This window comes from Phacochoerus africanus, chromosome 10 (genome assembly GCF_016906955.1).
Source record: "Phacochoerus africanus isolate WHEZ1 chromosome 10, ROS_Pafr_v1, whole genome shotgun sequence".
In the NCBI taxonomy this organism is placed as follows: domain Eukaryota; kingdom Metazoa; phylum Chordata; class Mammalia; order Artiodactyla; family Suidae; genus Phacochoerus; species Phacochoerus africanus.
This window is the reverse complement of record NC_062553.1, coordinates 108,883,735-109,460,450: the sequence shown is the minus strand read 5'-3', so window position 1 is coordinate 109,460,450 and position 576,716 is coordinate 108,883,735. Positions and strand designations below refer to the sequence as shown.

Here is a 576,716-nt window from a genome sequence, read left to right as displayed (position 1 = left end):
TTCTTATTCCTCATATAAGAATATTTTTTTCTAGATCTTTATTATAGTCTCCAATAAAATCATTAAAATCAGAACAGCCACTGTAATAGAACAAAGTAACTTAAAATAGGTATTTGGCTTTTGATTTTACAAAGAAAACTGGCTTATGTTATACATGTTTTACCACAGCTTGAAAAAAAAAAAGCAAGCTGGATCCTAGAATAGGTGATATCTCTGTGCTGCTAAAGGAAATGTTGGGGAGTTCTCGTGATGGCTCAGTGGTAATGAACACTATTCGTTTCCATGAGGATGCAGGTTTGATCCCTCGCCCCTGCTCAGTAGGTTAAGGATCCAGTGTTGCCATGAGCTGGCTTGTAGGTCATAGACATGACTTGGATCCTGCATTGCAGTGGCTGTGGTATAAGCTGGCAGTGGTGTAGGCTGGCAGTGGCAGCTTTGATTCGACCTCTAGCTGGGAACTTCCATATGCCACAAGTGTGGCCCTAAAAAGATGAAAAAAGGAAGAAAAAGAAATTCTGGAACACGGGGAGGGTAGAACTTATTGTCAACTGCAGCTCTCTGTCTTCTACCTTATTCAATGGAGTCTGTGCCATTTGAGTCTCCTGATGGTTATATGCAGAGGAGAATGTGATTTCATATAAGAAAGGATGGGCTTGAAGCTTCCTGAGACTCTTTTAGAAGTGTGTTTCCAGAGAGCTGAGTCTGGATTGGAATAGATGCCAAAAGCCGAAGAACTACAGTCCAATTGGAATATCTTGCATCTAGACTCTTAATTTTAATAAGTGTTTTCATGTGTTGTTTCATCTCACTTTATCCTTGTAATGGTGTGAATCAGCAATGATTATTCTCATTTTGGATATGGGGAAAATCGAGGCACAAATAGGAAAACCAAGGTCTTATAACACATGAGTGTTGGAGCCACAAACCCATGGCCATTTGGTCTGGACCCTTTTCTTAGGACAATCCTGAGCATACTTCACTGTTCCCCATGTAGCTGTCTCTGCACCTTCTGTCTCCTCTAGGGAGGCCCAAGACCCTACTTACCTCCCACAAGAGTCAGGTCCATGGCTTCAATGCCATCCATTCTCTCCTGGTCTGGTCACTCAGATGCTGGGAATACTAAAAGCATTCCACAAACGCTTAGGCAATTACCATGTGAGACGATTCATGAGCACCATACCCCTTAACCGGAGTGTTCTTTTACCAAACAGTTTTTAAGACGTGGAAGACTTTATATTTTCTTAAATATGGTTTGTGATCGTTTTGGTTTATGTTTCTTATCTATGACCACACTGTTCTACCTTTTTCTGGGAATTTCTTATGTTTTCAGTCCTTTTATGAGGACTTTGGGAGCACTGTATTTTTCTTTCGCTTTTATTTTAAGGCTAAGTGAGTCCAAATATGATATTCTGACTTGGTATTCTTGATACATATTTTACTGAATTTACTTCTGTTTTCCTTGAATCCTTTGGCCTATTTTACGCCTACCATTCTTTGTTCTTTCAATCCTGGAAGTTTCATTCCAGAAGAAGTCTTTCCTATTGGTAACACACACATGATTAGGCCATTGTTTTATTAGCTTCCAGATGTTCAGACCATGGCCATTAATTGCAAGTTCAAGACTACATGACCATTGGTTATACCTCCAGAAATTTAGGGGTGCATATATCCACTATATGCAATGATAAATGTCTTTTCAGGGGTTGCTTCCAAGAGTTTTTCTTCATTGGCCCTTGCCCACTGTCACAAATAATTTGAATTGGGCTGTGAAGAGGAAGAAAACCTACATAGTTGGCCAGCATGGCCGTTACACTGAATTGTTTCCCATATGGCTGTAGAACCATCCTTGGCTCTCAAAACAAAAACTCATAATGGAGCATTCTGTTCTGTGACACACACACACACACACACACACGCACACACACAAGTATAGAATAGGATACATGATCACAGATTCCAAGAAAGGATTTTTTTTCAAACAAATATATACATACATATGGTTCTTTCTTAATAGGGTTCTTGGTTTTTAAATTGGGATAATTACTATTGTAATACAGATTCTCTAAAGTTAAGATGATAGCATGTACTTGCATTTGACCAGAGATAAGAAAGAAGTCAGGATACTTTTTGTTGTCTTTTTGACTCTGAAAAGCAGTTTATTGGGTGATTACAAGTTTGCAAGAGCATCTGTGTTCCTTGGCATTCCAAGCTAAAAAGAGGAAATAGTCATTCTCCAGTATGCTTGGTGACATGATGAAAATTGATGTCTTTAAAAATCTGCATTGAGTGGAATTATTATTTAAGATCCTCATAGAATTCTAACATTGCAATTACTAGCCTGCTAAATATACACACACATCTGAAAAGACATGATATTTTCATTTGCAATAAAATCATGCAATTAAATTTTTTTTGACATAAAAACTCATACATGTATTTTGCCTTTATGCTTTATCTGGGGACAAGTAGGGTGGAAAGACTGAAAGCTAGCTGTCATTTTGTCCTGAAATGTGAATGAATTAATTCGTAAGCATCATTGAATCTAAATCTTTGGTAGATGTCCTATTTATCCCTTCACTGGCCTATTCAAGTCAAATATTATTGCATTTTTTTTTTGTCTTTTGTCTTTTTAGGGCTGCACCTGCGGCATATGGAGGTTCCCAGGCTAGGGGTCTAATCATAACTATTGCTGCCGGCCTATGCCAGGGCCATAGCAATGCCAGATCCGAGCCTCATCTGTAACCTTCACCACACCTCATGGCAACACCGGATTCTTAACCCACTGAGCACTGATCGAACCTGCAACCTCATGGTTCCTAGTCTGATTCGTTTCCGCTGCGCCGTCAGGAACTCTATATTACTGCATTTTAAAGGAACTAATTTGTAGGAAGACTTGTTGGGAGAAGAGTAAAATGGCAAAGATAGCTCTAAATTTATCTTAATTGAGTTGAAATTTCATAAAAAGACCCTTCTTTTTCTCTCCTGAGTTAATATGGAAAACAAGCTGCTCTGGCAGTAAATAGTTCAAACAGTACTGGAGCAATCTGCCTCTTCAGATCACACAGCTCCATGTGTACATTCCACGGCAACTAAGATGCTAGGTGAAACCATCAAGATCTCCAAACAATGATCCTTTAAGATGAAGATCACAGAACAAAGCAAAATTGTAAAAAATGACACTAAATAAAGCTTACCAAGAGAAAATTGTTGGAAGTCGTTGTTGACTCCCTCCCTCCCTCAGTCACCAAGCAGGTTTTTAAGAATTTGATGTGTGCTCTCTAATACCTGCTAGAGATACCATGATGAGACGGGGCTGGGGGTGGTGGAGTTTGAGGAAGTGATGACTAAACTGCTCTCTTAAAAAAAAAAAAAGAAAGAAAGAAAAACCCAAAAGTTTCCATCGTGGTGCAGAGGAAACGAATCCAACTAGGAACCATGAGGTCCTGGGTTCTATCCCTGGCCTCGCTCAGTGGGTTAAGAATCCAGCATTGCCATGAGCTGTGGTGTAGGTTGCAGATGTGGCTTGGATCTGGCGTTGCTGTGTCTCCGGTGTAGGCAGGCAGCAACAGCTCCGATTAGACCCCTAGCCTGGGAATCTCCATATGCTGCTGGTTTGCACCCCCCCCCAAAAAAAAACAAAAAACAAAATCCCAAAAAAACTCATAGACAATTTTATTTTTTTTTAATTTGCTCCTCTTCCCCCAGATATATTGAGGTATAATTGACGAATAAAATTGTGGGACAGTTAAAGTATATAACGTGATGATTTTTATACATATTCTTTGTGAAAGGATCCCCCCTCCACCCATTGATTTAATTAACAATCCGTCACCTCACATATTTCTTTCTTTTTTTGGAAAGAATGTTTAAGTTATATTCTTCTAGAAAATTTCAATTATACAAGTGTTATCAGCTGTAGGCACCATGTTATACATTAGATCCTCAGGCCTTATTCATAAAACTGAAAGTTCATACACTTTTACCAGCTTCCATTTCTCTCATCCCTCAGCCCGTGGCAATTACTTTTCCATCTTCTGTTTCTATGAGTTTGGCTTCTTTCCCCTGAGATTCCATATATAAATGCTACCGTGTGGTATTGGTCTGACTTATTTCATTTAGCATAATGCCCTCCAGTGATTTCTTCTCTTAAAGAAAGGAACTAATATGAAAATGAGGGGTAAGAGGAAATGAAGTATGCTAAGGGAAAATGAAATGGTACATGTAAGAGCCTAAAAGAAATCTAGGCGCTGAAACATTAAGGGAAAATGTGGTATATAGGAGGCCTGAGAGGGAAAGTCAGATGCTCTGGGACCTTGTGAGCCATATTAAGGGTTTTGTTTTAAGATGTTTATCCTAAGCCCAATATGAGGTGGAGGTGGGAGGCAAAACAAGGTCAGATTTGGATTTTGATCAGGGAACAATTTCAAGGGAGAACAGGAAAGATGCAAAGCAAACTGGAGACTATTCCTGAGGTCAACGCTAGACAGTAGGTAATACCAGCTTAGAATGGAGTGCTGGTGGTTGGGGTGATAGAGAAAGGGAGCTGCTTTGAGAAAGAGGTAGGACTTACCAGGACCTTTTAAACGAATCAGAGATTTGCAACCTCTACTCATAAACCTATTTTAATTGCTCTGAATAAAAACGGATTCTCCTGTCAGTGTGCCTAGCATGTAGTGTAGCTAATGACTAACATTCTAACAATCACGGATTTGTTTGTTGTTCCCCTCTGTAACTCACTAGCATTTGATAACCCGACTGGCTGCAAAGTCTTTAGAGGTAGCCCTTCTTTTCCTTCCTTATGCTAATGTTTCATTGATTAGCAAATCGAACCACTTTGCATTTTGGAGCTAGGTTCCATGTTTACAACATCTCCCATAGATACTTTGGTGTTCTCTCTTTTCTGAAGTTGTTTGAAAAGCTTTTGCTCCTGTAAATTAGAATGGTGCTTTGTGCTTTAACAAAAACTATAGAGGCAATAGGATGGGGACAGGACTCTATTTTGAGGATAAGTCTCCCATGGATGAACTGTTACGTATTTTTGCTTTATTTTTGGAGTGCAAGTTCCTTGCATTCTCCCCATACCATGCCCCTTACTCATTATTTTAGTATAGAACTGAAAGGGAGTATTAGAGACAGCATGTCTATAGCAGTTACTGTAGGAATCTGAAGCCCACAGAGTCAAGTGGCTTGCCTAGAGTCATGTTGGTGACTCTGGTCTTGTGATATCCTGTTAAATACTCCATGAGATTTGAGTGTCTGGCTGTCTATCTTCTATCTGTCTGTTTTAACTTCACAAGTAGCATGTGAATTTATTCTTATTTTAAGTAATCAAAACAATGCAAAACTGTCTGTAACAAAAAGGCACAGTTCCTCTTTCCCAGGCTCTTCCTCAGAAGTCATTATTTTTTTAGTTTCTTTCTATGCAGTTAATTCCCTTACACTATATTATGAGGGTTCATAAGCCATTACATGTTAATGGAATTTTTCAGGTATGTCTGTCTAAAACTCTGAAAAGCACAAGGGAATTTATCAAGAGTATTTTATTATTCCTCACTGTGTTATTTGCACAGAGATCACGTGCTGCTTTCTCCATTTTGTAGAGAGGAAACTGTGAGTTTAGACAACACTCTTGGTCCTAAGTGATTTTGTTTATACCCCAAACATTGATTCATTACATAACCATATTTAAATATTAGCATCTACATTACGTCTTAATTTTTTAAACTTTAACGTGTGGTACAGTTCCTCATAATTCTTTGTCAAGTATTATTCCAACCAATATCTTAAGTACACATTTCATTTCTTAATTGGAAAGATTTGCCCAATAATTTAGTGAACATGGTCAATACTATAAATCTGTATACAAATATATTACACCATTAGAACTGAAATCTCGGATTATTTCTACTCTTTGTACTTGAATTCATGAGATTGAATACACATTTTCAAGACATTAAAATTGCCTGAGACCTCTTTCGACATTGCATGGGTAGGCAGCATAGTGAAGTAGATAAGAATACACGTTCTGAAGCTAGAGTATCAAGCTCATCTACTTTCTATTCATGTAGCCATGCTTCAGTGCCTTCCTCTCTGAATGGGGCAGGATAATAACAGTACCTCCCTCATAGAAATTGTTGTGAGGGAGTTCCCGTCATGGCGCAGTGGTTAACAAATCCGACTGGGAACCATGAGGTTGCGGGTTCGGTCCCTGCCCTTGCTCAGTGGGTTAACGATCTAGCATTGCCGTGAGCTGTGGTGTAGGTTGCAGATGCGGCTCGGATCCCGTGTTGCTGTGGCTCTGGTGTAGGCCAGTGGCTACAGCTCCGATTTGACCCCTAGCCTGGGAACCTCCATATGCCGAGGGAGCGGCCCAAAGAAATAGCAAAAAGACAAAAAAAAAAAAAAAGAAAAGAAATTGTTGTGAGAATTAGACCAGTTAATCCATGTGCAGCACTTAGGACACTGCCTGGTGTGAAAACTCAGTGACTGTTAGCTGTCATATTGCCAGATTCGGTGATGGTGCCTTTGTGCAAGAGGGGCGCTTCTGCACATGGCTGCCTGTTCTTATCACAGTGAAGAATGTAACAAAGTCAGTTCACTGATGTAGGTTAAGAGATTGCAACTAAAAGTGAAATCTATAGTTTGCATAAGTGGCTTTTCCACATACCTTCTGGAACACTGTTAATTTGAGTGCATAACGTTGCATTCTCCTAAGCACAGATGCAACAGTGATTTAGTAGTTCAAGTAAGCCAGTGGTCAGGACTTCTAGTATATAAACATTGATCACCTAGAGACCCTTGCAGCTTCCTACTAATGGGTTAACGAATGAGAAGTTTCAATCTAGACATTCTGGATGAGTGAAAATTGAAGTACGTGACTAATAAAATATGGCTATGGCTAAATATTATTTTTGAAAATTGCTTTTAGAGGCAAATTCCAAATGTGGAAAATTCTAAATGGAATATCATAAACCTGAAAAGTATTGTTTACATCTGCTTATGGTATAATAGTAAAAAAATTTTTCAAGTATCTAAAATATATTAGTGCACCTTAGCACAAAGTATCACTGAGGCTAAAGTCATAAGTTGAAGGTGTAGAAAAACAACTTTAAATTGTTTAAAAAACATCCAGCGTATAAATATGGGTTGATTTATTATCATTTAAATGATACTTTAAACATGTATTTAAATTAATAAATAACTTAAAATTAAATTTTAATAATCCCAAAAAATTCCCAACTCGTAATATCAGACTGCTTCTGGAAGAAGTATACCAAAAGCCACTGCAAGCATCATTCTAAGTGGCAAATTTTTTTTTTTTTTTAGGGCCGCACCCACAGCCCATGGATGTTCCCAGCTAGGAGTTGAATTGGAGCTACAGTTGCCTACCTACGCCAGAGCCACAGCAACAGGGTATCCAAGCCACATCTGCAACCTACACCACAGCTCATGGCCACACCAAATTGCTGACCCACAGAGCAAGACCAGGTATTGAACCTGTATCCTCATGGATACTAGTCAGATTCGTTTCCGCTGCACCATGGCAGGAACTCCCTAAGTGGCAAAATATTAGAAGTATTCTCATTAAAGCCAGTAACAAGAAAAGGACTCTTGTTAGTGACACTCTTCAACATTGCATTCAAGCCCTGGCCAATGCAATGAAATAAGAATATGAATGGGAAGAAAAGCCCAAAATGTGGTTTTATATAAGATATAATTATTTACACAACCCCAAACTAATCAATTGTTAAAATACTTTTTTACATTCCCTAATTTACCAAGAGCTTACTGCCTGCATAATTCTATCCCATGCCTCAGAGAGATAGTTGTCCTTGGTGAAAATACTAAGATTTTCTTCAGTATGAAGATTGAAATGAGTTATTCTCTTAGAGGGAATATACCTTAACATAATCAAAGCCATTTATGCCAAACCCATAGCAAATATAATATTTAATGGAGAAAAGCTGAAAGCATTCCCACTAAAATCTGGAACAAGACAAGGGTGCCCACTCTCACCACTGTTGTTCAACATAGTATTGGAAGTCCTAACCACAACAATCAGATAAACAAAAGAAATAAAAGGCATCCAAATAGGAAGAGAAGAGGTAAAACTGTGACTGTATGCAGATGACATGATACTGTATATAGAAAACCCCAAGGACTCAACCCCAAAACTACTTGAACTGGTCAATAAATTCAGCAAAGGAGCAAGATATAAGATTAGCATTCAGAAATCAGTTGCATTTCTGTATACTAACAATGAAATATTAGAAAAGGAATACAAAAATACAATACCTTTTAAAATTGCACCCCCAAAAATCAAATACCTGGGAATACACCTGACCAGGGAGGTAAAAGACCTATATTCTGAGAACTATAAAACATTAATCAAGGAAATTAAAGAAGATATAAAGAAATGGAAAGATATTCCATGCTCTTGGGTTGGAAAAATTAATGCAAAAATGGCCATATTACCCAAAGCAATCTACAGATTCCATGCAATCCCTATCCAATGACCCATGACATTTTTCACAGAACTAGAACAAACAATCCAAACATTTATATGGAATCACAAAAGACCCAGAATTGCCAAAGCAATTCTGAGGACCAAAAACCAAGCAGGAGGCATAACTCTCCCAGACTTCAGGCAATATTACAAAGCCACAGTCATCAAGATAATGTGGTACTGCTACCAAAACAGACATACAGACCAATGGAACAGAATGGAGAACCCAGAAATAAACCCAGACACCTATGGTCAATTAATCTTTGACAAAGGAGGCAAGAACATAAAGTGGGAAAAAGAAAGTCTATTCAGCAAGCATTGCTGGGAAACCTGGACAGCTGCATGCAAATCATTGAAACTAGAACACACCCTCACACCATGCACCAAAATAAACTCAAAATGGCTGAAAGACTTAAATATAAGACAAGACACCATCAAACTCCTGGAAGAGAACATAGGCAAAACATTCTCTGACATCAACCTTATGATCAGTCTCCCAAAGCAACAGAAATAAAAGCAAAAATAAAGCAATGGGACCTACCTAATCAAACTGACAAGCTTGTGTGTAGCAAAGGAAACCAAAAAGAAAATAAAGAAAATAAAAAGACAACTCATAGAATGGGAGAAAACAGTTCCAAATGATGCAACTGACAAGGCTCTAATCTCTAAACTATACAAACAATTTATACAACCTCACAGCAAAAACACCAACACCACAATGGAAAAATGGGCAAAAGACTGACTAGACATTTCTCCAAGGAAGATGTACAGATGGCCAACAAGTGCATGAAAAAATGCTCAGCATAACTGATTATTAGAGAAATGCAAATCAAAACTTCCACAAGATACCACTTCACACCAGTCAGAATGGCCATCATTGTAAGTCCACTGTAGCAAATGCTGGAGGGGGTGTGAAGAAAAGGGAACCCTCCTGCACTATTGGTGGGAATGTAAGCTGGTACAACCACTATGGAGAACAGTATGGCGGTACCTTCGAAAACTATTCACAGAACTACCATATGACCCAGAAATCCCACTCTTGGGCATATATCTGGCCAAAACATTCCGTGAAAAATACACATGCACCCATACGTTCATCGCAGCACTATTCACAATAGCCAAGACATGGAAACAACTCAAATGTCCATCGACGGATGATTGGATTAGGAAGATGTGGTGTATGTACACAATGGAATACTACTCAACCATAAAAAGAACAAAATAATGCCATTTGCAGCAACATGGATGGAACTAGAGACTCTCATATTGAGTGAAGTAAGTCAGAAAGAGAAAGAAAAATACTGTATGATATCACTATATTTGGAATCTAATATCTGGCACAAACAAACCTTTCCACAGAAAAGAAAATCATGGACTTGGAGAATAGACTTGTGGTTGCTAAGGGAGAGGGGGAGGGATTGGGATGGATGAGGTGCTTGGGGTTAATAGATGCAGAATGGATTACCAATGAGCTCCTGCTGTGTAGCACTGGGAACTATGTCTGGTCGCTTATCATGGAGCATGATAATGTGAGAAAAAGAATGTATACACATATGTGTAACTGAGTCACCATATTGTACAGCAGAAAATTGACAGAACACTGTAAACCAGTTATAATGGAAAAAAATAAAAATCATTATATATAAAAAAGCCCCCCCCCCAAATTAATACTAATGCAAAGTAATGAATTTCATATCTAAAAATGGTAGATTAGGAATTCCCGTCATGGCTCAGTGGTTAATGAACCCAACTAGGAACCATGAGATTGAGGGTTCCATCCCTGGCCTTGCTCAGTGGATTAAGGATCTGGCGTTGCCATGAGCTGTGGTGTAAGTCACGGATGCGGCTCCTCGGATCTGGCATTGCTGTGGCTTTGGCGTAGGCTGGCGGCTACAGCTCCAATTAGATCCCTAGCCTGGGAACCTCCATATGCTGCGGGAGTGGCCCTAGAAAGGGCAAAAAGACTAAATAAATAAATAAATAAGTAAATAATAAAAATGGTAGGTTAGTACTTTAAATATCTTACGTGAAATTAGATTTGTGAAGTACAGGTTAAAGCTTCATCAGAGTATGCTTACATAATTGACTTTAACTATATTTTCTGTTCTTTTCAAATCACTGGGAAATTTTTTTTGTTTAATGATTTTAAAGGGTCACAAAATCATATCCCTTGTGAAGGTACATATCTTTCCATTTCCAAACAGTTGCCCTTTAAAATTTGGGGTTTTTAGGAATTGAAACACAGGGGAAGCAAAAATGTCATCAAAAGACATTTATTAACTGTCTGTGCAAGAGTTTCTCATGTGTTCTGTCTGAACATCCTTGGTACAATATTTTAAATTGTAACCCTTTAAAATTTTAAGTTCAAATGACATAGCTGCTTGAAAACACAAGTAGAAAGGAACAGCAGCAATAGAATAAAACCTTGACATTAAAATCCCAAACAACAAAGGTTTGTCTTTTTAGAAGCGCAAGATAAAGACATCACCAGGTGCAGACAAACACAGAAGCAAGACAGATTCTGCTCTATTGAATAAGAGAAGTAAGGCAATGAAATATGTGTAATTAATCCAGGAAAACTACATGTAGAGATGAGGGCTTCATGAAAGATGCTGTAGTCTGTAGTTTTGAAGCTCTGCTCTTTTACTTACTACTTGTGTGACCTTGGGCTTGTTACTTAATCTCTCAGTGACTCCATTTCCCCAACTTTAAGATAGGGATAGTAGTATTTACTGAACAGGGCAAGTATAACGATAAAGTGCTTAGAACACTGCATTTTAAATGCATTATAAGTGTTGGCTATTATCCTCATCCCTAGATATAATGCTATCACCTTACTTAAGCTATTCAATAAATAACAGATGGTTTGGAGATCAGTTGAGGACAATATCTGTTACTTTGGCTGATTGTCCTTTGGAGCTGTGAGATCATTATTATCTGAACCAGGGAGTAGAGGAAAGATTGTAGAAAAATTTCATCTTTAGTGATGAGCAATATATAACTTTTCCTTGGTACAATATAGGTTCAGAGCAGAAGGCATGAAGCTGAATTATTAGAAAAAGCACTTGCTACAAATAGCGCGAGAGAGAAATGAGTATATTCACTGAACACACACCATATGCCAGCACTGCTCTTGCACTGGCAATACAACAAAAAAAAAAAGGTCTCTGTTTTGTTAACTTTTTGATAGTTAAAACAACCAAACTAGAAAGTGTCACTTTTTTCTTATGTTATCTTTATCTAATCATTAATCGTCTCTTTTCCATTATTTTAACATAACATATTTTAACCTCAGCACTTATTTAACACATTTTCTTAAATATGACTTAAGGAATAAGCTCTTCTTTTTATCTTCTTACATGTGAAAAACACATTTTGAAAGCTGAAGACAAAAAAATTGCTTGATTAGAGAAATCCTGTTTTTTCCTCTTTTAGTTGTTAACCCAAACTATTCTTCCTACCAGTTCTTGGTATATTTTAAATCCCAGCCTGTTAATATATTACTTATTTAAGGGGCAAGCAATTTGGTTTAAACAGAAAGAGAAAAAACAGGATTTCTCTAATCAAGCAATTTTTTTTGTCTTAAAATATTTCAATGAACTATTGAAAGCAATACTTCATTTCTGATATTTGTCATAATCGTTCAGTTTACTGAGAAAATTATGAAAACAATATACATTTTCATAAACTATTTTACTGATTTTTTGGTCACCTTCTCATTTTGTAACTAGAAACTCTTTGAGGCCAAAGCTTCAAGACGTTTCTAGCAATCTCACACAGTACAAACTTTCTCAAGAAGGGTAGTTTATAGCATCAGGAAGGGAAAGCATTGTCTCTATTGACAAAGCAAATTCTAATTTTAGACCTCTAAATATGCATACATCCAAACAACCTGATTCCGTGCTTTCATGATTTAATAAATATTCACTTGACATAACAAAACGAAAGATAATTCTGTTCAATGGCAATGATGATGCCTTAAGAATACACGCTAGGAATTATCCCTTTTTCAGTTAGATCTGTTAAGGCATCTTCATTTGAAAGCAGAATAGTAACTATTATCTCAACAGACTTGAAAATTGTTAGGCAGGTTCCAAAAAACACACCTAACAGATCAGCTGGTTGGTTGTTTTTTGGGTATGTTTTGAAGCCACTACATTCAGGCAGGGCTATCAGGATGTGTTTTTGCTTAAAATCTGTTTTTTAATGTGAGAATAAGGAATGGATGGGGCATAATTATATCCTGAGCTTTGAAGTGGAACATCTTTCCTCAAAATCACTTGGCCACAAATTGTAGTTTCTCTATTTTGAGACCAAGAACTCTATGCACCCAAACTTTTTAAGCAGATCGAATACTCTTTATTTTTTATTTTATTTTATTTTATTTTATTTTTATTTTTTTGTCTTTTTTTTTTTTTTTTTGCCATTTCTTGGGCTGCTTCCGAGGCATATGGAAGTTCCCAGGCGAGGGGTCTAAATCGGAGCTGTAGCCGCCAGTCTACACCAGAGCCACAGCAACACAGGATCCAAGCCGCATCTGCAACCTACACCACAGCTCAAGGCAACACCGGATCCTTAACCCACTGAGCGAGGCCAGGGACCAAACCCGCAACCTCATGGTTCCTAGTCAGATTCGTTAACCACTGAGCCACGACGGGAACTCCCGAACACACTTTTTGAAGGAAAGTGTTGCTCTCAGTACCCCTAGGTTGGAGTAAGGTAGCCTCTGTCTCAGTAAGGATATGTCACACTCACAGTTTTCAGGAATAGTATGAATCAACCTTGTCACCTCAGATGCTAATGATAGCTCATTTCCCTGGATGAGGCCTCTCTCTCCATTCAGTGAAGAATCTACCTCTGAAGTATATGCACCCAAGGCCTCAGGAATAGCCTCAGGCATGTTTAAACAGCCAGCTTCCATGTTTTCCTGTCTTGTGTATGAAATCAAGATCCTAGATGGCAATCAGAAAATTTCCCTTTTCCAAAAATGTGATCATTCCTACCATGTATCACACTTCTCAATTTTCCAAGTGTTCAGTTACTGGACCCTGCTCATTCTGGGCTCTGCTTATCCCCACTAGATTTCTGCAGCTAAAGTTTGTTTGTAGAAGGCCTTTATAGCCTTACCTTGACTATTGATTGTGTGTGTGTGTGTGTGTGTGTGTGTATAAACTATTGGCATATATGAAGTATTTGAAATAACCTAAAATGCTGTGTGGATGTGAATATATTTCAAAGGATAGATATAAATATAACTCCAAAGAACACAAAGTCCGGGTACATGACTTGTCATGTGTTGTCTGCATGAGTTTGGGGACCATTACGTTGACATTATTCATTCTTTGAGGTTATATCTTTGGCAAGTTGTGCACTAGACCTGTTGAGCAGCTGTTGAATATTGAGTGTATTGCTTGGGGCAGGTTTGTTTTAATGAATCTATTTCCTTTCTTGGTCTCTACACTGCCTGGGAGCACTGTCTGCTCTAACTCCCTAGCAACTTTTAAGAGAGCTTAGATAAGGATATGAACACAGATAAAACATCGTGCTCAGTAAGGGAAGAGTTCTATATTAAGACTTTTATTGCCCTACTATCCTGTTATCCAAACATTACTGATCTGTTTATATCCCTAGGTCTTCTTCTAATTTCTGTTGGTATAATATGTCTAATATACTAGGAATTGAGATGTTGCTTATATACAAAATTGTTAAATTCAGACAAGAGATTAAAAATAGCAATGTAAGTGTGACCACTGTTGAGTGACTGAGAAAACTTACAGCAAATATTTTGGAATCACAGAAAAGGAACCTTTTCTTTGGGAAAATTAAGAAAAAAATGTTTGAATTCCAATGGCATGTGTCAGTGTGTTTGTGTGTCTGCATGCTCTCAACTCTATGGTTTCATTTTCAAATTAGCATGCAAGGTATTCTAATCATTAAGAGGCAAAAAATGATTGGCATTGCCAAAGGAAGCAATGATGTCATTGCATTAAATATTTAAACTTTCTGGAAGCCTGCTTGGGCCATTTAAAAAAATACCTTCTATATTTTTTTAAAAAGCGAAGTCTACTAGTTGCAGCTGTTGACAAGGTTACAAGAAATGTGGCTTTAGATATGTTGATCCAAATGAACCATAGAGTGTTTTGATGTTAGATGTATTTTTAAAGGCTTGGAGCAGATTTTTTATTTTGTCAAAAGTAGTTGGGTAGAAATAAGAAGACTATTTGGTAAGCATTACATTTCTTGTATAATGTGAGAGAAGTTAAAGTGTTATAGCTTATTTTGAGCATTTTAATCTGATGAGTCAGAATTCTTTGATCATTTTTCGATTTAATCAGCCTCAAAATAATAAAACAGTAACCAATTAAGCCAGTACTATGGCCTAATTCAGAATAATTATTTTAGGTTTGTGGATTTTGCTCTGTTGGGGGAAAATAAAAGCACCTTACCGCGATTTTTATTGACTTAATTTTCTCAGTACCATGAACCTGTACACAGCAGTCAGTATTTTTGCTTTTGGAGGTGACACATCGCTTCTTGCTTCTAAGTTTCTGGGTCATTTATGAAGCTGCTCAAAAATACACATTTTTCAAGTACTGGCTACATGTACCAAGTAAATTATATTGCCTATGGAAGATTTGAACCGAGTAATCTGTGTTGTTTAACAATTTGAACATCTAGAAAAATTTTAAATGTCCCAGAGAGTTAATTTCCACTTAATTTCAATATTCAAATATTAATTAAATTTATGTTAAAGTTTTCTCTCTGATACCGAGGCATTTTTATTACTTCTCTAGAAACTGGTCAAGGCAAAACATTGGCACATTTCATTTTAGGGTTTTTTTTTTTGTCTTTTTGTTGTTTTTGTTGTTGTTGCTATTTCTTGGGCCGCTCCCACAGCATATGGAGGTTCCCAGGCTAGGGGTTGAATCGGAGCTGTAGCCACCAGCCTACGCCAGAGCCACAGCAACACGGGATCTGAGCCGCGTCTGCAACCTACACCACAGCTCACGGCAACGCCGGATCGTTAACCCACTGAGCAAGGGCAGGGACCGAACCCGCAACCTCATGGTTCCTAGTTGGATTCGTTAACCACTGTGCCACGATGGGAACTCCTCATTTTAGGTTTTTTTAACGCTCTTCTTTAATTGAAGTAGAGTCGATTTACAATATTATATTAGTTTCAGATGCATGGCATAGCAATTCACTATTCTTACAGATTATACTCCATTAAAAGTTATTACAAGATAATGGCTATAATTCTCTGTGCTATGCAATATGTCCCGATTACTTATCTAGTCTATATATAGTCGTTTGTGTCTCTGAATCCCATACCCCTAATTTTCCCCTCCCCACTTCTCTCTCCCCTTTGGTAAACATTCATTTGTTTTTTATATCTATGAGGTGGTTTCTGTTTTGTTATATACATTTGTTTATTTTCTAGATACCACATATCAGTGATATTTTATGACATCTGTCTTTGTCAGACTAATTTCACTAGACATAATATTCTCTAGCCATCCATGTTGTTGCAAATGGCAGAATTTCAAACTTTTTTATGGCTAACATTCCATTGTGTGAGTATATGTATGTAATATACATTATATATATATATAAAACACATCTTCTTTATCTGTTTGGTCTGTCAATGGACATTTAGATTGCTTCCATATCCTGGTGATTGTAAATAGTGCTACATGAAGATTGAGGTGCATGTATCTTTCTGAAATAGTGTTTTCATCATTTTAGTTTTTAATCATTAAAATTATTTATTGCATATACAACATATATAGATCATTATAAAACTTTGTGTGATATAGTGAGAAAGCATTTAATTCAGGGGCAGATAAACTTGCCAGTTCTCTCAACAACTGAGGTAAAAGTTAGCATTATATGTGCAAAAATACTAACAGAAGAAAACCTGCCTCTGAGTACCTTATTTTGGATTTGCTACTCACACAGAACAAAAGTGTTTTAAAAGCTCATTTGCTCGGAAGAACAAATGTATCTCTTTACTGAAAATGATCCACTTGCTTTTTTGTAGTTTCACCTCATTCTTTAAAGTCCATGTATATTTGTATTTTTCCAGTTTCATTGAGATAATTGGCGGATGTGACTGTATAAGTAAGGGGTATATCATGATAGTTTGATTTACGTATATTGTGAAATGATTACCACATAGGTTCAGCTACCATGCATCTTTCTATATACATATAAGAAAAAAAGAAAGAAAAGAGTTCAAAAACTTTTCTCCTTGTATTGAGAACTCATAGGATTTACTCTCTTAACAACTTTTCTCTATTCCATACAGTTAAATATGGTCATCACGTTGTACATTGCATCCTATTAATGCCTTTATTTCTGCCATACACCTTGTAATATTCCGGATTTCCTGGAAAATGCTGTCTTTAAACTAATGGCAGTATAATCTATATTTTAATATAGATGTCTGTATCACCTAGCTTGCCTTCAATTGCAAATAAGAAAAAACTTACCTCATATTTGGGTAAATAAAAAAGTGACTTTTTTGCTCTTATATCTATTTATTAAAATAAATTTTATTTACCTGTTAAGGTGAAGGGTTTTTAACCCTACCATGTGCTTCACTGATTTCCTCTGCCCCTTTTACTGCAATCACTCATTTGTTATCACCCTAGTATTTGTGGAAAGATGTTTGGTATTTTGCTACATCATAATAGTGCCAGTGTGACTGGTTCATTTATAAGTTGAAGTACAAATAAATAAAAAACATCCATTAAATGTTTTTTTTTTTTTACTGGAGTATAGTTGACTTAGAAAGATGTGTTAGTTTTAGGTGTATAGCAAAGTAAATCAGTTATACATATGCGTATATCCATTCTTTTTCAGATTCTTTTCCCATATAGGTTATTATGCAGTATTGAGTAAGTACCACTGTGCTATCCAGCAGGTCCTTGTTACCTATTTTATATATTGTAGTGTGTACATGTCAGTTCCAACCCCCTAACTTATCCCTCCTGTCTTACATTCCCCCTTTGGTAACCATGAATTTGTTTTCAAAATCTTTGGGTCTGTTTCTGTTTCGTAAGCTCTTTTGAATGATTTTTTTGTTGGATTTCACATATTAGTGATCTCATGTGATAGTTGTCTTTCTCTGTCTGACTGCACTTAGTATGATAATTTCTAAATCCATCCATGTTGCTGCAAATGGCATTATCTCATTCTTTTCATGGCTGAGTAATATTCCATTGTATATATGTGCCACATCTTCTTAATCCAGTCCTCTATTGATGGACATATGGATTGCTTCCATGTCTTGGCTATTGTAAATAGTGCTGCACTGGAAAATGGGGTTCATGTATCTTTTTGAATTACTGTTTTCTCTGGGTAGATGCCCAGGAGGAGGATTGCTGGATCATACATTAGTTCTATATTTAATTTTTTAAGGAATCTCCATACTGTTCTCCACAGTGGTTTTACCAGTTTGCATTCCCACTAATTGCAGGAGGGTTCCTTTTCTTCTATACCCTCTCCAGCATTTATTTTTTATAGATTTTTGATCATGGCCATTCTGACTGGTGTGAGGTGATACCTCACTGTAGTTTTGATTTGTATTTCTTTAATAATGAGCAATGTTGAGCATCTTTCTATGGTTGGGTTTTTGGTTTGTTTGGTTTTTTTTTTGCCATCTGTATGTCTTCTTTGAAGAAATGTCTATTTATGTACTATGCCTATTTTTTGATTGTGGGTTTTTTTTTTTAATATTGAGCTGCATGAGTTGTTGGTATGTTTTGGAGATTAATCCCTTGTTGGTCACTTCATTTGCAAATATTTTCTTCCATTCTGTGGGTTGTCTTTTCATTTGTTTATGGTTTCCTTTGCTGTGCAAAAGCTTTTAAGTTTAATTAGGTTCCATTTGCTTATTTTTGTTTTTATTTTCATTACTCTAGGAAGTGGATCTGAGAAGATATTGCTGTGATTTATGTCAGAGAGTATTCTGCTTATGTTTTCCTCCAAGAGTTTTATAGTATCCAGTGTTATATTTAGGTCCTTAATCCATTTTGAGTATATTTTTGCGTATGGTATTTTTTTTTATATAAATTTATTTATTTATTTTTTGTTTTTTTGCTATTTCTTTGGGCCGCACCTGCGGCATATGGAGGTTCCCAGGCTAGGGGTCTAATCATAGCTCTAGCCGCCAGCCTACACCAGAGCCACAGCAACGAGGGATCCGAGCCTCATCTGCAACCTACACCACAGCTCAGGGCAACGCCGGATCGTTAACCCACTGAGCAAGGGCAGGGACCGAACCCGCAACCTCATGGTTCCTAGTCGGATTCGTTAACCACTGCACCACGACGGGAACTCCAAGAATATTCTAATTTCATTCTTTTGCATGTAGCTGTCCAGTTTTCCTAGCTCCACCTATTGAAGAGACTGTCTTTTCTCCATTGTATATTCTTGCCTCCTTTGTCGTAAATTAACTGACCATAGATGTGCAGGTAAAAAGAGACATTCTTGATTTTCATGAATACTGCATTCAAATAGATAAGGTTAAGTACTAGTACTAGATTATTTTTTGTTGTTATTCATAGCCAAGAGCTCAGATTCTTTGTTTTTGCTGATTTCTGCAGTGCCAGCTTTATTCCAGGATGGCTACCTATGTGGACCTAAGAGTAGAGCCAGACATTTACTTGTTCAGAACTAAAATAAGGGAACTTGGTCCCAGCTTTCCTGAAAAGAATCCTGAGTTTGACTCATTGGACCATCTTATGTCTCTTGCCCAAACTTGAACCAGTCATTGTAGGAAAAAAAATGGTGCATTTTGATTGGCTAAAGACATCTGATGCTCTTCCTAGAGCTGGAAGATGAGGAGAGAAGTTCAGCTTTGTTGGAATTACATGAACTATATGGAGAAGGACATATCTTTTAAGGAAAAACCAGAATGCTTTTAAAAAAGAGGAAGGATCCTGGGTCAGCATCAACAAATACCTACTACTGTATCTTGGGAATTCCATTTAAAAATTAATTGCTTTCCTCATTTTTAAAATATTGTTTAATTTCTTTAAAAATTCATTTGCTTTTCCTGTGGTTATTGAAAAATTCATTTTACTTCTCATTTTTTGTTTTTGAATCCAAGAATATAAGCTATAAAATTATGCAGTAATAGCTTAACAAGGTAACGAGTTATTTATTCATTTTCGTAAAATAAAACATGGAGATAAATGTTTTCCATTTTTTTATCAAAGTGCAGCTGATTTACAATATGATACCAATTTCTACTATACAGCATAGTAACTCAGTCATACATATATATAAACATTCTTTTTAAAAAATTTTTTTGCTATACTTGATTTACACTATTCTGTCAATTTCTTCTGTATAGCAAAGTGACCCAGTTATACATATATATACATTCTTTTTCTTATATTATCCTCCATCATGTTTCACCACAAGTGATTGGATATAGTTCCCTGTGCTATACTGCAGGACCTCATTGCTTATCCACTCCAAATGCAATAGTTTCTATCTACCAACCCCAAACTTCCAGTCCATCCCACTCCCTCCCTCTACATTCTTTTTTTGTATTATTTTTCATCACAGTTTATCTCAGGAGATTGGATATAGTTCCCTGTGCTATTCAGTAGGACCTCACTGCTTATCCATTCTAACGGTAATAGTTTGCATGGACTAATCCCAAACTCCCAGTCCATCCCACTTCCTCCCCGCTCCCCGCTTGGGAACCACAAGCCTGTTCTCTATGTCTTTGAGTCTGCTTCTGTTTTGTATACAGGTTCATTTGTGCCATATTTTAGATTCCACATATAAGTGATATCATATGGTGTTTATCTTTCTCTGACTTACTTCACTTAGTATGAGAACCTCTAGTAGCAACATATTTTGGAGTTATTGAAAGTAAATAGAACATCACGTCAGCTCCTTTGTAGAATGAATTGGTGGTACGTCACCTGTTCAATTTAACTTTTAAACGAATAAAAGAGAAAGGCATAATCTAAGTTATCGATTTTTGTCCAAAATCTAAGGTAAACTCTTGATCAGAAGCTGTTTATTGCATACTTACTGTATACTCAAAAGAGCTCTCATTGCTGTGGAGAGTTCTAAACAGGTGTTAATCAGAAAGCTGTTTCTAAAAAGTATATAGGCTACATGCAAAGTCAAGACAAGCACATAAGAAACAAAGACAACAGAAGATGGTAGGTGATTTGGTACTAACTTTTTTTTTTTTGTCTTTTTAGGGCCACACTCACAGCACATGGAAGTTCCCAGGGTAAGGGTCGAATTAGAGCTGTAGCCACTGGCCTACACCACAGCCACAGCAATGCCAGATACAAGCAGTGTCTGCAACCTACACCACAGCTCAGGGCAATGCTGGATCCTTAACCCCCTGAGCAAGGCCAGGGATAGATCTCATGTCCTCATGGGTGCCATTACCGCTGAGCCATGATGGGAACTCCTGGTACTAAATTATATGGGATAGACTGTGTTATAGAGAGGAAGGTTGAAATTGGCTAAATTCTATTAGTGAAAGATTCACAGAGGATCCGAGCACAGCATTGAAAAGGAGATAAGGTCTTTAGAGGGGAAATTGAAACAGCAGACTTTCTACACAGAACGGTTATTTACAGCAATGGGGGAAGGTATAATCGAGCTTGGTGAGTGGAGAAATACTGGTGAGACGAGCTGGTCCAGAACAGCATCAGAATATGCATTGAAGGTTTGTTCTTGATATGACAGTGGGTGGGGATATAAAAGGTCTTCACCTTCAGCCATGGTTTATGAAAACTGATCTTTAATTATGGTCTGTAAGATGACAATTAATGTAGGAAAATAGTTTGTTGAAAATAGTTTTTAGGAAAATTAGTTCAGGTTGGTGGACAGGGTGTTGCTGGGGTAACCTGAAATATGTAAAAAGTTCATGTGTTTTCTTAGTAGTTTATCTATGAGGAGCTGAAAGTCATAATTATGGTAGACCCAATGGGAATACAGTATATTCAGTGGTGTTTCCAATTGCTGGTAGTATCCAGACATGATAAAACACTGTCTGTCACACTTGCTGCTAAAATATAGGGCAAATGAGTGTAGAAGAAAAGACAAGATTTCTAGAAGTAGTTCTATGTGGGTACAGATTCCAGCTCCATGTTGAGAGTGGTCTGAAACATTAGGCATGCTTCTGAATCCCTATGAATGTTCATTTCCTTGATTCATATAGAGCTATATTATTTATTTCGCTGGGCTGTTAAAGTTAAATAATAGAAAGTGTCCAGCCTCATCTCTCCTCACTACCACCACTCTACATTTCTTGGTCACTGGAAGTAAAAACCAGAAGAATTCTTATGTCTAAAAGTGCCCTTAGGAGTTCCTCTCATGGCACAGTGGAAATGAATCCGACTAGGAACCATGAGGTTCCAGGTTTGATCCCTGTCCTTGCTCAGTGGGTTAAGGATCCAGCACTGCCATGAGCTGTGATATAGGTTGCAGATGCAGCTCAGACCTGGCATTACTGTGACTGTGTTGTAGGCCAGCAGCTGTAACTCTGATTAAACCCCTAGCCTGGGAACCTCCATAGGTCACAGGTGCAGCCCTAAAATTAGACAAAAAGACCAAAAAATAAGATAAAATAAAATAAAATAAAATAAAAATGCCCTTAGACACTCTTCATCCAGCAAGTCATGACATTTCCAATACTGTCATCTCTAGTGAATAGCTTAGGAGAAGGCTACTTGTCCAATTACTAGAGAAAAGTGGAGGCAATTGGATCCCGGTTGAAGGGGACAGCTGAGGAGAGTGGAAGGAGCACCGTGTTTGGAGTCCTTCAGGGTTCAGGCTCTGACCATAACACTTGTGGGTGTGCCTCTGGGTGAGTGATGATGAGCCAGAGTCTTAAATAGCCCTAACAGCATAGTGGTGGGGATGAAACACAATGACATAGTAAACACCCCATAATGTTTGACCTTCCTAGAAAGATTTCGTACATTAACCATTTTAATGGCATCTAATAGTAGAGCTATAATCCTTTAAAGAGGGCCTTTGGAGAGAAGATGATTAGCATAACTTATAATATCCTAACCCTGGTCAAGAATTGTCACATTCAGATTACCAGAGAAAATTCGTATGACATTTTAATTAATAAAATGCCTTCCTAACTACTGAGCAAGTGTCTAATCTTATCTTTTGTTCTTTTGCCTCGAGCACACCCCCAGAGTACACAAAGTAGTCTTTATTTTCGTGACTACAATTAGTACCCATTGGTTTTTTACATCCTTTGCAGCTGTGCATTTACAATACATTTAAGGAAATAATTTGGATCATTCTGACCTTAAGGCTGTGTAGTAATTTGGGGATGCTTCCCAACCTTATCTCTCATAATGCTAATTCAAAAAAAGAAGAATATATGTAGTATCTGGGATAGAAACTATAGCAGTGATTCCCAACCAGTGCTAACTGGTGTATGACAAAGAGCCCCCTAGAATGTCCTAGCTGCTAAAGAATTCTGCTCTGTGGGGGGAAAAAAAAAAAAAACCCTAGATCTTAATCCAGACCTTCCTGCAAAAGACTGAAGGTTTTATCAAAAGGGAGAGTCTACTTTTGTTAGGTTCAAATCCACAGCTATCCATAACTGTTCCCATTTTCTACTGTTGGGATTGATTGTGTAACTTGTTGATGAGTTTTCCAGTAGATATAGAGAGTGCACGTAATGTTCTTATTAACTGGCAAGTGGCACATGGAATTAGGGGTATTATAAATATTTAAAGCTGCAGTTTTCAAACTCTCTCAGATATAGATTGCTCTATCTCGGCAAATATGTACAACCTACCTCCTTCACTCATTTTTCCTATTCTCGGAAAGACTGTATCTTTTCCAACTGCAAAATACTAAAAGAAAGGTAATGTATGGCTACCGTGTTAGGCTGCTTTGTCTTTGTGTTTTCAGTCAGTGAGAGCTCTTAAAACTCAACATTCTGCTAGAAGGATCCCTGATGTACATCCCTGGAGCACGATAGAGTTTATAAGCCATTGTCCTGGTAGATTGGGCTAGCAATGTTCAGATATTGCTGAGTAGTTATCACTTTTCAACATCAAGCAGAGCAGTTGTGTTTAACATTTTATTTTCAGAGTTTCTAGGTTAGATAGCGTTTGAAGAGAGTTAGGTGACTAAATAATTTGGAAAAAAAAAAAACAAAACTGTTTAGGATCTGAATTTATTTTGTAAAGAAAAAGGAAGTAGCGTAGAGGAAGAGCAGTAAGAGGTGTGGTCGGCAATGTAGGCTGCAGCCAGATCATGAATGAGCTTGTTGGATGTTGTGTTAGTTATTAAATTATCCCAGAACATAGTGGCTTACAACAGCAATAAACATATAGTATTGTCACAGTCTCTCTGGATCAGGAATTCGGTAGTAGCTTAGCTCTGAAATTAGGGCCCTGCATCTCTTATGAGGCTGTAGTGCAGAAGCTGACCAGGGCTGGAGCCAGCTGAAGGCTTTCTTGGAGCTGGAGGCTTCACTCTGCAGTAGTTTTTTCACATAGCTGACAAGTTGGAGCTAGTGGTTAGTGCAAGGTCTTGGTCCCTTCTCCCATGAGTCTTTCCACAGGCCCCTTGAACATCAACATGACATGGTAGCTCATTTCCTCCAGAGCAGGTGACCCAAGAGAGACCTAGATGATAGGGCAGTGACTTTCAACTCCAGCCTCAGGAGTCACACCATCAGTTCTACTGTAATCCGTGCACTGGAAGCAAATTACTAAGTTGGCCCACATTCAAGAAGGGAATTCAATCTCCTCTAGAAGGGGTGCCAAATAATTTGCAGACATAGTGTTAAACCACCACAGGCTTCAAAAGAAACTAGGATCCTATTCCACTTTATGTGCTCATCTATTTAAGAAATATCTATTGAATACCTACTATGTGCTAAGCATTGTTATGGGTAGTGAATGAAGTTTCTCAGAGAGCGTGACCCTTGTGTCAAGGCCTGAAAGATGGGTAGGAAAAAATATCCAAGTACCTGGCCTCTGCTGTGTCCATTTACTTCCTTCTAGCTGCCTTTTCTGTCCTTAATCTCTGTAGCTGGCCAGCCCACTTGGCAATTCACTCAGTCTCTGGGTTAACATTTCCTCAACTATAAAATGATGTCTCCTTTTAGCAAAATCATTTTCATCTCGAAAAATAGGGCAATTTCTGTTAATTACTGAAATATTAATAATTTTAGCAGCATGGAACTAAAGGTAAGAACACATAAACTAGCAATGAGCAGTTACAAAGACATTAATTTATACACCATCTGAAATTTCTATAATTCATATCTACTCTTTTAGTTCACAATTGATCTATGAAATTACCTAAAGTCTATCTTGAGCTGGGTGGTAATATGTTATACATGAAGTTTTCTGTGTTACCAGTCTGAGTTAAAGATCTTTAAATTAAAAAAAAAAAATTTTTAAGACCTATAAGAATTCTTTTCAAGGTGCATTCTTTTTTTTTTTTTCCTTTTTTGTCTTTTTAGGGCTGCACCCGCAGCATATGGAGGTTCCCAGGTTAGGGGTCAAATTGGAGCTACAGCTGCGGGCCTAAGCCACAGCCATAGCAATGTAGGATCTGAGCCGCATCTGCAACCTACACCACAGCTCATGGCAATGCTGGGTCCTTAACCCACTGATCGAGGCCAAGGATCAAACCCGAATTCTCATGGATACCAGTCAGGTTGGTTAACCACTGAGCCCTGACAGGAACTCCTCAAGATGCATTCTTAAATTCGCTTTTACTTGCAGGTTTTTTTTTTTGTTTTTGTTTTTTAATTCATTAGACTCAGTATTAGGCTTAAAGAACAGAATTTCCCAAGTGTAATATACGCCCTCAGCAAATACACTCAGACTTTTCCCACAAAGACCACATCTCTTTGGAGACAGGGGGAATGAAACAAGAATAGAAAAAAACAGCAAAGGATATTTTACTTTCTCAAGGTCTGCCGTCCTGATTTCATTAAGACCTCCTAATTTCCTCTCAGGTTTGTGTGCTTGGGCAAAGATACCTTCCTTCTTGGTAGCAGTTTCTAACTCCTTAGTGCTCTGATAGCCTTTTATTCATGCCTCTCTTTTGGCAGTTATAGTATGTCTTGAGCTATAGAGGATTCTGTATATGTGTAGTTGGTGAATTCTGTAATAGTTTACACCTTTGAGGGTAGGAACAATATAATGTCCATATTTGTTGCTCTGAAAATACCTAATCCAGTGCCAAGGTAAGAAATGTTAGAATAAATTTGTGCTATTTAAAAAAAGACCTTTTTTTGGAAGTCTCCGTCACAAGAAAACATATGCATTTCTCAATATGTACAAACATTAAATCATTTTGTTGTGTACCTGAAACTAATAAAATGTTATGTGTCAATTATATCTCATTTTTTAAAAAAGACATTTTGAGTTGAATAGTAACATTGATTTTTGTGTTAAAAGTAATTTTATATCATCAGTCATTTCAAGTCACCCAACTGATAAATCTTAATTTGTGTCATAGAAGAATAAGGTTCTATGTTCTGGCAAAATTAGGTCTGAAAAGTTAAGATCTTTAAAAAATTGATAATACTGAGAATTCTTAGAGTTTTGATCCTTATCCAAAACATTGATACTAAACCATTCATTACTTCTCACATTTACATTATTTGTCTGTGTGTAATTTCTTTGAGATGACATGCAAGTATCAATAGATTTACTTTAAAATGTTCCCCAACCTGTGTAAATCTACATTGGATAGGAAGATTATCAGCTCATGTGGAGTTCATTCAATTCCCCCAGATAATCCAATTACCGAAAAAAAATTCTCTCCAATGGCTAAACCCTGATTGCTGGTTCATTGTTACATCACTCATGAAAGTAGGAAAAACATTTTAGGTAATATTAAGCATATTTGAATTCTCTCATATGACACAATTTCTGGATTTAAAGAAATGTGTTATAACTTTTTAATAAATCTGAGAAATATTACCAATGACTAATCATGCAGACTGAAACTACTTCTAATCTTTAAGTGGAATATAAATACATGAATGCCAAATGACATTTCAAAATCTCAAAATCATATTAATATTTCTAATCCTCTCTTCTCATCTGAATGATTACAAAAAACCTTCTTTCTACTCTTCCAGACTCCACTCTGGCCATTTTCTAATTTATCCTTCCCATCCTGGCAAACTAATCTCTTTAAAATGCAAATGTGACCACATTAAGCCTCTGCTTAAAACCATCCCATGGTTCTGGAGACTTCAGAATAAAATTCAGACTCCTTAGCAGTGGTGGCTGGGGGCTGATCCCTGTCCCCCTCTCCCCACTAGTCACATTGAATTTCCCGAAGATCCTTATATATACTCAGTCTTTGCTCTTTTTGCAGACTTCCCTCTGTTTGAAATCGTTTTCCTGCTTCTGTGCCTAAATGCAGCGCTTTCATATCTTAGCTCAAACCCAATCACTCCCAGTGTCTTCAGAGTGTCACTCCCAGTGGTTCCTTCAGATGTAATTTTTTTATCCAGTTGAATTCTGTCCTTTATGTCCTCCTTATATCCAACACAGAACTTTTTTTTTTTTTTTTAAGAAACTACATATGTGTTCACTGTACTATAATATAGTAGTTTGCTGACTAGGCCATTCATCTCTGAATCGGTAAAGGTGAGCACAACGCCTAGCAGTGAAGACTCACCAAGCACAGTTTTGGTGACTTAATATAAATGAATGACAAATAATTAATAATTTGCTATGGAGAGGAATAATGTTCAAAATAGTTAATAACCAGTTGGCAGAAGCACCTATTGGTCATACTGAACGACTCTAAGAATAAACCATGCTGTGCTCATTCGTACCCTCCAGAATCAACCTGGCTTCTGGATATTTGACTTTTTCCGGCCAACAAGGAGGAAACACATATACTTCCATACTACCTACAGCCAGACTATTTTAGAAAAACATGGTGACATAATATATTGGAAAACACTTGGATGCATAGACACAGGGACCATAATCCTGTGTTGTCAGCCTATTTATGTGTGAAGATAAAAGCTTCCTTCTACAATTTACAGTGCTGTTAAAATGCTGCCGTGCCCTGTCTGTTACCCAGAAGCATGTGTCACATTTCTGGTAGACTATTTCTTGTTAAATAGCATCATTAAGTGAAGGAAAGATAATTGCCCACATTTTTAGGACCTGTAATAAATCTTTATTGCCTTTTTCCTTCTTATGTTTGGTAGCAGTAAATAGCTCCCCCTCCTTCTAGCCAAGGTGTTGTCTTAGCCAAGGTATTGCCTTCATCTTTTAAATACACTATTGCAAATATTGCAAAAGCTGATTAACCCCTTACTTCCATCCTTGTCTCCTGCCATTCCAAACCAAGGCATCTGTGGTCCGGAGTGAACTTTCCGAAATGCAAATGTGATCCCTGCTTAAAACCATTCACTGGTTCTACATCACCTATAAGAAAGCACTTCAGGTAGTTTTAAAAAATTGAACTTTTTCAAAAATGCATGGACTTTGGCCTCATGTATGAAGACTTCAATGCAAGAAGGGGGATGGTGGTCCCTAGATGTTCTTACAAGTTTCCACAGGAGATTCTATCACATAGCCAGGCTGAGGACCACACATCCACAGTTAAGTCCCAGCTTCTTTACAGGTAAGAAAGCTGTCCATGAATTGGCTCCTCTCTGTCACTTCCAGTTCACTTATTAGCTTTGAGACTTTGGCCAAGTTACCTAAATGTTTGAGCCTCAGCTACCTTATTTCAAGTGGAGATAATAATACCAAGATTATAACACTATTCTAAGTATTAGTGATGGTATTTGGCCATTTAGTTTATCATCTGAACTGAGACTATTAATAATTACTCCACGATACTATGCATAAAATTAGACTGTTTTGGGCAAACCAGACCATGTGGTCACAGTAATTTGAAATGATACAGTAAAAGCATTTCTCACAGTGAATGGCATATAGCATAAGTTCCATAAGTCCTTTGTGTTCTTATGGTTCTTCCTATCTCTTCCTACTCTGCTGGAAAGCCTGGCATCCTGAGGTTGTGGCACAAAGAACAAATGCTATTCATGGTGCTCTCTAACTCAGATCCTGAACATTTGGATCCTGGACATTTGTCTGTCACTGCCCTTTCCTTTCTAGGTACTGTATGTTGTCAGCCTTGATATTTTCCCCTTTTCTTTCTCTATTACTCTAGCCCACATTAACGCTTGCAGGGGCCAGGACAAGAGTGCAAAAGAGTTCCACATACAGTATATTTTTTAAATTCACTATGTATCAAGCTAATAAACTATCAAATATCTCCTATGCTTCTACTTTGATATATGTAACATTCTAACAATATGGCAGGTCCAAATTTAGACTTCTTGGAAACCTTCGAGTTCCTTCCATGCAAGATTGGGGCTGATTCTGGCCCCTGGCCCCTGGCCCCTGGCTGTTCTCTTATGCCCATTTCTGGCACCATCTACATCACAAGGGCATCATATGTAGGGATATAGATGCCAAACTGTATCATCAAGCTCTTCTGTGTCCTACTTCCACCCTCCCTCACAAACAACTCTAAGAGTGTGTATTAGACTCCTGTTGCTGCTATAACAAATTATGACAGATTCAGTTGCTCCAAATAACACACATTTATTCTTTTATAATTGTGGAAGTCTGAAGTCTGAAATCAGTCCTACAGAGCTAAAACCAAGGTGTTGGCACTTCAGGTTCACACTGAGGCTGTAAGTGAGAGGCAGCATAGTAACTACTCTCCTCTCTGACCTCCAGCCTCCCTCTTATAAAAAGCTTTTGTGAGTCCATCAAACTCACCTGGATAATCCAGGATAATCGCCCAATCTCAAGAAATTTAACTTAATCATATCTGCAAAATTCTTTTTTGCCATTTAAGGGGAAAAAGTCGGAGCCAGTTCTGGAAGGACACTTGGGGCTGTGGGGGCAGGGGTTCTGGGGAGCTGCATATCTGGGGTGTGGTCTGGAAGCAGAAGAGCTGCAGGAAGGGGATGAACATGTCCTCTTGGCCCTCTGGATCCCCTGCCCTGCTCAGCCAGAGGAGGTCCCTTTAAAGGAGGCAGGAGCCTAAGGATGGCACATCTCCTTTCCCCTATTTATCTGGCAACCAATGTATATTTCCCTTTCTCCTGATCTATACACAAGAGTCTGTTGGGGGAAATTCTGTAAGCAAATTGTTTTACTCTGTTCCAAGTTCTTTTTCTCTTTTTGTATCCCTGCCTTTGACTTGTCATGAAGGAGCCCCATTCCACACCCACTCATTGTTTTTAACCATCCCCGGCTTTCCCTTCCTTTGAATTTCTAATTCCATCCTTCCGCCACCTCTTCAGTTCTTAAAATACACAACATATCACCTGTTTGCTGTGTTTTAAAAAATATGCTATCCAGCTAGCAAGTTATTCCTGAATCCTACGAAATTGTCAGTTCATTCCTCTTGTAATATTTCTTAGTTTTAAATTTTCCACCATCCTTTGAAACCTACAGATTTTCTTCTGTCATCAAATTTAAAATTACTTTTCTTGTTTTACTTATATACTCTGTATTTATATTTCACTATATTTCACTGTAACTTGACCACTTTAAATAATGTTTCCACACTTGTACAATGTATACAAGAGGATTTTTCAAAAAAGCTATTTTTCTCTCCTTGTAAGTTTTTTTTGTTTTTAAATCTATGAAGTTTTGTCTGTGTTTTTACTTAAAATCATGAATGCATGGAATTTTTAAGGGAATCAACTGTGGTTACAATCCTGATATAATTTTGAGAGAATGTTGTGCTTTGAGAGTTTATGATTCGTTTCACACATTTTCTGGTTTGTTTGTTTGTTTGTTTAGGGTATTAGGACTTTTGTTTTTTTATTACTCTATGAATTTTATTACATTTATAGTTGTACAATGATCATCATCCCCTAATTTTATAGCATTTCCATCCCAAACCCCCAGTGCATTTCCCCACCCCCCCAACCTGTCTCATTTGGAAACCATAAGTTTTTCAAAGTCTTTTTAAAATAAAGTTTTGTGGGTTTTTACTGTAATGAAGTATAACGTATTGCAAAGGATATAATAAAAAGAAAATTTTCCAATTTAAACTTAGTTTCAAACTCTTGTTATAAACTTTCAGTGCTTTTTAAAAAAATCTATGACTACATAATGTTGTCATATTGCCGTAGTATGTGCCCTATGAGGGCAGATATCTATCTTGTTCGTCATCGTTCCCCGGTGATGGCCCAGCTAACCAGAGCTTAGAGTTTTAGTAAACAACTGAATAAATGAATATGAGAATTAATGAATGATGTAATTTTGGAGAGACTTTTAAAAAAATAACTTGTTCAGTAAAAATCATGCTACCTTCATCAGGAAGTTGAAATAGAGATTTTTCAAATTTTCAACCAGATTTGCCCTCTTTCTTAGCCCATTCTGATATGAGAAATAATTTATACCTTTAAGGGTGTTAAAATGTATTTAGTCAAGATAATGGTCATCTGTTTAAATAGTTTATGAATTGATCCATGTAAGAGCCATGACACAAATATCACTCTATAGTCGTGAAAATTCTATGTCTTATAGATATATATAGATATTAAGATACTCAGTATCTTTAGTTTTAGCAAAGTGTTAGGTGATGAGAAATGTGAATCTTTGGTGCTGAAATGAAGTCAAGAAAGGAGGTATTGCTTCTCTTTCTCCTCATTCTTTTAAAACTTGCGGGAGGGAATTGGTTAGCTTTGCTTGTCTAGTTTGATGATGGTAAATGCACATATGACCTCTGCAGTGTGAAGGTATGTTATTGTTACACCATTTCAAAGTTTTGCTTCGCATTCTTCTCTCTTTCTTTGTCTTGAATTCTCCCCCGATTTAAACTTTACGAATGATGGAAGACCTTTTTCACTGTTTGTCCTCAGAATGGCTTCACTCCTTTGTACATGGCTGCCCAAGAGAACCACATCGATGTTGTAAAATATTTACTGGAAAATGGAGCTAATCAGAGCACTGCCACCGAGGTAAGACTGTGGATTCCGAAAACTTGAATCCTTTGATCTTCATGTCCACATCCTTTGTATCCAGCTGCAGAGGGTCTCTATTCCTTTTATCCTGGGAGCGCCTGTGTTACCATTGTAATCAATCCATAGCCATGGCCACGAATGAATGAAGGACCCAGTGCACACAGTTCAATGAGTTTATGTCTTGATTTGGGATTCATGTCAGTTTATTCTCACATGAAATCATGCTTCCATCAAGTTGCCGTTCTCTAGGTTTTGAGAGCTTTATGCTACTCTAAAACCAGATTATAGTAAATTCTACCCATTTCTTTTCATCCATAGTTTATCTTTTGTTAGGATCTCATACAATTTCTTAAAAGAACATTTTTAATGACTAGAAATAATTCATAGTTATTTATGTTTGCATGATTGCATGAGGAATATGTCACTAAAAAGCTGTTCATGTTTTCTGAAGCACCAGTTATGATGTACGACTATGATTATGGCAGCAGCTGGATAGAATGTTCAAAATCAATTCAGTTTCAAAAGGTTCAGGGCATCTAGAAGAAAAAAAGGGGTTGGAGTGGGCCACCTTAGAACATCGCCATCCTATGTATTTTCCTTCTCACTTTCACCTAGGCATGTTAAAGAGCAAATTCAGTGACTGCTTAGAGCCATGATTCTTAAATGTTGCTCAAGAAGGTCTTGAGCTTGATGAAAATGCCTCCAGGGTCACTGGAAGATTGGGAGTAGGTGACACAGGAGAGAAGGGGAAGAGAGCTCCAGGGGGACACACCTCTCCTCAAAAAATTTCAACCGGAGTCTGCAGGCTTTGTTTTTCCTATTTCACATTCTGTGACTCCATGGATAAAATTTAAAAACTCCTGGGAGTTCCCACTGTGGCACAGCTGGTGAAGGATCCAGTGTTGTCACCACAGTGGCTCAGATCACTGCCGTGGTGCAGGCTTGATCCCTGGCCCTGGAACTTCCATGTGCTGCAGGTGCAGCCAAAAAAGAGAAAGAAATTTTAAAACCCCTGGCCTGGAGTGAGTGCTTGTCACCCAGAAGCTATCTTGTTTAATTTTTAATGCCTAATATGACCTCCTTTCTGGACAATTAAGCCTTTAGGTGAAATAAACACAAAATCCTTTCTACCCTGCATTGCGAGGAGAGGTCATTACAATCTATTAAATTCATGTCCAGGCCCTTTGAGCGAAAACTTTTTATGGAACCTCGAAATGACTTTCTGACAGCTTCTTCTCGTTCATCAAAAACAATCCCAGACATCACTCGTAATAGGAGTGTTTCCCGTTTAAGGCTGGAAGACACAACTGCCCAGTATGAAACAATTTCACATTCTCTATTCAGCACACTCAGATTTTACACTCTTACCATGCAATTACAGTGTGATTCTTATGATTTTGATTTTGTGACTCCCTGAGATATTAATTCTGTCAATAAGTAGAATGTGAGTGTCTTCAGTTCAGTCAGGCACAGCTTGGGTACCAGTATGAGACCATGTCTCTGCATTAGGAACTCTGAGAAAGGTACCGAAATAAGGAAGTCTGCATTTGCTTTATTTCCTTGAAAGCGGAATCATTTACCTAGAGAAACCATTTTATTACAGAGTTCTACTCACCAAACAGACTCGATATTTCTAGCGTGTGGTTTAGAGAAAAGCAGCCTGATGGCATTCTCAGCTGTCTCAAGGCTCCTCCAAGGCCACACTTTGGTAGCCTCTCAGTCTGGTTCCAGAAATACTGCTGCATGTCTGGTCCATCAGCAGAGGCTGTGTTGTACTGCGATTCTCAGAAAATTAAAACCATCTCTGATTTCAACATAGAGATGCAGCTTTTGCAAGCAAATCGCATGACCATTGGAATCCTAGCTTAGACGATATATGCCTGTTATCTTTTTGCCTGTTTCATTTTTTTGTTTGTTTTTGTTTTTAGGGCCACACCTGTAGCATATGGAAGTTTCCAGGCTAGGGGTCGTCGGAGCTGCAGCTGCTGGCCTGTGCCACAGCCACAGCAATGCCAGAACTGAGCCACATCTGTGACCTACACTATAGCTCACAGCCAGATCCTTAACCCGCTGAGCGAGGTCAGGGATCAAATCTGCATCCTCATGGATCCTAGTCAGGTTCATAACCACTGATCCACAACGGGAACTCCTATTTCATTTTTTAAAATCACCTAGATAACTAAAATTAATTCTTTCTACTGGACATACATTAACTTAGTTGATTAATTCCACACCACTGATCCTAATGGTTATCAAGAAATACACATATGGAAAAATCTTTGCATGTTCCCTTTTAGTCTGTCATTCTATAAATGAATACATCCTCACGGGGCTGTATAGTTGATTACTATTTGATTTTTTTTCAAGTGTATGAAAACTGGTTAAGCAATACTTTTTTTCAATACATTATTTTTTTTTCTACTGTATAGCATGGTGACCCAGTTATACATACATGTATACATTCTTTTTTTCTCACACTATCATGCTCCATCTTAAGTGACCAGACATAGTTCCCAATGCTACACAGCAGGATCTCATTGCTAATTCATTCCAAAGGCAATAGTCTGCATCTATTAACCGCAAGCTCCCAATCCATCCCACTCCCTCCTCCTCCCCCTTGGCAACCACAGGTCTATTCTCCAAGTCCATGATTTTCTTTTCTGTGGAAAGGTTCATTTGTGCCATGTATTAGATTCCAGATATAAGTGATATCATATGGCATTTTAGGGTGTGTTACTAATACCTTCCGTAGTCATGAGTATATATACGTAAAGATACCTTGAACCCATTAGTAGACTTGCAAAAATTAATTGCTAATTAAGACATAGTAACCACTTTAAAAATCAGATAATTGGGAGATCATTCAATATGGCAATGAAACTCATGTTTGAAAAGAAATAACGCTATGAAATTTCCCATAATGGTAGCAATTAGCATTGGTAAGTAAATGGTGAAAAATGAAGCTACTGAATTTTAATGTAGGTTTCCTTTTCATAGGGTTCGTTGCGGTGCTTGAAAAAGCCCTTCTCCCATGAAGTGTAGATTAGAGTGAAATCCATGTGGTGGAGATCCAAAGTGAAATTCTCTGAAGGGAGTTCTCTGTCCCTCCAGTACCATTTTTCTAATTCTCTACTCCCTCCCTTCTTTCTGAGTGTTACCAAAATTAGAGGCTAAAAACTTTTAAATTAGCTTCTGTACTGTCAGCAAATGCCTTGTCTCTAAGAAAAAATAAAGCTCACGTTCTTTTAATATAAACTCACACTGTGTAGCAAGGGTGAATCAGATGAAACATGCATAAGATAATGAGCCCCTTCTTTCCTCCTTCACAGAAGGCTTAATTTGTGCCAAAAAAGCTCTAAATTTAGGCCACTATCTTTCCTCTTACAGCTCTGTGCTTTACTCTTCCACTCCATGAAGTAATGTTTATTTAAAATTTAATTCTACTTTTAAAAATCCAATCCTTATTGTGGTAGTGCATATATAATAACATTTGAGGGAAATGATTTTCCCTCTGAAGTCTATAGTTACCTTTTAAAAAATTATTGTTGAAAACAAAGAGAAGATTATCACACGAAGTGAAGTAAGTCAGAAAGAGAAAGAAGATGCCACATGATATCACTTATATGTGCAATCTAAAATACGGCACAAATGAACACATCTACAAAGCAGAAATAGACTCACAACCGTGGAGAACTGACCTGTGCTTGGCAAGGTAGGAGGAGGGAGTGGGTTGGACTGGGAACTCGAGGTTAGTAGATGCAAACTATTACATTCAAACTGGATAAACAAACAAGGACCTACTGTGTAGCACAGGGAAATGTATCCAATCTCCTGGGGTAGACCGGATGGAAAAGAATATTAAAAAGAATAGAGTATGACTGAGTCACTTTGTTCTAAAGCAGAGATTGGTACAGCATTGTAAATCAACCATACTTTAGTTTTAAAAAATTTAAAAGAAGAAAACAAATGGAATAGTTAGATGAGAGTAACTTGCCATTGTCTCTAGAATACAATCATTAGCTGTATCATCAAATTGTCCTCATCTCTTCTCTCTGTTAATGGAAACATCTAACTCTGAGACTTGTGCTCAAGCTTTTGTGAATTAAGGGGGGTGGGGGGTTTCACATAAACAGAGCCATGTATATATATTTTTAATTTTTAATTAAAAAAATTTTTTTTACTTATTTGTCACCTTTCCATTAACTGAATACTTGTTTCTAGAGCGAAAACATGACTTCCAAATTTTCTAGCATGGTCGTCCATCTACGCCCTAACACTCCTCTAACTTTGATAACCTGTGCTATTATTTCTTATTGCTTCTTAGGTTTCAGTTTGAAAGGGTGGGGTTTTTTTTTAACCTTTCTTAACACTTATGATTTTATATCTAAGTGATTTATATACTATAAAATTCACCTTAGTGCAAAATTAGTTAGCCTTATTTGCCAAAGAACTTAGATCATATTATGTCCCAAATTTCCCAAATTATTGGGTGACACACCATTCCATTCACAGTTGTTACTGATTTCCCTAATCAATACAGAGACATTTAGCAACTTGCTGAGTTAATCACATAATTTATGCTCCTGTCTTGGCTACCCTATCTTTCATTCTCCGTCAGACTTGGTCTCCATTGTTTCTATCCTTCCCACGTTGTTCTTTCCATAAGTAGGCATTACTTAGGGTTGGTCCTCAGTTTTGCTTTCACATTCGAAACATATTTGAGCACATGCTGGGTGCAGTATGGCTTTGTTAGGACATGCAGATGTTGTAAAAATGTATCGAATAGAAAATTCAAAAACCATCGGATAAAGCCAGTGCATAGTATAACACATGGCTATAGTTTGCATGCGTCTTCACAGTAATTAATCAATCCTTGGGTTTTTCCTGTCCATCTTAATCATTAATTTGAAAATGAGATGCATCGATTCTTGGAGTTGAATTCCCAGGTTTCCAAAAATTGCTGAGAGCTTCTTTTTCTTCTATTTTACCAGGATGGCTTCACGCCCCTCGCGGTGGCCCTCCAGCAAGGACACAACCAGGCGGTGGCCATCCTCTTGGAGAATGACACCAAAGGGAAGGTGCGGCTGCCAGCTCTGCATATTGCAGCGAGGAAAGATGACACCAAATCTGCCGCACTCCTGCTTCAGAACGATCACAATGCTGACGTACAATCCAAGGTAAAAGCTAAACACACTGGGGAAAGGAACTCTTCGGCCGCCAGATTCCTCCTGGGGGATGACAAAGAAGTAGGCCGTGGTGATAATGCAAAATTACTTCTGGTCATCAAAAGAGCTAAATTCCTTTCAGAGGTATTTCAGAAAAAAAGGGGGACTGTCTGTTGGGTACCGTAATAAAGCAAAACAAAAGATAATTTTCTTTAAAAGATGAGGTTCAGCTTTTTAGACATCTGCTTATTTATTCTATTTATGGTAAAAAGAATAATAGAAACCGAACTGGAAAGATGCAACCGTATGGTCTAGTGTTATGGATGTCTTTTCTCGGTAGAATTGGTTTTGGCATGCTGGAAGCGTGTGTTCAATTGCAGATACAGCAGACTGATTGTTTCCTTAATTTTGCACTGTGTAATATCTTCCCTCTTTTTCCCACACAACACTGCTTCAGATGATGGTGAATAGGACAACCGAGGTACTGTATTGTGGTTATGCTGAAATATACCTTTTTTTTATTTATTTTATTTTTTCCCCACTTAGAATAAATGCTCACTAATTTATACTAATGGTTGGAACTTTCATTGCTAGGAAATTGATTTGGAAACTTTGCCCGTAATTAAGGCAAATGGATAAATCAAAAATTTAATACAGCATATGTTTGAAGCATTATTTAATCAGTGGAACTCTTTAAATAGCTTATTAGAGGAGGGCATGAAACAAGACTCTTCCATAATATATATTTTGCTACGTGAGCTTTATGATTAACTTTTTGCCAGTAAGAGATGTGACTCCTTCTCTTAATGAGAATTCTCAGGTTAGAGTTTAGTGAAATGTAATTTAAGGAGGTTTCTCTGCTACTATTTTATCCTTTTATTTAAGTGCAGTTGCCCCTTTTGTTTTCTGTATTTTTTTTTAGCATATTGTATATAATCAGTAATGATATTCAGCATGTCATGAGCCAAGCATTTGCTTTTATCTTATCTTACAATAGTTGTCAGGAAATCATCTGTTCTCCGCATACCTAAATAGGTCCCATCAATCAACAAAATCAACAAGGACATTTGATTCAGAAGCTTCTGCGTGTGTGTGTGTGTGTGTGTGTGTGTGTCTGTCTGTCTGTCTGTCTGTCTGTGTGGGGGTTCTCTTTGACTATTGCTACCAAAAGGCACTAACATAAACATTGTTGAAAGTTTATTATAAAAACTGACCTCTATGCAGAGGCAAGTGACTACTTGTGTAGGTTGATTTTCACTTTGCTGAGGGGATTCTTTAGACTAACATCTCATATGATCAGTGAGTTGTGGACCTCTGGGGGTTCTGAGGATTCACACTTAATGTTCACCAAGAGTAATGTATTTCTGAAACTAATATCCTGCCTATTAACAAATTTACCCATTGAGATGTGAATATTCTTGAATTATTCATATCATTTCTTCTGTTCCATATTTGTGTATGGAACTTAGGTCAGAGATTTTTTTTTTTTGAAGGCCCAGCTACTTAGTGAAATTGCCCAAGACCAGAATCATTCACATTGATATCTGAATTACTGATTTTAATACCTTTCATTTTTACCTGATTTTTGGTAATTGTTTTAAATACATTTTTGAAAGCAGCTTGGGCTTTAATCATTAGGCTAAAAGCAGCAGTTTGAGTTAGATACATACTGAGTTAGAAATATTTCTTCAAGGACAGTAGAACAACAAAGAGAGAGAAACCCTCCATCCATACCTAGTCCTGTAAGGTGACCTGAGCCTCCCACTTCCATGTTAATCAGGGAGAAGCTCCTCTCAGGGGCTTAGACCAGCCTCATGTTGATCCAGCAGTCACAGCCTGAGGCATCACCATGGATTTTCAATGAGGTTGTGTCAGGAGATAAATTAGTTTATTTCTGCACATGGGAAAAATAATATTATTATACTTGCGTAATTCAAAAATGATTCATCAGCAACCACTATGTTTATCTGAAATTAAATTGTAACTTGAATAACAGATGCATATTCAGGATATGACTGGGTGACAGGAAATATCAAGATAAAAATGAAAAACATCTAGTCAATTATTTCCTAAAATATTAAAGTTTGACATCTTATAAAATAACAGCCAGGTTGTAGGCTGATTTTTTTCCTCTATATTGACATGAATATTTGGCACCATGTAGACACAAAGTAAAAATATCGTGACCACAAGTCTAGGATTTGGATTGATAGTTCCTATTCTTCTTTTGTGTCTTGCTTCACTACAGTCAGAAATTATTTGCAGCTAATTTGGCTGGTAGCACAGAGGAATTTCTGTTACCTACGGTATCTGAATGCTTATTTAGGCCATTTTTGAAACAAAATCACCAAAGCCCATAAATTAAGTGAATAGAAAAATAGTGGTTGTGCTTTATTAATGTTCTTTAAAAACAATATTATTTATATCAAAGTTCATTTTAAACAAAAAAGAACAATACATAATAACCTCAGCACTGCAGGATTTGATATCCAGTTTTACAGGAGCCGTCTTTATTGTTTCTATAATCTTTCATTAAGCAATGAAAATTATGGAGAGCAAGAATAATACATCTTTTCATACTTTAATAAGAAAAGAATTAATATTCTTCTATTGTGAAAATGGCAAACAGTTCTAGCTAAATTTTCTTTAGAAAAAGAAATGAAGGGAAGTATGCTTTTCTTCCATTAAAGACTTGCAGGCTAATTTAAAAAATATTCCAAGAGTAAACAGATTCTAATGCCATATAATATGTGATTTAACTTTCTTATTTTATTTTATATCAATATTATTTTATTGATAAAATTTGATTTAACATTCAAAATTGGATTCCACTTAATTTTTAAATTTATTCTATATTCATTTTGATCCCAACTATAGTGTTTAATTTTTGTCTTTTTAACTTTCATTATAACAAGAAAGTCTGGCTAAACACAGTTGTTAAAGAGGATAGAAATATAAAGACAGTGTAAATGAAATGGGATAAACTGTACATCCTCTCTAAAAGTTTCTCAATATTTTCATAGTTCTGAAGATACAATACCAACCAATGCTGTTTTTCATTATCTAAAAAAAGCCCAAACCAAAAACCAGACCAAAAAAAAAGGGGGGGATTTTGAGTTGTCTCTGGGGAAAAAAAATTGTATTCATAATTATGTTAATTTTGTAGCCAAAATTGTGTTGTTTAATCATATTCTATTTTGCTCCAAAGCTAAGCCAGCTCAAGAAACATGGCTTTACATAAGCAGCAAATCTTATAAATAGATAAATCGTTAAGGTAATTAGAAATAATGTTGCCAAGAAATGTAGGATATCTATTTACTTATTTATATGTTGACCTTTTTACCACTAAACGTAAATAAAAGCACTAAAACTTGAAGTCTTCTTAAAGCATTTATTGTCTGAATTGCATCGTTTGTATATTATGTAGACGATTACCATGTAGTTTCCTCCACTAATCTAGTAGTTCAACATACAGAGGTGAAATGCTTTACCAACTGTTATTTTCTTTGCTTTCCACAGAGTGGTTTCACCCCTTTGCACATTGCCGCCCACTATGGAAACGTCAACGTGGCCACTCTTCTTTTAAACCGGGGAGCTGCTGTGGACTTCACAGCCAGGGTATGGATTCAAATAGTCTCTCATTTTAGATAGCCGTCAATGGGCATTTTAAAGTAAAAATTAACAACAAGAAAAATGTTGTTTTTCTTCTGTTACCTGGATCTGTCTGGGCAGGGGATATTAGATTTTCCTTTTTTTTTCCTTTAAATCACAGGAAGTCATACAGCTCAACAAGTGAAAAATAAGAATGTGTAAATTCACATGCACGCACATCGTTTGCAATAAGGAGGATGTCAGTTCTGACATCAGTTTGAGCAGTTACATTTAAAGATCACATCATGAGTCATGAATGAGCAGTTTCGAGTGGATAAAAAAATTAAACTTAAAATACTAAGTATAAAATGTGTAAGTCCATTTATACTGTGTCTTAACAGTGATTATAGGACATACAATTTGATAGGGTTTTTTTTTAATGAATTGAGAATTTGCTCATATGAAGAGTCTTATCAAAATAATAAAAGACACCATGTTGTGTTATATATGTTTAAGGGTATGCTTTTATTAGAAAGAAGTCACATGCATGAATTATAAAATTGTCAGTAAATGCAATACTTGAGTGCAAAATTAAAAAATACCAACAAATCAGGTATTTATCCTTGACATAATGATGATATGCAGCAGTCAGTAAGAGAAATGCATGTAATTCATGTATATGGTATTTTTGTCCTTAGAAATCTTCTGCACTGAAACTATGTTGAGCTCTTTTCAAGTTTTTCACACTGAATTATTCTGAAGCTGTTTTTAAGAATCATTCTTCCGTTGAGTATTGATAGGCATATGTGTATTTTATTTTTAAGCATAGGAAACTTTCAGATCCCAGAAGCTTTAACTGCATGGGTGTTGTAATAAGAAAGATAGACTTTAGAGCTCTATCCTAGGTAGGATCTGAAATGTTGTTTCTATTATGCAAATCTCCTCCCTGGTCTCTTGACTGTGATGTGTACATTCAGAACCTATGTTGTGGTTACTGACTTAGTTATGCAGTTTCCTTCTGGTTTTCATGCTCTGTCGTGTTTTGTGGTTTGTGTGCTTTTTTGTTCCTTAAAAATCAAAAGCATTGAAACTGAGGAAACCTTGGATAAAATTACAAAATAGGTCCCAGTCTCCTTCGTGCTCTTTAACACAAAGGCATCACCATTATGCCTGGCCATACCCAACATGCTCTTGTTTGGTCTTTCCATGTATAGAATGGAATCACTCCTCTGCATGTGGCTTCCAAAAGGGGAAACACAAACATGGTGAAGCTCTTACTGGATCGTGGTGGTCAGATTGATGCTAAAACTAGGGTGAGTGTCTCTGTTCTTTCAATTTCCTACCATGATTATTTTTTGTATTCTTTTAGCAGGCACTTTAAAATATCAATCCTTAAACAATGCATTTTCAAGGAAATTGCTTTCTTGGATTTGATTTAAACCTCATACAATATTTAGAGGTTTCACATTGCAAAGTGGAATTAATATTTGCTCATAAGTGCTCGGAGAAACAAAATGCTAGCTCCTCAATGACATAGTTTTTCAAGTCCTCGTTTATTGATTTTCTGGGAACAAAGATCAAAGGTTGAAATTACTCACCTCTGATTTGGCTAGTTTTAAATATCAAACCCCCAAACTCATTAGCATGTATTAAACTATGAGATAGTTTGGATAGATATGAGTGTGTGGATTTTATATAAAATATTTTAATACATGCTGAAAATCTTTTGCCTCCAACTTTTCAATTCCTTAATCATTTTTAAGTGGTTATGCTATATGGACCTGAGCAGGAGTTATCCTATGATGCCAATGGGAAACAGTTATTATGTTGCATTTTTACTCATGTCAACTGGGTAAGAGGCCGCGCCCTTTCATTTGTTTCAAACTTGAGTAAAATATAGTTCTGAGTTTCTGTGCACTCCCAACAAATAGATAATAAGGTAGGCAGGACAATACAATTGTTGAACATTCAGATTCTGAAGGCAGACAACCTGATTTCAAATCCTACTTCTGCTGCTTACTGGCTGGATGATACTGGCAGTTTACTCATCTTCTCTGAGCTTAGGCTAATAATACCACCTTCTTCATAGGGTTGTGTGAGAATCAACTCTTGGGTATTTTTTAAAGGGGGTAAGTAAATTACTTAGCTACTCATAATTCTTTATGTTACTGAAATTATGTGCAGTTACTTGCTTACCTTTAAATTTGTACTTCAATATTAACTCTTTGGAGTAGATTTGATCAATCATAGACTTAAGCAAAACTCTGAACATTTCTATTACTAAAAATTTTGAAATATATGGTGAAAGAAGTCTATAGAAGGTGGTGAATAGAATACATCCCTAGCAATATTTTATCTTCACTTTGTTTAATTCTGGGACTTTACATTCTCATAGTCCAAGGAATAAGGATCAAGTTGCTTTGCAAATCTTGAGGCTAACAAATATTTTGTTTAATAAGCCTTATCATCTTTGAGCTTCTAGAAACTACACCAGTCCTAGATTATACATTTTAGTTTTTAATGACCTCAGTTCCTAATCTCTTTTCTCTAAGACATGTAGTTCAGAGCACCTGTGTCATATTATCATGTAGGAGTTCTGGATTGGTTTGCTTTGTCTGTCAAGATCTTTGTTGTCTTTGTTTGCATTAGAGTTTTTTATGTGCTTCCTACCCTTTGTTTTGGATGTGTCTTAAGGATGCACATTGCTCCTATTAGTGATTTTCTGGAGCACTCATTCATTATTGAGCCCATTGACTTTGTTCTTATTGATCATGACAATATTTGCTTTCTACTTTAAAAGATGCTCTGGTTTGCATCTCCTGTATACATCTCCTATGTACATAAACAGTTTAAAAGTCTATTTGCAAATAGGCATTGCTTTTTCATGCCTAAGAAATGGATAGAAATGGATTCTTATGCTAGTTCTGCTAGTAACTAATTGTTTTTGAGCAAGTTAACAATGAAGTGTAAGCCTTGGTTTCTTCTTTTTGAAGGGAATATTTGGAATCTGTTTCATCCAGTTTAGCTTTTAGATGTATCAAATATCAAATAAACAGAATTTCATTCAAGAACTTACAAAGTGAAAATAGATTTTCTAGTTGTATACATTGTACAGACATTCTGTTCATTTCTTCCTTTTTAATGTCTTTTTAAATTGAAATATAGTTGATTTACAATGTGTTAATTTCTGCTGTACATCAAAGTAATTCAATTATATATGCATGTGTATTTTTTTTTCATAATCTTTTCCTTTATGGTTTATTACAGAGTATTGAATATAGCACCCTGTGCTATACAGTAAGACCTTGTTGTTTATCCATTCTACATGTAGTAGTTGGTAGATGCTAACCTCAGATTTCCAACAAATAATTATTGTATTCCTACTGGGTGCTATGAACCCTAGAAATACAGCAGTTAATAAGACAGAGTAGATTCCTGTATTTAGAGATGTAAATAAACTGAACCCAAAAGATTAGGTTAGCAGTGTACTTTAAGTTTTAGCAATCAGCTCTTCAAAAAAATAAAATAAAAACCTCTGATTTGTAACCTTTGCCTTTGCTGATTTCCATGGTATAAATACTTTCATACTTTCATCATGGCCAGTTAGAGCTACCAATGTGGTATCCGTGAATGCAGAATTGGGAAAAGATTTGCAAAGAACAGACTCACTAGTTTGTGCAGACTGGTTTCAGTGCACGCCAAGGTCAGTCACAACATTGGAAGGTGGCACTGAGATTTTCCTTGTTAGTGAAAATACTTCCTTATATCTAAGGAGTAGGATTTTAAAGGCAGTGAGGTTCATTTGGCTACCACTATCAGATTTATCGATTTATATCATTCTTACCAAAAGTAAAATCAAGTAGGAGGTAAATACCGAAATCCAGGACTGTGATCTGGAATTGGAAGGCCAATTCTGGGACTGAAATATTTGATTACTAAAGGAATCAGGTTTGATTTTTCTTCTGTCCTTTAAAAATATATTTTAAAATAAAAAATGCTATACTTTGACTATCTTTGTAGATAATACATTGAGCTTCTATATATGGAATTTTAAAAAATATTAATATTATTCTTTTTCTATCACTTTTATCAATTTGCCCTAGCAGTCAAATTAATCATAAACATTTTGCATTTAGTATATTTCATCAAAAATTTTCCCTTGGTCTTATTTTCTCACTTATAAGGTTTTCCTTATTTGGAAAAACGCAAACTACCTAGAGGCTTTGGGGTGATTTAAAAAAATCATACCCACAGTTTCTCCCCCACTTAAACCAGCACTGTGTCAATCACTGAGACATTTTGCATCTCATTGGCATTTTCATCATCGACTAAAATCTAGTGTGAAATTCTGAGACATTTTCACCAGTGCCCAGGGTTTCTGGTATCTGAAGAAAAAAAAAAAATCTCATTTTAATGTTAAAACAGAAACTTTATAGCTAGTTAAATAATGATATTACTAATCAGGTTTTATTAAAGCCATTTTTCTTTTTAATTTTTAAACTTATTTATTATTTAAATATGGAGATACTTCATGTAAGGATTATGGTTAAAAACTGAAATACGTATTTCAATGCAAACAGTAAAAGTATACAAAAAACATTAAGGGGTGATGAATGGAAATCAGTACGTCAAAAAAAAGGATCACCCTTGCTACTTGTTATTAGAAGGAATAATTAAAGTAATAACAATAGTTGCTATCAATTGTCATAGGCACATGGCGTTCTAGGCACCTTGCTTAAGTACTCTACGAATATCATCTTATTCATCTTCCTAACAACTTATGAAGTATGGATTATTTTCTTGTTGAGAAAATAGGAAGGTCTCCATTTGAGAAATGAGACTATCAATGGGAAAAATGAGTTTCAGAGGAGGTAAATATTTTACCTAAAACACACAGCTTAGTGATTAGCAGAGCCTATATTAACACACAGACTTCAGGATACATTGCTGAAAGAATAATCTAAGCTGAGAGGGAGGAGAGGAAAAGATAAGAGAAAATGGTTGTAAGGGGCTCATGCTGTGGGTTACCAGCTAGATAAATGGTATCTCTCTAATGTTGCTTGATCTTCCCTTTTAAGAATTACTGACGTCATGATGTGATTATGGTATCTCAGCTATGGTAGTTGAACTGATTCCAGTGAAGAAAAAAAGAGAACCCAGAGAAAGGGACTCTGGAGGGAGGAAAAAATTGTAACCTTTAAACACAGTATTAAGAATTTAAGTTTAAAAAAAGTAAAAAGTAATTTAAGTTTAAACATCTTGAATACAAAACCTCCCTAAGATTTTTTTTTTTTTTCAACAGTGAGATACTGTACTCTGTGGGAAATACCCCAGATCTACCCAGATTGAGCATGTTGGGCAACTTGGATTTGATACAATTCACACATCCTTTATAAGGGCAGATAAATTATATCACTAAAATGTACTATTTAGAACCAATTATTTAATCCTTATTATTCCTTGATATTCTTGTGGGTTTACCAAGTGTTCTCCATATTTTCCTGGTGTTCTGAGAGTATTTTGGAGGTTTCAACACACTTACACAATAAATATTTCACATCTATGGAAAGCAATACTCTGCCTTTTCCAAAAATGAATTAAGGCACCATCCCTTCATCTTTCAAACGAGGCTAGAAGTTACATAGGGTAAGAAAAAGCACCCTTATTTTATGTATTGTGACTCAGCTTCAGAGGGATTCATGATGGCTGATCCGAGACTCACATCCAGAGCTCTGTGATTACAGAGCCTACACCCTGGACCGTTGTGCATCATTCCTTCATTTGTTGTGTTGGATTTCTTAAATTCTAGATCTCAGTGAAGCCCCCATCAAGAATATGTTTGAGAAGTCAAGCTATATCTAATTGCTGTTTAACTCATATAGCAACTAATGCTCTGTCTTCCACTACAGGGTACTGACACCAAGATCCAAAAGTGTTACTGTCTTAATCACTTTGCCTGCACAGTTTCTCTTTTAAGCTCCTCTCAGGCAAACTTTAAAATAACTTGGCGTCTCAACTACAGTAGTTACATACTTTTTTTTTTTTTTTCCTGAAATGACTGTCTTTTCATGCTAATTCCCAGATACCCAAAACTGCAACATCTGTTTTGGTTGTTTAATATCTTAATGATGGTTAAATAGATTTATTGAAGCAAGGAATAATTATCAATCAAGGTCCTAGCTGAAAACAGAGGGCACACTCAAATTTGATAATTTGAATAGAGACTATTAGAGGGCCTATTTATAAAATTGTGGCTGGACTGAAGGGGAGGCACAAGGAATAGTGGGGTATCTCTAGGGCTGGTAAGAGCAGGAGTCATCACCACCCATAAACCTGAAAGGTAAGAATTGGAAGAGGGGAGGGTACCAGCCCTTTAAAGGAGAGTATTGTGTGGAGAAGGCTTTTTTGGCAAGAGTGTAACCTTATACAAAGAGCCCCAGGCAGACCTAGGAGATCCTTCAGGGAGATGCTTCCATATCTTCCTGTGTATCCCACTGGCTAACCCAACCAAAAGCCATCAGTACAATCTAAGGTGATCAGACCAGCCATGAAAAACAGTGAGAAGAGTGGAGCATGGACCTGGAAAGGCAAATGGAAGATAGCTAGCTTAGAAATTCCAGAATGTTGGATCAAGAAGAGTGTTGTAATCCAGATGAATTATATTTATTAGGAGGAAAGCATATCTCTGGGTTCAGAGATATAATTCTGGAAGCAAAGACACAAAAACTAGTCTGTTAGAGGTCTGGATAAATCAGAGCTTCTAAAGTCCTCTTAAGTGTTTGTCATCCCTCATTTTCCTGACCACTAGCTACCTTCTCAGCCTCTTTCCCTGTGGCAATCTTTTTAATTTTTCCTCTTAAGCTTGAAATCACCAATTAATTTATGTACTCAGGGCTTTATTTTCTCTCACTTCTTGACCATTATTTTTATATTGTACCTCATATTTCCCAACTGCTACTTTTTGGCCATGCCACCCTAAAGAGAAAGAAAACCAAAAAGACAGAGAGTTTTTAGAGATTGCTCCACAATCAGAAACTACCCAGGAAATATCAAGGTCAGAATGTTTTGTAACTAGCATAACATATATTGTGCCATAATCCCATGCTATTTTAATGCTATTTATTGATAATAATTTTTTGAGAAATAATTATATAGTTAGTAAAATGATGAAAAACATGAGTGGAAACCTTTAGAAGAATGTAAAAAAAAAATGGCCTTTCCCTTTTATGAGCCTTGGGGAGCATTTTTGGAGAATTTATGAAAACAGTGACAATTCAAGAGAAGGTAGATGGATGTATTGGATTAAGAAGACTTTTTAGGTGATGTGTTGTTACCACCAAAATGAAAATAGTATAACAATATATCTCTGGCAATGGCTCCAGGGAAGAAAGGCTTTCAAGTTCAACAAACGCAGCACACTTGGCATTCCCATCTACATTGAGCCTCCATGTGTGGGCGTCTGTTGATCTCTCCCTCTTTTTTTTTTTTTTTGTCTTTTTGCCATTTCTTGGGCCGCTCCCACAGCATATGGAGGTTCCCAGGCTAGGGGTTGAATCGGAGCTGTAGCCACCGGCCTACACCAGAGCCACAGCAACGAGGGATCCGAGCCTCGTCTGCGACCTACACCACAGCTCACGGCAACACCGGATCGTCAACCCACTGAGCAAGGGCAGGGACCGAACCTGCAACCTCATGGTTCCTAGTCGGATTTGTTAACCACTGCGCCAAGACGGGAACTCCTCTCCCTCTTTCTCTTTTGTCTTTGCCTTTCTCTTCCTCTTTCTTGCTCTATGTCAAGGTCTCTCTGCCTTGTTTTCCCTATTACTCTTCTCTATCATTTAACTGATAGCAGTTCTATTACTGCTCTACTAAGTCACTAGGACTGAGTTTAAGAAACTCTGTCTTCAAGGTGGCAATAGATGCACTCTTGTGGGGGGCGGGGTTGGTTTGTTTTTTGTGGTGGTTTTTTTGTTGTTGTTTTGTTTTGTTTTGTCTTTTTAGGGCTGTAGCTGCAGCATATGGATGTTTCCAGGCTAGGGGTCAAATCTGATCTGAGGATCCGACCTGTGTCTGTGACCTACACCACAGCTTGTGGCAACGTCAGATCCTTAACCCACTGAGCGAGGCCAGGGATCTAACCTCCATCCTTGTGGATACTAGTTGGGTTCATTACCACTATTTTTTGTTTGTTTTATTTTTTTAAGCAAACTCAGGCCTAACCTTTCATTCTTTTGGCAGGATGGGTTGACACCCCTTCATTGTGCTGCAAGAAGTGGACATGACCAAGTGGTGGAGCTTCTGCTGGAGAGGGGGGCTCCCTTGTTGGCAAGGACGAAGGTGGGTCATGAGTAAGAAGGGATCAAAACGTATTAAAAATGTATTTAATTGAAGTATAGTTCATTTAAAATGTGTTATTTTCTACTATACATCAAAGTGATTGTTATACATAATATACATTCTTCTTTATATTCTTTTCCATTAAAGACATTTTTTGATAATTTCTATTCTTCTTGAAATCAAAGTGTCAGCCAACCATATTCTAATTGCACAATATTTGTGTGCTAGGAATGAGTACTGAATATCAAACTTTTAAAATCATCTAGGAGTTCCCATCATGGCTCAGTGGCTAACGAATCCGACTAGGAACAATGAGGTTGTGGGTTCAAATCCCTGGCCTTGCTCAGTGGGTTAAGGATCCGGCGTTGCTGTGAACTGTGGTGTAGGTTGCAGACGCAGCTCGGATCCCGCGTTGCTGTGGCTCTGGCGTAGGCTTGGCAGCTGCAGCTCCTATTAGACCCCTAGTCTGAGAACCTCCATATGCTGCGAGTGGAGCCCTAGAAAAGGCAAAAAGACAAAAAATAAAAAATAAAATAAAATCATCTAAAATTTTTAAAAATACATGCACTAAGATGTATTAGATGTATAATTTCAAGTTCTTTATTTTTACCTGTTATTTTCTCTATAGACGGAAATGTGACTATTACTATATTATATGTAAATGAAAATATTATATATGTGAGAATATCTCTTACATTCTATTAGCCTACATTTTTGTGGTACTCCGAGATAGCTATAAAATATGTATAAGACTTTTTTTAAAGCAGCACAAGTAGCAATACAAGGTAAGTCTTTTAGCTCTCCAGGCTTTATCTCTTAAACAATACTAGTAAAAGGATTGGCCTCCCTTTTTCTTCCTCAACCCCGTTCAGTCTGCTCTCCACAGCTAAAATAATCCCAACTCTGTAAAAGTAACCCTTTCCCATCTGAGTAAAAGTCACAGCCCCTGCTCTGACTGGCAGGATCTCCTGATTCTCTGACGCCGTCTCCTCACACATCCTCCCCATTTGCTTGACTTGAGCCGTGTGCTCCCCCTACGATGAATACCTCATGCCAGGGTGGCCCCAACAGGACATGTTTGTACTTGCTTTTCCTTCACCTCAGATGCTCTTCCCCCAGATCAGCAGAACCAGCTCTTTTACTTTCAGGATATCCTTCATCAAAACTCACCTTCTCCCTGAGGCCATTTCTGGCTATTCTATCCAAAATTGCATTTATATACACAAACGCCCTTGGCCTTCCTAGGCTTTAGTGTTCTTCTTGGCACGGATGGCCTTCTAACACACTGTGTATGTTAATTCTTATTCTTTTTCATCTGCCTGTCTACCACACTAGGCCGTAGCTTCTATGAAGATGTGAGTTCCCTGTCTGCTGTATTTCCCTACTGTATCCTTAGTTCTTGAAGAGGGCTTCAGTAGGTGCTCAGCAAATATTTGTAAAAATGAGCAAAGGATTAAAATTAATTGGTGAGGATTTTATTTTCCACATAATCTTTAAATGGATAAAAATAGCATTAAAAATTGACAGATGTCAGAGAAACATGTGACAAGCAGTTCAAACATGTTTGGAGGCCTGATTTCTCTTATATTTTGCCCTTTGTACTGTCGTCCCCATGATGAATAAATAGCTTCGCATCAACTTGCTCTTGTTTTCTAAGTTCATTTTATGAATTTCCAAATATAAAAGCAAGAATTTTGTTAGAGTATTTCAAAAACAAAAAAGTTATCAATATTAATAATTTTAAAATCACATATGCTACTACCACACACAGACCATGGCAATTGAGACTTAAGGCATTTGTTTTTAGTTTTCCTGCACCGTTGAAATCACCTTCCTTGTTGAGAATGTTGGGCCTTTGGCTTATTCTGGCTTCTTATTCAGACAGTTTGTGCTTCTTTGAATGTAATGACTGCCAAATTAAATCCTTGGTCAACAGTTATTTTCTCATAAGTGTATTTGCATTGATTAGTAAGAAAAGACACCAGTCCCCCTCTTTTAATGGGCAAATATTTTCTAATTTAGTTTTCTTCCTAATTTTACATACTTTTTCCTATAAGCTTATTTATTTAACTTTAAAAAATGAGAGTCTTGGAGTTCCCATTGTGGCTCAGCAATAATGAACTGCCGGAGGCCAGCTCCGGCCGGCCAGGGAGTGTGCACTTCCCGATCGGAGAGGGATGCAGCGTCAGGGAATGTACAATTACAGAGACAGCCTCTTTGTCCCTTCTTTCAGGGCGCTGGACTGCTCAAATTTTATTGGCATAAGTGGTTGATTATATAGACAGCTTTTTGCTACAGATTACACCACAGTGTTAAAAGTACATTGGTCAACTATTACATGGTATAGCAGCCATACATCATGTTTTAAGATCTTTGTTTTAACTAAACTTAGTGGGTACAATTTGGGGCAATTAGGTATAAAACATCATGGAAAGGAGGAGACAGTACAAATCATCCCATGGCCAGCCAGGCTTTACAATTTGAAGAGTTCACAGACACAAGAATTTGGCATTCACAAATCTTGTTTTTAGACTGGTGCTTATCTTTATTTATTTATTTATTTATTTATTGTCTTTTTTTTTTTTTTTTCCCTATTTCTTGGGCCACTCCCGCGGCATATGGAGGTTCCCAGGCTAGGGGTCGAATCGGAGCTGTAGCTGCTGGCCTATGCCAGAGCCACAGCAACGCGGGATCCGAGCCATGTGTGCAACCTACACCGCAGCTCAAGGCAACGCCAGATCCTTAACCCACTGAGCAAGGGCAGGGACCGAACCCGCAACCTCATGGTTCCTAGTCGGATTCATGGTTCCTAGTCGGATTCGTTAACCACTGCGCCACGACGGGAACTCCTGGTGCTTATCTTTAAAGCGTTATGGCAGGGAGACAGTGTAAGAAAATATAAACCAACCTAACTAGATATCACTTAAAAGCTTCTATAACTCATAGCTAGGTGTCTTTTGGTCAAGAATAATATATGTCTAACTTCTTTGAACCTCATTATCCTAACTCTAAAGTTTACTGTATAACTAATTAATAGATAAACACTATGTTTTAACTAAGTTGGATTTAAATAGGGGAAAAGTCCTTCAGGATGAAATTTTTATTATACTATTGTTGTAATTTTGTTAAATCACAAATCACCACAGGAAAATAAGAATGGGAAATAAGAATAATAAGTAAAGAATCAGGAAAGACTGAGGAAAACTGAAGAGCAAGTGAATAACAGAAAAGACTAAGTTATCCATGGAACAATCCCCACTCAGCAACACAAAATGGAAATTATTTCCTGGGAAATTTAGTTTTCCACCTATGTCAGCAGGTGAGCCTTATTGTCTTCTGGGGCCTGTCTTTGGAATTGTGCCGTGCAGGCAGGCATCCCCTTGTTTAGGAACCTGCCTTCGGAATTGTACCATTCAGACAGGCTCCTTTTCCTCATTAGGAGCTTGTCCTCGGAACTGCACCGTTCAGGCAGGCCTCTTTTTTTGATTAGGAGACTGCCCTCGGGATTGTACCGTTCAGGCAAGCTCCCTTCCTCGGCTTTTTGTATTTTCTCGGCTCCCCGCAATGAACTTGACTAGTATGCCTAAGGATGCAGGTTTGATCCCTGGACTAACTCAGTGTGCTAAGGATCCAGTGTGGCCATGAGCTGTGGTGTAGGTCACAGACATGGCTAGGATCTGGTGTTGCTGTAGCTGTGGTATAGGCCAGCAGCTGCAGCTCCAATTTGACCCCTCGCCATATACTGCAGGTGTGGACCTAAAAAAAAAAATTTATTTTAATAAAAAGTGAGAGTCTTATCTAGGCTAATAATTATCAGTGAGTTACCCTTCTATTTTGTGTTCCTACTGTTGACCTTCTCTGAGGATTAAAGCTAAAGCTGTTTTTGGCAGTATCGATGATGACAAATTTAGGCTGTCCTCAAAATTTTTAAGTTGGGAATTCATTGAAACATGGTCCATATTTGACTCACACTTTTCTAGCTCTCACCTGACTGCTTTCTCCAAGTCCAGTTCATGTCTCATGAGAAGAAAAAAGTCAGAGAATTTCTGAGCAGCCTGCATCTAAGAGATAATTAAAGTCTCCTTCTCTCCCTAAGCCACCCACTTGCTCCTCCTGCATCCACCTCCCCCTCCTGCAGAGAGATTAATTGAATATAGATTTCTATGTATGGAATTGGATACAGACTATTTAGGCATCAGCTATTACTTGTTTTTATGCATCTAACATTACCCTAATCATTGTGAGAGCCAACGGAATTGTTACACATACTATGGATTTATTCAGAAAATACATATTCATTTGTTTTTGCCTAAGAATATCATAATTAATGAAGATGTATTAATTTGTTTTGCCTAAGAATAGCATAAGTATGAAATTAAACATTTGGTTTATCTTCCCTCTCTGCCAAACAAAATCTGCTGTTGATTTAGATAGCAAGTGGAAATTATTTTTCTCTGCTCCCAATGGTACCAGAGACCAGGAATGGACTTCTTTGTGTTTCACAATCTGAAAGTAATAACTAAAATGTGGACTTGGTTTGTTTTTGATGTGCAGAATGGGCTGTCTCCACTTCACATGGCGGCACAGGGTGACCACGTGGAATGTGTGAAGCACTTGCTACAGCACAAGGCACCTGTTGATGACGTCACCTTGGACTACCTGACAGCCCTCCATGTTGCTGCACACTGTGGCCACTACCGTGTAACCAAACTCCTTCTGGACAAGAGAGCCAATCCCAACGCCAGAGCCCTGGTAAACCTGGCCCAGTCCACCTTAACTGAATACAGATCAACCCAAGCAGACCCACACTGATTGACCCATGGTGCAGACACCAGCCATGCATGGTTACAGATATGTAGTTAATTCTGTTTGTCCCCTCCCACGTGTTATTAAATGATGGTGATCAAGGACAGATTTACGAGAACACCAAGGTAACATTTCCCTAACTAGCAAGTGGTAGACAAATATGAAATGGAATATAGAAATTAAAAAATAGGCAATTATCAAATAAGTTCTAGGGTCAGAAAAAAATTATAAAGAAGTTGAATTTTATTCATCTCTTTCTGGGGGAAAAAGGCTTTAAGTGGTGAATAGATTCGACTATGTCCGATCATGTAAAATGTAAGCCTATGTAGAATTCACTTGGAGATTTTCCTTATTGACCTGATTACTTAACCATAGGGTAATAGAAAAGTAATGCGCAGCATCTTTTTGCTTCAGAGAGCATTTGTTTATAAACTATTTCAGGAATTGCTCAAGAGAAACCTTTAAGAGACTGCCCCTCGAGCAGCTTCTGTGTTTCCCAAGTTCTAATATTGAATAAATCTTCCTTGCTTCACTTATATTCTAACCATAATCATTGGAAGTATTAGATATGGACTAATTTATTCCTCTTGTTTCCTGATTCTCAAACTAAAAGCAAATCCTTTTTTTCTATTTGTTTACATGGTTTAGGCCAGTTAAATTAGTCTTCAGACAATCAGTATTTAAGAGAATGTCATTAGAATTAGCAAATATTAAATCTTGCTTTCATTAGAAATTTTTTGTTGGAATCGATTTCTTTCATTATTGCCTGGGAAGCAACTATACTTTTAGGGTTCTGTGCAGTTGTGTGAGGATATATATTTTCTTATAAGGAGGAAAAATACTCATTTTCAATTGGAGAGTGGTCAATAAGCTTGTAAAATATCATAATCTAATTATCGTCGATTTTTTAAGAGCTACATATTCATGTGGTTATTTATATCTGGCTTATTACAGAGCTCATGAATGGGAGATTGCTTAATACATATTGTTAACAATAATGTCATTAGGTTAAAGAAAAATCATAGGTTTTCCTGACAACTGCTAATGTAGAAAAATATTGACTGATAAGCAGTCCCAACAGGGATATACAAGATTGTTAACTAGCAGAACTGATAGAACTATTCTATACAGAGGTATCACTGTTCGAATAAAAATATAATACTGAAATATAACACATAGGAATTAAGCACAGGGGCAGTTAATAAGTTTTTATGTAATTTCTCTCAATTCTTGCCCATTAGCCTAGTACGGAATGTTAGAAAGTACCTTGAAGACTTCACATTCCTTTGCTTCCAAGAGATATCTTTTCCCAATTATTCCAGAAATTCTCTATACTTTTCTTGAAAATAATCAGGAACTTAATAATCATTTCCTTTAAAAATAAAACAAATCTGTGGGAGTTCCTGTCGTGGTGCAGTGGAAACAAATCCGACTAGGAACCATGAGGTTGTAGGTTTGATCCCTGGCCTTGCATAGTGGGTTAAGGATCCAGCGTTGCCGTGAGCTGTGGTGTAGGTTGCAGACATGGCTTGGATCTGGCGTTGCTGTTGCTCTGGTGTAGGCTGGCAGCAACAGCTCCAATGAGACCCCTAACCTGGGAACCTCCATATGCCACAGGCGCGGCCCTAAAAGGACAAAAGACAAAAAAAAAAAAAGAATCTAGTTGGTGTATGTTATAAAAATGTTTTAATATAGGAACTATACCTCTAGGTATAAAATATTATCAAATAAATAATGATTTCCGCCAATATGCAACAACTCCTTATAAAAACTTTCTAATATAAACAATATAACTTCTATATATAAAAATTATCAGCACAAATCACACTTTCTGTTAATTTGCAACACCTCTTCCCTAAAGAAAATGGTAGCTAAGCTGAAAGATTTATTATAGAGGCAGTCATGTTATAGAGGCAACCATATCTTTAGATTTTCGAAATAAAACAGGTAAAAATTTTTCACTCCAGGAAATGGCCCATCATCAGAAAAAAAGCATATGCTCATCTTTGATGTATCTTTAAGCCATTTCATCATCTGACCAGTCAGTATACCTTAAAACATTTTAGAACTTCTAAAGTATAACTGCCTCACTTTTTTTCTTTCTTAGAAGAGCAGGCCCATGTAGTTTTCCTCTCTTTTGGTTTCTCTGTAACCACACGAACAATGACATGCCCACCACATATAAGCCAGGTTCCAGCCTCTGGGAAAACACTACTGCTTTCCCTCAAAGCCCAATGCCCACAGCGTTTGAAGAAATGAGAACATTACGTGACAGTGTAACAGTATTGCCTGCAATGTGCCAGCATGGAGGTGTGTGAGAATCGTTTCTGCATGGTTTCGACTAACTTGATTGTCTTTTGCACAGAATGGTTTTACTCCACTGCACATTGCCTGCAAGAAAAACCGCATCAAAGTCATGGAACTGCTGGTGAAATATGGGGCTTCAATCCAAGCTATAACAGAGGTAGAAAAAAATGTTTCCACTTGTCACGAAACATTCCTTCTCTGACGCCCGCTTCCCCTTCCTTTCACTCATCTTCTGTCCTCTTCACTCAAGTTTTATTTCTCTGAAGAAGCCCCAAAGTCCCCACCGGTGCAGAGGAGTAAAACTGTCGCTTTGTTTCGCAGTCTGGCCTCACACCAATACATGTGGCTGCCTTCATGGGCCACTTGAACATTGTCCTCCTTCTGCTGCAGAACGGAGCCTCTCCAGATGTCACTAACATTGTGAGTATGGCTTGGGTCAGAATAACCACAGAGAGAGAGCGCGAGAGGAAGTGTGTGGGTGTGTGCAGGGATGCTTGTGTGTGTGTCATCAAAGCTGAGCATCTGAGCTTTGAGAAGAGGCCCGTGATAATGTGTTATTGAAATCATTGCTAGAATTTTGCCGAGAAGAACCTCCATAGGGTAAGAAATGTTCTAGAGAAGAAAATGGAAGCTCTGGAGCAAGACCGTGTCAGTGTCCTGGTGTAGATGAATGGAACATGCATCTTAAATACCGATTGAACCAAAATACGCTTTAAATGTCCTCTGAAGGAGTTCCCCATGTGGCTCAGTGGTTAATGAATCTGCTTTAAATGTCCTCTGAAGGAGTTCCCCTTGTGGCTCAGTGGTTAATGAATCCGATGAGGAACCATCAGGTGGTGGGTTCAACTCCTGGCTTCGCTCAGTGGGTTAAGGATCCTGCATTGCTGTGAGCTGTGGTGTAGGTCGAAGACCCAGGTCGGATCTGGCATTGCTGTGGCTGTGGTGTAGGCCGGCGGCTACAGCTCCGATTAGACCCCTAGCCTGGGAACCTCCATGTGCCGTGGGCGCAGCCCTGGAAAAAGACTAAATAAATAAATAAATAAATAAATAAATAAATAAATTTCCTCTGAGCATGAATGAATGCTGGGTTGGAATCAAATCTTCAAGGCTCACTCTCCTTGCTTGAGTGAGTCGTTTTCTAGGTAATTTCGGTTAAAATATCAAGTCAGTGCCATTATCAATTATATCAAATGATTAACCAGAGATAGACCAATATTAGGAGATTTTTTACTTAATAGCAAATTCTCCCTCCTTCAGTTATATGGATTTTCCATTTTCTAACCTTACTCTGATTTTTCCTTTTGGTTTGATTTTGGTTGCTAAAATAGTTATACCTTGCAGCTTCTCCATGTATCCTGAAATCTAGGTTGGTCTCCAGACAACTTTTATTCTGCCAATAAATGAAGGCTATTCCAGGATTCTTCTACCTGATATAAATTGGGATTTTTACTTCCCATGTCTTTATATTTCTCTCATTTTCTTGGAGTCTGCCCACTTAAACTTTGATCACTGAATGCAGGTTTCTCCTGAGCAAGAGAACTTGCTCTGCATGTATTTGAAGCTCACCAGAACCCACTAGAATACTGAGATTTTTTTAAAAGCATTCAACAGAAATAACTCTCCCCCAGTAAATGTTAGTGCTTATTATTAAAATGAATCATATTTTCAATATCAGTTGATTTACACGTATTCCCTGGTGGCATCAGATTAAGGATCTGGCTCTGGTCAGTGCTGTGGCACCAGTTCGATCTCTGGTATGGGAACTTCCACATGTCGTAGGTTTGGCCAAAAAAAATAAATAAAAGGGCAGTTGATTTACTACTGTTGCTAATTTTGGTATCCCATTCCATATGAGTGGTGAAATGGAAGGTTCAATTTCCCTTTTTATTTGTATACCCTCTCTCATTTTTCTGATTTTCTTGTATTTTACACGCTATATCTGTGCTCAAGTTTCTGACCTATGAACAAAAAATCTATGTGAAATAAATATATTTGATTTTTAAGTGTGATTTAATACTCTCCATATTATTCACAATTGGAGTATGAAACCATTAAAGAAATTGAAATGCAATATATTTCTACATTCCCCTAATTGCAGCTTATTGATCCAAAAGTGATAATATTATATCCTAATTTTTAGTCAGTCCATTAAGGATAAGAGTAATTTTACAACATGCCAATTTGATTTATGGTCACTTCTTAGAACTTGAAAATAATTTAGTAGCATTCATTTTCTGTCCAAAGATGACCAGCTTCCTTTTTAAAATTGAGATCTATATAAACCAGTACTTTTTTTTTTTTGCCCACCCTTGCAGTGTATGGAAGTTCCCAGGCCAAGGATCAAGCCTGGGCCACAGCAGGTACCCATGCCACAGCAGTGGCAACGCCTGGATCCTTACCCCCTAGGCCACCAGGGAACTCCACAAACTAGTACCTTTTAAAAGAAGTTATCTGATTATTTTCCCACTATTCTATATTTTACTTCTTTGCATTCCGATACCTATAGGATCACAGGAGCAATGTTAATTGTGTTACCATGTTATAACAATAACCTAGACAAGTATATTCTATGCAATGTTTGATTGAAATCCCTATGTTAATCTTTCTGAGGGGAGATTTTTGCAAAATCATCAAAGAAAAGCCACATGAAATGGTTGTGTGATGCTGTGGCACTCTTAATTTGCTTTTTTCACTGACCATTTCCAAATTATTTGATGGTCATGGATTTACTCTATATTGGTATGCTCCCTTCTGCAAAAACAAAAAACAAAAACTATACAGGCTACATACAGATTTTCAAATAAAAATGAACAAAATATTAATTAAAGCAATAAAAATGTTGATATCCCTTAGGTTCTTAAATACTCCCAGATTTGGCAATTGCTGTGTTTTTTTTGTTTTTTGTTTTTCTTCTTAGGGCCACACATGCAGCACATGGAAGTTCCCAGGGTCGAATTGGATCTGTAGCTGCTGGCCACAGACACAGCAACGCGGGATCTGAACTGTGTCTGCGACCTATACCACAGCTCATGGCAATGCCATATCCTTAACCCACAGAGCAAGGCCAGGGATAGGGATTGAACCTGCATCCTCATGGATACCATTCGGATTCGTTTCCACTGCACGACAACAGGAACTCAGGCAATTGCTGTATTAAACTTTATTTTTTTAACTTTATTAAACTTTATTTTTTACCTGTTGTTCACTGTAAATTTCTTCTGTTTGTTTTATCTTTGCATTTGTCAGTTATATACTCTTTCCTTTGGCCCCCTCAATACAAATTGAGAGGCACCTGCCAGTGTAATCCTCTCCTCAACCTTTCTCCTAGTTGCTTTTCATTTGTTCATTTCAATTTTTGTTTGATTCAAATTTTGAGTTAAAGTTAAATTCACGTTTAATTGGGAGTCCTGCATTTTATCCGACAACCCTCTCTATACAATATCTGCTCCCTGAGGATACATCTGCCAGATAAAATACAGGACTTCCAGTTAAACTTGAATTTTAGGTAAAAAAACAAATAATTGTTTTTTGTTTAAGTTTGTCCCATGCAATAGCTGAGACACACTTATAATAAAATAATTATTCTTTGACTAGAATTCAAGTTAAACCGACCATCCTGTATTTTTAATTTGCTAAATTTGGCAAGCCTACATTTAGAGGATTTAACTTTCTCTAGCAGTGGGATGTATTATCAGAACATGAGGATGTAGCTACTGGATCCAAAACTCTTGGCAGGTTGATTTAGAAACTGTGTGAGCACTGATTGCCTGCTTGCTGTGTCAGAGTTGATCATTCCCTGACCCCAGAACACCCCACCCTTGGAGCCTTTGTGTGTTGCCTGAAGTCATGTTGCATTTTTGAATGCAATGCTGTCTGTTGTGCTTTGATGCTTTCCAACTGATGCAGCCAAAGTGGAAGTCAATGTAGCTGTCAGCAGAGTCATTTTTAACAACTGGGAAGAGGGGCATGAAATTTAGTACGTGCTTTGGACATGAGCATATACATTCTCCTGCCAGTCTTGTTTTTGTCTCAAAATTCACTCCAAGTGTGAAGTGTACCGATAACTCGATCACATGCAGAGATTATGACCCCCAAAACTCCCTTTCCAGAAAGCTCACAAATGAACTTTAAAACCTAGAAAGCTGAACTGCCAGTGGTAATACATCCATGATTCAAAGTATTCATTGACAATTGTGGGAGGAAAAAATCCAAGCTCTTTGGGGGCTGTCCAGGGTGCAGTGTGGGAGACTACCGAGTTTTCCTTCTTAACAGCAAATCGATGGATTCATGGCTAAGTTCACCCTTCATATTATGTTTAAGAATTTCCCCTAATCCTTAAAGTTAATTAGCTTAAGATAATACAGGGCATCGAATAAAATGAGGCACCCAATAACTGAGAAATGGAAGTTATTGATTAAAATATTATCTACCCTCTTTCATTTTTTTATTTATGATTTGATATAAACGAGGATAACATAAATATAAAAGGGTAAGGGCAAATTATGATAAAAGTTGATTACACAAAAGTCATTAAGCAAGTATTGAACAAGACCATTGTTTTAAAGTAGAGAGCCATTTGATGTATAACTTTTCATTGACGATAATGTTTAATACTTTAGATTAGGTTTTATATCTAACTCATCAATTTCAAATTTGTAAACACCATAAAAAGTAACTTAAAATAAGTATAAAATAAGGGTATTGGCATACTGAACATAAGGGTATTGGAAACATTTTACACTTTGAAAACCCCTTATTGACAAAGCTTGGATTATAAATATATAAATTCATCACTGAGGCCTCTTTGACTTAACTTCTTATAAGGCAATTTTTGTCTTCATTTCTACCAAAATTAGTAAAATTGCTGGACTATTATAAGTCTTAGAAATGCATTAAAATTTTGAGGGTTTTTTTTTTTAATAGAAAATCTAGCTTTATCTATTTAGAGACAGATTTTGAGTGAGATAGAAAAGTTAGAAATCATGGTTATCTAAAGAGGAAAAATCTTGCCATAAATCCAAAGTCTGAAAACAAATACTGCTATTCCTATAATGTTATTTTATATAATGACATACTCCAGATATATTTATTTCACAAAATCAAAAGGCATCACCTGATAATAAGGCCATTACAGGATAAATGAGTCATCAACAAAAGAGAAAATAGAGTAGATATTCAGTTGAATGCTTTCAAAATCAAATCATTAGAAATAAATGTCTTATAACTTTATAAGGAATGGGTCTCTGTATATGAGCAAAAAAAATGAATTGTGAGCTAGGTACCAAACTAAAGTTCATCTGAAATCTTCTGGGTTTAAGGGTTTGTTGTGCAAGGAATCAGGAAAAAAATTATTTACTGGAATTCATCAGACATTATCCAATTACTGTAACCAATCCTGAGATCAATTTAGATTATTTGGAATGGTTTTCTTTACCTGGTTGATGTCAACCTTATTTGCTAGCATAGTTGTGGTGACTAAAATAACTTTCATCTCAGTATCTTATTCTTTTATAACTGTACAATTGTTTGAAAGAATGACCTCCTATCTTCTTTAGAACTACGTATGGTTTTAAGATGTGCTGATTGGAAAAAAAAAAAAAAATCCCTCTCTTAGAAGCAGTAATTAACAGACTTCCCAATGAGAAAATTCCCTTGCGTCTAACCATCATCCTTCATGCTGCAGGGTAAGGCTACCATTTCCTGATAAGTGTGTCCTCCTTGATAGAGCATAAAGATACTTGAGGAAAAGACCTGAAGCTCCGTGCTGCCCACCTCAACTGATGGCCCTGTTAACACTGCTTTACTCATCTCTCAGCCAGTCTCTCAAATCACTGTCTATAATTAAATATACTCATCAATAATAAGTAGGGAAACTCCTGGGCAAATCATTTTTCTCATATGAATAGTCCTTATCTAGTCTCATAACACAAAAACAAATCTAATGTACAATTATAGCTTATTGCAGAAGTAATTTTGAATTCTAAAAAGGAATAGCTTATGTATGGCACAGATGATATGATTTGTTTTTTTTCTGCACTCCACTGACTTGATCCTCAGCATCTAGAGTTTCTCATTAAAATGGGATCAAGTTGAAAACACATAGTCAAGTGTGACAGATTTTAGGTTTGAAGGATGAACGTTAGCCTCGTAGCACCAAAAGCAATTTACGTTCTGCCACATTGATTGTGAAGGTAAACCTCAGGGTCTCCTGGATGTTTGGATAATTCACTACTTTGTCGTGGAGTGAAAAAAAATTTTGTCTTTATGAAGATGGAGAAGATTCAAAATTGTGTTTTTTCAGACTAAAGAATTATGAAAAAAAAAGAATTGTGAAATAATTATGCCTTTTCATAGGTTTCTTAAACCTTTGAATATAAGGTGATCCTTCACAAAAGGCACATTTTTATTCTTTGCCATCCAGAGCAGAGGGTTTACTTATGATTCAATAAGTAAATTCAGGTCTTTGTTTCCTGGCAGCGTGGGGAGACAGCACTGCACATGGCAGCCCGGGCGGGGCAGGTGGAAGTGGTCCGATGCCTCCTGAGAAACGGTGCTCTCGTCGATGCCAGAGCCAGGGTAGGTGCTGGTGCTTGGGGTTTTCTTGTTGGCAGGAGTTCCATGCTGCTGTTCTTCATCTCTTGATATGGAAATGCCAAGGACTGAAAGCATCAATTCAGTAATGGTTTTTCAGGCAAAAAAAGGAACTGCTACAGTAAATATATACAATGGAAAATGCCCTTCAATTGCAGAAACATGAACATTTGAAAAAAATGTATAATTTTGCATCTAAGAAATTTGGCGTCAACTAACATTTTGATAATTTTTTCACCTATGAAAGCACTTTAATATGGGTCTTCATTTTCAGGAATTTTAACATTTAACTTCTATTACATAACATAGATACTATGCCTCTTAAAACTTATTTCTTGCCACCAAAGCCAGTTGAGGTTCCATAGACATCCCTCACCAGTTACTTAAAAAACAAATCATAGTCAAAATTTTGATGTTTTCCCTTCATCAGTTTTACTTTCCTCCTTTCTATAATGAGTTCTACTTTCCCTCTTACTCTAATTTTCCATATTTAAAAGACATTCCGCCCTTCCGCTATTCTAAAATATAAGAATTTTGACCCAGGAGAGTACATGATTCTCTTATTTATAATTCCGCCACAAGTTGATTTTTTTCTTCTTCTTTGTAAAAAAAAAAGTTGCTTCCAGTTTTTTCACCTTCTTCCTTTACACCAATTATCTTATCAATATCTTCTCTTTCCTTTTCCACACTGTTCCATTAACTTCTACACTAGCATCTTTGAGATTCTCATGGAATATTTAAACTTTCTTTCTTCAAGATTTGATGTATCTAAACTCACATCAGCCTGAATCCTATCATAGCAAATCCATTTTAGATACAGCATTGCATTGGAATGAAAGCATTTGGCTGGTGTCATACAAATTGTCATTTCAGGCAAGTCATTTCACTTCTCATTTCACTTTTATCATGAGAAGGCTTTGACTTAGAAATCCCTGGCCTCGCTTAGGGGGTTATTAAAGATTTCGAGTTGCTGTGAGCTGTGGTGTAGGTCGCAGATGCAGCTCGGATCCTACGTTGCTGTGGCTGTGGTGTAGACCAGTGGCTACAGCTCTGATTAGACCCCTAGCCTGGGAACTTCCACATATGCCACAGATGCAGCCCTAAAAAGACAAAAACAAAACAAAACAAAACAAAACAAACCCTTTAAACTCCTTTCCAGACTTAACATTCTCCGACTCTACAAAATTTATAGCATTTTTCCATAGACCTTCATGTAGAATCCAGTGATACTTGGACAGCCTTGACGTTATTCTTATGCTTTGGATTTTGTCAGCCTTTCTATCCATTGTACAAGTAGCGTAATTTAGGTTCTTTGGTGATCATCATTGGTATTTTATGCTCTTATGTATTAAGTGCTTTTCTTATTCAAACTGTGTTCTCCCCTGCCTTGATATTTTTCTAATTTCCTTTTTTTTTCCTTAAAGATTAATTTATTGAAAGCAGTTTTAGTGTCGCAGCAAAATTCAGAACAAATCACAGAGATTTTCCCATATGCTCTCTGATCCCATAGCTTCCTGCATCATCAGCAGTCCCCCCCCCCCCGCGCCCCCCCCCGCCCCCCCCCCCAGCAGTGCGCTGTTTATAATCCATGAACCTCCTGCATTAGTAGTACATCAGGATGCCTGCAAGCCTACAGTTTACATTAGGGGTCACTCGAGGTAGTGTCGACCTAAAAAATATGCACAGCCTGAAAGTTGAAAGTTAAGTTTTATTTGGGGCAAAATGAGGACTATCGCCCGGGAGGCAGTATTTCAGATAGCTCTGAACGACAGCTCCAAAGACGCAGCGGGGAATGTCAGTGTATATGTGATTTTGGTGAAGGACACGCAACCAAGCATACATTTTACAGAAGGTTGCTGCTCGTCACGAGGAGCTGACGTCACCATGAAGGAGTTTAGTGCTTTTCTAGATACGAGGATATGCAGGACTTGGGCTCATAAAACCTCCTGTAAATATCTAACTATCTGAAGACCTGTTCTGCCAGTTTTCCCAGAGCACCAAGTGCCTCACTCCTGATCTCTGCCCCGAGCTCCTTTCAGGGGGTGTGGAGGGCCAGCAGCTGCAGTGGCTCATGATTCAATCTGTACAGAGGCAGAGGACAGGTGCTAGTCTCCAGTTCACAGTAGCGTGCATGCTGTGGGTTTGGACAAATACGCATCCTTATGGTATCATAAAGAGTAGGTTCACTGCCCTAAAAATCCTTTGCGCTTTGCTTATTTTTGTTTCCTCTTAAGTTTACCTGACAATCAGCTATTAAAAAAATCTCTAGCCCGTCAATGCACCCAGAGTATCATGAACTAATTTTACCACAAATTGTAGTGTTCAGGTAAATATTTTGCAACCCATACTTGATAATAAAAAAGTTTCTCATTTCTCTCTCGAAATATAAAACAAAACTGCTTAATAATTTCTATTCAAATGATAACTCACTATTTTTCATGGAAATGTGCTCATTTTCATATATTGCTGCCAAGATTTTTTTATGTTATTGATTTCACCTATTCTTATTATTATATTTTTGGATACCATTTGAAACCTTTCCCTTAGAAACTACTGGCTACTGACTCTTTCCTTTGAAATAACTGTAACATTTATGTACTTGTTTTTCTACATGCAAATTCCATCAGTTCTATTGTTTTATTTTTCTGTTGTAACAAATTTAGCCTCATGGTTTTACATATGTAAATAAACCTCTTTAACCTTTTATCTCTCCATATGTAAATAACAAATTCAGGCCATCCTTTGTTTTTATTTGTTTTCTCAACTCAAAACCTCTAAAATGCAACTGAAATTCCTTCTCTATAGCATCCTTCTGTGTGGACAGGAAAAACTACCACAGCCTTATAGAGTGGTGCTACCCAAGGGTCATTTTGCATAAAAGATCAGTGGGGGAGCCTGTTGAAATACAAATTAACTCAGTAGGTCTGGGGCGGGGACCACATCCTGCGTTTCCAACAAACTCCCTGCCGCTGCCAGTGCTCCTGACCCTGGGATTATTATACGTTGTGCAAGGAGAAGTCTGAGCTTTTCTTTTTCACATGTTCTATTTTAAGTTATACTTTCACCATGAGTTTTTATTTCCATTTAACACTAGAATGTTTTCATGGAACTCCTGGGTGCAGTTAACATTTGTACAGTGGTTTTTAATCCATAAAGCATTTCGGCACAATTATCTTAGTCAACACTCAGAACAACCCTTGTAGGGTGGCTCACAGTCCTAACCTTTTTTGCTGACTTGCCTGAAGTCTTAGAGCAGAAAAGGATAAGAGAGTTCCTTTTTTGTTCTGTATCTTTCTAGCTTTTCTCTGCTCGCCTCAGTATCTCCCATTTTCAGATGTAAAGAGAGCTCTTCTCCCTCCCATCCAACCAAACTTTTGGAACTGGATTCTAATAAGTCACCTTCTCCACCTGAGTGGATTACTACAGCCTAATACCATTACTCTACAATTCACTCTCTCCCAAAGGGGAAAGAGTAAGAAGTTGTACCCACCTACTCCACTGGTCTCCAAGGTCAAGATCTCTGGGTAGTCTATATTCTCTGTTGAGTTAAGAAATAACACCTCATGGTTATGTAATCATGAGGCTAAGTAATATTTTTGCCTACATCCTATATATAATGAAAGAAGAGTTGTACATTGCAATAATATCTCTCATTTAAAAGGAGCAGGCAGGAGTTCCTGTTGTGGTTCAGCAGGTTACGAACCCAACTAGTATCCATCCCTGGCCTCCAGCATGGGAACTTACATATTTTGCTGGACAGACTGGGGAGCAGAGGCTGCAGGGGCGTAAGTTCCTGGGTCAGCCAGTGTCCCTGCCCCCCTGGGCCCTGCTCTAAAGTCCTCCATGGACATAACCCAGAGGGCCACTGGGACCTGCCCTTCTGGGAGCCCTCTTGCTTTCAGTGCCCATGTCCTGTTGTCATAGTATGGGGGTCTGGCATTTGCCTTAGAGATTGAGCAGTCACAGCCCCGAGGCTTAAACTCATTTGAAACTTAACGCACTTGAAGCTTTAGTTAGCTGCAAGTAGATATGGTCCTTGGGAATCCTGTTAGCTGGTAATGAGTAGCAGAAATTTTATCAATTATTGGAACCTTGTCCCAGTCATTGCCACTTCTGTCTTTTGGTAAAGGGACAGGAGGCTCAGCAAGTCACCTAATTTCAGGAACCTGTCCGTAGTGCTCGTAAGGCGGAGCTCAGGCTGTATCAGGCTGCATCACAGTCAGGGATGCTTTATGATGAGAGAATTATTGCCCCCTTATATTTGGAAGGGGCCTGGGGATCAGGTGGCCTGCATTTTTTTCCTTTAATTCATCCCATGAATATTTTCCTCGGTGCTTCCCCAATGCTTTGCCTTGGATTGAATTAGCTTTAGCTTGGGGTTGCAAATTCAACTTCTGCAGTTCAACAGGGAAATAATCACCCAACCTCCAAAGGTCTTATAATCTATGATTACAGGTAGAAAGACTTTCCTACCAAATTTATATGGTCTTCCCTTTTCAGATAGGATTGTACCAAAAATTGAAGAAAACGGGCAAGACAGCTTATTCCTTAACTTCTTATTTGTTTGTTTAAACAAATACATTAGCTCTATGGTCTGAGAACCAAGAAACACTGGTTAATAATTTAAGCAGTTACTCGGCCACCACCAGTCAAGGATCGCCACTTCTCCCCTATGGAGTAAGGGATCCCCATTGCCCCAATTCTCCCCCTCATTCACTGAAAGGGTGTCAATCAAATTCTGCTGGGGAGAAGGCCAAGAACGGAAACCCAGAAACAAGAGACGTTCATGATGGCTGTCCTCAAGTTCTTTGGTCTTTTGCTTATTATCTGTTTGTTCTGCTGCCCATTTATTTTTGGAACTGTTAATTCTCTCCATTCCTCTCTTTTCTCCTCTGTATTTCAGAGAAAGTTTTCTCTTTTAAAGTGTTATATCTCCTTTCCTCTCTAGAGTCTCTTTGTCCTGTTATTTTTCTTGGTGGCCCCCATATTGTGTCTTGTTTCTGTAGACTTTATAGGCAAAGAAATGTCTTCAGAATCCAGTGCCTGAATTCAAGTCCTGTTGGAATAGCCGAGGGACCTTGGACAATCCTGGAGAACTCGTTTAACTCCTCTTAAACTCTTTTCTCTGGAAAATGGTGGAATAATATATCTTATGCCTTCCTTTCAGTCTAAGATTTGTCGAATATTCATCATACATGAGGGAAATGTATAAAATGCAATTTTTTTCTAAAATTCCACTTCTGTTACTAAAATAATTGTCTTATTACTATTTATTAGTTCGCTCTCAAGACCCTGAAGTTCATACAGTGCCATTTCATCTCTTCCTCTAGCTCCCTCTTAATACTTTTTTCCTTACAACTTTGAGATGCTGCATTTATTTGAACAGTTCTTCCCTATTATCTTCCCCATTCATTTTTACCCTTGCAAACTGACCCCGCTTTTCCTCCCTCACCTTTGTGGGCAGGTTCTAAAGTTATTCCTCTTCTCATCACTAAGGTGACACACAATTTTCTTTTCCAGGAGAATAGTTTGGCCTGGTTTTCTTAACCCTGAAAGCATTTTCCTGACTACACAGTAGAGCCAGGTGATTTCTTGAGCCTCCTTGCACGTGTCCTTACTCTCTGTTATTACACTAGCTATATCCTCTCTCTGTATTTTTAAATGAAAACCACTTGGCAAGTACTTAACCCCATTTGCTTCTTGCCAGACTTCCATTTCATCTTTGAAGCCCTGGATGCACGTCCCTGTCTGCAATGTTTCCTGAAACAGCCTTGTTAAAAGTCAGATGACAATATCTTCTTTATCCACAGTCTCTCCTTGAAGAAAATAACCAGCGTTTGTATCCTTGGCTTGCAGAGTGGAGTAAGAACACAGTTTTCCCTGCATCCCTGGTTCTTTTTTTCTTGATACAGTTCCCAGAATAAATACTGTCTCTTGGTGAAAGCTTTTGGATGAGAATCTAGGTCTTCGGACTTCTGGACTAGATTTCTTTCTTATTCAGAACCACGGGCTGGTTATATTGAAACATAAACGAGGGCTGAAGCTGTAGTGAGTTGAGAAACATTTTGGCATACCCAGAAAACAATGACCAACAATGACATTCATGAAAGTCTCTACTTTTAAACCAATCTAAGGAAGATTTTTGTGACCAAACAGGTCATTTGATAACAAGCTCTAACATAAATTGTGGTCAGAGTAGCAATAATTTCCTTTTGGGTAGGGGTTCCTAGAGATTCCAGGATGCCATGATGAAACATCTGAATGATAGCTATTACCAGGAAAAATCTGGTCTGTCCTGGCACTAACTTTTTACTTGACTTGAGTTGTAGGAGGAACAGACACCTTTGCATATTGCCTCTCGCCTGGGTAAGACAGAAATTGTTCAGCTGCTTCTACAGCATATGGCTCATCCAGATGCAGCCACCACAAATGGGTACACACCACTGCACATCTCTGCCAGGGAAGGCCAGGTAGACGTGGCATCCGTCCTCCTGGAAGCAGGAGCAGCTCACTCCTTAGCTACCAAGGTAAGACAAGGGCTTCGTGCTCACGTGAACCGGGAGGAGTCCTAGGTCTGTTCCTTCTGCTCTGCTCCACAGAGTGTCAACAAGTGCAGATCTCCTTTAGGCCTCTGACTTCTTTCTCTTTGAATATTTTAGATTTATTTTTGTAAATGACCAAAGGGGATTGTGAGGTTACATATAATATCTTCAGTAAGGAATGTAGGATTCCATTCGTCTCATTAATGCCATTATTGTTTCTAGAACAACCACCTAGTACTTTAAAATAATTCCCATAAATCAAGGGCTACTTTCTCTTCACTTCCCATTATAAAATCTATAATCTATTCCCAAGAGGAAAAAAATAAAGTCCCCAAATACATTGAGCTAGTGTTACTAATGAGGAGAGAAAATTTGCCTTCGATTAGCAATACTGTGTTTTTTTTGATAAGAGTTCTAGCACTGCCTGGAAATTCACTTTATCTTGCTTTTTCCCTCCTGGTATCAGCTAGTATGGCCTTTCTGTCCCAATTAGAACTGGACTAGAGAATCACACTCTATCAGTTGTCATTGTCATCTAAACAAAGACTATACATCTCATGAAGAATTTTTCTTTTTCTTTTTTTTTTGGTCTTTTGTCTTTTTAGGGCCACACCCATGGCATATGGAGGTTCCCAGGCTAGGGGTCAAATCAGACCACACCACAGCTCATGGCAATGCCAGATCCTTAACCCACTGAGCGAGGCCAGGGATTGAACCTGCAACCTCATGGTTCCTAGTCAGATTTGTTTCCGCTGCACCACGACAGGAACTCCAAGAATTCTTCTTATGTTCAAATTTTTGTGCTGGGGCAGAGTTATTTTTTTTTCCACCTGTCACATTCTATTTGAGACCCACTATTTGGATATGACTTAGAACAAAACATGAACACAGCTAGTTGGAGCAAAAGAAGTTGGACTAGTGCAGAAAAGAAGGAGAATAAGGCACATTACAGCCTACGACAAGTGAACTGTTTGTGGGGTGAAATAATTCCCAGAAAAAAACAGTGATTCAGATTATTAAAGAGACCTTCCATTTGCTCATAATAAATAGGTGCAAATAGTGCACCCGGGTTGGGGGGAAGGAAGTGTGCAAACATGAACTAAAGTATTATGGCGGCTTCTGTCCTCTCCATGGTAGGAGCAGCCCACTAGCTGTTAGGACTTACCTTGTTGCCCGAGGCTGTAAAACAAGTTGGTAATTATTCAAATACTCAAATCCGAAGGGTAGAAAGGATCTTTAAAATCTTTTACTAGGAGTTCCCGTCGTGGCACAGTGGTTAACGAATCCGACTAGGAACCATGAGGTTGCGGGTTCGGTCCCTGCCCTTGCTCAGTGGGTTAACGATCCGGCGTTGCCGTGAGCTGTGGTGTAGGTTGCAGACGCGGCTCGGATCCCGCGTTGCTGTGGCTCTGGCGTAGGCCGGTGGCTACAGCTCTGATTCAACCCCTAGCATATGTTCCCAGACCTCCATATGCCGCGGGAGCGGCCCAAGAAATAGCAACAACAACAACAATAATAACAACAACAACAATAATAACAACAAAAGACAAAAAATAAATAAATAAGTAAAAAAAATAAAATCTTTTACTAAAAAAATCAGAAACTAAACAACAAACATATAATTGATCCCTGAACAAACAAGGGAGTTGCAGGCACTGACCCTTCCTGCAATTGAAAATCCTCATATAATTTATAGCCTGTCCTTCTATCCACAGTCCCTCTGTATCCTGGGTTCCTCCATATCCATGGTTCCACATCATTGGATTCAACTAACTGCAGACTGTGTAGGACTGAAATATCTACTGTTGAAAAAACATCTGCATATAGTGGACCCCCCCCAACAGTTCAAACCTGTGTTGTTCAAGGGCCAACTTTATAATAATAATAATAATAATAATAATAATAATAATAATAACCCAAGAGAGACTGGGTGATTGTCTCACCAGATAAAGATGAAAAATAAATGAAATTCAGATATGTAAAATACAGAAATAGGGAATAAATAAAGCATAGTCTCTTGTCTTCCAAAGAAATTACAAATATATTGAAAGCATTGGTAAATTAGGACAGTTCAATGGAAGAAAATATTAAATAAAACAGATTCCAGTAGAACTGACTGGGGTTCTGAACAGTAGTTGACTCAGCATCATTAAAGCTATTTAGATGTTTATAAATATCAGAGGGTAAATGAAATCCTGATGAGATTAACAGAGGGGAAAGAAGGAAAATGTGTGACTCAAGAGATGCTTTCCAACCTCAGTTTTATGTTTTCTACATCAAAGATTCCATGTAGTTTTGTCTGATAATAGTTTCTAAATTTACAAAAAGCCTGGATCACTATTCCAGCAGGACTTTAAGGAGAAGACATTTTTCTCTTTCTTCCCACATAATTTGGCTTGAAGAACTCCATTTCATCCCGGGTGTCACCTCAATCATTGTTTGCACTGAGTGCAGGGAAGAGAGCGTTAACAACAAATGCCGGCTTAAATGGACTTTGTCTATTTGTCCCATACTTGGAAAAAGCAGATTTGCTTTTCTCCAAAATCTTAGTAATACCCTAATGTTCAAAAAGAAGCAAAAAGAAAAATGACATCTTAGCTGAAATTAATTTGTGTGGTGACACTATGAAAAAATAATATTGCTTCTTGGAATATTCTTTATTCTAATGAGGGTTTAATCTGGAGGATAAACCATATCTTAGACCACTTAACCCAGGCATATTTACTATGTGTGTTTTGCTGTGTGTTCTGGTCAGCTTAAGAATTTTTCCACACCTGCTACAGCGCCAAAAGAGCATGTGGTTAGATTGTCTGGCCAAGAGGATGGATTTGAGATTGTGATGTAGGAACTGTGCCATCTTTGAGATCTGAGTTGAACTAATTTATGGAGAGTGACATTGGTTAGGCACACAAGACACTGAATCTGTACATATAAACGTGTAGGAGAGCAGTCTTTTAAGCAAATTTTAAAGCTGTGATGTGTTTAAAAGTCTGGTATTAATCAGCTCAACATCATGCCAGAAGCAGAATGTATTTTCCACAAGGAGTTGGTCTTATACACAGTGTGGATCTTCTGGGAAAAGATATAAGTCAGATTGAGAGGTGCTTTTTAATGGTGAACACTTTCTGTTCTGTCCCCCATATATATTGCTTTTTCTGAAAAAATACAAATCGACTGAATCACAAATAATTAATTTCTTTTTTACATGGCTACTGAAATACCCTAAACCTTAAATAAAGAAATTTGGAACTCAGGTGTTATAAAAAGATAGAGAATGGAATTCCCGTTGGGGTTCAGCGGTAATGAACCTGACTAGTATACATGAGGATGCAGGTTCAATCCCTGGCTTTGCTCAGTGAGTTAAGGTTCCAGTGTTGCCATGAGCTGTGGTGTACATCGCAGACACAGCTTGGATCCTGTGTGGCTGTGGCGTAGACCGGCAGATGCATCTCCAGTTCCACCCCTAGCCTGGGAACTTCCATATGCTGTAGCTGAGGCCCTTAAAAAAAAAAGGATAGAGAAAAGATAAGGATTGGACAGAAGGTAGCTAACATCTCAATCCTATTAACTTTAAATAAAAGAAGTTTGTTTTTTTTTTCCCACTCACAAATCAGAGCCGTTTTCCTGCCACTAGTGGCTTGATAAATTCCATGCCTATAAAATCAAATTTCATTCTCCAAGCTCCCAAAATAAAATTTCTTTTGTTCAGGTTTTTGCATGTTACGTTTTCTTCTTTGTCCCAGTCCTTCTTTAAGGCTAACAAATTTAATGCTTCCAGTATTTTTCCCAAATGGAGAATCAGCATAGTTTAAGATGTTAACAAATAAAAAAGATTTTGCTAGGAGTCACAAAGATCAGTACATTTTACTTTTGTTCTTCCCATTTGCAGAAGGGTTTCACCCCACTGCACGTAGCAGCCAAGTATGGAAGCCTGGATGTGGCAAAACTTCTCTTGCAACGCCGTGCTGCCGCAGACTCTGCGGGGAAGGTAAAAGTTTTCAGTTATACACTTTTGTGATATAACTCGGTCAAGTTGGAAGCTTGGAAGATCTGTTTTTCGAGATATTTGTCTTACTCTTCCTTGAAATGGATAAAAATATAACTGATGAAACTGCCAAGTAGAGAAGGTGGAGGTGTCTGTCTGAGCCCTGTCCACAGACACACTGATTCAGAAGGTGTTTTTAAAAAGCTGTGCCTCCAATGTGTGTTCCTGTCACAACAGGGCCCAGAACGTCTCTATGTTAAGAAGAATCCTTATCAACGTTAATGTAGTAATTCTGACATAGTGTTTTAGACTTTAATTCATTGTAGAATCAAGATGCCCTGTGTGACTTGTAAGCTCAACTGATCATTTTCAGTTTTAGTTACATTTCTGATATGAAAATCATAAGGTATTTTTTTCCTATTGACTGTATTAACTAATTAACATGGACTTAATCGATATTAGTTTCCATGCATCCTTACAGCTTCAGGGCAGCTAATGCTCATTGATTAACGCTGAAACTTAAACACACCCTTTACAGAATGGCCTTACCCCGCTCCATGTTGCTGCTCATTATGACAACCAGAAGGTGGCACTGCTGTTGCTGGAGAAGGGTGCTTCCCCTCATGCCACTGCCAAGGTGAGGACCGCAGAAAGGGATCTGCACAAGCAGGGTGTGACTACTATCGGAGGGCACATGGGAATTGTGTTTTAAACACATGGTATTGATATAATGGCAACTAGTCCTGGTAATTGTAGCTTTTGGTGTTGCCTTTTCTTTTCTTTGTGTTTCTGTTATTTGTATCCACAAAGCCTTTTAAGATTTTTTTAAAAAGTCAGAAAATAACAAAGAACCAGTAAAGACGACTCTTACGGCCAACACTCTGTTTTAGACATAAAACTATGAATTTTGAGAAATGAATGTAAGAAAAGCAGTTCAGGTTTTTTCCTTCTCCCTTATAAACAGAATTTCCATCTCCCTTTTATTTGCTCATTCCTTCCAATTTCAGATTTTTCATGGTGCCATATGAAAGCCCCTTTGTTTGTTTCCTTGTCTTTTAAATGTTTCATTCATGTTAACACTAGCATACTTTCTTTTAAGTTCCTCGGCCAGGAATGCATTTTGTGGTGTATGTGTAGCACCGACTCATAAAACAGTTCCAACTAAGACTTGAACCTTTGGACAGAGTGTTTCCCAGCATTTGAGCTGCCTCTTTAGTACACTGAAAATATACATGAATGTCATATATCACATAAAGTCATCATTCATCTTTGACATATTCATTAAGCAAACATATATTAAGAACATGTCAGAGTTTATTAAAAAAGAAAAAACTTATCACAGTGGGAAAATATTCACACTATATTAGATGATATAATAAAACAACAACTGTTACCATTTATATGCCAAACACTGTGCCTAGCACTTTACATGCAGTGTCTCATTTAATCCCATAATAATCCCATGAGATTAGTATTATAATAATTTCTACTTTCCAAATGAGGAAAGTGACATTTAAATAGGTTGATCTATATGTCCAAAGTCACATGACTAATAATTGATAGCACTAGGATTTGACCTCAGGTGAGCTGAGTTTTGAGCCAGAACTCAAAACCACTAGGTCTACTCTGTCCCAAAGCAGTAGAGGTAGAATTATTCTACTTCTATCATATAAATATGTACACATATACTCACATGTCTACTTAAATCATACATGTTACACATATGTAATAAAATGGAATACTCTGTGTAAAAGTATATCTGTATAATGACAACTATTTTGTATATGTTATGCATAATAAAATATTACAAATATAACTTTATACCCATACGTACTTATATACCTATATATTGCTATCTGCATATATATATACATATATATATATATATTTTTTTTTTTTTTTTTTGCTTTTAAGGGCCGCACATGCAGCATATGGAAGTTCCCAGTCTAGAGGTCAAATCAGAGTTGTAGCTGCTGGTCTATGCCACAGCCACAGCCACAGCAATGCCAGATCCCAGCCATGTCTACACCACAGCTCACAGCAACGCTGGATCCTTAACCCACTGAGAAAGGCCAGGGATTGAACCTGCAACCTCGTGGATACTAGTCGGGTTTATTACCTCTGAGCCATGACAGGAACTCCTATCTATATTTTTTAATTGGTACAAATATACAGCTTAAAATAAAATATTTAGACCATCAAAAGAGGAGGGCAAATTTTGTAACTGCACATACAGCTCTTATTCCTTCATAACTCTTTCTCTATATTATCATCAATTCTACATTTGTTTTATGTCTTCCTACTGGATGGTAATCCTCTTGAGAACAATAATCATATCATATTCATTTGCGTATTACTGAGGTGTCTCATACAGTATTATGTGGGTTCTCAATGAATTTGAATAAAAGAATGGAGACCGTACAACTCTTTCAATGGAATAAAAAATATCTGCTCATTTAACATGCTAGTATTTTTTCCATTAACTTTCCAGGCTGACCATTTTGAACAAAGATATGAAAGACTCATCAATACCCAACACAGCACTATTTGTACCCTTAATATGCATAACGGAGGAACTGCAGCAAAACTATAACGTGCATGGTTTCCTTCCATAAGGGATTCTCAATCTACCAGGGAGAGAAGACTTAAATTATAAAATAACTTGTACGGGTTTCCTAAAGAGACAAATGTAGCCTTGATTTCTAGTCTCTAGAATGTGGTTCTTACTCTTCGGCACACGCTAAGAGAGTCCAGAAAACTAGGCAGAGCATCCTCTACTCTAGGGTCCACAGCAGGGTGGGTTCAGGAGGCTCCTTTAGTGTCCTCCACTCATCTGCCCCAGCTGGTCCATGAGCACGTGTCCCCCAGCTCTGGGGCTGCTCCAATTGGCTCCACTTTTGACTCTCTTTTCCCTACAGTTCCTCCCCCACCCCCCAACACACAATCCAGAATCTTTTCTGAGTCCTCACTGGGGTTTTTGTTGTTGTTATGGTTATTTGGTTTTTAAAGATTTGATTCTATGTGGAGTAGGAAGGTTCCTCAGACTTGCAGGTTGAGTATCTGCTGGGCAGTCAGACTTCTTTATTGCTAAAATTTGACCCTCTCACTGATGATCTCTTATGTTTTTTTGTTAAAACCTCCCTGTCCCACTCCCTTTACCTAACCTTAGTAGGTTTACTGATACCTTGCTTAACCTTGGTAAAAACCTTGCTACAGGGATGGGGGGAGGTGGTCTAAAGAAAACCTATTGTTGCAAAAAGAAATATTGAAACTTATAAGGATCCAAAAAGCTATGTGCCCTTTCATTCAGTAGAGCCCATGGTCAAAGTACAATGTTCAAGGACCTATGATCAGACACTGAAAAACTTTTCAAGAAGAGCTGCTGAATTTCCTGAGCAGCTTAAAGAGCAATATCATGTCTCTGAACTGAAAATGCTTATTTTGGCTTGGAGAAATGAAGATAGAGTGGGTAGGTAATGTACCCACATTTGAGGATCAAGATTTCATGACAACACCTAAGGGCATTTAAATTCTCAAAACTGTTTTTTATTTTGTGATACACTTTGCAGTTAGACCTCAGGGAATAACATGATGTAAAATTCTTCTTAGGGTCTCACAAGAAGCACTTGATCCATACTCTCTCTTTCCCTTTAGTGTGTCACAGTTAATGGCAAAGCCACTGTTTTTCATTTCTATCATACATTTTTCATGGAAAATTCTACCAGACTTTATAAAGAAAAGAAAAGGAAACAATATAGGTTCCAGATTTACACTCATTCCAGATTTTTGTTTCTTTGTTTGTTCTTTTAACCAGCTATGGGGTTTAAAGTTTGTAAGCAAAGCATGAATTCCTCTGGTCTTCTCCACTAACTCCCACATAAAACTAGTAGCCTCAAGGGAGTTCTCTTGTGGCACAGTGGGAATCTGCCATTGTCACTGCAGCAGCTTGGGTCACTGTTGTGGGGCGGGTTTGATCCACGTGCCTTAGGCGCAGCCAAAAAAAAAACAAAAAAAAACACAAAAAAACTAGTAGCCTCATTTTTCTACTTTTGAGCTGACAGTTTATCAAGAGGAAGCTGAAATCCAAGATTTTCATTGACCACATGATTACTATAAGCCAATTTTGTTGTTTAATATCTTTTCCCACCAGAATGCAACCCTTTAAAGACAGGGATTGTGCTAGGTACTTACTAAATAGCTGTTGAACGAGTGAAAAGTACAATCCAACCAGGAACACATTAGTAGGGGTGTTATAACAAGATCATAGCAAGAACTGCATTTCATTCTGTGCTATTCCAACAGTATCTGAAGTGTGAAATTTAGTTCCAGGAAGCGCCATTCAAGAGCTAAACCGATAAACTAGAATCAGTCCAGAACAGGTCATCTTTAATGGAGAGAGGTCTAGAAATGGAGCTCCTATCAGGAATAGTTAAAGGAAAGGAATATTTAGCCTGGGAAAGAGAAGACCAGAGGGAGATATAAACATCACCTCTAAGTACTTCATGGATAGTCATGTGGAAAAGGAATCTGGCTTCCTGCTCTTCAGGAGCAGCATTATGAGGGAGAGATTTTTATTTATTTATTGTATTTTATTTTATTTTATTTTGGCTGTACCCTAGGCATATGGACGTTCCCAGGTCAGGGACTGAACCCAAGCCACAGCTGCAACACACACCAGATCCTTCTAACCCACTGTGTGAGGGCCAGCGATCGAACCTGTGCCACTGTGGGAAACAATGCTGATCCTTAACCTACTGAGCCGAAGTGGAAACTCAGGGGGGGGATTTTATGCCTTGGGTCTTTTGTGTGTACATCTCTCTTGCATCTGTGTAGAATGGAGTGTCTTGTGCAAAGATTCGGGTGTTGTTGGATGGAAACTTATAATGGGGCAAAAATTTGGATTTATTACAAGTACTCACTTTTAGTGTTTCTGTTGATTAGAGATCCTTATTTCCTTCAGATATATATCAGGACAATTGCTAAGCCTGCAATATAGATGTGTTTCATTATTATTATTATTATTTTTTAGAATGGCTACACTCCTTTACATATTGCTGCCAAGAAGAATCAAATGCAGATAGCTTCCACACTGCTGAACTATGGAGCAGAGACAAACATCGTGACCAAGCAAGGGGTGACTCCGCTCCATCTGGCCTCACAGGAGGGGCACACAGATATGGTCACCTTGCTTCTGGATAAGGGAGCCAACATCCACATGTCAACCAAGGTATTCCAGTTTTGCCTCTTGCTTCAGAGACGAGTCTTTTGAATAAATGTAAATAGAAGGCAAGCAAAGATAACTTGGAACAAAAAAGGGGCATGTGTTAAAGAGGAACAGAAATATCTTATAGAATTCAAGAAAAGCAAAGGAGCCAAGCCTTGCGAGGGATGGGAAAACTACAAGGAAGCAAGGGGTGAGACTCACAGACCCTGCCTGAAGAACCGCATATTTGCATCTTTACTTTTCCCTGCCCTCCCCACTTATAGGTGCCTCTGGTTCTGCTTCCTCTGCTTCTCTGTATATGTGACCCAAGAGGTGACCCTATTGTTCCCAAGAGTTAGCATCACTGCAGTTCAAGCAGTAGGTCCAGATTGTTGTAGTATCTGCAGGTCCTAATTCCAAATTCATGTGAGGGAGAGAGGTGACAGTTTCATCTGGGGTCCAGCCCAAGCAACTGCTTCTAGGTTGCTGGTTTGTGCCCACGACCTAAGTCATTTTCATTCAGGCCGAACATCAGAGGCACCTGTGGGTCGTGGGCAGGGAACTCAGTAAAATATAAATTTCTGAGCCAGCTTCAGTCTAGCTTGGCTGGTTATGGTGGCAGTGGTCGGAGAATCAGTGTTTTTAATAATGCCCCTCTGTCCTTTCAGTATTTCTTCAGAGAATAGTCTTTGTGGACAAGCAAATTAACTCTAACAGAATAATAATCATGGATATATCAAAAAAGATATCATTCAAATATAAAAAATTAGATTTTGGAGTTCCCATCATGGCTTGGTGGTAACAAACCTAATATATATGAGGATGTAGGTTTGATCCCTGGCCTTGCTCAATGGTTTAAGGACCCAGTGTTGCCATGAGCTGCGGTGTTGGCCACAGACACAGCTTGGAGCTGGTGTTGCTGTGGCTGTGGCGTAGGCCAGTAGTTACAGCTCCATTGCAGCCCCTAGCCTGGGAACTTCCATATGCCATGGGTGCAGCCTTAAAAGTAAAAAAACCCTGGATCTTCACATGTATATGTCAGTGTTTCTCCAGATATATCTATAACTCTATCTTATCTATCTATCTATCTATCTATCTATCTATCTATCTATCTAATCTATATCTATTTTACACTTGTATATGCTCTGCAGAAGCCAGCTGCTGAGAAACAAAAAAATTGGAGCCTATATTTATAAGTTAGCTCATCACTTAGTGCTCTTAATGTTTTTTTTTTATAATACATGGTATGGGTTTACTGAAAATTAGGTTTCTTAGGATTTTCCACAAATATACAAATAAGATGTTTTCTACATCCCACTGTTGAGTTAATTAGTGCTTTTGGAGGCCCAAATGTAAATTAGTCTTAATAGCATTTGTGAATAGGTTATGTAACATATGTTCCTTAGAAAAAGCTTTGAAAAAGACAGGTTGTCTTGAATGCCTCTAGAGTCTGTGTTTTACCCCTCGGGAGTGTTCCAGCATAGCCCTTGCCCTTGTGCACCGCGCTCTATCCAAGGGCCTCACAGGCTCCTTTCTTAAAGTATGAGATCAATTATAGGGTTAGCCTTCCAAAAGATATTTGCATTTTAACAAGAATGAACGTGATGAAGCCCTGTGATGAAATTCAGTGAGTCAGCCAAACAGTCCTTGAAGTTTGGGGCTTGGATTTCCTTGTGATCATTAAAGTCATGCCATTCAGTTGGTCTTCTGCCCTGGTGGGGATATTCTCACCGTGGAAGCCAGTGACAGAATATTTCATGTAACATCAGTATGCAGATGAGTCATGTGTTTATTGATCATGAAAAACAGATCTTCTTTCAGAAATAAACACAAGAAACCCCAAAAACAACTCAAGTAGACTTTTGAGTAGAGTGGAAATTCTATAAGGGCAGAAGCTTTTTTTTTTTTTTTTTTTTTTGGTCTTTTTGCCATTACTTGGGCCGCACCTGCGGCATATGGAGGTTCCCAGGCTAGGGGTTGAATTGGAGCTGTAGCCACCGGCCTATGCCAGAGCCACAGCAACGTGGGATCTGAGCCGCGTCTGCGATCTACGCCACACTTCATGGCAATGCTGGATCCTTAACCCACTGAGCAAGAATTGAACCTGTGTCCTCATGGATACTAGTCAGATTCGTTTCTGCTGAGCCATGACAGGAACTCCTAATTCTTAACTGCATTTTAATTGTATATTCAACTGATAAAAATAATTACTTGATGTATATATGCCAGGAAATTTATATAAAACTAGCCAATTTATGGTGCTGTATATAAATCGTGGGGTTACTTTCTATTTAGCTCTTAGAGGAACCCCCAAAATAATATACGATCTTTTGGGTGCCAGAGAAAATTATTCTGAACTCATTTCCTGTAACTCTGGACAGTTTTTTTTTTACATTGATGTGCTATTTTATTGATGAAAATATAGATTATTGCTATGGTTATAAAGTAGAAATAGTCATTGGTTTATCAATTATTTAAGTGGATGAATAGATTCAGCAGGAGGCACAGATGGGTTTAAAAGGAATGTTGTTTGGAAGCTTATTAGCTGAGTTACTTTGAAGTCTCACATCATAATGTAAGTACGCAATATAGAAAATGTAATTTGCTGAAGGTGTTGATTAATTTAGAGAGTATGTCTTGGATGGAAAGGCATATTAACTTGGAGGGTTCGTCTTAGATATCAAAAGATATAGTTTCTGGGAAGAGGCTATCAATCTTCCAGGATTTTTTTCAAGACATGGTATTATAAATGAGACAGCATGTTTTCTTCCTCAGCATGTTTGCTTCCATTCTCCCTACAGAGTGGACTCACGTCCTTACACCTTGCAGCCCAGGAAGATAAAGTCAACGTTGCTGATATTCTCACCAAGCATGGAGCCGACCAGGATGCTCACACAAAGGTAAAGTCAATCTCTGTGAGCGTAGGACAGGTTCTGACCTGGAGGATTCCCTGCAGCCCCCCTTCAGGTGACCCCAAATCCAAGTCCCCCCTCCTCAAAAGCCCATTCTGAATTATTTATGACTCTCTCCTGCTCACAAATCTATAATGGTTCTCCAGGTTTGCTGGAATCAAGTCCGCATGGATCACAGGCATCAGGACTCTACAAAAAGATTGCAGTTTTGCAGACTTAAGTCTACCCTCTCTCCCTTATCGCTGCAGCTAGTCAAGATGACTTGCTATTCTCTTCCTGTACTTGCCTGCCTCTGTGCCCTTGGTTTTGAAATGGCTTTTCCCTCTCCATCGCCATTAAATCATACAAGCTCACCTTAGCTACCTTTTTCATGCATCTCCTCTGGGCCCCCCTTTCAGACTCTGTCTCTCTTCTGTTTTCAGATCCTATTATTTGTCTCTTTCTCTTGGCTCTTTGACCGATCAAGCCACACAGGCATGTCTGATCTCCTTTACTGTGTTACATTCCCATGTTGAGGGATCTCTTCTGATTCATATTTGCATCCATGGGATGCATGTGTCATCTACTAAGAAATACTGTGATCAAATAGAATTTCTATCCACCCTACCACAGCTGAAATGCCACCTAATCCTCCTCCTCCACCCCCTCCTACTCTAGTGAATTACTAGAGTAGTAATTCATTTCTTTACTCTTATTTATAGCTCGGTTACACTCCTTTAATTGTGGCCTGTCACTATGGAAATGTGAAAATGGTCAACTTTCTTCTGAAGCAGGGAGCCAATGTCAATGCAAAAACCAAGGTAAAATACTTGTACTCATTTTTCTTTCCTGTAAGCAAATGGTTCAGCCGTAGGGACACTTCACCAGCTCACCATGGTTGCAAAAGTAGTTTTAGTTCTTCTAAAGTGATTTTGAATAAGTGATGTAGGTTTCTACAGTTGTTGGGGACTTTTCATTCTAATACCCTTTGATAGCCATGGAGGTAAGCTTCAGAACTACTTCTATTAGAAAGTTCAAGTGCCACCCCCCCACACCAAGGATATAACAAGGTACTGTGGATACACTAGGTGCTAGCTAGAATCCCTTGAAGTTCTGGCCCATTTCCTTTACATCATTTCAAGGTTTTGGCCCCTCTCCCCCAGCCCTCACCTCCTGGTAAGGAAATCCCAACAGACAGCCTAGACTGCCTGCCTTTCATTTTTAATGAACTCTGTCACATTTGGAATATCACGTGGTTGTGCTCAGTGAGGCAATAATGTGTATGGCCCGGGTTGGAAGTGTTCAAGGATAATGCAGAGCTGACTTAATCCCAGATGTTTTTCCTGATGGCATCTGAGCAGTGCTATCCGGCAAAGCAAGATGGAAACCTAACACCACACTTTGGTACATTTACATTATTTCAAAGGAAGAGAAGTGCATAAAATAACTACTGTTACTATGCATCATATAACATGCAGATCCAATTTTCTTGGTCCAAAGAAACAAGTCGTTGCATTTGTTTAAAGTTTATATTTTTGGAAATCCCCAAAGACAGCTGTGTGAGTAGGCTCAAGTAAATTAGTGTGAGCACATTCGGGAGTTTTCAAAGATGCTCCTGATTAGAAACGTTAAGAAGATCTGGAAGTCCGTCTTTTTACATCCTCTTCAAAGCAGAAACCAAAGCTTATCTATACATAAGTGTGTTTGTAAGTGAATTAAAAATCAAATTATTTTTAAAATTATAAATGATTCTATTAACGATTGATTCAAAACTTCCGATCTGACTCTAGAAAGAGTAAGTACTGCCCGGTTTCTGAGCAGTTCTTGAGTTCTCATGAAATTGTACTTTGAGACATTTAAAATTTCCAATATGAATTCTCAGGCATTAGCGTGTGATACCATTTTTGCTGAGTCAGTTCATACATAAGCACTACAGGAAAGACTTTCTTGTTGGAATCCAGGTATTCTTCTGAAAGGTATACATGCAGCAGTGCGAGGAGATTTTGGCAGGACTTGAAAATGTTTACCACATTGTTTTTGTCAAGTGTCTGACTATTGAAATGTTTATATTTAGAGGCCAGACATATTGTCTAGATAACATCATTTACCTCCCTGGGGTTTGAGCGGCATTCAAATGGACATTTGGTTGAGAGAAAAATCTGTTTAACTTTTCAGGTTTTTAAAAATTGAACTACGTAGATTTTACTTGCTTTTGCAAGTAAATATATATTTTCATGTATCTTCAGGGGAGTGGATAGATCCATACTTCAAACTATATTCTTTTAATAAACACTTCAGAATTTTTTCACATAGAATGACATTTTTGGAGAAAGAATTTAGTTTTCTTCCTCACATCCCATCTGTAGCCATAGTTACTAAAAACTTGTTTTGTTGCTATGAAAATATAAGCATATGTATTTCCTTTACTCTTCAAACATTCACCATTTAATATAAAATTTTGGAAAAGTTTATAAAACTTTGGTATAATATTTATAAACACAATAAAAGGAATTTTTTGAAGGTCCCATCATGACCCAGCGGTAAGGAACCCAACTAGCATTCGTGAGGATTCGGGTTCAATCCCTGGCCTTACTCAGTGGGTTAAGGATATGGCTTTGCCATGATCTGTGGTGAAGGTTGCAGGCATGGCTTGGATCTGGCATTGCTGCAGCTGTGGTATAGGCCAGCAGCTGTTGCTCCAATTTGACCCCTAGCCTGGGCACCTCCATATGCTGTTAAGTGTATTGCTTTTTAGGGAAAGAAATATTACTTAATGTATGCTCCTCAAATATCCATGAATCACCTGATTTGAGAGCAGAGTCTCTGCCATAGCCACAAGTTTCTCAGAATCCCTGTAATTGATTTTATTTCTAGGTCTCCTGGGGTTATTCTTTTGTAGGGATAACAGACAAGGCAGAGCTGATGATACTCTAGCCTGAAGGACAGTGACAGACAGACTCTCACACATATGGTACATCCCTGTGGATGGAAAGGCTGAAGGGAAAGCATAGAGGGAATCACGTTTCGCTCTGTGCCTTGTTAAAGAAAAATTTAACCAAGTAAATTTTAAAAATCTAATTGGCTTTGTTGAATGACTCATGAATGGGCAGCATCTACCTAGCGAGTAGAGAGAAGCCCCAAGGACTGTAGAAAGGGAAGGGTGTTTAGAGGCAGGACAGGAATCATAAAGGAAATAGATTATTTCAGGCTTAAGGGACCTACCTATGGGGGACCAAAGGGGTCTAGGTGGCTGATTACCTCATCTTTCTTTGGGGGATGTGGCAGATTATCTCTTTGCTGCTGACCCAAAAACTCCTGACTGTCTAGGTAAGACTACATTTCTGGAGAGGTTGCAGCTTCAGTTGGGGTTAGGTATTAAGCCTTGTGGGCATGGCCTAGCTTGAGTGACTCCACTTGCTGTTGTTGTTTTTAAATACCCCCCTCCTTTGGATCAGACTCTCAGCTTAACTGAGACGTGTAGCTGAAGGTTTCATGGTTTTTGTTGTCCCTTTATGTGGTATCCACAGGTTATGATGTTTTCTCTACCCCTGTGCTGTTCACAGATCACCACTTCAGATTCACAGTCTTTAAGTTGGTCATTCTTTTCATTCCTTTTCTGATGTTCCATTCTTAGGCAGATCATCTGCTTTGTGGTTAGCAGCTGTAAACACATTTAAAGCTCTCGAGAGAACACAATGCACCAGGGAGATTATTATTATTTTGGGCAGAATAATTCCCAATTTTTGGAGTGTACTTTGGAGCCATGGTACCCAAGATACAACCCAATCAAAATGAACTAAGTCAGAGAAAGACCCCACTGAAGGGGTCACCTTTTTTAAGCCAAGTGATTTGCTCAGTGATCTTACGTCATTGTTTCAACTCCCCTAGAAGTATTAATCCAGGTGCAGCAGGTGGTGTTGGCCACAGCACACACTCTTGCTCAGCTCAGAGATAATCAGGGGCTATCCTATTAAGAACAACTTTAGCCAGAGAGTCTAAGGATCTTTCTTGGGCAGCTATTAGCAACAGAATCTGCAATGTCTTTAAGAGTTAAGGAGAGGTTCCTCATTAGCATTTACTCGTAACCAGGGAAGTAGGAATCTGTCAAAAGAAGTTAATTTTGAATCCTGGATGCCTCCTGGTAGTAAGGGTCTGTGGACCACGCAGGCAGTTGTATTCTGGTTATTCCTGCTTGTAGCCCTTTCTTTGCATAGAGCCTGGACACAGAGTTCCCCAAATATGGGATATTAACCAGAAACAGGATAATAGACCAGGGTCTCTAGCATCTTAGACAGATCAGAGTTTTTGATGACAAATCCAGCAGTCTGCAAGTTTACTCCTCTTAGTAATAGCCTGGGAGATGCAAATAGTGGTGTTATCTTTCCAGGCCAATGCCAGAGGACAGGAAAGAAGGAGAAGAAGAGAGGGTTTCATGTTTAGTTAAAATATGGAGTCATGACCTGGTGTCTTGGGAAGAAGCAGTCTGCCTCCATTGTCAGCTACTTCTCTTCCGAGTCAGTTCGATTTGGAGGTCTTTTAAGATTTGGATGGAACCAGATGTCAGGTGGAGTCTTCTTTAACTGTGCAATGTGTACCCACGGGCTGAATTGTTGCAGTTTAGCTGCCATCTGAATAGCAAAGAGGACCTGATAGAGTCCCTTCCAAGGAGATTCAAAGGCACTCTTAGTTCTTACCAATTTAGTTTTATGACCTTGAAGTTCTCAGAAACCTGCATTTGTCTAAAGGTGCTTTTCTTGACTTTTTCTGAAGATGAAACACTTTTTCAGGAAGACTTGTGCAAAGTGTCAGAGTAAAACAGTAACTCTCTGCAAATGACAAAAGACTTTAAAAAATGCCCATTATTAAAGATCTGATGGAATTGACAAGGACATTTGGTTATTTTAGTGACATATACCTTTTTTTGTAATTATGACTGATAACATTATAGTAGGACATATCAGTCTTCCACGAATTTCACACAATTTATGAAATATTTAAAACATACACTTATATAAACGCGGCATAAAAAAGGCTTTGCATTACTTATTATTGACAATGCTTCCCATGTAGTTTGTTTTTTATTGTTGTTGTTTGTTTGTTTGTTTGTTTGTTTGTTTGTTTTTTGGTCTTTTTTTAGGGCCTCATCTGCAGCACATGGAAGTTCCCAGGCTAGGGGTGAAATCAGGGCTGTAGCCACTGGCCTATACCACAGCCACAGCAATGCAGGATCTGAGTTGCGTCTGAGATTTGGGACAACTGTTTTAAACGTTTACCTAGAAATCTTTATCTCACAACCATTTACTTCACTTGTTTTCAACAATTATGTTTAGACTATCCACAAAAACTCCATGAGACATTACACAAAGTCTGTCAATGGTCTGAGTTATTTATCTGGCTGACGAATTTTGCAGGAGGTAACGTGAACTTATTTGACTAAAAAACCCAGGTAGAATAAAAATTTCTGTTATCTGTATTATATTCAATGTTGATAACTCTAAAGACATATCTATTTTAGTTAAACCATCAAACTTAAACTAGCTTTTATTTAGCAAACATTATCCCAAATCACATGAACACATGAACGTGAAACGCCTTTGGGTTAGTTTGAATCCTAAATTTATAAAAAAAAAAAAAAAGGCTTATCTGTTTAAGTGAATTCAATAGAGCTCTTTTACAAATTAACTTTAGCAATAGCGTTCAAAGGCAGAAAAATACTGAACATCTACACCACACACACATGCGCATATATATATAGATAGATACACATGAATATACACACGGACATGAACACAGATCTTACAGTTTTCATTTAAAATTTTTCCTTGATCTAGATTTTTGGGCAAGGATACTTCTTTAGCAGTTTTTTGTTGTTGTTGTTTTTTAAAATCCCCTATCCTCTCCTCCTTTCTCTTTCTGCAGTTCTCTAGAGCTGTATTTCTAGCTTTGCAAAGATTTTTAAGATCAGGATGGTAGCATTGTACTCTGGAAAGAACTGGGGTGGAGCCTGGATGCTAATGGACTGACACACCCATCTACCTATGTTGGAATGTTTCCCTCTGGTCATATTTAACTTAGAGGAGATGGCCAAAAATATTTTGTAGTTATCTGTCGGGCTTTGAATATCTGCTTCCAATTTGGCCAAACTTCTGGTCATGAAGTTATTAAATCCTTTAAAATAGCTTGTCAGGTTTCAGCCAGGACAAAGAGTGACTATCTCTGGGAATACTGAACATACTTTTAGACTCAAGAGATGTCCTCCAAAAGGATACAAAAGATATTATCTTCACAAGATCTAGAGTCCCCTTCAAAGGCAGCCAAAAGAAAGAACCAACAACTTGCATGTCCCAGGTGGGCAGAAAGCCAAGCCAGGTACTTAGAACATAAATGGAGGCAAGCAAGAAGCCAGTGGCTATTCCTGAAAATGAAACGTTCAAATCCAGTGGGTCAGGATTTGAAACGGAAGTAACAACATGAAATTTTATTTTCCTGTTTCAACTGGGCGCTACAGACAGGTTCAGTAGATCTGGCTCTGGTAAGAAGTCCCACCTCTCACAGGCTTCTGCCACTTTTCCCTAGGATCCTTTCTGGAGGCTCTTGTTTATTAATTTCCATTTTCGCTTTCCTTGGCCATTTAAAGGAATAACATAGCAGTTTACCAGAAAATCTCTCCAAGTCTCTTCAAGTCTGAGGGGCCCATATGGGGACCCTCCTTCAAAGATAGACATGGGGGTGTTTGACAGGCCCTTAAACATGGTGGGCTTTTGTTGACAGTCATCTGGTCTCTTAGAGTGGAAAAGACAATTCAGACAGAGGATTACTAGAACTAATACTTAGGTAGAGGAGGAGAAGGGAGCGGTAGGAATTATGTCAGTCTTAACAGTCTTCTGCTTTAAGTACTATCTTTAAATTTTTCTTAGTTTTTTGCAGCAAAACTTTCAATGAAGCCTTTTGGAGGCTCTTGGTTGCCAATTAAAATGTGTATCCCTTGCTTTTAAGTTCACTTCTTAAATGACCTTATCCAATTGGAATGTTCCTTGTAATGGCCACTGTAATTTCCCTGAGGGCTGGCAGCAATTTGGTAGGACCCTAGCTTCAAATGGAGTTCAACCCATACTTCTGTCCAGCCATATTTTGTCGCAAATGGGATGCAACCCATGTTTCCGTCTGGTCATATTTTGGGGTCTCCAACATAATAGTTAGGAGACAAGACTCTCAGGACACAGTAAGATTTTGGCAACTTTGTAGATGTCTATAGGTTCTGTGATTATAGTTCTTAGACATAAAATAGGCAGTTGTGCCAGAAGGGGGTGCACTTGACTCTTTAGAAATCTCCTTGTACTTGTCTTTACACAAAACAAGACAAACAAGTCTGTGCACCTGAATACTCCAGCAGTAACCAATTATTGCAGCCTGGCCAAGAAAAAGCCCTCATGCACCACCACCAGTTCCCAGCTTGAAACCTAAGACTGGGGGAAGATCTCAACAAATGGAGACTGTGAATTGATTCCAAACAAGTGGGGAACTGAAGCCAGCAGTGGACTCTAGGGACAGAACCATGGGCTGGGGTTTCCAATCAAATAGGAAATTGTGGGCTAGACTACCAGAAGTTCTCTATTCCAAACAAATTGGGAACCACCCAAAAAAGTCAGTTAGATCAGGAGCTCAGCAAAAAAAATGCAGCTCAAACCAAGAGGAATTTACTGACAATTCTCAGAAATGGTGGGAAAGACAGTGAACTCAAAAAGGGGTTTGCAGATATCAAGCCTGTGTTTCTTATTGTTCCCCAAATACCACTAGAAGTTTACTTTGGATCCCACTGCTGCCACCAAATCTGTTAAAAAAAAAAAAAAGCAAAATTCAACTGCATTAAATTTTAAAGCTCTAATTGCCTTTATTGAATGATTCATGATTGGGCACCATACTTCTAGTGATTAGAAGGAAGCTCCAAAGGGATACAAAAAGAGAAAGGTTTTTAAAGGCAGAATAAGGAAGTCATAAAGAACAAAGATTATTTCAGGCTTAGGTGACCTACCTATGGGGACAGACAGAGCAGATTACCTCATCTTCCTTTGGGGTATGGAGACAGCCCATGTGGCAGATTACCTCCTTGGTGCTGACCAGAAAACTACTGACCAACTGGTTAAGATGACATTTCTGGGGAGGCTGAAACTTCAGTTAGGTTCGGTATTAAGCCCCAGTTGGTGGTATGGCCTAGCATAAGTGACTCCATTTGGGGCTGCGGCTTTCTTTTTAACAGCGCATAGACAGACACTTCATGTAGACATGACATATTGCTCGTGAGGAGGCAGTGACACTAGATATACTAGGGATGTAGATTCTTACAAGTGGAAGGTAGGAATGGGCTACTCAGAACTCAGAGCCCAGGCCACTAGATATAAGGGATATAGATTCTTACAAGTGGAAGGTATGAATGGGCCACTCAGAACTTGGGTCTGAAATACATAGATCAGATTTTATTGGAGGTGAGGTAGGAAGACAATAAAAAAGTAGTCTCATAGCCATTGTCTATCATGATCTTCTACATAGGATCTGAACTAGAAGGATTGTGAAGAAATTACTTAACCCTGTTATTGGCAGTTTTATCATCTCTGAAATGGGGAGAAAATTATTCAGTCATTTGTTCAGGCACTCATTTAGTCACCCATTACTTACAAAGCACCTACTATGTACCAAGCACCCTCATTTTCAGAGTGGTAATAAAGGTTAAAAGGGACAATAAATATAAGGTTTGATATCTGGCATAAAATGGATACTTAGTACACAATAGCTATTCATGTTTTGCTTTCAAGATCCTAGTGCAATTTAATTAATGTGCATATGCAAGCAACCTGTACCATACCTACTGCCTAAGCAAGACTGGCTTCCCATTAACCTGGCCAGCAAGTCCTCACAGATCACAGAACTTTCACCTGAAAGTTTAGACCAGAATGTTCAAAAGAACCTACTTTTAAAATACATTTTTTTAAATTGAAAGTGGGCCATTAAGCTTCCAATGACATCTTCTATTCTCTTAACTGTGTGCTTTGACAGAAGCTGTTCTCTGAAAGGAATATGAGGGTTTTAATTTTTTTGGACAAGTCATTTTATTTTCTAAAAATTTTTACTGGGAAGGAGAAATAAACAACATAATCATTTCTGTAGATGTCATGTTTTTATTTGGTTTTGACTGCTGCGTAATTCTAGTTTAATCGACTCGTTATTATACCTTTAAATTTTTTATTAAAGTATAGTTGATTTACAATGTGTCAATTTCTGCTGTATAGCAAAGAGACTCAGTCATACATATATATACATTCTTTTTTAATATATATTGCTTTCCATCATGGTCTATCCCAGTGAAAAGAATATGAGATTTACATTTACTTTCATTGACTTAGAATTCTTAAAGCTAGCCCAAAGGTTAATTATGGAGGAAGTCACCAGGAGCAAGCAGTGGTTGGTGTGATTCTCAGCAGCTTCGGTGAAACAGTTTACTCTTCCTTTCTTCTTAGGGAAGAAACCACTGCGAGACTGCCCTTTCTCATTATAAATCTTCTCTCAGCATACCCATTTTTAATGCTAATTAATGAAAATATAATAATAGCTATACCTTGGAGTCTGTTAACCTTGCCATTTCAAAAGCCAGCCTCTTTGTTTAGCGGACCATAAGGTGTGCGGGAGTGTTTGCTGCTGCGAAATGGGTTGCTGGCGATACTGTGCTCTACCACGCAGCCCTGATGGTTTGCTTGTAAATAAAGTTAAGAAACGCACAATGCAGGCTAACCTAGTTTCCTCCTCCTTCTGCACATCTCTGCCCGGTCCACCACCACCGTCGACCACAGAATGGCTACACGCCTCTGCACCAGGCCGCCCAGCAGGGCCACACGCACATCATCAACGTCCTGCTGCAGCATGGGGCCAAGCCCAACGCGACCACCGCGGTAAGGCGCCGGCTGCCCCTCGCCACCTCCCCTTCCTCCTCTCCTGCCCCGGGGCTGCTTGGCAGCCCTGAGTTCCCGTACGTCCTCCTAAAACAAGCCCCCGCACTCGGGAAAGCCCGGGATTTCCAGAAATCTGCGCACTTTCACTGGGAAGCGGGAGTGACTCAGAATTCTGTCCCAGGAGAGGGGCCCTGCGCTTGGGCTGGGGACGAGCTCTGCTTCCAGCTGGCTCTCAGCTCCCCTCCCGCCTGGCCTTCTTAAGGGAGCGCAGTTTCCGAGGCTGCTGGCTCAGATGGAGCTCGTTGGGATGTGGAGCCATTGAAATGTAAACTAAGCGGAGCAATTAAACCAACCGGGCTCCCCAGCGGCCTGGGCTGGAGCCTGAGTCTCTTGCTTGCGTTCTTTTGGGGCCGCGTGAGCTTCTGCACAGCTGTAGCGAAATATGTTTCTGTGTCCCCCGCGGTAACAGCTTACCTGCAGCAGATGGCCTGACCTCTGCTGGGGAGTGAGTGTCCTTGGTACTTGAGGAGTTTTCGGAGGCCTCATCCTAGATGCAAGGGTTACTTTCCTAAGCACAATGCAGGATCCTCAGAGCTGTTTGACAACCTTAGGGTTAAAGCAGTCAAGTGCTTCTTATTAGGAAGAGCAGGCAGATGCAGCTTGTTGTGTTACCATGGTGACCCGGGCGCTAGTCAAAAGAAGTTACAAAGAAGATTCAGATGTAATGGTAAAAACTAGTGATTTTCCTAAGCTGTGCCTTGTTTTGGAAGGAAATACTGGCTCCCGCGGAGCCACGGGTGAGCTCATTGGCTCCCGGCGCCGTCCTCCCTCCCAGCCCTCACTCTCTTTCTTTCCCTCTCCCTTCAGAATGGCAACACTGCCTTGGCGATTGCTAAGCGTCTGGGCTACATCTCCGTGGTGGACACCCTGAAGGTTGTAACGGAGGAGGTCACCACCACCACCACGGTAAGTAAGAGGAACCCAGCCGCTTCGGCTCCGTTGTCCTGGTTTTTAAGCCCCAGACATTTTCACTTGCAAAATGTTTTGCGCGTTTGATTTCGAACTTCATTGGATGAACATATTGCAGAGCATTCATTGCGGCATGCAGATGTCCATGCCTCTACACACTAACGCAGGAATTGCAGCTTCCTTTAGTCAAAAGAAACCCATATAAAGGGCGCGAAGGTAATTTTAAATACTTTGTTCCTTTTGCTGTGACTGATTTCTTTTTTGCTGGCGTCTCTGCCCTTTTGCTGTAGTTGGGTGTGACACCTACTGCTGGCAGAGTGGTAAGACACTGCACAGCAAACTTTTAATCTTCGCCCAGAGAGCACGCCAGCCTCTGGGAAGACTCTGATCCCTGCTATGCTCACAGGGGTCAGATGCATTCCCAGGGAGAACAATTCAGCCTGATGGTCTTCCGGTTTCTGATTATTATTTTTTCATTCCAAAAGAAAATTGAAGGTGCTTAGAAGGGAAACTGTGTCAGTATCTTGACAGAGCCTATATTTAAAATTTTTATTTTCACTGTTGGGAATATGACTGCTCATTCTTTAGGAGAGAACAGTGATCGTCACTGGCCTTTGCCAGAGAAACTCTGGAAGAGTGAAGACCGGGATGATAATGAGTCCTAATGCTTTCATGCTATTCAGTTGGAGCAAAGCCTAAAAGAGGCCTCCTGAGAGGGAGACTTATAGCTGAAAGTGGAAGTGCTCTTCCCTTTGCATTTATTTATTAGCTTTTCTCCTTAAGCATCAACTCTAAGAACAACAGCTTTTTAATTTCTCTTTGTAAAGCAGAAAAGTAGAGTGAGAGCAGAACATTAGATGTTCCTTAGAGACAATAAGGTCATGTATCAACAAATAAAAAAATTCCGAATGAGGTTCTGGTAAATGCTCCAAGCTAGGAATGATGCAGATAGAGTTTTAGAACACTTGGTTCTTTTGATAGATGTGAAGCAAACGAAAGGAATTTTGTTCTTCAGGTTGACAGCAAGTTCCTGTTGACAGACCTTGAGGTAGATGGTTTGATGTGAAGTTTTAAATAGAGTGGAGTATGATTTATTAATGAACTGCAAGACACAGACTGAATTTAGATGAGCGAGAATGGCACTGCTTGTTTTCTCAAGTGGAATCTTAAAGCCTTTGGCCAGTGTGCCACAATATTTGTAAAGATTTAAAGCATAGCATTAATAAATGATGTAGCACAAAACCAAGTCTCGTCACTACCTAGCACTCTACTTCTGAGCCACTTTCTAACCTCTCATACTGGGAAAATCTTCATATTAGGAACCTGTATGCGGTGTCTTTATTTGGCATCTTTGAAACAGTGTGTCCATCAGAGATAAGTGAAGCTTTTAGTGACACGATTAGCTAAACACTTGTGTGCTTAGAAGTCCCATTTGTCTCTCAATGTGATTTCCTCTTCCATGTTCTGGGAATCATGTATGCACATTTTAATCAAATGACCACTAGATGGCAAACTTGCTTCTTTTTAGCTGTCCCGACCTGCTTTTCTTCCATTCACTTCATTAACTTATTCTTCTAGTCTTTATTGGATAAAAAATAGGTTCTGTACTCAGGGCTGAAGAGTTATCAGTGATGAAAACATTGCCCCTCCCTACCAGCAACTTACAGTGTGGTGGGAGTGGAGAATGAAACTTAAGTTTGGAAGAAAAGAAATGCTTTTATGTCAACAAAAGTATAGAAGTTACATGTCTAGTTTCAAAGAGATCTCAGGCTCTCTAAATCATAATAATAAATATGACTTCGAGTGAATGATTTAAACTATATAGGTCTATTTTCAAAGGGGAGCAATTAGCTTTTAAACGCTGTCACTACGTAAGTTCTCAGACACCATGTCAAAAATCAGGCACACAGCTGTCTCTCCACCCATCTAACTCAAGGAGGATATGAAAACTCCTCATAGAACTCTTCCGTGAGCTTTTTCCCCTTTCTGATAACTTAAATCTCTATGTTGCCTAGCTAAGCATTGCTCCAGCAAAACCCATTATACTTAGAAATCAAGTTTCTAGGTGAAAACCAACAAATGGTTATAAAACATAATAGCATATCTGCTTTCAGTTGTAATAATAAGAAATCATTGTCCACATTAACTGAACAAGTATTCCCTTTATCTAAACGGGTAGTTTTATTTTTATTTTTTTGATAGGCGAGAAATAAATTTATTAAGATAGGATACTTGTGAGAAATGCAAGCTGGCAGGCAAGGAGGCTCTTTGGTTTTATTGGTTTTGATGCTGTCCTATCTTTGCTTTGTGCTCCTCTTAGAACTGTGAGTTTTATTGTTTTATAAAATGGAAATATGAACTTATTCCTATCTGTAATGTGTATTCTTACTTTAGCCTTTCTGTCTTTCAGAAGAGATTTTCATTCATTCTTTTTCCACATAATGATAATATTAATGATATTAAAACTATAGTTAATAAAAATGTGTCAGACATTGAAGGTAGATCTAGGATCCAAAGTTAGGTTGTCAGATTCCTAAATCCACGTTCTTAACCACTCTAGCAGACTGATCTTGGCTTTGCTGACAGTCGCTTAACAGGAATTCTGTGAAAGAAATGTTTTCACCTAACTTTCACCTTTACAAAACTAACTTAAATAATGCCCTTTATTGATTTTCACAGACGCATTATTCAGTATCATTTTCTAAAGTCTACATTACAGATTCACTAAAGATAATTTGGAACTGCTCACTGGTGGCATGCAAATAGCATGTAGCAATTTAATAATTACATAAGCTCAATCAAATTAAATTGAATGTTATTACCATGTAAATGAAAGAGCTGAACTACAGCCATACATCTCATCTATGAAATTGCACATCACAGGCTTTATATGATGTGCCCCTTGAGCAGCCATGTGAGTTCTCTGCCATCAAAGAAAGTTTCCTTTGCAATTCCTCCCTCCAGAGTTCTTTACCCCAAAGTATGAATAAAGTCATTGTGTGGTGAGAAGAGCAAGGCGGTAGTTTGTAAAGGAAATGCCACTGCTCAGAAATTTCTGAGACATTTTGGAATCATGGTTTGTTTCCTTAACCTTTGCTTTTCTAACTTTCCTTCATAAGAGCCAGCAGGGGATATGAGACAGTTGAGCGTTCTCCCAGGATGACAATTATTGTCTGTCTGCTGGAATGAATATTAGAGTGGGAGGGACACGTTTCTGGCAGCAGAAGCCAACACGCTCAATCTCCTAATGCAGTTTGGAAGGACTGTGAGATATGACTCATCGCTCTACTTATTGACCAGCTATCATCAATTATTTGCATAGTTGCAGTGATCCTGTTTTTTATGTTGCATATAATCATTGATATGTAGAGGATAAATTACTGAATAAGCTGCTAACATAAGAATGACATTATGTTTATATTATCATTTAGACATTGGACCTAGATCTTATCTGATGCCGTAAGTCCGTTAAAACAGGAATCATAAAAATGGGAATGCAATAAATACATGTAACGTCATTCAACACCTTTTGAGGTTGAGTCAAGATCTTTTCTTTGAATATAGTTCCATTGACTAGAAAGATAAGTTGTTTTTGCACAAAGAACATCATCAGTAACACATTCTATATTGTGAATGTATCCTACAATATCTATAGCTATATAACAGTTATCCTGTGTATTATCTTAAAGAGGCACTCGACTGAGAGCAGAACCTCTTTAAAGTTTTGGCACTTTTTTTCCAATCTGCTGTTAATTGTCACAACCACACAGGAGTAGCAGTTATTTTTGGTGACCCATCTTTGTTGAGACTTTCCAAATCATTGAGTTTAATTTTTATAAAAAATATTATTTACAGTATATGTAACTGACACACAAAAATTATGTTAGTATGTACAATTGGTATAAATGGCTTGGGAACAAAACCAAGTTTAGCAGTAGCCCTGATGGGAGCCAGTGTGTGTGGACTTTGAAAGGTGGCATAGGAGCCAGGGTCACTCACCACACTGCCGACTTGCTGAGTGTATGATACAAAGGAGGTGCTTGGCCGGGGGCGGGGAGGAGGTGCCCTAAATGAGGGGCAGTAAAGCACACTTTCCTTTGCACAAAACAAACTAGATTTTTTTCCACCATTCATTACACATGTTAAGGACTCATGTTTTATTTTCTACATCATGACAGATGTTAAAAAACTCGTTATTAAGCCTGCCCTCTATTCTCTCCTATTTGTTTTGCCACATTATATGATTTAATTACATCCTATTATACTTATGCATCATGCACTACTCATTTTAACTTTCAAAGTAGTTTCTAATCTTGACCATAGAATTTGAGATTCTATAGCAGAAGGAGATGCCCATGATCATTTAATTATAACCTTGTTTGCTCTGGACCATTCAGATGCAGTTGCATAAAATCATGTTATGTTTTGCTAATCAGGTTTTCAAAGGGCACTTCATGTAAATAGAGACAATATATATTCATTTCTTATAACATTAGTCATGAGCAGGAAAACTTATTTATTATCTACTCAACAAATATTTATTTATGACCATTTAAAGGTCAAGCACTAAGTCATGTTCAGTTGCATCCTATATTTACTACATTGTACATAGAAGGCAGTTTTTTATATCTGTGCCAAAAAATATCCATGACCAATATGATCAGCGTGTTACTTTTTCTGTTGCCATGTATGTTTGCCGATAATGACTTTAATGGCATTCAATGACCAAACTAAAGCAAAGTTATTCCCACTCTCACAAGTTCAAAGAAAATAGAGTCCCATTATCAGCATGTGAAGATAGAAAAACCGAGAATGTCAGGCAATATGACTTAATCATTTAAGGTGTATTTCCATCAATTATTTTCAGATGGAGAAGCATGCTCTTGTGGCAGTGTTTCCTAGGAAGGGCAAATACTCTAGGACATTTCTGTAAAAATGGGCTTTTAGGTGTATTCTAAAACACCATTTCGGAGATGCTGATTTAATTGGGTTGTGTTGGGACCCAAGCCACAAAATGTTTTAAATTTTTCTATTAGTTTTAACATGCAGGTGGAATTGAGAACCACTAATATGGCACTTAGGTTATTATCTAGCTTTATACATTAATATTATAATTCAATGGTGTATTATACTCTTTTTAAGTTTATTCATTCATCAAATACTTAGTGATTATATCTTATCCTTTAGAACTTTTGATAGATGTTTTTGTCTTTCCTACAAGGTTTAGTTTCTTTTCAGTGAATAAGTCATTATAGACTTATTTAAACATCAGAAGCAAGATACTAGAAAGCTAAATTTACTACTCTAGGCTTCAGCTGTGGCTTCCAGTTGAATGACATGAGACTTTCTTCACTTTCTCAATTTCTTCTTTTAACTGTGATGTCACCCCAAAGAAGATCTGTTTCATCATTAGGTGGATTTAAAATGTGTTTGAGACCAAAAAAAAAAAAAAAAGGAGTTCCCGTCGTGGCGCAGTGGTTAACGAATCCGACTAGGAACCATGAGGTTGCGGGTTCGGTCCCTGCCCTTGCTAAGTGGGTTCACGATCCGGCGTTGCCGTGAGCTGTGGTGTAGGTTGCAGACGCGGCTCGGATCCCGCGTGGCTGTGGCTCTGATGTAGGCCAGTGGCTACAGCTCCGATTCGACCCCTAGCCCGGGAACCTCCATATGCCGCGGGAGCGGCCCAAAGAAATAGCAAAAAAAGACAATAAAATAAAATGTGTTTGGCATAGTTTTGTCATCAATTTATTCAAAATGTATTTGAGAAGCTCCCACTGTGTTTCAGGTTTTGCAGAAACAGTCTTTTTAATGACTCACATTCACGTGGGAGGGCTAAAACGCGCGGTTGTGTCATGTGCGCACGGGGCCTCGATGCCGTAGAGTGAGATGCTGCAGATAAACAAATAAACTCATTGGGGAGCATTAGGAAATGCGTCTCCAAGGAAGTTATATCTCATATGAGCCAAGAAAAGAGAGGAAAGAATATTTCTGGTAAAGAAAAGACTTATATGGAAAAGCCAGAGGCATAAGAGCCTGTGGCTGCCTACACTCTTATAGCATGAGGGGAGACGTGAGGCCTCCCCCTTCTCCTTACTACAGCCCAGGGGTCTTCCCAGCCGGTTTACCTGACCCTCGAACCACCGGGGGAGTTCATCCCGTTATAATTTACAGTCAGCCATCCATATCCATGGTTCTACATTGCTGGACTCAACCAACCTCAGATCATGTAGTGATATATTTACCATTGGAAAATATCCATGTGTAAGTGGACCTGCACAGTTCAAACCTGCATTATTCAGGGGTCAACTATACTAAGTTGGTTTTGTTTTTTTTTTTTTTGCTGGAGAAAATGGGGAGCCAGTGAAAGGTTATTATGATTTAGTCAATTCCTCTTAGCACACAGAAGCTATACTTGGATATGTAAGTATATTTTCAGATTAATCACTTGAATTTCCCTGTAAATATCTTTGAAGTTCTCTACTGCTTTTGGAAAGAAGAGAGTGGGTGATAGGGGTGTCGTGGCCAAACAAGTCTGTAATATCCATGTAGCAAAGATTAAAAACCTAGACAATCTACTGTATATAGTTGAAGGTTTTATTCTTTTTTCGAGAGATCAGTTTTTGAAAGTTCCCATAACATTGCTTACTGATGTACTTGATACACTTTCTATGCAGAAACTAGAGAGAATTTTGAGACAACGAACCTCAAAGTCATGAGATTTGAAATTTTTGCTTTTTTAAAAAATCACCCTGGTACCCCCTGGTGTCTAAAACAGTGCCTGGCATTCAATAAGCACTAAGAATGTTTCTGGAGTGCCTGAATGACCAAAAAGTTCAGAGGTCCTTCATTTTTAACAAGTTTTGCTAGCTGATACTTATTGAATACTGACATATACCAAGCACAGTTCTTAGAGCTCTTATGTATATTTTGTCATTGAATCTTCAAAACAATTTTATGAAGTTGTGTTTTATCCCCATTCTACAACCAAGGAAATTGAGGCCCAGAAAAATAAAGGGACTTGCTAAGACCTCATAACTAATAAATGATGAAGTTAGAATTTGAACGCAGGCAACCAGACTCCAAAGCCTGGACTCAACCTTCCATCTACTTCAGGGATGGGGGGCAGTGGGCTTGACCACTCTGGAGTGCTGCTGTGGAAGGTAAATAAGAGCAAAAGAGAATTATAGCCAATGAAAGACCACAAGGAAGATTGATTCTCTGCTGTTGATCCTCTAATCCCAGAAGAGATGCATCCCATTTTTTTTACTCAAATCGTTTATGTCTTTCACATTGTTTACAGCTTCTTTCCAATGGCTTTGCTTTTAATAAATTGCATGTGTTCACTGCTTCTTTTTAAAGCTTTCCTGAAGACATTCCTTCGTTCATTTTAGGGAAGCTCTGAAAACACAAATCTGCTTCCTCCCTATGACTATTTATACCATTGTGAAAGAATTTATTTTGCGAATGAGAACTCAAAATCATCAACTTTCTCTTGTACAGCTTCATTGGAGTAAATGGATCACCTGTGTTCAGAAAGAACAAATGAGTTTCCATGAAGGAGAATAAGAGACTAGACTTCCAAATGTCTATGTGGAGAGCATGGAGTACTCAGGGCCCAATGGCTTGCTCATGCTATTGATTACAACCTCCTCCGTGATTACTTTTGATCTTTTGTTATATTTTTGTTTTTAAGTTGAGCATTAATGACTTTTTTCTTTCCAGACTATCACTGAAAAACACAAGCTAAATGTTCCTGAGACCATGACTGAGGTTCTTGATGTTTCTGATGAAGAGGGTAAGACTTTCATTCAATCTCCTATGGCATCTGTCATGGTCTTACACAAAGGAAGCCATCCCTTTTCTCAGGGTCCAAGCTGCTACAGTGGGTGTGGATGACAACATCTTAGCACCTGAAGTCACCTTTTCACCTTTGTTTCAATACATTTACTGTTTCAATTTGGGGGAGGGAGGGTTCTATTTGTATATAGTCAACTGGTATTATTTTTAATGTCTTACTAAAGAACAGGACTGGGAAAAGGGAAAGGACCTGGGATTGACCGTCTCTTAAAATATCTACCTGGTAATACAGTTATTGTTAATACATGTTTTAACTATGCTAATTATTAAAATGCCTTAAGGTAAAAGAACTTATAGTGTCCTCTATCAATGGTATGTTGAGAAGTCTCTATTTTCTAATTGGTTCAAATGTACAGAATATAGTTCAAATCCAGAGGAAAAGAGCTTTAGAGAAGGTTAAAAATAGCATAACAGTAAGACATAGAAATTCAACATAAGGAATTTGATTCCTTTTTTTTTTTTTTTTTTTTTGCTTTTCAGGGCCACACCCAAGGCATATGGAGCTTCCCTGGCTAGGGGTCGAATTGGAACTGTAGCTGCTGGCCTACGCCACAGCCGCAGCAACACCAGATCCGAGCCACATCTGCAACCTACACCACAGCTCACAGCAATGTAGGATCCTTGACTCAGTTAGCAAGGCCAGAGATCGAACCTGCATCCTCATAGATGCTAGTCAGATTCACTAACCACTGAGCCATGATGGGAACTCCATAAATTGTTTTTTAAATCGGAAAATATACCCATATTTAATATCTAAAATGTAGTTTTAGAGTTGATAAAAATTGTCTAAGCCAGTGGATTTCAAAGTTCTGAGAAGCTCTAAGAGGAGCTGGGGACCACTTGGGGTGGCTGTGGGACATGATGCTAGAGGTCTTGCCAGCAGAGTTCCTGGCTCCCCACCTCTCCTTTGCCCAGGGTAGTTGACTTTTCCTAAACAAAAAAAAAAAAATCTGCTAAAAAATCATGAATGCAGCATGTACAGTATCCAACCAAGTTTCAATTGGTACAGCTATTGGCCAAGTATACATATTTGAACAATTCATTTGTACGTACATATGTACATGGCAAGTATATACGTTTGGAGTTCCTGCTGTGGCGTAGACGAAACAAATCCGACTAGGAACCATGAGGTTGCGGTTTCAATCCTTCGCCTCGCTCAGTGGGTTAAGGATCTGGTGTTGCTGTGAGCTGTGGTGTAGGTTGCAGACGAGGCTCGGATCTGGCATTGCTGTGGCTGTGGTGTATACAGTCAGCTGTAGCTCTGATTTGACCCCTAACCTGGGAACTTCCATATGCCATGGGTGCAGCCCTAAAAAGCAAAAAAAAAAAAAAAATTATCACCATATAGGATGGTACTGGGCTCAACATTAATTGCTTTTATGAGAAAAGTTAAAGCTATCTCTGTAGGTTCTTCAAGTTATAATCATAAAGTAAAACTTTATGTCACGATACCATTACTTGAAACCAATTTGTTAATTCATCTGTCTGTCGGTAACAGACGTCAAGTTGTCTCTGCTTTTATAAGAACTTATGACAAGAACGAACACATATTGGGTCAGTGTATTATTCTAAGTGAGTCAGAAGGCATTGACAAAGCTAATGGTTTCAAGTACTTATTACCATAATTTTGTGTTCCATCCTGGTTCTTGCCAGTTTTCAGCATTCATATGGGCATACTCTTTTGTTTTGTGTAATCATTTCTTATCTTACATGTTGAACAGCTTTTAAACAGTTTGGTGACCACTTTGTTGATGGAGAAGTGCTTAGTGATTCAGGTACCTTTTGAGGAAATTGTTGGAGTGAAAGTTTGTCTTTCCTTTTAATTTTTCTTATCTGGCTGGAAGTAACCTGCTTAATATTTAAATCTGAGTGCCTAATGCTAACTTGTGTTTTTTTTGAAGTAGTGTGTATAATATGAGTGGAACTGTTTATGTGTGCATTTGAGTGTGTGGATTGTATTAACTTGGAAGCTTAATGCCATGAGTTGCTTATACTGTTAATGATTTTGAGACTATTATTGAGACCTATTAACATAAACTAATGAACATTATATAAATATTTTCCCAAAACTAATATTTCTTCTTAGAATACAAATTTAGAGAAAGGCTAATTTTTTTATAGGTTGACACTGAATTAACATGAAGTATTAACAACTAAGGCTGCTTGATATGCAGTCATACCAAAAATTCTTGGATAAAGATATGTTTTAGATGTTAAAACTATAGTATTAGTAGTTATAGTATAATTTTTTTAAGTTAACTAAGAATAAAGATAACCATTAAAAATTATTTAGGAGAACTTTAACATAAAGGGGAAAATGAATAATATAAAAGTTTCCAAAGTACTTGTGGTACCAGTTCAAGCAAAGTTATTACATGAAAATCTGAATTTATAAATCAGATAAGTTAGTGATCATTTAATTTAAAAAATGGTTCTTTATTTCCAAAATAATTGTTAGATAATTCTAATAGCTAATTCATGCAAAGTAAATCGGACTTACAGAAATTACATTTATATGAAATATTCTCTTGGACCCGCCCATTGCATACTATAAGATCATGCTGTAGTATCTTGCACAATTTTATTAAAACTGTTATATATTAAAAGTTATTAGTGATAAGAACTCTTAATTTGAGAGGAGTATTGGCTAACAAGCAAAATCTTTCATAGTGAGAGAGGAAGCTTTCCATGTCCAGATGTAGCCAAAAATATTTTTTTCCAAAAAGAAATTCAAGTCAAATAATTTTTTTTGCATGGATATATTTGAGTATTGTGAAGTAACTTTTTAATATGAAGAATTAGTATAAAGGAATTTAACTAGTTGACATTGCCAACCCTTTGATTTTTTTGCATTTGAAATGCTTTCATCCAAAAAAGGGGGGGGGAGTTCCTTGGTAGTCTAATGGTTAGGATTCATTGCTTTCACCACTGCAGCCCAGGTTCAATCTTTGGTCTGGGAACTGAGATCCCACATCAAGCCGCTGTACACCACAGCCAAAAAGAAAGAAAGAAAGAAAGAAAGAGAGAGAGAGAGAGGGAGAGAGAGGGAGAGGGAGAGGGAGAGGGAGAGGGAGAGGGAGAGAGAGAGAGAGAGAGAGAGAGAGAGAGAGAGAGAGAGAGGAGAGAGAGAAAGAAAGAAATGTTTTCATGTAACCTACCATCATTTACATGGAGGAAGTGCAGCTACTTGTGTTTGGATAATAGTAGCTAATTTCTGTTTTCTTTACAGTTCTACTATTTTAATGATAGTCTATGTATGAATACTCAGAACAGTGTCCCAGCCAAGTAGAGATGTCTTTTCAGGCAAACTTGCTATAATAAAGCAATTGGAATTACCCACTCTTGAATCCAATCAACAGATAGCAAAAGTGATGCTATTTTGTGTAAAGTCCTAAGACTGATACACTGGGGGAATCAAAGGTGAACATATATGGAGAGATAATATATAAGTTAAGCGTAATTGAATGTACTCTGGAATCTGCTTTTCATAACTGCCTGGGAAAATCAGGAGACAGAGAGAGACCTAACACAGTCTCCTGGACTTGCTGAAAGCAGAGAGATTAATAGAAGGGTGGACTCAGCCTTTAGGGTGCAGAGAAGGAGGAGTATGGGAAGGTCCTAAGATAGGAAAATACGAGAGAGAGAGACAGAGTGCCAAAATAATCTAGTCATCGAGTTTGGCTGATGCATTAAAATATATACAGGGCTTCGTTGTGGAATGTTTGAATTCTCAACTGAAAAGCCTAGGAAATTGGGATTGTATTAAATATTTTAATTAATGACAGAAGCAATTAAATCTGTTTTGTACAAAGATTAATTCAGCAATAGTACACCGTAGGAGTGTAATAGCAAGAAATTGGAAGGAAGCAGGTATCTGAAAGAAGAGAAAGCATTTACTATGCATCTGCAATGCCAGGTGCATTGTCTCATTTAATCCCCAAAGCATCCATAGGAGATATGCTATGAACTTCTTTCTCTCTCTCTCTCTCTCTCTCTCTCTCTTTTTTTTTTTGTCTTTTTGCCTTTTCTTGAGCCACTCCCATGGCATATGGAGGTTCCCAGGCTAGGGGGTCTAATCAGAGCTGTAGCCACAGGCCTACACCAGAGCCACAGCAATGCTGGATCTGAGCTGCATCTGCAACCTTCACCACAGCTCACGGCAACGCCAGATCCCCAACCCACTGAGCAAGGCCAGGGATCAAATCCGCAACCTCATGGTTCCTAGTTGGATTCGTTAACCACTGAGCCATGACAGGAACACCTCTTTTTTTTTTTTTTTTTCTTTTCAGATGAGAAAAGGCTCACCTGAAGGTGAGGAGACTAAGGTTTAAACACATTAAGTAGTTTGTTCAGTGGCACCCAGCTATTAAGTGGTAGGCATGGAATCTAAACCTGCTTTGAAAGCTGTTGTAATAGCTCAGTCATAATGTACATAAATCCTAATGCAACAAGATGGCAGAGAAATGGGAGAAAAATAAAAATGGAAATTCAGTCCAAGTATTCTACTGTGCAGATTAAAACAACCCTATGAATGAATCTTCTACATCTCCATTGGGTCACAAGGTGATTCCTGTCTTTGCTGACTCAGCTCCACAGACCTAAGTTATATGATGGAGCTTAGGGTTTATAACACCCGTGTAACCAAAATATCTTTGGAAATATGACCCATGCATCCTTTATATGCAGAGATTCGTGAGTGGGTGGTTTGTACAAACTTCTCCACTAGTTCTCTAGGAGGATGTGTACTCATAATCAAGAGAACCCCAGGAAGTTCCCGTTGTGGCTCAGGGGTAACAAGCCTAACTAGTATCCATGAGGATGCAGGCTTGATCCCTGGCCTCGATCAGTGGGTTAAGGATCTGGCGTTGCTGTGAGCTGTGGTGTAAGTCACAGACATGGCTCGGATCCCATGTTGCTGTGGCTGTGGTGTAGGCCGGCAGCTATAACTTCAATTCAACCCCTAGCCTGGGAACTTCCATATGCCGTGGATGCAGCCCTAAAAAGACCCCCCCCCCAAAAAAAAAGGAGAGAGAGAACTCCTGAATAGCTGAGTGTTGTGATAAAATACAGAAGCCAGCTATCTTCTCCTTTCAATGCATATCCACTGTGGACACTTGACGATAACAGGGTTCCTCACCCCAGGTTTCAGCCCTTTACCCATTTATCAGCAGAAGTGCTAAGTATTCTTGAGAGTGAGAGAGCTCAGGGACATTGTTTCAGAGATTTTCTTTCTTGCCAGGATTGTGAAGAATTGTCAGGATGAAGAATCCTTGAGACCTTCCCATTTTATCTTAATTTATTCCCATATTCTTATGATCTGTGTCCTGCAGAGGCTGGTCCTGGCTAAATGTGCCACTATCACTGAGGAATCTTATAAGTTCCAGATACTAGAAAAGGAAACTTTAAAAATAAGTAATACATCAATGCTATATAATTAATAGGAAAGAGTTTTCATAAAATTGTTTGGAATAATTGGAGAATACAGTGAAAAAAAATTAAGGCCTACAACCTGGGAGTCAGAATTCTGTTAAAGAAGTAAATATGTAATGGCAGGGGAGGGGTTGCTCAATATAGGAGATAGAAGGTAAATTTATTTTAGATGTGTTATACAAAAGCAAAAGGTTTGCTTTTGGTTTATTTGTTTTGCATCAAATAAGTAAATTGATAAAGGAAGTACGTTTAGGGTATAGCCATTCTTTCACAAACTCTCTGAGTTATGCAAAATACTTTCCAAGCCTAATGGAACTATATTGAAGCAAATAAGAGTTAAATATTTAGATCAGAATCTTATTTGAAAGAAGACCTTTACTTCTTCTCCCCTCGCCCTTAGCTCTGGAAGGAAGTAGCTGAACTGTTTGTTTACTCAATAGGGAATTTGCAGAGAGAAGCAGATGAGCTGAGAGTGGGGTGGAGAAGAGGTTGAGCTGAATGTTGGCCATGCTGAATCTTGAGATGCTTTTAGGAAGCCTGGATAAGGTCCAGGAAGCAATTGAAATATGCATGTGGGATTTGTGAGAGAGGTTTGGAATGGATATAGAGATATGCATAGGCAAAATATAGGTGGCTCTTGAAGTTTTAGAAAACACATGATAACATGTCGAATAAGAAAAGTTGGGGAGTTTCCATTGTGGCTCACCAGGTTAAGAACCTGACATAAGTACGTAAGTATGATAAGAACCCAATACAGTATCCATGAGGATGTGGGTTTGATCCCTGGCCTCACTCATTGGGTTAAGGATCTAGCATTGCCATGAGCTGTGGTGTAGGTCACAGATGCTGCCCAGATCTGGCATTGCTGTGGCTGTGGTGTAGGCCAGCAGCTGCAGCTCAGGTTTGACTCCAAGCCTGGGAACCTCCATATGCCATGGATGCGTCCCTAAAAAGCCAAAAAAAAAAAAAAAGAAAGGTTGGATGGGAAGTATCAACATTCAAGGAGAGTGGAGACTGGAAAGAAAGACTCAAAAGGTGAGGGGGGAGACCAGGAGAGATTTATGTCAGAGAAATTAAGAAGGGTAGTTTTCCAAAGAGAAAATCATCTCTTGGCCACGAATTAGTTTGTAAAATAGAAAACCTCTTTTAAGAGGTTTGACTATGAAAAGAAGTGTGAAATAAAGTGACTCAGAGTGTGACATAAAGAAGGCCTAAGAGCTGAAGGAGAGGTTACTATATTTCACAGATGTGGAAAGAAAGGGCTGGCAGAGAAGCAGAAGTTGAAGATGATGGGCCCAGCAGACCAGAATCTAGGACAATGAGGATCTGAAGGCAGGGGTAGGCTAGCCCTGGACTGCAAAATTCCCTTCACGCACCAAGAAGAAAGGCAAGGATAGGATTGTCTTTTTTTTTTTTTTTTTTTTTTTGACGCATTAATAGCACTTAAAGCGTTGAGCTACATGCAGAATTTCCTACTTAGGGACCAACTTGAGCAATTTTATTTTTTTCCCAAGCTTTTTTCGCATTCTGCTAATGTCTATAGACATTTCTATTTTCCATCCCACACTGCAGATATGCACTATCATTAGCATGCTTGATACACACATATCCTGGGAGAGAAATGCTATGACAGCATTGGCAAGATTGGTACCTAAACAGTTACCTTTGCAGCTAATTGCAACACTGGGTTAGCATCTGGTCCCTGGCACCAGTATTTAGGGATTTTGCATCTTTCTGTCATTTCTCTCTGAGACATAATCAGGACATCAAGATACAAACCTAAGGCCACCATATGTGTCCATAAAGCCCTGAACTTCACATTAACACCAAACCTGGGAGGGGATTTTTTAATATAGCAGCTCTCTTAGGCAGAGAGCATTATAATAAAACCATCAAAAGGCAGAAAATGAGAAGTTCCTGTTGTGGCTCAGCGGTTAAGGAACCCAACTAGCATCCATGAGGATGCGGGTTGGATCCCTGGCCTTGCTCAGTGGTTTAAGGATCTGGGGTTGCCTTGAGCTGTGGTATAGGTTGCAGACGTGGCTCAAATCTGGCATTGTTGTGGCTGTGGTGTAGACTGGCGGCTTCAGCTCCAGTTCGACCCCTGGCCTGGGAACCTCCATGTGCCATGGGTGCGGCCCTAAAAAGACAAAAAAATAAAAATTTTAAAAATGCAGAAAATGAAGGAGAATGTAAAGAATGTCCAATATTATACGAACTTAGTATAATCAGAGATTTTAAAATTGTGCCCTGACTTGTCACCAGAGTCACAAAATTTGATGTGTTTGATTAAAATGTACTCTTGCAATTGCTTTCTTTCTGTCTTCTAACACAATTCTACACGCACAAGAGGAGGAAGGCTAAGTGCAGGTGGTTGAGTTGCATCTTCTGCAAGATAAAACTGCTGACACTAGGTCCTGTTGCTTCTCTAGACTGGGAGTCAGTCCAGCTAGACTTCCTTCTTCTCTTTTCTTTCCTTCACCCTTATATAGCTTCTCGCTACCAAGAGATGATGAGAGAGGAAGAGAGGAGGAAAAAGACAGAAAACTTGAAGTGTAGGCCCTACTTTCTTAAAGAGGTTTGAGTAATTTTAATAACTGAGAAATTGAAGCCTGTTCTGAGTTGTCTTTGTTCCACGTAACCATTTTGGTTGCTAAGAGACTGTGGTGCAAACTGGCAGATAACAAGAAGCAAGATGAAATGGCAAAAGCAAATTGACTCTGAGGATGGGCAAGATGCCCTAATCTGGGTGGAATTGGGAATTTGATGCTAAAGAGCAAAACTCAACTATTTTAGATTCTTGGGGGTTGGGGGAGGGTGGGGATAATAATACAATGGGAGATGGAGGGAGAGAGAAGGAGAGGGAGGAGAGAGTGTATATTCAAGCAGGCTTTTGGGTTTGAAATAGTTTTGTAGGCCTCCTGCTCCAGGGAATCCATAAAATACAGCTTGTGTATTATATGACACATCCTGCCTTCAGTCATCCCCTTCACTTCTTTCATTCATGAGAATTAGACAGTCTCCCCCAATTGTTAACAAAATTCACTTTTGCTTTTTTCCCCGAAAATTTAGGCATATACAGAAACCAGACAATGCCTGTATTTTGGTATAGCAAGTCTTAGAATTTATCCTAGATTTTTTTTTTCCTCCCAGAAATAAACCAAGGAGGGACCTCAACTTATTTGACTCATAAAAATACTCCTGTATAAAGGTTTACCAATTCTACAAGAGTGGGGGGCGGGGGGAGTGAAGTGAGTGAGTCCCAACTCCTATTATAAAATGTCTAAGCTTCATGATCTTGTTGCCGTGTTGACACGCGGTTTCTTCCTGGACTTTTTTGCCGTTGCTCAGTGATGGGAACACTGACTGTGGCTAAGTGTTTCCACTTAGTGTTCTTTACATAATTAATGCATATTGCTCCTTTGTTCATACTGTTTTTACTGCCCTCCATGACCCCTTATGCCCCCCACTCCCCTGCTTGTGGGAAAAAAACATCATCTCTGCCCATCAAAATTGCACCCAAGCAACTGACCAGCTCCCATACCTTCTGCAGTGATTCCTTCTCTAGCTTCCCTGGAATTTCCTACGTCTTCTGCAGCAAATGACCACAACGTTGGAGGCTTAGACTTGCTCTCTCACAGGTCTGGAAGCCTGAAGTCCACAATGGGACCATGCCAACCTCCAAAGGCTCTAGGGAAGAACCCTTTCTTGTCTCTTCTGGCTTCTGTGACTGTCAGCAGTCCTTGGTGTTACTCGGCTTGCAGGCTCATCACTCCAGCCTCTGCCTTCACATGGCCTTCTCCTCTGTGTCTCTGTGTGCCCTTCTCTCTCTTGTAAAAACACACTCATTGCAGTTATCCCATATGATCTCATCTAAATTCTTTAATTCCGTCTGCAAAGATCCTATCTCCACAAAAGGCTACATCCTAGGGTTCCCAGTGGAGATGATATTTTAGGGGGCCACTACTCAACATTACATTATTCTAAAGTGATCTCTTCCTCCTCCTCTGTCATTTTTTGGTTCTTAAAGTTGACAAGCATCATGCATTTCATGTTCATCTATGACGTTACTTATTTATGGATTGCTGCTATTGTTGCATCTCGTTTGGTGAGGGAACACTTTGAAGAAGAGCATATATACCACTTTAACAACGTCAATTTGAAAAATTTACTTCTGTTTTCATTAGAGTTATCAGGTGAAATATTTAAACAGTACGGTAATGTTTTCTTTATATTTTTCAAAAGTTATTTTGCATAAATGAAATTTAGCTCATATTTCATTGGCATGTGAACACGTTGACCATTTTGTATTAACGAAAATAGTAGCTAGCAGTTATTGTATTCTAGAACTCTACTGTACATTCTTATACGTTATTTAGTTCACATAACTGACTTGTGAGATAGAGTATTAGGATCATGCCCATTTTCTACTTGTAGAAACTCAGGAAGATTAACTGGCCAGTAAGTAGCAGAATTGGAATTTGCCCCCAGGTCTATCTGAACTTAAAATTTTTTTTTTTTTTTGGTCTTTTTAGGGCAGCCCCCAAGGTATATGGAGGTTCCCAGGCTAGGGGTCCAATTGGAGTTGCAGCTGCCAGCCTGCCCCACAGCCACAGCAAGGTCAGATCCCAGCCGCATCTGCAACCTACACCACAGCTCATGAAAACACCAGATCCTTAACCCACTGAGCGAGACCAGGGATTGAACCTGCGTCCTCATGGATCCTAGTCAGATGCATTTCCACTGCACCACAAAGGGAACTCCTGATTTTAAACTTTTAATTAGTACCCTGTGTAGCCTAACTCGCTTAGCTAAAACTAAATAAAAATTGAAATGGTTTCATTAAAGGAATAATAAAAGTAATTTTAATGATGAGACTTGTAACCATCAAATATTAAATGCATTGATTTTGAAGCAGAACACTAAGAGTGAATAAACCACATCTTTATTTACTGGAAGGTGTTTTTTCAAACTATCTTTGGCTTTAAGTAATTTAGAGAGCTATTAATATTTTGATTAGGGGATCTTAGGATGATATATCCAGAGAAGTAATGAAATGCTGAAGACAGCCCTTACAGTTCTTTAATGCTGTTATCTTTATAAATAAACTAGTGTTGATGTAGAACAATTACTTTAAACAGATGAGATTAAAATAATATTTAACTTGGAGTTCCCACTGTGGCTCAGCAGTAATGAACCCAACTAGTATCTATGAGAATGTGGGTTCCATCCCTGGCCCCGCTCAGTGGGTTAAGTAAGTATCCGGCATTGCCGTGAGCTGTGGTGTAGGTCACAGACGCTGCTTGCATCTGGAGTTGCTGTGGCTGTGGTGTAGGCAGGCAGCTACAGCCCCGATTCACCCCCCAGCCTAGGAGTCTCCATATGTTGCGGGTACAGCCCTAAAAAGCAAAAAAATAAATAAATAAAAATAATTATAAGAATGACGTATGTAACTTCAAATTTTCCCTTGGATAGGTTAGCAGGCTTTGAGTGTGTGATTAGTGCCCTTTAAGGAGCATTGGAAACACTTTCTCTCACTAAGCTATTCCTCCATCCCAGCACGCTAATGGTATAGAGAGCATTTCTGTGAATGAGGTGTGATTTATTGCAATGTTTATTTCTGAAAGTGTTCTATTCCAGTTCCTGGGCAGGGAATGTACTCTCACCATCTGCGTTTCCAAATGAGACCTACAACACTTAGTCATCTCTTTCTGCCCCTACCTAATTACTTAAAGCACTTTTTTTTTTTTTCCCGTATTTCACCTTTGGAAAGCCATCTAGTTTCCAACAAAGCATCCTTTTTATGCTCTGTAGTGTTTTTGAAATTAAATCCCTGGTTGTTTATTAAAATGCCACAATCTGCTCACTTTGTTCTAGCGTTCTTTCCCTGATATGCATATTTTGCTAGTCTTATAAGTTGTACCACTCCATTTAATGCACTTTATATTTGTTTTGGGGCCGTAGATATTTCTTAGCATATTGTCAGTTACACAAAGAGACTATTAATGCTAGACATTATGTACAAAATTATCAAAGCCACATAGAGAAGCTAAGTTGTCTACATATTATATTAATTGTTAATATAAAGCCATAGATCAAGTATCATGATAAAGAAGTGAGTAAAGAAAGTTCATATTAAAAGAATTCTAATTCAGGTCATCATTTCTTCTTGGTAAGTAATAGGAAAATGGGTCCAATCTTGTTTGCCTGAGTTTTAGCACTTTTTAATTGCGTGTGTTCTATTTCAGTGATGTCAGCGCCCTTAGGCTGATTTTTCACCATCAGAATCCTATTTTGTAGTTGATACCACATTCAACAAGTCATTCTTTCTCCATCTTTCTCTGACTGTCTCAAGGTGATGACACAATGACGGGCGATGGAGGAGAATACCTTAGACCCGAGGATCTAAAAGAGCTGGGTGATGACTCTCTACCCAGCAGTCAGTTCCTGGATGGGATGAACTACCTGCGTTACAGCTTGGAGGGAGGACGCTCCGACAGGTATTCATGTGATGTTTTCACTTGATATCAGAAGGGATGCAACCATTTTCCTGATGATCGTACAAAAAAAGATAGATGCAATTATTGACCTCGATAGGTATCTCACTGTTCTCATCAGTCAGCATGTTTTCTCATTGCATCCTCTGACAGCTTTGTGTTCATTCGAAGGCACAGGAAACTGAGGCCTAGAGAGATTCAGTAATTTAGCTAAAGTCAAACATTGTAAGCAGCAGAGCCATGATAAGCAAAGAGCTCTGTACCATTAAAAATATGATGTTTTTCGTCATTTGCAACTTTTTTATCTAGGCAAATGAAGAGGATAGTTTTACTTTATGGAAAGCCTTACTAAATGGCAGTTATAGATACTTCCAATTCCCATGGTTTTGGTTGCTGCTGTTGTTGTTAGTGCCATAGTTTCTGTGAACAGAAGTATGTTGTGAAGAAGGATTTAAACATAACAAATTGAGAAGGAAATGTTGCCTGGAACTGACATTTTCATGAAAAATAGTCAGAACAGAATCCTGTAAGGGCCTGGATACCAAAAGCAATCTGAGCAAAATCTGAAAGAGCCCAGGTTTTATAGCCAAATATGAAAAGGTTTATATAATATTCTGAAATATACATTCAGGGTTTTTTTTTAGCTCTTATTAACTAGCACGTCAGGTGTTTATTCTTTCTTGAGGCAAATTGATTAAGAACTTTTCATGGTGCCACATCAAAAGTTTGACTGCCAATTTAGGTTAAGCGTGTGGTTGCCATATATTGTAATGTCTTTGGCTAATCAATAATCTGAAGTTTATAATTTTCCTCTTCTTGGTGTATCCAGCATATTTCGAGTCTAAGAAGTAAATACCTTAAGAGTAGTCCATTCTAAATGAGTATTTAGCAAAAACAAGCTTTTCTTGGGCTTTTTCTTTTGAGTACTAATGCCTCTGTCCTGCCTCTTTTTTTTTTTTTTTTTTTTGGTCAGTGTGCATGTAATAAGTGCTTTTCTGGTCTGGCTTTCTGAGTGGTAGGTGCTAGAGATACAACCATGACTAAGATATAATTGTTAAATTCATAATCTAAAGGGGTGAGAGGTGAAGCTAGTGGTACCCAGTGAGTGCAGCTAGAGCCCTGGGGCTCAGGCTTCCTGGAGGAAATGAGCCCAAACCGAGAAGGAATGAGGAGTAATGATTGCGAGGAAAGATGGGGAGGGCATTTGAAGCCTTCATAAGGTGAGCAAAGGCTGATGGTGTATGAGAGAAACAGAGTAGTAAGATGTCACTGGAGTGTACGTGTGAAGGGGGTAGGTCATATTTGAATTTTGGATGGATCCCACTGGCAGTGAGATAGAGGACGAATTTTAGAGGAAAGTTGTCAAGGGCTAAACCCAGCCGTAGCAACTGAGAAAAAAATTACGTTAGTGTTAGCCGAAGTTGCCAAGATAAGACCTGAACTGTAACCTTGAGGGTAGTAGTCAGGGGGAGAATTTTAGAAATGAAAAATCTGAGAATATATCAACAAGGTAAAACTGGCCAGATTGGTGAGGAGTTTCATGGGGTGGGTGAAGAAGAGTGAGAAGATTCCGTGGACTCTGTGGCTCCAGTGACTTGGAAGAGTGGTCCTTAGGATCAGGATACACAAGAGGAGCCACTCAGAGGGGGAGGGCAGGAGGCCTTGTGATGGTGTCAGTGTTTTCCACATTGAATTTTGACACACTGATCGACTTGGACCTCACAATCTGAGATTCTTTAAGACTTCAAATTTCAGTAAAAAGAAATGGTTATGATTTTGCACAAATTCATAACAGCCTATGAATAATCATTACTGTCATCCCAGAAGCCTTTTTTTTTTTCCCCATCTTTGTCTCTTGATTTGATCCTCTTGACTCCTTTGAAAGTACTTGGTACTGAGAAAGAATTTAGAACAATAATTGCTATAGAACAGGGGTCAATGCTTTGATGATTCTACTTAAATTGAGTATGTCTAAACTGTAAAGACGGGATATGAAACAAGACATGGTCTATGCTCCAGGTCCACATTTGCATTTCTAGAGCCCCAGGTGTCTTCATAGTCTCCAAGAAGGAAAAATTGGCAACATCTCATCTCCATGGTTGCAATGTTTCATTTTATTTTATTTTATTTTTGCTTAGACAGCTCCATGTAAGTTACCCTTTTTTGGTAACCATTTTTTTTCTTCTCATTATTTCTTTATTTGGTGTGCTTTCCATAGTACCGTGCCCAGGTAGGTATCACCTAGCATGAAAACATGACCTTCCTGGGTACATCCACATTTCCCTGCTCACCGCTCAATATGTGTGCATATGTGTGTGTCTTGGCAGGGGGTGCTATATTCTAGAATTATGGATTTATTCTCAATTTGGGGATTTTTTATGTATTAAATTGAATAACTATTTGAGCTAGAAGGGTGTTTTACTAGAATGTCTGTGACACGCCCCAGGCCTGCCTTTGTTTTAATGGTCATGGCGCCACCTTGTGGTTGCTAAAAACATTAGCATGGCTTCCCCCAAAGGAGCCTCATTTATCTGGAGATGATAGAAAAAATGATTCTAATGCCTAAAATGTACATGCAGAAGAATAGAAATATGTACCTTTTAATTACGCTAACTAGAAACACAGCCAAGTTCTGATTAGTTGGGATTTTGAGTCCATTTTATTATTGCTTACAAATTAAAAATTCTCTTCAAATTCAATGCAAAACATTTAAATAACAATGAGCCACAGAAGCTTCTCCATGTATTAAAGCAAACACATTGAAATTTTTGGATATTCACTTGTTCAGTAGGTTTGAAAACACCATAAATTGAATGTCTAATAAATATTGCAGCTTACTAAAATAGTAATTGTTACACTTTTCCTTGGAATTACAGAATTTGATACCACCTAATATGCATCCATAAAGCAGTTGTATCATATATTTTTAAAGTATACATTTAAGATCATAACAAAACTTTTGGCACATGCCTTAGTAAAATAAATAAAAATTTACACTTCCCAGGGATATGTTATTGAAAATTTATTAACTGAGCAGCACCATCTGTGACTTAATGAAAAAAAAATGGCAACTCTGTTGCAAAATATTTGAGTTTGTTTGCAATGTTTCAAATCAGGGTAGACAATTTCTAATCCAGAGACTTGAATTATCCCAGACTTTTGTGCCGGTCATTATTCCTTCACCGGGAATAATTTCTTTACTCTTGGAATATTCTAATTTCATTTTCCTTCATGTAAGTAGATTCCTTGACATCATAGAAAAAAATTAGCAACTTTAAATATTAAGTACCAATTAGCATTTTAGAAGGCATTAAACAGAGTGAACTAGAATAAAATCAGAAGTAAGGAATGTTTCGACATATGGTTTCAACTTACTCATTCTCCTCTCTGTCTCTCCAACTTTCCTCATTCTGTGTCTACATAACCTAATATCTTTGTCTTGATACCCTAATCTCTTTTTTGTGGTCAGTCACTTTTGTCTCTTTCTTTCCTTTTTTTCTCCCCCTGTATTCCTTTCCTGTTGGGGCTCTAGGAAAGACAAAAAAATAGCACCAACCTTCCTCCCCCCATTCTGGTTCAAAACCAGTGGAGAGATAGACCCAGGTATTAGGTAGATTATCAAAAATCCACCTTTATTTCGGATAGAGTGATTGCAGAACATGGCTTTACATTCACAGTCGAATGAGCTCTTTAGCAACTCATTCCTAAAGCAGACAGACATCCACCTCAGAGTGACAACTGAGACCTGGCTGCCTTCTTTCAAGGCTTAGATATTTACAGATATTTACAGTGGTGGCAGCTACGATGGTGGCTCTTATGTGAAGTACCTTTTTTTTGCCATTCGAACTGTTCCCATCCAAACTGAACTTCTATTTCCCCTTCGAGACCTATGTTTCTACTGTTCTGGTGCTGCATTTAAGGGTTAATTCTGTGTAGTGACAGAGGGTCCCCTCTTTCTATTAGGAGCAGGGTTTTTTTTTTGGGGGGGGGAGGGGGAAGGGGGCAGCCTTGCCCACAGCATGTGGAGGTTCTCTGGCCAGGGATTGAATTTGAGCCATACTAGTGACCCAAGCTGCTGCAGTGACAACGACAGATACTTCACTTGCTGAGCCACAAAGGAACTCTGGGAGCAGGCATTTTTAATCCTATTCCCTAGCACCTCTTGCTCCTTTTGTACTGTTCATTCATGTAAATCTAGCACTTTTAAGTATGTAAAGTCATAGGGTGGATCTTTGAATTTTAAAGATACAGATGAATTTTAAAGATAAAGATGGATAGAGATTATGTAATTAACAAAGCTGAGCCCAATAGAACTTAATGGGGGAAGACAGCTGAGCCCACAGACAGCCATGTCATTTCAAGGGGTTGACCTCTCTTGGCTCAATTCAAAATAAAATAAAGGAGAATAGAATATAGAGCTGGTGATCTAGTGCTACCCGGTACAAAACACACCCACGTGAATCTTAGCTATCTTTTGTGGTTTAAAGCAGGAGGAAAAAAAAAAGCTCAGTCCACCAATTGAAATAAGCTTTTGCTGAGATGAAAGACCCCTTTCCCCACTAATTTAGTCACCTTCCCATCTTCAATTTCAAGGTCAGGCCAAGGTTAGTCAACCTGTTTATAAAGTGCATCCTCAAAACCCAATGGCATAGCTGAAAAAAACAGCTGTAATATAGGCTGTTCCCAAATGCCAGGACCACAACCCCTGTGAGTGAGTGTGCTGGGCATCCAGGCTGCTCCTGCCTTGGCTGTGTCAGAAACCTCCTTTTCCTCCAGGAGCCCACACAACATAACACAGTGTATTGCCAAATTCTTTTTAGATTTCATTTTACTATAAACAGATTCACGTCGATGTGAAAACAAAGGAACAGACAATAAACTTTTTGGATTCATGTCACCCTCTAATATTTAGCATCTACTTTGGGGAAATAAATCTTAGAGCGGAATTGGGAGTTCCCATTGCGGCTCAGTGGTAATGAACCTGAGGATTTGGGTTAGACTCCTGGCCTCGCTCAATGGGTTAAGGATCTAGTGTTGCCACGAGCTGCAGTGTAGGTTGCAGATGCGGCTTGGATCCTGAGTTGCTGTGGTTATGGCATAGGCCCGCAGCTGTAGCTCTGATTCGACCCCTAGCCTGAGAACTTCCACACACCACAGGTGCAGCCCTAAAAAGGGGGGAAAAAAATCTCAGAGGAGAATTGGAGGGAGAAGCCCCCAAATTACTGTGAATTATCTGCCAAGCAATGGTTTCCTCAAAGATAATTGAAGTTGGCTATCTTGACACCTCATAAAGATGACAGTATATGGTTTACAAAATTAGATATATTTGCAAAAGAAAATAGTTTCTATTAATAAATATGCTAACTTGACCTTTAGTCCATAATTCTATAGAGCCTCACTAGCCAAATACCTACTAGCTGAAAGTGAATGAAATCTTGCTTCTATAAATATTATGAAAGTTTGCATATCTCTTTATTTTCCCCTATGGGCTTTGGGCTAATATTTTGAATACAGATCTTTTACTCTTAGACTAACATGTTTATTTAAGACATCAATCTCTTTGTCATTTGTACAAATTGACGGAGAAGGAATGGAATTGCATCTGTGCAAATTCCAAGATTCACCCATTGCATTTGCATATATAATCATTGCATTTGCATATATAATTCAGAACCTTGAAATTCAGGTTTATTAATGTAAAGCATCGATTATCAAGGCCTAAATCCCATCTTGAAGCCACACCTCATTTTTGGTCACTATCCGTTGGCAGTTTGTTTTTGTGCTGGCAGATGTATGTGTGTGTTGTGGGTTGGCCTTAGAAGTGGTTTCTTGTGCTCTTGCATCGCATTGCCACAGCGACCAACACTCTTTGGTGCTTCACTCACCACACACAGGACATGCACAGGGAACAGTGCCGTCCTTTGAAATAGCGTTGCTGGAAACACCAGGGACAAACAAGAGGAGCTCCACTTCCGCAGGAAGCATGCTTCAGGCCACAGGTCACCTCACTCTGTACCTTCCAGGGGCGTGCACCAGCGTTCAGCTGGAGAGGAGAAGAAAGAGGCACAGAGAGAAAGGAAAATGAGTGCAAATGAAACCTGTGCTTTCCTTTCATTCTCTCCAAGGGCAGCCTTATCCCCCCCACCCCTCCATATTTTTCTTAGTTGCAGGGAGATTAGCATTTAACACAGATCTAAGCAGTCTATCCTGGAATTATTTTCTGTGTGAATGTCTTATCCTGGCAGTAAGTAAGCTTCAGTTGCTGGTTTCAAACACTTCTGGGAAGAAAATGAATCAGATTAGGAGTATCAAATTTTATCTTCTGGATTCCCTTGTGCCCTCGCCATTGGGTGGTAAGAAGCATTCAAAAGATGTGTTTGTTTAGTTGTTGGACAGAGAGGTGTGACAACACAGCAACCTATGTTTCCTTCTTCCACGGTTGCGATTTATGTCCCCCTGGAAGTTGCACTGTTAGCTAATAGCACGCTTTTTTCACTCTCCTGCTGGGCTCATCATTTCATCCTCCCAACCCTCCTACTGCTGTTGGTATTTGACCATGACCTCCTGCCAACCTACCAGCCTTCGATCCTTCAGTTCCGACAGGTCTCACACCCTGAGCCATGCCTCTTACCTGAGGGACAGTGCCATGATCGACGACACGGTTGTGATACCCAGTCACCAGGTATGTGCTTTTTGCCTTCATGTTTCTGTTTTCTGGAGAGCTTTTTAACAGGATCTGAGGTTGAAAATGTCCAGAGGAAATGCTTTCATCTAAAAAAAAAAAAAACCACAGTTGTCCTAATTCAGTTGATGAACTAGGAGGAGAGATTTGCAAGTTGTTCTAAAACACAAAAAAAATGTTTGCTGGATTTTTCAATGAGCAGTGTTTTTCTAACATAATGGCAGTTTCTTGAGCTACACTGAATTCTTCTGTGGAAATTATATGTAAAAATCAATTCCTTTATCAAATCTATTAAAGGAAAACATAAGATTGGATGCATTTAAGGTATAAGAGGAAAATAGGTTTTCTTTTAGAAAATTATTTTCTATTAGACATGATGTAGAGTTTGCTATGGGATAGTGTCATTCTAGGTGCGATTTTATCAGTTTGGGCTGGGTAGGGAAATAGGTGAACACCTTCTGTCTTCAAAGACAATTACCCAAATGTGAACTTATAACAGTTATTTAAATGGGATAATATTATAATAGATGCATTTTAAATGCCTCAGTCATATATTTTTAAACAAACGTTTTTCTAGGTAATAGGATCTTCCTGTGATACCATTTTCTAGAGGTCATTATATTTTAATTTAATTGAAGGAAAGTATTTTTATGAAGTCCAGTGTTCTTTGTGTTTAGGTGTCAACTCTAGCCAAGGAGGCAGAAAGGAATTCTTATCGTCTAAGCTGGGGCACTGAGAACTTAGACAACGTGGCTCTTTCTTCCAGTCCTATTCATTCAGGGTGAGTCAATCAATATTATGTATCCAGATCAAGAGGTAAAAAGAGATGAGTGAAAAATAACAGCTTTGTCCGGTAGCTTTTGCTGATGGCTAGCTTACAGGGGAAGGGACCTTTTTAAAAACTTGTCACTGCTTTATCCACCCTGGACTCTATCACACAAATAAACCAGCAGAAAGGGTTGAATTCACCATAGAAACACTGACCATTGTTTTAAAATGACTTGTAGAATTGCGTCAAACAGCTTGCTAACTAACCAGAGTATACTGGTGGCCTCCTTACCGTTCCTTTTTTGTCGTTCAGACATCTTGAACAGTGGGGCAAGATCTTCGCTTTTTTGGGAAAGTTCTATTTACTAAGATTAACTGACTAGTTTAATAAGTGCCTTTCCTGACATGTTAATGCATTTAAAATAATGTTTACAGAAGTTTGAGTCACATAAACATATAGAGGATTCCACATGTATTTGAAACAGGCATATATTAAAAAGGGAAATTTAGATGCAAGTAGTCTAACTGTCAGTTATTTTTTAAAAGTCATCTAGATAGTATACATGCCACTACTTAAGAAATACTGCCTATTCATAGAAGCTTCCAAACTTTCAACTCTTTCAAAGGGGTTCCTGACCCCCAGTAGGGTGAACTTCATTGGTGTGGTCAGAGCTGGTCCCTTGGGACAAAACAGGACTCTATTCCAAAGTCTTCTCTGTTCCCTCAAACCTGGACTTTAACCCCTTCCTCCCCACACGCCCTTTCCCTCTGCCACAGAAAAGCCTATGTGCCCAGCCTGGCAATGTCCAACTGATAGCCTAGAGGGTCTCTTCCAGGTCTGTGGCAACTCATTAAAAAGCAGGACTTTATCCTACTGTACAGCACAGGAAACTACATCCAGTCTCTTGGGATAGACCATGATGAAAGATAATATAAGAAAGGGAATGTATATGCATGACTGGGTCATTTTGCTGTGCAGCAGAAATTGGCACAACATTGTAAATCAACTATTTAATTAAATTAAAAAATATATTTTTAAAGTAGGACTTTTAGTTGGTAATTTTAAATATTCTTAAAGATGTTCGTAAGTTATTAGAATTCAGTTCTGAGGAATATAAATTCCTGAAGGAGTTTTAACTTGAAGTTTTAAACAGTCTTCACAATTGGCTCTTTTCTTACATTTTAATGGTTTCAAGTTGTGTAGTAATTTCATAATTACATAGAAACTTTTAAAATATTTTTATTTTATCACTTGCCCTTCTCATATTTTATCTAACCAAATGTAATATTTTGATTTAAATTATTATCCCAAACTTCTTATCCATAATCCCCAGGACTGTTTTGAGTCATGGATCCTTTCTTATTTTTATTATTCTAAAATATTATCCTTTCAGGAAAGCACTCTAAGATAATATAGCTAAAAATTTTGGACTTCTTAGTCTGATCTTCTGCTAATAAAGGCTTATAGAATAGAAAATTAGTTACATAAATATTGAAAATAATCATAATACTCTTTTTAATTAAATAAATAAAAGCTATTCAAAGGAATGAAAACCATAAAACCTCATCCAAATTTACTTTCATCTTTTTAAGCATAAAAATGAGATAGTTAACATCTGACAGCAGTAAATTATCAAAAACCATAACATTGCATTCTGCTACCAAATTTCTCAACAATAATGGGAGAAAAAAGAAGAAACTTGGACCTAGAGTATAGATGGATAATGGATCAGCATTTAGAAACTATAATCAGGTGTTTGAAGTCCATATCCGTCCTACACAGTGACAGAATTATTTTAAGCAAAATGTGTTTAACTATTAGTAACTGAATTGATAAAAGAGTCAGAGTGTGACAGTGATATTACAATTTTCAAAATAATTTAAAAAGTAATTTCTTAAGTCGTAGCTGCTGAATGGCTGCAGAATATTCAGCTGAAGTACATCAACACGCATACCATGCGAATAAAACTAGCTACACGTATAAATGATAAGAATTGATTACATAGGATGAACCAAGAGTATCCAGTCGTTAAAGACTAATCACTTATTAAAATAAAGATCTTTAAAATCTTAGTCTCTGATAAACCAATTTTTTTCTGTGAACGTCACACATGATCACTGACTGCCATGTCTCTGGTTGTACATTAGAATCACCTGGGAGCTTTAAATAATACTGACGCCCAGGCCCCAATTCAAACCAGTTCCATCATGGTCTCTGTTGCTGGAAGCCTTGGCATTGGTATTTTCTCCAAGCGCCTAGAGTCAGATATGTATTTATTATAAACTATTAGAAAGGAACAACTTTGCCTAATAAAGTTTTGACTATCAGGGAGACTTAGGTAATTAACATATGACCAGTTCTCTCAATTTTTTTTATCCTTTCCATTTGCTTCAGTATCCATTCTTCATACATTGTTGAATTGTACAATGTAACCAACCTTGTGCCAGACACTAAGGAAAATAGATACGTTTTCTGCCTTTAAGAAACACTCCTCTATATGCTGTTACTTGAACTTGGAAGACACTCTGTGAAAGAGAGAGAACATGATGGTTAAGAGTGATCTTTGGAGTCAGACCAACCAGAACGCACATTCTAGCCCTGATACACAATATGTGACATTGGGCAAGTTAAGTAAAATCTCTCAGTTTCAGTTTACTTATCTGATGAATATTATGTTATGGATTCTATAGGGGAGTTTTAAGGATTAGATTCTCCTTAAATAGTTAGCACTCTGCCCGGGAAGAATAAGTACCCAACAGATTATAGCCATCAGTATTTATACAACCCCCATGCACATCTTCCATATCTTTCACAAATGCCACATCAGTGAAGCAAAATGTATTCTGAATCCTCTAAATGCCAGTACCAATGTGGTACAATTCATCGTGGTAGGGTTTGAGTTATTATTATCCTTATCAGGTAATCTGTCAGTTATGTCTCTGCTATAGTACTCGAACACAGTGCAAAAGACGACTCTTAACAGAATGAGTAGTTATCATTGAAAACTCAGTAGTTCTGAGTGTGATGGTATTTTAAAGCTACCATGCTATGATTGTATGTGGATAACATTTATAATAGCATACCATGTAACAATGATTTCTTCTAATTTTATTCATTATATATCAGGTTCCTGCATAATAGTTTTCATGTAGTTTTGAAGGAACTGAATTTCTTTTTAATTGAGTGAATTCTTAAGCCACTTTAAAATCTGCCCAAAATGTAATAAAAAAAAATTTGATAGATGGGATAATAAAGTTAGCTTTTATATGAATATGTCACTAATTTTGTACATTATTAGACTAAAGGAGTTTTAGATGAGTAAAAGACATACCTTCTACCAATAGGCAGAATTAGTGATTTTCTTTTATCTCTACTGTTTCCAATGACTAATGTCTATCACTCTAAGACAATAGTATCAGTGATTTAAAAATCTGTTCTGCCCAATAGATACAGCCAAGATCTAGCAAAAGAAAGGCTGACAGTAATATTTCATTGTTGTTCTTGAAAAAGCTGCATTACTGATTCACAGTCTAGCCAATAATTATTTCTAGTATCCAAGTCATAATCACACCCAGTACGAGCTTGGACAAGAATTTGAGTTTTACAGTTCTCTATTTCATAAATACATAATGAATCGGCAGATGTAAGGCACAAGTTTCTAGCAATACCAGTTTCATGACTCATTTTAAATATTATTATTTCAAGGGTCTTTATTCTTATAGTTTTCTTTAATAACAACCAAGTGTCAACAATTAAATGCCAATTCATGTTATATTATAAGATATTATAGTAACTAGAAGGCCATTAAAAATCTTTCAAAGGACTTCTGTTTTGTAAAAATGTGTTGAAGACAGTTTTACTGTGACCCTAAAACTACTCATAAAAATAGAGTCTCATTTAAAAAAAAAAAAAAAAAAGGACTTCTCTGGTGGCTTAGTGGGTTAAAGATCTGGCATTGTCACTGCTGTAAGTGCAGATTTGATCCCTGGCCCAGGAAGTTCAACATGCCACAAGTACAGCCAAAAAAAAATAAAAGTATTATAAAAAAAAAAGAAGAGAAACATGAAAAGATGTTAGCTCAAAGAGTGAAATGCAAGGAAGTTAAATTTCTTTCTCACTTGACAATGTTAATATTTATCTAAGTACCTATAGCAGTTAATTTAGTTGTTAATGTATTTCAATCCCTGTAGGGTTTTTTTGTTTTGTTTTATTTAAGGTCATGAAGGTAAATTCTTTTGGGTGAAGAAAATTTTTTTTATAAGCAGCAAGGCAACAGTTTTGTGAGGTTAGATTCCTGGTCCAAAAAATATGTATATCCATTTGTATATCATGAGGTGTTGGAAACCCAAGTGGACTCTAAAAACTTAACGTAGTGTTTGGAGGAAGAACAGATTCAGATAGAAGAAGAGTATAAAGTGGAATTAAACACTATGGCCAGTCAAGGAGACAGCAGTCCTCAAACCAGGGAATGAAAGTCTTGAAAAAAAAGCTCTGGAACTTTGCATAGTTTTTTGTTACCTACTAGTAGGTAATTAATGTTACCTACTCTGCCTTCTACTTCATGCTACTGTTTGTCATTGGAGCTATTTTTTCAATTGTGCCTTTTCTGTTTGCATTTCTCCTGTAGTAGCCCCCAAAGGCATTACCGTTATTTTGAAAGTATCAAAACTATAAATGAAAAGCTTTGGAGGCAAAACTACATCCATCAAATCGAAGACTTTGTAACTTTCATTGTGATGAATGACCTTTGCTTTGTAGCTTCTTGGACGTTTAGATTTTAAGTGTCCACAAAAGCCAATGTTGAAGAAGGCTACAAATCCATGTCTGGTGACTTTATAATATCCCAGGTCCCTAACCTGGGAGTTGCCACAAAGCTCCTGTACCTACCTGGCTCCTCTCTCAGCATTTGCATAGAGCTGTATCTCATTTGTATTTCCATCTTTTTTTCTCAATGAATACTATATTGGTATATAAGTGATATTATATTTCAGTTGAAAGTCACTTCTGATTTCCTTCTTTATATTTCACTTTATTCATCCTTCTCTGTGCTAAAGTATCTATTCTGTTGCAGCCGCACCTCTCCATGTCTTGATCGTGACAACAGCAGGTGAACTTCCACATAATTCCTTCTCTGAACATGTTGCCTATTCCTTTCCCTCTTTTGCCATTTCCTCCTGCAATTCCTTGCCTCAGGATGCTTTAGTGTCATGATACCTAGCCAGAGAGACAGAGAGAAAAAAAAAATTATATTCTCCAAATCATGGCTGTTGCTGAATTCCCCTTTCTCTATGGTGAAAAGAAAGTGGGTGTTTTTTGTTTTGTTGGAAATTAGGTGGGATTCTGCCAAAATGAATGTAGACCTAATGTGAGAGCCTGTCTTGGTCATGGGTCTCCACATCTCAGCTTCTTTTGTGAGAAAAAGTGTTACATAGAGCTGAAAAATGTTATTCCTACAATTATGCAAATTGGTTGAGCTATTTTCAAGTTATAATATAGGTTGTGATTTTAAGTGTCACTTCGCAGAATTTTTAAAAAACTATATTCTGGGTGAACCAAAGGCTGAAAGCTTATTAATAGTGCGTTTGCTTGCTAGTACTGCTTGAAATGCAAACTTTTGATATTTTGGAAATTGTGCTATAGTATGCTTCTAGCCAGTGTTCTAAAAATACCCATTATTCTATGTTATTTTAATAGTTATTTTTAAAGGTTCCTACCAAGCTGCTAATCAGTATTTTTATGGTGCAGTCATCCATCATAGTACTTCAGACCATCTACAAACAAGGCAATTTCCAATTCTGAAAACTTTATATCCATTCTTTCACTTTTTCTGAAAGACACACTAAAGTGCAGTGTTTCTATACATGAACATAGTGAGAGAAATACTTTTTTGGTGATTTTAACAAGTTTGAGGCATTTTTCTTCAAAGCCATTTTCCATCAGTTTTTCAGTTCATAGAGTTTGGAAGACTAGGAAGGAATTCAAGGAATTATAGAGGAGAAAGAGCTCATGGTGCGGTTTCCTCACAGCACCCCAGCAACCAAATTTAATCGAAGGCCCTCTTGCTATGTATTTGTGGATCACTGAAGCACCCTGATGACTTTTTATTTTTCCTATTTTCACTCAATAACTAACTCTGAATGCCGCAATCTCCTCCCATCCCCACCCCATGGTCCTGGATGAATTAAAAGGAAATCTCAGGATTTGTAATTTGGGGGGTGAAGAATATAGTCCTCATAAAAATGGAATCATTGTTTTCTGCTGCCTCCTCTGAAGCATGTACCTGTTTAGCTAATCAACTCCGTATTCCTAGGCAAGTCATCTGCATAATAATGGTGGGTTGCTTTGGCTTTTATTCTTTTTACATTGTGATAACATTATAGCTCACAATTTCAAAAACTTTAATAAGAATTTCTACTTTGCATGATTGCTGAATTCCGTTTGGAGAGCAAGATATATAGTTAAAGTCGAGTATGTTACGTGATTTTTTTTTTTGTCTGTACAGTCTTAAGTCAGTGTTTAGTGCAGTCTGTGTATACATTTTCTGCAAAATGGCTTGTTGGTTGTTTTAACCGTACAGAAAATAGCATGTAGTTCTTGGAGGAAGTGCAGTTTATTTTCCAAATAGGAATGCTTCCAGAACGTCTAAAATGGAACATTCTATTAGATCGCCTAACCTAGTTAGCTTTGAACACCGGAAAGCTACCTTAGACTTTAATCCAAGTCTCTCACTTTATGGATGAGAAAACTGAAACCTAAAGATGCTAAGTGACTTGCAAGGTTACAGCACCAATTCAGGACAGAGATGGTTCTCATGATAGGTCAGAGCTGGATCCAGGAAGGAGCATGGTACTTGTTGCATTATCTTGTGCTCTGTGATAATAGTATTTTAATATCTTATTTAAATAGTATAGCTCATAAACTAATACAAGTGCCATATTAAACTGCTTTATTAAAGTCCTTGGTTCATTGTAAGTATTTAACAAATGTCAGTTTCTGCTTACTTTTTAGATATTATAATGGGCTATCATTTTTAAGATATTCAAAATATATATAATCATATGGGTATAGGGAAAGGAAAATGATGGGAATGAGCATTTATTGAGTGTAAGTGCTTTATCCACACATGATTAATCCTCATTCTAAGTGGTGATATTCGTCTCCATTGACGGATGAGGATTTCATCAGGATTCACAAACAGGACTTGAGCCTCGATCCATATACCATCTCTTCAGTACATACTTAATTACATATTTTTACTTCAGTTCCCTTCATCTCCAAACTTTATAGGCATTATCTTGTCCAATTTTTACTCTCCTGAAAATATGGGAAAATCAGATTTATTTAATCAACTCTAAAGTGTGAACTGATTCATCTCATCACTCACTCCTTCCAACACTTCACTTGTTCCTATGGTCCCAAAAAATATATATAAATAGTCTTTTACAATCTGCTTTTTGATGCTTTTGATACCTTTTGCTTGTCTTTATACATTGCAGAATAATGATCCACTAATTGTACTATGTCTCCAAATAGTGACACCTTTTTTTTGTAATGAAAATGCTCAAATGCTAACCTGGTTTTTTTTTATTATTATAAATTGTTGGGATTAGCCGAGTAGCATGTTTTATCTAAAAGACTTTTCATCAACACCTAGATCTAAACTTGAGTTATTATTTCTCTTATTTCCTCTTATTTGAAGAAAAGACGTCTTTTCATATATAGTTCTACATGGTCAGCTTTTAAATTAATTGTTCACTCTGCATTACATTATTTGAGTCTGGTTTTCTTGGATATTTTCTTGCTATATTTGTAAACATTCATTTTCATTTTGACTATTAATATTTAAATCTTTCATGGCTTCTAATCATTTTATTTCTTAATATCTTCGTTTTGCTTTTCTCTCCACTTTCTCTCAACTCCCTCACTAGAGCTTGTATCTTTTTGTTAGTCTATGCCACTTCCTTTAGTTATTTGATAAAGACACAAAAGTGGTTTTCATTAGAAATTTACCCTTTTCTTTTCTCTAAATTATACATATTGGAATCTTAATTTTTGCGATTTGCTTTGCATTTTGGTGCAAAACTTAAATAGAATTTTCCAGATCTTAATGACAGCAAGACACATATAGTTAAATTTATCCACTTGTAGCTCTTGTCTTTAAGTTCTTTTATTTTATTTCCCAGTCTTTGGTCTTCCTGCATACAATTTTCAATCCTAATAAAATCCTTTACTTTGGTATATTCAAACTTTCGGTTTTTGCTTACTCCTATTTTCTACTAATCCCCCATAACAGGAAATAAAAATATATTGGGTCTCTTATTTTGGAGCGGGAAGATGCCTGTAGAGGAATATTTAACATTGAAGATAGTCCTTCCCAGCCATTTTTCTGCTTTATGAGTAATTTGAATGAATTCTGTCTGGATTGGTGTCCAGAGACCAAATGATTAAAATACCTTCTACTTTGACCTTCTTCTCTATTAGAAATAAATGTATACAGCTTATCACAGCTTACCCTTCTCACTCTTCCATTCATTCGCTTATTCAACAATTATTTATTAGCTCCCTACTATGTGCTCCATTCACATTGTGCAAGGCACAGGCGTGGGGTGGAGGACACAGGAAGAAATATGGAGAACAAGGTCACTGCCATTGTGGCACTGATGTGGCTCTTGTTATGTGGTTAAATTCATTTCTCATTGACCAGGAAAGTAAGTGATTCCAAATAAGTGTAGCCATCATGTGACATTTGGGGCTTAGACTTTGAGTATCTTAGAAGCAGCGACTCCATCTTTACTTTCTGGGTCTTAGGACAGTTCATATCAGGGCACCTGGCACTTAATAGAGAGTAAACAAATGATGTGAGAAAAGGAGCATAGAAATTTGGGAATAAATGAGAACGAAAGAGGGTTTTAAATGGAACAGTCAATGACACAAAACCAGAGAAAGTAATCAAACATGTAGCTATTTAAACATTGCTGCAGCCAAGAACGTAGCTATTTCAATTCACTCCATAGTGAATGTACCGCTAGAAGATATTTTAAATGGAAACACTGTATAGGCCATAAGCCATCATTGGAAATAAATATAGTGGAAATATAATGGCATGTAACATGAATGTGGAAACTTCCTAAATGCCTTCAAAAGGTACAAAGAATATTGATGATTGATAATAGTAAGCAGAGGCATTATGATAATTCCTTTCTAGTTTGAGTCACTGTTCATCTTGTGTCACTCTTCTTGAGACACTCTTTCATCTTTTGATTACTAACAGTGGGCTAGCAATCAAAAGATGAAAAATATCAGAGAAAGTCAGAAATATGGAAATGAGTTTGGAACACATTATTGAAACTTAAGTCACTTTTTTCTAGTCTTTATAAAAATCAACATAAATATTATAGTCAAATAAAAATAATGAAAAGAAACCTTGGAGTTCCTCTCGTGGCTCAGTGAAAACAAATCTGACTAGTATCCATGAGGACACAGGTTCGATCCCTGGCCTCACTCAGTGGGTTAAGAATCCAGCATTGCTGTTGAGCTGTGGTCTCTGTTGCAGACGCAGCTTGGACCTGGCGTGGCTGTGGCTGTGGTGTAGGCCAGCAGCTGCAGCTCCAATTCAACCCCTAGCCTGGGAACCTCCATATGCCACAGGTGTGGCCCTAAAAAGACAAAAAAAAAAAAAGACAGAAATCTTTGTAGTCTTCTAGAAGTGTTACCAGTTCTTTCATTCTTTTGACCAATAATGCATTTTAAAAAGCAAATGGAAAATAATTTTTTAAAACTCATACTTTCCTAATAAGAGCAGCCAACATTTTCTCAGTGTGTTTTGATGAAGACTAGAAATATCCACACTTCCAAACTTAATTATACTTCCCAGTTTGTGCCCCATTCTAAGAACATAGAGGTGGGGGCATGAATTGGTCGGTCTGGACCAGCTCCTGCATGTGGGAAGGACTGTGACGCCTCCTCTCATGGTCTCATCCTGCATGACCTGCTTCAGACAGACGCTCTGGGCTCCTTCTCTGAGTAGCAACAGGGGTTCTGTTTAATAGTATGCATGATGAATTGCATTCTGCTGTGAAGAGGATGCTAAGGTATTATTCCTTCACTTATCTCAAAACAACACAAATGTATTGTGTTTTTATCCCATGACTGACTTTGCTGAAATACCTTTCAAATGTTTTAAATGTTGTTGTGGATGCAATATCTAGGTGTGATGAAGCTGGTATAGTTCCGAGCTGGTTAAGCGATCGGTTGATCCATAATACACCTATATGTTGTTTTCTTCTTTCTGTTTTGGTGTAAAATTCTTGGAAATGCAAGGAAAATTGGGAAAGACAGTGATGTTATTTGTTTAAAGATGTGCACACTGTTTGTTTGTGTCCTTGTGTATATGTGCACGGCTCTCAGATTGCCTGGTTGAACTTTTGCTCCTTGACAAAGTGAGTGTGCCTCCAAGACTTGAATAAGTGTGACACTAACAAAATGACAAAAAATGCAAACTAAGCTGCATCAGAATCTGTCGAGACCATCCCAAAGGAAACAATGTCAAAATTAAGACACACCGTTTCTCTTAGTACACTAAACAAACCAAGTCGCCTCGGCTCATTTTTCCCCTATTCATGAACAATTAGCTTGGCAGAAAAGGAGCAAAAATAATAAGAGATGCCTTTACATTTCTAAATTACTGGCTATGATTTCCCATATGCAAATTATTATAATTTGGGGAAAATCATGATGCACAGATTTCCTCCACTAGCGTGAGCCCAGGGTTTTCCACTTCAAGACACAGAATAGAGGGGATTTATAATCTTGCTTCCTGTCCACCCCATCAATTAGAATGATATAGCAGAGAGATTCCTACTTAAGTGAAAAAGTGCATTTTAACCAGTAAATTGATCCTATCCAAAACACTCGATTATTTTGCTTTTCCTCTTCTTCCTTTTTTTTTGAGGGGGGGGGTGTATTCAGTTATAAACCGACATCCTAGGTAAGATGATGTTGGAGCAGGATGCCTGGATGTCGATTGATCTTGGGAGAAGACCTATGAATTTTTTTTTAAGTCACGGAGTTATATTAAAATGATCAGAACAGGTTGTAATTTTAAAAAGTCAAGTTTTGAGCTAACCTAGAAAAACTGCAGTGTGGTCTTTCCTCTCTGCTCTATCCTTACATTATTTCATTATGTGGATTTTCCAGGGCATATGTGGAAGGAAGCAGAAGTCCTTGCATTTATAACAAAATGAGACTCATCCGTATTCTTTCTATAATTTCATTCTGCTTTCTAAGTCAATTGGACATATTTTTGATGTACAGTTTATATTTAATATCACCATTGTAAAAAAATTAGCAGAACTCTTCTTAAGTGACTGATCAAAATCATACAAAAGTTAAAACAACAGCCAAACCAAACTAAAGGCATGGGTGTAAAGTAAAATAACTTTTAAGGACAAAATTTTGGCCACCACGCCTAAAAATAAAAAAGAGATCTTTTAAGAACAGAGTATATGGGGAAAAAAAACTAACTTGACAAACCGTATTTAACTGCCCTCAATATTTTAAAACACTTCTAATCTTCTTCTTAATTTTTAGCTTCCTGGTTAGTTTTATGGTGGATGCCCGGGGTGGCGCCATGCGAGGATGCAGACACAACGGGCTCCGTATCATTATTCCACCTCGGAAATGTACCGCCCCAACTCGAGTCACCTGCCGACTGGTCAAACGCCATAGACTGGCGACAATGCCTCCAATGGTGGAAGGAGAAGGCCTGGCCAGTCGCCTGATTGAAGTTGGACCTTCTGGTGCTCAGTTCCTTGGGTAAGGGTTTCTGATAAACCTCCCACTTAGTCACCGATGAGCTTGTGTCCTCTACCTGAAATGACTAGGATGGAGTGGAAAAAGGTACGTCCAAACATTTTGAAGGAAGATTGACCCCTGTGAAATTTTTTTAAAAATCAGAAGTAATGCCTCAATGCTTGGCTCCACTTCAATGCCTCTTATTTTAAGGCATTAATGGGTTAAACATTCAGGTTAACTATTACTTCTTTCTCTTGGGATGCGGTAATAGCTGCTAGACTCCCAATATGAATAATCATGTTTTAGTCAATGGTAGGTATTTTTTTAAATCTGAGATTTAAGTGGTAAAATCATAGAGAAAAAAATACAGTTGGCTCTTGAACAACAGCAGGGGTGAGAGGCTCAGACCCTCCACACAGTCGAAAGTGTGTATACAGTTACCTTTCCTATAAAAGTTTTGTCCAAATCCCAGTTTCTGCACCTGTGGATTCAAGAACCACTGATGGGCTGTGTGGTTCTGTAATATTGACTATTGAAAAAAAAATCAGGGTATAAGTGAACCTGCATAGTTGTTCACAGGGTCAACTGTACGGCTCTATTCCAAACAGAAATTTAAAGTCTTGTATAGTTTAAAACAACCATTATCTTCACTTTGGAAAGCAGTATTCTTTATAAAATACCCAAAAATATAGTCTTTTGTGATTTGTCTTTTCTGTTATCAAAGGTGCTATCTTGATAACACTAAATTACACTGGCAGTTTATTTAGACATAGATTTCATTAAGAGGACAAAATCAAGACTAACTTCTGCCATCCTCCTTTTAGCAATTTTGAGCCGGAAATAAACATTTCTCCTTTCTGCTGTTTGTATGGCTGCTATTATATTAAGTAGTATCTCAATATGCCAAGAAATGAATAGCTACTGCTGAAAACTGACAAAACAGTGACGTTTTGGAAGGGGATACGTTTCAAAATATTTTGAAACAAGTTAATTGTGTTTAAGTCTTGTCATAGCAAGTCTTTGTGCTCAAAAACTGGGAGAAAATCCTATTGGTCATGAACTCTTTTGCTTTGCCGGTGTCACACTGGGGAGAGGACTTCTGGCTTGAGAACTCAGGAGACGTTCTAAAGCCTTATGATTTGGAGCAAACTATTAACAGGTTGCTCCAAATTGTGTTCACACCTGAAAAAGGAGTGTGTCTGTATTTCCCAGTGATGGAAACCACCTCCCACGTCCTCCTGTCACACAGACCAGAGATTCAGAAGGAGCCTGTGAAGTTCTGGGTTGCATCAGAAAATGCCACTGTGATTGGGGTATTCCCCACCGAACCCTTTCATAGTCTGTGCCAGGCCCTCTCCCCTCCCTCGTGCGCAGGTAGCTGTAAGGCTTTTTAATAATCGTCACATCTGTTGAGGAATATCCATGAAAACATCTGGCCTCGCTGCAAAGGCAGAGTTTTTATTATATTCCCCACAGCTTTGTCTTTCCTGTGGAGCAGATTTTTTTTTTTTTTTCTTTTTCGGCTCATGCCCTGGCAGTGAACCTCAGTAGGGACAGCTCCCACCCCCATGTGCCCTCCTTCCACGTGCCTCCATTGTACACTCTGGGTGTCTGTTCTTGCTCTTTGTGACCAATGGAGGGGGCAGAACCAAACGCAGGGTGAAACCAAACTTCACCCTGTTCTTCAGCTGGTGACGCTGGGGTTCTGTGGCAAACAACACCTGAAGCTTACCTATGTTCTTTCTTTCACTGCTGCTTTGGATGTACTCAGTAAACTTCACCTGCCAACGGCTCCTCCCCCACTTAATGAGGGAGAAAGTTTGGTCAGCCGCATCCTTCAGCTGGGGCCTCCTGGAACCAAATTCCTTGGGTAGGAGTGACTTAAAACAAATCGATGGCTGCTGGCCCCCATTCTTCTCCTTCTTCTGCAATATGATTTCTCTTTTTGTCATTGTGCCCATGACATGTCCCTCTCTATGATTTAAATTCTGTATAACCTATCTTTAGTGGACCATTTCTGAACCTTGTGGTATGTGACTTTTATTTTGGAGTGATGTTTTTATATCTTTTCCCTTAAAGTGCTGTGACCTTCATTTTCGTTTAAAGCATGAGATCTGCCTAGTTGTACTCTGTGCTAGTTATGATGTTGTTATGATAAATTTGGAGTCTGTCTCAAAGCAACCTGGACTGAAAAATCGAAAGCCTCCCTAAATTTGGAGAGTGAATGCAACCTGAAAATAGTAGGACAGTGCATGTTCTGGATCCTGAATGTAATAGGTATTGGCCACAATTGGGCTCTCTGCTAAGCTGCCCAATTAGGGCCACATTGTACACATGCCTGTTGTTTCCTTGAATGGAGAAAATAGGAGGGAAAAAAAAAATCCATGAGTGCATGTCTCTCCAGTTCCCAACTAGTCAACTTTTCTGACATCTCCTCATTTATAACACATCAAATGACGCAGCGTATGAGCCATTTTCCCTCTGAAACCATTTTGTCATTTTGCACCTTGTAGAAAACCTTTCAGGAGATGGGCACACGTCATAGATATGCATGTACATTTCTTTTGGTTAAATGTGTCATACTTACATTTATCAAAGGAGAAGTTCCAGAATGCCACATGCACTCCCAGGGAAACATCATTGGCTTAAGAGAGCGGCATGTCCCTGAGGACTGGTGCCCCTGAGGTAGAGTGTCAGCTAATGGGGGACCATGTGCTAGCCGGAGGGCTCCGGAGGTTGGCCTGCTGTGTCCCTGTCCCCAGGAAGAGAGGAATTCCAGGTCACTTTGCAACAGACAGAGTCAAGGTGCTTGTCTTGCTGTTGGGTAGCTCCTGTCCACACTGAATGTTCTGCCTTACTGTGTCAGGCCTGTGATCGTGGAGATCCCTCATTTTGCCGCCCTTCGAGGAAAGGAGAGGGAACTGGTCGTCCTGCGCAGTGAGAACGGGGACAGCTGGAAAGAGCATTACTGTGAATACACTGAGGACGAACTGAACGAAATCCTCAATGGCATGGATGAAGGTACTTCACAGTAAAGCTTTAAAAAGGATTCTCAAGTGGAAGCTCAATATGATGCATTTCTTTATAACCGAGAGCTGTGTGTGTGTGTGTTTCCGAATCCATCTTGGGTCCACTTGCCTGCATGCAGTGATGCCTATCTCTTGACACCAGGCCTGAGCTGAAGGAACGTGTGCCGTTAATCACAGGCACCAAACCAGGAGTCTAGGTCTTAGGAGCTCTAGCCGCCCAGACTCCTTGTTCGGCACCTGTAATAAACACTGCACTTGCCTTCACCACAACCCAGCATTAGTTGGTTAGCTCTCCTGCAGGAGGACAGCCAGCAGAGCCAAGGTTGGTTTGGTAACAAATGTGTCTCTTTGCTATTTTTTACCACAGCATGTATTCTGCTGTGTTTCAATGGTGATGCATCAGACTGCACAGTATATTTGCCTAGTCTTACTTCTGTTACATTTAAGAAATTAAAAGAAATAGTAACTATCTCATTTTAATAAGGCGATACAGCCCATCTCTGAGTATAAACTTTGCTAAAACACGAGACAGAATGGATAGTTTTGTTTCATAACAAAGGAACTGATACTGGATAATAAATCCATGATTTTTAAAAAAGGTCCAACTGAACATTTAGATATTTAAGACACTGATAAAGAGAGCTAAGCTTTTCTATAAGAGAACTTCCATATACCCATAACTAGTGCGTTACAGGATAATATATTTTTACCTTTTTATTAAGGAGATAGGAAAATTATCTTCACTCAAACTTCTGTACATATTTGGAACAGAGAGTTAGCTAGGGTTGAATTTCATATACACACCCACACCTATAGTTAAGGAACTTATTTTTCATTAGGGCTTTCATCTCCATAAATCCCAAATCCAGCTTGAGCCATTTAGCCTATGGTTGAAATATCTTATTTTAACTAGAGAGAGGTGGCTCGTTCTCAGGCCTCATGAGAAACGTGGTCCCAGTCCTGATAACTGGAGATATGTCCTGTGTTACGTAACTACACACATAGCGCACCTTCTTTGCCTAAATGCCAAGAGCATGCCAAAGTTCGCACAGAGCTGGACCCACAGCTGTGTGGCTATTTATCACATTTAAGAATTTTGCAGGACCACTGGCCGTAGCTTCAGCTGTGGCTCATGGACAGTAAAGTGTAGCCTGACAGCAGCTGCTTTAGCATTTCTTTCTATATCCTGCTGAGGTTGAGCAAGAAGCGAGGCCAGGCTTATCCTTGCCAGCAGGTGGATGGAAGAGAAAATGATGCTTTCTATTTTATTTTATTTTATTTTACTTTGTTTTGTGTCTTTTTAGGGCCACACCCACAGTATATGGAGGTTCCCAGGCTAGGGGTCCAATCGGAGCTGTAGCTGCCAAATTATGCCTTCTAGATGCACAGGTCAGTATATTCCAAGCAAAAGGAAGAGAGAAGTATTCTTACTGATAAAGCTCGTTCCAAGCAGTATTTAGCTGCTTCTGCTGCCGGGAACCATTTCTTTGGCCTGCATTTAGTTTCAGATATTTCCCTCTGACGTATTTCCCTGTCATTAACACTACCGTCTTGTCCTTATGTTGGGACCCCCACTTATAACTTTTTACATATATAAAAAGCTCATTTTAAAAGAGAATCGGATTTGCGTAGTTTTAAGTTCCTTATATGTGGAAACATTCTTTTATAAGCATATGCTAATATTTGCCAGTACATCAATCTTCAGTTATGTATGATCAGATCCTAGAACTTCCAGCTTTGGCAATCTAGTTATTTTCAATAGTCAAGAAAAATATAGTTGCTGTTTGTACATCTGGAAGAATCGTAAAGTCTTTCTAAAAATGAACACCTTTTCCATAATCCCTTAAAATTCAGTAATCCACTTAATTCACATTTTTTACATTTTAAACCAGTCTGATTTTTTTCATAATGCTCTACATATCTACACTAATGCAATTTAGAAAGAGCCCATTACCCCATTCTCCTGATGTTAGATAATCTGTTTGGTAAGTTAATGGTTTCAGATGAATATTGAAACCATGAATTCATAATCACTGATGGTTTTTTTTTTTAATGTCCCCAGCGACTATCTCAGAGATAACCAGGCCACTGAAGTGAACACACAGACCACAAACCTTACCCTGCCAAGACAGATTTTATTCCTGTACTATTGCCCTGAGAATGGAAAGGGCCATATTACTTCTTAAAGCCACAATAACTGGTTTTTGAGCCAGCTTTGAAATTGCAAAGAAAAGGAGCCCATAAATAATTTCCTCTCTATCACACTGAACCAAGAATAGAACAGGTCCTTTTTCATTTCAGGTTTGCCCTCAAACCCCCTCATTTACAAAGGCAGCCTTGCAATACTGCAGCTGGAACAAGATGCTTTTCTTTTACAATGCCCTGGAAAGACCTAGTTTTCACAGTGAGATAAAACACACCAACTAAATACTGACAAGTCTTGAAAGACGGCAGGTTTTTTGTTTTTTGTTTTTTGTTTTTCCTGGTGGTGTTGGGATAGCCTTGCCTTTTAAATTTTCCTATTATTTAAAAAAAGGTGTTTTGCTGCTATATCTGTTCGCTATTAGCTGTGTTGGTGAGTTTGCTAGCATGCTCTCAGAAGGAAACCCTTGCTCTATGAAGATGGGTCATTTCTTATCTCAGTGCTTGACAGCCCGGAAGACCTAGAAAAGAAACGAATCTGCCGCATCATCACCCGTGACTTCCCACAGTACTTTGCAGTGGTGTCTCGCATCAAACAGGACAGCAACCTGATTGGCCCAGAGGGCGGTGTGCTGAGCAGCACAGTGGTGCCGCAGGTGCAGGCCGTCTTCCCAGAGGGGGCGCTCACCAAGCGGATCCGTGTAGGCCTCCAGGTATGACACATCAAATGCAAGTTAACCTACCATGGATTTTATTCTAGTGATTAAAAATCAGCTCTTTGGGATTTCCCTGGTGGCTTGAACGGGTTAAAGATCCATTGTTGTCACTGCTGTGGCACCCATCACTTCTGTGGCATGGATTCGACCCCTGGCCCAGGAACTTACCCATGCCATGGGCACAGCCAAAATTTAAAAAAATCAGCTTTTCAAATGGGAATTAAGTGGGTACAGAATCAGTTAGCCACTGATGAGATCTCACAAAGGTCTCACAAAGTTTTATGAGTGCTTGGTAACAGGACTAAACTTACAATGGCCATATATGAAGCCACCAAAACTGATTTTTGAGATAAAAAGCAATGCATTAAGAAATTTGACATGGCGGAGTTCCCGTCGTGGCGCAGTGGTTAACGAATCCGACTAGGAACCATGAGGTTGCGGGTTCGGTCCCTGCCCTTGCTCAGTAGGTTAACGATCCGGCATTGCCGTTGAGCTGTGGTGTAGGTTGCAGACGCGGCTCGGATCCCGCGTTGCTGTGGCTCTGGCGTAGGCCGGTGGCTACACTCCGATTCAACCCCTAGCCTGGGAACCTCCATATGCCGCGGGAGCGGCCCAAGAAATGGCAACAACAACAACAACAACAAAGAAAAAGACAAAAAGACAAAAAAAAAAGAAATTTGATATGGCATATAAGGATATGTTGTTTAATATTTTTCTTTTCTTTTAAAAGGCTCAACCTATGCACAGTGAGTTGGTTAAGAAGATCCTAGGCAACAAAGCTACCTTCAGCCCTATAGTCACCTTGGAACCTAGAAGAAGAAAATTTCACAAGCCAATTACCATGACCATTCCTGTCCCCAAAGCTTCAAGTGATGTCATGTTGAATGGTTTTGGGGGAGATGCACCAACCTTAAGATTACTATGCAGCATCACAGGTGAGTCATATGTGACTATTTTGACAAAAAGTTCTGAAAGTTGAAACTTAGATTGTTGTAAATATGAAATTACTTTAGCCATAGATGCCTGCAGGATTATATGCATTAATTCAACAAAAGCACGAGGGATGTGAAATGGGAAAGGAAATGAACTGATATTTCCTAAATAAAGCCTGTATGCCAGACTTTTAGACACATAATATGCATTGTCATTTTAATCTCCACAGTAGCCCTATGAGGGAACTTTAAGCCCATTTTACTGAAAAGGAAGTCAAGGTTGGGAGGAGTTATGTAACTTTCCTGAGATTATACCGTAAATATCTGGCAGAATTGGGATTCAAATCCTAACCCATATGCCTTAAAACCCAAGTTTAAGTCTTCCTTGAAGACATCACTGTTGAAAAATAAATAGTATCTTAAATTATTATACCCAATAATTCAAAATTTTCTGTCCAGAAATTGGTTATATCTTTATCATTTATCTGTTGGACTACCTTTGGAAAAAACAAAGTGAAGATTTTTAGTGGCTAACTGAATTTTGGTCTTTTCAATTGGCGTTTGTAGGGACTTTTGGTCAGCTGCCAAACTCCAGAAAAACATTCACAGAACATTGGTTGTCTCTGCCCACAGTGCCACAAATTATACCTGTGTTAGAACTACATAATTTGACTGATTCATTTCCCTATATGACAATAACTACATGGTACTGGCATTAATAAATACTCATATTTTGTTGGGAGGAATAATAACCATCTCTGCTTGAATGGGTATTGTTGGAATTTTTTTCATTTCTCCTTCACCATTATTTTGTTCTCTCTTTAATTCTCCCTTCTTACTAATGAGTTTTTTTTTTTCTGTACTCATGATAGCAAACCATTAAGACCTTACCCCGTAAGTTTAGTAATACGACATAAAAAATTATTATTAAAACACCTGCACTAAAATGAGGGTAGTTGGAAATCATATGGTTCACTTATCGCCTCTTTCCCATTTACTTATTCCTGGTTATTACTTAGCATTCCTGGGTATCTTTCACATCCTTTTTGGCCCATGTGTATAAGATTAACCTTCCTGTATGGACAACATAATAATGTGGATGCAAAACAAGTAAGACTGAGAAAGGTGGAATTCCCATTACGGCTTAGTGGAAACAGATTTGACTAGCATCCATGAGGATGCAGGTTCCATCCCTGGCCTCACTCAATGGGTTAAGGATCCGGCATTGCCAGGAGCTGTGGTGAAGGTCACAGATGCAGCTCTGATTCAACCCCTAGCCTGGGAATCTCCGTATGCTGCAGTTGCAGCCCTAAAAAGACAAAAGAATAAAAAAGATTGAGAAGTGTCTATGGCATGCCCTGCCCTTGTCAATAATCACATAAAGATGCCACATGGGCTGAAACACCATCATGTCTAGTTGTAACAGGCCTCTGTTTTTGGATGGATTTGTACCAAACGATTTCTTAGATGTATTTATTAATTTTTTACAAGTATATTAATCTAGGTATTTGAATTTTTGTGTTTTGCTCTGTTCTATGATTCTGCTTAGAACGTATATTTTAGAGGCCTCCTAAAATAAGTCGTTGTGACCTTTGATAACCCATTCCCTTCTTTAAGAAACTGTGAGTCAAAATTGGTTTTTGTCTCAAAACATATATTTCTCCTGCAGTGCTTGAAGATAGTTTTATCCTTATCCATGCCAACTTAATCTCGCAGTAGAAGTGAATGTTGGCATCACCCTCCATGGTGATGTTTCTGTGTATAGAGACTGTCCTTTACATTCAGTCATTTATTCATTCACTTTGCGGTGTTTATTGAGCTCTTAATATTTTCCAAGCATTCTTTTTTTTGCCAACCTTCAATTGCACATTGAGAAGAAATTTTATTTCTTTAAAATAATTTCATGAAATATGAAGTTCAGGAACAAAAGAATATTTGGATTTTTATTTTAACAAAGCATTCAGCTCCTTGGTTGGTCCAAGGATCTTTTAAAATCAACTGTATACAATTCAAAATTAGGTATTAAGAGCCTAGCAATTATAATAAAAGCTTTAGAATGTCAGGCGGAGAATAGAGTACCTAGTAATTTGAAGCAGTTATTCAAATGACCTCCCTTAAATTTAGTTCCTTGAAATATGGTGTCTGCTGTTTGTTTTCAGTGTGTCATTTTTTAACATGTAGTTTTGAGTCACTTTGTTTCCATTGTGTCATCTCGAGGGGTAGGTAGGATTACGCTGGTGAACATAGCCAAAACCACAAAGACTTTATTTTTAAAATCCAGAGTCTGGAATTTTGTCTAATTTTTTTCAACAATCATATTATTTCAGGTGGAACCACTCCTGCTCAGTGGGAAGATATTACAGGAACTACACCATTAACATTTGTCAATGAATGTGTTTCCTTTACAACCAATGTGTCTGCCAGGTAAGGTTATACAGCACAGAAAAACCCACGATGGTACTGTATGTCCCCCAGGGTGTTTTGTTTCCTACTTTTTTTTTTTTTTTTTTTTTGGCTTTTTAGAGCCGCACCCATGGCACATGGAAGTTCCAGGCTAGGGGTCAAATCGGAGCTGTAGCTGCCAGCCTACACCACAGCCACAGCCATAGCCAGATCTGAGTCACATCTGCAACCTACACCACAGCTCATGGCAATGCCAGATCCCTAAGCTACTGAGCAAGGCCAGGGATACTAGTCAGGTTCATTATCGCTGAACCACCGTAGGAACTCCATGTTTTCTATGTTCTTTAAAGTGCTCTTTTGGTTTGATTTTAAATATAGTCTGCATTTGCCCTTATATTTTAAAGTAGAACTGCCAGTAAATGTAGTAGCAATAAAACAATAACAAAGTACAGCCAGTCAGATTAAAGAAAATAAGAGATTTTCAGCTTTGACTGTTTGGTGTAGATTCTGGTTTTAGCAGCCACTGCAGATTTTTCCAGTCCCAGAGGTCTTAGGAATAATAAGTTTCCTGCTGTCAACAAGTAGCCTGAACTACTTTTTCCAATGGAATGATAACAAAAACACAAAGCATACTGTGATTTGCTCAGTTTAGAGGTTTCAGTGATTCTGATGCATCAAAGCACATTTACGTATTACCAATTTATGTATCATACATCTTTAAAAAGCTGAAGCTATCTAGTTTTATTATATATGCATATACTAACTCAATTTATTTTATTTTATTTATTTTATTTTATTTTTGTCTTTTTGTCTTTTTAGGGCTGCACCCGTGGCATATGGAGGTTCCCAGGATAGGGGTCTAATCAGAGCTGTGTAGCCTCCAGCCTATGCCAGAGCCGCAGCAGTGCCAGATCCGAGCTGCATCTGTGACCTACACCACAGCTCATGGCAATGCCAGATCTTTAACCCACTGAGCGAGGACAGGGATCGAACCTGCAACCTCATGGCTCCCAATCAGATTCATTTCCTCTGTTCCGTGACGGGAACTCCACTAACTCAATTTATTAATATTAGTTCTCATTTGCATCATCCTTAATGAATTGCTAAGCATTTTCCAATTTAATTTGATTACTAAACCAACTGTCTGACTTAACGTAGGGCAAGAGGCTTTATGTCCATTTTACAGATGAGAAAACTGAAGTTGAGTGTAGTTAAAGCTTAAATTCTTATTTGGGGCGGCGGGGGGTGGGGGATGTTGGATACACGTGGAATAACAGTGCACAGCAATAGCTGGCTGTGGAGACACATGTTTATAGTTCCAGCCACTCGGAGGGCTCAACCATTGAGTCTCTGGATCTGTGCCTTGCCACTCACACACGTCTGCACTCGAATGCCAGAAAATGACAAGTTCTGAATTGGAAAGGTGCTCGAGAGGTACCAAGATAATTCAGAGGAGTGTGTTTCACATCAGGGTGGTCAGAGAGGATGTTTGAGAAGCAGAGACTCGTGAGATGGGTAGGAGAGTCACAGGCAGATAAAAGTGGAAGGAGGATCCATGAGCCAAGATGCAGAAGGGCAGTGGGGGGTGGCATCCGTGGAGTCGAGAATTCAGGAATAATCTTGGAGTGTTGGTTAACAACATTATTTGCAGAAGGCCTTGTAGGATGGATTAAGAAGTCAGGAGTTATTATTTATATTATTGTGTTAATAATTTAGCCCCCAAACCATTGAAGAAGCAGCGAATAAAGTATGGTTGAATCAGTATAGAGAGGAATGCGATATTGAGTACCTGCTAAGAGCCAGGAACTCTGCTGACCCTTGAAAACAGCATAGTAAATGACACACACAGAAGAACAAGTGTTGCGTGATCCACTTAAATGAGGTACCTAGAATAGGCAAGGACATAGAGACAGGAAGTTTCATAGCAGTTATCAAGAGCTAAGGAGAAAGGGGAAATTGGAAGTTATTATTTGATGGGTACAGTGTTTTTGTTTGAAATGAGAAAATTCTGGAAATGGGGAATGATCATGGTTGCCCATTATGGTAAATGCACTTGACGCCAATGAATTGTATACTTAAGAATTGTTAAAATGTAGAGTTCTCTGTGGCCTAGTGGTTAAGGATTTGGTGTTATCACTGCTGTGGCTCAGGTTCGATCCCTGGCTTGGGAACTTCTATATGCCACTGGCTCAGCCCCAAACCCCAGAAAGAAAAAAAAAGAGTGGTTAACATGGTAAATTTTATATTATGTGTATTTTATCACAATTAAAAAGAAGAAAGATGGATCAGGAACTTGAAGGAAGGAAAGGCTGAGAAGATAAGAAAATCTCAGATTTAAAGATTATGGGCAGTGAGTCAGGGTGAGCATCGATGGAGAAAGGTTTCAAAGCAAGAGGCGATGGAATAAATCTCTGAAATGTACAAACAGCAAGTTGAAAAAATGCCCATCAAATGGCCTCTGCTTTTTCTGCGAAGTTATCCTTCTTAAGGCCTGAGATGAGGGGGAAGCTCTAGGGGGCATGAAGGTTTAGCCATGTTACTACACTGAAGAATAATATCTGAGGAAATCACAGATTTAGCTGAGGCTAAGAATCATAAATTAGTCACAAAACTAATCATTTCTATGACCTGTAATCGGCAAGATTTAGGAATTCTGAGGCAAAAGCAAATTTTTTTTAAATGTTAGAGTTGATCCAACCTTGGTAACTGGTGAGTTCATTGGAAAGGAATGATGAGATAAGGAAAAGCTAGGTAGATTTTGTTGAAGAGTTTTAGGCAATGAAATGGACAAGAGGGGCAATCAACCCCCTCCTGAACCACCAGGGAGGCTCTGCCACAGGCACCCTCAGCCTCAGGTGCGCTGAACTACCAGCCACCCATCAGCCCCCTTCCCGGCCCCTCTGTACAGCATCCCTCCCTATTCTAGTTCGTACGTAACACCCCATGCCCACCTCTCAACTGGGGCAAATAAAAGATTCTCATGGGAAAGGAAGGGGGCCTGGCTTAAAATTTCAAAAAAAAAAAAAGAAAACATTCAGTGAGATACTGCTTGTCATAATGTCCAATACCAGGCTTACGCCACTAAAGGATTCTTAACGCTGGAGATATATTTCAGAACATTAAATGCTCAGAAGCGTTTCCAGGGAAGAAAGTTATAAATACAGTATTTAATAGTTAAACACCTGGTATGTCTTTTCCTCTTTCTCCTTCCTTTCCTCCTGCCTTTCTTCCCCTCCCTGTCTGTTGTTCCTTAACTTTCTCTCATTACCTCTCTCTTGCTTCCTTCTTTTTCAAAGAATCATTTAATGATTGTATTGATCATACTGAAGGAACTACTTTGTTTTTCATGCCATTGACCTTCCTTATTTGTGGATATGGAACCCGCAGATACAGAGGCTGACCGTTTTATATGAGGGACTTGAGCATCCGTGGATCTTGGTATCTGCCGGGTTCGAGGAACCAATCCTCCATGGATACCAAGGGCTGACTATACTTTAAATTTCAGATAACTCATCTTATTTCATTTTATAGATTCTGGCTGATAGATTGTCGACAAATCCAGGAATCCGTTACCTTCGCATCACAAGTATATAGAGAAATTATCTGTGTACCATATATGGCCAAATTTGTAGTGTTTGCCAAATCACATGACCCCATTGAAGCCAGGTTGAGGTGTTTCTGCATGACTGATGACAAAGTGGATAAGACTCTTGAACAGCAAGAAAACTTCGCTGAGGTGGCCAGAAGCAGGGATGTGGAGGTACTGTGTTTGAAAAAAACAATTTATGTTAATAAGTTGTTTATACCTTTAATAATATATTATATTTAAAATAGTATCTAATAAATAGAGCCATAAAAAAAGACCAGTCAACATCATGATCAGTCAGAAGAAGATCAAGGTCTAAAATCAGGCATTTTTAGCCAGTTTGGACCTATTTTGAAGGGATAGTCTCAGTATGTGAGGAGATGAAAGGGTTCTTTTAAAGATCACCATGGGAAAAATTAGAAGTTATTAATAAATTTGAAGTATGTAAATGAATGTAGCAACTTATATGTTTTTATCTTTCCTTATTATATTTTTGAGATGAATATTTACTTGATTTTTTTCTTTTTTTTGTTATTTAATAGTAAATTAGAGGAAATATATCCTTTGTGTAGACATCAAAATGTGATATCCAGGGCTTTTCTACATTGCTTTTTCTTATTTTAGAATTTTCCAGCAGTGTGGACCTTTGGTTATTGAATTCAACTAATGTGACTCATTGTGATATCAAAAAGAAATTTACATTTAGGATCTAAAGATACATTGGTTTGGGGAGGTAACATGATACAGTGTTAAAAATGAGACCATTAACATTAAATGCCACCATGCATTTGAAGATGCCCATCACCGGAAAGGAGAGGGAGTGTTGGTACGTGCTTTGTCACAGATAAGAAAATGTCAGGAGTTTAAAGGTTATTGTACATAAATTTGAAGAATTTTCATGTTCCAGGTAATACCTCCACTTCTCCATGTAAATAACAAGTAATTACTGCAGCTAATATATTCTGTGCTGCTTTTCTCTATTTTCAACAGGTATTAGAAGGAAAACCCATCTATGTTGATTGTTTTGGCAACCTGGTGCCGTTAACCAAGAGTGGCCAACATCATATATTCAGTTTTTTTGCCTTCAAAGAAAATAGACTTCCTCTCTTTGTCAAGGTAATATATGCATAAAGTTTTGTATTGACTTTAATTCAAGATCAAGGAAAGCTTCGACTTCCTTTACTAGAAGAGAGTATTTGTTTTCCAGTCATTTCCAATTTTTTAAAACCCTTTCTGTGAAATTTTCAAGTCCTCGAAATCCAACCATGTTAAAAAATTTCAAATTCAACCTTGATTTTTAGTTATAGAGTATGTTTAAAGCTAAGAATGAGGGACAGAGAGCCAATTCATTAATTAGAAATAGAAAAACTGGTCATTTAAGGAAAGTCAGTCTCCCCCCCCACCCCCATCTCTCTCTCCCTCTCTCTGTCTCTTTGTGTCTCTGCCTCTCTCTCTCTTTTGTGCGTACGCACATATGTACATGCATATAATGACTGAGAGAGGTCCCTATGGGGACCCTAGATCTTTTTAAAAAGTTTTATTGAATTATAGTTGATTTATATTGTTGGGATAATTTCTGCTGTACCTGTTGTATAGCACAGGGAACTCTATTCAGTATTCTGTAATAACCTATGTGGGAAAAGTGTTGGATTTGCCAAGGAGGAACGTGCAAGGCCAAGTTGGTAAAGCAAGAGAGATTTATTAAGGCAACTGAGGTGAATGGACCGAGCTCAAGATGGCGCCAGTGCCGACAGCTAAGAGATGTCAGGCTTATGAAGGATGTGTGGTAGGAGTTCATGGTGGGAACTTGTGGTGGGAACAACGAAGAAGAGGAGGAGGGGAAGGTCAGGGAGGGGTGGGGGTTGAGTCCCATGACAGAGTAATTAATTTTTGTAGGTGTTTAATCTACGCAGGCAGTTTTCCACAGGCCATTGTTATTTGCTACCCAACTTGAGCCTCCACATTCTGGGAGAGGGTGTAAATCTTGCACGGGGACTGTACCATCTTCACACCCGGTCTCCAAGATGAACAGCTACATTGGGGGTGGGGGGAGGCCTGTCACCACCCTCCTGGGAACCCATCAAAAAAATGTGAAAAAATGGATATATGGATGTCTCTCTCTCTCCCTCAACTAATTATTATTTCTTTTAAATATTTGTGCTTAAATTTTTTAATACATGATTTCACAATTGTAGAGAACAAAAGAGTTCTTGGTGACAAATTTTTGTAATAAAAGCTTTAAAAAGCCCCAGGATCTCACTTAATCCATTAAGAGATTATCCCAGATAGAGGTATAGACTGTATATTCTTTCATAAATTCATTCAACGAACATTTATGGAGACACTTCATTGTACCAAGAATTTGTTGTCCCTATTCAGGAATATTAATCCAGCTTAGGAATTTGGCAGTAACATATACGAGTTTCATTCTAGATTCCAGTTCTAAAGAGGGACAAAAATGAGTATGAGTGAGAGATTCATGAAATTAAAAGGCAGTAATAGTTCTATTTAAGTTTTAATTCATCTGTTAAGTTTTTCTCAAGATCTCTATGGAAGGCTTTCATTGTGCCATGTCTGGTTCACTTGTTTTGTCTGATTAAAGATGGGCTCTCACAGTCATCACATCAAGCAGTACCTGCTGGGGGGCAGTGGATCCATTGAACACAAATGGTGCCATATAACTGTACCAACATTTGCTATCATTGATGTGTAGAAGTCATTCTATAAACAACACAGTAGAAAAATAGGAACATGGCTTACATAAACACTTCTCCAAAGAAGATATGCAGATGGCCGATAAGCACATGAAAAGATGCTCAACAGCTTAGGGAAATTAAAATTCTAACACCAGTGAGATCCCACTCCCTATCCATTAGGTCGACTGTTATCAAAAACAAACAAACAGCAACCCAGGAAATAACAAATGTTGGTGAGGATATAGAGAAGTTGGGACCTGATGCTTTGATTGCTGGTGGGAACGTAAAAGGGTGTAGCCACTGTGGAAAACAGTATGGCAGTTCCTCAAAAAGTAAAGCCTATAATTAATGTGATCCAACAATTCCCAAAGAATTGAAAGCAGGGACTCAAACCGTTCCTTGCAGTGTTCATAGCAGCATTATTCCCATTTGTCAAGAGGTGGAAACATCCCAAATATCTAGCAACAGATTAATGGATAAACAGAACCTGGTATGCACATAACAGAATACTATTCAGCCTTGAAACAAGTTAAATTTGCCAGACACAAAAAGACAAATACCATATATTCCTAAATATATGAGGTACTTAGAGTAGTGGAAATATAGAGTCAGAAAAGAGAATGGTAGTTACCAGTGGTTGTGGGAAGGGAGGAAAGGAATGGAAAGTTATTGTTTAATGGTAACAGAGTTTCAATTTGTGAAGGTGAAAACATTCTGAAAATGAATGGTGGTAATGATTGTACAACAATGTAAATATACTTAATGCTACTAAAAGCATGTAAAAGTGGATGAAATAATGTTTTATGTATAATTTAACACATTTATTATAAAAGAACCAAATTCTGATATATGTAGCAACCTGAATGAACCTAGAAAAGATCATGCTACATGAAATACCCCAGCCACAAGTGGACAAATATTCTATTTATACAAGGTGCCTAGAAGAGGCAAATTTATAGAGACAGAAGTTGAATAGAGGTTACTGGGTTCTGAGGGAAGAGGAATGTGGGAACTTATTGCTTAATATGTATAGAGTTTCCATTTGGGATGATGGAAAATTTTGCATAGTAGTGATGGTTGCGCAACTTTGTGAACGTGCTTCAAGCCACTCAATTATATGCTTGAACATGGTTAAGTGTGTAAATGGAAATGGTAAATTTTATGGTATGTACATTTTACTACATTTTTTTCAAAAAGCTGAATGATTTTTTTTTTTAACCATTCTAAATGATAATCGGAAAGGGGAAAAGGAATACCTCCAAATCTTTACTTAGCATTATCAAGTGAATTTTATTTTTCCCTGATTCTTTTGAATATCATCTCATTAAAATAAATAGTAAGTATTACATGAAGACATGTGCCTTTCTCATTCAAGGTACGTGATACGACTCAGGAACCTTGCGGACGACTATCATTTATGAAAGAGCCAAAATCTACAAGAGGCCTTGTGCATCAAGCTATTTGCAACTTAAACATCACCCTGCCAATTTATACGAAGGTATTGTGATCTGCTATAGTGCAAGTCAGGAAATAGAGAATTTGATGTTCAAGTGCTCTAAAATAAATAAAAGCAAAGACACTGACTAAATGCAACAACATGTAATAGCCATTTTTGATACCCTGTATATATATATATATACATATATATATATATATATGTATATATATAAATAACATGTAAATTTACATGTTAGTCTAGGAATTAGAATATAACATATATACATATATATATATATACACAGCTATATATAAATATAGCTCTGCCTTATTTCACATTAAATCCACTTTGATGGAAATGATTCTGTAAATACATATTGAAAATAGAAAAGAGACTCTGAATTTAAGGTTTAACTTTTTAGACTAGTTTTTAAAAATACAATGGTTTGTCTTTGCCATCATTATTGTTTTTATGGGCCCTCTGGGCACCATACTAGTACATTTTGGCCCTACCGGAACATTGTAAGTCTGTTAGCTTCTGTTTACTCTCAGCTCACAGGTGGATTGTGTATTATTAAATTCGGAGCAACATCATGGTATTTTACCTTGTTGTTAAAGTAATTATCTGTTCATCTTATAACATATACTCTTTTAGGAGTAGCAAACTAATTTTCCAAGTATCTGAACATGATCCGTTTACAAAATACTCTCATGTTAGAGGAGTAGATTTGAAACATTATTGAAAGGAAAAATGCATTAATTCCGGGCCCAAATTTGCCTACAGGTATTACTTTCTATTCAGACCTCTCCCCATTACAGAATTCCCTGATTACTCTGATCAAATCAAAGAAAGCAAGGGAGTGAATTAAATGTTGAGGATCACTGTTTTTTTATTATTAAAAAATTTTATCCAGTATCCCTTTTTAATGGAAAGCTCCCACATGTCAGTCTATAGGAGGCAGTAGCAAGTCGTCAGTGTGTATATTAGAGGTTGGGGAGCAGAATGAAAGGGGCAGATGAGACCTGGAAGAGAAATAGAAATATATTTCAAATCCTAAATCTTGACTCTGCAAAACAAAGTATGTCCCGTAGTCCTTTTTTAGTTGTAAACTGGAGATCAGTCACATGGAGAAAAGCGTATAGCATCATGTTTAACATTGTAAATTCTCATTAAATGATAAAAAAATGAAATACCAGTATCCGCTCATGTAAATTTACATGTTAGTCTAGGAATTAGAATATAACAGTAGGTATATTGGCTCCAATGCTCATAATCTAATCACACACCAGTGGTGCAGAATGTACCTGGGGTTTTTAGTGCTGATGACCTTAGAGTCACCAAAGCAGAATGCCAAATAAGAGACCACAGAGAAATAGGTACTGCTGGGGCGATCCACCTGAGTGATAAAGATGAGCGAGCTTTGTCTCTGACTTCACTAAGCTTTCAGTGTGCCCTGAAAGAAAGCATTTCCTGTACTGTGACTTTTTATTTCTAAGTCAAGACATATCAGACACAGTTATTAATGCTGTGGTGGTCCCGGACAAGTTTGCATTTAGTAATTCAAAACAAAAGAAAGGCTTGCCAAACATTGTATACTTCAGACGTACTTTAGAACTTAGTAGGTCTTTATCATAATAAACTCCTAAATATTGCCTTGTATTGAAAATATTTTCACCACATGTTTATATGTGGCTTTTAACATTTTTGGCCAGTATCTGCAATGGCTGGGATATTATCTTCACCATTTGTGTAGCCATATGCCATCAAATCCATTCAGTGTCAAACTATGAGGCTGCTGGTGATGGAACATCTGAAATTAGTGTTTATAATTTTAGTTCCTTTGTCTAATAAATTAGTATATATGTAATTGTGGTTCTTCTGGTCTTGAATCTACAGACTTTGCATTTAAATCAATCTTCTTTAATTTTTGTGCCTGTCTTTTGTAAACTGTTAGTAGGGAAAAATACGAGTAAGGTGACTGTATGCTTGCCTGTTAATGTTTATTGTCAGGATATTTAATCTTTTCCTATTTCTAAATACTGTCTACTCTTCCTGCTCTCTTTTTTCCATCTTGCATGGCATCTTGGGGCGGCCAGGAATCAGAGTCAGATCAAGAACAGGAGGAAGAGGTAATTGTACGGCATTGTCACTTGTTAATGGCTGTGTCACTGCTATAGTCACTAATAGGAGCACATGGGTTAATCTGAGTTCTTAGAAGGGTTACACAGTTGTTCTTAGTAATGAAAGGGTCACAATATTACCGATCCTCTCTGAGCCTCTGTTTTTTCATGTTGTGGACTGACTTCAAAGAATAGTAAAATTTCCCTATAAATCGTTACCCAGTCTTTATGCAATAATACATATTATTGTACCAATCACTGAAGACCAAACCAGTATCTCAGTGGTTCTCAAAGTTGGTCTGGAGATGTCTGGAGGTCAAAACTCTTTGACTTTTAGGTCGCAAATCCTCGCAAGCTACACAGGAGTTTTTCAAAGGCTCCGTTGCTCATGATAACATCATCTCTCTGATACTCTAGAATGTGTGCTTGTGTGTACTTGGGTTCTAGCATTTGCTCAGCTTTAATTTGTAATACAAGCATTTATTTATATATGTTTTCCAAGTTTCTTAGCATTTTATAGGAGTGTAAAGGGGGTCTTAATAACAAAGTTTGAGAACCACTGAAATCAAAAATTTTACGGAGCATATGGTTCATCCATTTGACTGTAATAATATTATAATGCAGAAAGAACTCTGCTAATAATGAGCACTTCTTATAAGGTAGGCTTTTTGCTAAGAACTCCATATGCCCCATCAACGCTAATCTCACAGTCACCCCATGAGGTGTGTGCTCTCATGTCATAGATTATGTGAGAGATGAAGAAAATGAGTCTTAGAGAGGCTACCTTAAATAAATAGCCGTTCAAATTATACCTGATTCAATAGTTAAAGCAAGTACGTGTTTGTTTCCTTTCTAAAGATCTGAAAATGGCCAAACACTATCATGGAGATGAAAGAAGTCTTTGGAGAATTCCTTATACTTAACCGATTAACATCTTGCTTCCTATTTCTAAGACAATTAGTTGCACATAAATGTTCTCAAATATACTAGTTTTATCTTTTTAATGTTATTCTGATGGTTTTGAAATACAAACACAAAGTAAAACATAATAAACACCCTCATACTGACCAGCATAAGATGTAAGGCTTATCAGTTCAGAGACTGCCCCTGAATTCACTTTTTCCTTGGTACCCAGGCAGCGGAGCAGGATGAGAAGGTTGGTTATAGACTCAGTGTCCGGCTGTGTGTAACCAGATACACAGTAAACTCACCACAAGACTGAAGTCATTCTTTCCCTCATCTGTACAATCAGTCTCTGTCTTACATATTCAATTTCCTTTCTGTGGTTGGTGACCCGATCCCCAAGCTGTTCAAAATGATACCTACAAACGTTGTTGAAAGAGCAACACAATTATGAAACCAACTTTGCTATGTTCACATGACTTTTTCCATTAGGTTTTTCTGTCGAATGTTTTCAGGAACTATTCAGGGCAATAGATCCAGTCTATATTCTTTGCAGGATTTGGAATTCTGGCTTGTAACTAATAATGAAACTTCTTCTGTAGACTGTCACCCTGGCATGCTCTTTGTTCTTGCCTTCATTTTCTCACCTAAATTGACCCCTGCTGTTTAATACCTATTTCACTCTTTTCTTGGCCTTTTCTGTGGTATGTATGTCTAACATCAAACACACCTGGATCGTATCCTCCCAGGAGTAACCTGTTAGGAAGGACTTTCCATCCATAATGTCCGAAAGGAGATTTGCTTTTTTTTAAGTTAGGATAAGAATCAAGGAGACTCTCAGGAGGAACCCTAGCAAAGTACTTGACCTTCCTCTACCTTATGGTGTCTCCCATGTGTGTAATTGTAAATAGGAGCTTATTGTGCACGTCAGGGGGTGTGAGACAAGATGCTATGTGTAACCATTCAATTTATGTATGTTTTCTTTCAGATCGATATGACATCAGAAAAAAGTAAGATTTTACGTAAAATTGAGTTTGTTTGAAAGCTGGCTACAATAAAGAAAAGCATGAATTAAGATGCAAGCTAGTTGCCATTACTAACCACTATAATAATTATATTTTTATAGTATCCTTATTAATCATTAGTATATATGTAGAAAAGCAGCTTGGCCAGTTCAATTATGAATATATCTACTTTGTGAGCTGATTAGCAGTAAAATGCAATGATTATTCATCTAAGCATTCACTTTCTTTTGGATAGCCCTGTTAACCCTGCTATTGCTGTTATGCTTGTTTAGAAACCCACCCTACCGTTTTTTGTCCATTTGTTAGCATAACATTGTCACCTCATTTTTTTAAAGAAAGCTCTGATATGACAGTATCACTTTGATATCAGGCAACGCTGACTTCATTAGCGAGCTCATTATTTTTGTAGGCTCCATCTACAAAAGTGATACTGTCTTAATAGTTCCCAGCCAAAGCTGACTATCCTCTCACCCCACCCCAACCCCTTGCACCTCTTACTGTGGTGAAGTGTAACTGACTTCTCTAGGGCTGAGGTCTAACAGACTTGGGTGAAAACTTTCTGAAAAAAGTAAAAACTGAGAAAGCAAAAACTAAAACCTCCTGGATGAAATTATGTATCACAACAGTATGTCATAATAGGGCTGATTGTAAAGGATGATGCAAAGCTCAACATGATCTAGTACAGAGAGAATTGGTTTCTACAGACCTTAAGAGAGCTGTCTTAGAGCTCATTTCAGGTTTGTAACATTTGATCAAACTTTTAGTTCCTTGGCCTGTTTCTAGTGATTCTAGCTTCTTGTGTGGGAGAAGATAAAATTTTCAGGTTTCTTTGTTGCTTTTATGCCACAGATGCTCTAGGGGAAAAAAAAATTAATATGTAATGTTTCTTATTCATTTTAGGATTTAGTTTGATTCACTGTATTTCAGTGTGCTACTCCCAAAAAGAGAAAACTTGGAACCATGTTTGATGTGATCACCAGGCTGTATGCAGTCCTTCTCAGGCTCTCTCCCCCTTTTGAAGTCCAATATAATTCACTACTAAATTATTAAATTGACAGTCTCCTTACTCCCATGTTAAACCAGTATTCAGGACTAGAATATGTGAAATTCTGGATGTTGACTTTGGTTTATATTTGAGCAAATCTATATTTATATAAATCAGGTTAATGTATCTTTATATATGCATTTTCATAGGGTATATCTCCTCAACAAAATCTGATTCTCTCAAGAGAAGGCACTTATGTTTATAAAAAAAAAATGTACATTGTCATTGCCTTCATTAATTCCTTTTTGAAATGGACTTTCTTATTCCGTGTTTTCTTTGGGACTACTGCCTTTTTTCAAAAGGACATTTCCTTTGTTCCTTGGATACAGGCTAGTAGGAAGTAAAAATTATTCCATTCGTCTGGCTCAGTCATTTTTTAAAAAAAGTTACTGTATGGCTATAATGCCATAGATCCCTTCTAGGTATTATGATTGTTTTCAAAATTTCCCATATAGACTGATGTTTGCCTTTTAGTATAAAGACAATCATAAAATAATCTTCGTCTAGGTATGAAATGATCTCCAGAGAAGGGCTCTTTTAAAGGGACTCTTTTCTAAGAAAGGTTTTCATGAGTAAATCCTAACTGAGTTTGAGTTTCCCTCCTTGCCTTTAGTGGGTGCAGGCCCCCACTCCCTATGCTTCCAGCGTACTGCATGGAGCATCTTATGGCTGGACTTGTAGGGAAATGAATACACTTCATCACAGTAATGTTTTACATATTTGTTCTAATTTCTTACCATCCTCCTGCCTGTGCATTTCAGCAAGGCCGCCTCTCCACTAGTTTTATTCCACCTTTGCTTTGCATGGAAATAACTTGGCTTTTACATAAACTGTGCGTGTGTCCTGTGTGACTGTCTCTGATTTGGGTTGCCATGCATCATATTTTAACTTTGGACTCACATATAAGTTTAATCACAATTGTTGGGTTTTTTGTTGTTGTTGTTGCTGTTGTTTTCTTTCTTTTCCTTTCTTTCCCTCCTTGGTCTGTCCATTACATGTCTAAACAAGGAGGTTGCTCCAAGGAAAGGACCATGCCTCTAGCACAAGACTTGTTTGTTTCATTGTTAGGTGTGAATTTCCCTTAGAGGAAATGCCGGTTTGCAGCTGATTCAGATCTATTTTATTTAGTCATTGTATATTGGCAGAACTAAACATACTGAATTATCATCTTACATGAGTCCATAATGTATATCCGTCATTAGAAGGTATTCTGAGTTTGCTACTGCTGGCTTTCTCCTAGAGGAAATCAACTTTCTGCAATTTCTAATGCTTTTTTTTCCTTTTTTTCCCCCATGTTTATTTTTTTCGACATTGATCTGTAACATCTGAACAATCTTGAGATATCTCTGTGTAATTTCACTGCGTTCGTTCTTTGTTTTGTGATTTTTGTGTGTTTGAGCGTCTTATTTGTTACAGCTTTGTTGTATGCGTGGATGTGCTACAAGTGAGAAAATTAAGCAAGTTATTTCCTGCTCATTTTTCCTTTTCAGTTTTTTTTTTTTTTTCCGTTAGCCTTGCTTTGCTTTTGTATCCTGAGACCCTGTGGATCCACCATTCCCAGCCCATTTTGTTGTCCCTCCCACCACACCAGGAAAAGACACTGTGTCGTTTCAGTCCTGATGACATTTGCCGATATCTTTTTTGATTTCCATTTTACTTTCAATGTTTTTCATTCACATCAAAGATGATGAGACAGAATCTACAGAAACATCTGTCCTGAAAAGTCACCTGGTTAATGAAGTTCCTGTCCTGGCAAGTCCGGACTTGCTCTCTGAAGTTTCTGAGATGAAACAAGATTTGATCAAAATGACCGCCATCCTGACCACAGATGTGTCTGATAGGGCAGGTTCCCTTAAAGTGAAGGAGCTGGTGAAGGCTGCCGAGGAAGAGCCAGGGGAGCCTTTTGAGATTGTTGAAAGAGTTAAAGAGGACTTAGAGAAAGTGAACGAAATCCTGAGAAGCGGAACCTGCGCAGGAGATGAAGGCAGTGAGCCCAGGTCCCAGCCAGAGAGAGAAGTAGTGGAAGAGGAGTGGGTTATTGTCAGTGATGAGGAGATAGAGGAGGCGAAGCGGAAAGCACCTTTAGAAATCACCGAATATCCATGTGTAGAAGTTAGACTAGATAAAGAGACCAAAGTCAAAGTAGAGAAAGACTCCCTGGGGCTCGTGAACTACCTGTCTGAGGATCTAAATTCCTACGTGCCCCCACACGGAGAACCACCGCAGATGGAGCGAGAGCTGGCAGGAGAGAAACAGGAGGCACTGGGTCCTGGCAGGAGCTCTGAGAGTGAAGGGAAAGATGCCCCCTCCGAGGAGACACAGAGTACCCAGAAGCAGCCTAAGCCAAGCCTGGGAATAAAGAAGCCAGTGAGAAGGAAATTGAAAGATAAACAAAAACAAAAAGAGGATAGTTTACAAGCTAGTGCAGACAAAAGCGAACTTAAAAAAGGTAGTTCGGAAGAGTCATTAGATGAAGACACAGGTTTAGCCCCCGAGCCTCTTCCTGCGGTAAAAGCTACATCCCCTTTGATAGAAGAAACTCCTATTGGTTCCATAAAGGACAAGGTGAAGGCCCTTCAGAAACGCGTGGAGGATGAACAGAAAGGGCGAAGCAAATTGCCTGTCAGAGTCAAAGGCAAAGAGGATGTGCCAAAAAAGATAACCCACAGGACGCAGCTGGCTGCTTCGCCCTCTCTCAAATCCGAGAGGCATGCACTAGCCGCTAAACCAGAAAGGCACTCTTCTCTTTCCTCCCCTGCAAAAACTGAAAGGCATCCTCCAGTATCACCATCCAGTAAAACTGAGAAACACTCACCTGTGTCGCCCTCTGCAAAAACTGAACGCCACTCTCCTGTGTCATCATCCAGCAAAACCGAGAAACACTCACCCGTGTCACCCTCAACAAAACCCGACCACCACTCTCCTGTATCCTCTGCTACAAAAACAGAAAGACACCCACCTGTTTCGCCTTCAGGGAAGACAGACAAACGCCCCCCTGTATCGCCCTCTGGGAGAACAGAGAAACATCCGCCGGTGTCACCTGGCAGAACAGAGAAACGCTTGCCTGTTTCACCAGCTGGAAGAATGGAAAGGCATTCGCCTGTGTCAACCTCTGGAAAAACCGAGAAGCACCTGCCTGTGTCACCTTCCGGGAAGACGGACAAGCAACCCCCTGTCTCTCCCACCTCAAAAACAGAAAGGATCGAGGAGACGATGTCTGTTCGGGAGTTGATGAAGGCTTTCCAGTCGGGTCAGGACCCATCTAAACATAAGACTGGGCTCTTTGAGCACAAATCGGCAAAACAAAAACAGCCACAAGAAAAAGGCAAAGTCCGGGGAGAAAAAGAAAAGGGACTGACAGTCACTCAGAAGGAGACACAGAAAACGGAGACTCAGACAATCAAACGAAGCCAGAGATTCCTGGTGACGGGACCTCCAGAATCCAGAAGAGCAGCCCGTGCTTCCTCCATAGGGTTTAAGAGAGAAGAGGGAGCTGGAGAAAGGGGGAAAGCTCTCAACCACAAAACACCGGAGCCTGTTCAGTCAGCACCTGAAGAAGAAAGCCATAAAGAAGAAAGCCCCAAAGAGAAGCTAGCTGATGAACAGGGAGACATGGATCTCCAGATCAGCCCCGACAGGAAAACCTCTACTGACTTTTCTGACGTCATCAAGCAGGAGTTGGAAGACAATGACAAATACCAAGAGTTCCGCCACAGCGAGGAGACGGAGAAGGCACAGCTTCACTTAGACCAAGTGCTCACTAGTCCTTTCAACACAACCTTCCCACTAGATTACATGAAAGAGGAATTCCTCCCAGCCCTGTCCTTGCAGAGCGGTGCTTTGGATGGCAGTTCTGAAAGTCTGAAGCATGAAGGGGTAGCTGGCTCTCCCTGTGGCAGTCTGATGGAAGGGACCCCCCAGATTAGTTCAGAAGAAAGCTATAAGCACGAGGGCCTAGCAGAGACCCCCGAGACAAGCCCCGAAAGCCTTTCTTTCTCACCAAAGAAAACTGAGGAGCAAACTGAGGAAACAACCAAGGTAGAAACACCACCAGAAATTCATTCGGAAAAAGAAGATCCCTCAACCAAAGATGTTACAGACAGTTCGGCAGGGCAAGGTGCTGTAGTCACTGGGGGCACGGAGCCCTCTGCTGAATGTTTGCTGAAGGAGGCCACCCTAGAACCTTCCAAAGACACATGCCCCCAACCAGAAGATGAAGGCCTTGACAGTCAAGGTGAATCATTAGCAAAAGAAACACCCAAAGGACTGACTGAGGGAGTGCCCCATGGTGAAGATCCACTTACACATGATAGTTCAGCCCATGAGAATCAAACTGATACAGAAGCTCAGAAATCCACAGCCAGCAAGCCCTCGGATGAGACCGCAGCCTCACCCCTGCCAGATGCTGTCGTAAAGACAAGCCCAGGGACTGAATCAAAGCCCCAGGGAGCCATTAGAAGTCCCCAAGGGTTAGAACTTGCCCTCCCTAGCCGCGACAGTGAGGTCTTCAGCCCTGGGGCTGATGAATCCTTCGCAGTGAGTCACAAAGACTCTCTGGAAGCCAGCCCAGTGCTAGAGGACAACTCCTCACACAAAACTCCTGATTCTCTGGAACCGAGTCCTCTGAAAGAATCCCCTTGTCGTGACTCTCTTGAAAGCAGCCCTGTTGAACCAAAGATGAAGGCGGGAATTCTCCCAAGTCAGTTTCCCCTTCCTTCGGCTGTTGCCAAAACAGAACTCATCACGGAAGTGGCCTCTATGCGGTCCCGGCTGCTCCGAGACCCAGACGGCAGTGCTGAGGATGACAGCCTTGAACAGACATCACTTATGGAAAGCTCAGGGAAGAGCCCCCTTTCCCCTGACACCCCCAGCTCCGAAGAAATTAGCTATGAGGTCACACCCAAAACCACAGATGCAGGCACACCAAAACCAGCTGTGATTCCTGAATGTGCAGAGGAGGATGACTTAGAAAACGGAGAGAAAAAGAGGTTCACACCTGAAGAGGAGATGTTTAAAATGGTAACCAAAATCAAAATGTTTGATGAACTTGAACAAGAAGCGAAGCAGAAAAGGGACTACAAAAAAGAACCCAAGCAAGAAGAATCTTCTTCGTCCTCTGATGCAGATGTTGACTGTTCAGCAGACCTGGATGAACCAAAATGTATGGAGAGCATAGAGGATAAAAGCGATGCCCCTGTGGTGGTAACAGCAGAGAGCAGGAAAGCATCTTCCTCCTCAGAAAGTGAACCTGAGTTGACCCAGCTGAAGAAAGGTGCTGACTCTGGCCTTTTACCAGAGCCAGTTATTCGAGTGCAACCCCCTTCCCCACTTCCATCCAGCATAGACTCAAACTCCAGTCCCGAAGAAGTACAGTTCCAGCCTATCGTTTCCAAACAATACACTTTCAAGATGAATGAAGATACTCAGGAAGATTCAGGTAAATCAGAAGAAGAAGAAGGTTGTGAATCTCATTTACCTGAAGACAGTCATACTGTTTCCACTAGTGGTCCGGAAATGTCTTATGATGATATAAACAGAGATGCTGATCAACCAAAAATCTGTGGTAGCTATGGCTGTGAGGCTGAGAGTCCTAGCAGCTCAGCCATTCCTGTCACTTTAGGTCTCCACAGTTCCACTGGTGAGGGTGTCAGTGAGCAGCTAGTTATCCATAAGGAACCATTAGCTCTCCAAGACACTGGTGAAAAAGACACAGAAGGAGAAGAGCTGGATGTTTCTAGAGTCGAAGCTCCTCATGTAGGTTACCCCACTGAAAGCTCTTCATCTTCGTCTTCTCTGCCTCATTGTCCAGCATCTGAAGGAAAAGAATTAGATGAAGATGTAGTCTCTACATCCTCTGCTACAAAAATGGAGGTCACAAAAGCTGACCAAGCTTTTGAGAGCTTACCAGAGGACTATTCCACTCAAGACTTGCCTATCACTACTCAAACAGATAGCTCATCTTTGGATGTCCCAGTGTCTGACCCAACAGAGACTGATGACATCTCTGATCCTCAAGTCACAAGCCCTTATGAAAATGTTCCTTCTCAGTCTTTTTTCTCCAGTGAAGAAAGCAAAACCCAAACAGATACAAGACACACAAGTTTTCACTCTTCTGAAGTGTGTTCTGTTACCACCACATCCTCTGTTGAAGAAGTAGTGGTGACAAGCTCCTCTGGAAGAACTGTTTCAAGCCAGGAATCTAATCTTGAGGACCAGAACTTAGAATGCAAACAAGAGAGCCCCTTGTGTGAAGTGCAACCAGATGGAGCCCCCTCATCTCTAGAGCCAGCTGTACCAACTACATCAACAGTTGTTGGTGAACAAATAAGCAAAGTCATCATCACAAAAACCGATGTGGATTCTGATTCCTGGAGTGAAATCCGTGAGGATGATGAAGCCTTTGAGGCTCGAGTGAAAGAGGAAGAACAAAAGATATTTGGTTTGATGGTAGACAGACAATCACAGGGTACCACCCCTGACACCACTCCTGCCCGGACCCCAACTGAAGAGGGGACCCCAACCAGTGAGCAAAACCCTTTTCTCTTTCAGGAAGGAAAATTGTTTGAGATGACCCGAAGTGGTGCCATTGATATGACCAAAAGGTCCTATGGAGATGAAAGTTTTCACTTTTTCCAAATCGGGCAAGAATCCAGAGAAGAGACTCTCACTGAAGACATGAAAGAAGGGGGTACTGGCACTGAACTCCCACAGCTGGAGACATCAGCTGAGTCATTAGCACCCTTAGAATCAAAAGAAACAGTGAATGATGAAGCAGACTTAGTCCCAGATGACCTGAGTGAGGAAGTAGAGGAGGTACCCACTTCGGATGGTCAACTTAACTCCCAAATGGGGATTTCAGCCTCCACTGAAACGTCAATGAAAGAGGCTGCTTCTGCAGGGGCTGAGGACCTCCCCTGCATTCAAATGAGTGATACACCTTCTCTGTCCCTTGTGAAGCAGGCAGCTTGCCCTGACTCCCCTGAACCGGTTGTACAAGTGCAGTTAGATTTTTCCACAGTCACTAGGTCCGTCTATTCAGATCGGGATGATGAATCTCCCGATTCTTCTCCAGAAGAACAGAAATCAGTCATTGAAATCCCCACTGCACCCATGGAGAATGTGCCTTCTACTGAAAGCAGATCCAAAATCCCTGTAAGGACTATGCCCACTTCAACCCCAGCATTTCCTTCTATGGAGTGTGAGAGTGCCCCTTCTGAAGGTTTTCTACCCAGCCTGGATGAGGAAAGTCAAGAGGATGAGACAAAACCAAAGTCTAAAATCCCTGTGAAAGCACCTGTCCCAAGAGCTGAGCAGCAGCTTTTGCATCTAGATTCATCTTGTCCTCAGGGACAGGACGTGACAAGCAGAGCACCAGACAGTAGAAGCAAATCTGAATCTGATGCCAGTCCTTTGGACGCAAAGATCACATGTCCAGAAAAAACTAGAAGTTACACTGAGACGGATCTGGAAAGCAGCGAGGGGACAGAGGAGCTGGAGTTAGAGTCAGAAGACGAGACCACGAGACCAAAGATATTTGCATCACGATTGCCAGTAAAAAGCAAAAGCACAACCTCTTCCTGCAGGGGGGCCACGAGCCCCACAAAAGAAAGTAAAGAGCATTTCTTTGACCTTTACAGGAACTCCATAGAATTTTTTGAGGAGATTAGTGATGAGGCTTCCAAGTTAGTGGATAGACTTACACAGTCAGAAAGGGAGCAGGAGTTAGTTTCAGATGATGAAAGTAGTAGTGCTCTGGAAGTTTCCGTAATTGAAAATCTGCCACCCGTTGAGACCGAGCAGTCAATTCCTGAGGACATCTTTGACACAAGGCCCATTTGGGATGAGTCCATTGAGACTCTGATTGAACGCATCCCTGATGAAAATGGCCATGACCATGCTGAAGGTATTTGCCAGCCACTGGGATTCCCTGTGCTACGCATGTCATAAATTTGATAGAGTTTTTTTGTATGTCTGTTTTATTTGGTGATTTGTGTCTCATTTTCTTTAAGCTTTCTGTAGTGGTTACTATGTTTGTGTAAGCCCTTTGTGTTTTGTGCTTCCTCTGTATACTCTTGTCTGTGGTTACAATCTCAAGATTGAGTAATGAGAATGCTTATGGAAAACATAAATATGATTGACAGGCAACGGTGATCTTGCCTTTTCTCTAACCGCTGCACGTGAGGCCATGCAAGCTTTGAGTTTTGTTGTTCTGACGTTCCAGGCTTAGCCTCAAATTAAGCACATGAATATATTTGGTTTTGTTTCCTACTGTGAGGATTCGTTGCTTTTTCTTCTTGCCTTTGGGTACTTTAAAATTGTAAGCACTTAATTTTATAATCATTAGGAAGCCATTTGCACAAGAAGATTTAACATTATCATGAAATTCCAATTGTTACAGATTTGTTTCTAATTCAGAAAGGTTGGATTTCAGATACCATTAGTAAACACTGTAACAAGAAAACATAAGGTGAAAACATGCTTTTCATTAATGTGGTAGGTGAATGGAGAATGTGCTCAAATTAGATGAAGCAGACAACAAAAACTCAAACTTTGCATGATTTAAGTTGACTGTGAGGGGATGATGGCTCTTTGAATTATCAAAAAAAAAAAAAAAGAAAAGAAAGCAAACCATAGTTAGCTTTAGCCTCTGATCTTCCAATATCTCTAAAATAAAGACTATTGTTCTGAAATTTGGGTTATAAAAAATGTCGTGATACCATGTCCTAAAATGCTGCCCTTTTAAGGGGTTAAAAATTAAAGGGAAAGTTATAGTCTGTGGGAGTATTTTATGACCTTCCTTATTAGTACCAAGCACACAGAGGCTTTGCCCCAAAGGCATGTATACATACGAATATAACATACGCACACAAGTACATACAGTTTATTCTTCCTTCTTCTAAGGTCACCAAGACCAAGGTAAATATTGTTTCTGGCCGTATTGAAAAAAACCAGGATTGTCTGACCCACCCATGAGCTAGGTCTCCTCTGAATCACGGATGTGATTTTTTTCCGATATGACCTGGAAGTGATCTTACAGGCAATGACAGGAGGTCCTAAGCAATCACTCCATTTTTGAATCCTGTTTATGATTTTTCTGGTGTTTGATGAGCAAGATGATTGTCTTTGGGTGGGCAACATCCTCTCAGGTAATTTAAAAGCAAAAGGCCAAGATTACTGGAAATTAGTAATTTATATAATTGCCCAGTGAGTAGTCTTGATTAAAGAGATATGGAAGCAGATGGTTTTCATGATTTATTTTAAATTTATTCTCCATCCCATTCCAGAAATCAGGCAGACATACAATTTAATATGATTTAAAATGTAATAGTTAAATTGTGCTGTAAGCAAATATTTGGACAATTGACTTCCTTTCTTTGGATGATCAGTACTGTGGTTCCTCTCCTGTCATAGACAACCTTTGGCCATTCTGTTTTTGACCTTCTGTAGATCAACAGGATGAGCAGGAACGGATTGAGGAAAGGCTGGCTTATATTGCTGACCACCTTGGCTTCAGCTGGACAGGTAAAAGACCCCTTTTTTTTTTTTTTTTTAAATGACCTAGTTGGATCAGTCAAGTGTCATTAACAATGAAAAAGGTTTTTTTTCTTTCCTTGAGGAAGACCACGTGGAATAGTCAAAAGAATGATAAACTATAAACTAGAAATCGAGGGTCTTCATTAACTTGCCATATGAAACAGGGCAGGCCTTTTTAGTCTCTGGAATTTGGAATAATAGACATTTAGATTGGGAGATTTTTGAGACTATACCAACCCGTAGCACCCTTCTCAGGGACTTGTGGGTATATAACCTTTGGGGAGATTACTGTGGTTCAAAGCCATTGCTAGATGGGACTGTCAGAAAATTTAACTTGAGATTCAACCAGGGCTCCTTGTTTTAGATACCATGTCTCAGCTATCTTCCTTTGGGAACAGAAGGAAAATTTACTTCAGATGAATGTTGAAATATATATGAATGAGTCACTAATTTCAGAGAAATGGGAATATTTAAGTTCAGAAATTATGTTAAATAAAATTTAAGGGACAATTCAGAAATCAATATAGTTTATTTACAAATCATGGTTTACAGATTTTAAAAACTATACTTTTTCATCTTTCCTGTGATTATGCATATTAAAACGAGATTGTCAGTCTGGCTTTTTTTTCTTGTGGTCTGACTTCCTTTTATGTCACTTGTGACCACTTAATTGAAACAGTACACTAATTAACAGGATAAACAGTATGAAACAGTATATTAATTGAGTATAAAGTTACTATTAATCTCCTTTCAGTTTCTTAAGGATTTTGTCATTAATAGGGAGATAGGAGTCATAATACCCTTACCAAAGATAATTGATAATGTGGAGTGACTTAAGTATTTTAGAGTACTTTCAAAATACTGATCAGGTTTATTAAATTGACGGATTTAGGAGAAGGAAGGACATCAAACAATCTGTGGTTGACTTATTAAATAGGTAATGTACAGAGGTAATTATTTTGTTTCTTAAGTATGTGTGTGTGTATATATATATATTTACATATACATATATATATATATAATGTATTGCCTATTATAGTTGGTGAAAATTCATACCCTAGAACCACTCTAAATGGTATAAGATGAAAAGTAAATAAATCTCTCACACCTACATCTGGTCTTCAAGCCCCATGCTTCAAAGGTAACTGCTAACACTTTCTTGCATATTCAGAAAAAAAATCTGCAGTGTCCCCATCTATGCCTGTTACATAAAAAAAAAAAGCAAAATTTTACCTAACAATATTCCTTGTAAATACTCCATCAGCATAGAAATATCTAAGTCATTCTTTTAAATGGCCATTTAATTCCAGTATATGGAGGTACTGTAATTTTATCAACGGCCTTTGGTGATGGATATTTAGGTTGTTTCCAGCACACAGTACCTTGTGTACTGGTAGATTTTTGTGGCTGTATCTATAAGGCATATTCCTAGAAGGAAACTTGCTGGGTAAAGGATAGGTATATTTTTAATTTTGAAAGATTTTGGCAAATTGCCCTCCAAAGAGGACACCTCATTTGCACACACACACATACCACCCAAATGAATAAGCATCTCTCTAGAATGGCTTATTCCCCAGGTCAATTAATGCTTCTCAGACCTTTTATTCATGTGATATCAAATCAAAGGAGTTTATCCAACCACTATAATATAGCTAAAACCAGTATTTATCCAAGTATCCAGAAACATGATTTATGGTATTTAAAACCTCACCTAATTATGATTAAAAGTCAGACATAGTCTTTGCAGTCATTTATTTTCCATTATCTCGGTTAAGAGTATCAGCCAGTATCAATGATCTCTTCCACATTTTGGAATTAAATGGGCCTGAATTTACATATTTTATCGTCATTGCCTCAAACTTACTCTCACTATGACAGTGATCAATTCTGTACCCGATTTTAAGGAAAATATCTGCAATTAGTGCCAGATGAACAAAGGCTATGAGAGTCCTTTCTAATAAGTAGGAAAAAACAAAAACAAAACTATGTTACAGCCGTACAAAAGAACACACCATTTACAAAATCATAGGGCAAGGCGTAGAGGCTCAAATTTTGAAGTGAATATATTTACAGAGGAATATTTTCTCTTCTAGAGTTAGCAAGAGAACTGGATTTCACTGAGGAGCAAATTCATCAAATTCGAATTGAGAACCCTAACTCCCTCCAAGACCAGAGTCACGCGCTGTTGAAGTACTGGCTAGAAAGGGACGGGAAACATGCCACAGGTGGGTGCTGAGCTCCTTGTAAAAGGCAGCAGACAGAAGGTAGAAATAAGTCTTGTTCAACAAACGTTTCATGCAAATTCAGTAAAATAATAACAGGTGCCATCAGTCTGAAGTGCTACTGTGAGCAAATGAGAAGCAGCTATAACATTTCTCAAATATGCATGTTGCGTAAAAATCCTTTTACGCTGTGTTCCTGTGAACAGCATTAACTCGTTCAAAGTGATATTAGAACTGGCTGCCAAGAGGAACGTTATAAAGTCCTAAAATTTTCTAAATGTTGGCAGCAGACACAATTGCTTTATTAGTCACTGTTTTATTGGTGGTGCCTTACGTTCAGTCCCTGCTTCCTTTATGCCTAAAAAACCAAAATAGGGAACAAATGTCAAGTAGATATTCTATGTAATGATTGATATATGATATTCTGACATCAATACAATGGGAAGTGATACAGACCATTAATTACCTCTCATCCCTCAGCTGTTCTAAATTTGCCACTTCCTTTAATATCTCTTTGAAGATCTACCTAGAGACCTCCCTTATTTTATTTACATCCAGCCCATGTTTATCTTTCCTCATCTTACCATTCTTTTAGGTAGGATGGCTAGATTTAACAAAAGTAGCTAACTTTAAACTTCAGCTAGTCAACAAATACTTTTCTAGTATAAGCATATCCCATGTAATATTTGGGGTAGACCTCTACTTAAAAAGGTGTTTTTTATTTAAATTCTGATTTGACAGTGTCCTACATGTTGTCTTACAACTCTGCTTTCAGGGTTTATGCCCATGTTTGCCATCCTTGTGCGTGTATCTCTTATTTGTCTGTTTGCTTACTTTTACAACGACCCTTAATTGGGCTTCAGTTGTTCCTTGTACAAACGTAAAGATTTTGGTAAATTTTTCCTATGCCTAAACTGTTTCACAGAAAAAATTCAGTAAAACAACTAAATGAAAGAGATTTTTGAGAGAGTAATCCAGATGTAAAAACTAGTTTTTCTCTAATATTCCAGATACCAATCTCATTGAATGTCTCACCAAGATCAACCGAATGGATATTGTTCATCTCATGGAGACCATCTCAGAGCCTCTCCAGGAACGCATCAGTCATAGCTATGCAGAGATTGAACAGACCATTACACTGGATCATAGTGAAGGTCAAACAATTTGTGTGTGTATGAGTGTCTGTTATGTATGGTTAATACAGGCAACTGGACCTACCATCTTCCCATTTTTAGAGGGTAGACTATGGCCTTTGGTGAGACATTGTTCTCCTTATGACCCTGAGCCTTCCCTGCCCATTTTAGGCACCCCCCCTACTGCTCATTCTTTGTTATTTCATCATGGTCTCAATGAGGGTGGGCTGCTATAAAAAAGCACCCTGAACTGTGTGGCTTAAACAATAGAAATTTATTTCTCACACTTCTGGAGACTGGAAGTCCAAGATCAAGGTGATAGCATGGTTGGGTTCTGGTGAGGGCCCTCTTCTGGGTAATCTTCTTGCTCTGTCCTCACATGGCGGGGAAGAAGAGAAATAGCTAGCTCTCTGACCTCTTCCTATAAGGGCACTAATCCCATTCATGAGAGCTCTACCCTCATGACCTAATTACCTCTGGAGGGGTACCACCTCCAGATACCATCACATTGGGACTAAGGCTTCAACAGGTAAATTTTGAATCCATAATGATTGTCAGCATAGGCGATCTATCCAATACCCTTCCCTCAGCTCCTTTGAGGGTACTTCTGATGCTTGTATCTTTTACATTACCTAGTGACCCACAACTAAAACTATGCCCACAACCAAAACTAAATCATTATCAATGACTGTACTACTTACAAGTCCTAACTTGAAGCGTTACACTTACTTCCCCTTTTGCTTCCACACAATAATTCTTCAAACCTGCTAGACCTCCAGCCATTGGTCCTACCACCTCTTCAGTATGAAAGTGTCTCTAATCCATCTTTATTCATTTCCATGCTCATTCACTCTCATTCATTCTCCTCTAGTTCTCTCAACTTTATTTTTACACCTTGCCTTCTTCTTTCAAGCCTCCAACATTTCTTTTTATTTATTCCAACCTGATGACTGTACTTCATATTTCTTAGAAAAAAATAGGAATAACCATAAACAGATGTCCATATTCTTTCACCACAAACTCTCCCAACAAACTCTCCCAACCTAAGTGCATCTCTGGCTTATATTCTACCTTCCCTCCTGTATGAAACAGCCTTGCTTTGCTAAAACCATTACCTCTTCTTTTGTACTAGATCTCTCCCCTTTTACCAACTATGGACTTCTCTCCTGCAGTTATCCACTCTAGCTTCCTGCAGCTAGACCAGGCTCAAGAGCTAACATGCTTAACAGATCCCAGCTTTAAAAACAAAACAAAGCAAATAATTCCTTTCACCCAATGTGAACACTTGCCTGTATAAGTATTCTGTTTCTTCATCCATTTTATGGAAAATCTTTTCAAAAGAATAGTCTAACTTGCCTATCTCTTATGTTCTCTCTTCTCATTCTCTCTAGAAATGTCTCCAGAATCCACCCAACTCAGATTTTGTCATCACCATTCAACAGAAAAAGATCTTGAAAAATTAGCCTGTTTTTTTTCCTTATCGCTAAATGCACTGAGCAATTCTCATCTTCATCTTCCTTTGCCCCTTAGCCACATTTGATACAAAATTAATCCCTTCTTCTAAAGACATTTTCGTCACTCACTTCCTATGATACCCCTTCTTCTTGGTTGTTTTTTGTTTTGTTTTGTTTTGTTTTCCTCTTTTACAGGATAGTCTTCCTCAGTTCCTCAGTGTCTTTCTGCAGCTTCTTACTTCCCATAGAGATACATGGTGGCATGTATTACTCTTCAGCCAGAGCCTCATAGCTTGTCCTGTCTCCCATCTCTCTTCCTCTGTCCCAAGTCCCAGACCCCTGGTCTCCTGGGTGTTCCTTGGACACCCTACACCTTCTCAGGCTTCAGGGCGCTGGTGCTTTTTCTTCCCTCCGTTCTGAAGTGTTCCTCCCTCAGATCATTGGGTACCTTTTCCTCTCACTTTACTGAGCCTCTGCTCAAATATCACTTCCTAAGAGGAGGCTTTCCTTCCAAGTCTATCTAAAATACTGACCTATGTATTCTGTACCTTTACCCTGGTTTCCTTGTCTCCTAATAAAAGTTTACCATAAATATGTGTCTGCGTAAATGCAAGTTCATCAAGGCCAGAAGCTTCTTCTGTCTTGTTCATGGCTATGTATCCAGCAGCTAAAGAGCACCTACTGCATAGTTCATACTCAATATATATATGTTGAGTGAATAAATAGATGAACGTCAATCTCACTTTTGCCAAAAATTTTTCAGTGACTTCATATTGCCTTTGATATGATGAAATTCCTTAGCCTGGCCTAAGAGACCCTTCATAAAAACAGTACAAACCTCAGAGTTTTGTTTAATACAAGTTTATGCTTTAAAAGCACCTAGAATGGTACCTTACACATAGTAAATATTCAGAATGTGTTAGCTATTATTATCATTATTATTAATTCTCTTCTTACCATGAAGATTTATGCCTCAACTATGGCAGTTGATGCCTGCTTAAAATTAGGTCCCCTTAAGATGTTACACCCTCTGCCTTTCCTGATTCTTTAACCCTGAGTTGGATGCTTCCACATTCACTGATTGGTACCTGTAGCCTGGTCATTCTGCATTTTAATATCTCTTACTTGTCTGAGCTTCTCTACAGCATCTTCAGGGCAGACACAGTGCCTCTTTCAGCTTTGTAACCATTGGACATATCCCACACTGGCACACAGTAGTTAATAAATACTCCCTTAATATAGTTTCAATTAGATATTTAATTTAAACCATTCTTCCCTGCAGGGTTCTCGGTACTTCAGGAGGAGCTATGCACTGCACAGAACAAGCAGAAAGAGGAGCAAGCTGCTTCTAAAGAGGGCGAGTCCTATGATCACCCTCCCATCGTCTCAGAGGAAGACATTTCCGTTGGTTACTCCACTTTTCAGGATAGCATCCCCAAAACTGAGGGGGATGGCTCAGTAACAGAACTCCTTCCCAAGACTCACGAGGAGCAAGTTCAGCAGGATTTCTCAGGGAAAATGCAAGACCTGCCTGAAGAGTCATCTCTTGAGCAACAGGAATACTTGTGAGTTCCAAAAGAAAGCCTCTCCAACATCATTCCAAAGACACAAGCCAATACAACCAGGGTGCCAGGCATATGCACGTGTAAATCATTTTCGAATAGTTTTTTGATGACCCCACCAATAACAAATGCCAGAAAATAAAGCAAAATATTTAAGAGACATCGTTGTGATAGTGTTGTGTGGCACAGATCTGCTGGAACCAACTTCCGGTTCCATGACCTTGGGCAAATGCCGAAGCCCTTTGAATCTTTGCTTCCACATTCGTGAATTATGTAATAGTATCCACCTTATTCCTCTCACTGGGTCAAAGATCCAGGATATGCCTGTGAGAGCATTCTTGAAACTGTAGAGCTCATGGTTTTTACTTGTACATTTGCGGCAGCTCCCTGCTCTGTATGTGTACCCATCATGCCCTGGCTGGTTCAGAGTGTGGGTGAAGCAGCACTTGTGTGTTTCAGCCAAGCTATGAGGTGGCTAACATTAAAACTAGAAATGCAACACAAATTACTCACACAGGATGAAAGATCATTAGGGGTTGGTGAGGAATAAAGAGAAGTTTTTAGAGAACTCCGCAACTAAAGAAAGCTACGGAGCACAGGCAGCTTGGAACTCAAGTTCTGGGCTTTCTGGAAGCAAAGACAAAAGTGAGTTGGTTTAAATGACACTTGTTGTGTAGAAAAACCAACCAGCTCATGAGAAAGACAAGCATGTTTCAGTTCTGAAGTCTGAGGATAGTGTCAAGAGACTTCATTCCAGCATCTCCTTCATCCTTAGTATGTTTTGTGCTGAGGTCACTGGAACTTGAGAAGGTGAAATAGGTATTAAAATGATCTTTTCTTCCACTGAGCACCACCTCCTGTGCATCTTCCTTTAGATTTTAGGGAGGAGCGTAAAGAAGAGTTAAGAAAAGAGAGAAGGAGAGAAAAAGATGGGGAAGCCAAGAGAGGCTATCAGAACAGCACTTTGGGCCTTTCACATGTACAGAGTGACAGAAAGTAATAATAAATGAGCAGAAACAGCAGATTTTTCTTGTTTAGAAATTGAAATTTTAAAGATGTGCCTGAGTTATCTCCAAACTCTATCAATAGAAATAATTTCAATGCTAGCAGATATTCCTATCAAGTAATACAGGGTTCTGGAGGTATAACAAGACTCTCCCTATATTTATCTTTATTATAACAATATTAACATGAAGTTTGTATATTGCTTTTTTAAAAATTTGCTGAATTTTGACCCTTGCTCTAAAAGCCTTATTGTCTACAGAGCTCTGTTATATAAACCTCCTCAAGTCGGTATTACCTTGAGTTTTCAAAAAAGATGAAATTATTTATTGATCTATGTAATATTACTCATTAAGTATCTCTGCGTTGTGGCAATTAGGAAATGGTAATACATTTGAGGATGATTTTTATCTTCAGAATGCATCTTTCCCAGTCAGTGCTCGATCAATGAGCTGTAACTCTATTCTCTATCTTACATAGAATTTTTATTCACATTTCATTTCTCGGCCAAATTTATAAAACCCCTTTAGACTTTGGTGGACTACGAAGATGAGTTGTTCCATGTTCCTTTCCAAACCCCTTGCTTCCGCAGGGTCAGAAACGCATATGCTCTCCTGTATAATTGGGCTTTTCTGTTTCAGTGTGACAACCCCAGGGACTGAAGCATCAGAGACCCCAAAGGCTACTGCAGCTCCTGGCTCCCCCAGCAAGACACCTGAGGAAATCATCACCCCTCCCGAGGAAGAGAGGCCCTACCTTCAGACCCCGACAGCGAGTGAGCAGGGAGACTCTCCCATCATACAAGAACCCGAAGAGCCCCCAGAACATAGGGAGGCGAGTTCGCCTCGGAAAACTAGCCTCGTGATAGTGGAGTCTGCTGATGACCAGCCACAGACCTTTGAAAGGCTTGATGAAGATGCAGCTTTTCAAAAGGTAAGATCTCCTTCTCTAGGTCCTTGCCACCACGGAACAAAGCTATAAACCTTCTCCCACTTGCCATTTCTCTGGTGGTTTATTTATTTATTTATTTTTTTCATTGCAGAACAAAAAGGTTTAGCAAAGTAATTAACTTGGGCCCCATGAAGCCCTCAATCCCTTTTAAAACAGAGCCAGTAAATCTAGCAAAAAATGATACCTGGGTATAATGATACCTACTTGACCATAAACTCTAATTTTATAGTTGGAAACCCTTTTGTAAAGAAAAATGACCTACTGGATATCACAGGGAAATCTACTCAGTTCTCTGTAATAACCTGTGTGGGAACATAATTTGAAAAAGAATGGATATGTGTATATGTATAACTGATATACCTTGCTGTACCCCTGAAACTAACACAATATTTTAAGTCAACTATACTTCACTAAAATAAAAAAATTAAGAAAGAAAGAGAAGGAAAGAAAGAAAGGAAGAAAAAGAAAATGAACATTGGGGTGAAACCATCTACCTGGTGTAACTGTTCAAAATGAGTCATTTTAGGAATGACGAAGACTAGTGAGAGGTTAAGTGGGCCACCGTGGGAAAGTGCTGGAGCCCGAGTCTTGTTAAGTCTGTCTGTGCTGTCAGGTGATGGGTGCATAAACTGTGGATATCTGTCAGGCGGTTTACCTCCCAAAACAAATTTTTCACATTGGAGGAAGGATTATTTCCAAGAAAGATCTCCTTATATTTAAGAATGACTTAAAAGGGAGTTCCCACTATGGTGCAGTGGGTTTATCATCCGACTTGTCCCTGGAGGCATGAGTTCAATCCCCAGCCTGTGTGTTAAGAATCCAGTGTTGCCACAGCTCTGTGGCATAGGTCACAGAGGTGGCTTGGATTCAGTACCTGGCCTGGAACTTCCATATGCTACAGGGGTGGCTGAAAAAGAAAGAAAGAAAGGGAGGGAGAGGGAGGGAGGGGGGAAGGGAGAGAGAGGAAGGGAGGGAGGGAGGGAGGGAGGAAGGAAGGAAGGAAGGGAAAAGAAAGAAAAGAAAAAAACTTTAAAAAAGGACATTATTCCTAAACCGGTGGATGGTTTTAAATGTCAGGAAATTGATAGCAGTGTGAATATACATCACTCTATTTCCTTTGTTGTTAAGTGAGTTTTGCTGTTGGGAAGAGGGGCAGAGACCATTTTAAGAAACTCATTTGAACCATTTATTCTCAAAACATGGTCTGAATGGTTCTTATTCTTCAGCTTTCGCTGGAGGGCTTGGTCCTTCCCTCCTCAGAACTCCTGAATCAAAATGCATCCCGGGGAGGAGAGGGGACAAGAATCTGCATTTCCACTAACTCCCTAGAGGATGCTCATGTCTCCACCCCCTAAGTGTGAGAATCTGTTTGAATTAAACTTAACGTAAATTAAATTAGATAGTATTTTTTTCTTTTTTGAAATCAGAAACATTATATGTCAGGGTGTTTTTAAAGCATGAACATACCTCTTTGTAGGCAAGAATGAGTTCTAGAAAAGAATTAAAACTTTCTGGAGGGAAAAAGTGATAAAACATATCTTTTCATTTAAAATCTACATTTTTTTGTTGTTGTTCACTATGAACGTGACATCTGCTAGCAGGATTTATCTAAAATTACAAGTGAAATTAGGAGATGTCCAGGCAGATGAGAACTGTTCCCAGTTTTGGCAGTTATCTTAAATAAAGAATGTATCTCATGAATGGATTTTTATTCCTAGTTTGCCTTTGTACAGAATTACTCATCTCTCGAGTTCTTGGCTTAAATGAATTCTAATAAACATGCTTCATTGCTGCTGTCTGGACTTACAAGTTGCCAGTTTTAGTCTAAGAATCTACAGGCTAACTGAAATCTAGGCTTGAAACAGTTATCTGGGTAATTCATATATTTAATCTCTTCTATGCATATGAATAGGTTTTGATAAGTTGTTTTGTATTCCACATTATTTATATGGGCCTGATCTACTTATTCTTGATGCATTTCCAGTTCTCTCTCTCATGCTTCCTACTTTGATCCTTCACGTCCATGACCCTGACTCGAGGATCCAAATTCAATCACTTTTTCTTGCTGACTATATTTCTAGGCAGCAGATTCCCGAATGTATTTAAAGTATAATTTTAGTTCAGAATTTACATGTTTCCCTTTAGCAGGAAAGAATATAGAAATATAAGTGGCATTTTAATGTACATTGACAAAATTTTTTTATTATTGTTATTTTTCATAGTTATTTGGTATGTTGACAAAATTTAGTTGAGGTTTTTTTTTTAATAGCATTCCATTAGGAAAGAGTGATTCGATATATCACTCCCAAGACAAATGTTCTAATCTCAAGTTATGTTCTTAGCCCCAGTTCTGGCTTTGGGCCAGACCTTAAAATTGGATCGGCCTCTGAACCTCAATTTCTCTGCAAAATAAGTCTAATGCTGTTCATAGTCTGCCATTCTTGATGTCAGGGAAATGCACTGCTGGGCAGATTCTAGCTACAGGAAATTTTGACTTCCTGCAGAAAGTTCTGCCACAAGCATAAGACATGTCTATACCTTCGGGTCAAGCATTCTAAGCCTAAACCCAAGAGTAGTGGCTCACAAGTTATTTATTGTGCTGCCCAGGGTCTGGGTTTACATTTGGTTATTCATCAGGAATTTAAGACCAAGGAGTAATGTGGGCAAGCTGCCCTGTCTTTTGCCAGATTTGGACAGATCGGTGCTCAGACCACTCTCAAAATTCCAGAACTCTTGCAATGAGCAAAAAGCCCCATTCTCACTGAAGTTTGAGCCTCGTACACACCATTTTTATCCCAGCTGGCTTTTGCATCAAAGCCTCCATAAGTAAAAACTTGCAGAAACCAGCATGAGCTAAAGGAGAAGGACACTCCTTAGCACGCTAAACAAAACAATACTTCCGTGCTTCCACCAGGAGCTAACAGAGGAATTAGGTGAGCTGGAGGCCAGCTCAGATGAGGAGGCGATGTTAACCACCAGGGTGGTCCGCCGGCGAGTGATTATTCAGGTACCAGCTGTTCAATTACTGCACGTTCGGGACAGCCCTGTCCCCATAACCCTTAGAGAGTGACGGGCCTGGAGCTAGGGCTTGGCATGCTCCTTAGGTAGTGCATGGCCTTTCCAAAGCAGGTCCCTTAACTCTCCTAAGTTCTGTGTGTCACGACATGTGGCAGTAATGACCTTCACAGCCGACCTCCAAGAGGACAAAGAGCAAGTGCCAGGTTTAGCCTCTTCAGTTCCCCCACACTGCACCTCTGGCGTGTCTCGTTTTGGTTGCTTACGTTTTACCTAACGTTGGTCAGATTCTCTAGCATGTTATTACCCACCTATCCTTTTCTTTTAAACATACTGCTTGACGGGATTTGGCATCTCGGCAATGCTTCTGAAAGCTCCTGTAATTCTCTAACATTCCTTACATCGTAAGCACTGGGGAGTCGGTCCTCCACCCTGGTGCCAGCCACGTGTGACCCTTTTCCCTCCCCTGTTTAGGGAGACGATATGCCTGACATACCCCCGGAAACAGTCACCGAAGAGGAGTACGTGGATGAACACGGACACACTGTGGTAAAGAAGGTATTGTCTTAAGTGTCTTGATATGGTTGAGTTCAAGCCTGCTGTCTGAGAGGCATCAGTACCATACCCTGGCGCTGTGGCTCAAACACAAGGCACATGAATAAAATATCTTCCAGGTGACTAGGAAAATCATTAGGCGGTACGTATCCTCTGATGGCACAGAGAAAGAGGAGATGACGATGCAGGGGGCGCCACAGGATCCCATCAGCATTGAGGAAGGGGATGGCTATTCCAAAGTCATAAAGCGCGTTGTGTTAAAGAGTGACACCGAGCGGTCAGAGGTGAGAGCTGACTTTGTGGAGCGGTGTAAATAGTGCGCACAAGAGGTGGATGAGATTGTTTATTCCTATTCCCCTCCCACTACCACCACCCACCGCATCTCCCCTTGATAAGGCAGTGTGCTTGTAGTACATATTCCTTTTTTTTTTTAACTCCATGATGTTCTGAAATTTTAAAATCACCATCAGGGAGATTTGTAGCCATTGTGCTCATTGTCTTTGTTTGGTCCTTTTTATTTCTATTTTCTCTTTAATTCAGTTGATTGCAGCAGGAATCCAAAAGTCAAATTTTAAAAGACTGGCATCCCATTGGCTAGCAAGCAATGGGTTCTGGAAAAAAGAAAAAAAAAAAACTTGTGCAAACGCACTGTGGTGTGTACCCAGTCAGCACGGCTGCCTTCTCTAGGGCACCTCAGATAAATGTTTGGTTTCCAAACTTCTGCATTTCAAAGTCACTAAAATCAGGATCTGGAAACTCCTTGATTTCTAGTTTTATTTCTTTCTGTTTTACTTCCCCCTTTCAGAAACATACTTAACTCTCTTTGCCATGTAATCTGGGACATTCTCACAGTCTGCCTTCCTTCACATCCTCAAAATTTTATTCTTATACACATGAGGTTCTCTAAAAATCGACATTTTCAGTTTCTCATATCTCTGAGAGTTCCTCTTTGGGAGGTTGATTTTAGCTTCATGATGCCGAAAGAAACCATTTACACCTGGGAAAAGAGAGTTCATCCACAAGATGCTATGTCTGCATTGCACTGGGACTTCAGCTTTTCTGTCTCGAAACTTCCTGACCAGTTTTCATTCACGTGACCAATTAAGTGGTTGATTTGTTGCTGTGTAGATGTAGTCATTACATAGACATTAACCATTGATTGTAGATTTTTTCTAACTACTCCTCTTTGACCAAATACTATTTTCAGTATGTACCATTGGAGTGTGTATATATATGTGTGTGTGTGTGTTTGTGTATTATCATAGAAAAATGCATCATTGTTGCATTTTGGCAGTCAGAAACTGTATATCATGTGCCCTTCATTCATCAGGTAACTTTGTCTGAGCCCAGCATCTTGTCCAGTACCTCACAATTTCAGGCTGAACCAGTGGAAGGCCGTAGAGTCAGCAAGGTTGTTAAAACAACTGTGGTACATGGAGAGAGGATGGAGAAACATCTGGGAGATTCTAGTTTAGCCACTGATCTTCCTTCAGCCAAAGATGACTTTGAAGAGGTATAGAAGCATCATCACTTTGTCTTTGTGTGTTTGTGTGTGTGTGTTTTATGTGTGCTTTGTGTTTGAGAAGAAAGTGATTTATCATTTTGTCATTCCATACATGTATTCATTGAAGGGTGCAGAATAATTCAAGAGAGTAGAATTCCTATTTGAATAATGTACACGGTGAGATAATATTTTCCTCAGCTTATGGTGTTCATTCTTGCCACCTTAAAAGCTTTTAAAAATCCATATGACTAGGATTCAGTTCCACTGAATCAGAATCTCCAAAGTTGGGGCATGATTGAATATCTTTCCTGAAAGTCCCAGAAGTGTCTTGCACTCCAGGTTAGTAAGGGAAAGAATTAGATGCTGAAAATTACCTTTGCTAGCTAATATTCTCAGATATTTCCAATGATAGGCACTAAAGAAAGTTCAAGTATATTTTATACCCATAAACAAAACAAGTATTGGCATTCTCTTATGGTGTCGTGGGTTAAAGATCTGGCATTGTCACTGCAGTGGCTTGGGGTTGCTGCTGTGACACAGGTTCAGGCCCTGACCCAGGAATTTCCACATGGACAGTAAACATCACAAGCCCTCTGGTTATCTCTAATTACAGATGACAAGGAGAGCTTGGCTGTTCCCAACATCCTTACTTCCTTCATCCAACTTTAATGAATTTTTACAAACTAACAATCACCAGCGCCAAAGAATTATGTCATCAGGCCTGCCTCAAATTTAATTTTATTTTATTTTATTGTCTTTTTTTCCCATGGTATATGGAAGTTGCCAGGCTAGGGGTCAAATCAGCCCTGCAGCTGCCAGCCTGCACCAGAGCCACAGCAATGCCAGATCTAAGCCATATCTGTGACCTACACCACAGCTCATGGCAACACCAGATCCTTAACCCACTGAGTGAAGCCAGGGATCAGACCTGCATCCTTATGGATACTGGTCAGGTTTGTTACCCCTGAGCCCAAATGGGAACTCCTAACCTACCTTGAATTTTAAACCAGCAGTCCATAGGGCTTTATCTTCTGCCTTTGATCATTTCTGGGCCATATAGGAAAAAGGAATAGCAATCATTAAAATCTGAAGCCAGAGAACACTATTTTTTACTTAGCATTTTCTTAACCTAAAATCAAGGCGTTGAGAAGGGTTGCCTGAGATTCCTTCATGCTGTTATTCGGGGCTGAGTCTCTGATTGCAAATGTCATATGAGTGCTAACATCTCCCACAGGCCAGAGGAACTTGATAGTTAATTATCTCCTGCCTCTTAACAAGGACACATCTGACATCCAGTGTTTAGCTGGAGTAAGCAGCACATTGTGATGACAACACAGAAAATAGATTCCCCTGTATCATTATAGGCAGAAAGTATTTGGCAAATTTTTATGTATTGTTTATGTACTGTATAAGATAACTTGAAGAATACAAATTTTGCTATAAGGTACAAATTGCTACATGTGAATTAAAAGAAAGTTTTCCGAATCTTGAAAAAAAGTATTTATAATTATTTAAGTTCTGACTTTCAGTAATTAGGAAGTGAGTCCACAGTGACATCTACAAACGCTTATTACAATTCAAAAATTCTGAAAAACAAAACAAAATTTTTAAGTTAGTAGCAAGCTAATACAGTAATAAAACAATGTGAACTGACATGAGGCTGTAATGACTTGCAGTCCTTTAATTATTTATTATTATTTTTTTCCCACTGTACAGCAAGGGGGTCAGGTTATCCTTACATGTATACATTACAATTACATTTTTCCCCCAGCCTTTCTTCTGTTGCAACATGAGTCTCTAGACAAAGTTCTCAATGCTATTCAGCAGACTCTCCTTGTAAATCTGACTTGCAGTCCTTTATTCTGTGAGAGTGAATGTTCATATTTTGCTGTTGAGCTATATTAATGAGTTTGATTATAGGATACTGTCCTTATCCCATGTGAGACATTAGAATATAAAGTATATTATATTACCTTTCTAAAATCCAAAAGGAAAAAAAAAATCTGAAACACATCTGTCCCCTGTGGTTTCAGCTAAGGGACAGGGGCATGTGTATACATCTATGAGACATACTTTGCTATTGAAACATTTAGAAGTTAAATGTTACATGTGTGTCCTTTCTTTTACCACAATGTGCATTGAGATTATATATGAATGCATTGCAGTATTAAGAGCATCCCTTATTTTCAATGATTTTAGTTCTTCACAATTTGACAATCAAAAGTGACCTTGGACAATCAAAAGATGAATTATCTGAGTTATTTGGGGCCTCGTTTGTTTCTTGTTTTTTGCCTCGTCATTATTCATTATATTTATCATTAGAGTGTGCGCTGGAGGGGGTGAGGCAAGGAGGAATTAGAAGTCAACCAGTATAGTTAGCAACATTTGTAAAGTGATATACCAAATCTCCCTCATAAATGGGAGAAATTTAACTGATTTGTTAAATAAAACTCAGTACATAAACCCGCTCCTAAGAATTGTTTTCTTTGCTCCCTTCAAGCATATCTTTTTAAACTGACTATCCATTAAGCAGAGTAAACGATTATGTTAACGTCTGTGATTTATGATGGGTTTCGTCTTGTGTTCTTTTTTTCTCACCTCAGGCTTTGAGTTACACAGGTAGCCACATGAAAGTCCACTCCCCCAGTTTAGTAGAGAATGCAGTCCTGAAGGAAGATGGATCAATAATTAGAAGGTTTGGGTTAGCATGGGGTGATGCTTTGCCAACTAACACCTCTTTAAATTTTTCCAATTTTAAGAAAAGAAAAAGGGAGGTCTACATCTAGCCTCAAGCCCCTTGGACTTGCAGGCTCTTGCACTGTACTTTTGCCCAGTGGGAGCTCTGTCGCTGTGTCATACCTGAAGTGTCCTCCTACTGCTTTAAAAGTAATCCTAAGGCATGAATCCCTCCCTGGGTTTCAGCAAGTCATCCGTTTCGCGGAGACCAACCAATTGGGGTATTCCGCTGGAGAGCATCGCAAGAGGAATCTAATCAGTTGCTCCCAAATTAATCTTGTGACCCGCTGCCTTCAGCTCAGCCTCGATAAATCCTTCATTAGAATGGCACATGCTTTTTTTGTCTTTGTCTTAAACAAGCTCTCTTGAGATTCTGCATGTGGGTGGCAAATAACACGAGCATGAGTTTGATACCCATGAACCCAAATGTACTAGTGAGACTGAAACTAGGGAAAGAGAGTATTAGCAGAAAGTATCAGGAGTTCCTGTTGTGGCGCAGTGGCAATGAATCCGACTAGTGTCCGTGAGGATGTGGGTTCAATCCCTGGCCTCGATCAACGGGTCAGGGAACTGGCGTTGCCGTGAGCCATGGTATAGGTCACAGATGCAGCTCGGATCCCATGTGTTTATGGCTATGGTGTAGGCTGGCAGTTATAGCTCTAATTCTACCGCTAGCCTGGGAACCTCCATATGTCATGGGTTTGGCCCTAAAAAGCAAAAAGAAAAAAAAAAGAAAGGAAGAAAAATTTCCTAAGAGCAGTCAGCAGCAGCAGCAGCAGCAGTTCATATTGGTGCCTGTGAAAGGGGACAGGCTGTGAGGCTGTCTTCTAGTCCACCCCCGCCCCCATCACCTATTTGATGTGTGAACTTCGGAACTGCTGCCTTGGTCTAAGCTCGTTTCTCTCTGGGCCTCCAGCAGCCCTGTAAGAAGTAACCAAGTGCTCTCAGCTTCACAGGGAAAAGACACAATGGAAATTGAAGTGACTGTTGTGCTATTTACTTCATTGAAAAGAAGAGCAAGATCGCCATGTATAGTACTCCACAGAGCTGTTTGTAGCCTGCAGAACATGATAATGAGAACAGTGAAATTAAAGGTTCTGTCACAATTCCACCCTCGAACCCCAAGGGAAAAACAGTGTGGGCTAGGAATTTAAAAGAGTAATTGCACAAGGGCTTTAAAGATAACTGCATAAGTTAAGGATAAAGTGCTTCTATCCTCTGAACTTTTAAGTTTTTTAACCCGTTCTTCAGATGGAACCACATAAACTACACACACCCTAGCATCATGAAATCTTCAAATGGAAAGAGATTTAGAGACCGAATCGTCCAAAATTCTCAGGGACAGCTGGTGAATTTAAAACTAGGGATAGAGATATCTGAATCCAGTTCCACCACTTCTTAGTTGTGGAAGTCCATTTGTGATCTCCAAAACTTTATCTTATATATTGCTAAGGACATTTTTATCATACCCACTGCTCCCCTAATATACATATGAGTAAATTCATTCCATTGCTTGAATCGTATACGTATGTGTATATTCATAAACACATTCGTCTACATATGCAGGCACAAAATACCAGGGAATGTCCTGTGTTAGAAGCTTATCCCCTGACACCAATGCCATAGAGGTTTCTACTAGCTCTTGGCAGCAATAGTCGAATATTTACCTTTTTGGAGGAAAAAATATATATGTGAATGGTTAAGAAAACGTAATCTGATTTCAACCACTGGAACTAAATTTGACCTTTTTATCAAAAGGAACTTTTATCGAAAGTTTGCTTTCCGATGCAAAATAATTTATGAGGAATCAAAGGGAAAGGGAGGGAAGAAAACATGAGAGAAGGAAACAGACAAGATGCCCAAAGAAAAGCTGGAAGTGTTTTGGCTGAAGTCAGCCATTTATTAAAAATCAAGATCTTGGGGAGTTCCTGTCATGGCACAGTGGTTAACGAATCCGACTAGGAACCATGAGGTTGTGGGTTCGGTCCCTGCCCTTGCTCAGTAGGTTAAGGATCCGGCGTTGCCGTGAGCTGTGGTGTAGGTTGCAGACGCAGCTCGGATCCAGCGTTGCTGTGGCTCTGGAGTAGGCCGGTGGCTACAGCTCCAATTGGACCCCTAGCCTGGGAACCTCCACATGCCGCGGGAGCGGCCCAAGAAATAGCAAAAAGCCAAAAAAAAAAAAAAAAATCAAGATCTTAACCAATGCATAGAAGCGTTGGAAGGTAGAATAATGATGATAAGGACAGCCCATGGGCAGAACCTCCAGCTTCTGGACAGAAGGCATTTTACGGAAACTGCTGAGTAAAACTATGAAACCTGGTCCTTCTGGCAGTGGTGTTGAGTGGAGCTGCATGGCTTCATGGTTATGGAGTCAGGCTCTGGAGTCTTTGACTCTTGGCCACGCTGCCAAATTAACCAGGCTAACCAGGCTATTTTTTACTTGGAGCATTGCTTAACTTTGCTGAGATTGTTTACTTCCTTGTTATTATCGTCATAGTACCTGGCCCCCCAAACACGCTCACTGCATATTTACAATAGAGAAGAACCAAATTCCAGTATGTAGTCATTTTCTAGTAAGGATGCAGGAAAATACTAGTACCAGTGTCAGAGGACGTCAGAGTCCTTTTTCAAGAAATGGACAGTCTGATGAGGAGCTCAGGAAAGCAGCAGACTATTGAGTGGACTTAGGAGACAGGCAGTGATTCCCAGGACATGGGCGCTGGGAAGACAGAAGAGGGATTTGTCTTGGTGGTTTTTCCCTTTTTCTCCCCCTTCCTCACTGTCTCCAGATGAAGCTTCAGAGGCCTGGGCAGACCTTCATCTCTTGCTGGTTGTCATCTTCCAGGATATCGATGGAGTCATACTCCAGTTTTTAAAGATCTGTGCCCCATGGAAATGTTAGAATATCTTTGGAAAGTTGGACCTGGGATACGACTCTGAAGATTAAGCTGGAAGTGAAGCTGTTTGAAACAAATTAGAAACTATTTTTCTTAGCCTGTCTAAAAGTACATGTGGAATCATGGTTTCAGAAGGAGCCACCCTAATCAAAACACGAATGATTGCATGGTTACTTTTTGAGAGAATCATGTGAAAGCAGGGTTTCATTATTTGAAATATTTCTTAAAGTTTTAAAAAAATACTCCTTGTTTCAAATTACTGTTGTTTTTTTTTTAAACCTCAGGGGTCACATCAGTGGTTGTGTAGTTACTTTTGGAGGGAATGGTATGAAAATAGGGTTGCATTTATTTGAAATATTAAAATATTCCTCATTCCAAAATATATTTTTTAAAAAAACCTCGTGAGTCATTTCAGAGCAGGGAGCCATGTGTAAGAGAAAGAAGTGAAAAGATGGCTCTATCATTACACTGATAGAGTCCAGTGGAGAAATATCTAGAGGTCAGACAGTAAGTGCTGCTTTCATGTCACAGGTACCCTGGTGCCACAGAGAATGGCTGCCTTTTAGCAGTGAAGGACGAGCATAACATTCTCTTGTCTGCTTTCCTCCAGGACAACAATGAGTAAAGCTAGAACCCAGAAGAGGGCTGTGGTGAAGGACCAGCATGGAAAGCGCATTTACTTGGAGCACCTGGAGGATGTCCCAGAAGCACTAGACCCGGACGACCTCCAGCACGACCTCCAGCAACTCCTTCGGCATTTCTGCAAGGAGGACTTGAAGCCAGAGGCCAAGTGAGGGGCTGCCCAATTCTCACCCCCGAAACCACACATTCACTCGGTAGGCAACCTCCCGTTTCACTAGAGGAGGGACCTAACTGGCCTGATTAATGGGATATCCTGACATTTCCACTTTTACCAAGTACACTGCATTTTGTTTGAGTTTTTTCCCCACCCTCTTTAACTGTAAGCTAATTTGTGACCAAAGAGAGCATCCTTCCCTCCGGATGCTGTATCCACTACTTTGTTGTGTCTGTGCTAACCTGGGAACTGGCCACCTCCATTGTTCTTCTTGGCTTCTGCACAAGCTCCATGAAAATCCATTGCACAGAAGAACTTCACCTGCAGACCTCTTCCAAATGACGATACCTAGGACTCCTTCAAAGAGAGATCTGTGTACAATGTATATAGCTAAAATGCTCAGACGAACAACATATTAAAATTAAAACCACTGCCTATCATAACTACACTGGGCATCACAGAATAAGAGGCCTCTAGAAATTGCTGCACAATGGTTCAATAAGATATTGCTAACACAATCGAACGGTAATACAGTCCTACTGCAAAAGAAGCACTTCAGACCTACCATGTCCTTAGAACTTCCAGAGTAGCCCTGGCTCCTAGTTAAAGATGGGTTAATAGCCTTGAAGAACTGTCCTAACTAAGCACTTACTGCTGGTGCTGGCCAGCCGTGATTTATGACTCTCCAACCGCCACGGGGGTCGGGGGGGCGGGGAGGAAGGGAACGGAGGCCACAGGATGAAACAGTGAGGTCTTCTGTTGCCAGCAGCTGCATCCTGTGGCTGTCAAGCATCTTCAGGTCCTTTAGATTTTGGACACGTTGGCAGGGTATTTTAAAAAGCTATAACTACTGTAGTTTTCCAGTTCTCATTGCTGCTTTAGCCAACCACGCTGTCTTATTGGTGGTACTTTCTTCTGGCCACTGCACTGTAGATAATTCATTGAAAACAAGATTTGCCCATTACACAAATGATTAAACTCCTTCACCTTGTTGGAGTGGTTTCTTCTTTTTTTTTTTCCCCCCCTCCAGGTTTATATCTTCTCTAACACCTGCATGTAGCATTTAAGAATCAAAATCACAGTCCAACCCCCTCTTCTAATCACATTGGTGGTTTTCATTCTTTTTTACCCTCAGCAAGCACTTTTCACTTTTCGGCTAGGTCTGTTTTTTAGCCTGCAGACGAGATTGAGAAATCCTGATGAATTTGGTTTGGGTTAAAATTTTTGGTTTATTTACTTGAAATCCAAACTCCCTTGGAAACTCTGAAGTGCATTTGTGCACTTTCCTTTTTGTTTGTTTCAAAGAAGGGACTTTAATTATCTGAGTGATTTCCATGTCCTATTCATTATTCCTCTAGTGGTTGAAGCTGTGTAGCATTTGAACACATATATATATAGTCACAAATATATTCATATAAACAGTATACATTTTGAATCAGTTATTTGTTGAAGAAAAGTATATTCGATGAAGATGAAATTTAAAAATTTTAAAAACCAGAGTCTATCCTCCAGGGATTGAACATTTTCCAACTCTATCTGGTCTTTTCCTGTTGTGCAAAAATGACTCATCGTTCCGAATGTCAAAAACAAACACGACAAACAATGGCACTTCATCATTTCAAGGAATGTTGCCAAGAGAGAAAATTTCCTGGGAGGGAGGTTTCCCACAAGCCAAATCTCCTAAGCCTCAAATGCTTGCACTTTTTGGCAGTTGGATAGGAAATAAAACATTCTTTGGCAGCCAAAATGAAGGAGGCTGATGGTGAAACTTTTTGGATACACCATGGCCTTCTGGTCCAAACCTTCAACTGGAGCTCCAGAAAAGCATTTCTGTTGTGTTATTTGCAGTGCAGATGATGTCTATGTAACAACATAATGGTTATTCACCTTTTTTTTTCTTTTGATTTTTGCTGTGTAATCAAAAACTTGAATACTGTGAGAAGAAGTGAATTTTCAGTTGATGAATCAGCATCTTGTTCCCATGGTGATAACACTAATTGAATATATCTATGAGGGCATGTATTAGTTAACGGAAAAAAAAATACAACACTAACAATACATAGCTGCAATGTGTACAATGGCTGATTTAATTAAATAAAATGTACAAGTGTTCAATGTGGCAACAGTGATTTGTTCTTCTTTATCACTCACCTGTGATTGCAGGAGATAGGCGCTTGTTAAAGACACGAACAAGATGTGAAGCCAGAAGGAAGACACAGCTTGCTTTTGTTCTTTTTATTCAGTCACTGAATATGCACCCTGCCCAACACTGTTCAACACTGGGAGAAATAGAAAGATTTTATCCCTGCCTTCAAAGAACTTTTATTGTTGTTATGCACAAGGGGGGAAAACAAAGATTTATTTTTGGTTTCAGGATCCCTAGGAAATGAGAAATAGGAATTTGGGGACCTTGGAGGAGATGAGAGGGGAGCCAGCGAGGGGGCCCCCAGTTCACTTCCCTCCTGCAAGGTCCTGGCCCTCAGGAAACACCTTCTGCCTTTGGGAACAGTGTTTAGCTCTGGGATGTGATGCATCTGTCATTGATGAAATATTAAAAATGAAATGGGGAGTTCCCGTCGTGGTGCAGTGGTTAACGAATCCGACTAGGAACAATGAGGTTGTGGGTTCGGTCCCTGGCCTTGCTCAGTGGGTTAACGATCTGGCGTTGCCGTGAGCTGTGGTGTAGGTTGCAGACGCGGCTCGGATCCCGAGTTGCTGTGGCTCTGGCGTAGGTCAGTGGCTACAGCTCTGATTAGACCCCTAGCCTGGGAACCTCCATATGCCGCAGGGGCGGCCCAAAGAAATAGCAAAGAAAGAGACAAAAAAGTAAAAAAAAATTAAAAAAATAAAATAAAATTTAAAAAAATGAAATGGATCTGTTAATATATATAAAGACAGGGCAGGAGTTTCCACTGTCACCCAGTGGGACTGGGAGCCCTGGGACGCAGGTTCCATCCCCGGCCTGGCACAGTGGGTTAAAGATCTGGCATTCTCACAGCCGTGGCTTAGGTCACAACTGAGGCTCGGATCTGATCCCTGGTCTGGGAACTCCATATGCCGAGGGGTGGCCAAAAAAGAAAAAATTTTAAAAAGGGCAGGAATGCACAAAAGTGAAATCAGTTGTGTTTAGAGAGCATTTTTGCTGTAATATATTTTACTGCAAAAACAGAACAAAAAGACACAGTTTTAAAAATGAGTTAAGTTTTATTTAAATCTTATCTAGTATGAGGTAGGAAGCTCACCAAATTGAGCTAATCTACCTGGTTGATTTACAAGATCTTCCCAATATACTGTACCAATTATGCTTGAAATATTTCCCCAAAAAAAGAATCAAAGTTTTGAGGGTTTTTTTGGTTTGTTTTTTGGGTTTTTTTTGTTTGTTTTAAAGCTTCAAGATGGGAGGGTCTGTGTAACCATTTCTCGTCCTTCCATTTGTTTCATGTGCTGTGCTTTCTGTCGACAGGAGCTCTGGGCTTCACATTGCCTTAAATTTGATTAAGGAGATTAAAACATCAGAATATTCAGGGTCTTCCCATGTTTAATTTTGTGGTGTGCAAACCCCAATAAAAAATGAGCCGTGGGAAGTTCCTGTTTTGGCTCAGTGGGTTATGAACCAGAATAGTATCCATAAGGATGTGGGTTTGATCCCTGACCTCACTCAATGGCTTAAGAATCCGGCGAGCTGTGGTGTAGGTCTGGATCCCACATTGCTGTGGCTATGGTGTAGGCCGGAAGCAGTAACAAACCCAACTAGTGTGCATGAGGACGTGGGTTCGCTCCCTGGCCTTGCTCAGGGGGTTAAGGATCCAGTGTTGCCATGAGCTGTGGTGTAGGTCACAGAGGCAGCTCGGATCTTGCGTTGCTGTGGCTGTGGTGTAGGCGGGCAGCTGCAGCTCTGATTCAACCCCTCGCCTGGGAATTTCCATGTGCTGCAAGTGTGGCTCTAAAAAAAGGCAAAAAAAAAAGATTCATATTGCCTTTTGCAGAAATCCATTCAAAATGTGAGGTGGGGGGACCCCTCCAGAATGAGGGAAGATTATGCGTATCTCATAAATGACTTGAATTGGCATAAAGAGGTGCAAATTACCTACAGGCATATGGAAATAGACTTGAATTTGAACTTGAGTGTCACTTATGTCATCACAGAAGGTCTGAGAGTGGGCAAGTAGACATGAATAAAGCAACTAAAGGAAAGCTAAACTAGTACTTAACAAGAGCCAAAATCACTACAACGTTTTCTTAATTAATGGAATGAAGATGGTCTGCTTGATTTCCTTATGCTACAAAAAAATACCTTAAAATCCATTGCCATTCCCTGCTTAAAAACCACACTGTCCTTCCTTCAGCTAAGGTATGATTTCTGTTTCTGACCTAATTAAAGCTAGAATTACAATCTCAGAATGAATCAACTATGTAAATATGTAATACAACTTTATCTCACTCTAATCAGAACATTTAAAAAACTCTTTTAAAGATCTTAAAAATCTTCACTCCCATCTCCTGCACACACGTTAAAATATTCTTTTTTTGGTTACACTCACATTTCCTCAGGAAAACAGAAGCATTCCCTTGCTTTGCATTAATTCCATGGTATGGGATAAATGATACTGATTAAATATACTTTCAGTAGAGCTGTCATGTGTTATAGCCAAAGACGTTTGGCAATGGTCTTTGTACTTCAACAGATACCCTCCATCACTGGAAATGTTGAGCTGAACATCCTCGAAATATGACACAAAGGTTAAACAGGTGATCTTGGGTGAGACAGGAATGAAGTCCATCGATTACATCAATGTTATGTGATTCTGTGCAAGTTTACCCTCTGAAACACAATGCGCTCACCCGTAAAATAAGATAATAATACAGTCATCCCCCGTTATCTGTGGGTAGGGGGATGGTTACAGATCCCGCCCCACCCCCCATGGATCCCAAAACCCAGGGATGCTCTAGCCTCTTATATAAAATTCTGTGGTAGATTCAGTCCTCTGAAACTGTAAGTTCTGCAACCAGTAATTCAACCAACGAAAAATCCATCCACGGTTGGATCCTCCAATGTGGAGTCGTGGATAAGGAGCACCAACTGTACTCACCTCGGAGCCTTCTCACCTTCCCAGATGCAGGGAAGGGCAGCAAGTCCTACCGCCTTTGTCACCCTCTTTAATCCAGAAGTGCCACAGGGGCCCGTGTGTCCTTGGAGGCCATTGGGTATGGACCAATATTTGTGACCTTGCCCTTCCTTAGAGAGAAGTGAGCCTCTGGATAGGTTTTGAAGGTTTTTGCCTTCAAGGTTAGAAATCAAGTTAACTGCTTGCTCTCAGGGACTCACGGGACACGTTCAACAATGTGGCCCTTTGATTCACTTCCCCCTCAAGGTAGGATTCTTCAGGATCTCTTTTTCTCATCAGTGATCAGTGATGAGAACAGATCTCCTAGAGCCTAGTTCTGGTTTCTAGTCCTTTTTCAAACGTCCCACACAGATTCTATGGCTCCATTTGAAGTTTTTTTGCCTTCTCTTTTTTCACTTTCAAAATTGCAAAATTGGATAAAGCCACCCAAAATCCCCTACTAAACGTTGTGGCAGCAGGTCCAGCTACGCTGCTGCAAAGAGAAGTGCCCTGAGTGGACTGGAGGTAGATATGAACTCAACAGCGGCCTTTGTGAACACTCAGAAACAATTCAATTACAACATCAGTGTGAATTCTGCATCATGCCAGGTTTTCTCGGCTGTTGCTCAGAACTCAGCCCTCCTCTAGGCCATGATAGACGATTTACATGACACTAGGGGAGCAGCAATTTCTGGATGAGCTGGCCCTCGTGTGAATTTTGCAGGTGACTCACACAAACACTGGATAGCTTAGAGAACCACCTCCCCAACCACACTCTCTCATCCCAAAGGGTCAGAGGGACCCTTGGGAAAGTCTGTAGTTCTAACAATGTAATGCAATGTTTAGATCGGTAGGTTAGTTTCCTAGGGCTGCCATGACAAAACACCACGAACTAGATGGCTTAAACACCAGAAATCAATGTTCTCACAGTTCTGGGGGCCAGAAATCTGAGATCAAAGTGGCAGCAGATTGGTTTCTTCTGAGACCGTTCGTTTCTCTTTGGCTGGCCCATGACCGCCTTCTCCCTGTGTCCCCATGTGGTCTTTCTTCTGTGTGCATGGGTTCTGGTGCCTCTGTGTACGTCCAAATGTCCTCTTCTTACCAGGGCATGAGTCAGATTCGATTAGACCCACCCAGATGGCCTCATTTTAACTTCATCACCTCTTAAAAGCCCCTGTTTCCAACTAAAGTCACATTTTGACATTACTGGAGGTTAATGCTTCAACATATGAATTTTGGGAGGATGACAGTTCTGCCCACAGCAATTGGATTTAGTCCAAATACAAAGCCCATTAGGTATTTTAAGTAGGAAAGGATTTCATGCAGGAAATTAGGCACTTATACAAATGTTGGAAGAGCCCAAACAGTGAGGGCAGGGAAGCTGATGCTGCTTTGAAGACATACACAAGTGCAGAAAATAGAACTCCAAGCAGCCACTGATGGGGTCAGCTCTTCGCAGCAGTCTAGACACAGCTGCACAAAACCCTTCCACTGTCTTCCGCAAAAGTCCAAGTGCGCTCACCAGCTGCCCCTCAATAGATAATTATTTTCCTCCTCTTGCCCTTTCAAAACCCAGGCGCTTATCACTGGCAGAATCTAACACGTAAAGCCAAGAAATATAGTTGTAAGGATGTTCCCCTAGCCTGCAGGGAAGAATGGAGAATAGAGCAGAAATCATGCTGAGTTAGCAACACCCACAGGGGGCTGAGCCACAGAATAACAGTCTTCAGTCATCTACGAATTCATGCATTTAAGCCCTATCCTATTCCAGGCATTGTGCTAAGTCCTCAGGGGAGACTGAGGCCAAGATGACCATGCGTTTTTATCATTAATGGTCACCATTGCAAGTGCCCTTGACAGTTCTCTAAACTCTACCAAAACCTATGAAGAAGATATAGATGAGGAAATTGAGGGACAAAGAGACTGGGTAATTTGCCCAAGATCATGCAGCTAAAAACTAGCAAAGCAGGGATAAGAACCCAAGGCAATGACTCCAACGACAAACAGGCTTCATCTTTGAAAGACACAGTCCCTACCTCTCAAGTTTATACTCTTGCATAAGAGATATAAGGAACCAAAAATTTTACAAATAATTAAAATTTTCTTCTAGAGAAATACCTTGTTACCTTATTTACAAGGAAATAAGCCCTGTTCAGTGCCATCCTCATTTTGACTTTTCTGCAAAATCTCTTTCTTTCTCCCAAATCCTGCTTTCTCCTCCTGACTTGCTTCATGCGCAGCTGATGACATTGCCTCTGTGTTATAAGAAAGTAGGTGATAAAAGACATTAATAACTTCAATGCTGTATTGATCAGGGCTCTACGGAGAAACAGAAACAATAGGGTGTATGCATAAATAGAGACTGATTACCAAGAATTGGCTCATGCGATTTTGGAGGCTGAGAAACCCCAAGATTTACAGTTAGCAAGCTGAGACCCAGGAGAGCTGATGGTGTGGTTCCAGTCTAAGAGCTAGCAAGATCCAAATCTAAGAGATGATTTTCAGTCTGAGTTTGAAGGCCGGAAAACACTGATGTCCCAGCTCAAGGCAGTCAGCCAGGAGGGGCTTCCCTCTTACTCAGTGGAGGGTCAGCCTATGGTTCTAGTCAGGCCTTCAACTGATTGGATGTGGCCCACCCCACAATGGCTAAGGTGATTTGCTTTACTCAGCCTGCCCATTGAAATGTTCATCCCATCCTGAAATGCTCTCAGACACACTCAGGACAATGCTTGAGCAAGAATCTGCCACCCGGGGCCCAGTCAGGTTGACACATAAATTTAACCATCACAAAATGCTTTTCCTCTTTGTACCTCCAAAATTATCCATCTCCATGGGCACCCGAGCACTCACGCTTCTCACCCACTGTGATCTCTACTTGATCTCTCTCCCAGCCTGGGTACCCATTCAGGTTTCTCCCAGTTTCTGAGAACAACAAATGTATCCTCCCGTCCCGCCAAAAAAGCCTTTCTCCCTCTCTCCCTCTCTCTCTTTCTCTTTCTCTCTACATATGCTTCCTCACTTTCCTATTTCACAATCTTCCTTCAAGTCTGTCTTCACAAAAATCTGCAAACTAGGTATTAGACCTATGGGGTATGTTTAAGGAGAGCTCATAAGAAAACTAAAAGCCTTAATCCCAGGCTTTGTAATTCTTATGCCTGGAGTGTCCAGAATGGAAAATAATGTGTGAATTGCCTGGGCATAGAAAATAAGCACTAGCAAACTTAGAGAGTTTGCCATGTGTAACATATATTGAGATAAATTAAACCTTCAAGAATCAATTTATTAATTATAGTAGAAAACAGTAAAGATGTGAAATATACCTAAGAGCTTCTTTTAAAAGAGTAATGTAGGTAATTGCCACTAACATAAACGAGAGGTAGAACAGAAAGCTGAAATGTGCAAAGTTAAGAGAATGGAACAGTGTGATACTGTGATTTATACTAAAAATATGTGGTCTTCCTCTGTTTCTGACACAGAGCTCCTAAAACCCTGGGAATTTCCTGAGGGGCAGGGGCAATGGGAGCATCTTTCGTTATGTTATTTGGTGTCTCGTCCTCAGGTCTTCAAATGGCTTCAGAGCCACAAATATGAAATAGATGTCTTGTTATTCTTATTTATTTTTCCTTTTTAGGGGTGCACCTGTGGCATTTGGAAGTTCCAGGTGATGGCCTACACCACAGCCACGACAACGCAGATTTAAGCTGCATCTGTGACCTATGCTGCAGCTTGCGGCAACACAGAAACCCTAACCCACTGAACAAGGCCAGCGCTTGATCCAACCCACCTCCTCACAGAGACAACATCGGGTCCTTAACCCACTGAGCCACAATGGGAACTCCAATGTCGTGTCTATTCTTAACAAGCCTTATCCACCACACCTGAGTTTATGTTAATGAGGTGACCATTGGAAACACCTAGGATGGGAGCTGGTTGCCAGGGGAATGAACCGTGACCAGAGGGGTGGAACGTTCAGTCCCACCCCCCAGCTTTCCAGGGAGGGGCAAGAGGCTGGAGGTTGAGTCAATCACCATTGGCCAGTGATCTAGCCAACCACACCTGCGTAATGAAGCCTCCATTGAAAACACAAAGGACAGCATTTGGGGAGCTTCTGGATGGGAGATCACTTGGAGATTTGGGGAGAGTGGAACCCAGGAGAGAGAGGGCATGGAAAACCCCTTGTCTTCCCCCCACACCTCGCCCTGTGCATCTCTTCCATCTGGCTGTTCCTGAGTTGTATCCTTTTATAGGAAACTGATAATCTAGTAAGTAAAATGTTTCTCTGAACTCCGTGAGTCACTTTGGCAAATTTATTGAACCCAACGAGAGGGTCTGTTGGAACTTCTATAGCCTGTTATTCAGAAGCACAGGTGAGGTGACAGCCTGGGCCTTTGACAGGTGTCTGAAGTCGGGGCAGGGAAGTGGGGGTGGGAGACGGGAACTGTCTTATAAGATTGAGCCCTTAACCTGTGGGATCTGACACTGTCTCTGGGTGTAGTGACCCCACCCAGCTGGTATCAGAGAATTACTTGTTCATATGAGAGTCCCACCCCTCCCCCCACCGCCCACTCCCCGCAGCACACACACCCTGGAACTGGAAGCAGAATCCCTTTCAATAGCCAGGGAGGAAGTAATTATAAGAAAATATGACCTAATTTTATGTAAGTAAATGTAGGTACCTGAATAAAAGATTTTATTTAAATGGAAATTGCTAAACGTGATCACAGAAGAGATAGCAAAGGTAAACCCCAATGTGATGGTTAATTTCCTCTGTTAACTTGACTGGGCTAAGGGATGCCCAGATCGCTGGTACAGCATGATTTCCGGGTGTCTGTGCAGCTGTTTCCAGTAGACTTTAGCATATGAGGGGGAGACTGAGTACACAAGACCCCTCCTCACCAATGCAGGTGAGGATCATTCATTCCATTAAGGACTTGACGAAAGTCAGAGGAACAGCGAATTTGCTTCAGCCGGGATGTTTAACTTCTGCCCTTAGGAATCAGCGCTCCTGGTTCTCAGACCTCGGGGCTTGGACCAGAACTCGTACAAGGGGTCCTTCAGGTCTTGGGCTTTCCGGTTTGTACCGGAACCATGCCCCGGGCTTCTGTGAGCCTCTAGCGTGCAGAGAGCAGAGCAGTCAATGGATTTGCCAAAGTGGCTCACAGAACTCAGAGAAACATTTTACCTACTAGATGACCAGCCTCCATAATTGCCTAAGCCAGTTTCTCACAATAAATCACTTTCTGCTGCAGGAAAATGGGGCATGAGAGGAGGGAAATGTCCCAGGTCTCAGGCGAGGCTGTGGGACGGCCACCAGGTGAAGGTCCTTGGCTTTGCACAGCAAAGAATTCCAGAGTGACCCAGAGTGAAGGGGAAGTAGGTTTATTTAGAGAGATACACATTCCACAGACAGAATGTGGTGGGCCCGTTTCAGAACACAAGAGTGGTCTTGGGGTCTGGGGGTCGTTGGTTTTTAAGAGCTGGGTGATTCATAGACGAATGAGTGGGAGAATTATTTCACCTATTTTGGAGATGCCTAGGAATTGGACCTCTGCTGACTTTTTTGGCTTTTAGGGTTGGCCTCAGATTGTCATGGCACCTGTGGGCGTGTCGCTGAGCATATACTAATGTAGCATAATGAGTGTATAATGAGGCTCGGGGTCTACTGTGAATCAAATCTCCCACCATCTTGGGCCTTGTTGGTTCTAATGGCTCTTTCAGTCTGTGCAAGATTGTCCCGGGCCTCCTTCCTTCCTGCCTCATTTCTATCTATCTATCTATGTCCTATTGGTTTTGTTTCTCTGGAGAACACTGATTAACCAGTAATTATGGGAGAAATTGAGAAAGTAGCCAAAGATTTAAGCCACAAGAAAGGGTCAGATCTTGGTGTTGGTCACAAATGGATTATATTAAGCTCTCAATAAACAGATCATTGCAATACCGTTTAAACCGCCAGAGAATCCTGGGAGAAAAGAAAATTTACCACTCTTTTCTAACATAGCAGGTATATCCTTGCAGGTATACCAAAACTGGACAAAATGCAACCAAAATATCCAAAATAACAACAATAACAAAAGCTCATAGACCAGTTTTACTAAGGCATAGTTGTGCAAAAGTCACAAGCAAAATAGCAAATATAATTTGGCACACATTTGAAAAAAGAATAAGCTATGACCTGGTGGCTTTATTCCAAGATGCAAAAATTGCATGTTACTAATAGTCATTAATGTAATTACTCATGTTGACAGGTCAAGGGAGAAAAACAATGTCTGATCATTCCCATAGATGGCCAAGAGGTATTTGGTCAAACATACCATCCAGTCTTGATTTTTAAATTTTTTTTTATTTTGATGGCCACACCCATGGCACATGGAAGTTCCCAGCTTAGGGGCTGAATTGGAGCTGCAGCTGCTGGCCTAGGCTACAGGTATGGCAATACAGGATTCAAGCAGAATCTACAATCTATGCTGCAGCTTGCGCCTATCCCCTAAGCAAGGCCAGGGATCAAACCCATATCCTCACAGAGACAATGTCAGGTCCTTAACCTGCTGAGCCACAGTGGGAACTCCAATTTTCATATCTTTCTAAGAAGTCAGAAGAGATATATTCTTCCTTAAATGATTGAATGACACATGTGTATATAAATAGCGCTTCTTTAATAAATGTTCAAATAAATTTGTTAGGAACATTTAAGTCATGCCCATTTTAGCACAGCTTTTGCAATAATAGAAGAAATTATCTCTGACTCCACACCACAGACAACCATGTCTCCCCTCAACTGCCTTGTGCTAGCCCTCAGCATCTCCAGTGTCATAGGACAAAAATAAAACAATTAACAAGATTTTGGGGGTTTTTTGTTTTTGCTTTTTAGGGTCACACCAGTGACATATGGAGGCTCCCAGGCTAGGGGTCAAATCGGAACCACAGCTGCCAGCCTATGCCAGAGCCACAGCAACTCGGGATCTGAGCCATGTCTGCAACCTACACCACAGCTCACAACAACACCAGATCCTTAACCCACTGAATGGGGCCAGAGATCAAACCCACCACCTCGAGGTTCCCAGTCGGATTTGCTTCTGCTGCACCACAATGAGAACGCCTAAGCTACTACTTTTAAATAGTTTAATAGTAGTGTAGCAAAGGACAGCAAAAGCAAGGAAACAAAAAGGGGAATCCAGAAAGAGAATTGATTGACATTGATAGACAAATTTTATATCCGTAAAATAGGATGCCTAAGGGAAGAGTATGTGGCTGCTATTTTCAGGTATGTCTTACATGAATAAATATGAACAGGTAAAGTCCAGAGAAAGGGGTCTGCTGTGCCTACATCCATGCAGAATTTAATTGATAAGTATTGGTGTGAATGTTCCCCCGATTACATGTACAGGAAACTAACCCAGTGCCATGTAGCCTCTGGCTGTGTTTCTTTCTTCTTTTTTTTTTTTTTTTTTGTCTTTTCTAGGGTCCCACCCGCGGCATATGGAGGTTCCCAGGCTAGGGGTCTAATCAGATCTGTAGCCACCAGCCTATGCCAAATCCACAGCAATGCTGGATCTGAGCCGCATCTGTGACCTACACCACAGCTCACAGCATTGCCAGATCCTTAACCCACCGAGTGAAGCCAGGGATCGAACCTGCAACCTCATGGTTCCTAGTCAGATTCATTAACCACGGAACTACGACAGGAACTTCTCTTTTTTCTTTCTTAAAAAAAAAACCACTTGTGCCAAGACCAGCTCAGCAGGATGGGGCCGAAGAACGGGTGCTGTGGAACTTAAGGAAAAAAGTTAACATAAGACACAGAGACAGTAAAGTGGGAACCAGGGGACTCAAAGTCTCAGGGACCAAGAGCACTGCTTCAAGAAACCACACAGCTTTTATTGTGCTCTTTAGATGAGATCAAGTGAGGAGGGGCTATGGGTGGAGGATATAGGGTTTGTTTACTATTTTATAAGTTCTTTTACTATTTTCAAAGCCACTTAGCTGGTAAAAGGTTAAGCTTTTACTCTGACTTTTAGGCACAGTCTTTGTTGTTAAGGTTAAGTCATTTACCAGCACTGTGACTGTTTCCACCCCCCCCCCCCCCAAAGCAGGAAGATTGGATAAAGTAAAGAATGAAGATGGGATAAAGAAGGACAAGATGGAGTTTTCAGAGAAACATGTCTTGCGACACACTTGCCTTTTGAGAGAGAGGCTCTAATTATCATACAGATGATAGAGCCCAAATAGAAATCGATACTGATAATGAACTACTGTTGACACACAAACAACACTTTAATTAAATGGGAGATAAATTTGAACAGAGAAATGTAAATGCAGACAGTTGCAGACTTATGATCCTTCGAGTGGTACAAAAGTGACATGCCTTTGGTAGAAACCATACTTCAAATTTTGAGTTTGGATCTTTCCCCTGGATAAGTGGTACCCTGCTTTCTCGTGATGCTGTGCACTGGCCACAGCCGCAGCTCCAGGTCAGCCACATGATCACCAGGGTAAACAATGGTTGCTAGGGTTACAACTATTCTGTACCCAGACAATCATTCTGTTTCTTCCACTTTCAGTACAAAATTCATTAAATTGCATAAGATATTCAACACTTTATTATAAAACAGGCTTTGCCTTAGATGATTTTTTTTTTCTTTTGGTCTTTTTAGGGCCACACCCACAGCATATGGAAGTTCCCAGGCTAAGGGGCCGAGCTATAGCTGACGGCCTACGCCACACCCGCAGCAATGTGGGATCCCAGCCACATCTGCGACCTACACCACAGCTCACAGCAATGCCAGATCCTTAACCCAATGAGTGAGGCCAGGGAGCGAACTCACATCCTCAGTCCTTATGAGATTCATTACTGCTGAGCCAGATGGGGACTCCCTGTGTTAGATGATTTTGCCCAGTTTTAGGTGAATGTAAGTGTTCTGAGCATGTTTAAAGTAGGCTGGGCTGAGCTGTATGTTGGGTAGATTATAGGTATTAAATGCATTATTGGCTTACACTATTTCAGAATTATGATGGATTTATCAGGACGTAATCCCACTGAAAGCTGAGGAAGATCTGTATGCAGAAGGAGAAATAATCCTTTATATGATTAGTATGGAAAGAATTTTAGCTACTTGTAAACATAAATACTACAAACATCTGTAGGGTTGTAGTTTTAACTTTCACTGCATTGTAGAGATAATATATAGAGACTTTGGTACATGCCTGTGGAGCCCTCTACAAGCAAGGAGTTCTTGTTACACAGTTGGCCCTTGACCAACACAGGCTTGGACTGCAGGGTCCACTTATATGCAGATTTTTTCAATAGTAAATACTACAGTCTTACACGCTTCTTGGTTGAGAACTGCGGACACGGAATGACAGATACTGGGGGCTGACTATAAGATATATACAAATTTTCAATTGCATGGAGGGTTGGCACCCCCAACTCCTTCCCTGCCCCTATATTCAAGGGTCAATTACCCCCAAGTCCTACCCTGCCCCTGTATTCAGGGGTCAATTACTTCTATTATTACACATAAGAAAATTTCCCCCATGTGCCACTAGAGGGCAGCAGACGACCAGTCATTAGCGGCCGCAAGAGTGGAAATCTCCCAGCTCAGGAGCTTTACAACTGGAGAAGTTACTGAACTTTTCCAGATCTCAATTTTACCAGGAAAATGGGAAGGGTTGTGGACAGGAAAACTCTAAGACCTCTGTAAGCTCTAACAGGCTGTGATTTTAACTTGCTGTTAGTCTCACTTAGTGACTATAGTGACTAAGTTAAAATTTAACCACGTTAAAGTTTAACTATTAAATAAACAAAGTGATTGAACCCCAAATCTGTTTAGACACTATTCTATTCTCTTAAAAATAGGTAACAGTTACTGAGAGCTTCTTATGAGCCAGATACAGCTCTAAGCACTTTGCATGTACACAGCATTCCTGTCAAGGTGAATGCAGTAAGCATTCCCATTTTGCAAAAGAGGCAAGAAGGTTAAAAAAAAAAAAAAAAAAAAAAAAAGAGGCGGTAACTGGCCCACAGTCTCACAGCCAGGAGTGTAGGGCCAGGATGTGAGAGCTCTGATACCCAGCAGCCACTTTTATAATAACTGCTCTGTCATCCTGGGAACTACTAGTGCAATGAAAGGCAACTCAAATGTCTAATAAAATGTTATTAATTGCATCTGGCTGGCAATTCATAGTTGTGTCTTTATAGAAAATGACTTTCTTGGGAACTTTTCCAAGACATATAATCATGCCATTGCATCCTACACCCTGCTGTTTAAGCAATATATTGTTACCATAAAAACATTGTAGTCTGTCCATGGCAGTGGCTGTTAATTGAGCTCCGTGCTAATTTCTCCCACCTTCCTCTCCGTCGCTGCTGGTCACGTCCCCCACTTAAACCAGAATCAGTTATTCTAGCCTAGCTTAAACTAGCATCGGCTATTCCCCTCCATATCTCTTCCTCCCCAAGCTTTGAGTCAAAATCTTCCACTAACTACTCCTAAGTGGGTGGAGACGAGCAGGGTGTGTGGAAGGCAAGTTCAGGGAATACAAGAGACTGCGCTTCAATAAAACGAGGGAGCTAATTTTGGGAGAATGATAAGTAAATCTGAAAACTTTCGGGTTTTTTTTTTTTTTTCCTTAGGGCCACACCCGAGGCATATGGAAATTCCCAGGCTAGGGATCGAATCATCAGAGCTGTAGCCGCTGGCCTACACCACAGTCACAACAATGCCAGATCCGAGCTGTGGCTGTGACTTACACCACAGCTCATGGCAACAGCCAGATCCTTAACTCACTGAGCAAGGCCCCTGAGTGAATGAACCCACATCCTCATGGACCCTAGTCGGGTTTGCTACTGCTGAGCCATGACAGGAACTCGTCAAAAGATTTTTTCAAATTAAATTTTAAAGTCTCAAGTCCAAGCTGTGGAGTTGGATGCTATGTGGTTGGCCTTGTACCATCCCTGCAGGTATTTGATCAGGAAAGTACTGAGTAGAAGATGCTGAAGGGGTCCAGACAGGAGATGCAGAGAGCTGTGCTGTGGGGTGGAGGAAGGAAAGCCTGACAAACACCAGAAAGAAGAGAAAAGCCTGCTGGCATTCCCAAGAGCAGACTTTCTGAAGAAAAGAACATTATTGGAAAATAGAACGTAAAGATTAAGGACAAGGTTTATTTATTTATTTTTTATTTTTATTTTTTATTTTTTGGTCTTTTTGCCATTTCTTGGGCCGCTCCCGTGGCATATGGAGGTTCCCAGGCTAGGGGTCAAATCGGAGCTGTAGCCACCGGCCTACACCTGAGCCACAGCAACGCGGGATCCCAGCCGCGTCTGCGACCTACACCACAGCTCACGGCAACGCCGGATCGTTAACCCACTGAGCAAGGGCAGGGATCGAACCCGCAACCTCATGGTTCCTTGTCGGATTCGTTAATCGCTGCGCCACGACGGGAACTCCAGGACAAGGTTTATTAAAATGAACCGTAACTAGTATTCAAAAAATGTGTTTATGCATAGGATTTACACACAGTTGAACATTATAGAAGAGTTACTGGTATGTGGCATAAAGTGTTATTTTACCGAGGAGAAAGGTGTATACAAATGCACATATACATATTTAAGGTTTCGAACTTGAAAAAAACTGATGGGATTTGGGGACGGGGAGTCTTAGGTGCGTGCGTGTCTGTGCGCATGCGCAGGCGAGATTGGGCCTGAGGCCCTCCGCCGACAGTCGCCCCCATCTCTGGAGCCCAGCAGTAGCTGCTCACTACCCACCCCCTTAATCCCCAGTTACCAATCGTCTGTTTTGAGGGACCAGCTCACTCTGTACGTCCTTGAGTTCTTCTCAGGTCAACCTAAGACCGGTCATCTTTTCCTGGCCCCTTGACTCTTGGGTCCCCTGCTCACATCTGGAAGTTCAGACCTTTCCAAAGTAGACCAGTTTCCTGCCTTTGCGCTGCCACCGCAGAGCACTTCGGACTGTTCCAGCCTGAGTCAGGTGATTTCGGTGTCCCCACTTCCAGAGGACACATGCCTATCCATGTGCCATGTGGCTCCTTGAAGCTCCACCTGCTTGGCTGGGGGTGAACGGGGAGCTCACGGGACCTGAGCAGTCTACACAGTACAGGCACCTCGCTTTTCCAAAGTTCGCTTTATGCCATACCCCCGTACCTGTTTTCACCAATTGAAAGAAATGCCCAGGGGATTTTCGCTTCTACAGAAGAAGGTGAAAATGGAACATAGCGCTCCTGCTTTGTCTTGCAGGAGGCTTCACAGAGGCAGCGCACACCCCCAGCCTCAAGAGCGGTCCCACTAAGGTCAGTCCCCGGAGCTCTACTCAAGTCCTCAGCATCAGGCCACCCTAACTCTGAGCTGCATCTCTGAGCATCTGTGCTTTTTCTCCATTTATTCTGTGCATCCCCTAGTGAGATGTGACCTTAGGTAATTTCACCTTTGCTATATGTCATTATGTCTTCAAAGGTTTAATAGGAGCTCTCTGCTTTCAGATGCAGGGCAGGAGGATGGGGGTGGGGGGGGGACCCTTTGACTCCACACCACCAGGCCTGGCTCTTCCCCTCCCTCCCCTTTTTCTTGCAGGGTGAGTGATGAGCTAGGGTTGCCAAACTGGTTTCACAACCCCAGCCTGTCCTTGCAGGGAGGGAAGGCCAAGCCCTTCTTGCCCTTTGGGGCTCACAAAAGCTCTAAGTTCTGAGTCGGCAGGGAAAGGATCATTTGGCATCTGAGAGAGACATATGCACACACACACACAAACGCACACTTGCTCACATTCACAGGCTCCCACATACTCAAGCATAACGTGGGGGAAGGGCAAGATGGACAGTATTCACCTGTGGGTACCATAATAAACTCTTACTCTTTTTCTTTCAATTTTTCTGTGCAAAGTTTTTTGCCTTGAAAATATATTATTTTCACAGTAACCCAATGGTAAATACTGTAAAATTTAAAAAAGAAATCCCAGCAAATTAAGTTTTATCTACTACATCTGCTCCAATTTAGCAAAATTCCTCAAAGAATATTTCCTCTGTTATATGTCTGAGGATCCATTAGACTCATTTCTATTTGGAAACTTGAGAGTTTCATTCTTTACCTTGCTTACTAACTTACATAATAAAAATCAGTGAAACATGTATATACTTTAAGTTATCGCACTTTAAAAAAGAGACCTTACAATTGTACAGATTTCACATTTGGTTGAAAGTTCAGTGTGGGACTTTATCTTGCACTGGAAATTGTTGTGGCTTATAAATATTTGTTTAGAAAATCTGATTAATGCATGAATGTTCTTCCTTTCCTTTAGATAATCACAGCATAATCCCAGAATCATACATGTAGCATCAGCAGACCTTCGCTGCCATGCCTGCTTATCTCGCCACAGGCCAGGGTTTCTGAATGTCCTTATTCATTCAGCCTCATGTGTCACAGTCAGCCACCTTGTCATTGCCAGTGAAATTCAATTTGGTCACCAACAAACTCAACAAATCATTTGACAGGGATGTTGGAATTTCTACTTTCAAAATAAATTTTCATCTTTTTTTTTTTTGTCTTTTTAGGGTTGCACCTGTGGCATATGGATGTTTTCAGGCTAGGGGTCTAATCAGAGCTACAGCTGCTGGCCTACACCACAGCCACGGCAACGTGGGATCCAAGCTGAGTGTGTGACCTATACCACAGCTCACGGCAATGAGGGATCCTTAACCCACTGAGCGAGGCCAGGGATCAGACCCACATCCTCATGAATACTAGTCAGATTCGTCTCCCCTGCACCAGGACGGGAACTCCCACTTTCAAAATAAATTCTTGAAAACAATTTTCATAAGCCAGATCTGAACCTAGGTTTATGTATGAGGAAGTTAACATTCTTCCTTAAATATCTACTCCTCTGCTGGCAGTGGGATGTGAAGGTGGTGGTGATTCATATCCCCTCTCCTGTAAGTTCTCAGCTGAATGGGAAAAAGTTTAAGAGTAAAGATGATTAGGCAGGGATTTGGAGCCAAAATTGGGCTTCCTAACCTGCAGCATATGGAGGGTCCCAGGCTACGTTGAATTGGAGCTGTAGCCACCAGCCTACACCACAGCCACAGCCACAGCCACAGCCGCACCAGATCCAAGCTGCATCTGCGATCTACACCGCAGCTTGCAGCAACGCGGGATGCTTCACCCACTGAGTGAAGCCGGGGTGGAACCCGCATCCTCATTGACACTGTCAGGTTCTTAACCCACTGAGCCACAGCAGGAGCTCTTGTTCCTACTTCATTGTACTGATTTTTCCACCCAGTACCAGGGTGGATGAGGATGCTTTGTGCTGATGACCTTACTTTTCACTTGGCATAAGTGTTAGGGAACTAAACTTGGCTCTGCTCGCCTGTGCACAGTAAAGCCAATCTACTGACCCAGGGCTGTGGTGAAGAAAAGTAGCATTTTTTCGCAGGCACCACATAAGGAGCCCAGGCAACTAATGTTCAAAGGGCCCCGAGCTCCCAGCTGGCTTTCAAGGAAAGGTTTTGAAAGACAGGGTGAGGGAGAGGGTTGTGGGTCTTGTGATCAGCTCATGGACCTTCTTCTGATTGGCTGATGGTGACATCATTGGGTGTCAACATCATCAGTCTTTGGTTCCAACCAGACTGGGCTCTGCCTACTTGTAGTCAGCATACAGGTAACTCCTCCCACCTGGTGGAGGTTTCAGTCTCAGCAAAATTGCTCAAGGATATAGCTCAGAATATTATCTGCAGCCCTTGAGGAGGAACCAAAAGTCTCTGACTTTGTTTAATAGCTAAACTAATATTATTTTTTCTTGCTTGACAGTTTCTCTTTGTCTCTGCATTTTTTCACTTCTCTAAGTTCATTCCTTGAAACTCAGGGAAGGCCTAGAAGGTTAAAGTTTTTCTACAAACAAGAGGCAGCTGGAGGACATGGGAGGGCGGGTCTGCCCTGGGAAAGGCCCCCACAGGGTCCTGCTTGGTTACAGCAGGGCATGTGTCCTGCAAGAAGACATGTGTCCTGCAAACTTTCTGGCCCTGCTGAAGGAAGGTGAGAGGAAACGATATTATTTTCTTCAAAAATTGTTCATTCATAGGCAATAGAACTTTCTTTTTGACAATTCGAGGAATGGGTAATAAATGTCATGCTTATTACTAAATATGTCTGAATTCTTTCTTCCTGTTGCTAAACATGTGGGACCCTGTAGATGAGATGAGGTGATTGGTAAATTGCCTCTTGCAATATTCATGATGGTCATTTTATTTTTTATTTATTTTGTCTTTTTAGGGCCGCACCCATAGCACATGGAAATTCCCAGGCTAGGGGTCGAATTGGAGCTGCAACAGAGGGCCTACGCCAGAGCCAGACCTACACTGCAGCTCATGGCAATGCCAGAACTTTAACCCAATGAGTGGGGCCAGGGATTGAACCTGCATCCTCATAGATACTAGTCGGGTTCATTACCCCTGAGGCACAAAAGAAACGCCTCATGATGGTTATTTTAATAGTGCTTTACTGAGGGATTTTCCGTTGTGGCTCAGAGGGTTAAGAGCTCAACAGTGTAGGTGTAGGTTGCCGACATGGCTCGGATCTGTCATTACTGTGACTGTCGCAGGCTGGCAGCTGGGGCTCCGATTTGAACCTCAGCCAAGGAACTTCCATATGCCATAGGTGAAGCAGATAAAGAGATTAAAAAAAAAAAAAAAAGAAGAAGGCATTTTAAAGAGGAGTTCAGTTTCAGGAAGGCGAACAGCAATGCTTATTGGTTTTCCTGGTGGCTTAGGAATGAATGGAGTAAACAGATCATTATGGCCTCATGCCTTTTCCCATCAGGGGACGATCTGGTAACCGAGCCAACCCTGAAACAGCCTCTGAGTCCTGCAACTCATGGAAACTGATGAATAGAGGTCTTATTCGTTTCTGGCCTGGACTCCTCAATAATGGTCCAAGATTTTGTGCAGAGAACCAAGGTTTGGGATTGATCCAGGGTTTTACATCAGGAGCCAATTTGAATCAAGAGCAAAGAGCTGTGGAAAAGTCAAAAGCCTTGATGGGGGAGGAAGGCTGGGAACAGAGATGAAGAATGTTCCTTTATTCTGCTGGGATCCTCCCCTACCTCAGCTCCTGCATTAATGGAGGCCCACCCTGCTTCTGAACTTCAGTCTCCCAGAACAAGGGCAGACGTGGACATACGGGGGGAAGTTCTTCATCCTAAAGGAGAACAAGGAAAGTTCATGTCCCAGAAAATACCTAAAACCCTGCACACAGTAGGGCCTCAAGAAATGCTCTTTTACTGAATTGAAATAGTTTGGAAATGGCTGTTTGGGTCAGGAAGACCTTTGGCTGTTGCTCTGCTGATTAGCACCTGAACCAGATGGTGGAGAGAAGGAGACAGAGAGGGTGAAACAAATACCAGCCTGATAATTACTTCTTAAGAGTTGACCAGCTGCAGCTGACATGCAGCTAGAGCTGTGGATAATCACCCATTATCTCCTCCTAGTCTCATAAGTGCAGGTGTTTGAGAGGTGTCTGTGATATTATGCAGCATCCTCACTTTATCATATATCCAGGCTAAGAAGAGTTTACTGTATTTTTCTCAGCTTCACCTTGTGTTACTGTGGTTTGTAATGAGAAACATATATTTGGTTCGTAGCAGAGCCCAAATGAGTCCAAGAGATCAAAGCTTCTTTGGAAGGAGGCACCTTTATGAAAAACATCAGCTGTCACTTTGTCCAGTGGGATCCCCCAGCCCTGGCGACCTTGGGTACCAGATGTGAGCCCCACCTTGCCCCACAGGAAACCCAGCCACTGGTGTCCGAGGTCTGTGGACTCCTGCAGGGGGAAGGCAGCTCTTTGGGACATTGTGTCCATTAGCTGGCGCATGATAGGTGCTCAGTCAATAGAGAGGAACGCCTTTAAAGCGTCCCAGAGAACAGCAGACAACATACGACTGGTTTCCTGAGCAAGGCTGAGAAAAAAGCCATTCACCGCCCAAGCACAGAGAGGATAGGGTTTGGTCTTACCAAGTCCGAAATGTTGATTACAACAGGCTGCACACGGTGTGGTTGGGGACATCAAGGCCACTCTCACCCTCTCTCTCAGAGTCCTGACTTTCTCGCCTTCTTCTACATGTTCCTATCTTTTATGTCCCCTCCTCTGTGACCTATGTCATCATCACTTTTCAGGAAATCTGATTGAATCATCTCACAAAGGAGAAAATGACTCAGAAAGCATTTATTTTATAGTCCCCAGACATATTTGTCTTTTATTGGGGTTGGAGAAAGAAAGAAAGCTGTAATCCAAGGAAATTCATTTCCAACTGTGGGATGGAAGGCCATGTATGAATTGGGATAGGCTAAACTGCGGTATCAATGATTCAGACACAACAGAATTTATTTCTCATCCACAGCAGCCCAGTGTGGATGTTCAGATGACTCAGTGGATTTCTTCACAGGGCGATTCCAGGTCTTGCAGCTACATGCAGACAGCAGGGGAAGGAAGGAGGTGCAGGGGCAGAAAGGGAGTGTGTAGGCCCTGCTGCTCTGTTAAAATCACCCATCGGGAAAAGGTGTAAACACCTGTGCTCATGATGCCCTGGTGGGAACTCAGTCCCCTGGCCACACGGTCTTGCCCATAAATCCTATCGCCCTGGAAGAAAAGGAAGGTGGATTTGGGCAGATAACCTTCAGATGTGGCCAGAGTCCCAGAGTGTGGCTCTCTGTTGCTCTGGACACAGGCAATGAAAGAGGCTGATCTTGTCTCTAACTGTCAAGATACTGTATGACCTCATGCTAATTCCCAGGATTTTTCAGACAGGTTCGCTCTCATTTAACACTTTGTGGTTCTCCCTAGGATAATTACAGTAGAAAAGTAAAACGCGGGCCTGTTGATCAGTGGCCACTGACCCAGAGCTGTTCAGCGGCCCCTCCAGGGCTCCAGGCAGACCCTAACTTAAGGAATAAATCCCATATGCGTCTCCACCGGCCTGGGCTCCTGCCCGCAGATTCATGGCTTTTGCTTTGCTTGGGATCCTCCTGGCCCCTGGTGTCTCCTCTTTTCTCTATGACTTTTCTTTTCCTTCAACTCTTTCACTGCTAATTAGGCCCTGAAGCAGATGTCGAAAAGGAGCTGGAAATGGTGAAAGTCAACATAAGCCTGTTAACTATTCTTCAGAAAATAAGAGTTGACCAGTTGCAGCTGAAACGCAGTTAGAACTGGATAACCACCCTTTATCTCCTTCTGGTCTCATAAGCGCAGATGCTCGAGAGGTGTCTGTGATATTATTTAACACTCTAGACTGATCATATATTCATGGAAAGAAGAGTTTAATGCATTTTGCTCACATCGCGATATCATGATTTATAATGTGTGTTTTAGATCTTTATCCCCTTTTTTTGCTCATCGCTCCCGAACCCCTTGGAGTTTCCAAGAGGGTGAGGATAATCAACGTGTCTTTTGTTATGTTAATGAGATGAGTTTTGGAAGCACCTCAGGGTGGGGCTGGTTGCCGGTGTAGCCAACAAAGTGATCCGGGGAGGGGAGAAGGGCTGGAGGTTGGACCAATCACCGGGGGCCACTGAGTTAGTCCCGCCTACGTAATGAAGCTGCCCTAAAAACTCAGAGCGGCCTGACTTTGGAGAGCTTCGGGGGTGGTGAACAAGTGGGGGTAGTCGGGAGGTCATGGAAGCTCTGTGCCCTTTCTCCTCCATACCCCGCTCTCCCCATCATGTTCCACGTGGATGTTCCTCTGTATTCTTTATCGTATTTTGTAGGAACAAACGCGCCAAGGTGAGTAAAATGTTTTTGTGAATTGTGTGTGCCGCTTTGGCCAGTTATTCAAACTCAAGGAGGAGTCATTTGAAGCACCGTAGCCGGGGGGTCAGAAGCACAGGTTACGACCTGGGTTTGTCATTAGCGTCTGGAAGGCGGCAGCACGGGGACGGAGCCCTTAAACTGGGCGATCTGATGCTGTAAGTGGGTAGGTAGTCTCAGAACTGAATTAGATGGTGGGATACCCAGCTGGCTTGGTGAGTTGCCTGGTGAAGGGAAAAACCCCAAGACATGTGGTGATCCGAAGTGTCAAAAGTGACGTGTTCTGTGTTATTGAGTCACAAAGGAGACATACGGGAGTTCCCATCGTGGCGCAGTGGTTAATGAATCCGACTAGGAACCATGAGGTTGCGGGTTCGATCCCTGGCCTTCCTTAGTGGGTTAAGGATCTGGCGTTGCCGTGAGCTGTGGTGTAGGTTGCAGACGCGGCTCGGATCCCACGTTGCTGTGGCTCGGGCACAGGCGGGCGGCTACAGCTCTGATCAGACCCTAGCTTGGGAACCTCCACATGCCGCCGGTTCCGCCCTAGAAATGGCAAAAAGCCAAAAAAAAGAAAAAAAAAGAGAGAGAGACACGTACGGGAAAGAAGAACACAGGAGAAAGACTCATAGGAAAGAAAGGCTGTTTTTTTCCCCTACACAGTAGGGAAGAACTATAGGGTTTTCTTTTCAAAGGTGTAACAAGAAATGGTAACACTGCGTGTGTATTGAGAGATTGTGTGCTCCGCATGGTCGTAAATAATTTATGTACATGGTTTCATTTGTTACCACGACCCCAAGTGGTAGATACTTTTATTAGCCCTATTTCATAGTCACAGAAATTGTGCCATAGCCAAACACGCATACCTAATAAGAGGCAGTGCTATCTGACTACCGAGCCCAAGAGTTGAACCTTTATACTCACCCTCCATACTCCAGTTGCCAACCATGGCATGCTTGTTCTTAAAGAAAATATGGTGAATGTATTTTTTCTTTTGAGAAAGTCAATCTGTGAAATTCCTCTTTCCTGCATGAGGTTAGGGTGGAATGAAATATTTCATCGAGTGTGAATATTTGCCCTCTCCATGCTCTGCTGATAACTCAGTCATTAAAGCAACACTCCCTGGACAGCTTTCATTAAGCCAGTTGGCAGGAGAGTACAGGAATACCACATTTGATTGCTCTTTAATTCACTGTGCTTCCCAGATACTGCATTTTCTACAAAGGAAGGGTTTGTGGCGAGTCTATTGGTGCCATTTTTCCACCAGTGGTTGCTCACTTCCTGTCTCTGTGTCACATTCTGGTAATACAATATTTCAGACTCTCACTATTATTTATGATGCTGATCGGTGACCTTTGATGTTACTTCTCTGACTCCCTAAAGGCTCAGATGATGATGAGCATTCTTTTTAGCAAGAAACTATTTTAAAAATTAAGATATGGAGTTCCTGCTGTGGCTCAGCAGGATCAGTGGTGTCTTGGGAGCGCCGGGTTGCAGGTTCAATCCCCAGCCCAGCACAGCGGGTTAAGGATCCAGCATTGCCACAGCTGCAACTGAGGTCATGATTGCAGCTCACATCTGATCCCTCGCCCCGGAACTCCATACGCTGTGGGGCAGCCAAAAAGGAAAAAAAAAAAAGAAAAAAAAATTAAGATATGTACATTGTTTTTTTAGAGCTGATGTAAGCATAGCATTTATATACACTGGAAAATCAAAAATTTCATGTGACTTGCTTTACTCCAGTGTTCATCTTATTTCTGTAGCCTGAACTTAACTGCCTGATCTCCAAGGTATGCCTGCGTCATGGAACGTAGATGACCCAACCTACTACCTAGAAGCCTGCTATCTAGACCCAGCCTTCTACCTAGAAGAAAGTTTAACAGCAGTGAAAACGGAAGGTGGAGGGAAGAAGCCACCCCGTGACCCCTTGTTCCTCACACAGAGGACAGAATAGATGCTGCTGGTCCTAGTTCCTGTGGACTGTCTACCTTGCTTCTGAAGGAGATCGCCTGTGAGGTGAGAGAGCATCCATGGGCTGCCATCATGCATCCCACTAAATCCCTTTCAGCCCTTTCTGTTCTGTAAGTTGACACATTGTAAACATTTCTCTAGCTGAGTGCTGAAGAAGGCAGCAATGAGTACAGAGCCGGCAGCTCAGGTCACCTGGGGGCATGCCAATAGCTGTGCCTAATGACAATATGGGAAAACCCAATTAGGCTCCAGAAAGTTCCCTTGAGCAATCTCTGATGCGTGTTGACTTTTGTGAGGCCTCAACAGTGCAGAGCACCTGCAAAAGGGCTCATTAGCTACAGGAAGTGGCTTTCGCTGTTCCACTGCACCTCCAGCTCAGAAACATCAAACTCCTGGCAGGTAGAGCCTGTCAGCAGCTTAGGGAAATCTTTCCTTTGGTTTCAGTTCACTAAGTTTAGCAACCTCTTCAGTCACCTGTGAAGGAACCAAAAATCCACAGTAAACTGCAGCCAATTCACCCATTAATACTGGTTATGACCATGAACACTGCTTATTGTTGTAGCATTCCAAGCACCAGAAAGCCCTTTTGAGAATTAGTATCTCTGCTCAAATATAGGATTTGTATGTTTTCCCCACAGAGCTTACCCTTTTCCATGTCCTATTTCGCAACATCAAAAAATAACCCGTCACATTTACTATCACTATTTATTTTAGTTTGTTTGATTTGCCCTGCAAAAACCTTTTATGTTATATTTTTTCCTGGATATACACAAATCTTCCTCAATTTATAGCCGGGTTATGGCCTGATAAAGCTATTTTAAGTTGAATAACCCAAGGGGAAAATGCAAAGAATATACCTGATCACCTAAGCCACGGAGCAGCATGGCATCTCCTAATAGATACTTAAGCATACTCAGAACACATGAGCCTACAGTTGGGCAAAATCATCTAACACAAAGCCTATTTTATAATAAGGTGTTGAATATCTCATGTAATTTGTTGAATACTGAAAGTGAAAAACAGAATGTTTGTGTGGGTCCAGAATGATTATAAGTGTATCAGTTGTTTGACTGGGAGCTGTGGCCACTGCCCAGTGTCATGAGAGAACATGGTACAACGCATTTCTAGCCTGGGAAAAGATCCAAGTTCAAAATACAAAGTATGGTTTCTACTGAAGGGCTATCGCTTTCACACCCTTGTTGAGCAGGAAAATCATTAAGTAGAATCATTTTAAGTTGGGGACCATCTATAAATTAATTCCACTCATAGTAGAGTGACTTCAGGGATGAATACAAAGGGACTTTTTAATTACACAAGTCTCTCTTTCCTTCATATGATTGGTCTTTACTGTGCACTATATGCCTACACTCTTCTAGATCCTGGGGATACAGCAGCCAGTAAGAGACAAAAACCCCTTCCCTTATGGAAAGCGGAGACTTTTCTGAATAAATAAAATATATAACAATGCAGATGGTAAAGGTCCTGTTGAGATGAATACGCAGGGAAGGATGATAAGATGTAGGGATTGTCGTTTTGTTTAGAGGTTGAATCAGAGCAACAGCTGCCAGCCTATATCCACAGCCACAGCAATACCAGATCCAAGCTGCATCTGTGACCTATGCTGCAGCTTGTGGCAATGCCAGATCCTTAACCCACTGAAAGAGGCCAGGGATTCAACCTCCATCCTCATGGACACTATTTGGGTTCTTAACCCACTGAGCCGTAATGGGAACTCCCACAGGATTGTAATTTTGAACTGATTGGGCAGGGAAAGTCTCAATAAGGTCACACTTGAGTAATGACTTGAAGGAGGCAAGAAAGACTAATAACTTTGTGGAGAGGATGGACTAGTCAGAGGGAAGAGTGAGTGTGGTTGTTTATATTATAGGCTGATTCCTTTTGGTCCTTGTGTTGCAAAGGGAGGCAATTGTTACATAATGATTGGTCTTGTTTATGACTGATATCTATTGAATTGGACGGTGAGTTTGTTTTCCCCCAGAATTCTTATGTTGAAAGGACTCCAGTGTGATGGTGTTTGGAGATGGGAGTCTTTGGCGTCTTTGGGTGGTAATTAGGTGATGAGGGTGGAGCTCTGATGATTGGGATTAGTGTCCTTATAAGAAGCTAGAGGGCAAGAGTGAGAGCAACCCCCCCCCCCCCCCCCCCCCCCGCCACTGTGAAGATTAACCATTGCTGGCCCTTGACCCAACCATTGCTGGCACTCGGATCTCAGATCTCCAGCCTCCAGCACTGTGAGAAATAAAAGCCTCCCGCTTTATAGCAATTTGTTACTGAAGCCCAAAAGGACTGAGATAGCTATAAAATTCACTAATTGGTTTGGAAGGATAAAGCATTGTCAAGAAATCTCAAAAGATTTGGTTTAAAATGGTCGTGTTTATACAAATAAATTCAACTGTTTTATTTTAAGGCCATCGTTAACTTCAGACAAAACAAAACATGACATGTCATCAAAAAACTGATTTAACTCTACTTCATTTTGAAGCACTTATTTTTATGGCAAATAACAGAAAAGGTTTCTCTGTCCAGGGAACAAGTGAAGGTATGAAGCAACGACCAATGCATTTAGGTTTAAAAAAAAAAATTGTTTTGAGGGTAGATTTTATGTTAAGGGTTCCTACCGCAATAAACTAAAATCTTTAAAAGAAAAAAATGAATTCAAGTAAAAGTCACTCTTCAAAGGCAAATGCACCTGACTTGACTTTCCAGCTTCGTGAGCTAGAAATCTCATAATTTCCCTATGAGCCCAGTAAATCTCATAAGTTGAAAGTATTTCACTTTGCAAGCCTGATATGATCCCCATCTCTGAATCTGCTGTTAATGACAGAAAATATCCCTAACCTGCTTTGTGTGGAAGCAGGGATTCTTCCACTCCACATCTGGGTTCCCGCACTGGGAAATCCATCTTTGCCTATGCCGTTATTATCCTATTTTCCACTACAAGAAACTGTCGGCAGGTTGTATAGCACAGGGAACTGTATCCTATCACTTGTGATAGAATATGATAGAAGATAATATGGGAAAAAGAATGTGTATATATATATATATACATATATATATATATATATGTATAATTGGGTCACTTTGCCGTACAGCAGGAATTGGACAAAGCATGATAAATCAACTCTATTAAAAAATTAAAAAAAAAAAAACTGTAGGGAAGGAAATAGTAAGAAAGGAAGAATGCACTCACCCTTTAGCTGGTTTTGCTCAATGGTGACATAGTCAAAGTCCCAGCAAGAGAAGATAAGCATCCTTTACCTCTGTCCTGTGGTGGAGAGGGGCCCCTGTTCTGTTCTGGGCTTACAGTGGGCCTGTCACTCACCTTTGAAGGTCAGTGCAGTGCAGTTTCTGCACTCAGCAGGAGTTTCAATGTGGACACAATTATCATTTGAAGTAAGTGACAGCACAAAGAGTTCAGTAAGAAAACCCAAAGACTGGGATCAAGGCTTTCTGGCGATACACAGAAGAAAGTTCCAGATAGGGCTCCACAGTCAAGTCAGACCTGATTTTGTAGGGTCTACCCCTGCCTAGGCATCTGTGCACTTAAGGTCACAAAAGACCATGAGCCACTAGGCATTTCCAACATCTCATTTAAACATTGCCAATTTCCAGCAGAGTTCCCTGGTGGCCTAGTGGTTAAGGAAGTAGTGTTGCCACTGCCAGGCCTCGAGTCACTGCTGTGGCACGGGTTTACTCCCTGGCCCTGGGAACTCCTGCACGTCAAGGATGAGGCAAAAGAAACTATAAAAACAAAACAAAACACATTGCCACCTTCCAGATAAAAATTTCTCTTTTTCATTTTTCTAGCTTCTTTTAAACATACTCATCATTTGTTACTGTTTTGAGACAGTAACATTGAAATGGGCTCTTCCTTTGTAGAGACCTCAGGAATCTGCCAGAATTTTCAGGGGCCTCATGCTCTCCAGCAGGGGATTTACATTTTTTCTTTGTTTTTCTATGTTTGTTTGCTTTTAATCCAAAGTGCATTAAGTGGCCTGTCAGCTAAATGGTTCTCTCGGTCCGATGTGTTGTTCTGAATGATTCTCTGTGGCATCCTTTCCATTTCCCACTTCCTGATCACCAGAAGTTAATAACAGAAGAACGCTAAACAAATGAGCCACTATTTCCAAGGGACCATTTCTGCCAACATTAGATGATTTTTGTATTGTATGAGATGGTTGCCTAGGAGGCTTTTATTTTCAGTAACCACTGTTTTTGTCGTTTCTTGATTTCATGGGTGGTAGAAAGAAAACAGTTTTGGATTAAACGTAGAAAAATTGTCTTTAAAATCCCCAGTTACACAGCATATAATTTTCTATAAAATTCTTATTGTGAAACACAGAAGAAGAGCCTTTTCATGGATGTAATCACAGGGGCCTTATATAAAGCTTATAGTAGAGAGAAATTTTATAAACTCAATCCCATATCTTAGGACCCATTTAAGTTCCGTGGGTGAACTAACCATAATGCTATGATTTTAGCCTTGGGAAGATCATTTTCCCAAAACTGTTTATTCACTGGAAAAAGTCTCTTAACAATGGAAAATGACGTTTAACTGATGGAGAGCGATTCATTTGAAAGGTATGAAATAACTGTTTTCTGCGGGTCAAAAAGGGCGGAATATCAGCAATTTCCATAGGGTTCAATTTAACAGAAGACTTAAAATGATGGATGTTTTAGAAAAAGTACAGTGCTAGATCCATACGAAGACCTGGAGAAGCAGGAAAGATAGGATCGATAAGGATGACAGAGCAGTTGGGCAACCAGGGGCCAGTCCCCACCCTGGCTGTTCTCTGAGTTTGTCCAAAGTTCAGTGCGCTCTGCTTTTGTGGAACATTTACAATGCGCTGGGCACTGCCCTAACTAATCTCTGTATGCTCTGTGTGCTGTCTAGAGATACACACCGGCAATAATCCGTGAGGCATTTTTATCTTCATTTTTAGTGATGAGGGAATTGAGGTTCCCATAGTTGAAATAACTCCCAAGGCCCGACAATGTTTAAGCCTCGTCTTGTCTGATTCGAAAATTCCTGCCCTGAATCATTATGCCATTTTTGTCTTGTGACCAAAAAGCAAGAGAAAGCCTCAGTTCTGGGGCATTTTGTGGGAGCCCTGCTTTCTGTATTCTCAAGAAAGAGCCTCTACCCAAACACAATTCTATACTGTTTCTCCTTTTCAGGCTACTTTTCTGTCTGTCTGTATCAGAGCTTTAAAACCACCAGCTGTCAGAGTCATGCAGATCTTAAAAAGCGATCTTTCGTTTCCTGCTGTACCTCAGAGATGAGGCTGTCTTATTTACAGTTAGATTCTAGTTACATCCTTTATTTTTCTATCAAGGATGCCTCAACGTAGAAAATAGCTCAGCTATAAGAGCCATGGATGGGTAGGAAATGGGGCGGGATGATGCCAAGGAGATTAGAGATTTTCCTTTCCCCTTTCTTGGTGGGCTGGTCTTCATTTCATTCCAGGATTCTGGTGCCCTAAGAACATTTTAGGAGATGATAAACGATAAACTTTCCCAAATCGCCATTTCTTTTACCAACTTACGTCCAATTCATACTTGAAAAAATAGACTTACAGATGGATTTTTAAAAAGAGACATTATGAAAACAAGGATGAGACAAACCCTGGCCGTGTGGGCTTCTGTATGGATCCAATAGCACTAGAGAAACTAGGAGTTTTCCTAGAAGCTTGTGGGAGAAACTAGCTCTACTTTTCCAGGAGGTTAGTTTATTGATTCATTCATTAGACTCTTGTGTTTTCATTGTCTACTTGAAGTCAGACATTTTGCCAAGAGCTGTGAATACACAGATGGTTTAGACATAATTCTTAACCCTCAAGGAGAAATGCCCGTGGGATTCAGATAAGTAAATTGTCAATGACACAGAACTGTGGGAGGCTATAAAAAGAGTGAAGGGGCATAGGGTACTTGGCTACCTCACCCAGGATCAGGCGAAGTTACAGAAACACTAGCCCTGGTGGCATGGTATTGCCTCCTGCATACTTTCCTTCATGCACAATATTTTTGCAATCAATAAAATAAATGCATCTTCCTCAATGACATCAGACCCATGTGAAGAGAGGTGATATGCTGAGGGACAATAGAGAAAGAGAAATGAGCACATCTCTACAACTATAAACACTGTCGATTTATATGTTGTCAATCATAAAGAGAATAGCTGTTCATAGAGCAATGTTCCCAAGGGAATTGTATGCACCAAAGAAAACAGGGAGTTTGAGTAATTTGTCTAAGAATTAATAGTCATCCCCACCACCCAGGGAAAAAAATATCCATCAGCCCTATATTTTGTTTCTCAACAGCTAGTGAACCTCATACAACTCCATTTCTGTACGCAAGTTGGCTGTAAGGGGTGCTTAGGAGGCAGTTAGCAGCAGCCAACCCCCTAGACTTAATCTCCCTGCTTGGTCTAAATCATCTGAAATGGAATTAGTCCCTATCCTTTCAGTTTGTTTCCCAAAGTGGGTTCTAAGACCAGCTGCCTCAGAAACATGTCGGGCGCTTGCTACAAACACAGATTTTTGGGTCTCTCTTCCAAATATGGATTGAGAATCTCTTTGGGTAATGGCTTCCAACACGCTTTTTTAAAAATAAAATTTAGTTGTTTTTATACACATTGCAGTTTGGGGAGTACTGTTCTGGCAGTTTACAATCTTAGAGTACAATCTGGCATAGATATACACATAAAGTAAGAACACAGAGATGTAAGGAACATATTGAACCCATGATAATAGATGTGGATAAAAAGAGAGACTAATATTCATTATATTGGCAGTCCCAGAAACCACTGAAATTCAACTTACATCGAGCAAAAATGCATGAAAAAAACAAAGTGATGTTTCTGAGTTTTTTCTTCTTGGACCTACTAAGATTACAAAAAAGAAAATATCTTTCAAGTGGACATCAAAAGAACTAGGCAGTCTAAAAATCATTCTTTAGGAGTTCCCGTGGTGGCTCAGCAGGTAAAGGACCCGACATTGTCTCTATGAGGATGGGAATTTGCTCTCTGGCCTTGCTCAGGGGGTTAGGATCCAGTGTTGCCACAAGCTGCAGCATAGGTCGCAGATGCAGCTTGGATCCAGCGTTACTGTGGCTGTAGCCTAGGCCAGCTGGCAGCTGCGGCTCCGATTTGACCCTTAGCCCAGGAGCTTCTATAGGCCACAGATGTGGCCATAAAAAGAAAAAAGAAAAAAAGAAAACAGCTCTTTATCAAATTTGCTGAATTTCCTGTGCCATGAAACTTCTAGACATGTTGCATATATAAACATGTAAACAGCAGGAGGAAGGTTTACTGTGGTTGAGTACGGACACGGATTCCTTTTTCGTGTATCTGTCAAGCCAGAAAAAGAGCAGATGATTTAAATATGCTACATGCCTTTCAGCATTGGCATCCTCCTTGCTAAGGGCTAAGCACAGAGAGGCTAATTACTGACCAGTCTCAGACCCAGGAGCTTTACGTAGAATTTCTGGTGGGCTTTGTTGGCTTTTGTGCTATGTGTATCTTGCTAGTGGTTAAGTTCAAGGTCTATTTTGTAGGTACTAATGGCACCATGGTATAAGTGCCGTTTCAAACCAGAGCCAATTTTATCCCATGACGATAGTTAGGATCTGGGACGAGGGCGTATTCTCTTATAACCAAGAAATATACAAATTCTGCAGTGCTTGCTACACGCAAGTTTCCTAACGAGCCAAGCCTGGGTTGATGGATTTACAGATTTGATTAGAATCTCACCTTTCCTTGGGCCGCTTTTCATTTCATTGCAGGTACTGACTCCTCCCTCCCTCACCCTACTCTCCCTTCCTCAAGTCTTTCCTGAGTCACTTAGTATGATACTCTCTAGTTGCATCCATGTTGCTGCAAATGACATTATTTCATTCTTTTTTATGGCTAATATTCCATTGTATACATGCACCACATCTTCTTAACCCATTCATCTGTCAGTGAACATTTAGGTTGTCTTTGCTACTGTGAATGGCGCTGCAGTGGACATTGAAGTGCACGTATCTTTTTGAATTATGGTTTTCTCTGGATATATGCCCAGGAGTACGATTGCTGGATCATGTGGTAGTTCTATTTTTAGTTTTGTAAGGAATCTCCATACTGCTCTCCATAGTGGTTGCATCAATTTACTTTCCCTCCAGCAGTGTGGGAAGGTTCCTTTCTTGCACACCCTCTCCAGAGTTTATTGTTTGTAGACTTTTTGATGATGCCCATTCTGACTGGTGTGAGGTGATCTCTCATTGTAGCTTTGACTTGCATTTCCCTCATAATTAGTGATGTTGAGCATCTATCCATGTGCTTTTTGGACATCTGCATGCATGTCTTCTTTAGAGAAATGTCTATTTAGATCTGACCATTTTTTTAATTGGGTTATTTGGTTGCATGCTATCGAGCTGCATGAAATGTTTGAATATTTTGGAGATTAACCTCTTGTCAGTTGCTTTGTTTGCAAAGATTTTCTCCCATTCTGTGGGTGGTCTTTTCATTTTTTAAATGGTTCCTTTTGCTGTGTAGAAGCTTTTACGTTTAATTAGGGCCCATTTGTTATTTTTTTATTTTCCGAATGAGATAATTGGAAGAAAAAACAGAAGGTTCAAAAGTCTGCATCAAATTCTTAGATTTTCATATCATATAGGAAGAAAGACATAGTGATGGGGAAAGGGAAAATGGAGAAGAGGAAAAGGTTATGTAAATATGAAATGAAAGCAAGACTATGCCACCTAGATGTCAGATGATAGTATCATTTCATAAAAGTCAAGCTTGGAACAGAAAAGATTTTTACCTTTTATTAGGAATAACAGTTTTTCCTTTCGTTATGGGTCGCATTGTGAGGAAATGTAGAAGTTGTATCCCACAGTACCTCTGAATGTAAATTTATTTGGAAATAAGAGTCTTTGCAGATGATCAAACTAACATAAGGTCATTAGCAGGGGCCATACCCAGTATGACTGATGTCCACTAAAAAGAGGAAATGTGGGCACAGAAACAGACCTTGATAGAAAACAATGTGCAGGCACAAGGAGAATGCCTGAGGCCACCAGAAACTAGGAGACACATGGAACAGATTCTTTCTTCCAGACCACAGATGGAACCAGCCCTTCCAACACTTGGGTTTCTGACTTCCAGCCTCAAAAATATGAGACAATATATTTTTGTGGATAAAGTACCATGAACTGGCCAATCTCCAGAAATGAGTGTACTTCCTGAAAATGATATTTAGAGTCACAAGAACAAATTAAAATGTTATCGAGATGTAGAATTTGGCTCTTTGGGACGTAAGAGTTTCCTAAGCCATTTTCTAGTTTGGTAAATGGATTGATTGAAATTAAGAGTGAGCAAGTGAGGTTGATAGGGCAGGTTGTAACTCAAACTGAAGTCAACTTTACTGAAAAGCGATGGTGACAGAAATAGAATTACCATGTGCTAAAATAACAGGGACAAAGTGCAGAAGCTCTGGGTCTCCAGTTATTCTCAGGCAGTTGTATGTAGACTGAGAGAGCTTTTATAATCTGGCACCAAACTACCATTTTTCACATAAGGAAATTGAGGCCCAGGGAAGTTAAACAACTTGGCCAAAGAATAGCTTTTAGCTTGGGAAGCTGTCCCGTTGAATATATGAACAGAAGTTGACAGCAAAACCGATTCTATATACTTTATTATACAAAGCAATTAACTCAGAGACAGGCATCATTGTCTGCCAGTACCTCCAGCCAAGGCTTAGGAAAGGTGGGGGTATCAGGTTTCTGCTGGGGGACCTTCAGGCAGGCAGTAGCTACACTGCCATGTTTCTTCACGTGGAAGAAGCAAGGAAATTAAGGTTTTAAGAGACAGAGTTATAACTGTTGCCTCCCTATCACATTTGTTTCATTTTATCATTTGAAGGTGGCATGCAAGATAATCAGGTAATGGCTGGCTCCTTCCCCTCACCCCAGTCCCCTTCTTTGCTTTTCTGTTTTCATTAGATGATAATCAGGAACTGTTTCAAAATCAACTAAAATTCATGAACATAGTACAGGATCTCTAAGATCTCAAGGTGGATGGCTATTTTATACAGCCGAGAAGTCTTTTTCTTTTTGCTTTTTAGGGCTGCACCCTAGGCATGTGGAAGTTCCCAGGGTAGGGTTTGAATTGGAGATGTAGCTGCTGGCCCACACCACAGCCACAGCAATGCCAGATCTAGGCCGTGTCTGCCACCTACATCACAGATCATGGCAACTCTGGATCCTTAACTCACTGAGCAGGGCCAGGGATCGATCCCGAGTCCTCATGATTACTGCTCAGGTTTGTTACTGCTGAGCCACAATGGGAACTCCCAGAAGAAGTCTTGAATGCTGTAGTTGAAACTGCACCCCATTTATCAAGGCCTCCATGTTTGGAAGAACTTGATGCAGGATGCAAGAATCATAATTTAATGGGCACAGTGGCTTCATTTCTGAACTAAAGGCTAATATTGAGAAAATCTGCTGGTATGCCAATGAGTACCTTTCTGAGAAAAATCTTATAACTGTCTGTCCCCTAAATTTATCCCTCACCTCTAATTTTTAGGAGCTATGCCTCAAGAAATGTACTTTTCCGGTTGGCTATCTGAGTAGTCATAGTATTCACTGTAATTATGCACATAAGCCCATATAATTAGGCAAGGGATTCTGTACTTTTGTCAAGTTTTTTTTTTTTTAAATCGAAGTAAACTTTCATAAACCCTCTCTAACAGTAACTTTAAAAATTTTTATTTTTTTTTTAGCTACACCCACAGCATACAGAAGTTCCTGGGCCAGGGATCGGATCCCCTGCACAGCAATGACTGTGCTGAATCCTAAAATGCTGGACTCCTAAAATCCCCTTGTTGTAGATTTATAGAAAAAAAGTGAAGGAAGTACAGAGAGTTTCCATATACTCCACATCCAATTTCCTCTATTCTTAGCATCTTACACTAGTATGATACATTAGTTAACAATTAATGAACCAATATCAATATACATTGTTATTAACTAAAGTTCATACTAAGATTTCCTTAGTTATTGCCTAATGTCCTTTCTCTATTCCAGGATATCACATAACATTTAGTTGTTACATCTCCTTATGCTCTTATTGGCAATGATGGTTTCTCAGACATTCTTATTTTTGATGACTTTGAGAGTTTTGAGGGGTACTGGTCAGAGAATTTCTCTTTATTGGGGTTTATCTGATTTTTTAAAAACATGATTAGATCAGAGTTATGTTTGATTATTTGCTTTTCCTGGTTCTCAGACTTTATTGAAGGATAGTTGATTTACACAGTGTGTTAATTTCAGGTGTACAGCAAAGCAAATCAGTTATACATATATCTACTTCCTATCAGATTCTTTTCCCATGTAGGTTATTGCACAGTGTTGAGTAGATTTCCCTGTTCTGTACAGTAGGTTCTTGTTACTTACCTGTTTATATGCAGTAGTGTCTATATGTTATTCCTAGCCTCCTAATTTATCCCTCCCTACCACACTTCCCCTTTAGTGACTGTAAGTTTGATTTTGAAATCTGTTTCTGTTTTGTAAGTTCTTTTGTATGATTTTTTATTAGATATCACATATTAGTGATTTCATATGATATTTGTCCTTGTCTGACTTAACGTCACTCGTGTGATAAAGGCAGCTTTCTTCTATGCCCACTTTCTGGAGAGTTTTTTTAAAATCAGAAATTGGTGTTGAAGTTTGTCAAAAGTTTTTTTTAGCATCTGTTGAGATGACTATATCATTTTTATTCTTCAGCTTGTTGATGTGGTTGATTTATTTTTGATATTGAAAACTCCTTGTATTCTTGGGATAAATCACACTTGTTCCTTTTAATGTATTGTTGTATTCAATTTGCTAATATTTTGTTGAGGATTTTTGTGTCTATGTTCATTAGTGATATTGGCCTGTAGATTTCTCTCTTTTTTGTGGTATCTTTGTCTGGTTTTGGTATTAGAGTGATGGTGGTCTCATAGAATGAGCTTAGGAGTGTTCCTTCCTCTGCAGTTTTTTGAAAGGGCTTCAGAATAGGTATTAATTCTTTGCTGAATGTTTGATAGAATTCACCTGTGAAGCTGTTAGTCATGTACTTCTGTTTTTTGGAATTTTTTTTTTTAAGTTTTAGTTTCAATTTCAGTACTTGTGATTGGTCTATTTATATTTTCTATTTCTTCCTGGTTCAGTCTTGGAAGGTTGTACCTTTGTAAAATCTGTGTTCGTTAATTTCTTCTAGGTTGTCCTTTTTATTGGCATATAATTGTGTATAGTAAGTAATCTCTTATGAGACTTTGCAATTTTGTGGTGTCAATTGTAACTTCTCCTTTTTCATTTCTAATTTTATTGATTTGAGCCCTGTCACATTTTTTCTTGATGAGCATGGCTAAAGGTTTATCAATTTTATTTATCTTTTCAAAGATCCAGATTTAGTTACATTGATCTTTTCTATTGTTTCATCTCTATCTCATTTATTTCTGCTCTGATCTTTATGATTTCTTTCCTTCTACTGACATTGGGTTTTGTTTGTTTGTTTTTCCTCTAGTTGCTTTAGGTGTAAGGTTGGGTTGTTTATTTGAGATTTTTCATGTTTCTTGAGGTGAGATTGTATTGCTATATACTTAATCTGAGAACTGCTTTTGCTGAGTTCCCATCAATTTTGGATCATTTTGTCTTCATTGGCAATTGCCTCTAGGAATTTTTTGATTTCCTCTTTGATTTCTTCAGTGATCCATTGGTTGTTTTGTAGCATATTGTTTAGCCTCCATGTGTTTTGCTTTTTTGCAGTTTTTTCCCTTGAGGTTGATTTCTAGTCTCCTAGTGTTGTGGTTGGAAAAAAACACTTAATATGATTTCAATTTTCTTAAATTTACTGAGGTTTGATCTGTGGCCCAATATGTGATCTATCCTGGAAAATGTTCCGTGTGCACTTGAAAAATGTGTATTCTACTGCTTTTGGATCAAATGCTTTATAAATATCAATTAAGTCTATTTCGTCTAATGTGTCATTTAGGCATGTGTTTATTAATTTTCTGTTCAGGTGATCTGTCCTCTCATGTAAATGGGGTTTTAAAAGTCTCCCACTATTATTGTGTTATTTTCAATTTCTTCTTTTATGGATGCTTGCAGTTGCCCTATATAATGTGGTGCTCCTATTTTGGGCACATATATATTTATAATTCCTATAACTTCTTTTTAGATTGATTCTTTTCTTTTTCTTTCTATGGCTGCACCTGCAGCATATGGAAGTTCCTGGGCTAGAGGGTCTAATTGCAGCTGGAGCTGCAGGCCTATGCCACAGCCATGGCAACGCTGGATCCAAGCCACATCTGCAACCTATGCTGCAGCTTGCAGCAATTCCAAATCCTTAGCACACTAACCAAGGCCAGGGATCAATCCCACATCCTTACTGATACTATGTTGGGATCTTAATTTGCTGAGCTACAACAGGAACTCCTTGGATTGATCTCTTGATTATTACGTAGTGTCTTCTTTTTTGGCTCTTGTAACAGTCTTTATTTTAAAGTCTATTTTGTCTGATATGAGGATTGCTACTCCAGCTTTCTTTTTGATTTCCATTTTCATGGAATATCTTTTTCCATCCCCTGACTTTCAGTCTGTATATGCCCCTAGATTTTAAGTGGGCCTCTTGTAGACACATATATACTGGTCTTGTTTCTGTATCCATTCAGCCTGTCTGTATCTTTTGTTTGAAGCATTTAATCCATTCACATTCAAGGTAATGATTGATATATATGTATTTATTGCTATTTTCTTAATTGTTTTGGATTTGTTAATGTTGGACCTTTTTCTTCCTTTCCTCTTTTGTTCTTCTCTCTTGTGATTTGATGACTATTACTGTGTGTGTGTGTGTGTGTGTATGTGTGTATTGTACTTTTGGTTTATGGTTCCTGAGGTTTTGATATAGTATTCTATATATACTCAAAATTGCTTTAAGTTGCTTGTCTCATAATTTCCAATGCTTTCAATATCCTGCATTTGTACTCTCTTCTCGTGATTGCTGGTTTTGACATCATATTTTATTTTATTTATTTATTTATTTTTGTCTTTTTGCTATTTCTTGGGCCGCTCCTGCGGCATATGGAGGTTCCAAGGCTAGGGGTCGAATCGGAGCTGTAGCCACCGGCCTACACCAGAGCCACAGCAACGCGGGATCGGAGCCGCGTCTGTAACCTACACCACAGCTCACAGCAACGCCGGATCGTTAACCCACTGAGCGAGGGCAGGGACCAAACCCGCAACCTCATGGTTCCTAGTCGGATTCGTTAACCACTGCGTCATGACGGGAACTCCAGGTTTTGATATCATATTTGTTTGTGGATGATTTCCTACCTTTACTCTTTGCCTTTACTGATGAACTTTCCTATTTATAATTTTCTTGTTTCTATTATTGGTCTTTTTTCCTTTTCGACCTAGAGAAACTCCTTTAGCATTTGTTGTAAAGCTGGTTTGGTGGTGCTGAATTCTCTCAGCTTTTGTTAGTCTTTAATTTCTCTGTCGTGTCTGAATGAGAACCTTGCTGGGTAGAATACTCTTGATTGTAGGTTCTTCTCCTTCACCATCCTAAATATATCTTGCCATTTCCTTCTGGTTTGCAGAATTTCTGCTGGAAAATCAGCTGATAACCTTATGGGGGTTCCCTTGAATGTTATTTATTGCCTTTTGTTGCTTTTAGTATTTTTTCTTTATATTTAATTTTTGTCAATTTTTGATTAGTATGTGCCTTGGCATATTCCCCCCTTGGATGTATCCTGCATGGGATTCTCTGTACTTCCTCAGCTTGAGTGAGTGTTTCCTTTCCCATAATAAGGGAAATTTTTAACTATAATCTCTTCAAATATTTTCTCAGGTTTCTTTTTCTCTCCTCTTCTAGGACCCCTATGATGTGAATGTTGCTATGTTTAATGTTGTCTCCGAGGTCTTTTAGACTGTCCTCAATTATTTTCATTCATTTTTTTCTTTATTCTTTTCCATGGCAGTGATTTCCACCACTGTCTTCTATCTCACTCATTTGTTCTTTTGCCTCAGTTATCCTGCTATTGATTCCTTCTAGTGTTTTTTCATTTAGTATTCTTCATCTTTGTTTGTTCTTTAAATCTTCTCATCTTTGTTAAACATTTCTTGTAACTTCTCTATCTGTGCCTCCATTCTTTTCCCAAGATCTTGGATCATCTTTGCTATCATCACTTTGAATTTTTTTTCAGGTAGATTATCTCCTCTACATTTAGTTGTTTTTGTGTGCTTTTATTGTGTTCCTTTGTCTGAAACATATTTCGCTACTGTCCCATATTATCTAATCTTATGTTGGTGGTCCCCTAGACAGCAGGTGTGTAGATGCAGTGGCTGGTGCCCAATTCTAGAGTTCTCAGTGGTGGTGGTGGCTCACATGCACCCAGGGCATGTGATGGGAGCAGCAGTGTCTGGCTACCTCTCCTCAAGCCTGGTGGCTGCTAGAGATGGAGTCTGTGATGTAAGTGGCAGCAGATCACAGCACCAATCCTAGAGTGGGGGGTGGGAGGAAGAGGGGCCAACAGCAGCTTGCATGACCCCCTCCCAGTGGCTGGCACTGACGGAGACTGTTTCTCTGACCTCTCCCATTACCAGGCAGCTTGCATAACCACTCCTGGTAGCTGGAGATGGCAGCAGCTGCTCCTGTGAACTCTACCATTGCCAGGCTTCAGCTGCTTGCAGGACCACTCCTGAAGCTGGTGTTGGTGGTGTCCTGCTGCCTGAGAGTGCTCACAGGGAACAAGGCTGTAGTGGTGGACTCAAGAGTTGTGCATTTGAGGGAGAAAGGCCCCAGAGGGATGTGCTGTTTTTATCATATATTTCAAGTGTGCATAGTACTCATCTCACCATGACATCACTGCAGGTGTTAAATGTTGATCACCTGGTTTAGGTAGTGCTTGCCAGTTTTCTCCACTATAAAGTTACTCCTTCCCCCACTTTTCAAAACTGTGCTCTTTAGAAGAAAATCATTCTGTACAGGCCACATGGAAGGAGTGAATAGTTATTATCCATCTTCTTGAGGGAGACATCTACATGATTTATTTTTAATTTTTATACACAAGAGACTTATTTATTCTCTCCATTTATTAATGTATTTGATTATTTATATCAGTTCGGGCTCAGGAATATTTTTATATCTTGGGTTATAATCCAATATGACTATTTTGTTGATCAAGTTGCTTCAGCTTTTGCCATTGGGAGCTTTTATTTGACTCCAGTGTTCCCTCTGATACATTCCCATCTTTGTGGGGTATTTTTTTAAAGCACTTACTTATTTAGTGGCACTATTGCCATCCCAGGCTCATCATGTTTATTTCTTTTTCTTCTTCTTCTCTCTTTAGGGCCACACCTGTGGCAGATGGTAGTTCCCAGTCTAATGGTTAAATCAGAGTTGCAATTTCCAGCCTACACCACAGCCACAGCAATGTGGGATCCAAGCCACATCTGTGACCTATACCACAGCTCACCAGATTCTTAACCCACTGAGTGAGACCAGGGATCAAACCTGCATCCTCATGGATACTTCTTAACCTGATGACTCATGTCAGGAACTCCAAATATTTTTTATTTCTTACTCCAGTCCTAGAATCAGCCATTTTTCTGAGCATGTTGCTTCTTTTCATTGGAGAATGGTATAAAGATCTGGGTACTAAATGTGCTCACTATCAATGTGGTATTATTTCTTCTAGGCCCTCTCAGAGCAAGGGTATGTATGTGTATAATAACACTTATATATGCATATCCTGTTAAGTATTATTACCTGTAACCATCTGTATTTATGTTCAGCTACATGTGAGTTCATATTGATGTCTCTAACTCTAATCTGTTATTACATGAATCATCCTAGCTTCTTCCTCTTATCTCACCTTTCGCTTATTTACTTATCTCCCATTCAAACCATCTACTTTTTATGTATATAATGTTTGTTTTTAGGATCTATGTGTAGTGATATCAGGGTCATTAACCAATAGCCTCATGGGAAACAAATGAGGGTATATACAATTATATACCCTCATTATATACAACTTCTTTTGCTTTTAGTCTTATAAATTCCACTCTATTCCAAATTTACCTAGGTCAGCACTTTTTCCATCACATTCCTCGGTGAGGTTGTTTCATACATTTGTAATATAGTTAGATTGTATTATCACATTCTGTATTCCATTCTTGGGACACCTGACCTCTTGAGTGTTTTTTTTTAATTATTATTTTAAGATCCACATTGTACTATAAAATTCTATAGTTTTTGACAAATTCAGTGTCATTTATTCACCATTACAGTATCAATATGGGAATATTTCACAATCTTAAAAATGTCCCATATTTCATTTATTCAATTGTTTCCTCCATCCTTAAGCCTCTTCCAACCATTGATTTTTTTTTTTTTTTTAACCATTGCTTGAAGGGTATCTTTTCTAGAATGTCATATAATTGGAATTATATAGTATGGACCTTTTCAGATTATCTTCTTTCACTTAGCAATATGGATTTAAGATTCATACATGCATTTTTGTGACTCAATACCTCTTTTTTTAATCCCCACTGCCAAGAAAAAATTCCATCATAATAATGTACCAGTTTGTTTACTCATTTACCTTTTGAAGGATTTCTTGGTTGCTTCTGTTTTGGGGTATGAGTACTTATCAACATTCTAATAGATTTTTTTGAGTGGATATGTATTTCATCCATTTGGTTAAATATGTAGAAGTGCGATTGCTGGATTTTGTGGTATGACTATGTTTATCTTTGAAAGAAATTTCCAAACCGTCTTCTAAATTGGCTGTATCAGTTTACATTCCTACCAGCAAAGAATGAGAGGTCCTCCTGTTTCACATTCTCACCAGTAATGTGTATTAACTTTTTTTTTTTATCCATAGATGGGTACTTAGATTGTTTCTATATCTTGATTACTGTGAGTAATTGTGCAGTAAACAGGGAGTGTAGATATATATAGTTGGGTCTTATTTTCTTAATCTATTAAGCCACTGTCTTTGATTGGACAGTTTAATCTACTTAGCTTTAAAGTAGTTATTAATGAGCTAAGGCTTATTATTGCTATTAAAAAAAAATTGGGGGCTGGCTTCTTTATTTCATCCTCTCTTGCTCTCTTTCTTTGTTATTTGATGATTTCCTGTAGTGGCATGCTTTTGATATCTTTATCTTTTGTTCATCTTTATATATTTTTGCTGTACAGTTTCTTTTTAAAATTTTTTTTTAAATTTTTAAATATTTTATTTCTTTTGCTTTTTTAAGGGCTGCACCCACGGCATATGGAAATTCCCAGGCTAGGGGTTAAATCGGAGCTATAGCTCCTGGCCTACGCTACAGCCACAGCAGCACAGGATCCAAGCTGCATCTGCAACCTACACTATAGCTCATGGGAATGCCAGATCCCTGACCCACTGAGCGAGGCCAGGGATTGAACCTACATCCTCATGGATATTAGTCTGATTTGTTTTCACTGTTCCATAACAGGAACTCCCACTTTGCAATTTCCATGTCTTAACTGAAACATCTTTTTGCTGTAGTAATCTATTTTAAGCTGATAATAACTTTGATTGCTTACAAAATCTCTACCCTTTTACTCTCCTACTCATATTTTATGCTTTTTGATATCATAATTTCCTTTTTTATATTGTGAATCCATAACAAATTATTGTAGCTATGCTTATTTTTAACACTTTTTTGTTTATACTTCTCTCTAATACTTACTTTATACTAGAGTTAAAATGCTATTATTGCAGCATTATAATATTTTTGAATTAGACTATATATTTACCTTTATTAGTATTTTATATTTTCATATGTTTCATGTTATTAATTATTTCAATTTAAAGAACTCTTCCTTTCATCATTCCTTGTAAGGCATGTCTCATGGTGATAAAATCCCTCAGATTTTGTTTGTCTAAAAAAAGTTTGTATGTCGCCTTCATTTTCGAAGGACAGCTCTGCCAGGTAAAGTATTTTTGTTTGGCAGTTTTGTCTTTTAGCACTTTGAATGTATCATCTAATTCTCTCCTGGCCTGCAGGGTTTCTGCTGAGTACTTTAGTTTTATGGGGTTCTCTTGTATGTGAAGAGTTTATTTTCTCTTGTTGCTCTCAAAACTCTGTATTTGTCTTTGATTTTTGACAGTTTTATTATAATGTGTACGGGGAAATGCTCTTTGGATTGGTTTTGGAGACCTATGAGTTTCATATACATAGATGCCATATCTATCCCCAGATTTGATATGATTTCATTATTTCTTTAAATATGCTTTCTGTCCTATTTTTTCTCTTTTACTTCTCGACTACCAGTGTGTTTCACTGGATAATGTCCAATAAACTTCACAGATTTTCTTTACTCTTTTTTATTTGTTTTGTTCCTCTCACTGGGTAATTTCAAATGACTTGTCTTTGAGGTCACAGGTCCTGTCTTCTGCTTGATCGAGTTTTCCAGCAACATTCTTCACTGCAATTTTATTTTGGCCTTTGTATTCTTCAGCTTCAGAATTTTTTTTTTAATTATTTCCATTTCTTTGTTGAACTTCATTTGTTCATGTATTGTTCTCCAGATTTTGTTTCATTTTGTCTATTTGTACTCTCTTGTAGCTTACTGAGGTTCCTTAAAAGAATTATTTTGAATTCTTTGTCCAGCAGTTCTTAGATCTCCATTTCTTTAGAGACAGTTACTGGAAATTATTGTGTTCCTTTAATGCTGTCATTTTCCTTGACGTTTTCCATGTTTCTTGTAGACTTGCCTCATTGTCTGCACATTTGATAGAATAGTTACCTCCTCCAAACTTGATGGATTGGCTTTGGTAGGGAAAATTATTTACCTACCAGTGGGTGCGAGCACACCATCTGGGTGGGCTATGGTGGTTTCAACACCAGGGAGAGTGTGGCGGTATAGTCTCCAGGCAGCTCTGCCAGTGAGTACAGGTCTGCGTGGGGGTGCTCTTGCTGCAGAGCTCATGCTATGATGTCTTAGGCACAGGCACTTGTGGACTGGCTGATGAATCAGGATTTGTAGCATGGGCATGGGAAGAGCAGCTACAAAGCTAAGGTCTGGATTGGCTGCAGCTCCATGTCTGGGGCATGTGCAGAATTGTGGGGTGTGGAGTGACAGTGATCCTGTGATGGCTGTTGGTTGCATCAGTAGCAAAAGCTGCTGGAGCAGGCCACTGAGCTCCACAATGATGACACTATGGAGCGTTCTACTGTGAAAACTATAGAGAGTCTGCAGCTGTCAGCTGCCCCATAGGTTACTGGAAGCCATGATGGAACTTGATGCACGACTGATACTGAAACTCCCCACCCTTCTCTGTTCCTAGCCATTTTCAGAAATCTCAGTTATACCAAACTGCCCAACAATTCTTTGTGTGCAGTTATTCTCCATTTTTAGTTCTACTTTATTGCTGCAGGTTCTTACCATACTCGAGCCCTCTCAGGGCTACTTTTATTCATGAATAGCTGCCTAATGGCTGGTTTTCAGCAGGAAACAAAGACTCACATCTCCTATGCTACCTTGCTGACATCATCCAAGGAAGGCCACTTCTGTTCCTAGTTTACTGAGAAATAGTATTATCATGAATGGGTTTTGAATTTTGTCATATGCTCTTTCTGCAACTGATCTGATCGTAAGATTTTTTTAACACGTGGATGTGATGGATGACATTAATTGATTCTCAAATGTTGACATAGACTTGTATATTTGGAATAAACCATTTTTTTATGATATATGATTTTAAACTAAATTATTGGGTTCAATTTGCTAATATTTTTTTTGATGTTTACATCTGTATTCATGAGAGATATTGGTCTATAGCTTTTCTTTCTTACAGGGTCTTCATTGATTTTGATATTCAGGTAATACTAACCCCATAAAAAAATGTTAGAATGTATGCACTCTGCTCCTATTTTCTGGAAGAAATTGTGTGGAATTTCTATGTTTTCTTAAGAGTTTGGTAGAATTCACCAGTGAAATGGGCCTGGAGCTTGTTCTTCTTTTTTCTTGTTATGAAAGTTTATTAGTTACTGATTCAGTTACTTTAATAGATACAGATCTATTTAAATCATCTATTTGTCTTTGAGTTTTGGTAGTTTTGTGTCTTTCAAGGTATTAGTCAATTTAATCTAAATTACCACATTTGGAGTTCCCGTCGTGGCGCAGTGGTTAACGAATCCGACCAGGAACCATGAGGTTGCGGGTTCGGTCCCTGCCCTTGCTCAGTGGGTTAACGATCTGGCGTTGCCATGAGCTGTGGTGTAGGTTGCAGATGCGGCTCGGATCCCGCGTTGCTGTGGCTCTGGCGTAGGCCGGTGGCTACAGCTCCGATTCGACCCCTGGCCTGGGAACCTCCCTATGCCGCGGGAGCGGCCCAAGAAATAGCAACAACAACAAAAAAGACAAAAGACAAAAAAAAAAATTACCACATTTGTGAGCATAGAGATGTTCATAGTTTTCCTTTTATTATTCTTTTGACATCCATGAGATTGGTGGTAATGGCTCCTTTTTTCATTTATGATACTGGTAACTTGTATCTTTTTTTTCTTGGTAACAATAATTTTTAAAACTCTGAATTTTAAAATTTGCTCCATCTAAGAAGACATTATCCCCCTTATCAGAATGTCTCTTCTTTTTAACTTTCTTGGGGTATAATATAGGAAAAAACTCCTTCTTGATCAGATGCACAGTTCTTCAGATAGAACTTTGTTCTAGGACAAGGAGCAACCACCAGAGATGGATTCCAGACTCACACGTTTTAATCTACAACAAATTAAAATCCCACTTAACTGAAGAAACATCACAAATAATCCCAAGTCCTTATAGTAAAGTGATCAGGGCACATTTTTTGAGACTGTTATCCGTAAGCTCCTTTGATTACAAATCCTATTTTCTGTCATAGTAAATCGTAGTATAAAGAATGTTCCCATGCCATGCCACAAAAATTTTTCAACTGTCTACAAAGAAAAAGTTATTAGTCTACACGTTTGTACAAATCCAACAATTTTCTACATAAACCTTACTATCACCCCTTGCAAGCTCAGTTTCTTTGTCCTCTTGTAAAGTTTCTTACACCCCATGTAAAGAAAATTTAATATTTTCAATGGAAAACATGGAACCATTGCCTAATTCTCCTCACATTTCTCTGGATGCCAGTAGATAATTATTTTATTATGGGGGGCAGGTGGTAATCTCCCAGAAGTGGAGACATGGATTAAAACATGATATACAGATAAAATCAAAATGAATAGTTAGAAGATATGATTAAAACTTTCTAAAACCTCATAGAGGACAGAGAATATAAAATGTAAATTCATCATGTAATCACATAGGGTTAATTTTAGGACAGTGCAACTAAATCAACACGTATTTTGATCTATTTCTAAAACACAGGTAATGTAGTCATTAAGCAAGTCTGGAATAAGAAAGAGATTGAATCATAGTTTTGATATTACTAACTCTAGTCTTAGGTAAATTACTTAATTCTCTCTAATCCTAAATTTTATTGCATATAAAATGGGAAAGCAAATAATTGTTGGTTGCTATAGAAATAAGATGATGGATGCAAAGCATTTGAGAGGAGTGTCTAGTACATGTGCTTATAAATATTAATGATGATAATAATGATGTTGCCAATGGCAACGATGATTAGTTGAATATGTTCAGAGAGCAAGGAAGAAGTATGTTTACCTTACTTCAGTAGTGACCTTTTAAAAAATTTCTTTATAGAAATCTGCTTGGCATACTAAGAAATTTACTGATTTAAAATGGTAAATTGGGTGATTTTAGTGTATTTACATAATTGTGCATCACTACCACATAACATTAGAATATTTTCATCCTTCTAAAAGACACCCCATGTCAACTTGCAGTCATTTTCCTTTCCATCCTCAACCCAGCTCCTAAGCAACCATGAGTCTGCTTTCTGTCTATGTAGATTCATCTATGTGGTCTTTTGTAACTAGCTTCTTTCACTTAGCAATATATTTTCAAAGTTCACCCATGTAGTAGCATATGTCTTTTTATCAAGCATAGCACTTAATTCCTTTTTATTGCCAAATGATATTCCTTTGTTTGGGTATGCCACATTGTATTTATCCACTCAGTAGTTGATGAATATTTGAGACGTTTCCACTTTGGGGCTATTATGAGTAATGCTGCTCTAAACATTAATGTGTAAGTTTTCGTGTGGACATATGAGTCATGACCATTTTTAAGAGTAAATTTAAAAAATTTCCTTTGATAAACACGAAGGAGCACTGTCCAGATGCCCTTCAAAGAAAGGCTTGCTCTTTAGCTTTTGGCGAGTGTGATTACTGGACCTGAAAATATGTCGGCTCCTTCAAAGTCTGCCTCAGCAGCAGAGAATCATCTCACTGCAGTTCATCCCCTTCCCAGTACAGCCACACAGAATGACTGACCTGAAGAGGAATATAAAGACCTGCTATTTCAATTGAGTGTGTGACACTCATGACAGGCTACTGTTGCTCAAGAGCTTCTGGGCTGATTGGCCAAGGTTTGCTGTCCGTCCGCTATACTTTGACTTCTTCCTCTCAACAGTCCTGCTTCCTCTCCTTTTTTTCAAAACTGTTGATCCCTAATAAACATCTTGTGCCCTTAACTCCATCTCATCACCGTTTACTTGGCAGTCCATCATGGAACTTTCCTGGATGGGGATTGGTGTTGAGAAATAATCAATGATAGCTATCACTTGATGGAGATCATGGGTCCTTCCTACCTCTAGTCCATTGAGTCCAGGATTGATTTAGAATCATAAAACTGAGAGATCCAGAATAGCTGCATTTTATGGTCCTTGGCAAAAAGTCGATATGACAGATTTCAGAGAAAGAAGTCCGGGACATATCTAATGACAGTGTGACTTCAAAATAAAACAAAACAAAACAAAACAAACACAGCAAAAATGATCCTGGAAAGCTCAAAGGATAAGTCCAAAGATGGACTTACTTTTACTCAAACATTTGGTATCCTGTGGAACAACCCTTGACAAAATAGAAATTCAATACTACTTGACTCCTCAAATCTCCCAACCTTAGTTCCATTGATCCAGAATATCCTAATAAGATATTTACCAGGAGAGAAAAATATAAAGACTATCTGAACCTGTCTCAGATTCTCATTGCTTCACATAGGGCTTATAGCTCAGTTTGTTAGGGAGAAAAATGAAGATTTTTAAATAACTATTAATCTGAAATTTGGATGTACCTTGTGGATAAAAAGGGATTTCTTTCCTTCATCTTTAAACATGCTTTTATCTAGTGTAGAATATGAAACAAACTCCATAGCTATGATTTAGTCAGAACATCTATTCTCTGAAGCTTTTGTAAGGTGAAAGAGAGAGGGGGAGAAAATACTGACAAGCAATTACCTATCTCAATTTCCTAGGCAAGGTAGATGTCCCAGGAAATTAAAGAAGAGGTTGGCCAGTAGCCCTTAACATGGATAATGACCTGTTGGTAGATCTTAGGTACCACAGATTTTGAAAGATAATCTTGTAATCTCTACAAGCATTTTAGCCATCAATCTCACCTTGTTGATATATCCTCTATTATTTTCAACTGCTGTAGTCTTTTCTGTGGAAAATCATGTATCCATTCAACCCAAGCAAAATCCAACTGCTTTAGGAAATGTGAAATTCAATTGACTAGAGCACATTTCAGACTAGCTATAGTCCCTGGCTCTTTATTTCCTACAGTTGTTTAGTTTACGATTCACATTTGGGTATTTTCTCCTCAGTAACCACATTTTGTTAGAGGTCTCTGGAGGCAGAATCTGTTTTGTTTATTGGATTTCTTCCAATGCTTTGTTCTGAGAAATTGAGATAACATTTGCCCAAAGCAACTGAGAACTTAACTTGCTGTTATCTATCCTCGGTGTACTTTAACCTTAGAAGACCCTCCAACTTGGTCTCTAATTGCACATGTATATTTCAGCTCTCGGTGACATTCCAATGGATTTTTCTGTCTTTTTGCCAAACTCTTCCATGTCATAATGTTTTGAAGAATGAGATCATATTCACTTAGCCTCCTTAAAGATACTCCTAGCTCTTCATAACTTTTATTGACAAATTATTAGCTTCTCCTTTCATCCTAATGAAGAGTCCTGCTGCTGTCATTTCAGCCCATAAGATGCTCTCTTTGGAACCAGAATCAACAGGAAGAGTCTCCTTATTAGAATATTGGCACAGTTACTGGATTAAAGATTGTGAAATTTTAGTGTCATCTGGCAAGAAAAAAAAATGGTGCTTTGATTAGCTATTTGTGCTTAAGGCTGCCTGTACATTCAGGGGCAAAAGGTGGAGAAAATTCTAGTTTGAACTCTGTATTTTCTATGCTGTGTGTGTGTGTTGTGTGTATTTAACCCTGAGACAAAAATCCTTATGTAGTCAAATTCAAGTTGAACAGTTGCATTTTCTTTTGGTCCAGCTTAGTCTCTTTCATGTGCCTTCTCTTTGCAAAAACATATCTGGTGTTCCAAAAGCCACACCGTTGCTTCAGAATGTTCCTAACTGCCTAACTGGCTCCTCTCCATACAAAGCTGTTCCTGGGCTTTCCATTTCCTGTCCACTCAACACTCAAATGGACATTTCCTGTCCATTTCAGCAGCAGCAAGACACAGCTTCTCCTCTGTTCCCAGTTCCCTTCTGAAGAGGCACATTCAACTGGAAACTCTTCCTCATAACAACCTTGTTTGTTCTCCAGTTCCAGGAGAATACTTTAATCATCATTTCCTTCTAACAACCAGGTGGTTCTGGCTCTTTGACGAATATGCACATTTAAAGGGTTAATGTAGTTTCCTCGAGTTGTGGTTTTTGCTTTGGTTTTTTTTTTTGTCTTTTTATCGTTGTTGTTGTTGTTGTTGCTATTTCTTGGGCTGCTTCCGCGGCATATGGAGGTTCCCAGGCTAGGGGTTGAATCGGAGCTGTAGCCACCGGCCTACGCCAGAGCCACAGCAACGCGGGATCCGAGCCGCATCTGCAACCTACACCACAGCTCACGGCAACGCCGGATCGTTAACCCACTGAGCAAGGGCAGGGACCGAACCTGCAACCTCCTGGTTCCTAGTCGGATTCGTTAACCCCTGTGCCACGACGGGAACTCCTGCTTTGTTTTTTAGTTTACCTTTATTTCGTCCAAAGCAAAGTTGGGATTTGGAATTATTCGCTGTAATTCTTACTGCCTGGCTGCATCATTTCACTCGGTTAACTGGGTTTTGGGGTGGGTGGTGTTTGTTTGTTTGTTTGTTTTTTTAAATCTGGCTGTTAGCAGACAGAAGGGCTATACCATGTTAATAAGATCAAAAACAATGACTCATCCTGTGCCTGGAAGTGCTGATTTTACCCTCCTAGGACTGAGAGCAGAGACCTCTTTGATCAGATGAGATGATCAGCCTTGCTGCTATGGTGATAGAATGCATGTTGTCTGAGGTAGTCAGAACTGGATGGCACTTCAGTTGTCCCCTGGGGAGAAAGACACCACTGCCAGCAACTCCGCTCTGATCCCAGAAGATTTCAAGAACCAATTTTTTACCCTAACGATGGTTCTTAATTATGAGTCATAGCAGTATTAGGTCAGGCATGTCTGGAAAGCTGTTGTTTTAGCCTTACGCTTTTTAAACTTTGCCTGGGTAAAGTTCATTTTGATATTACTTTCCACTCTTGTTTTAAAAAAGAACTTATTAATGAAGTGGCCTTTTTTTGCAGAGAAAAGAGCATCGTCAAACACAAACCTGAAAAACCGCCTATGTAACCTGTTACCTCTGTTCTATCACCAACCTCAGGAAACTAAAGGTTATTATATGAGAGCTTTATTATTAAAAAGATATTTATTGAGGACCTACCACATGCCGGGACACAGTATTAATGGTTTAAGTCCTAAAGATACTCAGATCTAGTTATTACTAGCTATATCTTTTAAAAATATTTTTACTTGCATCAAAAATATTTCATATTATAAAGCATTTGGAAAATTCAGAAAAGCATAAAAAATGAGGAATAACAATAATTAGGAATTCTTAAACAATAATAATTCCATAATTAGGAATTATCAGTAATACCAACATTCAGACATGTTTATTAAAATTGTAATGGATATTCTTCCTTGTTTTTTCTCTCACATAGATGGTGGGTGTTACAAAAATGACATGATTCCATACACGTGTGCTTATATTGCTTTTAAATGCATATATCAAATGCTGGTATTGATATATGTATTTTCCATCTTTTATAATAAGCCCCATTATTAGTTAGCATGATGCTACCTACTATTATAAATATGCTACCAAATCTCAGTGACCTAACCCAAGAGAGGTTTATATCTACCTCACTAAACAAACCAACGTGGGAGCTCTGGTTTGTGCACAACCATTCACTTGTGGGTTCAGCCATCCAGACTTCTTTCCTGTGTGGTTTGCTCTTCCCTTGGAGTTGCAACATACTTTGTCTTCAGTGCCAGATGGAGAAAGAGAAAATGGAGACCGCACTCCTGTTTCACAGATTTCAAGTTTGAAACTGACTGGCATCTCTCCACTCCCCATCGTGTTCATGTTGCTGGAATGAGTCATAAGGCTCCCCCTAGCTTTGCAGAAAGCTGGAAAATGTGGTCTCTAACTGGACAGCTACTTCCCGGTGATGGTTCTGGGCTACGGAAGGGAAGCACACAATTTAGGATGATCACTTAAGTGTTTATTATGGGTTCCACAAATCTGGAAAACCAATACCCACATATAGACTTCTTTTTTTCTTTCTTTGCTCTTTAGGACTGCACCTGCGGCATATGGAAGTGGCCAGGCTAGGTGTCGAATTGGAGCTACAGCCGCTGGCCTACGCCACAGCCACCGCAATGCGGGACCCAAGCCACATCTGCAACCTTTATCACACCTCATGGGCAATGCCGGATTCCCAACCCACTGAGCGAGGCCAGGGATCAAACCCGCATTCTCATGGATACTAGTCAGATTCATTCGCGCTGGCACAGCGGGAACTCCCCAGACTTCTTTCTAAAAACCGAATATATTTCCTCCCCAAGGAATGTTCAGTCAATGCATCCCCCAAATCTTAGATCTCCGGGTGAGGATCAGTCCTCTCCACAGGTTTAGATGCAGCTCCTCATGGTTTGGCAGTATTTGAGCGAAGAGGCACTTCCTGACACCTGTATCATGGTGGAGCAGAAACGGGAAGGCTAGAACAGAGTTGAGATGATGTGTGTCAGTAGAACATAGCTAAGCATTGTGGATCACAACTGTGTCGTTTGTTCCAGGAAAACTTGGACCTGGAAAGACAGGGTTGTAAGTCAAGAAGTAATTTTCTGGTTTGTATTAGGACATTCCCACAGATTTTTTTTTTTTTAGGATACAGTGTTCTGCTCAGTTGGGTAAATAGCTCAATTATCAGTAACAGCTCACTTATCAAGGATTTGCTTCAAGACCTTTCCTTTAACTTACATCTACAAATCCTAGTTCATTATATCACATACTGTGCCTTGTCTCAAGCAGTTCCTCACCTTGGATGACTTGGTTAAAACACAACTGATCCCAGATGCTGAAACCTATCAACATCCCACTTTTGACTTATCCCTCCTGAGATACCACTAAACCTCTATTGAGGTAGTAATTTCTTTTACTGCAATAAGGTCTAAACATTTTAGTTTTGTTTTAACAGACTAATGACATTGGGGAATTCAACGAAAGAGAGGGAAAAATGGGAGTCACACAGCAGTCACTGGTCCCTGACAAAGTTGAAATCATGCTAAGTCTGTGGCATTGTGAAGTCTCTCTGTTCCGGCCATGGAGTGGGTGGAAGGTGGGGGAAGTGTCCCTTGATTAAATATGGAACCACTTCTCTGGTGGGGAGTCCCCTGGTAGGAATGGCCATATTGGAGTGGGGGTAGGCAAATGTGCTTTTGTTCTGTTGTACTTTCCGTTTGCATGAGTTTTGGGATTCGAGAAGAGTGCTTAAACATTCAACTGCATTTTTGTTTAGGATTATGGATTCTTTGGCAATGTAACTGCCTCCCTCCAAAACTTAAAGTAGGTTCCTTTCCAGGTAGTTTCAGGTACCAGAACTTAGAACTAGACTTTTATCCCAGATCTCATTTGGAGGTCTGCTTTATTTATTGGCTTTCTTGCCCCACATCTTTCTCTTAACTTGATGATGCCTATCTTAAAGCTATCTTAAAACAATGGGCTTACTCAGCCGTAAAAAAGAACAAAATAATGCCATTTGTAGCAACATGGATGGAATTAGAGACTCTCATACTAAGTGAAGTAAGTCAGAAAGAGAAAGACAAATACCATATGATAGCACCTATATGTGGAATCTAATATATAGCACAAATGAACCTTTCCACAGAAAAGAAACTCATGGATTTGGAGAACAGACTTGGTTGCCAAGGGGAAAGGGGAGGGAGTGGGATGGACTCTGGGTTTGGGGTTAATAGATGTGAAGTATTGCATTTGAAGTGGATAAGCAATGGATAACAAGTGTAGCACAGGGAACTATATCTAGTCACTTGTGATGGAACATGATGGAGGATAATGTGAGAAAAAGAATGTGTATATATATGGCTGGGTCACTTTGCTATACAGTGGAAATTGACAGAACAAGGTAAATCAACTATAATGGAAAAACAAAATCTAAAAAAAATGTGCTTAGGTGGGAAGCCCATTCTTATTGTCATCCTTATGCTGATTTTTGTACCAAGTCTGAGTCACCTTTTTTAACTGAAAAAATAAAAGGCCTCTTGTTTAAAAACTTTTCAGTTATCTATTAATGTTTGAGTTCTAGTACTATGCAGATTTTCCAGTTGTGAGAAACCCCAGATAGCTAGTTCTCTGTAATTTCATTTTTGCTTGCAAACTGGTCAATTCTTACCTGAACTCATCTTTCTTCAGTGTGTTTAAAAACAGCCACTAACAAGCTAACACAACTAAGCTTCTAATTTAGAGCTACGAGCTTGGCAGGTACATAGTTATTGGCAGTCAAATTTTTTCAAGTCTCTTTGCAAAACATGATCCTCCATCTTTCCAACTTCTGACATCAATTGTCCCCATTCCCTGAATGATGGTACATATTGTAGGATTCTGTTAAAACTGCATTCTAGTTGCAGGACCAATTTTTAGGATGAAATTAATTGTCTCAAAATCAGTGCTTTGAAAACATAGAAGTGTATTTCCTGCTTGTCCCACAGATCTTATGCGGTTGTCCCTTGTGGGTAAGTGACCTTCCATGTGGAGATTTGGGGACATCCATTCAGACTGTGGCTCTGTATCCCCTGCTCTCCTGCCACCCAGAGCCTCAGACTCCTCACTCAGCCATGTGATCAGGAAACAGAGTGCAGAAGGCACACCTGGGTTTTCAGGTCTTTGGTCGTAGGACGTGACACATAGTGTTTCTGTTCACATTCCTTTGGCCAGAAGTAGTCATATGACCACCCTTTGCCTCAGGACTGGGAGATGCTATCCTTCCCCAGAGCCAGGCAGTGACTTTTCAGTGATAAAGTTGTACTTTGGAAGGAGCATAATTTGTGGTGGCAAGTTTGTCATCTGCCGCATTTCCTTTTTTAGGGAAAATTCCTTATCGATCTGGATTCCGTAACATTAATTTTCTATGGTTTCAACTAATAAATACCCAATGAATTCATCCTCTCTCCCCATCTACAGCGTTAGCATCAGGGTTCGCGAGTTCGCATCATCCACCTGGATCACTGCCTTAAATTCCTACTTGAAGTCTGTATTAGTTTCCTAACACAGCTATAAGAAATTACCACAAACTTAGTGGCTTAAAACAACTCAACTTTTTTTTTTCTTTTTGCTTCTTTAGGGCCACACCCATGACACATGGAAGTTCCCAGACTAGGGGTCGAATTGGAGCAATGCAGGATCCTTAATCCTCTGAGCGAGGCCAGGGATCGAACCTGCATCCTCATGGATACCAGTCAGATTCATTACTGCTGAGCCACAACAGGAACTCCTCATATTTATTTTCTTTGTGAGAGTCAGAATTCTCCTTCGGCTAAAGCTGTGTACCTTCTGCAGGCTCTCTGAGAGAATGTTTCCTTGCCTTTTCCAGCTTCTAGAGGCCACTTGTGTTCCTTGGCATAAAGCCCTTTCCTCCATTTTCAAAGCCAGCAGTCTCTCATGTCTGCTTCTGTAGTCATATCTTTTTCTCATAATGAGAACTTTCAAAAAAATTTATTGGAGTACAGTTGACTTTCACTGGGTATTAATTTCAGGTGTACAGCAAAGTGAATCAGTTATATATACCTATATCCATTATTTTTTCCCATCTAGGTTATTACAGACTATTGAATAGATTTCTCTGTGCTATACAAGTGGTCCCTGTTAATTATCTGTTTTATATATGGTACTGTATATATTATTCCTATCCTCCCAACTTATCCCTCCCCACAACAGTTTCCCCTATGGAAGCCCTAAATTCAAGTTTGAAGTCTGTGAGTTTGTTTCTGTTTTATAAATAAGTTCATTTGTATCATTTTTATAAGATTCCACATATAAGTGATGTTGTATGATATTTGTCTTTGTCTTACTTCTCTCAGTATGATAATCTCTGGGTCCATCCATGTTGCTGCAAATGGCATTATTTTGCTGTTTTTTTTATGGCTGAATAATACCCCATTGTATATATATGGCACATACATCTTTATCCATCCCTCTGTTGATGGACATTAAGGTTGCTCCCATGTCTTGGCTGTTGTGAATAGTGCTGCTAAGAATGTCAAGGTGCGTGTATCTTTTTGAGTTATGCTTTTCTCTGGATATATGCCCAGGAGTAGGATTGCTGGACCATATGATAGTTCTAAGTTTTGTGATAAGCCTCCACACTGTCCTCCATTCCATAGTGGTTGTGCAATTTACATTCCCACCAACAGTATAGGAGGGTTCCCTTTCCTCCACACCACACCATCTCCAGAATTTATTGCTTGTAGACTTTTCGATAATGGCCATTCTGACTGGTGTAAAGTGATACTGCATTGTAGTTTTCATTTGCATTTCTCTTAATAGTGATGTTGAACATCTTTTCATATGCTTTTTGGCCATCTGCATGTCTTTAGAGATCTTCTGACTTTTTTTTTTTTTTTTGTCTTTTTGCTATTTCTTGGGCCGCTCCTGCGGCATATGGAGGTTCCCAGGCTAGGGGTCAAATCAGAGCTATAGCTACCGGCCTATGCCAGAGCCACAGCAACGCGGGATCCGAGCCACGTCTGCAACCTACACCACAGCTCATGGCAATGCCAGATCCCCAACCCACTGAGCAAGGCCAGGGATCGAACCTGCAACCCCATGGTTCCTAGTCGGATTCGTTAACCACTGAGCCACGATGGGAACTCTCTGACCATTTTTTTAATTGGGTTGTTAGGGTTTTTTTTTTTTTTTTGAAACAAATCTGTATGAGATGTTTGTATATTTTGGAGATTAATCCCTTGTTGGTTGCTCTCATTGCAAAGATTTTCTCCCATTCTCTGGGTTGTCTTTTTTTTTTTTTTTTAATGGTTTCTTTTGCTGTGCAAAAGACTTTAAGCTTAATTAGGTCCCATTTGTTTATTTTTGTTTTTATTTTCATTATTCTAGGAGGTTGAACCTAAAAAGGTACTGCTGTGATTTATATCCAAGAGTGTTCTGCCTATATTTCCTCTAGGATTTTTATAGTATCTGCTCTAACATTTAGGTCTTCAATCCATTTTGAGTATTTTGTGTATGGTGTTAGAGAGTGTTCTGATTTCATTCTTTTGCATGTAGCTCTCCAGTTTTCCTAGTACCATTTGTTGAAGAGACTGTCTTCCCTCCATTGCATATTCTTACCTCTTTTGTCATAAATTAGTTAACCATGGGTACATGGTTTTTTTCTGGGCTTTCTTTGCTGTTCCACAGATCAATATTTCTGGTTTTGTGCCAGTACCACACTATTTTGATGACTGTAGGTTTGTAGTATAGTCTGAAGTCAGGGAGCCTGGTTCTTCCAGTTCCATTTTTCTTTTTCAAGATTGCTATGGTTATTCGAGGTCTTTTATGTTTCCATACAAATTTTAAAATTTATTGTTGTAGTTCTGTAAAGAATGCAATTGATAACTTTATAGAGATTGCACTAAATCTGTAGATTCCTTGGGTAGTATAATCATTTTTGACAATATTGATTCTTCCAACCCAAGATTATGGTTTATCTTTCCATCTACTGTGTTATCTTTGATTTCATTCATCAGTGTTTTATAGTTTTCAGGGTATAGATCTTTTTAAGTTATTTTTATTTTATTGTTGGGTATAGTTGATTTATAATGTGCCAGTTTTCTTCTGTATAGCCAAGTGACTCAGTCATTATATATATTCTTTTATATTCTTTTAATATATTTCAACATGGTCCATCCAAGGCCTAGGGGATTAGATATATAGTTCCCTGTGCTATAGAGTAGGACCTAATTGTCTATCTATTCTAAGTGTAATAGTTTGCATCTATTAACCCAAAACTACTAGTCTATCCCAGTTACTGGGTCCTTTATGGTTCCATATAAATTTTTGAATTATTTGTTCTATTTCCATGAAAAGTGTTATGGGTAATTTGATGGGGATTGTATTAAATATGTAGATTGCTTTGGGTAGTATTGCTATTTTAACAATATTAATTCTTCCAATCTAATTCTTTCACCTTGGTCAGGTTTATTCCTAGGTGTTTCTTGGGTGATAGTTTAAAATGTATTTTTTAATATTTTCTAAGATTTCATTGTTAGTAAACAGAAATGCAACCAGTCTCTGAATATTAATCTTATATCATGCTATGTTGCTGAATTTGTTGATTAGATTGAGTAGTTTTTGTGTGGCATCTTTAGGGTTTTCTATATATAGTACCATGTCATCTGCATATGGTGACAAATTTACCTCTTCTCTTCCAATTTGGATACTTTTTATTTCTGATTTTCATCTTATTTCTGTGGCTAGGACTTCCAATACTGTGTTGAATAAAATTGGTGAGAGTGGGCACACTTGTCTTATTCCAGATTTTAGTGGGAAGGCTTTCAGCTTTTCTCAGTTGAGAATTAAATTGGCTATAGATATGTCATAAGTCTCTTTTATTATGTTCCCTCTATACCCACTTTGGTAAGAGTTTTTGTCATGAATGGATGTTGAATTTTGTCAAATGCTTTTTCTGCATCTATTGAGGTGATCATGTGGTTTTTGACTTTTCTTTTGTTAATGTGGTGTATTACATTGATTTTGCCTTTGTCGAACCATCCTTATGAACTTGGGATGAATCCCAGTTTGGTTGTGGTGTATGATCTTTTTAAATGTGTTGTTCGATTTGGTTTGCTAAAATATTGTTAAGAATTTTTGTATCTATGTTCATCAAAGATACTGGCCTTTTTTGGTGATTATCTTTGTCTGGTTTTGGTACTAGGGTAATGGTGGCTTCATAGAATGACTTTGGGAATATTCCTTCTTCTTCAATCTTTTGGAAGAGTTTAAGAAGGATTGATATAATTCTTCTCTGTATGTTTGGTAGAATTTGCCTGTGAAGCCATCTGACCCTGGACTTTTATTTGTAGGGTGTTTTAAAAATTACATTATCAATTTCATTTCTAGTTGATCAGTCTTTTCAAATTATCTATTTCTTCTTGATTCAACTTGTTGGGCTGTATGTATAGAAAGTTTGGTTTTTCCTATAAGTTGTCAAATTGGTTGGCTATGTAGTTTTTCATAGTATTCTCTTGGTGTATGTGTTTGTGTTTCTGCTGTTATCAGTTGAGATTTCTCCTTTTTCATTTCTTAATTTGTTTATTTAGGTTCTCTCTCTTCTTGGTGAGTCTGGCCAAAAGTTTGTCAATTTTGTTTACCCTTTCAAAGAACCAGCTCTTGGCTTTGTTGATTTTTTTTCCTATTATTTTTTGAGTCTTTATTTTATTTATTTCCTCTCTGATCTTTATTATTTCCTTCCCCTCTACTGACTTTAGATTTTTTATTTTTTAGAAAAATATTTTAGGTGGTACTTTAGGTTGTTCATTTAAATTTTTTTTTTTTGAAGAAGGCCTATATCGCTATGAACTTCTAACAACTGCTTTTTGCAGCATCCCATAGATTTTGTATGGTTGTGTTCTTGTTGTATTTTGTCTCAAGGTATTTTTTAATTTCCTTTTTGTTTTCTTCACTGACTCATTGGTCTTTATGTTGTTTAGTCTCCATGCAGCTGGTTTTTTGTCATTTCTTTTCTTGTGGTTGGCTTTTATTTTCGTGCCCTTATGGTCAGAGAAGATGCTTGAAATAATTTCTATACTCTTAAATTTGTTGAGGTTAGTTTTGTGCCCCAGTATGTGGTCAATCCTAGAGAATGTTCCATGTGCACTTGAAAAGAATGTATACTCTGGTTTTCTTTTGAAATAATGTCTGAAAACATTAAGTCTAACTGTTGTATTGTTTCATTTAGGATCTCTGCTGCTTGGTTTTCTATCTAGAGGATCTGTTCATTGATGTGAGTGGGGTGTTAAAGTCTTCTACTATTATTGTATTCCCATCAATTTCTCCTTTTATGTCTGTTAGTATTTCTTGTATGTACTCAGTTCTCCAAAATTAGGTGCATTTGTATTGACTAGTGTAATGTTTTCTTGAGTTGATCCTTTTATCATTAAATAGTGTTCTTCTATATGGCCTTTGTTTTAAAGTCTATTTTGTATGATATGATTACTGTGACTCCTGCTTTCTTGTCATTTCTCTTTACATGAAATGTTTTTTCCATCCCCTTACTTTCAAATCATGTGTGTCCTTTTCCCTAAGATGGGTCTCTTAGAGGCAGCATGTTGTGGGCTCTTGTTTTTTAACCAGTCTGCCACTCTGTCTTTCAACTGGAGCATCTGGTCCATTGATATTTAAGATAATAATAATAATTATTATTATTATTATTTTGTCTTTTTGCCTTTTTAAGGGCCGCACCCGCAGCATATGGAGGTTCCCAGGCTAGGGGTCTAATCGGAGCTGTAGCTACCAAGCCTTCACCAGAGCAACAGCAATGTGGGATCCGAGCTGCATCTGCAACCTATACCACAGCTCATGGCAATGCAGATCCTTAACCCACTGAGCAAGGCCAGGGATCAAACCTGCAACCTCATGGTTCTTAGTCGGATTCATTAATCACTGAGCCACAACGGGAACTCCTTAAGGCAATTATTGATACTTATGTATTTATTGCCATTTTAAATCTTGTTTTCCAGTTAATTCTATGTTTCTTCTTTGTCCTTTTTCTTTTTCTTCCTTTCTTTCTTTCTTCTTCTTTTTTTTTTGGATTGATGATTTCCTTTTATTTTATGCTTGTGTCTTCTTCTTTTTGGTTTTTGTGAATCTGTCTGTTGTTTTGATTTGAGGTTGCCCTATTTTTCAACTATGTTAACCACTTCCTGTATCTGCTTGCTTTAAACTGATAGTCATATAGGCTCAAATACATTAGAAAAAAAGAGTCTACATTTTCTTACTTTCTTTCCCCACATTTTATGATTTTGATGTCCTTTTTTTCCATCTTCCTGTTTACCCTTTTGCTGCTCCTTGTGTTTATCATCACTTTCATCACTTTCACAGTTTTTTTTTTTTAAATCTGTATACTGGGTTATTTATATTATTACTTTCCAATTGTGATTTCCTCCATCTTATATCTTCTTACCTCTTTTCTATTTAGAGGAGATCTCTGAATATTTCTTTTAGAATAGGCTTAATATTGCTGTGTTATTTTAGATTTTTCTTTTCTGAGAAATTCTTTATTTCTCTTCCTATTTAAATGATAATCTTATTGGGTAGAGTTTTCTCAGTTGCAGGTTTTCCCCCTTCACAACTTTGAATATATTTTGTCACTCCCTTCTAGTCTGCAGCATTTCTGTAGAGAAATTAACTGGTAGCCTTATGGGGGTTTCCTTGTAATTAACTCTTTGTTTTTCTCTTGCTGTTTTTAAATCCTCTCTTTAATTTTTGCCATTTTTATTATAATGTCTTTACACAGGTCTGTTTGGGTTCATCTTTTTCAGGACCCTCTGTTCTTCCTGTTTCTGGATATTTATTTCCTTCTTTAGATTTGGAAAGTTTTCAGGCATAATTTCTTCAAATATATTTTCAATGTCCTTTTCTCTTTCTTCTTCTTCTGGGATCCCTATTATGTGTATATTGGTGTGCTTTATGTTATTCCACAGATCTCTTTTATTGCTTTCATATTTTTATTTGGCTTTCTGTCTGCTGTCTTGCTTTCCATTAACCTATCTTCCAAGTCACATATTCACTCCTCTACATTATTCATTCTGCTATTCATTGTCTTTCGTCTCAGCAAATGAATTTTCTAAATTTTTTTGGCTCTTCCTTTCTAGTTCCTTTTTACAGTAATCTGCATTTCTCTCAACAACCTTTCTTAAATCCTTCAGTATTTCATTGACTCCTTTTTGAAGTGAAGAAGTCTGTTTCATTGTTTGCTCCTTCTGGGGAAGTCTCCTGTTCTTTTAACTGGGAATAGTTCCTCTGCTTCTTCATTTTGCTTATATTTCTCTTACTCTTAATTTAGGGGAAACAATCTACTCTAGTCTTGGAGATTTATTTTTATGCAGGAGCATCCCTGGGTAGCTTGTATGGGTTTACTTTTTTTTTTATGTGAAGGCTGCTTTTGGTTTGGATGATATTCTGTCTTTCCTCAGCATTTGTAGGCCATTATTATCCCCTTGATGGGGTGTACAGTTACATGGCTTGCATGTCCTCTCAGGGAGGTGGGGGAAATGGGCAGTGCAAGGTCATAGGACTCTCCACAGTGGCAGTGGGTTGTGGGGGCCTCAGCAGGAGTAGCGGTGGCAGGCTGCATGCACTCTGGGAGAGGTGGGGCCAGTGAGCAATGCCTGGTTGCAAGGCCTCCACTGAGGCAGTGAACCTAGATGGTAGGGATGGCAGGTAGTACTCAGTTGTTGAGCCCTCAGTGATGGCTGCCTGTGCCCACATCTGGGGTCTGAGATGCCTATGCCGTGCCTGCCCCCATAACCCATGCAAGAGGTGCCCTGCTGCCTGAGAGCCCATGCAAAGAGATAAAGAATTTCCTACGGCAGTCTCCACCCTCCCCATTCCCTGACAATGATGCCTTCCTTCTCTTGCAGGCCAAGGCCTTCTTGCACACTCCTGAGGCTGTGGCTCAGTGGTAATGAGCCTCCCTAGTTTTCATGAGGATGCAGGTTCCATCCCTGGCCTCACTCAGTGTGTTAAGGATCCAGTGTTGCCATGAGCTGTGATGTAGTTTGCAGACATGGCTCAGAGCCTGTGTTCCTGAGGCTGTGGTGTAGGCTGGCAGCTGTAGTTCCAATTTGATCCCTAGCTTGGGAACTTCCACATGCTGCAGGTGTGACCCTAAAAAGCAAAAAAATAAAAAAATAGTGAGAGTGGGCATTCTTATCTTTTTCCTGATCTTAGAGTCTTAGAGGAAAAGTTTTCAGCTTTTTGCCAGAGTATGATGTTGGTCTGGGCTTGCTGTATATGAATTTTGTTATGCTGAAGTATATTCCCTCTGTATCCAATGCATTGAAAGTTTTTTTTTTTAAATCATTAACGGATATTGAATTTGTCAAATGCTTTATCTGATCTATTGAAAAGATCGTGTGATTTCTACCCTTCATTTTGTCAATGTGGTATATCATGTTGATTGATTTTCCTTATGTTAAACTTCCCTTTGAATTAATCCCATTTGATCTTAATTTATGATCCTTTTAATGGATTATTGAATTTGGTTAATATTTTGTTGAGGATTTTTGCCTCTTTATTCATCAGTGATATCAGCCTGTATTTTTCCTTTTCTTGTGGTGTCCTTGTCTGATTTTGGTATCAGAGTGACACTGAGTTTGGAAACGTATATTCTGCTTCTTACCCTTCTGCATTCTTAGAAGAGTATGAGAAGGATTGGTATTAATTCCTTTTAAACTGTTTGGTAGAATGCACCAATGAAGCTGTCTGATCCTGGATTTTTGTCTTAGGAGGTTCATCACAACTCCTTAATGGCTCTCTATGTATTATATATAAGTAAGTTCTGTTATTTCTACAATACATGATATTGCATGACTCTTGCTATCTGCTACTTTTAGTAGATTCACTTTTTGGGAGAAAAATACTAAACCTCCATCCTCTCTAGTATTATTTCCTCATACATTCCTTGCTCTTCCTTTTTTTTTTTTTTTTTTTTTAAGTTCCCAAGCTAGGGGTTGAATTGGAGCTATAGCTGCCAGCCTATGCCACAGCCACAGAATCACAGGATCTGAGCTGCATCTGTGACCTACACTGCAGCTTGGGGCCACTGGATCCTTAACCCACTGAGGGAGGCCAGGGATTGAACCTGCATCCTCATGGATACTAGTATGGTTCTTAATCTGCTGAGCCACAATGGGAACTCCCCTTGCTCTTCTATTTTTTGCTCCAGCAATATTGAACTTCATGTAGGTTTCTGAATGTACCAGTGACATTTTCATCATTCATTCCTTTTCATATATTGTTTCATCTACCTGAATCTCTTCTTTAGTTCTCTTAGCAAGCTTCTGTTAAAATGTTTCAAATTTTAACATATGTATCCATTCAACTGAAGTTTTAGATAATTGCCTTGCTTAAGCCTGACTAAATCTAACTATTGATTTTCTCAACACTAGCACCTACACAGATGAATATGACAGGAGAAAAACATTTTGTTATGCTGACGTATCTCATATTTTGTGACCACCTACTCTAGTGGGTTCTCAGAACCTCCTGCTGATTCAACTACATTTTGCTAGACTGCTCCCTTTTCTTGTCCTCCCTTCCCCAACAATATTTCCTACCTTCTCCTCCCCATGCAAAAGGCTAATATCCCCTCTTTCATCCTTACACTAAACTGGGGATTTTGCTTCCTATTTAATTGAAAGAGTAGAACCAAAGAGAAAAGAATTTCATGCTGCCCATCCAAGCCCGTCTTGTCTGTAGTGAATTAATATTCTCCATTTTTCCTTCTGTTACATAAAAGGTCTGCCAGTGATCCCATGTAAGGCAACCCTTTCTCTGGTGTACTGGATCCCGTATCCTCTCAAAGGCATTGCTCCTGCAATTGCATCCTCCTCAGTCCTGCATCATATAATCCACAGATTCAGAAGCTCATGAACCACAAGCACAAGAAACACAGAGAAAATGCACAACATAATCAAACTGATATGGTTATATTTTAAAAATCAAACTTGGAATTTTGGCAAAATTTCTTTTTTTTTTTAAATTTCCTACTATTCTTCTCCTTTTATGGAGATTCCAATTATACATGTATTAGACTGCCTGAAGTTGTTCACAGCATATTAATACCCTGCTCATGCTTTTTCAGTTTTCCTCTCTATGCTTCATTTTGCATAGTCTCAATTGCTTTGTCTTTAAGTTCATTTATTGTTTCTTTTGTGGTGTCTAATGTGTTATATAATGCCATCCAGTGTATTTTAATCTCTGACATTGTAGTTTTCATATTAAAAATTCTTTTTGGATCTTTTCCTATATATATTTGAATATTTCTACTTAGTGTGCTCAAATCTTTCTTCTGCTTTCTTTTTTTAATTTTTTTTTCTTTTTGATCTCTTTTTGTCTTTTTGGGGCTGCACCTGAGGCATATGGAGTTCCAAGGCTATGGGTCCAATTGGAGCTATAGATGCTGGCTTACACCACAGCCACAGCAATGCAGTATCCAAGCCATGTCTGTGACATACACCACAGCTCACAGCAAAGCTGAATTCTTAACCCACTTAGGGAGGCCAGGGGTCGAACCCACACCCTCATTGATACTAGTCAGGTTCATTAACCACTGAGCCATGACAGGAAATACTTTCCTTACTTTCTTGAACACATGAAATGTAATAACTGTTTTAATGCCCTTGTCTGATGAAATACTGATAAATTAGTATTTTATCATCTTTATCCTCTTGGATCTATTCATTTTATTGATTTTTCTCCTTATCATGGTTTGTGTTTTCCTTCCTTCTTTCCTGGTGATTTTTATTGTATGCCAGACATAGTGGATTTTACATTATTTATTGCAGGGTATGTTATGCTCCTGTGATTATTAAAAATTTTTTTCTCCTGGGCCTCATTTAAGTTACTCAGAAACCGTTTGATTCTTTTTGTGGTTTGGTTTTATAATCTGTTAGGTGGGATCCAAAAATCCTTCAGGACTAGTTTTCTCCCACTATGGGGACAATGCACTTTTGAATACTCTATTTGATGCCTGTGAATTACAAGGATTTCCCTCTCTGGCCAGTGAAAGCATAAACTATTCCCAGCCGTATGTGACCCCCTGTGATTAGCTTTCAGGTATTTGTTTCCTCCCAGTCTTGCTAATCATTACTCAGCTGAAGACTCAAGGAGGATCCTCTGAAAATCTCTAGAGCATTCTCTATGCAGATCTCTTCTTTCTGGAACTTTGTCCTGTGAACCCTTCTTGCTTTGATTTCCCTGTTCTCCCACCTCCTCCTCAACTCAAGTAATTCTTGGGCTCCTACCCCCACATTGTGTTAGAGGCTGGAAACTCTCCAGGCACTGAATTGGGTAATCATAGGGTGTCCTTTATTCCTTCCTGTCTCTCAGAGATCAGTGTCCTGTGGCACCTGATACCTAATGTCTGAAAACCCTTTTTTTGTTTGTTTTTTAACTTTTTTTTTTTTTTTGGCTGCACCTGTGAAATATGGAAGTTCCTGGGTCAGGGATTGAATCCTAGCCACAGTTATGACCTATGCCACAAATGTGGCAACACCAGATCCTTAACCCACTGCGCTGGGCTGGGGATCAAACCTGAGCCTCTGTAGTGATCTGAGCTACTCCAGTCAGATGCTTAATCCACTGTGCCATAGTGGAAACTCCGGTTTTGTCTGTTTTTAAAATTGTTTTAGGTAAGAGGGTAAATTCAGTCGCTGGTACTCCATCTTTGTATGCTTAGAGTAATTTTGGATCCTTGACTTCTTCTCCCCCTTCTTGCCATCCTCCAAATGTCATATTCATACAGCCAATTTCTGTGTTTGGCTGCTTTTTTTCCTCCCTAGTTCTTTCCAAATATATTTTTCATCTTATCATATTTATCAATGATAACCTTCATTTTGTCCTTGTCCTACATCTAATTCTCATATCTACTTGTATTCATCACCATTAATGTATTGGAGGAGAGTGGATTCCAAATAGATTTTGTTTTGCGAAATCTTCAGGAACATTACCACATTTCTGATCCATTACTCCACACTCTTTTCTTACTTCCTCTAGGTCAGAAGTTCTTAGTGTGACCCAAGAATATCTGAGGGGTCCCTGAGACATTTTCAAGGATTGTATAAGGTCAAAACTCTTTTCAAAATCATGCTAAAGTCTGAATTGCCTGTTTTATTCTCTCATGAGGGCAGTAGGGTTTTCTAGATGCTGCATGGTATATGGTGACCTCATGCTCTAAGGGTTGAGGGGTGATGTGCTTGTATATTATGTTTGAAAACCTTCTTAGTTTTAATTTCAAATTTGGTAAATGTTGATAAACATAACCCACATAAACAATAGCTTTATGAGGCTGTCAATGAATTTTAAGCATACAAAATGTCGAAAGACAAATGTTTGAGAAACATTTCTCTAGGTTTCATAAAGTCATCCTTTTAAATTCCATTTTTAAAATCAGCAATGTCTATTCTATTTTTGGGGGATTTCTTAATTTATAATGTTTGCTATTAGATTGAATGCTGCCTACAAGCTATCCATTTATCTGGTCTTCTTGAAAAGGAGACAGATTTTTTTTTTTTTTCTTTATTACTGCAAATCCTGGTGTGAAGGTTAATTTCATGTGTTAACTTGACTGGGCCATGGGATGCCCAGATATTTGGTTAATATTATTCTGGGTGTGTCTGTAAGAGTGTTTCTGGATGTGTCATTTATATTGGTAGAGTCTGTGGAGCAGAGGGCTCTCCCTCTATGTGGGTGCGCCTCACTCAATCAGCTGAAGGTCTGAATAGAATAAAAAGACTGACCCTCCCTCTAGTAAGAGGGAATCTCTCCTGTCTAACTGCCTTTGGGCTGGGACTTCAGGTGGTCTTTTCCTGCATTCCAACTTGAATGGAAACATGGGCTTTTCTTGGGTCTCAAAAGTTGGTAATGGCAGATCACAAGCCTTTTCAGTCTCCATAATTATGTGAGCCACTTTCTTACAATAAATATCTTTATATGCACATATCCTTTTTTTTTTTCCCCTCTAGAAAACCCTGACTAATGCAATCAATAGAACAAAAATAACGAGAGGAAGTTTCAAAGGATCTTGGATCCTATTGAGTGTTTATAGTCGTTTCCACCAATTTGTAGTTTCCAGACTGATAATCCAGGCTGAGTAATTCTATCAGAATTTCCTAGGCCTGTCTAAAGGCAGCTGCTAACCCAAATAATATTTAAGAACAAAGTAATATCTGGAAAAATAGATGTGTCAATTTTAAAGGGCATGATGAAATGAAAAAAACAAAAACAAAACAAAACCAAGAACCCAAGTAGGAGCCTAAACAGCAAGGGCCATGTGTAGGAAGATCTGGAGAGAAATGCAATGGAGTAGAAAGAACAAGTATTTCAGAATGAAAGCTGTGAATAGTAAGAGTGTTCTGGAGCTTCCCTCCTCTGTGGTAACTTGTCCTTCCCCTGTGGTGACCAGAGCAGAGCATGGTGACTTAAAGGAGCTTCATTCAGATGATTGGACAGTGGAGCATCCACTAGACACAAAATTAGGAAACTGGATTTGAGATAAAATTTTGCCACTGAGTGAGCTTGGATGTGTAATTTAATCTCTGATAATTTCTGCTCTATAAATCATAACTGTTTGTGAGGCTAAAATTAAATGGATGACTCACTATTTTTCTTCTCTGGTGATTTCCCTAAGGAAATAAGGATCTGCACTAAAAGTTAGCTACAAGGATGTTCATTACTTAATTGCTGATAGAAGAAAAAGAAAAAACCCATACATTTCAGCAATAGGGAATTGATTAAATAAATGGTATATCCTTTAGGTAAACAGTTTAGCGTGAGGTCACTAAAAGTAGTGTTATAGAAGCATATTGAAATGAAATTTGATGATATGCTAGTAAGTGTAAAAAGCAGCTACGGGAGTTCCCGTTGTGGCGCAGTGGTTAATGAATCCGACTAGGAACCATGAGGTTGCGGGTTCGGTCCCTGCCCTTGCTCAGTGGGTTAACGATCCGGCGTTGCCGTGAGGTGTGGTGTAGGTTGCAGACGTGGCTCGGATCCCGCGTTGCTGTGGCTCTTGCGTAGGCCGGTGGCTACAGCTCCGATTTGACCCCTAGCCTGGGAACCTCTATATGCCGCGGGTGCGGCCCAAGAAATAGAAACAACAACAACGACAAAAAAAAAAAAAAAAAGCAGCTACGGAAGAGAATTTATAGTATACTCTTGTTTCTGTTTTATGTACGTAGTGGAGAGAACTGAACATCCATTTTTCCTTCCTGCAGATGAAGAATGAGAAGAAAAGATCTCAGTATTTCAAGCCTCTCTTGTGAAGTCATCAGTAAGAGTTCTAAGGCTCTGTAATTTTTCTAGTAAGCTTGAAGGAGAAATAGGAAGGGAACAAAATCTGTTGAGAATGAGAAAGGCTGTTGGTGATCATGAGGCAGCTCGCAAATGTCTTAGAAGCATTAATATTTGTTCTTAGGGGTGTGTGTGTGTGTGTTCATGCTCTTAACAGATATGTTTAAAAAATAATAAAAGGAGTCAATGTGGAGCACAGAGATGAGATTCACCCAAAAGAGAAACATAAGGTGTCATGCTGCTGACATCTGGAATTTCATAAACTCTCAATCTTTCATTCCCTCTTCCCTTCTTTCCTATCAAGTGGCATCCTAGCATCAGCATAGAAATCACAGAGAAAACACAATGCAGATGACCCTTGGAGGATGTGGGGTTGAGGGGCACTGACCCTTTATGCAGTGGAAAATCCTTGTGTAATTTTGGTTTCTTCCTATAAGGGGCTCCTTGGTATCTATAATTCCACAACTGAGGATTCAAACAGCAGGGAGCCTGCAAAAGCGTCCCATTTACTATTGAAAAAAAGCCTGTGCATAAGTGGACCTAATAGTTCATGCATTGTTCAAGGGTCAGCTGTACAAGGCGAGAATGCTTCTCCAGCCTCAATGTCTCAAACCCCTGGGATGGCTCTTAGAGAATGAGTAACAAGTTGGGTGGTGAAAGACCTCTTTCTGTGATGTCTCCCCAAAGTAGGGTGTGTTTACTTGGTATGTTTCAAGGAGGTTCATGGCCATAGCATGAGTCAGAGGGCAGGGGAGCCAGGTTGAGGACGAGGAAGAAGCCCATGGCAGCAATCTCCTGGCATAGGTCTCTCTCCTAGGACAATATTTATCAGAGCCGGTGACAGGGTAGGCACTTGGTCAGTATTTCCTTCTGTCCTTGTTCCCTGCCTGTCAGGACATTTCGTTTTATTTTGTCTTCCCCATTCACCACCTCTAATTGCCTGCCCAGCGCCTGTTCACCAGCCCAAAGTGCTTCGTTTTTCCTGACTGTCTGTCTGTCTGTCTGTATGCATGCTTACGTATGTTCAGTGTTTCATCTTGTAGCAGTGTGGTCACAAGGTGGATGAGCTAATTTCTTGCAAGATGAATGAGCGTGTGAGACTGATGGTCACTTTTCAAATTTGTTTTCTTGGCCCTGCACCCCAGAGGGAATCCCTCTGTCCTCGTCCTCGTGTGAGTAATAGGGAATCTAGTTCTTTCCTTTGTGGGTGAAGAGGTGCTCTTGAAAATGCTAAAAGAGCAAATATGAGGAAGGTTCAGTCTGAGAATTAAAAGCTTTTGTAAGAAAGACCATGATGACTGACCAACCCCATCTTCAGTGATAGATGTCCCTGAGTCACCTCTGTTTGCAACAGTGACCCTGATAGAAAGGATCATTGCACACATAACACCCCTTAATCACAAGTCAGTTAGCTGAGCACTTCTTCCCACACGACAGCAAATTGTTGCTCCAGACTCTGTGGGAACAAGTTCTGGACACGAAGTGTGTGTTCTTTTGTTCACTTTGTCGAGCAGAATCCAGTGGGTGGATGGTGAATAAGATCGCTGATGTTTACTTAGTTGTTACACTCCCCCCCGGCACCACACCCCGCTTTCCTACTTTTTTATTTTTTAGTAATAAAAAAAGAAAAGCAAAACCGAAGAAAATTACTAAACGTGGTTTCAGGCACGGAGTGATCTTTGTTTTTTTCAGTGAAGTTAGGGCAGGGCAAAGAGGGTATCTGGAGGAGGCGGGATGCAGTTCTGGCTTAAATGCCCTTTATGGGGCTGGAGTTGCTGGAAGAAGAACTCCAAATGGAGTGAAATGACTAAACTTTCCCAGTCCCAAGGATTATGTGGTGGGAGAAGCCCCCCAGCGCTGACCTAACTGGGTACTTCAGGAACATAACATAGGACAGAATGCATCTGTGGATGAGATGTCGAATTTGGAGGAGAGGATGATGGTTCCTTTTCTTTTTCTCACCATTCTCGTTACCTGCATAGAAGAGCAGCTTTAAGGGGGAGGACAGGATTAAAGATTTTTGACTTCCCCGATGTACTTACTCTACCATAGAGTGTTGGTTCCTAAACTCTTTATTGAAAAAAAAAAAAAAAAAAAAGGAATATGATCCAGTCTCTGTGCAGGTCTCCTCTCTCTCCTGAACGTCGTGGTCTAAGGGGAAGTGGCCCACCCCAGCTCTGGGGTAGGTCCTCATCAGTCAAAGCTGAACAGGGTATGGCATGTGACCTAGTTCTGAGGGGTCGGGGTAGGAGAGAGAGAGAGTAAGAACTTTTCCATTGGATGCTGTGCTGTCTGAATGTGATACTAGGAACCATGCCATGTATTTTGGGACCTTGAGGTCTTTTAACTTGGTTTATAAAATTTACACCCTTGAAAGGGCAAGCTGAAAACTAGAAAGAACCTGGGTCCTTTTTTATGTTGCTGAGTCACTGAATTTATCAGATTGTTTCTCCAGGTTGTTTATCAACCCTAGAACCAATCCATCCATCTCTTGTTCTGTCAAATAATGCATTCTCCTTGTTAAGATATTTGAAATTCAGTTTTGTTCCTTGCATCCTAAAAAAGTTCCACATTTGTACATTGATGCTGAAAATTTTTTTTTTTTCCTGCCACATCTGTGGCATATGGAATTTCCTGGGCGAGGGATCGAATCCTTGTCACAGCAGGAGCCACTGCAGTGACAATATCAGATCCTTAACCTGCTGTACCACAAGGGAGATCCCAAAAGTTTATTCTTTAACTATAGCAAAGTCTTTTTTTTCCCAAGTTGTTATGATATAGGCACTTTACAACCCTTGGGACTCTGAGGCAACTGGGCTGGGAGGCTAAGCTTTTCTAATTGTAAAAGTAGAGAATTCATTAATTTATTCATTCAGCTACAAATATTTATTAAGCACCTACTATGTTCCAAACACTGTTCTAGAGCTGAGAATACATCATAAGCAAGAGACCCCCACGTCCCTGCCCTCATAGATAAAATGAAGACATAATATGTTAAATAGTAACTGTAGAGAGAGAAAAAAGCAGGGAAGGAGTATATGAAGTGTCTTGTAAGGGAGTCTTGGATTGAAATTCACTAAGAAAGTGACTTAAGCTTGCAAACAAACAAGTGAAGGATAGCAGCCATTTGGATCTCTGAGGAAGAGGGTTTCAGCACAGAAAAAAGCAAGTGCAAAGGCCCTGAGGTGGGAGCATTCCTACATGTTCACAGAAGAGTGGTGAGAAAGGTAATGGGGAGCAGTATCAGGTCCAGCCTGAAAGACCAGTCTTTGGACTTTGGTTTTTACTCTCAGTGGTGAGGGAAACTACTGGAGGGTTTTGTGCACAGAAGTGACACGCTTTGACTTATATCGTGACAGCTCATTCTAGCTGCTGCATAGAGAGTAAATAGAAGAGCGATTAGAGCAGTAGTTGAGAATGCAACTAGGGGGGCTACTGTAATAATATAGAGAATATGATGCTGACTTGGCCCAAGGGAGGTGGCAGAGGCCGTTGTGAGAAGTGGGTCAGGTTCTAGTTATAATTTAGAGGTAAAGATGATGGGATTTTGAATAGAGGAATTAAGGAAGACACCAAGATTTCTAGCCTGATCAAAGGAAGAACTGAATTGCCAACTCTTGAGAAATGGAAGGAACTGTAAGGAGGGCGGGTTTTGACATAGATGATGAAAAGCTCAGTTTTGGACATTTTATTTTGAGGTGCCTCGTAGATCCACAATGGAAGGCAGTTGCATCTACAAGTTTGGAGTTTAAGAGAGTGATCCAGGCTGGAGATATATATTTGAGAGTCATTAACATAATTTAAAGCCATTAAGATTGGGGGAAAATTATCCTGGGAATGGGTAAAGACAGAAAAAAAAGAGTTGCAAAATTTAAAAGTCAAGTTCATGAAAAGGGGCCAATTAAGAGATTGAGAAGGAGCATCTAGAATGGTTGGAAGAAAATTAGGCAAGGGAATTGTCTGAAAGACAAGAGAAAAATGTTTCAAGTTGGAAGCAATAAACTGTGTCAAATGCTGTTTAGAGATGAAGTTAAATGAAGAGGGAAAATAGATCCATGGACTTAATGACACGGTGGTCATTGGTGACTTTGGGAAAAACTGTTTTGTGGGTTTGTGAGGACAACCAGAGGGAGCTTAAAGGGAACGAGAGGAGAGAGATGGCAGACAGCAAGTCTAGGAAGCCCTTTCAAAGAGTCTGGCCAGCAAGGAAGGAGATGGGGCATTGGTGGGGGGATCCAGTGTAGAGGAAATGATTCGTGATGACAAGGTGAGGTGGGGAGATTTGCCAGAGCAACACCTGCTAGCAAGTGTGACGGGGAGGGGTGTCTGCCTCTGCAAAGTGCATGAACTATTCATCTGTAGCAATGAGAGAAGGCAGCAGCATGGTGGGTAGACAGAGATGCAGAGATGGCTTCACTTCTTGCAGTGACGTCAGAAGCCAGGTCCTCAGCTGAACCGGGACAGCAGAAGATGTGTTATAGCTGGAGAAACAGATTGCACTAGTTCTAGGCAAGGGGGAGAGAGAACGGACCAGGGAAATACGTGCGATTTGGGCAGCGTGGGGACCCACGTGAGGAGGGGACTACCTGTCTGTGGGTCCTGCGCACTCCTCCAGCTGCATGATTATGAATGTGTACCCCAGGCGGACCGGGGGATGTAACTGTGATTGTGGCCTGCCAAGCGAGGGAGAGAGGAGCAAGGGAGCTTTTGTCAAAAGCTCATTTAGATTACACCCAGGCTACGCCACGTATTAACAACTGAGTCAGGCTTTTCTGACTTGGTGGTGAATCACCCCACTTGCAAAGCAGTTTCTAAGCATCTAGTTAGGGATTGAATATTGCTAGGATTTGTATAAATAGTTCACAATTTATCCTGTCCCACCTATATAAAGCCAGCAGTAAAAATTATCTGACAGGGTTTGGCCACTCGAGACTTAGAGGATGGGATAGAATAAAAGCATTTTTATGAAAACAACAGCTGATTTTCCCTTGATAAACCAAACAGTACCTCAGAGAAACTTTGTGCTGCGGGTTCATTTTTGTGGATCTCAATTGTCTTGTTCAAATGAAGTCGAAGTAATTCTGGGTATTTAGCTGGAGGGGCCGAACAGGATGTGGCTGCCTGGGGAGTAGGGTTTAGGGATGTTAGGAGCTTCCCCTGTGCAAATCCAAATTCCCACACCTGTTCCCAGAGGCCTGAGGTGCCCTTGACTTTAAAGAGGCCAACACCTCCGTGTCCACAGGAGGAGCAGCAAACGCAAAGGAGGGAAGCCCTTGTGTGTGTGAGGGGGGCGGGGGAGGGAGGGGACTGCAGAGTGCTCCCTCCCCCCACTGAAAGAGGCACTGAATTTTCTGACTATGGTAATGAGTACAGGACCAGTGTGGCAGACTCTTAACATTTTTCAAATGCATTTCGCCAGAAATCATGACTTTTAGTATGTACTATCCAATTTTAAAATGGTGCCAATACAAAAAAAAAACAAACAAAAAAAACCAAATGCTAAAAACATTTTTTTTTCAACTGCACCAAAAGTTTCTGACTTCTGTTGGAAAGCATGAAAAACCTTTCAAATGCAGATCCTTCTAGGATAAGAGTAACACTTCATCTCATCAATATTTCCTACTAGAGTTTGCAGGAGAACATTTCAGCTTGTGAGAATTGTTTTGAGAGAAAAGCAGAAATACGGTAAATACTTGTGCTACCGTCTCAGGCCAAGGTTGTTTATGACTGCTTATTGTTCAGATTGTGCACACATGGTTTAGTTTGCTGATCTTCATTATCTTTTTCTATATATTCTCACTTTCATCAGAGATCAATGTGAACAGTGAAGTGTTTGTAGAAGACAGAATTTTATTTAATGAAATCAAAGATTGTGTATTCTGTATTTACCTTGACATTATAGTTTTAATTTATACAGATTCAAAACTTCAGTTATTTCAGATTCCTTGAGTTTTCCTAGAATATAGTGATTTACTCCATTTCATTTTCCCTTTCAGCTACATGACTTCCTCAGTATTTCTCATTTTGCTGCTGAGACATTTGAATATGAATATATCCTTAGCAATGTCAGTAAACCTACAGAAAGCTCATAGCAAAACGAGGGTTGCATACTCCTCTGAGTAAGGAATAATCAGAACCACGGGAGTATGAATATCAGTGATTAGAGCAATTATAGTTGTGACTATTTGCTATTATCCGCCAAATAGTATTCTAGGCACTCTGTACCATTATCTCTAGCCCTCACAGTATCCTTATTAGTTGGAATGTTTTCCTTCTCATTTTATAAATATGAAACCTAAGATTCAGAAGGAACAGCTAACTTGCTCAGAGCGTCAAAGGCAACAACAACAGAGCCAAACAAATCCAGGACTCTCTGACTACACCTTGAGTTTCCCACTTAATTCAAAAATTATTAATAATTTCTCCAAGTTCCCGTTGTAGCTCAGCAGGTTAAGGACCTGATGTTGTCTCTCTGAGGATGCAAGTTTGATCCCTGGCCTCGTTCAGTGGGTTAAGGATCCGGCACTGCAGCAAGCTGTGGCATAGGTCGCAGATGTGGCTTGGATCTGGTGTTGCTGCGGCTGTGGTGTAGGTAGGCCTGTAGGTGCAGCTCTGATGAGACCCCTAGCCTGGGAACTTCCATGTGCTGCAGGTGTGGCCCTAAAAAGAAAAAAAGAATTTCTCCCTTCCTGGCCCTCATGTGGGTTCACAGATATAGACACACACACACACACACACATACAGATTAGAGCATTAGAGGTCTGCTAGAAGCAGTGATATTCTAAATTGAATTTCAATGAATGTATAAGAATTAGCTTGAAGAAGTAGGGGAAGGTTAAAGAAGTAGGGGAAGAATATTCTAGGTTATTAACTAAAAGATGTGTGGTGCTTTTAATAAACTGAAAGAAGTTGAATACTTTTGTACTCAAGTTCAAGTTGAGTAGCAGGAGATGAAGTGCTTGCCTATATATTGGAGATGATAACACAGCAGTATTATATGGTCAGCTTTGGGTGAAAAATGGAACCTAGCAGCCATGAGAAGGATGGAGTGGAGGGCGTATTTAGAACATGTTAGGACTCTTAACTACTTTGTTCTCAAAAATTTTTTCCTAGGAGAGACTGTTATTTTCTACAGAGAGTAAATTGTACTTGGTGATAAGAGCACGTTATTCTTAGACGGAAGCTCAGTTCAATAACTTCCTTATGTCAAAGGTAAATTATGTACACGTCGCAGGATGTGTTGCCATTGACACTAGCCAGGGTCCTATATCCTAAATAAATACCTCCTAAGAAATAAAGATGGACGCATTGTCAGCAGAAATCACAAATTTATTAACTCTTAAATATATCAATCAGTCATTTACCATTATGGCAAGAAATATATACAGTGTCCCATGGTAAACTGCAGTGTTTCAAAATGATAGAAGATAATAAATGTGTAATTCAATTGTGGTGGAGAGAACAAATCACAAACTCCTCACATCTGAGTGCGGAAGACAAACTTGATCTACGGTAATACTTCAACACCACATGCTAAAAGTGTAAAAAAAGAAAAAAAAGAAAAACAAACACTCTATACCTAGTCTTTAAAAATACATGTATGCCACGTATAGCCGCTTCACAAAAAGGTAAAGAAATTAAAAAGGGAAAAATGAGGCCATTACTTTTTCACAGATCTCATTGGCAGGTTAACATGGCTCAATACATTTACTGTATATATTTATTTTAAATATATATTGTTTTATATTGTGTAATAATTATCAGAAAAGCTTCAATCCATCTACCATACATCCACTAGCAACAATAGCTAAAGTGATTAGTAATCAACACAGAAAGATAAAATGAGAGAAAAGAGGGAGGGTTTTTTTGTTTTTTTGCTTCTGTTTTAAAAATAGGCTTCTGAGAATTGTGCATTACTATTGTTAAAATAATGGTGATGAAGATAATCATGCACTAGAAAGCATTTCAGGGAGGAGAAAAAGCCTCACAGAATTGCATCAACAAAGGAGAAATGAGAAGCACAAAGAAAACAGGGACATTTCCCTTTTCCTTTTTTTTTTTTTTTTTAAAAAAACTGGAAAATGCTAACTCAAAATATTACTCTGACACATGAGAGAAGCTGTCAAAGCACAAGTCACGAAGATGAGTTCAAAACATTTAGGAGAATGGAAAACGCTCACAGGCCTCTCTCGGTTCAGAACACTAGCCAGTGATGATTCAGGAGGGGCAGAAGGATGTGCATTTGCACAAAATCCTGATCCATGGCCAATGTGGTACCTCTTGGCAACTGCCCCTGTCAGTAAGACACTGTGCTGGTACAGTGGGAACCCACTTTTATAAGATTAAATAATTCTAATGCCTCCAACACAGTTAGGATCCCTACGTCCAAAGCAGAATTAAAAACCTTTGAACCCTTCTTAACGTCTTTTTTTGTGGGCCCTGAAGATGATCAAAAGTACTAGTTTAGCCACCTCTTAGAGGCCTCAGTTTCATTCTGCAAATTTCACTTTTCTCATACACTAGCAGATTTAAAAAAAAAAAATGAAGAAAAATATAAAAGGAAGAAAACAAAAGTAGTAAATAGGCTGAAATGGAAAAGAGCACAGGTTTGAGAAAGAAAAAATTCAATCCAGCGAATTTCACCAGAGCAGTGCGAGTATACCCTAAAGTGATCAAACTCATCAGTGGTGTGAGTTTTTCCAGTTTACGTAGTTTGATCAAAAACGATATGACTTTAGATAGTAGAACAAACCGACTGATTTTTGCATCCACATTCTTAAGTGACTCTGTCCACATATCAACCCACTTTAATCGTTAAACAGCAAGAAAGCTTTCAGTGAAAAACCATCCATTTCAACCAGGATCACATCAGGTAAATTTTTTTTTTGCTTTTTTTTTTTTGGTTAAACAAACAAGCTAAAACAGATGATCAGCAAAGAGTTTTTAAAAATTTACATTTCTCTTACAAACGGTCATTCAGAGGACGATGATTTTGAAGTCTCTTAAGTCTTGGCATGAACACAAACTGGATGACTAGGCTGTACTCGGAATATTGTGGGTTTTTTTTTTTGTTTTTTTGTCTGACCTCCCCTTATTGTCTGCCAACAGTGATTGAAGTTTGCATGGAACATCCCCTTAGAAGTGTAAACAATGTATAGGAAGGAATATATGACAAATGATGCATCACATATGCATTACACGTAGGACCTTCACAACTTCATGCACTCAGAAACATGCATGAAGAGGAGGAGAGGACGGCCCAGGGTTACCATCCAGGTGCCTTGAAAACAGAGAATGCAGAAGTGGCACTGTTGATATTTAGCTGAAAGGAGAAAGGGGAGAAGGGGACATAAATTAAACCGTTTTGCAAAATATAGACGTGCTTTGCCAAAGATGAGGAGGCTAGGCTATGACTTTATAACTCAGCCAAATAACAGATTGAAAATACTATGAATAAGCGATCTTTGCTGGCAATCATTAGAAGAGAAAATGCACAATGTTAAACAATTAATATTGATGTCCTAGTTTAATATTTTATCTTGGCGTTCCCATCATGGCACAGAGGTAATGAACCCAACTAGTACCCATGAGGACGCAGGTTCGATCCCTGGCCTCGATCAGTGGGTTAAGAATACGGTGTTTCTCATGAGCTGTGGTGTAGGTCACAGAAGCGGCTCAGATCCTGCATTGCTGTGACTGTAGTGTAGGCCAGCACCTACAGCTCTGATTTGACTCCTAGCCTGGGAACTTCCATGTGCTGTGCGTGTGGCCCTAAAAAGACAAAAAAAAAAAAAATTATCTGTCAGTTTTTCCAGTCAGAGCTAAGGTGGAAATAGTCAGGGGCTCAGGTTTCAATCACATGATTAAATCTAAATCTACAGGTTAGGCATTTGCTTTTACCAAATTAATAAATGAATAGCATTATTGGGTTGAAAGAGATGAAAAGTTTAAGTTTATCCTTTAGCTTTTATTATTCTTAGACTCCACTTGAAATCAAACCCAGAAGTCAATTTTACAGCTTCAAAAATAGGGAAAATGTGATTTTTCTTATTTAATTTGGAGTTTGTCTTTCTTTAAACCAAAAGCTGGGAGCACTGTTTCTTCAAAGCTCTGACAAGGTTCTACGCCTTGAACAGGGAAAAAATTTACAACAGTACCACACATATCTGAATCCTTCTAATCCAAGTTAAGAAACAAATCTTAAAAGACAACACAGGCATGAATTTAATTACAGTCAACTTTCAATTATCCTCTGGAATGGGATTTAAAACCCACTTTGTGGGTTTTAAATTTCAGCTTGACTTCTTCCTCGTGGTCAAATACCATTATACTTGGTCAGGCACAGCAAATTAATTTACATGTTAACCTTAGCCAAGCATGGAACCAGAGCTGCAACCTCTTAAAAAACAGTGAGACACTAAAGAATCCTAGAGTCTGGATAATTGAGAGTTGCCTGAATTGACCGGATAGAATTGACTTTTGAGGTGAACACTCCAGGAGATTCTGAAATGCCACAACCCATATGCTGAAGATAGCGTCTTCTCCGTGCTTATTATCTTGGAAATAAGGGTTATGTTACAAAACGATGCCAAACGTTAGACTCAAGAGCTCATGCAAAAATGCCATGGATTTTCAAAGACCTTGTTTTCATTGAATATAATGCAAGAGAAAATATCCTCAAAGGGAAGAAAAACAGCCATGCAGCTATTCAGTCATTAGCTCCAATCACAAAGTATCACGGAGCAGAATGTTTACTTACAAGACCCATATGTGAATGGTTTTCAGGCCTTAGATGTTTTGCCACAAAGAGGTGCTTCCTGAGAAGTTTTCTTTCCCATTTGGAATACAGGATGGCCTATTAAGAGAAGCCCCATTTAAGCCACCTGGCATAAAAGGAAGTTTTCTTAAATAGGCTCTATCCCATAAACACTTTGGGAATGGCAGAAAACCCTAACCTTCCAGTACTGTACGAATGAAATCCCTTCGGTATTAACTGGCAATTTGTGCTGTACCTCTTTGGGGTAAAAAAACAGAAATGCACAAAAATGGGTGTCTTCACTATCATTACATTCCTCTTGTCTTTCTCTTAATTACATAGGTTGACTTCCTTTTTCTTTTTCTTACTGACCCACTTTTTACAAATCTAACAGTGATAATCTACAGTAAGGCTATGAGTAGGCCACTGAAAACCACTGTGGTGGGACTGTATAAAACTAAGACATTTTGATTGATTCTCTGGAGTTGAATGGCTGTTTATGTGACCATGACTCTCCATCCCACGCCTCCCCGCCCCGCCCCACCCCACCCCTGATATTAATAGGTGATCCAGATGAGAGTCTGGAAGGAGATCAGCAGTGGGCCAAATTTCTGCTGAGTTTGAAACCCCTTCTTGTGTCCATCTCACCCCACTTTATCAATGCAACCTTTACTCCAGCTGGAGCCAGCCTTCCTTAACCGTGATCCTCTACCATATGAAACTAATGTCTGATATCGTGCTTTTCCTCATGATGCTTCTTGAACTTGGACCATCTCCCCTTTGTTCTTTCTATCCTTCCATTTCTTCAAATTGTACTCCTCACTTAAGACCTTGTTCAAAGTTCTATCTTTTATATAATGTATACTTGCCAACTGTTACTAACAGTGTGCTACATTGGTCATTCATTCCCTCTGCCCTGAAGTTGATTATGAAATTGTTATAATAGTTTTATAATTTTCCCTTGGTATTAGAGATAAGCTTCTTTCTAAACTAAAATACAAGTTCCTTAAGGGCAGTCAGTGTCTTTTACCTTGCATTTTATCTGGCACAAGTTAAGCATCTAGGTGATGAGCGATAAATCGACCAGAAGAGCAAATATCTGAGGTAGAGTAATGAAAAAGATGCTGAAATATCTAATACCTGATTTTAAATGCTGTATTTCATAAATTTCTCCTAGTATTTATAATTGAGCATCAGTAGAGCACCACTAGCAAAATCTATGAAATGAAGTTCCTGATACCATATGGTATCTGCAGGGGATTAATGTCAAAACTCCCCAGGATACCAAAATCTGCAGATGCTCAAGTCCCTTATATAAAACGGTATAGTGTCTGTGTATAGCATACTCACATCCTCCCCTATACTTTAAATAATCTCTAGATGACTTATAATACCTGATACAATGAATATACTATGTCAATAGCTGTAAAAACAATGCAAATGCTATGTAAATTTGCCTGCATGGCAAATTTAAGTTTTTGGAACTTACTGGAATTTCTCCAACCCTGAAAATTTTTGATCTGAGCCTGGCTGGATGTGTGTGAGGAAACCATGCGATAAAGGGAGTTGACGGTATTGGCCATTTTAGAAACCTCTTCCTATTTCTCCTTCCGCCCCTTTGTCTGCCAGTTGTGACAATGACATCATAGGTATTTTTCCATATGAATTCCCCTTGATTTTAAGAGAAATCATCTTGTTAGGGTATTCTTTAGTTCCTACCTAAAACTACTGTCTACTCTTTAGGGCAAGTCCCAACCCACAAATGGCTAGTCTGATTGATCTTTCCAGAGAAATACAGACTGCTTCTTATGAAACATTAATTCCCACCAGTGTAAGTGACCACTAGCATTAAATAATGTATGCCACACTATTAACAATGGAATAAGTAAAAGACGCTGACCATGGGTATATTAACAAAGAAGCTGACAGCCTGGAAATATTTACTTGATGGGTACTGTTGGCGACCCAGAGCGATGAAAATGAACATTCTGCCACTTTCCATCCCGGCGATGCCACACACGTGTCTCTTCGGACTGCATTGTTTTTGGCATTCCGCTGCCATCCATGTACTGTGTGAGCCTAATGTACGCTATGCAGGCAGCATCGTCACCTACCAGATGAACGTGGGGGTTCAGGATAATAGTGTGGATTGGTTTATTGCTTTTGGACAAAGCTGAAAGAGAACAACATGGAAAACAGAATTTAGTTTTTATGTAAAGTAAACCAAAACCAATAATAACATCGGTTGGGACCAATAAATGGAATGCTATTCACTCATTCAGCTATTAATTAAATGTACTAGTTGAGTGTCTTGTGCTCTGCAAAGTATAAAGAAGGAGAGAAAGAGCAGAAGTAGATAGTTATTATTTTCTTTGATTTCCTTTGTAACTAAATTGTATGTCACTCTGAAAACTTTGGGGGCAAAAGCTGGAGAAACATTTATTTTTAATGGGAGGTGGTTCGAAACAAACCATAATGCAAGCAGAGATGGAGAAGGGCTGGCGCAGGTGCACAGAGCAGTTCCTGTCTTTCAGTGAAGGAACCGCTGGAGCAGTTGACAGATATCCTGTGGTCTTGTTCATTTTTTTGTTAGTTGGCGAAACACATGGGATGGGGATATATCAAGTATCAAGCATGGAGACTGGTAAACCAAAATAGTCTGGCCATGGTGTGAATTTGGTTCTCCTTCTCAGCCTGTGGATCCTTTATCTAGCAGCATCCATCCTATGTTAATATGGTTGTGGTCATCCAGAAAAAACAAAAAATTTGGCATTGGCCATATAGCCTGATTCCAATCCTCTAGCTCATTTCTTTGATTGAGCAGCCCTCACTAGGCTCCAGCCTTTGTTGCTTTGACAAGAGCTTTTTATTATAGTTATTCAATGACAAAGAGATGTGAAGATTTAGTGCAGATAATTGACTGATGATGTTACTCTCTTAGATCACTAAAACAGACTGAACTGTTTTATGTATTATCCAAACGTGCTCCCCATTCTCAGGAAAGAGCTGAAGAAATTACTTAGTGCTACAGACAGATAAAAAAAAAAATCCCATTTATGAAGATGTATTTATGGAAAGCAATGATGTATGGTGTTTATGCTGAGGTAAGTTAAAATATTAAAGGGTTAACTATTAATTCTTTTCCTAGAGGTGATATGATGTCATTCGAGTCAGTTAACAGTGCTGAATGGAACACAGAATACGAGAATATTTACTGAAGCTTTGTTAAAGCCAACTTATCTTTGTCTGCTTGCAGATGTCCAGTGCATATAAGAAAAAGCAATTCATTAAACATATCTTAATGTAAAAATCCATGCCAAGGCAGACATTCTCATCAATACTTGAAATTACTGGACTTGAGTTTGATGGTCCTGATTATTACTGCAACTCTTCTTTAATTCATCAAAATCTCACTGCAAAAGGTGAATTCACTGTCTGCATGATGCAGACACAACATGATACCTAATGTCTTTAGATGTAAGGAAAAGGAGAAGGATAAAAGGAATTTCTGATTTACGCTTTTCTTGGTGACCTGAAGTATTTCTGCAGGAGTTTTCTTTGGTCACTTTCTCTGAAATGTGGCTGTTTCCTCTGAGACCATGAAAATTCTTGGAATCTAAATTGAAATATTTACCTGATTACTAATCTTCATTTACACTTTGCCTTGAAAATGAGCACTAATTATGCTTGAAAACACTCCTGGCATACTGTGGTTTTTTTAATTCTTTCATATATAAACAATGTTTTATGAAAACCTGAAATAATTCAACACTTTTTTAGGTAACTCATTTCAAAGCTTATATTATATGTACATTTACTGAGAATTATATGAGGTGCATTTAATCAATATAACTTTTTATATAAAATGAGATATTTTTCAAAACATACTAAAATTTTTAAGTTTTTCAATTTCAAATATAAAAAAGTATGATATAAAATCCTGGACTAAGGTAAAAACTCTCATTGCAAGAAATTGCTAAACAATCTGTAAATATGGGGGAAATTCAAATAAGTTAGAAAAGGCATGGTGTTAAATTTAGAATAAATGTACCATTTTCAAAGTAGAATCGATGAAAGTCCATTCCTTCCACTAAATTACCCAAAGCTTCAGGTTCAAAAGCAGTAAGGCCTGGGTCACAGATTTTTCTGTAGGAAAAAATAAAAACAATACCTGGGTTAATGTATTTTGTTGTTTCACACATATCCATTCTTATTAAACAGTGAAGGAAAGAGTCTTCTTAAAAAAACCCACTACGCATAGAGGGCGGGATCAAGATGGTGGAGGCATAAGACGTGGCACTCACCTTCTCCCACAAACACATCAAAAAAGAACCATCTACCTGCTGAATGATTCTCACAGAATATCTACTGAATGCTGGCAGAAGGCCTTAATCTTCCGAAAAGGTCAAGAAACCCTCCACATAATTGAGTAGAACAAAAAGAAAAAAAAAAAAAAAAAGAGAGAGAGAGAGAAAGGAATCAGGATGGGACCAGTACTCCTGAGAGGGAGCTGTGAAACAGAAAAGGAACCCACACCCTGGGAAGCTACCTAAACTGAGATGAGCCAAGACAGAGGGATCTCAAAGTTGCCAAGAAAACCTCAGCAGCTGGACTGAAGAGGGTAAAGGAGAGTGAGAGCCACACAGTTCATCTGCACCACCAGCCCGGAAACCACAGTCTGAGATGCTTGGGTGGGGGCTGGGCACTGAGACTCGGGCTCTGGAGGTCAGTTCTGGGGAGAGGACTAGGGTTGGCTAAGTGGAGACAGCCTGAGGGGCTAGGGAGTGGTGTGCCACAGACAGGGAACCTGGGGGGAGTTCTGGGCTGGCAGGAGAAGTGACGAGTCATTGTTTGGGAGAGCAAGAAGTGGAGGGGTAGACTGCCATAGGAATATCTTTCTCTTTGCACACGTGGACTCTTGGAGGGCACGTCCATGGGTGATAGGCCCCTTCTGTGCAGGCTAAGCATGGCAGGGCACCTCTTGTGTGGTCTACAGAAGGCAGGGGCAAACCACCACAGTCATCTCAGACTCCAGAGGTGAGCTTGGCCCTCCACCACTAGGGTTCTGTGAACAGGCACTACTCGTAGCCCCAGTCACCTCAGAGGTTGGCACGGAGAGGGCACTGCAACTGAGCACCACCTGTTGTTGCTCTCACTCCTCTGGGGATGCACACACCTTGCTGTTGCAGATGCCAAATGCTCCAGGTGCCACCTACTTCCGCCTGAGGGTCACTTCCACTTCCCAGGGCCCTGCAACTAGGAACAGCCTGCACCACCTTCCCACACGTCCTTGCCACTGTCAAGGGCCCAGCAACCAGCTACTGGCTACTAGTCCTGCCCAGTGCCTCTCTCTTCCTGGAAGAACGTGCAACACCTTATCAAGGATTGACAGCCTGCAAACACTGAGGAAAGAGACAGCAAGTATCCATGCCAAAAAGAAATAGTAAGCCCTAACAAAATACCCAGGGTCATTCTCACATATAAATAGCCCTCCAAGACTACAGTAGTGGTTTTTCCTAATAAATACACAAAATAAGAAAAATATAAGCAAAATGAAGCAGCTTAGGAACCATTTCCAGTTAAAGGAATAGGAGAATTCCCCTGAAGGAGCAAACAATGAAACAGACCTCTGTAGTCTAACAGACACTGAGTTCAAAAAGGAGAAAGTAAAAACACTGAGGGATTTAAGAGTGAACCTGAAGGAATTAAGACTGGATATGAACAGTAATGCAGATTACTATTGAAATGAACTAGAAAATATAAGGAGGAGCCAAGAAAAATTTGAAAATTCATTTGCAGAGATGCAAGCTGAGTTAAAGGCCCTGAAGAGCAGAATGAATACTGCAGAACAAATTAGTAACTTGGGAGATAGAATAATGGAAGTGACCAAATCAGGAAAGAAGACAGAAAACCAAGTGAAAAAACATGAAAGAAATATAAGACATCTATGGGACAATATAAAGTGGGCCAATCTATGCATAATAGGGTTTCTAGAAGGAGAAGAAAAAGAAAAGGGGATTGAAAATATATTTAAAGAAATTATGGCTGAAAACTTTCCAAATCTAAAGGAAACAGAAATCAAGATAATGGAAGCCAAAAAAAAAAAAAGATATAGGAAGCACAGAGGGCCCCAAATAAGTTGAATCAAAACAGGCCCACACCAAGATATATTATAATAAAAATAGCAAAAAGTTAAAAGAGAGAGTTTTAAAGGTAGCAAGAGAAAAACATAGTTAATTATAAGGGAACCCCAGTAAGGCTATCAGCTATTTTCTCTATAGAAACACTACCGGCCAGAAGAGAGTGGCAAGATGAAGTTCTAAAAGGGAAAAATTTGCAGCCTAGAATACTCTATGCAGCAAGACTATCATTTAAAGTAGAAGGAGAAATAAAGAATTTCTTCAACAAATAAAAACTAAAAGACTACAGCAATACTAAACCCATTCTAAAAGAAATACAGAAAGGCTCCTCTAAATAAAAAAGAAGAAATAGGATGGAAGGAATCACAATTGGAAAGTAATCACTTAACCCTGTATACAAAAACTATTGTAAAAGCAATGATAAACACAAGGAACAGTAGAAGGATAAACATGAGGACATTAAAAAAGGACATCAGGAGTTCCTGTCGTGGCGCAGTGGTTAATGAATCCGACTAGGAACCATGAGGTTGCGGGTTCGGTCCCTGCCCTTGCTCAGTGGGTTAATGATCCGGCGTTGCCGTGAGCTGTGGTGTAGGTTGCAGACGCGGCTCGGATCCCGCGTTGCTGTGGCTCTGGCGTAGGCCGGTGGCTACAGCTCCGATTCGACCCCTAGCCTGGGAGCCTCCATATGCCGCGGGAGCGGCCCAAGAAATAGCAACAACAACAACAAAAAAGACAAAAGACAAAAAAAAAAGGGACATCAAAATCATAAAATGTGTGGAAGGAAAGTAAGAAAATCTACACTCTGTTTTCCTAGAATGTGTTTGAGCCTATAATGACTATCAGGCTAAAGCAAGCAGATATAGGAAGGAGTTAACATACTAGAAAAACAGAGCAATCACAAATCAAAACCAAACAGTACATCCCCCAAAACTAACAAGTGAGGACACAAGCATAAAATAAAAGGAAATCGTCCAACCAAAAAAAGAAAGGAACAAAGGAGAAACACAGAATCAACTGGAAAACAAGGTTTTAAATGGCAATAAATACCACTTATTTATCAATAATTACCTTAAATGTCAATGGACTGAATCCTCCAGTTAAAAGACACAGAGTGGCAGAACAGATTAAAAACAAGACCCTACAATATGCTACCTACAAGAGACTCACCTTAGGGCAAAAGAAACAAACGGAAAGTGAGGGGATGGAAAAAGTTCATATGAATGGAAAAGACAGGAGAGCTGGAGTCATAATATCAGACAAAATACACTTTAAACCAAAGGCCATACAGAAAGACAAAGAAGGACAGTATTTAATGATAAAAGGAACAATTTAAGAAGAGGCTATTACACTTGTCAACATATATGACCCTTATATAGGAGCACCCAAATAAATACAAGAGATACTAACAGACATAAAAGGAGAGATTGATGGGAATACAATAATAGGAGATTTTAACACCCCACTCACATCAATGGACAAATCCTCTAGATAGAAAATAAGGTGACAGAGATCCTAAAGGACATAATATAAATTTTAGACTTAATTGATATTCTCAGGACGTTGCATTCAAAAAAACCAGACTATACATTCTTCTCAAGTGCACATGGAACATCCTCAAGGATTGACCACATACCGGGGCACCAAACTAACATTAAGAAGTTTAGGAGTCAGAAATTATTTCAAGAATCTTTTTTGACCACAATGGCATGAAACTAGAAATCAACTACAGGAAAAGAAATGAGAAAAACCTTATTATATGGAGACTAAACAACATGCTACTAAAAAACCAGTGGGTCAGTGAGGAAACAAAGAGAAATTTAAAAATACCTTGAGGCAAATGATAATGAAAACACAACCATTCAAAATCTATAGGATACTGCAAAAGCAGTGCTTAGAGGGAAGTTCATAGCAATACAGGCTTTCCTCAAAAAAGAAGAAAAATCTGAAGTCAACAACTTAATCTACCACCTAAAAGAATTGGAAAAAGAAGAACAGACCAATCCTGGGGAGCGGAAAGAAGGAAATCATAAAGATCAGAGAGAAAATAAATCAACCAGATTAAAAAAAAAATAGAAAAAAATAATTCAAATCAAGAGCTGGTTCTTTGAAAGGGTGAACAAAATTGACAAACTTCTGTTCAGACTCACCAAGAAGAGGAGAGGAGGAACTCAAACAAAATAAACGAAAAAGGAGAAATCTCAACTAATATTGCGGAAATACAAAAAAACCTTAAAAGAATACCATGAACAATTATATGCCAACAAATTTGACAACCTAGAAGAAATGGACAACTTTCTAGAGACATACAGCTTGCCAAAACTGAGTCAAGAAGAAATAGATCAACAACAGACTGATCACTAGAAATGAAATTGAATGTATAATAAAAATACTCTACAAGCAAAAGTCCTGGCCAGATGGTTTCACAGGTGAATTCTACCAAACATATAAAGAGATTATATCCATCCTTCTTAAACTTTTTGCGAAAGGTTGAAGAAGGAATAATCCCAAAGACACTCTCTGAAGCCACCATCCCCCAATACCAAAACCAGACAAAGATACTTCCAAAAAAGAAAATTATAGGCTAATATCTTTGATAGATACAGACACAAAAATTCTCAACAAAATTTTAGCTGACCAAATCCAATAACATATTAAAATGATCATATACCACAACCAAGTGGAATTCATCCCAAGTTCACAAGGATGGTTCAACATAATGCAAATCAATGAACATCATAGACCACATTAACAAAATAAAAGTCAAAAAGCACATGATCACCTCAATATGCAAGATGCAGAAATAGCATTCAGCAAAATCCAACATCCATTCATGATAAACTTTTACCAAAGTGGCTATAGAGGGAACATACTTTACCATAATGAAAGACATTTAGGACAAAGCCACAGGGAATATAACACTCAACAGAGAAAAGCCGAAAGTCTTCCTGCTAAAATATGGAACAAGACAAGAATGCCCACTCTGACCACTTTTATTCAACATAGTATTGGAAGTCCTAGCCATGGCAATAAGACAAACAAAAGAAATAAAAGGTGTCCGAAATGGAAGAGAGGATGTAAAATTGTCGCTCTATGCAGATGACATGATATTATACATAGAAAACCCTAAGGAATCCATACAAAAACTACTTGAACTGATCAACAAATTCAGCCAAGTAGCAGGAGGCAAAATGTTTTAACTGTTCAACAGAAATATGTTTTGAAAGGCTCACTCATTATGGTTCTTGAAAGTATCATTCATACTGAATTTTTTTAATGAACACTTTTAAAGTAAAAAATACTTTTAAAAAACCACAGTGATTATTCCTTGTGGTAAAGAAAGCCTTAGGCAGAGGTGGGGTGGGAGTGGGTAGGGATTTTAAACTTCATCTCAGACTTCCCTGGTGGGCAGGTATTAAAGCTTAAAGTTAAATATTAAGTAGCAAATGAGAAGAACAGTGTTCCTATGGTAACAGGGCTTTATGCTACCAGCAGCTATTAACTTTCTCTATAAATATGGTTTTTGGTTGTCAACTTTAGTCAATCAAAAGTTTTCACTATTTTATATCAGCACCAAAATCCTTTGGGAGTCACTATACTATGATGGATCTTTTTACCCAACCACTGATTAAATATATGTATGTATGTATGTATCTCTCTCTCTCCTATCACAACCTTTGGGTTAATAAAAGACTTGCAAAGCTGCCACTTGACCTGTGAGTGTGTGCACTCTGAACACTCTAGTATTCAAAAAGCTCCCAAATGAAAAGAAGTAAAACTGCCACTGTTTGTAGATGACAGGATACTATTCATAGAAAATCCTATTAAGATACTACCAGAAAACTACTAGAACTTATCAATGAATTCAGTAAAGTTGCAGGATACAGAGAAATAAATTAATACACAGAAATCTCTTGCATTCCTATACAATAACAATGAAAGATCAGAAAGAGGAATTAAGGAAACAGTACCATTTACCATCACATCAAAGAGAATAAAATACCCAGGAATAAACCTACTTAAAGCAGCAAAAGACCTGTACTCTGAAAAGTATAAGTCTGATGAAGGAAATCAAAGACACAAATGGATGGAAAGGTATACCATGTTCTTGGATTGGAAGAATCAGTACTATCAGTTGCTTCATTTACAAATATTTGTTCCAATTCTGTTGGTTGTTTTCTCTTTATGGTTTCCTTTGCTGTGCAAAAACTTGTAAGTCTAATAAGGTCCTATTTATTTATTTTTGTTTTTGTTTTCATTACTCTAGGAGGTGGATCTGCTATGGTTTATGTTAGAGAGTGTTCCACCTATGTTTTCCTCTCAGAGTTTTAAAGTATCTGGTCTTAAAATAATGCCATTTGCAGCAACATGGATGGACTTAGAGATTATCATACTAAGTGAAGTTAGATAGTGAAAGACAAACATCATATCACTTATATGTTGAATCTAAAAAAAAAAAGGATACAAATGAACTTATTTGCAGAACAGAAAGACACACAAACTTTGAAAACAAACTTATGGTTACCAAAGAGGACAAGGGGAGGGATGGCCTGGGGGTTTGGGATTGCCATACACACACTGTTGTATAGGGGATGACTGGCCAACAGGGACCTACTATATAACACAGGGAACTCTACCCATAGTCTCTGATAATCTATATGGAAAAAGAATGGGTGTATGTATATGTATACAATCACTCTGTTGTATAGCAGAAATTATCACAACATTGTAAACAACTATACTTCAATAAAACTTTTTAAAAAAGAATGAATATTGTCAAAATGAGTATATTGCCCAAGGCAATCTACAAATTCAATGCAATCTCTATTATATTTACCAATGGCATTTTTCATAGAATTAGAACAAAAAAATTTTAAAATTTGTGTGGAAACACAAAAGACCCCAAAGAGCCAAAAGTAATCTTGAGAAAGAAAAACGGAGCTGGAGAAATCAGGCTCCCTGACCTCAGACTATACTACAAGGCTATGGTCATCAAAACAGTCTGCTACTGGCACAAAAACAGAAATGTAGCTCAGTGAAACAGCGTAGAAAGCCCAGAAATAAATCCAGGCACACGTGGTCAATTACTCTACAACATAGGAGGCAAGAATATATAATGGAGGAAAGACAGTCTCTTCAATAAGTGCTCCTGGGAAAGCTGGAAAGCTACATGTGAAAGAAATTAGAACATTCTCTTACAATATACACAAAAATAAACTCAAAATGGATTAAAGATTTAAATATAAGCCTAGATATTATAAAACTCTTAGAGGAAAACATAGGCAGGACACACTTTAATATAAATCTTAGCAACATCTCTTTTTGATCTACCTCCTAGACTAATGAAAATAAAAACACAAATCAAAAAACAAACAACCCAATTAAAAATGGCCAGAAGATCTAAATAGACATTTCTCCAAAGAAGACATACAGATGGCCAAAAAGCACAGGAAAAGATGCTCAACATCACTAATTATTAGAGGAATGAAAATCAAAACTACAATGAGGTAAAGCCTCACTCCAGTCAGTATGACCATCATCAAAAAGACTACAAACAATAAATGCTGGAGAGGGTGTGGAGAAAAGGGAACCCTCCTGCACTGTTAGTGGGAATGTAAACTGGTGCAACCACTATGGAGAACAGTATGGAGATTCCTTAAAAAACTAAAAATAGAATGACCGTATGCTCCAGCAATCTATTTGGAGAAAAGCATAATTTGAAAAAGATACATGCACCCCAGTGTTCACTGCAGCACTATTTACAATCGCCAAGACATGGAAACAACCAAAATGTCCACCAACAGAGGACAGGATAAACATGTGGTGTGTAAACACACACACACACGATAAAGACTGTGTTATATATAATGGAATACTAGCCATAAAAAAGAACAAAATAATGACCTTTTCAGCAAAATGGACGGACCTAGAAATTATCATACTGAATGGACAAAATCAAGCCAGATTATAAGCATAGAAATTAGTGACCTAATATGATCCCAAAGAATTTCTTTATTTAAAAATACCCTCTTCTAAATTATCTGATGATACAGGAAATGCTGTATTTTGCCTCTCTTGCCTGGCAAACACCACAAGCGAAACATACCCTCTACCATTTCACAGGAGAATGCTACTGCAAAAGGAGATTTTTTTTTTTTAAAGTATTATGTTTGAAGAATTATATGCGTTTAACAAAGTTATATCAGCCAAAAGAATTAAAGGGAACAGGTCCAATGGCACAGAATTCTAAACAACCTTTAAAAACTGTTCAACTGTTTAATTCTCTGACAACAAAGAGTGTTTTTTTAAACTCCATTTCTTACTATTTCTTTCATTTTAAGTATACTTTTATTAGGTCATGTTAAAGAATTGATACATATAAATATATCTGTATGTATATGCTTGCGTTTGTATGTATTTCAAACACAGTTATAAGAAGCAGTCATGGATTTAATTTAGTTTTTATATTCATTTACTCTCTTCTATACTTTATATCTGGCTGTTTATAACTGATGATAAAAAAAATAACATATAAAACTTGGAAAGAATAAGGAAAAAAAGTTCCATCTCCCAGAGGCAGCATCTTTTTTCCTTTTAAAAACCAATTTGTCATTTCTCAATCCATTTTTATATTTTCTCTTATGTAGCTGGAATATTATGTACACACACTTTTATATCCTGCTTTATCTTCAGGGAATACTCATAAGCATTTTGGTAGATTGCTAGAAATCTGCATGAACAGCCATGGTACCATAATGTTGAATATATATTTATAATTTTTCACTATTTTGAATAATGCTTACATAAATATCTTTGTTCATAATTTTTGTCCTTGTTTTAAATTCAAGGTCCATGCCCATGTTAAATCTTTATAAATAGAAATACAGAGTTAAAGTAGTAATTTGAACTTTTAGAAACACTTTCTGATATATAGGTAACTGTGCTCCAAATCCCTGCTGTCACTGCTACCCTGAAAGTTTATATGCCATCAGGTGATAGAGGAAAGTCACTGTTGTCCTGAAATATCTGTGCCCCTTGTGTTGTCAGCAGCATTTTTATCCTTTCTGATTTGGTGGGCAGTAAACCCTCCTACAGCCAGATTTGTTTATACTTAATTAGTGCGCATTAGTTTACTTGTCATTTTCATTTCCCCTTTTGCTAATAGCTTATATCCTTTACCTACTCTACTTCTCAATCTTAATAGAAGTGAACTTTTAATATATTTTACAAATATTTTTCTATTTACAGTTTCTTAATTTTGGCTTTTTAAAAAATTAAAGTAAAGTTTGGATTATCTACTTAGGTAGCCTAATCATTTTGCCTTCTCATTTCAATTCTCCTGCTTTTAAACTTAGATCTTGGAGTTTCTGTCATAGCTCGGGGAAACAAACCTAACTAGCATCTGTGAGGATACAAGTTCAACCCCTGGCCTCGCTCAATGGATTAAGGATCCAGTGTTGCCAGGAGTTGTGGTGTAGGTTGCAGATGTGGCTAGGATCCTGCGTTGCTATGGCTGTGGTATAGGCCAACAGCTACAGCTCCAATTTGACCCCTAGCTTGGGAACCTCCATATGCTGTAGGTGCAGCCCTAAAAAAACCAAAAAAAAAAAAAATTGTTTTTTTAAACGTAGATCTTTCCAACCAGAGATCAATCTCTTCTTTGCATTCAACTCTTTCATTCAAGAGGACCTCCCTTGTATCAATGGCGTAAGGGGAGGGTTGAGGACTGATTTTTATTTCTACTCAAATAGCTGATGTATTCATCTACATCCTTTGCATAATAAGCCTTCATGCGCTCTTTATTTGAAAGCTTCATTTTTCTCTGATCACAGTCAACTTCCTTTGATTCAGTACCTATGGTTCAGCAGTTTATAAACTTTAGCACACTTTCTTCAAATACAATTTTATCTAAGAGACAAGCTTCTAAAAAGAGATAAGGATGAAGCTGAGTTGTGCTGGCTGAGGAGGGAAATGGCTGTCAGATGTTGCTTCCTCATCTCTTTCCCTGTACCATCACCTCTGCAGAACTGTGAGGAAATACATCTCTTAAACCAGAATGCACTTTTTAAGTGCTTTCCTGTTTCTTGCATCTTTGTGCTTATGCCCCAAAGGCTCTACCTAGAATGCTCTCTCACAGGGAGGTGCTAGTCACACTTCTATGCCTTGACAAAGAAACCTCCTGTTCTATCAGAAGTCTTGTCTACTCTAAAATCTTAAATACATTTATTTCTCTCCTAGGGGCACTTGAGTCATTTATATGTTGAAATGAAACTACTGTAGATTTATCAAACCTGGGGTTAAATATACATGAATTCAGGTACACTGAAGAAGGTATTCATGTAGAAAATATTTTGTCATAGGCACAAAAGCAAAATAAACATGTCACTACTCACGTGTAAGCTTCAAAGTCCCCGTTGTTGATAGCTTCAATCAATTGTTCAGTGACTTTGATAATCTCTTGCTTTCGTGCTAAAGGCGAAGAGAAAGAGTAGGGTGAGAATAAAAGGTAAGAGTCATATAAAATATCACTCTGGTAATCCTGCTATTTTCCTTGCTATCTGAGACACATCCCTCTCATTAGCTTGGTGCTATCCGCTCTATGATCTTGTTGCTCGAAGTGCACAGATCAACCGTAGCTACCTCTTCTGTCAACCTGGCAGAAAGAGAGATCTTAGGTCCTACTCCAGACCTACAGATTCAGCATCTGCATTTTAACAGGACCCTCAGGTTCTGTTTATATAGTGGAAGCATTGCTACCTTCCCTTTCTTAGAAAACAATAGTCACCTGGAAGATCAAGGCTATATTTTCAAGGCTAAACTGTATTTAGTGTCTATTACTTTTATCAACACGATTGAGTTTATGAGCATTTTTCTTCTACCATTAACAGATATGTCATTAAAAAAGATAATCTTAAAGTTATCCTCACTCTACTAATATACATCTGTTTTCAGGATATAGCTGATATCTTACACTGAGACATTTAATTTTCTATATCATTATTTGCTTTTTTTCTACTGTTCAGCTCAACTGAGTGAGGATGCCATCACTGTAACTGCCATCATATCTAGACAAATGGACTTCTGTAAACCATAAAGTGGAAAAGCAATGCATGAATCAGTGCTATGGATGGAGCTGGAAGCCCCTCTGTATCGTGGTCAACACTGACACCAGACATGATTTGCTTTGATTCCTAGTCTCCAACTGGTAAAATTATTAATAGTAGGCTTGGCTCAAACACCACCTATTTCATCTGCCTAAAGTGTCCTTTTCCTGTTTTGAATGCCTGCATTGTATTATTCACTTGGCAATTAAGCATGTGCTATACACTGTGACACCTTCTTTAGTTAACTTATTGTTTTAAATTGTTACTAAACTTTGTTGACTGTGTCATCTGCCTTCCTAGTTAAATTAAAACCTCCCCATGGGCAAATAACATGTTTGCTGGTATCCTCTACGAAGCTTTACCCAGTGTCTTTAATAAAACAGATGCTCAATAAGTTTGTGAATTTGATCCACTGATGCTGATAAGCTTTTCCTGACTTCAGAACAGTATTCTCTTACTAATGAAGGCATGAAATATTTTAAAAATTAAATTTCATTGAATTTGGTGTTAAGAACATTGTGATAACTTCATTAAGTCACTGGAAATAAGCTGGAGGTAGTCACAAAAAGTTATTTCCATTCTATCTTAGTGAGGCTGCTGTTCATCACAGAAAAAGCTGACACCCGGGTTTAGTTCGTTATTGATTAAGGGCAACCAGTCTGCATTTTTAATGAATACGAATCTGCCTAAAGCAGATTCTTAACCATAAACCAAAATGTTTACATTCGCTTTCAAAACTCCAGGTTATCCAGGTCGTGGTAGTTCTTATTAAAAATAAATGTTCGGTAAACCTAACTTGAATTCATTAAGACTATGTCAGACAACCTTATAAAAATAGGGTTTGTCCATAAAATGGTTACAAACAATGTCAAGGTCAATAGCACAAAAAATAATCACTATATAGCTTAGGTTTCACATTCAGTTACATAATTTCATTTATATTGAAGAAACATGACATAGGGTTTCTTAGCTCCTATCCACACCTAAAACATTTCTTGTCCATGCTCACTTGGTTAACAAATATCTGTAATATATCAAACATCAAAACATACTGACAGAAGTAGTGGCAGGGAATAATTCTGTAATAGGGATGGTGCCAATGGCACATTTTAGCTTAATTTAGTTAGGCAGTAAGTTATTCATTGGTCCGTGGCCTCATCAGTATGAACATTTGGCGAAAACGCCTGACAGCTGACCTAATTCCAGAATATGAAGGACACCGATATAGAGGAGCTCAGAAAATGAAATTAGGAAAATGTGACCACCAAAACTTCCTCCTGGTATTAAATCCTCAACTGACAGCATTCTTAGGATGCTAGGTGGCTCACAGGAAAAACCTACAGTTTAGAAAACAATGTCAATTTTTTCTGACAAAAAGGAGAAAAAAATGAACATAAGATTGCTGCCCTTTGAAGAGCCTCATTACCCTAAGACTTAATTTGTAAAGTGTGAAAAGTTCAGGGTCAGTTTCTGAAAGTCTCTGGATTCTTTCATAAGCATAACATGAAATTAGAAACTTCGGTGTGTACATGGCCATATCTCACTGTGAACCATGGTGGAAATACTTAGTTCTTCAAGAGGCTGCATCCTACAACTGGATTTATTTTTGTGCTGCATAATCAAAGCAACACAAATTGTCTTCTTCATTCTTATGATCAGAAGCAGCAGTGCTTTAGCTGGCAGGACAGCAAATGGAAAGAAGCCAGGATGCTCCTGTGCTGCCTCATCATAAAGGCAACGTGACTCTCTTGGCTCAGGAGGGGCCTGGAGCTCAGGAATCTTTAGAGTGCTCATTTCCCTGGAGCAAAGGCGCTTGAGTGAGTCAGGGCAGCACATGACAGCTGGCTCTTGAAAGGAAAGCAGAAGGCTGGGAATGAATCATTTGTATGGAGTAGTCTGTTGTGGTTGGGACTGTTGCCACAGTGACCTAGAGGGAGCCCGAGGGTTGGTGCTGGCTCCAGTGCCTTTCATCAACAGTGAGGCTGAGGGACAGGCCCCGGGCTGGGGGTCTGCATGCCCATGTTCTGTGGGTGGGGCCCCCCTCTCATCCAGCCTCCCCTCTTCCCGAACATCAAGTAATGGCCACTCCAGAAGTCCAAGTGGGGAGAGCTGGTGATGTATCACTAATCACACTTGAGGTGAGGGAAGAGTGTACCAGCATGGGGTTCCCTGAGTACCAGAAGCTTCCACCTCATACCTTGCCACTTAACCACAGGGAACTGAGTACTTTTATTTCTAGAACTGAGGTGTTCACGCCTATACCCACAGGTCCCCAAGTAGTTTCTGGGGCTTTCCAGGTCCCTAGAGGGAAGGCAGGTGAGGAAAGCCAGTGGGAGGGCTACTCGAGATCCTGGGCACCACAGCTTCCCTTGAAATTCTGCAAAGGGGTTGGGAACACCGTCAGGTTCAAAGTGATTATGAGATAATACAGCCCATAGATTGCAACATTTCTCAAGCATCATCAGATCTGAGCATCATGACTGTTCTCTGAGATATGCAGACCGATATTATCTCTCTGGCTAACAGAGAGGTCCAGAGCACAGGCGTGGAGCTTGCTGATTGCTCCTTTCCACCGCCCTGAAACACTCCCCCTCCTTTCTCTTCCCTCCAGCTTTTCTTACCAGTTTTCTGATCACATCAACTCACTCTGATTTGCCATGTTATCTTTCTCTACCTGGACTTTAAATGTTTCAACCCCTTTTAAAGGCTCGCTTTGAGGCCCTCCTACCGTACACTGTTATCCCTATGGTTCAGTCTATACCAGTGTTTTAAACAGCTGTCTAATCCCATGACTCCCAAATGTTACCTCCTTTCTAGACCTTTTATCCGTACGGCAATACCTATTTTGGAATCTCCATTTGATATCTCAAACGCAGCATGAACCCTAAACTGAACATAGGAATGTCTATCACCACAAACCTAATTGCTTTTCCAGGAGCCTCTATCCTGGGGATGACAGCATCAGCCATCCAGGTGCAAGAGACAGAAACAAGCCTGAGAATCGTTTTGGCTCCCTCATCTCACCTCTCCCAACCCAATCTTTTAAATCCTATTGACTTTGCCCCTTTAAGGCCTTACACATTAGTCCATTTTTCACCCTCGCTCTGAATGAGCACCCATTTCTTGTCCAGTGGAAGTGTCTGAACAGGACTACCAAACCTTGTATAATCTATACCTGCCCAAATCACCAGCCCCACCCACAGGTGGTTTTACTTTCCCGTAGTGCCCTCTCTCAACAATTCAAAATGAACACCCTTCTGCCTCCTGCCAACTCTTCACATGAGCGGTCCCCTCTTCTTGTCAAAGTGTCCCCCATCTTTGCCTCCATTTCTTTTATAAGAGTTCAACTCAACTATTATTTCTTCAAAAATGCCTACTTGGACTTGTTTTAGGAAAGGTCCCTGTGTTAGATGCTATGCCTGCTGGTACACTTGTATTTACGTACTTCTTTGTGTGCATTTGTTTATCTTCTCCACTGAACTCCACAAGGGTAGATACTCACCATTGCAAGCTGCAGTACATGGCATAAAGTAAATGTTCAATAAATACTTGAATAAACAAACTCAAGTACTTTCTTTCTCAGTCATCCATGAGTCATATAATTTACCTTGAGCAATTACAGTGTTATTTCATGGGGTATGTCTTCAGCCTCTTCATCATTTCTTTTGCTTGCTCTTGGTAATCTCATTTATCCCTCTGACTTTGACCATCTACTGAAGACCACCAAATCGCTATCACTGACCTTAAATCTTTCTGGGCTTCAAGTTCATTTTAATATGTGCAAGCTAAACATCCCCTGTTGTCCTGGCATTTCAGACGTGGAGTGCTCAAAATTGACATCAAGTATTTTCTCTGCAAAACCTGCTGCTTCTCTGGCATTTCTCATCTTGGATGGGGCACTGTAATCTACTCCGTTGCCTACATGAAAATCCTTGATGCCTCTTTTCAATTCCTTGTGTGGTTGATCACCAGCTCCTCTTTATTCATCCAAATCTTTCTCAGATCCTTTTCTTTCTCTCTGGGCTCACTGCCATTGCTCTGACGCAGACTGTCAGGAGTGCCTAAGCCTTCCTGCCTTGAGGTCTCCTCCCCACTCCCTCCACTCCTCACCACCACAGAAAGATCTCTCTACAGAGTAGAGCTGAACGTGCTGCTCCTCCAGTCTCTGGGGAGCCAAAGCTCATACTTCTTTGTTTGTTCGTTAAAGGTCTTCCGTTTCTAGCTTTGTCTCCTGATACTTCTTTTCCCCCAGGGATTGTACAACCACACCAAACGACTCACTCTTTCCCAACCAGTCCTGGCTCATTGATAATTCTGTGCCTTTTCCCTCATTGCTCCTTTCTCCTTCCATTCTCTGCTCCAATGTCATCTGCTCTGTATGAACTTTTCTCAGTGCCTCGGACATGGCTATTTGAGTTCACTGCATCCTCCTACAGGATTATCACAGGACAGTCACAGATCTGACCAGGACTTCACCACCTTCTACCTTTAACACCTAGTAAATGGCTGTACATGTATGCACATATGAATAAATAAATACATAGACAATGTATATAAAGTGCTGTGTACAATTTCAAACATTCGATAAAGGCCAAATACGTAGGTGAAGATGATCATGGCTGGCAGTATCCTGGCTGTGATTATGTTAACCGGGCACTCCCAGATCTTGCAGATCTCAGAATCAGCAGTGACCACCATATGTGAGGCAACAGTATTTTGAATTGTGAAGTAACCTGTATAGGTCTAGAATGATAAACTAGCATATCTAGTCAGTGAGTAAACTTAACTTCAAGAAAGCTGAATGGAGAAAAAGATCCACGTTACGTGAACTTGGGTTTTTCTGAACCTTTGTTCAAATTCTGAATTTATTAGTTTGCTAAAGTGAAATTATTTAATAATAAAATTTATTCAGAAGCCTGGCTGGCCTGCAGTAAAACTTGGCCTAGGAAATGAACTGAATTTATACACGCAAATTGGTATTTACAAAAATGTAAGCAGAGTATTGAATACTGAAATCTTCAGTGAACTGTGCCTAAAGATTTACATGTTCAATGATCAAACATTGAACAAGTAAAATCGTTGTTAGCTTTTTTGAGGTGTAACATCTTAGTTTAGCAATTCTACTTATTTACCGTTTAATTTAACTACTACTTTTACACGTCTCAGAGTTATTGGGCACTTGGTTGTCAGAGACTTGAAGGACAGGGAGGTTAAGTGACTTGCTCAAGTCATCCAGCAAGCTTAGAAGCTGTGCCAGGGCTAGCGCTGTATTTGGCTGAGGTGCTGTCTGCTGTTTAATTCACAAATCTATGTTCCTTTCCAGCCCACAGTGCCTAATTCAATATTTTGAAATCATAAACTTAAATGAGCCACCTAAATGCCTTTGAACTTTCTCTGGCAAAGTGAATGACCACTTAATTACTAGGCCAGAGGTGTAATTAATTATTACACCAATTTCACAAAACTGGTATCCCACGGTTTTATTGTCTTTTTCCATGCTGCCATTAGTAAAAATAACTGTTGGGAATAGTTATTATCTTAGTCGAATATACAAATTAGGATCATTTTCACGCTCTTGATAGTTTTATAGAAAAAGGTGCCTATCAACTCAGCTATGTACGGAGTTTGCCATGCCGTTAACAGCTTGTTTCTTAGTGATTATTTTTATTTCACTAGTTTGATATGTTAATTAATATCTGGGAGAGTAATTTCCATTATTTTGGCTTTAAAATCAAAGCTGTTGTAAACTCTGGAGTTGATTGGTGTAATAATCCATAATATTTTATTCAAACATAACCTCCGGAAATTAACAAATTTCTACTCAAGACTGCTTTCAAGAAATTATTGTAAAGCTCAATTATCCAGAAATCACCTGTTTAGTAACATCAACATTTTAGCCCTTTAATTGCTAGAGGCCTTCAAGAACTTAAAAGATAAGTTATTCAAATCATCTTTGTACTTTGCTCTACAAATACTAACTCTTCTTAGCTTCAAAATTGTTTATTGGGAAGGAACTACTATTAGTCTTAGCCCTGTAAAAGTGCTATGGCCCAACAATAAATGATTAACAAATATTTAAGAACAGAAAAGTCTGGCATTGGGATTATTTAGTATAAGTGAAAATATGTTTAGATTTTTAAAAAAGGTTGGGTTACAAAATATGGCAGTGTCATTCCTAAAATGTCTGAATCTGAAGATGAAACAAAATATTTGCTATTTTTTAAGTTAAAGGATGTATAAAGTATAAAGATTTTCATTAAAATGGCTTAAAGTTTCAGAGTCTGAAGAAGCTATATATCATTATATGGAACATTTGCTGATATGAAAGAATTCAGCCCAGCCACATTAAAATAACTGTTCTGCCACCTCCAGCTGACTTGTAGAAGCTAGAAATAGAAAAACATTATGAATACTGTTGAGTATGTTAAGTATTAAGATATTTCATTAATCAGATAGGTGTGGTACCACTTCCAGTTAAGAGCTGACAACATGGAAAAAAAAAAAAGATTTTAAGAAATTAGTTCAAAGATTCCTATCAACTGCTTAGATTTAAGACGAAATTTGTAGTCTATAAGGTTTTTGGGGTTTTTTTTGGTGCCTTTTTGGGGGTTTTGCTTTGTCATTAAGGAAATCCAGCTTTCCTCAGATCTTGGAACTGTAATGATTCTAACTAACCTCTTCCAATCAATTTTACATGATAGCCCAAACAGGGCATATATCTTTCAGGTCAAAAATAAATGTCAATCTGTTAATGCTCTGTCCTTCAGCATGAATAGTCAGTAGTATAAAATATGGAGAAGGGTTAAAATCCCATGCAGCCATGAGTATAGGCTTTTATTTTTTCAATGATTTCTACTGGTGTTGCTTAGTTTATCATTAATTTTCTTTTAAATAACTTACTCCTTTATAAAAAGTATAAAATTTGAGTTCAATGAAAAAAGAATTCAATACATTCTTAGCTAAGTTTATTTATAACTACACTTTCCTGAACTATTCAACTAGTTGATTCATGAGTGCTCCCTTGGATCAAGAATGTAGGAAGAGGAGTTCCCACTGTGGTGCAATGGGTTAAGAATCCAATGGCAGCACCTTGGGTCTGTGTTGCCTCATCTGCAGCAGGTTGCAGCTGCAACTCCAATTCAATCACTGGCCCAGGAATTTCCATACACCATGGCATGGCCATAAAAAAAGAAAAAAAAAAAAAAAAAAGAAAGAATGCAGGAAGAGCTAAGGATATTCTACATACTACAAAACCATCACATATCTTTGTTCATTTTGCAAAAAGTAAAAATTAAAAAACAAGCAAAAAGATCCACCAAAATTAATTGATGTCCTTGAATTTTTAAAAAAAATTTTTTTTTTTGTCTTTTTGCCTTTTCTAGGGCTGCTCCTGTGGCATATGGATGTTCCCAGGCTAGGGATCTAATCAGAGTGTAGCTGCTGGCCTACGCCAGAGCCACAGCAATGCAGTATCCAAACCACGTCTGCAACCTACACCATAGCTCACGGCAACGTCAAATCCTTAACCCACTGAGCAAGCAGCAATCACATGGTTGCACAACCTCATGGTTCCTAGTCAGATTCATTAACCACTGAGCCACGACGGGAACTCCCCTTGGATATTTTTGAGAAAGAACTAGATTGACTATAGAGTATGAAAAAATATTATGCTGGCACTACATATACTGAGTCATATGATTTTTTAAAGGTCTTTTCCCCTTGTTCCCAGGTTCACAGAGGTTCCTAATCATATGTATTTCTCACACCAGTGTTGCCTTAACGAGGTTAACACTAAGTGGTTCTTACTCACCACTACATAGATCATACAGATATTTTAATTATGTCATTTTACTTTTTTGTCAGTGTTAAGTAGTGCTCATCTCATTGGAGCCATTTCCCTTGATGAGACTGACAAGATCTTACTACTGCCCAAGAATATGCAGTGGCATCTGCTGTCATTGTAACCCCATACTTTTTCGCTAATTCTCATCTCCAGCAGCTTGCATTGCAAAGTCTATCATTATCTAATCCATGCTTCCAGAATCAATGAATGGGAATTGCAAGGGCAGATTAGGTTTAGTGAAGTGGAAGAAGAAAGGCCAATTCACAAAACATGACCTAGAACCCAGACTCACCCACACGTTGTTTAAAAGAACTAGAGCATCTACAATCAATAGTAAATTAGAGAATTAGTGAAAAAAGTTTATGGCACAAATCATGTAATTAAGGAACTTTTTTTTAAATTTGGAAAATTATTGGAAAATAATAGACTCCCTTGATAAGTCAACTGTATAATGCATTTGTCTATGGAAAAGGCCAGGGCTCAGTGTGATATATGTGCCTATATGCCTAACTTTGATGATCTGATTATTATTGTCACCTTCTGAGATGTCAGAAAATAGACTGAAAAGCATAGCTGTAGTTAGTCTGGATAAATTTACAACAGCTTGTCACAACTTGCAAGACTCACTTAGGTTTGGAGGAAAATAACCTCCCATTTTCATCATACACATACACATTCACAAAATGATGTGAATTCCTATAACTCTTCTGATGTCCCCATGCATGTGACAGATAGCAGTAATAAGATTCCTAGGGCCAAGAGTCATATCTGTGATTAGTTACTACATTTTTCAAAGGTTAATTTGGGAAGGTGAAAATATTCTATCAAACCAGAAATTCTTAAATGAGTTCTCATGGCAAATGCTTTTTATTAAAGTGATACCTCACACTGGCACTATATATCCAATTCGGCTGGGGATATTCTGCTCTAAATTCAACTTAGAAAAATTAACTTAATAGTTTGTGGACTGGGAGTTTGAGGTTAGTAGATGCAAACTATTGCTTTTGGAGTAGATAAGCAATGAAGTCCTGCTGTATAGCACAGGGAACTATATCCAATCACTTGTAATGGAACATGATGGAAGATAATACAAGAAAAAGAATGCATATATATGTATTACTGGGTCACTTTGCTGTACTGCAGAAATTGACAGAACATTGTAAATCAACTATAGAAAATGAAAAAAAAAAGTATCTGGACCAAATATGTTGCCTCCCATTTCAGTAAAGTATAGATGCTGCTGCCATTAAGCCATCAGCCATTGCAGCTTCCTGATGGTTGCACCCTGAGGGGAATTCAGGATGGGAAAAACAAGATACTGGCCCTAGATAGTTAAGATACATATCAAAGGAATAATTTCCATAAGCCCAGATTCTTGCATCTTCCCATAACAGAAAAGCCCTAAAAGCATTAACTGTTTTTTTTTTTTTTGTGATTAGCTGCAATCTTTTGATGTTTCACTATATATATATATATATATATATATATATATATATATATTTTTTTTTTTTTTTTTTTTTTTTTCAGCAAAAAGTCCTATATATCCTGGCTCCTCTCTTACCTCTTTGGAACAGTTCCTCAGAGCTGTCTCAGAGGCTACTTTCTGGGCTGTACTCCTCAGGTCACTGAGGTAAGGTTGCTGAAACATAACTCTCAAATCTAGGTTGTGCATTGTTTTTTTGTTTGTTTGTTTGTTTTTCCCCCAGTCAATGAACACTTGTTGGAATATCTTGGCCAAATTTTACAGGACCAGTAAAGTTATTCTTATTTCAATGACTGTCAGCCCAGTAAGGATTGTAAAACAATACATTTCAGAACAATATATTACTGTCGTTTTTATTTTAGGATGTATTATAAATGTAAATTATCATAAAATGTAACTTACAGTAGATACATATAAGCTACCTTTTCTGTCATTAAAGACCATTAACCTTTTTAGAGGTATTTCTCAACTATTCAGCAACTTCTTTACATTTTTGTTCACCTTAACTCTATATAATGTGATATAACGTTTGATTAGAATACTATAACTCCCAGTAAAGTAGGCTAAGTAGAGAATAAAAATACTCTGTACCCAAAATAGATACCACCATGGCAAGTTATTTTCCCCAAATGAAAACATTCTCTAGTTCAAAGTGAAAGCAAATGACATTTTGTAGCAAATTTCTTTCTTTTAAAATGTGAAAACACATAGTGATGATGGGTTTTTTTGTCTATTACTCAAACTTTGCCTAAAATCCAAAATTCTCTTCTTAATATTTGTGATCTGTGTTTTGCTAGATAGACATAATGTAAATAACCACACGTGGTGATATTAATAAAGAACTCTATACTCTTACAATGAATTATTTAAAAAACCAACAAATACTTAAGCTGTTAAATTCTGTCAAGACGTTTGGCTGCCCTTCGAGGAAACACTGAGCTAGGTAATCAGAATCTCCAGGAAGGATGGTTCTTGAGGGAGTCTGCCTGAAAAGTGTTTATATAATTCTGAATAGATATATTCTTTTTAAAATATGTATTTTGTTTACTTTTGTCCAAAAAAATCAGTCTACATACTTTTCTTTTATTCCCATCAGGGGTAATCAAGATACACTCAAAAGTAAGCCAATATTTCAAAACACTTGAAAACATCCAGGGATAAAATGACCAGTTAAATGAGGGAAGACTGAGTCATTACTTAAAATAGTTCATGTTTAATTAAAAAAAAAAATATGTCGGAGTTCCCGTCGTGGCGCAGTGGTTAACGAATCCGACTAGGAACCATGAGGTTGCGGGTTGGGTCCCTGCCCTTGCTCAGTGGGTTACGGATCTGGCGTTGCCGTGAGCTGTGGTGTAGGTTGCAGACGCGGCTCGGATCCCGAGTTGCTGTGGCTCTGGTGTAGGCCAGTGGCTACAGCTCCGATTCGACCCCTAGCCTGGGAACCTCCATATGCCGAGGGAGCGGCCCAAAGAAATAGCAAAAAGACAAAAAAAAAAAAAAAAAGTTGCTGAACTAAAAATTTTTAAGAGTTCAATCCAAATTAACTTACTGTAAAAAGCTCAGAATTCATTCATTAATGTACTGAGTGCCTACTATATGATACCATGGAGGCCAAAAACCAGTGAATGAAAACAATCTAATTGTTGAAAATTCATGACCAGTTAAAATAATACTGTTACCTTAATAAAAGCTTTTTTTAAATATTGGCTTTGGTTTTAAATAAAAAATGCACTTATTTTTTTGTACTTGGGCAGTTTCTATCTTTGCTTGTATATGCAGATGGGCTGGATTCTATATTGTAGGTCTTAATATTTACTGATGTTTATCCACTTATCAAAATAAATGGCTTAGAAAATAGAAACACTGATGCTAACATAAAAAACACAGATCCCTTTAGATGTAAGGATTATTCTTTTAATAGTGAACCTTTGTGCTTACCTCATCTGCTTATAGGCAAGAATGGCGAGAAATAATAGAGTTTTGCTGACTGCCCATCATGGGCCAGGCATTTAACTACTATTTCTAGGCAACAGGACCATGTTTTGTTTCTTTTATTTCTGATAGGTTTGAACAATATGGAATTGTCACTTTTTTTTAAAGACGTTTATTTTTTCCATTATAGTTGATTTACAATATTCTGCCAATTCCTGCTGTATAGCAAAGTCACCCAGGCATACATATGTATATATATTCTTTTTCTCAAATTATCCCCCATCATGTTCCATCACAAGTGAACCTCATGTAATTCCCTGTGCTACACAGCAGGATCTCATTGCTTATCCACTCCACATGCAATTGTTTGCATCTACTAACTACCAACCCCAAACTTCCAGGATTGGGATGGATGGAATTGTCACTTTTGAAGGTAAAAAAATGGTTAAGCATGGAGACATCATTATCTCCACCCTATATAATATGATACAGAGAGGTTTACATGAGCAGCTAGATTGCACAGCTCATGAAGGGCTGGGCTATAATTCAAACCTACTATGTTTGACACCAACACACACACGCCTTCCAAACAGGAAAGAGGATCCTGTGACTTACTTTAAAAATGTTCATTTCCTGTATTTTTAGCTCCTACATTATGGGTAGGGGTGGGGCAGGGAACACGTGGAGAAAAACCCATGAAGATAAAAAGTTGGGATATGATCATAACTTTTAAAGAATTCCAGTCATTTTAGGGCTGTTAGGACATGACATGATCAATTTCCCTCATACTTTCTTCTTCCATCAATTAAATACTTATTATTCCTACTATTGCCAAATGCTGGTCTAGTTACTGTGGATATAGATGTAGACAAAACAGATAAAAACCTCTTCCCTGAAAAAACTTATATTCTAGTAGGGAGAGGAGAGACAGTAAGCAAATAAGTAAAATCCATATTTCAGATAATGATAAATACTAGGAGAAAAATAAAGCAGAGAAGGAAAATGGGAAGGCTTGATTTGGAGGAGAACAATTTAAAATAGGGTCGTCAAGGGAGATCTGAGAGGATAATATTTGATCAGAGACTGAAAAAGAGAAGAGGCAGCAGGCACCTGGAATTTGTATCAGGACATATCAGGCAGGGACTGGCAAGTACAAAGGCCCTGAGGCAGCAACCTGCTTGATATGATAAGTGTCAGGGTAGAGTTCCTGAGACATATAACAGGCGATGAAGTCATAGGAAACGAAAGTATGGCTGGAAGAGGTCCTGATCCCTGAAGGCTTTATAATCCATTCTAATGGTTGACAGCCACGGACCATACAGAGCAGAAACAAAGCATGATCTGATCTGTTCTAAAAGCATCACTCTGACTTCTGTGCTGTGAGTAGATAGGCAGGTAATGCCAAAGTAGGCAGACTGGCTAAGAAGTCATGTCTATAATACAAGCAAATGATGATGGTATTTTGGACCAGGGTGACGAAAGAAGAGTTAGTGAGCAGTAGTCAATTAAAAAAAATTGTGTGTATTTTGAAGGGAGAACCAGAAGACTTTGCTGATAAGACTAGATGCATAAGCAAAACTGAGGAGACAAAAAATAGCAATACCTATAACAAAAACTGACTTTATGTACCAAACATGACATTACTTTTTCATATGATGGACTGGCACATTCTGCTTAATGACACTGACCAAGGGAGAAATGTTACACTATTACAGAGCAAAAGAAAGACAGACAGACCGAAAGAAAGAAAATATAAACTACCTGATGCATTAAGTGTTAAGGACAAACATTTTATCCATGTACCTTGGAAGAAATTTTCTTTAACATAGAATAAAATTTTAAAGCAAAAACAGCTGAATGGGAAAATGTACCAGCAGAAAAATTTCCTTAGTGTTCTATATGACTGAAACTTAGCCTAGTCTATCATATCCAGTATAGTATGTGCTCAATGATCTTTTTTGAAAAAACTGAACAAATCCGGATTTTTCAAATAGAGGTCTCTTCGTTAGGAATTGCATGTGTTACATGCATATGAAAATTTCTGTATTTGCTCACATATGACTATTTTTAGCCATGTCCTTATGTTTATTTTTCAATGGACATATTATTCCTTGTTTTAGAATTATCTGGATATTAGCCAGAAACAAAGAAGGAACATTATCATGCAAAATCACCTTTATCTTTTCTTGACTTGCTCATAAGAGCAAGAAGTGTGGCAAGTGCCTACCTAGTGCACTTTACACTGTAGGTACTCCTGGATTATTTGTTGCACTAAACTGAAAAATGAAAATACTATTCCAAATGCAAATAAATGATAAAAATCCTTTTCTTCTAGATAGTCTCTTTTATTAAGCGCCTTCATTTAGGAATGCTTTCTCTGCTTCTCCTTGTGCTATTTGAATTCTCCATTTAACATACTGATCTGAAATGGAATGGCTTGTAATCTAGCAAATGGATTAAAAATGCACATGACTAAGATTTACTTCTTTGACTATTTTTGACTTAGTTTCTCCTGAGCAAGTTAAAGGAATTATACTGCAGAAATCCATACCAGAAAAAAAGGGCTGCTTTACTGACAAGAAGAATTGCTAAAAGATACAAACGTATAATTGCACAAAATTTCTAGATATGTTCAATTGGTAGAAAATAATACAAACTCAGCAAAGTACATGGTATTCACTAAAGTTATTATTTTATTCTAAAAAATAATTTCAGAATTATAAGTTCATAGTTGATGAAAACAATTATGATTTAACTTCTGCATAGAAATGCATGAAGTCCAATAGTAATTCTAGCTATTAAGTTAAAGTAATTTTACATGGTAAATACTTTAAAAACATGAAATACAGCCCTATAATAATTTTTACTAGAATGTAGTTAAAAGTACTCATTTTATAGTTCATTAGTACTATAATAATTTTGGATTTACAGGTTAGCAGACACCAGTTTTTTCCCACTGTAATAACATTTCCTAAAACTGCAGTGATTTATTCCTGCGATTCCAGTGATTTAATTCAACTTTGGACGAAATGCCTTTCTATATTTTGAATTGTTTATGTTATTAACATATATTAGTTTATTATATATTATGATGTATGATTGCACATACTTTAAAAATATGAGACCGTATAACAATCTATTAATAGTATTGCATTCAAGTGGGATAGGGAAAAAAATCCTGCAACTCTGTATTATTGATTTCATTATATAAACTTTGTAACCTGGGGAAACCTGAGCCACAAACTTATGCAACTTGCTTAAAGCAACCTGAATAAAAGCTGGAACTAGAAACAGAGTGTAGCTTCAGATTCCAATCAGATCCTCGCTAATATTTTTTTGTATCAGTTAAGAAAAAAAAAAAAGTTAAATATGAAAAGATAAAGGAGATAGGAAATAAAATATTTTAAAAATGTGCACATAATGTTAAATTTAACAGCTTATTAAAAAACAGATACATAAAAAGTCATAGTCAATGTACATAACTATATTATAATGTAAATTAGATCTTATTGACCATGAAATATTTGATTATATAAATTTTTTATCTTTTTTTTTTTTTTTTTTGCTTTTTAGGGCCACACCTGGGGATCGAATTGGAGCTGCAGCTGCCAGACTATGCCACAGCCACAGCAAGGCAGGATCCAAGACACGTCTGCAACCTACATCACATCTCACAGCAATGGTGGATCCTTAACCCACTGAGCAAGACCAGGGATTGAACCCAAATCCTCATGGATACTAATTGGGTTTGTTGTAACCTGCTTAGCCACAATGGGAACTCTCTAATTATATAAATTCTAAGTCTGATTACCTCCGTATTAACTTCCACATAAACTAATATCTATGGATAGTAAATGTAAGATTTTTAAACTCTGAGGTTTTAAAATAAACTCAAAGTAAAAAATCTGGTAGCTTAATCAAGATTTAGAAACTGATGGCAAGAATCTTATACATGCTTTTAAAATTTAAGCAGTACTTAATAAATAATGCTACATTATTTTCCTATGGAATTTTCTGAAAGTGCATACAAATGTTTGCAAGTTTGCTAAAAGAATTTTCTCTTGGAAACTTTAAACTGAGAAAGGGTACTAACTTAGAATGAACCTATGTTTTTCTAATGATAAAAGGGTAGCTACATGTTTTTGTTAGTTGTTTTCATTTGCTTTGTTGCGATTTCTAAGCTGGGGTTGTCAAGAGTTTTGACACCATATTTTGCCAGCAGGGTTAAACAAGTCTGAGGCTATCACTTACAAACTGAAGATTCGAATCAATCTTGTAGCAGGCAAAGAGTAAAGAGAAAAAGTGAGTGTGGGGGGTAAAATAAAGGAACGTGAATAAGAAAAGAGAAAATGAAGTGACTTTACGTTGGTGGAAGAGTAGAATGAATTGTGCATCAGTCCTATAAGTTACTGGTCCTGATTTAAAAGTTAAAAGGTCCACAGGTAGACACACACATACAGAACAGAATTTTTGTAAATAAACCTTTTTAAAAATTGGAGTTTGGGGAGTTCCCATCAAGGTGCAGTGGAAATGAATCCGACTAGGAACCATGAGGATGAGGGTTCGATCCCTGGCCTCGCTCAGTGGGTTAAGGATCCAGAGTTGCCATGAGCTGTGCTGTAGGTCACAGACACAGCTTGGATCTGGTGTTGCTGTGGCTGTGATGTAGGCCGGCAGCTGTAGCTCCGATTCGACACCTAGCCTGGGAACCTCCATATGCCACAGGTACAGCCCTAAAAAGACAAAAGACAAAAAAAAAAAAAAAAGAAGAAAATTTAAGTTTGAATTAGAAACCTAAAAGAAGTTACTCTACACTATACCACAGGTCTCCTAAAACCTAAAGGAATGAACATATTATCAAAAGTCCTTAAATATCCAGGAGCTTCTTTTGATGTATAGACCCTCTTGAAGTAAGAAATGCATGCCAGACAAGTGCTGAGTTACAGACGGCATGAAGACGTGAAGAAGACTGGCATCAAGTGGCCCTTTGCCCAGGGAAGCCTACACAGACACGAAGATTTGCACTGAACAGTTAAATCTGAGTATTTAGTCATCACACTATCCACGAATGTCCAGATTTACAAAAGACACATACACAAAGCTCATTAATCAAGTGATTCTGTAGATTAGCTGCAACTCTCATATCCAGGTGTCATCACATACCAGGCCCCACTTAAGACATAAGGCTGTCAACACCTGTGCCCTTAAAGCAGGCCTTATGCAAACATTCTATGTAGCTTCATTACCGGTCACCTACTTGTCAGCAAAAGGAAGAAGAGGATAAACAAGTATTAAGTCCCCACACACAGCCAGTCTCAGCAATACATTTCTGCTCGCTGTATAGAGCTCCATGGGCTTAGACCTGTAAGAAAGATGAAATGCAGCAAGAGATCCAAGAATTTGCTGAATGGTGAGCTGAAGGGAGATGCCGGAAGCAGGATGAAAGACAGATCACTTAAGGGCACAAGGAGCCCAACTTGGACAGGTGTTGCACAGCTCTGGCATTCTGGGAAAGAGCAGCGGGTGGACCAAACAGATGCACATCCGTCAGGAAGAAGGAGCTGGCTCTGAGCAATGGTCCCGGGCAGGCTAGGAGGTGGAGAGGCATTGTGGCACACAGCAACAGGCCCTGCAAACCGTGGCTACAGCCACAAACCAAAGGATAGTCTTCACATGTATACAGTTCAGAAAGGACTGCTGCTATATTCCACTGGCTTTAGGCACCCCCATACCCAATGGAGGGCAGTCCTGTTGGCACTGCCATCTACTCACGAAAGGCTACTGATGCAACTCTCCTGTGATGCCTGAAATTAATGAATGTAATTCTTCTACTAAAAATATATTCAAAATGGAATGACTACTTCAACAATTTTGGACCTAAAAATCCTATTTTGAAAACATGATAATTTCTAAAAGAAAAACTTCTTTGAAAAAAGTGTATAATGGGCTGTTAATATCACAGTGCTTCTATGGTGATAACTATGCTTCATTAAGACACTCATTTTTTTTTTTTTCAACTATTAGCATCTCTCCATTAGGCTAAGTATACAGACGTAGTGTTAGAGATAATATTTGGTTTTGAATATGGGACAAAATTAGGAAGCTGCTCACAAGGTCAACACTAGGAAGTCAGCATACCATCTTGGAGGAAAAAACACCAGACCAGAAGCTTTTCACAAGGAAGAGTTGTAAAACAACATAAATCCCTGAGGATGACTGAGAGGAAAATGTTGTGGTTATAACTAAATGCTGAAGGTTTTTAAGAAAAGAAAATAAAAAGATTTTTAGATACAAAATGCACTTCTCTTGGGTCTCACTTTTTCAGTAAATTTCCTTCGTATGTATTAAAATGAATGGCTTAAAAATTATAGCACAAAGAATTTTTTTCTGTGTAAAATGTTTTGACTGAGTTGTTGAAAGCTCTTGAATAAGACTAGGTCACAAAGAGAAGATGAGGAGCTCAGGCAAATAGCAGACATTCAATAAATAGGTCCTGAATGAATGAAGAAACTGAGAACTGAGCTAGCCTAGATACAAAAGTAACACAGATTAGCCTCTTGAAAGCCAAAGGGCATTTTGAATTGAAACTAATGAGCAGAGTTCAGGGAACATGGGTCTTCTCCAAATCCTAGCTCTTTTAGTGCCCCAGGTTCCACTGAACGGAAAGGACCCTTAAACTACCACAGCTTCTGCTTTCTTCCTCCTTTGACAATTGCTTTTCCTCCAGAAGAGGCCATAAAAAGGTACTCTGTTCTTGGTCCACCTCATTGTTGCCTTTGGCTCGGTCACCTTGATGTGTTAGTTTCCCCTCCTATGTTTCTTTACAGTGGAGAGGAGTGGATCTTCCCCTGCTGCTGGTCCTAGGGATGGGACAGAATGTATATGTGTAGATACATTGGCACGGGAAGCATGTGATATGGTGTTCAAGGGATCATACACCACCACGAAACGATGCAGGTCTAGGTGCTAGTGTTAGCTGGGACAACTGGCAGCATGAGTGCAGCATGTGGCTGCATGGAGGAGCATGCTATGGGAATATACCTTTAAGAATTTGTTAAAAGTGCGGTGTTTCACCCTGATGACAAGGTTGTATACAGAAAAGATAAGGTTGGGAAGTGTACTGTGGAAGAAAGACACCCAATTTGGTGGATGGGATATAGTTTTGCAGTGAGGGTATGGTTTCGGTCAGGCTATACAACTGGTCTTTGTGAGTTCCTAGATGTCAGACATATGGGTAACTTTGTGTTCTAACACATTCTGTACCAAGCTTTTCAGAGCTACAGCAAATTCTGAGGTGAAGAGAAATGAGCACAGTCATTCAAATGTGTAAATATATTAGAGTCTTTCTGAAAGACAGTACACTGATTAATGGAGAGATTCCCATACAAGCCTATCACCACCATAATAAATACATTAAAAACACTGATGACAATTTTATGTACTATTTGTCTTAAGAGTCAGAATGATGGCCTGGGTGATCTTTCAAAGTGTCTTCTAGTCTTAAAGTTTCCCCGTATCATTCAGTATTAAAAAAAGGTTAACCACCAAAAGGCTGTATGGGTCTTAACAAGAAGACAAAGGGGGCCTAAAGTGTCATGTATGACTCTGGCCACACCCACACTAGGCCAGAAAGCAGACAGTTAAATCATTTATTCATGGAGTTCAAGGAAATGAATGAAAGCACTTCAGGCTCAGTTATCAACTGGACATGTCTTTTGATCTCAACAGTACACTTAATTTCATCTGGTGTGTATAGACTCGGCATAACTATAAAGACAAATACTGTCTCAATTTGTGAAATCCCAGAGGCAGGATGAAACTCCTATCATTTTGATTTGAAGAGAAGAACTGTTTTCTGTGAAGTACTGTTTTAATTTCACTTTACCGCATACATATGAGCTATATGGCAAGACTGTCAGGGACTCTGCTGATATATTGACATTTACATAAATTAAAGGCAATCATCCTAATCCAACATACAGAATGGTGAAGAGTCAAATTCAGGTAAGAAAAATCACTTATTAAAACCCTGCCGTGATCACCTAAGAATAAACATATTCTTTGGAGCATGAATTGCAAACAGTGAGGTGTTGGTATTGTCCTAATTTTATTCAGTTATTTAAAGATTCAGTCTTACCAGTGGGTAAGGGACAGTTATTTCTTCTTTTTGATTCTTGCTCAAGGAAGAATGTAAAAGTTACATAAACATTTTGCTTGGCTGAAAGAGCTAATGAATCCAAAATACTTATAAAGATGATGCTTTCTGAATCACTGGGAAAACTAAATGGCACATCTGCTTATTTGGTTAAAAAAAATCTCTTTATCTAATATGACTGGCATCAATGATTCATAAAATTACTTCAGTTCAGAATTTAGCTCAGGAGCAAGAGGGAGATGAATAGCCCTACTAAATAAAACCCTCTAATCAGCTATCTACCTTTACACTGTAAAAAATAATGACTGACTACTCTAGCAGAGTTAGGTCAGTGCGCTAATATAAATCGAGACCACACTTTAATAGTGTCAGCTGTTCTATTTGACCAAAGAGGAAGAAGTCAGCAGAGGTGACTGGCAACTTCTGGTCTATAGCCATTTTATTTCCTAAATTGCCTATATGTCTCCTTGACCTGAGAATTTCCAGGTTCTTTATTCTATAATAGGAACGCAGGTTTTCAAAGCTATAGCTTACTAATGCCACCTATAGAATTAAAGCCTGTGTGATACTATTAGGTGATAATCTTTCTGAATAATGTTTAATTATCTGATGAATCATTTCTCTGAATTTGTCTTGTACGTCCTTTCCTCAAATAGTTCTTTCCTTTCCCCCATTCTTCTTCTGGAATGGCTTCTAGTTAAGTGGCCTATAGAAACTGAGTTACATACACCAAATTAAGAATACATAATTATAAAAACAAGTGAAGCAAAAAGAACACTTTTAAAGCAGCCATGAGACCAAAAAGTGGAAAAGTATTTGCAAGTATGTGTTTAGTACGTGTGTGCAAAAGTGCTAAGATGTTTGCAGAAATGCTGGCAATGACTCATGTATGGAGCTAACATAACCCAGGCAAATGACTGGAGATCAAGAACATAGTAGCAAAGTGTATGAAAAATCGAGGTTAAAAAGGCGGCCAAATGCAGAATTCCATTGAAACCCACTTGAGCCCATTGAAAGTTTTAAAAAATGGTTATTAAAAAGTTTTTTAAAGGGAGTTTTAAACTCCCTTCTTGAATGTAAGTTGTTTTCTAGGCATACATTTTGTATTTACCTCTTGGCTGACAAAATTACCATGTGATATTATGATCCCAAACTGTCGTTACTAGTTTAAAAATCACAATGTGCTTGTATACATGCTGTTTACAGTTTAAAGACAGAGAAAAGACTGTAATCTGAAGAAAAACGGACAAAATCAGTACATATAATTAAAACAATAATGTCCTTATAAAAAGAAACATATTTTTGTGTCTCAGAATAAGCCTAGTTCCTAAACTTTTTAGTTATCTGAAACAATTTTTTTTCCCCTAATATATATGCATCTCTGAGTTGGGGTTTTCTATTTCTGATTTAATCATACCTTTCACATCTTCATCCTCAATCGTTGTATTTGAACTCTCAGTTGACTCCTGTTGAGAAGAAAACACTTTTAAAGTTGCAAACAATAGCTTAACTTTTCTCTCTCTCAAAAAATTGGTGAGTGATGTATATATCATGCAAAATTCTTCAGCAGGCTGTGTGCATATGCTGACATGCAAATGGACAAATACGTTAAGTGGTTTTAACAGAAATAAAATGCCAAATGCTGCAAACATGTCACAAAGGGAGTACTCTGGTTGCCTCATCCCTGAAGCATGATAAATAGAGGTGACGTGTAGGAGCAGCAGATGTATGCAACTTACTTTACGAGCTGTGTAAGGATGTGGTGTGTTAAGAGTACCCATAAGGCATGATTTCTCTAAGTATTGCTGAGGAACTGAATATATTAGCCTAATGAATTTGAACCTTAAAAAAGATCATTTTTATTTTTAACTAATTAGTAATTAAATTAGCCCCTTCTTTGTGTAAGGCACTATTATCAATAACTGAGCACTGAGTTTATAAGCTATTTGCTGACTCAGCTGTAAGAAAAAAGCATTTCACTGAATGATCTGATGAAGAGATTAGGGGTACCAAGCTGAGATATGCTGAAAGTGCTTTTAAGAAGAATTTCCATGTTTGTGACCAGCACAATGGAATTATGTAAATAATTTACCCAAGGAAAATTAGATTTTTTTTCATTCATTTTAAAATTAAAACCTGGCTGTTATTGTTAAGAACCTTACTCCTATAATAAAAAGACAAACTGTAAATGAAGCTGCAGATTAATAAGCACACTTTAAAAATACACTATAACTGTCAGTATAAAGATACGTTCCTCAAAATGGTTTGATACATTTTTCCATTAATAAAATATTTTCTAGCAAAGAAATTTAGTAATATTCATAAGAAAGACCCAATTTTCTACTTGCAATGATTAAAGGCTAGTGCCGAAAAAAAAAATGGAAATTTCCAATCAACAGCTATGTGTTCACTGATGAAAACCAAATTCTGGAAAATGATGCAAACATCAGTATACTTTTAGACATTCAATATTCAAAAAAGGGATCAATTTATATAAGTATCCTATATAATATTTAAGCCAAAGGGGCAGACTAATTAAAGCTATATCCAGAGTCTCCACACACACAAAACCAAAGCAAAGGGTCTTCATGCATTTCTTAAAGTGACCTAGTGCTCAAATTTAAACTCAAGATGAAGGTAAACCCATGCACTGTAAAAAGAAACTAAGACATGTAAGCAAGATATATCATGCAACAACTCTTACAAATGGTATAGCTAGAACTATCGAAGTGTCCACTCCAGCTGCTACTCTTGGTCTTTCACTTGCTAATGATATTGAAAATAATTGTTCACATGTGTGATACTCCTGACTACCTCAGGTCTTTTAGGGACTTAGAACATTTTAAGTGTCATGACTATAAAAGACATCTCATATTAAAGAACATAACACTTCATGTCTCTTTAATGATTTTAATATTGAACATCTAAATGTTAAACCAGAGGAAAAGCGTTTTCTAAAACTTTAACACTCTTGATAAAAGTAAGGAAAAGTAAGACTATACTGTACTTCATATTTGAGAAAAATCTAAAGTATTTTTACCTCCTCTTAGAGATACAATAATGGATGAGAAGTGATAAAGTTGAAAGATGGAATACATTCAGAAACTGTCTTTTCATTCTACAGATATGTATACAAGTATTGTTATTAGTTAATGTGCTGTGCAAACAATTTACAATGGATAAAGAAACATCAGTCTTTCAGGATACACGGTTGAATGTCTGCTACTGAAATGCATATAATTCAACAAAAACAAACATATTTCACAAGGAGTGAAACTCTGATTCTCCTCAAATTCATGCCAAACAACAAAAACACCACCAACGACAGGGAATTAAAAAAACAAAAAGCAAAAAACAAAACAACAAAACAAAACACTATGACAACAGAATAACTAAAACTCAAAAGCAAGATTAAATTTAAACGAATACCTATGAACTCAAGTTGATTTTTTTGAAGACAGCAGAATGATCTAGCAAGAAATTCTACAATTTCATGCAGAACATATCTAAAGTACAATGTGCACAGATAGGCATGAGGGGAGAAAAACAACTAGATGGAACTGCTTAAGATACACAGTCATCAGTCATCTCAAAATAAAGACTTGTTAACCGGACTTTTGGTGACTAGTGGTATATCAATCACTTCTCTTTCCAGATGTCATTCATTTTTTGCTTTGAGGGAAATATGTGTATAGTTCCAGATAAATTAGGCCCAAAAGGAAGTGTGGTAGCAAAGGGTAAGGATTTTCTCTCCTAATTTGAGATAATGAATTAATTTTCCTCTGAATATTTGATGAGATGTGTAATCTTGTTAAGGCAGGATGATGTTGATTCTTTCTGAATACCTTGTTTCCATCAGGGTTGTGGATTACAGTAGTTTGGGGCTCCTGAGTGAGAACAAAATAGAGAAAGAAACAGTTCGCATTGGTAAGTACATTCTCAACTAGTGTGAGGGAAAGAGTGAGCCAGCTGACACAACTAAATAGTGACAAGAGCTTAAGCGATGTTAACTACTGCCAGAGGTTGCAGCTGACAAAATCTCTGATGAAAGAACTCCCTGGTGAGCCCATGAGATAGCACCTCAATACCAGCAGCAGCATGCAAAAGACCTTATTCGTGATCAGCATACAGACAAGGCTTTGAAGTTTGGAGAGCTAAAGAGGCACTTGCTGTTTCACCAAGTCCTGTACCACAAAGAGCTTTCCTTTCTTCTTTAACAAGCAGCCAGTTAATGTCTGTCCCATAGAAAACTGGCCAAGGGGCACTGGTGTTGAGGACTCTGAGAAGATATCAAATTCTTTGTGAAGATATTTTTTTTTAGCTGTATTGCTTTGAGAATTGATTATGGTGTCATAAAACACAGATAAACACCCTTAGAAAATCTAGAATCATCGGATCATGCTCAAAAAAGGCATATCCCAAAGAATGTATTCCACAAGGAATTCTGAGAAATATTTAAAAGGTTCTGGCATCAATCATAGAATCACTATAATCTGAGACACACTGCTGCTAAATTCCATGTTAATTCATATATATAAGAAATTTCTGTTTTATACACTATACATACACCCAGATTTGTTTGTCAAGTCGTGTTTTTCCATGAAGCAACTATTATTTCTTCTTTGCTTTCTACTAGAAAATTGAAGAAATATTTCCAAGTGGAAAACAGCAGTCAAATAACTGATGTAAAAAGATTCAGTGTCCATACATCATTGGCATGCTTGACACTTTCATTACGTGATGTCTTGGCAACCAAGAGTTACTGCAACCCACGGAACGTTCTTCGATCATAAGTACTCTCCCCACTCAAGTGTCTCACCATCTCTACCACAGTTTATGCTGCAGCACTCAGCATATTTACTGCTTCCCTTCTTCCTTTCCCTGGCCAGAGGTGTGATCAACATTGTTTTTCTGCCAGTAAGGAACCTGTAATCATGATGTGTCTAAGTGTTTTTAAATTGAGCCTTCTGGGGAACTCTAGCGAAACAATATGCTAACATTTTCCATTCATTTGAAATTAACAGCACAGACCACTGTAAAACATCAGAAACATTTCTGAAAATTATGTCAAACATGGGATAGTCTGGGGACAATATTATGAAGAGTATGGAATGCTAGTGTTTAAATCTTGAATTTTAACATAGTGGGGTTTCAAAGTGTTAAACTGATTGAGTTGTTAATAGTGTGAATTTGAGAGAAACAGAACTGATTCCCATTGATAATTCAAAGCTCTGTGCTGTGCAATTTCATTCTTTGGATGAACGTGAAACAGTGATAATTTAATTTAAAACACAACAAACAAAACGCTTTAAATTATCCAGTGCCTCTTTATCTCAGAAAGTGAGCTCTTTCAAAGCCCGACTGTCTTATAATAAGAAGGAAAAGGGAACTCTGAATAAGGTCTACATTTACTTTTGCCTAGCAATAACCCCCTTAGCTCTCCTTGAGGTCAACATTTGCATCATGAAAGGAAGAAACCAACCATTGTTTGCATATCTAGAGCTACCATCAGAAGAGCTAAGAGCAAGGAAAGCACATTCTATCGTATTTCTAAGACAGCATGCAGCAATTTCAACTACGGAGACCACAGCTAACAGTACAATGGTCAACAACAAAATGAGATCATTTCATGTTAGAAACACACTGCTTGACAACTACCTTAACAAAAAGAAATTAACTGTTTTTCATATCTTAGAAAGCAAAAACGAACAAAATCCAAAAAAATTAAAAAATATATATGTATCTATATAGTGAAAGCAAATGAGAGAAACAACAAAAAGAGTAAAGAACTTAAGAAGGGTTACAAAGAGTCCAGGTATACCAGCGCTGGGGTAGGAATATTTTCTTTGGGGCTGGTTACCACGTTGGCTTTGTTGTTTATCTGTAGGTATGCAGAAAATAGAAACAGAGACGCCTTAAACCCCTTGGTAGCCAATGTATCCACACGTAGCATGTCTACACGAAGAAACAGACCCGAAAATAAAGAGCCACTGAAGATGAATGTTGAACGTGAAAGACATTGTGATGACTGACAGGATGATGCTCAATTCTAGTCTCCAACCGTCACACCCAGGCTATGACCATGCCTATGATAGCGGAATGATAAAAAAGACTGGGCTGCTTTGGCTGTGCTACCTTAGCACACAGACAAAGAGCTGCTTCAACAGAGCTCAAATCAAGCTTCAGAGTATGAAATCAACAGAAACCTTTTCATACTCTTCAAGTTGGATTCTGTTTCCCAGCTTCCAATTGTTCACTGTTACGGATACATTCCTTCTTTCATTTGATTCTTGAGCCTGAAGTCACACATGGACTGTCTTTCTCTGTGGAGCCATCATCACTTTGTTTAGTAGGCATCCAGTTAAAACCTTAAGTCTTCTGATGAAATGCAGGCTTTGTAATAGATTTCTTAAAATGATAAGTCTGTATCGCCTTTAAAAATATATCTTCAATTGTATATGGGCAAATTGAGCTCTACTATATTCTGGATGCAAAATGATTTTATTGTTCACGAATGTTTGAGAGCAAAACTATGTATTCTGTCAAAGTGTTATGGCTACTGTTGAAGACTTTATTTGGTAATACCCTTCCCTTGCTTTAACATAATTGGTTTTGACCTTAAAGAAAGATCATTATCACAATGGAAGCCACTGTTATGAAAACAACTCAGAGGGTCAATAAGTATGGCAATGGTCCCACAGAGAAGACTCTTTGTTGACAACTGGCAACATGAAACTACAATTGAGTTTGAGTAATAAAGAACCAAAGACTGAAAAGTAATAATCACCATTCATTTAAACTCATGCATGACAACTTACATAGTGGTTATCAAACAAATATAAACATTCATTTTTTTGCACTATATTATCTAGTTATTTCCTTTACATGTTATTATCTAAAGAAGTATATCCTTTAATTTTGGTATATATGTACTTAAGGACTTGAAGAGAAAAACATCCTGCATAAAATAAATGAATACAAGATGAATATTTACAAGCAATTACACCAATTTAATTGTTTGTATTTTCCATGAATTCTTTCCCTTCACATTTGAAACCTATAGCTCATACTGAAACTAGTTCCAAGAGGAAGAGAGAAGGTTCAAAAAATTAACTTGGGTATGTAAATAGTAGTTTGCTTTTCTATTCATTCCCATTTGTGTGATTATTTGGTATCAGCGTTATTTAAATGAGCCAAAACACTGTGCTCTATGGTATGCAGGAAAGGAGAGAAAGCCTGGTGCCTTTTACTGAAGAACTCTTTAAATATTATATCATCAATCCATATTTTTGCAGATAGTTTAAATTTTTTCTTTAAATAAAATTGCAAAATTGCAAAGAATTTAACATAAAAATTTGTGCTATAGCCAAAGAGATAAGAGATAATAGAATTTATTTAAAAGGAGCTAAAATTCAGTATTTACATTAGTATGGAATATATTGGGGAAAAAGGAGGGATGCACACGCAAGTAATTTCCTATTCAGGAAGAGTGCTTGGCAAGACACAGCTGACATGTTATCAAATGATCAGATGTACTTAAGATTAAAGCACACGTGTTTAACATGCTACTTTCAGTTATTATCAGTGGATGCAAAGGATGGAAGAGGAATACACGGAGATATCTTCTGTTTTGAAATATGCGACTTGGTATTTTCCTAAGATGTGGTTGCCAAGAACTGCTTCAGTGACAGTGTCCCACATGCACACACCTATGTACGCACACTTATCTGCACAAGCACACACACATGAACATACGCACACCCGTGTTCACACACAGATAGGCAGCATACACACACCATCATCTCTTCCAAGTCAAGGCTGTTTTGTCTGGATGAGCCACCCTTTATTGTCAGGCATTGGTGAATATGAGTTAAATGAATATGTGCCCCAACCACCACTTTTACTCATGTTTAAATATATAGTTAAAAACTCTTTTTGTTGAAGATCAGCTTAATGATCTTTTTTAATGTAGAAAATCTTTTGAACATATTTTTAATATTAACTAATTAAAAACAATAGGAGAATGTCTAGCTAAAAGGCTAGGAACACTTCCTTTTTCTTTTTTTTTGGCTGGCTCGCAGCTTATGGAGTTCCCAGGCCAGGGATCAGATCTAAGCTACAGCTGCAGCAGTGCTGAGTCTGTGGTGATGCTGCTGATCCCACTGCTCCATAGTGGGAACTCCAGGACTTCCTTTTAAAGAGTTAAATATCGGGAGTTCCCTGCACGGCTCAGTGGTTAACAAACCCGACTAGGATCCATGACGATTCGGTTTCGATCTCTGACCTTGCTTAGTGGATTACGAATCTGGTGTTGCCATGAGCTGTGGTGTAGATCGAAGGCGCCGCTCAGATCCAGCATAGCTGTGGCTGTGGTATAGGCACGTGGTTATAGCTCTGATTCCACCTCTAGCCTGGGAACTTCCATATGCCCTGGGTGTGGCCCTAAAGAACAATAAATAAATAAATAAAGAGTTAAATATTAGGTATGGGCTCAACCACAGCTGTCATTCAAATGTCCAAGAGCTCTAGCACTTTTGTCTGTGAAATGTAGTTCTTTTATATTATGGAAGAAGAATACTTTTATTTAAAAAAGTAAATGAAACCAGATATTTAAATGATGCCCTGAGTTATTCTTACAAGGCATGGACAAGATATTCCTATTTTTCAGGTGTTGAGTTCATTCAGTTTTGAGGTTAATAAATATTCTTCCTGAGGTGCTTAACTAGGATGGGTCCATTGTAAGGTCACTTTCACACTATTTATAAAACTCCATGGTGGATGCATTATGGTTTATCTGAACTAAGAATCACCCCTATTTTAATAATCATGATCACCATTTAAAAATAATCCTATAGCATTTCTTCACTTTTCACAATAATTACAAACATTAATTATGTCATGGTCTCTTTCAGTTGGGGGAGAAAACTGTACTTTGTCTGATAAAAGATCCTATAATAGCATCTGGATGAAGGTGTAAACTTTTCCATTTAAATGGAAAACAATAAAATTTGAACATGGGTACTGTGTTTTGACGATTACTTAACAGTAACCTGTAATGGTCCTATGCTTTCCCTACTTACACTAACTTAGGCAAATATGACTTATTCTATTCCTAAGTGTGAATTTCACAGGAGGAGAAATCTGGCAGATAGAGATCCTCACCATCATCTGAACACTCGAACTGGACTTCCTTTTCTGAAGTGACCAGTCAAAGAGAAAGGAAAAGAAAAAAAAATATGACCGGTTGAATTTTTATGGTATCAAAGCATGGAGCACAGAATTATTTTGTCTTTAGAGAGGAACTATAAGTTCACTAGAAGAAAAAAGTTCGGGAAAAGTTTTTTTTCTACGTGAAGATACAAGTGAAAATAAATATCTCAATAGAAACTGTGAGCTCTGCATCACTGAACAATATATATATATATATATATATATATATATAAAAACACAGGAGAAGGAAACATTTGGAAAATTTTAAGTATCACATTTCCACCAATGTACCATTAGGAAAAGAGCAGACATCGACATTCATTACTGAAACTTAAACTGAATAAACTAAGCTGAAGGAAGGAATTGTTAAAGACTGAGGAGAGGAATTAGTAAGAGGTAAATGCCATCCTAAGAGGAAACACAAATGCATGGTCACCATAGCTCTGGAAATTCCCAAATCACACACAGGTGCTGAAGAAATGACTGGGCATGGACATAAGGAGTGACAGATGATTTTCTGTGTTATATATTCAAAATGAACTGACCACTTGACCTTGGGTCAAGTTCAAATGTTAGAAAATTAATTAATTCCCAAGAATGCTGAAGTGTTCATGAGGAATGTAAGCGTCTGCCATTAGAAGAGAAAGAAAAGGATTAAAGAAAGAAAACACTGAGGCAATACGCTGCAAAGATAACAAACATAACGCAAGTATAAAGTTATCATCCATCAAAAGTAAATTCCCATGAAACAAAGAAAATAAGTTGTATTATTTTGTTTAGAAACCCAAGAAAGTCAAAATAGTCTACCGTTATCTTTCTTGGAAAATTTTTCTAATATTTGTTCGGTATATTTATGTTAAGTCTGCCACAATACCTTATGACAGAACAAAAACAATTAAGATCTTTATAAAAACTGCCCAGGCACAGAATTATAGTCATTTGAGGTTCGATTTCCTAGATTCAATGCCTTGATTTTTTTTTTCAGACTATACATTTCAGCAGCTTTTAGAACACGGCATAACTATGTGGAAAACCATTTGGTTTTTGTAGATTTTTCAAGTCACCACATCTGTTTGAGGCTGTAGTAGAGAGGATTTAGACATTCAGTTTCCATATAAAGCATTCTTTTGTCATGATTATTTAATGTATAAAAAAATAGAAAAAATGCAGCTTTTCTTATTATATTAGTTTCTTTTGTATCTTAAATTATTTTCTACTTCAATCTGCATCCTTTATCAGGAACTATACAATGTATAAGCTGCAATGACTTGGAACTTCTATTATTTAACATTTAGAAAATGATCCAGCATTTCAAAGTCAGAAATGAGTTTAGAAGTGCCTGTTTAACTTACCTTCACTCCATCGGGTTTCTTCAACAAACTCTTGGCTGCTGCAGAATGAGAGTAAAATCAGTTTAGCGAGTTATCCATTGAAACGCATAGCCAGGCAACAAAACAGACTATTATTTCCTTCTACCATCTTTACTGAGTTATGGGCAACATATGCCAAATTATCAAGGTCACATTGATGAGCGTGAGCTTACAGGACATTGAAGTACAGTATCGCTTTTCTTGGTCTTGCCACATCAAATTTAGAACTAAATTCTTATTTAGTTCATTGAATATAATTGGACACTTTGCCAGTTATATTATTGGGCTTTACTTCACTGTTGGTTGTGAAAAGGATACTGGAACTTTAACTGGACTATGCTTCTGTAATCCAGAAAGTTGATTTCAGTCTTCAGACATCAGCTTACAGACTGTATTACATGTTCATTTACACCACAAGAATGGTGACCATGTCAGTTCTACCACTTGAGTCCCTCTTCCTAGAAGTTTAAAACTCATTTGTGAAAATGTGCTCTGGCTAAATAACATGCTTAATATTTGAAATCAGATTATTTTGGCTTTACAAAAAAATATTAATAGTTATATTTAAAACGAAATGGTATACTACTGACCTAGGGCAAAGTTAAAAAATGCTTAGCATATGACCTTTAAAAAAGGTATTAGGTATTCTATTATACTTCAAAATCAGAAGAGAAAGGCTTCATAAACAAAAGCCTTTTACACTGAAAAATTAAAAATCATAAAATGTGGGGTGAGATAGAAAACAAAATTATCTTCAACTAAATCAGAGATCTAAAGTACATGGTCTTATATGAGACAATTGTTTTTGGAGGGGAGCTTTTAGCATTTCTTCTGTTACTAAATTCCTTGAGTATATTAAGAAGTGAAGTTGTCCTTTCAAAAAATATACTTATGAATGAGTACATATGTGAAAAGATTACATAACTGTCAATGACAATTAGTAGATCAGGTGTAGAACATTCACACATATGTAGGACAAAAAGACACACTATATATATATATATATATATATATATATATATATATATATATAGTTAAATATATCAGAATAGAATTTGGCAACTGAAATGGAAATATCTAGCTACAATAGAACTGCATGAACATGTAATTTCCTGACATCCATTTGATTTGGGCCATCATTTTGATATCATTTTAAATTTATTTAAAAGATAGAAAAATGTTAATTTTATTTAGCATTTAGCAACAAAGCTATTAATTTTTATTAATGAGACTGTAAGAAATAGTAGCCTTAGCTATAATACTGTGTGCCTGGAGCTAAAAAGCCATATTAAGTAAATCCTGTGGCAGTTAATAGGTTAGAAAGCAAACTCAGAATCATTGGAATTGCAATAGCAAGCAGAGAGAAGACATGATTTGGGGTAAGCAGGGATTTGGCCTGGGAGATGCAGAAATGTCCCTTTTGGTTACTATTCACCTTACCTCACAAGAAATACATTCCACATAAAGGGAGAAAAGAAAAAATAAAAACAACTTTATAACCATATACTCATGGACAAATTACTTTAAAGAGCATGTTTGGCAATGAAACAGAATGAATACTCAAAACTAAAATGCAACATCAACTACAAGATGTAACTGAGTCTAATGTTATTCAGTTGGTTTTGAAGTGATGGATTAAAAAATAGTTTGCTTTTCATGCTAAAACATTCAGAAACAATATCAAATCCACATATTAGTCATGAGTTTTTAGTTTACGTGATGATGGAAAGGAAAATGTGAGGTAAACAAAAAGCTTCTATACATGGGTGCATATATTAATCAAGGCCCAATTTATGTCTAAAAGTGTATTTAAGAATTTATCAAAATATATAACCTTAATTCTGAAGATTTTTTTTCAAGTTAGTTTGTCATTAACAATATATAAGTCATCCTACCTTTTAGTGATTCGCTATTGGGCCACAGTGAAATATTAATTTATTTCATATAGTATATATTAGTTGATATTTAATGAGATGACATTGAACTCACCCATATAAATGACAACTATATTGATCGACTGTTCATAAAACAGGTAACTCGACAAAGCTTCTACTATACCACACAAATTGGACAAAATACATACAACTGACTAACCCAGTGCCTCAATTTGTAGCATTATTCATTGTATTATTATTGTTGTTGTTTAACAGGTCAGTGGAAGCCTTTGGAAAACCTCCTATGATTTCACATTATATACAATGGGGGATTAGAGAGGACCATTTAAAAAAACTGGTTGAGACGTTGGTAGAACATTTGATAATGATACAGATCATCACCTGATATCACTACAGCATGTAGCAGGAATCAAGAACTTAAGACACAGCTGGATAATTTGATGCTTCAGATGACTATTTCTGGCACAGTTGTCTGACAATTGTTCCAAGTCTAACCAGCCAAACAGTAAGTTTACCAATGCTACTGTCTCAATGCTTCAGTCCCTCCCCAGATATAAGATTAATCAGCTTTTACCAAAATTTTATTTTTGCAAATCTGATCCTTTGAGGTAACCTATCAAAGAAGGGGGCTCCAAAACTCAATTTTTGGAGATAGTATATACTTTATGTTGACTGTGGAGAGTTGTTCCTACAATAAAGAAAGAGTTTAGCTTCTTTCAGCTCATTATTTAACAAACTTACTTTTGCCAAGAAATCATTTCAAGGAATGTTTATTACTGTGGCGTACATTCTCTGTAAATTCTCGAGTTTAGATACCTTGAAAAGTTGTAATCATTCTTATAGCATGCCAAGATACTACAGTATCTTTCAAAAAACTTGGGCCTAAGAGAACTGGGTTCCTCTAAGGGTCTTCTTCTAAAAATCTTGCTTATTGGGATTCCTTAAGAGAATGAGACAAAAAAGAAACTATTCATAGTTATTACTTTAGGAGATATCAATTAATTTTATGTTGCAAATCCTGAGCTCCAAGTCGGAGGAGTACATAGCTCCAAACTGCACCACAGCAGGGATGACAGAGGGTTTCAGGTCCTGCACCAGTGGGTGGGGTCGTTTGGGTGCCCCTGGGAGGAGTGTGGTCACGTGCCTAATGCCTCTGAGAGATAGCACCCAGGGAAAAGCCTCCTGGCAGCCCCCAGTATGGAGGAAACCCATGCCACATATTTGCCATCCCTGAACATCGATGTCTAATTATTAAATTTTAAAAAATTAAATTCCATAAGGTCTACTAGAGAGGAGAGCAGAGTTCTTTACACATGTACCTGAAAAATTCCTCGTAGCCAGCATAGTTGTCAAGATGGCACCCTGTCAGAGCAATAAGAATACAAGATTAATGCTGCCTTTGCAAATCTTTGACCTAACAAATAAGCAGTTTGGGTAACACATCTCCTAGCCTCACATTCAGTCAGGGGATTTTGGTTTTTGGTATTTGGTCTCCTGAGAGGGGCAGGCCTAAGTTTCTTGTGATGCTGGGACCACCCTCATGTATGCGGCCAGATTCCGATAATCCATTTGCACAGCTAGTTTCCATTCAAGAGAGGGACCGCAGAACCCATTATCACAGAGATCCTAGCTCTTCATTGTAGCTTTAATTCTAGTGTATATTCCATTTACCCAAGACCCAGAAGGAGAAAAGTATTGAGGCTTACACATTTAGAAGCCTTTGCTAAGAGTCATTTCCTCACACAGAATCTCACTGCTCACTCTGCCAAATCTTCCTCCTCACACAAAGGTAACATTTCTTACCTTTAGTTTTCTTCTGGCATTGAATTTCTTCAAGCAGTCTACAGTCTCCTGTCTGTGCATCATGGAAGCAACAGTAGAACGTTGCTGGAAGAGGAGAAACACAAACTTGATTGAGGATGTTTAAAAGATATTAGGCACAATAGTATTCTCACCTTCATCAACTTTTTTTTATTAATGGTGCCTGCACCCAGCTGATAAACTTGTAAGTATTCAACTTGTAAGAGTTCCTAGTCATGAAAGACTGGTTTTGCTAAGACTATTTGTAAAAATATCTTAAAGGAGAACATTTTCATTTTAGCTTCTGAGGTCTCTGGAGAACTGTCACTTACACAGATCCATGGGTGCTTCAGTGCCTCTGAGGCTGTGATACGCTTGGCGGGGTTGATAGTAAGCATTTTATTGATGAGGTCTTTGGCTTCAGGAGTCACTGTGTCCCATTCTGGTGATGGAAACTTTAAAAATATAAGTGTATAAAGAGTTAAAAAATAGACATACTCAGTGGAATAGGGAAGAGTCAAAACCACTAAGCATTTCCTTAAGTAATGAATTTCTTTATAAATTTGCTTTTTGTATGTTATATTGTCTCTACATATAGAAAAATTGATTTAGATAAGTATATACCCCTCTCCATGTATATATCTATATACTAAGATATTGAGTGTAACTGACAAAGGAAAAATATATATGCTAAATGCCACATTATAACTGATACATTTTAAAATTTAGAAAAACAAACTCAATATTCTCATCCTCTCAGAGCATTTTTGCTTTGATCTGAAAGTTCAATTTTATGCAATCTATCTCATAATTATTTACGCAATTTTGCTAAAGTCAATAAAGTTGAGAAGTTGTCACATCACGATGCTATCATGCCAAGGTTCAAAATGACGTACTCCTTCCACAACTCACAAGCAGTAATAGCAGAGATATTAAGATAGCTTCAATTCCTGTTGCCAAACTGACCTATTAGTTGTTGCTACTTGGAGTGCAGCAGGGAGAAGAAATTTGAGGCCACAAGAGCCTCTGCAGGATTTCATTTTTGTACTTCAAAAAGGTTAATTGACTTAATTACAAATCTCACCAAAGTTTATGAAAGTAACCAATTCTCGTAACTTCTATTAGTAATCCATTTGTATAGTAATAATATAATAAAGTGATTTATTCTAAATTTCTGTAAATTTTTATTGATAATTATGTAACCTCACTTTCATATAATAAGCATATTTAGTAGAAATACTATCCTTGATGGGTTAAGAAAAATATATATCACAAATATATCTTGTTTCTAAACAGGATATCAGGTTATTTTCCCAATTCATGAATTTTTAGAGACCATCTTGGAAAAAAGCCATTGTCACTGTGTCATGGACTTAGGTTAGTTAACTTTTAGTAGTTATAAAATGGGCACTTTGTGACCCACTGGCAAAATGAAACAGAAGAAAAATGACATTGGCACTTTAATACATGCAAATTTTTCCAGTTTAATAATTGTCATTTTAATCGTAGAAGTTTATTTTGGGCAGTGTAAAAACGTGCTAAACACCAGGAACTACCGAAGAAACACTCAAGTCTGCTTTCACATGCTGCACAGATCTGATGGCAACTGGAGGGCTGGGTTCAATCTGAAGTAAGGTGGCCCAGGCCCTTTTCTTATTTTTCTAACTTTCGCAAAAGTGGAAGTTTCTTCACATTCACCAAGCAGCGCATTACAGAGTGAGGTCTCTCTGTAGGGATGCGTAGTTCTAGTCTGTAAAGACGGTGAATGAAGTGGGTTGGCCAAGTAAATCATTATTTGCTTGAATTATTATTAGTCTGGCTAGAAAGGTATGCTTTCAAATGAAAAGATTGTAAATACCTGTGGTACACACATCCATCTCAATATGACATTGAGTCAGAAATGCATTAGGGAGTTCATTAGACCGATACAATATAATACGACTTCTCATTTAACTTCTGTCACTTTGGCACTGAGCTTTGAACTTGTGCTCAGAAGGTGGACCTAATGTTGCCTACCACTTAGTCAGCTCACAGTTACTACATAGGAAAGGCATCTCCAGGCCTGGTATTCTCACCTCCAGAGGGCTGTATGAGGTAAAACCAGAGGAGGTGGAAAGTCATATTGATAGACATATTTGGTCAAAGGAGAGAAAATTACACCAAAGAGCACAAAGTTAAGCCACAAAGGAAACTTAGATAAGACCTTACTATTTAGATAAAGAATTTAACTCATGTGCCTACTTTCAAATATTCTAACTGTAACTGAAATGTATTGGAATCATGATTTTCAATTGTTTTTCAATCATGAAACCAAATGAAAGCTTTCACAGAAGCCCACTGGGTAAACAAAACAAAAGCAGTCAAAACTGACATAATGAAACAATGTTTTATTCAGTACACTGATCATTGCCAAGTATTGCTATGATAAGCATTTGAAAACACAATTCAGCTAAACAGGTAGTAATCATTTCTAACACAAAAATCTTAATTTTTTGTATGTTTTAAATGAATGAAGAGCCAAAGGTTTTGACAAGCAAGGTCCTTCCTTAGAGACTTCAAATTGTTTTCCTTTCAATCTTAGGAGATAGTAAGCTAAAAGTAAATAGAAACTGAACATATACACTGCATTTCTTATTCTTTATCTCCCTTGCCCTAAAAGAAAGGAAGTTAATAAGGAACATAACTGCAAATTGTGGTTAAAATAGCAATGAAAAAATTCTAGTTCTTGGTCAATAAACAAACACACAAACCCTCATCTAAAGCAATCTAAATAAATAAAACATTTATTACATACATCATAAGCTCCAGCCTTGATCTGCTGATAGAGTCGGTGTTGGTCTTCATCCCAGAAGGGTGGGTATCCAACCAGCAGAATGTAGAGAATGACTCCTGGAGGGAATGAGCATATTAGCATAATGTTAAGTCACAGAGACAACACTGGGTGCAATGTGGCAGGTCCACAAGGATAAGCCGCACCAGTTCAGACAGAGAGAAGTGGATGGTTGGGGAACTCCAGAGAGACATGTTCTGATCTCCTCTGAAGTGCTCTGTGGGGGATGAATCCTGTTCCTCCTATGCCCAAGTGCTCTGATGATAGGCCAGTCCAACACACGCACCTCGGGATTCCAAAGATGCCGCGCACCTGTGCTGTGGATGACACATCTGGCCCCCCTGAACTCTGCCTCTGCATCTGTCTAGATACCATGTGATCTGAATCACTTTGTAGGTTGACATTTCAAAACATAACCAGTTCTTACTGACTGCCTTAGTCATTCTGCTGCTAATTAGGACATTTTGTGGAGCGATGGCGCCCTGGTTATAAATTCATGCTCTAAATAGCCAGAGTCCCTGGGAGTGAGAATCGCACACAAGGAGATGAAAATCCTTTTCTCTTTAATGATCCTAGTCTTCAAAAACAGAGTTTTTCAATACAACAGCTAAGAGTGTGGTACTACAGAAGAGGATATGTTACACCAAGAGGGAAAAGGACAAGGAGGATGAAATTGTATAGAAAATTCAAAGAATTAAATGCTCAGCTTAAATACAACTTCATGTCGTTTTTATCAATGTGATTACTCACCAATTAATTTAACCAATGTCTAATTTAAGCTAAAAAAAATTTTTTTTGGTTGTGATGATTGTTGTACAACTGTAAATGTAATGAAATTTTGAGTAATTAAAAAATAAATTAATTAAAAAAAAAGTTTTTGCCTTCACTGTCTTTTTTTTTTTGTCTTTTTTGTTGTTGTTGTTGCTATTTCTTGGGCCACTCCCGCGGCATATGGAGGTTCCCAGGCTAGGGGTTGAATCGGAGCTGTAGCCACCAGCCTACGCCAGAGCCACAGCAACGCGGGATCCGAGCCGCGTCTGCAACCTACACCACAGCTCATTAACCCACTGAGCAAGGGTAGGGACCGAACCCGCAACCTCATGGTTCCTAGTCGGATTCGTTAACCACTGCGCCACGACGGGAACTCCTTGCCTTCACTGTCTTTTAACTTGCCCTGAAATCATACCTGGGGTCTAAATGTCTCCTGGAATTGTCTTCTTTATCATGACATGTCCCTTGCTCCACTTTTGAAATACTTTATAAACACTGTTTAAGGCCATTAGTTTCTTTTCTAGCCCATTGTCCTGGAGGAAGGTCTGCCATTTCTCCAATGGTTCCTGCTTGCTTTTCTTTTTTCTTTTTTTCCCCAATTTTATTGACATATGCCAAGAGTCCATGGGCAGCACAAACGTATGAACAGGGAAAAAAAAAAAAAAATCACATGTACAATAATTCTTTAAAAAGTGAAGGTTAATCTTGGGAGATATCAGTTCCCCTTCACCTCCCCCTTAGACTTCCAGTTTCCATTACGGTTAAGCCTCTACTAACCTAGCATTAAAAGAAACAACAACAAAAAAAGAGGAATACAGGAATATTTACCAAAAAATAAAGGAAAAAGAAAAACAGCATTCAGGAAAGAGAAATGTTTTCCTGCTCAGATGGGACTCTTCATAGGCACCTAATGAGGAGGTGTGCTGAGGGGTGGAGAAACACAACTTCAGGGTGTAAAGGTACAGTGCACTTGGGTTTTTCATCTGGTAATGGCTCAGGAAGCCCAGAGTCTCCAGGGCATCGCTCTGCCTGCTTTTCTTTTGCTGAGTCCCCTTACCTGGAGACACCTGGAAGAGGTCAGTAAGGCAGGTGAAATGTTGCTTGGCATGCTTTAGTCCCCTTTTTTCCCTCGCCAAGGCCGGTCTGTCTCTTTACCTTTACTTTGTCAAGGACATCTAGCCCTGCTCCTGTCCATCAGTCCTGACATCTTTATGTGACAGACACTGTTGCAGCTCATATGGCTTTGAACAAGGGTTTAACTGCCCTCGACTTTTCTAACCTGCTTCCGGAAGACCCAGTTCAAAAGCCGATCATAACCAGAATGAAGCATTTTAAACAGTATTCTTACATAAAAACCCAATGAGGCTTTTAAATCAAGATGGAAAGTAACTTTATCACAGTGGAGTTTTTAAAAAAAAGGACAATGCAGAAAATCACAATATTGGTACTTTACCTTCACAATATAAAAATATTTTTTCCATCTTTCACTAATAGACAATGTGCATTCATTTAAATTTCTTTTTTTTTTTTTTTACCATCTGATGTAACAGATGCATCTAATGGTAATAACGATGATGATTCGTGTCTGTGTCTGTGTTCCCAGGATGCAAGTAGAAAAGAGAATGTACCAAAGTAGTTAACCCTCAGCTATGGTTTACGGGGTGAGGAAGAAAATCAGCTCTGTAATGAAAATAGTCTACATTAATTTTGATGAGATATTTTTCTAGTAGACATCTGGAGTTCAGCTGTTATAAAATTTTAAAACAGACTCACAACTGTGCCATCTAGCATTCTGACCTAGTCCTGGCCTGCTTCTGAGGCTCTGTTCTTGTGTGTTACTGGTTGACACTTGGTGGCAGCTCTCTGGAAGGAAAAGCTCACGCAGCATTCCCCAAGAATTAGCAGCCACTATGTATATTAATGCTCATGCTTTAATTGTCTGATTGAGGGGTTTTCACATACAAAAAAATGTACTTTTAATAAAATAATAGTTTAAATACAGTAGATTTAAAAATACTTTCAGGTCAGAAGATTTAAAGAAAAAAGTTCAAGACTACTGTGCAGACCGATGTGAAATTGTCAATGCCTATTTATTTCTTTTTCTTTTTTTCTTTTTTATGGCTGCATCTGCGGCATATGGAAGTTCCTAGGCTAGGGGCTGAATTGGAGCTGGAGCTGCTGGCCTACACCAGCAATGCAGGATCTGAGCTGCATCTGCGACCTACAGCAGAGCTCAGGACAACGCCAGATCCTTAATCCACTTAGCGAGGCCAGGGATCAAACCTGCATCCTCATGGATACAAGTCGACTCGTTTCCGCTGAGCCATGACGGGAATTCCCTCCCCATTTATTATTTTTTAAAGCCAAGAAAGAAGTTCAGTTAAAAACCAGTGATTTGGAGTTCCCGTCGTGGCGCAGTGGTTAACAAATCCGACTAGGAACCACGAGGTTGCGGGTTCGATCCCTGCCCTTGCTCAGTGGGTTAACGATCTGGCGTTGCCGTGAGCTGTGGTGTAGGTCGCAGATGTGTCTCGGATCCTGCATTGCTGTGGCTCTGGCTTAGGCTGGGGGCTACAGCTCCGATTCGACCCCTAGCCTGGGAACCTCCATATGCTGTGGGAGTGGCCCAAGGAAATAGCAAAAAGACAAAAACAAAAAAACAAAAAAACAAAAAAAACCCAGTGATTTAGTGACATCTATATGCAACATTTGCTCATCTCATTAGGGAATTATGGAAATAGTGATACATGCAGGAAAACTATCAAATCAATTTACTGTTGTTAATGGCAGAGCACAGGGCTATGTTCTTCCATCATTAATGTCTATCATTTACTTTTTAATAATGGACTAGCAGCTTTCAAAGCCCAGGTACAGGCAGACTATATTCTGTGTGAGATCACAAAGCATTCAAATGCCAATGGTGGTAGGTATTTGAATTTCCTGTGTACAGATTATTGCACGTTTCTAATAAAAATAATGCACTGACTTCAGCCATTATGCCAATGCTGTGCTTCACTCTGTTTGGTGTCAACTGCCCAAAGACAGCTGCAATGACTGCTCATAGTTTAATTCACAGAGAAGATTACCTGCCATTTTGCTAAATGGCTTATTATGCACTTCTTTTGTTATCTGGGTTATGTGATTTCTTTCTACACTATCCAATGTCTAGCTTTGCAAAGGAGTAGTTATTCGGTTGGCAGGAGATAGTGCTGATGGATGGTTCTAAAATAGTTTCTCTTAAGATATAGCATTGCCTTGGAGTTCTCGTAGTGGCTCAGTGGTTAATGCAAATCTGACTAGGAACCATGAGGTTGCGGGTTCAATCCCTGGCCTTGCTCAGTGGGTTAAGGATCTGGTGTTGCTGTGAGCTGTGGTGTAGGTCACACACTCAACTTGGATCCCTTGTTGCTGTGGCTGTGGTGTAGGCTGGCGGCTACAGCTCTGATTTGACCCCTAGCCTGGGAACCTCCATATGTCGTGGGAGCAGCCTGAGAAAAATGGCAAAAAGACAAAAAAAAAAAAAAGATAAAGTATTGCCTAAAAGCAGTCAAATAATGTGTGTGTTACCATGGTGGTTATTACAATGGGGATGAAGAAAGGGGCACCATATTATAAATAAAGTGAATATAATTTAATTAAGACATATAATAAAGTGGTTAAACAATATTCCAAACCCATAGCACTGATCCAGAAATGGAACAAAAGGCAGAAGAAAACTCCATTATGATGTTCCTGGTATGGGCAGGGGGAGGTCCTTTCCCCCAAACTTGTAATGTGAGAATACCTAAGACATTACTGTGTGTTCCCAAGTGTATTTCTAGTCTTGCAATGAAAAGATGCCACAATCTCTAAGAAAATGGGACCTGGTAGCAAATACATGCTCTAATGTTAGGGCAAGGCTTGTCACAAAGGGATCTGGCTGTTTGTAAATAACTGTATGAAGAAAGAAAAGGCAAAGACAGAACTGAGGAAGAAGGAAGGTGGCTCTGCTCATGGCAAAGCCAGCTGAAATCTGTGAGATGCCCTGTGCCTCTAGGTTCCTAGAGTCATTCATGAGATCTGTGTGTGCCTGCCTGTACATTTATGTTTGCATGTACCCAGCAGTATCTAATATTTATTTACATTGTTTTAAGAACGGTATATAGCTCAGACAAGGAGGGAAACCACTCTGTACCTATCTTTTTTCCCCCTTCCAGCCAAGTAAGTTTAGAGCTCCTACCCTAGAACTTATCTCACATTGCACATAAGATCCCATTATTACAAGATAATGTCACTGATTTCAAAGGTTAGCTATAAAAACTGCATTGTGCAAATGCACTCAAACAGGAAATCCAACAACCACAACCAAGGGTACTCAAATTTACCCAAGTAATATAGAAGTTGAGCATCGTGTGTTTGGTGAGCTTAAGACAGTGAGTTTAAACTCTGTGAATATGCCATCGTTATTAAAAATGCAACTGCTCCCTCTGAGCTCAGAGCACTAAAGCAGAGGGCCCATGAAGGAGCTTCACATTTCTATTTATATACATTTCAGCCCTGCTCTGCTTCACAGCCAGGAAAGAACACCTAGTACAAAATATCAGTGTTTTGTTTTGTTTTCTTTTTAGAGGACCTGATATTCTTCAATACCAATAACATGGATCCACTGTAAAAAGTGTTTTGAATGCAAGAACCCAAATAAGTGGGTTCTTGATTTAAATGAACGAGATATGATCCAGGAGCTGTGAAATTGGTCCACAATAACATCTTTTGTAAAATAAAAGGCATGCGAGAAAAGAATTTAAAAGCGAACAAGGAAAGCAGAGAGAGTGTTTGGTATTCAGGTGAAGGCATTATAATGTACAGCTGATGATCAGAATAAAAATTCTGAGTCGTCTGTTAAAATGTGTTCAGTCTCTCTCATAAGGCTACATTATCAGTTATCTAGAAACTTCATTTATAAGTTAACACTTTCTAATAATAACAGTAAGTAATAACACATTTATTCGAAAAATCCTCGCGGCAGTTTTACGAGGCAAGTACTGTTATTACCTCCCTTTTATATGAGGAAGCTGAGATACTGAGACTTGCCCTGGTTCTGACCCGTCTACACCACACTCTCTTGGGTCAGGTCCAAGGGCTAGACTTTGGCTACACCCTGTCCACTGTACTCTCCATAAAATCCACCTGCCTCTGCCTGTCTCCCAGGGCATTCTGCTCCTTTTTAAATTCATCACCAAAAACACATCTGTGATGGGGGCTGATTCACTGCAAGGGAAATATTTGAGGTATCTGCCATTAACATTTAGATTGGAACGGGACATTGTGTGGTAATGCTCTAACCCAAAGGCATTTTAGAGCTCCTGCTTTGGAAATACTCTCAGGGAGGCAGAAGGAAGATGGAGCTTGGGGCACATCTAAGACTGTACCCTTTAATTAAGGAACAATTCCAATTTTTTCAAATAATAATAGCTGTTTGCATTTTACATTACTTTAGAAACAATCACATGTCCTCATTTAACGCATACCCTATTTGACCCTCATACAATTCTGTGAGGGTAAAATATTTCCATTTTACAGGTAAAGAAGCCGACTGGGAGGTATGAAGGAGATGGGGTGCGTAGGTGCAAAGCAAAGACTTGAATCCAGGAGCTGTGACTCCAAATACTGTGCCCTTCTCATAACTGCCTTCCTGGGCATGGAGGTAATTCTAAAAGCCCAAGACACACCCGGTTTAAGATCAAACACCAAGTTATTGATGCTAATGATACAGTATCAGGAACCTAGAGGATTAGCTCCTGTCAATAACCCCAATAGAATAATGTTTCAGAAGACACTAAAATATTCCTTTTATTTCAGTCTCTCACCTATTTCAAGTATGTATGGACATCTAGAAATTCTGTAACAAAAACTAGTGGAACTCCCCTTCATTCTATATCTTTGAGCTTGCACAAGGTATTTTTTTTTTTGGCCACACTCGTGGCACGTGGAAGTTCCAGGGCCAGAGATGCAGCCCTCACCACAGTAGCAACCTGTGCCACAGCAGTGACAACACTGGATCCTTAACTGCTAAGCCACTAGGGAAACTCACAGGCTACTTCATGATTAGCATTAGTTGTTAAAGGCCTAAATCAAAGCTCAGTCCCCGCAGGACAGTCGATTTCATTCTTTTCCAAGATCCTCTCTTTCCCTGCTAATCCCTGCTGAGCACCTCGTGGTACAAACATGACATCTGTGGTAATGGCTGCCTGGAGGAGGTGAGAGAATAAACACACGACCTCTGATGGCTCTGCTCTCAAAGTGCCTCCCAAGACCATGAGTATCAGCATCACCTGGGAACTTGTTAAGTTAAAAAAGCGAATGCTCCGGGCCCCAGACCTACCAAATCAGAAATAGAAATCTGCTTTAACTGGTCCCCCAGTGGATTGTGTTGTAAGCTTAAGTCTGAGAATGAGAACCCTTAAGTTGACTGCTAGAGAGAATCAACCTCAAATTTAAAAGCTACTATTTTTTGTATTGGGCTTCCGGTTTTGAAAGTGCTTCGGGAACATAAAGTCAGCTCGTTTTCTCTAAATAAATAAATATTCTATTTTTAATTATAACAATTCTGTGTACTGCAAAATTTGCATGAAAAGGATTCCTTACCACATGCCCACATGTCCACTGGCTTTCCATAAGGATCTTTACGTAAAACTTCCGGAGAAAGATAGCCAGGTGTGCCAGCAAAACCTAGGCAAAACAGACGTTAATGAATCAAAACCAAGTTGACAAAACCAGTATGAAATGGCAAACTCAGGAAGAAAATTTCTTAGGGATTTTTTTTTAATCTGTTAAATGTTAATCTGTTTGTCAAGATAGAACAAGGCTCTCAGAGGACTCAGATAATACGGATGAGTTTCTCTCCATAGCAGTGTCAACACTAATCTCTCCTGCTTTGTAGCCTATTAGAAAAAACACATCAGAGTTCACATCGTGGCTCAGCGGTAACAAACCTGACTAGCATCCATGAGGATGCAGGTTTGATCCCTGGCCCCGCTCAGTGGGTTAAAGGATCCTGCTTTGTCATGAGCTGTGGTGTAGGTCCCAGACAAAGTTCAGATCTGGTGTTGCTGTGGCTGTGGCCCCTAGCCTGGGCACTTCCATGTGCCACACCTGCGACCCTAAAAAGCAAAAAAAGAGAAGTTTCCATTGTGGTGCAGCAGAAATGAGTCCAAGTGTTCATGAGGATGCAGGTTCGATCCCTAGCCTCACATAGTAGGGTCAGGATCCTGCATTGCCATGAGCTGTGGTGTAGGTCACAGACACAGCTCAGATCCAGCATTGCTGTGGCTGTAGGCTGGCGGCTACAGCTCCAATTTGACCCCTAGCCTGGGAACTTCCATATGCCATGAGTGCAGCCCTAAAAAAGATTTAAAAAAATAAAAGAAATAAAGAGCAAACAAGAAAAAAGAAAGGAAAAAACGCATCTTTTTTTTTTTTCCAGATATGAAAGCCAATCTCCTGTGCTGCAGAGTTGGTGTGTACACTTCAGGCCACTTGGTTAGCAGTTATGATTCTTACTTATGTGGGAGTTAAAACTAAACCTGTGAAAAAGATGAGAACATTCTCACCTACACCTGAAAAGAAATTACGAGAAAACTGAAGATGAGGTTAGAACCTTGCAAAAGATGATAATCCTGATGATGCCTACGTAACTTTATTGTAAGCATTATTCACCCATAAAATGGAAGGCCCCCAAACAGATCCTAGGGACAAATTTAGAGCATATTTTCAGTAAATATTTTTGAGAGAGGCCCAGTGCCTCTCATGGCCATGCCTGCTATAGGGGATGGGGGAAGGGGCTGAGAGTAACTTCAGAACTCACTAGGAGAAGAAATGAGCTCAAAATCTATCAAAGAGCTCACTGTGTACTAATAAATAAATAATCAGTGTGCACTTAGAATAGGCAACTAAAGAGGAGGCCCAGGAATATTCAGATGAATCATTTCTGAACAAATATCACGTAGACTTTTAACTTAAGAGATGTGGTATGAGGAACTAGATGGCAACAGAAAGCTTCCTCTTACATAAACCAGTGTAGAATCCAACAAGGTTCACTCAGATGACAACTTACGGCTCGAATCTAGAGTAAAATATTTCTCATTTCCGAAAATAATGGTTTTCAAATAAAAATATTTACTTTTAACAATATCAAAACAAACCATTCCTATTTGGAAGTTTTCTGTAAAGGCACACAAAAAAACTGGAAAATGATCCTTAAGTGGATACGTAATCAGGAAGTCGTCTGACTACACATCACTGAGGAAGCACATTATGTATTTACTGGGATGCAAAGTGCCCGAGAAAGAAGCTCACCCCCCATTTCCATGACGCATTCGCACTTAAAAACAAGCATCCATATGATAGCACGGCTATTTCTTTGAACAAAGTTATACTAGAGAATGAGGCAAAGAATTCTGGATTTCACTACCCCGCCCTCGCCCTCACTTTCATTACTCCTCCTCTCTTTTGTTTTAAAGGAGGACAGGTTGTACAAAGAGAAGGGACTTTAAGAAAAGACCTGTATGTTGTAGTTTAAACTTTACCACAGTCGATCCATCTCTGTCTCAAACTTGACCGGACTGTCTGCCCAGTAGTTAGGAGGTGAAAAGAATTACTGGGCAACAATGGCAGGTCCCCTGCCTAGAGTTCAGGGATTACTTGAAGGAGCGATGGGGAGTCTGCTGAAGCGCAGGCAGGGAAGGCACAACAGTTTGAGAGAGGCCCAGTGCCTCTCACGGCCATGCCTGCTCCCTCACTCCAACCATTCCTCTTCGACAAAGGGAATCCAATGAGAAACACATGCCCAAGGCCAGATTAAAGACTGAGGTCCTAGCCGGTACTTTCACATCCTTTATCTGGTTCCACACCGTTGTCCACCCCATGTGATTTCTTTCTACTTCTGACACTTTACCTAAAACTCTCTTTAAGGTCTCTTGAAAATAAACTTCTCACTCTCACCCTTGATCATACTTTTTTTGTCCCTTGGACTTTTACTTTTCCCCCCTACCTTTTCTCTAACAGAAAGTGGCCCTAAATTATTTCCATGTTAGAGATCTCTTTAGCTAACTACAGTTCTTAGTGGTCCTGTCTTCCTCTGAATTTTGGCTACCCTTTCCTATACCATCTGCACCCTCTTGTCAAGAATTGTTAGACTTTAATGTATGTCTTATATAACTTAGTAGAACACATGGCCTGGAGCAGCAAATATTGATGCGATTTCATCTTGGTAGAAAAGATAGGGAAGTAAATCACTACCTAAGAAATGAAAAGATATATTTTTTTTCTTTTTAGGGCTGCTCCTGTGGCCTATGGACATTCCCAGGCCAGGGGTTGAAACGGGGCTGCAGCTGCTGGCCTACACCACAGCCACAGCAATGCCAGATCCCAGCTGCATCTGTGACCTATGCTGTAGCTTGCAGCAACACTGGATCCTTAACTCACTGAGTGAGGCCAGGGATTGGACCTGCCTCCTCATAGGTCCTAGGTCAGATTCTTCACCCTCTAAGCCACAAGAGAAACTGAAAAGATAATATTAAATGTAAGTTAAATACAATCCTCTTCTGGAGACTAACATGCTAGGAGAACACCGTGCCCTCATTCTCATTTAGCACAACTATCCCTTGAACAGTGAGTGGGGGTCCTTATTCCCAAGAATATTGAAGCCTGCACCTAAGTGCACGTTCCAAGGATGTCATATTCTATGACATGAATACAGAAATACTTAAAGGTAAAATAAATAAGGTCTTCTTCAGCAGGAGATTAAGCTCCTAGGAATCTAGTTTATTATCATATATGCTATCAACAGGGAATTTAATAAGAACTTGCCTTCTTTAGAGATAGCATGTGTTTTTTACTCTGAAAAACCAGTAGGAATACCAGAACAGATCAAAGAGAAGAGAGAATTACTTACTGTTGGGAATGTATCCATTGGAACATACTGCCATTAAAAAGAACTTTAATATTTAAAATAAGACATAACAGCAACCCAGTAAAAGAATTCTTCCATGAAATAAGATCATGGTAGTTAGCCCTTTTTTTTTTTTCCCTCTAGCAGCAACAAAAAAATAGAAACATATTGCAAGCAGCATTTCCAGTCCCACAGGAGAAACAGGTTATTCTCTTTGATAAATTTTCTAGCCTTTCTAACAAGTGTAATGACAACAGGATGTTACTTCTAGCCTTTTTGGCTAGTATTCAAATAGATCAGAGCTGGAAAGACAGAAGTAACATGGGAAAAATAAACATTTGAACTTGAAAGTGGGGGGAAAAATAAATAGCTTCTATAATGACTCGTATGGTTTTATTTTTCTCATTTGTAATAGCCTCTTGTATTTACTAAAATAAAATTATGCAAAAGCCTGAAACTCTGGCATTACACATAATGTATAAATAGTTCTGTTCTTTTCTTATTATAATAAAAAGGTTCCCTCCTCAACACTTACTTAAAGGATAAAATTGACTACATGAGACTATGATGACAGGTAATACTGAATAAATATCAAAACTAGTCATTCATAATAAAATATGCCTTTACTCCTAAAACTTAAAATATAGCAGGCAATACCCCCCAAAGAAATGTAGTACAGACAACACATACCCACTTTTCCTTCACTTAGGAAACCATGAGGATTCACCTGAACTTGAGCAGAATAACCCCCCCCCCAAAAAAAAAGCTTTAAAAAAAGCTAAAGGAAAAAAAGTATTCTTTAAGCTTAAAGACTATGTTTATACACTTTTGAAACGCTGCACTTTCTTAGAACTTAAAATGTACTTCTTAAAAGTCATTATCCTCATAGGTGCTTTAGCAAGAACTTAACTGATGTCAGTATACTGAAGAAAAAAAATGGAAATTTTACTTTACATCTGTCATTGTTTCTACAGGACTAGTCTGCTTTGAGACATGAATAATCACAATTTGAAAAATCTGGGTACTTTGATCTGGATTCTTTTGCTTTCACTAGCCTGATACTTGGTCATTCACTCAATAACCTTCCCTATGTAGGCAAAATACTGTGAGTGTTTCACTCCAAGACGGTTTTGACAACTTACTCAACAGCTTTCAAAGCCCAGACATATTCCAAGGGACTACTTCACTTAAGTCTAATAGCCCCATGAAATAGTGTTTGTTTATTATCTCCATCAACAAGGAGGACACTGACCTCACAAAGTGACTTGCCCATTGTCACACAGCTATTAAGAATCAGAGTCAGGACATAAGCTCAAGCATTTTAATTCAAAAAGCAGAAACTTTTCATTATACACAGTCCCTCAAACAGCTTGTGATCTGGCAGAAGAGGTCATACATAGAACCCTGGACAGGCAAGTTTTCGGGAGCCCAAGGCCAGGACTCCTGTAAGCATCATCCAAGGTGCTGATGATAAATTTGAGCTTCAGCTCTGATAATAAGGCTCTGTCTTATTCCTGCTATCCAATCAGCATCGTGTACACGGTTCTGGCAATTACATCCCTGAGCCCAAGCCCCTCTTTTGGTATCTCATGAAGTAGGATCCTGCTTTGCTTTAGTCAGGACTAGAGTTGTCTTTGAACCCAATTTCTGGGACTCTGGTTTCCTCTAAACAGATACCCTGAGAGTTCAGGGTTCCTGTCCTTTCTGCATGGCACCTGGAATTTGCTCCTACATACTCCTTGGTTCAAGCTGTCTTCATGCATAATTTGAACTACTGCATTAGCTTAACTGGTTCCTTGCCTTCGGGCCACCCTAATGCCATCCTCCACATTGCTACCCAAATCATCACACAACATAAACCCAATTAGGTCCTTCTCTACTTAATTTTCAACAGATCCCTGGAACTTAGGAGATAAATGCCAAAACCTTCAAGAGGGCATAAAATCCTTTCCTACCTCATTAACTACACTCATCTCAGTATACTCTATACTTTAGCTATAATAAACTTCTGCTGTTCTTCGAATAGAAAAAAATCATTTCATGCCTCTGAGATTTTGCATTTGCGGATCTCTCTGTCTGGAATGCCTTTATATCCCTGCCTCCCAGTGAATAAAATTCCTATTCAGCCCCTAGGAAGGCAGAAGCCTTACCCCAATTACTGAAACTTTTTCCAGAGGCAGAATTTCATAATCCCTCTTTTGTGCTCCAGAGCACCTCATACGCCACAGCTACAGGTGCTCCACCACTGGGTGCTAAATACTTACAGATATGGAAGTACGAGCATCTTGAGGGGCAGGACCTCCTAATTAATTTATGTATCTTTAGTGATTTGCTCTGCCCATTTCTGTGATAGCTCCATCATTTCCTGTTGGACCCCAACTCCTTACTATATATTCTTTATTTGCGTCAACCATATTCTTTCCTAGGATGAAAAGATATCTCTGAATCTCAAATTTATAGAACTAATTCTAGGTCCTACCTTCTTTCAGTTTGAAATTAACAGGAACAAGCTCACTCATACGTCAAATTGTGACAAACCAAATGCTAAATTTGGAGGTGTTAAATTCACCTGGTGGGTAAGGAGAGCCTTAATGTAAAAGGCAGTATTAAACTTGAGAGGTATCACAGACAAGGATAACCGTCAGACACTATTGAAACAAGAAAGGTAGCAGAAAATGAGGTCCTAAATTAGGCTGCCTTCAGAGGAGATGGACAAGGCTGCCCTACCAGCCACTCTCATTAACTAGCTGGGGCAGATCAGAGAGACACGGAGAATCCTGGGAGCTCTGTGTACATTTTACTACATGTGTATGTTTAGGGATCTGTAGAAGCATCTGCATATAACAAAAGAAGTAAGCATTTTTTGAGCTCTCTATTTGCAATTGCTGTTCAGAGGAAAAGCAATTCAAAGTGAAGGGCATTTAAAAAAAATTATCTAATCTCAATACATTGAAAGTCAGCAAAGTAAGACTGAGGCGTGGGGAGAGGTTATATTTTAAGACACTACATGCAAAATGGGTTAATCCTGGGAAACGGCAGAAAAAGAGGCATAAGAAAATCAGTGGATCAGGAGTTCCCTTCATGGCTCAGTGGTTAACAGTGCTGACTAGGACCCATGAGGATGCAGGTTCGATCCATGGCCTTGCTTAGTGGGTTAAGGCTCCACCATTGCCATGAGCTGTGGTGTAGGTGGCAGATGCAGCTCATATCCCGTGTGGCTGTGGCTGTGGTGTAGGCCGGCAGCTGTAGCTGCCATTCGACCCCACGCCTGGGAACTTCCATATGCTGCAAGTGTGGCCCCCAAAAGAAAAAAAAAAACAACAGCGGATGAAATAATTTATTTAGGCTAAATATCAAAACAATCCATAAGCTTGTTTAGAAATACTATATATTTGTTTAGAGTTAATCTCTTCCTTAATTGCAAGGAAACAAATTTCTTCAAGTAGAAACTTCAAAATTATCAAAACTGAGGAAAGAAACTGGCACTTTGGAGAAAGAGAAGATAGTATGAAACACACACACACACATAGAAATGTTACATATTATATACATCTCTTTCTATATGTACTTCATAATATCTTTAAACTTAAATTTGCTGATCAAAAAATATGTAAAATATTTTGCAAGTATTTCCTGAGTAGCTACTATTTACGCAGAAGTTTTTAGCATCAAGTAAGGCTGTATGTGAACAATTTTCTCTCAAATAAAGTACTCTTTGAATATTGCAATTCTCCTATGAATTCTTAGTACAATATCCATTTTTTTATCTATCCTTCAAGAAAAAGTGTCTATGTGCTACTATTGCTCTCCTATTTCCCTTAAATTATATATGCTTTAATGTCAGTCAAATTAGGTACTTATAAAAAAGCCCACTATCTTAAAATTGGTCAAGTTGTCAGAACGAACATTTCGTTCTATTTTGGTTAGGAAGTAGAATGTGACTGGAGCTGGAAGAGTACATACAGCATGAAGGAGGGAGAGGCCCTACTCACCGAACCACGCCTGCTGGTCTCCTTGAACTTCTATGGCTAAGCCAAAGTCTGCCAGTTTCACAGCTGCTCCCTTGGATTTGCTAGCTAAAAGCAAATTCTCAGGCTTTATTTAGAAAGAAAAAAGAGAGACTGAAGTGAGAACCTATTTTAAGTGACTGTTCAAAACTAACATTTTATAAGATTAGGGGAAGAAAAAAAAACCAAAAAACAACTAAACCCAACAAAATAGTCATGCACTGTCCTCTCTCCCGGAGACTGTCATTCCTAAATCCCAGGGAAAATACGGTTAGAAAATGATTACAAATGATCATGTGTGCAGGTTTCAGACAGATGCAGAGGGTACTGGAGAGATACTGGGGTGAAGAGAGAATATACTTGGGGAAAGATCAAATGAATGGGAGCACCTGTCTTGACCTGCTCACATGCTTCCAAGGGCTGACTGAGGTCCAGACTTGGCCACGGACATTGGCTTAGAAGCCTAGCAGAGCACAGACATTTTCAGCAGAAGGAAACTTGGCAAAATGATAACAAGAGTTGGACCAATCTACAGACATTTGGCAAATGAAACTGTGCAAATTAAATCCTAGTTGACTTCAAGAGTTTGGACCCGAATGTAGTGATTTTGATTCCTCAATGTTTCCAAACAATTTCTGTACAACTTTTGGAGTCTTATTCTGAATTATGTATTAAAATTGCTGTCTTTAAGAATCTGTTTATTCTTAAAGGCAGAAAGAGTCTACTACTATTTGCCAAATGTTATAGTTGGCTTTTTTCTCTTTATAAGCCAGTTTTTTAAAACACAATTTTATGTCTTCGAAGTGTGATTCAAAGCATTACTTCTATATTTATCTTCACTTCTCAGAATACTGTAAGAAAGACACATTTTTATTTTCTTGGGTAATTATTATTACTCAAGGACTGATAACTTAGTCTTGGAATTAGGCTGCGTTTACACCACTGTTTCCCAACCGGGGCATCAAGACACACTGGTACTTTGAAAATAAGCACCAAGGCAAAGTGTTGAATTTCCCTGGACCACCTCTGTGGATTTTAAAAAAATGAATGGAGAAGATGGTGGGAAAAGGAGGCTGATAATACATACCATGAACCTATCATCCTCAGGTATCTGGATGAATGTATGTCTGGATTGGTATGTACATATGAGAGAATGGTTCAATATCTTCCTATCTGGGGTAAGACCCAGCAAATTTAGAGGTGTTCTCAGCCTGAGAAAAGCTGAGAAACAATGGACTCTGCAAGTGCCAAAAAGACTGTTTGAAAAATCTGAAAATCAGCCAAACTGGTTTTGTCCATGTGTTGACAAACAGCTAATTTCAATTTTTTCATGAAATTGGCTTTTTATTCTTATGGAATTAGTTAATTCTGTTGGTTGTTTTGACCTTGTGTAAACACAGCCTAAACCAATATTTAATTTATTAATTAAGCCAGCCATGCAAATTAGCAAGGACTCATAACCAGAACTCAGAAGAAATTAGGTTAAATCTACAAGAACTAGAGTGTAGGCAAGTAAGTTTTAATCAAGTACCAGACTTCTTCAGGCTATTGCTGCTCACTGCCATCAGATTCATCACTGTTATGACAATCGGTAATTGTAAGGAAAATTTGGTGATTTTTTTTAGGGCTTATAGGGTTTTTACCTTAACACTAAATACAAAATAATTTTAATTTGGATGTTGGGGATGAAGGGGTCTCAAGAATATGAAAGATCTCCATGCTGAAATAACTTGTAGTAAAACCTAACGTTCAAAATTACTTGGAACACTGTTTATCAGTAGGGTCTAGCCATGCTCTGTAATTAATATTTGACATTTTATTCTACAACTAAAATTTATGGTCCACTACATTCCTGTACCTTTTAATTTAATCAAGATGTGATTTCTAGCTATTAATTTATGGAATAAACAACTCGGAAAAAAACACATTAAATTGTAAGTGACTGTTTAGTTCTCTGTCTTCACATTCACAAAACATGGAGACTTCTGAGAGCTCTGCTAATACAGATCTGCCCTAATTTGTCATGCACAGACTTATTCAGGGCAAGAGTTCTAATTGCTTTGTTTTTATTTATTATTTATTTTTTTTTAGGGCTGCACCCGCAGCATATGGAAGTTCCCAGGCTAGGGGTTGAATCAGAGCTACAGCTGCCGGCCTACACCACAGCTCACAGCAACGCTGGATCCTTAACCCACTGATCGAGGCCAGGGATCGAACCCGCATCCTCATGGATCCTATTCAGCATCGTTGACCGCTGAGCCACAAAAGGAACTCCTCCAATCACTTTAGAAATCACAATCGTCTTAGGTCTTTTAAATCTCAAGTGGTATTTGAGTTTGTTGAGCAAATGCCAGGGTCAGTAGTGAATAAACTTACAATTTAACATGCTGTTATTTTTATTGTAAATCAAAAAGTGTCTGGGCAGTGCTGTATGCATTATGCCCTTAAGCATGAAGTATCTGCCAATTTACAAGAAAGGTAACACCTGAGTTTATCACGCATGGCCTCTGAGTGACTGGGGCAAATACTCATACCTAGAGATGACCTCGAAGACCTCTCTGTAGGGCCTTGTGAGTCATCCAGGAAATAATACATCCATCTGGATCGGTGTGTTCACCTTGGACCCATGAAGACTGTTCAGCTGCAGTTATGCACAGGAAAAGCCATGGCTATTTCAAGGTTACTGCACAGATTTAAAAACTAACAGCACTGAAATGGCTTCATGTTTCAGCCTATCTTTTAGGCAAACCTAAATTAGAGAATTAGGGAATGCAAACTGAAAACTTAGGATGATTGTTGACTTTACTAAAGGATTCTCTGCTTTCTAAAAATGTTTTGTCATGAATTGCTTCTAATGGCCAGCTTCAAAGAAACATTAAAAAAAACCACACAAATTTGATTTAAATACAGTTCTTTGGAATGTATTTTTTTTCTGAAAGGATATGGGAGGCTTAATCACAAGAACTCCTAAAGCAGCATTTAAACCAGCGCACCACACATGTATTCTGATTTTCCCTAATTACTACCCTTTCTATAACTTCCGACTTAAAAACACATACTATAAAAGTTTGTTGGCAAGTAGGTTAGTTCAGATTATGAATGTCTACAGAAAATAAGATAATTGGGGGTTTATATTCCACAAAAGCTGAACTCATAGAATCTCTCACTTAATCAATGGCTACTTCTTTACAAAGCATCACCATGACACTCTACTATTCCACTACTTTGATTCCCTAAAACAAATGAGAAAAGTGAGATCAGAAACACAGGCCTCCAGCACAGCTTGGGTTGAGCCTGGGGGCACAGCACTATGAGAGAAATGGGCAACAGGAGGATCTAGAGAGAGGGTGAAGATCTGGATTTATGTCCTGGGCCTGACCGTTATGAACTATGTGGATTTGGGTGACTCAGACTCTTGAAGCTACGCGGCTCGTTCTTCATCTCTCAAATGAACATTTTTAATATACCTTTTAAGCTCACACCAGTATATATAGAATTGTAAAATCCCATTGTATTTTATCACAGGAGCTCATCCTCTGCAAGGGACGATCTATGCATTAGTGATCAGCTATTACACTCCCATGCAGCTGGCCCTTTCAATGTGCAGAACGCTGAATGTCTGTAATGAATGTTCATAACTTGAGAAATGTCTATATTTCTAAGTTAAGTGCAATCTATTATGCTAATATTTATACATTGAGATTTTCTCTAAATTCTTATAATGCATCACTCTTTAGGTTGGTTTTTAAATAGATTCTATTGACATTCTCACACACAGGTTCTTTCCCCGCCCCATTGCTTCCTAATGATGCAGGATTTTCCACGACATCTGGTCTTAGTGTCAACAACCATTTATAGCATATCAGCTGTAATGAGCAGCAACTGTTGGCAAGTTATGTTCTGTACTTCCATATGGATACAATGGCAACTTCTTTCATTGTGATTTGGGATTCTCTTGAAACTGTTCAAGTGTCTCAAAGTACCAAGGCAAGTTGCTGGAATCCCTTTTAGACCTGAGAGAGACTGGGAGATAAAATAATTCCAAGTCCTCAGCTTCCAAATGAGGTAGGCAGGTTCAAAAAGATGAAGCAAGGACTTGAGGCTAGATTGCCTGATCCCTTCCTTTTAAAGATGTGATACTGAGGAAACTCCTCTGTGGGTATACAGATCATTTATTTTCAAAAGGTAGTATATTTTTAGATATCAGTGGATATTTTTAGAAAAATTTAAAGCAGGCAAAAATATTTACTACCCATATTCAAATAAAACAGGGAGAAAGTTATGAAAAAGACCTGACAAATTTTGCTTCTCAAGAATCTCAAAAACACATCATGAGAATTTCTAAACTAGTATGATTTCACTTAGGAACTGATCTGGCAAAGTGATGATCATCTTCAACATTAGTCATATTAGTATCTTCAACATTCATATCACAGATTTATTTGTGCACATACATGATATCTATCTAACCAGTAAAACTTAAGACGTGGAATTTACATATGTAGTGAAATCATGTGTTTAACTCCTTTTAATGCTTTTCTCTTTATGAATATTATAAAACAGGTTATTAGTTTTATTATTCTACATTATTTGATTCTTACATTCCCTTGGATATCAGCTTTTGAGAAGAGAAATTTTCTTTTTAAATTTCTTTCCTTTATTGGATAGTCTCAATATCTCAATATGAAGTTAATCAGTCAGTGCCTTGATGTGTTTTTAGTCACTTTTCATTTGCCAAAGAAGGTGTGAACAAAGCTCCTAGGAATAAACTAAATGAAATTTTGCATAAATTGAAGAGTTTGAGTATCAGGCTCCCTCATGCACTTATTGGAGGTTCTCCTGTGCACACGGTACAAGTGACTTTTTTTTTTATTTTCACATGGCATGGATGCTGGAATTTACTCATTTATTTACTTACTTACTTATTATCCTTTTAGGGCTGCATCAGGGCATATGGAAGTGCCCAGGCTAGGGGTCAAATCGGAGCTGTAGCTACCGGCCTATACCACAGCCACAGCAATGCGAGATCCAAGCTGTGTCTGTGACCTACACCACAGCTCAGGGCCATGCAGGGTCCTTAACTCACTGGGTGAGGCCAGGGATCGAACCTGCATCCTCATGGATACCAGTCGGGTTCGTTACTGCTGAACCATGATGGGACCTCCCGGATGCTTGAATTTATATACTTAGCATGGGTTTTTTCACCTGATGCGTGTGCTGTAAATTTGTGATGAGGCAGTACTATATCTATGCTCATGCATATATGAGTGAGTTCTTAAGAATCATTCTGTATCTCATTCCTGTTTCTTGATTTATTTCTACATTCTCAGCACACAGGATCAGGTAGATTGAACCAGAATGTAACCACAGCACCACCTCACCCATTAGTTACTGTCTTTCCGCAGCCTGACAAACACTAAGTGCCAATAAAGAAACACTAGAATGACAGCATCAGTTATGAAATCTGGCACATAGTTTGTTTCTGATATGCCTAGATAAGCATTATGTACAAGTGACATGTTCTTTAAACTTACTGCAAAAAGATGGTTCTGTGAAAAGTGGAACAATTGTGATCTTATCATTATTAAAAGTGTGGAATTCACTATTTGATATCTCTACTGCTCATGGTAACAAGGACTTACTGAATGCTTGTGACATTCCCAGAAAATAACTTCCTTTTTTCCTGGTCAGACATTTGATTTGATTTTTATGAAATAGTCTTAAAAATCCTATCAAATCTCCAGCATTACCATCTTCATTAAAACATCTATATCCAGCCACCCATCTGCTCATCTAATGATTTTTCCATTAAATAGTACTGTTCTTCAGGAGGTAGACTTTTAGAAAGACAGTGTTTTCCATGGAGGCAACTCATGGGCGTGGATTTGTTGCTAAAAGATTCAGCTGTACATATGAAGCCTCCTATCCAGATAGTTCACCAAGTAGTTTAGTAACCATTTTTAATAGACTGTGAACTGAAGAAATGTTACTACTTTGTGTGAAATAGTTATTTGAAAAAGCAGAGCTATATAACTGTCTTCTTTGACTTACTTCTTTCTGTCAACTGATTCACAGAAATTGTATTCTCAAGCCTCTTAAATGGGAGAACACATCTGATTTGATATTCTTTTACTTCTTGTGACATCGAGAGTTGTCACTTGTTATTGCAACCGCTTTTCAAGCTAATATATTTCTGGATGCAGTGCTTGTCTGATGGTCTTCCTTTCTTCTGGGAGGAACAACACCAACACATTTTCCACATATTTTCAAGTGTTATTTAATTCAATGGCCTGTATATTCCATATACACAGGGTCTATTTTTCTTTTGCTCTATAACATATTCCCACAGCTAAGATGGGGCCTTAGTAGGTGCTTGAGAAATGCTTGATTAATGTTTCTTCTCTTTTGATACCTGAATTTTAAGTGATCAGTTCACAACTACACCACACCAAGTTATAGTAATCCACTCTTTATAAACAACCTATTTTTAAGCACTCCTGACTGACTGTGTTGAGATGTGACCTAAATTCAATGTGACAAATCCATTTCGTTCTTCTCCAGGTCTCATTTTCCAAAGGCTGTGGTCAATGCCACCTTACTGATATCCTAAGTAAGGTATTTTTACTTTCTACATCTATCTTTTGCCAAATTATGCTGCCCTGCTGCTCCACATCATATCTTAAATACACTTTAATTTTCTTATATCTATTCATAAAAATTTTGTATAGCTCTGAAAATCCATAAGTGGGGATTATTTTCATCTCTTGATTCACTCAATTTAGACCCACTTTCCCAAATATTACTGGTAAAATTATTTTCCCCATCATTGTTTGGTCTCTAAAAGGGTTTTCAATTCATTCATCTAACTGAATTGAGAAGTGGTAGCGATTAAGCTCGCAGACCCTGGAACCAACTGCTTGGGTACAAACCCTGTCTTATTAGCTGAGTGACCTTGGATAAGTTCTTTTACCCAGGGTTGCTAAGTCTCCCCTTATGCAACACGGGGAGCGTCACAGTACCTTCCCCACAAAGCTGTTCTGAAGGCTGAGATGATAATACAGTGCAGGGTATACAGTAACTGCTTGATACATGGCAGCCTTTGCCATTTTTATTATTAAAGGTTCGGCCTTAATTCAAACCCTCTCAAAGACTAGAGTCATATCCTCAACTATATAATTATGTCATCACTGCTAGCTCTCCCTAATACTGCCTGAATCTATGTCAACTGGCCTGACAGTGATGCACCTCAGACAAAGGCTGTGGTCCATGTACCTGCCGGATTCCCCTTGGTGCTGACTGAGGGGCTGCTGTTATGCCAACACCCCACCACCCTGAACTTTCTCCCGCTGTTGTTTCTGGGACATCCTCAACCTACTGCCTGTGCCTTAGCCTTGTCTCTAGGTGCTGATAACTTTCCATCTGGTGGATTCTACTGTCCACTAACCCTCAAGAGTGGCAGTTATTCAAATATTCAAGGACATATCTATACGCTAGCACTGTATCAAAGAGGATCTGCTTCTCCTCTTTATTTTATTCAACATTAATTGACACAGCCAATTTTATTCAATGTTGTCTCATATTATAAATGTGCTTTTGGTTGAATGTCAATCATTCTCAAATGAAAGGACTGTGCTGCAAGTATTTACTAGGTAGAAAGTCCCACGGTGGGTACTGTAGAGAACACAATACCTTAAATGGCTATTGTTCCAGGAGGGGTTTATAAACAAACTAGTCGCACAGGATCCATATGCTCACACGTGCCTATGATAATGACGGTGAATGTAATACCTCCTGTGTTTTTATCTCACTGAAATGGACAAATTAAACTGTGCATGGATTAACATATGAATCATGATATGGAAACAGAAATATATGGCCTAATAACAGTATGGGCAACATTTTGCTTAAAGCCTAGTAATAAATTTCAGCAGTTGATATTTTTCATTTTAAAATATTGGTAAATATGCTATTATAAGTGGTGTACTTATCAGACTGTGCACGGTGGCTATAAAAGACACCAAATGACACCAGCAACTGAGCACATGCAGGGTGTGCACAGGCTGCCTCTCATGCAGAGCTGGGCCTCTCTCGGTATAGTTACCACCTGGCTTATTGAAACAGGCAGGAGAATTAGACTCAACTCAAGTTTATCCAAGTCAGCAATTTGACAACAATTACAGAAATCATAACAAGCCCTATCAGAAGTTCATCTCTGTCCTCTCCTAAAATCTGAGAACAGAAAGCAAGAATGCTTTTCTGCCTTGGAAGAAATCTGATGGGGGATGCAGCAGGCTATTTCTTTTGATTGTAAGCCTCTCTGGAAATCACCTGCTTGAGTTTTTAACTAGTGACTTTAGCTCCTATGTCAGAAAATATATTTTTCGTCCCAGCCCACATCCTAGGCCCACTGCCATCTCTGATTAAAGTTCCAGTCTTCGAAGGGCTCCGCTGAGTTTGGACACTTACAGAAGTACAGTATCATGACCTCACAAAATACATTTTAAAAGCCGTGGAAAAGAATTCACATTTTTCATCCTTGGATTTTCCAGTACACTTATAATTACAGAAATGGAGTAAGACATTTCAAATGATAAATCTTTATTAAATATGGTATCTGATAAATAGCATCAATAACGTGTATGTCTATATAACTTCACTTAAACAAGAGAGAAGCACTGTGAGTTCTGAGAAGTAACAAAACAGGGCACTATCTTTACATTGGTTAGTAAGAAATTTTTGAAGTGATTGCAAAATATATGGATTTTCAAAGGAACATATTATTTTTTCCCTTATCCTGATGGGTAAATTTGGTAAGTGTAAGCAGATGGACACAGTGCTATCTTGGTTCCCCAAAAGAACAAGCCATTAACCTACTTTTCCTTTAGACATTTAAAGCTCTCAGACTAAAGCTGAAGTCAAAGGAAGATTCTAAAAACCTAAGGCAATGTTTTGCTTACAAATCACATCTTCAAGTAACTCGCTGTGAATCTTTATAGACATATTCTTCTGGAACATACTAAATGATTGGAAACTACAGATTTACAATTTACTACAACTAGAGAAGTCTGCCCATGAGAAACCAGTCTGTCTTCCCACTGAATACACTACAGTTTAAGACATTGTAAATTACCCTGTGCCACCTTTGTACTAGAGCCTTGATAGGCTGAGGTTTCTTTTTTTTGTCTTTTTTTTTTTACTATTTCTTGGGCCGCTCCCGCGGCATATGGAGGTTCCCAGGCTAGGGGTCGAATCGGAGCTGTAGCCACCGGCCTACACCAGGGCCACAGCAACGCGGGATCCGAGCCGAGTCTGCAACCTACACCACAGCTCATGGCAACGCCGGATCGTTAACCCACTGAGCAAGGGCAGGGACCGAACCCGCAACCTCATGGTTCCTAGTCGGATTCGTTAACCACTACGCCATGACGGGAACTCCAGGCTGAGGTTTCAAATGAAGAATCACAACTACTTACTGCTCACATGTGCTATTTCTCCCATTTAAAAACTCCACTTTAAATTTCTAGGCCTTCACCAGTTCTCTGAAATTTCATAAGGAAAACTTGAATGCTGAGAGAACGAGTCAGAAAATTAATAAAAGAATAGTCTTCTCTGAAATATTTAAATTCTAAATATTTAAATTGATACCCTCAATGGTATCAGAAGCTGAGTCAAGTCTTCAAAGTATTCGTGTGTATCTACGTCTGCTACCTATATACTATTTGATATTAAAATTTGTTTAATCTTTTTTCCATCTACTCTAAAAGGCGACAGTATCTTGGCCCTTAGAAATTCTAAATCAGTAAAAAACAAAACAAAACAAAAAACCCCAAAACCAGGAGGCCTCAATGTCCTCACGATTCCTGGAACTAATCTTAAGAGAAAGAGGCTTCAGCATCCAAAGTGGGGTTCTTTAGCATTCAATCACTTGGGCCAAAATTTATCTAACAAATTTCTATTTATTTTATAATTCTGATAACTATTTATATCATATTAGGTGTAAATAGTATGACTATGAAATAACATGTCTGATCAACAAACATATTATGTCCATAGAACAAGGTTAGGAAAGAAGAGATCATCAGTGCTAATCAAAGTCACATTAAATGCCATATTCATTCTTAGGGGGAAGGAAATACAACCTATTTATTGCTAATGTTAGGAGATTATTTACTCTTGTGTGAAATGGGATTTATATAAGTCTCATGTATATATTGGTCTGAGATGGAATAAGAAAGGTTGTGGTGAGGGATTGTTTTTGTAATGTGCTGGAATGAGTCCACACTTTATTGCTCATGTTTTTGCCTTTACAGGCATAATTGCAGCTGAACAGTCATTAGGAACTGTGTGGTGGTTTTTCTTCTCCAACGGCATTACTCACCTTCAGGTCCCGATGGACTACGCCCATCTGATGGCAGTGTAGCACAGCCTCCAGGATCTGCTGAATGCAATGACTGCATGCAAACACCAGGGGGCGTGTGTTAGTTCCAAGCTTACACTCACTGTCTGTATACCCTCAGAGAGACTGGGTTCAAGAGTGCAAAACTAGCAGAAAACTGGGGTTGAATTTAAACATCTTCTGTAATGTAAAGATATGCTCAAGCAGAGTGACTACTACCTCAGAACAATCAGGATCTTGCCAGATGTGAGCCAAAATGTGGGTCCATTTTGTTCTCAAAGAATCCATCTTAAAAATATTTCATTTAATTCAGGAGCTCATTTCCTGGTTATAAATCCTCACAGGAAATGAACTGGAACACAACTATAATTTTTATAGCTTCTGTGCTCCACCTCCACCCCACTGCAAAAAAGCAGTTTCCCTATTTTCTCCCATTTTTCTAGTATCATTCCAGAGCTGTCACATTAGCAGTCAAGGCACCATTAAGGTTAAATTAGGATATGTAATGAATTTTTGATAAATCATTAACTTTGCGTGCTTTAATTTAGCTGGCAATTATTATCTCTTGCCTGAGGGTTCATCAGCCTCAAATGGAGCAATGCGTAACCAGTTGTTCTGCTGCAGCAACCCATGGTCTCAGAACAGAAGTGGTGTTTAAATCTACAGGCAGACATACATCACAGGCCAAGTTTATCTCTAGGCAAACACTGGACATTTCAGGAAAGCCTGCCCCCTTACTGCCTCTGGTGGTTTACTTCTTGGAAACTCAACAGGTTGTGCTCTTGACACTGTCCTTCCCCTCACTATGATGTATATTTAGCCTGTAGATGAGCAAACTGAAAGAGGCATCATGCATTATCATTTCATCATTTCGTCATCTTACGGAAGAGTCGGGAAAGGCAAGGAAACCATTTTAAATACCCACCCTCTGCCCTTTCCCCAGAAAAAAAAAAAAACAACCAAAAACACTTCCTTTGATTCGGATATATGGACTCCATATACTGACCTTCAAGTCCCTGTGAACTATGCCATTTAGGTGACAATGATTTACACTTTCTAGAATCTGCTGTATACAATGACTGTAAAGATACAAGGGCAGAATGGAAGGGAGAACATTTTAAAGGCACATAATCACATTGAATACAAAATAAAATGAAAGTTCAAACGAAACAAACAAACAAACAAAAATCATATTTTCCACATTTTTTTAGCTTTACACTAGAATTAAATAATGCTGAATAAAGCTAATTCTGGTTCTAACAAAAATGACATCCAACATACAATTTGTGACATGTTCAGACAAAACAATTTGAGCTGTGCTTTTTTTTTTTTTTCATTGCAACTCTACAAATTAAATCATTTGTATCTAGAAGTCAAAATATCCATATTCAGGGAGAAAAATTTATAAGTAATTCCCAGTGTTCTGGGAAAACTCTTCAGTGATATAAAATTGATGGGTATTTTGATACACATCTAAACTGTTTAAAATCTGAGGTCACAATTAAACATAGGTGTTGAAACAAGAGGGTAAACACAGACGACGTGGCAGGTGAAACAAGGGTTAAAAAAAATGGAGGGAGACATTTACCATTTTGACTCAAATGGTGCTTCTTGTATAATATATATGGATAGGAAAACTAACACAAGTCTCCATACCAGAGGGAGAATTTAACATAAACCCATGGCATAAAACAAACTCCTCTTTCAGGATGGTCACAGTCTGGGCAAGGGCTAAGAACTTACGAAAAAATAAATAAAATTTGAAATCCCCTGGGGCACTGGTGACTGTTAAACACATTTCCTCAGTGAAGGAAAACATCTGCTTATTACTATGTTAAAATGCACAATTTATGCTATTCTTATTAAAGGCTCACAGATGTCAGATAGACTGCTAATTAAATTAGGAGAAATCACTGACGTGCACCTATAAAGTCTCATGAGCAGTCATCTGACGCACAGCTAACAGAGAACATATCACGCAATGCATTCTGTACAAGTTCACTGTGTGATTCAAAGGCAGGTATATAAACAGAACTACATTCATTGACTTAAGGATTAAACAACTATTTTATTTATTTTATTTTTTAACTTTTTTTCTTTTGGGGGCCGTACCTGAGGCATGTGGAAGTTCCCAGGCTTGGGGTCGAATTGGAGCTACAGCTGCCGGCCTACAGCACAGACACAGCCACTCGGGATCCCGAGCCGCATCTGCGACCTACACCACAGCTCCCTGCAACACTGGATCCCTGACCCACTGAGCAAGGCCAGGGACTGAACCGCATCGTCATGGGTACTAGTCAGATTCTAAACAACTATTTTAATGAGGACATTTTTAATCATTTACTGTCCTCGTAATATTATTTCAGAGTAAATTCTTGAATTAAAAAAAAAAAGGAATCACCATGTGCTTTATTACAATGTAAATGTCACAAATTTGATCGATTGTGATCTTTAAACTTAGAAGCTTTTGCACAATAAACAAAACCATAAAAAATAACCCCACACATTGGTGGGTTTTGACTATACAGATGACTGAAGTGTTGGTGATTATTTGTTAAATCATATGACTCTCTTCCCTTCTATAAAAATATTCATTTTATACTACTTTTTAGGAATATTTCACTCTTTTGTCTCAAAACACAGGTATAAGTTATTGGGCTTAATCAACAGAAAGAGGTAAACAATAATTCATCTTAAGTAAACTTTGCCATTTGTTACCAGAGAGAATGGATTCAATTCTTAACTTCTTAAGGACCAGCATTAAACAGATTTTTACAATTCTTTTTGCTCTTTATGCTGGTAGTTGGGAAGAGAATGTTTCTTTTTGATTATGTGAGTGACCTATCCTAAAATGTATCCATCCTATAGTAAATTCCAAAACTTAATGTAAGCATGCATATAAAATGATCCAACCCACAGGGTCTATCCTGTTATTTGCAGGGCTCTTACATAGTGAAAACGGTCTATTTCAATTTCAACCAATATTTTCAAACACAGTATCAACATGTTTAAAATAACTTTGAAAAGCAAATGAAATTCCCTTTTTTATTACCTTGATTAAAATGATTACTCAGCAAATGGGCAAATAGCTACTGCCAAGGCTGTTCTGAAGCCCCTTTTCAGAGGCCTAATGCAAGGATCTGGCTTAAACTGAACAGGTGATGATTGACTCACAGCATAAGTGACATGGAACTTTCTATTTGAATTTGGCTGTAAAAATTTCATTAAAAATTAGAGTATAGTCATGTACAGAGAAGATTTGCAAGATGTCATAAATGGTCACATTAAACTCAGAAGATTAATTAGAAATTTCGAAGCGAGTCTGTATGTACATGTGCTGCTTTGGAGGGATGGGGAACCTTCTATCAGCTGACTATCTGCCAGGGACCAGGCTACCGAGGGATTTGAATCTTTAGGAAGGTCTGAAAGCATGAGATAGAAAAAAGGCCAGGCACAGACCATCAGTAACTGAATTTATATGACATCTCATTTACATTTGCTAATCATGAGCCAATCACTATCAGCCAGATTTTTCAAAGTATGGAATATATACTAGAAATGCATACAGTCTAAGTAATACCTAAGCAAGTAGATTAATGTTATTTCACTGCAAAAACATTGTCTTTTGCAGCCTAGGAAGTCTCAAATTAGACAAAGTGTCACCATTTTTAACTTCCGTAAAGATTTTGCCAATTAACAAGACTGGGAAGTCCTTTTGAACCCTCTGAATTACCCGAATAAATATTTTTCAAGTGAGAATTCCAAGGGCCTTAATGAAATTTCCACAGTTAAACAGCTCATAACACTTTAAGGAGACCGCTGGAGCTTTTGCACTGTTTCTTTTTATCATCTTTGATTAGACATAGGCTGTTCATGGAACTTTCTGTGATGACAGAAATGCTTTATGTCCAGTTGGTAACCACTAGCCACTCATACAATTAAGCACTTGAAACAGGGCTAGTGCAACTGAAGAATGGAACTTTTCATTTTATTTAATTTTAATTGAAATTTAAAGTAAAAGAGTCATAGGTAACCAATGGCCCCCAACTGGGAAGCCCGGCATCTAGAGATCAGAGGATATCAGTTTTTGATCTTGTAACTTTGATTAAAAAGTATATTTCTTTAGCCAAGTCATTCCAGATAAGCTTTTTTAAAAAAAGAAAAAAAAAGAAAAAGAAAATATGCATTCTAACTATAGATACCATATAAAAAGAAAGTTTAGATTAGATTCATAGTTTTTTTTTCTTCAAAGAATCATCGTGATCTTGAGAGAGAGAAATATCAGTTAAGAGGGACTTATCGTGAAAAGTCCAAAATGGTATTATGAGATACTCATATATCCTAGGTGTCATGATGCATTTGTAAAGAGATATACTGAACAAGTGTCATCTGAGTGCTGAGTCTCATATCTTGCCCAGGGCAAGTCACTTACCTGGCATCAGCTTCACTGTAATATTCTCTCGCCACTATGTCTTCAAACAGTTCACCTCCAGTAACCCTGTGAAGACAGAAAAGAAATTCACATTTAAAAAGAAAAACCTCAGCATCTATAGATCCGCACCAGTATTCAGAGAGCTTTTTTGTTTTCAGATTATTTAAAAAATTATGATCAAAACATCAACTATATTAAAGCACTATGAGACTCCGTAACAGTCAATTTATATTAATCTAAATATTTCCATCTGTTCTGTTTGCCTTTGTAACACCAGATCTGGAGGACACAATTTTCTGTATACCATAAATATAATCAGAACTATCTCTTGGAAAAATGGTTTCTATGAAATTCTTCAATTCTCCAAATATTAACTGGAGTCTGACAAAGTATGCGGCACCATGTAGAAATATTTTCTGAACAAAAAGATGATATATGTTGTGGGTGTGGAGTGTGAGTCTGCAGGCTCTGTTTCTCTGAAGGGGCTAATTTTTTCAACTATAGTGAATATATATTTATGTGCTAGAGGTGCCCTTCCAAAATACATACTGCTTTGGGGCTGACTGTTTGATTTTCCTTGTAAAGCACCCCAATTTCATTTATGTTCCATGTCATTCCCAGTGAACTAAAACTTGGGGTTTTGGCAATGTCCTGGGCAGCAGCAGTGATTCTTTGCCAACTAGAAGTAGCCAGATTTGTCTGCTCTTTTTAATAAAATGAAGACTTTCCCACAACTCGGCAACTGGATTTGGTTACTCCAGAAAGTCCATTCAAACCAGGGACTTGACGGCTTTCGAAAAAGGAGCTGTAACTATCTTTGGGATTCATTTCTTCTCCATGCCCAAGAGATTACTGTTTTGGAGCTGGAATTCCCTAGCCAGTGATTCTCTGGCTTGGGCTTTTTTCCGCCCACTTAAAAAATGAGTTTTTAAAGGTATATAGTTTTGTAGAAAAATCTTTAAATGTGGAAATGTACCAAGTCCTCCTCTATCTCATGACCCCAATTCCACTTTCTGGAATAAACTCATTTTAACTTTATGGATGTCTTTTCAACTTTTTGTGTATCTTTTAACATTTATACTTTTCCCCTTGCACTTTTCTCACTGAAGTACAATTGTGCAATATAAAACATTATTACACTAATTGTGTTTTTCATTTACATTAAATCATGGGTACTATTTCATGTCAGAAGTATTTTTTCCCTATTTAAAATAAGCAAAGTGTGTGAGTGTATACATCTTTGAGAGTATTTCTAGAAGATACTCTCATTTTTTTTTTTGGCTTTTGTCTTTTTTTTTTTTTTTTTTTTAGGGCGGCACCCGTGGCATATGGAGGTTCCCAGGCTAGGGGTTGAATTGGAGCTGTAGCCGCTGGCCTACACCACAGCCACAGCAACACCAGATCCTAGCCGCATCTGTGACCTACACCACAGCTCACGGCAACGCTGGATCCTTAACCCACTGAATGAGGCTGGATCCTTAACCCGCAACCTCGTGGTTCCTAATCGGATTCGTTTCTGCTGCGCCACGACAAAAACTCTGCAGAAGAAAAATTCTTAAAAGTAAAATCACTGGGTCAAAAAAGCAGCCACATTTAAAAATTTAGTTGAGAAGACAAGGCAAATTGCCTTCCAAAATGGTTGTACTCCCAACACTGAAAATGCCAACAGGCCCACTTCATTACTAATAATGGTTATCATCAGTAAACAAAACCACCTACCTAATTGGGAAAAAGTTAGCTCATGATAACATGACTTTGATTATTAGTGAAATGAATCACTTTCTTAAGTATTTAACCATTCCTTCTTATATTATGACTTGGCTTGATTTTAAAAAGAAATTTCAGCTTTGGAGTTTAACCTTATAATTGCTAACATTTGCTCAGTGCTTACCTCGTGCCTCACAGGATTCCTAACTATTTTTTTTTTAGGGCCATACCAGAAGCATATTGAGATGCCCAGGCTAGGGGGTGAATTGGAGCCACAGCTGCCAGCCCACACCACAGCCACAGCAACACGGGATCCACAATGCATCTGTGACCTATACCACAGCTCACGGCAACACCAGATCTTTAACCCTCTGAGCAAGGCCAGGGATAGAACTCACAACCTCATGGTTATCAGTCGGATTCATTTCTGCTGCGCCATGATGGGAACTTCTAAGCTTTTTATTAACTGATAAATTCTCATACTTTATGGTGGTTTTACCATTAACCCCATTTATTGATAAGCAAACAAAGGCACAGAGAAGTGAAGTAACTTGCCCAAGTTTATGCAACCGTAAGTGGCTCAGGTAGGCCACCCATTCCATAGCCCACACTCTCAATCACTACATGCACAGCCTTTTAAGAATTTATATACGGTATCTGTCTTTCTCTTTCTGACTTACTTCACTCAGTATGAGAGTCTCTAGTTCCATCCATGTTGCTGCAAATGGCATTGTTTCATTCTTTTTTATGGCTGAGTAGTATTCCATTATGTATATATACCACATCTTCCTAATCCAATCATCTGTCGATGGACATTTGGGTTGTGTCCATGTCTTGGCTGTTGTGAATAGAGCTGCATGTCTGGTATCTAATATACGGCACAAATGAAACTTTCCATAGAAAAGAAAATCATGGACTTGGAGAACAAGTCCATGTCTGGGGGGAGGGAAAGGGAGTGGAATGGATGGGAGCTTGGGGTTAACGGATGCAAACTACTGCTTTTCGAATGGATTAACAATGAGATCCTGCTGTGTAGCACTGAGAACTATGTCTAGATACTTACAACGAAGCATGGCAATGGGAGAAAAAACTATGTATACATGTAACGTGTAACTGGGTCCCCATGCTGGACAGTGAAAAAAAAAATTGTGTTGGGGGAAATAATAATAAAAAATAATAATAAAATAAAATAAAAGAATTTACACTGTCCATCTTTCCAGAAGTTTAGAAAGCATGAGTCATTTGGTCAAGTGCCTGGTGAAGATGTAATAAAGCTTGGGGTATGTACATTATAGGGTATGAGATAAAATTACCCTAAGATAGTTTTTTTGTTGTTCTTGTTTTTTTGTTTTCTTTTAATAAGTTCTGAAACATCATCAAATGATAACATTCCAAAGATTACCAGTCATTATTCTCTTCTATATACTCCTTTCTAAATGAAAAGATGTGACTGATACTGAAGACTGTAAACTTGTCTGAAAGTTTATGTGATTGTGCCCTGTCTTTATTGCATTCTGGATATGTGTAAGTCCTTTAATGTTGAAGTTACTATTTTTAGTTCTATTAGTTTTACATATAAAGTAAACATCTAAAATGATCATTTAAAGCTTCATATAGGCTTGCTATGAACACTATGGTTACATGCACATGTAATCTCATTTACTGGCACAGCTAGGTTTTTCTCCCAACTAGAATCTATGATGATAATGCAATCACACAAGATGCTCTAGACAAACTATAAAACATGCTAATTAAATATTAGACAGAAAGCACTTCCAACAAATCCATTATTATCTCTATAATGATGACAATAGTTTTACGGGATTTCTTCCGTTGAATGTAACCAGTGTAGATGTGATATATTTGTATTTATCTGTTTCTGACCAGAGGGACCTAGAAAATCTGTATATATTACAAACAATTTTGGATTGCTAAAATGTTTAACAAATATTGATTAAAAAGCCTATTTTCATTAACACAATTGTTGCTGCACATAGTAGGTCTTTAAATATATTATATACTTCATGAGGACTGTCAGATCCTAAATCCCTTGGATCAGGACTTACTGATCTTTGTTACCTTAGCACCTAAGCCAGCAACTAAGACATAATACTTGTTCAATGAATGAGTACTGAAGTAATGATTAAATAAATTAACCAAGTTAGAAAATCATGCTACTCATGTATTACAAGTCTAGACTTTACATGTGCTTTAAAAGGAAAAAGACAACACTAAAACTGAGCTATACATGACAATAAGTTTTATTACTTAAGGTTGTGCATTTAATATTGAAAAGTCATTTATAACTATTCAACAAATTTAAGGGGTACAGAGTTTTATGCTGAGTTTTAGATTATGCAGTCAACTGTTTCTGAAAGTACTTCTTTCTCATTTTCTAGCATTCATTTTTCTCATTATTTAAAAATATCCTTGTGCAAAGAAAGAATATTTTTAAATATCATTTTTTATCATTATCATTTTTGCAGTATGTATGATAAATGTTTAAGAAGAAAAAAAATGTAATTCTAATAGAATGCACTGCTTTAAAGAGAAACTCTTGAATTTTCTAACTTTAACACATTTTTATACTTACATTATCGTTTAATGGAGCACAAAATTAAGCAGTAGTTATTACAGATTTTTGAAAATTTCTAGTGTGCTATGTGAAGTTTCATACAGGATCACGAAGTAAATCAGTCTCATATGTAAACTTAATTAATTTGAGATTTTGTGAATAAACTGATGTTAAGGATCTATGACAAGGCATATCAATTATATATCTAAAGCATAAATTATCATTTACAAACTTCTAGAACATTAGGCCTTACAGGAAAAATAGAGATAATTCTAGCACTATGAAAAGATGAGACTCTACATATCAAAAAGAAGTATTTTTGTTGTTGCTGTTGTTATTTATGGGGATGCTGATTCATACTGTGTTATCCAGCAAGAATGAATTATTTCTGCTCCTAATACATATTTGTGAGTTATTTTGGAAATGGCTGAAAGTAGTTTCATCTTGAATAAAACCTTTATGATAGTTCATGAGGATCAGAGCCTTGCCTACGACACTGAGCTGCTGCTGGAGTCCAGGAAATCCAAGACTGGGCTCTGGAAGAGAAAACGGGGCCACATTAACCCCTAAACCAGCAGTGATGCAGAGATTAGGCCAGAGCCCGGGTGGCAGGGCTAAACTCAGGAACCTCAGGCTGTAGCCACACTGGAAAACAGGAACCCAGAGCAGGGCCCAGCCAACTCACAGTGAGGGGGCAATCTCTGGAAAGCAGGCTGGAGTATTTCCTAGAAAAGGGAAGAATGTGCCCCCTTCCCCCAAACTCTCAGTATAAAGCTGAAGAACAAGCCCAATGAGCAGAGGCTAACCAGGCCAGAAATTCAAGGCTCTAAACAGAGATGGCAGGAGTCACATTAGCAAAGAATCCCCACAGTCAGATTTTTGTGCAAAAACATTTCAGAGGCGGCGTTGCACTTGGGTGACTGATATGCCCTCTAGCGATCTCCAGGGCAGAGGCCAAATCAGTGACGTATTCATCTGTGCTACCCGCATGATGGTCAGCACATGGCCTTCCATGCTCTTGAACAACAGCAGCAACATCCACTGGGTGCTCACTGTGTGCCAAGCCCAAGCACCATTCCAGCTCTCCACAGGTGGTAGATACTAGTGCTATTTCCACGCTACACATGTGGAAACTGAAGTAGTGGAGATTAAGGACCTTTCCCTAAGAACACACAACACAAGAAAGAAAAAGGGTTTATTTATCCTCATTGTGCTACCTGGGTAGTTGCCTCTTGGCCACAATCTGGAGAGCAGAAGGGCAGGTGAAAGATCTCTGGAGCCCAAAGGATCATGTGGAAAGCCTGGGAAGAACAGTGACATAATGGCATTGCCACTTAGACCCCCTTTTAATTCTCTGATTAAAGTCAGACCAACCGCTGATGAAGGCTGATCCGAGTGAAGCCGATCATCATTCATTAATAGGAGTGTGATTGGCTTTTTTGGCCAGACAATCCTTTACCACATAGGCTAGTCCCTTGAATGGCAAGAGTGTTAGCATCAGGCCCCACACTAGGGGCTGGCAGCACGACCTTGTCAGTGTGCCAATCCCGCTATTCCTGTCACCCCAAGGCCCCCCGAGGCACCCCTGATGAGAACTGCTGAGCGAAGGGAACAAGTCTCTGGAGACACAATTGAAAAATTGGGCCTTCTTAGCAGCATCTTCAGCAGACAGAGTCAATCAAGCCAACCACTGGGGCCAGGGCCCTTTGGACAGACATCTGGGATTGAACACTGTGTCTTCAGCCCCTTACAGGGTGCCTGGCATATATAAGGGGCTTAATAAATCCTTGCTGAGTGAATAAATTATTAAATGATTAAATCAATGAGTGAAAGCATAAGCATCAGTCCACAGTTTTATGGTTTAACCTGTATTTAAGCCAGAATTGGGAGGAAGGGACCTAACTACCTTTCATGCTATTTATTTATCAATCTCTAGACAAATCTTGCTGATTTTATCTCCAAAAGGGGTCTTGAATCAAGACTTCTTTCCATCTCCATTACAATGTCACCAGCCCAAGTCCTCACAGTCACCTGCACTGCTGCAACAGCCTCCTAACTGGTACCAACTCCTCTCTTGCCCCCTGCGATCCATTCTCCAGGTAGCAACTATATGTACATTGAATTCTGTCTCATGCCTACCTGAAGCTCTTAAATACCTGCCCACTGTTTTTCCTGGCAAAATCCTCACATGACGCACCTGTCTCCTCCCTTCCCTGGTGCCCCTCTCCTCCGGCTGTGTTCCTCAAGGGCACAAGCTCCTTCCCGTCCCTGGGCCGTCTCACATGCTTGTCCCTCTTCCAGAACACTCCCATCCTCTCTACCTTTCCTATTCAGTGAGTCAGTCCCTCTTACCCTTCAAAATCTGGCTTAAACTTTACATCCTCAGACGCCCCACTTGTCTAAGTTACCTAGCCCCCTTAAAACTTAGTGTTATTGTTCATAACACGCATCGCCAACCTCATTATGTGTTTATTTGTGAACCCACTTGTTTCATGTTTGTCTCTCCAACTAGTATGACTGCTCTGGGAGGGTAAAATCTGTCCCTGCTTTTCCAAGTGTTGACTCATAGGGCCTGTGACAAGCTCATTAAATGCTTGAGCGAATGATCCCAGAGTTTCATATTTCACAGGGAGTCGGATGTGTGGGATGATCGCATATCAATACCATAATGTTGATATTCCTGACATCATATCACTTACCATTACATTTTATAAGAAGAAGAAGTGGGATCTCTCAAGCAGTTTGTCCCTGGAAATTATATATATATATCGGTTTTGGATTGTATACTATCTTTCCCATAAGACAGAGTTTGTGAATTAATCATGTCTAGTCACAAACACAAGAGGTATTTGTTGAATTCATTACAAAGGGGCATACTTGGATTAGAGACTGAGAGGGAATAAAAGCATGATGTTTCACGATCCAGGGAAGATAACTAGCAATGTTTCAATTTCGTTTTTTGACAAACTAAACCCATATGCTTCCTTTTTCATTTTTTATTATCATTGAATACAGAGACCAAGAACATCTATATGTCTAACTTCTATTTGACATTTTGCTTCTCTAGATATTTAGAAATGTCCAAAGTTCTTGGTGAATTATGAGTTTTAGAGTCAAGCGAGGTAACCATGTCATGAGCAGAATCAGATGTGTCAGCCAGTTCAGATAAACTGGCAATGGTGGGCATTGGGGCAGCAGATACAAACTAGGGATGGAGGGATTCAAAACACAATTTTGGTTCATTGTTAATACGGCTGTTAGCACTTAGCTAAGATCAATGTAGCTGTAAGTTATTTTCTAGCTGAATACCTAGTATCTGATAACACCTCCAATGTAGTAGATTATGCAAGGTTGTTCAGAAATTATTTTCAGAATGGATCCCAAATTGTATAATGGAAATCAAAAAGGCTGTGAGTTGTTTTAATACAAGGTCCAAAGAGTTTCTTATTGCTTCTGAGTAGACAGATGTGCTGAATCATACTAAGAATTGCATTTGAGGTAATAAAACTGAGACAGGCAATTGGAACTGTTCCACTTAAAACCTGAGTCAGGCCAGGAGGAGAGGCAGCACACTGGGGAATAATAGAAGCAGGACTGTGTACTCATGGGCACTGTCCCACCTGTGGTATTAAGCAGAGTGGGAAAGTGGAGTGTGGTGGCAGGGTCCTTATGCCCTCAAAGGAACGCTTACTTTACTCTTGTTTTACCGTTTAATCTTTGGTGGCTGATGCTCTCCCTTCAACATCATTCCGGATTTCACCTCATTTTACTTATTTTACTTATGCCCCTTCTGCATCCTCCCACAAATCTAAAACTCACGCCAACTCTACTTTGTAATTCCTTTCTCATTCCATCTTTCTCAATGCAAGCCCAAAATCGAACCACTATCAAAAGCTCATGTTTTTAAAATTGTTCTTCCTATTCGATGACCAAGAAAAAGCATGAATGAAAACAGCACTGTCAACCACAAATAAGGGCACATGGAATAAGGCAAAAGCAGAAATAAGGTGGGGTATTCTTCTTGTTCTGTTACTATCACAGACCTCAAGTGAGCAAATCAGCCATTAAGCTTAGTATATTTGTGTGTGGGTGTGGTTTAATAAGATGCCTTCATCTAAGATTATCTGATTAAATGCTCAGGCAATGGTTTGCAAAGATGTATCTATCAAAATGAATGTTTCCTGAAGGCAAAAAATTGATTGCAATGCTATGCACTTAAAAAGTTCGATACAAATTAAAACCACAATAAGATACCAATTCGCATCTATTAAGAGGGCCACTATAAGAAAAAACAGAAAATAAAAAGTATTGGTGAGGATGCAGAGGAGTTGGAACACTTGTGCACTGCTGATGGAAATGCAAAACTATACAGCTGCTGTGGAAAACAGTATGACTGTTCCTCAAAAAATTAAAAGTAGAATTACCATATGACCCAGGAATTCTACTTCTGGATATATACCCAGAACAATTTAAAGCAGGATCTCGAAAAGCTATTTGTACACCTGTGTTCAGAGCAGCATTATTCACAATAGTTAAAACATGGAAGCAACCCAAGTGTTCACTGGCAGATGAATGGATAAGTAAAATGCAGTATATATAGACAGTGAAGCATTATTCACTGTTAAAATGGAAGGAAATTCTAACATACGTCACAACATGGGTGAACCTTCAGGACATTACGGTAAGTGAAATAAGCCAGTCACAAAAAGACAAATACTATACAACTTCACTTATATGAGGTATTTAGAGAAAGAAAAAGTAGAATGGTGGTTGCCAAGGACTAGAGGAAGGCGAATGTGGAGTTATTGCTTAGTGGCTGGAAAGTTCCAGTTCTGCGAGATGAAAGTGTTCTGGAGATGGAGAGAGACGACAGCTGTACAATGTAAATGTGCTTAATACCACTTAACTGTACATTTAAAACTGGTTATGCAATTTTTATGTTATGTGTACTTTAACACAACTTAAAAAAATTAAAAATCAAAAGAAAATGTCTAAAAATAAGGATGACAATGAAAAAAACAAAGAGCAAAATATAACAAAGACTAAATAAATATTACTAGTTCCTATTCCTCTTTGTGGGTTCCAGAGGGTTTTAAAAAACTATCCATACCATAATGTCAAATGCTAATAAACAGCTCTACACTAGCCAGTTGTGAAAACTGATCATTTGTTTCACTTTTAGGCAGCATGGTCAAATAAGAGAATGAAGCGTAATATCAACTGGTTTGAATTAGTCAACTGTGTGAGGTCATATCAAGCCAAAATTGTTCTGTGCTATATTTTGCCTATTCATAAAACACAAAGAGAAAGGACAGCATTTCTTGCTATTCAGAACCACCAGACAAGGGTTGTGCAATTTATGTTCTACATGAAGGCACAAGCCAAGGGGGCAAGAGAGGGCTGTCATTCAGCCCTATTCCATTCTCTAAGCGAAGTACCCACACCAAGAGCTTCTAATGGCACCGAAACACCAATAGGGCTAACAGTGGCTCTATCCATATTTCACAAAGTTCCATGAGTAATTCAGTTCACATTACCCCCTACTCACCAAGATATGATTACCATGAGCCAGTACCCCTGCGGAATACCCAAGGACACTCGGTGAGACAGATAAAGTGTTCTCATTCTGGGAATATCAAATATGAAAGTAAATGGTCTTTCTGTAGTGTCAGCAAGGTTTGAGCCATGTATAAGATCTTTTAGAAGTCCTCGTGGAAATCTTAAAATTGAAATTTAAGACTGTGCAAGCTGTATTTGGAGGTTCGCAGGACTGTTTGCCTCCCTCATGTCTTAACATAGACCATGTCTTTTTTTTGACTTCGGAGACTTAGTTAGTCTCCTAAGGGATAGACTATCTCTTTGGTAACTCATGACTTGCGATGACTACATAGCTTTGCACCAGTCCTACTCTCAGTTCACCAAAATCCTGCTTGGCACATGCATGTATTTTCTGGGGATGGGTGAGTTCATATAATAGTACACTCAACCTCCAGGAGACACAACAATTAACAACACAGTGCCTGTGCCTATATTAAAAATAAAAAAAAAAAGGAAAAATCTCATAATCCATCCAGGAAGTAGATGGTGAGTGAGTGCCCTGTTGAGGCAGGAGGCTCCCCTGCCAACCCTGGGCTCTGGTCCCTTAGACTCTCAGACCCTGGAGCTGAAGCTGGACCCATACCCAAAGGTGCAAGATTCTGCTGGAAGTGACGGATCTGGCTAAGGAGAGGTGATTATAGCCTGAACCCCCAGTTTGGCAACAGTAATTTTCAACTGACGATGTGAAACTGAAGGAGAAATACCGTTCAACACTCAGGTAATCTGCAATGTAAATAAACCACGTAAAATTCCCATTCTTATAATTACTCCTTAATTTTCTGTTTTATCTATCCAAACTAACTGCATATCCTAGTCATATTTTTTTTTCGTTTTGTTGTTGTTGTTGTTGTTGTTGCTATTTCTTGGGCCGCTCCTGCGGCATATGGAGGTTCCCAGGCCAGGGGTCGAATCGGAGCTGTAGCCACCGGCCTACGCCAGAGCCACAGCAACGCGGGATCCGAGCCGCGTCTGCAACCTACACCACAGCTCACGGCAACGCCAGATCGTTAACCTACTGAGCAAGGGCAGGGACCGAACTCGCAACCTCATGGTTCCTAGTTGGATTCGTTTACCACTGCGCCACGACGGGAACTCCCCTAGTCATATTTTAAAAAGAAAATAATTCGTATTTGTTCATAGCAAGTTTTTTAAAAATAGTGAAGTCGATCTTTACTTGACCTCAATATTTTAGTAATTTCCTATAAATTATACATATTCTATTTGCTTTGTATATATCATTTATACATATAAAGTCTCACTTATACAAATATAGTTCTAATTTTAAGAAGTAAAAGAAAAATTTCTAACATATATCATACATCTCAACAATATATCTGATACCCTGTACCCTAATGTGCTTTAAAAAAACCCCAAAACAAACAAAAAAAGCAATCACCATTTATAGATTTACATATACCACAGATATTCTAAAGAATCATAAGAGAATACTTACAAAATGTTTTTAAAAGAGTGGAAAAGTCTACCTAATTAGAAACAATTTGAGTTCTGTGGAGAAATACCTACTAACTGCACAATTGGAATTCAGTAAATCTATCAGAAATTCTACTATATAAAAGATAAACTAAAATCTTGATATCTATGCTATCTCTAGTCATTTACTAGACTATTTCTTTTTTTTTTTTTTTAATCTTTTGATCTTTTTAGGACTGTACCCATAGCATACAGAGGTTCCCAGGCTAGGAGTCGGATTGGAGCCACAGTAACATGGGATTTGATCGAACCCACATCCTCATGGTTGCTAGTCAGGTTCATTAACCACTGAGCCACAACAGGAACTCCCAAGACAGAGTTTCAAGCACTATAATGTGGACATGATTGAAAAAATATGGCCATTTGCCCTCTGATCATCATCTTATAAACTACACATCATTAATCTTATTTTTTTAACTTTTAATTTTTTTATGGCTGTGTCCATGCACATGGCAGTCCCTGGGCCAGGTATTGAATCTGAGCTGCAGCTGAGGCAACACTGGATCCTTTAACCCACTACTGGGCTGGGTATTGAACCTGAGCCTCCACAGTCACCTGAGCCACTGCAGTTGGATTTTCAACTCACAGTTCCATAGCAGGAACTACATCGTTAATCCTGTTACATATAACTGAAACCACCTAGGACTCCTGCTGAGGTTATGCTGAATTACCCTGTGAATTCCTGTTTTCACCATTAAGGCCAAGGCAACTGCCTTTGACTGCAAATATCGCTGCAGCTAAGTTTTGTTCCCCAAGTTAACTGGGCTTAAAGAGTTTGTGTATCTCAGTAATTCATCTAAAAGTGGGCTTTCATCACCAGAAGAATTGAGCCTACATTTAGCCACACAATGTCTGAATCATCTTATGAAACAGCAAAGCCACTGTAAATGATAGGCAAATTTATACACCTCCAAACTGAGCTTCTAACATATTTCTGGCCAACCAGAAAGAATCCTAGAATAGAGGTGATAGATGAGTGAACCTAATGAGTTGGTGATACTTCCCTCTAAGACAATGTTCTGAAGCACTGGGAAACGTTTTCTAAGATGACAGGTATCTTGAATATTCCAAGATGACAAATTTAAATATACAGGAGGCCAACAGATTCTCTGCTGGAGAGGACACATCCTTATTTGTTGACCCCTGTGGGTATGTAAATGGTTACAAAGAAGGGCTCAAGCTTTGGTGGCTGCAAGCTATTGAATTGTGTTTGCTGTTTTACCAATTCGGGGAGGAACAGGAATTTCCCAGTTCTCCCATTTCTTCCTAATAATACAAATAACTTTACAGAAGTTAAGCTTGTCACCTTGTCCTCAGTATCACTTACATACTAATTCTATAAAATATTACCAAACTTATAGTCCTATTATGTACAAGGCTTGTCCATACGCACAGGGATATAAGGAATCAAGGGTAAGTTCTATCCTCAAGCATTTGGTTTATTGGAAAAAGTACAAACATAAACTGAAACTTACCTTTCTGTGGAACATGCTTTAAAGCATAGGTCTGTTTTTAAATCCTTAACCTGGCAAATCCTAGTAACCAGAAAATCTTATTTACTTGGAAAGCTTGTGCACTAGTAAGTAAAAAAGTTTCACCCAACGTTCATCTGTTTAAGAAAAATTAGCATGAATGTGGACTCTGTAAGAGCTCGATGATAAATAAGCAGTTAAGTAGCATCGACACTGGAGTATTATACCAATCAATGCCCAATGCCAGGAAGGCTGGGGGGGGGGTGTCTTTCATAATTGTCACTTATTGCAGTTTATGAAAAATTCCTGCTATTTTCTCCATTTTCACAGGGTGCCTTAGACCCCGGCTATATGGATTCAAGAAGTTATATACTCTTTGTGCAAAGGATAAGCAAAAAAGAGAGGAGGGAGTAATAACCTTGCAGAGGATAAAGGAGAAGAGAGAATTATGAATTCTTTCTGAGTGTCAGGGAAACTGTCACAGACTGAGGTCCTCTTGGAGAGGAATTTACATAAATATGGAAAAGCCGACCAGGAGGAAACATGGGACATGAATATCCAGGCAGAAATGGGAGTTTAATTGGAGAAAGGAGACGGATCAAAAGGATTGGAAACAGGAGTTTCCATCTCTTCTTATTTGGTCCCAATACTGTTTCCTTCCATTGCGCATAATAAATACTCAGGCTATGCCTTTATTACTAAAGGGATTTCCAGAAGCTATAGTCTTCTAAATGCTATCAACTTACTATTTTCTACCAACATTCTTTTTGGTGTGCTTTAGTGATTATGCTTTCGCACTGGAAACTAGTAGTAAAGTTAATTTCTAGAAACACAGCATTTCCACAAACATGTGAATAAAGAATCATCCACTGTTGTTTTTAAAAGATAATGCTGGATTTTCACATAGTGTTATAGAAATAATGCTTCTTGAAGAGATGCTTAGGACAGTAAAAAATTTTTTTAAAAATTAAAGTATAGTTGATTTTCAATGTTGTGCCAATTTCTGCTCTACAGGAAAGGGACCCAGTCATACGTACACATTTTTTTTCTTATATTCTTTTCCGTCATGTTCTATCCCAAGAGACTGGATATAGCTCCCTGTGCTGTGTATGGCAGGACCTTATTGCTTATCCATTCTAAATGTAATAGTTTGTTATCTACTAACCCCAAACTCCCAGTCCATCCTACTCCCCCTTCCCCCTAGGCAACCACAAGTGTGTTCTCTATGTCTGTGAGTCTGTTTCTGTTTTTTAATCTAATTTTTAAAAAGACACCAAATATTAGTCCTGGTTTTATTCCCAACATTTTGATTAGTCATAGCACTTAAGTAACTTAGTACTTGTTTTTGGGCTTAGCAGTCATCCTCATAAATTCTTCTCCATGTTTCGGCTTGAGTATCCTATTGCCAATATACTACACATATTATTGTACAAAAGATTTCTTATTTTATTTGCATTTTTAGTTGGGTCTCTGGAATATTACTGATTTTATTGCACATGTGTATCCATACACTTAAACACACATTCCCTTAACTCCACAAATGTGAAAAAACATAGCTCCATTTGCTCTGGTAATTTTATCTTTTTATTTAATGGCTGCACCTGTGGCATATAAAATGGAAGTTCCCAGGCCAGGGACTGAATCCGAGATGCAGCTGTGACCTACACTGCAGCTGAGGCAACACTGGATCCTTAACCCACTGTGCTGGACCAGGGATCAAACCCGTGCTGTCACAGAAAATGCCGGATCCTTAACCCACTGTGCCACAGCAGGAGCTCCCTTATCTAACTTTTTATTGGCTACACAACGTTCAACAAAGTTCGAAATAAAAAATAAGGATCTTGGAGTTCCCGCTGTGGCTCAGCAGTAGTAACAATTCTGACTAGTATCCATGAGGACATGGGTTCAATCCCTGGCCCCACTCAGTGGATTAAGGATCTGGTCTTGCCCTGAGCTGTGGTGTAGGTCACAGATATAGCTCAGATCCTGCATTGCTATGGCTGTGGTGTAGGCTGGCAGCTGCACCTCTGATTCAATGCCTAGCCTGGGTACTTCCATATGCTACAGGTGCAGCCCTAAAAAAAAGACAAAAAAAAGAAAGGATCATGGTAAAGCTATAGTAACTGACATTAACTGGCTGATCTGAAGTGCCATATTTCTGATTTATTGCATATTTTTCTAAAGAAGTGAAGCTATATTTATTTTAAATAAAAGGTAATAAAGCCTTCTTTGCCTCCTTTACAAATTAAAGGTTCTGCCAGAGCTCCATTAAGAAATAGCGAAGAATCTCACATCAGTATGCTACAGGCAAATTATTGTGTTAAGTACTTATTTGAAATCTCATTTATACTCACTTTCTTAGCATAGTGCTCATCTAGAATAGAAAGAAGGACCTAGGCCTACATCATTCAATTACTGTTAATTTAAAGAATAAATTGTCTATTTGTGTATTAGTGTGTTACTAATGCAAACTTCCAAAAGGGACGTGAGACAGCTCATCATCTGTCAAATTATCTAAATTTTCTCACTTGAACTAAGTGAATTTATTAATGTTTCTTATTCAAGCTAACATATAAAAGGAGTTGCAAATTTGTACTTAATTGCTACCTGCAAAAATCTATACAATCTTAGATTACCTCCATTTTTTTAATCACAATGGCTCAGTAAGAGGAAACATGCTTAAATTTAATAATTAATTGCTCATTGAATCAAAAATATTTGTTGCTTATGTGCAAGCCACAGTATTAAGTGCTGAATTTACTGATTTAACCATTTGCTTTAATGATTTTTTTTTAAAAAGCAATTAAGTTCTCAGGAATATCAGGCTTAATTTTGTTAATTATGTAGAACTATAAACTCATAATTCAGTCAGTAGTAGTTTCATCAGTATTGAACAATAAGACAACATGATCTTTAGATGTAGAATTAAAAATAAAATATATTCTTACATATATTTCTTCTCTTTTCTTTTTATGACCGCAACTGCAGCATATGGAAGTTCCCAGGCTAGTGGTCAAATTGGAGCTGCAGCTGCCAGCCTATGCCCCAGTCAAAGCAAAGCAACGTGGGATCTGAGCTGCATCTGCAACCTACACTGCTACTTGCGGCAACACCAGATCCTTAACCAACTGGTAGGGCAAGGATCAAACCTGCATCCTCAGGGACACTATGTCGGGTTCTTATCCCACTGAGCCACAATGCGAAATCCAGTCTTACGTATTAAACATGGTATTTGTAGGAATTACTGTTGATAGCAATTCATCCCTGGAAGACAAATATTAAGTGTAACGCTAATCAGCTTTGGCATGGTGTCAAATGTAACGCACACTCAGACGCTCTGGATCTGGGTGTTTCAGGTCTAATGTGTTGGTTTTCTTTCACTTTGTCTCTGACAGAAGCCTTGCTGCTCATTCCTCTTGCATATTCCTCCCTCTCCTGCCTCCAGCCCCACGGGGATGGGGATGCTGCAGACATAGTGAATTATTTTTGTGGGACCCTAGAAAGAAAGCCCTAGGATGTTCAGTGTCCTGTTGCATCTCCAACTCTAAGATGGTTGATGGATGGTGCTATTCTGAAGATCTCCAATGTTGGAGAAGGAAAGGCGATTCGCTAGGAGGTACTTCCCAGGATCAGGGAGAACAAAGGTGGTGGCATAATTCTATTTTAGTTGATCTCTTGGAGGTTGTCTATTAACTACATTATTCAAGTCTGGAGTATACTTACGCTCAACTATTTACTATATAAACTATACAAAGAAACAGTAACAACAAGCAATTTCAGCATAGTATCATATATCCCCTAAAGAGACTATCAAGATTTGTATTTTGCTTAATCAAATTGTAGCATGAGCAGTCCTTGGAAAAGGGGGAGGAAAAAACTTAGTGAAAAATATTACAGATGGTGATGGTGTAAAAGGAAGCTAGCCTTAGAATTTAAAAATTCCTTAGTGAACCTATGAGATAGACTCCTTATTCAGATAACTAAGCCTTTTAAACTCCCATTCGTATCTATTACATATTTACCTTTCCATTTATAAAATGTTTCCTCTATTAATTCTCTATACTAGATCTATTTTACTGCCTGCTACCCAAATTGAAATCGAATGGGATAGAAATTATCGCCCTCTTTTTAAGAAAAAAAAAACAAAACAAAACCTTTTTCCTGCTTCTCTGAATTTGAAACATTCCATTTGAAACTCTGGACATGATTTTTTTCCTCTGTGTCCTTTACTCTTGTCATCAGCCTTGATTCTTTGACCTAAATGCTGAATGCCTGACCTACTATGATTAGATTTTCATTTGTTAGATTAAAATGGTGGTATTAGATTTACAAAAGGAATTTGGGTGACTGTTAAGTTTTCCCATTAGGAGTTTGCATTTAATGATGGTTGAAAGCTGCATAATCACTCAACTTAGAAGTATTTGAATGAAATGAAGAAATTTAAAGCTGTATAAGAGGCGCTAGCTTATGTAGCATTAGCCCTAATAGCAAAAGCACAGAAACAACCCAAATGACCATCTCTGCAAGAATAGGTTAATAATTATGATACAACAATATGATGTTACACTAAAACTGAAATTAAAATAATGGTGATGTATGAACGTGTGATGATACCAAAAGCGTGTTAATACTATAAGACAAAGTATTAGAACACAAAATAATTTAGTACATGTGTATCACTGCAAAAATGTAAATACACATAAATTTTCATTTACCTATAAAATATCCTTCTCCTTTGAGGTTTATGCCACCTGCCATAGTACCATCTATCACCCCCCTCATCTCTATCAACATTACCAGTTATATCTGGTCACTCCCAGCCCCCTTGCCCTACATGTCCTCCATCTATTATTTTCATTGATTACCCTGATTATTTAGTTCTTCCCACACTGTTCCCTTTTGGTTCCTTGAAGCAGTTCTGGGTGACGACAAGGTCAAAGATGTGACCAAGGGTAGGAGGAGCTGACATGAATTTATAGTACAAGTAACTAAGTAGAGACATCAGAATTTGTGACCACAGCCTGCCATTTTTCCTCAAAAAGAATCCCAGCCCTTTGACTCCTCCAATTGGTCTCATCTCCAAGCTCCTTCCTGATCTCGTTAATCTTCTCATCCATCCCACAAAGAGGAGCTGATCACCAGAATACTCATCAGTGCCCTCAAATCTCACATATGCCACTTATTCATCTCATTCTGGGTGTCTGCACTACTTTTGATACTGCCAATCGTTAGATCCAATGTAACAATATTATCTTGTTTCTGTGAGAATCTGTTCTTGGGAATTTCCTCCTGTCTGTCTCATTCATAGACATACTTTTTTCCTCCTCAGTCATCTTCTTAAGCTTTGACATGGGATAAGGCAATCCCTTGTGAAAATGATACTTCCCATGACTGCAACTGTTATGTGTATGCCAATGAATATGAAACTCAGATGTCCCACGAGCACCTTCGGTTCAATTAACTTTATGGTCTTTATCCCAAGATCTGCTTTTCCTATATCCCAAATCTCATTTAATAGTACAACACGGAGTTAACCAAGCCCGAAACCTAGCTAATCATCCTTGATTAATTTTACCCTCTTTTCTCCATCATTTAATAAGCTCTGTTAATCGTGCATTCTAAATATTTGACTCACTCTGCTTTTTCCATCCTTTCTACTGCTGCATGGACACATAACTGATCAAATGGAGAAATATATTGGTTTCATGCCTGATCACCCTCCTTCCCATTTTATATCCCTCCACACTGCAGCTAGCATGATCTGTCTAAAAAGGCAAATCTGACCCTGTGACTTCCTGCTAAAAGCTCTTCCGAGGCTACCCGTTCCCTACATTAGGGCTTCTTACCAGATTCATTTTGTACCTATGTGCTTCAAGTACAGTGTCAAGGCATCACTGACCTTCTCCCCCAAAGCTAAGACTCACTGGAGTATATATATAGTTTCAAGTCCTTCCCATGACATATACAGACCTCATGACTGGCTCTTACTTGCAGAGATCTCACTTTTTATTGCACACAAAGTGCTGTGGACTTTAGCTACTTGCATTATGTCTCCATGCATTTTTAATATGATTCCCTGATGATAATGCTTTATGGCCTTGATTGCTTTTTGCTTGAGTTTATGCTTTCTTCAAGAAAGAAGACATTTAGGAAAATGTTTCTAAAACCCACACACAACGCACTGTGCTCGTTTGATTTAAATTTCACATGACACAGACCATCTGCTACACACCTAAATCCCCAATTATATTCCAGTATCAGAAATGGCAAGGGCTATGTCTATTCATTGGTTTTTTTTTTTTTTTTTGTATCTCCTATGCCTAACACATGAGTCCAACACAATGCCTGAGACCTAACAGTAGTTCAAAAACATTACTTGAAAGAGAAGTGGCTTGATAAAAATTATTGGGAAAGAGCAGATGCAAACATCAATTAAGGTAAAATAGGGAAGTGGAATTATGGATAAGTTTTATTTTAAAATTTTTCCTTTAAAGGAGGGACTTAAAACTCCTGTCCTTCTAGTCATTTGCACATTTATTTTTTTAACAAGTGTCTATGCATGAGAGCATATATTAGGTGAGGGATAAGATGGTCCCTAACCTTAAAAAAAAGCTAGAAAATACACTGTGTAGTAAGTCATCACCAAGTATAATCAAATACCCATGTGATACATAAAAGGATATCAATACAAATTTTTGAAGCATAAATGCTTAGCATTACTATAAATGTCAGTGTAAATATCAAATGAGCACAGTTAAGACAATTAGTCTTCAAAAAAATAACATAGCCACAGAATGTGGTCAATCCCTAATCAGACTGCAAATATCTTGCAACTAGGTCAACGAGACACAGATAAACCTATGATTAGAAACTTTTTTTTTGCCAGTGTCACAGCATGCCAGGTTGCAAATGATAACCTAAGGGGTATGGGGTTGATGATTAGATAGGGTCATGGCCCTATAAATTTATTCAGCATAGCAATTAATTTGCTATACTTTCTTTTTTTGGCTGACAATTGCCTTGAAGAATGTCTTTCATAGAGAAGACATATAAAAGATGAATACATGAGTGTGTATGCAAGAGAAATGCCATTGGTCATGATCCTTGTTATTCAGATGACAGGTTCATTTTGATTTGAGGTTTAAATCACTTCTGGGAATGTCGAAGAAAGACTAGAGAAGGAGCTTTTCTGAATTCAAGAGTTTGACTTCTTACAGTACAGAACAATTTAACAGAGGCTAGTAATGTCCCCAGATGCACTCTGGAAGATTTTGTTGTGTTACTGGATATTCTGAAATACTAAACAGAGTTTCTATATACTTTCATTATTGTAAAATATATTTTAATCTCTATTAGTTATTGTGTGAGGTTGTCACATTTTCCCTTTCAATATTATCTTCAGTTCTAGCTAAGTAAAGAGTCAGTCAGACGAAGGAAAGATGAAGAAAAGGAAAGGCTCTTCCCAGGAAAAACGAATTAAAGAGCTTACCTTACAGCTCTGTGATTCTGGCCAAGTACAAGGAACAGGAATCCCCTTCTTTCAAATCCCTATCATTTCCTAAAGCTCTGAATGATCAACATTCTTTATACATTTGGGATATACATGTAGAGTATGTTCCAAAATGTCCAATTGGCCCTCTCGAGATGACACAGAAATTTCTCTCCCTCTCACCTGCCATCTCCCTTGCCCAAATCACTATCATTTTTTCTCCTTGAACTCCTGCAATATCCATTCCCCTAGCTTCCATCCTGGCCTTCTGTAATTTCTTCACCACACTACCACAACAGAGAGTTTTGTAAGATGAAAACAGATCCTTTAACATCCTGGCTTTATGGACCCCGATGAGGTCTCTCACCGCACACAGTTTAACATCCCAGTTCCTTTTCCTGACCTACAAGCCACCCCCGCACCACCACTGAGCTCTGGCCCATTCACATCTCATGCATTATTTACATCCCTGTCTGCAAGTCCCCCGTGATGTTTTAAGCCACACTGACATTCTTCAGCTCCTCCCTGAGGTCCCTCTTTCTTAGAACTGTTACCTGTTGTTCACTGTGAGTAGATTCTCTGCTTCCAAATCTTTTCACTATTGGGCTTCTGCTCCTGACCCTCACAGGGGCACTTCCCTGATAATCCTCTTTTAATCAGCCATCAGCCCCTAGTCACTTACTATATAGCATCCTGTTTTTTTCATGGCGCTGAAAATGATCTAAAATTATCTTGCTCACTTTACTGGTTTGTTTACTTATTATATATCTCCTCCTTACCTGACTACTATAGTGTAAGTTCTGTCTTTTCCATCACTGTATTTCCAGGGTTTGGAAGGGTAACTGCATATAGCAAGCATGAAATAAATGTCTATTGACCGAGTTTATCAATGAATAATCAGATTCACTAGCATTAAGACTGATCAACTAGAAAAAGCCTACCACAGCCAAGGAATGAACAGTATATCAAATACTGGATGGGGAGTTCCTGATGGCAGCTCAGTGGAAATGAACCTGACCAGTATCCATGAAGATGAGCATTCGATCCCTGGCCTCACTCAGTGGGTTAAGGAGCTGGCATTGCTGTGGCTGTGGCATAGGCTGGCAGCTGCAGCTCTAACTGGACCCCTAGCCTGGGAACATCTATATACTATAAATGTGGCCATTAGAAAACAAACAAACAAACAAACAAAAAGCTATTCTTTTAACTATTTTCAAGTATACATGGGGCCCAAAGCACATTCACGATGTGGGACCATCACCACTACCCATTTCAAAATATTTTATTATCCCAAACAGAACTGTGTATCTATCCATTAAACAAAACTCTCCATTCGCTCCTCTCCCTCCGCCCCGACAACCCCTACTCTACATTCTATCCCAATGAATTTGCCTGTTTTAGGTAATTTGTGTAAGTGGAACTATACAATATTTGTCCTTGGTATGACAAGGACAGATTTCACTTGGTATAATATTTTCAAGGGTCACCCATGCTGTGGCATGTGTCAAAATTACACCTTTTGTTTTCTTTTTTAGGGCTGCACTTACAGCATGTAGAGGTTCCCAGGCTAGGGGTCCAAATGAAGCTGCAGCTGCTGGCCTGTGCCACAGCCACAGCAACGTGGGATCCGAGCTCATGGCAACACAGCATCCCTAACCCACTGAGCAAGGCCAGGGATGGAAACCACGTCCTCATGGTTCATTAACCATGAGCCATGATGGGAACTCCAAAATTACACTTATTTTTAAGGCTGAATAATATTCCTGTGTGTGTGTGTGTGTGTGTGTGTATAAAACACATTTTATTTACCTGTTTATCTGATGATGAACACCTGGGTTGTTTCCACTTTTTGGCTATTGTAAGTAATGCTGCTATAAAACTTGGTGTAATAGTATCTGAGTCCTGGCTTTCAATTCTTTTGGTTATATACTGGGAAGTTAAATTGCTAGATTATATGGCAATTCTATTTAACTTCTGAGGAACTACCATATTGTTTTCTACAGTGGCTGCACCACTTTACATTCTCACTGGCAATGCACAAGGGTTCTAAATTCTCTATATCCTGGACAACACTTTGTTATTTTCTCCTTTTACTTGTTGTTTTTATAACGGCCATTCTAATGGGTGTAAATTGGTGTCTCTGGGAATTGATTTGTGTTTCCCCTGATAATTAGTAATGCTGAGCATCTTCCTCATGAGCTTACTGGCCATTTGTATATATTCCAGGAAATCATTACTAAGTCAAACGTCATGTAGCTTTTATCCTATGTTTTCTTCTACGAGTTTTATGGTTTTAGCTCTTACATTTAGGTCTTTGATCCATGTTGAGTTAATATTTGTATATGGTGAAAGGTAAGGGTCTAATTTTATTATTTTGCTGGTGGGTATCCAGATATTCTCTAATGATTTTTGTATGAAGTAGGAAAATGGCTGAAAGGGCCATTAAAATTTGTATATTTCTATAAAGATTAATCAAATATGCAAAGTTTCCTTTAGATATAGACTATAAAGCAATACAATATTATCATTACCAGAATTTTAAGCAATGCACTTTAAACATTCACATAATAATTTGGGAAAACTGGTTAACATTTCATCCAAAGCGCTATGCACAATCCCTTCTCCAAAGGGTAGAATACATGAAAGTCTATGCTGTCTAAGATAATATATCTATGGAAAATAATACATCTTTTTTTCTTTTCTTTTTCTTTTTAATGCCACACCTGCAGCATATGGAAGTTCCAGGGCTAAGGCTCACACCCACAGCAGTACTGGATCTGAGCCACATCTGCAACCTACACTGCAGCTGTGGCAATGCCAGATCCTTAATTCACTGAGCCAGGCCAGGGATTGAACCTACACCCTCATGGGCTCTATGTCAGGTTCTTAACCTGCTGAGACACAACAGGAACTCTTAAGTTGGCTTTTATGTTGTTGAAGTCCAGAAAAATTATTCATAGCAACAATAAAATACATATGTATGTGTGTATCTAAATATTCTCCTAAATTGTGAATATTATAAATATTAACAAGTTTATTCTTGTTTTTTATAGTTAGTATAATCTATATAATTAAGAAAGCATTTCTAAACTCCAGAAAATTCCCTACTCATGCATATATGTGTGTGTGTGTATACATATATATATATACACATATATATTTCTAGTTTCCATTACTTTACTATTTGAAGACAAGCTCACAATTCTTGACAATTTCAATATACTTGAAATAACTTGCTAACATAACAAGGTGTACATCAGACCTTGTCATTGGATGAAGCACCCCTATTGCAAACATAAAGGTATACTACTAAGATCTCCAAAAGTTTCCATTCACTTAACTCTCCATAGGGAACTCAAATATTACAAAAATAAGGCTATGATGTTTTATTCACTGTAATAAAATTAACTTTAGGGTAATGTTATTACGAAAAGGTTTTAAGTAATTATTCTGATGTGAAAAGCAAAACAAAACAAAACTATCTTGAGATGTTTTATGAGAAGCAATGTTCTCTATCAACTAGGAAAAGGGCATTTATGCTTACAGAGAGGCACAAATAAGAATAAGGAAGAAATGAAAAGAAACTATGAAGATGAGTACAACCTAGAAATAATCCAAAAATAAGCTATCCTGAGTAACATTCAGAAAAACATTTATCATCCACAAGGTCCAAGTCAGACTTTGTTTGAATTTTTCCCCATTTACTGTCCTTGGGGAAGTTATTTAACCTCTTTATCTATTTTTTATAGACCAATAGTTTTTTGGGGGTTACATGTGATAAAGTTTATTAATACACACAACAAAATACTTAGGATGTATTAAGAACTCAGCAATGTTATCTATTGTTATTGTTATTATAATGTTAGAAAAGCATAGATTTTTGCTGTGTCAACCGTTACTACATCTTGCTTCTATTCTTGAAGCATGAAAAGGGATTTACAATAAAGTTTATTTATAAACCCAAGAGAATAAATTCATGTTAAAGAAAAATTTCAAAAGAATACCATATCTTGTTCTAAAATAAAAATATAGAATATTTTTATAAAAATAGAATATATTTTATAAAAATAAAAATATAGTAAAAAATATTTTTAGGAGTTCCTGTCATGGCACAGTGGTTAACGAATCCGACTAGGAACCATGAGGTTGTGGGTTCGATCCTCGGCCTTGCTCAGTGGGTTAATGATCCGGTGTTGCCGTGAGCTGTCATGTAGGTCGCAGACGCGGCTCGGATCCTGCGTTGCTGTGGCTCTGGTGTAGGCTGATGGCTACAGCTCCGATTCGACCCCTAGTCTGGGAATCTCCAGATGCCGCGGGAGTGGCCCTAGAAAAGGCAAAAAGACAAAAAAAAAAAAAAAAAGAATCTGGCAATTGCCAAAGCAGCTGCAGCTTGTTTTTAAACCCTGGCCCAGAAACTTCCATATGCTGCACACAGCCATTAAAAAAAAAAAATATATATATATATATATATATATATATATATTTAGAGTTTTACCTGATATATAATTTATTCCACTTGCCTTATTTAGCAAGAGACACTATGGCACAGAGAAGATGGTACCTCCAAGGTCATGTAATTAGGCTACATGTTTATAAAAAGTACATTTATTATAATCTTAAGTTTTCAAACTTTCACAATTTGGGGGTCAGATTACTGAAATAAAAGAAGTATAAAATGAAAATTCTTGCATCCTTAGAGATTCATCAAAAGGAAAATCATAAATAGATATCCAAGCTTGGTAATTATAAGCACATACTTCCTAGTGTAAGAATTCCATCTTTCCTAGGTTCCACCATCACATTTCTTTTGTAGTCAACACTACATATGTGTCCAGATGCCTCTTTCTCGTTATGTTCTTTTTTTTTTTTTTTTGCAGGGAGGACCCACCAGCTGCTGAGAGAGAAGATGTCTTGAATGGTTCAAAAGAGCCAATATACCAGTCAGAGAAAGACAAATATCATGATACCACTTACGTATGGAATCTTAAAAAAATGATACAAATTAACTTATTCACAAAACAGAAATAGACTCATGGACATAGAAAACAAACTTATGGCTACCAAAGGGAATAGCATGGTTGTGGAGGCAGATAAATTAGGAGTTGGGGATTAACACACATGCACTACTATATATAAAATAGGTAAATAACAAGGACCTACTGTAACTATATTCACTATCTTATAATAACCTACAATGGAAAAGAACCTGAAAAAGAATACATATGTAACTAAATCACTTTGTTGTACACTTGAAACTAACACAACACTGTAAATTAATTATACTTCAATTTTTTTAAAAAGAGCCGATATATCTGAGACTTGGTCTTCTGAAATATTAACCTAGCCCCGCTTCCTGTTTCTTTAGCCCACCTTGTGTGTCCTTAATGGAGGTGTACTCACTTCCAATCTCACAGCTGAAAAATTGAGTTGGAAATATCACATGTGACTTTATGCCCTGAGGATAGTTGTCATAATAGCTCACATTTTAAGAAACAGGTAAGATTTACTAAGCACTTGCTTTGCTGGACTCTTTGTGAACACTCTCCTATTTAATCTGTCCAAACATCCTATGAAGAAAATAATATTGTGTCTGTTTTAAGAGATGGAAAACATGAGGTTTGGTGCAGATAAGTTGTAGAAAATCACAGCCTGAAAGTGGCTGATCTGTGACATATATATGGATCTGAATTTATATACTATGCTCTTAATCACAACATTTACTGCATCCTACAATGGTAACACACTGAATTTACTTATTTTTCACCATATTTAGTTATCACCATATTTCTAGGTATGGGTTTTTATCTTGGGCTATATTATATACATTTATTTTACATCAACTATAGGGAATTATATCTGACACCAGGAAAAAAAATAGAAAACAACAAAAACAACTGTGAACTCTAAAATGAACACATAAGAGACATTTATCTTGAGAGCTAGAGCCAATTCCAAAAATAAAATTTTAATGTCTGAAAAAGAGAAATCAAAAAGTAATTATCAATCAAAATTCTGCTATGAACAAGATTCCTCTACAGTGTCACTCCTGTTTCGGGTGGGAATTTGGTTTTGGAATAAAGGACGCATACAGAAGGCTCCTCAGACTAAGCTTATGGGTGATGGTCCTTTGAGGATTAGGTTGACTTCCATAGACAACACTACCTGTTCTGCGTCCCTCCTTCTCACTGGGAAAGCTGCTGGGTTTCAGTGAGACTACAGGCCAATGACCCCATAGAGACAGTAGGTCTTTAATCTATGCAACCTATCTTAGTTCCCTAATATTTTCAAAGAAAGGCATATTCTACGACAGGTTGCTTCAAAGTTTCCTTGGAGAAAATACCAGACAATTGAAAAGATTTCAGATTAAAATCCTTATAGAAAAAGAAAAATACGCATTTGCACTTTAGTATAAATGAACAAAGATAACTAACTTTTCTGAGATGGAGCCATTGAATATCAACATAAAGAGTGCCAACTTAAAAAAGGCTTATTATAACAGGAAAAGTAAGCTAATTAGAAGTCTGATTTGCATTAAAATACTTTCTTTTATTAAATGTATTATTGTATTTTAAGTAGAGAGTTCAAAATTGCTAATAGTTCATCATCCAAGTTTACAGAGAATTAGAAAACTCAATCTGTAAATGTTCGTATTAGTTAAGAAAACCTTGGAAGACTACATGAAGTTAAACCAAAGATAAGATTATTTTTCCCAACAATATTCACAAAAACAGAAACAAGCAAAAAAAAAAAAAACCCAAGTTACATTATTTTAGTATTTTAATTACTTATGGATAGGTTTCTGATTTATTTTTGTAAAAATCTATCCACAGCTGTCTTGTGATATGTATATAAATATACATATTTATGCATATCTGTCAGTCTGCTATCTATCTGTATTACACTTTTTCTATGTAAGATGCTAGTTCATAAATGTTATTAACAGAACACAGGGCTGCACCAAAGGAAAAGGAAAACCAATTTGGACACAATACATTCAACTGACTCAAAAAACATACTGTCAAAAAACTGCAAGAGCCCACACATTAATCTTATTTATGTGGAGAGACATTGTTGACCCTAATTGCAGCAAGATTAATTTACTTCAAAACTGGCAAAAACCAGGACCACAACAACAGTCCTTAAATAAAAAATAAAAGTACCAGTCTCAACAGGTTATTTTTAAAAAAACATCCCTGGCTACAGTATCCTTTAAGAGAAGGTGCCTTCTTCCTCTCCATAGTGTGGTTTACCAAACCCGATACTGAACTGTTTAAATATAGCATATTTACATATGAACTATTTTACTCTGAATGCTGGCAGGCAAAGGGAAAAGTGTCTAGAAATACATCATTAACTGACAAGGACTGATTGACCTTCAATTCTTATTTTTACATTGAAAGCCCCCTGAGACCACTTAGAAGATTCCAAAAACATGGCTAAATTGGCCATATCTCATACAAAGAAACAGATGTGCAAAATATTTACTAGTAGCAATTTCAATCTGGTAAACTGGGGTACATTTTCATTAAAATACACAGACACCCATAATCTCTAATGAGACTGATATTTATTGTAGGGAACTGGGGGAGAGTCTGAGGTGATCTTTTGAACACTAATTTATGCAGAAACTACAATTATGTTTCTGATTTGTTGGGGCATTTGCATTTTCATACCAACTTCAATTCTCTTCTTTTAGGGAAAAAACTATATAAGGGTTCAAAGGAATTATCATCTCCTCAACTGAACTCAGCCCTACTCAGCTTACCCTGGATATTGCAATAAAACACACTAGACCTGTGGAGAACCTGCAGCTAGAGAGGCAGGGAAAGAACAAAGAGCTGAGCAGTGTAACAGACAGTGATTCCAAGTATAACCTCTAGACACTGTGCAACTATGCAACCAGGTGCTTCCAGATAACAGAGAGGTTTTACAGAACTATCTCTACACATTTTCTAACTCCCACCTTTGAACTGATGTAAATCCAAACTTACTCTCCCCCTCCTTCCAAAATCAAAGGGTTCAAATACAATCTTACTTTGTTTCTGCTTTTTGCTGCTGACTCCTACTCTTCAGTCTCCCCTGATTCTCAGCTCTTTCCTGGGTCTTCAATATCCCCTTCTTCATTGGCTCCTTTCATTGGCCAAGAAATAAGTTTTCCATCAAAATCTCTATCTACCCCTTTTTTCTCTCCCATTATTAGTCTCTCATCTTTTAACTAGCTTCAGCCAGTATCTCAAGGGCATTTCACATTATGCATCAATTTATTCGTTTTAATATACATCCTCATATTATAATGGAATTACTATTTACACAGCTCCCATCACAATCAAGCTAAATTCCACTTTCTTTCTCACCAAGGCACCCACTGGTCTATTATGTTCTGCTAATATCTAGCTCCAAATATCTCTGAACTTGATCCCCTCCTCTCCACCCCGTTCCTACAGTTAGTGCTTGCTGCTGCAGCTATTGTTCCAAAACGCAGTATGACCATATTAGATTCCATGAATAGCATCTGAATAAATTACAAGGTTTTAGAGCCCAGAAAGGACCGTTAAGATAATCTATTCTAGTACAGAATTTTGAGTAATGTTTCCAAAGGCATCGATCGCTAAGAGATTTATGTTGGAAACCAAAGGTCCTGATTCCTCACTGTACACATCAAAGCCTATTTCCAAGTTCGAATCTTGGTTTGTAAACTGAGCTACTTCTTTCTTACTTTCCATACCATGCAATCATTTAGGTTTTTCACAAATTATAAGGAATCTGGGACGGAAAATACGCTTCAGATCTTAGAAAGGTTCTGACAAAACATGTGTTGCTAGACAAATCTCATTGAGAACAATATTGACTTCAATGGAAAAACACAGAGTGCCAACTCTCGAATCCTGTTAAATATTAAATATGCATTCAAAAATGGCTAAAGAACACTATAAATGAAAACAATAACCCAAGAGACAGAGAAAGATGCTGTCATTTGCCACTACTGGATCTGAGAACTCCACAAAGGTTCTTATAGAGGTTCTTAAAGGTTCTATTAGGGTATGTCTTCTTTGTCAGCAGCATATGGTATGATACATAGATGGAAGAATTTGGAAGAAAAAAATAAATGGAGCATCTGTGCACTCACTTCTTCAAGTTTTAACAGCCAATTAGCCTTTCTATAGTAACATTTATAGCTTCACAAAACTCAGGTAATACATGTAATCATTTCCCCCCTCCGGAGAATGCAGGCTGTTAAACTACAAAGTATAGTCCGTGCATTTGCTGTCCTAAGGAACTTAAAAAGAAGAGTAATTGTTTATTCAGAGATTACCATCCACTCCTTGGACAGAAAGAAAATAGACTAATGCTATGTGACAGTATGGTAATTGCAGTGTTTGCATGCAACAAAATGTAAAACAATAATTAGAGAAACACCTCATGTGCCTGACATCATTAGGAACAGGGATATTTTCTTTTCTTTTTTTTTTTTTGCTATTTCTTTGGGCCGCTCCCGCGGCATATGGAGGTTCCCAGGCTAGGGGTTGAATCGGAGCTGTAGCCACTGGCCTACGCCAGAGCCACAGCAACGCCGGATCCGAGCCGCGTCTGCGACCTACACCACAGCTCACGGCAACGCCGGATCTTTAACCCACTGAGCAAGGCCAGGGACAGAACCCGCAACCTCATGGTTCCTAGTCAGATTCGTTAACCACTGCGCCACGACGGGAACTCTGGAACAGAGATATTTTCTTAAGTGATTTTTCCATGTAACAAAAAATCACTCCTTTAAGTTCCCAAACTCTACTTCTATGGCTCTATCAAAATCTACTTTTAATATCTCTGAATTCTTAATTTACATGTACAAAATAAATCTTAAAATGTATCTTTTAATGACTCAAGATCAAAATGAAGATGATGGAATCCTGTGTTCTGTACAGTCTTTGGTGCTTAAGAACTATAGAGTGGAGCAGACAAATCTGCTCTTGTGATAAGTCCTCTCAAACCACAATGATTTTCTGGCTCTTGGTTCTTTGTTTTTTCCCTAATTTAAAGCTTGGTTATTTCCTCGCTCAGTCAGGCAGGCAGCTCTTTTTCTTTTTGTTACTGCCATCACTTCATCAGCTCCCTATTACTCTTTGGTCTATATTTCTCCCCTCAAATTTCCAGCTTTTAATTGCAGAAGGTTTGGGTATTACATTATAAAACCGGTTAAAATACATGAAAGTCAGTACGTTCTGATGGAGGGTCTGAGATTCTTCATGATAAAAAATGACAAAAGGTTTAATGTATACATTTTTGACAAAAAATCTGACAAAAAAGAGAAGCCTTGCAGGTCTCTCTAGTAAGTACCTTCTAGCTAAAGTAAGAAGCTACCTAGACATCAACTAAGTTCTTTCAATGTTTTAATTTTTGACTTTTCAAGAAAATACAGAATAGAATAAAAAGCTATATTCACAGCTTCCCAAAGTTTAATTCTGTTAACATGCTAACAATGTATTGACACATTTGCTTGCAATCTAGCTTCACCCTGTCTTTATTTTAAAAAGAAAAAGGTAATCACACCATTATTTTCAGAAAAGCGAGATACGCTCGGTACAGAGAATTCAAATGTGCAGCAAAGTACAAAAGCAAAAAGAAGAAAAAAATTCCAAACCCACAAACTAGAAATTGTGTGTATGTGCAAGTGTGTGCACAAAGGAGAATAAATGGATGACAGAAACATAAAGAGACATTGTTTAAAACTGGACTCATGTGCTTATTAACCTTAATGTACACAATATTGTTTAATTAAATGTAAATAAGTAGAAGAAAAAGTAATCAAAATGAATCTTAAAAATTGTTAGCAGGTACATTTCTTAAAAGATCACTCGATTCTTTAAAAAAGAGAACTTTGGAAAAAAATTGAGACTAGAATAATTTCTAACTTCATGTTGCATGTAGTGTAGATGCATTGACTCACTCCCTGCTTTCCACGAGGGTATTAGGATTGCCGTGTTCCCTTCTAATTCCCATCTCTATCCTATACTGTTAATTATATTATAGTTTTTAAGTGGTCTAGATTTATACATTCACATTCTCTACATTGCTGCTAATTCCCCAAATTGTTTAATACTCATGTCATCTCAGAGAAGATTAAATGCTCATAGCCACATCTTTTACCACAATCGTTTTCATTCATGAACCCTTCATTTGGACTGATTATTTGCTGGATTTTAATTTTTCAAGTAGTTCCTCCAGCCTTGCATGTGCCATACACCCCCAGCCCTAGTAAGAGCACATCCCCACCACACACACACACACACACACACACACACACAGTAAGAGTCCACTGAATTTTGTATTTTTGGAGTATTTTTCATGTTTGAGTATTTCTGCCACTGTCTTTTCCCTTCGATAGCATTTTACTGCTTTGGATGCCTAATTCTTTCTTACAAGTCCATCAGCTTAACTAGGACACATCTCAGATTTACGCTGTGATTATAAATTTCCTGGAATATAGTGTGCTTTTTAAACATACAGATTCAATTCTTCATGTTAAAGAATTTCTCTTGCATTATATATTACATTCCATGTTTTGGTTTTTCTATTCAGGACACAAATTACTCTTATGCTGAATTAACTTTAGCTCCGTTCTGGATCTGTTAGATTCTCAAAAGCTACTTTATTCTCACCTCTTTCATTGATATACACTATAATTATCACAAGTGTTTTAGTATGTCACAAATTAGACAATCTGGTGTTTATCAATTACCTTATAGTTTGTTGGTTGCTTAATTCTGATGTTCATCTGGTCCTTAGTTTGTTTCTTCAGGTATATGATATATCCCTTTTATCTTCTAGGCTTTGGGCTCTTAGTTTATTGAATATGTGTTCTTAAATTCTTGTGTGAAACAACTGTGAGTTATTTGTGTTACAGTTTTTCCTTTGAGTTCTTTGGTGTATATTTACTTATTTCACTCAGCTCTAGTAGGTGTGTATAATTGTTTGCATCAGTGCTGTGCATTTTTTTTTTTCTTTCTCCACGTGTTTGGCCTCAGATAGATTCAGCATTTGTTCTTAGGTTTGAGTTTCTCTCCACCATTAATAAGACCATATGCTCCCTACCTCCCCTGACTGAGAGCTACTGATTGAAGGCCGATTGTTGTGTCTCACAATCCTACCATCTTTCTATAGCTTGGGAGACTGACGGCGAGGAGAGGACTGCTGAGTTTGGCTGTCTGGTATGTATTCTTTTGCAGAATACTTGGGCTCTACTCCAAGTTAAGGTAGATGCTTTCTACCGGAGTTCAACCCACCTCACTGGGGAAAGATATGCCACTCCCACAGAAAGATATCCTCATACTTTGGATCATTTTCCCAACAGTGAAATGCCCTTCAAGTCTTGTCCACATTTTCCTTTCATTGATTTCTCACAGGCCTCTGTTTCTAGTAATTCTTAGTCAGGAGAACAGAAAGATAAGGATACACAAAATTTATTTCTCTACAAATTTGGGTATTTGTGCAAGCTGTCAGGATTGAGTCAACCCAGTGGTACAAATCTAGAAGTACAGAATGGGTTTAAGAACCAAGCTACACTCCACCTCTCTATTCCAATTCAGAAACGTTTGTTTTTTTTATGCTGGAGACAAGGTTTTCCAGAAGATTGCTGCAAGTTATGGTTCTTTCCTTATTGATTCAGGTTAGTTAAGAAAAGAAAAAACAAAACCTCTTAGCTAGTTTTGTTTATTTGTTATGTATCGAGGGAGAAGGGATAGTTAGATTTTATGGTGTAGTTTCAATATGGTATCTTAGGCCAGAAACTTTACTTAATCTTTTAAATAAAGAATTTTTCATAAAGAAAGAATTAAAAATATATAAAGATATACCCACAGTGTTCTGTTTCTTCTTTTTTTTTCCCCCAAGTATTTAGGGGGAAAAAGCAAGGATTTTAACTGAGAAGTTTCAGAGGAATTAATCGTTAAAAGGCTATTTTCATGTCAACTCAACTTCTAAAGTAATGAGTAATTTGAACAGGTCTATCCTTGCTTTTCACAGAAAGTAACACTTTGCTACCATTGATAAATGATGATTTAATGACCACTGCAATCAAATCCTTCAGTGAAACTGAGCTCATTTGAAGAATAAAATACAATTTTTAAAATGAAAAAAATAGTGGAAAATAAAAGCTCCCTTTTCTCCAATAAGCAGGAAATGTTTCAATTTTAACCATGGGAGAAACCACATACATCCCTTTCCCTCCTAAACCTGAGGTAAGAAAAGGCCAGTTTAAAAATATGTGTTGGACTGAATGTTTCTGGAGATGAGTGCTCTGAAAAGAAACTTTTCTGTGGGCAGGAATGGCTACACAAGTAGTATACAATGGTTCCTTAGGATGGTTGCATTTTTTCCACCTCTGGCTGCTCCTTTTCTCTGAAATTAGCACATCCATTTTTCAAAGCAACATCTTGTTCTCCCTTTTACTTCCCTTTAATCAAGTTCTCCCTTCGCATTTTGGAAATAGCCTGACATTTTCAATTGGAACTTTATCTAAAAAAACCATAAATTTTTTTCATTAAAATATTTATTGAAAAATAAATTAAATATTAATGTAATGAAATATTTCATTAAAATACTTAAAAAAGCCAACTTCCCAAACTACAGTTTTCCCTTCCCACAGCACTGAAGAGCTTTTTTCATCCAACCTTCTCCTCCTTACACACATTTAAGGCCACATTTGGATGACGTAGCTGCTTAAATATCTATGATTTCCTTCTCTCCTAGGTCTCAGGATCAACAATGAAAGACACTATTTTATTTTCCAAAACAAGGGAGTACTCTCCTGTTCATTTTGTTCTATTTCAAGCCAAATACCATGACCTTAGCAATTAAACTTTTTTTCACTGAAATTCACTGACACATTTAGCCTATTTAAAAAGCCGCAGAGGATGGCATCTTTGACGCTCTAATAAATAATCTAATGCCCATGATTTGGTTTTTTTAACTTCTGGGATATTCTATAACGTCATAGCTGATGAGTGTTCTCTAAAGACATAGCTTATACACACAATTGAATATAAGTAGAAATAGTCTTTCATAGCACGCTCATTAATTTCTATAATATATCAACATTTTAAGCACACCATAAAGATAAAATGATAAATTCAGTACTGGCTTTATAAGACTCACTACATTTTCTCAAACCTGGATATAACTCTCTAGTTAAACAAAAGATTCAGGAAAAAAATTAAAATCTAAAAATGACCTGATAATTTTTTCCTTACCTTTAATACATTAATACACTCTTTGCTATGGTTAAGAGATCATAGCAAAAGTAGGTTTGTTTGGGGTGAAATTCAGTTGTTAAAACTTACTACAGTGAAGCTGTAATGTACTTACTTAACATGACTAATGCTCATTATCTGTAAAATGATGTTAATAGCAGCTACTTCATTAAATTATTATGAGGAGTAAATGAAATCATGTATTCAAGGCACTGAGTGTAGTGGCTAGCACATATTAAGCTCCTAACTCCAAGTGGCTATAATTATTAAAGCTATACTCCAATCTCTAGAAAAAAAAAAGGGTTTTTTTTGGTTGTTTTAATATTGTCAGAAAACAACAACAACAACAAAAACCTGTAAAGTAGAGGCAAAACAGCTTCCTCACAAAGAGGATAATTTTATTAGAAAAAGAAGCTAGAGTCAATCACTATAACTCTATATTACCTTCTATATCCAAATAACTTTCCAGAAAAAAAAAAGGCCAAATAAAGTGTCAAATTCTTACTTAGAAGGTACCCGATTTTTCAAAACATCTGAAATTTCCAGATGAGAACACAACTGACAGAAACAGCCCGGACTTCTGTAAGACTCCTCTTTTCCACTACTACAGCCAGGTATTTTAGGAATAAAAGAGGTGATGCTATCAAAAATTGGTATTTGCCTCTACTTTTGGATGAAGAACATCAGGTGTAATTGGATAATTTTCCTGTTCCTTATATAAAAAACAGAACTCACAGTGGCTATATTAAGTAAAAATAGATTTATGGGGCAGGGGGAAGAAACCCATTCGAAGTCTAGGCAAGCTTCTGAGAAACTGGATGAATCTGGGGACTACGCTCATCTTTCTTCCCATGAAGATAAGAGCTCTTGCTCACTGCTTCTCCACACGTTTGCTCAGTCCTCCTCCTCAGTACTGGCTTCTTTTGCATAACTCTTGGGTTTTGCAACCCCCTATTATAGGGCACTCTCCGTGGCCCAATGGCTTTCAAACATATTTTGACTCCAGCCCCAAATCTCTAAGAATCTGTAGTTTCAGTCTCTGTCTTGGTTCCAAGCCCAGGTTGACCCAGCTCCACTTAGGTGTCTCCACTGAATCCAGTAAGCTATGCCCAGGAAGACAGATTTAGTGACGTGCATGGTGGCTCATGCTGGGTTGTGCGTAGGATTTGTTCTTCAAGAGTGTGATGATGGTAGGAAGGAAAATGGTGTATAAACCATAAAACACATAAAGCATTTAAATCTAGGAAACACTCTTCCATTTAGTATAGTTATCTCTTTGTCCTGCATTTACCAAGTTATAATTTACATAGACTAAAATTCACCCTTTTGGAGTATGGTTCTGCGAGTTTTGACAAACACATACAGTCTATAGCAATCACATGTGATTAAGACAGACAGGTTTCCATCATTTACTTGTGTTTAAAATTTATCAACATTATTTTTAAGACGCCTTCCTCACTTTTTAAATTTATTTATTTAGTTTGGCCACAGTGTGCAGTAGCTTGATGTGGGATCTCAGTTCCCAGACCAGGGACTGAACCCGAGCCACAGCAATAAGAGTGCCAAGTCCTAACCACTAGACCACCAGGGAACTCCCAAGAATCCTTCTTCACTTTAAAGAAATAAGCCAATAAACAGCTATTTCATAGAAGTTTTTGGCTCCTCCTCCCCAAATTTGTCTTTAAGGAATAACATAACAAATTCTATATACTGAAACTGGGACTTGAGTGATTACATCATATGTGAAACAAAAACAAAGGCTTTTTCTACTCATTGCTCACTTCAGGCTGTTATTTAAATAAATACAGAAGGAACAACCTTAAGCTAGGACTTCATGAAACACAAAATGTAAGAGGTCCCCAGTCTCTAGGGACTGACAGAACGCCTCTCAGGTAAAGGGTCTCTACAGTATATGTAGCAGATATTTATTGTTATAAGTTTAGACAATGTCTGAATTTAGACCACGGCTTGCTGACAAATGTACACTATCCCATGGCACTCTGCCAGTGAAGAGGTAGAAAAGCTTGGGAGATAATCAAAGGTCACAGCTTTATTTAACATCATCACACACCAAATAGGAAGTCAGGCATTCCCTACTGGGGCAGAGACAGAGTGTCCTCCAGTGACTGCTCAGCCCTTTTGCGGAGTCAAATCCTGCCTTTAAAAGGTGGGGCGCTCACCAAGTGGCCTAAAACAGGTCTCATCTTTCATCAAGGGCTTCTAATTTTAAATTGCTGCCATGCTAAATTTTATCTTGAGTGTCTCCCTGAGTCTCCACCCAGTTTGTTCAGATCTAACACCAGTTTTAGACAATTTCCCAGGGCTGGGGATTCCAATCTGTATTGTTTAACATACAGTCTGCATGGGGCACAAAGTCACGCACATTGATTAAGAATTTGAATGAGAGCCTCGCATATTGATTTTTTTAAATATTTCATGCAGGTACACATAAGTTAACTTACAAAAATTCTAACATCTATTGATATCATTCTCTGTGATAAGAGAACCTACTAGGAAGAAATTAAAAGAAAAAACAACTGTTTCCTAGGAATCAAGTTAGAGGTCCTACCTAAATGCTACTCAGAAAAATGCACTGTAGCAACTTCGTGAGTTGCTACCCGGACTCAATTGGTAAAAATGAGTAAAAGCGTACGTTATGAAACTCAACTTCCTCTAAAAGTTGAGGCTGCAGTACTCCTCAGGATAGCTTTCTCAGAACTAATGGGTCTCTAGTTAATGCTCCCAGTGGGAAAATTCAATTGCTAATCGCCTTAAAGTAGTTATGGATCTGAAATGGGACAATCTGGGAGGAAATGAAATTTCTAGTTTATTTGCTACAGCTAACTTTATACAAGACATGGGTACAAGTAAAATGTACTCACACAGATAGAGTTAAATAATCAGCTACCAGTTCAATTTTTTTTCCCCATGGGCTACAGCATTCAGATTCCTACACACAGATTCACCTCACCTGAGCATGCATTTGATTCGCGTTGTGAAGGAACCTCCCAGTGGCTCAGTGTACAGTGTAGATGGACTACGATGCCTGAAATGCTTGAGTCAGGGCCACCGATACTCTGATGGTATATGTGCATGTGCCTTCACAGATTGGAAAAAGCCAAACTACTCCTCAATAAAAATTAATCATTAAGCTGAGCCAGGGAAAAATCTGATTCTTGCGTTTGCATTACGCGATTCAGTGGAATGCAGGAGCATAGGTGGGTATTTCAGGTATTTCCAGCAAGCTCTCCCTCCATTTTCAATAAAAAAACGAGTTCCTTATCTATACTGGGTCGAGAATTGCAGCAGTCTTTCATAGCTCGGGGCAAAGTGACTTCTGGGATCTCACACACTCAGCATCACAGTACAGTAAGGCTGTACAAAACCTTATGGGGCATAAAACATGGCAGATGAGGAGTAACCTGGGAGTCCAGGGCTTCACAGGGTGACTGCCAAAAAGAGGGCTAAAAAAGGGCATCATGAACTGAGTTCAGATGGATTCAAAGCACCACGGCTGTGTCAACTGCTGGATGTGGGCAGGGGAGGTTCCTGGGCCTCTCTCTTCACCCCTGATGATGACAGGCTCTTTGGTCGCAGGCCTCCTCTTGACCCCAGATGAAGACGGTAAAAGGCCTCCTTGGTCAAACCTTGTTATTTACTGTCATTCAAATAAAATGCACATCAATTCTCACTTTGGTTCAAGTTGACCTTGGACTGGAATTCTAGGCTCCCTTGGGTAAAAATTTATACACCCACAAAGATCAAGTATAGATACTGATTTTTTTTTTTTTTGATCCTCTAGTTGGAAAAAAAAAATTACCTTTTCTCCCAATTCCCTGAGCACCTTTTTACACATTTCTCACATTCCCAGAATCTTTCTGTCATGTGTTATAGATTATTGCATCAACTACCAAAATCATATTGTGAGCAATTTGATGGCAGAAATAGTGCCATCCTCTTTGCACTCCCTCTCGCACCCAGCACAGTAACATCACACCTTAGGTGTTCCATAAAGATTTACCGACGGACACAAGGAGGGAGAAGCGAGAGAAACATTTTTTTCCTACACAAAGCTCAGACTTAACAATCACAGATAACCCCTCCTAAGGACAGACTCTCTGTCAAGTACCGTTGGAAATTTTACATCAATCAAACCATTTGAATCTCACAGCAGTCCTAGATGTTATATGGTACTGTTGTTTCTGTTTAACAACCAAGGAAATTGAGGCCCCAAGAGGTGAAGCAAAGTCAGACAGGAAGTAACTGGCAGAGCTAGGGGTCAAATCTGAACAAGTGGGTTTCAGGACTCTGGAGTCCTGTACTTAACAACCTCTCTGGTTATTGGGAAAAGGGCAGTGTTGGAGGTAAAAGCATTATTTCTGAAGAAACGGTGAAAGATGTGCCTCAAGATTAGACAGCCTGGGACTTATTATTCTTCACTACCCTCAATTTATTTATTCTCTTCTTTCCTTTCTATTCTTATCTCTCCTTCCCCTTGCTTTTTCGTCTGTTTCAACTAAGACATTTTGGTGGAAGCCCACAGAAGCTGACTTTATCTTATATAAGGAGGAGAGGGGTCTACTGGCAGGTTACGGGGTAGCTCCCAGAATCAGAGGAAGGCCTGAAGAAATAGGCTCCAGAGACAAGAACCATGGAAATGTCCTGTTTCCAGGCCACGGGAACCACAGGGTCTCTTTCTCCTACCATTTTTAGTCTTTGAGTTTCTTGGCTCAGGTTTCAAATTCCAGAGAGAAGAGGGAGCACCTGACAGTCCTAGATCAGGTCATGTGCCCATGCCTTAAATAAAGGAGGACAGAACACCTTCTAGAACAGACCCACCAGGCTACATACAGTTGATCCTTTATAGCCACAGATTCTGTATCAGTAAATTGAGCCAACAGAGGGTCAAAAATCTTCAGAAAAAAATTCCAGAAAGTTCCATAAAGCAAAACTTGAATTGACTGTGCACTGGCAACTATTTACATAGCATTTACATTGTATTTACAATAATTTACATAGTATTTACATTGCATTAGGTATTATACGCAATGTAGAGATGATTTAAAATATACAGGAGGATGTATGTAGGTTATAGGCAACTACCACCCCATCTTATATAAGGGACTTGAGCATCTGCAGATTTCAGTATTCAAAGGAAATCCTGGAACCAACCCCCCATGGATACTGGGGCACAATTATATAATGGGGAAGGGTGGTCCCACAGTTAACAAAAGAAGAGCAGAATAGATGCTGGGAAGTAAAAGCAAAAAGTGTTCATGATGCCTATCTTTTATCTTAAAAAAAAAAAATAGTCCTCTAGGTCTTTATCCATTTTTGCCTAATGAGCCACTGAAACCAGTAATGCCTTATTCACTACGCACAGAGCCCTGTGGAAGCTGGAACCAGAGGCTAAGCCACTCTCTCCTGCTGTTTATCTGGGTCCCACACTGGCCTGCTGTCCTTTCTCATCATCTTATTTTGGATCAAAAGTGACTAGGGACTTCATAGCTTATTATAATGACTGTTAGTTAAACGTGCTGTTTTGAATTCCTTAATTAATGATCTCCATCATAACATTTTCATTCAAGGAGAAGAGATAACACTGAAATTTAGAAATCTGACCTCTTTGTTGATTATCTATAGATTAAAATAAGACCAGGTATTACCTGAATTTCAAACTCTGAAACTGAGTAATGAATTTTAAAATTAACCAAAAAACTGTATTTTAGTATATAATCAGCATAGAAAATTTTAGGCCTGAAGTTGAACCTCTAAAGTGATTTTTTTTCTAAGCTACAATGGTTGTCTCTCTGCAGCCTTGTGTGCATCTAAGCACAAAAATAAACATACATCCATGCACCTATAGACATATATGTATAGATGCATATACATATATACACACACATATGGATATTCTTTGTATACATATACAGGATAATTCACAGGTATTACCTCATTTCATAAACTGTTATATTACTTTACACATCTTTAATCTTCTGGACATTTTGAATCAGAAAAGCATATGATGAGAAGAAAACTCATTAAGCAGAAATCCATAAAGCTGTCTGAGTTTAACTCAATGACTAAATACGCAAGACTTAAAATTCTCAATATAAGTTTAGCACAGAGACCTTTATGCTTAAAAAATAAAAGCAATTGCGAATATTTAGTTCCTGTTTTTCAAAGTGAAATTTTAAATATTGCCTCTGGTATTAAACTAGAAGTCATTGTGTTTAAGAAGAGAACGTTAACTAGCATGTAGCAAGCCTTGCTCCCATCTCCAGCCTACTGGCTGCTTCTTCAAAGGCATTCTTCCCTTTGGCTTGATTCCTGTCCACCTCTTCTGTTTGTCTGCCTGTTGTGGATCTCTGCTGTTGTTTTGCCTGTCTGCATTCATTTCTCCTTTGCTAAGTGCACCCCTTTCATCTTTCAGTAAACTGGCCTGACCACCATCCCCTTTCAGCTCCAAAGGCTACTGTGTCATTCCTTTAGTCAGAACAATTGGTTCAGAGATGGACAGCACAACTCAATTGCAGTACAACCTTAGAATTAGATGGACAAAGAGGCTTTCTTTGTGATGAGACTTATTACTGTAAGGAAAATCTAAGCCTGAGATTCTTGAGGCCACCATACTGGGAGAATGTGCCCAACGATAAACCAGATAAAAAGCACATGGGACCAACTGAACTTGGGCCATTTTTGAGCCACATTTGTAACTAGATCTATGTTCACATGTTACTGTCACCACTTTCCAGTGAAACTAATTCTATCTTCCAAGTGGTGTTGGCTGCTAAGGCCTTGTTTCCACTTCCCTCAACAGAATAACCCTGGGATCTAAGCCTGGGCACAATGCTCCTTTACCCAAGCCTTCTGAACATGAGCATCCGGATATGGTTCAAATAGGTCCAACTTTCATAAATCTAGGGTTTATCTCTGCATTCTATAAGTGAAACATCTAATACTACTGGTTGAGGGTCTATAACATCCAGAAGCTTACAGAAAAGCCACTTTTTTGGAGTTCCTGTCATAGCTCAGTGGTAACGAACCCGACTAGTATCCATGAGGACTTGGGATCAATCTTAGGCCTTGCTCAGTGGGTTAATGATTCGGCGTTGCTGTGAGCTGTGGTGTAGGTCACAGATGTGGCTCAGATCTGGCATTGCTATGGCTGTGGTGTTGGCCAGTGGCCGTAGCTCCGATTCGACCCCTGGCTTGGGAACCTCCATATCCTACGGTTGTGGCCCTAAAAAGACAAAAGACCCTCTCCGCCCAAAAAAAAGAAAGAAGAGGAAAGAAAAGTCACTTTTTTTCTTTAAATGAACGCTTGCTAGTTATAGTTAAAAAAAAAAAAAAAGAATGAAGCTGATATTCTCTTAGTTCCATGTTTGGGGCTGCAGTTGAAAGAGTTAGTCATGGAGTGGGGGAGGGGTGCACAAAGTAGGCAGAGTGAAGGAAAAATAACAGATTTCCAAAACCCCTATATTAACATTCAGACTGAATGGGGAGAAGATAAAAACGAATCATTCAAAATAAATGGACGTACATTATGCAGCACCATTTAAGCTTTGCAAATAGCAGTATTTCACAATGGCTCATAGCATTGTTTTCAGTGTCAAGAAAATCTAAGTTCAAGTCCTAGCAGAGCCACTTACTCTGTGACCCTGGATAAAGCAATTAACATCTCCTGTCCCCATTTCCTAACCTGTAAAGAGGAAGTAAATAGTACTATATACCTCAGAGATGGTTTAGAATAAATGAGACAATGTGTAATAATATGTTTTGTGGGGAGGGATCATAGCATTTAACAAATGTTAGCTCTGATTTAAGTCAAGACATTCTTTTGCAAAAACCAAATGATTTTACAATAATACAATACGTTGATAAGTGCAGTTCAATATCACTGGTCTAAGCAAATTTCACTTGATTATATATCTTTTTATTCTTAGGTTTTATTCACATACTCAGTAACTTCATTTCACGTAAGTACTTACACTTCAAGTTGGCAGAGATCAAGTCAATATCATAGCCCTGTGAGTTCCTATTGTGGCTCAGCAGGTTAAGAACCTGGCTATATCCACGAGGATGTGGGTTCGATCACTGGCCTTGCTCAGTGGGTTAAGGATCCAGCGTTGCCATAGCTGCAGTGAAGTTTGCAGACATGGCTTGGATCCAGCATTGTTGTGGCTGTGGTGGAGGCCAGCAGTTGCAGCTCCAACTCGACCCCTAGCCAGGGAACTTCCATGTGCTGAAGGTGCAGCCCAAAAGAGAAAACAAACAAACAAAATAGTCTCTAAAACTCTCTTTATAGTGCAATACCACCCAAAAGGAAAAATGCAATGTTTGTTTTCATTCCCTTTCTGCTTTTTTTAGCTAAAGAATTCCATGAACAACCGTAGAGAATCCCCACGCTGAGGTGGCCAACAAGAGAAACAGATAACACTGAAGCAGAGAGTTACAGAAACCAAGCTTTGAGTCTGAGCACACAAGGAAAGTGTTCTTCCTTCTACAGACTATCAGTAACTATTACTTAAAAAGTTTTTCCAAACTCCAGGCATAAATTTCAAGGGTCTAAATATTCCAAGTCCTAAGGCACTCTGTCTTATCTATTCATCATTTCACTTCTATTCACAGTCCTCAAGTGTTTTGGGTTTTATTACTCTCAACCAGGCATGCCCTCAGAAAAGGTCCATATCGTCACTAATTCTAGGACAAGAAACCAAATGCTGACGATGTCGTTCACCCAGATCAGTGGTCTCTTTGTTCGAGTACGAGCAGGCAGAAAGGATTTCTTACTGCCCATGAAAATGCCCCACTTGGGTCAACGTTTCTGGAAAGGGTTGAATAGATTTCAAATTCCAAAATAAGAGATTAAAAAAGCAAACAAAAGAGTCTTTCTTTCCTCAGACTCCAGTGAAGAATGGGACCACTAACGAAATATATGAGGCATGTTTCATTCTTGGCACCTTGAGGGTTTGAAAAAGAGAATGACTGAAATGACTTCAATTGCCTAAATAATTACAGTCATTAGCATCGGGTTCCCAGGGTAATTGAACATCCTACTCCGCTTACTGGTTAAAATTAGTAACCAAATGTTCCTAAGAAAAAGTCAAGGTAGATGTTAAATATCAATTAATTAAGCAGCATAACAATCAAGAAATATCAGCATTTGAATTTAAGTACATCATAATCACCATGCTTGAGACTATTACATTCATTTTGATTACACAGGCTTGGCTGCTTCACATTTCTTAAAACGTGTGTTCATGGTGTCACATTTTGCTCCAAAGTAGGTATCTGGGAATTCCCATCGTGGCTCAGCGGAAACAAATCTGACTAGTATCCATGAGGATGAAGGTTAAATCCCTGGCCTTGCTCAGTGGGTTAAGGATCCGGCGTTGCCGTGACCTGTGGTGCAGGTCGCAGATTCGGCTCAGATCCTGTGGTGTAGGCCGGCAGCTGTAACTCCGATTCCACCCCTAGCCTGGGAACCTCTGTATGCCTTGGGTAAGAAAAGACAAAGTAGATATCTAGTTTAACAAAATCTCCAGTTTTAGTTTTGGTTACAAATCCATATCTATGATTTTGAGCATGCTAATCAACTAGTACTTAGGCAACTAGACCTTCAAACAGGGGACACTGTGGCACCATAAGTACCCAGAGTAGTGAGTAAATGAAAGGAGACCTAGAATATTCACTTCAAACTCACTAAACTCCTTACAGAACAATTTTTTCTTCTTTCCAGAAGCTTCCTCATAGTCCCTGTTTAATTTATGATGGGTTAGGTGACAAGTAGCGACACGTCAAGGAAGGGGGAAAAAAGGCCAAGAAGGAGTGGGGAGGAACTGATGAAGAAAGAAGGGCAACTTTGTAGGGACACAGGAGAGCCCTCCTTGAGAAGGTGACCTGTGAGCCATGTCCTGGAGGGAGAGGTAAACTCTGCAGGCTGCTGGGAGAAGAACACTCATGGCCAAGGGAGCAGGACACGTAAGTGTCTAGCATGTTCCAGGCTAGGAGGAAGGTGGTGTGGCTGGAGCTGAGTAGGCAGAAGGAGAGTCATAATGCACTGGACAATGAAGTGCCCTGAGCAGAAAGTAGATGCAAAAATGGCGAGAGGGCAGAAACGGGGAGACTGGTTAAGGAGGTCTAACAGTGATCCAGGTAAGAGATGATAGTCGTTTGGGCCAAGGTGGTGCCACTAACATGGTGATGAGTTACTGAATTCTGAAAATATTTTAAAACTAACAGGAATTACTGATAAAGCAGATGTAGTATGCAATAAAAATAAATGTGTTAATAATTACTACAGTGTTTTTGGCCTGAGCACCTGCAAAGACGGGGTTGCCACTAAAGGACAGGAGCAATTTAGGTAGTAGGGAGATGAGGAGGTCAGTTTTAGCCCTTTCAAATTTGAAAGGCTAGTTAGACATCCAGTGGATATGTCAGGAATTCAGGCAGAGGTCTGAGCTGTAGTTATAAATTTGGGTGCCATTAGTTTACAGATGGTATTTAAAGCCATGATACTGCAGGACATACTCAGGAAGTGAGTATAAATGGAAAATATAAAATGCCCATGGAACAAGCCCTTGGATCACACATCTAGGAGATGAGGAATACTTAGCAGAGAAAACAGAGAAGGATAGAATGATAGTTCTGGATGATAGTTCTGAATTACCTTTATGGTGTTTTGAAAATATGCATGTTGTTTAATAAATAACTTAAAAAGTTTCAAAAGCCTTGTAAAGAAGGTCAAAATCTGACTCATTTTGGGCCCTAGAGACCAGCACTGTATCAAATATACAACAATCATTAAACGTATTTGTTGAATGAATAAGTGAAGAGATAAAAGAATTTAGGATCTTGAGAGCTTGGTTTAGCTCAATAAATATTTATTGAACACATAGTTTCAGAAACTGAGCAAGAAAGTGGGAAATAAAGATTCATAAGTAGGGACCTGCTGATAGAGAAGACAGGTTAACTTCGGAGGGAATGGGTTTCATTTCTTGCTGAGGACAATATCATGCTAATAAACAGAAAAAAATATCAGGCATGGATAAAACCAGTATGTTCTTTAAAGGGGATGCTAGATTTCTCCTTAAAAAACTGTTTGTTACGATCTGATTCCCTATCCTCCCTTTTAGAAAGATACATGAGAAATTACAGTGGAAGCTATTTAAAAAAAATCATGACTCAAGATAGTAAATCTAAACATAAAACTTTTCCAAAACACATCTATCACTACACTAAAATGGCAAAGAGAAAAATGAACAGGATCATGAATCATAATTTTTTCAAAATTCTATGTTGGAAGCATTTTTTTTTTTTTGAGGATTCAATAAAAGTCCTGCTTACCAGGTTATGCATTTGGAATTCAAAAAATTCAAAAGCATCTGTGAAAAATCAGATTCCTATTTTTCTCTCAAATATATTTTAAAAGAGACATCTTTCTTAAAGCCATTATTCTTGTCTGCCAACATCTTAATACATTTATAGCCACACCAACACACAGGAAACACATGCATACGAGACACACACAAACAGCTTGCTGGATGGCTAGAGAGACTGATGGTTAAACAGGGAGGCAGGTGGGCTGAAAGACTGAGAGATACACAGACATAATAAAATAGACAATGTTTAAATACTGAAATTATATTGTTAGTCAAATATTATCCACAAAATCATTACTAAATCATGAGTGGCTATTTTTATTTTTTATTTATTTATTTTTTGGTCTTTTTAGGGCCGTACCCACAGCACATGGAAGTTCCCAGGCTAGGAGTCCAATTGGAGCTGTAGCTGATGGGCTATACCCACAGCCACCTCAATGCAGGATCTAAGCCATGATTGTGGCTTACACTACAGCCACAGCCAATGCCGGACCCTTAACCCAGTAAGAGAGGCCAGGGATCAAACTCACATCCTCATGGATACTAGTTGGGTTTGTTACCACCGAGCCATGACAGGAACTCCCATTTTCAATATTTTAACTATTTCAGTTCTAAATCAAACCAGTAATTTTCACAAGTTTTATCCAGACAACTGGCAAAGAGAACTCTGTCTAGTTAGATACTTTCCCTCATCCCTTTAAAGCGGTGGCACATACCAGGAAATACAAGTGTACATTTTATGTGTATACCAAGAATGAATACATGCAACTGAAACTGACATAACCTCAATAACTGCTTCTATTTTTTTGACTTATTTATAATGTTAAATAATTCAAGTCATTTATCCGATAAATATTTACTGAGTGCCTACTACATTTTAGTGCTGCTTATGTTCTTGCTTTAGTTAGTAAAGGTTTTTTTTTTCCCCCTCCCAAATTTGCTTGTGTGTCAAAAGTCACATACTTTTTAGTTGTTTTACCAGTTTTATTGACATAGTCAAAATTCTAAAACACTGAACTGGTAACTATTTCTGGGCCTGCTAAGCGTCTTTTAACAAAACGTCATTGTTTTAACTGTTCTCAATTACACAGCTATTAATTAGCTAGTCAATGCATTAAAGAGATAAAATATTCTTTTCTCAACTAAGATTATTGTAGTTATTTTGGAAATGGGATGCTCCAAACCAACGGCAGGCCCCAACAAAAGAGTTTCAGGTTGAATTAATCTTCATATCTATTACTTCTACTGCTTAAATCACTCTCAGTTTTCCACCTCTCTGCATTCCACTGCACTGCTTAGAACCAGAAACTAGTATCTCACACTAAGATAACCAATATGTTCCCTAACTTGCAGCTTGAATGCCTTTTCTAGAATATCTCATTACATTATTTCCCTTAATTCCCCTCTTTAAAAATCAGGTTTTATTCAAAGAATGGTAACTAAGGAAGGGGTTTTGAGAACTGGCCTCTGCCTGCTTCTTAGTGTCACAGCTTCACAGTGTTCCCTCTCTCCCTTTAAAATGAATGGCTCATCCAGACTGAGGTACAAATGCCCAGAATTGTCTACAGTCTCTCTCCTCTGAGCCACTGCTTATGTTGTCCCTCTTGGCATTTCAGGAGGAAGATAGAAACTATGGCTGGACTAAATTCTCCTTATCCTTTAAATCTCAGCATAGCATCTCCTCCAGGCTCTCATCCCTGTGGTCACTAGGTACCATTCCTTTCCATGAGCTCGCTCCATCTCTGGGCTCACCACAGTTTACTCTCTCTCTTCCTGATTAGGCTCTAAGCTCCCAGTGGGCAGGGACTCTGTCTTATTCATGGTTTTATCTCTAGTATTTAGCAAAGTTCCTGGCATATAATTAGCACCCAATCAGTATTCTAGTCATTGAATGAATGTGTATTATAATAGCAAATCTATTTACAGAGAATGTTTGAAGTCCTAAAGCTTGGGAGAAAACTAACAGCAAGCCAACACCACCAGCACCTGCCATGTTTGGGTGTCTCAAGTCGAAGTGAAAAGTAAGCCGGGATCAAGTAGGACTTGGGCTTCCTGCCCACAAAGTCCAGGCTGGGAGACGGAATGGATGAGAGCATTGCAGAAAATATCATCACATCCTGAAGAAGCTGACTGCTAAACTTAGTTCAACATCTTTTAAATTGTAACTTTTCCAGATTCTCTTACATAGCAGAATGTCACTGACAGTCCACAGACACTAACTGTCTCTAAAATGACAATAAATACACGACATAGCAATTTTAGCCTTTTCCAAAGAGAACCATCTGACCCAGGAGCTGAAAGGCGTTTACTTAAGAAGGCAGCACTTTAATAAGCATCCAAGATTTTATACTTAATTAACTTTTTGAGAAAATTGTGCTTTCAAAATCTGGTTGAACAAAAGAGGCAATAAATCTCTTTAATGACTCTGGACAACAATTTACAATGGAACGTGATTAAGAATAGTTTCAGTTGTTTCTGAGAGATGCTCAAAATACCTACCAGTTTTGGTGGCCTATAGTATATGAGAAACACATAGCTCAGACCTCTAATTATCTTAAGACATGTCTTAAATATTTTAGTTTTTAGCCTTGATTTCTGACCACCTAAGCCTTGCCTGTCCTTCCAATTCCAAATGATTTAGGAGTTTTTAATTAATTTTATAAAATTCGAGATTTTAAAAAAACAACGAAAAACATTGCATGTAAAGAGCTTAGAAGTTGCCTCTCTGATCCAAAAACAAATAAAAAGCTAAACAACCTGAATAATTAACAAGTCTTCATAGATCTGTCAAATAAGGTCACAAGGCAAACTGCTGCTACAAGCAGAGGGATTGACAGGCAGATACAGAAAATCACAATTTACTGGAATAGAAATCTCTGCAGGAGGAGTTCCCGTCCTGGCGCAGTGGTTAACGAATCCGACTAGGAACCATGAGGTTGCGGGTTTGATCCCTGGCCTTGCTCAGTGGGTTAACGATCCGGCGTTGCCGTGAGCTGTGGTGTAGGTTGCAGACGCGGCTGGGATCCCGCGTTGCTGTGGCTCTGGCCTAGGCCATAGGCCGGTGGCTGCAGCTCTGATTCGACCCCTGGCCTGGGAAACTCCATATGCTGCGGGAGCGGCCCAAGAAATAGCTAAAAAGACAAAAAAAAAAAAAAAAGAAATCTCAGCAGGAACCAGTGCCATGGTAGGAAAATTTGAACTGTGATTGAGAAATTGCTGAAGGCTAAGTGTGGACAAGCCTGAAAGAAAAAATGCTGGGGGCACCCAGTCATGGGAGGCCCCAGACTTTTCAAAGTTTTACCTCCAAAAGTTCTATCAGGTCCTCACAGTGAATGACAATGGAAAGACTTCCTGTGCTTCCAGCACTGAGAGGGGAAAGGGACCCATTTTGAAATGTGACAGAGCATTCTGTTCTTTTTCACAAAGGCTGCCTTAAGGAGAAAATTTTACCAGAGCCTAAACTACTGAGGTGGTAACAGCCTAACTGGCTTGAGGGAATACAAGTGGAAAACGGCAGTCACCCAACTCCAGCTTTCTCTAGCTATTCTGTCCCACCAAATGGAGGAGAAAAAAAAAAAAGAAAAGAAAAACTGAAAGCTCAGGTGAGGTTCACAGTCCCAGGGAGGAGGTTCACCAAAAGATGAGACCTAATCACAGGACTGCACAACGCTTCCCCTTCCCCACATCTAACCAATACATCCCTAAAGGCCTACCAACCACAGTTCCTTTTACCTAGTACATCATGTCCACCTTTCAGCCCAAAACTACAAGATATACCAATTCTTTACAATTTCATCCAGAAAACAGAGGCAGAGTGAACACACTGCAATGCATTCTACGAGACCACCCTTAATCTAATACCAAAACCAGATAAAGGTACTACAAGAAAGAAAAATTAGAGACCAATACCCCTCATGAACATAGATACAAAAATCCTCAATATTGGCAAAATGAATCCAACAACATATAAAAAGAATTATACACCATGAGCAAAAGACATTTATTTCAGGTACATAAGGCTGGTTTAACATTGGAAAAATCAATAAATGTTATGCAATCACATCAACAGGCAAAAATAGAAAAAAAAAAATCACATGATCCATGATCATATCAGGTGATGCAAAAAAAAAAATTCACAAAATTCAACATGAAGTCATGATAGTAACTCTTGGCAAACTAGGAACAGAAATGGCCTTCCTCAACTTCATGAAAAATACCACAAGCTAACATCATATTTAATAGTGAGAAATAAGGAAGTTTTCCCACTAAGACCAGAAACAAGGCAAGGATTCCCCTTTGATCACCTCTTTCCAACATTATACCAGAAGCCCAAGTTAATGCAATCAGATAAGAAAAGGAAATAAAAGGTATACGAATTGGAAAGGAAAAAATAAAATGGTTTTTGTTCACAGATGACGTGATGGTCTACATAGAAGATCCTAAAGAATTGACAACAAAATTCCTGGAACTAATAAGCAATTATCACAAACTGTAGAATATAAGATTAATATACAAAAGCCTTTAGCTTTCCTATATGCCAGAAATGAGCAAGTGAAATGTAAATTAAAAACACATTACCATTTACATTATACTTTCTAAAAATGAAATACTTAGGTGTAAGCCTAAAAAAAGTGTCAAAGATCTATACGAGGAAAACTTCAAAATTCTGCTGAAAGATCACAAAAACAACTAAATCAATGGAGAGATATTCTTTGTCTGCGAGTAAGAGGTCAGATGACAGTTCCTATCAATGTGATCAACACAATCCCAATCAAAACCTCAAGTAATTTTGAGGATGTTAACAATCTGATGCTAAAGTTTATGTGAGGAAGCAAAAGACCCAGAATAACCATCTAACACAAAATTTAAAGTGAAGAACAAAGATGAAGGACTGAGACTACCTGACTTCCAGACTTAATTTAAAGCTATAGTAGTCAAGAAAGTGTGGTAGTAATGGGAGATTAACTGATTAACTGTAGAGAATAGAAAGCCCAGAATTTAATCCAGATAATTATAGTCTCTCATATTGACAAAAGAGCAAAGGCAATATAATGGAGGAAAAAGAGACTCTAACAAATGACACTGGAATAACTGGACAGGCCCACATTAAAAATAATTTTTAGAGAAAGAACCTTGGAGTTCCCGTCGTGGCGCAGTGGTTAACGAATCCGACTAGGAACCATGAGGTTGCGGGTTTGGTCCCTGGCCTTGCTCAGTGGGTTAACGATCCGGCGTTGCCGTGAGCTGTGGTGTAGGTTGCAGACGCGGCTGGGATCCTGCGTTGCTGTGGCTCTGGCCTAGGCCATAGGCCAGTGGCTACAGCTCCGATTCGACCCCTAGCCTGGGAACTTCCATATGCCGCGGGAGCGGCCCAAGAAATAGCTAAAAAGACAAAAAGAAAAAGAACCTAGATCCAGATCTTACATCCTTCACTAAAATTAACTCACAATGAACCACAGCCCTAAATGTAAAATTTGAATCATAAAAATCTTGGAAGACAACATAGAATATCTCGATGACCTTGGACATGGGGATGACTTTTAGATACATCAAAGGCACAATCTATTCAGGAAACAATCAGTAAGGTAGACTTGATTAAAATTTTTAAAATTTGCTCTGCAAAAGACACTGTCAAGAAATGAGAAGATAGTTCATAGACAGGGAAAAGAATACTTGCAAAGACATCTGCTAAAGAACACACAGATAAACTACACACAGGTTTCTTAAAATTCAACAATTAGGAAATGAATAATCCCATTAAAAAATGGGCAAATGATCTGAAGGGATATCTCTCCAAAGAAGATATGCAGATGGAAAATAAACATATGAAAAGATGCTCCACATCATAGATCATTAGGTAACGGCAAATTAAACCAAGATACCACTACACATCTATTATGGTGGCCAAAGTCCAAAGCACTGACAGCGCTAAATGCTGACAGAATGTGTAGCAACAGGAACTTTCATTCACTGTTGATGGGAATACAAATGATACAGTTACTTTAAAAGACAATTTGGCAGTTTCTTATAAAATAAACATACTCTGATCATACAATCCAGCAATTGTGCTCCTTGGTACTTACCCAAAGGAGTTAAAAACATATGTCTGTACAAAAATCTGCACAAGGATGTTTCTAGCAACTTTATTTATCATTGTCAGAACTTGGAAGCAACCAAGATGTCCTTCAGTAGGTAAATGGATAAACAAATGATGGTTCATTCAGAGGATGGAATATTATTCAGTGATGAGAAGATATAAACTATCAAATCATGAAAAAACATGGAGAAAACATAAACATATACAGCTAAGTGGAAGAAGCCAATCTGAAAAGGTTACATACTATATGATTCCAACCATGACATTCCGGAAAAGAAAAAACTATGGAGACAGTAAAAGATTAGTTGCTTCCAGTTAGAAGAGTGAGATGAATATTGGGAGCATAGAGGATTTTTAAGACAATGAAATTATTCTGTATGATATTACAATGGTAGATACATGTCATTATACATTTGTCAAAACCCAGTCAATGTATGACACCAAGAGTAAACCCTAATGTACACTATGGACTATGGGTAAAAATGATGTGCCAGTATAGAATCATACTGTGATGTGGAAATGAAAATTACATTTAGGGATGCTCAAGTCCCTTATATAACATAGTACAGTATTTACACATCATCTACATACATCCTCCCTTACTTTGAACCATCTCTAGACAACTGATAATACTCAATACAATGGAAATGTTATGTAAATGGTTGCCGGCTGCAGTAAATTCAAGTTTTGCTTTTTGAAACTTTTGGAATTTTTCTTTTCTCTAATATTTTTGATGCACAGTTGGTTGACTTTGCGGATATGGAACCTGAGGACATGGAGGGCTGACTTTACCTTTTCACTTTATCCCTACCAACATCTTATGTACTTCAGGGACTTACTGTCTTCTTCCTGGATGTTGGTATAGCCAACTTCTAACTGGGCTCACCACCTCAAATCTTATGACTTTGCTTCAATCTGTATACACAAGTCATCCTATACTATAAGTATCGATTTATTTTTCTTTCTACGGACAGGAGTTTAACCTGTGGATTTGTTCTGAAGTACTGTTTTTCAACAGTAAATAGTCTTCAATACTGAGCTTTCACACTGTGGTCTGAGTATAAAATTATTTTTGCTACCATTGTTTGTTATTTACACTGTTAACAGCAATGTAAATCAAAAGAAATATTATACTTGATAGGTTTTAAAATTTCAGAAGAATCAAATTAGCCTTCTGCCCCCACTCCAAAGATTTAATCATCATTGGAATATATATGCCTTGTCAAATAGAGGAGAGTTTATCAGCATAATACAAGAATTTCACCAAATTACCATATAGATAATCAAGTGACCAGGGCAAATACCAGATGTTTTCACAGACACTGTGAAACTTGTTACATTATACTTATGTGTGTTTTGTAAATACTGCTGACCTGTTGGTAATATAACCGAATATTCTAGTAGATGAAAGAATGCTATGACATAACAAGTACAAGATTACTTTCAGTTGTTTTGAAGACCAAAAAAAATGGTCACTTTGCTGCAATCCGCTTAACTGCAGCACTTGGTACAAGGTAAGCACCCACCAAGCGATTACTGGCTGAATGAAGAAATACACCCAAGGTTATAATTATGCCTGCCTCAGCTTCAGTTCTTCCCACTGTTTCCTGATATCCCTGACTGAACCAATGTTAGCCTACTCTCCCAAACCCCGGTATAACTCTAACAGCTTTTACCACATTAGGTCTATACCACAGATATTCTAAAGCCATCTAAGCCCCTTTCTAAACTATAAAATCGTTGAAAAAGATGGTGTCTGACATATTTAGTGCTAATATATAACAGTAAAACCATCAGCCCCCCCAGTCCAAGGCGTGTATTCTGAGAAAGTATTTTTCATATTATAATTTCAACTTTGTATAAATGAAACATATACATGTTTCCTAATAAGAACTACAAAACATGCAATTTGACCAGGCTTTCTGGCTGGTACAAACATGATTAAATAGGGCAGGAGGAGGAAGCACAGCAGATTCTCTCAGAGTATTCCTTTCTGAGTTTATACAAATGGGACATTTATTTTTACATGCTCAGAAACACTCCCCCCCCACCAAAAAAATGTATTAAGCAAAGTGTTTTGCTTTTAGAAGTCAGCTATCATGTATTTGAATATAATTTCTTATCTGAGGACAAAAACGCAAACATTTTTAAAAAAAGGAAAACAAGAAGTACTTCGCATACCAAGATGTTTCTGCTAGGGGAAAAAAAGAGTTCTTTTTATGGATGTAACAGTATCATTTTTCTCCAGTAGTTTAGAATTGTTAAGAAATTTTTTATTATTTAATAATGACACCAGGAGTCCTATTAATACCAGAATTCTCAAATCTATTCTAGCTTCATAGAATAGAAAAGAACTTGAGAGATGGCTAACAAATTTCTCATTTGGTCCTACAGCCTCATTCTATTTGGGAAAAATGAGGCTTAAAGAAAAGATAATGTTAAATGTTTAGCCCTGGGTAGAATTTTTTTTTTTTTTTTTTGGCTTTTTAGGGCTGCACCCTCGGCATATAGAAGTTCCCAGGCTGGGGTTGAATCACAGCTGTAGCTGCCAGCCTTGCTTCTGCGACCAACAACACCACAGCTCACTGAAACATTGGATCCTTAACCTACTGAACTAGGCCAGGGATTGAACCCGCATCCTCACAGATCTTAGTCGGGTTTGTTAACCACCGAGCCATGAAGAGAGAACTCCCTAGCCCTGGGTAGCTTTGAAACTGAAACTTAAATCTTTCATTCTGGGACAGCACTCTTTCCAACAGACCTTAATCTCATCTGTCTACTTTAAGTTCCCTATTAAGATTACCAAAATTCAACATATTACTCTCTCATACATTTACTTAGAGTATGGTATGTCTACACTTCATTGTATATATTCACCCAACAAGCACATAATACAGATCTCTGACATACAGTTCCTGATATATATGTATGTCATATTCAGGTGACTGCCCTTGTCAAGGCCTTACTTTGCTTCAGTCCAAGAAATGGACCAGATCTGCCTTATTTCCAAAGGCTGACGGCTCTGCCTTTAGGCCTCTTCCTTGAGGACTATTATTCTAGCTCCATTACTTCACTGCCTTGTCTTCCTTTAGATTTCAGATAAATCTACATCTTCTCCCTCTCATACTTGCTGAGCTACGCCTAAAAACTCTGCTAGGCACATTTTCCTTGAGGAAAATGATTCTAAAAAATCAGGCAGTTCAATATTTTCTGTGAAGATATCTTTGCTTTCATGAAGGACTTTCACACCGACTCCTGAGTCTATTTGCAAAATTGACTATTAACACAGTATAGTTGGAAACAGAGCATAGTTACTTGAATAAAAACAAATACAAATTAAGAACAGCAAGTAGAAACTAGTTTTTTCATAAACTCATGGCCCCTTCTGTTTTGCTTTTTAGAAAATGTGAAAAGTATTCCATTAGAAGAAGACTAGACACACCTATAAAAATAGAACTTCCCATTAGATTCTGAATAGCTGACATTCCACAGGAAGTATGCACAAGCACCACACTGCCAAAACCATCATCAAAAGGACAAACACAGAGAACATTCCTTCTTTAGGAATTCAAGTAGTTATTTTATCTTGGAAATGATTGGCTAAGTGACTTCCAATTTTTCCGTGAGTATTTCATTTATACATTTAAGACCACACTTTTCTTAACCATATTAAAATGTACATTTTTTAAAGCTACTTAGTTTTCTTCTTCCTAAATAACACTGCCACAATTAGATAATTTAGATTTATTTATATCTGTTACAATCTCTTTTTCGTCATTGAAAATCTATACTTTTAAGCGTTATTTACCAACTGTCTCTAAATCTGGGTGCTTTTACTGGTTTATGTTTAATTAGTTTATTAATCTCATTCACTGGAAAAGCATTTGGATGAGAATTGCTCTTAACTCACCTCTTAAACACTGAAGAATAATTGCAAAGAATCTGGGCTCTTCAATCTAGAAGCAGAGATTCAACTGTCTGACACAGCGCATCTCATGTTACTATATGGTTCAAATGTAAACTTCCACTGTCAGAAGTCTCTCAATTTTGGTTTCAGAGACATTAATAACACAAACAAATATCACAGCTTCAGATGCAATCCATTGTAACTGAAAATCTTATTTTTTCACATGAAATGTGTTCTTTATGTGTTCTGCACCAATTATTTAGTGTTGAATTTTTTTAAATGATGCATTTTAAAAATAAACTTTAGAATAAATAATGTGATTCTTATCATTCCCTCCATCTAGTAAGAAATCTATGCAATTTAAAATATGAATATAAATAATTTGATGACTATGGAAAAGTGGCATGGCCAAATGAAGGGTGCCTTCCTTTCATATGTGACCTAACTCATGAATTGCCTTTTTTTTTTTTCCTTTTGGAGCTGAAGGCAATCAGGATATGTCATGCCAAAATATGCCACTTTGGCATAAGTATTATATTAAGGTAAAAGGTAAGGGAGAATCAACAAATACAGGAAGAATTCTCCACCTCCCCCCTTAATATACCTAAATGCATGACGTAAACTTCCCTTTGAGGAAGGCAACTGCTTCCATCTAAAGCAATTCTTACCATCCCAGACAAGGAGTTGACACCCTGAGTCTAACTGCTTCTTTTAGTTTCACTTCTTTTCTGTGAACTCATGTACACAGAAATAAATATACATATATTTTGTCTTTTGAGGGCCGCTCCCACAGTGTATGGAGGTTCCCAGGCTAGGGGTCCAATAGAAGCCATAGCTGCCAGCCTACGCCACAGCCACAGCAATGCCAGATCCGAGCCACGTCTGTGACCTATACCACAGCTCACGGCAATGCCAGATCCTTAACCCACTGAGCAAAGCCAGGGATCAAACCCTCAACCTCATGATTCCAAGTCAGATTTGTTTCTGCTGTACCACACAGGAACCCCTACAAAAATATTAATAAGAATTTTATGCCTTTTTTCCTGTTAATCTGTCTTTTCTTAGTTTAACTCACATGCCTTCATGCACTGAACACAAGAGGGTAGTGGAAAAGCTTTTTCTCTCTGATTGAACTTTGATTAAAACCCAATTCTGTCAAAGTGGAGAGGAAAGGGGAGAAGGGTAAATTAGGTGTTTGGAATTAACAGATACAAACTACTGCATATAAAATAGATAAGCAACAAAGATACACTGCACAGCATGGAATTATAGCCATTATCTTATCTTGTAATAACTTTTAACAGAGTATAATATATAAAAACACTGAAACACAATGCTGTACACCTGAAATTAATATTGTAAATCAACTGTGCTTCAATAAAAATTAATTAATTAATTAAACACATTTTAAAAATAAACCCATTTCTGAATGATGATACTTAGGTAATGAGCATTAGCAAAAGTGTTTTTTATTTCAATATTCTTCACAGTGTGAAGGATGTATTTCAGTACATAATATGATACTTGATTTATATTGTAAAGGAGAGCTGACAAATTAAATCTATCAAGGAATAACAACATGTCTTAAAAAGTAGGGTAGATGCATTTCTCTAACTAAATACAGAAAAGAAAAAAAAAAGAAAGAAAGAAAGAAAGAAAAATTCCTGTGCTCCCAGCCCTGTACAGCAGTAAGGAGGCACTTCCCCGGGGTGTCAATGGAGAGTGAATACGAAATCTGGGCTTCTACCCTCACCTGTCATTAATAAAATGACACCCTCTCACCCTTGCCAGTGGGGTATCAGAGAAGAATTGTTAAAAAGGTGATTCAAATTAAATTCAGAGTCTCATAAAATAATACCCTAAATGTCTGGGTTATAATACAAAATCATCCACCATACTAAAAATCAGGATAATCTCAATATGAATGATAAAAAAATAGATACCAATACCAAGATGACAGTGTGGTTGGAATTATCTGACAAGAATTTGTAATCACTTGTAATAAAAAATGCTTCAATGAGCAATGAGGAACATACTTAAAACAAATGAAATGAAGTAGGAAATCTCAACAAACGAATAGAAAACTTAGCAAACAACCAAGAGTCAATGGTAGAACTGAGAAAAATACAATGACTAATAAAATCTTTAAAAATTCAATGGATGAGTTCAACAGCAAAATGGAAAAAACAAGGAAAAGATCAATGAACTTAAAGAGACAATATAAATACCCAATCTGAACAATAGAAATAAAATAAATTTTTAAAAAACTGAAAAGAGCCTCAGAGACTTACAAGATTATAATAAAAGATCCAACATTCATGTCATCAGAGTTCCAGAGGGAGAAGAGAAAGCAAGGCTGAAAAGTTTTCAATGAAACAATGTCTAAAAATTTTCTAAGACTGGAATAAATCTATAAATGCAAGAGGTTAAGTGAACATCAAATAAGATAAGCTCTAAGAAATTCAAAGCAAGACACAGTCAAATTTTTAAAAACTACAGACGAAAAAATTTTAAAGCACTCAAGAGGGAAGTAATACCATACCTTTAGGGGAAAAGCAATTAAAATGATAGAATGTTTCTTATGGAAAAACAAAAACAATCCAGAAGGAATTGGCCCAACATTAAAAGAAAATAACTGTCAACCCAGAGTTTTATATCTAGCAAAAATACCCTTCACAAATGAAGAAGAAATCAAGACAGCCTCAGAAAAAGGAAAACTAAGAATTTGATGCTAGCATATCTAAAGGACTGGCTACAGGAAGTTCTTAAATATGAAAGGAAATCATATAAGGAATAATGTTTGAGCATCAAGAAGGAAGAAAGAACAATGGAAAATTAAAAATGTGAGCTTTGAGAAAAACTTGAAAAGAACTACTGCAACATGGAGTATTGCCAAATTACAGCCACATGAACAAGCCATGGATGGAATATGACTGTGGAAAAAAGCTTGTGCAGCAGGGCTATGCATATTCAGAGATTTAGTCTCTATTCTCTAACATGCACATGGGTCACCAATATGGCAGACATGTTTGGTTGTCTATCCAACAGGCAAGCCTCTCCTTCCTTCTATACACTCAATTTATGATTGGCCAAAGCCAACTGTCATTAACTCCATCTGCTTTACTAATACTTGGTTCAGATATGTGTATGAGAAGCAATTCTAAACACTAATTCATTATCAGATATCTTCTGAGGGACTGCTGGGAAAGGTTTTCCCTGTAGATAAAAATATACGCAATAGGATTAATATTCCCTTTTATCTGCCCTTTGAAGTCACCATGAAACCTGAAAACGAGGCAGCCAATCTGAGAACATGAGGGGAACCTGAACATGAGAATAAGCCTACATACTACAAAGTACACAAAGATAGATGGAATGAACTTGGTTTCTCAATGACCTCACCGGAGGGCTGAATTAACCAAACCTAGTACTAAACTACTGTTAGGCTCATTTTACATGAAATAATTTTTTTCTTATCTAGTCTCCAAATATCACCTTAAATGCTAGAGGGTAGTCTATCATATGAATGGATTGTAATCACGCAACTATTTCTCCACTATTGGATCCTTAGGTTGGTTTTCTTTTCCTTTCTTTCTCCTCTATGAAGGTGAATGCAATAAACATCCTTCAGCATAAACTTTATCTGAATTTAGGGTATTCTTTCCATGGACTTTGTTCCTAGGAGCAAAAATTACTAATTTACATGTTAAGGCCATTTTTGATATGTAGTATCAGTTGGATTTTCAGAAAGTGTATTCTTATTTAACCTCTAGCAGCAATGTGTATGGTCTGTCCCACTATACCGCTTTCTGGCCCAGGAGATGCTATGGATTGTTCACCACAAGCATTGTGTTCCCTCATGCTTATTGACAGAACCCTGGTTTAATAAATCTGATTAGTCTAAGACAATCTTGGTGATCTCTCCTTGCCAGTGACTAATGAGTGAGGAGTTAGGCATGTGATCTAGTCCTAGACAATGAGACAAATGGGAGGTTTACTGGATAAGTTTTTCATTCTAAAAAAATTAAAATTACAAAATAAGAGATAACATCTTCCACTATAAATTACCATGTTTGCATGTAATAATTGGAACCATGCCAGTATGAGAACAAAGCCAAAGAGCTGGGGTAAAAGATGGGAGTTTGATGATATTAATTCCTGAATTAACCAAACTCAAGGACCCTTTAGTCTTCTTTTTATATAAGAAGTTACAATAACTTTTAAAAAATTCAATGGAAAATTATTCTTATGTCAGCCATTTTCATACCCCAAGGTAAAACAGAGATACTTATGATATTTATATCACAATGAAGATTCCCAAAGGAAACAGACTTACAACTATTTCCCTTCTGAAGATTAACTTAAATTTTGAATAAACAGTGCTGAGCATTCACCTCTTTTCAAAAGAATTAGCACTGAATGTTACTTGAAAACATTTAAAAATATTATAGGGTCATTAAGTGTGGCTGTAACTTGAAGAAAAATCATGTTTAATTCAAAACGGTCTTCAAATAGATAGCAAAAATAAATAAACACAAAGTGTGCTGTACTTACAAATCAAACACCAAGTAATGAAAGCCCTCTTCTGATATGCTGTCATGAAGTCGCACTAAAAAAAATAAAAAGGAGGAAAAAGAGAAAAAAATTCGTGTTATATGTATGCTGATGATCAACATTAAGCCAGATTTTATATTTTTATCACTTGCAATGATTTTTATTTCTTCCAATAGTCATCTATCTGCTAAATTAAAGTGCTAGCACCACTATTTTAGCCTCTGATGAGCCAGCATCCTTTATAACAGGGTTTGGGTTCACACAGATCCAGAATTTAAGTTCTCCATCTAATAAGTATTAACTGTGATCTTAAGCAAATTAAGTTGTAATGATAATAATACCTATACTTTACAAAATGAGGATATTAAATATGACAATGAAAGTAAAAAATTTGCATACCTCTGCATGCAAACTAAATAATAATTGCTATAACATATCTCCATATACCAAAGTTACCAGGCTCTAGCAATTCTTCCACAGAGAGTCTCTTTCTTGACATTCTCTTTGATATTATCCTAATCCAGGTCCTCAACAGTCTAGTAAATGGTTTCCCTGCCTCTGATCTCCTCTCCCCGCCTTTACCCGGGAAATTTCTACATAGTACTCCCCACTAACTTGTCAAAAGAGTTTTTATAATGCTACTTCTAAACTCAAGTCACCAAAGTCCATTTACCAATCATTAGTCAAAAATGTAGAGCTAGAACTTTAATTAAAAAATCTACTAGTTTTTCAAATTAATACTACTTTAATTTTCCACTGAGCTAAACATTCAGTGATAACTAGCCGAAGCCAACATTGGCTTCTCTTTTCTGAACTTAAAGCATACACTGTTTACTGCAAAATAGCCATGCATATAATTGTTTTACATAGTGTTTTTTTCTGCTATTTAGTTTTGCATACATCCCCTGGCTCCTCCAACTAACTCCCATAGATGGTAAACTCTTCTTATTTATCCAGTCACTTAGAGTGGCGTTGCCTTCAGAGGGCAGGAAAATCTTTGAACTCATAGGACACAAATGCTTTTGAAAAGTCACTACAAAAGGATAAGGATTTCTACTATGACCTGTTCTTAGTACATTCCCTACACAGTGATGACCACCATGTAAAAATGTGGATTCAGAAGAACATTTAGATTGTAACAGAAACTACAATAATATACAAAAGGAAGTTTGTAGTACTCATGAAATTCCCAAGCTTATAGACTTAATAGAATGTCTGTTCTTTACAATATAATTCCATCCCATTCAGATAGCATCCTTGACCCACTATTAAAATCTTTTCTGAATCCTTCTCCAGAAATTTCTCCAAAGTAGAGAGAGGCTTTTGCTTCACCCATAATTACAGATTATCATTTTTGAAATGTTATCTATTATCATTAACACAAGAAGGGGGCCCATAAATGCAGGTAACTATAAGTGTGGCCACTACAGCCCAGTTTTTGCCTATTTGTCTCTTGAGCAAATGGAATGGATGTCAACACCCTGAAGCTTCCCTCCCCTTATTTCATTTATTTCTCATAGTGTCACCCCTGAATTCATGGATGCAGCCTATTTTATTTTTATTAACAAACTCCAATACCTGTCCTTTCTTCAGTACACAGAATTTTTTTTTCATCAACACTACCAAGCATCCCTCACAAAGATTTGACAGCTTTTTACAAAATCAGTTTTGAGCATTTACTATACCAAGTGCTAGGCATTCTTCCAACTTCTTGACAGACATTTTCATCAAAGCTCAGTATACCTATATTGTCTGAAATGAAATGAATGATGTGCAAACAACTGTCCTGTAACTTTGTGTGAAAGGTATCCTTCAATTTGCCAATTTCAGAGATCACATGCTTCATCCACAAATTCAAGGGTGACACTAAAGATGAGGAGGGGGAGGCTGCTGTGCGCTTATATGTCAGCATGTGTGAAATTTGCCTGCTACCTTTGTTTAAACTTATGTCTCCCAAGAAAACCAAGTTTGGTTCAGCAATGAGTCTTCTGCTATCATTCAGCACAGTTAAGAAAAGCCAGGTCATGGGTGAAAATTCAGTCTCCTAGATACCTCACTGAGTGGCTATAACACATTCTGTGTTTAAATGAGTTCAAATAATGGTATGGCTATTTAAAAAACTCAGATAGTTACTCTGTCAAAATAAGGTGGATTTCCACACTATCAAAGTTAAAATGAAAAGCAAAAATCACAATGTGAACAGGAAGAAGTAACTACTTCTTTCTCCCACTGTCTCAAGGTAAAATCTTCAAGTGGAGGTGGGAATCTCAGGTTTTCAGCTCAGAGTTGTACAGGTAAACAGGTGGAAATTTTAGGTACAACTGGAGGAGCAGTACTAATTTCTGGCTATATGTGGAATAAAATTTTCTTAGTATGATCACCACTGCCTTATTAATACTTGGAAATAACTATCATTTGGAAGTAAGTTATTTTTTGAACAAGTCAAGAGTTGCTCAAGCCTGATAATCAAATACATATTATTTCGAGTTAAAACCAGTTTCACAAAGGCATTCTGCCAGCAAGCATATTATAATGGTTAAAGAAACATTCTGACAAAGTACAATCCGTTTGAATCACACAATTCTAAAATTATTTTATCTCCACTATTTCTAACCAGCCAGTTGACTAGGTGAGAATAATGTCACTGATACAGAAGAAAAAACTAGCATCATCTTTACTTGGGATAAATTATGTACCCATTTCCTCCCTTCTTTCATTCCTTTCGTTATGATGACCCTCCCCATTTCCTTCCATTCTATTTTTAAAAAACTAAAAACACAGAACTAAATGAAATTGCTACAATTTTCATTTACTAACCAAACTATATCATGTAGTCTTCACATGGATGTTCCACACATGGACAATTACTTTGAGGATGGGTTCGTTTCATTTTAAAAGTCTGAACTCTTTAACTACGATTCTCATATTATTGGTGCTATGTCAGGAAGAGGGGTCTTCAAGTCACGGATGCTGTCTATTCCAAGCCTTCTCTGTCCTTCAAAGTATCCACCTTCCATCCCTCTTTTTCTTTTTAACAGCTTGTCAAGGGTTGAAAATTATGTTTACTTTTTACAAAAACTTACATTAATTATTCTCTATAAATAAATCAATTCATTTTCACGCCGAAGGAATTAGGGGATGTTCTATTCAAGACAGCTGCCAGCCCCAGGCAGTGCAGCCAGCCTGGAGAGCACTGCGGCAGCTGCACGGGCAGCACTGCAGCACGTTCTTGTTGGCCTGCTCACTGCACATAACTAACCTAATTCCAGTCGTCCCCAAGATGCTTTTATAGAAAGACATTTTAAAGAAGGTAATGAGGAAAGTGAGAAAACAGGTTATAATACATCTTGGGAGTCACTCTTTTCTGATATTTGCTCAAAGGTAAAATCGAGTCTGTGAATAAACAAATTTTCCTAAACTCAAACAGTATAGCAGTTATCTAGGATAAAAATTTTAATTCTAAGGCATTAAGTATGATATTTTTAAGGGGGGGAAAGGTGCTTCTGAGGGGAAATTATCTCCAAAGCTTAGTTGACCCAAAACCTAATCCTTTTCCTTTCTCCTGAATAACAGTATAAATCTCTAAAATCCAAGAACATGGTAGAGCAATGCTGCCAGTGTTATCATAAAACTAACAAGGTAATTCATACAAAACAGATTGCACAGCATCCTCATAATCCCTCTGTTTGTCAACTCTGAGCAATAGTCCTGGTTATAAATGAGGTAGAAACTGCATTTTTAGTTTGCCATGTTGCAAGGATTGATGAGCTTGGATTTGATTCACATACTAGGATGCAAAAATGGCAGCTTGTAAGTCAAACGCTTCATATTTTCATCAGCAGTTAATTATATTTCACAGCTAGAGCAAGCATTAGCCAAGTTAGGCCATGCGATTTGCCAAACCTTCTCAAAAGAGAGATACCAACACTGGGTTCATTTGTTAATTTTCAAATATATATATTTACTAGTCTCAGACGTTTTAATAGTCAAATGGCACCACTCTAGAGAGAAATTTCAGCTCAGCCATTACTCTGGGCTCTTTTGTGACAAAGCTTGTCATTTCTAGCGAGAAAGCTTTTCAAATAGATAAAACATAAAGGCACTGAAAACCAAACTCAAAATAAAATTACCATTTTTAGAAATAGTTACAGACATAGAGACCTGACTTGTGGTTGCCAAGGGGGAGAGGGGTGGGGAAGGTGTAGACTGGAAGTCTGGGATTAGCAGATGCAAACTGTTATACAGGGAATGGATAAACAACAAAATCCTTCTACATAGCACAGGGAATGATAGTCAATTTCCTGTGATAAGCCATAATGGAGGACATGAAAAAATACACATACATGCATAAATGAATCTCTTTGCTATACAGTAGAAATTAACACAGCATTGTAAATGAACTATATTCCAATAAAATAAATCTTTATTGTATTTGCTCTCAGTTATTTTCATTTTTTAAAATTTAACTGGAGTATAGTTGGCTTACAATGTTGTATTAGTTAAAATAAATTAAAGAAACAAAAATAAAAACATAGCATTTCTAGAAAACAGAAGGCAAATCTGATATGTGCCTTTTCTAGCCATGTCTGCTCATGGCAAAGCTGATCCTTAACGCACTGAGCAAGACCAGGGATCTAACCTGTGTCCTCATGGATACTAGGCAGGTCTGTTACCACTGAGCCACAACGGGAATTCCAGTGCTTTGTTCTTCATAATCTTTGTTTCTTATAACACAAGTCACACATTTAATAAAACAACACCATTTCATGTTTTCTTTTTATGGCTGCACCTGTGGCATATGAAAATTCCTAGTTAGGGGTCGAGTCCAAGCTGCAGCTGCTGGCCTATGCCACAGCCACAGTCACACCGCATCTGAGCCATGTCTGCAACCTACGCTGCAGATTGTGGCAATGCTAGATCCTTAAACCACTGAGTGAGGCCAGGAGTCAAACTCAGATTCTCAAGGGCACTATGTCAGGTTCCTAACCTGCTAAGCCAAAATAGGAACTCCAAAACTATTTTAAAAATCTCAACAGTATAAACATACTAATTTACATTGTATTTGAAAAATATATGTAGTCTATTTCTTTGAAATAAGAATCCAAGTATATATAGTTTATTTTAAATTGAATAGAAAGATAATCAGACAAAGATACATAGGTATTTCTTTTGCTGTTAGCACTGCCAAAGTCTTACAACATTTATACTTTGATTTTATTATCCTAACAAGAAACTTGAAATTTGGGCATAAAAAGTTTGGCTAAGACAAACTGTTCAGACACAGAAACTACAGTCTCTTCTAATTTTAGATATTTGAACACACAAATTTCTAAAGTTGCATTAAGAAATATGTGTTTTAAAAATATATAAAGCATTATGCACTATTAATAATTCAAATAAGCCGCTATTTAGTACCCCCAAATTAAAATAGCTTTAACATCAGAAATTTAAAAAATCGTTTTAATAAAATTTCAAATACTTTTTCTGAAGTGACAAGAAAATCTTTTAAAACTTAATAACATTAAATTTTATATAAAAGCAATTCATTGCTTATACTTAAGACAAAGGAATTAAGAACTTTTTGAAAAAAGCAGATGCAGTTATTACAGGGAAATTTAGTGAGGTATGCCATCAATGTTAATTTTAAAACTATTCTAAAAATACACAAAAAGTGTCATTGGAACACAAGCTCAATCCTGAAGGTCAAAGCGTATCAACTCTGTTGACCATGATCTCCATCTTTATCCTCAAATTAAATTCATACCCCATTTCCTGGTTCCTGATTAAAAGCTTACTCTAGATTGTTTTCAAAATCTATAGGATGAAGTTAGTAACATTCAGGGCTGGCCAGAAGAAATCACAATGTCTTCTAACAGTCCAGATCTAGTTACAAACTCATATTATTTAAAGGAGCTTCTGGCTCATCAAAATATATATTATGTTGGAGAATGACAATCTGGGAAGATGACAAAAGCGAGAAGACATGACCAGTAACTGGGAACTATGTGGCTACCAGCTACACTCATCACAGGGCAACAAAAGAGCGTAAGAGATCAATTCTTTTGCATGAAAGTCATAAAAAACTAAATACAGAATTTCAGAGATGTGTAATGAAATTACCAAGCCAAGCAACATCTAGAAATATTCCTAGTTTTCTTTGAAAAATAATTTAAGATTAATGTGTTGCATATTTTCACTTCTTTGGAAAGTCAGTAATCATTTCAAGTTTCCTCTATTTAAAAAAAAATCCTCTTTCAATTCTGCATCAATATCATTTATTTTATATATTTGAATAAGTGGTTCCAACTTTCTTCATGCCTTATCATTTTGCTCTTCCATCTTCTAATACTTAACAGAAAGCTAATTAGAGATCACTCACAGATATGGTTAAGGAATAGGAATATCAAGAAAGGAAGAGAAGCTACTGTCATCAGATGACTTGCATATTAGACAAATGTCAAGATAATGCACTTTCACACTGTACTTTATAAGGACCGAACAGAGCTTTGTGCTAATCTATCTGTGAAAATTTATACACAATGCTCACACCTATCTACCATCTATTAAATGTGTAAGAGTGTCTGGTGAAGAAGACGAAAAATGGCCAGTAGTAATTCCTCTGCTTTAAGTAGCTGAATAGCATCATAATTCACTGTAGTAGAATCCAATGCAGTTTTACCGCTCTGGCTCCTATAATCTGGGTCAGAAAGAGAAGCCCTATTGCTGATAATTGCCCACCAGGCTGCTCAGGTGGCTACATATTTAACCAGCAAGACACAAACACAGGCAATGTCTTAAAGTACTTAGCTACATTTTAAGATCAAAAAAAGGCTATGTTATTTAGGATAAACTAGGGATGTTACAGAGGAAGGAGACAGCATCATGCCAAAGAATGGACCAGAGAAGCCTCTATTTTTTTTAAGACTGCAGAGCAAGGCAGCATTTTAAAATAAAATACTCAAGTGCATTTCACATTTCAGGTAACCATTAAAACTTTGGGAAACTTTTGCTTCAGTTTTATATGTATATACTGTGAACTTAAAAACAAAAACAAAAAACAGATCACAGAAAAAATGCTTAAAAGCATAGGGTTCCTCATCCTCTAAGAGGATCCTAAAAGGTCCTTTTCAAATCTAAGTTTCTGCATTTCTACATTTCTGGATGACTATAGCTAATAAACAGTATGGGAAATAAATAGTACAGTTATAACCAATATAAGGTTGACTATGATCCCCTATATTTGAGATTTTCCTTCAACATTCCAACAAATTCAGATTTTACACATATGTTATTTTATTTTGGATCTGTTTTTAATGAATAAGTGGAGAGAAAACTTAAAAGTTTATCTTGACAAATTAAAAATATGTCCTTTTCAGAAATGGACCCAACAGATACGTTGCTTTCCTGACAACAGCCCTTGGAGAATAGAGTCAATGGAAAACTTACTAGATCATCCTCTCTTTGCAACTTACTACCGTGTTATCCTAAACACTTGCAACTGAATTTCCCCTAGAGATACATCAGCCCAAATGTTCTCATCTTTCAAACCCCTTTCTGGAAATTTGTTCATTGCATAAAGTACTTTTCCAAACTTGATTCACTCCATAAGCAGGAAATAAGCAAGTTTAAAATGCTACTAAAATGATTTAAAAAATGCAATGTAAAACTGTAGCTAGTATCCATATTGCGTTATCTCAATATTTTTCAATAACTATTTTTATGCTGTAAATACATAAAAATATCTATTTTCTCTGGACAATATACACAAACATAAAGCACATGAAAAAGAATACACTGAAGTCTTAGAATCAATATTGAGGAAAAACATAAAAGTTATTTATGAACTTATTCATGAGTTATATACCACTGGAATAATGAAAGATATATATATCTATGGCTATGGGCACTGGTATGCCAGTCAGCGCCAGGCACCTGGTAATATATTTTCAGTTAAGTGTTCAATGGAACAGTTAGTTCACCTAGGTCAATGATTCTTTTTTTTTTTTTTTGAGTGGGTGACTAGCAAAATGATGGTGATTTTATTTTTTATTTATTTATTTATTTTTTACAGTTTCTTTACTTTTATTTTTTAATTTTTTTCTTTTTTTTTAAATTATTTCCCCAATACGTTTTTTTTCTACTGTACAGCATGGTGACCCAGTTACACATACATATATATATATATCCTATTTTCTTACATTATCGTGTTCCATCATAAGTGACTATGATTCTTTTTTTAAAGTAAAGAATAATTGTCTGTTTATCATGGAAGTTGTAATGAATGTCAGACATTTCAGACATCTGGTGCATCTATTGTTTCATACACATCTCAAACCAAACAAGTCCTAAGAACTCACAACCTTCCCCCTACATCCTGCTCCATCTACCCAGTGTCTTCCCTATCTTTCCAGTTACTCGGGATAAAAAAATTCTTCAGTGTAATTCTGGCTTCCTTCTGATACCAAAAATCCCATCTGAAAGCAAATCCTTCAAAATATATACAGATAAAATATTTTGTAGGTTTCCACCCTGCCCCCCTCACTGTGCTTACCACAACTGGCCAGAATAATCTTGTTAAGACTAAAATCTGATTATTGCCCCTCTGCTCAGAGCCCTCCAATGGCTCTCCAACGCCTCTGAGTAAAAGCCAAAATCCTACTCCTGGCCTATAAGGTCCCACAAGGTCTGGCTCTGTCCCCCCATTTATCTGCCTGGCATCTTCTACCACCACTGGTGCCCTGGCTTATTGGGCTCCAGCCACACTGGCCTCCTTGCTTTTGGAGAAAGAGCTCTGGGGAAACTTCTGCCTCAGTCTTTGCACTTGTTGTTTCCTCTGCCTGGAGCACTTTTTTCCCCAGCTGTGGCTCAACACCTCATCTCTTTCAAGTCCCTACTTAACCTTTCACCTGTTTTTGGTAAAAAAAAGTTTTATGGGAACACAGCCACATCCATTTGTTTATATATTATCCATGGAGCTTTCTAGCTTTTAAACACTGTGACTAAAGTGTTTAGTAGTTGTAGCAAAGACCCTATACCCAGGAAAATGAAAATATTTACTCTTTGGCCCTTTACAGAAAATGTCTGCTGATCCCTAGAGTAGAAGAAAAAGTTGTTGAAAGGGAGAAGATTAGCTTGTGAGAGGCTGGGTGTTGCATACACAATCTACATGACTTATTAAAGCCACCGAGAATCATGGTGGCTTTAGAAGTGGGAAACAGCGAACATAGTAAGTCAATTTTTATGTAATACAATAGATGAGAAGGGTACCAAGAGAATAGGAGCAAACAGTGGCCCTGAGAAGTGTAAGATGCTGTAATCTGAGAAAATGTGTTTCAAAGATGGAGTGATGGGAGGATGGAGGTGGGGGATAGTGAGGGAGGCGGTATTAACATTGGTTTTAGAAAAGCAGTGAAGAACAAGAAAACACCGAGGTTCAAGGGTATGTGGACGGCAGAGAAGAGAGACAACACTTTCTAGCACGACAGCATGCGCAAGAGAAGAGTCAGACTGCAGTTAACATAAGAGGAAATGAACACTGAGAGACCAGTGGGAGAACAGAGGGCACTCTGCAGAGATTATGACATCAGATTTATTATTTTATAAATAAAGGGAAAAGGAAAGCTAATACAAGGTGCTAAAAGTTGGCAATTTTCTCACAGTCTAGATGGTAATCTGGCGGTTAATCAAATTGCTGAAGATTTTCTGGTTGATCGGTTTTCACATTTGTTTTTCTTTTTTAGAAGAGACATTTTAAAATACATTAGTATTTAAGGACCAAACTTAAGGAGTACGAGTTTCTGTCCTTTATCACTATCATACTCCTAGGGGGTTCTAAATCTTATTAAAAATGCATAAGTCCAGTATTTATAGCATCTAAATTACTTACAGGACAAGAGTTAATCTGATTTGACTCTTTCATATCATAACAATTTTAATATCTGGATACTCAGTTTTAATTAAGGTTTCTTCCTGGTTCTTATTTGCCAGACAGAAATGCTGGAAAAATGAAGAAAATTCATTTTTAAATTTGTTTTCAATGAAAACTACACAGCACATGGCATTAACTTTTTTTTTTTTTTTTTTTTGCCAGGGGGTGGGGGTGGTGGAAACTGGTTCTATCATCTCTACTCCGAAGCAAAATATTACATCAAACTATCATTTAATCCGGAACAAAAAAACATTAATGTATTTTGGAAATACATTTCAGATTCCCTGGTAAATATTTTTACCTCTATAATCTTGACCATAGTCTTCATTCACTAACTCTAAGCCAAGGGAATAAATGTTTAGGGAACTTTATGAATGTCGTGCATAAGATTTTCAAGAAACAAAGTTCTTGCTAGAGGGGAGTAGTCACTCCTTTAGTTATTTAGCTGATTTTCTTGACTGCTACACGCTGGGGTTATAACTGTGAACAAGTCAGTGGTGGTCCTGGCCCTCATATGTTTTCAGTCTTTGGGACAAAATCACCTTGCTAATTTTGTAATGCCGTAATTCTAGATGACTAACTAAAGCATAGCCCAGCACTTCTATTTTATAGCCATCTCATTACCCACGCCTGTGGAAACATATGAACACAACATGACTATGAGGCAAACACATCCCAACAGGCCACTGGCTATAACTAAATTCACTACAAAATGTCTTCATCTACATAGGGCTACTAAATCAACAGTCTTTATCCATTGACCAACTGATTTCATCAAACATATTCCCGACTTCTCTTTTTTCATCAATCAGCTTGCTACTGAGAAGTTTAATAAGTTGTTTAGCTTGAAAGATGTATTTCCTAGTAACCATCAATTTAACGTCACCTGTGACTTGCCAAACCCATATCCACAAGGCAGCCATCATTTCAAAATGCAAATCTGATTATATCATCCTTGCCCAGCTTAAAATTCTTCAATGGCTTCCTATTGATTTTATGTTAAGGAGCAAATTCCTTGACATGACCCATTTCTCATATAATTTATCATCCAAACTGGGACACTTTGAGTGAAAGAGGGTGATTAATTGTTACGCCAGTAAACCAGGACAGCCCTGGAAAAGAGGTTAGCCTGGTCATCCACCCAGAAGGCTCTATCTCTTCAATTTCCTTCACTCTTTCGCTCCAGTTCCCTCCAGCAACAGAGGCCCTCTTTCAGATTTGGTACTTTCAGTTCCCTCCTGTAACAAGCCACATCTTCACTGTTAACTCTGTAGCTTGGCATTCTCTTTTCTCTTCTCCAGGTTAACCCTTATCTATCCTTCAAAAATACTTTAAGCATTACTTCATTAGGAAAATCTCCTCTGGCACCCAAACTCTCATGGCTCTGCTCATTTCTCCTACATTGAACCTGCAAGGATGCCCTTGTGTGACTGTCTGACTACCATCATCTTTCCCACCTCACTGATTTCCCCTCAGATGACTCAATTCACATGAACCTAGGAAATACATTCACAGCCTTAGATACATCTGCTAAGAAAATATATATCCTCCAAATAGACAAAAGGACAAATACATGTCCCTTGAGTATCATAATGGGACACTGTCTAATTGGCTCACTTAAGGATTATCTAATGCACTACATAATAAGATAAGGATACTTACTATAAGATAAGGATAGTATCTTTGTTCTATTTTATTATTTACTATTTTTTAGGCCCTAATCAAGAGTCTATAAGCTCTGGCCTGTGAGCCAAATCAGGACAGCAGCCTGTTTTTGTATAGCCCATGAGCTAAAATGGTTCTTACATTTTTAAGTGACTGCAAAAATAAAACAAAAAGATGCTATTGAACTGAGAACTTAGATGGCCCACAAGGCCTAAAATTTATATACACACACACACACACACACACACACACACACAGGAGACAGGATTTCGAGGCCTTCCTTGGCCCAGAGGCATTTAACTGAAATCTGCTGTTGGTATTTTATCCTTCAGACAAGCAGGTCTTCTTACTGTTCTCTAAGAGACCTACCCTATATGATCTTTGAGACCCAAGAGCTCCCTTTCCTGGAATGCTACCTAATCCAGTCTCTATTTCAGAAATCCTATCTACCCTTTAAACTCAAATGCCAGCTTCTCATGGTGCATGGACTTAAAATTGACTCCCCTTCCTTTATTTTCTGTAGTCCTTCAAGCCTTACCTCAGATAAATTTAAGGAAAGAGCAAAGTAAAAATTACCCTTTGAAATAAAGACACGAAACTTAATCAAGCAGCAAGTCCTAAGATTTATTTGATACATAATCAGGTATAGAAAACCAGAAATTAAATCAAATTTTCATCCAGAACCAACAGAAACATGTCTTGAACGTAACTGATGCAAAACAAAAACAAAACTAAGCAGAATCTTTTCAATCATTTTGTAGTATGTTTGGTATAAGAAAATGATACTTTTTGGTTTAAAAAGAAAAAAAGGAAATGGAGAATAAAAATTGCTGTTGTCCCTAAGCACCTTAATTAGATAAAATGAACAAGCCCTATCCACTCAGTAGAAAAGTTGGCCATTTTCTTTCTCCCCGCCTTATGTCTACTATGCAACTTTCCGTTCTTAATGTGCCTTCTAGTGTGAACTCTCATACAAATGAGACAATACCCTGAGCAGCCAACAGAGTGGTACCCCATGAGGTGGTGAACTCCTCGAAATTTGGAACTGTATTTCTGGTCTCTGCATTCACTGCGACGAGAATATTCTGGCATACTGAAGAAACTGAGTAAATGCTTATTAAAGAAAAGAATGGATTCTTTTATCAGTATACTAGTGGGTTGGTTCAGGCTGTCAGTCTCCTAAACAATCTCCTGGAGAACAAACGACAGACCCATGTTTCTGTAATTACAAAATAAACAGAAAGTCAAACTTATTACATGTGGTGATTCACAATCAACACACAGGCATACCAAAATTTGCCAGGAAAGCTGACTTTCAACTTCCTACAAAGAAAAATTAACATGCTCTTTGCTACAAAAATACTGGTCAAATCCTGCCTTGTCCCAAAGTTTTTTATATGCCTTTGAGAGAAGCAAAGTCCTCTTCTCACTGACCAAGCACATGGAATAATGAAGCAACCACCTGCCTGTTCGGCCAGATGTCTGGTGATCAATGGAGCAGATACAAGAGTTGCAGCCAGATCAGATTTACCTTCTAGATATTTATATATGGCTTCTTTCACCCATGGGATGTTGAAGGCACAGAGCAAGCACTCAATAAGGAGTTGCTGGTGATGAATTTACTTATTCTCTGAGCACATATTTATTGTGTTCCTACTCTGTACAAAGTGCTGCAGGTACTAAGAGTGAATAAAATGTGTCTGACCATATAAAGCTAATGTAAGTATGGGAAGACTGACCAGTTCAATCAAATAGGCAAAAATATACATAAGAAAGTAATGAGTACTCTGAAAAAAACAATAAAGCAGAGTAAGAGTGAAAGGGAGAGAGAGGGTATTTGGAAAAAGTTCCACTGACAAAGTGAATCTTGAGGGAAAATCAGAGGAAATAAACAAAGCAAGCAATTGGGATGGCTTAGGAAAAATCAGACAGAAGAGAGGGGATATAAGATCCCAAGAGAAGACTACACTTGCTAAGTTGGAGAAACTGTGTCTGGAGGACAGTGAACAAGGGAGAGGGTCGCAACAGAGAAAGTCAGAGGTGTGAATAGAATGTGAGTGTGTGTGGGGGTGAAAGATATAGGGCTTTAGAAGAAAGTATTACCAATGGCTTCGGCGTTTCCTCTGATCTATGTAGGAGTTCACTGCAGGGTTCTGAGGATGGGGTGATGTGCTGAAAACACTGTGAGGAAGCAAAGGCAGAAACATAGAGAAACTAATATAAAAAGCCAGGTGAAAGATAATGGAATTTCGGACAAGGCTAGTGGCACTGAAGATACAGCTGTGTTCAGATCCTGGATATATTCTGATAGGAACCACTGACCATTTAGGTGTGGGATGTGAGAGAAGAAGAATCAAGTATGACATCAAGAGTTTCATTCTGGGTAACTGATATGTTAGAACAGATGAAGATAGAGGAGGAGGTTGAAGAGATGGGAGTAAATTGGAAATACCAAACATACATCTAAATGGGGAAATCAGGAGTTCCCGTCGTGGCACAGTGGTTAACGAATCCGACTAGGAACCATGAGGTTGCGGGTTCGGTCCCTGCCCTTGCTCAGTGGGTTAAAGATCCGGCGTTGCCGTGAGCTGTGGTGTAGGTTGTAGACTCGGCTTGGATCCCACGTTGCTGTGGCTCTGGCGTAGGCCGGCGGCTACAGCTCCGATTCGACCCCTAGCCTGGGAACCTCCATATGCCGCGGGAGTGGCCCAAGAAATGGCAAAAAGACAAAAAAAAATAAAAATAAATAAATAAATGGGAAAATCAACTGGTCAGTAGATAAATAAATTCATTCCTTAGTGAATGAAACTTACCCTTGGCTTACTTGAATATAGCACATTAGAATTAGGTGTCAGAACACTGCATATCGTATTTAAAAATAAAGCTCTGAAATCAGAGTGCCTATGCTCTCATCTTGTTTCTGTCGCTTATAAACCATTTGATCACAGACGCTTTATCTCTCTGTATCTCAGTTTCTCAGCTGTAAAATGGGGATAATAAAAGAATCCTTCCTTTGATTTGCTGTGACAATTAAAGGAGATAATACACATCAGAAGTTCAAAGCAGAGCATGGTACATAAAAGGACTCTATGAATGTTATGTATTATTATTATCATTAAATTAAATGACTATAATTATTAAATAGCAATGTTATGAAATGTCTGTTTAAATTCTGTATCAAATACTTTTGATAAGTAAATTTGCATAATATTGTGTGAAATAAATTCTCTCATAGTTGTGGTTGGCACTAGGAAGTAACAGTAGAATGACTGACAGTAGGGTTTCAGCAAATGGATAGTCAGAATAAGAACAGAAGCACCTGACTGAATCTGGAAGCTTTAGCCCAGGTTCATCTATTAAACAGCTTGTTCTCCAATCTTGGAAAAATATAGAATAGATCTGGGCCTCCATTCTTCATACGGAAATCAGGAAGCTGGAGTTAGATGGGTCTTAGCTGTTTCTTTCAGCTAGAACAATCTATCAGCATTTCACTTTAAAATTTCTCATAACTGATTATACAAATAACGAGTTAGGTTTTATCATGGGAGATGGCTAAAAAAAAAAAAAGTTTTTAAATGATAGGCTTATTTCTACCGATGAATGAGGGAGCAAATTATCATCTTGAAACTTTCTCTTACTTCTCTTAAATTATCAATTGCCAAAAGTTGCTCTGCTTTAAACTAAAGAAAGTAGAGAAAAATACTTTCAAATAATTATGCTGTTAATTCTCTGTAGAAATGTGTCTCTTTGGAAGTGAAGGTAAGGAGATTGGAGACAAGACAGCTGAGCAGAAGGACTTTGAACTCACCTCTTCTCACAAGCATACCAAAAAAAACCACTAACTGCTGAACACCAATCAGTAAAAAAGACCAGAACCTACTACAAAAAGACATTCTGCATCCAAAGACATAAAAGAAGAAATCACAGTAAGAAGAAGGGGTGCATTCACGATATAATCAAATCCCATACCATCCAGGTGGGCCACCCACAAACTGGGGAATAATCTTATTGTGGAAATTCTCCCACAGGAGTAACAACGCTGAGCCCCATGTCACGTGTCCCAGCCTAGATATCATCCAGAAGAGGAGCCATCAGAGAATTTGGCTTTGAAGGCCAGTGGGGGTTAACTACAGGAGCTCTGCAGGGCTGGGAGAAAGAGAGACTCCCCACTTAGAGGATTTAAACAAGGACTCTGTGATTTAAAAACTCCCAACAAACAAAAGTCCAGGATCACATGGCTTCATAGGTGAACTATAACAAACATTTAGAGAAGAGTTAACAGCTAACCTTCTGAAACTATTTCAAAAAAAATGCAGAGGAAGAGATGCTTCTGAACTCATTCTATGAGGCTACTATTATTCTAGTACCAAAATCAGACAAAGATACCACACAGAAAAAGACAATTGCAGGCCAATATCACTGATGAACATAGATGTAAAAATATTCAACAAAATACTAGCAAACTAAATCCAACAATACATTAAAAGGATCATATACCATGATCAAGTGGGATTTACCGCAGGGAGGAAGGGATTTTTCAATATCTGAAAATCAATATGTGTGATATGTTATGTTAACAAATTGAAGAATAAAAGCCATGTGATTATCTCAATAGATGCAGAAAAAGGTTTGATAAAATTTAACACCCATTTCTGATAGAATCTATTTGGAAAGTAGGCACAGAAGGAACCTGTCTCAACGTAATAAAGTCTCAATGGCAAAATGCTGAAAGCATTTCCTCTAAGATGAGGAACAAGACAAGGATGCCCACTCTCACCACTTTTATTCAACATAGTTTGAGAAATCTTAGCAATGACAATCAAAGGAGAAAAATAAATAAAAGGAATCCAACTTGGAAAAGAAGAAGTAAAACTGTCAATGTTTTCAGATGTCATAATACAAAATACAGAAAATCCTAAAAATGCTACCAGAAAACTACTGTAGCTTATCAATGAATTCGGTAATGTTGCAGGATACAAAATACACAGAAATCTGTCGCATTTCTATGCACTAACAATTAAAAGATCAGAAAGAGACGTTAAGGAAATGATGCACTCACCATTGCATCAAAAAGAATAAAATATCTAGGAATAAGCCTACTTAAGGAGGCAAAAGACCTGTGTGTAAAAATTATAAGATGCTTATGAAAGACAATGAATACAACACAGATGGAAAGATATGCTGTGTTCTTGGATTGAAAGAATCAATATTGTTAAAAATGACTATACTGCCAAAGCAATCTAGAGATGTATTGCAATTCCTGTAAAATTACCAATGGAATTTTTCACAGAAATAGAACAAAAATTTGTATTGAGACACAAAAGACCTCAACTAGCCAAAGCAATTTTCAGAAAGAAAAATGGAGCTGGAAGAATCAGGTTGTCTGACTTCACAGTACACTACAAAGTTACAGTTATCAAAACAGTATGGTACTGGCACAAAAAAAAAAAAAAAGGAAAGAAAGAAATATAGATCAGTGGCTTAGAGGATAGAAAGCCCAGAGGGGTAAATCCACACACCTATGTTCAATCTATGACAAAGGAGGCAAGAATATACCTTGAAAGAAGACTGGAGAAAAGCCAGTCTCTTCAATAAGTACTGCTGGGAAAACTGGACAGCTACATGTCAAAGAACGAAATTAGAATATTCTCTAACATCAAACACAAAAATAAACTCAAAATGGATTAAGGACCTAAATGTAAGACTGAATACTATAAAATTCCTAGAGGAAAACATAGAACATTCTTTGACACAGCAGAAGTATCTTTTTGGATCTGTACCCTAGAATAATGGAAATAAAAAAATAAACAAATGGGACCTAAACTTAAAAGCTTTTGCACAGCAAAGGAAACCATAAGTGAAATGAAAAGACAACTATAGAATGGGAGAAAATGTTTGCCAACAATGTGCTTGACGAGGGGTTAATTTCCAAAATATACAAACAGCTCATAGAGCTCAATAATAAAAAAAAAAAAATCAAAAAATGGGCAGAAGATCTAAGCAGACATTTCTCCAAAGAATACATGCAGATGGCTAACAAGCACATAAAAAGATGCTCAACATAACTGGTTATTAGAGAAATATAAATTAAAACTACAATGCTGTATCACCTAACTCTGGTTAGAATAGCCATCATCAAAAAAGTCTACAAATAATAAATGCTAAAGAGGGTGTGGAGAAAGGAACTCCCCTACACGGACTGTGGGAATGTAAATTGGTGAAGCCGCTATGGAGAACAGTATGAAGGTTCCTTACAAAATTAAAAATAAAGTTAACATAGGATCCTGCAATCTCACTTCTGGGTATAAAAGAAGAGAAAACGATAATTTGAAAAGATACACACATTCCAATGTTCACTGCAGCACTATTTACAATAGCTAAGACGTGGACACAACCTGAATGTTCAATGAAAGATGAATGAATAAAGATGTGGTGTATACACACACACACACACAATGTGATACTACTCAGCCACAAAAAAGAAGGAAATGATGCCATTTGCAGCAACACTGATGGACCTAGAGATTCTCATACTAAGTAGTAAGTTAAAGACAAATATCATGTGAGATCGCTAATATGTGGAATCCAATAAAAATGATACAAAAGAACATATTTACAAAAGAGACCCATAGACATAGAAATCAAACTTATAGTTACCAGAGGGGAAAAGGTAGAATGAGGGATAAATTAGGACTTTGGAATTAACAAATGCATGCTGCTAAATATAAAACAGATAATTGAGAAGAAACTACTATATAGCATAAGGAGGTACACTCAATAATTTGTAATAACCTGTAAGAGAAAAGAAGTTGAAAAAGAATATATAATTGAATTACTGTGCTGTATACGTAAAACTAACATGACACTGTAAATCAACTCTACTTCAATTAAAAACAAACACAAAACAAAACAAAAACCCTCAAAATTCATATTCCAAAAGAAAGGGATGGGAAATTTGATTCTCTCAGTTTAGATCATTGTTTTCCATAATTTTTCACTACAACAAATTTCAGATTGCTTACTGCAGTCAATCCTCATTACCTGTAGTAGTTCTTTCTACAAAGTTACCACAAACATTGTTAACAAATACTGAACTAGTAGTGCTCCTAGAAGAAATACAGGGTTAGCTTCCTGCAAGCTTCTATTCACATTTTGCTCAGCTAATGGATGACCTTGCTTTATGAATGTTTCTACTTAAAGACACCTTAATACATAGTATGGATTTCTTAACACTGAACCCATGGCCAATAGCACTACAATCATGCCAGAAAGCAACTTCTAAATTTATCTAACACATGCATTTTTCTTTTTTTAATCTTCTCTGAAAGGTATATCACAGCCTTTTTTGAGCTTGGAAACACTAGACAGCTCTCCATTCCTATGGTTGGGGACCATTTTAAAAGACAAACAGGCACTAAATAATGAAAAGGACGCTTGTTTTGAGTATGAGAACGAACACAAGAAGGCAGAGCGTCATCCTGTCAATCCTTAGCTGGGAAGGCTCATGAATGTTGGGTGGCTCCAAATCGCTTCTGTTCTGCAGGTGTCTGTGAATATCTGAGAATGAGCATGAAAGCACCCCAAGTATTGATGGGATTACAAATAAACTTTAGCAAGCCGGTGAATTCACAAACATGGAATCTGCAAATGATGAGGGGTGTGTTATTTCCTTATGCAGCTTTAACTGATCATGGATCTTAGCTCTTTTATATTTATCTTCTCCTTAGCATTACAATCATTATTAATGAACACAAATAATAATTGTAGATGAGGAAACTGAGCCTCTATAGCTAACTACTCATAAATTAAAACTATTTTAGATATCAGTTATCATCTGATCAATCTACTTTATAAGCTTACACGTTCCAGATTCAATCTTCCTAAATATTTCTTTATGTATAATCGAAACACCATTAAAAGACTGTCTACATACGATGACTCTGCATTAGATGCTACAATAGCAAATGACACTGCAGTTCACGAACTACTTTAAGATTGGCTTCCTTCAGGAAAGAAAATCAAGAAGAGAAAGGGGGTAAGGTATACAGCCTTGCTAATTTTAAAAATTCTTAATATTAAAGTGAACTATGATTAACACTAAAGTGTGAAAAATTATACTTAAAAATGAGAAGTAAAATCAGAAATCTAGGTGACCTTTTTTCGGATTCCTGCCATGGAGCAGTGCTGTCTGAAGAGAGCTTGATACCTAGCACCTTCTCTGATCCTCTCAAAGGACTTAGCTTTCCTGCTACAAAGCCTTTGAGCATTACAATTATTCATCATTTCCTGACATATTTGGGGCTCCCTGGCAAAAATGGCTCTCTAAAGATGATGTATATAAATAAAAAGAGTAGAAAAGGAAGGTATATTATATAATGAAAAACAAAAGTAATTCTTCATGGTAAAGGTGAATTGCTTCTTCATTGTTTTCATTTTTTAAGGACATTAAATCTTAGAAAATAAAATGTATTTCAGTGTCATTTTAAAAAGGTCACAATTCTTATTTTCTCCTAAAAAGAAAAGGTATTTTTTTTTTTTTTCTTAAGGCTGCATCTGTGGCATGTGGAAGTTCCTCGGCTGGGGTCAAATCAGAGCTGCAACTCCTGGCCTACACCACAGCCATAGCAATGCAGGATCTGAGCTGCATCTGTGACCTACACCACAGCTCAGGACAACACTGAAGCCTTAACCCACTGAGTGAAGCCAGGGATCGAACCCATCCATCCTCATGGATGATAGTCAGGTTCATTACTGCTGAGCCACAATGGGAACTCCCTAAGAAGTGGTTTTGAACTAGACTGAATGTTTGCACTATCTGAGAACAGAAAACAAAGAAAAAGAAAAAGCTGTACCTGGCCCTCTTGCTTAGAGTTAGCAGTAACAAAAAGCTAAACTGCATCCAACAATGTCAAGCACAGTTGGAAGAATATTTCCACCAACACAAAAAGTTCTTTATTTCTAAAATTGGACAAAACAAAATTTAAACAGTGAAAAAAAAGTCAATAGTACACTGGAATTAAAGGACTAATGTTTTTTATTTTGAGCATATCCTTTCAATTACATAATTCATTAAACACAAAAAATAATGAGGAAGAAACCATGCTAAGTGCCAGACTGAACAAAGCTACCCAATGGGCTGAGCCTCAGAACAACTTTTATAAACTGCTAATGTAATTGAATCATCTGAATAAATAAGTGTGCAGGAACAATTCCTAGAACCTAGGGTGATAATATCTATTGTGGCCATACATGCCATGGTCAGTTTTGAAAACAAAAAATGAGCTCAAAAGAATTTTAATAATTTGGTTTTTAAAGGAAATGCATAGATAGCCTCAACTAACTAAATGTAAGTTTTTGGTCTTTTAAACTTTTTTTTTTTAGTAAAAATCATTCAGTAAAATTTCTATTTTATATAGTACATAAACAAAAATGCATACACATACACAAAAATAATTTACACAAAATGATACTTAGCCTTACTACATGGAACATACTCTGATATCTTCTATTAAATATTTATTTCATTAAATTTAGTTATCACTAATGTACTGTTCAAAACACACTGGACAACAGTATTTGTCATATCTCTCCTTGTTTGGGGTCTCAGTGCTAGCAGTGAATTGACTTAGTATTAAAAAAGAATTTCATCTCTTCTCAAGTTCCTTAGGTTATATTATATATATCATATAAGTTTACCCTCGTCAATTAGATTGTACCCTTAGTAAAAGAAATAGAAAGGATGGAAAAACAAATTCTCTTTTCTGCCATTTTACTTTAACAGCTTTCAAATCCAACTTCCCTCGGGCACACTTACATAAAAGTATAATTCGCAATAGTAGAAAAGCTCCTCAGTGGACATTGGGATATTGACTAAGAAGAGTAATTTAATTTAGAAGTATGATGAATCAGATCTATGTTATCTATAAACCAGACAATTCAGACATAAATTCAACACTTTATCTAGGTCCGCCTTCATCTTTCTTCCTATTCACATCTAATTCACATCACTGCACTAAATATCCATTTGTTGGATAGCAAAAAAACAAGTGTTCTTTTCAATAGCGAGAAATATTTACAATGGAGTAGAGATGTGAGGGGACAGAGGACAAAGCATAAATAGAACTGGTTTTTTTCTTGGTGTAAGATTGCCTTGAAAAACATTTTCCATTTATGTTCCATAATGCTTCTGATCAGAGGTTTCACAATCACATATTTATATTGCCTCTTATAGTCTGTTCATTAAGACGCAGGATATGCGATTTTAGGGAAAAATGACATATATTTATTCGGTCAGGGTTCTTAGGATTTACTAACTGAAAACATTTCAATCCACTCCCATCCATTCTAAGAATTTATTAGGCCATTATCAGTTAGTTTCCAAAATTGTTTGGAGGGCTCGAGACTAAGTTTCCAGGGGAAAAAGCAGTCCCCAAACCAAGTCTATATCTACCACCATTAATACTAATATTGTACTACAAATACCAATGTCTCCAGGACCAATGGCAATTCTGTATCAATAATTAAATGTTATATAGCTAACACCTCAAACCAGAGCTGTCTACTACCACACTCCTGGACAAAATGGAAGATACGTGCAACATTTGCTTCCTGATATCAATTTCCAATGGAAGTATGGCAAACAAGTGTCAGAATGGACACATCTAGGTGTCATGCCTGCATCCTAGCGGCAAGGGAGGTTGGGAATGTGATTTTTGATTTCTTCACTGGTAAGACAGGACTCACAATGTAGTGATTTCACCACTTTAGAAAGGCTACCCAAAAGATCATGGGGGAGTTCCCACCGTGGTTAACGAATCCAACCAAGAACCCTGAGGTTGCTGGTTCCTTCCCTGGCCTCACTCAGTGGGTTACAGGGATCCAGCGTTGCTGTGAGCTGTGGTGTAGGTCGCAGAGGCAGCTCAGATCCTGAGTTGCTATGGCTCAGGTGTAGGTCGTGGCTACAGCTCCAAACAATTAGACCCCTAGCCTGGGAACCTCCATATGCCGAGGGTGTGGCCCTACAAAGACAAAAAGACCAAAAAAAAAAAAAAAGATCATGGGATATGTCAACTGTCCACCATACATGTATTTTATATAACATACTGTGAACATGATGTTATTTTTAAAATATCAAGTCCCAGGATTTTAGACCTGAGAGAGACTCTAAAAGTCAACCACAGTCCAGCTCCTTTGTTGTTCAAATGGAGTCCAGGGCTTATCTATTCTTTTCAACCAGAGGCACACACAGTTATTCCAAAGCAGGTAATAAATTTGCATTGGACCATTCAAAAATCTACCCTTATCTTCCCCTAGTACTATGTGTGAACACAGAATGACTCCATTAAAAACATAGGGAATTATGTTGTACATTTGATTTGAAACAGTATCCAGACTGGTTGCAGTTGAAACCTCCAACATTCAACTAATATTCCCCTTACCTGAGAGAATCTGATAGCCCATGATTTTGAGAGTTGCTGCTGAGGAGTTAAAGAGATCCTGGAATCCTCCTCCTCTCTCTACCCACCGACACACAACACAAGTCAAATAAATGACTCAGAGGGGTGGTCCGGAACAAAAATAAAATGTTAATTGGGTATATGTTGTCTTTGGCATCTATTTGCCTTTCATTAGGTTGGAACTGGGCTACAGCTTCAGGGAGATTAGTGAGGGGAGGGGGTAGTGGTGAAACTGCAATGACATGAGTCTGCTTGCAATTAGCAAGAGGATCTAAAAAGTAATTTAGAAAAGAGATATAGATCCACAGTGACTGAAGAAACAAATGGTCTAGATGATGGTCATGCTTTCCTCCAATGAAGTTAGGGTGTTATTACAGAGTTCTATTTAATTTGGACATTTTAAAGGAAAATTAAAAAAAAAAAAAGGACTCCAATGATGGAATTGCACCTATAAGCCTACTTTTGTTAGCTGAAGCAGTATTAGGTACAAGTGGGAGAATAATAAGCATATATATTTTATGATCCCTTCTCAGGAGCTTTGGCATAGTAAGTTACAGAATAACTAAGTGGTTATCATTTATTACCGAATCCGTTTCTGTGATATAAACAGAGAGATTCTGGAGCAAACCGCAAACCTTCTCTAAATCCAAATCTATGAACTTCTTATAAAACTTCTTGTAGCTTCCCTCTTATTCTTGACATTAAACGCCCTCATGTTTCTCTGGGGCTCTCACATCTTCTCTATCAGCTTGAGCATATGGAACATAAGGCCGGACTTATCTCTAAACAAAGACAGAACTCTTACAGCAAAAAGGAAACAATCTCTCCTTCATTATTTTGTGCACTAACATAAGCTTTCATGTTACCTGATTTAGAATCTGTAATTTGCAATAATTTGATTTTCATATTTGCAATAATTTGTTTCGTATTCACAGGTTCTAATCATAAAAGTACAACTTCAAAACACTTTGGAATGTTTTCAACATGAAACTAGTCAACCAAATAATAAAAAAAAAAGGAGGCATAGAGTGCTATTAAAATACTCATGTGAGCTGCAAGGTATCATCAGTACAATACATAATGTCGTCCCTCAATGGTACTTATTTTGCTAGATCTTGATTTCAAATTCTACAGACACTGGGAAATGCTTTTAGGAAAAAAAGAGAATAAAAACTGAGCAATTTCAGGCTCAAATACTTAGGACCTTTTCAGCTTTTACTGGAAAGTAACAAGAGTGGCACAGGATCTCAAAGAATGGAAAAGCATCACAAAGTAATGTTCGGTGCATATTTCCCTAGGATTGAGAAATAATCCTTAGGTGTAAGGTCAATCACACAGCTTGCAAAAGGTAGCTCATTCCCTACCACCACCTGCTCTAAATGGAAGAACTGTCGCTTTCTCATGCAAACACCAAAGTCAGGAAATCTGGCTATAGAACTACAAAATAAATTCTATTCAAGCATTCTATTAGGGATTTCACAAGCAAATCAGTATGAGGAAACCAAATGTAATAAGCAGTAAGAGGTATTACATATTAACAGTTTTCATGGGTTATAAGATTATGTATACACAAAAATAAAATTTTTAAAGTTATCTACTTATTCATTTGTCCATCTTTGCCAGTTTTTTTTCTAGGGTGCAGGAGGAGGGGAAACAACCATAATTCAATTCCCATTCCATGAGGGTTTTAGATATTTCCGCTCAAAGGCTACATCACCACAGTTGCTCCACTTACTTGGTTACTTATGAAGACTACTTTCAAAGGACATGATTAAAATAGCCTAACACAGAAAACACTGTCAATGCGGCGAGAAAAAACAGCAGCATTGACTGCAACAGGATACCATGTCCAATAGGAGCAGTCACAGTTCTAAACAATGTCATTTGTAAATCAATTAAAAGCTGCATTCATAGAAATCAGACGTTTCTTCAGTTTACCAAACATAATTGAATTACACTTCCAGGGGGGATTAATGTCACAGTATATTTACTGCAATTGCCATTTTCAACAGGATAAACAAAGTTGTCCCAGGCCTCCACAGCCATCACTGCACAGACCTGAGTGTGGGCTCTCTAAGCAGAATGCCCGGCATACTTGGCCACTTGCTGGGCAACTGTATGCAAGGTGCTTAGTATGCTTTAATTCTTTCTTTCATCTGTAAAAATGAATATATAAGTTACTTGTAACTATTACACAAGATAATGTGCACAGAGCATTAGGCACCATGCCTGACATGTGACATATCCTCAATAAATTTTTAGCAGTTGTTATAATTTCAAGAATTAAGTCCAAAAAATTTACAATCACATAATAGTTGGAAAGGGTAGGATAGTGTATATGTTTTATCAGAAATATTTCTGGAGAAAGTCTTTGCTTTTAAAATTAAGACAAAAAAGCACAAGCAGAAAGCAAAGTCTGATCTGTGATAGATTCCTTTGTACAGAACACTGAAAATCCTTTGCCAGCCTTCCAGGGTATTGTGTGCAAAACAGCTGCCTCCAGGGTTTCTTCGTCCTTCCCTCCCTTTTCAGATGCTCTATAGTTGTCCATGTTTCCATATGCATATTGTGGACAACAGGCAGTTTGAATCAATCATGGCTGTATCTACCTCTAGGTTCTGACATTTTTATTCCAGTTTGTTTGACAAACTGGAAAAAGGATCTACTTTAAAGAGGGCCTGAGATTCCTCCAAGGAGAGAAGCAACTAATAGTGACTCAGTAATAAAATGGAGAATACAGTATTTTCTATATCTCTTTGATGGATGGAGAAAAGTTAGTAAATAAAATCTGTAGTTTCAATGAAGAGAAGAAAAAAATAGCAACACTGAATGCAAAAGGACAGTAAGTCCAATACCGACAGTCACAGCAACAAGTAACGCCATTTGTCATTCAGTTACAAAGCTGCATTCACAGAAATAAGATAATCGTTCAGTGTCTGTTTCTCTCCAAATTCTTTATGACATTGAGGTACAAGTGGTACTGTCCTGCTTTGTTTCCATGTATTAATTTAACAAATATTTCTTGAGCACCAATATGTGCCAGGGAACTTTCTAGGTATTGAGGAATCAATAGTAAACAAAACAATGCCAAGGCATTTTCCCCACATCTGCCCAGAGCAAAGTGGCACTAAGGATTGGAATGTACAAGATCTTCAGAAACTTTGAAGTCCAGGCTCTCTTCTACCCAACACACATATGTACCTGGGCCTGTCATTAGCCTCATAATAGTGCACGGCGCTGGGCTCTGAAAAATCAGAGCAAGAAAGAAATGAAATCCTTGACTTTATAGGAGTTTTATTGACAAAGATGAGGGGTTCACAATCACTAGACAATGATGGGACAAGCAAGTATTTATGTAAAGATAAAACTGATAGTTTATGCAGTAAGAGACAGTAGCTTTCCCAGTCTGCCTTAAGAGAAAGAACTAATCAAAATCAAGGTCTTTCCTTTAATAACCACTTATACTTCTTTTTGTTGAACAGGGGTACCCAGGTACAAATAAATATAAGCCTAAACATTTCTGAAAGTAGGTTAGATTCTAAATCCAAGTTATGTGGCATGAATATTATAAAGATTTACTAGTTATTTTTCAGAGCACAAGAGAAGGTAAGGGCCCTCCAAAGCTGTAAAATCTTATGAGTTAGCTGGGAAATTGTGCCACATATAATGGGAACTGTAATAGGTCCTTTACACATAGAATTTCTAATCCTCATGTAATGTGAGGTAATCTTGTTTTCAGTTTCACAGATTTTTCTTTCAGAAAAAGGAAGGAAAGGGAATTTGTTTCCAATATAGGTTCTAGAATGGAAGATAGAGGATTCAAATACTGGTTGGTTATACTCAAAAGCCAGTACTTTCAAACTAGTCTTCAAGAATATGTTACTATATTAAATATTTGTACTCAACCAAACCCTAAAGGAAGAGACTGATTATAATATGAATCAGGGAGCGGGAAAATGAGAAAATAAATGTGTACCCTGATTATGCTTTCTAATCAGTACTGTTTTGGTTTTTATGAGGAATGTGCATTTACGGTTTATCTGTGAAGTCTGTAGTTTATCTGTTAAGGACTGAGAAGGGCGAGGTGGAAAGGTATGTCTTTCCCAAATATGACCCTACATTAGACCGATATCCTGCTGATAGGGAGCTAGCTGTATAGCTATGTCTGGCAACTGTCCTGATTGATTGGTACTCAGGTTATACCAGCTGTTAAATGTTTAAAATATCATTGCTGGCTGCATGCTACCAACTCCCATGTGACACCTCCACTTGGAAGTCTAATAGGCACTTTAAAATCTATGTACCAGTAACTAATCTTCTCATTCTTCCTCCACACCATGCCCACCGCAGTCACGCCCATCTCTACCTGGGACAACAAGTCATCCTTACAGTTTCCCAGGAGGGATCACTGACTCCCTGCTGCCCGGTACAACTCAAATCCAATCCACCATATATTTTATTTGGCTCTACTTTCAAGACACACCCTGAATCTGACCACTGTATTCCATCTCCACTGGTGCTTCCCCAGTGCAAGTCACTGATTATTGTAACTGCCTTCTAACAGGTCTCACAGCCTCTGCTCTTGCCTTCCAGTCCTCTAGTAACCCAGAAGCCAGAGAGATCCTCCTAAAATAGAGGGCAGATAAACTCACTTCTCTCCTCAGAACTCACAAAGGTTTCCCATTTGTCTTAGCTAGGGGCTGCCGTAACAAAATCCCACAGACTGGATGGCTCAAATGACCGATGTGTATTTCTCACAGTTCTGGAGACCAGGAAGTCCTAAATCAAAATGCTGCCAGATTCAGTTCCTGGTGAGGGCTCTGGCTGGCATGCAGGCCACCTTCTCACTGTGTCCTCACATGGGGAAGAGAGAAGTGGGAAAGCTCTGGACTCTCTTCTTCTTCTTATAAAGGTACTAATCCCATCACGAGAGTCCTACTCTTATCACCTCATCTAAAGCTAATTAGCTCACCAAGGCCCCACCTCAAATGCCATTTCAACACGTGAATTTAGAGGAGCCACAAACATCTGTCCATAACACCATCTCACTAGGAGGGAGAGTGAAGATTCTCACCATAATCGCTAAGCTCCTGCCACCTCTCTGGTGGCATCATCTACAGCCTCCTGCCCCCTCACTCCACATCTCCCATGCCACACTGGCCTGTGTGGTGCATGTGCCAGGCAAGCTTCCAGCTCATTCACCTTGAGTGACTCCTCCTTCAGATGTTGCGAAGCCTATTCCCTCGCTTCCTTTTGGGCTTGGCTCACTTTTCACAATCTGACAACTGACAAGCTTTGTTGATCCCCAGTCCCTGCTCTGGAGAATAAGCAGTAGGCCAGGGATGTTGCCAGCTTTGTTCACTGCTGTATCACAGTGTCAAAAAGAACACCTAACACGGTAGATGTTTTTAAAATATTTGCTAAATAGATGAATAAATGAATGAGGCTGATTCTGTAGGCCAAGTGTAACTGCAAAGCTGCACAGATTTTCCTACGATTTCTCAAAATAGTTCTGTATTTCAAATTGAGCATATCCTTTGACTTTTGTTTTTCAAAATAATGTAAAATAAAATATACCAAGAAGAAAGAGAATTGAGAGTAAAGTATAAAAGAGAGTTATTTAAAATCCCATTAGCAAGTTTCATAAGCTTGTGAGCCCTTATCATTGGTCCTTTGGTTTCATTCGTTTTTAGTTTCAGAAATCCTCGTTGAAAAAGCTAAATACATTCTTTTGTCTTGGCTTGGGCATGTAATCAAGAATTTTTAGCAGCAAGAGAATAGTAATCCAGCTATATTCAGGAAAGTCCCCTGAAATCTGTAGTCTATAGACTTACTGTGGGGTAAAACTTGAAGGCAAGTTGCTATGAAATGTCTATCAAATAAGACATAATCTGAATTTTTTTCACAAATTATAAAAGCATGAAGCTTTTCTTTGTCTGCAGGTTGATTCCTAGGCCTTTACTGTGTAAGCCTAGGCTGCCTCGGCAAACCAGAGTTGAAATGCTCTTGAAATAATAATAAAATCTAAATCCCCAGGCAAGAATACCAAGTCTGAACTGGTTCCCTAGGTTCTACAGCAGTCTGTGGGCCAAAATCAAGAAAGAATAGCCACCTTGTCCCTGTCCCACCCTTAGGTGGACATGTCACTCTCCATCCCATGCTCCCCAACCTCGTTTTATCCATTCACTCTTTGGGCATCTCAATTTGTAACTGTGGAGCTTGGCCCACCAGTCACCCTTCTGATTTCCAAAATCCTCTAAGCAGAGGTAGGAGCTGGCAGTGTACTCAAATAAGTCTGTACATAGATGCACATTTAGGAAAACTGTGTGGAGTTAGTTGAAGGCAGGAGGCAACTGGATCAGCGTATGACCTTCGGAAAGAGATTTCAGAAAATAGGGTAATTTCACTCTCATTAAGCACATACCTGCTCCTAAAAAGGAAACTCATCTGGGCTGTGTTCCTGTCCAGCTTCCCAGAAGCAAGTGTAGAGAAAGTACTGTTCAAATTTCCCCCAAATCTGCTCCCAATTTAATTCAGCCAATAGGAAAAGAACGACTTAGAAAAACACAGGCAAGATCTAAAGCACAGGGTTAGGGAGAGAATGGAAGTAAGGGAAGGGCTTCCTATGAAGAAAAAGGTAACATTTTAATCTATTTCCTCCCCTTCCCAGGTGGGACCTACACTTAATGGGAATCAAAACTGACTAATTCATTTGTAAAATGTATGGTCAATGGTGCATTTAGGGATCTACACTTGGTGGGAATCAAAAACTGATTAGTTCATTTTTAAAATGCATAGTAAATTGTGAAAGAAATGTTGATGAACAGGTGTCGTTATTATGTTGCAGATTGTGTTAGATGAATGACAATCTGTGAGCTAGTCCCTGAAGATAAAGTAGATGAGATTCCTAAAGTCAAGAAGCTAAGTCTTGGGGGGGATACGGCTATGTACTAGGTACTGAGGAACCAGAGCCACTTCTGGACTGCACAGCACTTCTGTGCAAATTAGAAAAAGGCAGCCCTGCACCAGCCCCAACTCACCCTTCCGGTCAAGCACCTTTGTACACTGAGTGACCTTCCCTAGATAACCAAGCTGAGAGCCAATGTTAGAGATAAGGCCTAAAGAAGGGAATTATCCCAGCAAAGGGGAGAGAAAGAGTATTTCCCACCAAAAGAGTGTAAGTGAAAAAGCCTCAAGAATAAATGGAAAGCTTAGAAATTGGGGTTGTAGGAGGGGACATGGTCTACATGACAAGAGAGTAGAGCATTCCATTCAGGGAACTGGAATGTCAAACATTTTGTAAAATTAGGATTTTAGAATTTAGCCTGAGGAACTAGGGAGCCACGGAAAGATTTTGAGGGAAGGAGCTGACAGATCTGATCAGCATTTTTAAAATATTTTTCTCAGAAGCAAAGTGAAGAGTGGAGGAGAGGAAATGGTTACTTGAGCCTGGCTATGGTATGTGGGTGAAGAGACGGGGAGAGACTTAGAAGCCATTAAGGAAGCTGAAGGGAGAGGCGTCACTAAGTGATTATGTAAGTTGGCAATGGAAAGAGGTGCAGAGATGACACTAGGTTTCTGCGTTAGGCAAGCCTACAGGGTTGAGGTGGGAATACAGAGGAGCAGGTTTGGGTGGGGGTTGGGTGGAGCATGGCTGGAAACAAGGCCCACTTCATGCACACTATTATCAGTAGGGTACCAGAATAACCTCCAAGTGAGCATCCCATTAAGTAGAAGGAAGAGAGTTTGGAGAGAAATGATAGACAGTGAAAAACAGATTTGAGAATAAACAGAGTATTACTGAGATGCCCTGGGTAGATGTAAGAGATAGGCAAAGGTAGAGGAACTCAGGAAGGAAACTGAAAATGAATTGTTAGAGATACAGAAGACAGCTAGAAAACACCAGTGTTACAAAAGCCAAAGCAGGGGACTCCACACTTGCAACTGCAGAGAGGCATCAAGTAAGACCAGGACCTAAAAGCGTCCACTGAACTTAGTAATAAAGAAGACTGGTAACCACAATGAGAGCAGTTTCACTGGAGCACATGAGCAGGGCGGGAATGCAGAGGCTGATGGAATGGAAACAGAGTGCTTCTTTTTCAAAGAGTACTCAATGCAAAAGGAAAGAGGGGGAATTACATAGCTAGCTATGTGTTAATAACTTTTAAAATGTGGAAGGATGATACCCAGCACTATTCCCAGAATTGACTCACTTCAACTTCCACACTTGGGAGCAACGTTGGTCCCAGGTCCCTGGAATCTTATCATTCGAGATGGGAAATCTGTCCAACATCCTACATAAAACATTTCACAGACAACTCAAGCCTCTCTTCTCTTTGTATCTAATTTGAACCCTTCATGACACACTCCTTTGAAACACTGAGTATTTTCCTGTGTAAATGTCCTAACTTCCCACGCAAGTAGGAAACCACTTACATGTCAACAATATTTGGTACCATGTAGGTCATATTCTAGTGATTTAAATAAAAAAAAAAATAATGCAGCTGCACAGAGAGCCCTCGAGGCTTTAAGTAGAGGAGGAAGTAAAGAACAGAAAGCTTGTGTAGGAAAAACGTGAACTTTGGAATCAAACAAATGTATTTGAATCCTGGTTCCACCCTTCATAAACTAAGTAATCTTAGGCAAATCAATCGCTCTCTTTGAGGCTCAGCTTCTTCATTTGTGCAAAGCACATAGCAGGTGCTCAATATTTATTAAGTCACTCAAAAAATGGTGAGAATGTTAGTTGTTGGAAAATGAAATATAATTACAGGAAGTGTTTATAATGGGTTTCAGGTGATCGGGTTTTAGATGATCGTTTTATCTAAGAATCTTCTTCCTTAAGGGTTTATTCTCTGGGGCTAGTATGACAAGAAAAGGGACAGGGAGTCTAGTGATCTCACAGAGCTGAATAAAAGGTTCCTGGCCCAAAGGAACCGTAACTGGGCATTCAGCTCTTTATAACATCGTCTCTAAAACAATGCCTTTTGTGAACTGTGGTCCCTGAAAACCTGTATCAGAATCACCTGGTGCTTGACTTTAACAAATAAGTAAAAAAGTCAAAAAAAGCAAACAAGTAAATAAATGGCAGATTTCAAGAGCCCACCCCAGGTCAATCTGTGGTGGTGAAGCTGACAAATGCCCACTTTTATGAAGGGGCTCTTATATGTATGAACATTTCAGAACCACCTGCTGGTAGTCCAACTCAGCCCTGACTGTACTGTGTTTCAACAACACAAGGAAACAAGTTTCGTTTTGTGTATTTGAACTATTCATTAGAATTCCTCATAGGATTCCATAAGGCTCTACAGTTATTTTTACATCAAATAAGCCCTAATCTTACAATGGGGTGGGAGGAGGAGGGAGGGAACTACTACCTTCAGAGCTGTAGAAAATCAAGAAGTATCTGGCCACTATCAGAACCTCCACTCCCCTCCATTCTCCAGCCTCCCACCTTCCACACACATGCAGATGCCATCAGAAGCAGACAATTGGCTGGCTCAGTCTGAATGAAACCCAAACGGATAACAAAGTCCATACTTAGAAGGGAATTTCCCTTAGAATCCCCAGAATCTCTCCAGGTCAGGTGTGGCAGGGGTGTGAGGCTATTTATCTTTCTTTTTTGTGCAACGTTCGTTATCCAGCCTGAAGATTTATTTCCTTTTCTATAAAGAGGTTATGAGACAATGGCTTTCTCTTCCAAGGCTGTCTCTGGAAATTGATGAGGATAAGAGCAAGCACAGGGTACTGAAAAATGTCATTACTCCAGATACAGCTGGAAGCCAGATCCTGCTTCCTGATCTCTGATGAGAAGGATCATGCACTTGGTGGGACTATACCCACGGCAGCATAAGGACTCTACTGGCTGATATAGATTTGAAGATTAGTTTAATAAAGTATCACTTCTTTTCCATTGCCTATTTCTTCAGGTCTTTACACAAAGAGCTACTAGTCTTTCAGATACTGAAGTTTGGGGGTCATTCACTAATATAACCATATCATCATGTGATATCAAAACACTATATGAACTATTTTCATACTCTCTCAAGACACTTTTTAAAAATAATGTTATCTTTAGGAATAAAATGCTGTCAAGAGTCTCTAATAATAGCAGAAAATACTAAGGTAGTACATTTGTTATCGGCAACTTAATAAAATCATGATACATTTTGTGCTAGACTAAGTAATGATCCACTCATAGTGATCATTAAAGCCCTCAGTTTGCAGAATAAACATAGGGGTAAAGGTGAAATATATCTGTGAAGTATGAGACATACTACCATTTAAAATTAAGAACAAGAAAAAGAGAATACCACATACATATATAATATATAAATATTATATAATATATATATACACACACACAAATGAATAGTTATATACAGCTGACCCTTGAAAAACACAGGGGGGTTAGGGGTACCAACCCTCTATGCAATCAAAAACTTGTATATACCTTTACAGTTGCCCTCCATATCTATGGTTCCACAACCACAGAGTCAACCAACCCCGGACTGTATGGTATTACAGTACATATTTACTGAAAAAAATTCTGCCTAAAATCTGCCTAATAGATGGACCAGCAGAATTCAAACCCAAGTTGTTCAAGGTCAACTGTACAGACACACACACACACACACACACAGAGCAGGAATTATCTCTATGTTACATAACTCAGGGAATAGAAATTAATCAAAATACCAAAAAATAAATTCACAAAAGTAAAAATCTTTCTTAGAAGACCAGCTACATTTCTTCAGTGTACATCTATTCGAACAGCTGCTAAAAAAAGTGACATTTCAATGGAAATAAATAATTTTGTCTTCCAGGATATCAGAGGCAAGCAGGGTAGAAAACCGAGCGAGGACAAAATTGTTAGTGTGGAAAGACAGAGCAGGGGACAGTGTGGAGAGTTAGGGGGATGGAAGGTCAAGGACAGAGGCAGCTCTCACAGGTTCGGATCACAAACAGGGCTATCTGAAAAGTCATGCCCAGGGCTCATGAGACCTTACTTCAAGTGTGCAGAACAAATGGTCCGGGGCCCAGGAAGAGAAAGTCAAAAAACAAGAGCCATGTCAGCAGTATCAATCACCAGCAGTGAGACAGGGTCTGGGACTGTGTTCATGGCCTTTAGAGGCCAGGGAATTCTGATAAGCTGTGTATACACAAGGTAGGAATTGTTGACCATTGCTGGCAGCCTGTGGTCTACACTTAACCCATAAGTGAGTGAGTGAGAGTGGTCAGTATCTCCCACAGCGGAAACGGCAGCCTTTCCTCCCACTGCCCATCTTGATAACCTGCTGGAATGGCTCTGTGCCTACCTGTGGTTTGCTTCTTTCCCTCACCAGGGGAAACCTCAGATATACCTGAAAAGCCAACATGATCAGGGCAACAGGGCCCCCCTCTTTGATTAACATCAGACTCCTCAGCAGCGCTCCTACTACCCTGCCCCATTCTGACCACCTGAGGCAGAGTATTTATGGGGACCCAGGTCAGCTTCATAAGTGCGAATAGGTCTAAAGGACAGGGGGTATTTCCTCATGAGATATTTGCAAATGAAGATGAATATAACATGTTCTCTTCCATACTCTCTGAGAAAGGGTCCTCTATCACATCAAAATTAGTTCATTCTACTTTATACTCATAATTGTTAGAATGGTTTGTATCATTAAGAAAGGTAAATGCTCCACTGAGGCCATTCTACCTTCAATTTTATTAGAGATACAGACCCTGGTAGACTCCAAGTGTTTTGAGAAAGATAGGGGAAAGATTAGATTCAAAAAGGAAAACACCTCAAAAATATCGGAATAAATCAAAAAAATAATATTCTGACAGATTCATGGCTTAGAAGGTGGCAAATCTGCCAAATGAAGACAAAGCCAGCCTAGGTTATAACCAAGAGTTTAAAAGTATGAGAAAAAAGTCATGGCTCAAAATTATTTTAGAAATAGTGTGTGTGTGTGTGTGTGTGTGTGTGTGTGTGTGTTTATGTGTGTAAACTCAGAGGTAATCTCTAACAGATGATCAACTATCAAGTAAAAAAGAATACAGGTAAGCTCTGAGGGATATCAGCTCAAGCTCTAAACCAAATCCAACAGTCACAGGTTACCTAGGATGGGAGTTGGCTGATGAGGTGGAAATCAGTGAGCGGCAACTTTCTAGAACCTCGTTGCAGGGCAAGAAATCCAGTCAAAGGTCAACTAGGAGTACAGCTAACAGCAAGATCAACAGACAGACTGAAAAGGAAACTGAGCAGCAGGGTTAAGGCTTTTCATAATACGTTCGACCCAGAATCTGGAACAGTCTTAAACTGGAAACCGGAGTTGAAATGGAATTGCTTTCCAGAATTAGAGGAATTCAGAAATGGAAAGCCACACAAAGCATTAATGCACCAGATATTTTAGCTTCTGTCCTCTGAGGTTCAGAATATACAAAGTGGCCAGGAAAAAAAGATCCTGCTGCTTCTCAGGCCCAGGAAAGAAAGCATCAGGGAGTCCAGCAGGGGTCCAAGGTCCAAGTAAGCCACAGAGAGACCATCTCCGAGACTGTGAGTAGGCAAACTCATAGCAGACTATGGCCCACAGAGCAAGTCCAGCTCAATACCTATTTCTGAATGGTCTGTAAACTGAGAATAGCTGTTTTGTTTTGTTTTTAATCTGAAAATCGTTGTAAGAAAATCAAAAGAGAAATATTTTATGACATATAAAAATTAAATAGGAGTTCCCAACATGGCTCAGGGGTAACAAACCCCATTAGTATCCATGAGGATGCAGGTTTGCTCTCTGGCCTTGCTCAGTGGGTTAAGGATCTGGCATTGCTGTGAGTTGTGGTGTAGGACACAGACACAGCTCAGATCTGGTGTTGCTGTGGCTGTGGTGTAGGCTGGCAGCTGCAAGTCAGATTCAACCCCTGGCCTGGGAACTTCCACATGCCACAGGTGTAGTCCTAAAAAGAAAAAAAAAAAAAAATTAAACATAATTAATGGAGTTCCCATCATGATGCAGTGGAAATGAATCCAACTAGGAACCATGAGGTTTCGGGTTCGATCCCTAGCCTCGCTCAGTGGATTAAGGATCCAGCATTGCCGTGAGCTGGGGCGTAGGTCACAGACATGGCTCAGATCTGGCGTGGCTGTGGCGTAGGCTGGCAGCTGTAGCTCTGATCAGACCCCTAACCTGGGAAACCTCTACATGCCGCGGGTGCAGCCCTGAAAAGACAAAAGACCAAAAATAAAAATAAAAAATAAGCAAAATTCAGATTTCAGTGTCTATAAATAGTTTTATTGGAGCACAGTCACACCTACTCATTTATGAAGTGTCTATGGCTGCTTCTCACTACAACAGCAAAGTTGAACAGTTAGGGTGAGAGAAAATGTGGCTAACAAAGTCTCAAGTATTTACCATTGCGTGCTCTTTAGAAAAAAGCTTGCCAATCCTTGCTTAAGAGCAGGGTTTCCAGAAGCCTTCAAAGGAATCACTGAGGACAGGAGAAGCCTGTTACAGAAGCAAGAGTGAGAGAAACAACTAACCCTCTTTCCTCACTCTGTGGTTTGGTAATTTCATCTGAAAAGTAGGCTTCTGCTTTGAAGAGTGGAGTAGTCAAATTAAGGGCTATCCCACAAATATCTAAGAATGAGGCTCACCAATCAGATCAGTAGGTGCTCTGGCAAGGGGGGGAATTGGTGACATTTATTGATTGTACAGTTCTGCTTCCTGGGGTATCATGAGGATGCTCCCCAGAAAGATGGGGAAGCAGCCAGTAATTTTAGGTGTCTGCCAGATAAGAGACAGTGACCCTGACACTCCCAACAAAGATGCCTCAGAGTCCCCAAGTTGCGTGGGAGATACATCAAAGATCACCCACAGGGGTGTGGGCCAAGATTCCAGCCTGAGGGATGGGAATTTTAGGAGAAGTTGATAAGGGATTATCAGGAAGACCAGGCAGTAAAAAGAGGTATGCTGATATATGGTGTGCTGATCTGCCAAACCAGATAGAAACCTTAAGTTTGCTCTCTGGTTTTACAGTCTTTGTTTAGATGTGGGCTTGCCTAAGCCACTAATACTCACTTGAGCCAGAAGGAATCCATAATTCTTTACATGAATCCTGTGCTTCAATAAAATAATTATGTCATAAATTAAAATCCATGTTTGTCTTCTACTTATATTAATAGAAGTATGTGTTCCCCTTCAGATGATCTAAACTTAAAAAATATGTATGTACCCATGTATTGTTTCATACCTGCAACATGTATATATTGAGCAGAGACTCTGTATCAGATGCTATTTTAGGTACAGGGTATATGGCAGTTAACAAGCAAAGTCCCTGCCTTCATAGGGTTTTATATGCAAGTGGGTAGAAAGTAATCAAAACAGCAACTAAACATACAGTGTCATGGTTAGTGCAGAGAGAAAAGATAAAGCAAGAAAGGAAGGGAGGGAATGTGCGGTGGGCATGGGGAAGGGGGCTTCTCTTTTAGACAGAGCCTTCAGGGGAGGCTTCCATGATGAGTGATGTTGAACAAAGGCCTGAGGGAAGTGAGACTGCATGTCTGCTCGGGGAGGAGCACGAGGAGCAGAAGGACAGCAGGGAACAGCTGAGGAACCCAAGGAGCCCAGAGGGGCTGGAGCAGAGTGAGTGTGAAGAGTTGGGGAGAGACGCTGAGCAAAGTTTAGGAAGGTAAAATAGCTGGAGAGCCTTGCGTCACTCCCAGGCCATCGTGAGGACCCTGGGGCTTGTCCTCTAACTAGGAAAGCGCTGAGCAGTTTCTCAGCAGAGGAGAGACATGGACAAATGCCCAGCAGCCATAGGGAATTCTATTCAATTAAAAGTCACTATTGAAACATTAAAATGTCCCAAGTTAAAAACAAATAACTGTGACAAACATTTATTCATTTAGTCTCAAAAAAATATGGGAAGACCTCAGGAGAGAGTCAAGTTTTGTTTTTTTTTGTTTTTTTTGTTTTTTTTTCATTTTATTGGGAGGTGCTTTGCAGCTGCTACATCATAATAATGCATCACTGATTCAGATTAATTGGGGACAAGACCTGCCAAAATTAGTTAAAAGGCAGAATTATTCTATTTTATTTAAATAAATTTCATTATCCTTTGGTATGGGAAGTAAGGAATCAGGCTTGCCAAGGTTGCCTAATAAAACCTGTTTTAATGAGCTGATTTTTAACGGACTGTAATTAGCATATGTCAGCACCAGTCTCTGCTAGGTTGGCTTCTGCTTGCTGTGCAATTTCTATGCTTCACAATTTAATTAGATTGTTATAAATTGTTTGAAAAGCAGTTTTATTCTCTTCACTAGATGCATATCTAAGATCTTACTCATTTTCTTATTAACCAATTCTTGTGGGGGGGGGGCATTAATAATGTCAAGGTACAAACAGGCATAAATACATGTGAGGTTAGCTTAGTTCCTGTCTAGGGGTTTAATTCCCAAGTGAACTGGGTGGTATTTCTCTCTTCCACAGGCTGCATCCTCATCTCAAAATGCACGCTTAAATAAGATGGGAGTTGAGGTGGACAGAACTGTGCAAATCTTTTTATACGAACTACAAGGTCATTAAGACTAATAAGAGAGTTAACATTTAAGAGAAGGCATTTTACTATATTTCTTCAAAATAAGTTTTGTTTCATTTTAATACGAAATCTGTGGTCCAAAGGTCCATATTTAGGTTCTAAATATGGTGTCTGTAAATACTCCAAACTATATGAAAAGTTGACGTCAATGTGTAATTTTGTAGAGAAGGAGAATCTATAGCTTATAAAATTTTATCTGAAGGAGGTTCAAGATCCAAAAGTGATAGGAATCCCTGTGCTAAGTGATTTACAATGAAGATAAAATTATTTCATTAGATAATTCTCTTTTATCTCCATTTGATTCTTGGGAGGTATTCTCCTTTTACTTTAACATTGACTTATATAGTTTTTACTTCGTTTTAAATAAAAAAGTTTCATTATATAAATATTATTTTGAACAACTTAGGGGAAAAAAAATCCAATCTGTGTTTCATCTTATTTATGGTTGACATTTAAACTAGTTCTTTTTCTACTTTCTTGTTAAAAGGGAGTATTTTAGAAACTTTTGCTCAAAGGATATGCTATGCAAGTATCACTGCCTCCTTGTCCTTCATTTAAGGGGACACACTGTTTAATTTATTTGAATGTAAGGAAACTGCATGGGTACAGAGCAAAACCAAATAAGCCTGGTTATTTTTCTTATGGTTAGTGTTGTCACTACTACCTTAAATCAGGGCTCCTCAATCTCAGCACTATTAAGATTTTGGACCAAATAATCCATTATTGTGAGGGGCTGTCTTTTTCATTATAGGATGTTTAGCAGCATCTGTGGCCTCTACTCAATTGATGCCAGATGGGCACCCTCAGTTGTGACAAGCAAAACACATACTGCATACTGCTGAATCGCCCCAAGAGAAGGAGAGAATGAGGGAAAAAAAAAAAAATCAACCCAGATTGAGAATCTACCTTATATCCATGATTCTTTGGCTTTCTGGGGGGAAAATGGCTTTATCTTATTTCTCGTGTCTATATTATGAATATGTTAGTACCAAGGGATGTAACTTAATTTTGAAAGGCAGATTTATATAAGGAATATGAAAAGAAAAGGTCATTGGAATAAGCTACACATATGAGAATGACATTTGAAAACCATGTTTTATCAGAGTTCTTCTCTTGGAAAACTCCCTAACAAATAAATTTAAGTATGTAAATGGAATTGCCAGCTTTTAAAAGAGAAATTGTTTGGGGGATGGCGATTGGCTGAAGAAAAAAATATGATCTTCAATACTGTAATTTTATCATAGCTCCAATAAAATTAAACCTGTTAATAAAACATTATCTTGGTACTTATAAGAGTAAAAATTGCTGCAAGTTCACCTAAAATCAACACATCTGAACAGTTATTGCTCAAAATGAAAAAAAGCCACTAATGCTTTTTTGTACAACTTTGACCCCCAACAGAATTTCCTTCCACTCATGTAGAAAATAGTAACTATTTTATGTGAAAAATTTTCTTAAGGCACATTGAGTAGAAAAGTAATCTAAGAAAATTATTGTTAAAGTTTTTTTTTTTTTAAAAAAGCTTTTAATGCTCTTTTAAAAGTAGGCACACATCATTATCCATCTTCAGCTCTATTCATAATCCTCACACTGCCGAGTGCGTTGATCCACCCTCACTATCTCCTAAATGTAAAAGTCTCCAAAACATGCACTCACATTCTCTAAAGCTCTCTGCAGGGTCCCACATGTCATCCAGGTGAGATACATGCAAATTAAAATGATTACAGTATTGAGTTATCAAGACACGCATGTGTGACTACGGCACAAGGGACTAATGAGAAGTAAGCCTTACTGTGGTTGAGAGAACACAGGAGAAGAAACAGTCTAGAAAGGCTAAACCACAATCAGGCAACAGAGTATATGCAATGACTATCTCACTTGTTCAGAAGACACTTTGAGAACACAATTTGACTGTCTTGACTTCCTCCACAAAAATAAGGATGCAAAACCAAGAGTCTAAATACATTTAAGTGCTGGTCTAGCAGGGATGATCATAATCACCACCAACTACTTGCACCCTGAAGGGGAATGCAAATGGTAAAAGGCTTAAACTTTCTGCCAAAGGTTGAATGATCAAAGTTTTGGGTGGCAGTGTTTGCTATTTTTCATTTCTCATTTTCTTTTTGTTGTTGTTGTTGTTGTTCCTGGTCCCCCAAAAGAGGTATTTTCCAGTCTTACAAAAAAAAAAAAAAAAAATCACGTTCTCAAATTCAACTAAACTCCTAATTTCTCTCAACTTTCTTTTCACGCTTTGTTCCCTATTCATCTCCCTGGTCACTCAAAGTAGACACCTCAGAGAACTCTCCTTCTATCCCGTTTACCACAATGTAACTGCTGCCCAAGATCCTCCGATTCTACCTTCACAATGTCGCTGGCATCTTTGCCCTTCCTACAATCTCTGCTCCCATTACCATCATTCAGGAACTCATCAGGTCTTAGACAAAAATGAATTCAAAAGATCTGTAAATGCATTTTCAACACCAACTTCTCCTGACTCTGAAAAATTAAGCTTATTACCAAATTTGTCTTTCATAGAAACTGATATAATCATGTGTGTCAACTAAGTAAATCATTAATAATTTCCTATTTTCTACAGATAAGAGATAAAATTCCTTGGCATAGAAAGTCAAGAATTTCCACTTGGAATTTCTGTTGTGGCTTAGCAAAAACGAATCTGACTAGTATCCATGAGGACACAGTTTGATTCCTGGCCTTGCTCATTGGGTTAAGGATCTGGCACTGCCATCAGCTGTGGTGTAAGTCACAGATGTGGCCTGAATCCTGAATGCTGTGGCTGTGGTATAGGCTGGAAGCAACAGCTCTGATTTGACCCCTAGCCTGGGAACCTCCATATGCCATGGGTGCAGCCCCAAAAACACAAACAATAATAATAATAATTATTATTATTATTATTTCCACTATTACTTCCAAAGAAACTTTATGGCCAACATACAAATTATACTCTAATCATTCCAGATTTTCTATCACTGTTCGTGTGTGACAAGGACATTTATATCTGATCTTTCCTTTTGATGTGCTATCATTCTATAATACTATTGAGTCCAATCCTTATTCCTTTATGCAAAATTCTGTTCATTATCCTATGTACTTCAGTTAATATTCTTAGCTTATTCCTTGCTCTCGTGGCACTTGGTAACAGCTTCATTATACTGTGTAACCAAATTGTATTTTAGTTGCACATATCATTATCTTCCCTCCTAAACTGTAAATTCCTTATGGTCAAAGAAGTATGTCTCATTCGTATTTGTAGTCTTTCAATATTTTAACTTCAACACAGTTAGCACTACTCAACTCAATCAATGCTTAATACTAATCACTGGACTCATAAATTATATATACTTTCATTTTGCTCATCTTGTTTCATTTTGCCTTTACGCAGACTGGTATAATTCTTTAATTCTAAAATCAAGTTGATATAAAAAAACCAATGTAATGATTAAAAAATCAGAAGATAAAATAACTGATGGGAAGAATTTAAATCATTATATTTTCAAAGTATTTTTTAAGTATTTTAGGAAATATTACACCCCAATCACATCAATGGACAGATCTTCAAAACAGAAAATCAACAAGGCAACAGAGATCCTAAATGGAAAAATAGAACAGTTAGACTTAATTGATGTTTTCAGGACATTACACCCAAAAGAACCAGAATATACATTCTTTTCAGGTACACATGGAACACTCTCTAGGACTGACCACATACTAAGGCATAAAACTAATCTCAACAAATTTAAGAGTACAGAAATTATCTCAAGCATGTTCTCTGACCACGATGGCATGAAACCAGAAATCAACTATAGGAAAAGTAATGAGAAAAAAAAAAAAAAAACACTACACATAGACTAAACAACATGCTACTAAAAAACCAATGAGTCAATGAAGAAATCAAAAAGGAAATTAAAAAATACCTTGAGACAAAGAACAATGAAAACATAACCATACAAAAACTATGGGATGCAGCAAAAGCAGTTACTAACTCTAATGCCATAGTGGTACAGGCATTCCTCAAAAAACTAAGATCTCAAACAACCTAACTTACCACCTAAAATAATTAAAAAAGAAAAACAAACAAAGCTTAAAGTCAGCAGAAGGAAGGAAATAATAAAGATCAGAGAGGAAACCAATAATATGAGATTCAAAAAACAGGAGAAAAAAAATCAATAAAACCAAGACCTGGGCTTCTTTGAAAGGGTAAACAAAATTGACAGACCACTTTCCAAACTCACCAAGAAGAAAGGAGAGAGAACCCAAGTAAACAAAATAAGAAATGGATCAATGGGATAGAATAGAGAGCCCAGAAATAAACCCAGACGCCAATGGTCTATTAATCTTCAGCAAAGGAGACAAGAATATGGGAAAAAGTCTCTTTAGCAAGTGGTGCTGGGAAAACTGGACACTTGCATGTAAATCAATGAAACTAGAACACACCCTCACGCTAGACACAAAAATAAACTCAAAATGTCTTAAAGATTTCAACATAAGAAATGGCACCATGAAACTCCTAGAATAGAACATAAGGCAAAACATTCTCTGACATAAATCATACAAATGTTTTCTTAGGTCCATCTCCCAAAGCAATAGAAATAAAAACATGCATAATGGGACCTAATCAAACTTACAAGCTTTTGCACAGCAAAGGAAACCATAAAAAAATGAAAAGACAACTTATGGAATGGAAGAAAATATTTGCAAACAATGTCAATGACAAGGGATTAATCTCCAAAATATACAAACAATTTGTATACCTTAATAACAACAAAAACAGCAAGAAACAAACAACCCAATTAAAAAATGATCCAAAGACTTAGACATTTCTCCAAAGAAGACATAAAGACAGACAGTAGGCACATGAAAAGATGCTCAACATCATTAATTATTAGATAAATGCAAATCAAAACTACAATGAGGTACCACCTCAAACAGCTCAGAACGGCCATCATTAAAAACTCTATAAATAAATGCTCGAGAAGGTGGGGAGAAAGGGACCCTTCCTACACTGTTCATAATGTAAGTTGGTGTGACCATATGGAAAACATTATGGAGGTTCCTCAGAAAACTAAAAATAGAACTACCATATGATTCAGAAATCTCACTCCTGGACATATATCCAGACAAAACTATAATTCAAAAAGACACATGTACCCCTATGTTCATTGCAACACTATTCACAATAGCCAAGACATGGAAACAATCTAAATGCCCATGGACAGATGAATGTATTAAAAAGATGTGGTACATATATACAATGAAATATTATTCAGCCATAAAAAAGAGATAATGCCATTCACAGCAACATGGATTCAACTAGACATTATCATACTAAGCAAAGTAAGTAAGTAAGAAAGAGAAGGACAAATACCATATGATATCACTTATATGTGGAATCTAAAATATGGCACAAATGAACCTATCGACAAAACAGAAACAGACTCATAAACATACAGAACCGACTTGTGGTTGTCAAGGGGGAGGGGGAAAGGGAGATAGATTGGGTGTTTGGGGTTAGCAAAGGCAAGCTATTATATTTAGAATGAATAAACAACAAGGTCCTACTGCATAGCCTAAGGATGTAATATCCTGGGATATATCATCCTTGAAATGAATACAAAAAAAGTGTATATATATATGCATAACTGAGTCACTTTGCTGAAGAGCAGAAATTGGCACATTATAAATCAACTATGCTTTAATAAAAAATTTAATGGATAGGAATAAATAAAATCAGTGTATTTTTTATAATTTTTCTAAAGTTTTTAAGAAATATTTTCAGAGCTAATCAAAATATAAAATGCTCTTTCACTGCTTCCATTTTAAAGAGGAGTTCCCACTGTGGCACAGGAGGTTAAGGATTCAGCACTGCTGTCACTGTGTCATAGGATGCTGCTGCTGCAGCTTGGACTTGATCCCCCGCCCAGGAACTTCCATATGCTATGGGTCTGGCTAAAACAAAGTAGGAGCTTTGCTCTTAATACAAAATAGATTAACAAAACATGTTTCGTTTTTACAAATAATCCAACTCAAATTCACCTGAAATATGCAAAAACCACTGATGCTCAAGGGTATCATAATTATGAATATCTCTGCAGGGGAAATGTTTATATAATGTAAGATTCCGATTATATATTTGTAGGTAAAGTTCTCTTTCTGAACAGAATGAATGAAAGGCAAGATTTCCTATACATCAAAATAATGGTCTAAAAAATTACTGCCACCTTCTTTGGAGATTAACTTTGCAGGCTACGGAAATTTTTCTTCTTATTCTAAGTCTTTGGTTAAAACTCTTACACAATATACCATTACTGAATATTGAAGGTAACCTCTGAACAATGAACTATTGAATTTCAATCATATGAACAAAATCTTACCAAATAATTTTTTCATTTCATAGAAAAAGTATTTGTAAATGACCACTGAAATACAACACGCGAAAAGATACTTTAACAGATGAAGTTGTATTACTGTATGTGTCTATTTCCTTTTCTTCAATACTGTAGTCTTTTAAACTAAAAAATCAACAAAATTAACATATCAAACAATAACCTGACAATCATTCCTCTATGGCCAGTTCATCAGAGCTGGCATTGTTTCTGTTAAGCAGATGTACCGTAAATCAAATTCAAAGACCAAAACACTCATACCCTGGGGGAATATTTTTAAAGAAAACAAATTCCTATTTTCAAACTTAAAAATAATGAGAATATGGAGCTACTTTTCTTAAGGTGACAACTTTTTTTAACCAAACTAAGCCACTGCAAGCATTATAAAATGCTAGAACTAAGTGTAAAAATTAAACTCTAAATTGTACTTTCAAAAGTTATCTCAAAACTTTAAATTGGTATTCCTTATAGACCTTATTAAAATAAGTTATGAGCAATGTTTGCTTAAAACACACACACCCACCTAAGGGCTCATCTCAGAATTCATCATCCCCATAAGTGTCCTGCCCTGATTACTCTTCCACAATTTAAATAATAGTTTTAAAAATTGTTTTGCCATGTTACATATCACATTAATTATTATTATTGGCATGCTTCTTTAACCTTCATTTTTTTCTGACAAATATCATGTTCATTTTCTTTATCACTAAGAGAGAAGAGTAAAAGATTACCTTGCATAGCAAGCAAATAATTACTGCAGGCTCAAACATGACTACTTAAAAGATTTTTCACCAAGATACTAAAAACTAGTGCCATTAAAAAAAAAAAAAAATAGTTCTAGGAGTCCCGTCATGGCTCAGTGGTTAACGAACACTATTAATATCCATGAGGATGCAGGTTCGATCCCTGGCCTCACTCAGTGGGTTAAGGATCTGGTGTTGCCGTGAGCTGTGGTGTAGGTCACAGACGCAGCTTGGATCCTGAGTTGCTGTGGCTGTAGTGTAGGCCGGTGGCTACAACTGTGATTTGACCCCTAGCCTGGGAACCTCCAAATGCTGAGGATGAGGCCCTAAAAAGACAAAAGACCAAAAAAAAAGATAGTTCTATAGTATCTGTATTTGCTAAAAATGGTTCAATAATCTCATGTTGATATTTCCCTTCTGGAGTTAGAACTAAAGATAAACACCAAAATTATATAATACCGAAAGGATCTCAGTCTACTTTTAAGTAGGCCTCATAAAATTTTTAGATTCTTTATTAAACACACTTATTGAACAGAGTGAGTAATCTAAAATTACACAGCAACTGGAGGCAATACAGTGTGCACTGAAGAGCATGGGTTGTGACACTAGAATGTGCAGGTTTGAATCCCAGCTAGCTGTATGACTTTAATTGTGTAACCTCTTTGAGCTTTAGATTCCCAGTCCCTAAGATGTAGATAAGAACAGCACTTGTTTGTATTATGGATTAAAAGACTAAGCACAGAACTACTTAGATCAGTGAGTGATAACAGTTAACAGTTCTGTTATTAATGCTGGTGACGAAGTTCATTGGAACTCCACCCTGATTTTTCTTCTTTTATTCAACCCATCTTCTAATCCCTAATAGCTTACTATACCTAAATTTATTTTAATGATTAAAGCTATCAGAAGAAAAGGAAAAGAGCAATGATTTTTAAGTGATTCAAAGATTCCTTAAACTCTTTTTAAACTCAGGCCCCATAAAAGCAAACAAAGAAACAAATTGACAAGTAATCATCAGGAGGGAGGTAGGGAGGGAAGAGGAAAAGCCAGGATAGCTAATGAGTATTTTGAATATGTTCATAGGGAGAAAGAAATCTCTTTGGGCTATTTCTCACATGTGTTAGAAGAGGATAATCAATTCTGCAAACAATAAGATATTCTAAGAAGTAATTTAGCCTTCACACCAAATGATCAAGAAAAAGAGGTGAAATTTAATCAATTAAAAGGTGAAGATAAAACAAGAGTACTTGCTTTTTTACTACTGAATAGTGTTGTAGTAACTTTTATCTGTTGGAGACCCATTAGAAAAAAAGCTGTTTAACAATAAAAATGATATATTCTTGCATAATTACAAACTCTTATGAATAATAGGCATAATTGTTAATAATGGAGGAGGTCATAGAGAAAAACTACTTAAGTATCGCATCCCTGGAAAGTTACTGAATTTCTCACAACATTGAAAAAAGACTTTTGACTGTCATTCATGAGAACATTTTGATTTCTCGGGACACCGATTAACCTTACTTACACTAACTCTTTCCTTCCCTTGTGACTCTTTAAAGGGTTCAAAACTGAAATCTTGTAGCAATAGCCACTTAAGGCAATTTGATCATCTGATAACTACCGGGAATATTCAAGATTAGTATTTGTTGAGTTTAAGTTTATACAGTTGATTGGATTGGTTCCTTATAAATTCTAAGAACCTGGAAGAGGACTGCATGCAAAATGGAATAAAAAGGTAAGATTTTATTTAAAATAAAAGAAAAATGACTATTAATTTTGTCTTGTGAAAATTAGGATATTTGACCCAAGAAATTTTTGCATAGACTAGGGAAATCTAGTAATGAGGTTCAAATATTACTTTTACAGTATGACCCTATGCTTCCAAGATCAGGTAAAAGAAGAGACAATACGTGTAAAATGAGGTAATAAGCAAGTTGCGTATCTTTCATCTCTTTGGAGATCTGTGTGTAACCTTGGGCATGTTATTTCCCTAGTGAAACCTCCAATCTCTACCTGTAGACTCTATATTGGGCTTAGGTAAATCCGAAGGAGTATTCCAATTTTATATTTTAGGAAAAGGAAATTCTATATATCATAGATGTCATAAAACATCACTCACAGTCATGGGAAAACTGCTTATATACAAAGGACAGTCTTTAAGATTTTTTAATTTCTACTTGTCAGCGTATGTAATTTCATGCATTGTTATATATGTCAAACCATAAAACTTGTTCAATCAGAGCATCTTTCTGAAACATAATGGTTCTAAATCAGGGAAACTATATAAGGTATTACTTATCCTCTCCAAAACTTACAAAGTTTTCTTGTATTAGTAGTTTTTAACTTAATGTTTATCATATATGAAGGAAGGATTGATTTGAAACAAAAACACCCTCAAAATTCTCTTTGCAAGGAGACACAAACACCAATGCCTTTTCAACCTTATTGTTCCCAGTCAGGTTCCCTAAACATCAATACCCCTCTTTCTATGAGAGAATTAGGTTTGGCAATGTCATTAAAGAATTATGTCTCTGGCTAAGTCATATAGATTCAAAAAATTTGTTTCGTTAATTATTAAAACAAAAAATTTAAGATTTAGTACTAATCTTATTACTATATTATGATTTGGATTATTTATATATAATGTATATTACATTATATACAATATTATATATACACAGCATAGGTCACATATCATATATACAATACATAACAGTTTCCAAAAAAAGTTTTCCCACTACTGAGTATATATATCTCTCAGAAAGAAACTACTAGACATTAAGAAATGATTAATTAACTGTATAATATCATATATATGAAGTCTTAAAAATAAAACAAACCAGTGAATATAACAAAAAAGACAGACTCACAGATATAGAGGATAAACTAGTGGTTACCAATAGGGAGAGGGTGGGGGTGGGGGCAAGATAAGGGTAGGGTTTTTTTGTTTGTTTTTTATCTTTTGTCTTTTTAGGTCCGCACCTGCAGCATTTGGAGGTTCCCAGGCTAGGGGTCTAATGAGAGTTACAGCTGCAGGCCTACGCCAGAGCCATAGCAACGCCAGATCCGAGCTGTGTCTTCGACCTACACCACAGCTCACGACAACGCAGGATCCTTAACCCACTGAGCAAGGCCAGAGATTGAACCCGCAACCTCATGGTTCCTAGTTGGGTTCGTTTCCGCTGTGCCAATACACGAACTCCAAGGGTAGGGTTTTAAGAGGTACAAATTACTATGTATGAAATAAATAAGCTACAATGATACAGCTCAAGGAATACAGTCAATATTTCACAATAACTATACATGAAGTATAACCTTTAAAAAGTGAATCACTATGTTGATTACCTGAAAATTATACAGCATTGTAAATCAACTATACCTCAACTAAAAAGATAACTTAAAATGATTAATTAGGAAGTGCTTGGTAAATAATGCCCCATAATTTATTCAGTTGTTTATTTATATTAAATATCTTCCAAAGTTTATTAACTCATCAAAATGACAAGATGCGTTATTTAATTCTAATAATTCTCCAAAGGAAATAAAATGATCAGTATTTTCCATGCTTTACAAAGAGAACTGCTAGAAGTTAATGAGCATGTGGGGTGTTTTTCAGCAGTTCACACAACAAACCAGTGTCAGAAGCAGAATAAAGTGGGGGTTTACTGAGTCGACAGAGTTTTTCATTAACACTATGTCTTTAATTTTCTATTGCACTTCATAATAACATATGAGTGATCTGATTGTGTTTCTGCGTTTTGGGATGGTGGCTGAGGGAGGTGGTAGAATGTATGTCATCATTAAGAGATTTTGATGTGATCTCAGGAAGGTTAACTCACTGAACCAGGGGTCCCACGGCACTAATACAGACTAGATTTTAAAAGGCCACAGCCCTTCCACTGGCTCTCCAGCTATTGGGGCTCATAAGCCTCATCAAAAAGGATTACCTTAAAAAAAAAAAAAGATATTGATCTACAAATATAAATGTTTCTTCAAACTTCCAAAAAGAACTGTCTTGCTTTTTCCCATGTATACACAATGTGTAAGTTCAGATCTTTACAGAATAACCCAGTAACAAAATTTTTCATACCAACTGTTGTCTCAAGTATTGATCTCCTCAAATAAAAGATTGTAAGTAGTTAGTTTATCACTTAGGATAACAAATGTGTCAGATCAAAGCTCTTGATATTTTCTTTTTCTGGTCCAATTCTTTTCAGATTCATATAGTTGAATTTAACGAGTGTTTTGCCTGGTTTCCTAGTTTTTTCTTACTGTTTTAGTTATTTGTGCTTCACTATATGTTTCAATAAACTCCTCAGTAATAATGCTTATCAAAGATCAAGCACAAAAACAATGGAAATACCAAATAATTTTGAGGACAATGTGGCTATTACCTTAAGAATTTCATTTCACTACCTTAATGGTCTTGTCCCCTTATTTAGTAAATATACTGATATATTGCTCAAACTACCTGGTTTACCAAGAATTTGTTTATACCTCAAGAGAAAATAAGCCATTTTATTAAAAGATGAACATAGTGATGAAAAGCAAGCTAATGAAGAGAAGCATGAAGATGTTTTCTCCATATTTCATCAACATCTTAATGTTAGAGTGAGCCATAATCCTTCCAGGTTGTTCAAAAAAAAAAAAAAAAAGTCTGACTAGCTGCTCAAAATAGCTTAAACTTTCAGTTCTTACCCAAGAAGATGGAGAGGTGAGGGCTTAGAGTGATAAAAACTAGATTCTGATATACCTGGTAAAGCACTGTTACCCCTGACTCCACTCAGGTGACTGCAATCTACTTTACACACCCACAGACACAGCAAATCAGATTGTGACACACTTTTCTTGCTTAAGATCCTTCCACTGGCTTCCCACTCCACTTGGAAATAACCCAAACACTAACCTGGTGTACCAAGTCCTGTGGCCAGGCACCTACCTATTCCCCTGACTCCTCTCAGGCCATCTGGCTCCCCTGTTCACCTGGGCAGGGCACATGCTGGGCTGCACCCCCCGCCCCGCCTCACTCCTCCACTCACAAGGGAAGTTCCCTGTGACTGCAACCCTTCCTTCCTAAGCTTTTTCCACGATGTTTCTTCCTGTCATTTAGATATCAGTTTAAAGGTGACCTCCACACACAGTGCTACTCTAAAGTAGTGACAAAGATTCTCTCCCTGACCAAACTTTGGACAGGCTCCTCTAAGTCCTCTTTTCAACTAGGTCTTGTCCTTTGGGGCCTTGTCCTCAACCTGCCTTGGCTAGTTTCAGCCAAGAATCCCTCTAGGTCATCCTCTCATCCTTGCTATCTGCTCACCCCTGATATGTGATCAAACTCCTTATCACCTGTCCTCGGTATCAAAGTCCTTAGTCTGCCTTTAATAAGAATCTTGTTATTCTAAGTCAGTTTAGCAAAATCTCCCGTTTTCTTTTCTTTTCTTTCCTTCCTTCCTTCCTTTCTGCTTTTTAGGGCTGCACCTGCAGCATATGAAGGTTCCCAGACTAGGGGTTGCATCGGAGCTGTAGCTGCCAGCCTACACCACAGCCACAGTGACACGGGATCCTTAACCTACTGAGTGAGGCCAGATATGGAACCTGCGTTCTCATCGATACTAGCTGAGTTAGTTAACCACTGAGCCAGGAACTCCCCAAATCGCCCTACTTTTGATATCAAATCATTTTCCACCCACTGACTCCTCATTCTGCTCCTAGGCCATAAAATCTCCAGCTGTCTTTGCCACTGTTGGAATTAAGCTCAGCTCTTTCCCTCACTGCAGTAATACTGAATAAAAATCTGTCACCTTTAGTGTCTGATTCTGTCTCTCTTTGACAATAGCCACCTGGTGCCCTGGTATCAAATTACCCTATTTTAATTCTCTGCACAGAACCAAGCCCTATGACATTATTATGATGATTTATTTGTTTATGGCCTATCTCCTTACACTAGGGTGCAAGGCTTTAGAAAATCAGGGACACTCTCTCTCTTGATCACTGCTTTATCACCAGTGTGTGGAGCTTAAAATATGGCTGGCAATGGCTATGCACTCAATAAATTTTGTTGAGCAAGACAATTAAAAATTGTATTTTCACCTTTTACCTAGAGGGGCATGAAAATGCACACAAGAGAATGCTAAAAATTAGCATATACATGAGATTTATTATAAAAAGGCAGCAATGAATATAACGAATATTAAAAGTCATTCCCTCTGGTTTCTTCTTAATACATGATTGTATTTTCCAAATTTTCCACTAAATGTATGTATTACTCTGAAAATCAGAAAAAAAAACATAAAAAGTCACACTGAAGAAAAGAGAGTGGTTTAGAGAATGACCAATTTTTGTTGGTTTAACATGTATTTCTTTGGGAGAAACCTTTTACTCGGTCCAAGTTCTCAGATTATTGATTCTGTGCCAGAAGGAAGACACACGAAAAAATAAAAATGTAGCAAGCAAATTTCACAGTGGAAAAAAAAATTGTCAAAAATAGTATTTCCTTCCTTGAAGTTCTAAAACCCGACAGATTTTAAGAAAACCAAGCCGTAACAGACCAGAGGAAAAAGATGAGGATAAAAGTCTGGATAGACAGCAGATCATGTATTTCAGGGAAATCATGACCAAATGCTGTTTTCCCTTCAGTAAGTGCAGGTGACCCACGTGCAACTGTTAAAGTGCAATCATCTCAAGAGGAACAGCCCCGCCCCCCTCATCGCACTGTCCCTGCCTGTCCCAGTCCACCTTACAGGTCATATGGTACCTGTCCGTAAAGCACACCTTGGTTTGCTGCTGTTTAGTATTATATGACATTACTGTTGCTGTTGTTTAATCATTTTTCTTTACATGAGTAAATACAACACTGTCACCTTACATGACAGGGAAATCCATCCATTAAGACAAAATGAAAAATAATTCATCCTCATTTTTCCAATTAGAAAAAAAGCTTTGGCGTCTTTACACACCTCAGTTTGTTCCCTCTGCCTGTACAGCTTTTTTTCCTAGAGAGCCAAATGACTTGCTTCCTCTTGATTTCTTCGGTTTCCACCCAAATTTCATTCACAAAAAAAAAGTCGTCTTGATCAACTATTTAAAATGTAATCCCCCAACGTACCCAATTTCCTTTCCCTGTCCTCTTTCCAAGTAATTTGCACAACCTGACATCCTCCACTTTGTTTCCAGACCATCTACCCCAATAATACAAGCTCCACAGAGGCAGGGATATTGGTCTGCTGTGTTCCCATTGTATTCCCAGAATATTCATTTGTTGAGTGAAAAAATGATATGAGTGAATTTTCCCAAGTTAAAATTTCTGAGATTGTGACTTGAAAGTTTAATCTATCTATGATGTATACCCGGAAGTACAGGATCACTAGAAATCTCTCTTGTGGTGAGAAATGGGTCTGAGAGTTCTAAGGACCTGAGGCAACCAAGGCCGCGACTGGTCCCTGAAAAAATACTATGTTGAGAAGTTTCCCCAGTGCTTCCTCACTTTCTCAGTACGGTTGTTCCGCATGGGGTAACAAAGTGAAAATCATTCTTATTTTAGTTTGGGTGTCTTTGGTTTGACCTTGGTCAGCTAGAGGCAATGGAGGCAACTGGTTTCATCATCTACCAAAATCGAGTTTCATAAAAGGATTCTGATTAAAAACAAAACAAACAAGCAAAAAACAACTCTCCTTCATTAGAATAACAAGCTCAGTAAACTAAGATTTCATTTTATCTGAAACCTGAGCAGAAAAGTACTCTCGGAACGACAGGGCATCATGCTGTATAATTTTCCTTCAGCCAATATTATGGGCTGAATGGTGTCCCTCCAAAATTTACATTGAAGTCCTAACTCCTAACAACTCAGAGCAGCCTGTATTTGGAGCTTGTGTCTGCAAAGGAGGAATGAAATTGAAATGCGGTCATTGGGGTAGACCCTACCTCAGAATGACTACATGAAGAAGAAATTAAAACGGAGGCATCAAACAGAAGGAAGACCATGTGAGAACACAAGGAGAAGACGGCCATCTGCAAGCTAAGGAGAGGTCTCAGACGAAACCAATCTTCACTACACCATGATCTCAGACTTCTTGTTTCCAGAGTTGTGAGAAAATACATTTCTCTGTTTAAGCTACACAGTCTGTGGTGCTTTGTTACGGCAGCCCTAGCAAACTAATACAGCCAACTGAGCAATGCCATGGACTTCTATCAGAGGAAAAAGCCATGTTTGTAAAGAGGCATATTTACATTTCAGAGGTTGTTTTGTTCTCTAAGCCAGAAAGAGATGCTCTGCTAATGCTTCAGATTTACTTGGCAGTGTCTATTTACTCACTTATGGACCTAAGACGTACCCACAAAAGTCAGGATACTAAAGAATCTGAGAGAGAATGGATATGTGTATACGTATGACCTGGTCATTTTGTTGTAGAGTAGAAATTATCACAACCTTGTAAATTAACTATACCTTGATAAAACATAAAAAAAAAGAGAGAGAGAGAGAGAGAACTGCCCATGGGTGGGGGGGGGGAGGAGAGACAATGAAGGAAGAGAAACTGAATGGTCCTATACATAAAGCTAAAGAATTCTGAACCTTCTCAGTGAAGGATTTTGCCAATTCTATACTGCATTTTTACTCCCTCTCTCACTCCTTCTACATCAGAAATATTTTGGTTAACAATTCAACTGACAGAGCTGGGATAGTAACATTTTCCCAAAATAATCAAAACTACTATCACAGAACACAGCATCTGATTTTTCTTTGTTTCTTTCCTCTATGTCTGATATTAATATCTAAAAATTTTGAACATTATCATGCTATTAAATTCAATAGGGATAATAGTCTAAAATAATTTTACTAGTTTCTGGAATAGAATCAATGATTATGAGATAAACATTGTACAGGACAGGTGAAAAGTAATTTAGCTGACTAATACAATGTCATAAGTTCTGTCTCTCCATATTTCAGCAGCAGCAGCTAAACTACTCTTAAAGACACATAAAACACTGTTCAACCAATAATTCCTTATATTATCTTTAAAGCATTCATATAAAAGAACTACTTTTTGAAAAACTCTTCAAAACCTTTAAAGAATCAATGTAACCAAAATCAAAAGTTAGGAACCTATTTGTCAATAATTGTAAGTATTCTAGTTCATTAAATTAACATTTTTTAACTATTGTAAAATTACATAACATAAACTTTTAAGTAATATTTAAAATACACTGAAAACCTTTCCTTACCAATATTGGGGTGCTTCAAAAGACGGCAGATTCTAGCTTCCCTTTCCAGTTTTTGATGATCTGTTAAAAAAATAATAAAAACAGAAAAATAAAATCCCAATATTTAGCAAAAAAGATTAAATGACAATAAACAGCATATCAAAATAACATAAAGCCTTTACATTTACTTATCCTTTGATATCTTTTTTTTTTAAAGTCATCATTTGAATTTGGAGTTAGGTGAACACAATAGCCTAAAATCCTAATATTCTTTTTCATTGGCTTGATGCTTGATAGAGTAAAGTATAGAATAGAGCTGAATTTAGACTTGAGCTGGGGAAAACAGTAAAAATGGCACAAAACAATAGTATTCTTTTTTTCTTTTTTTTTTTTTGTGTGTGTGTGTGTGTTTGGATTGGAAGACTCAGTGTATTTAAGATAGCAGTTTTCCTGAAATGGTCATAGATTTAACACAATTCTTTTTTTTTTTTTTCTTTTCCCACTGTACAGCAAGGGGGTTAGGTTATCCTTACATGCATACATTACAATTATATTTTTTCCCCCACCCTTTCTTCTGTTGCTGCTGAATAGCATTGAGAACTTTGTCTAGATACTCATGTTGCAACAGTATTCTTTCTTTTTTTACCCTAACTTATAGTCTCACAACAACTTAAATAAGCCAATATAGACATACACATTTAAGCAAAGGATACATATCTGGCAATTGGAATGCCAATGGAACCAGTGCTAAATAGGGTTAATTACAGTTTACCCCTAACAACAGAGTGTTCCCTGTCCAGTCATATTTTCCATCAATCACTCTTCATACAAGTTTTGGTCCAATTCCCTAGATGTATGATACTTTTCGTACATCAACTCCCAAATCTCCAAACTGCTTGCTCATCTCCATCGTCTTCTCTGTCTAACCATTTCTTTGAAGAGGCATAGACCACTGTAAAAACTTTCTGATACTATTTTTAAAACTATCTGATACTATTCTTTAGTTCCTTTGCAGTAATTCATATCACATAATTATAACCAAAATCACTAGCTAAAATGCAAATTCTTGGCAGAGAGAGGCAAGAACACAGGAGAAAAACATGTTGACATCTTAAGAACAGTACGGTGGGGTGGTCCTCAGTCGGAAGCCTTTACAAATAAGACCTGATTTAAACCTTACAATAGCCTCTAAGATAGGTGATATTATTATCCCTACTTTACAAGGACAAAAACGAAGAGATTAAGATTATAAATTAGTATGTGGAATCTATCAAATCTGCCCTCATTAGATAGTGTCATAAAACAGCCTTAAGGGACTAAGGCAGGTCCCTAACCTAACAACCCACACAGTTTATGCCAATGGTCCTCAAACACTGTGGTCTCAGAATACCTAACACTCTTAAAAATTATCTAGGACCCTCCCCACACACCCATCAAAGCTTTTGTTTATATGGATTAGGTTTATTAATGTTCACTGTAGAAATAAAACTGAGAAAAACTTTATGTATTTATTAATTCACTTAAAAACAATAACAAACCCACTATAGCAACATAAATGACTGCATTTAATTTTTAAACATTTGGAAATAACTGAAACTTATACAAAATTTAAAGCATAAAGATAGTACCAGAGGTTTGTCAATTTTGTTTACCTTTTCAAAGAACCAACTCTTGGTTTTATTGATCAATGGGAAAGAAAAAAAGTGTGTTGGCGGACATAACAATAAAAAAAAAAGGAGTAATACCAAAAATACCTGTGTACTATTTTTTCAGATACATTATTAACATTTTACCCATTTTTACATCATTTATGCTCTCCCTGTATATGTTCATGTATATGTATGTATGTTTATCTAATTGACACATGTATATAAAATATATAAATGTACACTTATATTTCTACCTAAAAGTTTTTTATCAATCAGTTGAAAGTAAGTTATGAACATCAAGTCCTTTAATTCTAAAATTTCAGTGTGTATAACTAGGAACTATGATACTTCTCATAATCATACTAGTTATCAACTTCAACAAATTTAACACTGAGACAATACTTTACTATCCACACTCCAATTTTGTCACTTTAACCCAAAGATGTCCTTTACAACATTTTTCCCTTTATTTCAGGATTCAGTCTTGGGTCAGACGTGGCACTTAGTTGTCATTTCTCTTTAGCTCCTTTAATCTAGAATATTCCCACAGTTTCCACTTGTCTTCTATGACCTGACATTTTTGAAGAGGACCATCATGTTATATTTAAAGAGAATATTTTAAATTTTGTTTTTTTTTCAAATGTTTGCTCATGATTTGATCTGGGCTATGCATTCTCAGCTACAATACAGACCATCACATCTGGAGGGAGACACTTGTTCAAAAGCTCCTCAGAAGTGAAGGTACCTTGGATCTCCAGGTCAAGGGGCTGTTGAATTTCTTTACCAAAGAATTATTTATTTTTCTTTTGTAACACATGAGCATGTAGGGAGACATTTTAAGACCATGAAAATATTCTGTGCTTCATCAAAATGTCCCTTTAGATTTTAGCATTCAGATTCTTGTCTGCACCCATCTTTACTATGATGATAGCAAAATGCTGATTTTCCAACTCTAGCATAGTAACATACTTTCCATGGAAAATACTATATTCCCCTCTCCTCTCCAAAAAAATGAGAAGAGTGGCACTGCTAAGTTTTGCAGGATCTTTGATGTCTGGCTCAGTAGATGACAGCCGTATTCTCATGTTTGCTTCTATATTCCGTATGCCACAATATGTTTGGGAGAAGTACATGAAGATAATCTGACGCACAAGAATATATAGTTGGATAAGGAAGAAATATCAAAATAGATTTTTTGGATAATTGTGGATGTCATGCCTGAATATTATACTAAAACTCAATGAATACTATTTTCTTAAAGGTTAGTTCCAAGTGAAACCTGAATAAACTTTATGAATAAACTTTATGAATCATATCAGTGAAGTTATGGACTTTTAATAAAGTTTTCAACATGGAACATTATCCAATATAACAAAATTTTACTCTGCTACATTAAAATCCATTGCTCTTTCACTATGAGTCTTTTACTCAGGCCCATAATTTTACACCATGATGCAGCAGGCATTTGAAAAATAATGATTAATATGTTACACAGTTGTTGCAAATGTTGACACATTTCATTATACACTATCAGAAATGTAATGATTGTTAATATTACCACGAATCTCACCAGAAAATTCGTTAATATCACCACTAATCTCACCAGGAAATTCTTTACATTTGGTAATCAGTCTAGTTCTCATGGGCAAATGCAAGTTTTCCAAAATTCTAATTTTTGTTTGAAAGCTTCAATTAGGTCAATGGAAATAAATGTTTTCCTTGAAGTGAGAGGCTCATTTTGCTCATTTTCGAGAAAATGTCAAAAATCTAAATCTGAATTATCACAGTTGTTCAGCTGTTATTTCAAGTAAAAATGGTATCCCATGAAAAAACAGCTCATTCAGCTTCCAACTCAAACAACTGTGCAGGTACTTTCCCTTGAGATAATCATTGCACTCTGACATGGAACAGAAGTGCTTTATGTATTATTCCCACTGATTCATGCAGAATGTTCCAACTATGTGTGATAGAAGGTTAAGATTTAATAACAATAATTTTAATTGGTTCAACAGGTCAATCAAGTGAAATGATTTTTTTTGTTGTTGTTGTGGTTTTCTTTTTTTCTCTGAGAACATGTTGAAAAATACAAAGTCCAATAGCATAGTTTGATGGCACTGTCTTAGTTCATGCAAAGGCCTCAGCAGTTTTATCCACTATTTCTTTTCCATTGTGTGCAAATGTCAGGAGATACCAAAAAGAGCAAATAATGTCTTAATTTTAGTATGAAAATAGTTTTGACCCTATAGATCCCCTAAGAAGATTCTGGGGATTTCTGGATCTGCAGGCCACACTGTGAAAACCACTGTATATACTATAAAGAACTACTTCAGGAGTTCCCGTTGTGGCTCAGTAGGTTAAGAACCCAACTAGTATCCATGAGGATGAGGGTCTGATCTCTGGCCTTGCTCAGTGGGTTAAAGGCTTGGGCGTTGCTGTGAGCTGAGGTGTAGGTCACAGACACAGCTTGGATCCTGTATTTCTGTGGCTGTGGTGTAGGCAGGCAGCTACAGCTCCAATTTGACTCCTAGCCTGAGAACTTCCATATGCCATGAACACAGCCCTAAAAAGACCAAAAAGAAAAAAAAAAAAAGGAAAAGAAAAAGAAGAAAGAAAACCAAAAAACAACTATTTCATATAACACTTATTTTTTTTTGGCAATTTAGGAAAATATTTTAAACATATATAGTGTTAGAAATAGCCTAGAAGGAGTGTTTTAAAAAATCAGTGCAGCAGAGGATAGTATCTAACAGTGTATCCATTATATCTGGATTACCAAATATAAAGACAGATATTCTCTGGCCTTACCAAAGACTAGAACTACAAGCACTTCAAATGAATATAAATTCTTCCAACTCCCTATCTAATAGTCTTCTTTCTTCAAACAAGCTACTCTAGAATACTGTTTTTTAGAGATATACCAGTAAACACAAAATGTTAAACTGTATTTCAAAAATGCTTCTAACATCATCTTAAATATTTTTAAGTATCATATGCAAAGTATATGAAAAACACACTTATAGGAATTATAATTTTGTTATGGAGATAACAAAACATACAGTTATATATTTATCATTTGACACATATAATTATGTGAAAATAAAGAAAAACAAGGTAGCAAAAGACCTTTATGGACAATAAGTGGTATAGAGTTTTAGCTACAGAGATGAACACAACTACAGAATTCTATACAGCCTATTCTTAAGGGCTGTGTCCCTGTAAACTTCCTATTTTGAACTCCTAACCCCCAGTACCTCAGAATGAGAGTGTATTTGGAGATAGGGTCTTTTTTTTCTTTCTTTTTAGGGCCGCCCCCATGGGATATGGAGGTTCCCAGGCTAGGAGTCAAACTAGAGCTGTAGCCGCTGGCCTATACCACAGTCATAGCAACGCCGGATCCTTAATCCACTGAGCGAGGCCAGGGATCGAACCTGCATCTTTATGGGTGCTAGTCAAACTCGTTTCTGCTGAGCCATGACGGGAACTCCAGGGATAGGGTCTTTAAAGTGGGTAATTAAGCTAAAATGAGGTCATTATGGTAGGCCCTAATTCAAGATGACTGGTGTCCTTCTAAGGAAAGGAGGTTAGGACACTGACAAGCCAAGAGGCAAGACCATGCGAAGACACAGGAAAAAGATGGCCATCTCTACAAGTCAAGCAGAGAGGTCTCCGAAGAAACCAACCCTGCTTACACCTTGATCTTGGACTTCTAGCCTCCAGAATTGGGGAAAATACGTTTCTGTTGTTCAAGTCACCTAGTCTGTGGTACTTTGTTATGGCAGCCCTAGCTAACTAATAACCTAAGTATTAGTTTTCTACTGCTATATAACAAATTACCAACTGATAAGCTTACAACAGTACACATGTTTAATCTTGCATTTTCTATGGATCAGGAAACTGGGCATAGTTTAACTGAGCTCTGCTTTAGGGTCTCTCACACAGCTGCAATGAAAGCATCAGCCAGGGCAGGGGTCTCATCTAAAATCCTGACTGGAAAGGACCTGCTTCCAAGCCCACGGAGTTGGTATTAGCTCCCAGCTGGCTGTTGGCAGAAGGCTGCTCTCACTTCCTTGCCATGTGCCACCATGGCACCTTGCTTCATCCAAGACACCAAGGAAGACTCTGCTGGCAAAACAGAAGTCACTATCCAGCCTAATCACAGAAGCGACAGCCCATTGCACTTGTCATATTCGATTGGCTAGAAGAGTGTCGTTAAGCTGACCCACTTTCGAGGGGGAGGTCAGGGGATACAGGGCAGGCAAAGCAAGAATCACCAGTGCCACCTCAGAAGCTGTCTACTGCAAGGGACTCCAAATACTGAGATTTTCATGTGCTTCTCTCTGATAAGCAGCTTCACTCCCTTTTTATGCCAACAATCACATAACTTAGTAATCTCCTATGAATCATAAGGCATCCTGCATTTGCCCACTGGGGCATGTTTTGACATCTCAAACATGATGAAAGAACTAAAGTTTTCATTAAAACCAGAATTTAGCAATAATGGAAATGCTTATCACCTGGTGTGTTTCACACTCATCATCCAGTTCACAACTTTAGTGGGAGGAAGTAGGTGAGGAAGAGTGATTAAGTGCCTATTATTACAGAAAGTACACTTCCGTATTTATCCTGCTAAAGAGAAGAATTAGTTTTTCATTTAAAATTTCCTTTACTTTTATAATTCGGTGGGCAACAAAAATCACACACCCTACCAGCTCTCACAACTATGATGGTAAGAGGCAGACAGATGACAAGAAAGACATCCATAATACTGTTTATCACCATTTGAAGATTTCCTTTCATTATCCACACACCCTGCAGCTAGAGTAGAACCCGCTTCATTTATCATTTACTATTTATTAGAGTATTCAACCTATAACAGTTTGGTTTTATCCTTCCTTTGAAGCAGGGTCCACAATGTTATATGAATAAAAGTATAACCCTTTCGGCTGCAATCTTGTCAGGTCTGATAAGGTACATTCTGTGAGCCATGTATGGTTAAAGTCCTACTGTATAAAAATGCCTTAAGGAAAATATATTATCATTCAGTTCTGGCATAGAATCAGTAGGGAATAGTATTACTCAGTATGGAGAACTGTGGATTTTAAAGCAGGATCTGAAAATTTTGTGAAAATATAGTTATTTCTTCTCAGTTTTAAGGTACTTTTGGATACTTATTTAACTTAATAAGATATTTTATTTCCAATTATGTGAAAAATGCAAATTTGGCCTACTGAAATATATCCTGTTCCAAATCAATTTTTTTTTTGTCTTTTGTCTTTTTTAGAACCTCACCCACGGCATATGGAGGTTCCCAGGCTAGGGATTGAATCAGAGCTACAGCTGCTGGCCTATGCCATAGCCACAGCAATGCAGGATCTAAGCCGTGTCTGTGACCTACCTACACCACAGCTCACGGCAACGCCGGATCCTTAACCTACTGAGCAGGGCTAGGGATTGAACCCGCATCCTCATGGATACTAGTCAGGTTCTTTAATCACTGAGCCACAACAGGAACTCCCCAAATCAAATTTCAATCCTTATGCAACTCTGATCACAAATGAAATTAAAGTACTAGCCTTGAATCACTTTCACAGAGCAATAATAGGAGTATCATTAAGGCTACATCAAGCAACAGCTGGTTTATCTGGCAGCATCAGGGAATAAGTTTCATCAATAAGTAAATTTCAAAAGCAACTACCTCCTCACCAAGGACAAAGTTTTAAAATGTTAACATTTCAGGAGGGGCGAATCTAAAACTCATTGCTCTTTTATATAGATAACACAGAACTCAATCTTTTTGACACCACAGGGTCATCATTATTAGTTTTAGTTAGTATTTTGCCACATTTCAGTGAAGACCTCAGAGGCTGCTGAGGTGTGAAAGCCCCCAGGTCACTGCCCTGTGTCTCAATCTGCCCCTGTCCCCATATATGGAATCACTTTGCCAGCACAGGCAATGGGAAGAGGTGGTTTGGGCAGGAGAAGGAGTCTGGCCTTCTGTCATAATTGGTCACTGTCTCCCACCTAGTCCTCAAAACATATGTACACAGACACACAAACATATACACATGTGAGTATAAACATACATCCTAAGAAAGTCATGGATTTGCTAGCCAAGAGAGTTTTAACTCTTCTAGCTCCTCCTCCCCACAAATAGATTCCCAACCCTAAAATAATCTTACACAAAAATTAGGGAGGAGCTGCTTTTGAGGCCCATGAAAATGCAAAGTTTAAAATCCAGCTCCATCACTTCCTTTTGTCCCTCTGGCCTTTGAGCTTCCCAGGTTAAGCTGCTGCCTTCCCTGCTCCTATCTTCTTGGCTCTTCCCTGGCCCTGATGCTCCTGTTTGAGAGCAATGCCTCAGATCTATTTTAATCCTGCTTCTCTGGCTTCTGCACTACAACCACCCCAACTTGATCCTCAACTTTTTTTCACATTTGTTCGGCTTCTAAGATTCTACAGTCTCCAGTAAGAGACTCTCCTGTTTTCCCTCTAAAACTAAACTTGGCTGGTTATCCATTTTCAGAGGAGGGAAGAGTAAAAAAATGGATATAAACCACTGCACATTTTTATTACTGCAACTTTTTATTATACCTTTTCTATTTCTTCACACTTTTTTGCTACCAGCTCCTACTGATTTGAGTTTCACCAGCAAGGATATAAAAAAGTAGAATAATCACAAATAACCTAGTGGTGAGAACCTAAAGAGATCTCTGAATAAAAGGTACAATCTTTAGTTTACAGATTTTGGAGCCCTATAATGTGGCTACTTATATAGAGGTCTTATTCCTGGAGGCTTTGGAATTATATTCTGAATACATTTTTCTTGTTAGAGAAATTTACTTCTAGCTAAATGGGGCCTTCCTCTGGTAGGAATATAAATTCTGTCCATTTAAGTAGGTCACATTTAAAACCACACTGTAAGTCAGAAGGAACTATTTAAAGATTCACTTCATTATAAAACCTGAGCATGATGTATACAGATTTAAAGCTGTCATCCTCATGTAACAAAACATTTTTTAAATTCATAATTAAATACTATACTTTCACTTCACCCAATTATTGTAACTATGTTTGATCCATACCATAAAACTGATTTTTTTAAACAGTGTATCTGACCTAGATTCTTTCTGACATCAGGTATTGGTCACTCCCCATTACTTTGGCTGCCCACTTAATAATCCTAGAGGGGTGGAAAGATCTCAGGTTTTAGAGCAGAGCAGACAAGAATTACAATCTGAGCCTTCCACTTACTCCTAGCTAGGCGTCAAAGTTCCTTGACCTCTCAAAAGATTCATCTATCAAATGGGCATAAAATATCTAGCATCAGGCACTGTATCTAGAACAAAGCAGGAAATCAACAAAATACAGTATCATCATTAATACTAAAAATCTGTTCAACTTTAAAAAAAACTAGATTCATAAAACATACATTAAAAAGCATACTAATTCCATATTATTCATTTTACATGCACTCTAATGTATCATGAAAATAGATTCTCTATAAAATCATACAATTATGCTATTCAGGCCACTGATAATTGAAATAGTGGGAGAACCATCGATATCAGTGGTCAAAAAGAGACAAAACAATACAGTAAACTATGCACAAAAACTTATTCAGTATCATGGTAAATTCTACATAGCTCAAAAATAAACAAGAACAAAAGGAAAAATTTCTATTTGCCCATGTGTAAAGCTTTTAAACAAATTAACTAATGACATACAAACTCACTATATTCTTTTACTCATCTATTTCATGCATCTGAAATAAATGCTGTTTGGATAAATAATTTATCATATAATACTGTTTCAGAGGGAGCTGGCAGATAATATATTTAGCCTAGACCCTAGATCTGTAGAAGAATGCAATCCGATGGCACCATTCTTTAATTTTCCTCCAAGGGAAATATTTTCCCTCTTCCACCACAATAATGGCAATCCTGTCTGAGACATGGCGTGCTACCTGCTATGAAAATAATGCTTTAAACAAAATTATGCAAATAGAAAACAATCTCTATCTTATGAGGCTTTTATTCAGCACGAATTGAAACGAGAATACATGTTATAGCCCTTTTAAAATTCCAAGCAAGAGCAAACATTAGTTTACATACAATACTTTCATATAAATATTTATTATCTGATTTTGTAGAATATCTACATAGCTACCAAAAATGTAGTGAGGAGATGGGACCACTCTCTTCAGACCTAATGGAAGTCTTAGGCGAGCCTCTTGGTAAGCCTCTCCTGGTTCTAAGTGATGGGCTTAATTTTTTGTTTGTTTTGTTTTGTTTTTGTGTCTTTTTGCCTTTTCTAGGGCCACACCTGTGGCACATGGAGGTTTCCAGGCTAGGGTCTAATTGGAACTGTAGCTGCCAAGCCTACACCAGAGCCACAGCAATTCAGGATCTGAGCCGAGTCTGCGACCTACACCACAGCTCACGGCAACGCCGGATCCTTAATCCACTCAGCAAGGCCAGGGATCGAACCCACAACATCATGGTTCCTAGTCGGATTCGTTATCCACTGAGCCACGACGGGAACTCCAGACTAATGAATTTGAACTAACCTGTTATCCTTTGGGAGAGGTAGCAGGAGCATAACCACAGAACTCAGGTTCAGGGCACATAGCGCTGCAAGGAGACTGTTGCTGGAGCGGTTTCCTCTAGCTGATAAGAAGAGATGGGCAAGAAGCCCTGCTTACACCCTTGTAGCACTAAGTGACCTCAGCCAGCTCTCCTCCTAGGTTTGCAGCCTCTGATGGCTTTGCTATCTCCCTCTCAGGGGTTGCCTCTGCCTGCTTGTGTGCTACTCATTCTGCTAACATGACGGTATCATTCTCTGCATGTTCTAGGGCACAGAACTAGTTTTGGGAAGGTCACCAGAGAAGTCCATCAGGAGAAGCACACCAGGAAGCCTAAGAAGAGAAGGATGGTATCAGGAACAGGTAGACAGCCAGGACAAGTGCCCACAGTAGGCCACAGTCAAGACTTGTCAACAAGAGGAGAGCAAAACCTTCCAAGATGACATTTAGGACACAAAGTGTTGGACTGAGAGTTCACACAGAACAGAAGACTGGGTGCCGACAGAACCATTTTAAACTGTTATGTCTTAAGTGGTTGTTAGTATAAAAAATCCTTATAAAAACAAGCTATGAGGATATTAGTTGGTACATATTAAGAATTAAAGATATTTCCATTTATCTGTATCTTTAATTGACCATCAATAATTTAATCTATACAATAACTTAAGTATTCTCATATTCATCCTGTAAAGAAGCAATGAGGTAAATTTTGTATATGTTATTCTGCCCTCAGTCTCCACAGTTTGGGCTATACTACAATACACTCTCCAGGTGTAGTTTTACTTATTTTGGAAGAATTTGCTACACAATTCCAACTTCCTGTTTAGGCATAACAGAGCTAAATGCCTTGAGACATATTCGATTAAATCTTTCAAGCTTATTACCTAGAGACCAAGGACCCAGAATGGAAACAAAGCATATACAAGCCATACTACCATTTTTTTCAGAAGCCCAGATGATTTACAAATAGTTGCAGAGTAACGTAAGAGAGCATTAGCTTCAGGGATGTGTTATTCCTTTTTAGCTTCTCTTATTGTGGTAAACGTATTTTGCTATTCTTAAATATGTTTTCCTAATAATTAGTACACACAATTCAAAACATGGGAAAAGTATAAAATACGTATATAGTTTTCTACAGGACATTTTTCCTTATTTAGTTTAATATTAACATTAAACTAGAGATAAATAACTTTCAATAATAATTGAGAAGAACGTAGGAAAGAAATATAAGAAAACATGGATTTTTATATTTCCTGTCAGCATCTGGAACATTCAGTTATTCATTTTTCTGTGAACGAGTTTCCCTCAGAGGTAATGGTAAGGCTAACAACGCTTAACATTCAGGGCCTTTCAGATGTACTGACACTGAAAGGATCTTAGCTATGGGATCATGTGTTTTCATCACTTTCAAAATAAGATACTTGGAGTTCCCGTCATGGCGAAGTGGTTAAAGAAACCGACTAGGAACCATGAGGTTGCGGGTCGGCCTCTGCCCTTGCTCAGTGGGTTAAGGATCCGGCGTTGCCGTGAGCTGTGGTGTAGGTTGCAGACGAGGCTCGGATCCCGAGTTGCTGTGGCTCTGGTGTAGGCCGGTGGCTACAGCTCCGATTCGACCCCTAGCCTGGGAACCTCCATATGCCACGGGAGCAGCCCAAAGAAATAGCAAAAAGACCAAAAAAAAAAAGATACTGTAGCACCATCAGTCAACATCATTATTTCTTTCCACTACCCCTCTTCCGTCCCCCATCACACTTGACTTTGTGTTGAGTGATACTGAAGTGGCCAGGAACATTGTCCCCTAGCTAAGGGAAAGCTGAGTTGAAGATACAATTTAGTTTGGATTTAATGATAAATTTACTCGGTCTGCAGTAACTTTAGGGTATAGTTATGTTATTGCTAGTCACCCTAATGTAGGAATGCTTTCAAAAATACATCCATGTCCCAAGCTGCCATGGCATGACAGGATGCTGCAGAGGTGGCATCATGATATAAACTTGCACTACACTTCACGCCCCAAGTCTGCACAGAGAAGGAAGAGCAAAGTTTACTTTTGTTATTTTCTGGATGTCATACTTTGTAGTGACCGTTGACTGTTTTCATTCTAAATATATAGTTACTTTTGAGTTTACGTTTGTATTTATAATTGTTTTCTCTTCCTTAGAGAATGCCCCAAATTGCATAAGCTTAAGGCCCTACTAAATCCAGACCCACGCTCTTTATTATAATTAGGGAAAAAATTGGGAGATAAATTATTGTTTAAAAGATCACATATAATAAAATACTTCACAAGATATATAATATTAAATTTCTTCTTTAAGGTAACATTCATTTATAAAACTATCCATTAAAAAGCCATACGTGGAGTTCCCGTCGTGGCGCAGTGGTTAACGAATCCGACTAGGAACCATGAGGTTGCGGGTTTGATCCCTGGCCTTGCTCAATGGGTTAACGATCCGGCGTTGCCGTGAGCTGTGGTGTAGGTTGCAGACGCGGCTGGGATCCCACGTTGCTGTGGCTCTGGCGTAGGCCGGTGGCTACGGCTCCGATTCGACCCCTAGCCTGGGAACCTCCATATGCCGCGGGAGCGGCCCAAAGAAATAGCAAAAAGACAAAAAAAAAAAAAAGCCATACGTATCTTATATTACATTAGTCATGAGTAATCAACCATAGGGTAAAGATCACTATGTTGAAAACGGGGGGGGGGGGGGGGGGGGATGGGTCTCAGTAGAGGCTCTGCCAGGAATAAGGGCTAAAAATGGCAAATCTTATATATGTGAAAAACTATACTTATTCCTTTCTATCCTATGAGAATACTACAAATTTGAAATAACTTATCTTTATAGTTAGAGGAAAAAATTCCTATGTCAGATTTGGTACTTAAACACATTATTAACGTATTTGTTAAACATTTCTATTAAGCAGACATAGGACAATAAATTATGTTTCTATGTAAAGTAACTTACTATAGCTACTCATGAACTAGTAATTAAGCTAGAAATTATTGGTTTTAATAATACGCTTCAAATTAGAGAAGAAAAGTGAAATTATCATTTATTAAAGTGGACTCCCCAAGTTTAAAAATCCAAGACACCTAAAATTCTTGCCTCTACATTTTTAAATCATATATTCCTAGTTTACCATGTTTTATGGATACTTTTACTTCCTACCTACACAAATATGAGGCTTAATGTAGCCACCTAAATGAGGGGAAAAAAAGACACTATTGAAACAAGATGAAACTGTCTTACTTTTAGCTGAAATCCTGAAAGCTACACGCAAAACAACTGTCAGGTACACAGTGCTAACGCCATATCTTCAGGGCTTGCCAGGAAGTCAGTCGAAGCCCTTCTGTCATGAGCCCGTTGCTCATTTCCAGCTATATGAGGCAGGTAATGAAACCACCAGGAAGAACTGCTGTGGATGGAGTTGTCAGAACACTCTGCATTCCCTCCACCAAGGCTGGAATGGAGCTTACGCAAGGGACTGCATTATGATTGAAAGGGGTGACTCAGAGAAGTATTAGAAGAGGTTTATCCCTTAGATTTTGAGAAAAATAAGAATGGCTACCTATTTCAAACCTGACTCCAAAGGCATAAAATTGTGGTTGCCTAGCTGCTGTGGAATTGCAAAGCAAAGAGATCTCTACGGTTGGGCTATATTTCTGCCAATGGCAAGATAAAGGTGTTTTTAGGAAACCAGACTGTGAGCCCATAGGAGGGACTGATAGTTTTATAAGAGACAGTCCTCAAGAGGCCCATCTGGGGAGGCAATGTGATCCCAAGAGAGTGGAATGCCAAAAGCTCAGGATCTAGAAAGTCAGTTAAAAGCATCCAGGCAGGGGAAGCATAGCCATCACCAACATAACTATCAACAGAGGTTCCTAGGAGGAATTGTCCGAAAACCCACAAAACAGCCCCATGGGAAAGAGTCAGCAATCATGCATCCATCAGATGGCAGCAGTGCAGATTACAACTGTACCACTGAGATCTGACTTGCACAGCTCCTTATAGCTCTGTCCTGAAGGACCACAAACAGCAACCAGTAAGTGGGAGAGGAAGTGAGGTAACAAAAAGTATTGTGTACCACCCACCTTCCCTGGTCCACGGAGAGAGCAGGGAAGACTCCCAAGCTTGAAACAGGCCTGACCTGGGAGAGGGGAGAAGCTGTAAATGATACTACATTGGTCAGGACTTTTACATTTCTGAAAGGAGATTTTCTTGTGAATAAAAGGAACTGTAAAGCTCTGAAATCTCACCAAGACTTCATCAGGGACAAAAGTGAATATGTACAGTGGGTCTGAAGGAGCTTCAGTGGGGTGTAAATGATGTGATTATTTTAATACAATAGTCATAGATTATAAATATTTTAACAAATCTGTAATCATCTAACAGAACTTGGATTTACTGAATATTGTTATTTCCTTCACATCATATTCGTCTGCTTTCAGAGCTCCATGTTCAATTTCCTTTGGAAGCAAAGCTATGAACAAGAATGTAAGTAGACTACATGAGAGCACCCCATGTGTGCTTTTCGATCACCTAAAATTCTTCTAGATGACTTACACTTTAAAAGTGTATCATCTTATTCTTTCCGATCCCAAAACTATAATGCATCTGAAATGCAGGTAAATTCCTTGGATCTAGGCCACATCCATGGCATATGGAAGTTCCCAGGCTAGGAGTCAAATCCCACAGCCACAGCAAATGTGGGATCCAAGCTGTGTCTGTGACCTACACCATAGCTCACAACAGTGCTAGATCCTTAACCCTCTGAGCATGGCCTGGGATCAAACCCATATCCTCATGGATACTAGTCGGGTTCTTAACCTGCTGAGCCACAACGGGAACTCTGAGAGTGGCATTCTTATTTCATTACCATTCTAGACGTCATGCTCATCATTCACTGGGAATGAATATTCATCTTTTACCTAGAATGCTCTGTCTCAAGTAAGTGCTGCATCATTTAGAACATGCGTTTGGCAATTGCATGGCATTACAAACTGGGCCAGCTCTAAAGCAAGAGCTTTCTGAAACCCTGCCTGGTCCAAGGCCCACAGTTTACAAGGCGGCATATTAAATGCTGCCTAAATTGACTTTGGTTCCTCTCAACTCTGAAAAGAGGAAGACGTTTGCCTCTATGTTGTGAACTTTGAAGCTGTCATGCAAAAATCTGTCCCAGACTGACAACTTGAAGTTAATGTCCACCCCACATGAAATGAAGAGACCCACTGCTCAGCTGCAGTTGACAGAGTGACATTGAAAACAACTTCTGATTTGTGCTAATCCACAGATATCATCAGAATCAAAATAAGGCTCCCTGGCAGCTGTAAAGGAGGCAGGGGAAGCCCTAGGAGTTTACTGGGGTTTTTTTGCATCACAGTTAAAAGAAATCAATAGCTGCGTCTCCACAGGGAATAAACTCCAGAGGCACTAGAGAGAAACTCATACTATTTGCTCCTTAAAACCTGAGACTCTAGGAATTCTGCCAAGTGACCTGGAAATATGGGACTGTGACCAGAGGCCACTGAAAAGAGCATCCTGCATTAGCTTCTTGTAGTAGAATCAAATATACAGTGATAGTGCACCCTGCGTATTCCACCCTTGACAACTCGCTCATCTCCTACACAAAAAACCTTTTTTCCTTTTGACATAATTATTCCTGACTTGTTTGTTCCCATTCTTGTTCCTTTTATTCTAATATTAGTTTGGAAAATATTATAAAGATGACAGACTCTAACTAGAAATACACATATATACACACATGTGTGTTTTATGCATACACGTATCACAAGACATGTTTCCACCATATTTTCTTAGCCTTTTTGCTTCTAACTTCTATGCTGAAAACTCCACCTAGTCCTGCTTTATTTTACCCCATATTCCTGCTTGAAAAACAGTGGCAGTGCTGGTAAATGATTTAAGCTTAAGAACAAAGACCTAAAGGCATAAGTTATTCATGTGGTCAGCTGAATGAGGACATAATGCGTTGGTCTAAGCATGCCAGATCTGTGCAGATAGGCACGCCATTTGCACAGCATGATATGTCCTCTGAAGAATAAGAGGAAGATGAGCCTCATGACCCCAAGGGGTTTATGAGGGGTCATTTGTGGGATATGCATTAGCAAGCTAGGAGAATGGAAGAGCAAACCCGAGGCACGTGAGGTTGCTGCAGATAGCACAATGGTGTCTGCACAGGCACACTGGAGATTCTCTAGAATGCTATGCATAGATAGCTGGAGCCAAGCTTCCTCAATGCTAATGATTGTTAAATGCCTAAAGGTCAGAATAAAACCTTAATCAGCTACCGGCTAGGTGACTTTTAAAATAATTTGAAAAAACCCTGTATCCTGCACCTACAACCCCCTCTTCACTTGATGTATTCCTAAAAAGCACAATAAAAGCATTGTGGTTTCCTGAGGTGGGGCTCTTGGTCCCTGAGACCTTGAGTCCCCCGCTTCCCACCTTGAATTAAGATAAATGTCTCTGTGTCTTGTTTTATGTTAACTTTTTCCTTAAGTTTTGCAGCACCCATCCTTCAGCCCTCACCTGCTGAGCTGGTCTCAGCACACATGATGCGTTTTAGCTAAAAGAAATAAATAGCATTTAAAACACCACTACACAGATATACCATTATTTACATTTTGATGCAGGTTTTGCTAGTCTTTTTCTATGCATATGTATAACAGACTCCTTTTGGCTTTAGAATCATAGCTTATACACTTTTGTAGATTGCCTAAATCCCTCCATCAATGGCTTGGTACAGAGGTGGCGGACTGGCTGGCTAGGTGAATGATCAAAGCTTACAAATCTGAATTTTGGGAGAGGGTATATCCCTTTCAGACAAAATATATTCCAGTCATACTCCCCTCTGTGCGATCTCTGTCAAAACGATGTGACTAATTGGATCTTCAAAATGTTTGCATAAATGGGAAGTTCTCATGGAATCAGAGGAAAATTAATTATTCTGACTAAAAAGTTCACTTCTGAAAGAAAAAACATGAGAGTGCTCTGGAAATCATGAACACACAAAGGTAACTATGGTCACTGAGTCACACAGGTAGTTGTGAAAGTTTACAAAATGTGTGGGCCTTTTATGAAAGTAAAAGCAAGGAAATCTTTCATGTAAAATAGCTGTGTTGTTTACATCTTAATTTATCATTACACTTTATTCATCGATGTCTACCTTTTGTCTCTTGGTAAGCCAAAAAGATCTTTGCAGATCTTCTTGTTCTATGTGATTAAGACATGATTCCTGTCTTCTTGGAATGTGCAACTCAGGTGGAGAGACTCCTTGAGCTCTGATTTTGATATATCTATATATTGGCCAACATATAATGAAAATACAGGGGAGATATCACTCAAAATCCAGGCTATCTCTACCACACAGACTATTCAAACCTTATGAAATATTTATTTGGAGTAAGCAGCTCCCCCCGCCTTCCTCCAGCAGTCCCCTCCACCCCAACTATTCATCTATTTTATTTGTTAAAGACTTGGCATCTAGCTGATCTTCCACTTCACCTACAGCCAGCCAACATGCTGGGCTACCTGAATAAGCACATGGGTAACTGGCCACAGCCTCTCAGTTCCTTGACCTCTTTGTCTCCAAAGATCATCTCTGCTCCATTTCAGTCACCATTCTTGCTGTCATTCCTTGAAGCTTGGCCATCCTCCTCCAGAAATAGAAAGGTTAAAAATCCTGATCTCTAACCACCTAGGTAATCTAACTCTTTTTGGAAACCATCAGGACGACCAGTTAGTTCACTGACTCTTCCACTTTTCACAACCCATGATTTACTTTCCTCCACATCCCTGTGCACTCTGCTCCAGCCATTCTGTCTGGCCTTCTTTGAGTTCCTCAAATGTGCCATTAAGTTCTCCTCCTACAAGTGCATGCTATCCCACTGCTGGAATACTCCCTCTACCTCTCTTTAATTTACACCTACTTATTCTCCACACTCCAAAGCAAGCAAATTTTCTATTGAAGGAAACCATTTCTAATATGCTGAAATCCCCTATTATTATTGCTCACACATAGCAAAAATTGCACTTCATAGTTATCACATTTGTGATTTTCAAATTTAGTTGTTAGATTTTTTAAATGATCTATCTCTGCAATAAACTGTAAGGTCCAGTACAGCAGGATGTGTTGATTTTTGTTCACCATTTTATACCCTATACCTAAGACAGCATCTAGTTTATAGCAAATAAGCAATAAAAATGTATTCAATGAGTTTGGGAATAAACAGGGGAAAAGTGCATAGAATAAACAGGAAAGTAGGAGTGAAAAAAGAATGGTTACTTCTCCTGATACAACTTAGCTTACTTCCTTCTCTAGGTGGCCACAGAGATATGAGGATAACTCAGTCAGTCAGTCCAGAGGCTGCTCTGAGAGTCAGATAAGACAAAACCATGTGAATAAGAAAGCCCTGTGTCAGTGTTGGCCACTGGATGAGAACTGAGCCTAGATTCTCAAAAATGCAAGGCCTGTTGGACTGAGAAAGATGGGATTACTCATTAGATTGTACGTAACCTAAAATCTAGTTTATTATTTTATACACACACACATATGAAATACAGGTCCTAAATTAAGGAGTATAATCATTAAAGTAAAAATAGCCCCAAGTATACAGAGAAAAAAGTGGCTTTTCATGGTAGCAGAACACAGAGAAATTTAAAGGAGATCTATTACTAGTGTCATATAGGAAATATGTATAAATATGCATAGAAGAGTATCTAGCAGTCTCTTGATTCAAGCTTCAAAGATCATTCAAATTAAAACTATGCAGATAATAACTAATTCATAGAATACCTTATCATGGAAGTAAAGATCTTAAAAGCTATGGTAAATTTTCAAACAAATGGAACCTTTTATAAGTTGATGGTTCTGGTCAGCTGAAAATCAGGTTACCCGAGGGTTAAATGAAAAATTGTTTTTTGTTTGAGTTGTCCCTGGAAGTCTTTATAAGCTATGTTAACACAAACGCCCCTTTTAATAAAGAGTTGTCCTGTGAAGGAGCAGCTTTTAGCTGCAGGCAGGCAGTAGGATGTGCACGGAGGTGGCAGGTAGATAGATGCTCTCCAACAGGCTTTGGTGGGACCCTGGGGAGCTTACATGACCTCACTGAATGCGAGTTCCCTTGGCTGTAAGAGGTGAAATCATAGCACCACAGGACACGTGCAAGACTCCAAAGTCTCTCAGGCATCTATCCTCCTCATGATATCCATGGGCTAGACACAGACCTTTTCCATTTCTCTGATTCTGTACTTGTTTCTGGAATTCTTTCTTGTTTATGACTTGGGTTGGAGGGGTTTTGTGGGGTTTTTTTGGTTTTTTTTTGGGGGGGGGGCTTGTTTGATTTTTTTGGTTCTGGGATTCTTAAAAGTCTAGGTGAAGGCCAAGTGCATCTAGCTCAAGGGTTTTCCCCTAGCCTGATATTTTTAAAAATATATTTAAGTATAAAATACAAACAGAAAACGACATATGCCATAAGTATATCATGCTATGATGTTTCATACAATGAACGTACCCATAGAACCAACACCCAGATCAAGAATAGAATCAGAAGCCTCCCAGACCCCACCTCCCATACCAGAGTAACCACTCTCCTGTCGAAATCACATAGATTTAGTGTGTTTCTGTACACACTAAATAATACAGTAAGCACTGTGCTTTGGTTTTATTTCATCCCCGGGATACACTCCATTCATATAATATTGTTCTGGAGTCTGGTGTTAGCAATATCACTAAGAGCTGGGAAAAAAATGTGTTAGAATGGATGAATGGGCAGATAAAAATACATCTAGGAAGTATAAAAGTCAGTTAATGCTAAAGAGCTAGACTTTTATGGGTTTGATGAAAACTGACACAACTTACTTTCTGACCACAACATGAATAAATAATGGAAAAAACCAAAAGCAGCTTATATTTACTAAACACAGACATGCTAGTATTCAATTTCTTATCTTCTCTACCTGCGGCTGTTGTTTAAAGACTTGCTTCTCCCAAGCCCCCCTTAATTCTTCTCTAGATGTTTGCTATACTGACTAGATTTACATTCCCCAGTTTCTGCTTTTCTGTTCCAAGTTGAGAAAAACAGTAACACGTGAAAAGAAAGAGAAATACTAGGTCATATCCCTTAACCACAGATAGGGAGAAATCAAATTTTTTAAAAGTTACATTGAGTTCTGACAACTCATTTTAGATGCAAATTTGAAATTAAAGCACAAGTAAGGAAACACACCTCTCCATTACAATAAAAAATTAAATTTCTTTGAAATGCTCAGCATACATTCTTTATGATAAGATCAATTTCATAGGAGCTTTCAGACTCAATTTTTTTTTTTTTTGGTACAAAAATGACAATATCCAAACCATTTAGGAAGTAATGAAGGAAAGTGAGAGAAGGAAGAAAGGGAAGGAAGGCCTCAGTTACACTCAGAGTGATGTATTTGAAGATCAGCTAAAAAAACACTTTAAAATATATATCACTAATATATACTGGAAAAAGCTGCAATATTTGGTCTATATACCTTTGCCAAGACTGGTAAAAATTAACTATACAAAAAAACCTAAGAAAGCTGTATTTAGGGATAAAGAACAGTGATTTTTTACAACTTACTACAAATGCCACTAACAGCACTAAAAACTTTTATCTGTCAAAAGCTTCATTCATGTCCAGTGAAAAAAAAATCCCATTAATTATTCTATGTGAAAATTCTATCCCAAAACCTCATAGTGGATTGAACTTTTCCTTCTTAGGTGTGCTTTGTTTTCGTTTGGAAATATTATTTCCAAATTAATATATTACAGAATATGACACCAACTTCTTTAAAGGCCTAATTATTGACAACTTGAGGAATTCCCCTCTACTAGTTGTATTTTCACTGAATGTTTAAGTTCCTTTCATTGAACAGGGTCTGTGGAAACAGAAGCAGAGGATATTTATAGAGATCGATACTTATACAAGAAAGAGGAAGGAAGGAAGATCAGGCAGTGTGAGATACTCAACTGTTAGCCAAGCCCAACAATGCCTCCACTCACTGCACACAGGAGACCAGCTCTCTGCAGCTGAGGCTGACCCTGGCTTCTGGAGGCTCTGCTGCCAACCACCCCCCAGACCCCCACCAGCAAGGCCTTCCTCTGAGGGGGATCTGATGGCCTGCCCCAGGGTCTGCCACAGTTATTTAATAGCACACGAGCTTTAAACAGAACAAAACAAAACAAACAAACCCCCCGCTAATTTAATAAGTTCAAGAAGGTGGCTGAGACGAGAAGCAAAAGGACAAAATCAGAGCTAGTCCGGGGTAAATTCCCTTTAGGAATTATCAGGCTGTGGATTGCTGCTTTTTTGGAGGAGAACACTGAGGTCCGCCGAGGTGGAAATATGCCCAGTCACACAGAACGAGAAGAAGAAAATGCTCTCTGTGTCATGGGAAAACCTGTCCTTGGCCTGAATGTAGGCGACCTCACATTAGGATGACGGTGCCACTCTGTGCAGGGATTTGAGACGAAGGAAGACCTAACGATAGCTCTGCTTTATGCAACACCTTTCTTTGGGGCAGTGCCGGGCAATGGGCCGGCGTGGAGTAATCAATCTTCAGCAGCTTCCTGTGAGATAGGTGGGTCACAAAGAGCATGACCCTGAATTAAGAGTCAGAGAGAATGAAAAATAAAAGGAATTTCTGTCATTTTCCCATAACCATTCAGCAAATTAAGGAAGTACCAGTAGAAGACCAAGTATCAGCAACTTGTAGACTGTATTTACTGAGCCAAGCAGTTTTATTACCTGCAGTATTTAAGCTTAAGCTGTATTCCTTTTCCTCCCATCCATCATATATGATACTTCTACATTAAAAATGAAAAATGAGGGCAACTGTATACTATGTTTTCAGTGCAAAGACAGTGGGTGCCACAGCCAATCCCAACCCATCATTCACTAGCCACAGGAAATTTCAAGACTGTTTTGAGAAACGAATTCTGACCTCAGATTTTATCCTGAGTTCCTGAATTTGTCCCAAACCACACAGATACAAATGATCATATTGAAGGGTAAAAATCACAGATTAATACCTGGTTAGTCCACAACTTAATCAAATCCTCTATTGAGATTTAAATGACAACTGAAATAGGAATAAATCTTTTATTTAGATGACTTCTGTTTAAAATATGCCAAAATGACATACCCAATATAAAAAAGCCTTTTCACACTTAAATTTGTTATCTGACTAGTTTTGTTTTGTTTTTATTGTCATTTCCCAACACAATTTTTTTTTTCTCCACTGCACAGCAGTTTTGTATTTCTAGTATGCTTGTTTCCCTTGCTTTCGGGTATGTGCAGTCAAAACCGAAGTCCCCTACCCATTGAAAAAAGCATGGGATGCAAGAGCAGTGGACCGGTGTGAACACTGTCCTTACTGTGCAGTAACTGCTAAGGTTCCTCCTCTGTGCTTACATGATGGAAGATGAAAAAGCTTTAAAGGGTAACTGCCAAGAGTTAAACAGATTAGATACATGGAACCCTCCATCACAGAACAGGAGCTTAACGTTTTAGCTGTTTTGATACAGAGAGAACAGTGTATTGTTTTTGTACTGGGTTTTCTTTTAATTAATTTCTGAATATAAACTCCTTTAAAACCAGAATAAGGTACACTTGTTTCAAGGGTACACTTCCATAATTCTTACCAAATTTATAGAACTGTACGAGCATCACCAATCTAATTTCTGTATCGCTCATTTGCAGTCACTCCTCATTCCCATGCCCACCAACAGGCAGCCACTAATCTACTTTTCGTATCCTGTAGATTTGCCTTTTCTGTACATTTCATATAAATGGAATGATACAAATCAAACAATCAAAAACAGAATAGGAGTTTCCATTGTGACTCAGTGAGTTAAGAATCCAACTAGTGGAGTTCCCGTGGTGGCTCAGTGGTTAACAAATCCGACTAGGAATCATGAGGTTGTGGGTTCAATCCCTAGCCTTGCTCAGTGGGTTAAGGATCCGCTATTGCAGTGAGCTGTGGTGTAGGTTGCAGATGCCACTCGGATCCTGCGTTGCTGTGGCTCTGGCGTAGGCCGGTGGCTACGGCTCTGATTCGACCCCTAGCCTGGCAATCTCCATATGCCTCGGAAGCAGCCATAGAAAAGGCAAAAAGACAAAAAAAAAAAAAAGAAAAGAACCCAACTAGTATCCATAATCCATAAGGATGCGGGTTTGATTCCTGGCCTTCCTCAGTGGGTTAAAGGATCAGTGTTATTGCAAGCTGTGGTGCAGGTCATAGAGGCAGCTCAGATCTGGTGTTGCTGTGGCTGTGGTGTAGGCCAGCAGCTGTAGAGCTGATTTGACCCCTAGCCTGGGAACGTCCATGTCCTGCTGGTACAGCCCTAAAAAGACAAGCAAAACCAAACAACCAGAATAAGGTATATGAGAAGAATATACACTCAGATTTTTATAAATTGAATTAAAAACAGAAGGTCTGCTAATTTTTCTAAATTGCAGAGTATTATCACTCATCATTTAGACTCATTTTCAAAATTTTAAGTTTTAAAAAGTCAAATCCTAAATTTATTTCAGTGCCATTCAGACTTCAACTTCTAGTCCAACACTGAATAAAATTTTAGTGCAATTATGAGTAGGCCAAACTTGTCTTATCTCCTTTTGCCTTTTCTACTATGACCCAAGTGCCCAGAATCCTCAAATAATCTCCATCTCACCCACTTTTGCTAAAATCATGCAAAGATCTTTAACTTGGCACTTATTTTATTTAAAATTAGAACTTATATCACCTTAGCATTTAGTACAGTAAACACAAGAAAGGTGTTCCTCTGCTATTATTATTAAAGTAAATGTTTTAATTCAAACATTCTCCAAGTAAAGTTGCAATGAGTCATCAAAATTTGACTGGATCAAAGAAGGGCTAAAGCACATGGCGCTCTATGACTGTAATAAACCTGACTGAATTCACTACTTTCTTTGGAGAAATAAAAGGCTCTCAGTTTCACTATGTTCAGTCATCTGCCAGTTTCCCTAAATATACTTGAGTCAGATGATCTATAATCAAGAAAACAGAATAAAAGAGGGTACTCGGGAATTAGTCAACGCTCATCTAACATCTGGAAAATGACTTTTTAAATTAAAGCAAGTAGAAAAATGGGGAGCAAAATATTTTAAACACAACTTGTATGTGTTATTTTACCTTATTCATGACACTTAATTGGCAATCTCAACTCCAAGAAATGGGCTATGTGCACTAATTTTTTCCCACCCACCCTTTATCACACACAGACAAGAGAAACTATTTTAAGTGAGTATAATGGTCTGATTTCAGGCATTTCAAAATCCTCCACCACCTTCAGAGGAAACTCTGCTGAAAACCAGGCAGGGCCCCTCAGAGCAGTACCCCGACCAATGCAGGGTACCCGAGGGTTGAGTCTGGTTAAGACACATCACATGAAATCAGCAGTGGGACGTGGTATGCACAGCACGGGATGTGTTCTCTTGTCAATAGAGGTTTGCAGCCAGATTCAGCTTGCCTCTACCTTCTTGCAATTCTAGGAGCAAACTGATCCAATGTTTAATTCCATTAAATACAGACAATATTTCATGAGTGCCAACTATGAATCAGGCTCTGGGCTAGGTGTGCTGAGGACTCGAAGATGAGAAAAACGGATCCTGGACCTCGAGAAGCCTGGCAGGTCATGAAACACAGATAGATGAATAGCACCATACAGTGAAGGAAGCGCTAAAGCAGAGTTACATATTAAGTACTGTGGGAACACAGGTGAGAGAAAAATCAATGCACAAAAGAGATGAAATCCAACCTGGGCTTTGAAGACTAAGTTCCGGTTTTCCAGTTGGACAATGACAAGGCAGATTCTAGACACAAAGTATAGGGTGACAACACTATAGTCAGAAAAAAAAAAAAATCTATATCTGGAATGTTTGAAGAACAACAAATAGTTTAATATGCTTGGTGTGCACAAAGACTTTTCCTATGACCTGGAGAGAACCATAAAGAGCCGACAGATTATAGCTGATCACTGAATGACATGGATTTGAGCAGAATTGTTCCACTCGTACACCGAGTTTTTTCAATACCAAATATTACAGCACTACACAATTTGCTGTCGTTTGAATCTGCAGATGTGGAGGAACTTCAGATACAGAGGGACGACTGTAACTCACACAGAGACTGTCGACTGCACAGAGGATCAGCACCCCGAACCCCATGCCTTGTTCAAGGGTGAACCAACTCTAATTCAATACTAAGAAGATAGGACAGTGTGCTGCAGAAAATGTGGGTTCTAATTAGAAAGCAGAGCTAGCAAGCATTCGTTTGCAAGGAAGTATAATATAGTGGTTATGTGTAGAGATGCTAGAGTTTGATGGCCTGGGTTCAAATATCAGCTGTACCACTTACAATATCTGTGACCTGGGGCAACTGCTTTGACCCCTCTGTGCTTCAGTTTCTTCTCAAAAATGAGGATACTAATAACACCTACTCCATTCAGTTGTAGAGCGATTTATACATAAGAACAGAACAGTACCTGGCATAGAGTGAGAAATGCCAAAGGGTTAGCTGTTATTGTTATTTTAGAAAAATAAAGTTGATGATATTATGAAGGATGGAACCAAAGAAGAAAAGATTATAGGCAAGGATTTCAATTAGGAGACTCTTGAAAATTGTTACCTGCAAAATTGAAATTCGTGAAGACATTTCTCTGTATCCAAGCAGAATAACCATGTATCATATAACATATTGTCCAAAACACTTATACATAAAAAGTTACTATTGCTATATTCCAAATGAGACCCAAATAAGTACGTGTGTATCTCCAAATCTCTTGAGCGGACTAAGAGACAGACAGGTTACGAGCTACAAATAGACTCCCTATAGACAACCTAGAAGGTATTGTATGCAAAAACAGAATTTAAAATTTAGTAACTTAGAAAATAGACAGCTGACAAGAATGAACGCTTCCTTCTTCTCTGTATATCAGGGAGTTGCTCAGAAAGAGAGATGAGGAAGAGTATGTGCCCCCTTTCATGACAGTCTTCTAGTCTCAGGGTCAGAGATAAAATTCAGCAGAAAAGGGAGCCTACTGCCTCCCACCTCTCTTTTTTGGCCCAAACGTCTCATTTACTGGAAAAGCTTCCGAAATCTTTACCAAAAATCCATTTAAAATCCCAAAATTCTACTTCTCAGAAAAATAATATTTCTCTTCAGACTAGAAATAACATCCAGGCCTCAAAGTGCTATACTGTCATTACTTCTAAAAATAAACTGAGCAGATTAAAGTCTTGAGGTCAGTTTCAAGCAGCGTGCTGCAGTAACCACACAAGCTGTGGGCCACTCCGTCCCACTGAGGGCAGTGGGTTCCCTAAAAGGATGGACCTGTTTTTCTTCCTCTCTGATGTACGCACCTGCAGAGAGCTGGTGGCAGTGAACCGGACAGAAGAGGCCGAGCAAGGTCCTTCGCTCTGCTGACTGTCTTTAGGAAGGTCCCCAAAGACAGCCAACCAATGACAGGGGACACTCTCCAAATGCAGCAGCTTTTCCAAATGGCATCTCAACCTATCTCCCAGGATCCTGTAAATGACTTCCTGAGCTCTTGATATCGCATTCTATCATTTGAACAGATACACATAACTTACATTCAGCTATTAAAAAGGAACCTCAGGAGCCTCTACAGGATAGTAGAATATATCTATAAACTATGAAAATAAACAAAAATAGGTGCTGAGTAGGGACATTTTAATTTTATGTCCATTTAGTCATGAAAATTATCCATTTATTAGAATGACTAATAGATATCTTTGGGAAACAGAAGAAATGAACATTTATTAATATTTCCCCATTATTTTCTTAGAAAATTAAAAGATAAATAATGAATAAATGCCAAGTCACTAAAGTGCCCCTGATTCTAAGCAATATCTTTGACCCTAAAATTTAAATAAAATTTTAAGGTAATGGGAAGAATTTATCAAAATATTTTCAAATAATAAAGTCCAAATACTTGAGATATATCTACATGAAAAGGCACCTCTAGTACATCTCTGCAGTTTTAGTCTCTGTACCTTGTCCCAGTTGTAAAAATATCCAGCTATGGTACTAAAGAGAACATTTTACTTCCCCTTTTTTGCTAACGACAAAATCTTAAGTTATTTTCTTCTTCTTTTTTTTGTTTTGTTTTGTTTTGGTTTTGGCTTTTTGCCATTTCTAGGGCTGCTCCTGCAGCATATGGAGGTTCCCAGGCTAGGGCTCTAATCGGAGTTGTAGCTGCCAGCTTACGCCAGAGCCACAACAATGCAGGATCTGAGCTGCATCTGCAACCTACACCACAGCTAACGGCAACGCCAGATCCTTAACCCACTGAGCAAGGGCAGGGACAGAACCCGCAACCTCATGGTTCCTAGTCGGATTCCTTAACCACTGAGTCACGATGGGAACTCCTCCTTAAGTTATTTTTCTAAATGCCATAGTAATTCTTACATTTGGGGGAGATGGCTAATCTCAAAAGAGGATTTTTACTACCCCTTTGATGTATTTACCTTTAATTTTAAGAAGGAAGTAGAAAACTGACTACTGGAACCACTTTTTTCCCTGAGTAATTAGGAATTTGGAGGATTAAATCTACAAAAATTTTTGGCCGCAACCCAAGTATCTGGAGTTTTCTAATGATCTAGATCTATTTTTAACATGATCATTGAGAAAAAAAGCTTTCAGCCCTGATTTCTCAATAAGAGAACCATTCTTATCTATCCTGGTTGATGTGAAATTTTATGCCACAAGTTTTAACACAAACATACTAAACTCCTTTCTTATCTTCAACACATGTGTGCTCATATGCACACACCAGATTGCTCAAATAATTGTTTCACAATACAGAACTCTGAGATTAATGGATATACATTTCCCAGAAGAGAATAACAACTGATTATGTACATAATAAAATGTTTGCATATTTCACCTAGGAATGAGCCAGGAGCACTGGCAATTCTCTTCTTTGTATCTACTGTGACCTTTCCTAAACTGAGCACAGGAAATTAGTAATAATCCTGCTCTATTTTCCCCTTTTTCTCATTTGAGCAAAGTATTTCATCACTCCTCATGTTAGATTTTGAGCCACCTGCTACTGAAGGGGAGGAAAACATATTCTAGAGCATGCAGTACCCAGTTTCTATGTTCCCAGGTAATCTGTTACAAATCACTGCTTAGCTGTGATTAACAGTAACAAAACCTCTAGCAGGACAATGCCCACACAAATGGCTGATATATAAATGGCTTTTTGATGGAATAAACATCAATTGGCCTTACATTTCATTTTATGTAGCCTGTGGTTACAAACCATCTTCTTAAGGACAAGCCAGGGCATCAATCAAATCCAATTTAAATGGTTTCACCAACTAGGATGAAAAAATAGATAGCCTAAAAAGCTGTCAGTCCCTTTATCAGGCATGCCAGTGACTGAAATGGACCAATGGACATTCAGAATTAACAATAACATCAGACAAAGGGTAATAAAACTGTCTGCTACAAATAAGCACTGAGTTTGTCTTGTGGCTAAACAAGGAGATCTTCAGTTTCTAAAGGTTTTTATCTGGCATATATTTTATAAGAAATAAGAAACTTGAGCATTCCTTAGACACCTGCCCACCAGCTGAAAATGGGTAGCTTCCGACTGTTCCTGTCCATAATATATAAAAGCAGCCAAATACAAATGAGATATTTTTATTCTCCTTTTACTCTTAACATGTAATATTAAATCATCAGACACTCTGCCTCTTTCCTATGTCCCTTCTTGGTTCAATCATCACAGAGAATCTCACAGAAACGTAATTTTCAGACAATTCTTTTTTACAAAATAATATACAAATTAAAACTTCTAAAGACCTATGACAGAATAATATGCACATTTATAAACTGAAACACATACACACAAAAAAAAAATTTCAATTAAATAGACATTCACACCTTATCAAATAAAATAATCACTAGGTAGATCAGGCTCGGCAAAGGAAAAGAAACTGCCTTAATTACTGAATGATGATTGATCAGTTGCTAACAAGCCTTCCAGAAGATTCAGCACTCTGTTAGCCATCAAAGCTGTATTTATTGCATACAGGTCCAAAAACTCTTGCCATGCAAAAGCAGCATGAGCCAAACTAAGTGGATTTCTCCTTTACATTATGTATCTGCCAATCTGTGCCCTTCATGAGGAGGTCAGTTTGTTCCCAGAATTTCATCCCCAAAACAATCTTATTCAAAAGAGCTTAGATGCCCTGTAGGAAGGGAGGCGGCCCTCTCCTCTAATGATGCCCAGTCTTTAAATATGTGAAAATAAAACATCCTTCCATCATTTTCCAGTTAAATGACATGGTTTCTGTTACATGTACTTGACATTAAAAATAGCATAGTAAACCATCCATTTACACAATTAGTGTCTCCATGTAGATTTTCTAAAATTCATGTCTCTAGAGTGACCTCTATGCTGATTTCTAAACATCTCCAGCTGCTAGGGGTCCATCTTCACAGGGCTGTCTGTCCTACAAGATGCTTGGGAAACATCCTTCACAGACCAGAACTCGCCCTCCTTGGTACCTGCTGCCCAAACTTGCTCCGTCCCCTTTTGTTCCTTGCTTTCCTTCATCCATGTATTCAGTCAGACAACTGTCAACTTTCTGACCTTGAAATGTCAAATCCATCCCCAGTCCATCTCATCTTTGCCTTCCAACTTCCTCTGCCTGAAGACATACCATCATCACTTCTTGTGTGGACTGATTGATAACCCTGTTTTTCAGTGCCTTTTTGATCCCATAACAAAAGTGACCATGGAAGAAAAAAGAGCAAAAACAGGTTAACATACAAAGAGAGGGATGAATACTTTTGGAAAAATAGTTAAAAGGATAAATAAAAACAAAAGAGAACAGGAAGAGAGGGGAGAAGATGGCAGACGATTTCTCAATCCCAACAACCTCTCCTGTCCTCCTTCGGCCTGACCCTGAACTAGAACAAAGCTGTTTGATGCTGAATTCCCTACATTCTGAGTTCTTTTCTTAAAACGCACAAGTATACACACATATGTTAATGAGAGGACTTTAAATACATCCACATAAGTTTACATGTATATATAACTGGGCCTGTTCTCATTTCAATTTTTACCAAGTACCAGTTGCCCCTTCAACGAGGTGGCTTTGAATCCACTATATGTGGATTTTTTTCAACAGGAAAGTCTAAAGTATCACACAATGCATAGTGGGTTGGATCCATGAATGCAGAAGCATGGACAGCAGGAAGTGCAAATACTGAGAGCCAACCGCAAGTCGTACTGGGATTTTTCCATTCCATTTCCTGTGTACACAGGGCTACCTCCCTAACCCCTACGTTGTTCAAAGGTCAAATGTATTTCAAAACATAAATGTAAACAGTTTTGAAAAACAAGCTGAACCATCAACATTAGATACTCTTCCATGGTGGTGTGATGAATGCAGAGGTACCCCTCTTCAGAACGTAGGCCCTCATTCCTTAGCAGCTGGAATTGCTGCAGGTGGCTAGCTATCAGCTGAATCCTTCTCCAGGAACTGTGAGCTTCATCTATTGATGCAGCTCTATGCACAGGCATAAAGACTCAACCTTCTTGACTATAGTTGGGACAGTTTTAAAGGGCCAACTCCACTGTAGAGCCTATGCAAGACACACTGAGGCCTTCCTTGGGATGTAATGCAATTCCAATTTTTAGCTCTGCCCACTCCTCCATATTTACTCCCTCAGAGATGTTGATTCAACATGACTAGATCAACTCCCCAATAACTTTCCTTCATGCAAATCTCCACCTCTGAGTCCGTTTCATGGGGAACCTAACCTAAGATTCAGGGCCTCTGGTTCCTACACAAACCAATCACTCCCAGTCTTCTCATTTCAATCTACTCCCTCTTGAGCCCATTTACTCTAGACACACTACTGGCCTTTCTTTACCTCCATCTGTCTTTCTTACTCTTGTCTCAGTGGATTTTTTCTTTTTTTCCTCTGGCTTAAATATTCTTCCCTTGGCTTTTTCCATGAGTAGCTCCATGTCATCATTCAGGCCTCTGCTCAAAGTTTCTACATACTTCTTACTACTCCTTCTCAAGCAGCTTGACTATCATCCTGATATTCTGACTCACAAGGCCTTCTTTATTTCCTTCATAGGACTTAACACAATCTGAAATTATGTTTATTACTTGCTTAAAAGAAATTTGTTCCCATCTCTTACCATTTTTCCACTCTCATTAAAATGTTAACTCCTTGAAGGCAAGGACTTGTATGCTCACTACCGTTTTCTCCAAAATCTAGAAAAGTGCCAAGCACATAATGGGTGCTCAATAAACATTTGTTGAAAGAATGGCAAAGCTACTAAGTAAGTATTAGCCTCCACTGAAGTTTGAATCCCATCATTGCTGAGGTGGAGGAAGGGTTGACACAGGAGGACATCCACATAAAGATGACAAAAATAAAGCCAGATCAATAATAAGATAAATGTAGTTAAACCAAAGAAAAAACACAACCTTGTAAGGTTCAAAATGTGGGGACCAAAGAAAGCAACAGAATATCCTGGTACAATTTAGCATGGTCTCTCCTCCAAGGCAACCCCACTCTAATTCCTGAATTCATACTGGTGATAGTGTTGATAAAATGCTGAGAGGAGAACAAAAGTTCTATAACCCCTGCCACCCTGGCCAATAGAGCATCTCATCTAAATTCCTCTAGCATCCAACAAAGAATCTATACTGGAAGATTCCAAGATGATGAGGAGGTGATGTGTGAAATGAAAAAGTCTCCAGCTGTGGGAATGAAGGTACTTCTGGGCAGATCTGTACCCAGGCTAATCTTGGTCATTACATAACCCTCCAAAGAATTATTACCTTGGAGAAACTAAGGCAACAAAATAATCATAAATGTTATTATATTATGTTTATTTAATAAAGTTAATTTTTTTCAAAATATCTGTTGAATGATCTCCACATTATTAGGCATTTCCCAACTGTCTTATCCTTTTGCCATGTATGACGATGTTTAGACCTCTTCCCCACTTTAAATTATCTAATGTTTTCTCTCAAATGTTGAATAATTTCCAGATCAATCCTAGGCAGGCTTTAATTTCAAGTTATTTATTCAACACATACTCATTGATTTCATTGTGTACTATGTACTGTGCTAAGCAACTGTAAGATTGAAATTCAAGAATTGTATATAAGTTTCCTTATGGTCTTAGGCCAGTTTTTCTCTCTGAATACTTCTCTAATGATACTGGTAATAAATCATACAGGAAAATATGACAGGGATTGTTTGTGAATGCTGAGACCCCAAACCCTTAGACAAACTGAAGAATATTCTATAGCACTCAAGAAGTGATTCTCACAAGCACAAAGTAATTAGAACTCATGATTATCTTGTGATATGCAACACAAAATATTCCTTATTACCGAATGCCCTGTTTCCACAACAACCCAAATGCATTAAGGCAATTCACCATTATTACTGTCACAAAAAACACTTAAAAAATGGAACACTCTCTACTAAAAGGACAAAGATTATCTATCGTAATACTTTCAAAAACTGAAGACTGAAAACTCTACCTGCTCGCATAGATTCCTAGACTTAGGTATCATACCTGCTTTACCAATAGTTTAGAACATGAATGCAGTTTATAAGATTAAAGCTAATTATGCCTCCTAAATTGAAAAAAATGAGTGGAAAGAAGCACACAATCTGATGGTGGGACTAAAGACAATGCCATCAGGGTGAGTAGATTTCCCTGGACTATAGTAATTTAATGGCTGCATCTACATTTTAAAAGATTAATAAATGTTCCTGAATGGCAGGAGAAATCTGAACTACGTCTGCCGTACTACTTAAATGGGTGATGAGGGAAAAGGGCCAGATTATACAATGACTCTTCTGTGAAGTATGACCAATGAATGCAACTGTTTCACCTTTAATGAAATTGTCTTCCTACTCCTGAGCAAAGGACAAAAAGTAGCAATACATGATAAGAATAAAGTCAGTCATGAAACAATTACATAAGCAAGACTTAAAATGCTGCTGAGGAAATCACTGAATAATTTAAAAGTCCTTGCTAAGTATCTCAAACTTCAACCTCTTGAAGATAATCTGAAGAAAAAACTATCTCTAGCCCTCAAAGTTCTACATGAATTCCAGGTGCCTTGTCTCTGCCCAAGAGTGCTCTTTTGACTGTATTTCCTCCATTCATTCTCTAAAATACCAATTCAATCCTATCTTAAGAAGATGAAAACAGGTATCCTCAGTCCTCCTGATAAAGTATACTTAAAATGAATAGTAAGATCAATTTGATTATATCATCCACTAAATAAAAGGTCTATACTTTTCAGTTTGTGAACTCTCAGTAATATTAAATTTTGATGATTTATAATTCCTTTTTCTTTATAGAAAACATACTTGCATAAAACTTTTCTGTATACTAATATATTCCCTGAACACGACTTATGAATTTTACATTACTCACGGGAATATTATCTTCACTATCATTTAAAATGAATCTTGTTTTCTAATTCTATTAATGTCATTTGCAGAACTACTTACAATGGGTTTCATAAACCATTGGGGTTCATGAAAATTTTACTTCCTTATCCAGTCAGGAACCCACAGGAAGTCATTTATACTCTCTCTGCCCCACAGGAGATGTGAAAAAATAAATAAAACCAGACTGTAGCAGCTGGCTGTAAACTGGTTTTGAGCTAACCTGAGAGATACCATCCATTGACGAGAATGATGGGCAAGGAAGAATTCTGAGTAAGGCGTTGGGATAAGAAAGCCAATCCTAAATAATCTCAGGTGGCAGTCCTTCCCGGTGTGGTTTCACTATGTTGTCAGAAGCAACATTTATATAGTATACGGGCTCCAAAGCTCCCATAAAAAAATTCCTAGGAGACCAGCCTGGAAGTCAAGAGAGCCAAAGAAAGACTTAGCTAGTTTGGCTAAATTCCAAAATGTTAATATATTTTTTGAGATTTTTATTAGTGCAAGGTATTTGGAGATTACCCAATAAAATACTTTCTTTTATTGGTAGCTTCAGTTAAGCCCTTGCCGAAAATCAGCTACTCGTTTCCTAAGATTCAAACACTCCTCTTCTGATCCTTACAGAGAAAATGGAAACATCAAGTAAATGCAGCAAGTGGCAGAGCAGAAAGAATTAATGCCCTATTTCCCTTCTCCTTGGGTCTATTTGTTACCCATGTTCCTTGCATTCCAACTGGGACAGAAATGTTTGATTTTTAAAAGGTTAGATTTCATTAGAAAATTTTGCTCAGGGTCTAAGAATTTAAAATCATGTCTGTGAATGATATCAATAAAAATGTTTTTGGAATTCCCATGGTGGCTCGGCAGGTTAAGAACTCGAAATGGTATCTGTGAGGATGCAAGTTTGATCCCTGGCCTCGCTCAGTGAGTTAAGGATCAGGCACTGACACCAGCTGCAGTATAGGTTGCAGAAGTGGCTTGCATCCTGGGTTGCTGTGGCTGTGGTGAAGGCCGGAAGCTGCAGCTCTGATTTGACCCCAGCCTGGGAACTTCCATATACTATGGGTGTGGGCATAAAAAGGGAAAACAACAACAACAACAAAAAACACTTTTGTGAAAATAAAAGTCACATTCATGGTCCACATCAGCTAACTAGCTTTTCTGGGAGTGGGTGGATTAATGCAGGGGTGTAAAAATCAGCCAATCTGTCCAGAGAATGGAAATAACAAATGATATCTCTGACCTCAAACTTTAGGAGTTTCCTGACCCCTAGACCAATGGAGCTTAGAGATATATTAAAGGCTTCAGGAAAAGGAAGATCCAGTTTCTCACCCACAGCTGATTTATTAATGAAGCATTAATACAAGCTTTCACTAATGCTCTCAGCTCATGCAATGAAGCAGCTCTCCAAGTGCCATCTATGTGTTTGTATTTTGAGAAGTTAATAGTCAAGAGTAAGAGGTAACCTACAACCCACTAAAAGTGCTGCTTTACCTATTTCTCAAAAAAAAAAAAAAAATAGGTGTTTCTATGAATGGAAAAGTCAACTTCTGGGTTTACATGAGGCTCTTACTTGGGAATGTGGGTCACATGCTCATTAACCTTAGTGAGAAGGAGCAAGCGGCTTTGATGCTAATACTTTTCAAAGGTATCACCAAGACCTGTGGAATGCAGGACAGACAGAAGGGACAGAACCCTCTGCTGTGTACTCCATCTTGCCCTGTGTGCTATTCCATCATATATGATGAAAAAAAGCGCTTCATCAGAATACTGTCAAAAATATCAAAGCCTTTAATAAGCTTTTCCTTATACTGCTAAACTACACAACCCAAGGCACAATTAAATGATGCCTGACATTGTGCTCTAATTTGGTTTATCTGCATAAGTCCAGGCTCTCAACTGATCAGCAAGTTTCTTGAGGCCCAAAACTTTTAGCAACACTTCTCTTATATTATCCACAGCACAGGTACACAGTGTTCTACACATGTTTATATACTGATTCACAGAAGGGTAGACCTTGTTTAGCACACAGTTGATACAAAAATAAATACTGCTAACAAAAGGAACATGAAAGTAAGTTTCCAACTTTCTATTCAGAACATGATCTGATCACAAGAGTCACCAAGAGAGTCCATCCTCTTACCCAAGTAAATATTTATTCTGATTATATCTCAAAATGAGAAAAGTAGAATACTCCTGCACATAAGCTGGATGATAACTCTCAATACCACTGCCATTGTGGACTTTGTGGGATGGGAAGGTGGGTAAGAAGAATATGTAAAATAAAGACAGAGAAAATAAATGAAAAAAGGTCAGGAAAAACTTGCAAATTATTCACTATCCAATCTCAACATTTCAAATGCTATCTACATATTGGAAAACGTAAATTTTTATCTCCAACTCTGACCTTTTGAATATTTACCCAGAAGTAGGATTGCTGGATCATATGGTAGTTAATTTTCTTAAAGTCTCTGCACTTCAGTTTCCTCCTTTTAAAAAGAAAGTAATAGAAACCCATATCTTAGAATGTTGTGAGAACCAGATAGTACCTGGTATATCATAAACCGTCAGTAAATGTTAGCTTTTAAGATTGGGTTGCTTATATTTTGTCTCATCTGTGATGAAGAAGATCAGGGCTGCTTCAGGACCACGCAAACATAGTTACTCATTAACTGCCATTAACAGGTTATTAGTAATGGTTGGATATTTAGTAATGGTGAATGATATAGTGCTCAAGACTGCAAGGGAAATAACTGAAATCCATTATGAGTAATTGTGTAATTCAAGGCTGTATCTAAGGGTCAGCTCTCTATCTCTATTTGAGTATCTAAAAGAAAGCCTGCTTAACAGGTCCAAACTTGTTCTTTCCCTCCAAAACTGCTGTTCCTTCAGATTTCCCCTTCTCACTAAATAACAACTCCAGCCTTCTAGGTTGCTCAGGCCAGAAGTCTTCACCTTGACTTCTCTCTTTCTCTCACACCCTGCATCCAATTGTAAGTAGCTCCCATTAGCTCTGCCTTCAAAATATAACCAGGTCTGGCCACTACAACCTTATGTCTCACCTGGAACATTGTAATGACCTCCATAACATTTGTCTCCCTATCCTGCCTTTGCTCCCTTCACTCTGTGTTCAACACAGCAGCCAGAGTTAACCCTAAGTCAGATAATAATACACCTGCCCACGAAACCTTCCATGGCTTTCCCCATCTCACGCAGCATAAAAGTCAGGTCTTATTATGATCTATAGTGTCCTGCGTGATCTGTGCCCCATTCCCACGTTACCCCATCTCCTATTTCTCTCTCTCTCTCTCTGCTCCAAATACACTGGCCCCCTTTCTGTTCCTTGAGCGTTTTACCGGGTATGCTACTCAATCAGGACCCCTGAACTTTCCTAATTCCTCTCCTTAGAGGGCTCTTCCCACAGGCATATACATGGTTCTTCCTTTACCTTCTTCAGAACTTTTTGTAAATGTACCATATTAAATGAGGTCTTTCCCAACCATCCTACTTAAAATTGCAACCCATACACCTGACAGACACACACACACCCATACCTATACACATATACTCCTTAGTCCCCTTCTCTTGCTTCATTTTTTCCCAAAGTCCTTATAAATAAAATATTAGTATGCGAGATGGTAATAACTAAAACGTTACCCCCGTGAAGGCAGGCATTTTCTTTACTTTTGATCCCGGCTATATCACCAGGACCTAGAATGGTGCCTAGCACATAGTAAGCCATAAATAATTGTGTAATAAATAAGTGGACCCACTAAGAAGCAAGAAAGAAGAATTACTGTCTCTACACAATTACTCAAAATGGATTTCAGTTATTTCCCTTGCAGTCTTGAGCACTATATCATTCACCATTACTAAATATCCAACCATTACTAATAACCTGTTAATGGCAGTTAATGAGTAACTATGTTTGCGTGGTCCAGAAGCAGCCCTGATCTTCTTCATCACAGATGAGACAAATATAAGCAACCCAATCTTAAAAGCTAACATTTACTGAGGGTTTACGATATGCCAGGTACTTTAATAAACTGTCCGGTCCTCACAATATTCTAAGATATGGGTTTCTATTACTTTCTTTTTAAAAGGAGGAAACTGAAGTGCAGAGACTTTAAGAAAATTAACTACCATATGATCCAGCAATCCTACTTCTGGGTAAATATTCAAAAGAAATGAAATTATTGTCTCAAAGAAACATCTGCACAGTCATGTTCCCTGCAGCATAAGTCACAATAGCCAAGACACGGAAACAACCCAAATAGCCACTGATGGATGAATGCATAAATAAAATGTGAGATAGATATATCATTTACATGCCAAATTCATAAAAACAAAGAGTAGATTAGTAGTTGCCAGAGGCTGAGGGGTAGGAAAAGTGGAGAGATTTTAAGTCAAACAGTAAAAATTTCCAGGTATAAAGTGACTAAGTTTGGGGAGCTAATGTACAGGATGGGAACTATGTTAACAGTACCATATTGCACACTTGTAAGTTGCTAAGAGGATACATCTTAAATGTTCTTACCACAAAAAAGGTAATTATATGAGGTGATGGATGTATTAACTAACCTGTCTAATCATTTTGTAATATACATATGCATCAAATCTTCACACCGCATACCCTAAACTTCTACAATGTTGTGTGTCAATTATATCTCCATAAAGCTGTAAGGAAAAAGAAAAGAAAAGAAAAGAAAAAAAGACTTTAAGAAATTTTAATATGGCCAAGAAGTGAAAGAGTAAAGATCTGAATTCAGGTCATTCAGATGTCATGTTCTTAACTCTTGAATCTAACAGAAAGATGGTCTCATCACGTGGTACAGAGAAAGTAACGCGTAAATATTTTTTGAGGTACTCTGAAAAACAGCCTAATAAGAGATGACACTTGGATGTACAAGGAAGTAACTCTATACGTCAGGATTTGGTACAGAAGGCAGTGGGGACCTGTTGTATCTGAGCCAGCAAGTCAGTGATAGTGACTAAAGATCTCTCCGTAAGTATCATGACTGTGGTATAAAGGTTTTGAAGGTTGAGAAAAGAAAGGAAGACAAAAATCTACATGTGGAAATATATATGTGCAAAAGCAAGGAGACAAAAATGAATGCACTCATTCACTCATCTGTTCAACAGCTGAATTCTCCAATGCTGCAGGCACTGTTGTCCGTATCAGGGACACTAAGAACAAACAGCTGATCCCTGTGCTCATCTCCTGACAAAGGTGGTTAGTTACAGGGCAGTGATGAAGAAGCTAGCCTGAAAAGGCCAGATGATGCTGAAGGAGTTTACTGGAGAACAGTTAAGGGAAGAAGTTAACAGATAAAAGGGGAAGAGATTATGGAGGATATTGAGGGTCAGAGGAGTTTGAATTTGGTTGTAAAAATATATTAGTTGTAGATTTCTGAGGTACATAATAAATACCTGTTGTATGAAAGATCACAGTGCTACATGCAGTGCATTCAAAGCCCTGGCCTAGTAGGCTATTTTTCTTTTTGTACTTGCATAACTATTGCAAGAGAGAAAATCACTTGTTAGCATCTCTCAGTGCACCAATAATCTCGGAAAATATGAGAAGGGTTCTTTCTAACTCTACTAGGCAAATTATTATGAGAAATGACTCACATAATACCTCTCTGTGTTGAAATACCTACAAAAAATTCCAAAGCATAGCTGTTTTTTTTTCCCCCTGGAAATGACTCCCTCAAATAGAAGCCTTTTGAATTTACCAAATATCCCATTTTCTCCTTGAATTAAACTCTTAAGAACCACTGAAGAAATCATAGGGTCAAAGAATCCACCTTCCTTTTACTTCCTGCTCACAAAACTAGCAAGTTGTCCTCTAGGTCACAGTGGGAAGATCATTTATAAATGGCAACATTCATCCAATACCCATACACAATGCCTTTATTTGACTCTTTCCTAATATACTGACTTGGTCATGTAACCACAGATCTCTGGGCCTCAGATTCATCATCTATAAAACAGAATTACCACAGAGCTACCTGGTAGGATTTCTGTGATAATTTAGCTAGTAAATATGCCATATATGTACAATAATGCCTAGCCCACTGTAAACCCTTAATAAATAATAGCTCCATCACCATTATTATTGTACACATTTTTAATTTTTCTAACCAGTGGTTTCAATTTAAAATATTTTACGAATGTATTTACTGCTAAAATGAGTCAAACAGTATGAAAAAGAAAAAAGACAAAAATCCTGTCTTCTTTACCTCTGGCTCCCTCAATCTTATTCTCCAAAAGTATCACTGTCTGCATGTCCTTCCAGACATATTTTGTATCAGGAAATAAAACCATATGGCCAGACATTTTTATTTACATAAATAAGATCACACTATATCTGTAATTTGCTTTCCTTTCATCTAATGATATGTCATGTACACATTTCCATGTATGTTTACATCAGGTTTTTAATACAGCAGTCAATAATCGGAATGCCCTTGCACCTTAATCTATTAAATTAGTCTCCAAGTGATAGACATGGAGATGTGTCCAGTTCTTACTATTATCAAACAATGCTTGGAAAACATTTAATATGTGTACATGTTCACTTCAGTGATTTTTGTCATTCTAGAAGTATGTTTGCTGAGTCAATGGCTCGATCTATACTTCAGTTAGATAATTATATTTCAATTACAAACTGTCTCTAAGAAGTAGTGGTATACTTTTAAAGTCTTAAAGGTTACATTAATCTAATAAGAATGGGAATATAGGCAGTCCAGCAACTAAGAACTAATATGATGTGATCGATCCTGTGCTTCTCCTACTGTAGTTACAGGAGATTGACTGAGGAACCAGCCTAACCAGACCAGAGGCACAGAAGACATTTTCTGGCAAATGGTGGAGGTAAGCACTCTCTCTTACATGCCACGAAATTAATGTAAAAACCAACATGGAAAAATGCCCTTTTTATTTTGCTTATCTGATATCCTTGACTTATTCCATTATCCACAACGCCACTCACATACTTTCGCTACCAAGGTTTTACATTTCCGTCAACATATTCTCAGAAAAACGTGGACATTTAAGTAGTATAGATACCTTTTAATAGTATGTTGTGGATACTCAAGGAGAGAATCTAAGGTTTATCAAACAGTTACCCCAGACCTGTCATCAGTCTATAAGCTGTAGAGACAGGTGACAGGACAACACTCCTTCTCCCTCCCATTCAGCCCCACCCCATCCAATCTCCCTCGTGCCTAAAAAGGGATTTACATAATCCACAATTATCCTGTTCCCATCCACTACAAAGATGCTAAGATCTATGGGAAATAAAAGAATTAGCCCTATATAAAACAAACCATACTTTGGGAACTCCAACTTAGCTATATAGTGAGTATACATGAAATATTCTGAATACAGAGACCAAATTGTTCTGATACAAATTTAAATTAAGAAACTCATTCCTGTGCATCTACATTCATTAAAATAGACACGTCTTAACTTGTGTTTTGATAAGCCAAAGGCATCAACGTTTAGAAACAAATTTATGGACAAGAGGCAGTCGTCCTTTTAAGAAAACCATTAGACAGTCTTATAATGCAAATGTTGCTGGAGAATTATGAGTCATGCTAAAAAGCTGCTTCCACTATTTGTTTATTTCATTTCAAATGACTATGTACTTAAGCATCCCACATTCCTGCTTGTCCATAATATCTCCATCTGGTATTTTCTGAATATCAAATTTTACAAAATTATTTCTGTGGAAACACAAGCATATAATATTTAATGAGCAACTGAAACTGAACTTACTTCAGAGGTACTGACCAAAGACAGCCAAGATTGAGGCTTCTTTTTATAAAAACCCTAAGAAATTCTGCCAACGTGAAACAGGCAGCCATTTCACTGCCCTGTCAAAGGGTTATTTTTAATAAGCTCATAATTGTAGGCTGCCCATCTTTGCGTTTGTCAATGAAGTTTAAGTAAATTCCGCCAATTCATGATAAAGGCCAAGGGAGGATAAATCCCTTGGTTAAGAAAATTGCCATATACAGAATATAATATTTCTTTTTCCTGCTGGTTCTTGGAGCTGTAACCCTGGTAAGAGAGTAAGCTATTTCAATCACAGAGGAGTCACTGGTACCAGCTCTCCTTGCATTAATTCCAAAGCCTAATGGCTTGGCCCACACTTCCCAGCTCTGGTAACAAAGGCTTCACCTTCTTAGCTCTAAATAATGACATTAAATAGCCAACCCCTTCAAATCAAGAAACAGTAACAAAAATAAAAACACTCCCTTCCAAACCAGACAGAGAGGTATAAAACTGTAAAGGGAACACCAGAGGCCCCAGGTAAACTGTGCTATCTACCTGTCCCTGTAGAAGAGAGGAAAATGGTCGTAGCAAACTCAACTGGCAAGAGTAGGTTCAGCTGTGTCAGCTGGTATTTGGAAAAACTGGAGCAGGTAAAATGCCAGGCAGCCTTGGGATGAGCCCAGGACACTCTAGAAGGGCACTCTTCCTACCCTCTTCAGGAATAGACTAAAGGCAGGGAATCTGATCCAGCCTTCAGAAAAGATCCAAAAGAACAGATTGCCAGAATAATTTCAAGTTCTTAAATCTCTAATAAGGTTTTAGTTAAACTATGTATGTATTCAGTCACCACTTACTGATAACCCACAAAATCAAGCACTGATGAAAAGTTAGCAGAGAAACAGATAATAGGAAACAAAGTTACTAAAGAAAAATTATCTGCACTTCTCTTGACTCCACTAATTCCCCTAAAGCACTGTTTTCTTCATGTTACATCCCTGCTCAAAAAAGCTTCCTATCCTCCCTAGGGAAAAGCCCTTTTGGCAAGCTTATAACCTGTCATTTCAAACAGAAACAGTCTACACTATCCAGGTAATTAATTTCACTATCCCCAAACAGAGCTTTTATTTATTCTTGCCTCTGTTCTTCTGTTGCCACAACCCTCAACAAGTAGAATACTATTCACCTTTTTGCCTGAAGCAGGTTGGACTCACTGGTTAGCCGACTGAGATGGAGGTGAGTATGCCAAATACTGAGCAGAGAATGCTAAGGAGAGGGGAGGGGGAAGAGGAGGATAAAGACTGGGTAGAGGGAGAGGCTGAGCTTTGACAGAGCCAAGGCAACCTCAGCCAACACTTAGAAGAGCTCCGTGGCTACAAAGGCCCTTTGGAGTTGTCCTGGGTTTGCTGAAAAATGGTGAGGACTTTCTATTCCATCCTCATCACTTACTGGATATCGGCCACTCCGGGGCAGGGTGGGACCTTTGGCGAGTTGGCTCTCTGCAAAGGCAGTCCCTGAAGGGGCTGATAACATTCCCAGTAGCTGAGACACAAGGACTTCTTTGAAGGGTGACCTGGGAAGCACATCACCATGCCCACCACTCTTCCTGCCCAAATCGTCTATCCTTTATGCTTCCCCTCAAGTCCACGTCTAGGTCAGAGAGTCCCTGAACACAGAGCACTAGCACTTAATAAAACTTCAACTGTGTTACCTAACATTTAAAATGGTATTTCCCCTAAGCTCTACAAGCTACTGAAAGCTAAGAACTGTGAGTTCTATGTACTGCTAACTTCCTTAGAACAGAGATAAACAAACGTGACGCACTGGCCATATAAAAATAGGCCAGAAATGGCCCAAATTACCAACTTTTGCCTCAGAAGATTAATGCCGAATGGCAATTTAATACAAGCCACAAATGCAAACCACATACGTAATGTTAAATTGCATAGCAGCCACATTAAAAAAGCAAAAATAAATAGGTAGATTCAATGTTTAATGTTTTATTTAATCAAAAATATTAAAATATTATTTCAACATGGAATCAATATAAAGCTATCAAAGAGCTATTTTACATACTGCGTCTTTGAAATCCAGTGTGTATTTTAGATTTATATCGTTTCAATTCAGACCAGCCATATTTCAAGTGCTTACTAGCTACAAAGAGCTGTGGCTGCCACATTGGATAGCATAGCTAAAGCACACTGAGGATGATGTTTTAGTAACTTCGAACTTGTTCATTGACACAGCATTTACCGAGCTCTAGCCATTGAGAATACAGACTGATTTGTACTAAATATGGAAATATATAATAGTAGTCAATTTTTGCCCTTAAGTAGCCCAGAGGTTAGTGGGGGATACAGACAGGTGATATAGTAACAATGTGAAGTGTCAGTGGTCTAGAGAAAATGCTACGGTAGAATTAAAGAGGAGAAATTAGGTCTTAATTGGTCACCAAATTTGTGAGAACTTCTTCAATGCACTACAGATTCTTTAAAATCAATTTTTTAAAAGTTGAAATAACTCAGACTTTTAAAAATATTTTTCTTTCTTTAAATACACTGTAACCTTATTTAATTAAGGTTAAATTAAGGTTAAATTAATTTGGAATGCAATAGAATAACTCTACGACAACTGGATAAGAAGTGCACACCCTCTCATGATAAACTGATGATTCTATTTTATGGAAGGCATAAAACGCAAGGTATACTTCAAAGATATATTTCTGAAAATACATTTCAAATTTCTGCCACAGGTGCAGCTTTCTATTTCTTTTAACATCGTTTTTTCTTTAAATGACCAGGTGCGTCATGTGGTAAAATGATGCTTTCTGAAATTTCAACCAAATAGTTGAGGAGCTATTTTTTCTTGCTTTTACGCAATCAAATTTTATGATTCTCCAGAAAATATAACTGCCAAAAAAAGAGCCTTAGTAATACAGTAGTGTCCCTAAAGAGATAAAATAGGGCCTGTTTTCTCTACAGTGTTTATCTAGGAGTCAGAGGGATACTAAAATGAAGTATCTCTATAAATATACAAGATTAGCATTTCCATAGGTTTCTCCCAATAATCTAACAAGCTTCCCATTTTGTCTTTAACATTTCTAGCATGAAAGTAACATAATCTGCATTGTTTTTCTTTGTGCCTATTGAAATTTAATGGTTATAAGCTATTTGAATGTACTGGGATATTCTGGTACATTTTAGTAATTGTAAAAAATAAACTATACTACCAGCATTTCAACTTTGTTAACCTAAAGTAACTTTATTTAAAGCAAGTACACAACTAAGTTTTACTCTTAATAGAAATTTATATCTTCCAACATAAGCTGATAGAGAATAAAGATACATTTAAAATTCCATCAGCACCGGAATGTCAGCTTCATTTACTTGACATTTTCTATTCCATCTTTTTCACACTGGAGCAGAAGAGTTACTAATTTGAGAAAGGAGGGAGAGAGCACAAGTAATACATACTTGTGGAAAATCTCATAAAATCTATAATTCCTCTTCTCAGAAAAACACAATTTTCATACATATTATAAAGCTCACAGTGGATCCATAAAAGTTCATTTTCCCCAGGTTAAGAATCTTTGCACTAAAAAGCAGATCAAATTTGTCAGTGTAGAATAAGGCACTGAAATTAAATGAGCAAGAAAATGTTATCATGGAGTCTTTTACAGCACTGCAAGTTTATGTCGCATAAGAATAAGTTGCCTCAAGAAAATAAGACTAAAAGTTAGAGTGGGTGTCAAACAAACCACAGCAGGTAAAACAAAAAATGTTGAACAGATTCTCTGGCATTCACTTACTGCTACCACGTTGTGTTTGATTAGAGGTAGGGCAAGTTCCAGAAATACCTCTCCCTCCTTAAAATGGGGTGGATGGAGCCTAATACTCCCTACTTCAAAAGCTTGTTCAGATGCTTCAACTCCTCTCCTTCCTGCTCTTTGCAGGTGCCCAGCTGCCTTCTCCACCCTACCACCACCTGTAGACCCTTAACCACCTGAAGGACAGTTTGTTTAAAAGGTAGCCGGATTCTAGCTTTGCACCTTTAAAAGGTAGCCTATATCTGGACTTAGAGTAGAAGACATTTTAAGCTATTCTGCCTTTATAAGTTTTAGCTTGAGAGTTCCTGTTGTGGCTCAATGGGTTACAAACCCGACTAGCATCCATGAGGATGCGGGTTCGATCCCTGGCCTCGCTTAATGGGTTAAGGATCTGGTGTTGCTGTGAGCTGCTGTGTAAGTCACATGAGGCCCACATCTAGTGTTGCTGAGGTGTAGGCTGGCAGCTGCAGCTCTGATTCTACCCTTAGCCTGGGAACTTCCACATACCGCAGGTGTGGCCCTGAAAAGCCGGGAGGAAAAAAAAAAAAAAAAAAGTTTTACCTTTGAACTAAGTGACAACATTCTGTGCTATCTCTGCAACTCTTTGGTAAATGTAGAATTATTTCAAAATAGAAAGCTCTAACAAAGGTGTGCTTCTGAGAGATTACTCAGTAGTAGTTTTTGTTTCCTCTATAGACCTATGTAAGCTAGAGGCTGAATTTTCTTTCAAAATGATGGCAGATGGGACTTATATTAATCTTCCTAGTAAGCCTCCCCAACACATTAAAAACAGGTAACAAAGAACTGTCAAAAATTTAAAGAAAACCATTCTATCAGTCTCTGAGCAAAGCATTCTCAGAGAAAAGCAGCACCGGCAGAGCTGTCAGGAAGAGCCATGCAGTCCTGTGTCACAGCAGATCACTCCTGCCTGTGCTGGAGATCAGGGACAAGAAGTGACTAGACACAGGCAGTACAATCATGTCAAGATCAAGGCTAAAGAGAGAAAACTGTTATTTTTGAAACACTGTCCAATTTAATGCCCAAATAAAGAAGATGCTAGTTAACTGGTAAGACATTAAGAGAGGGTAAAATGCTTTTCCAATAGTTGTACTGAACCACATATTTTTTTCCCATGCAAAATAGCTTATTTTAGGGATGCATTTTATAGAGAGAAGCTACCTTTTATCAAGGATTGATTTAGTGCTATTAAACCAGAGCTGAACATCCTCTCAAGCACTTTATGTCGTACTTACATGAGTGAGTCCATAACAACATGAGTGAGCATAAACTTTTAATTTAAAAAGAAATATGAAGAACTCCAATTCCAAATTGGCAAATTTACAACACTATAACAAAATGAAAATGGTAGGTCCACTCACAGGAAATCTCCCATTTAAGCTGGATGAAAATAAGGTGATCCCTAGCTAAATAAAAATGCTAACTTTGACTCCTTACCCAAAACAGGAAAGGCAAAGTATTGGCATAAAACTGAGTACCAAAAGAAGTACATCTAAAATCGAAAAAAGTACTACAGTAATAACGGCTTCCAAGAAACAACATGATTTTAATGAACTACAAATGCTCTGACGTGGGAAGGAGAAAAAGCTATTTTAACAACACAAATTTAAAGAATGGTATGGCTAAAACGTGGCCTGGTATTTAGTACTATTTAACATTTCCTCAGTAAAACAGGTAATGTAATAGACAGCAAGCTTCTTAAGTTTCCATTAGTGGTAAGCCAGAACCAAAAAAAGACCTTTTGGTACCGGACTCATATAATATTCAAAATGTAGTTAGTATATTAGGAAGTTCCTATGTAATTAAGTCCATGAAGATAATTTGCATTATCAACTATTTAGGTATATGAAATGTCTCAAGGTCCCATTGAATATAAAGAACAAAAGCATTTTTCATCAATCACTTTAAACACTTAAAATCTTAAAAAAAATATTTTTTCATCAAAACAGTCATTCTTATGAAGGTATTTTCTGTCATTTTGCAAAACAACATGTTGTGGATTATAAGACATAGCATATATATTTTAAATGCATATATGTGTGTGTGTGTGGGTGTGTGTGTGTGTGTATATATATACATGGTTGACTATGCGAAATAGGTGAAATACACTAAGGAAAGAAAACCAATCTTGTGCCATAGCAGACCTACAAGTGAAATGCGATAGCAGGCCACCATTCTTGTTGTGCTTTAAGCAAGCACATCACTGGGGTTCATAAATAGAAAATTAGTTTAGAAACTCTGAGGTAAGCTTCTTATTTTACTCTTCACTGCTTGACTCATGCTTGATATCCATGCCCAGTTATAATCTTCACATCTGAAAGGGAATACAGAGAAATAAAAAGGAAGGAAGCCCACACAGAAAATGAAAGGGTTGGAAAGAGAAGAAAGATCAAAGGGATAGAAGCATTCAGGCTGTGAAGAAAGAGCTAAGGGTATACTTTTTAATGTCCTTGAAATACATGGACTGTTATACTGAGAATGGTAACCAGCTGTTCTCCATCTCTATTTAGGACAAACCAGAAGAAAATGGCTTAAATCAAAGCAATGACAGATTAAGGTTAAAAAGGGAAATTGTGGAATCTTTTCTAGAATCATTTAAACTAGATAGATATTCAATTACCTAAATACAGGTTAAGATACAGGAGTGAGAACTACAGTCTGATTTATGAGACCCTTTCAAACTCTAATTTCTACATATTCTTTATCAAAACATATTAAAATGCATAGAGAACTATTAGATATTATTTAACACAATTGCTCTGAATTATAAGAGGTGATGAAAAGAAAACTGCTTTGGATCAAACCATAATGTGAGACATTGGACAAGATTTTTAACACAGAATGCCCCAGCTCTGTGGAAGCATTCACCTCTAGAAGGGGATTATAACAATATTCACCTTGCAAAAGTCTTGTGATGATTTTAAAACATGATAATCTGGGTAACGTATCTGGTACAGCTTTTAGATATATTAGATGCTCAGTTAATGTTGGTTCCCTTTTATTCCCTGATAAATGCAACACACGAGAATTTGAATTTTCCAAAAGGAACAGAGATATAATACCATGAAATGTGCCCTGAATTTTTGTTCATAAGAGTCAAAAGAACCAAAAAGTAGGTAAATACAAGTACCAACCATCAAAAAAGACCTCTCTTCAGTCTATCATTTCTCTCATTCTCTCCTCTGCCTCTCACTTTTTCCCTCAAGTTCACAGGTCTGAACCTCATTTTGACTATAATGATGTTGCTATATTATCAGCAAATTATGGTAAATCAGAAGGAAATGACGTTTTCCATTGGTCATCACAGCTCACTTTTTAAGTAGTTCACGACAAAGTCAATGCTGATCTGAAAGTTTCCTAGGTGTTTTGGCATTCAAGAAACAAAATCTGGGGATAGACTCCAGGAGAGCTAACTCTACAAACAACCCCAGAAACTGGGCTGCAAGGCTGAAGAGTCTCTTTACTGACAAGTAGATGAGAAAAGAACTACAGCTCACAACTTTTATCTTGCTATCTGTTGCCTGGTAACTGGGCCTACTTCTGCACTCTGACCACTTAATAGACGCTACAGTGAAATTGTTCTAGCATGCAAATCACCTAGTAATTTTCACATCAAGTGTAGGGAAATGTTTTCTTTACAGCTTTAGGGATAATCTTTTTTAAAAAGTTAAACCTTCCTGACAGTCTGTAACTTACCCAGAAAACATGTTATCAAATTGAGCATGTTTCATTCCCTTCAAAATAAAAAGAGTTTTGGTTTTTGTGGGGATTTGAAAATAGAACTGAACTACATGAAACTTTAAAGAAAGAAAATACTGATACACCAAGCTGATTTGGCTATAAAAACAGGAATTTTCCTATTTTTTTATGAATAGGTCACCCTATCACCTTGTAAAACAAATACATTCTCTCAAAAATCATCTTATTTCTTTAAGCACCTATATTATGCTCTAGTTTTTCATTAGAGAAACTTTATATGTAGTCAGGAAATATCTTTTTTAAATTAGAGACAAATGAAGATCAGTGATCTTTTTTTGCAATTTAAGAATACTGGGCTTTATAAATTTAAATGCACAAGTGTTCACTGAATTATATCAGACTCAGAATTGAAAGAAGTGCTTAAAATATTGGTCCTACACTTTTCAGTTCATAAGAACAGAGGACAAGCAGAAGAACTGGTAGAGAAGAGGAGACTGGGTACACGGGTATGCGTATCTGGAAAGTAAAAGGTATAGGATAGAGCGCTTTGATTGGGAGCTGATTATCTGAATCTGACCAGGGTGTAATAGAGAAGCACTGCAGTCGGACAGTCTTCAAAATGCCACATGTCCCTGGATCCAAAGTGTCTGAAAGACCCAAATACCACAGGGCATCCACACAGATAAAGGGCAATCGGCTCTGTGGTCAAGGAGGCCTTTGTGTTAAAAAAAAAAAAAAAAAAAAAGCCAGAGCCATGAAAGATACGGGCATATACCAGAGAGCCCTCAGAAAGGAGCAGAACTGTCCCAGAAAATAAAAAGCAATTACCTTTTCATTGTGAGTAAAAGCAGCCTTGGGTTTCGGAATGGAACTTATTTTTACTGTAAGGCCATGTGGTGAGAGGGGCACTTATCTTTAGCTCTTTTTCTCTTTAACTCTATTTCCATTGTTTGACGCTGATATGAGAGGTAAAATATAGAAAGAAATTAGAATATTTGGAAGGTAAGAGTTCAAAGCTCCAGGCTTTCTGAGTACACAAGATCTCAGAGCTACAGATTTTCAGACATTATTTCAGAATAATTAAAAACTAGGATCCTTTGACAAGATGTATTCACATGTCTGTGGATGAATTTTAGTCATTTTTTAAAAGGTCAAAAGATTCAATGACATATCTGTCAACTAAAGCATATTAAGCAATATTTATTTCCTGGGGTACAGGACATAAGCTAGAAACTCATCATTCACTAGCCTGATGAAAGAGGACAATTCTAGAACTTAAGAGGCTATGGTAACTAATCAGTCCTTGTCTGGGTTTTGATTTCTATCAGATCTCCAGCACAAACTCAAGACGTGCAAACTGCTCTTTAAAGCTGGAGGAGCAAAAGCCGAGGAACTAAAAGCTATTAATACAGAGCCATTCCAAGCTCCCCAAACTTTGAGGCCATGTGTTTCTGTCTTCTGAGGAAGACAATAAATACACCTTGCTCTTTGGCACCGACCTGAAATTACTATCCAAAACACACAAAAATACACACACACATACCATCAATTCCAAGTGTCAATTATTTCTTTTCCTCATTTATTCAGGGAAGATGAAAATACAGGGATGATAATTGGGATAAATATGTTAATTGGTACAGCAAAGCAGACTTGTAGGATGTTCACTATTAACCAAATCTTAGACAAGTTTTAAGACGTTGTGCGTGGCTGCAGTTGCATCCCCATGTGTTGTTTCTAGCTACATGCTGCTGCTGACTCAGCTGGTGCTGCCACTACAGCTCTAACAGAGAGGTGAGGCAATGCCAGAAGTGAAGGCGAGTTTGTGCTATTTTCAGAGAAAATACCAATATCAAAGACTGCTGACTTAAGGTATACTAAATTCATACTAAGAAACGGGAAACTGCCTTAATAAGCAGTCGGGGCATCGATCCAAGTGCACAACTCCTACAGAAAGAGATGGGAACGTTTCTCTAATGCTTGTCTTCTTTAGATTATTCTGAAATGAGTTCTACATAATAAATACTTTTAACTCATACTCTTTGAAATCTTGTGGAATTGCCAGAAAGTTTTGTTTTTAGTAGTTTTAACTTCTAATAGTTTGTTTAGAGATTCTAAGACCTATGTGGGATTTTAGACTTTAATGAACATATCAAAAATTTTTACTTGATTAAATATATAATAAATATTTCTATATCTGAATATCTTTATAAATATAAACATGTTATGTACATCCTTTATTTATTGTATATGTAAAGTTCAACATATATATGCATATGCATAACATATGTACATTTTAGAATTTCCCAACTTATCCTTTGCAATACATTTTAAAAATGCTAACTCAAGCCATGAATAATGCCACTAAATCTGCCATTTTTACATAAAGTGTCTCAATGGAAGCTGCAACAAACTTAAAAGAAAATAGCACTGAGGAATTCAAACTTTATACTAGAGCTAAAATATCTATGTGTATAGGGGTGAACATATTTTTACTTGAGTATATGACTGTATGAACTAGAAGAAAAATTTAAATGAGTTGATGAAGTTTGGCCTCAAGACAACTGTAAAGCTAAATGCTCTTTGGCACCAACCTGAAATAATACTGAAGTACATTGAAATGGTTATTCCCCAAAGATTCATATTAGTATCGAACTACTCTTCTTGTTGACCTACGAAAACAAATAATCTAGGAATTTACTTTAATGGCTATCACAGTGAAATTGATCCTACCATCAGCTTATTTATTGGAAGCCTATCACTGGGCCTTCACTTATTCTCCACTGTCATCTCCTTAGCTTATATGTACTTCATTCTATGCATTTAAAGAATATCTGTATATTAAATATGGTTCAGAGTGAAGAGGTTGTGTGATTTTTAATTTGTCCCTAATTTGCAATTTTTAAAAATAACATTTCCACTAAATATGATTTCTCTTCATTTTATTTTCTTAGTTAAGAAGTACTCATCCATCTCCTAAGTATAATATATACTCTCTAGGTGCGACAGATTTGAGATGTCACAAGAAGGGCCTTGTCAAAACATCTACCCCCGACTCTACCAAAGGAAGCCTGAATTTCTACGTTCAGAAATTCATTATTTTGATGTAAGTCTCTTGAACTTCCCAAAAACGCAAGTATCATTTGGAAGGAAACTCATTATTCATCTCAGACGTTTCAACTTTACTGCGCGTGAATTTATCAACTCAGGAGAGTAAACTTTTATAAGAGAGAACACAGTCACCAATTCCCGAGGTACAGAGGCAAGCTTGAGGGAAACCTGGGGTAGCCAATAATTAACTTTGACCTACTTGAAAATGTGCCCAAGAATGACCTAGGAGGACTACGGCTGTTGACAGTTATTTTAAATTACTCGTTATCTTTAGAGTTAGGCTCAAGTTCATAGCTTTCCAAAGTTATAATTTAAAGCTGATAAGGGAAATAGTGTTTCCCAAGCTGGATGTGAAACTGGATATTGTACAAGTTTACACCTATTTAATAACTACCCCTGCCTCACTTAAATGTAACTACCAGCAAAAACTATATATATGCCATTACTTCTTTTACCTCAAATCAGACAATGTGAGCATTTCAGGGCACACTCAAGCAGCAGCCAAGCGCTAGCTAATTTTAACTGCAGAAGGATCCTCTTGTTTCTCTAATTCTGAAACTGCAAAAACTCAAATCTCCATATATACTTTTAAATTTTTACTTATCTATATGAAAAAAATAATGAAAAAATCTACCCATCACCACGTTTAAACCAAGAGTAACATTTCACTGCATTTGTCTCCAATCTCCTATTACAAAAAAAAAGAAGAAAGAAAGAAATTCATGTTTTTAGGAAATATTTCTCAATTCTTCTAATCACTCACTATCATCCTAGATGCTACAGGCAGTTTCTGTGATCAAGTGGGTTTAGGAAATGCCATGAACTATAAACTTCCCTCTTTGAAATTCACAATAATGTTATTACATATTGTCTCAAGATATCCTATAGTAAAAATATCCATATTCGATTGTTTAACAAAAGTTTCCCAAGTTCATTTGGTCAAGTGATTATCTTTTCTCAGACTGGGATTCTCAGAGCATTACTGCACCACAAAACACCAGCTGGGCGACCTTGCTTTGGAGTAATTTTAAGAGTCATTAAGCAGAGATTATCACAAAAGGCAGCTTCGTCTGTCATAAATTAGGGGAAAAATAAAAGCAAAAAATGAAAAATAAAAAGTCATTAAGCTTCACCACATACACAGAGAGCCATTACTCCAGTTACTTCCTCTAAAGCACCCAAACTCAGAAACACAGAGAAGGTCATACTCGTGCCACATCACAGAGTCTGAAGTTATTCAAGAGTTTGATCCCCAGTGTGCCTCAGGTACAAAGCCTTAAGTATGTTTTTTCTGTACCCACTTTGTCTGCAGTTGTTCCATTTCAGTCATTTGCTGTGACATTAGTAAAAATACAGACCACAACTAAGTCTGTTACACTAGTTAAACTCAGTCCACATTTTGGATCAAGCCCTTAGCTTTTATCAATCCCAAACACAAATCTGCAGAGCCAAATACCATTCTATCATACATCACAAGGAAGTGGTTTATTGCTTGATTGACACTGTCTTGTCATTTGATGAATCTTGAACAAATCATAAGAAGTCACAATTAGGCCAAAATCTTTCCTTTGATTTATACTTAATAAAGCAATTGCATAAAAGTAACAACATCCAGCAAAGTATACTAGTAAAAATAAGGAAAGACACTTAGTAAAGAACAAAAGATTCAGTTTCATGTGTTCCTAAAACTGAATCCCTACAAACTCATATTTGATGCCATTTAGGAGTATTTTTAAGCCAAAAGAAAAACAACCTAGTGTTCCTACTATGAACACATAAAAGTGAACAGGTGGAGAGAGTTCTTAAAGTTCTCATTATTTTCATCTAGCTTCCAGAATTAAAAATTTGAAAGGATTCCTATCCAAGATTACAGTTTTCCAACCTATTTTGCCTTCCCTAACTTTTAGAAGTGTTCAGGACCAAATAAATCTTCAAGCATTTTGCCTAATTAATCACTGGGATATGTCTTCCCCGTCTCCCTCAGAATGGCATTTACTGTTACGAATTAAAAGGGAAAGGGAGAGGTCTCAGAAAGAAATAAATTCTATTTGTAGGAAGTTTTTATTTTCCAGATTTGTCTATCTTTTCTATTCATCTTCAAGTCAATTAGAAATAGTATCATTACCAAAAGAAAATGCTTATGAAAACAAAGTATAAGAAACAAAAATCTCACCTTGCTGGCAGAAAAATTGCCTTTGCTGCTCTCTATTCAATATGAGTTTTTTTTTAAATATAGAAGAATAAATTATTTTAATAATTTATAGAAACCTCTTAGAGAACCTAGTATAATGAGGTTTATAAGTGTGCTCATAATTAAATTCTCAAAAAACTCAGGGATTCGATACTACTTGAATCTGGTGTTATAAATCCCTTCTTCAACTGTACTTTTCTCATGTGCAAAAGCAAAAGAAAAACAAATCTTTATCTCTAAAAGTGAATGTTGAAATAAAGCCCTTTTTTTGGTGAATACAACTTCAAAATGATTATATAAAGTCTCTATGTTCTAGTTTTAAATTACAAAGGCAGGGGAGATTTAATTTACATTTCTAAAATCTTTCATTATTGGATAGAGAACTGTTCAAATGTTTAATTACATTTTATTTATTTCTGAAATAATCCCAGTTAAATAATTACACCTTAAAGTTATAGTTAGATAGCCATATAAAAGTTATATTCAGATCACTGACCTTAGTTATATTACAAAACTAGGTTTGTCTTATTTATCATGGTTATTTATGGCTGATAAAACTTAAATATTACATACTGCCCTTGAGATTCATTAGCTTTTTTTTCAGGTCAGTTTTCAATAAAGCTAAATTTGTTAGGGGCATAACTTGGAAAAGACATACTTTTAGGAGATTTGTTACAATTATTTTTCGAGCAAGATGGAAACAAATGAGATATAAATACAATTTTAGACAAAAGCACTTAATGACAAATAATTTGTTTTTAAAAAGAAAACTAAATAGCACTAAATATTAAGAAAAGCCAGCAAAGACCAAAATTAAAGGAATAGACAAAAATTTTTAAAAAGTATATCTAACTATCATCCTCCAAAAAAATGGATAATATACAGGATAAACATAAACTGCTTATGAACAATTAAAATGATTGCATACCCTCATATACCTGTCATCTTGGACTCTCTCAGCATATTATACCTATTTATTCTCCTAGCATTACTTTTAAATAAGACTGGAAAGCAACATGACTCATTTCTAATTAAATAGGTACAGGTTACAAAACTTTAGCAAGCTAACTCCAAAACTGTAAGGCCCCCTTGATGGGAATGAGGGAGAAAAAAATCTCTAAAACCTCCATTCTCATTTTTTAACATCTAGTTCAAATTCTAAATTTAGTCAAAATATGATAGTTTTTTCTTTTTACAACAGCTTTGGTCAATAATAAATAACCCTCTATAATTCTTCTGGTTTTGAAATTTCTTCTTCTTACCAATGAAATGTCAAAAATTTCTTTTTCACATTTTGACATGCTAAATCTGTTTCCAATTAATTATATTTTGTATTTAAAACTGTATTGGAGTTCCCGTTGTGGCTCAGTGGAAATGAATCTGACTAGTATCCATGAGGATGCAGATTTGATCCCTGGCCTTGCTCAGTGGATTAAGGATCCGGTGTTGCCATGAGCTGTGGTGTAGGTGGCAGATGGGGCTCAGATCCCACATTGCAGTTGCTGTGGCATAGGCCAGCAGCTACAGCTCAGATTTGATCCTAGCCTTGAAACTTCCATATGCCTCGGGTGTGGCCCTAAAAAACAAACAAAACAAACCAAAATCAAAACATAAAACCATATGATTTCCTCCTCAGGGTTTCTAATGTCCAAAGATTCATTTCTGACAAAATTTAAAAGAATGAATTAAAATCTTCTTTGATTTAATTAAGATATAGGATTAAGAATGAATCACATCAAATGAAAATGAACCAGGTAAGAATTCTGAAGACAGAAAATTAAAGAGTCTCAGATTGAGTACCATCAAAATCTTGTATAAATCTAACTACTTATTTTTATTTTTTTAAAGATTAATGGCTAAAATGATAAACACATCACAATTCTGGACGGATTCACAGATAACGACCTACTAGCAGATGAACAGTAGAAACAGAACTTGATCAAGTATCGAAATTTTCACTTTGCAACTCTAGGCTATTTATTTTTTTTCATAAAGATGAATTACTTTAATAATATAAACTATTTTTTAAAACATGTATATGCCAACTCTTTGCTCTGAGTCAAATTTATTTTGCCTAGGAAGGAACAAGTCTTTCTGCCTTTCTAAGCCTCTAGTGTGAAATAAAGCAGTCTTGCCCTAAATAATTCACAAGTAGCTTCTTGGTAGCTACTAATAGGTTTAATCTGCTTATAACAAATCACTTTAAAATGTATCAGCCAGCATTTCTGGAGTGACTACAGAATACAGTTTGGTCAGATCAGGTTTTTGACACCTGAGTTGCCTGTAACTCTTTTATTATAATGATCCTAAACAGTCTTAAAAAACTGAAGGATGGGAGTTCCCGTCGTGGAGCAGTGGTTAAGGAATCCAACTAGGAACCATGAGGTGGCGGGTTCGGTCCCTGCCCTTGCTCAGTGGGTTAACTATCCGGCGTTGCCGTGAGCTGTGGTGTAGGTTGCAGACGAGGCTCGGATCCCGCGTTGCTGTGGCTCTGGCATAGGCCGGTGGCTACAGCTCCGATTAGACCCCTAGCCTGGGAACCTCCACATGCCGCGGGAGCGGCCCAAGAAATAGCAAAAAGACAAAAAACAAAAAACAAAAAAAACTGAAGGATGACTTCCTTATATCCTTTGACATTTATGCACATCTCTGTTTTCCCACCTCTATAGAAGACATTTTAAAATAATTGCATAGGAGTTCCCCCTGTGGCTCAGTGGTAAAAGAATCCGACTAGGAACCATGAGGTTGCGGGTTCAATTCCTGACTTTGCTCAGTGGGTTAATGATCCAGCGTTACCGTGAGCTGTGGTGTAGGCTGGTAGCTATAGCTACTCGACCTCTAGCCTGGGAACCTCCATATGCTGTGGGTGCGGCTCTAGAAAAAGATAAATAAATAAATAAAATAATGACATAATCATAATAGCATAATTAAAAATTCAACTGGTTGGCTGTAGAAGCATTAACTCCTCTCTTTCTCTCACTAAAGATTCCCATGGGTTCTGTCTTCCCAACAAATCAAAAAATCTTATCATTTCTCACTACTGAATGACTGCCTTACACAAAACCATTATCTCTTGTTTGATTATTTCAATCACTTCCTAACTGTAACATCTTTTTTTTTTTGTCTTTTTGCCTTTTCTTGAGCCACTCCCACGGCATATGGAGGCTTCCAGGCTAGGGATCTAATCGAAGCTGCAGCCACCAGCCTACGCCAGAGCCACAGCAACGTGGGATTCGAGCCACATCTGTGACCTACACCACAGCTCACGGCAATGCCAGATCCTTAACCCACTGAGCAAGGTCAGGAATCGAACCTGCAACTTCATGGTTCCTAGTCGGATTCGTTAACCACTGCACCATGATGGGAACTCCTGTAACTGATCTTTAAAAACATGTAGCTCATAGAAAATCTCAGAGAATCTACCAAAAAAAAAAAAAATTTTAAAAAGGGGATACAAGAGCAAGAGATAAAAATCAATCATATTTCCATATGCTAGCAATGAAGATGTGGAAACTGAAATTTTTAAAATACCATCTATAATTGCTAAAAAAGGAAAGGACACTCTAGTACAAATATAACAACACATATACAGGATTTGTATGCTGAAGTTACAAAACGATGAAAGAAATCACAAAACTAAATAAAGGGAGAGACAGTCATAGATTAGAAAAACTCAATAAAGATGTTAATTCTCTTTAAGTTGATATAAAATATAATTCAAATCCTAGTAAAATTCCAGTAAGATTTTTTTTTGTAGATATAGACAAGATTATTCCACAATTTATATGGAAATGCAAAGAACAAGAATACCTAATAAATTTTTTTCTTTTGCTTTTTACGGGCTGTATGTGAGGCATATGGAAGTTCCTAGGCTAGGGGCTGAAACAGAGCTACAGCTGCTCGCCTATGCCACAGCAAGGCAGGATTGAGACATGTCTGCAACCTATACCACAGTTCATGGCAATGCTGGATCCTTAACCCACTGAGCGAGGCCAGGGATTGAACCAACATCCTCATAGGTGAGTTCGTTACCACTGAGCCACAACGGGAACTCCTAAAATAGCTAATAAATTTCAAAAAAGAAAATAAAGGGGGAAGAATTATTCCAACTGATATTAAAACCTAGAACAATACAGAAAGTGTGGTATTGGAGAAAAGGCAGACACATGGATCACTGGAGCAAAATAAACCCACACAATTTGCTCAACTGATTTTTTTTTTTTTTCTTTTTTGGCCACCCCGCAGCATATATTTCTGGGGCCAGGGATGGTATCCCAGCTGGAGTTGTGACCTATGCCACAGTTGAGACAATATCAGATCCCTAAGCCACTACACCAGGCTGGGGATCAAACCTGCATCCCTGATGCTGCAGAGACACCTTAGACCCCTTTGCGCCACAAGGGAAACACCGCAACTGATTTTAACAAAGGTTAAAACAAAACAAAACAAAACAAAAGGAGCCTCAACCTAAACCTAACATCTTACACAAGAAATTAATTCAAAATGAGAAGACTCTCAAAAATTAAGAGAACATTTTCAAGATCTAGGCTAGACAAAAAGTTTTAGACTCACCATCAAAAAAGCACAATCCAGAAAAGAAAAAAAAAATTGATAAACTGGACCTCATCAGAATTTAAAACTTTTGCTTTATATAAGACCTTGTTAAGAGGATGAAAAAAAAAATGAGTTAGAGGCAGATAAAATATTTGCAAACCACATACCTAACAAAAGGTTAGTAATTACAATATATAAAGAACTCTCAAACTCAAGAGATAAAACCCAAAAGGTCTAATTAGAAAATGGGCAAAGATATGAACAGACATTTCACTAAAGAGGAAATACATATGGCAAATAAGCACATTAAAAGATGCTTAACATTATTAGCCATTAAGGAAATGCAAATTAAAACCACAACGAGGTATTATTACACACATCAGAATGTCTAAAAGAGGCATATGCTGGTGAAATGCATAGACACTAGATCACTCATTTGTGGCTGGTGGGAATTTAAAATGGCTCAGCTCCTCTGGAAAGCTGCTTGACAATTTTTTAGAAACTAAACGTTCAATTACCATACATCCAGCAATTGTACTCCTGGGCATTTATCCCAGAGAAATGAAAGTTTATGCCTACCCACAAACCTATACCCCAATGTTCACAGCAGCTTTATTATTACTAGTTAAAAATATTTAAGGATGTCTTTCCATAGATGAGAGTGGCTAAACAAACTGTGGCTGACCTATACTAAAGAATAAAAAGGAACAAAATATTGAAACTAGCAACATACTGGATTAATATTAAGGGAATTATGCTGAGTTAAAGGAAAAATAGCCAATCTCAAAAGGTTACACACTGTAACTTACATTTCCATAACATTCCATTTACATAACTTTCTTCAAATGACAAATGATAGAGATGAAAAAGAAGTTAGTGGTTGCCACGTTAGGTATGGGTTATAGGAATTTTTCAGGGCAGTAATGGAGACGGTGTTGGTGATTATATAAGGACAACAGGAAAGATCTTTGCTATTCAGTATGTTAACAGTGATTAAACAAATAAAACTGCATAGAACAAAACACACACAAAGGAGTATGTATAAAACTGGCAAAAGAAGACTGATACATTGTGCTAATTTCCTGGTTATGGTATTATTCTAATGTTTTGCTAGATGCTACTATTGGAATAAACTGGGTAAAAGATGCTTGGAATCTTACCATATTACTTTTTAACATTGCATGTGAATCTACGACTATCTCAATTTAATGAAGTATATATTTAAAAAAATATATAGGTTCAAACAATGTTTAGAGAAACTATCTTTAAATGTTAATGTTAGAAATCTTAAAATGAACAATATAACCCTTCTGCTGTATGAAGCTAGAAAAATGTGAGCACATTAACCCCAAAGTAGAAAGAAGGAAATAATGGAGAGCAAAACTCAATGTAATAGAAAAATGAAAACTGAGAAAAGCCAATGAAACTAAAAACTAGTTCTTTGATAAGATTAATAAAATTGATAAACTTTCTTACTAAGAAAAATACAGAACACAAAGTACCAAAATCAGGAATTGAAAATGACATCATTATATACCACGAAGACATTTAAAAGATACTAAGGGAATAAATATCAACTTAAAGATGAAAGATCCATCAGAGCCAACACAACAATGAAAGAGAACAAGTCAAAGAATTGACACTACTTGACTTCAACACTAATTATAAAACTACATTAATCAAGACAGTTTGGTACTGGTAAAAGTATGCATCAACAGAGCAATGGAACAGAATAGCCTATAAATAAACACATAAATATACACAACAGAGCTCTGACAAATTCAATAAGAAAGGATAATTTCTTCAAAAAATGGTGGATATGTGTACAACTGAACCACTTTGTTGTACAGTAGAAATTATCACATTGTAAATCAACTATACTTCAACAAAACTTTTAAAAATGAAAAAAAATTAAAAATAAAATTAAAAATGGTGCTGGAACAACTGGATACCTACATGCCAAAAAAAAAAAAAACACACCATCTAGACACAGATTTTATACCCAACACAAAAATTAACTCGAAGTGGCAACCACAAACCTAAATATAAAAGGCACAACTATAAAACTCTTGAGAAGACAACATGTGAGAAAAACCTAGATAATCTTAGGTATGACAATGACTTTTTATATATAACAGTAAAGGCACAGTCCATGAAAGCAATAATTAATAAGCTGAACTTCCTTAAAATTAGAGCTGATGTTCCATGAAAGAAACCATCAAAAGAATGAGAAGCCAGAGCTGGAAAAAATGTTTACAAAAGACAAGTCTGACTATTGTCCAAAATTTAACCAAGAACTCTTACAACTGAAAATGAAGAATCCTATTTAAAAATGGGCAAAAGATCTGAACAGATATCTCACCAACAAAAGATATATGGATAGCAAATAAACATGAAAAGATGCCCAACATCAGAAATCAGCAGTGATTTGCAAATTAAAACAACAGTGAAATACACTACACACCTATTGGAATGGTGAAGACCAAAAATATAACACCAAATGCTGGCAAAGATGTGAAGCTACAGGAAATCTTACTGCTGATGGAAATGCAAAATAGTACTGCCACTTTGAAGTTAGTTTGGTGGTCTCTCACAAAAATAATCACACTCTTACCATATGATCCAACAACTATACTCCTTATAAAGTTAAAAACAAAGCAAAAAAATTTGCAAACAAAAACCCTGCAAACAGATTTTACAGCAGCTTTATTAATGGCCAAAATTTAAAAGCAATCAGGAGATCCTTTAGTAGGTGAGTGGATAAACAGTAGTTCATCCAAAGAATGGAAAATCATTCAGTGCTAAAAAGAAATAAACTATCAAACCATGAAAAGCCATGCAGTAAACTTAAATGAATACTGCTAAGTGAAAGAAGCCAATTTGAAAAGGGTACATACTGTATGATTCCAACTATAAGACAATCTAAAAGGCAAAACTATGGAGACAGTGAAAAGATCAGTGGTTTCTCAGATCTGGGGAGAGGGGAGATAAAAAAGCAGAGCACAGAGGATTTTTAGGGCAGTGGAACTACTCTGTATGATACCATAAAGATGGATACATGCCACTACACATTTGTCCAAACCTGCTTTTGTATAACACAAAAGTAAACCCTAAGGTAAACTTCGGGTGACTGTTGTGTCAGTGCAGGTTCACTCATTGTAACAAAGGTACCACTCTGGTGAAGGATGTTGATAGTTGCTGAGATGCACACATGGGGCAGGCAGGTGTCTAAAGGGGAGGGAGTACATAGGAAATCTCTGCACTTTTGCTTGGAACCGAAAACTTTGAAAAACAGATGAATAGATGGATGGATTGACAGATGAATAAACATTCATCTTACAAGCAAAGAGAAAGGTTTTAAAACCAAAAAACTGTGATCCTGGAATTTTGTATATTCCTCACAAATTGTCCTAACACTTCAAAGAAAACTGTAAAGAAAATTTCATTTGGTCCACTGAGTTTTGTTTTCTCAGATATTATTAATAAATAATAGCACATTCTCAGATCAGACACTCCACTCCTTTGGTACACACACACACACACACACACACACACACACACACACTCAAAATGCAAGGGATTTTTTTTTTAATGATTACTTCTTAGGACTTGAAGAATTTATTCTCTAAAATTACTGTACTTCAAAGCAAGTTTATAATACTTACAAACATACATAGGCTCATCACACCCTTACATACACACTTACAATATCCTTTTTATTTCCCAGTGAGAAGGGAAAAAAGCTTTAGCTGATCAATTTATTTTATCAGTTAATTATATTTGGTAGAAATTTTGGTCTATCATCTTGACAGGAACTTATTATTCTCAAAGAAAAGAATAATAATGTGAAAAGTCAGCTACTGCCCATTTTTAAAATGCAGTTCTTTTAATGGCAGAGACTAACACATTAAGTGTGCTAAGCAACAATTCATTTAGATCATTTTCCTCAAAAATACATGAAGTTACACGAGTTCCATGAGCCTGAACCGTCTCACCCGACTTTTAATATTTAAACCCTAGTGAATCTGATTTTATTATCTGATTCGCTTTCATCAACAATTTTTCTTGAAATCTTTACACTTAACTACAAAAATCAGAATTAAGCTCTGCTTACACAGCCGAAACCCAAAGAATAAGAAAGGAAGAACCTACTAAACAGGATAAGCGAGTTCAAGTGGAATGCTGAATGTTTCAACAGGTGTGTTTGTGAGGAGATCTCATGAAGCTATTTATTTAAAAGATGTTTGGAATCTAGAATTGTATCATGTTTTTCCAAATAAGTACTCATTAAAACCTCTGGAAACTATGGAACACTTTTATCACTGGCTAACTGATCTACACATGGGAAACATCACCTGTTGGCCAACTGAAATTTGCTTTGGTTGAGAGGGAGAAAGGCATGTGTGTTGCAAGGGAAATAGTCTAACCACGAAACAATATTTCAAACCAAAGAGGATCTCTGGACTCCTAGGTGTCCTTCCAACTTAGAACTGTGTGGCATGTGTTTACATATTGTTACTACTCCAATATTATGTAGTGAAAGATGAATGCTCTGAATCACTGTTTATTACCACTGGCATACTCAAATCCTCAAAGCTATTACTTTTATTAGTTCTGTTGTACTTAGAGGGCAAACGGACAGGATCTAGCTGGAGGAGTAAGATGTAGTGTTCACCTTCTCTCTCTCTCTCTCTCTCTCTCTCTCTCACACACTCACACACACACACACACACACACACACACAATCTACATGTAGAACAATCAGCACAGAACATCTACTGAGCACTGGCAGAAGACCTTAAACTTCCAAAAAGGGCAAGAAACCCTCCGCATAACTGTAGAACAAAAAAAAAAAAAAAACAATAAAAGAGAGACAGAAAGGAATCAGGAGAGGACTCCTGAGAGTGATCTATGAAACAGGAAAGGAACCCACACCCTGAAAAGCCAGCTAACTGATGGAGAGATCGGATGAGATGGAGGGACCTCAAAGTCTCAGAGAAAAGTGCAGTAGCTGGACTGAGGAAGGCAAAGCAGAGAGAGAGTCGCAGAGACCATCTGTACCACCTCTAAGGATACCATAGCCTAAGAGGCTTAGAAGGGGGCTGGGCACCGAGACACACGCTCCAGAGGTCAGTTCTGGGGAAAGGAGTAGAATTGGCTATGTGGAAACAGCCTGAGGGGCTGGGAAGTAGAGCCAAGGGCACCCAGGATGAGGTCTGGGCCCACAGGAGAGCAAGGCACCATTGTTGGGGACGGCAAGAGGAAGAGGGGCTAACAGCCATAGGAATATCTTTCTCTGCATGGCACAAACTCTCGAAGGGCAGGGACACGGACATTTAGGTGATTTTTGTGCAAGCTACAGGTGGCAGTGCCTCCTGCACTGGCTAAGCACAACAGGCACCTCTTGCACAGTCTATAGGAGGCGGGGACAAACCACCGCAGTCATCTCAGACTCTAGAGGTGGGCATGGCTCTCCACCAGTAGGGGTCTATGAATAGGCACCACCCGCAGCCCCAGTCACCTCAGAGGTCAGTACGGAGAAGGGCACTGCAACTGAGCAACACCCGTTGTTGCTCCTACTCCCCTGGAAGTGCACACGCCCTGCCACTGCCACTTCTACTGCCACATGCCACTGCCAAATGCTCCAGCACTGCCTACACCAACCTGGGGTCACTGCCACTTCCCAGGGCCCTGCAAGCAGGAGTAACATGTGCCACCTCCCCATGGGTCCTTGCCACTGTCAAGGGCCCAGCAACCAGGAACTGGCTACTAGACAGGCCCATTGCTTCCATCTCCCTAGAAGCACAAGCAGCACCCTATCAAGAAGATAATGGCCCACACACACTGAGGAAAGAGACAGCAAGCATCCAAACCAAAAGAGCTCTCATGCCAAAAATAAATAGTAATACTTCACCAAATACCCAGAAGTGCTCTTGCATATAAATACCCCTCCAAGACTACAGTAGTTTTCCCTAAACTCACAGAATAAGAAAATATAAGCAAATTGAAGAAGCACAGGAACCATTCCCAGTTAAAAGAACAAAAGAATTCCCTGAAAGAGCAAATAATGATGCAAACCTCTGCAAGCTAACAGACACTGAGTTCAAAAAGGAGATGGTGAAAATACTTAAGAAATTAAGAGCGAATACGAAAGAATTAAGAGCTGATATGAACAGTAAGGCAGAGTACCATAGAAAGGAACTAGAAAATATAAGCAAGAGCCAAGAGAAACTTGAAAATTCATTTGCAGATATGCAAGCTGAGTAAAGGCACTGAAAAGCAGAATGAATAATGCAGAGGGATGAATTAATGACTTGTAAGATAGAATAACAGAAACCATCGAATCAGGATAGCAGACAGAAAACCAAATGCAAAAACATGAACGCAATATAAGAGATCTGTGAGATAATACAAAGTGGGCCAATCTACGCATAATAGGGATTCCAGAGAAGAAGAAAAAGAAAGGGGGATTGAAAGTATATTTGAAGAATTATGGCTGAAAACTTTCCGGAATTAAAGGAAACAGATATTGAGATACAGAAAAGATAGAGGGCCCCAAACAAGTTGAACCCAAAGAGGTCCACACCAAAACATATTATAATAAAAATGACAAAAGGTAAACATAAAGAGAAGATTCTAAAGGCAGCAAGAGAAAAACAAAGCGTTATAATTATCAACTATCAGCTGATTTCTCTAGAGAAACACTGCAGGCCAGAAGCGAGTGGCAAAATATATTCAAAATTCTAAAAGGGGAAAAATTTGTAGCCCTAGAATACTCTAGCCAGCAAGAATATCATTTAAAATAGAAGGGGAAGTAAAAAATTTCTCCAACAAACAAAAACAATTTGTAGCCCTAGAATACTCTAGCCAGCAAGAATATCATTTAAAATAGAAGGGGAAGTAAAGAATTTCTCCAACAAACAAAAATTTCTCCAGCAAAAAAAAGAACATAGCAATACTAAACCCATTCTAAAAGAAATGCTGAAAGGGCTTCTCTAAGTAAAAAACAAAGAATAAATAGGATGGAGGAAAACACAGCTGCAAAGCAATCGCTTAAATAAGCCAATATACAGATATAAAAGGAAAAAAAAAAACTATTGTAAAAGTGATGGTAAACACAAGTAACAGTAAAAGGATAAGCATAAATTTGTTTTAAAAAGGACGTAAAAATAATAAAATGTGGGGAAGAAAAGCAAGAAAATCTATACTCTTTTTTTAGAATGTGATTGAGCCTATATGACCATCAGGCTAAAACAAGCAGATATAGGAAGGGGTTGATATACTTGAAAAACAGGACAACCATGAATCAAAACCAAACATTACGTTGACAAAAACTAAAAAGAAGAGGACACAAGCTAAAATAAAAGGAAATCATCCAACCAAAAAAAGAAAGGAACAAAAGAGAAACAGAATCAACTGGAAAACAAGGTTTTAAATGGGAATAAATACATATTTTTCAATAATTACCTTAAATGTCAGTGGATGGAATGCTCCAAACCAAACAGAGTGGCAGATTGGATAAAAAAAAAAAAACAAGAGCCTACACCTTAGGGCAAAGGACAAATATAAATTGAAAGTGAGGGTATGGAAAAAGGTATTTCATGTGAATGGAAAAGACAGGAAAGCATGAGTTGCAATATTCATATCAGACAAAACGGACTTTAAAATGAAGGCCATAATGGGAATTCCTGTTGTGTCTCAGCAGTAACAAACCTGACTAGTATCCATGACGACACAGGTTTGATCCCTGGCCTTGCTCAGTAGGTTAAGGATCCAGAGTTGCCATGAGCTGTGGTGTAGGTCGGAGAAGGGCTCGGATATGGCCTTGCTGTGGCTGTGGCAGAGGCCAGCAGCTGTAGTTCTGATTCGACCCCTAGCCCGTGAACTTCCATATGCCACACATGTGACCCTAAAAAGCCAAAAAAAAAAACAAAGGCCATAAAGAAAGACAAAGATGGACACTGTTTAATGATAAAATGATCAATTCAAGAAGAGGATATTACACTTGTCAACATATATGCCCCTCCTATAGGAGCCCCCAAATACATATAACAAATACTAGCAGACATAAAAGGAGAAATTGATGGGAACACAGTAACATTAGGAGACTTTAACACACCACTCACATCAGTGGACAGATCCTCTAGACAGAAAATCAGTAAAGCAACAGAGATCCTAAATGACACAATAGAAATTTTAGACTTTTTTATCTTTAGGGCCGCACCTGAGGCATATGGAGGTTCCCAGGCTAGGGGTCTAATCAGAGCCTATGCCACAATCACAGCAATACCAGATCCGAGTCATGTCTGTAACCTACACCACAGCTCACAGCAACACCAGATCCTTAACCCACTGAGCAAGGCCAGGGATTAAACCTGAATCCTCATGGATGCTAGTCAGATTCATTTCTGATGAGCCACAACAGCAACTCCAGAAATTCTAGACTTAATTGATATTTTCAGGACATTATATCCAAAGAAAAAAAAATCAGAATATACATTCTTTACAAGTGCACATGGAAATTTCTCAAGGATCGACCACATACTGGGGCAAAAAACTAACCTCAACAAGTTTAAGAGTACAGAAATTATTTCAAGTATCTTCTCTTACCAAAATGGCATGAAACTAGAAATCAACCACAGGAAAAGAAATGAGAAAAAACTGACTACATGGAGACTAAACAACATGCTACTGAAAAAACCAAGACGTCAACAAGGAAATCAAAAGGGAAATTAAAAAATACCTTGAGGAAACTGATAATGAAAACACAATCATTCCAAATCTATGAGTTGCCACAAAAGCAGTTCTTAGAAGGAAGTTCATAACAATACAGGTCTTCCTCAAAAAAGAAGAAAAATCTCAAATCAACAATTTAACCAACCACCTAAAAGAATTAGAAAGAGAAGAACAAACAAAACCCAAAGTCAGCAGAAAGAAGGGAATCATAAAGATCATAGAAGAAATCAATAAAATAGAGATTCAAAAAACAATAGAAAAAAAATCAATAAAACCAGGAGCTATTTCATTGAAAGGGTAATTAAACTAAATTGACAAACTTCTGGCAAAACTTACCACAAGAGAGAAGGAACTCAAACCAAATAAGAAATGAAAAAGGAGAAATCTCAATGAATGCTGCAGAAATAGAAAAAACCAAAAGAGAATACTATGAACAATTATATGCCAACAAATTAGACAACCTAGAAGAAAGGACAACTTTCTAGAGACATACAGCCTGCCAAAACTGAATCAAGAAGAAATAGATTAAACAAACCAACCAATTTCAGATCACTAGAAATTAAACTGAATCTGTAATAAAAAATTCCCTAAAAACAGAAGTCCAGGACCAGACGGCTTCACAGGCAAATTCTACCAAACATACAAAGAACTTAGATCCATACTTCTTAAACTTTTCCCAAAGAAGGAAAACTCCCAAAATCATTCTATGATGCCACCATAACTCTAATACCAAAACCAGACAAAGATACTACCAAAAAAGTAAACTATGGGCCAATATCTTTGATGACTATAGACGCAAAAATTCTCAACGAAATTTATGCCAACTGAATCCAACAACACACACAAAAAAAAAGACCATACACCACAAGTGGGATTCATCCTAAGTTCATGAGGATGGTTCAACAAATGCAAATCAATCAACGACATATACCACATTAACAAAAGAAAAGTCAAAAACCACAAGATCATCTCAATAGACACAGAAACAGCATTTGACACAATCCAACATCCACTCATGATAAACACTCTTATCAAAGTGGGAATACAGGGAAAATACCTTAACATGATCAAAGCTATTTATGACAAACCTACAGCCAATACAACACTCAATTACCTGAAACCTTTCCTGCTAAAATCTGGAACAAGACAAAGATGCCCACCCTCACCACTTTTATACAACATGGTACTGGAAGTCCTAGCCACGACAATCAGATAAACAAGTGAAATAAAAGGTATCTGAATTAGAAGATAAGAGGTAAAATTGTCACTGTATGCAGATGACATGAATCTACATGTAGAAAACTCTAAGGACTCCACACAAAAATTACTCGAACTGATCAATGAATTCAGCAAAGTAGTAGGATACAAGATTGATATTCAAACTGGTTGCATTTCTGTATACTAACAATGAAATATTAGAAAAGGAATATAAAAATATAATACCTTTTAAAATCACACCCCAGGGAGTTTTCATTGTGGCGCAGTGGAACTAAATCCAACTAGGAGCCATGAGGTTGCGGGTTCGATCCCTGGCCTCTCTCAGTGGTTTAAGGATCCGGTGTTGCCATGAGCTCTGGTGTAGGTCACAGACAAGGCTCAGATCTGGCGTTGCTGTGGCATACGCCAGCAGCCTTAGCTCTGATTAGACCCCTAGCCTGGGAACCTCCATATGCCTCAGGTGTGGCCCTAAAAGAAAAAAAAGACAAATGAGGTAAAATAAAATCACACCCCCAAAAATTAAATATCTAGGAATAAACCTGACCAGGGAGGTGAAAGACTTACATGCTGAGAAATATGAAACACTAATCAAGGAAATTAAAGAGGATTCAAAGAAATGGAAAGATAATTCCATGCTCCTGGATTGGAAGAATATTATTTAAGTGGCCTTATTACCCAAAGCAATCTACAGATTTGATGAAATCCCTATCAAATTACCCATGACAGTGTTCACAGAAGTAGAGCAACCAACCCAGAAATTGATATAGAACCATAAAAGACCCAGAATTGCCAAAGACATCCTAAGGAACAAAAACCAAGCAGGAGGCTTAACTCTCCCAGACTTCAGACAATATTACAAAGCTATAGTCATCAAGACAGTATGGTACTGGTACAAAAACAGACATACAGAAAAATGGAACAGAATAGAGAACCCAGAAATAAAATCAATCACCCATGGTCAATTAATCTTTGACAAAGGAGGCAAGAATATAAAATGGTAAAAAGAAAGTCTCTTTAGCAAGTGGTACTGGGAAAACTGGACAGCTGCATGTAAATCAATGAAACTAGAACACACCCACACACCAAGCACAAAAATAAACTCAAAATGACTTAAAGACTTAAACTAAGACATGATACCATAAAACTCCTAGAAGAGAACATAGGCAAAATGTTCTCTGACATCAACCATATGTTTTCTCATGTCAGTCTCCCAAAGCAATAGAGACAAAAACAAAAATAAACCAATGGGACCTAATCAAACTTAAAAGGTTTTGAACAGCAAAAGAAACAATAATAAAAAAAAAAACAAAGACAACAACCTACAGAATGGGAGAAAATAGTTTCTAATGATGCAACCAACAAGGGCCTAAATATCCAAAATATACAAACAACTCATAACTCAACTCAGCAAAAAAACAAATAAGCCAAATGAAAAAATGGGCAGAAGACCTGAACAGACATTTCTCCAAAGAAGACATGTGGATGGCCAAAAGGCATATGAAAAAATGCTCAACATCACTGATTATTAGAGAAATGCAGATCAAAACTCAACATCACTGATTATTAGAGAAATGCAGACACCACTTCACACCAGTCAGAATGGCCATCATTAGTAAGTCTAAAAATAACAAATGCTGGAGAGGGTGTGGAGAAAAGTGAACCATCCTACACTGTTGGTAGGAGTGTAAATTGGTACAGCCAATATGGAAAACAGTATGGAGGCACCTCAAAAAGCTAAAAATAGAACTACCATATGATCCACCAATCCCACTCCTGGGCATATACTTTCACTGAAAAAGATACATGCACCCCTGTGTTCACTGCAGCACTGTTCACAATAGCCAAGACATGGAAACAACCTAAACGTCCACCAACAGATGAGTGGATTCAGAAGATGTGGGACATGTACACAATGGAATACTACTCAGCCATAAAACAGAACAAAATCATGCCATTTGCAGCAATATGGATGGAACTAGAGACTCATACAAAGTGAAGTCAGAAACATACAGACAAATACCATGTCATATCACTTATATCTGGAATCTAATATATGGCAGAAATGAACCTATCCACACACACACACACAAACATTCATGGACATGGAGAACAGACTTATGGTTGCTGAGGGGGAAGGAGAGGGTGTGAGATGGACTGGGAGCTTGGGGTTAGTAGATGTAAACTATTGCATTTGGAGTGGATAAGCAATGAGATCCTGCTGTATATCTAATCACTTGTGATGTAACATGGTGGAGGATAATGTGAGAAAAAGAATGTGTGTGTATGTATATATATATCTATGTCTATCTCTCTATATATAATAACTGGGTCAACTTTTCTGTACAGCAGAAAATGGCAGAACACTGTAAATCAACTCTAGTAAAAATTCTTTAAAAAAAAAAAGAAAAAAAAGGACAATATATTCCTCCTAGACTTAGAAAATGCAGCAATTATAACTAGTTACATTGAGAGACTTTCTGCCTCCACATAAAATGGATTATTCTATATACAATATTTTATGAGAATACTAGTTATCACACAGTAGCTCATTAGATAATTGAATTAAACCATGAGAGGTCATACTTTCATTAGTACAAAGCAGATATTAGTAGTCAAAGACTACATTTTTTGGAAAGCAGTGTTTCTTCAGTCAAATACAGTGACTTTTTAACTGCTCTTCACAATGTAATGAAGTTTAGTTCACCTGATTTCACGAGACAGGCTCTTCTAACACGAAAATGTATGTTTTCTAAGAACTGGTGCTTCATTAGACTTAAATGAAAATTTCCTGTTTGCTAGAGGGAAGTGATCATACAGTCTGGCTATGAAATAAATGGAGAGATGAAACCATATATGCAGATTTATCCATTATCATAAAATTAATCTGTAGGTTCAATGACATTCAAACCAAAATCCTGACAGGTTATTTTTATAAGAAATTGACAAGCCATTTCCAAAAGCTATATGAAAGGATAGAAACTAGGATAGTAAAACTAGTTTGTGAGAATGAGCAAAATTAGACAACATACACGATCCAATTAAGCTATAAACAAGACACTGTGGTACTGGCATAAAGACAGACAAACGAATCAGGCTATTGTCCAGAAATTGACCTGCACATATATGGTCAATTGACTTGACAAAGGCACAAGGCAATTCAATGGAGAAAAAAAAATTTTTCAAATAGGTTCTGGAACAATGAGATAAACATGAAAAAGATGAACCTTGCCCTTTACCACATGTCACATACAAAAATAAATTCTAAAAAGATCAAAGACTGAACTCTAAAGCTAAAATAAATCTTCTAGAAGAAGATGGGAGAGATCTTTGTGAAGCAGGCAAAGGTTTCTTAGGACACAAATAAGTAACTATGAAAGACAAAACGATAAATTGGACTTCCATCAATATTAACCACCCCTAAACCATCAAAAGATACTGCTAAAGAAATAGGCAAACATACAATTTAGGAGAAAATACTTGCAATGTAGATAATCTGTACCTAGATTATATAAAGAAACTTTAGAAATCTCCAATAAAAATACAAATAACTCAAAAAAAATTTTAAAGGACTAAATTCTTAAATACTTAACAAACAGATATACAAATGGCCAATAAATACATTAAAAGGTGCCTAACAACATTAGTTATTAGGGAAACACAAATAAACAACTACAAGACATCACTTCACACCCACTAGAATGGCTAAAATAAAAACACTGACAACCCCAAACAATGGTGTGGAGGATGTCCAGCAACTAAAATTTCCAAACACTGCTGGTGGGAAATTAAATGGCACAGCCACTTTAGAGAAGTGTTTGGCAGCTTCTTAAAAAGATGAATATACATCTTACCTCATGATCCAGCCACTCTAAGTATTTCTAAGTATTTCCACAATAGAAAGGAACACACGGTCTTCTACACAAGTGCTCACAGCTGTTTTAATCACAGAACAGCAAAGAACTGGAAACAATTTAAATGTTCCTAAACAAGTAAATGGGTTGATATATTGATACATTCCTATAATGGAATACTACTCCATGACAATAAGAAAGAATAAGCAACAACATAGATGAGTCCCCAACAACAAAATGTTATGTTGGATGAAAGAAGCCAGATGCAAAAGTGTCATAGGGTTCGTTTTCATTCACTTGAAGTCCAAGAAGAGGCAAAAACGCATGCTGATAGAAGCCAGAAAGTAGTTGTCTATGGAGTGGGAACTAACTGGAAGGGACATAAACTTTATTCAGTGACAGAAACATTCTACATTTTGTTTGGGGACATCACTACATGGGTGGTACGACTGCCAAAATTCATGGAATTATACAATTATGATCTGTTCATTTTACTATATATAAATGGTTTTTAAATAAAAGGTATATATATTTTTTAATGTTTTAGCTATGGTATCAGAACAAACTACGTTCAAATTATAATTGCACCATTTCTTCACTTCATGACCTTGGGAAAGTTCCTGAACTCCTCAGTCCCGTGGTTTCCTCATCTTGAATATGCAGATAATAAAAGCACCTACGTCCATCATAGGATTATTGTGAAGATTAAATGGGATACTGGATTAGAAAGCACTTAATATAGTGCATGAAATAAGAGCTCAAAACCCTGCACTATTATTATTCATTCATTATTAATGAAAACTTTCCAAAGAGAATGTCTAATACAATCATAGGTTCATAGGTATACACAAACACAATTTTCTATCTAAAACTAATTTCTTGCCACAGTAAGTTACAACAAAAAGCCTCTTATGGTATTGTAGTTTTGATTAAAAAAGTGATTATTGTAAAACTGCTTTTCAATGCACAATAGAAAAAGAGGATTGAATTTGCAGCAATAATAATGGTAGATTATAGAAAAAAAAACCAAAAACCCTTAAATCCACATTCGAGTTATCTTCATCGCTTCCCTGCGCTATTTCAACAGTCTCCTAACTAGTCTCACAGCTTCTATTCTTGGACCTTTCCTCAATCTGTTACCCTCAGGGAAGCCAGAGTGATCATTTTATAAACATAATTTAGATTTTGCCATGCCACTGCTTAGGTTATTGCAATAGATAAGCAATGTTCCCTGCACAAAATCCACAGGTCTTACTATGACTCACAAGATCCTTCATGATGTATCTTTTCTTACCTTTCAACCTCAGTGAGCCCCCTCAGCCCCCACTAACTGCACTTGAACTCCAACTGGCCCTTCTGACCTTCCAGCATGCCAAATACTGGCTTTTTCACTTGCCATTTCTTTTTTTTTTTTCGTCTTTTTTTTTTGTTGTTGTTGTTGTTGTTGTTGTTGTTGCTATTTCTTGGGCCGCTCCCGCGGCATATGGAGGTTCCCAGGCTAGGGGTTGAATCGGAGCTGTAGCCACCGGCCTACGCCAGAGCCACAGCAACACAGGATCCGAGCCACGTCTGCAACCTACACCACAGCTCACGGCAACGCCGGATCCTCAACCCACTGAGCAAGGGCAGGGACCGAACCCGCAACCTCCTCGTTCCTAGTCGGATTCGTTAACCACTGCGCCACGACGGGAACTCCTCACTTGCCATTTCTTATGCCTCATGTGCTCTGCTCTTGCCCAGCTTCCCCTCTTCCCATAAGCTTTAGTTCAAATGTCTCATCCTCAGAGAAATTTCTCCTGGCCATCCGATGTAAAGTTAGCCTTCCAGGATTAGTTTCTATTACATCACCTTATTAACTCCTGCAAACAACTTACCTCCACACTCACTGTCCATCTCCCACCACTGGACTATAAGCTTCATGAGAACAGAAACTGTCTCATTTTCACCCAGCATCTGCAGGTCCCAGTAGACAGTGTGCAACACAAAGTTGTCATACTAATGAATGAATCCACAAGGATGACTCTAATTTTTTAACTTCTCAGCTAGTATTAATAGCAATTCATTTCAGCAACATAAAATTCATTGTCAACTTTTATCTAAGCTCACCTTTGTATAGCTCTCCTCACTTTTTAGTCTCATGCCTTTGATTTGGGTAGTAGCTTTTTCTAAGTAACAAAATGAATTGAAATGATAGGAGCAGTAAAGTTTCCTGAGATGAAATCATTTCATATAGAGGGCAGAAAGTGTTTAATATTTCCTAGAGATATTTCACTAAGGTTCTCATGAGTAATACTGGCCATATATGCTCTATTTCATTTTCTACAGAGACCTCTCCCACCAAACTGCAAACACATACTGCAGAGGAAATTTCACCTTGAATAGATTCATCAAGGATCCAAAAACAGAGGGATAAGAACTGTAACATTTAACAGAGCCAGACCTGTAGTGGAGGTCCCTTTTTCATTTATATGACATTTCCTTACTGCAATTCAAGAAATTCTGGGCCTTACTATAATTCCTTCACAGGATTGAAAGTGTTGCTACATAACACCTTCCTCGTGGCATCTTTCTTCAACTTGGCCCCAGGTTCAACTCATTGACTTGACCCTTCTTCGGCAGGACAAATGCATGACTAAACTTTTTCTAACCCTGTTATTCTTACATCACTCGTACACACAATGTACAAGACACCGTATTTAAACTTCCTCTTGCCAACTAACATGATAGTTAAAAAAGAGTTACTACTGAATTGGTAAAGTCTTATCAGAAAGTCACTTATTTAGCAGTTACTGTGGTATCACGTATTTCAAATCACTGACTTAAAAAATGCAACACATATAACCCTTAGATGTTAAGTCTCTGATTTCAATACATTCACCAACTGAACAAAAAACCAAATAGACTGCCTAGCATTTCAACTTCTTTCCTATCAATGTGCTCCGTCACAGGAAACCAAAAACATGCCACAACTAGATAATGGACATAAAATAAAATTGAAGGTTAGGAGGCCTAGATTTAAAGACTTTCTTAAAGACTTAAGAAATCTATGACCACAGGCCGCTCCTTTAATTTCTCTGTTTATTAGCATTCCCTGGTCTTAAAAAGGGCTCACCAAACCTTCCCTAATTGTTTCTCAGACATTTTTTAAAAAGATATAAAATTATAAATGTAAACATTTCAAAAAATTTCAATACTATCAAAATGATTCTGCTACTATTAATGAATTTCCAAGGAATCAAAAATTGTCACTATAACAGAAACAATTTCTATAAGCATTATTTAACATTATCTTTGCTAATCAAGTTACTCCTTGCCTCTTATTCCCTAATGGTTAAAAATTAAAAAAAAAAAATTAAAAGTCATCTAAGAAAAAGCTGTTCTCTTTACACCACTCTCTCTCACAAATTCTATTCCCCTTTAAGTTCACAGCTCTTTAGAGAAGTAATATGATTACAGAGACAAAGGACACCAGAGCTGTGCTCTACTCTGAACTCCAATACTCTGCTGTGAAGTCAAATGGGTCAATTCACTTCCTTAGGCCCAGTTTTGTCATCTTTAAAATTAGGCAATTGGACTCCAGCAATGATGCTTAGACTCTTGGGATAAGAGCACCCCCACTCTCAGCATCCAAACACCCAACTTGATGGTGGAGTTTCTAGTATAACTGGTTGAGCTTTCATGAATCCAATAAAACTTTTAATGAATTTATCTTTAATAAAAATGGCATTAATTCACAATGCTGTCATTGCATGGCAATCCACATTTTGATATATGTTAGTCAGTATACATGAATACAAAGACCTCTAGAAGCAATTCAATAATGAGGGCCCTGGGCCTACAATATGAGAACTTTTGAACTAGAGGAGCTTTAAGAATGCCCCCATCCTGCTCTCCCCAGTTATAACACGACATGATCCTATAAAATGGAGGGAACATAAGCTAAAAGAAAACAATATCAATATTCTGGGTGGAAAGTTCAGCAACACCTATGGGGCAGGTTAAAGAGTTACAGCAAATGCTAGTTCCTCTAGCTCTTCTGTTTAATATACCCCTTTTTAAAGACCTGAAAATGTTTCTTTCCATAGCAATCTTTCTTCAGCCATATTTGAAATGTGATTTTTCACACATATTCTAACCAAAGGAGCTACATTTGAGTTTTCATTAGTCACTATGACTTTTCCTTGAAGAGTTTGTACCTACTCATTTAAAATGTAAATACCTTGTTTAGGGAGTACATGGTATTAAATAATCTATGCTAGGAAGACATGCTCTACAAGTAGTACTCCATGGTAAAAATGAAAATGATGCATGAGTAGTTATTGAATAATTTCCAAATAACTTCAAAGAAACACAGGATAAAAATTAATATAAATATGTAATGAATATAAAGTAAAAGAGCCCACGGAGGACAGATTTACCAAAATATCGTCCACTGAAGAATGCGTAAGTTTTGAAGAGAGATATGAGATAGACCAGGGGAGAGGAGCAATTCGGGTGGAGACAGCTGTATGTGCTAAGAGACAGAGACTGAAATGACAGAGCAGTGTCTAGTGACTGCTGGTTATTCAGCAAACCAGCGTTGAGAAAAGTACTGTTTCATGAGGCTACTGAAGAACTTCAAAAGAAAGCTTTGTAGCTCTTCCATGTACCTGTAAATAGCAGCTGCCTTATAGTTATGGATGGAGGCTTTTCTCCTGCATAAGCATTTTCTCTTTAGTTTTAAAATATCTAGGGATGAACCCACAAATGAAAGATCAAAGAGCAACTAAATGCAGGTCTGATTTTAAAAACTATTTTCAACAAGTACAAATCCTTTCTTAATTACTAAACTGGACACCTGTTTTATTCCAAGTCAAGAGGAGCAAAGTCAAGCGATCAGGTACAATGATAAATTCAAATAAAATATCCATAATGTTGAAATTACTGAAAGTTAACTTGCCACTCTACTGAAAGCTTGACTATCGTTCTAAAAGCAGAGATAGAGAAAAAATATAGAGTTGCTAAACATGTTTTTACATAAAGGTAAAGGGCCATTTCACTTTTTAAGTAGAGAAATATAGGCTCTGCTCAAGCATGTGGCTTTTAAAGTACCCAATTATATAAGTGGCAGTTTCTTCATGAGTAAGCTGTGAAGCACACTCTAATTATAATGAGCCTTTTTATAAGGTGAGTACTTGACATCTGCCTTTTAAAATATATAACACAAAGTACTTTGTTCATGACTCAACCACTGGTAAGCCAAAGGGTATGCCAAATAGGTACAGATGAGAACAAGTTTCCATTCTGCCTTTCAAGAGAACGGACAAGAAAAAAAAATTTTAAGGAAAAAACTTTTATTTTTAAATATCAGAAAAATTCTCACCTGACTTCTGCAATAGAATGTATCAAAGACAGAAATTTTGTTTGATATTCTCATGTTTAACAATCTTTTTAAAATAAGGATAATTGATATGTTCTATCAGCTGATGGTATAAAATCTTGGCACACAAAATCCCTAAGAAACACACAAAGTCAAGAGTAATATAAAAGACTTACTCGAGATGTTGGTTACAAGAGATTGGTTAGGTTGTTTAAACTTCCTTATTTCTTTTTTCTTAGCTCTTTCTAAAAGGCAACCTTCTGGGAGTTCCCACTGTGGTTAATGATCTGGCATTGTCTCTACAGCAAAGCAGGTTCAATCCCCAGCCTGGCACAGTGGGTTAAGGATCCCACTTTGCTACACCTGTGGCTCAGATTCGATTTCTGGCCCGGGAACTTTCATATGCCACAGGGGTGGCCAAAAAAGAATAAAATAAAATGAAATGCAACATTCTATGGGCATGGATTCTGTGGTGATTTTAACTTATTGGTAGTTAATAAGTGGAAGAAAAGGTCAGAGAAAACTTACTGAACCACACTAACACATTTACAGAATGTTCTACTATATTCTAATATACTAGTTAGAATAAACTAGTATAAAATATATATGTTCTTTTTCAGTGACCTTATATGCAGCCTTCTTAAATAATTTTTCCAAGTAGATGGCATCTAGAAAAATCACTTTGTGAGTATACAAATGAAATAGTTCCAATTATTCAGTATTTTCTAATCAAAATTAGACAGTGTAAATTCTGAGCATCAATGACAAAGCAGCTTCACCATTTCAAGAACTGACAGCCTAGAAAAACCAGTTATTAAATGACAACTTCATAACAAATGAGATACTACAAATTTGAAAATCTGATGGGAAAACATGTTTTATTGCGGACACATTTATATTTATCTAAATGCAATATATCATTCATGTTAATACAAAAGGAAAACAAGAATGACATTGTTCCTGTTGTGGCTCAGCAGTAACAAACCCAACTAGTATCCATGAGGACTCAGGTTCGATCCCTGGCCCTGCTCAGTGGGTTAGGGATCTGGTGTTGCCATGAGCTGTGGTGGAGATTGCAGACACGCTTTGGATCCCATGTTGCTATGGCTGTGGTGTAGGCCAGCAGCTGTAGCTCCGATTCAACTTCTAGCCTGGGAACTTCCATATGACACAGGTACAGCCCTAAAAAAATAAAAAATAAAAAAATGTGAACACTCCACTTACTCTTTAAAATGACATAAAAAAAAAACTAAAACCAAAACCCTACAACTTTTCTTTAATCAATTTTACTCCTAACAGTTATAGGTAAGTGAAGAAAAACTAAAAGAGCAGGAAGAAAAATCGACTTAAATGAGCCAAGATTTTTCATTCTTGTATATGACAAACTTCTAGATTATAATGTATAATCATCAAAGTAATAGATTCCAAAAATGATCCACAACATGTAAGAATACACACGCCCCACAATGAAATCATTTACCTATCAGAAAAACTGCAACACCAAAAGCATATAGGAGCCTAAGCAGAATAACACATAGGAAATACATTTAAAATTCTGCCTTTAAAAAACTTGTATAATATGCAATGTATAATTTATAGACATAAATAAAATGAATGTGGTGCTTTACAATTTGCAGGGTGCTTTCGCATTAAATTGTTTGATTTTCACAATGACCCTGAGAAAGACAAAGGGCAGGATTATTATTCCCATTCTAATAATAAAGAACTGAAGCTCAGTAAGGTTAAAATATAGCTGCAGTAACTTAATAAACAACAATTTTCTAAGAAATAATAAGGCAGCTGAGAAATTTTTATATTGGACATAAAACAATTAGAAAAAACAAAAGGGAGACTCAAGTAGACAGACAAAACTAAATGATATTAAAGAAAGTATATCTATATAACTACATTAGCACTATCACTTTTGCTAATGGCAATAAGTTCCATAACCTTCTACAAAAGAAATGACTAAAATTTTGAATATGAGGAGTTCCCATCATGGCTCAGTGGAAACTATCTGACTAGCATCCATGAGGGTGCACGTTCCACCCCTGGACTTGCTCAATGGGTTAAGGATCCGGTGTCGCCATGAGCTGTAGTGTAGGTCACACACAAACGTGGCTCATATCTGGCACTGCTGTGACTGTGGCATACGCCAGAGACTACAGCTCTGGTTCAATCCCTAGCCTGGGAACCTCCATAAGCTGGTGCAGCCCTAAAGAGACAAAAGACCAAAAAAAAAAAAAAATTTGAATGTGAGAATAAAAATGAAAAGTATCCTTTTACCTTCTTTGTTAGAACACACAGATTTTAAAAGACTCCAGCGATTTTATATAAATACTCAAGAACACATAGAGTTTAGAAAGATGTATCTCATTTACAACTCTTATTGAATTAGAAGTCCACCTGATTCATCACTAAAAAAGAATTCCACTCATTAATAACCCCATAGTTATATAAAAGCATATTTGAGCCTACTTTGAATAACAAATCTATCACTTAGAAGCAATGAAGCTATGATCTGATCACTTGGTCAAATAAATCCTTTAAAAAATACAAAAGCAAAAATTGACGAAACAGACCTCAAGAAGAGGGCTTTTCAAAAACGCTTTCTTTCCCACTCACAACTGTAATTTTACTTTGAAATATCCAAACATGATCATATCTTCCAAGTCAATAAATTTATTCCAAAGGCTTTTTTAGATGCTACTACTCAATGCTGATATATTTTAAATACAGTTTTATTGTAACTAATAATAGACATTAAGCGTACAATGAAATATATTAAACCATACATTTTTCATCTAGATTAATATCAAAAACCAACACTCTGGACTTCTACTGTGACAACCACTGAGACGCAGTGGGTTAAGAATCTCACTGTAGCGGCTGGGTTTGCTGCATAGGTGTAGGTTGGATCCTGGTCAGTGCAGTGGGTTAAAGGATCTGGTGTTGCTGCTATTTTATGCTGCAGCTGCACAACTGTGGCTGGGAATCATTCCCTGGTCCAAGAACTTTCATATGCCACAAATGCGGCCAAAAAATAAATAACCAACACTTTGCACACCATATTTCAATATATCGTAGCATTTAAAAAATCCTGGTTTAGGAGGTCCCGTCGTGGCGCAGTGGTTAACGAATCCGACTAGGAACCAGGAGGTTGTGGGTTCGGTCCCTGCCCTTGCTCAGTGGGTTGAGGATCCGGCGTTGCCGTGAGCTGTGGTGTAGGTTACAGACGCGGCTCGGATCCCGAGTTGCTGTGGCTCTGGCGTAGGCCGGTGGCTACAGCTCCGATTCGACCCCTTGCCTGGGAACCTCCATACGCAGCGGGAGCGGCCCAAGAAATAGCAGCAACAACAACAACAACAAAAAAAAGACACACACAAAAAAAATCCTGGTTTAGAAAGGCAATTTGCTACAAAAGCTAATAACTGGATTTAATCAAAGTTTGCCTCATTTTAGTTTTAAAACAAGTGAAACAAAGGAAGAAGCAGTCTTCCTTGCACCCCTTCTCAGTGTTGCTCTTATTTATTAGCAAGCTTGATGTTTTGTTTTGGACCTAGTTCCAACTTTAACTATTAAGGTAAAGAAAAACACTGCCTTTTGAAAATATTGATTGACTAGATGACACAGAATATTTACTAACAATTAAGGAAATGCTATTATTCTTTAACAAAAACTTAAAGGAGTGTGTAAGTTGTAATTGGTAAAATATATGTAACTTAAAATATACCATTTTAACCATTTTCAAGAGTACAGTTTAGTGGTATTAATTGCATTCACATTATTGTGCAATCATCACCAGTATCCATCTCCAGATTTTTTTCATCTTCTCTAACTGAAATTCTGTGCCCATTAAACAATAACTTTCCATTTTTCCTTACCCTTAGCTCTTGGCACCCACCATCCTATCTTCTTCTCTATGAGTCTGACTACTCTAGAAACGTCATAAAAGTGGACTTATTCAATGTTTGTCTTTTTTGTGACTGGCTTATTACACTTCACATGATATTCTTAAGGTTCATCCATGTTATAGCATGTGTCAGAACTTCCTTCCTTTTTAAGGTTGAATATGTTCCATTATATGTATAAACCACATTTTGTTTATCTGTTGGTGGACATATGAGTCAGTGAATTTGGGCAAGGCCTAGAACCACGCAGTTGCAATGTATTCTCTCCGTCTGGGAAGCCAGAGTAGGCGGAATATATGCCTCTAAAACAACATCCTTTGTAGGTTCCCTCGTTATTTCTCACAACTCCAATTAACCTTCCAAATCATAAAAAGTTAAGCAAATTGCCCAAGGTCATCTTGCTGATGTCAGAAATCAGAGTTTCCAACTCTCTATAAAATAACTGATAAATCCTGGAGTTCCTGTCGTGGCTCAGCAGAAATGAATATGACTAGTATCTATGAGGACACAAGTTCCATCCCTGGCCTCACTCAGTGGGTTAAGGATCCAGTGTTGCAGTGAGCTGTGGTATAGGTTGCAGATGCAGCTTGGATCCCGTGTGGCTGTGGAGTAGGCCAGTGGCCACGGCTCCAATTCTACCCTTAGCCTGGGAACCTCCATATGCCACGGTGCAGCTGTAACAAACAAACAAACAAACAAACGAAAAGAATTGATAGATCACATCTTTAATATATTGCAGATGCACAAGGTTGAGTGAGGATAAAAGCATTTCTTTGAAAAATCACTATTGTGAGAAGGAAATTTTTAGTTAAATCGAATTCAAATCCTATCTATGAAATCACAGTCCTCTGTTTTTCTGATAGTTCTCCCTAAATCACATCAGAGTATTAGACAAGACGGTCTGTACATGATCCCTTCCAATCCACTCTTCACAAATAACGGTTTCATGTGGCTGTTTAAATAGATTCATCTAAAAACCCACAGGGAGAAAGAATATATGGGAAAGTTGACCAATCTCATATTTCTAGTTTACCAACCTGATTTTTTTTAAATGAAAATAGGATATTACACAATGAGTGAATGCAAAAACTATTTTTTATGTGTTGTTATCCTATTCAGATTCTGGCAAACATACATGGTACTTTCATAATCCCTATATCTCCTTCTTTGGAAACCTGTCTATACATATACATGGATTAAATGAAAATATAACTCTAAAATACATGATGAAATAACATCAGTAGGTATTCACTCTTTCAAATACTAAGGCAAACTCTTCCAATATGAATTTCTCCATGTCATTAAAAGTTTCTTGAGAAGAGTCAAGTCTGAAAAGCTATTAATCCAACCTAGTCTTCAAAACTAATTAAAGGTTTATGAAAGATATACTGTAGAGAACAATTACCAATTCACTGGGACATATCTGCCAAATTGTAAATATACATGACAAAATAGAACCCATCTAACAAATGTCTTGCCATTATTGCAAAACGGATTTTTTCAGTGTTATAGACACAAATATTATCTGTGAATTAGAATATCCCTTCCAAACAAAACAAAACAAAACAAAAAAAGTTCCTTAAATATTTTCCATTCCTCAAACTGATCATAGCACAGGTCATGGAAATACACCACAGATGGTTAATCTTGCATCGCCAGAAAAAGAAAGTACAATGCTGCAAAGGAAAACTGAAATCCATCATTCAAATTTCATGTGAAAGAAAGGCAGCATTCTTAGTCCTTTAATGAATCCTAAATTCATTCTTCAATTTAAAAGATAAAAATGAAAACTTCTCATTATCAAGCTTATCTAGGGTTTTATTTTCTTAACAATTCAATGAATTTTATTATATTTTATAGTAGTACAACCATCAGGCTTATCTGGGATTTTAGAGAAAGACAACTTCATCATACTTCTCAGCACCCCAGTCCCCTCCAATCACTCCCCAAAATAGCTCCCCAGTATAAAAGCAAAACGTCTAGCACATTTTATACCAGTGTTCAAAGCCTGTGGGTATCTGCCATAGCCTGGCAAGTAATGTGCAGTAACAGATACCTTTCCTACAGAGGGCAACAGGAAGAGGCTTACAATGTTCTAGTATAAGAATTTTGGAGTTCCCGCTGTGGCTCTTTCTCATGGTTTGCTTCTTCTCATTATCAATGTCTCAGCTCAAATGCTAACATCCTCAGAAAGCCCTATCCAAAGTAACCCACTTGAGGTGACTATCTAACTTATGGCCCTGTTTTATTAACCGCACAGCACTTTATCTATTTTAATGGCTCCTCCAGCCTCTCCCACATCTAGTTTGTTCTAGTATTTCTAGAATCTAGAACTATGTCTGCCCATAGTAGCTGCTCAATAAGTGTGTTTTGTAAATGAATAGTGATGACTGATATAGTAAGAGTAAAATAAGACCGGAGATCCCTTAGGAACTAGAGAAACAAAATGCAGGGCTACAAAAACTTCAGCATAAAAGATATCAAATTTCCATTTGATAGACAAAAGCTAGTAACTCAAAGTTGTAAAGATATCTTCTCTAGAACTTAGAAATACAAACTCAAGACAATTTTTTGTGTGTGTGGGAAATCAGGCGGTAGAGGGAGAGAAAAGTAGGAATAATTAGATACTAAACATCAATTGAAATAGTAAGGGGAGAAAGAATGAAGAAATGAATAAGTTAGTGGCAAAATATTTTGTATTAAAAAGAGAAAAAATGAAAACACATTCTGATCACATCTACTTCAATAGCAATCCTTGGGTTCACTGCCTTTGTAGTGAACTTAGAAAAACAAACTGAAAATGACACAGACCTTTAGGAAAATCATTCACTATACCAATGCTTTCTAAAAATCTTCTCAAACCAAAAAGTCCTTATCAACATAGTCAATGAACCAGAGATATGCAGATAAGAAAGTAAGCAAAGGCACATAAAATCAAATATTCATGATGATAAAAATTATTAAGCATTGGTAATAAAATATCCAGGACGAATCTGCTTATGTCTTTATAATATTTATTTCATATTCCTGAGTCTATAATAATTTTTCTCCATAAGCAATGCTTTCCTACTGATGAAATTATGTACAACTCAAACATTAAAAGCTGCCTGCAGAGTCTTTTGTTTATGTAGAGATATTGAATATAATTGATAGAAATAGGGAAATAGCTAAGTTAGATTGTGAAATGAAGATTCCCCAGGCTTCCCTTTTAGGTACAAAAAAAAAATCTGCTATCAAACAGTCCATAGTGGCATCATTCTGGCTGTCATTCCAGTAGAATAAAATTTTCTCCCCAATTTTCTGCTAACCTCCTCCTCACCTTTCCCTCCTGACAGACAAATCCTAGAAAGAACATAAGAGAATGACAACAGGAAGGGCTTTTGATATTACCTAGGATTGGATTTAAATTCTAGCCATTCTACTTTTACTAGTTTAAAAATTAAGGAAAATTAACATTAAAAAAAAAAAGGAAAGAAAACTCTTTCTCCAATGTTTAAAAAAGTGTCAGAATCCCGGCTGCCTCACCTTGTAAAGCCCTAGGCAGTTTGGGCTGGATTCAAGGCCATGTTAGTTAGCTGCACCTGCTAAGGATCCACTGCACGTGGCTTCTGTAGGAGTTGTGCCTACAATCCCTAAGGCCATCTGAAGCTGTTCTCTCCAAGCTCTTAATCCTACTTCTAGCTCTCTGCTCTCAGCTGAACTATAACCCTCTTCCCTTCCATGCCAAACATCTTGGCATATATGCTGTCTTCTCCTGCTCCTGCTGCCCCCTCTGAGCAAGAAGAATGTCATTCCCACATACACCAGCAACAGTCTCCAGGACTGGACCACACATAAGGTTTACCTCCTTCCCTTACATTAACAGTCTCCCTACGCGCTAGTGATTCTTTTTCCTCTTTCCTCCAATAAGCTTCTGTTTTATTTATCACCAAAGTTAATTCCCTTGACCTGGCTAATCCCTAAAATTACCCCTTGGCATGTGTGCTTGTCTCTCTTTTCTTATTTCATTAAACCAGCAAGGATTTACATGTTATCTCCATTTATTCTTTAATCCCAAGAAATAGTTTTATTTATTCATTTGGCAAATATTTATTAAATGTCAATTATATTTCACATAATATGCTCAGTTACAGGATGTGAAGATGAGTAACAGCCCAGTCTGATCTTCATGATTGCTTCCCTAATACGACTGAAATTCTGCTGTATGGAAAACCAAGACCTTTTCTCAGTCTTCATTTCTTTCTACTTCTCTGTAATATCAAACATTACTAGCTACCCCTTCCTTTGCAAAATTTCTCTCCCTCAGAGTTCAAAGCACCACATGATCCTTTATATCCTTTCACTTCTTAAACTTTCATCCTTTCATCCATTAAAATACAGGTACTCCCCCACATCACTGTCCTAGGTCCTCTTTTTCCTCTCTATCTTCCCTCCTTTGTGATCTCCACTAGTACAGCTTTTACTGTGCAGGCAGGTCATGAAGAGCAGCTAAATTGATTACTGCAGCTTTATAGATAAAAGCCCAAGGCTTGGAGAGGTTAGGAAGTTTACCCAAGGTCACAAGGACTAGGAAGGGGTAGTTGAACCTCAGCAATTTCAGAGCAGATGCGCTTAACCTGCACAGTACATTGCAGTGCTTTCCAAGTCTGTCTCAAGAACCACACTCAATTTTCAACGGTGTTTTGGATATTTCAACCTGAATATAGAACTTACACCTTAATTCCTCATTGATTCATCATCTTCATCAAAATCAGTTCATGATTTTGACTTCTCAATTTCTTATATGAAAATTACAATTTTCCCCATGATTCAACCTTGAAACTCCAGTAATCCTTATTCTATACTATCTTCAGGTTTCAGAATTTCAGTACCTCACACTCTATGCCAACCCATTCTGCCAATTCACTGTGGCCAAGTAAAGTCTTAAATGGCTTCTTTAATGAGTCCCCACTGTATTCAGGACAATATTCTCAACTTCGCAATCAAAGACCTTTATAAATTTTCCCCGGATTTCCCATAGATTCTCTACATTTTACCCAAACGCTAATGGCTTTCTGCACCCATGTGTCCTTCATCATTTCTTCCATTCATCTTAAGTTGTACTTTCTCAATGTTACTTCTCAACTAAATATCTCTACCTAGGTACAATGAATTATCATACTACATTCTTCTGCTACTCATCTTTATCTCCTCTATAATCATTCATGTATGTCTCCTCATCTCTAAATCAGGATCTAAGTTTTATGTGGGATCTGAGCATATTTTATTACCTTCACGCCTCCCACAGCTTGCTTTTGGCAGGCATACTGCAAATGGTTCCCTTCTGACATCTTTTAGAGAAAATACTAACCTCGCTTTCTTTCATCATCAATAGTAGATATAGGTTATTGTATTCCTCATTATTAAATGTTATGCTCCCCAAAAGTACATAATCATACAGATGGAAAGAGAGGTAGACTTTACTTCTCCAGGATAAAGCAGGATAGAGCATTTTTATAGGAAGAGGGTTACTGACCCAGAGATCTAGCCCAATTCCAGTCCAGGTAATTCACTCCTTCTCTCTAAAATCCCTCTGCTATTTCAGCTGGGTGATGCTGGCTCTTCCACTCCCTGGACTGGGAGGGAATGTGATGTGCACCATGAAACAGCTGCCACATGCCACTTGGGAGCACAGGCCTGAATCTCCGCACACTGGGCACAAGAATCCCGGAGTGTTCCCTGCCCACACCCCACAAGTAAAGTGGGACTCAGGGAATGTCTTAGATCCTTGAATGAAAGATGCCTAATAACCATTAGTGTCAGCTACGAGAATTTTTCAAAAGACTCATTTCTCACTTCCCTCCACCTTTTTCCCGAAGCTTGCTACAGAAGGCCTAATGAAACATTTCCATGCAGGACGGAGAAATTATTCTCTCAAAGCTCAGTGCTATTTTTAAAACTGACCTGTGTGTGCTCACTGTGTATTTCTAATACTTGTATCCGTAAATTTGGATTTGGTTCAGATGACTCTAAAACACAGTCTCCTACCTAAAAGTGCTTCTTAAAATTTGTAAAAGGTCAACAAATACTAATTTCATTGTTTAAAAATCACTATTACTTTAAAAGATTACCTATCTCAGTGATCCTATAAGCTGTCCCTGATCATGCCTTAGGGACTTCTCTTAACCTTGTCACTGGCAGATTATAGATATTATGATTCTTAGTACTAAATAGAGAATACAGAAGTATAAGTAATATAATTGGTTCTCTGTCCATATACACATTTTTTTTCTTTCAAAGAGACTTAAAATTAACAATTAAATTTTCCCTTTTCTTAATCAGAAAATACATAGGAAGCAGCAGGTAAGTCAATTTTTTTTCCCAAAAATAACTTCCAAAGCACATAAATATTACCAAAAGTAGACTTCAGCCCTATTCATAAGAGACAAATAGTTCTTTGACACTTTTTTCTTTTTCTCCAATTCTACTAGAATGAAAACTGGCCTGAAATCTGGAGCTCTATACTGAGATAACAGGAGCAGACTTTGACCCTGAAATTCTGCTTGCAATCTGGAGTTAGGATTTCCTCCTACTTTCTAACAACTATACCAAACTTTAGTCACTGATTTTTAAGTCAACAGAAGGCTTTTTCCTCTACCCCAATACAAAACCTCCTACCCCAATACAAAAAACAAAACAAAAAACAAAATAAAAAAAACCCAACAATCTACTATGTTTTATATATATATATATACACATATTGAGTAAAACAATTCTGCCTCTGTTTAAACCACAAGTTATATAGTTCTTGATATTAATGAAACTGGGGAGATCTTACAAATTAAAATGTTCTACAGATGCTAAGTTCCCTTTAAAAATAGGGGGAAAACACTGCATGGCTAAGCCTAGCAAGGCAGGTTCAATGCTTAAATTGAAGTTGTCTTCTAGATGAATGATTTTTCCATTGTTTAAGTGAAAGGAATAAATGACTATTTTCCAACTAAATAATATATTACATTGTACAATCTGTTACTTAAAAGAGTACACATATACAAATATTATTGCTAACAGTTTTGAGTCCCTAGATATATATTCATTTATCATAATATGTAGTTCAGGAGTCATTTTTTCATTCACTTATTTGAGAAACATCTCAGAAGGGTGCCAGGCACTATTCTAGACACTGGGAATTCAGGCAGTGAATAAGGTCAATATCATTTTTAGACATCTTACTTATTATGTTTGGTTTTGAACCAAAACCTACAAACATTTTTTTTTTAAACAAGTCATTAAAGCAATGCAACAACTGCAGAAACTATCTAGTCTCTCTTGTTTATAAACCAAAAAGGAATTCTCGGAGTTCCTGTTGTGGCGCAGCAGAAACGAATCCGACTAGGAACCATGAGGTGGGGGGTCAGATCACGGGCCTTGCTCAGTGGGTTAAGGATCTGGCTTTGCCATGAGCTGTGGTGTAGGTCACAGATGTGGCTCAGATCTGGCATTGCTGTAGCTCTGGAGTAGGCCAGCAGCTGTAGCTCCGATTGGACCCTTAGCCTGGGAACCTCCATATGCCACAGGTGCGACCCTAAAAAGACAAAAAAAAAAAAAAAAAGGAATTCTCTAGGGCACTTTAAAAATTGATTTTTTTTTAAATTTCTAATTATCCTCCTGTCCTTTATCTTTCACTTAGTCACTCAGTTTTTTTTTTTTTTTCTGTATTGCCCCAAAGCTAAATACAACAAAATGTGAGGTAGATAAGTTGTTATTCCTCCCTTATCAGTTGTTCATCCCTAATGACTCAGGGCTGTAAAATCCCCCAAACCCTACTTATTTAATACCTTCCAACAGATCTTGCTGCACTTAATGATTCATAAAAGAAAACATTTCCATCTCTTTTCATCAGTTTTCATGAAACTATACACAGTAAATTGATCACCCAAGGTTAAAAAATAGGTATCTACTTTCCAATTCACTCTTTATTGGCACTTTCTGAACTTGATTCTCATTAACTTTTTAAAATAAGATCTTATTATATACTGTATGTATACATATTTCTATCCATCTTTAAATTTGAAAGTGATCATTTTCTAAACCCAGTTCAGAGATCAGCTCCTCTTTACCTTTCAACAACCCAACAATTACCTCCTTACACCCAAGAGTGAGCAAACACTTCCATTGTAACACTTATCAAGCTGTCTGATAACACACTTGACTCCACAGCTATTTCACCTTGAGATGAAGGACCTTATCTTTGTACCTTTGTTTATCCAGCACCTAGCAGGGGGTATGGAACATGATTAGTAACTCTTCCTTAACCTGAAGTTGAAACTTAGAATCAGCCTCCCTCAAATTCAGTTTTACTAGCATACATAAATGTCATTGGTGGAAATGTACAAAACTTGCAGCTTGCAATTTGGCAACACTGATCAAGAATTTTATAATTCAGTCCTCTAATCCATTAATTCTTCTTTTTGCATATTTCCTAAGAATCAGAAATATGAAAGTTTTACAAACCAATTTTTACTATTGTTATTTATTAAAGCAAAGAATGAACCTTAAAAAACTAGCAATGCTAAAACTGATGTTTTGCTTAGTGAAGTATAATTCAAAGAAGTTGTAGTCACTAAGGGAAATTTTATATTAAGCAAAAGAGCCAGACACAAAGTTAGTCCAATATTCTGAGAAATTAGTAAGAAGAAAAAAAGAAAGAAAACAAAATGTTAACAGTGACTGTTTGGGGTAACAGTCATCTGCTATTTTTCTGTATTACCCCAGATTCTGTAATTAGGATATATATTTTTATAATTTTAAATGTTTTTATCTAAATTGCTAATAAGTAAAAATGTATTTCAGAGGTATGTCCAAAGTATACAATTCTCTATTAACCAATGTGAATATATATATACATAATTTTCAATATAAACATACAATTTGCTTTACTAAAGTAATAAAGTTTCTACAAAACAGCCAGAATGTTCAGCTGAACTAATTTCACAAATCACTTCTGCTACCATGATTATGGCCTTTAAGTTGCTGTTTAAAAATATGATTGAAATGCTTTTATGAAAATACTATATTTTCTAAAATGTATATATAATATACACTATAAAGATATAGGAAATTGGGGATTTCACAGTTCTACAACATCATGCAAGAAAAGCTCCTTAAAGAGGAAACACAAATAAGTGCTTTAAAACACATGTTCTAGTTTTTTTGTTTGTCTTTGACATGTGCAAGTTCCTGGGCCAAAGATCAAACCCATGCCAGAGCACTAAGCCCCTGCAGTGACAATGCTGGATCCTTAACTCCCAATACCACAAGGGAAGTCCACATATGTTCTGTTTTAAAGAGCTTACAGTACTGAAACAAGTACACTTTCCAGTCCTTTTACCAAGTTTCTGAATTGACAGACACAGCAGTTGTAACAGCTGGTCTCTAACTGCCTTTACTAAAAAAAAGAAAAAAAATTCTAAGCAAATAATATCCATGATTTGAGTATCCAAAGTGCTATAAAGTAGCACCAAAATTCTTTTTAAAGGGAGCTTTGTTAAATGATAAGCAAAACAGTAACTACCTCCCAGTAATGGATTAAAAATTTTAAAACCCCAACATTTTAAAATAATTTAATAACGGCATGAATCTGATATTACTAAGTGGTACTGATGGACACACAGGCAATGAACACGTTAATTACCCCTTATTATTGAGCCATTTTATATTACAGAGTTAAAAGTCATTAAGAATTTGAACATAGTTCCTCAAAAATTGCCTGAATGATACAAAACTCCAAGAAAGAAAAATTTGTCATCAGAAAACGAGTGGTATAATTTGGGACCTATGAATAATTTGGAATTTATATATTCAGTTAGCGCATGCCATCTGACATGAAGTCTCAGCTCAGTTTTCATTTATTTTATCTATCATAGGTCTCCTTGTTAATTATACATCTATCTCAAGAATCTTATTTGCTCACCCATTCATTTGTCTACTCATTTAACAAATATTTACAAGTATATACAACACTGTAATTACTGTGCCAGGCACAGATTCAAAAGTAAGGTTTAAAATGTCCACAAGATGCTTGAAAGCTGCAACATAAATAACTGCAATACAAGGGGAGAAATGTGACAAGCTCCTTAAAAAACATGGAGAAGCTATTCAAAGGTTGAGGAAAAAAATCACATCTGGCTAGAGGAGGGAAGGAGGGGTGGAGAGGAAGTTAGGGACAGCATTATGGAGGAGGCAGCACTTGAAATCGGCCTTCAAAGAGAGATTTCAACAGTACTAGGTGTGCTCACATTCCAGTTGGAGGGTGGAGCCAGACTTTTTTGCTTCCTTTTAAAAGGCCGACTTACTTTGCCTGGCCAACCATTTTTCTCTTCTCTACTAGGCTCACTTCATTTATCATCCTAAACACAATCTCACACACAAATCTCCTGAGGAACTCTGTGATACCAACCACCTTCAACCAGTATCTACACTGCAGGTGCTCCATATGGAGCAACATCCACTGTATTTGCCAGGCTGTCATCCACGTTAATAGACCAGGAAATACTTGAGGGTAGGAATCTCTATCATTCACATCTATCTCTAGATCTTATCAAATGCTCAGTACAGTGGGTTACTTAGAGGTCAAATGATGAAGCAAATAAATGAATAAAAAATTTTGCATCTATCAGCTGGAAAACCTGTCTTAGAAGCTATTTAAGAGTTGAAGCAGAAAAGAGTGCTCAAATTAGAATGGTAAAAAAGAAGACAGAAGGAAAAGAAAGGAATCAAGCCTAGGGAAATTATGGCGCTATCACAGAAGGGGAAAGTTGGTGAGTCCACTGGAGATGTGCAGATTTTAGGCCCAGACTATTACTGAAAAAATTCAGCAAAAATTCAAGTTATCCAGAACACAGCCTCCAAAAATTGCAAAAGTATTTCCTTACCAAAACACCAAATTTTAAACACTAATGCCACAATGTGGCATATCTCAACAGTCTATAATTTTGTATAAGATAGAGTAAAAATCTGCTTAATTTTCAATTACTCTGTTTACCTTTAATAAATTAGCCCTATATAACCTACTCTTGCTTAATTTCAATGTGCATACATTATCATAAATGAATTTTTTTCAAAAGCATTTCTTGTTACTAAAAAAAAATTCCAAATAACTTAAGCCTTAAGGGAGAGAGTAAAATTATATACTGATATGAGAATATAGTTTATTCCATGAATTTATACACATACAACTCAAAATAAAACACAATTTACCCAGATAATGAGTGTAGAGTTTTTGCAATGGCAACTGATTCATCAAACTAAGATCAACCAGTTAATTAAAAAGTCCCAGGGTATAGAGAAATAAAAGAGAATCTCTCCTTAAAAAGTTAGGAGTAGTGATTAGCTCTTGGAATGAGGCAATGGATAGGAATCAGCAAGAACACATAAGTAGTTTCAAAAGTAGAGGGAATTTTCTAATTATTAAGTTGGGTGGAGGTTTACTAGAATCTTGATTACTGTTTTATAATTAAATATATGATATAATTGCATATAACAAATTTTATGTAACAAATTTTAATCCCTGTGTAATCTAACAAAAATAGATAATCTTAACTGTATATAAATATTACATAACAGAGTTACCACTGTGGCACATGGATTAAGAACCTGACTGTGATGGAGGCAAAGGCTAGATCCCCAGCCCAGTGTAGCAGATTAAAGGATCCAAGCTGTGGCTCAAATTCAGTTCCTAGCCCTATGCCATAGGTGTGGGCATTAAAAAAAAAAAAAAAAAAAAGATTACAGGAGTTCCTGTTGTGGCTCAGCGATAATGAACACGACTAGTATCCATGAGGACACAGGTTCGATCTCTGTCCTCTCTCAGTTGCTTAAAGGATCCAGCATTGCCTTGAGCTGTGGTGTAGGTCACAGACTAGGCCTGGACCCTGGGTTGCTGTGGCTGTGGCATAGGCCTATAGCTATAGTTCTTATTCAACCCCTAACCTGGGAATAGACAGAGGGGAGGCTGCAGGTGCAGCCCTAGAAAGACAAAAAACAAAACAAATGAACAAAAAAAACTGTATTCTATGTACATTTTTATACCACTTGCTATACCAAAGAGTTTTTTTTCAACAAGTACAAAACTTCTAATTATCGTTTTTCTTTCAGTTGCCAAACTGCTGTAGGAATTTGACACAGACAAAAGTGCTGTAAAAGAAACAAAATAACAAACATTTGTCTTCCATTCTTTACAGGTTAAACAAGATGAGCCGGGAGTCCGGGTTGTGGCTCAGTGGTGACAAACCCAACTAGTATCCATGAGCATGAGGGTTCGAGCCCTGAACTTTCTCAGGGTGTTAAGCCTCTAGCATTGCTGTGAGCTGTGGTGTAGGTCACACACATGGCTCAGGTCCTGAGTTGCTGTGCTGTGGCATAAGCTTATAGCTGCAGCTCCAATTCAACCCCTAAGCCTGGGAAATTCCATATGCCACGGATGTGGTCCCGAGGAAAAAAAAAAAAAAAGAACCAGAGAAGTTCTAAGCAGGTTTCTCTAGGCTTTGTTTAAGGACTGAGTTTTGTTCTTTGGGTTTTTTTTCCCAGCAGCAAGCAAATGATTTGGAAGAAGTAGTTCAGGAGCTTATTAGATGCTGCAATTTTTTAATCAGTTAATAAATTAATTTCACCAAAACATTTCAGTCTTCTGTAATCAATCCCCCCCCCCTTTTTTTGCTTTTTGTTTTTTGGGGCCATACCCAAGGCATAGGGTTAAATTGGAGTTGCAGCTGCTGGCCTACACCACAGCCACAGCCATGCCAGATCCGAGCTGCATCTGCAAGCTATACCACAGCTCACAGCAATATCAGATCCTCAACCTTGAGCGTGGCCAGGGATTGAACTGATATCTTCATGGATACTAGTTGGATTCGTTACTGCTGAACCACAATGGGAACTCCTGTAACTTTATTTTAAAATGGGGATAATACTGTCTATCTGGAAGGTGCAGAGTGGATTAAATATAGTGTCTGGTAAATATATACCTGTCACTTAGAAGGTTCTCTTTAATAACGGCTATTAACATTTCTATTATTGCTGTTGTTGGTGGCAATAAGCAAAGTTCTAAATTGTTAAAAGGAGAACTGTAGTATTAGAAAAGGAATTCACTTAACTAAAAAAAAGAAAAAAATTTTCCATGACTGTGTATAATTACAACTATAGTTGATACTTAAAATCAAAAGCAAATAACAAAGCTGTGCTCTCTCCCCTCCAAATCTACCCTCCTAGAGTAAGAGACAGATTATAGCATATGAAAGGTGTGTGAATTCATCTTAAGAAGTATTGTTACATCAACTTTTAACTAGAATCATGGGAATTTTGTCACCTAAAAAATTTCCTACTACAAAAATATACTTATATTGATAGTTGCAACAAACACACCCATGAATAAAGGAACATTTTCATTATGATCAGATATTTAAAGTCTTTTGAACATGCTCTCCAAACTGTTTATGTGGTACTTGAGCCCCATCTACATACAGTTTAAAAAATTTATTTAAATCCATATTATATAAAAGCCTTTCTTCATCTCTGTAGGCAGAAGTAATCTTTCCCTCCTTTGAAAATCCACAGCACTTTATTCATGCTAGACTTATAATACCATTTATGTCTTCTATGATGTCTATTTGTGTAGATGGCCTTATTTTTCCTAACATTCTGCCCATTGCAGTCATTAAATATTTATCAAATAAAAATATAAAATGAGGTGACCTTTTAGAATGTGCTTAGTAATCTATAAAGTAGTATAAAATATAAATTATAGAAGCATTATATTTTAGGAGTTCCCACTGTGGTGCAATGAGATCAATGGCATCATGGGAACACTAGGATGCAGGTCTGATCCCTGGCTAGGCGCAGTGGGTTAAGGATCCAGCAGTGATGCAGCTGAGGCTTAGGTCAAAACTGCAGCTAGGATCTGATCCTGGCTTGGGGTGGCCAAAAAAGAAAAAAAAAGAACTATATTTTAGAGTAAAAATATTTTATTAAGACTCCATTCAATAAATCACAGTGCAGTTTACTAAATGATACTGTTACAACTTTAAAGCTTTAACACAGCTTTCCATGTAATCATTAACTAAACTGCTAATAATTTATAAAAAAAAACATTGTACACACTAATAAATGAATGATAAAAAAAATACCAACCCAACCCAAGAGACACTAGGAGCTGGCCTGCCTTAGTATCAGCCCAAGGGAAAGACTTTTAAAAATTAATTAAAATTTTAGTTAATAAAAGAAGTTAAATGCCCAAGTAAATCCTAGTATGTGCTTTATAGTAATTCGTGATCATTAGCACTGAAAAAACTCAAATGGGCCTAAAGATTATCACACTAAGTGAAGTAATTCATAGACAGACAAATATCACATGATATCACTTATAGGCTTCATTGTGTCACATTTGAGATTCCACTTATCTACGGAACAGAAAAAGACTCAGATATAAAGAACAAATTTGTGGTTACCAAGGGAGTGGGGAGGTAGGGGAGGGAAGGACTGGAGTTTGGGATTAGCAGATGCAAATTATTATATATAGGATGGATAAACAATAAGATCTTATTGTATACCACAGGAAACTATATTCAATATCCTGTGAGAAACTATAATGGAAAAGAATATGAAAAATAATATATATTTATATATGTGTAACTGAATCACTTTGCTGTACAGCAGTAATTAACACAACATTGTAAATCAACTACACTTCAATAAAAATTTTTTTAAAAAGAACTATATATAAAATAACCAACAAGGACCTACTTATATAGGACAGGCAACTATACTGAATATTTTGTAATAACTTATAAGGGAAAAGAACTGAAAAAAATAGATATATATGTTTGTATAACTGAATCACTTTGCTGTACACCTGAAACAAACATTGTAAATCAATAAATTCAATAAATTAAAAAAAATTTTAAGTCAAAAAAACCTCATAAAAATTATTAAAATTTATTACATTCGGTTGATTAAATATTTCAATAGAAAAGAAAAGTATTAATCTAACTGTATAAAGAATCAAAGTTCTCAGTGATTGACTGATTGACCAACTGATCTCAATCATCAGTCAGGTAAAGTTTATACTAGTTATTAACACCACAATGAAATATCTCACAACCACATTCTTTATTTATTTAGTCTTTTCTAGGGCTGCACCCGCATATGGAGGTTCCCAGGCTAGGGGTCGAATCAGAGCTGTAGCCGCCAGCCTACGCCACAGCCACAGCAACGCAGCAACACGGGATCCAAGCCTCATCTCCGACCTACACCACAGCTCACGGCAATGCAGGATCCTTAACCCACTGAGCAAGGCCAGGGATCGAACCCGCAACCTCATGGTTCCTAGTCGGATTCGTTAACCACTGAGCCACAACGGGAACTCCACATCCACATTCTTTAAGTTTGTGATGCTGGAATACTGAAAATGTTTTTATTATTTCCTGGAAACATGGGTTTTTTTCTTTTTTTCCTTTTCTTTTTACGGCCACAAGTACAGCATGTGGAAGTTCCCAGTCTAGGGTTCAAACTGGAGCTGCAGCTGCCAGCTTATGCCACAGCCACCACCACAGCAACAATGGATCCACGTCACAACTGTGACCTCCGCCACAGCTTGTGGCAACACTGGATCCTTAACCCACTCACTGAGCAAGGCCTAGGATCAAACCCGCATCCTCATGGACAATATGTTGGGTTCTTAACTCACTGAACCACAATGGGAATTCCTATGTTTATTTTTATCTATCCTAATTACTTTTGATTATCAATATTTTTATTTACCAAAAAAGGAGAATACGTATCTAAGATTAAAGCCTACATAAATGTAAATACAACTAAACATAACTAAAGGACACTACAATGATAAGGATGACACATGCTGCTTTGGGTTCCCAATAACTGAAGAGTTGTAGAATCCATGTACACAAATAAAATGATTTACTAATTTTTTCTGAAAACACCGTTTGAATCAAGAAACTTTCAAAAGTTAGTATTATTTGCCCAATTAGTTCCAAACTGCCAAATCAATCATGTATAATCAGAACAACCTGATTCATCTATATCATCTTAGTTCTACTTCCAATTCAAGTAACCACAGGTTGAAAATCTGCAGTTATTTCGTGGCTGCCTGGATGCCAAAAAGAGAAAAAAAATGTAGCAAAAGTTATTGGCATACCTATTATAGCACAAAAAAGACTACTTAGGGACATAAATGCAATAGTTAGGTTTCATGGCTAAGACCTAATTTTATACATGGTCAAGTAGTTTTTAAAGTCCTGATTCATGTTCTAGTAATAACGTAAATTTAACAATCAACAAAACTAGCAAAATCAAAGATTACCAAAATGACTTAACTGCATTATAACTGAAATTTTACAGAAATACACAAGGAAACCCCTTTTTAACTTCAGCAATGAGGCAGAGGAAAAAATGCACTTGTAACAGCATATATTTAGCTTCTTTGTAATTTGCAATATTTTATAAAATGAGTTGTGGTATATATCACAGACTCTATGTAATAAGTGGTTTCTAATGATCAAATATACACCAAGAAATGAACATTAAGAAATCAGCAATACCATAAAAAAATCTTTTACCACAAGGAAGCTTTAAAATGCAAAATAAATCACATGCACTATTTCAAAGACATCTGCCATCAGAACCATCAGTCCAGTGGACTCTGAAATCTCAGCCTTTTATGAACTTTAGATAATCTGACAATACCTTGCAATTACAAAATGACAAAATGGACAAAATATCAAAACAGCAGGGCAAATCAGCATTTGTTAAGTACCTAATTGATCAGATGACATAACTTCTAGTTTTCAAGGCAATAATTTGAGAAGATTCTATTATCACTATCCACCATTTACTAAGCATACCTTCTATTCCTAGCTAACACAAAAAATTTTACAAGACAGAAACTACATAGGAAATATCAGATGCTTGAAATATTTCCACACTATTTTTTAAATAAACCAAATTACATGGCTATACTTACCTGATCATTGTTGTATAACGAATGCTCTTTGCATGCACGTGTTAACCCAAAAGGAAAGAAATTCAACAGACTCTGAGTCTACCAAATATGGTGTGTGTGACTAACAGCTGAGAGGAAATGCAACTGAAACTGTCTGCTGGAAATCCATTAAAATCTAGGCACAGAAAAATGCCTGGGCGACAGTATAGTTGGAGGTGCAAATTTGTGCAGGAATGTAGCCAAATTTTTGGCAATTCCCTCATGGTCTTAGACATATTGACAAGGGCCTTCCCCCCCACCGCTACCCCGGTTGTAATGTTACATTTATATAAAATTATTCAGAGTTGGAGGACCTGTTTGGTCTTTAAAACAAATAAGCTTAGAACGTGGATTTACAAAGCCATGGCATTTCAAATAATAAAAACAAAATTTGTATAAAAAAGTTATGTGTTCCACAAAAACTGCCATATGCAACCCCCCCCCAAAAAAAGTCATTACCTTGGGGCGGGGGGTTGGGGGGGGTTCAATTTTGCACTTCACTCTACATTTTCCTTTAAATATATTATTTAAATTTTTTTTGCCAAAAAAGTTATTTTAGCATCATTATATTCTGGGAAGGGAGTGTTTTAAAAGGAGAATTCATATTTTTAAGCATGTGCTCTTAGTACACTACTTTACAGACTCCTTTACATCCAGTATTTGCTTGTTCTTAGGAATGAACTAGGTAGCTAATTCCTTTACAAACCATTGAACAGCCCCATCTGATACTAGGCACTCTGCACTGAGCCCCTTCTATAACCTCATTATACTAAAAAATGAAAGCATATTATTTTTAAGAGTTTACAGCTTAGTGTGAGTATAGGTTTAACAGATATACACATTCAAAGGTACAAATATTCTCTAAACAGCATTACTTGATGTGACAATATAAAATAAATTGAACATTTTGAAGAAAAAGTACAGTTAATATTTTACAGGTGAGCAGTAATAGGTAAAATTGACACAGCATCTTGCATTTTAAGAAGTGATTCTCACAAAACTCACTGAATCCTCAAAACAACCATGATACCATAAAGGTTTTTTTCACCATTTTACCTAAGAATCACAGGAGATCAAGAAAAGGTAAGTGACAGAACCAAATTTACACATTAAGTAATAGAGCCAAGATTCAAATTGGGTTCTCACAGCTAAATCAAGGGTGCCACTAGACTTATGGTTTTCAAGTTCCATCATATAAATAATTTCAGTTGATCCTTACAACAACACAGAGATCATAACAGCTAATATTCATTTAATGCATATTACATAGCAGGTGCGCTATGTAACAGAGGCAGGTGCTTCTACTTTAATTTGTTCACTTGTCACAAAACCCTATAAAAGGGTTATATTATTACTCGATTTTACAGATGAGAAAACTGAGGCTCATAGAAAATACATAAACTGCCCAAAATCACACTTAGGGAAATCAGAACTTAAGCCCAGGGTACCTAGTTCCTATGCCTTCTTCTTCACTTCATTCTTCAACAGGTTTAACATAAAACAGGTTAAGAAAGTTGCCCAAAGTCACAAGAAAACTGCACAGGGATCAAGAAGCACACATCTTAGCCCTTCATCCTAACTACTTTCCCTAACTATAACTGGAATAACTGGAACAATTAGGATTATAAAATCCAGAAGGGGCAAGGTGGCTATGGGATAGATTGTTCTCTAAAGCAGAGTACGAAGAGGTGAGGGACACTGGCCGAGCAGCAGGGAGAATAATTTCCACCAGGCTTGAGAAGACTTATCTTCCAGAGATTCCAGGCAAAAGAAAGTAAAATAAAACGTATGTGAGCAGAGACAAGTGTATTTGCCATTTTGGTGAGGTGGTATGAATTAGGTCCATTTAACTGAGGAATTAGTAAAAATGAAACACAAAACTGATTTAAAGAGAAAATTTAAAGCCACTAAAAGATATGATCTAGGCATTGTAATGACTCCAAAAGAAATGATACCCCCATTCTTGCCTGAAGTACCTAGAGCACAGAGGGAAATTATATAAGCACCAAAAAAAACCTGACTACACTTTTTCATTTTGCTTTTCAACGCTAAAATCTCATTTACATTTTAGCAATTCCTTTTCACTGTTCTGTGGAGTAAAGAGAAGAGGGGTCAGGGGAACACACCTGTGCATAATGTGCTTCTCATTATAATGTTCACATGTCCTGAATCTATGGTGCTGGTTGCTTTAACACATAAGTTTTCCTCAGATGAAGGAAATCACAACAAAAGCCCATTTAAATGAATAAACCGAAATGTCAACCTAAGCCTGAAGTACATGTTAAAGGTAGAAATGCGCAACAAAGAGGAAAAAAAAATCATGGTAGAGACCATATTCGATGATACCAGGATTTAGGAAGCAACACTTTTTAGAAGACAAATTAAAGAGGGAAAAGTAACCCTAATGGAATTTCTTCTCTCATTACTTAAAATAAACCAGGTCACTGAAATGGGCTTACACTATGGCATTTTGCTCATTTTAATTTCATTTTTATTTCATCAAACCATAAATCCCCATGAAAATACCTTAGACACGTGCTCACAATAATTGGAATGCCTAGCCTTTCAGTATAAGTACTTTTGCATGAGTTCAACAAAATAAAAAGAATGCAGTAAGGCCCCTCCAAATTTTTTGCTTATGTCAACAGCTATTTTATGAGTATGAATTATCTCTGTGGTTATAAAGCATGTGTAAAATACATTACATGAGTCTGGGAGAAGCCTTACTGCAGATGTTCAAGTAAAGGTCTGAACTGCACAGAAACATCAAAATCAAGCTGACCGTCTTAGAATATAGCATCCATAAAATTTTCCTCCCAAAGCCATTACTGTTAAATATACCTTGATGAATTAAGTTCAAGTGTAACTACAATTGAAATATATGATTCAGCTGAGCTATGACCTATTTTTCCCTCTCAAAAGTGAAAAGGAATGACAGTAGTGAGACTTACATTTTTTCCGTTCCAGGGTTTTTCTGAAAGTTATTTTACAGTAGAGCTAAAGGCAAAATGCACTTAGTGACATTTATTTGCTTTAATATATAATTATTTATGCTACTACTCTTAGGATGATAGAATTTTAACAATTTATCAAATAACAATTGTATTTTGTCATTTATTTTTAAACTATACATACTAAGAGGCATTCAGGAAGGAAATAATCTCAATATGTAATATGATACCTAAGGCTACAATTATAACTAAATGGCATATTTACATACAACAGAACCAACAACAAACAGGACAAATAGAAAATTAACATAAATATATACATATATATGTGGTTGAAAATACCCACCCCTAGCAGAAAGCTTTTTGGTGTTGATAATTTTGGCAGCATATTCTTGTCCAGTAGGGATTTTCATACATCTTCTCACCACTGAGAATGCCCCCCTGAAAACCAATAATTAGCAGGTCATCAATATAATCACCTCTGATATTGCACTCAAAAATTACATCTGAGCATTTTTACTGAATGTTATGAGCTGTCAAATATCAGTGCACAACAGTAATGTCCATGAAAGGAACAATTCTTCCTGGAAACTCTGACCTTCTTCAGTGCTGAAGAATAAAATTGGATTTTATTTAACTGGGAGCACACATTATTAATTAACAAAATTAAAGGAACTGGCAATTATGACGGCTCTTGTTTGCACATGAAATTTGAAAACATTTTACAATACACACTCACACACACCAAATGCTTTGAGAAAAACCTGCAAAGAGCAGAGCTGAAGAGCAGCAAAAATCTGCTGCATATTTATTTTGGTGGGGTAAAAAAAATTAACCTGGCTCCAAGTAAGTAAATATGGCGATTGTTTTCATTAAAATATAATTCTTAGGAACATTTGTGTGCGGTTTAACAAATCCTGCTATGGTGATTTCTCTGTGCCCTGTTTTGGGTTGGGGGAGGGGAGAGATTTGAATTAAGCTGCTCTTCCGACATATTCTCCATGTTTTAACAGCAGACAACATAAATACATAAGGGTATGATCCTCATTACAGTTAAAAGATAGTTAACGTCCTTTAATTCAACTGTATAAAACAACAACACACACATAAATGCTTTCTAAAGTAATGTTGGAAACTAGCGGTAGAGGAATTGGGTTTGGGTTTGATGCTACACAAATTAACATTCACGGCTCAGCCCTTAGGTTCCTTTTGCACAGGTTCTCTCTCAGTAGGTCTTCTCGCCCCTTCCTTAACATCACCAAGTAGTTCTGCCAGTCAGGTGTTAGGAGGTCGTTTTATACAACGCTAGGCTACCCCTGGGAAGCTCTCTCCCGGTCTCCAGAAGGCTTTTCCGCTGCCTGTATAAATAAATCCTCCCAGAGAATGCGAAGAGGTACACGTACATCCTAGGAAGGATGATGAAGAACGAGTAATCTAGTAAAGAATAATAGTGGATATGGGAAGGGGGTCGGGTTCCTTTGGGTAGCCCTTTTCCTGGACAGAACAACTACTGGATGCGAAACAGACTCTAAGCCAAGTTGAACTTTCGGCATCAATAAATATGGCACCGTCTGTGGCAGTGAGTTCTCATCCGTACGTGGGTCTTGCGGCCAACACGCCGGCGAACGAGGAGGCATCTCTATTTACAGAAAACATGATCTATGTTGCATTTTACATGGGTTCTTGTTTCCTCTATACACACACACACATCTCAGGATGACAGCTACAACTGCAGGGTCGTAAATCCACCAAGTCAAGAGGGTGGGGGAGTGGGGAAAGGTGGGCTAAAGATGATCGGAATGGGCCATAGCCGGGATAGAGGGTCTTTCCCCTTCTTTGCCCCCTCCCCTTACTAGGTCAGCACCTTCCTCCAAGCTGACACACCAGGGGCCCTGCCCCCTGTCCTCTAGTCTCCCAAACTCCCTCGCCCCACGCGGGAGCCGGTGGGTAGGGGGTAACACGACCCGCCCTCTGCTGGAAAGGGGATTTGCGGGTGCCGGGTAAAGGCGCTTACTTTCCAAGCTCCTCGAAAAGCTGATACTCGTCCGTGAACCTGGTGCAGGTTGTAGTTGAAGCCATTCTCGGTCCGGGCTGTCCCCCTGGCTGGGAGTGCGGCGGGCAAGACGCGAGCAGACGCGCGGCTTCCCCGGGACTAGCCCAGCAGCGCTGTCACCCTGGGCCGCCCTCACTTTCCCGTCCGAAAGTAGCTCGCCGGCGAGGGAGTGTGCGTAGGGGCGGGGCGGGAGGGGAGAGGACCAGAAAGGGTGGCGTGGGGTCTCCTCCCTACAGTCCGCCGATCTTCCTCCTCCCGGCCTCGCTTCCTTCTTCTCTGGACGCTCCGCCGCTCCCTTGCAAGCCCCTCTCCCCAAATGCAGGGGGCAAAGTATTCAAGAAGAGGGGCCGGGAAATAGAAAACAGCCGGGCATGGGGCGAGAGGCGAGCAGTTGCGAAACGATCCGCACCGGGGCAGGAGGGGTAGGGGCGGAGGGGAGGGAGCCCGAGGGGGGCGGAGGCCGCGGAGCCTAGAGCGGACAGCTCGAGCCCAGCTGCAGCTGTCAGCAGGCTCGGGCGCGGGACGCGCCGGGGCCAGCCTCCTTCCCGCGGGCACCTCGGCAGCCTCGCGCTCCCCACGAGCCCGCGCCGCACCGAGACTGCGCGGCGAAAGAAAGAGCGCTCGGCTCAGGCGAAGCTTCGCCTGCCCTCCCCAGGCCTCCGCCTCCTCTCCAGCGCCTCCTCCTGCCGCTCCCTCCGCCTGCCTGTACCCCTCCCTCGCGAAGCCCCCTCTTGGCTGGTCCCACACCTCCTTCTAGCGACTCTAACCCTGTCCCTTCTCTTTTCCTCTGTCTCTGGGTCTCACACACGCGCGCGCGCACCCGTCTAGGTAGAGACCAGGTGGGTGGAGGAGGATGTTCAGGGGAGAAGCCTGGAGAGGGTTTAGGTGAATGAGTCGAGACGTCAAAATCACATAATTAAACCCGCAGTTAGGTTCCTGCCTAAACGTGGGGCTGATTTGCTGCAAGATGCGAGCTAATTCAAGGATTGCCGAGGGCTACCGCCGGGGGTCTCTCAGAAACACCCCTCCCCCAGCCCGACTGTGGGCGCGGGGCACCAAGGACTGCTCCGAACCGCAGTGCCCTAGGTGGAAGCGGAGGGATGCAGGCATTTCATCTCTACGCGGCTTCTTGTTGACAGAGCGGGGGCCGGATGTGGGCAATCGACTGTTTCCAGAGAAGCCCCCCCCCCCAATGGCTGTCGCTCCCACACCTCCCAATGACTGTCTGGCCCACCCCAGCACGAGCCACGCCGCCCGCTACCAGGCGCCCAGAGCGGGGTCCCTCCCTCCCCTACAGCCTCTTCAGCGAGGGGCGACGCCCGCCGCGCCACGTTTCACTTCTGATATGACTGCCACCTCACTCTCCACCGCCCCCGCCGTTTTCTGTGCTGGGTTGCTCAGACTCTGGCAATTCCCGAAGGCCTTCGCCTCGGCCATAAATGTTAACAGAATGAAAGGAAAAACTCCGCCACTCGGCCACACCTTCCCTTCTGAGTAACTCCCCGGTAACCTCAGTAAGTTCTGATAGTAAGGCAGTTTCTCGCGAGATTTTCTGCTCTGGTGGTGGGGGCAGGGTGGTGGGAAGGTTGGGTGTCGGTCACGCGACCTGGTAGGGACTGATGTCACTTGCATCACGTGAGCGGGTCGAGTCCCTTTCGCTTTGGAAAAGGAAAAGGAGCGGTCGCGTGTGCTTTGCTTGCAAGCTCAGAGATCTGGTCGGATATTGTCACTTGAATGTACTACGTAAATGGCTGTCTGGAAACCACTTGACAGTTTAGCCCTAAGTTCTGTTCATTAGCATATATATTTGTTTACAGTAAATACGAGAAAAAATTTTCCCTTACATTTAAAATAGATGAATTGCTGATTGCTAAAACTACCCCTGGGCCTTCCTTCCAGCCTTGTGTCGTTAAGAAACTATGCATTTGCAAATTTAGAGGCAGACCAAAACCTAAAAAGTTGTGCAGCCTTTTCGAAAGCACTGCCTTTTGTTTTACAGCACGGGGACTCTAAAAACCTTGCAATTCTATTGGTAATTTGTTCATTGTTAGCATTACGTCAGGGACTCAAAATTTCACAGGTGGAAGATGAAAGATACCTAGGAATACAGAGCATCTAAGATTTAAAGAGATACCGCTTGCTCCCAAAGGCTGCTATTAGTGAACTTGTCCACTGGTCACACGTAATCCTAATTAGTGCCCTTATTTCCTGGCCCGGAAATGTTATTCTGCCAATAAATGAGCTTTTACAAAAGTTCTAAAAATGTTTACAATTTTTAATGCTTATAATAAAATTGGGCTTGTACATATTTTGATTCCTAACTGTAAAAAATAAATATTGTGTAAAATGGGATATTAGAAAAGATGATGCCGGGAGTTCCCGTCGTGGCGCGCATCGGGAAATGAATCCGACTAGGAACCATGAGGTTGCAGGTTTGATCCCTGTCCTCGGCCTCCCTCAGTGGGTTAAGGATCCCGAGTTGCCATAGCTGTGGTGTAGCTCGCAGACCAGCTCGGATCTGGCGTTGCTGTGGCTCTGGCCTAGGCTGGCAGCAACAGCTCTGATTGGACCCCTAGCCTGGGAACCTCCATATGCTACTAGTGCGGCCCTAAAAAGACAAAAGACAAAAAAAAAAAGAAAAGATGATGATGCCAAAAACTATATGAAGACAAGCAACAACATGTTTAAATATTAATAATTGGGCTAGAAAATTGAGAGACCCATTTTAGTCCAGGCTAAAGATTTTTAATAAATATCTTAAATATTTAGCAATAGGGTTCCAGGTTATAATGTAATTAATATTCTTCACTGAATCTAAAAATGAAACAGAAGTAAAATTAAAGCAATAAATAAAGGTAATATACAATTTTACAACTCTGGGAAGAAAATTGTTTTTTTTTTTTAAATTCAAGTAATGAGGCCTACATAATTACTGTATTTATCTCAGTTATTTAAACCACCCATAATTGTAAATGGTTATGATAATTATGCAATACAAGAAAGAAAACATAACTGCGTTTTAATACTAATGTATTGTTAGACAATAAATGTGTACTCAAAACAAACACTGCTTAATCTATATTTGCACTGTTCCTTGATCTATATTTTGGACTAATTAAAATTTGTATCTTATTTAACAAATACTGACAGTTATTTCTGTTTTTTGGACCTCCTTAAGACAGAAATCCTTCTAAAGTTACTCTGAAATTTCATTAGGATTGTCATCTCTTGTCTTCTTCCTGGGCTCCTGCTTCTGCCCTGGCCTGCCTTCATCCCAGTCTCAGCACAAACAGCCAGAAGGCACCCCTTACAGACTCAGGACAAACCATTCTTTTGTGCAAAAACTGCTGAAGATTTCAGCCCATTGCCATTGGACTAAAAAGAAAATTCTAGAAATGGCTTATGAGACCTTAGAGGACCTGCCCTCCACCTCTACTCCATGAGCCTTCTTGCCTCAATTTGTGTCCTGGCTCACTCTACTCCAACCACACTGGCCTCTGCTGTTCCTGGAGCATGCTCCTGATTAGGGACTTTGCATTTGCTGTTCTCTGCTTCCCAGAATGTTCATCTCTTAGTTATCCTCCCATCTCATTTCTTCACCTCTTTCCAGTATCTTCTCAAATAATTACCTTATTGATGTGGCCTTCCCTGACCACTCTATCAATTACTGCAGCTCTTTCTACTAGCAGCTCAGAGTGTGAATTACACCCAGATTTTGTTCCCCTTCAGGCAAGGACTTTGCTATTCCTTCATTAGGCAGTCATTGACCACCCGCTATCAGAGATGGGGAAAAGAAGGGGTATAAACTCCCAAGGGGGTCAAGCAGGGCCCTCTGTCCTCTCAGGCTTATAGCAAGTGAAAATGGAAAGCCAAGTCCACTAGATATCAAAATGCTAATGACTTTGAAATCTTTATCTCCAAATCCCATCTCTCCCTGAGTTTCAGACATGTGTTGCCAGCTCCTATTGGAAATTTCCTCCCACACAGTCTGCCTCTACCTCTGATTCAAAATGTCAAAAATTAGTCTCCCAAATTCCCTCTCTACCTGCACCTCCTCCATATCTCAGGGAAACTTGAGCGTCACCTGTAGCAGTCCCTCTGCCTTACTGCCACAGCCAACTGCAAGTTCACATACTTCATGGCATTCCTACTAGAAATGCCTTCCTTTAGGTCATCACCTTTTCTCACTAGGATTAAGGCATTAGGTCACCCTTCTCTAGTGCCTTCACACCAAAGAAAGCTGTGTCTCTCCTCAGTGTAGATACCATTATTACCTCACTATATAGTCTTAGAAGGGGAAAAAGCCCCCAATCTTTAGTACACCTACCATGCATTTGCTGGTTTGGGCCTGGTTAGTTTCGTACACTCATCTCTCTTGTCCCCACCCCACCTCATGATTCCTTAACATTTCTAGAATTAATTATCAGTCCACTTCACTCCATTTCTCATCATTGGCGCTCAAGACGAAACCATCTTCATCTCTTAGCCAGTTTGCTGAAACAGTCTCCTTAACTGCATTAGCTGGGTCATTGAAATTCTGCCTGAGGTAAGCATCTAACAATCTAGTGGCCCATTTATCTAAGCTTGGAGTGCCTCACCCTGTTTCTTTATCCCGAATTCCTTCAAGGGTGTATTGTCAGTGGACCGCTGCATTGGGTAGCACTGTAACCCTTGTACAACAGGATGATGAGCAGTGCTTTTTGTTCTTTTGTTTGTTTACGATCCTCACCACCACTACTTTGCCCCCACCTTTTGGTCATTAATTTGGGAGGTTTGGGAGGCTAAAGTTTAGGAAGCATTTTGTGACCAATTTGTCCCATGGTGCCAGTAAGATTCATTCTTAGGTCAGGCAAGGATTTCCTTGGTAGGCCATTCATGTGCTATGTCTGGATTAGGCCTTGTTAACCTAAAAATTCTCTGAATCATCTGTCTTATAAATCTATTATGATCCAGAAAATGTTTCTCCCTGGTTTCATCCGCCCATACATAGAAAAGCACTAAAATCATTAACTTGAGATATCTGCTCTTTGTGATTAGCAGTAATCATTTACCAAGATGTTTGCTTGATTACATGCATTTCCCAGCCAAAATGTGTACCAGCTTCTCCCCTACCTCTTTGAAGTGGGTCCTCAGAGCTATCTCTTGGGCTACAGTCTGAAGTAAGAGCCAGAATAAAACATAAACTCACAACCCTTAAGTTGTATGTGTGTGTGTGTGTGTGTGTGTGTGTGTGTGTGTGTAAGACAATGCTCTTAATTCATGTAGCTTCAGAGGAGGGCAGCATCTCCTCCAACATTCTTTTTTTTTCCAAAAAGTCAACAGTTTAAATGGTTTAAACTTTAAGTTACATTTGCCAAAAGTTAACATTACTTTTTTTCAGTCCTGTAGGGGCTAATACTAAGGATTTGCTATATGCTGTGTATCAAGAAGACAACACAAACAGGACTCAAAATAGATTTTAAAATACATGTTCTTACTCAATTTATTATCACCAATCCTGTATAACTGTAGTAACTACTGTCCTATTTGCATGACAGGTCAGTTAATTATTATTTATTGTAATTTATTATTCCATTTCCTAGATCATCAAGGCCACTGATACTTCTCTCTCTCTGCTTATCTGCTTCACAGAAGTTATTGACATGCTCATTTATTCCATCAAAAAGCAGAAAGAGAAAAGGTTTTAAAAATCTCTTTGCCCGATGAGATAATGCATGCAGTTAAAATGACCCGCCAAAATCTGGACTATCCTTCTACAGAAATAGGAGTGGTGCTGAACACATAGGCAGAATAAATCTACCTCAGTTCCCTGCCTCCAGATTATGTTCTTGGTAAAGACAAGTGAGCACAAGCGATAGGTACCACTCCAGGTTTCCCCCCCTGTACATGCTCTTTAATGTTCTTCACACTTCCTGAATGACTGTAACAATTATTCCTAGGGGAGTCTTGTAAGTATTATGTTGAAGATGCAAGAGCCACTGTCAGCCTGGTCCCCTGAAAGCCTTCCTAAGAGCTGAGCTACAGCCGACTCTGAACCCTGCTCTAGACCAAAGAAATAAACTTCTTGTTCTTTAAGGAACTGAGTTTTGAGGATGCTGTCTTTTTCTGTAGGTTAGCCTATCCTATCTAAAACAAAGTATGTTTAAAAACTCTTAAAATCAGGAGCTCCCGTTGTGGCTCAGTGGAAACGAACCTGATTTCTGGCCTCACTCAGTAGGTTAAGAATCCTGTGTTGCCTCGAGCTGTGGTGTAGGTTGCAGAGGCAGCTCAGATCCCACGTTGCTGTGGTTGTGGCGTAGGCTGGCAGCTGTATCTCTGATTCAACCCCTAGCCTGGGAACTTCCATATGCTGCAGGTGCAGCCCTAAAAAGCAAAAACAAAACAAAACAAAACTCTTAAAATCAAAAGTCCTGTGCAAAGTATCACTGTAACTTAAAGCTTATACAATTGAGGAACAAATGGAAATAGGTTGAGTTATAACCATATTTTGTTTTTCCACATCATACCAGTTTCCATTATCATGGTAATTGAGAGTTTGCTATGTTATAGAATGGCTCAACTCCAGTCCAGTAGGAACACATATCTATAGGGTTCAAGTTAAAAAAAATAAATAAAAGAACCAGTTTACCATTCTCACTTCCTACTGCTACTACTGCTATTACTACTACTACTATTATTACACACACACACACACACACAGATAGAGTTTTCATTCAATAGGACAGATTTTTAGAGTTTCTGGAAGATATGGCAATACCCCTGCAAAGTTCCAGGCACATTCCTCTCTAATGCCTCCTATTTTTAATGCTTTTCTAAATCATTATGTCTGTGGGGAAAAAAGCTTCAATTAGCTTATTTGTGAGCAACACTTCTTTTTCACAATTACCTGATTCATTTAACAAAGAAGATGTGCCCTCAAATTAAGAGTAAAAAGGTGTTTTTGATGGTGGAGGCAATTAAGCTATGTGAGTTATCAAAGTACACAGAAAACAAAACAAAGAACTCCTGCAACCTAAATGTGAAGAAATTATGCCATTGATTTTGCAACATTTATTTTCTAAATTGTGTGTCTGTGTATGTAATCTCCAGGGACTGGAGATGTAACATAGAGTGAAATAAATGGTGTCCCTACTTCTATAGGGCTTACTTTCCCTCCCGCCCCTGCTTTTTTCTTTTCCTTTCTTTTCTTTGTGTGTGTGTGTGTGTGTGTTTTAGGACCGAAGGTGTGGCATATGGAAGTTCCCAGGCTAGGGGTTGAATCAGATCTATAGCTGCGGGCCTACACCACAGCCACGGCAGCATGGGATCCTTAACCCACTGAACAAGACCAGGGATGAACCCACATCCTCATGGATACTAGTTGGGTTCATTTCCGCTGAGCCACAACAGGAACTCCCTATAGGGCTTACTTCTGAGTGGAGGAGTTGGGCATTAAATCAACTATTCATAAAAAAATTAAATAATATAAGAGAAGAATATAGGGCTCTATGAAAATATATAGTATTTGTCTTAGTGAGTAGGAGAGCAGATGAGCAAAATGAGAGCTGAAGGATAAGGAGGAATTAAATAGATTAAAAAAGGGGAAAGCATTCTAGAGGATGGAACAGAGCAAATTCAAGAAGCCAAAAGAGGTCCATTCGATTAGGGTGTAGTGAGTAAAATGAGGCCATAGGAGTGGACCAGAAAGGCTTTCATGGGGAACTTAAAAATATATGAAGACAAGTCTGGAAACAGAGAAAGGATTTAAGAATGTGTGTGACGTTATCATAATGTTCCTTCTGGCTGCCTTGTGGAAAAATCAAGTCTTAGCAATATAAAGTGATCAGCTTAAAAGGCAAGGTAAAAGACAGTGATCGCCTGGATTTATATGGTGGTGGTGGGAAACAGAAATAAATCTTTAAAATAAATTTAGGAAAGCATTAAAATGATAAAAAGTGCATCAACAATTGAGAGCATCTGTGTTAATATGAATTAGATAAAACTGTAGACTATTGATGTTAGCATGACTTAGATTTTGGTTTTTGTTTTTAGGAAAACTCTGTCCAGGTAATATAATAATATTAATCAGTAGATTACTGTTTGCTTCAGGAAATTTCTTCAGATTAAGTTGTTAGAAGTTATTTAGTTATCAAGACTACCCTCACAGTATCCACTGATATTAAGCTTTGCCCAATTCTCTATTCCCCATCTTGAATGACTTCCTTAAACCCAATCAGGCCAAACCCCAAATCCTATAAATACTTCCCTTCTGACTTCTTTCTGCACTGTTAAGACCCTGCCAACATCGTGTTCCGCTTATTGCAATGAGTTGGGAAATGCTTTATTAATAGGTCATCTGAAGTTATTTTGAGGAGCTCAGCAAAGTTAACACAGGAAGTTGTCTCACAAATACTGGCATAGTCATAAAATGAAATATCTGAAGCTATTATTGCATTAAATTATACTATGGCAAAATACTGGCATAGAAAAATGTCACAACATATTACCTAAAAATTCAAGTTAGTAAAGAGTTTAAGCCCAGTTTAGTTAAATTTAGTTTAATCCCAGTTTGATATGTTTGATTGGATAGATAGATAAAATTCTCAAAGGACAGCCTCCTACAGCATAGGTCACTGATGCAGCTCAGAACTGGCTTTGCTGTGGCTGTGGCTGTGACATGCAGCTGGAGCTCCAAATCGACCCCTAGCCCGGGAACATCCATATGCCCCAGGTATAGCTATAAAGAAAAAAAGGGGGAGTTCCTGTCCTGGTTCAGTGGTTAATGAACCCCGACTAGCATCTGTGAGGATGTGGTTCAATCCCTGGCCTTGCTCACTGGCTTAAGGATCCGGTGTTGCTGTGAGTTCGCAGATGCAGCTCGGATCCCACGTTGCTGTGGCTGTGGCATAGGCTACAGCTCCGATTGGACCCCTGAACTGGGAGCCTTCATATGCCACAAGTATGGCCCTAAAAATACAAAAAGACACACACACACACACACACACACACGACAGCCTCCTGAATTTTAACTATGATTACTTTAGGGTAAGAATATGAGTGAATTTTTTCTAGTTTTCAAATTTTCCTTCATTGAATATGTTTTCTTTGCATAACAAAAGCAACAAATGCTATAAAGGAATAAAACCTTTGAATTTTCACATTTTAGGGAACTGAATTTGTATTCCAAAATCAAAAAAAAAGTTTCAGAATTTATAAATTCTGTGGTTTCTTCCTTGAAGTTTCCTTGTTTGGTGACGGGAAAAGAGGATGGAGGAATGGTAATAACTATTCTTTTCATGGCATGGTTTCATAGTAACATGAAGACATGCAACATTTTTCATTTTAAGGATGAGAAAACTGGGGCACTAAATGTTTTAAACAACTTTTTTTTTCTTACTAGAAACAGGGTCAATTCAAGTTTTACTTTCAAGAGTGTCTAAGATACTAATAGGTAACATTTGTCTAATATTTACTATGACTCATAACCCTCTGAGATAATTTTCTATTATGTTCATCTTACAAGCAAGGAAACAGGAATAGATTTGTGGGTCCAAAGGATGAGACAAGGTAATGTGGAATTAAACCCAGGTATGCTGAGCCCCAGAGCCTGTATTTTTTTGTCGCTATAGGTCATCTTCCATATTTTATTCCTTTACATGCCACAGCTAGACACTAATAAGTATACTTTATATTTTTCAAATGGGTAACTGAAAATATTTAGCTACTTAGGATTGGCTGCCCTTGAAGGGAAGGAGCAGTGTGAAGTGAACAAATGGGCTATAGAAGTCACTTGGCTTCAGGGAAAAACCAGCTGAATTTCCTGCTTCACTAATTAACTACATGAATCCCCAGGTGTCAAATAATATTAGCCAGTCAACAGCTACTAATCCAGAGAGACAGGGGACTCATTTTCTAAACATACTGCTTCTGTGGCTATCACCTCCTGCGACCGAGTTTTGGCTGGACCCATCCTTCCTTTCTCTTGGAGGCCTCGTCTTCAGTTTTCGCTTCTTCCTATCTCTGGTATCCTCATTCCTCAACTTAGTTTCTTATTTCATCTCAGGGCTCATCCAGATTAGGATCTGTAAATCTGACTAAATGTTAAGGAGGGGAAGTTAGTGATAAAATCCCAAATCCTTACTAGATAGTCCAGTGACTAGAGGCAAACTCTTTTCTGCAATGTTCCCAGAACATCTCATTTCCTTAGGACATTTCCAAGGTCTACGTCCTGAACCTCAACCCAGCCTCTTCCAAAGCCAGATTCCAGGTGATCCTCAGAAATTTAAGGAAGGATTCACACTCCCATGGGTTCTATCAGTAGCTACCACTGCCACCTGCTGAAGTCAGGGCCCTCTGGTCTTCCATCCCTCTACCACTCCAAGGATCCTACTAATAACCATGGACTCCCAATGACTAAACCCAGGCAACCTGACTCAAGCATCATCTTCATGGCCATCTGTAGAAATCTACATAACTAATTACTACCTTTTCTTAAAACTGTCTTCCTTTGACTTCTTCAATGCCACTTCTCCTGGTTTTCTCACTGCTACTCATTACTTATTTTTCTGACTATTATTTATTTTTCTTTAAGTGAAGGCCTTTCCCACTACGTTGGAGTGGATAACACTGCCAAAGCCCTTGCCTCTTGCCTCCATATAGATAACTCCCACATCATGAGCCCAACCCGTGGCTCTCCAGAGATGCTCATTTTTATATCCTACTTCAGGCTTTAATGCCAAAGTATATCCTTTCCAAAGTCTCAATTTATGTTAATGGTACCATTTCCCCACTTAGTCAAAAGCAATACTTGGAGTAATGTTTGATTTCTTCCATCTAGTCCCCATTACTACATCCTGTAGATTCTATATTAAAAATACCTGTATTAAAAATACTCATTAGGGAGTTCCCGTCGTGGCACAGTGGTTAACAAACCCCACTAGGAACCATGAGGTTGCAGATTTGATCCCTGGGCTCGCTCAGTGGGTTAAGGATCCGGCGTTGCCATGAGCTGTGGTGTAGGTCACAGATGAGGCTTGGATCTGGCATTGTTGTGGCTGTGGTGTAGGCCGGTGGCTACAGCTCCAATTAGACCCCTAGCTTGGGAACCTCCATATGCTGCGGGCGAGGCCCTAGAAAAAAAAAAATGCTGATTAGGATTTATTCCTTCCCACTTGTATGCCATCTTCATAGAGAGAATCTATGATCTTGGTGCACTGGCCTCCTATTTCACCCACTGAGCCTTCTTCTCCAAACCACCAGCCCATTTCCCCAGTCTTTGATGATCTCCATTAGTCATCTTCTATATTAAAAATGAGGCCACGTTAAAAAAAATGAGACCATAGAGTTCTCTTGTGGCACAGTGGTTAAGGATTCAGCATTGTCCCTACAGTGGCTTGGGTCACTGCTGAGGTAGGGGTTCAGTCCTTGACATGGGGACTTCCACATCCCACAGGTGCAGCCAAAAATAAATAAATAAAGATAATAATAATAATAAAAGGAAAAAAGAAAAAGAAATACCCTAAAATAAAATTTCAGGCTAATCTGCATTCCTTTCATAACAACTATTATTTATTTGATATCTTCAATGTGCCAAACACTTTGCTAACTATTTTACATATATTGTTTTTAATCCTTTCAACAATCATGAACAGTAAGGCTTATTATACCTAGTATACATTTGGGCAAACAAGATTCAATTAACAGGATGTTTGCTTTCATAAGGTCATACCTTAGGAGGCAAATAGAGCTGTCATTTGATCCAGTTCTCTTGAATTCCAAAGCCTATTCTAAGAACTTAATATAGGATACTACAAAGATGAAATAGGATAATCACTGGAAAAATTTTAAAAATTTTGTTTTATGTGTGACTACATATCGGAAAAAATTTAAAAATCAATCCAATGAAGTTAAGAAACTCACCCTCAGGATTTTTATTGATCCAGAATGAGATTAAGTATAAGTACATGAAAATAGATATTGAAACTTTAACCTATTCAAAATTTCTTAACTCAGACTCAAGAAATGATTATTTCTCTAATGGTCAGGTATTTTTTTACACCCAAGCTGTGACTGTGATTGTAAGAAGGAAAACTATATGCGTCACAACGAACAATGGTGGGGACATCCCCTGGACGATGTTGTGTGAAATGGGTATTTGTCAACACATGATTATGTAAAAGATGTTCGTAATGAACCATGTGCGAGAGTGAGTTCGCCTCTCATGTAAAATGATACAAAGAGAGCAAAAACAAAAACTCCCTATTTGGCCACCTGGAAAGAAAGTAATATGTCTATGAACATGGCTCTGTGAAGACCCACGATGCTGCAAATAATGAAAAAATGCAGGAGTTCCCGTCGTGGCGCAGTGGTTAACGAATCCGACTAGGAACCATGAGGTTT

General features: G+C 38.3%; 2 protein-coding genes across 44 annotated transcripts in view; one reads left to right on the top strand and one right to left on the bottom strand.

Annotated features, from left to right (window-relative positions):
* ANK2 (ankyrin 2) overlaps nt 1-184,394 on the top strand; it is a 722,246-nt gene extending 537,852 nt beyond the window's left edge. For 2 of the 18 annotated variants that reach the window (XM_047799241.1, XM_047799243.1), the window contains 41 exons: nt 31,422-31,520; nt 36,515-36,700; nt 40,208-40,306; nt 41,494-41,592; nt 48,518-48,616; nt 53,171-53,368; nt 55,788-55,886; nt 56,051-56,149; nt 62,207-62,305; nt 68,650-68,847; nt 72,752-72,850; nt 73,386-73,484; nt 77,877-78,074; nt 80,852-80,950; nt 81,664-81,762; nt 90,784-90,882; nt 91,750-91,848; nt 99,574-99,646; nt 111,494-111,638; nt 118,215-118,317; nt 118,995-119,098; nt 130,676-130,900; nt 133,746-133,900; nt 136,552-136,763; nt 137,497-137,701; nt 140,026-140,122; nt 143,633-143,861; nt 144,678-144,803; nt 147,759-147,881; nt 149,918-149,950; nt 151,833-151,854; nt 162,362-162,436; nt 164,542-164,673; nt 165,681-165,824; nt 168,540-168,822; nt 170,463-170,754; nt 174,262-174,345; nt 174,462-174,626; nt 175,673-175,855; nt 178,450-178,541; nt 182,090-184,394. In XM_047799241.1, coding sequence (XP_047655197.1) covers nt 31,422-31,520; nt 36,515-36,700; nt 40,208-40,306; nt 41,494-41,592; nt 48,518-48,616; nt 53,171-53,368; nt 55,788-55,886; nt 56,051-56,149; nt 62,207-62,305; nt 68,650-68,847; nt 72,752-72,850; nt 73,386-73,484; nt 77,877-78,074; nt 80,852-80,950; nt 81,664-81,762; nt 90,784-90,882; nt 91,750-91,848; nt 99,574-99,646; nt 111,494-111,638; nt 118,215-118,317; nt 118,995-119,098; nt 130,676-130,900; nt 133,746-133,900; nt 136,552-136,763; nt 137,497-137,701; nt 140,026-140,122; nt 143,633-143,861; nt 144,678-144,803; nt 147,759-147,881; nt 149,918-149,950; nt 151,833-151,854; nt 162,362-162,436; nt 164,542-164,673; nt 165,681-165,824; nt 168,540-168,822; nt 170,463-170,754; nt 174,262-174,345; nt 174,462-174,626; nt 175,673-175,855; nt 178,450-178,541; nt 182,090-182,273 — 5,553 coding nt within the window. In that variant the 3' untranslated portion in view covers nt 182,274-184,394. Of the gene's footprint in view, nt 1-31,421; nt 31,521-36,514; nt 36,701-40,207; nt 40,307-41,493; nt 41,593-48,517; nt 48,617-53,170; nt 53,369-55,787; nt 55,887-56,050; nt 56,150-62,206; nt 62,306-68,649; nt 68,848-72,751; nt 72,851-73,385; nt 73,485-77,876; nt 78,075-80,851; nt 80,951-81,663; nt 81,763-90,783; nt 90,883-91,289; nt 91,610-91,749; nt 91,849-99,573; nt 99,647-101,429; nt 101,484-111,493; nt 111,639-118,214; nt 118,318-118,994; nt 119,099-124,157; nt 124,194-130,675; nt 130,901-133,745; nt 133,901-136,551; nt 136,764-137,496; nt 137,702-140,025; nt 140,123-143,632; nt 143,862-144,677; nt 144,804-147,758; nt 147,882-149,917; nt 149,951-151,832; nt 151,855-154,598; nt 160,818-162,361; nt 162,437-164,541; nt 164,674-165,680; nt 165,825-168,539; nt 168,823-170,462; nt 170,755-173,686; nt 173,780-174,261; nt 174,346-174,461; nt 174,627-175,672; nt 175,856-178,449; nt 178,542-182,089 lie in introns of those variants that run through there. The other 16 variants (XM_047799258.1, XM_047799242.1, XM_047799245.1 and 13 more) reach the window with 16 other exon arrangements.
* A 75,657-nt stretch (nt 184,395-260,051) lies between these two features.
* Nucleotides 260,052-564,955, bottom strand: CAMK2D (calcium/calmodulin dependent protein kinase II delta). 26 transcript variants are annotated; one of them, XM_047798663.1, is made up of 22 exons: nt 564,300-564,780; nt 562,632-562,726; nt 460,304-460,363; nt 405,310-405,364; nt 344,793-344,858; nt 341,367-341,439; nt 329,950-330,052; nt 322,654-322,737; nt 315,223-315,317; nt 312,761-312,883; nt 312,432-312,515; nt 311,948-311,990; nt 308,716-308,753; nt 303,975-304,034; nt 301,999-302,040; nt 299,571-299,619; nt 278,030-278,105; nt 267,548-267,642; nt 267,014-267,112; nt 265,441-265,669; nt 263,500-263,595; nt 260,052-262,062 (listed from the first exon to the last, which is right to left on the bottom strand). In XM_047798663.1, the coding sequence occupies exons 1-21, from the start codon at nt 564,362-564,364 to the stop codon at nt 263,529-263,531; spliced, it is 1,701 nt and encodes a 566-aa protein (XP_047654619.1). In that variant the 5' UTR covers nt 564,365-564,780; the 3' UTR covers nt 260,052-262,062; nt 263,500-263,528. The 26 variants fall into 26 exon arrangements, with proteins under 26 accessions (XP_047654619.1, XP_047654625.1, XP_047654624.1 ...); XM_047798669.1 differs by lacking the exon at nt 263,500-263,595 and having other exon boundaries at nt 265,397-265,669; nt 564,300-564,783; XM_047798668.1 differs by lacking the exon at nt 263,500-263,595 and having other exon boundaries at nt 564,300-564,781.
* Between the last annotated feature and the right edge of the window lie 11,761 nt (nt 564,956-576,716).

Bases quoted from the DNA above. Each gene is read 5' to 3' on its own strand.
- CAMK2D (XM_047798663.1), bottom strand. From the start codon at position 564,364: ATGGCTTCAACTACAACCTGCACCAGGTTCACGGACGAGTATCAGCTT. The intron at 344,859-405,309 runs GTAAGTACAGCA...CTGTCTTCACAG, and splicing joins CATTACTTGGTGTTTGATTT to GGTTACTGGAGGTGAACTGT. The intron at 312,516-312,760 runs GTAAGTGACAGT...CTCCTCTTCCAG, and splicing joins TGAAGCACCCATGGATCTGT to CAACGTTCTACTGTTGCTTC.